This window comes from Taudactylus pleione, unplaced genomic scaffold (assembly GCF_031769625.1).
Source record: "Taudactylus pleione unplaced genomic scaffold, aTauple2 ptg000792l, whole genome shotgun sequence".
NCBI classification, from domain to species: domain Eukaryota; kingdom Metazoa; phylum Chordata; class Amphibia; order Anura; family Myobatrachidae; genus Taudactylus; species Taudactylus pleione.
Window position 1 is genome coordinate 7308389 of NW_028285194.1, and position 576716 is coordinate 7885104.

A 576716-nucleotide genomic window follows, 5' to 3' on the forward strand; every position below is an offset into this window, starting at 1 on the left:
CGCCTGGTTCCAATCATCCATCCCAATAAGTGCACAAACTATAACCAGACATAACAGCAGCCTATTGCACAAAACCTTCCAAAATGTGGCTTTCATATGGCGGTGGAAGAAACTAGAGGACTGGGAATTAGCTGACAGAAATTCTATTATATATATATATATATATATATATATATGTATATAGATATTGACCACTACCTAAACGGAAGTGAAATCCAGCTAGCACACCGTTTGAAAAAAGAATACTTTTTAATATCCCATAGCAGGGTGAAAAGCCATCACATAACACTGAAAGAATAAAGTGGTACTTAGCATCAGGTATCGATATGCATAGGGGGAGCCATACTCTGAACCCCGACAATCAGAAGCCCCAATGGCTGTTTCGGATCCTCCTTCCTCAGGGGACTGCTGTAAAATGCCCTTACCAACTAACAGCAAATATACCCAAAAATCATTAGCAAAATAGACAACACATGAGCACTGAGACTCACCAAATAACCGCGTCACCTGGCACACAAGGAACCCGCTCCCAACAGACACAAAGTCCGGACACAGCAGCCGCTCATCGCCATGCTGGACGCCGGCGGGCGGAACCAATGTGTCCGCGACCAAGTTCAAGGGAAGACAACAAGGTTCCTAGTAACCGGAAGTGACACGGAGCCACTATTCTAAAGAAAATCAATAAAATACAGATCAAACATACATTATTATCAAACAAAACAAATGGTGATTGAAGCTGGGTCTTCTATCCGGCGCTAATACTCGTGTATATATTTAAAGAATATCAAGGCTTACTAGAACATATCGTCATAAATTACTGGTCTGTAGCCATGGCAACCATTTTAAATGGATAAACAAAGTAGTTGCTAAGTAACAACATATACTGGCACCCATGATGCAGACATATGCACCATAATGACCCAGCCACAATCACTCAAAATAAAAAATAAAAAACAGACAAGTGCATATAATAATAACAAACAAACAGATATGTATACCATGGATAACAGTAGAGAACATATGTGAGCTAAAAGGTTAGGACTACAATAAGATAACTGAGGTTATAATGGTCGCAAGAGATGACCATAACCGGATCATAGATTGCACTCAAGTCTTACAAAAATGGAGTGAGTATAAACTCCTCATTCAGTCCACGGGGCACCATGGTTCTAAGCTTGTGAATCCACGTACACTCCAGTTGGAGTAGCAAATTATGTCTGTCCCCTCCTCTCCTAATCGGAGGTACGTGGTCAATGGGCATGAAGACAAAATCATTAATGTTGTGTCCTAGCAATTTGAAGTGTCTGGCAACTGGCAGTGTACTCGCTTCAACACCAAAGTTAGCCTTTTTGATTGATGACCTATGCATAGCAATACGCTCTTTGAGCATTCTAATAGTCTTACCGACATAGAGCTTTTTGCATGGGCTCATAATTATGTATATAACATACCGCATGTCACAACTCATTCTGTGAAACATTATCCCATCAATTGGGTGCGTAAATGTCTTGCCAGTCTGCATAAATTTGCAGTTAACGCAGCCAACACATTTAAATGCCCCACTTTGTAGATGCAGCCAGTTGTAGGCTTGACTGCCCCACGGGCTAATGTCCGAGCGACTGATCCGCTCTTTAAGGTTGGGACTTCTTCTATAACAAAAGAGGGGTGGTTTAGCACAGAATTCCCTCAGGATTGGATCGGTTTGGACTATATGCCAGTGTTTAAGGATGGCTTTTCTTAAAACCCCTGATGTAATGGAATAAGTGCTAGCAACCGTCAATTTAGCGTCTCCATCAATCCTTGGAGTTGACTTAAGCAGGTCATCTCTGTTCAGTCCCAGACACCTCTTAATTGCATCCTTGACTTCTCTTGGTTCGTAACCTCTCTCCAGGAATTTTTGACCCATATGTTCCAATGCCAAAGGTAGCTTAGTCCTGTCAGAGGTAATCCTCACTACTCTGACTAACTGGGAATATGGCAAACCCCTTTTCAGAGGTTGTGGGTGGAAACTTGTTGCAAGCAATAAAATATTCTTGTCGGTAGGATTCCTGATGATTTCAGTACTAAAACCTCCCTGTCCTAACTTGACACACACATCAAGGAACTCGATTTGCTCAGTACTATGAGTACACGTAAACCTGATTGATCCAGGCAATTCATTTAAACTCTCTACAAAAGCTCCAACCGAAGCCACCCCTCCAGTCCAAAGCAAAAAAAGGTTGTCTATGTATCTTGCATAGAAATGTATAAAACGTGAATATTGAGAGTCTGACAGGATGTAAGTACTTTCATAAATGTGCATGTAGAGGTTCGTGTAAGAGTGGGCCATATTCGACCCCATTGCAGTCCCTTTTAACTGCAGGTAAAATGCATTATTAAACATGAAGTAATTTTTATATAAAATAGACTCCATCAAGGATAGTAGAAATTCAACCGGTGGACCTGTATACTTTGGACTGGCTGAGATGGCATTGCGTACAGCTTTTAAACCCTTCTCATGTTCAATATTTGTGTACAAACTGGTCACGTCAAGCGTGACCAGAAGACAATCAGTCGTAGGTAGACCAATGGATGACAATTTAACAAGAAAATCAGTGGTATCACGGATATAATGCGGCATATCCTGTACCACTGATTGCAAGTAATAATCCACAAATTGGGACACACTCTGGCTAAGGGAACCCTTAGACGATATAATCGGCCTGCCAGGCGGCGCAGTCAGTGACTTATGAATTTTAGGCAAGATATACAACAGGGGAACCCTCGGGTAAACCTGCGTCAAAAACTTAGCAGTATGCTCATCAATCCATAAATTAGATAATCCTAACTGGATTAACGCATCAATCTCCCTTTTGAACTGATCAGTGGGGTCATAGGTCAGCCTACAGTAGCAGGTGCAGTCAGACAATTGTCTATTCACCTCACCAATATAGGCATCACGATCCATAATGACGATCGCCCCGCCCTTATCGGCGGGACGTACGACAATTTGGGAATTGTCGCGTAGACTAGTTATGGCGGTGTTCTCTAATCTAGTCAAATTTGAGTGGGTACGATTGGTTCTTCGAATAGCAGGTAATGCATCTAATTTCACTAAACGAATGAAAGTTTCAATAGATGCGTTTTGGGTTGGGGAATCAAACGTACTCTTAACCTTGAAGGGACTGGGATTTAGGTCCATCTTGTCTTTTTTAGCAAAGAAGTCCTTCAGCCTAAGTTGTCTATGCAGGCTATATAATTCGGTTTCACAATTAAACAATTTCACAATTGTCAGGGTTCAGAGCATGGCTCCCCATATTCATATCGATACCTGATGCTAAGTACCACTTTATTTTTTCAGTGTTATGTGATGGCTTTTCACCCTGCTATGGGATATTATTTTCAAACGGTGTGCTGGCTGGATTCCACTTCCGTTTAGGTAGTGGTCAATATCTGTCACGTTTTTTCTGCCTTGCACCCACATGGCATTCTAACTGATGTTTTGTGTGCGGTTCATTTTCATTGATACATATCCTATGAATAATGGGACTTGGAATTGCACCACGGATTTAATTGATTATCATTGGACATGAACACTTAATTTTTTCTGTTTGGATACTAATCTCTTCATATTGCTGGATTTGCTGCTACTGTTTTATTTTACCATGGATAAGGAATGTGGAGACATTACAGGCACTAAACGCTTTTTGGAAAAAGAGGTTTCTAAAATCTTGTTTGCTGACACCACTGAACTTGTGTTTGATACAGATAGTCCAAGTGAAATTAATGCTGATTTACTAAAATTACGCAAGAGATTGATTGAACTTGAGCTGCACGGGCTAACATTATCTCAATACCACAAAGATGGCTTGATCCCAAGGGGGTTCAGCAGGGGCGTAACTAGAACTTTTTGGACCCCATAGCAACATTTTTAAGGGCCCCCCCCTAACTTAGGTCTTACACAATAACCACAGTAGTTCCCCTAAAACATTAAATGCCCACTGTAATGGTGCCCCTTATGCAATGCCCACTGTAATGGTGCCCCTTACACAGTGCCCCCAGTAGTGAGCCCCCTGTAGTTGCCCCCAGTAATGAGCCCCCTGTAATGCCCCCAGTAGTGAGCCCCCTGTAATGCCCCCAGTAGAGAGCCCCTTGTAATTGCCCCCAGTAGTGAGCCCCCTGTAATGCCCCCAATAGTGAGCCCTTGTAGCTGCCCCCAGTAGTGAGCCCTGTGTAGCTGCCCCCAGTAGTGAGCCCCCTGTAGTGATCCCCTGTAGCTGCCCCCAGTAGTGACCTCCTGTAGCTGCCCCCAGTAGTGAGCCCCCAGTAGTGACCCCCTGTAGCTGCCCCAAGTAGTGAGATCCCAGTAACTGCCCCAGTAGTGAGCCCCCTGTAGTGACCCTCTGTAGTGACCCCCAGTAGTTGCCCCCAGTAGTGAGCCCCCTGTAATGCCCCCAGTAGTGAGCCCCTGTAGCTGCCCCCAGTAGTGAGCCCCCAGTAGCGACCCCCTGTAGCTGCCCCCAGTAGTGAGACCCCAGTAGTGACCCCCTGTAGCTTCCCCCAATAGTGAGCCCCCTGTAGTAAGCCCCCTGTAATGCCCCCAGTAGTGAGCCCTCTGTAATGCCCCCAGTAGTGCGATCCCAGTAACTTCCCCCCACGCGCGCGGGCGCGTGCGCACACACAAAACAAACAAAAAAAAACTTACCTTATCCCCGCTCCTGTGAAGCCGCCGACCACCCCGGCGTCCGCTCCTCGGCACTATGTGAGTGACGTCATGACGTCACTCCCATAGTGCATTGCGGGACCCGGAACACGGAGTGATCTCCGTCCTCCGGCTGCCGCCGGGGGTTTGAGTAGGAGCCAGGCGTCCGCTGGTAACACAATCTCAGCGGGCGCCCGGCATATGGAAAGTGCAGGGGGTGCGATCGCTGGGCCGGCAGGCCCCTTAAGCCGCCGGGCCCCTTAGCAACTGCACCCCCTGCACCCTCCATAGTTACGCCACTGGGGTTCAGGATTCGTAACCAACCCACTTTGGGTAGGAATAACAAAGATTTTTGCAGGCAGTGGTGCTTAATACTAAATCAATGTAGCCTAGACTTGATGGTGTTGGTGGTACAGCAAGTTAATATTGATATTGATATTGTTAAGAAAGAAATTGCTTGTTGTGAGGCTGGAGGTTTGGATATTTTAAAAACTGACAACAGCGTTGATTGGTTGACCAAATTGGATGAGGCTGTGCATGAATTTAAAACCAATTTACTCTCTTTCAAAAAAGTAAATATCGTAGGGTTAAGGAGGACTATAAAGAATTGAGAGTGTACCCTTGGATGAACAATCAGTCTGCCAGACGTCCTTGGAGGCCAGTTCTTGGGGCTAGGAGAAGGGGTGAGATCCAGTTCACCGATATTGAATCTCACACCTCACAGAGCGACTCGGATCAGTCATTGAGTGGTAGATCCTCTTTTTTAGGGGAGAAAATCCATACACGCAGCAAGGGGCCAAGAAACCCTGCAGGAGAGGAGGTGTCAAACACAGGAAAGTTAGCCAGGAAAAAGGGCAGAGGGACAAGGAGGTAGCCATTGTGAATTTGTCTATATATATGCCGACTACGGCCGAAATGTCAGTTCTGTCTAGAGGTCTGTCATTTGTACAGACCTTCAAACAGAACAGGTTTAATTGTGAAACCGAATTATATAGCCTGCATAGACAACTTAGGCTGAAGGACTTCTTTGCTAAAAAAGACAAGATGGACCTAAATCCCAGTCCCTTCAAGGTTAAGAGTATGTTTGATCCCCCAACCCAACCTGATGCTAAGTACCACTTTATTTTTTCAGTGTTATGTGATGGCTTTTCACCCTGCTATGGGATATTAAAAAGTATTCTTTTTTCAAACGGTGTGCTGGCTGGATTCCACTTCCGTTTAGGTAGGGGTCAATATCTGTCACGTTTTTTCTGCCTTGCACCCACATGGCATTCTAACTGACGTTTTGTGTGCGGTTCGTTTTCATTGATATATATATATATATATATATATATACAGTATATATATATATATAAAGGAAAGGGGAAACTTGTTAAGACTGGATAGTGTTGTCTGTGACAAAAGCACAGAGACCAAACTGGTCATTTAACACAGTTTATATTATGCAAGTATCATTGTAGGTATATACTGTATGGCAACAAAAGCTCTAGGAATAGAAAGAGGACGACGTGGGGAAATGGAAAAGGAATTTATGGGCCTGATTCAGAGGTCCACACAGTGTTGATGCTACACGCCCTATTGATGCCGCACGTAGTGTTGATGCCGGATGCACTATTGATGCCATTCGTAGTGTTGATGCCGCACATACTATTGATGTCAGATGCACTATTGATGCCACACGCAATGTTGATGCCACACATACTATTGATGCCGGATGCACTATGGATGCCACACGCAATGTTGATGCCGCACATACTATTGATTCCGGATGCAATATTGATGCCACACGCAATGTTGATGCCGCACATACTATTGATGCCACACACACTATTGATGCTACACGCAATGTTGATGCCGCACATACTATTGATGCCGGATGCACTAGTGATGCCACACGCAATGTTGATGCCACACATACTATTGATGCCACACGTACTATTGATGCCACACGCAATGTTGATGCCACACATACTATTGATGCCGGATGCACTATTGATGCCACACGCACTATTGATGCCGCACGTAGTGTTGATGTTTTCAGTCCGTGCATTTTTCCCAATGGTTATCGTCAAAAGACGCAGAACGAATTTAGACACAGAGAAGCAATTTCAGTAGTCGTTGCTGAGTGGTAACAGGGGGTGGCTAGCCAGAAACGGGCGTTTGTCATCTTTTGCCGCGGTTGCACTGACATCGGTGGCTATGTTCAGATGGAGATTTTGCGCCTCCTTAGAGCTGGTACAGTGTCTGATGGTGCAACTGATATGCGACCGAAGGTGCATCTTAATCTGTACAGAGGCAGAAGAGTGCTGCAGCTGGTGGACGTCTCTGTATGAAATCCATCGGCCGCAGTATTAGCATAAAGATGCAGTCGTGCTGCGCCAAAAGGCTGTTGCAATAGTGTTCCACTTCTGAATCAGGCCCTATGGACCTTTCAGTGATGTGCGCTATTCTAGTGTTTACGCAGTTGAGTGATAATCTGCACATATGTCTAAGTCACACAGCGCACGCAGGTACATTATCGTAGACGCTTGCAGCAACTTTTTACTCACAGTGTGATTGACAGTCAGGGAGCATTTGTGGGAGGTAACGGAAAGTGGCAACAAAGAATGCAGGTGTGCGACGACTATTTTCTGGATCTGTCACAGATTGCGTCTGCGAACCCGTATACAGTCAAAGTGGTGGCATCTCAGTTCCAGCGCCTATTCTGCATAGCTGTAGGGTTATTAAGAACTGAGATCCATGCTGCACCTTTGGTCGGCAGATGCTTGGATTTGCAGAGCCGCAGATGGGCGTTTCAATACAAAATTTGCATATTTTCGCACAGTAGCTTTGTACTGGATCGCAGCTGCCATGGCAATAGCATACAACTCTGAATCAGACCCTACAGATGTGTCCTCTTGTGTCTTTGTGCAGCAAACGTGAGCATGTATCGCGCCATGCGACTTGCTGCACACGCGTGTGCCATGGTACACCAGGCATACCTGGTCGCAGGCACGCCACTTGAGCCATATGTGGTGCAATTTGCTGCACAAGTGGCAAAGTTATAAGAGGACACATCTGTATATATGGAGGTAAAAAAAATACAGTAAGTAGTGTTAAAACTTGGAGAGATCACCCTGAATGAGTACTGGGAAGTATGAAGATCTGTATATTGGGAACACACATAGATTTATAAAGATACAAAATTCAAACCTAAACTGTCAAAAGATAAAACTGGTGATATTTTATTTGTCCAATGTAAAATGAGCTGGGGAGATTGGTTGGAAGAGATGAAGAGAACCCTGACCTCTTACATCCATTCTTGTTCTCATAAGAGGGAAATCTGAATAATGTGTTGTGTAGTACCTACCCATGTACACTACTAGCTGCTACTTGCTGTTACCTCAGGACACACATTGTAAAGGCATTACAGGCCTGATTCAGAGGGGGACGCTAATGCAGCCGTGGCTGTTTTTTTTTTTTCCGCAGTGCGACTGTGACTTTATGCTAATACCGCAGCCAATGGGATTTGTACTGAGATGCCCACTTTCTGCTTCGCTAATCCGTTGCTGTGCTCAACGATAGGCACCATCGGTCGCATCATAGGACTTTGCACCAGCCCTAAGGAGGCGCAGAATGTCCATCTGAACATGGCTGCCAAAATCAGTACAGTCCCCTGACAGTAACCAACGGGTCACAGGCGCAGTGACTCAAAAGTATGCGCAGAGTAAAACTATTGGCTGCTTGCGTCTTGACACTCCACCCACCTTTGATTCAGGCCATAAATCTGGTAATAGCTATTTCTGATATTTATGGAATCCTTCATATCAGGGTCTGCACCACATGACTGGTATAAAGTTGTTCTGGTACCAATATATAAGATTGGACCGAACTCTGAGCCAGTAAATTATACACTAGTAAATCTGACATCAGTTACAGGTAAAATATTTAAAGCTATGCTATTCAGAGCACCAGGGTCATGAGTTAAATTTTTGGTCATGGCACATCGGTGTGGAGTTTGTATTTCTCCCTATATCTGCGATAAGGCCCTAGATGTTTTGGATTTTTCAAAAGTATTTGATACCGTTCCGCTTCATAGATATATATGGAGAGAATGCCTGGGAAAAAAGAAGTAAAAAATGGCTAAATATCAGAAAACAGGGTTATTATCAATGAAATATTCAAACTGCTGTATCACTGGGATCAGTATTGGGCTACACTTACAGTAGCCTATCCCAGTCCGGCTCCAGTTTCTCGCAATACCGGTCCCAGCATGTATATTGTGTTTTTCAATACCAGTCCTAGCACGATTCCAGTACTATGCTTAGCTGGTCCCAGCCCGGCTCCAGTGTTCGATCACAGCCTGGTTACAGTGTCTCGCAATACCGGTCCCAGCCCAGTTCCAGTGCTACTCTTAGCCAGTCCCAGCCCGGTTCCAGTGTCACACATTACCAGTCCCAGTCTGGTTCCTGTGATTCATCTAGCCGGTCCCAACCAAACGCTAGAAGACCCTTAGTCGATCCAGTTTGTTCTTCGCAAGTTCTCCAATTTCCCTGCTCTGCTACAGTCAAGCGGTCAGATTCAGCCTAAGAATATTCAGGTATAAGGCCTGATTCATTAGGGATTGCTATTGCTAAACCGTATGCAGATTGACGATTGTTGCGTACTACGCATGCATTGCAGTGTGCGAAGGCACCATGGCAATCACATTGCGATCGTGGAGACCACGCAGGGCCATCACAGAGTGATTGACAGGCAGTGAGTGTTTGGGGGGTGGTGATGGGGGGGTGATCGGAGAAACGCAAGTGTGTCTGACCGTTTGAATGCCGTTGCAATTGCATTGAGTACTCACTGCGTTCAATGAAGTTAGCAATTTCTAAGTAAGGTCAAGGCTGCTGTAATTGTGTGCAAGGGGCCGATGGTACTCGATGTTACTGATGATTATGAGGTTTGCAGGGTATTACGGATGTGAGATAGCGGTAGTGGGAGGCAGTGGGCGTCTCTATGCTGGCAGTGCTACGGTATTGCGATAGCATTCATTAACATATTTTCGCAGCTGACCTGTATACGATTACAGAGCTGCAATCGCAATAGAGATCCTTAATGAATCAAGAAAATAGTCTGCTAATCTCTCGTATTTCAGTCCATGCGCAGAAACTTCATCAAGCCCCCGAGCTTCCTGCACTCAACTCCTAATCCAACTCCAGCCCCTGATCTCAGCCTGGGAACACAAATTAATCCCACTTTGCATTGACCAAATTAATTCGGCAAGTGGTCATGGCCAAGGAGTAGAATCCGTGCAAAGTCAGGAGAATTCACAGAGACAGGTAATACAATTCCTTCAAGAAGTATCTGTGTGTTTGGACAGCATTCAGTCGACACTTGCGGATTCCAGGCCTTCATCCAGCCAGAGCAGACATCAGTGTTGCCAGCGGTCTTACCTGCAGTATCAACCTCTCATTTACAATTGGCAAGTACTAGCAAGTTAGATGGGAATCCCAAATTAAGCCATAGTTTCCTAAACCAGTGTGAAATCCATTTCAAGCTGCAACCCACAAATTCTCCTACAGCCAGACCTTGTGTGGCATATATTATTTCTTTGCTGTCTAGATTTCAACTCTTTGGGAGAGATCAAATCATCTATATCCTCTTACTCAGATTTCATCTTCGCATTCTGAAAGCCTGGAAGAACAACTTCCGCTTCTGTTGACATTCTACTCTTACGTCAAGGATCAAAAACTGTTGGTCAGTATGTGGCTCAGTGCCAAACCTTGGCTTCTGAGTTACAGTGGAACATGGAGGCCTTGGTAGCAGCCTTTTGGAGTGGTCGATCTGAAAGAATCAAGGACGACTTGGCTACTCACGATCCTCCCTCCAAACTTGAATATTTACTTTCCCTCTAGAGAGTATTTACACTAACGGGAAGTCACCTTGGAAAAGAGCATAGGTGATAATTTCAGACCTTGTCCTGAACCTCGACCTCACTTGTGTTCACCCTCTGGCGAAGAACCCATGCAGATAAATCAGTCTTGGTTAACTCCAGAAGAACGCCAGTGATGTCGTCAAGAAAACTTGTGTCCCTACTGCGCAGCTTCCAGTCATCTGTTGAAGTCCTATCATCTTCTTTCGGGAAACACTCACTCCTAACCTTTGGAGAAGGTTAGGAGTAGCAGTCAATTCTCCACGAAAGTCTGACTTTACTCATGTGACTTCGGAACTCACTCAGAGAACCTCAGCTCACTCTGCTCTTCTGGATTCCGGAGCTACCAGGAATTTTATAACCCCTGACCTCTTTCAGAAACTTCAACTTCTTACAGAGCCACTGTCTCGATCCATTGTTCTTACTACAGTGGACTGCAGCCACATCCCTGATTGTGTAATCACTCATCAGACCCTTCCTTTAAAGATGTGAGTGGGAGTTCTACATTCGAAACAACTGTTATTCCTGGTCATTCCTAAGGCTTCACACAAGATAATTCTAAGTCTACCATTGTTAGAGACATTCCCCCCAGTTAGATTGGTCAACCCCACAGATCATTTCATGGGGGTCCTTCTGCTTCAAATCTTGTCTTCAACATGTGATTCCACTTTGAACCACCGTTGATCTTAAGCCGGAGCTTTTTTCTATGGTGTATAAAGAGAATGGGGCTGTCTCATTGATCTGATTGATCTGATTCCATAGAAAGCTCCACCCAAGGGTCAAACTTACATTATGTCTCTTCTGGACACCCAAGCTATGACTAATTACATTAAAGAAAACTTGGAAAGGGGGTTTATCTGACCATCATCCTCTCCTGCAGAAGCAGGATTTTTCTTTGTAAAGATAAAGGACAGAGGTCTCTATCCCTGCATGGATCATAGAGGCCTGAACAGTTAAGAACCAGTATCCTCTTCTGTTGATTACTGAATTGATCAGGTTAACAATCCTCATGAAACTTGTCTAAGAGGAGCTTACAATCTGATACGGATAAGAGCAGGAGATGAATGGAAAACTGCTTTCAGCACTCATTACAGGTATTTAGTAATTTCCTTAAGTTTGTGCAATGCCCCAGCTGTGTTCCAAAATTTTGTGAACAAAATTTTCCAAAATTTACTTTACAAGTACATGATCATATACTTGGAGACGATGATAGGCCAAATCCTTGGAAAAGATTAAGATGTCATCCAAGTTTAGGAAGTTCTCCATTGTGTTTGTTCTAACTAAGTTAGAAAAATGTGTTTTTGAGGTTCCTTCTATTCCCTTCCTGGGTTACATTATATTCAGGTTTGGTCTTCAAATACAGCCTGAAAAACTCCAGGTAGTTTGGTCAGTACCAACATCCTTGAAAGTGGTTCAAAGATCTCTTGGTTTTTGCAAACTACTGCCGCAGGTTTTTTGTTTCTCCACTCCGGTCGCTCCAATCATAACCCTCACTCACAAAGGTTCAGATCCAATGCAATGGTCAGAGGAGGCTCACTCTGCCTTTCAGCTTCTCAAGCAAGCTTTTGTCTTAACCCCTGTATTAAAATAGCCAGATGTTTCTCAACCATTCATTCTTGAAGTGGATACTTCTATGGTGGGTGTTGGAGCGGTCTTGTCTCAGCACTCGGATGATGGGAAGCTACATCCTTGCAGGTTCTTCTCCCATAAATTTCTGACGGCAGAGAGGAAATATTCCATTGGTGATCAGGAACGTCTCGCTATCAAGCTGGTTTTCGAGGGATGGAGGTACTTACTTGAGGGGACAAACTATCCAATTTCAATCTTCACAGATCACAAGAATTTGCTGTATTTGAAAAAGGCCCAATGCCTCAACTCAAGACAATCTCTATATTCAACTTCAAGATTTCATATCGTCCTGGGTCTCAGAATACTAAGGAAGATGCTCTATCTCATTCTATTGCTCCAGACAAGGAACTAGCACCTCAGGAAAGTCACCCTTTCATCAATGCTGTATCTTTTGCAGCAGTGACTGTGAATCCGGTTCCACCTCCTGGGAAAATCTTCTATCCTTCTCCTCTTCTAAATAAGTTACCGTTGTGGGTTCATGCTTCCAAATTTACAGGACACTGGAGCACTGAAAACTAGCATTTTCCAACGATCAACTGGTGGCCCAATTTAAAGGTTAAAGTACAATATTTTGTTTCTTCTTGTATCAAATTAACTCAGAACAAGGTTCCTCGTTAAGCTCCTGCTGGACAATTGCAGCCACTATCTTTGCTTCATTGTCACATATTTCAGTGTAATCAAATTTATTGCTTACTGCTATTAATATTAAATACACCAGCTGGTTTTTATATAAACACACTCCTAACATCTTCTGTAAGTGGTTTTGGGACTTCCTTTTCTTTACTCCAGATTTGGATGCATAAGCTCAGTGAACTTACAGCCGGGATCTGAGGAGTCAACATTGAGATGAGAGACGTGAATAAACAACTCTCACCATCAGAGGAAGGATGTGGTAAACATAATGGGGTAAATGTAATAGGTTACAAATTTGTTAAAAATACGAGTTTAGCGCTAAACTTGTATTTTTTACTCATTCGCAAATGTAATAAACTTGCTATAGTAAAACTCGCATTTTTCAGGCTTTACTATAACTCGCAAAAAAACATCTCACATTCAGCTGTTTTCCCATTCTCTAGAAAACATATTGCTGCCAGATAACTTGCAAAAACAATAGACCAGCTTCAGGATAGCGAGTTTATCCTGAGCAGGACAGAGTAACAGAAATATACACATATTGATGAGATACGTGCATGTTTCTGTGTGTACATATAAAAACACTTTTAAAAATGAAAAAAAAAACATGCACCCCCTCCCCAGAAACATAACCAGCCCCGGGCTCTGTAAATAAAAAAAATACAGGGATCAAAATGCATAGGGGGTCCCTGTATCTTAAGTACCAGCACAGGGCTTTTCTGAGTCAGTCCTGGTTGTGGAAAAATGGGACAAACTGAGTAGACGTCCTCTGTAATTTCCATAACCAGCACCAGACTTTTTCTAGCGGGGAGCTAACGCCACAGCCATGGAAACCCTTTCACCGGGTTCTGTGGCCAAAGCATTACCCCTGACCACTAGTCAGCCCAGGCCAGGATTCCCTGGGGAGGTGGGTACCTCCCCCCCAATAAAGGAGTCCCCCGCTCCAGGGCACCCCAGGCCTCTGCTGATAGCCCGGGGCTATCCCCAGCACCCCTGGCCATTGGGTGCCGGGTTGATAGTGTAGTGTTGTGTAAAAATTAGCCGTTAAATTATTGTCTTTAGCTGTGGTACTGTAGCTGTGCGGTCAGTCTGTCTCCTCCATAGGCTTCAATGGTGTGAAATCTCCGTTGAAGTTTATAGTGGCAATTGCGACATTGTATCCAATTATGCAACCACAAGGCGAACGTTGTGGTTACATCACAACTGACCACACACAGCCAATCAGTGAGCTGCTCCGACGGAGATGCCTGCTGATTGACTGGCGGCTCCTACCGACCGAGAGGGCAGGAACATCGCATAGGAGAGGTGAGTATGGATTTTTTATTATAGGTACCCCTATGGAATTTTACTGGACAAGGGGACATGATGTCATCAGGTATAGTAGGTGAGTATGTGTGATAGTGAGTGTGAGTGCATGTATGTTATAATAAACTTTTACTGACACGGTGTGTGTTGTTTAAAGTATTTCTTTGGCTGTGGGACTACAGGTACCAACAGGCCCATTATGCCCCGCATGCTGGTACTTGTGATTCTCTGAGTACCAGCATGCAGGAGAGGCTTGCTGGGACCTGTAGTTTCACAGCAAAAGTCAATATTAACACTTCTATTTTACACAACACATTTACACTATTAATCCGGTACCCAACTGCCAGGGGTGCTGGGGATAGCACCGGGCTATCAGCCTAGGCCTGAGGTGCCTTGGAGAGGGGGACCCCTATATTGGGGGTCCCCACCACCCCAGGGATCCCCAGCCTGTGCTGACTAGCGGTCAGGGATAATGCTTTGGCCACAGAACCCGGTGAAAGGGTTTCCATGGCTGTGGCATTACCTCCCCGCTAGAAAAAAGTCCGGTGCTGGTTATGGAAATTACAGGGGATGTCTACTCAGTTTGTCCCATTTTTCCACAACCGGGACTGGCTCAGAAAAGCCCTGTGCTGCTACTGAATATACAGAGGCCCCCTACGCATTTTGATCCCTGTATTTTTAGAACCAGCACAGGCTGTACAGAGCCCGAGGCTGGTTATGCTTCTGGGGAGGGGGTGCACGTCTGTTTTTTTAACACACAGAAGCCTTCAGGGATCACACTGATCTGTGATGGCTTCTGTATAACTCGCACCTTGTAATGCTAGTCGCATTAAAAGGTATTAGTTTACGTAGGGAAATACTCGCATAGATTCGCATAGTATTGTAGCCTCAAACTGAAAAGTTCACAGACTATTACATTTGTGACTCCCGGCAGCAACTCACACCTTCAATAAATGCGAGAAGGTGTGAACTGGATTTTTACTTTAAATTGCGACCTATTACATTTACCCCTATATGTTTTTTTCATGACCATGATGATCTAATTATTGAATTTTTTGGAGATAGAATGTATGCACTATCTACTAACTATTTTTAAATAAGAGACTTTTATGGTGTTTTTGTCTTTTTTTAAGAATATTTTGCTGCTACATATAAACAGCAATTGAAGTATTTGTCTTGATAGTATGAGGTGAACACCATCTATGCTGCTGGAACTATATTTCTGTCTCTGATACAAAGTTGCTATCAAAACACAGCCGCAGTGGAGACATTGTTTCTTTATTAGCAAGCATCTACAGAATCTGTTAGATTGTTACAATACAATTGCTGTTGGAACAAAATTTTGGCTCCACTATAAAAAAAAGTAACTATTTAGTCAGAATCGCAGTGGGAGTAGTTTTCTGTGTTGCTTTGAAACTGCTGAAAGCTGTGACAGATTGCGTGCTGTTTAAATTAGCCAAATTGCTGTAAATTAGGGTGCCTTTTTAAAGGTTATAAATTGCATATTATTCTAAGTTTGAAAGTTTTCTAATTGTTGATTATGGAAATACAGGATGTGCTGATAAAATATGACAGATTCAAATTATATTTAATATATTTCTATTAGCTGGTGTATTTTATGTTTTAAGGTAGAATTATTTTCTTTTTCTGTAAACACGGTCTGTCAGCGCTTTCTAGTTCTGATTTCTTCATATTTCAATCGATTTCGTAACTGACTTACCTACATCCAGTGGTTTGAACACTATTTGGGTCATTGTTGACAGCCGCTTTTGGAAAATGACCCATTTTGTACCTTTTGTTGGTCTACCATCAGCATCCAAGCTGGCACATCTTTTCATATTAGACATTTTCAGACTTCATGGTCTTTCGTAGCAAGATTGTGGAGAGTCCTGTGCTCCTATCTCCAATTAAAATTGAAGGTTTCCTCTCCTTCAATGGCCAAACTGAGAAGGTAAATCAGGATCTTGAAACCTTCCTACGCCTGTGCCTGTACATATCTTCCTCACAAGACTGACTTGCTAACATGGGCAGAATTTGCTTATAACAATTCCTACCATACCTCCTCCAACACTACTCCATGTCTAACAGTCTGTGGCTTCCATCCACATGTACCTGAGTTTCAACCTTTACTTCCAGCCAATATTCCTGCAGTAGGATCCACACTTCAGCAATTTATGAAGACCTGGAGAAAAGTTCATGCTTCTCTTAAGAAGGCTTCCATTAGGCACAAGGCTTCTGCTGACTGCAGTTCCCAGTCTCAAACTTGGGGACCATGGCCTTCATTCAGAGGCGGTCGCAAGAAGTGACCGCTCGCTCTGAATGAGGGCGGCCACTTGCTTTTTCTAGTGCGGCCTCATGGTCACTAGCTAAGCTGTGGGAAACCATCCACAGCTTAGCGACCGACCAGGTTGATGGTCGCAATGGTCAAGACCATCGCGACCATCGGGGCTTGCGACGAGACCCTAAGGTTGGGTCTCGGTAACCGCAAGCCCCAGGGAGCTTCCTGCTCTGATTGAGATTACGTTTATTAATTAATTAATTATTATTTATGTTTCCAATTGTAAAGCACAACGGAATATGCTGCGCTATATAAGAAACTGTTAATAAAATAAAAAATGACCTCCTTTCCTGTGGATACCCAACTCCTTTCATATATCCTTGCTCAGACCATTGATCTTGAATCATTTACAGTCAACTCCTCCTAAGACTCCGATAGTTCAGACTCAAAAGGAATGGAGTTTGAGAGGATTCTGGACTCCTGTTGTCGCTATGGTCGTCTCTGGTATCTCATTGACTAGAAAGGCTATGGACCTGAAGAAAGGGACTGGATCAACTCACCAAATGTGCATGCTCCCCGTTTGGGTCAAGCTATCCATTCCAAGTACCCACACAATCACAAAAAGTGTCCTGGGGCCACTCTTAAAAGGGGGGTAATGTCACAGCTACAGTTCAGTCGGCCCAGTGCTTACCTCTCTAGTGTTGGTCAAGCTTCTGGCGGTGGTCTCCTTGTCTCCGCTGCCCACCAACTGGCGATGACCAGTCTGTATCTGCCTTCCTCTGTTGCCTGCACTCGCATGTCATAGGATAATGTGTCCCAAAAAGCGGTCAGAAGTCAGTTAATATAGTAACTTTATAGCAAACAATAGTTCCACCCAGGAATAAGTATCAGTACCTGCTTGTTTCTTTACAAAGTATCCAACACATTATCCTTCAAAGTTACAGAAGATATTATGTTTACAAGCTTTTTGAATTCTAATAGCCTATTTATCGAAGTTGTAGTATATTATTTGCATCAATGTACTATTTTAATGTTCTATGAAATATTGTTGTTTATAATTTAATGCTCATTTAATTCACTTATTAAATAGAGACTATTTGTTGTACTACTATATGTCAGCGCTGTTTTGAATTTTTTTTCTTTGTGTTTCATTGTGGGGTTGCAATTTACCCCTTTTTTCATATACTGCTGCAGGCTAATTGTGATTAGAGGTGCGGTCTTTTTTTTCAGAGCTGAGGTCTTGTGGTCTGCTGCTTCTAAACTTTTTTGCCTCTTTTCCTCCCCTTTTCACTCGGCAGTCACACTCTTGACATCCTGTTTTCCCACCACTGTGGCATCTCAGATTTCACCATATTCAACTTTGCTCTCTCTGATCATCACTTCGGCTCCCTCACCTTCATTCCCCCCCCTCCCTTTCTTTTCCAAAATTAGTCAGTTGGTGCAACCTTGATGCTCTGGATCCTAACACTTTCTTGGACCTTATTCATTCTTTTCTCTATCTACTACCTTTCTTGCCTGACAAGGTTGCTTCCCTCTATATATCCACCTTAACTTCTGGCCTGGACTCCATTGCCTTGGCGGCTATCTGATGGTCACACTCCAATCTTGGAACTGTAGACAGATGCCACAGAAAAGCATTCGTAAAATCCTGCTCACTCTGATTTCCTTCACTTCAAATTCATGTTCTCCTCTTACTGCTGTGATCTTCTGTTTCCATTTTGTCATCCTCTCTTTCCTCCTTACTCATCAACCTCATTCCCTACCATCTCCTCCCTTCCCTTTCTCTATATGCATTCTCTCACCTCACATTCATTTTTAACCTCTCTATCCCAACTGGCACTATCCACTGCACCTTTAAACATGCACTTAATATGAAAAAAACCCCTCACTATATCCTGACACCCTGTCTAACTACAGCCCCATCTCTCTCCTTTCATTAATCTATAAACTCGTCAACCAACACCAGTAGACCTTTCTTTCCTTCCAGTTTCCTGTTTATGCACTTCAGTCTGACTTTATGCTCTCTTCATTCCATTGAAATTGCACTTACCAATGGCTTTCTAACTGCTAAATCTAAGGGTCAGATTTCCAACTCACCTACCTTGACCTGTAGGCAGCATTTGACACTGTTGATCACTCTCTACTTTTTCAAGCCCTCCACTCCCTTGGGACTCCATGGCACTGACCTCTCATGGCTGTCCTACCTTTCTAATTGTTCCTTCCCCATCTCTACCCTCGACTTTACCTGCCCTTATCTTCCTCTTCCCCTAGGCTCTGTCCCTGGTGCCCTTCTCTTCTTTATACACCTCCTCATTGGTTATATTTTCCCCGTTGGTCTACAAAACCAACTTTATGATCATGATACACAAACTTATTTCTCTTCTCCTGAGGTCTCTTCATCCACCCTGTCTCATCTCGAATTTCTCATCCACCCTTCATGTATGTACCAGCTACCCCACCCCACCCCCACATTCATGCTATTTCCAAATTATTAATCTTTGCAATATCACGGGGAACAGTCTGTCCACATCCTGGAGGCTATAAAATTTCTTATTCAAAGCCCTTGTCATCTCCTAAATGGAATATTGCAACCTCCTTCTCTCTGGTCTTTCTCTTACCTCTTTCAAATCTGTCCTCAATACCGCTGCTCAACTTGTCTGTATAGTCACTCTGATTTGAAATCTACTTTCCTAGCTACACGTATTCTACAGAAACCAGTTTAAGCTCCACCCCCTCAGTTTCAAAGCTCTCAATCATTCCTTCCCCTCTTACATATCTGACATCTTAATCCACAATCCCACTAGCGCTCTGTGCTCTTCCTCTAATTGTTGCTTTGCATCAGCGCTGAATATATCCTTACACTCCAGAATTCAACACTTCTTCTGTGTGCTCCCCACCTCTGGTACTCACTCCCTGCCCTATCAGAGTGACTTCCAGCTTACATGGATTAAAAAGGGCACTGAAAATACTCCTTTACATGAAAGTCTACCAGGTCTCCCCCACTTCTAACTCATACCCTTTGTCCTCCCTCTTCATCTCTTCTCAGTTCACTGCCCAATTTCTCCTCCACTCTTGTAGACTAAGCTCTCACTAGCAGGGCCCTCCAACCTCTTGGTTCTCCCCCTGCACTATCACATGATCTACAGTGTGCTTCAGTTCACGTCTGCATCTCTAATCAGCTCTGTGCGCCCTTCCAGACCACCAGGTCACTGAGTGCTACTGTTTACAATGGTCACTCACTTAGTTGTATAATTATCTCACTATTTTATTCCCCCCATGTACAGTCTGTTTAAAGCTTTGTATATTGAATTGTTTGTTTATACCAATGTAAATTTTCAGTGCTAGAGATGCTGGTAGTGATATATAAATAAAAGACAATAATAAAGTGTGGATTTTGCTATGTATATCTTTGTGAGTTCATGCACAAGTGTTGACTGGAGTTGCCACTGGACTTAAATTCAACAACTGAAGTATACTTTGTTTTGCTTAATCCTGGTAAGTGCATTGTATTTGGTAACTTAGTGGGATTGGAATGGTCTCATAGCATCAGAAACCAATCCCATTTATGTAGTTCACATGAACCAGGGCAAATATAGGAAGACTGCAGTATTTTTGCCCCGGTGTCCTAAGTCACCCTTATGTCCCACATGGTCCCAGGTTTTATACTGGTTGTAGTAGTAAAGGCTCTTCCTGTAAATCCTCTTTAAAGGAATACCCAGTCATACATCGGTTGGTTAGGTCAGTTTGGCAGCAAATTAGATTGCAAGAGCTTCATGATGCTTCACTAACAGATTCCTGGGTCTTTAGACTTGTTAGAGAGACTTGGTCTTGCTGAACATGATGACAGTTAACGATGCAAGAGAATATGTGTCAAAAGGTGTAAAAGCGGAGAAGGATGGTTTACTACAATGGTGGTGATAGGAAAATGTGTTACAAGCGAGGGGCATGGCTCACACCCACTACAGCCTCTGGTGAACAGCCTCAAAGTGCACATTTTTGCCCCCCAGCATAATCACATTTTTCTCTCTCTTTTGAATGTTGTCAGTAGCAAAGATTATCAGTTACTTTATATCAATTAGTAACAGAGTATAACTGGCTCCAAATGTGTTAACAGGACAGTATTTGTATAACATACAGAGTGTGACTTTGGGGGTTAATATAAGTTTTAATCTGTGTGGCAAAGGAAGATTTAGTCAAGGCATTGCTAAGGATGATATGGGCAGCAGCACGGCATCAGCCTATTGTGTAAATGGGGGATTTGCCAGCAACATGAGGAAGGACAATGGAAGGAGTCTGCAGCCTGAAATTCAGCAGGGGAGGAGTAAAGGAATAGCAGGGAGATGATTGACAGCTGGTGTGAGACAAAGAAATAGCTGTATACTGGAACATGCGGGACTGCATACAGCTAGATAGGCAATAGAGCCAGTCTGCTTGCCAGATAGGTGAAATGCCAACAGGATTGATTATTACTTATGCCCGGCACTGGTGAGATAGGCAGTCTGTAGCCATAGCTGTGTCTGCTTCTGCATGCTAATTGCGCAGCTGATTTTATTCTTAGTGAGATGCCCACATGAAAAGTGCAAATCTATCTCAGTGCATATTTAGGCACTTTATCGTTGCACCATCGGAAGCATGCACCAGCTATCTGGACATAGCGTTATTGCGTCATTAGACCCAGCTGTTGTCAGCGGTACGCCCACATCTGGCTCACCACCCCATTACCTCCCGTCCAAATTTGTTTTGCGTCTCCCTGCTGTAACCATCATGACGCACACGCATCACGGCTCAGGCGCATTCACAGACTAAAAACATTGGCCAACTGCATGTGGCATTGACACTATGCCCACCCCAGAATCATGGCCACAGACTCATCAGAATTTGATTCCACTACAAAAGATGTCTAAGTCCAATGTGAATAATCTGCAAAACAATGGTCCTGATTCAGAGCCACTCGTAAGCGGCAGCTCGTTCGCTCCGAGCGATGTTTGCCCAACTGCGCATGCGTACGGATCGTTATACGCATGCGCGTACCAGTCAGTGCGGCCGAAATTCATGTGCTCGCAAAATAGCGAATGCCTGCTAATTTGAGTGACAGGATGAGGCGTATGCGGGTGGTAACAGGGGAAGGTGCTTGAAAACGGGGAGTGGAGATCCGATCGCAGGCGTGCTTAAAGGTCAAAATGGGCGTTTTATGGGTGTACATATTTAAAACAGCAGCGTCATTGACCACGTCACTGGGTTTTTTTTTTAGCCAGAACTGCTCGCAAAATTGTGGTAGCAAAAAGCAACCACAAGAATAGCGAGCAGCTCATACCCTGTTCGATGTACTCGATTAATCTAATAAATAGCGGACATGAAGTAGGATGCGAGCGACCAGGGGGCGTAGTTTCCCAAAAAACGACCGCAAGTTTTGTTCGCTCGTTCAGACATAGAGGCGTGAACAGACCGCAAACAGCGAACGGTTCATTTGAATATCCACCACTATTTTCAGGACGAGCGAGCGCTAATTGCGTGCGGCTCTGAATCAGGCCCCATATTCTCCCTCTGTCATTGCCAAATATACCCTACAGTACTTCTGCAACAGGTCTTTACATATTGTTCATGTTGTTACTTTAAAATACTACAGTACTTAAGGGAGGATGTAAAAAAAAAAGTCAACAAGCATTATACATTTATTTTATATTTTTCTGGAAAAGTTTGAATCCATGTTAAAAAGAATCATACATTTACACTAATGTTAGAAAAATATCTAAGCATTTAAAAAACTGCAAAAATAATGAGATCACTGTAACCCTGCATCCTACAGCCTGTGTCTGGGAGAAGTGGTCCATTTGTAGAAACGTTACACATATATCACAAAATTATTTCCCCAGATCTGTTTGTTTAAGCAGGAGTGGATTAGGGGCTTAGCTAAATGTCACTGAAAAGGTCATCAGGATCTGGAGTGTTTTTTGATGTTGGTAAAGGCGTTTTCTCTGATGAAAGACCCTTGCCGGTTGTCTCTGAAGGGGCTGCTTTACTTCTGCAAGAATAAAAAAAAAAGACAATTTGTTACATTTTGTTCTTAATACATTTTGTATCATCAACTAATAGGACAGACCATTGTGAACGATATTTACAGCAAATAAGCATTTAAATAAGTTAAAATATGTGTCAAGTTTTTGTGGTTGCATTATATATAATACACATATGAAGAAGAGATCCAACAGGTGTAGAACCTGGAACCGTTCCTGCTGTCATGTGAGTATTTTCCTGGAGTTCCTTATTGTGGTGACACCAGCAACGGAGAGTGTGAGCTTGCTTCAGACTCAGTAGCCGTAAACTGCTACACTTTATAAAATATTATATATATATATATATATATATATATATATATATATATATATATAGGCATATGTCTCCACTAGGGAAGGCCATTGATAGTTAACATTGGTGGCGGAGATCTGATGGTTCTTCATCATTGATGGGGGCACAGAGCTTTGCCCTGCCCTATTGCCACTGTGCCAATAAGGACTGTACCTGAATGGCCAACCATGCCCCTCAGGAGTGATAGCCATCGATGGTGGAAATCATCAATGGCTCTCTATCAATGATTTCATGCCAATGACATTAAACACTGCTGGCACCATCAATGGTTAACCCAGAAGTTCCCAAACGCGGTCCTCAAATCACCCCAACACTTTAGGTTTTAGAGATATCCATGGTTGACCACAGGTGACCTCAGCCAATTCAATTTAACCACCTGTGCTCAAACATGGAACTGAACTGTTGGGGAGCCTTGAGGACCGCGTGTGAGAACCTCTGGGTTAACCATTTGATGGTCATCGCTAATCTCCGCAAGGGAATGAGGAAATGGGTTAGAATATACATTCTTTGTGGGATAGTAACTTTACTGAGAACAAAATACTTCATAAATTGCATTACACAAAACATACACCAGTGTCTGTAATTAAAGATTAATGACAAACCCCCCACTGTACTTTAGGACCAAATTGCCAACTTGTAAACCTTGACAAATCACTTTGATACAATTTAGAGTCTGATTCTGTGTCGGGCTCAATGCTGATATTTGCACATATATCAATGTTTTTCAACTGAGCCAGTGTCTAAGTAACTAATATGTCACACAGCACATGCGCCCCAGAGTTGCAGTAGTGATTGAGATGCAGTGTCTCGGAAATGTACTGGAGATGCACTGTCTTACTGGCATGTTATGGGAGTGTCGCAGGCATGTCACCTAACTCGGGCGCTTATTCGCTTACATTAGAGGCCACACTCTGACGGACAATCTGCAGCCAGCATGGGACAGGTGCTACAATATTTTCGATGGTGTGTCCGATGGTAGCAACCACGGTCCTCGAGGAACACTAACAGTCCAGGTTTTAAGGATAGCCATACTTGAGCTCAAGTGATTTAATTAGTAGCTCAGTTATTTTGATTTAACTCTCTGTGTTAAGCATGGATAACACTAAAACCAGGACTGTTGGTGAGCCTAGAGGACCAAGGTTGGGAATCACTGATCTAAAGACACACCAAGAGAGACTGTTTCGTCTAAAGATGCACAAAGTGGGCTTCCCAGTCCCTGCACACTCAGATGCACACTTGCAGGGCTGTAATTAGAGGTGCAGGGTTCTGTGGGCAGCACTGTCGCTGCCCCACTGTCCCTTCATCAGGCTAGAGGGTACCTGGAATGGCACCTTGCAGCCAGAATCACTGCTGCGGTGCCACCTTTGGACGCTCCAGACACGGATACGGCAGCCTATACTACCCCCCAGAGCATCCTGAGGATGCTGTTCTCCCAGGCTCTGGTGGCCCAACCACCTGCGGCATGACATCATATGCCCGAGGGGCGTGACTGGCACCGGACACCGTAACTGGGTGTTGCACACTATTGTACACAAGGGGAAGGGCTATTACTAGTATTAGCATAAAGTCTCACACGTAACTACAGCAAAAGACGCTACAGCGGTCGCAGCAGCCTCTTAGAGTGTTACACCACTGGTCAAGAAATTGTCTGATAAAGTTTATGTCAAAGTTGTGCTGAATATTAAAAAAATAAAACCATTAAACAATATATCCATAATTAATAAACTACTGGAAATTGAGGAATGAAACTTAGCATGAAATACTATAACATAAATGCTAAAAAAGTCAGACCTGGACGAGGCAGACTCAGTTAGCTAGCGGCACTCTGGGCAGATACTAATAGATTAAATGAAAATGATAAATCACAGAGCACTTAAAAGCTCAAATAGGTTTTGGCACTTGTATGCTTCTAATCTGCTTTTAATCTACTCCTTGGCCAATTTGGAACTCGTTTCTGGAAGTGAACTGAAATCTATCTCTTGGAGACAAGCAGCTTACCAAAACATGCAGAAAATCTGGCTGCTGTAAGTAGATGTTTAGACATATATCCCTAAATAAAAATACTGGCCGTTTCTTACCAGTCAGCCTCTCCACAGTGCAGAATAATTAGACCAAATTAAAAAAAAAAAAAAAACAGAAACATGTTATTTAGGCTTTGCAGCCTATCATTAAAGGCTTGATGCATTAAACCCACATCAATTTTATTTAATTTGCTGAGGGTTGCAGGATCTTCCCGTAATATGGTCAACAGCTTCTGATGATAGTATTATGTGAGAAGTCAGAAGTTAAAGAGTCACAAGTGCAGCAAGGGTATTCCAACACACTTTCACAAGGCAGGATGATGCAGCTAAGGTGTGTAGTCAGGAAGCCGGTAGTCGAAATGCTGACCACCGGCTTCCTGACTGTGAAATCCCGGCATGGGACTAAAGATAGGCATCTAAATACCGACGCCTATCATCAGCCTCACGCTGAAATCCCGACGCCCGGCATACCGAACTTAGGTAAGCCGGGCGTCGGAACCTGTTAGCCGTGGGGGAGGGGGTTTAGTTTAAGGAACTCCCGGGGGGATTTAGGGTGAGGCACCCCCCCGGGAGGGTTAGGATAAGGCTAGTGAAATGGGAGGTTAGGGTCAGGCACCCCCAGGGGGAGGTTAGGGTTAGGCACCCCCCCGAGAGGGTTAGGTTTAGGGTGCGGAGAGGGGGGGTATGTTTAGGCACCCCTGGGGGAAGGTTATGGTTACGCACTAGGGGGTAGGTTAGGGTTAGGCACCCCTAAGGGAGGGTTAGGGGGGGGGAGGGGGGAGAGGGGAGGGTTAGGATACTTACCAGGCGCTGTCGGGATCTTCATCTGCCGGACTTCCGGCATCGGTATTTCATCCGCCGGGCTTAGGTAGCTCAGTGGGCAGCACATGCAACACCAGTGGCATATCTATGATGGGTATAGGATCTGCGATGCTCACAGGACACTGCACCATACTTGCCTACTCTCCCAGAATATCCAGGAGCATCCCAAATCTCAGGTGGCTCTACCGGATGCCCAGAAGAGAAGTCAAATCTCCCAGAGCACAGCCCATGGCAGTCCAGTGCCTGCCCTTTTCCCAAGTGAACTGGGGGGTCCAGGCAATCAATGCTGCGATTTGAGCTGAATTTTATCATGGCCCCACCCCCTCTTTACAATGATAACTGCAGCACTGTATAGTAAGGGCAAGGCCAGGTAAAATATGGCTTGACTAGTCGTGGGCACAATTTACCAGTTTGTGGGTTTTATGCTCAGAATCCTGACAGGGGCTCGGTAAGTATATTGACCCTTCCCCCCTTCACCTCCTAACCCTTCCTCTCTGCATCCTAACCCTAACCCCCCTCGCTGCCTAACCCTAATCCTCCCTCCTTGGTGCTTAAACCTAACCCTCCCCCTTAGTTCCTAACCCTAACCGCCCCCCCGGGGGTGGTGCCTATATTATTATTATCATCATTTATTTATATGGCGCCACAAGTATTCTGCAGCACCTTACAATGTACATAAACAAAAAATTGACCAGTGACTTACAGTACAATACAATGCAGGACAAGGACATGGGTAATATACATTGCTACATTAGCTACCATAACACCCACATAAGCAGCAGAGCATAAGCAACCAAGTGTTAGGTGCCCTAGTAGGGAGTAAGAATTAGATGAAAGTAATGTAACGAGCAGCACAAAAGGGTAGAGGGCCCTGCTTGTAAGAGTTTACATTCTAAAAGGGAGGGGCAGACAAACAGGTGTGACACAGATGGGGTAGACGAGGAGAAAGGAACATGTAGCAGCAGGTTAGGATGAGAGCTGGAAGGCATTAATTCAGTAGTGTGTCTTGAGAGCCCATTTGAATAATTGTAGAGAGGTGGAGAGTCTGATGGGCAGAGGGAGAGAGTTCCAAAGGTGGGGAGCAGCACGGGCAAAATCTTGGAGGCAGGAGTCGAGGAAGTTATCAGTTGGCATGAAAAGCAGCGTACATTTGTTGAACGAAGAGGGCGGACAGGAGAGTGAAGGGAGATGAGATCAGAAATGTAAATGGGAGATGAAAGGATGAGGTCTTTGTAAGCGAGCGGGAGAACCTTGAATTGGGTTCTGAAAGGGAAGGGGAGCCAGTGGAGGGCTTGTAGGAGAGGGGAGACAGATTTAGAGCATTTGGAGAGGAAGATAAGCCATGCAGCAGCATTGAGGACAGACTGGAGAGGAGAAAGATGGGATTTGAGGAGGCCAGATAGGAGGTTACAGTAATCCAATCTGGAGATGACCAGTGAGTGTATGAGGGTTTTTAGTAGCATCCTGGGTGAGATAGGGTCTGATTTTGGAAATAGTTTTGAGATGGAAACTACAGGACTGCGAGAGGTTCTGGATATGTGTTTTGAAGGAGAGGAATGAGTCAAGGATAACTCTAAGACAGACTAAACCTAACCCCCCCCAGTGCCCGCATCCCAGCCCTCCCGCCCTACAGCCTAACCCTACCACCCCCCCGTACTTACATTGGCATTGGCATCTCAAGTGGTGTTGGGGTTTCGGCACCGTTATTCTGGCTGCAGGTCTGGATTTCCGGCTTCGGGATTTTGCCTGCCGGCATCCCGACTGCCTCCCCAATCTAACAAGGTAGCCTAATTTTTTTAGTGAGATACACAACCCATTATGATGCCCAGAATACTAAGAGGATTACATTCTAATGGGTAAACGTACCGTCCAGATGAGAATGAATAAAGCATCTACTACGGCTGGTGGGGGGGACACTGCCAAAGTATAATCTCCCTATTTACAGGAGGACAACTACTGTACCAATAGGTCAAGTGTGTGTTTAAAAATTATTTAAAAAAAAGTAAAAATTGCACTAATGTAAAAAGGTGAAAACAAATAAACAACTACTATAGGGGCATATTTATTAAGCACATCTTGCAGAAAATCTTTTAAAAATGTCAGTTTAACTGTATTCATTAACATATACCCCTGATGTATTCAGAGAGCACCACAGCTGTGATATCTGCTGCAATCCCTCTGTTGTCACTAGTCAGAGCAGTCATCGGGTTTCGCTAGCCATGAGAGTTCTGCTGGGTCCAAACCCAGAAGAAAGGTAAGCAATCACTTTTTAGACTTCACAGGGATAGACTCCTATTGGAGCCAGTGTCCCTAAAATACTTTCTTAAAACATAGCACGGAAAAATAAATTCATATTACTTATTTGGGGCTTGATAAATATGCCCCCTGGAATGCTACAAGTACAGTGGCAGTTCATAGAGCATGGTTTGACATCATCAAAGTAGATAATTATGTTCTTATTTATCAGCAATTCACCTACTACTAGTTGAATAAAATAATATATGTGGATTTCCCTGTAACATACTAAACACCACAAATACCACAATACACATTTAAATGCTGGCAATGGTAGCCCATCTCGCACCCATCGCCCAGCGAGCCGAATCTCCTTATTTGCACAAAAGTGCGCACTACCCTATAAGGTGGCAAAAACATTTGTGCAAGATCCCGCTGCCATAAAGCGCAGATTCAGCCATGCGAATGGATTCCCTTACTGTAAATAAACATATGCAGGCCTGTCCTGGATTATAGGGACAGATAACAGAAGATGTAAATATGTAGGGGAATTAGGCTGTAGCATTATTCTGCCTTTAGTTTACATCACGGCTGACTCTGAAGACCTGTGTATTTTAAAACATAAATTAAAGCCCTTAATTTAAGTTTGTTGGAAATCTTTAATTACAGTATCACCTGAACAGATATGGCTGGTGATGATATTCATGTAGTAACAATTATTATTTTCAGTTCTCATACTCAGATTTAGGAGATGAAACACTCTCACATTTGTAAGGTCAGGAGACAGCATGAGCATATACAAATATAATTAAAAAGACTTCACAGTTACATAAAGTAATTCAGGTACTATAATTAACAATATTTCTATTTTAATTGCTGGAAGTGTCCAGATGATGACATATGTCTCACTGGTGTCCAATATATTAATTACTGTCTGTGGTGGTAGGTACCAGGAGGTGTAACATATCATATGGATGATGGGCGTTATACTGTACACCTGATCACGACGTAAGTCAGGTGGCAAAGAGACAATAGAGTCTGAAGTTATAGCTACCCAAGTTTCTTTGAAATGCGCTTTAGGTAACGTTGGCTGCCTTAGTAAATCTAGACACAGCAAAGCAGCAGAGCAGACTTTACTACTAATAGATATGTATAACTGAAAGCTGAAAATAAGCCTGAAGGTGTTTAAACCCAATGAGAAGAAGTGACCATTCTGTGTGAAGTAATTGATACATAAGTTTGAGGTTTTGGGTGACTGGTGGCATTAGGGACTATTTCTGCTGGGGGAGGCTTTTGGGGTGGGTATTAGAGTTGTCATCAGGCCTCTTTGTTACTGAATTCTTCCCCCATCCTTAGTTAGTTTAGATTTGGTTTGGTGTATGGGTGCATTTGTCTGCTATTTGGGACGGCAGTTGTTAGTTACTATATTTTTATTAGTTTTGGGTGTGCCCTCCTTTAGTTTGTCTGTGTTGATGATGGCTACATGGTTTAGCAACACCACCCTACCGGGTGGGTTCACCATAAATTGCTCTAAAAAAGGTTTGTTCCACAGTGAATGGATGTGAATAAGTTGTTCTGAAGTTTGTTTAATTAGATGTTCTTTGCTTCAACTTCATACTTATATCTTGGTAAGGTAAATGGTTTATTTTAAACTGAACAAGTAGGTAATAGTGAGTCATTGGCTGTTTATCGCGTTTCTAGCAAATATGTTCTAGCTGTACGATTTGGATCATTTTCCTGCTGGAATGTAAATATTTTCCTAAGTACTAAGTTTCGCGCAGACTGCAGGATCTATTCCTCCAACATTTGCCTATATCTCGCTCTGTCCATTTTTCCCACTAGTTTACTTAGTTCCCATGTACCTGAGGATACATTCAGGTAGGATAAGTATTAAACAAAAGACTTTCGGTGTTTTTTTTTTCGTATTTATATTACAGAATAGTGGTATGGAGGTAAAAATGATTCTAAGATATAAGAAAATATAATGAGAAACATGCCAAAAGCAGGAGGTGGTAACTATTTATAGCCCTGTATTTCACTACAGGAATGAAGGTGAAAAAACCTTAGAATGGAATTTTGTGGTCTTGAGTACAATGTTTGACAAATTTGACTTCAATGGTTGTATTATAGTTTTGACAAGTGAAGCAAGCAAAGGTCAGATAGCCCTAAGGAAACGTACAGCTGGAAAAGGAAGGTCAATCCACCAACAGGGCTTTTTAAGACACTGCTCAGTAATAACTATGTGAATGACCATTTACACCTCATTATTGGAGTGCTGCTGGTCCTTGTTATTATGTATGCAGATAAGCTGTGATTACAGTACCAGTTACATTAGTTTGTGACTAATAATAATATGTAATCATTGCTTTCTAAAAAAAATATAATAATTTAGTGAAGAGATTGGAAAGCACTAGGAAACTAATATACCAACTAAACGCTTTGTTAATAACTATAATAACATAATTTTCTCTTACAGGACTTAATAGAGCTACTGTATTAGTACATTAATGTTGCCCAAACAATTCTGATCAGACTTGCCACAATCTGTGCGTCTGTTCCATGTTACAGGGTAAATCCCAAAAATGGGAAATGTGGAGCATAAAACGTTAGTAAAATGTTCTCAGCTATACAAATCCAGTCCAGTCCAGGTTTTGCAGTGTGCTGGGGTTCCCAACCAAACAATCCGCACCACCTGTGAGCTGGTCTTAAGGCTTTGCTGGAAGCAGAGCACAGTGCTCCTGGTGCCGGATAAGCTGGCCAGGCGATAGGCTGGGACTTGTGGTTAGCATTAGGGTGGCAGGACCTGGAAGCTCCACAGATTTTGTGCATGCTGTCTGTAAGCCAGAATGACAAACCTGGTTCTGTTACTGCTTCATCTTGTATGATGTTTGTGACCTGCGGTAATACCAAACTTGATGCTTGTTGTGCAGTGGCTGCTAGGCTGAAGTGAAAAAACTGCTGGACATGATTCTTCCCGCCTTGTGAAATTTGGTGGCCCGTATGAGGAGCACACTTGCCGGACACAGTCTGCTCGGTGAGGACCTGCCAACGAATACAGCACCAGAGACCCAGAGGAGCTGTGACGGTGATCACCCTGCAAACTAAATTTGCGACCACCTACAAATATTTCCTCATGACATAACATATTTACCCCTTATTCACATTATGCCACACAGTAGAGCCCCTTCTACACATTATGCCACACAATAGTACCCCTTATACAAATTACATTATGCCAAACAGTAGTGCCCCCTATTCACCATATGCCACACAGTAGTGCCCCTTATACAGGGGTGTATCTATAATGGGTACAGGGTGTTCAGTGCTCATGGGCCCCTGGGTCCAGGTGGCTCCACACAGCACAACCCTGCATCCTCACTTTATAATACTTACCTTTCCGATGTCCCACAAGGTGCTACACAAAACGCTTGGAAAATGGCTGTCACGGCCATTTTCCCGGTGCTCTGTGCATGTGCAATAGGTCACAGACTACTGCCTGGAGTCTACTGAGGCTGTAAATGCGCGGTGGCCACCAGAGAGAGGAGGGGGCCCCGGACGGGGAGTGAACATGGGCCTGATCCTCTCTTAATATGCCCCTGCCCAGTATGCAACACAGTAAAGCCCCTTATACACATTATGCCACACAGTAGAGCCCCTTACACACATTATGCCACACAGTAGAGACCCATATCCAGATAATGTCACACAGTAGAGCACCTTATATACATTATGCCACACAGTAGAGACCCTTATACACATTAAGGGGTCTATTTACTAAGCAGTGTTAGGAGACAGAGTGAAAAGTGATAAGGTGCCAGCCAATCAGCTCCCAACTGTCATTTTTCAAACACAGCCTGTGAGATGGGAGTTAGGAGCTGATTGGCTGGCACCTTATCACTTTTCACTCTGTCTCCTAACACGGCTTAGTAAATAGACTCCTATGCCACATAGTAGAGCCCTTAGAGACATTATGCCAAACAGTAGTAACCCTTATACCACAGTAGTATCCCTTAAACAGATTATGCACACAGTATTACCCCTTAATCACATTATGCCACACAGTAGTACACCTTATACACATTATGCCACACAGTAGTACCCATACTCAATGGCCCAAATGTAATAGGGTACGAGTTTAGAAAATGTGAGAGTTTAGCTGCAAACTCTCACACTATTACATTGGTCAAGTTTTATCTTCAAAATGGGAAAACATTTGGGTGAGAGTTTTTTGAGTCTAAAAAACATGCGAGTTTGCATGTTCTCGGACTCTTACATTGAACGAGTTTAAAAAGTGTGAGAAAACTCTCACATTTTTTATACTCTCACCCTATTACATTTGGCCCATTATGTCACAAAGTAGAGCCCCTTATTCACCTTATGCCACTCAGTAATACTCCTTATACATATTATGCCACATAGAGCACCTTATTCACATTACGCTGCCTCCATACTGAAGGCTCCGCTCGGCGGCGTCTTACATCAGATGCCGCAAGCGGATGGAGCTATGATGTTTCTAATTGGCTGCTTCTAATTGGCTGCTGGTTTGTAAGTACCTGCTTGCCCCGACGCTTATTAAAATAGTGATCAAGGCAGCAGCTGGTGTCAGGCCAGGATGGTGCCTCTCCAGCCCGGCGCCAGCCCTGCATGCACACACACACACACATACATAAAGTCAGTTACATACCATGGGCTGAGAGGAGACTGGCTGCGACTGTGTGAGGACTCAGGAAGCTGCTATATCTAAACATGCACAACAACTATCCCTGGACATTTTGTTGATCAGAGCTCTCTGTAGCTGCAGCTCCACAATTGCAGTCTTTGCTGAAACAGAGACACAGCTATCTCCATCTCTAAAAAAAATTTTTCAGTCCATTAGGGGGGTTTCTAGGTGCTGGGAGGGATGGGCCATCAGGGGGGTTCTGAGAGGCATGGCACAGATGGGACAGCTTATGGCATATATATATAAGTCACAAACATATAAAATTACTCTGCCATTATTCTGATTCATACCTCATCTTGGTGGACCTGCCTTCTATCAGGCCATGGGTGACACCCCCTTGCTCTATATCAAAGGTCATTTTTTAAATTATTATAATCGGTGATCGTAATCCTGAGTTGGAAATGACAGAACAGGTATTGTGGAGGTGCAAGTACTGCCCATCATACCTGCAATATAGTTTTCCCCAGGCATATCAATAATTTTTAAATTTTTGACAGCAATTATTAATGCTACCGATTTGCAGTTGCTGTTTTTCTGCATAGGGAACTTTACAATACTGTCCTTATGGCTTCAAATTCTGCTGATGCTTAAAATGCATCTACAAAGTAAATAAAACAATCTACTGCAGCTTGAAAACATGTTATGTTGAATAAAACAAAATGTATGTATCCCTTTGTGACTACAGCTGTATGTACCGAAAATTATAGCTGAAATTAGACCCTTTAGTAAGACTGCCTAAGCATTCATTGTCACACCCAAGCAGTTCCCCTGAAAATATTGTTACGTTCAACATGTTTTTTGCAAGCTTGCCAAGGAGAATGTACTGAAGAGCTGGGAACTGTCCTTAGTGTCACATCAAAAAAGTGTTTTTGCATTAAACAGCTATTTTTGTGGTAATGGTAGCGATTGCTTGTCACTGCATAGTGTTCATGTCACAGTATTAAATACCATTATTCCTAAGTACTTGCCAAGTGAGAGCAAAGCGTGAGCAAAGCAAACCCACAACAAGCAAACCCATAACAAAACAATTCTGTGTTCGAGATGTATATGCATTTCATGCAAATTGGGGAGTTTTCCCATAATTTCAGTTGAGGATAACTTGTCCCTGGCTCAGAGAAGGATGTTTGGCTTCAAGGCAGCCCCCCAAAAAATAATCTAGAACAGAACTATAAAAATAGAAGTTGAAATAAAAAGTAGAAAAATTTAAACTTACCTGCTCTACGCCAATTCGGTGCAGGGCCCCTCTTATTGGCTGATCTACTGTAGATTCCACCAATTAGAGGACCCAGATGAGGCTAGTTTGCGATAGTAAAGTCTACCATGAGCTATTGATGCAGCTTTGCAATCATAGACACCATAGTGTTATTAATTCCTTGGGGTACAGATGTGGTTTGATGTGCACTGCATCCACGTTACATCTTTTAGACAGGATGACGGCAAAGTCAGCAGCAAATCAGACGTCTGCTAATATTGAGCAATATACTAAACAGAAGGTGTTAACATCTCTTTAATTTGATGACATGCATGATATGGATTACATGTCACATTTAGACAAACAGAAATACGTATATTATTAGAGTATAAAAACAAACCACCCTGAAAACATTTATAGCTGCTAAATAAAACCATTGATGAGCTTGTGAGAACTTCTGAAGTCAGAATTAGCTGTGATTGATTGATAAAGTATGTGATCATGGGTACGTGTCAGAGGCGTAAATGGCATATGTGAATTTGACAAATGAGGCAGAAATGTTTAGTCTCAAGAACATTTTCTTGTTTAAAAAAAAAAAAGGAATAAAAAGGAGAAATAGAACAGCTTCATGGATATCTGCCAAGCACTAGCAACAGAGTGAGTGACATAATATATTCCTTATACTCACTCATAGGAACAGGATACGTGACACTCACTCTGCAAAACCACCTGGACGCTGGGTGGCAGCGGATATATAATGCATAGCAACCAATCCTACATACAATTGGTAAATTATAACAACACTATCTTATTCTGGCTCTCCGTGTGCCAATTATGATTTTATGGTCAGTAAAATGAAAATCAAATTTGGCCAATTGTTTGTAAGTAACAACATATTTACTGAATGGAAAGTATGAGTTGTCTCTCAGCGTATTCTCTAACATAGGCTACAGAGGGAACATGTGTCTGTACATGCTTACAGAGAAAGGGCCTAATGTTACATCTGCACTAGAAGCGTTATTAGGCCAGAGCAGATGTCAATCACAATCCAACTACCACTGTACACATTGAAAACAGATGCCACTAATGTAAAATATCCCAGAGTGTTATATAGATGAATATATAATTACACATCAGATTTTTCTATTAGAAAACAGGAGAAATGATTTAAGGTCCATCTGTTTGTTTGTAATTTTTTGGGAGCTGTTTGAGAATTACTTTAAAAATGGTCATTCTCCAAAAAATACAGAGAGGGTTTTTTTAATCTAATGGAAACACAGAATCATAGGAGGAAAGCTCTCCAGTCTGTGTCATGAAGCAACTCACTGATGAATCAGCTACAGAGGAAGATAGCATGAACCTCTATTATCTAGTGTGATGCAAGATTCTGCTTGATGATTACACCCCATAGCATGTCATGACATCAGCTCTTGCGTCTGAGCTGTCTGCAGTAAAGGACAATGTAAACTGAAATACTAATGATGACATAGTTCAGAGATTAATCTTATTTACTAAGTAATACAGAAGCAGTCCCCGTTACAGCAGTATTGTAGTTTGCTGCTAAAGTTTTGGGTGAGATTCATTAAAATACTACACAATACAAAAATATATTTGGCTACAGTGCAGTGTTACCATGGCTTAACCTTACTGGGATTCTCTGCTACAATCCCCTTTCTTACAAAAGTTAGCCAATACCCTCCCCTACAACATTCCCATACACATACATGGAAAATTATAGAAGAGGAGGAGCAATGAAAACAATGCTGTCTGTTTGATCCTTTCGATCGGATTACAGCAGCAACTCGACTGGGCATGGACTCCACAAGCTCTCTGATAGTGTACACCATGGGTCCTGATTTATGGACCACAATTCCCTAATATTCGCCATTGGTGGAACCCTGCCATTGGTGGAACCCTGCCATTGATAGAACATTTAACAGCATCCCACATGTGTTCAATTGGGTTCAAATTTAGCAAACAAGGGGGCCAACTCATGATGCCAAGCTCAGAGGAATGCTCCTTCAGCCATAGTCTGGTGGCTACGGACCTGTGTGGTAAGTGCATTGTTCTGCTGAAAGAGCCCACTCCCATCTGAGTGAACAGTCCTCCACAAGCATATTCATCCATCTGCCCAAAACAGTTGGAATGACTCCTCAGACCAGGCTACACATTTCCGGTCACCTTGCATCCAAAAGGCGGTGTTCACAAGTCCAGGCAATGCACAGAGCCTTGTGCCATGGGTTTAACAATGGGACCCAAATAGGTCATCGGCTCCTATACCTCACAGAAGAAACAGAATGTTGCACTTTCTGAGGGCTGATGTAACGCGTGACCCCAACATTGGTTGTTGATATTATCTGTGGCAATGTCACACGCTGGTGAGATGTTACAATGCATGCCAGACGTCGCTGCCCATAATCGTCCACAGTTTTTCGTTGTCCGAGCGATGTCTCACCCTGGATGTCTTCAGTGTTATATAATCGTGATACACCCTTGAAAAAGTTGTACGTGATTGACCCATTTCTCTTGCACCTACTACCAAGTCTCATTTAAGGTCAATTAAATCGTGATATGCTGCTATATCCAATGCAAATTATATGGCAATGGATTGCAGAGATATCTGCCTATATATAGCACTTGAAATGCGGAAGAAACCATTTGATGCAGGTGTGTGGTGTCATGTACTGAGAATGGAAGTGGCTGTTTCAGTGTTCCTGGCACGAGTGTTATATTTTAACATTGCCCTTTACCTCTAGACTGTAGTTCCCTTTCTACCCTTTATCTTATGTGTGACCTCCAGCTTCAACCTCATATGTATTGCTTTTGTTTTTGTGTGTGTGATTGCTACTTTTGTTTTCTGTAAAGGGCCTACTCATTTTTAGGGGCTTGATATGACCGCCTAACATTCAGCAACTTCTGAAAACTTTGCTCCTGAGAATCAACGCCATCTTCAGATGGCATTGATTCCCGGTTTCCCATACCTTCCAATGGGAAGGTTGATCAGGGATTGTAAAGAGGGATCCAAGTAGATCCCTCCGCCGCCTCTGAACAGCGTATCCTTTTACTGTGCACAGTCGGCTGGCTCCGGAGGGGTAAGTAACATCGCTACTGTACTTCTGTGGCAGTGTTACTGATTGTGTGGATAGCTGCTTTTTCAGAGCGGCTCGCCCCGACCCGGAGCAATAAATATATTGCTCTGGTACTTAAGTATCCGCTGATGCAACTGGCGGTGAGTTGGATACTTAATTATTCGGGCCGTTCCCTTAGGCACAATATTGCTCATAATATATACAGCACAAACCATACCTCAGCTACTCCCCCATGCAGTAACATGACACAGAATCATCTCTAGCTGGATGACAAATGTTATCTCCAACTTTCCTCATTAAAAAAACAAATAAAATACATAATTACAACAAATAACTAAATATGCTAAAACAAAATGTGCTAAACACAACAAATTCAAATTCTCATATGTTTTACATTATTTCTCAAAATACTTCACATCAATTAAAAGGAATAATACAAACTCGTAACCTAAGTTGATCATAGAAATCATTGATACCTTCTAATATCCTTATGTAGAGCCTGATTCAGAGATGTATGCTGTACGCAAAAATATGCAAATATCGCAGACGCCGGGAGATGTATTTAGATGCCAATCTGCGGCTTTGCACATCCAAGCATCTGCGTGCAAAGACGCAGTATAGGTCACAGATTATTCGATTATCGCAGTTCTGAGTAATCCTATGGCTACGCAGAATGTTCACAGGAACGAAGACGCTGGAGACCTTTTTATTGCATAAGGGATCGCAGCCGCAGGCCGTGTCACGCCCCAAAATTGGTCGCCACACACCTGCGTTTTTACCGCCACTCTCCATTACCTCCCACAAACACTCCCTGACTAGCAATCACACTGCGAGTTACTATGGTAATGTACCTGGGCACATGCGCGTACATCCCGTAATCAGGCTTTAGCAGTAAAAGCATTAAACAATATATACTGATTTCAGGAATTGTAAAGCTATCTGTTCATCAAAATACAAAGTGTATTACATGGTCTATAGAATATAAAATAATGTAGTCCACTTTCCCTCCACAGTATTTTATAATATGTAGTTCGCTGTACAAAATCATTAAATATATATGGTCAAATCAGAAGTTTGTTAACAACTGATAAAAACATCTTCAGACATTACGTATCCAGGAACATCTGTGCGAATGGGGAAACGTACTTAAGCCAAATAAAATGGATTTCAATATTCAAGTTGTGGACAACATTTTTCATATGGCCTCTCCTTGATGGCTGTTCTGACTTGGTTAAGTGAAATGTAAGCGGACATCACTTCAGCAGTTAAGTGTTCTTTTCTGTTGTAGACTTGGGAAAAATTAAACCAATGAATCTTTAATTGATTTGTTTTCTTTGTAAGCTTGAATAACAACTGTGTTAATATAATCAGGTCACATGTACTTTTACTTCTCGTGAAACAAATACATTGCAAGAAGCTGTATGGGAAATTAATAGGTAACTAATACTCTGATGACAGAAACACTTTAAAATGAAACTTAAAGTTGCTTTTTTAAAAAAAAATTTGAAGAAAAAAATTCAGCAGAATCGAATTACCATGAGAATACATAATGGTGTAAGGTATCAGTGCAAAATCCCAGCCCACGTGTGCTAGGGAGGGAATGTTGCTGACCCACTTAGTACAACTGGCATCGGCGCAGATCACTGGTCTTAGCAGCCTATGGCAAAGCAGGGTCATGCTTTTGTATGAGTTTATTTAATTGGCTTGGGCTGTAGGCCAAAAACTCTTTGTTTCCGGTCTTACCACGTTCCCTTCCCTTTGAGCAAGTTGGTTTGGTGGCTTAGGGGTAAATTTACTAAAGTGAGAGTTTTTAGTAGTGAGTTTTAGAAGAGATGTTGCCCATAGCAACCAATCTGATTCTACTTAACATTTAACTAGCACCTTCTAGAAGTAATAGCTAGAATCTGATTGAGTGATTGCTATGGGCAACATCTCTTCTAAAACTCACTACTAAAAACTCTCACTTTAGTAAATTTACCCTTTAGTGTTGGCTATTTTGCGACAGGAAAGAACGCCAGGTCACCAGTCCGGGTGCAATTATTTAGCTTAGGTGCGCTCCCTTCTTTGACTGGTAGTTGGCTGTACCATCCTAACGGGGGCGTGTCATCACCCAAAAGGGTGGATAGTCAAGTTGGAAGGTGAGTGGGTACCTTTATTGTTTATAAGGGTTTTATAGTTGTGTGTGCACCTTGGGCGGTATCTGCCAGCAAATAACGATGTTGGTTGTGATTGGGCTTTGTAGATGAGGCTGATTTTAGAAGTCCTTTCTTTGCCACTATATTTCCCTTTAATAAATATATATTTCATTTTTATTAATGGCTAACAGTTTTTTTTGGCAACTGTACATCTCAGTGTCTTTGGAAAAACTGACCAGAGGTGGTGAGTTGAAGACGTGATCTAATAACCAGATCTGCGCATGTGTGGACAACTGTAAGCCGATTTCTGGCCATAGCATAAAACATTACTTCATCTACATATGTACATGGACTGCAACACACTAAAATATAGATAAAAATATGCCATAGCCCACAGGACTGTGGTCTGCCATTGTTCTGGGACCAAAGTGTCAGAGTAACAATGTTTCCAAAAAGATGTGGTATGAGCACCCTGCCTAGGGATCGACTGTAGAGGTTTTTCACCATGTTCCTTTCTGCCTAAATTTCTCTCTGCCTGCCACTGATGCTCATCTAATAAACTAAATACAGAGGGATCATTATGGGGAGCGTGGTGGTAGAATATATCGATTTGGTAAAATAATTCTGGTTACAAATTTTTTTGTGCAGGGATGCAACCCTCATACATAGACAACAGAAACTGATGGTATCGATAAAACCATTCCCAGCAAAGCAATTGTGTAATATTTTGGCACCATATAAAGGGTAATCATAAAAATAATCTAGAATGCTTTATACAAAACATGCTAAAAGTACCCAGTTCCACTTCCTAGGGATATGGATACAAATTGTTTACTTTGCAAAACGCAAAGAGGTACGGTTAGCAAGAGGACAACAAATAATAGTATATAAATTATAGTAAATTATATAAACACTATTAAATCCTGTATTCAAAGTTTGCCAACTGTGAACCCAGAGATCTAAGCTTGCGAAGTAACATTCAATTAATTCTAGGTTTGGGATTTTATTGCTGCTGTCTCTCCATAATAAAATTAATTTCCAGTCATCAGAGCAGAACAAATACAGTACATATGTATTATTATGCCCATACCGCTTAGCCTACCCAGCTGTTAATACTTTTCTCTCTTTTGAACCGTGCTTCACGTCTGAGACTTATAACAGAACACAGCCGTGTTGCCACACTTTATGGTGATACTGAAGTAACATCCCCATAAACACGCAGAATAGCAAATAGGAAGCACATGATCCAGAATCAATCTTCCTATTTATTACCTTGTGCTTCATATTTTTATTTTATTACAGAGTTCTTGTGAATTACTTTTATTGTCATTTATACTGTGGTTGTTATTTCCCCAGTGTGCTATCATGGTCCAGTAGTAGAGACATCAGCAATTGAACATAAAACATTTTTTTATTTTATTTAAAGTGAATAATCAAGTACATAGTGAAATGCCTAGACTCTTGCATGTGCAGTACATTTCCAACTAGTTCATAAACAGAAAAATACTGCATATATCATATAGCTCGCCCCGAAGTTTGAGGTTGTGACATGTCATAACCAAGTAAAAATGCGCATTTTGTTGCATCTTATACTTACGCTTTGAGAGATGGAATAGGGGAGGAAAGTGACAGCCAGCCCATAGAGTGTGAGCAGGGCCCTCTTACCTCTTTATTCCTCTGTTATTATTACCCAGTCTTGTTTTATTACTGTTTTGTTCCCAATTGTAAAACGCAGTATAATATGCTGGCACTATATAAGTAACTCTTAATAGTAATATTTAAAGTGTAGGCTGAGTACAGTAGTCGAATGTTCATGTAACTGTTACTGGACATATTACTATTATTACCAGTTATTTATATAGCGCACACATATTCTGCAGCGCTTTACAGAGAGAATATTCGGCCATTCACATCAGTCCCTGCCCCAGTGGAGCTTACAATCTATATTGCCTACCACATGCTCACACATATACACACTAGGGTTAATTTGTGTTGGGACCCAATTAACCTACCAGTATATTTTTGGAGTGTGGGAGGAAACCGGAGTACCCGGAGGAAACCTATGCAAACACAGGGAGAATATACAAATTCCACACAGTTAGGGCCGGAGTGGGAATCGAACCCATGACCTCAGTGCTGTGAGGAAGTAATGCTAACCATTACACCATCTGTGCTGCCCTACACACATATATACCTGTTAGGAGACGATGCAGTCAATATCACAGTAAAGGGGATGCTGGCACTGAGAATACCGGTGCCGGCATCCCAACACCTGTCAGAAGCCCGGCGCCGGCATCCCGAAGGTAAGTAGAGGGGTTAGGTGGGAGTTAGGGTTAGGCACTAGGGGGAGGGGGGGAGGGTTAAGTTTAGGGTGCAGGGAGGGGGGTTAGGTTTAGGTACTGAGGGTGAGTATAGGATTAGGCACTGGGGAGGGAGGGGTAGGAGTAGGAGAAGGGTTAGGATATCTACCGACAGGTGTCGGTATCCTAACCCTGTCGGGATGCTGGCACTGGGATTTTGACTGCCGGGATCCTGTACCCAACCCTGTTAGGAGACATATTTCTTGTGAGCGCTGGATCGGCAGCAATTTGTCAACTTTTACTTATGTTAACTTTGGCAGTATATAGCCTATATGCTACAATGGTGTTAGATAAAAGGACCAAGCTCCAGAATGCGAGGCACTCTGGAGCTTGGCAAATTCACAATTTTAACACCCCCATAGAAACCTATGGGGGCTGCTTTTGCAATCAAAAATGGTGGATCACAGCAGATACAGTATCTCCGTACATACATTTAGAGGATCCTTACAAATTTCTTGGTATCCGCAGATATTTTTGATAAATATGTCCCTAAGAGTGCAAATACATCCAAATCTATATATTATAATTATGGAGATTGATTTGTTTAATAGAGAATGCAAACTCTAAATTGTAATAAAAAAACATTATTCCATCATTAATTGAAATATGCCACGTGTGGTGTAATCTTTAAACCAATTCTCTTTTCTCGAGTGGAGCAAAGGTCAAGTCAGTGTTGACACTGAAGCTAGACAAACCTGGCACTAGTCCTTTAAAACACACTAGATCTGGCTCCTGACGATTAACTCAGGCTCCTAAAAAGGTCACACCCTCTGACTTGGCAGGAATTTAAAAAATAACTGAGGGTACTCTTTAGAGAGGAAGAGGAGGATTTACGTGTTATAGTACATTTTAATGTAAGTATAAAAAAAAAGGAAATGATTAAAAAAAAGAAAACTATGAAAAGTACTTGTCTATTCAGATGAAGCAGGCTTTAGACAAACCTGTTCCATATCCACTTAGTAACTCCAGCTTGGCACAATATGGTGTATTTCCTTCACGCCATCATATGCCAGGACACCTCATTTGCTGGAAATACCATGTAACATCTGTACTTTAATCTGGGAGATTGGATTTCATTGCTACCGTATGTCCTATCTTCAAATATCATTCTATGTGGATTGGAGGAATTTTGCTAAAACAGCAAATTGATTTCATTAGGACATTGTGTATCCCAGTAGAGAAAGCTAAAATAATATTAATAATAATAATAAGAAGAAGCAACTTTCCCTCTGCTATTGCAGGGATATTCGGTTGTGGCCCTCAAAAGCTATATTTTTCCTGAAAAGCTCCACTGACACTCACTGAATGATCCCGAAAGGAAGCAGAGGCTTATGGGAAAGTGAGTGAAGCTACAGCATGAAGTGTGCAAGGTTGAATGGATTTAGGGTGTTTTGTGTGAGATGGGGAGCACCTAGCACACAGAGGACATTGATTATATTATCATTTGTGTCTTGGTGAATGTTAGTAAGTATGGGCCCAGTTATAATAGAAATATAGACCTCAACATGCTAATGCGATGAGATCACGGTTTAATTTTAACCAAATCCCGCTGGAGCTCGCATGCTCTCCCGGATATTACAGTAGGTAAAACAATGCTTATTTTTAATCGAATTAACCACATGCCTAAAGAAATCGGACCTTTAACTAGGCTTCTCCGTCACCGCCCCGCTGACTAAGCAGAACAGTTACTTGAAGGTTCACATGTCTTAGATGAGTAACATGTTAATTATTACCATCCTGAGGAGACACAGGAATATTGTATCTCTCATATGCCAGAGTTGGCAGACACCTTCCTACAGGGGTGGAACTAGGCATTTAAAGGCCCCATAGCAAAAGTATGTAAGGGCCCCTATGTACCACCCAATGGTGAAAAATGTATACAACACATGTATCTTTGACAAGAAATATGGGCCCCCCTAAGCTCTGGGCCCCACAGCCTCTGCACCCCTTGCACCTATGGTAGTTACGCCCATGCCTGCCAACATTTAGGTTTTATATTCCATTCAGGTAATATTGAATTCTGCAACTCTCCTCCCCGCTAACAAAATGAGAATTATGAATAAAATACATTGTGTGCATTTTATTGCTTTACATTCTTTCTGAAAACCAGATGGTTACTTTATGTCTCTGATGACCTTAGCACAATGCATTCTATCTTCCTACATATTTACTCCATCCCTGCAGGTGGAGAGGAAAAGGTTTCTTTTTTTTTTTTCTTTCTAGTCTATATACTTATATGGTTGTCAGCTTTATGTTTGCAGCGGTGTTGGCACACATTATTATATAATACTCCCTGGTATTAAACATATTGCTTGCTATATTATTTATACGACGTATGCTAGACAAGTTTTATCTATGTACATGAGCAGGCTAGGGAAGCTGTGTCTGTCTGTCTGTACTCTCTCCCAACACAGCCACACTGAGAATCAACTCTGACTCGTCCCCATAGTGAAGCCTTCATTGTGGCCTGATTTATTGTGAGAGGACTTTCATACATGATTGTGCAATTTCTAGAAAAGTAATTCTGCAGTTATGATTTATAGGCGAGTACTCATACATGCTAATGTGTAGGGAGCAAACGTGTAGGGGTGGCTACAAACTATCAACATTTCTTTTTTTAATGCCACTGGTTTTTCAATCTGATTACTTGATTGCGATGATTGACACCTTCCCTTGCTCCTGTTCAGATGGTATTAACTGATTTTTCACCAATGTTATCCGATTACAGTCTCAGCGGTGGTGCTTTATTACACACGCACAAGTTAGATTTATCACCTGGGCATGCGCACCACTGATCTACTAATGGCTCAAACCATCTAATAGTTTGCATACGATGGATAGATACCATGGTTTGCAATGAAATGATGGTTAAAAATTTTCAGCCAGTCAAGGACGCCCGTCAGATGGCCATCACCCTATAGCAGTGTGGAGAAGGAGGATAGTTACAAATGAAAGACAGAGAGCGAGAGCCCCACAAATGCTGTCTCTGGCCTGTCTGCCAGCTCTCACAGAACCAATTGTGGATTTGTTTGGCAAAATAAGAAGTGGGCATGTTATTATGGACTGATTGGCCTATGGGCTCCATCGCTGCTGTAGGGGTAAGCTAAGCATATATTTTTAAGGTTTCTTTTGTTTTATTGGCAACGCAAAGTAACCTGAAAGTAGCACTGCTATCAGTCTGTGTGCAAACAAGGTGACAAAAACATGTATGGAAAAAAACAAATCCAAAAAATATTTGTCAACCACAATATTATGGGGAAAATTAGGCATTTTAATGAGGGGGTGTACCAAATGTGACCATTTTTTTGCTTCCATTAAAAAAAAATAAGTTGTTCTCTGCATAAGTGGCCACAAAAAGGCTGTAACGAGGGGTGTACAACATACTTGCCTAACCTCCTGGAATGGGTGGGAGGCTTCCAAAAATCGTGTGGTGCTCTGGACCACCCAGAAAAGTATGCAAGTCTTTTGGAGGCTGGAGCCACCCAGCCGCGGCCGCCCACTTCCCAGGGGGAGGAGTACTGTGATGATTCCATCGCATTGTAATGCCCCCCGACCTTCCCATCTCTGCTGAACCATGCCCCTTGCAGTTCCAAATGCTGTCCCCCAAAGGTCAGCAAGTATGGTGGGCAACTGATGCTGCCAACCAGGAGCTAAGAGCTGCTCCGATGACACCCTTTTCCAGCTTGTGGGGTGCCTGGAGAGGCTTGGCACTACACAGAAAGGCACAGGGTATGTCCTTAGAACGTGTCCAATCCCCATCTTCCTGCTCCCTCTTGCTTGCTCTTTGATGTAATGTGTTTCTGGGGTAGAGGTGCCGTCCCCAGGCACATATGCTCCCTGCTACAGAACTGGTCCCAATAAATCATTTTTGGTATACATTAATTAATGTGATTAAGCTTAAAAAATTGCTATGACCTTTTGAAGATATATCACAATAAGCCAATCTATTTTAAATCTAAAATAAGTAATTATGTATAAAAACAGATCGACCTGTAGCACCTACAGAACATGAAAGTAAACACATATAATTATCATTAATATTTCATACATTAATAGCATAGTACTATAGCGGGAAATATATTATGTGACAACTATTACAGACAATAAAAACTGAATGAAATGTTCTGGTAAAAAAAAAAAAAAATATTGCTGTTATTTTCATTAGTTGCTGAAATATATCCATCATTAGAAGGATGACATCAAAATGTAAAGATTCATTCTGGCTGTTCATTTGTAATTTATATCATACCTCTAGCTACAGGTTGTTAAATGGCTTAGCATTTTATTGCAAATGAATGCATTTACACTATTATGTCTTGCAAAATAACAGTTACACAAGCAACTTTGAAAGCTAATATACATTTTGAAAATCCCTTAAGATACATTTAACAAGATTTTACACATGGCACACTCCAGGAAATATAATGGGAACCATTACATAATCCTACAGAGCAAACGCATGGTAGCACATATACATTAAAAGTAATGAGCTTCCAAGAACCTTGCACACTGTAAGTGCCTCCTATCATTACATTCAGCTTCACCCATCATTTTTATTACTGAACCCATCTCTGGAGTTGATAAAGCAGCAATGCTTGTTCCAATGCGGACAACCATTTCATTATGGCATGGGCTAACAAAGACAAATATACATTAAGAAACACATTTGTGTTTTAATATGATTACACTGATCAACACTCATTTTATTGCCAATCATATTAGAGCGACTTTGGGATAACTTTGTGGCGCTGATTCAGAATATGACATTGGTTTAGCTAGTATGGCTCGAATTTTGAGATACATTGACACACAAAATACAATAGACAACTGTCAGCTGACTGCTGGCTGGGTAGCCGATCACTCATATATAAGGAGGGGGAATATTCTAGAATGATCGCAGATTGAACACATAGAATATTCTTGTGTCTCACCTTCTAGAATGTTCCGATAGATTCCCATATGCCCGCGCTATGGCTAAGTTCACTATTACTTGAGGCTATCCATTATCTGGAGAACTGGAGCCAATTAAAAAAAAAATACTTTAATTTTTGAATTCAGCAACCCCAAAAATATGAGATATGGTAAGAACTTACCTTTGTTATCTCTATTTCTACGAAGTCCATAGGGTTCCACAGGATAGCTTGGGGTATAGGTGTGACGTCAGTCATCGGGCACCATAGAGTTAAGCTTTCAGCCTCCCAGGATGCACTAGGGTCCCCCTCCTATACCCCGCCCCCGAGCCAAGGCACCTCAGTTAGTTACCAAGCCATAGGCCAGAGGAGGAGAAGGAAGAGAGAGAAAGAAGATCTGGATACACACAGGAATCACACTCTCACCAGAGGGAGACGGGAAAACCGGTGACCAGACCAAAGCCCATCTGCAGCACAGGTGCGACAGGGCGGGAGTCCTGTGGAACCCTATGGACTTCGTACAAATAGAGATAACAAAGGTAAGTTCTTACCATATCTCATATTTTCTACTTCAGGGTCCATAGGGTATCCACAGGATACCTTGGGGATGTCCCAAAACAGTATCCTTTAAGGGTGGGGACGCTCCTGTGCTGAAAGGAGAATCCGCCGCCCGAAGGAAGCATCCTGAGAGGCGAAGGTGTCAAACCTGTAATACCTCACGAAGGTATGGACAGAGGACCACATAGCAGCCTTGCAGATCTGGACTGCAGAGGCACCACGTCGAGCTGCCCACAAAGGACCCACAGACCTAGTGGAATGAGCCTTCAAAGAAGGAGGAACCGGCAGACCTTCATGAAGATAAGCTTCAGAAATAGCCATACGGATCCAGGCTGCCAAAGTTTGCTTTGAAGCAGGCCAACCCTTTTTATGGAAGCCATAGAGGACAAACAAGGCGTCCGACTTCCTAAACGAAGAAGTGTGGTCAACATAAGTCCTTAAGGCCCGCACAACATCCAAAGTGGCCTCACCCACTGAAAGACCAGGTGAGTTAAAGGCCGGAACAACTATTTCCTCGTTAACATGAAACTGGGAAACAACTTTGGGAAGAAATTCAGGCAGAGTGCGGAGCACTGCCCTGTTCCCATGAAAAATCAAGAAAGGGGGTCTAAATCAGCCCCTAAATCAGAAACACGTCTGGCCGAAGCTATGGCCAGAAGGAAAACAGTCTTAGCTGTTAGCCATTTAAGATCCACTGAGCCCAGTGATTCAAACGGCGGTCCCTGGAGAGCCCTCAGGACCACAGCCAAATCCCAAGGCACCACAGGTGGAACAAAGGGCGGCTGAATGCGGAGAACACCTTGCATAAAGGTGCGCACATCCGGGATTGTAGCAATCCTACGGTGAAACCAGACAGACAGGGCCGAAACCTGTACCTTCAAAGAAGCAAGGCAAAGCCCATGGTCTAGTCCCGCTTGTAGGAAGGCGAGTATCCAAGACAGACGAAACTCCTGCGGTGCATAAGCTCTCAGTCGACACCACTGGAAGAACGTATGCCACACGCGATGGTATATCCTCGCGGAAGACGGTTTCCGAGCTCGTAACATGGTACGCACTACAGAGCTGGAAAACCACATGGACCTCAACATGGCTGTCTCAACAGGGACCATTCCCCCGGATGAACGTCCTGGCGACTTAGAAAGTCCGCCTCCCAATTTAGCACTCCCGGGATGAAGACAGCTGATATGGCCGGAAGATTGCGCTCCGCCCATACCAGGATCTGAGACACCTCTACGAGAGCCGCCTGACTTCGGATTCCTCCTTGCCTGTTTATGTAGGCCACGGTGGTAGCGTTGTCCGACTGGACCTGCACCGGGTGACCCTGAAGAACCCGATGTGCCTGCTGGAGAGCATTGAAAACCGCACGGAGTTCCAAGATATTTATTGGAAGCTCCGCTTCTGTCGGCGTCCACCTGCCCTGGAACAAGTGTGGACCCGAAACTGCTCCCCAGCCCCGAAGACTGGCGTCCGTTGTCAACAGGACCCAATTTGGTACCCAGAACGGATGTCCCTTGCTGAGATGGGTCGTCTGCAACCACCAGGCAAGGGACAGGCGAACCTCTGGGGTGAGCACTATCGTCTGGGACTTTAGAGACTGAGGCAGCCTGTTCCACTTGGACAGGATCAGGTGCTGCAGAGGTCTGGAGTGAAACTGGGCATATTCCACCATGTCGAACACCGACACCATGGAACTCAGTAACCTCATCGCCGAGTGTAGAGACACCCGGCGGCTGTGCAGACAACTGCGCACCCTCGACTGTAAAGCAGAGATCTTTTCCCCCGTCACAAAGATTCTTTGCTGTCCCGAGTCCAATAAGGCTCCGAGGTGCAGAATTCGCCGAGACGGGATTAGAGTGGACTTCTGCCAGTTGATTAACCAGCCGTGCCATTGCAGTAGCGCAATGGTCAGGTCCAAGAGGCGTAGAAGGAGCTCTGGAGATCCTGCCACTAATAACAGGTCGTCCAAGTACGTCAACATGCGGACTCCCTGCAGCCGCAGAGACACCGTCATGACCGCCGTCACCTTGGTGAACACACGCGGTGCTGTCGCCAGGCCAAAAGGTAACACCCGAAACTGAAAGTGGTCGCTGCGGATTGCAAACCTGAGGAACTGTTGATGGCGCAAATGAATAGGGACATGCAGGTAAGCGTCCTGTATGTCCAATGACACCATGTAGTCCCCAGGTTCCAGCGCCAGAATGATGGACCGTAGGGTTTCCATCTGAAACTTCGGCACCCGCAAAGACTTGTTGAGAGCTTTGAGGTTGAGAATCGGACGATACGACCCATTGGGTTTCTGCACCAAAAAAAGATTTGAATAGAAACCCTGGCCCCTCTGGGAGAATGGAACAGGCACTATAACTCCAGCCTGGAGCATAGTGTGCAAGACCTTCCGCAGCTCCGTGGCCTTGTTCCGGTCTGATGGAAGACCCATGGTGAAGAATCGAGCCGGGGGTCTGTGCCGGAGAGGGCGTACCCATGGGAGACCACCTCGAGAAGCCAAGTGTTTGTCGTGGTGACCGGCCAACACCGGGCGAACTGCAGCAGGCGGCCTCCCACTTTGGGATCCCCCAACGGGAGGTCCGGACCGTCAGGCCGCAGGCTTGTCATCAGGCTTAGGGGCCGGACATCTGGTACTCCATGCCTGCTTCCGGGGCTTGGCCGATTTCTTGGGACCAGCCTGTCAGGGAAAAGACTGTGGTTTGGGCCTGCCCTGGGCCCTATAAGACCGAAAGGACGATGGTCCTGAACCAGAAGGAACCGCGGCCGACGGGAGACATGCCGATTTGGCTGCCGCCAGCGTGGCCACAATCTTGTCCAGATCTGGACCGAAGAGAACTTCTCCGTTAAAGGGCAACGCCTCCAAACCCTTTTTGGAGTCAGCGTCCGCCTTCCAGGATCGCAACCACAAGGTGCGACGAGCAGCCACTGCAGCTGAAGAAATTCGAGACACCAGTGTACTAATGTCTAAGGCCGCCTCGTTGATATAAGTGGCCGAATCACGGAGATTACCAATCAACTCCGTTTGTTCGGCCGGACAGTCAGAATCAAAGGACGCCTCCAATGAATCCGCCCAGCGCTCCATCGCTCTGGCAACCCAGCAAATGGCCATAGCCGGCCGCGCTGCCCCCCCCCCGCAAGGGAATAAGCGGACTTCAGGCAGATCTCCACCTTGCGGTCCGTAGCATCCTTAAGGGAGGACATGGATGGCATCGGTAATGTGGCACTACGGACAAGACGTGTCACATGAGAATCCACCTGTGGAGGCGATTCCCACTTAGCAAAATAATTATCCGCGAACGGATAAGCCACTGCCAGGCGCCTCTGCGGCTGGTATTGCTTGCCAGGCTGTTTCCACGCCTCCTCTAAATGGTCCATTAACTGACCCGAAAGAGGAAAGACTGTGGCGTCACCCTTCACATCTTTAAAAAAGGCATACTTGGATTTAGCAGCTGGGGGAACTTCGTCCTCAATCACCAAGGCTGTGCGTACTGCCCGAATAAGTCCAGGAATATATACCTTGGACCTAGCGTCAGCGTCCTTAGTATGGAGAGGTTCCTGATCGTAAGGATCCAGAATCTCCCCATCATCAGACGTCCCTTCGTCATCCTCATAAGGAGCTGACAGAGACGCCACCGGCCGTTTATGTGGCCGCATCACAGTCTCCCCCTGCAACACATCCGACAAGTGCTGTACAGAACTCGTCAGGGAGTTAACCAACGCCGGCTCCTGAGAAACCGGGAGAGGGGAAATAGGGAGATTGCGGTGTACCACCAATTGTCTTGGGAAACCCTGCATGGGTGACGACACCACTGACTGCTGGGACAAACCCATCTGTGTAAACGCGGGCAGCGGAGCTAACTGGCCCACTAAGGTTGTAAGCGCCTGAGCGAAACAAGCCCAGGGTGGCTCCTGTACCGGTGCTGTAACCGTAATAGGCCGCGCCATTGACAAACACTGCCGGCAGAGGTCCTCCGCGCTACCCTCCCCCTCCGCTAAAGGTACTTTACACGTAGTACACTGAAGCCGGAGAGGAAAATCACTTTCAGACATGATGGTACTAAGTATGTGACCCCTCTCACCAATTGAATTTTAAAGAGGTGAGAGACCACCCTGCAGCACTGCACCGCAAGGGCTTAGCAGAAAGAACAGGGACAGTAATAAAGCTGACAGTCAGAATAGAAGATACAGGCAGCAGCGCTAGCACAGTCACATACAATGCAAAGAAAATCAATTCCTGCACTAAGCAGCGCTGATCACTCAACTACGCAGACACAGGGTCTGGTAGGACACAGCGCTGCATACACAGACCTGACCACAGCGGAGGAGAGGTATGCGGGGGGACCCAGACCAAGATGCTTCCTTCCAGGCTTCCAGCAGCGTTCACCATGCGTTCAGGAAGATGGCCGCCGAGGAGCAGAGAGGAGGCTGGCCTGGGGGAGGAGCGCTGCCACAGGGCCAGTCGGTAGAGTGCAGAGAGGGCTGTGTGCAGCGGGGGAGGCGCCAGCTGTGAGACAGGGAAGGCGCGCTCCCCTGGCATGCATTTAACCCCTGGGACACCGCAGCGCTACCGCTCTGCTACGGTCCGCTGTCCCAGGGGGGTAGTGGAAGCGCAGGTTCTTACCTGGCTCCACGCTGCAGCCAGTCCCCAGGGAGCCCCCTGCCTGGGGACTCTGGACCATGTAACAGCGGGGACCCACCGCGGGACCCCGCTGCTTACCTTGCTGTCCCCCTTGAATCCGGCCATGGTCCGGAACATCTGGGGTCACCGCTAGCTGTGACCCCAGATGCTCAACAGCATCCCCGGATCAGTACCGGCGTTCTGGTACCGGCGGGGGTGTAGGGAAGACAGCATGGACGTCAGTACTGACTGTCCATGCTGTACATCCAGATGTGCAGCCACAGCTGCATGCAGGAAAGCTTCAGGGGCTCTTCTTAGCCCCCACTCCAACAGGTGCACCCGACTCCGGCCGGGCACCAAACTAAACTGAGGTGCCTTGGCTCGGGGGCGGGGTACAGGAGGGGGACCCTAGTGCATCCTGGGAGGCTGAAAGCTTAACTCTATGGTGCCCGATGACTGACGTCACACCTATACCCCAAGGTATCCTGTGGATACCCTATGGACCCTGAAGTAGAAATACCCTATATTCATTCAAATATCTTACTGGCTGTGTTTTTTTTTATCTTAAAATGTTTTTGTTTTCATAACAATTATACAGATATAATATATGAACAAAGTGCAATGCTCAAGTATGTAGCAGAAGCAATATGAATAAGAAATTAGGCTATATAAACTTAAACATTAAACATGGTTTTACATATTTTTTTTGCTAAACTTTACCTATTGTTATTTTTTCCTAGACAATTTCTTTATATCATAAATAACTTGCATTGTGGGACATATTAGACATGTAGAAAAATGTAATAAAGTTGGTTAAAGTGCAATGCACATATGTTGTGTAGTAGAGGGTAGTGCATTATTGGACATTCTGAGACACTCCAGAACTTTAGAGAGTTCTCCTGGATGAGTAGCCAATCCTAAGGCTCGATATGTGAATTCCCTCACTGTGGCCTTGTCCCATTGCACAATGCCGTAATTGTGGCATTAGAAGTTTGCAGGGCCCCTGGGCTTCCCTTCTGGCATCTGCTGAGGGTCTGGGCTAAAAACTCAGCAAGTATAGTTTCATGATAGCAAAACTCACCCAAAAAAATGCAATCACATTATGTGCACTCTAATAATTTAGGATTTCATGTCAAAAACACCAAATGTCAGGTTCCATCTGGAGATAGTGCGTGTTCACTCAGAGGCCTCATTTATCAATGAGTTTTATCATACGCAACAAGTGTTAAAACTCGTTTCATATGATAAATGGTGCTCAAGCCAATCAGATCCCAACTGTCATTTTTCAAACATATGACGGTAAAGAGCTGATTGGCTGGGGTACCATCATCATAGTTTTATCACACGTTGATAAATAGGCCCCATAATGTTTAAAAATAAGATCCTTTGGCTGAGGGTATACTGGTGAATAATGGTAACATCACCTTAGTAGTACCCACTTGTAGAAATAACATGTTACTGAAATATTACAGAAATTACTCTGTAGAGTAAAGGGATTTCTGAAACCACTGAAGATTTCTTCCTATCTTCCCCTTCTGTGTCACGCCTGTCTGTCTGCCCCTCCCCTTAGAATGTAAGCTCTCACGAGCAGGGACTTCTTCCCTCATGTGCTTCTCTTTGCATTTTCTTCTACTCTCTACTTCCCATTAGGGCACCTAACACGGGACCGCCAACTCCCGGGAGCTTATTGTGAGTGCTTTAATCACTATTTCAGCTATGTATATAAGTTGTGTCCTTGTCCTGCACTGTAATGTACTGTAAGTTACTTGTTTCTTGTTCACCTATTAGTTCTATGTACTATGTAAGGCTGTGCGGAACACTTGTGGCGCCATATAAATAAAGGATAATAATAATAATAATTTACAGTATAACCAAATTATATCAACCAAATTGAGAATAATCCTTTCTTACATAGAAATATTGTCCTTTCAGCTTACACGTCTAAGGATTTTGCTTTCCTTAAGCGGTTTTCTGGCAAACTTGATTAATGTCCTAAAAACTTAAATAGTAATGGTTCTTTGAGGACTCCTTGTAATTTGCTTTAACACATAGAATTCATCTGCCAATTGGCTGGTTCTATGGTGCCACTACGTAGTGACACCTGGGTGCGAATCTTTGTCTGTTTTCAGCTATTGTCTGCTGTCTGCCATGAGATTGTCCTTTGACCCTTCCTCTGCTGAGACATAAATTCTGACCCTTCCTGACCAATTATTCTTTATTCTTCTGACTACTGCTCTGGCTTTCTTTTGTCTCTAATCTGATGATGGCTGTCTTGTTACAACATTGGATTTACTCTGGCTGCTGCATTCTGTGGTTATGCAGCTAAATCCTGGATTGAAAAGTGCTGCTTTAGACAGAATGGTCACCTGGGATAAAATCTACAATAAATACTATTGGGCATATCCAATTGCGGGCGGGATATTTAAAAAACTGAAGAAATCACAGCGTCTTTTTTCTCGCACCTCCAGAGCAAATCATTAATTTTAGGAAAAATCAGTGGAACTTGCTCTGGTACAGTGGCGGCACCCCCCCTGAGGACTAATTAAGCTACTGGAAGTTTCCAATTACCCACCTTCCGAAGCGGTGTCTTCTGCATCCAGCGTCAGAAGCCGGCTCTTCTGCAGCAGGGTGAGAATGTGAGTGTGTGTGAGTGTTTGTAAGTGTGCATGAGTGTGTGTGCATGAGTGTATGTGAGTGACCCCTTGTGTGTGTGATCCCCCCACCCCACCCGCCGTGTATACCCCCATAATGGGACCTGGGAAAACTACATCTCCTAGCAGCCTCCAGCACTTCCCACAGCAACCCCCTATCCAATGACAAGATGGAGGGGAGCCACGGAGACCTTCGAACATTTAAGTATCTTTTTTTTTTATGACCACTTTTTTTTTATGGGATACCGCGGGTATATCGGAAGCTCGTGTATCCGCTGTAATCCAAAATTGGACGTTTTACCTAGCTAAACCTCGCACCCAATGGTTATACCGCTATGTGTAAATATTAAGAAAATGTATCTAAATTAAAAATAAGAGAACTTTATGCTGGTGTTTGGGATGTACTATTCAAGAGGAAAGCAAAAGAAACATAGGTTTCCAGTTTTTAAGTTTTCAAATCTCTTTAACAACTTATAGGCGGGATGTATTAGGCAATCGCATTTTAGATGCGGTACATCCCACCACTTATCGGGTACATACCAGCATTAATAATGACACAGGGAATGCTGGGAGGGATACCTCTCAGTGCAAAATGTCCAAGCTCCGGAAAGTAATGCATTCTGAAGCTTGGTACATATGGGAAATGCCGGCAAAACTCAGAAAACTACTGAATTAATTTTGATCGGGTTTCACCGAAATGTTTCTTGAGATCCTCCAAGTAATATAGGCTATGAATCATCTCGCTATCATGTTATTTGGCTACACACACACAGCTTCCTGTTCGTTTTGGTGGTGGATATCACAATAGTTAGGAGAAAATCTTCACTTGGTCATGACAGTGATGCAGGATCCCCAGCTTCCACCCAAGTGGAGCTGGGTGCAGGAGTTATACTTTATGGCTTGTGACTGACAGGCTCCAGAGGACCTCAGTGCAGGAGAGGACTGAAGGAGAGGGAGGAGTGGCCATCATGGCTCTAAGCAGGCTGACTGACTGATCTCACTGACAACCAGGTGAGAGAGTCCCCATCCACATAATACTTTCATCGTTGATTCAGTATAATTTAATAAAATTAGTAATCACTCGGCATCAATAAATAAAATTATAATAATTAAAATAAAATTAATAACCACACTAATATATATACATATATAACTCCAGTGACATTTTGCTTGTAATAATATGATTTAGTATATTTTATGCATGGTGATTAACATTATGAAAAAATACCCTTATGCAAGGATTCGGTAGGGGAGGTGACATTTACTATGACTATAGTACAGTATGTTGACATCACAATACAGGCACTGGGATCCCAACATGGATGTAATGCTACTTATAGCATTGTAATCGTGCGGGTGTTATATCAGTATACATACCAGCAAGCAGCATGTTTATAACACCCGTATGTTTAGAATGCTGTACGTAGCATCACATCCGGCATTGTCAGGTCAACATATTCACTGTGGACATTGTGTGAACCTCATGACCTCGTTCCCTTATGCAAGAGTCCCAATCATGCTGAATAATAAATGCCATACCTGCATATACAATGTTTGTATGCTACCGTAATCACACACTGAAAAAAACAACAACCCAGTTTTGTGACACGGATAATTTTATACAGAGTGGGTGATCATGGAAAGCCTGGGTTTAATATCAGAATGTTACGGCTGACTGGAAGCATACAATATTTCAGATTACAGGACTTCTTTTTATTTCTAGGTGTTAATTCCCATCTAAAGAGACTAAATTAAACACACCAGTAGTTAGATTTAATCTTTTAAATCATATTGGTAATACAATCATGTCTTCAACTGATGAAAGATGCCATCTGTTACTCTTCAATACGCATTGCGAAAATTAGGTCTTTTGGGATTTGCCACCATTCCTTCTGATTTTTAAGACATCCTCAAGGTCAAACCTCATGTCATCTATAATGTTATTTGTTCTCCTTTAAATACTCGTTTATGACAACCATGTGAGGCAAAATGGTTGTGTCTGAGAAGTGTTAGCAAGAGAAAAAATAAGTTCAATGGTTTCTTTTAAAGTATCGTTTAAGTTCAGATGTTAAATACTTCAAATGATACCTCAAGAGCTGCATAACAATTTATTGCAAGGGAACAAGTTTTTACAAGAATATAAAGGAATTTGCCACTTCTATTTTCCTTAGTTTACTACTTTACATAAAATATATGATGTGATTTTATGAATTTATAATATTTTCAAATTTATTGCAGAAATATTAACAGTGGCTATGTGAATAATATCGGCAAAATAACACAAAATGTCAAAATTACTAGATGTTTATTTTTACTTTTTCTGCTTAATTTGTGTAACTCTAGAGCCTAACTGCCCTACCAACACAATACAAAGCACATTCTAAGAACCTATATACAATACAGAGAGAGCATTCTAATGACCATTATGCAATATAGAGAGCATTCTAGTAACCCATACACAACACAGAAAACTTTATAAGGAACAATATAATATATACAGAGCATAATATTGACATGGTCTGAATATCAATTATATTTTAGCCAAAACCTAACCCAAATTGGAGCATTACTCTAACACAAAATGAAGACTAGCCTTAAATCATACTCTCTCTCGAAATGGACAGCGGGCTCCCAAAAATCGGTCTTTTGGCCAGAGTTACCTGCCCGCAGGAGGCAGCCAGATTGTCGGCATGTATACGATAATTTTGTTTGTCGACATTCTTGATGTTGCCATTCACAATGTCGACATTCTGACAATTTCAAAAGTGTCAGTATCATCATGGTGAATGGTCACATTCTGAACATGTCGACAACCTTGATATCAACATTCAGACCATTTTGACATTATGGTGTCGACATGCTGACTACATTGATAATATTCAACCCAGATAGGATTTTGGTAACTGCAGATCATCTAGGAGTTGACACCGAGACAAACATAAGCCTGTTGGTGCAGAGTATCTTGCATGTTATTGCTCTGCACATGATCTGGAACTGTACACACACAAGTATGGCATTTGATTGCATCTACACATACTGTATATTTGAATAGGTAACACAGGTTTAAGAGGATGTTCTCATGTAGGCAATGTCAATGCACCTGAAGGCTATGCAGATTTGGCAGATTTTAGTCTGGTGTAGAGAAACTGCAAGTGCGCATTGATGATGATGGAGATTAGCTGCAAACAAAGAGAACACATAGGGGACACGTGTGTCGTAACTCTGTATACCCGGAAATATATGTATTATTTTCTTTCCGGGCATGTAGCACGGGAGAATAGATGCTCAATTTCTGTTCAACCCTACACTCTAATATCCCTAAAACTCAGCCCCCAATCTGTGGTGACTTTAAGTCACTTTAGATCTCTGGTGGCAATATCCAATACAGACCCCAGATCTCTGCAGGCTACAGAATACATCTGACAGTGACAAGAAACAAACTCCAGACTGCAATACCCTTTCAGGATAAATGCTTGGAAATGTCATACTTAGTATTCATCCCAAATACTCTGATGGAACGCAGCAGCAATTCACTGGTCAGAGAGTAGATACAGTAGCTCCCTATCCTATAGTGCACTATGGTGAATGGGCAATGCTATACAGCAATCATAGTGCTTGGAGCTACATGACAGCTTCGCAGTGGTGGGTGCAATCAATGAAAACCTCTCTCTTAATTAGACAACATTTGGGAGACTAAAGGAGCAAATTGTGAGAGAGTCAAATGCAGGAGACTCCATATAATTCCATTTCTTGAGTTACATGGTAGGAAGCTGAAGAGGTGAAAGCAGGTGAGGCCATCACGTCCATATTACTCATAGTAGCCAATATGCAGATTCTTCTTATGGGAGTCACCAAATATGTGAGCACTACTGTGCGGCTAATAGGGTACAAGTTTCCTAAGCCTCATATATTATTTTTTTTGTTTATCAAGAAAATCCACACGGTGATAGGCTTCTGGTGGCAAACAAAGAAAAACATATATCAAAATCTCTTCCCAAAAGTCCATCAGTCCAGGCAATATAAGAGCCTGAATTCACAGAAATAAACATTCCACATTATAGATTTTCAGTAGTGAAGACTAAAACTTTTCTTGGAAAACTGGCACATGAGGGACACATAACATTTATTATAAAGGACATTATCATTATGTGAACAGAGAAACTACAACATGTTTTTATTACATTAAAACCTAGAATTCATAAGGGTAGGGCATAACGTATTACTTTTAAAGCAAACTTGTCAAGAGCCTGATATACACTAGTGGCCAAAATAGCGGACACATTTTGATATTTGAATGTTTATCAACTTCGAATGCTTATAAAAACTATTACACTTCATGCAGTGCAATGATTCATGTATCAAATGAAAGGAAATTTAATGCTGAATTCAACACAATAAAAAGAGGTCAAATATTTGCATTACAAGGGAAGTTATGCCGTGAAAACAACACTTAGGGTGAAAATCCCTGTGTACTTATGATGTTACTGTCCTATCAGTATTTTGTTGGGTATCCTTTATTTTTCAAGATTGCAGCACAGCAACGTGATCCAGGATTGTGGCGTTACGTGAAAATGGTTTTTCGTATGCAGCAATTGCGAGAGAAATTGGTGGGAATGTGACAACATCAGGAGTACGAAAGTTTTGTTTACGCTATCAGGTAACACACTCTATACAAAACAAAGAAGGAAAAGGCCAGAAAAAGTGCACAACAGCTGTTGATGATAGGAGAATAAAACGAATTTGCAACTGGTGTGTTTGTCAGTGCAAGAACGGAACGGAGAAGACTAACGGAGGTTGGCCTAAAAGGTAGGATTCCCCGAAAAAAGCCATTGCTGAATAAAAAGCAGCAGCAGAAACGAATACAGTGGGCAAAAGAACACATTGCATGGACAGAATGTCAGTGGAAACAAGTGATATGGAGTGACGAAACTAAGATATCGATATTTGGTAGTGATGGGAGAAAATGTGTGAGACATCGCATTTGGGAAGAGGTACATTCAGATTTTATTCAAGCGACAACAAAGAATCTTACAAGTGTTATGATCTGGGCATGTATGACAGCAGATGCTGTAGGCCGCCTTTATGTCATAGATGGCACACTGAACAGCAGAAAGTACATTGACACCATCCTACAACCAAAACTTCTACCTTCTATAAGGAATCTTTTTCCAGATAATGCCCCATTTTTTTCCAGCAGGATTCAGCTCCCTGGAACACTGCATGGATATGCAAACAGTGGTTCATGGAGAATGACATGCAGGTGCTGGGATGGCCAGGAAACAGCCCAGACCTGAACCCCATAGAACATTTGTGGTTCCGTTTGAAAAAACTGGTACATTTAAGGCGTCCATCCAATAAAAGACAATTAATTGAGGCTGTAATTGTCTCATGGCACCACATAATAAAGAAGGAAGAGCCCCAAACACTGGTTGGCTCAATGCCACGTCGCTGTGCTGCTGTCTTGAAAAAAAAGGATACCCAACGAAATACTGATAGGACAGTAACATCATAAGTACACAGGGATTTTCACCCTAAGTGTTGATTTCACTGCATAACCTCCCTTGCAATTCAAATATTTGACCTCTGTTTATTGTGTTGAATTCAGCATTAAATTTCCTTTTGATATATGAATCATTGCACTGCGTGAAGTGTAACAGTTTTTATAAGCATTCGAAGTTAAAAAACATTCAAATTTCAAAAAGTGTCCACAATTTTGGCCACCACTGTATATTGTATATTTTAAACATTAAGATAAGGCTTAGCAATAATGTTTGCTTTTTTTACAAAGTACTAGGAGACTCCTGCAAAATATTAAGATACAGTATTAAGTAGAGATGGGCAGAGCTCAGGGCTTCCAGTTCCAGCCCCCTTCTCTCATTCTAATTACTCCACAGAACCCGCCTGTCCACTTACATACTTGGCATGCTGTTTTGCAGGCGGTCTGTCTGGCTCAATGGAAAGTGGAAAAAATTAACCTTGGTTGCTCCTCCACACGTCATGCAGCAAGTAAAATGCTACAAACTGTACTCAGTGGCATCACTAGAAGGGTGCAGACCGCGCCTGATGTCACCCTCCGAGGAGGCGCACCAAAATGATGGCTCATCCTCAGTGACCAGGAACAGGGCACTGCACTGTGATGTTCCGGTCACTGAGGTAGGGGCTGGCAGTGCGGGGAGAGTCTCTGGGGGCAGCTCGGGCACCTCCAAGAGTGCTGTTCACACCCCAGAGTGATGAAACAGAGGTGTGCTGGGAGACCACACCCCTTTTCAGTGAGGCCACACTCCCTTTTGGTGTGAACGTGCCTTCGGAGCACTCAGAGGGTCTATTTGGCACACTGGGTGTCACCAACACCAGTGACGCCACTGACTGTACTTAAGATGGTACCTCGTTCCTAGAAGAATATGTAACATTTTGGATGCAAACTCCCTTGTGCTGCAGACAGGAGACAGTTAAAATAGAGAGAGTTGAAGTAGTAACCAATCATCTTCTGTCATTTTACAGGCTGAGTTTGAAAAAATGACAGTTAGGAGCTGATTGGTCAGTCATTTATTTCTCTGGAATTCATCTCTCTCCAAGTGTTGATAAATCTTCCCCAGAATTTGGTATGTACACAACATGGAACATATCTAAAACACTGATCAAATTCACCAGCTAAATTCACTGTCATCTGCTCCCTGTGACTAAATTACTACATAACTTCTCCAACGGTAAACTTTGGGCTATGAACTAACTGAGGGTTCCAGGGGCAAACACAGGATTTTTAGGGAGGGTTTCCATATATCCCGGTCAGCCCCAGCCCCAAACAACCAGCCCCAGACAGCCCCTGTTCCAGCCAGACAGTACCCTGCCCAAGCCAGGCAGTACCCTGCCCCAGTCAGACAGCCCCTGCAGGGGCAAACGCAGGATTTTTAGGGGGGGTTTCCATATATCCCGGTCAGCCCCAGCCCCAAACAACCAGCCCCAGACAGCCCCTGTTCCAGCCAGACAGTACCCTGCCCAAGCCAGACAGTACCCTGCCCCAGTCAGACAGCCCCTGCACCAGATAGCCACCCCAGCCAGCCTGTCCCAGCCAGCTATCCCCAGCCAGGCAGCACCTGCACCGGATACAGTTGCCACCCCAGCCAGTATGCCTCAGCCATCCCCAGATAGCCATCCCCTGCCCAACACAGCCAGCCCAAGCCCGATAGCCAGCCTACCCCCAGACAGCCAGCCCAAACCCCACACTTACCTGATGCTTGTGCTTTGCATAGCGGGCGCGGGGATCGGCAGCGGCAGCGTCGGAGCGAGTGGGCCCTCTCTGTCTGGGCCTCCAGTTAGTCCCTGATGGCCTCCGTCCAGGCCCTGGTGATCACTGCGCGCTGCCCGGCAACTGCAGGTTCAGCTGTCCGCGCTTCCGCATCAGGGAATATGAAAACCACCTGATTCAGAAGCGCTGACAGCTTACCAGGCAGCGGCTGGGCAGCTCCAAGGGTGGCCCACTGATAGTGCAGAGACAGAGACAAGGTTGTCTCTGTCTCTGAAAAAAACAATTGGTTTGGTCAGGGGGGGTTTCTGGGTACTCAGAACCCCCCCCTGCGTGCGCTATTGGGTTCGGGCTTGGAGGCTGGGTCATTCAAAGCCCTCTTCACATCACTCTTCTCTGGCCTCATTCACTCTGCAGTACAGCTCTCCCTAGTTCTGATCTATAATGGCCCTTACAGCTGAATAACCTTTATCAATGACTCTACTATATGCTAAGTTACTGTTTCTCTTTATCTATGGACAAAGATGTACATTGCTCCCTCCTCTATATCAATGCAAAACCTCAAAGTTTAAATGTAATAGTACACAAATGTCTTTTTATGAAGTTTATTAAAAGCAAACATGTACACATGTAATAATCAAACTATAGAAACACTTGCGTCAGCCACTACTTTCTATGCAAATACTAGTTTTCTAATGAGTGTAAGCATGTTTGTGATATAATGTTCTACAAAAATACAAATTTGCCTTCTTATTAACATTCCTTTGGTTGACACCTTAAACACAACATAATTTAAGTTAGGGACAATTCAGGCAACATTGTAATTACTTCCTAAGTACGGGAATTTCACTCTGTTTTCTCGGGGCCAATTGGATAATTCCCAAAACACATGTTACTACATGTCACAAACACACACAAAACAAATCTCACTTTCATCTGGTGTTTGTTAGTAATGAAAACATGTAATTAAGTTCATTTTCTGTAGATGATATCCATTACTTACCTATTCCGTGGGAAAATTCTCATTGTTTATTGAAATATACATCAAACTATTATGTACCTTAGTTCTTTAAATGATTTAATGAAATAAAAAAAAAGTGAAAAAAAAGATGGTCATTACATTTTATGACACAAACTGATCAACTGCAACCGAAAACATTTGCACTATATGAAGTGTTCAGAGCAGAAACAGCAGGTAACAGAATTTGATGATGCATACTGTAAAAGTAAAGTCAAATCTTGTACCTGATTATATGATGCCCATGTATATTTACCTTGGTCACTGTTGAAAATGTGTTAATGGTCAGATAAAATCAAAGCTAGGTACACACTGTAAGATTATCTGACAGGTTGGAACGAAAATCTGGTAATGTATAGGAGCAAATAGCAATTGACCATTAGTTCTCTAACACTGGAAAACCATCAAAAATGGTTGTTTAGATGGGATGTAGACAGTTTTGCCGGCGGATAGGATGCCGGCTGTTGAAATTCTGGCATCAGAATCCCGACCCGGGACTAAATATAGGAGTCTAAATCCCTACGACAGTTCAGACACAGACGAAAGAATCCCAACAGCTGGCATCCCAAATGTAAGTATAACGTGGCTAAGGTATCTCTGCTTATTGTATGCACAATTGTTAATGATCCAGTGTGATGATCATAGCCAGTGGTGTATCTATAGTGGGTGCAGGGTGTGCGGTGCACACTAGCCCCTTGGTTCAGGGGGGCCTACGTCCCACTCCCTAAATCCATTCTATATATTTACCAAGTGTGGAGGCTGCAGCCACCTCAGAAGAAACCTCCATGCATGCACAATAGATAAATCACTGCTAAAAGAGGTGCCGATGCCAATTTTAAAGAGGTGCAATATGCTCATGCACGGTTTACTCTGTCACAGTGTCAAAGTGTACCACGTGCATGATAAGACACACTGATTGTAGAACAGCTAAATCTGTAATAAGCAGGTGCCCATCATATCAACTCCAATCTCCATTTACCTACAGTACCACACTTCATGAGATAGACTGGCTATTCGAGAAACCATCTGGGTAACAGAAGAATTGGGCTTTGGTCAAATATTAAACCAGTAAAATACATGTAGGTTTTGTTGAACAAGTTGGCCCAAACATGTGTGAGGCTACTGTGAGAAGGTTAATCTCTACTAATATCTTTCTGGATTTCAATCATTACTTGTAGTCAGCTGTTGACTGCTATTGTACATTCAATGGATGATTGCATGGGTTGGGTACTGGATGCTGGTGCTCAGAATCCCCACATCGGCATCCCGACAGGGTTAGGATACAGACACTTGTCAGTCAGTGTCCTAAACCCTCCCCCTACCCTAGCCCTCTCTCCCTGGTGCCTGAACCTAACTTACCCCCCTAGTGCCTAACCCTTCATCTAACCGCAGTACTTTCCTTCGGGATGCCTGCGCAAAGATTCTGACAGGTGTCGGGATTCTGACTGTCAGGATATTGACCAGATCCCTGATTGTGTTGATGGAACCCCATGTAATACAGACTGTATGCCTGAGTGTTCACTGCTCATATCTGTCCAAAGGAACTACATACAGTAATTGTGGTTAAACTGGACCCAAGTCTGCATGTTTGATTATTTAGCGAAACAGTTGGACTTCAGTGTGTGTAACCTTTGTGTGTGTCTCTTATGTTATTGCACAATACACATGTTTGCACTGTATCTGTTTTTCCGAAGAGAAAGCTCTGTTGTACTGTGTTAAAAGCAATAAAATAAATATATGGAAAATCATTTAATGGTCATCTAAAGCCGCTTTTAATGCAGATGCAGTAAATTACATTTTAAAAAGCATACGGCAAATTATAGACTTCACATGAGGGCAGTTATATAAGAGTTAGAATTTCTGTAAGAACAGAAAATCACGGAGATACATATACTTGCCGACTTTGTAGTTCTCCCCTCTGAGAGAAGCCTGGATTGGACATTCAACTGAGTACTGATGGGGGTGGAATTGGGCACCTCTTATCATTAAGCCCCTCCCTCTCGCTGTAAAATGCTGCAAGGGAGTTAGGCCAAAATGACTCGATTCACATAGAACCATGCAATATTGACTCCAACTCCTCCTCTTGGACTGGCAATTTGTGGCATAATGCTACGCATTTCACTAGGAAGTGGTCAGGATGAAGGAGGACCACCCACTCTTCTGGGGATCGGGGGACTCCCCTGACAATCAAGAGTTTCCCGGACAACTTGGGAGAGTAGGCAAGTAAGTTAACCATGAGTAGAAAAGGGCAGGTTACAGAAAATGCTTTGTAAACTATAGTGTTAGCAACACTATCACCTCCTGGGCCTAGTGAACAGTGCTCAAGGTGAGGTCTTAGCAGTGATCTATAATGTGCAATATAACTTTCCCCTTTCTGTAACTATTACATTCTTCTATAACCAAGTTCTAGGGCAGAGGATCCCAACCACGGTCCTCAAGGCACAGTAACAGTCCAGGTTTTAGGGATAGCCATACTTGAGCACAGGTGACTTAATTAGTACCTCAATTATTTTGATTTAACCACCTGTGCTAAAGCGTGGATATCACTAAAACCAGGACTATTACTGTGCCTTGACGACTGAAGTTGGGAATCACTGTTCTAGGGGCTTCTCCTGTTGCTTGTTTACAATCATATCATATGAAACTATAATTCAAAGGTTCTTTCCACTGTTGTTGTTGATAATACTCCACCATTCATTCTGTATTCTGAGTTTAGAGTTTTAATACTTTCAAATGTAAATAAAAGGGCATTTTGTATTAATTCCCAATGCATTTTTTTTACTTCTTCGATGTATAAACCCTGTTACAGCCTGTGCTTGCATAACAAAAAGCAAAAACAAAAGCATATATTAGATACTAATATCCTGTGGCTCCAAAAATGTAGAGGCTACAAATGGTGCACTGGTAAATGATCCTACACTAAGCAGACTATTAAATGCACTAAATGGCGAAAACAATGAGGAAATTGTCTCTTGTGTAAGACATTTTAATTGCTAAGCTGAGAGATATAAAGAATTAACGTGCATCTCTTTCTTCTCTCTCTGTTATTAAAAAAAATATTGTTGTTTGCCTTTTTTATTTTGAGTGAAAATGAATGCCCACAATATCTCTATGGTTGATTGAATAAGGTTTGTGCATTCTAAGGGCTCAATCTCAATTGTCTGTGATGATCTCGCGACAACAGCTGAACTTGACGGCAGCCCGAACTTGCACAAAAGTGCTCGCAGCCCCATAGGGCTACGAGATTTGGTGCGGTTGCAAGCGTTTTAACGCCGTGGCAACGGCAACTCACACTCTCAAACAATTGGATTGACACCCATTATGGGAATAGACATTTGTCTCTAATATTCTGCCATGTCCCTTGCGTCCTAGTCCTGTACATACTCCGTTATACTATGACAAAGTGTCCATGCTTGAGAAGGTAAACACTGGAACCAGTAACACTTCCTTAACCATTTCATCCTGTTAGCTCTTACATCAATTGCAGACCTCACCTTTGTACTTGAGGGTTTTCAGACCAAGCCATGACTAAAAAGATTACATGGTCTTCAGAAAGCTCCCTGACTAGTAAGCTGTAAATTACTTTCATGTAATGAGGTCAAGCTAAAGCCGTTTTCATATGTGTTAAAATAACAGCTGATCAACACTGAATGTTAGTCCAATGTTGCACAATCAACCTTAAACCGTATTTCTCCTACTAGACATGAAAGTCAAGCAAACATAGAAAGGAGATATTTATTTACTAAAGGGCAAATCACACAATGCAGTGTGGATATGGTTGTAAGTAGTCTATGTAGTCATTAGAACACCAGTAGTTTTTATACCTTCTTTAACAGAGATCAATAGATTTAGAACAACTGAAATACATGAATGCTTAGTAAATAAGGATTGCTGTCCCGTAGTTCTGGCACTATTCTAACTCATTCCTGTTGTTTGAGTAATATTTCCTATCTGGAAACAGAATGTTTATTCATCCTTTTAGCTGGAAAGCTGAGCTTTATGTCTCCTAATGTCCTTTTCTTCAAGTTATTGTGGAAGTAAAAATTACTTGGATTCAATTTTACGTTCTACGATAATGTTTAATAATTATTGTTTTTACATAATTATTTTAGTTCCGCTACAGATATAGAACAGTAATATATGGGGCAACTTCTCAGCCACTCAATACTGGCTGAATGACTTTTCCTTGCCAACAGGGAGAAGCCATTCATCCTGATTGAGTACCTGCGTTGGCACATTAATAATAACTCAGGACCAGTAACTCTCCAAGACAGGAAAGTAACATCATTTTGCTTACTGAGGTCAAAACTATTAGGTTAGAGGTAGCAACTGAAATGCAAGATTTCCTTTTATAATGGCATGTTTATTTTATTTTTCTTTGGACATACCTCACTTTGTCAAAGAGTAGAAGTCCCCAAATTCTTAATACCCTAACACTGTCCCTCAAAAGATTATTTTCATCTAGAGCCTAATTCAGAGATTTACGTAAATTCGATACTTACGGAAGTCTCTGATGTTTACAGATTTGTGCATGAGTCGCATTGAGCATGTACAGATCTATTTCTGTAATATCATTCATGGTGCCAAAAGCCACAGCATGGCTGACATGCTGCTAGCGTCTGGAGGCGACTTGGTGCATTATAGAAAATAATGGCGTGTCGGCATGGTTTTCTGGGCATGACGAAGACAGTAACTGCATCCTTGGAAGCAGCTTCACTGGCCCCGACAGCGTGATTTTGCCAGATATCCTGAGTAACCTGAGTGTTATTCAAAACATCTGATCATCACGCCTGAAGACGGAGAATTGGATCAGCCAAGCCACCAGTGGGCATCTTGTTACCTAAGAAGCATCCTGCGGCTTTTGCATATTTTAGCACTGCTGCTGCGTGCAAAGTTGCAGCAACAGTTGTTCATCTAATTAAAGTTAAGTTCAATATCATGCAAGTACAGTATGGCTTTGGGTGTCATCAAGGTGGATGACAGGCAGGGCCAAAGACCATGTCCTGGTTTTTTAATTGAGAAATCTGCCAGAAATGTTTATGGCTGTGGTTTTGTATCAATCAGCTAAACTGTTAAATATATTAATACTAAATAGGGTTTCCAATATCAGGATCCCTATCAAATTTTGGTCCTGGGATTATAAACCTCTGGGTATTATGATAATTTGTACAGAGGCGGACTGGGCTGGGGGGGCAGTAGGGCATGTGCTCCCCGAGCATGAACTGCATTTGTCGTTGTAAGCCGGCATAGGGACAGACATTCCTGTGGTATTTCATGTGGTTACAGGCCACCCATGTGCGCTCCATGCCCATCACTCACACTGAGGCACACAGCACTGGCCCAATGAAAGTCCCTCCTACTGCCAAATAGATTCCCATTTGTTTTATAGGATAAATGGAGGAGCTTCGTGAGGGTCTGTTATTGGCTCCACCCCCAGGAATTGCAAATAGCGATTAATACAATCAGCCTCTCGCCGCCAAAGTCCACTTCGTCTGGTGCTTACACCAGGGCTTGCTACCTTGGACCAGCCTGCTCAGCAACCCCCATCTACTGTCTAATTTAGGGGTGGGCAATAAGCGCCCCCCAGCTGTTGTAGAACTACACATCCCAGCATGCCCTGCCAGTTTCGTCCCCAAGCTGTTGTAGGACTATACATCCCAGCATGCCCTGCCACAGTTTTGCTATTTGGCCTTGCTTAAACTGTTGCAAGGCATGCTGAGAAGTGTAGTTCAACAACAGCTGGAGGGCACTTATTGCCCAGCCCTGGTCTAATTGCACCGTCCTGACTGACTGCTGAGTTGCTGTACTATTGCTGCAGTGCAGACTTTAACATTTTGCCTTCGATAACCATCTAGAGATTGGAATTTCTAATACTGAACAACACTGGAAATATATCTATAAATCCTCATAAAACTATCCTGAATCAATGATGGTGAGATAAGTTTGGTATTTGTTGCAGTGGGCCTGTCAGACCATTACATTCCAACAAAGCTACTTAACAATAGGGCCCTTTTCAGGCAAGGTGCACTTATACATACATACGTACTAAATATTCAGCAGGGATATTTGGAAAGCATACTGTAGTCTGTATTTTGTTCACAAAAATAAGTAACCATTAATATGATTTAATTTGCTGTGAATGAATAAACATGTTAAACTATTAAAATATGTATGGTTTCATAGAGCGAGCTTGATTGAAAAGCAAGGTCTTTAAATGGAGAAGGTGATAGTTCGTCCTCTGGGTCTTGATAATGTGGCCAGACTCTATATCAGGTAAATGATCACACATGAAAACATATACTGTAAAACATCCTGCTGCAGACAGTTATCTTTATGTATAATTCATGTTTCAAAGAGCAATCACAAGTGCTTTATTTCAGCAAAATAATAAATATAATTTAAAAAACAATCTTTGCCATTTGATTTCAAATGTGTTGTATTCTCCTTTAATGTTTTCACTTAGCTCCATCTGTCATTTGCTCAGGATAAGTTATGACTCTCTCTCTAGTACAGTTATTTATGAAAATTATGTAATTATTTAAGTTTTGCTACTTAAATAAAGCATTTGATAATAAAAAGAAATCCCCTCAGCTGCACTTACACTGAACCTATTTACAAGAAGTTTATATACTTAATTAAACTCCTACTTATAACTTTGCAGCTTCATATAAAACTACATCAGGAAATAAAGCTGTTCTACAAACTGTATATATCACATAAAAACAATTAGCTTTTTAGCTGACCTAATGCATGTGACTATGTATTATAAATAGTGAGCCTGCATGTACTGTTATATTTATTATCATTTATTTATATGGCGCCACAAATGTTCCGCAGCGCCTTACAAAGTACATAAACAAATTGTAGACAAGTGACTTACAGAACAATACAATACAGGACCAAGACATGGATTATATATATATATTGCTACATTAGTGACCATAACACCCAGATAAGCAACAGAGCATAAGCAACCAAGTGTTAGGTGCCCTAGTGGGGTGGAGGTAAGAAGTAGATACTGTTAAATGATCATTTAATTTCTGTCCAAATCTTTACACGTAAAACGTGAAAGTAAAAATTCAGTTTCACATAATGAACGCACGCGCTCTAATAAATCAATTAAACTCATTGATACATTTTATGTACAAACTTCATTTGATACAGTGTAGTTTATTCAAGAATTGGGGTTCTGGTTGGCAACTACCTTCCATGGCTGTCATTTTTTTTTTTTTTATATAAACCCATATATTACTCCAAGAAAGAAAAAGAATCCAAAGGACAGAGGCACACCTAGGGTAATATCCAATTGCCCAGCCCCCCCCCCTCCACATACTCAATTCACAACATTATTTCTAGTCACTGATTTGCAATATAGGCATTATAGTGAACAGCATAAAAAACAAGGACCAATCTATAATAATAATTATTTTATTTATATAGCACTTTTCTCCCATAGGACTCAGTCGCTTTACAGACATCAGAAAACATGGTACATTGTACAAGGATTTGGTGTTGCAAAAAATAGAAAACCACACTGAGATAACTAAAATCAACCGAAACCTAGATCGCACAATAAGCATATTGCAGGGTTGGTGCAGACATTTTGGGAAATAACTACCATGGGTTATATATTCCACCCACAAAGGTACCAAATGAGGCAGCCATTTTGGGTGCACTACGTAGGATTACCCTGGGTGGAATAGCTTACGTCTAGAAGAAATGACACAAAATGGATGTGGTTGCAGCATCCTGATGCTAGCAGTAGGGTCCCACCATAATAGTCAGGTCCATCTATTTTTCATCCCATCCATTAGTGTACCAGGTGAGGCAGCCATGGTGGGCGCACTACGAAGGTTACACTGTGGGAGATAAGCCATATAAGGACCCAAGGAATATATGGGAAAACTGACACATGTGTGGCAGTATGATATACCCTTTGTGAATTGATCCACATGAAGTACATACTGCCCATGGAGGATGCACTTTAGTGGATGTATAGCACACCAGTATATCATACAGTGGAGGTATAGCACACCAGTATAGCATACAGTGGAGGTATAGCACACCAGTATAGCATACAGTGGAGGTATAGCACACCAGTATAGCATACAGTGGAGGTATAGCACACCAGTATAGCATACAGTGGAGGTATAGCACACCAGTATAGCATACAGTGGAGGTATAGCACACCAGTATATCATACAGTGGAGGTATAGCATACAGTGGAGGTATAGCACACCAGTATAGCATACAGTGGAGGTATAGCACACATGTATAGCATACAGTGGGGTGGAAGTACATTTACAAAACAGGGAATAGTAAATACAGCAAACAGTGCTGCAGTTGGGGCATGAGATTTATGGGTGACTGAAATATGAAATGCACTGAATGAATAGAGCCACGTGTTTGTTCATCCCGCCCAAGAATGAACCATCTGAGGCAGCCATCTGGGGCGCACTGTGTAGATTACATCTGGCAGGGTGTGCAAGTAGCGGAAGTATAACATCCAGGTGGAGAAAAAATAAAAAGAATAAATGGTGACCGCATTTTAAGTTAAAACCTGGTTAAACTTAATCAGAAATGAAAAAATGATAGAGTGATCTGCAAAAAGCCACAGAGTCTCCTTCACTCGAGTGTGTGGTCTTGTCGCATCCAGCAGTTTGTGGAGTTTGATTTGGCTGCAGCATGAGACAGCAGCCGGACCCAGTCTCAGGGGACTGTAAATCTAGTATTCTTCCGACAGCCAGTGAGCAGTGTAATTAATTTCCAATCAACGGCAGGAGCCCTTTCATCATAGCAGGTAGCATGGGAGATGAGCAGATAGCGAGGTACAGGCAGGGGTGAAGCTAGGCTTTCTGTCACGAGAGGAAAGGCTTGGTGCGCCCCTCCCTTCTAGATAGTAGTCACCCCTGGCTAGCTTAGGTACAGCTGTCAACATTGTAAAGACTGAAATATAAGTAGGGTGAGGGAAAACTCAATATTTAGTCCCGTTAGATTAAGATGTCAGGGCCTGCTGCATTTTTCTATGGTTCTGGGGTGTCAATACTTTACAATGGAGCATACAGGCTCCAGTGTCTCCAGACTGAATGGCTTAGTATTGCTTCCTGCACTACACAATCTCACCCATCACAGAGCATTACAGTGACCATAATACTATACAGAGAGCATCACAGTGATGACCATATAATACAGAGACCATCAGTGTCCGTCATATAATGCAGAGAGTGTCGCAGTGACTGCCAGATAATTCAGAGTGTCTCAAAGACCTCCAATGTAATGCAGAGAGCATTGCAGTGACCTCCATGTAATACAGAGAGCATTGCAGTGGCCGCCAGATAATACAGAGAGAGTTGCACAGACTGTCATATAATGCAAAACATCACAGCCACTGTCATATAATGAGGAGACAATAAGAGCCCAACATATAAAGCAGAGACCATCAGTGCATTTCATATAATACAAAGAGCATCGCAGTGATCTCAATATAATGCAGAGAGCATTGCAGTGACCACCATATAATGCAGAGCACATAACAGTGACCACCATATAATGCAGAGCACATAACAGTGACCACCATATAATGCAGAGCACATAACAAGGACCACCAGATAATGCAGAGAGCATCGCAGTGACCGCCATATAATGCAGAGCAGTGCAGTGACCGCCATATAATGCAGAGAGTGTCCAGTGCCGCCATATAATGCAGAGACCATCAGTGACTGCTATATAATGCAATATAAAATATAATATATAATAAAGAATGCATTGCAGTGACCACCATATAGGGCCAGTCCCAGACCAAGTAGAGTCGTGGGCAAAAAGTCCATTTGCTCCTCTCTCCTTAAAATAAATCTATACAGTTTTTTGTGTGTACTGAATAAAAATACACCTTACTTACAGTATATGTGGTTTCTCTGCAACAGGGAACCACTGAAATAATTGATCCTCCCTGGGCAGGAATTATCTTCAGTCAGTATTCACTATTCATGTAGGAAATCCCATGGTCTGGAGGATGCCTGTTTGTGTAGGAATATAACTGATGTCATCCTCATACAACAGAGGTTCAACCAGACTTGTACCACCTGTCACCTCCTGCCCCTGTGTACCCACCAGCCTCCTGTGTCCCCCGGTCTTTCCAGCCTCGTTCCCTCTGTCACCTCCTGCCCTGTGTCTTTCCAGCCGCATGCCCTTGGCATCACTCAAGCCTTGTGACCCATGTCACTGCTGCATCTGGCTCCCTGTGTCTTCTCCAACCCCCTATCCCATGTCACTCCGCCCTTTGTCACCTCATGCTACTGTGTTGTTTCTGCAACATGCCCCATATCACTCCAGCCTCCTTCCCCGTGTTACTTCTCATACTCTCTATATCACTCCAGCCTCATGCCCCGTGTCAACTCCTGCCCCCTGTATCATTCCAGTCACATGTCCCCAGTGTCACTCCAGCCTCAGCTCACAGTGTCCCACCCAGCCTTTTACCATGTGTCACTCCAGCCTTGTGGTCTCTGTCACCTACTGCCTTGTGTCTTTCCAACCACATGCCCCATGTCACCCCAGCCTCCTGCTTCCTGTGTCTCCTTAGGCCTCCTACAGAGTGTCACTCCAGTTCTGCAAAGTCACTCCGTGTACCTCCAGCTCATGTGATCATCCAGTTCAGCCCCTTTGTCACTCCAGTTCCCCAATATCACTCCATCTCCCCACTGTGTCAGAGTCCAGTTCTCCCATCCATGCCAATTATACCCATTATAGTACCTACCAATTCTCACACTGGCTGCATTCTCCCTGTCTGACTCTGTAAGGTCACACTCATGCTGGAAGAAAGGGACAGTCTGCAGACTACTTGCCATTGTATAGTAAAAGTGTATTTAACAGTGTTTCAATACACTCTGAAAGTGGCAAATAGTTTGCAGACTGCCTCTTGATCTCAGCATGAGCTCTGGCAGGCAGTAGAGATTAGATTACATTGCAGAGAGCTGACAGGAAGCTGCCGAGCTGTCATCCACCTCAGCGGCTCATGATACAACACCAGGCAGGCCTGAGGTACGGGACCGGCCCAGGGGACAACTGGCACCCTAACCCCCGGCCCTAGTTTTAGCTCTAGTGTTTCTGTGACCTTAGGAAAAAAAATGTGATTGAAACTTAAGTTATTTGTAATTTTCTGCTGGTGAAAATTATTTGAAGCACTAGGTCATTAACAAACATTTAGTTGGATGTGTGGGCAGAATAGATTTAATTTTATAGAGTTGTATTAATTTATATGATATTATTTTCATTTTGATAAGATGGTCAAATCTGATTTATTTAAACAATGTTTACATTAATATATTACATTATACCTCATTTAAACATTTTTTTACATACGGTATTAAATTTAGACACATTGCAGTTTTCTAATTCAGAAACGGACGGTAATGAAAAGACAAATACTCTCACAGATCGCAGTTGCGCAGATATGCTAATGCTTTCCAAAACACATACGAGTATAGGGACGCCCACTGCTACCTTCTCATATCTGTACAACAATGTGCAACAGATTGCCATTGCGTCCCTCTCTGAGTCAGGCCCAGAGTCTCTAAGGTCTCGGGCTCTCAGCCCAGGCAGTATCCCTGCTCCTCGTCTCTGACAGGAAGAGGAGGAGTAAAGGGAAATATACAGGAAGCTAGGGTGATCGATTCATTCACTTGTAAACAACAAGTGAACGCAAGAGCACATCAGCGGCAGCGCTGGCACTGGCAGACAGCCCGGGCATGGTAGGCAGACACTGCGGCTGCAGTGAGTGAGGAGACCCGCGTGCAATACTGCTGGGTGCACACTGTCTCAGTGACTAACAGAGATGGCTGCGGCTGGTTAGACCAGTGCTGCGGCCCCCGCTAGAACATCATCACAGTCATGAGCCATAGCACAAGCAGGCACATTTATTGGTGTCGTTCGGCACCAGGAGGTTGTTGCCTAATGGTGGCGCCGGCCCTGATCCCAGCCATAAGTATTTTGGCACTTGTAGTTCCATAACTACCAGCACACACAAGCAGTTAATGGCTGGATTTGCAGGGACTAATGGGGGTAAATGTAATGAGCACTAATTTGGCAGATATTTGGGGATCAAGGAATTTAAAGGGGTGATATTACAAAATGCAAAACCAGACTGATTTTTTTTCTTTGAAATAAAAAAAAAAGCCCCTTTAAATCCTGCTGCAAAAATCTGCGATTTTAACATTTCTCCCCATGGTGTCAAATACTAAAATAAAATAAATCCTTGTGATTTGCAGCTACTACAAAACACAGAACAAAACCAGATATTTTTCCTTATTTTTTGTAGAAATTCTTTTTATAGGGTCTACAGTACGTTGATTTAGTAAAACAAAGATATGATTATGATAAAAACATAATATTAATAAAATGTTTGTATGACTGTGTGGTAAAATGGATAAAACAGACGTAAATGTTTAGTAACTTTAAAGAAACGTGCATTATGGAAAGTGTTATCATACATACATCATTGTTAACTCAGGCTGATGAAAACAATTGACATTTTTATCTTTGTGGGGTATCTGAAAACGACCTCTTTGAAAAACAATCCCAGGTATATGGTTTCAGTCTACCTAAAGCTTTGATGGTACATTATCTGAAATTTGGTGTAACAAGAATCATCTGTTAAATTGCTGTAGATCCTGGTCACATGGTCTCTGTCCTATAATGTGCTTATGTTCATGTTACCTTATGTCCTCAGGCATGGATATAATAATATCAGGAGAGGGTTATAATTTAAAGCACTAGGTGCACCGTCTTAACTATATTTCATGGTTATATCTCGTCTTCCATCGTAAATAACTGCATTTCACATTACATTTCCTGCTGTTACAGCTTGCAATGTTTTTTTTATTTTTAATTTTACAGCTTTTCTGAAAACATATAATATATAATCCTTTATTAACAACATTTGTATACTGAGAAGTTCCCAAAAATGTCTTTATCTGTAATTATGTTGGATGCACCAGAATAGGCTTCGATTTCACATACATACATAAATGGTTTTAATTCCAGCTGCAATTTGTACACAGGAAGAATTGACATTCATAGACAATAAATGCAAACCACATGCTGCATATGTGCACCAAAGGTGCTCATAACCACTAGCATGTTTAAGTGCATTTCTGACACTAGAAAACACTGGCCCTCATTCAGAGGCGGTCGCAAGAAGTGAGCGCTCTCTCTGAATGAGGGCGGCCGCTTGAGTTTTCAAGTATGGCCTCCTGGTCGCTAACTAAGCTGTAGGTTACCACCCACAGCTTTAGCGACCGACCAAGTTGATGGTCAAGACCATCGCGATCATCGGGGCTTGCGACGAGACCCTAAGGTTGGGTCTTGGCAACCGCAAGCCCCAAGGAGTTCCTTAAGGAACTCCTCCGTTTGTGAAACCACTCCCCCACCACGCCTACAAAACGGGTTGAGCTGTCGATCAACATTGACAGCCGCCTCTTTTATAGTGAGCTCCGGAGCAAGAGAATTTCTCTCTCACTCTGGGGCTTGCGCACACGCAGTGCGGCCGCTGCGCGTGCGCAGGCCCTAAACATTGACCCAGTTGCGAGCGCTCAGCGCTTGCAACCGGGTCTGAATGAGGTCCACTGTTTATAGCATTGCCATACCCATTGGTGTTGGTTCCAATGGTTTGGTATTTTGTAAACTCATTGGGCAGTATACAGTAAGCACTAACACAAGTAAAGACTGTGATTTGTTGAATCATTTGGCACATGCAAAAGTTTTCACACCTGTAAATCCAGTACAAATTACATAAGATGAGATCTGGACTTGGTTTTGCAAACCACCCTCAAGTGTTTTGGTTTTGGATCTGGATTTTTTAAATAAAAAATAGATAAAGAGTATTAAAAACAGCTAAAACTTCAGATAAATATATATAAATATATTGTCTGCTGTATCACAGCTTTATACAAATGTGTCACAATATTTGGAAGTGCCCAAGAGGGAAACACAACACTTTTGTAACCACTCATATTTTGGATTTCTAACAGAACTCTGCAAACTTCCTAATTATAATAATCATATAATTTACTTTATACATCTATATATCCAGTGATGTAGCAGGGAGCAGAGGCACAAGTAGGAGACATGACCATGTGGAGGAGGATTCTGCAGTCTGATGAGCTCAAAATTGAACCCATCTAGCAATTCTGGCAAATGCCATAAGGGCCGAAGGCCTGATGGGCCGGTTCAGCCATATGAAGCAGTTCCACCTACTTGCACTCTGCTTGGCTATAATGTTTAGATGCCACACCCTTTCCCCATGCACATGGAAAGGATACTGGTGCCAAATTTTTGGCCCAGTTTGCCCCTGGTGGCAGCCTCATGCTATGGGGATGGTTCTCTGTGACAGGGACTGCAAGGCTGATAAAAATAGAAGAGAAAATGGATAGCGAAAAGCACAGACTAATCCTGGAGGAAAACATGCTGCACTCTACAAGAGTGCTTGGACCTGGAAGATGATTTATCTTCCAACATAATAAGGGCCCAAAGTATATAGCAACAGGTTAGTGTCTTGAAGTGGCCTAGACAAAGCCCAGATTTAAAACTAATTAAGCATCTGTGGCCACATTTAAAAATTGCTGTCCACCAACCATCACCTGATTTAGAAGTGTCTTTGTTTTCACTGGAGACTGTAGGTTTGTGTAAATCCAGAACTCTATGAAAGTAACGTCACTGATACTGGTGGAAGAGGTCAGAGTTCAGACCAACAGTTATTTAATACCAATGTGATGACAATTTTTATCAGCAGTCGATTTTATTAATTTATACATTTTATAAATCACGTACTCTGGTATCCCTTATTATAGAGTAAATCAGTCTATACTTTAGCTCTGAATTGGAAATGTGAAGTTACAAATACAGGGAAAAACGGAATTGTGCAGACAGGCGAAGCAAAAGAGAAACTGGAAGACTAAATTATAACAGTATCAGGACTTTGCACCTCTAGCGGATTCCGTTTGTACAAAATATCTATGTATCTTCTCTCATCTCTGCATGATGGAACTATAGCTATAGGTAAAAAGAAGTAATGAATATAGAATTTAAAAAAATGTACTTGATCAAACTTGAGTCAGAATTGAAGGTAGCAGTAATGTGGATGGCTTCATATAGAATGATCATATACCAAAAATGAGCATAATCAAATATAATAGGTGTAATTGTGGCAACAATATTTAAAATAATATATAAAGAATGCACGGCACCCAAGAAAGTAAAATGAGATTCAAGAAATTCATCAGTCAAGAGTTATAGTGGAATATGGGAGAAAAACAGTTCAGAACAGAAAGAACCGGAGACGACAAGAATAAACTCCTTGTCTTGCATCAATATTTATTAGTTTTCCCCCAAAAAAATAATACAAACAAAATCATATTATTTTAAACAGGTTCTGGAAGAAATCCAGGAGCCTTGTGCTGTTCTTCATGTCTGATTTGGTCTATCACTGGGCTGCGAGACGCTGCAGAGATACTGCAAATGATGCTGATAACAATACAGAGTTATGTTTCTGTGAGAGGGTGATTAACCACACATAAATAAGGCAGGCTCACCTGGGTGTTTATGTCTTCCCAATACCTGAAAAGAGTTTCACGTAAGTCAACCTAAGTCTGTCGGCATCTCACTGAGAACAATCACTGTTTGACCAGTGTTATATGCCTTACGGCCACAGCTGTTTAAACAGAGACATACCATTTAGCTGTGATTTAGATACAGTAAGATTTGCGGTCTGGAGAGGAAAACTGCTTCAAAGGTTAGGGATTTTATGAACAATAAAACAAAAATCTCTGTACCTACTGGTGTGCACAGAGTAGCATGTCTATAGTCAGTAAATAGAGATTGCATCCAGAAGCCTGTGTGCTTAAAAATCCAGATTTACAGTAGGAACCTCTTACTAGTTACTGTGGAGAGGCAGTAGCACATATAATATGAGATAACAATGAATAGCCTTAAATATAATTGCAACAAGCTGGATGTACAGTATATCTGTATATTTTCCACCTTCATTTGAAGGATCAGATTAACTGATCATACAATACAAACATTATGAACTATGCACCCTTTAAATACATTATGGGCGTGAATCCGAGTCGCATACAATGCCGATGTTCACGGAGATTAGCGATTTTCTGCAACTGCGTGTGCGCAAAACACCTGAAAACTCTTACGGCGCTTGCGTTACATGATGTGTACATACTGAGGAGCTGTCGCAATTTAGACGCACAGTATCAGAAATGTATCAGAAATGTGCTGGGCGTTCCTGGGGCAGTGACTGTTCAGATGTACAGAGATGGACGGTGTCTTATTGGTGTGTTATGGGAGTGCCGCAGGCATGTCACTGATAGTGTTTGCGTACACAAAGGCTTAAATCGCTCACATTGGAGGCCAAGCTCAGACGGAGAATCTGCACCTACCATAAGTTTCAATTGTGCGACCGATGGTGGCATCTAAAGACCATAAAATGGTATTACCACATCTAAAGACGCTCGTACACCAGGGGAAGGGCTGATACTAGCATTAGCTTATAGTCGCAGACGCGGCTATGGCAAAAGATGCTAAAGTGGTCACAGCAGCGTGCCCCTATGAGTCCATTTTACAATAATGTTTCAGGCATTGATCATTAGTAATGGCTCAGGATATGCATTGGCTAGATATTTGTATTTTAGATCTATACACCCTTTGTCTATGTAGCAGGGCTGAGTGTACCAGTGTGGTCACTCACCCTGCTACTAGGCATCCTCACCCTCCACGCCTGGATGGTGGGGGTGCCTTGGGGCAGCGGGAGCCCCGGGCATCAGAGTGGGGTGGGATCCGGAGAGATCCCAGCCCCGTTTGAGCGTGTGGCGGGGCCCATCCGCAAGCTGGCCGGCGGGTCAGGATCGGTCGTGATCCCACCCCCCATCCGGCGCAGCGGGCGTGGAGGTAGCGGCGGATTGCCGCCGCTACTCCACGGGCATGATGGCAAGTCTGAATCCTGGTGGATTCAGACTCAGCCAATCAGCACGTGCCCCTTTGAATGTGGCGCCGACTGTGAACCAATCAGGGCTCACAGATTGGCAGCCAGCAGGGGATGGCCATGGCGAGCCAATCGTAGCTCGCCGCGTCATCACCCCGCCCCCTGGCGTCGGCTTGAATTAGCTGGCGCGAGGAGAGGACGGGAAGTGCGACGGCCGGGACGGAGCGGTGAAGAGCTCCCGAAGATACTAGAAGGAAGACGACGGAAGTCCCGCCGGGCGGCGGCCATCGAAAAAGAGCTCCCCCAGGCTGCCGCCCGCCGGGCGAAGAGCTGCAGACCGGCGCCCACCAGGAGTGAAGACGGAGAAGGCACCGGAGGCCCCGGGACTGGTAAGTCTCTCACACCTCCCTAGACCACCAGGGTTCAGCGCTAGGCCGTGCCCCATTGTAGTTCGGCGCTAGGCTGTGGGTCATTGTAACTCGGCGCTAGGCCGTGCCCCATTGTAGTTCGGCGCTAGGACGTGGGTCATTGTAATTCGGCGCTAGGCCGTGGGTCATTGTAATTTGGCAGTAGGCCGTGTCTCATGGTAATTTGGCGCTAGGCCGTGTGTCATTGTAGTTCGGCGCTAGGCCGTGGGTCATTGTAATTCGGCGGTAGGCCGTGTCTCATGGTAGTTCGGCGCTAGGCCATGGGTCATTGTAATTCGGCGGTAGGCCGTGTCTCATGGTAATTCGGCGCTAGGCCGTGTGTCATTGTAGTTCAGCGCTAGGCCGTGGGTCATTGTAATTCGGCGGTAGGCCGTGTCTCATGGTAATTCGGTGCTAGGCCGTGGGTCATTGTAATTCGGCGGTAGGCCGTGTCTCATGGTAAGTCGGCGCTAGGCCGTGTCGCATGGTAATTCGGCGCTAGGCCGTGTCGCATGGTAATTCGGCGCTAGGCCGTGGGGTATGTTAATTCGGCACCAGGCCGTGGTCACTGTGAGTCTGTGTTAGGCCATAGGAGTTGTTGCTGTCAGCGTTAGCCCGTGATCTTTGTAGTTCAGCGCTAGGCCTTGGACAAGGGACAGTCAGGCTAGGCCACAGGTACGCAAGGGCAGAAGGCCCTAGAAGCATCGTGAAAATTGGTCAGGCGGTCAGGCCCCCATCAAAGGTAGACCGGGCTGGGACCAGGACGTTCTCCCCCTCAGTCAGGCCCCCATTAAAGGTACGCTGTTGGTAAGTCGCTGTATCTCCCACAGTCAGGCCCCCATTAAAGGTAGGCAGTGGTAAGGTATCTGTTATTATATCGGGTCCTGTGCGGGGCTCTTGCTGTTGTGTTCATCTACAGGTGCTGAGATCAGGACTCGTCCAGCAAAGGGACAAGATTATTGTTGGTGAGCGTAATTGTTTTGTTTGCTGTTTGTGTTGTGTGTCACCCAACTTCCCTTTTCCCTGTCGGGCGTTTTCGTTCCGGGTACACCCTTGTGCTTGGCACGTAGGTGTAGCGAGTCTGAGGCCACAAGTGCCAATGATGACCATCCACTGATCCCAGTGGAGGTCACCCCGCCTCAGCACCTTGTTCTTTTCCAGGGCCAGGAGTGGAAACCCAGTTCGCGACTGTCCGCGTCCGACCTGTGTTCCAGGACCATCGACGGGAGCGGCCTGAAGGTGAGAGTCTGGGAGTCAGGAGGTAAGTGCCCGAGTCCACCGGCACCGCAGCCGAGGCTCCACTCAGCCAGTTCAGGGGGACCCCCCCTCCCACCTCTTACATCTACAAGTCCCATTTCTCTTAACATCTCCATCTGCATACATATACAATGGTGGAAGTGTCTGGCTCAGGGTCATAGCAGGGCTTTAATGCCATAAGACCAGTCTGCATCTGCAGACATAGTGGACATTGGCTGTGCTGCACGGCCGACACGATAGGTCTGTGAACTACGCCGTTCACAAACATATCGCTGGTACACACCAGCCGGCACGCACACGATATGTCGGCCAGTGTGTAGCCAGTATCACAACCCACTGAGAACCTCTGCTATCTGCCTGGACCACTTTGCAAAATAGATCTAATCATAATGCCCTTTTACCTCGCTGTCATTCCCCAGTCTCGTTTTATTACGGTTTTGTTCCCAATTGTAAAGCACAATGGAATATATGTAAATGTTCAAAAAATAAGTATTAAATAAATAAATAGTATAAAAACAAGAGAGTGATATTTGTGTCGCATTTTGGCAGCTTTGTAGAAAGCCTTATAGTATGCAAATATTGTATATAAAACTGAACTTGACTTAAGTAATTCCAAATTCATTAGTACTCTCTTATTTATAAAAAGAAATGCTCGTAAAATAATATTACATTTGGGAAGGTTATTTTATTACTATTAGGAAGCTGGTTACACTGAAAAGTCATATTTAAATATTTAACAGCAATAAGTACAAATACAGTACATATGATTGGTAGCAGCTTTAAGCACAGTCATGAATCAATGTTATAGCCTCTCCCTAAGAAGAGAGATAACTCCTCAAAAATTTACAGCATAAGCTTAAGGGGGTGCAGTGACCAAAATATGTTTCAGATGTGAATAAAAGTTACTAACGAAGTACTGTACAAGTCAGGCAGTGGCATTCATTGGAGTTATAACAAGGGTCACTCCAATATACATATACAAAGTTATTCTGTATTTCATGCAGATTTTAATAAGCAGGCAGATACATTACACAAGTCTGTACATATAGGTATTATTGCAAATAAATTCTCATTAAATCCAAGAAAGTTTATTTGCCATTACGCTCTCGTCCACACTCCTATGGTTTGCTTAACGACTTCTAAAAAATGACTCCCTAGATAAAGGTGAAATATTGCAGCAATTAAAGTAGGATACCAGACAGAGAAAAGGCATAGTAAACTAACTATGGAAAGCACAACAAACAGAAAGCTAAACAAAATAAATAAGAGAAACATCAAAGGGAAATAAAAAAAACAGTCACCGGGGGTAGAAGTAACTTCATAGAAACATCACTGATGAAGACAAATTTAAAAAGTAATTTTATACTTGTATGAAGAGAGGGTGGTCCCACTTTCTGATGGTGACTAAACAAGATGGCCTCTGTCAAGGTAGATTTGGAGGAAGCACTGAAAAGGCCATTTAACATCCTTCTCCTTAAGTAATACACAATTAAATCCTTATTTGGCATTTAAAAGCCTTTACGTTACATTAGTTGATAATGACATGTACAGCCTCAAATTTCTAATTGATGCACTGCAATAACATTCACAGACAGCTGTCATACATCCCAGCTCTGCTAACAGCTGCTGGGTACACACTGACAGACATCGCCAGTTACATTGAACGTGCGATATATCTGTAATGCATCGGCGGGTGTGTACAGTATGATAGGTCTGTGAACGACGTCATTCACAGACATATCATATCTGCTCTGCAGCATCGCCGATGTGGATACACCTTGCAGAAGGATGTAGTTATGAACCAGCGGTTGCGATGCCGCCGTGCTCAATACCGATAGGGGAATCCTGACTAGGGACTTAAGATAGGCGTCGAAATACCGACGCCTATCTTAATTCCGATGGCGGAATGCTGAAGGACGTCAGCCTGATCCAGGTAAGTCCGGGGCACCATTACTGTTAGCCGCGGGTGGAGAAGGTTAGGTTTAGGGAGTGTAGCAGGGTTAGATTTTTTTTTGGGGGGGTTAGAGTTAGCCACCCCTAGGGAGAGGGTTAGGCACCACTGGGGGGGTAAGGGTTAGGCACTAAGGGGAGAGGGTTAGGTTTAGGCATGAAGGGGAGAGACTTAGGTGTAGGCAGTAACGGGGAGGGTTAGGGCTAGGCTACAAGAAGCAAGGGTTAGGGGAAGTATACTTACCTGACCCCTGTTGGGCTACCAACCATTGGGATGCTGCTGTCGGTATTCAGACATGAGGCATCCCGTTAGACGGGATTACATACCAATTCCCTTGCAGATATATCGACACATCTGGCCATGTGTACGGATGACCCACCACTTGCTCCAGGGACCCACCGGTGACTGCATCTCAACTGGGTGGGCAAATTTAAATGCTCACACAGTTAGTATCGGACTTAGGTATAAAGGGCCCACCAGGGAATGCAATCATAGGGGCTCACATAAAGCAAAGTCATTTACCAGAGGGGGTATGCCATCCACCTGAGGGAAGTGGCTAGCCATTATGGGTCTATTCATCATTACATAATTATCACGTGTGATAATTATGTTTTAAATTCGCTGTGAGTTTAATAAACTGTTTGGAGGCATTCATCATGCCTCACTGCCTAAAGTGTCACTTCCGCAAAGCTGCTCTTTTTCTGTGTAAACAGCAGCCTGTGAAGATTATCGGGGGATGAATACCATCTCAGGATGGCGTTCAGTAACACCATAAAGTTCTGGAAAAAATGCTTTTTTGGAACTTGATGAATGGCCCTGACACTTAATTTATACACAATGATGTAAGAGTGTTCATATTCACCTGTTTTTGTATAAATTAAGTGATGATAAATAGGCCCCTTAGAGAGGTTGTGTTCAGCCCACACATGACATGATCAGTGCCATAGCACAATATTAGCAACCCACAAGATATACACATGTCCCGTCCCCCCACCCTCACAATTTACATTTTGTGGAGTGCAATTAAGAAAGACAATAGAACCTATTTATCATGGCGTTTTTTGATAAAATTTTGCAGAAACTACTTTCTGCATAATATTTTGTATCACCGCTATGTACTAATAGCCTAATCCAGGGCCTGCAATCTGATCCTTATGTACCAAACTCCAAAAAGTGACAGGTGCCATCCCTACGCCCAACTTTAGAACATATTTCAACAGTGAAAGGCAAGCAGACAGATCAGGGTGATACTCAGAGAGAGCATACAGTATCGGACAGCATTCTCACATGTTCTGAGACAATCCCTCTCATAGAAGAAGGCAGTGATGAATAGAGAGCACTTCCCCTTTGCTGGTCCTAGCAATTTCTAAACAAACATACAATTGATGAAGTCACTGTGGTAAACTCTCTCTACAATACTAATTGTCTCTATTTATAGATGGTGGTCATTTTGTTGTAGTACGGGATATGCAATAATACATTGTAAGTCTACCTTTAGCAACTACAACCTAACTAAGGTTCTCCTGCTGCTGCCTGCTGATGGTGGCAGCAGAGAGACCCCCTAGTGCCCGGCAATCTAGCACTGAATGGCCCCGACGGTCACTCTGTATAAGATCGGGCAATCTGGACCCTGCCCACCTGCAATAGTGGGTGGAGCTCTTATGCAGTGGGGCCCACCAGGGATTCCCCCAGCTCCCAGATGGCCCAGTCCAAGCCTGTACCCAGTTGTGAAGTCAGCGCAGACACATTGGCTGAACGATTGGTAAGTGTATATGCAGTTACCAATTGATAGATAGTTCGCGGTTCTGCCAAATGGCCACCTGTTGTACAGTTGTGTACCCAGCTTTAGAATGAGCAGGGTGCATCCAGACATGAGAAACTATATCAGCAATTAGTTTGCATGTCACTATAAAAGGCCAACACTGATTATTTTGTCTTATTCTCTGTAGCACACTTCATGCGCCATGTCTCCTCGCTGTTCAATTTAATGGATAATGAAACATTTCTTCTCAGCAACTAGATCTGCAACAATTGTAACTGTGCTTTGGCAGATTTTACAAATTGAAAAATAATATGTATACTTTTGTAGTGAGATGGCTATAATATTAGGAGGAAGCCCTTTTTTCCAACAGTAAATATTATAACTTTTTCTTTATTACTGGTTTATAATATTTTTTGTAAATTGTTTTCATTTGTGGAGTCTGTGCTTTGTGATCCTCTGGGCAGGTGCGAATCGGTTAGCCAGGATGGTGAACGTGTACACGCACCAAGTTTCTGAAATAAATTGTAGAAAATAGTGTGATTGCCCTGTCGACATGGTTTTATTAAATACTGGTCATGCTTAAAAAATGGGATCAGTTTGGAGTGTGGCAGAAGGACGTGTGACTGTAAGGGATCGGTATGAAATCCCGACGGTGGAAGACCAGCAGTGAAGATCCCGACAGGTAAGTATTTAAACTATTACTAACCTAACCCCCCTCCCCTAACCCTCCCTTAGGGGTGCCTAACCCTAACCTCCCCCCAAATGCCTAACTGTAACTCCCCTGTAGGTGCCTAAACCTAACTCCCCCTTCCCCTCAGCCTAAACATAAGTCTCTCGGGGGGGTGCCTAAACCTAACCTCCCTCCGGGGGTGCCTGACCCTAACCTAACCCTCCTGGGGCGGGTGCCTAACCCTAATTCCCCCCTGGGTGCCCCTAACCTAACCGCCCCCCACCTCCCGTCCACGTGGCTGTCCGTGCCCATTTTTCCTTCGATCGGTATGGCGGGCTGTGGGCTTCCGGCGTAGGTAAAATGACAGGCGTCAAGATTTTGACATCTGTCATTAGACCCCTGCCAGGATTAGACAGTCGGGAGGCTGGCGGTCGGCATTTCGGCCGTCGGCTTCCTGACTGCATCCCGGCTGTAAGGTATATAGTAGGAAATAATAAGGGTGATACAGACACCTTTTGCCAGGGGGGCTGAAGACCTATCACTCTTTTTTGTTATCCATTGCCTCAATTGGCAATTTAGATCTGTTTACCACACTTGTACTATTAATTTTGCTTTGTATATAGTAGGAAGTACAGTAAACTATCTGTGGAGCTGTACGCTTGTTGCCTCTGGCTCTCGTCAGCATGTTATACAGTGCTCTAACTCCAGCTGAGTGCCTGCTCCAGGATCGCACAGTGAGAGGAGAAGAGTCCGGGCTTTGTGCTGTAAACAAGTTCGTAATACGGGATGCACACAGGGAATCAGAGAGGATAACCTATCCTCTGAGGAGTTCAGAAGGTCTCTCAATGTTTCTGGTGTCTCCTAGTCATTCTGGGATATGCAACTTTGGTTATAAAACGCTCACAAAACAATAGTGGAGTATGTGCTAGTGGCAAGAGGTAGGTAAGACAACATTAAGGATGCAGACTTTCAAGGGAGTGCAGTCTGGAGAGCAGGTGAAATATGGCAGATACTAAGTTTACAAAATGCTTTTACTGAGATAATATAAATTCTCATACAGATGTGTCCTTGCTCATCTAGACTGAATACACCTTGCAGTTCCCGTACAACTCTACTAGGGTCGGACATATTTTTTGGCAAAAATGCAATGTGATGTGACTAGGATGCACCAGGAGACTGTGCCGATAAATTCGATTTGCGACACTTGTACAGATGTGTCCTCTTACATCCTTGCCAATCGCGCTATAAACGTGCGCACACATGGCGCCATGTGATTACCCGCAGCAGCATACGCTATGGTACGCTATGGCACACATTGCGATCGCACCATGCAATCCTATGGAATCGCGCGTGCGACCGCAGTGGGTATATCCTCCCACAGGTGCACGCCTCGCGCCATGCGTGGCACGATATGCAGCGTACGCAGCAAAGATGCAAGAGGACATATCTGTATATTTGTGTGCGACTGTAAACGGAACTTGGCGTGACAAAAAAGCTGTGGCCGCTGCATCGTAGCACTTTGAATATGGATTCAGAGAGTAATGCTGGGTACACACTGGGCGATACATTGGCAGTTCAATCGCGTGTCGACATGTGTGTTACACTGACATGTCTGTGAACAACGTCGTTCACAGACATATTGCATCGGCTATGCAGCAAAGCAGATGGCCGATATATTGGTACATCTGCTGGTGCGTACGGGCGACCTGCCGATCGCCCATACACATGCTGCAGGGACCCAGCAGTGAGTGACAGCTCAATTGGGTGGGAAATTTAAATGCCCGCCCAGTTGTGACACATCGGGTGGACGATTGGTAAAAGTATATGAACTTCGCAATCGTCAGAATAGGTCAGTGGGTCGACGACCTAGTGTATACCCAGCCGCACACAGATATAAAAGTTTCACATATCAAATAATCAGCACGGTCTCCTGGTGCGTCCTAGTCGCATCACATTTCCACTTAGACAAGGGGGCGGACCAATATGACATGATTTGCATAGAAACATCATGTTGGCCCCACCCCCTCTGCGTTTACCCCCAATTCACAGCATTAACCTCCCCACAGTGCCCACTTCGTTAGGAAGTGGGCAGGATGCGGGAGGAATGCCTACTCTTCCGGTGGTGCCGGAGACTGCCCGCAAATTCAGGTGTCTCCTGCAACTTCTGTGAGAGTAGACAAGTATGGGTAAAGTGCCTTTAAAGCTGAGGTACAAAGATTGATGGGTGATATTAATGTGCTCTATGCCTAACCCCTTAGGATATATTGATTAGCTATTCTTCAGGGTAGTATAGTTTATTGAGCATGTGTTTACTTAACACAGTGCAGTTTATCTGCTTTGATCAGCTGTCCATTAGAGGCCAACTGAAGTTTGCCATAATCAGACATACCGTACTATTTCTTTAGAATTAGAAGGGTCAGCTGTGGCCCTTGGGTCAGCTGCATGTGGAAAGATACAAAGTGTGGCAAGTATTAAGTGTGATATGCATAACAGTTAATCAAACAGTTGAACAAACTTTGAACAACATTTGAGACCAGATTATATCAACTAAATTTGTCATTGTTTTATATGTTTGCTGAACATGGTTTGGACTACGGGATGCCCTAACAAAACTCTTAAGGTGCCTACACAGTTACTGATGATCCGACATTGTGCGCGATTTTCCTTGAAACTCTCCCCCCCCCGACAGCTCTGCACATGATTTGGTGTCCAATCTTCAAACGATCTCTCCTGCATCCAGACTTTCTTCAGTGCATCGTGCCCTAGATTGGCAGATCTGCCCTACAGCACGGCAGATCTGACGATGCGATGTGTGACCAGTGGGGACGCGCATCGCATCGTGATCGTGAGTGGGGAATCACAATTTGGGCATTTTTTACACGATCTGTCGTTCCAATGCATCAGAATCGGCCAGATCATGTAAAAAATCGCCGTGTATAGGCACCTTTAGAGCTATGTATGCAAATGCTAGGAGCTGTGCTGATAACATTTTCAGAATTAACTGAGATAGTAGCAAGGGTTGATCTGGATATTATGGCTATTACGGAGTCATATCCTGGATACTCTCATCAGCTGGAACTTGGTGAGTATATCCTTCCCGTCTACCCCATCTGTGTCACACCTGTTTGTCTGCCATACCCTTGTAGAATGTAAGCTCTTACGAGCAGGGCCCTCTACCCTCTTGTGCTTCTCCCTACTTTACTTTCATCCACTTCTTACTCCCCACTAGGGCACCTAACACTTGGTTGCTTATGCTCTGTTGCTTATGTGGGTGTTATGGTCGCTAATGTGGCAATGTATATTATCCATGTCCTTGTCCTGTATTGTATTGTTCTGTAAGTCTTTGGTCACCTATTTGGTTTACATACATTGTAAGGCGCTGTGGAACACTTGTGGCGCCATATAAATAAATGATGATTATAATAATGAGCATACAGAATTGCCAGCATTTGAAGAGTTTCTAGAGACACTTTTCTCCCCAGCCAGGATATCTAAGCATAATATGTGTCATTCCTCGTCTGTGGTCCTTGGAGCACTATGATTCCCATCATGACATGCTTACTGAATTAGAATATAAACTCACTTTTCCGCATTTAAAAAAAAAATCCTTTTCAACAAATATGAATATGTAACAGTTAAAATATAAGAATAAGTAAGAAGCGCATAGAAGAGGCAGAAAATGCAAAAAATAAAAATAAAAACAGAAAATGTATAGTTTGGCAGTATTAAAAAATATAGACATTTCCAGGTACGATCTCTAATAGTACTTGGGACCGTCCCTGATAACTATGGACAATTAGACAGTATGATAACTTGCCATAAGCAGAGACTCTGTAATCCATGACTCCTGGTATTTTTATTACACCATTGCGGTGGTTTTCTAGCTACTGAGAAGTTAGCTCAGATTTAGCAGACAGCGGTTAGTGTGGGGCAGACGTTGATTGATGTGTGTTAGCACAGAACATGGTACAACATAAACACCTGAACATTTAGCAAGTCATTGATGTGTTCCAGGTAGACAATTACTAACTGCTTCTTTGCAGGTCACGATATAGAAATGAAAAAGCTATAAAATGACTCAAACACGATTGTTGCGTCTAAGTACTGTATAATATCAGTCTGATACAGTGCGAGAGAACCAAAAAAACTCTTTAGTAATACTCATGCTATGCATTTGAACAATGTTCAATCTATGTATAAGGATGGAAACCCATTTGTACCCTGAGAATATATTTCTTAACATGGCTGAAAATAACAATAGTTTTTTTTATGACCTAGTTCACAAAGGACTGGAATTATTTAATGGATTTATTGTAACACTTATTATAAACTTAGTTAATTAATAAGTAACCCCCACATTAAATACAGTGGATTAACATGCCATACATGAGATTAGTCTAAGTGTTTTTTTCATTAAAAAAATGAAGTTAATTTAGTGAAAGTAGTGTTTTAAAATGAGTCAATGACCAAAGGATGGACTGATGAAATGTACTTCTTACATACAAATTATTTATTACGTACAGCTATCCCAGCTACTGTAAGTCTCTATGGGGGTAACTCAATCCTGAGTGATGTGCAGTCGCAGATTGTGGCTGGCTGCACACAGCACTTGGAATTACAATAGCCGAACATAACAGGAATGTGAAGAAGAATCTGTGATGTTGGGGATGGCAAGTTTGCAAGCTGCCAGTAAAACAAGCGGAAAGCCGGCACATCGTGGCCATTGTATAAAACTGAATTGTCACCTATATAGACAATCTGGGTTTGGCAATCAATAATGCATAGTACTTGCCGTAATAGGCAACTCCCTCTATGGAAGAGGGAGGTGAGGGCGTGGTGCATCATTGCATCATCATGTCCCCCTCAATGTCTTTTCTCGGAAAGTGCCAGGATGTGAAATACGTCCACTTTCCAACGGATTTTCCCCCAAATTCTGCAGTTTCCCAGAAATTTCCATGAGACTGCAAATATGCAATACATACATACATACAGCACTGCGGGCATCATTTACAGTTAGAATGCTTTGAACATAGTATACAGTTTGCTTTGATATTTGCTTTCGCTTTAATGATATTGCTTGTGCTCCAGTATGTAAAGAAGGGTATAAAGGTTATTGCACCTTCCAGAGTAAACTGTAGATTAATATACACTATGGCCCTCATTCAGAGCCGCTCGTAAGCGGCAGTACGCTCGTAGCGTTCCGATGTTGTGAAACCACGCATGCGCCGGTGTTACACTGCGCATGTGTGTACGACTGATTGCGAGCTTTTTTTAAGTCGTTCGTCGAATAGCGAACAGGAAGTGACATGTCAAATGTGATTGATAGTACAGGCCGTTTTTGGGCGGTGACGGGGTGGAGATGGGAAAACGCAGGCGTGGCTAGGCATTTTGTGGGCGTCCCTAAATTATCTCATGTGAACGGCAAATGTGATCGGAACAAGTCATACGTCACTGTCTGATCCACTTTCCGTTCAAACTGCTCACACAGCTTGTGGTCTGGTATACTCTACCACAATGTCGATGGTCTCGTCCTCCTTCCCGTGCCTCTTCGATGTTTCTTCGATTTATCATTTCAGGCCAGAAAAGCAATCAACTTAGAATTGAAAACAAGCTTGTAATGTGTCTAACAACTAGTTTTTTTTTAGTAGCACAAAACCGTACGCAGGTGAAGTACTCAGCTGCTAATTTCTGGCTTAGACAATCAATTAGCGTACCAATTTTTCTTTATTTATTTTTATTTTTTTTGGTTTTGTGTAATTGCAACAATATTGTCATCATGTTTGTGTTTTAGCAACATTTTTAATGGTCCCGGAAATTTCTTATCCATTTTGTTTGGGCAAAGTGTTCCTTTAAACTCCTAAATGGTTTTTAACCCTTTGTAATCTGTTTTTTTTTTCTTTTCTTTTTTGGGGCCGGGATTACCTAAAAACCATTTTGAGAATAATGTCACATTACAATGGAACAGATTTTGAATTGTTTTTATTTTTTAAACACATTTTTATATTTTCATGTGCATTTGCCAGTTTGCAGTTCTGGCTTACGTCAATAATTGTGCCAAAAATTGAAAACACAAAATTAGTGGCATTTTGCATAAATAAAATAACACACATTAAAAACAATTCACAAGAAAGGAGAGGGAAGTTTTGGCCCTTAAGGAATATGGGGCAAGCACAGAAGGATTGTGGGAAAATTAGCCAGTGCTGTCATCGCTTTTTGCCCCGTTTGGCTGGGGTAGGGTGGGAGCCTGACCGGGTCCGGGATGTCCTTTGGCTGGCCTCTCCAGAGGCAGATGTTGGGGCCTCTATAGTAGGCAGAGGGCTAGGCACATTTGGAGGGATGGCTGTTGTTGTGCCAGAGGTGAAGGATCCTGATGTTCCGGCAGGAAGGGAGGGCGGCTCCACCATGTGCTGGCGAACGAGCTGCTCCAGGGCATTGGCAATTCGGATGTTGGCCCTGGTATTTTCCGCCAGGGCCTGACCAATGGTCACGTTGGCCGCAGCATTTTGCTCCATGGCCTCCGCCACCCGTAGCAGACTGGCGTCCATCCTCAGCAGAATCTCCGTGTGATGATCCAATTTAAAATTGAGATCCGTGAGGAGGGCCACTGCCTGCGAGGGGGATTGCCCTGGACTGGCTTCTGCAGGGTCCCCAGCCGGATCTACTGCTTCCTCCCCTGCTGAGCCAGCAGAAATTCTGCAGCCAAGGCTCCCCTCTGGAGCAGACTCATCCGCCTGTGTCTCTGTGAGAAAAATGAGAAAAGAGTAACATTAGAATCTACATATTGTCACAAACACATTTCAGAGTTGGTAACATAACAACATTTACCTGGGACAACATGAGGAGCCGCAAAGTCTGGCATGTCCGTATCCATGTTGGACACGCCAAACACCTCCTCATACTGCACACACCCCTGTGCCAGCTCTTCCAAGTCATTCAGCTCCAATGACACAGGGCTGGGACCCCCACCTGTCCCCCTTGCATGCCTAGCCCTCTCTGCCAGTTTTTGTTTCAGCCGATATTTATAAATCGGTCCATCTGTGGGTGAAAAAGTTGGCATTATTCCTGCAGTATTTGGCCCTGTAACCACTTTTTTAAAAAATGTAGTTTTTGCGTACCAGCGTTTGACATCCCGGGGTAGACGTTCAAACTCACCCACCCTATTGACAGCACTGGCTATCTCCTCCCACATTTTCCACTTCTGGCTTGCACCCATATTCCGATCTGCCTGTGGCAGGATGTCAACACACATTTGTACCAAAACCTCCATCTCCTTTCTTGTGAATTGTGGCTGCCTTTTTTTTTTGGCTTCTTTTGTTGGCCTACTCGGCCCAGCAGCCTCTTCCATGGCATCCTCAACACCTTTTTTCAAAAACATTGTTTAAATTTAGATGTTCAATTTTCTCTAAATTCTGGTTCTAAATAATCATTTAAGCCAAAAGAGTCAAATACTTACCGGGCGCCTCTTGGCCATTGTTTTGCTGCTCTGTAGCCATTTTGAGCACCTCAACTTGAACTACAGCAGACCGTTTTTGATTTTCCGTGACGTATTTATACATGCGTTCGTATTATTCGTCCACATCATTGATTGTGCGCTCCTATGATCCGTCCTTAATTTGAGCGGGAAAATAAAGACTATTTATGGCTTTTGGCGACTCGAGTTGAGGTGGCGGGTGATGATTGTTGGAGGTTTCGTGTGTAGTAGTGGATTGTTGGCGGGATTAGTGGATTGAGGCGGGTTTTTGGAGAAGGAGTTGGTTCTTGTTTATTTTTCCTTATTTTCCGTTCGCTTTTTTTTGTTGCGGTTATATTCTTTGTCGGTTATTTTTTGAGTAAGTATTGTTTACAACTCCTTTAAAAAATAAGGGATCTACAAACCAAATGTTCTTATTTTTTTTAACTTTTTTACAGTTATTTTGGCTGGGCCCCATTGAAGTTTTTGGACTGTGACTTATTAGTCGAATTTCTGTAAGTTTATCTTTTTTCCTGATTTTCCAATTTTGATGTGTTGGTTTTCGCATATATTTTGTACATTACTGTTTTATTTCTAAGTTTAACAATCATGTATTAACACTAAATATAGCGTAATGTTTAGCCAAATATATTTCCTTTGTTTATCCCTTAAAAATGCAAACTATTTAGCGCACTAATGTTTCCTTATTCCCCATGTAAAAATGCGAACTATTTAGCGCACTAATGTTTCCTTATTCCCCATGTAAAAATGCGAATTATTTAAAGCACTAATGTTTCCTTATTCCCCATGTAAAAATGCGAACTATTTAGCGCAAGAATGATTTTTATATTATAAATTTGGGCATTCTTGTTTGTCCACTCAATGTAGGGTGCATTTTCCAAATAATGTGTGCTCCACCCTATCTTTGAACGCATTTTGCCAAATTTAAAAAATTCAAATCTGGCCCCAAAAATTCTAAAACGAATTTCTAATTTTGAAATGTAGGTTGTTGCACTCATGACAATACCCCGGTATGTAAGCATCTTTGGATTTTGCGGCAAAGATAAGTATTTTTTTTTAAAGATCATTTTCAACAAACATTAACTACCTGGCTTACCATTTCAGGTTGATGTTGGTCGTCTTATTTTGGCCATGCTTCCGGAACCCGACCAACCTCAACCTCGTCCCAGGCGTAGGCATCGTAGGCGTGCAAGGCCCAAGATATATAGAACACGTGTCACCCTTTTTGGAATGCCCGATGATGAGGTTTTAAGACGATACCGTCTTCCTCCACAAATCATCATAGACACGCTATCATTAATAGAGAGTGATCTGGAGCGGCAAATTGACAGTCCTACAGAAATACCACCACTTACGCAATTAATGGCGGTGTTACATTTCTGTGCCGAAGGATCCTTTCAAACCACGGTGGGAATAGTGGCCGGAATCTCCCAATCCTCCTTTTCAAGGATCCTGAGGGCAGTGATGGAGGCCCTTTTCAAGCACCTCCATCATTTTATTAACATGCCATTGGATATGGGTTCCCTTAGTGTGGCGAAGGCCAATTTTTACCAAATAGCTGGTTTCCCACACATCATAGGGGTTGTGGATGGTACTCACATACCACTTCAGCCTCCAGCACGGCTGGAGGCAATTTTTAGGAACTGCAAGCACTATCACTAACTGAATGTAATGGTGATATGTGATGCCTCCCTCCAGATCCTGTCCCTGAATGCAAAATTACCCGGGAGCGCACATGACTCATTCGTCATCCGGCAATCAGGGATTTGGCATAAATTAGACAACCTCCAAGCTGGTGATGCGTGGCTTCTGGGTAAGTGGAGCCCTTTAGTTGAAACCAATGCAAAGCTTGATACACAGTGATCCTGATTGTTGTATTTGTTTTTTTCACAGGAGACAGTGGCTACCCTTGCACGCCCTACTCACAAAGTGAGTAGAATTCCGCACTTACAGCCACCAGGCAGGAGGTGGAGCGCTGTATCGGCCTTTTAAAAGGCCGATTCAGATGCCTCCACCGCTCTGGTAGCGAACTCATGTATTTGCCGGCTATGGTTTCGAAAATTGTGGTCCTGTGTGGGATATTTCACAACATCGCCATAAGGAGTGGTGTCCCAATGCAGCCAGAGGATGCCTTACCTGAGGATGGCCCCCCCGAGGTTGGTCGGAGGTCAGTATGTGGGGGGGCCATATGCGATGATGTGGTGGCCAGATTTTTCAGGTAATTTTTGACAAACATTTACTTAATTGTCCCAATGTCTACATGTACAATTGTAATGTGCCTTTTTAATCTTGTTTTTCTTTTTTTTTCTTGTCTTCCTTTACAAACCATGTAAAAATGATGCCTACTACCTGATCCACTAAATTGTCTACATGTGGCCACATTGGAACTAACTTGTGGAAAAATTATTTTATCGCCTCATTTGTGGATTCATGTTGGCCTGCTACTTATTTCAACAGTTCTTGAGTGTTGTTGTTTTTTTTTGAGTTTGGTGTAGGTTGTTTTTTGTAGTGTGTTTTCACTGTGTGAATTGCTTGTCACAATTCACTTTCTGTTTGTGTTTGCTGTGTATTAAAGTTTTATTTTCCGTTAAAAAGACTGTTTATTTACACATTACAAGCACGTGTAACCTGGCTCAAAAAATGCCACCTTTCATAATGCCGAATCCTGTAATGTGTGAAATGGTTAAGTCTTTGAACATGCTTTGTGGCTTTGAAAAAACAACAAAGGTATTAGGGTGAATCAGTAATTTGTTAAAAATAGGCCTAAGCAGGTTTCAGTTTCTATTTACATTACCCACCACAAGAAAAACAACAAACTGTTGGTTTTTCTACAAACCTATTGGTATGGTGAGGTGTTTAATGTGGCAGCTTACATACTTTCTAGCGCTTTGTACAATCTAATTTACCTTACTTTAAAGAACATGACCAAATAGTGGACTTATGGAAGGTTAAACAATGTAATATTTTCAGTCAAGAAATGAGACTCGTTAACATACATCGCTATTTTATTCTTTAAATAATACAAAACAGAATTACAAAAAAAAAAAATCAGCTCCGAAGGAGCGCCGCCATGTGGTCCAGGACCACTAGCATGGCAATGACGTGGCCACGCAAGGCGGCCAAGCCCTCCTGCATACCATGCATCCGCCTCTGGTCCTCTGTTGGTATAAAAAAAAAACGGGATCCTTAATGAAATGACACCTTACATTATAAGTTTAATAAACAAACTAAACAAATAAATCTAGTTGCAAACAAGATCCAGTTTTGCGGAAAAAAAACAAGTACTGGCAAATGCTAAGAGGGTATCAATACTAAATTATAAATGAACACACAAAAAGGCGACCCCAAAAAGGACGAAGTACCCTTGTTAGGGTAAACCAAAAAACCCCAAGAATGAGTGTTTTCACATTTGTGATATGTATCAGTGGAAAATATCCAAGACATTGTATATCCAATTCAAAATTTATTTTTTAAACAAAAGAAAGGGAAACATACCGGTCATTGGGCTTGATGGTCTTGGAGGCCCTCCATCCTCCTCCTCCTCAGAGGTGGGCCAGTGCTGGTGGGTTGAGGGAGGGGAGATGGCGGAAACGGTTGACGGGGCGGAAAATCGAGGGGGTGGTGGAGGAGAGGGTAAAGAAAAGAGAGGGGGTGGTGGAGGTAAGGGGGAAGAAAAGAGAGGGGGGGTGGAGGGGAGGGGGAAGAAAAGAGAGGGGGGGTGGAGGGGAGGGGGAATTTTGGGGGTGGTGCAAATTGGGAGAGGGAGGGGACTCAGCTATTGGCCGGGCAGGGGTGGAGGGGGAATTGGGGGAAGGTTGGGGAGATGGGCTTGGACTGGCCGTCGGCGTCAGGGGCCGAGCCCGGCGACGAAGTCTGCGGCGAGGCCGGCTTCTGCGTTCAGCTCCTAAATGATTATTGAAAAATGTTTTTTAATTTTTTTAGAGGGGGGGGGTGGAACACAAATTTACAACACAAAAAAATTACAAACATTCAAAAAAAGGAAAACATGCACACACAGACATGTCAAAATACAACAAACAGGGGTATACTGAAAACATGCACAGACAGACATGTCAAAAAACAACAAACAGGGCTATACTGAAAACATGCACACAGACATGTCAAAAAACAACAAACAGGGCTATACTGAAAACATGCACACACAGACATGTCAAAAAACAACAAACAGGGCTATACTGAAAACATGCACACACAGACATGTCAAAAACAACAAACAGGGCTATACTGAAAACAAACATGCACACGCAGATAGGGCCGCAAAAAACAAACAGGGCTATACTGAAAACAAACATGCACACGCAGATAGGGCCGCAATAAACAAACAGGGCTATACTGGAAACAAGCATACGCAGATAGGGCCGAAAACAAATCATAAAAAAAAAAAACACTTACTTGCAGCGATCCGCAGCCGAAAACATGCCAGCAAGCGGGGGGTGCGGCACCGCAGATCCGACCACCTGCGCTCTAATTGCCCGATATTACGGCGTGAGCCGAAGGAGCGCAGGTGGTGGCGAACCTCCGCATAGGCCGATCGCTTGGCCCGGTTGGTGATGGGGGGAGGCTGGCTGGTGATCCTCCGGTCCATGACCTCGGTGAGGAACAACAGCTCCCGTGTGGTAAATGCGGAGGCTCTCATGATGGCAATGATTTTTTTAACAACAAACAGTTTTAATAAAGGCCAGAGAAAACTTTTGATTGGCTAATGTACTTTGTAAATTAACAGGAACAATTGTATTGGTTATTGTATGAGTCATGTGTCCTACAGGCTCCAAAATATAATGTGAGTTATGATAGGCTTCATGCAGTGACATGCGTAAGCTAATTTAAATAAAGAAATTAAAATTGGAAAATAGGACTATCCTAAACACAGGAAAACAATAGGATATTTGGTTACAACATGTATTTTTGATAAAGTAAACCATTGGTGAAACCGTACGTATTCTGCGGGAAAAATGACACACGCGGACAAGAATAAAGTTTATTGAAAATGAAAAAAAAAACGGATTGCAAACATGTGAAGAGCAATTAAGCTAATTAATATATTGATTGGCATGATACGATTAAAGTATGTATGCAGAATGAACGAGCAGGTAATCGAAATCTGACAGGCTCACTTCCGGTTTGGACTTGTGCGAGCGTTCCCTGCAACCAAATTTGGAGATGGACGGTCGCAATTTTGCTCGTTCGTTAGCTGTAGGAGGGGTTGGGAGACTTTGGGACGGAAGATTAGCTACGAGCGAACTTACGAGCGAGCGCTTGAATTTACATTTTCTCGCTCGTTCGTCGAACGAGCGATCAGCCACTTGCGTACGGCTCTGAATCAGGCCCTACATCCATATGAAAAAAAGAATTTGCATTTTGTCAAATTGTATTTTAACTTTTGTATTTTTTTATGCATTGCATAGATTTGTGCTTGCCCAATATTTAAAGCATGTAGAAAAGCAAGTAATAATGCCTATATACCGTGCTCTGTTTATGTACAGTATACAGTCAGGTGCATAAATATTGGGACATTGACAGAAATTTCATATTTTGGCCTCTATTCACCATCACAATGGCTTTGAAATTAAACAAACAAGATGTCCTTTAACTGCAGACTTTCAGATTTAATTTGAGGGTAATTACATCCAAATCAGGTGAACGGTGTAGGAATTACAACGGTATCTATATGTGCCTCCCACTTTTTAAGGGGCCAAAAGTAATGGAATATCAACTCAAAAGCTATTTCATGGACAGGTGTGGGCTATTCCCTCGTTATTTCATTATCAATTAAGCAGGTAAAAGGTCTGGAGTTGATTCTAGGTGTGACATTTGCATTTGGAATCAGTTGCTGTCGACTCTGAATATGAGATCCAAAGAGCTGTCACTATCAGTGAAGCAAGCCATCATTAGGCTGAAAAATCAAAACAACCCCATCAGAGAGATAGCATAAACATTAGGTGTGACCAAATCAACTGTTTGGAACATTCTTAAAAAGAAAGAACGAACCGGAGAGCTCAGAAACACCAAAACACCCGGAAGACCACGGAAAACAACTGTGTTGGATGACAGAAGAATTATTTCCCTGGTGAAGAAAAACCTCTTCACAACAGTTGGCCAAATCAAGAACACTCTCCAGGAGGTAGGTGTATATGTGTCAAAGTCAACAATCAAGAGAAGACTTCACAAGATTGAATATAGAGGGTTCACCACAAGATGTAAACCATTGGTGAGCCACAAAAACAGGACGACCAGATTAGAGTTTGCCAAACAACATCTAAAAAAGCCATTACAGATCTGAAACAACATCCTATGGACAGATGAGACAAATATCAACTTGTACCAGAGTGATGGGAAGAGAAGAGTATGGAGAAGGAAAGGAACTGCTCAAGATCCAAAGCATACCACCTCATCAGTGAAGCATGGTGGTGGTAGTGTCATGGTGTGGGCATGTATGGCTGCCAATGGAACTGGTTCCCTTGTATTTATTGATGATGTGACTGCTGACAAAAGCTGCAGAATGAATTCTGAAGTGTTTCGGGCAATATTATATGCTCATATTCAGTCAAATGCTTCAGAACTCATTGGACGGCACTTCACAGTGCAGATTGACAATGTCCCGAAGCATACTGCAAAAGCAACCAAAGAGTTTTTTAAGGCTAAAAAGTGGAATGTTATGCATTGGCCAAGTCAATCCCCTGACGTGAATCCGATGGAGCATGCATTTCACTTGATGAAGACAAAACTGAAGGGAAAATGCCCCAAGAACAAGTAGGAACTGAAGACATTTGCAGTAGAGGCCTGGCAGAGCATCACCAGGGATGAAACCCAGCATCTGGTGATGTCTATGCGTTCCAGACTTCAGGCTGTAATTGCCTGCAAAGGATTTGCAACAAAGTATTAAAAAGTGAAAGTTAGATTTAGGATTGTTTAGTTTGTCCCATTACTTTTGGCCCCTTAAAAAGTGGGATGCACATATAGAAACCGTTGTAATTCCTACACCGTTCACCTGATTTGGATGTAATTACCCTCAAATTAAATCTGAAAGTCTGCAGTTAAAGCACATCTTGTATGTTTCATTTCAAAGCCATTGTGGTGGTGAATAGAGGCCAAAATATGAAAATTCTATCAATGTCTCAATATTTATGCACCTGACTGTATGTTTGAGAAGCATTTACGTCATACTTGCCAACTCTCCCTGATTGTCAGGGAGACTCCCTGAAATAGTAGCAATCTCCCTGTCTACCTGAAGAGTCTAGAAATCTCCCTGATTGCACCTTACTCCCATTATGTAGCTGTTAAATAAAAAAACCATTGAGATATACATTTAAATGGGATCATTAGTATCATTCCCTGCATTGGTTATAAGGCACAATGATCCCTATGGCTTTTCTGAGAAGTATCAGTGTGTTTTCATCAACAAGTAGATCTTCCCAGCTGCTTTGGGGCTCGTTTACGTTGGGTTGTATAGTCAATTTTATGACACGTCTCTCAGATGTAGCAGTACAGTCCACTTTACCACCGCGCTCATAAGTGTTGTTTTAACAATCTCCCTGAAATGCTTTGTAAAAAGTAGGCAAGTATGATTTACGTACTGTATGTGTTTAATCCATGTGACATAAGAGGATATTATCTTTTTGAAGCCAAACTGGGGAAATAAATATGTAATGGCTTTTTAAGCACACCAGTGTTTTTCTAATTTTTAACCCCTTCTTTACACTGCAACACACAAAAGCACAGCACCAGCAGAGTATATTAAGAAGGGGCCAATACAACTGAACTCGCACAAGATACAAGACCAGTGTCACATACTTGCCGACAATGTGACTGCCTCCTCCCAGAGGAGGCAGCCTAGATCGGCATAGCAGGGGGGGCGTGACACTAATTTGGGGGCGGATTGGGGGCGTGACTGCGTGATCGCGGTCACACAATGCAGAGATTACTGGCATTTTGCAGCAGGGACGGGGACACGATGACACGATTCAGTGCGAATCACGTCATCAGCTCCCCCCGTACTGCCTACTTACAAGGGAGAATCGGACACCGGCAGGGGGAGAGCGGGCCGGCAGGGATACTTGCTCAATCTTAAGGGGTACCGGGAGCACCAACCGATTTTCGGGAGGCTCCAGACCATCCCAGGCAAGTATGCAGTATCACCATCAGATCAAAATAGACAGGCAAACACGATTCTTAGTAAATCCGTGATTTTGGTCCTAAAAACACACAAATTCCAGTGATGTCCATTGTGTTTATTCTCGGCCCCACACCTTGGTAAATTTACCCCTAGGAGTGTTTGAACTGATAGTAGGATAGGTGATGATGATTTATGAGAAAAGGGCCTTTTGAAGCAAACTAGTGCCTACACAAAACGTACAGTAATTCTAAAATATCAGGGGACATTCTCAGGAATCTGCAGGCTACAGAGAAGGCAGTTGTACAACCCAGGTCTAGATCACTTTTGCTGTTTATGCCTACACTATATAAGTTGTCATCATGCAACGTTAACATGAAAAAGCAGCTTTACCCTCTATCTCCACAGTAGACACATTGTTTTTGGAAACACAGCATTAAAAATAAAAATATATTTGTGAAAAAAAAACCTGTAACTTATATGTATACGTTTATCAATGCTATTTTGTGGGCTATCCGTGTGTTTTCTGGGGCATACCAGCAAAAAGCATCCCCAGTATACAGTATATTAGGCATCGCCAGTATATAAGAAGGGGTGAAAGCAGATGATATCTCTGATATCTGTTGTGGTCTCTCAGTGTTTATTCATAAAAGCAGCCCCTTTAGGTTTTTATAGGGGATGCTTACCTGGTAAATGTACCAAGCTCCGGAATACAAAGCATTCCAGAGCTTGGCCCCAGCAGCTAATGCCTTCTTCATATGCTACAAAAGCACGGTGCTGTCCACTTGCACATGCACCGACAGATGTACCGGGAGGGGGGTCCGAAGCAGGAAATAAAGCCTCGGACCCCCCCATATGAAATCACTTTACTTGTTACTGATCGCCGGGACATGCTCTTATCAAAGCCTCTGTCCTGGTGACTCAGACATAATACATTTAGGAGAATAAAGATTCCTAAGGAATATTTCTTTTAGGGGGCAGAGAGAAATTATTAACATATGCCCCATAGTCACTGAACTAACCTTTCTGGAGCACACAAAGATATAGCACAATAATATGATGAAACTACTTATAGTATTTTAGCAATTCTAGAAACACAGCAACTCTTTGAAAGGAGTTTTCATTTACAATATGTCCTTATGGTGACCAACCACAAGGTCCACAAACAAAACCTGGTTAGGACAACTGTTACAGTAGTGAAGTGTACAGAGTTACACACACAGAATATAATGCTTGTAAAGTGAGAAACACAGGTGCACTGTTGTTTTAAAGGCACATAAAACAAAGTCTTGCAGATTTAAAACTGACCTTCCTGGTAGGTTTAGTAGCCACCCATGTTGTGTAATACTTTCTTTAAGAAAATAATGCTATAGGCATCCTGGTAAAAAAAACGTGGCTGATGGTAATACACAGCTGCAGGTTATATGTAGTGCTATATAAACTCTGGGGGAAATATTTTAGGGTCAGATTAACAAGGTGACTGATGGACCTAAAGCTGCAGTCATCCACCTCACCTGATAAACCTACACTGCCTTAAAATGTAAGTGATTGCTCTAATTTGTAACTTATATAGCGCACACATATCACTCAGCACTTTACAGAAAATATTTAGTCCTTTGCATCAGTCATTGTCCCTGTGGAGCTTACAATCTACTGTATGTTTCCTAAAATAGAATTCATCTTTTTATCAGAAGCCAATTAACCTACCAGTATGGTTTTTGATTGTGGAAGGAAACTGCTGTACCTGGGGTACACCCAAACAATAGAGGAAATACAAACTACACATACAGGGCTATGGTTGGACTCACCTATGACCCGAGTGCTGTGAGACACCAAAGCTAACTATTGCACCACATCTCATAAATGCTCGATTGGGTTCATGTCGGGTGAACGTGGTGACCACACCATCCATCAAAACCCCCCAGAATGCTCCTCAAACCATGTCTGGACAACTTGGGACCGATGGCACGATGAATTATCCTGCTGGAATATTCAATCATACATGAAGTCCATGTAGGGCAGAAAATGGTCATCAAGCAACATACAGTAATGTAGTGTGTACCGGTCAATGACGGGTGCAGGTGGACCCAACCCATGCCACATGAACACACCCCACACCATTTTGGAATCACCACCTGGCTGCACTGTACCTTGTTGACAAGTGGGGTACATGGCCTCATGGGGTCTGTGCCACATGCGAACTTACCTACAGTAATCTCTGAACATTGTATGATTGGAATTTCCATCCCTCCCTGTAGCCTTTTCATCTTTGTGCAACCCCCCCTGTACACCCCACTGTTTCAAAATTATAAAAAAAAATATTGACTCCTCTGCCTATCCTAAGATTTGCACCTCTGATTTACACTCATTAACTGATCCAATTCCTGGTTACAGGACACCCACTCTGTGACATTTCCTCCCTTGTACAATAAGTAATTCCCTTAGCCTCTGAGTGTTCCCTGAATCCCTCGCTAAACTGCCATTGACATACTAATGACCTCCCCTCTACAAATTTGAATCATATTTACATGTGTTTTAATTCTACGCTCACACAGCCCTCTGACCCCCAAACCAACATATATGTGTGACTGGATAAAATAGTGCCACTAGGCATTTTTTTCTGATGCAAACTTGCTGCACTAATAAGCAATGTGGCACTTAAGGTTGGTTCTGAGTGACACGCAATCCACACGCAATAAAGATTTAATGAAACACCACTTCCTTAGCGCACTTGGGAAAGCATCCTAGGTTAAAACACAGGGGTTACCTTAAAACCCCAAAGAAATAATGAGATCCGAAAAGTGTGGTATGTAAAACCTATGGCGCTAATCCATAAAATATAGTAATGGTAAAAAGGCAGATATTCAATGAATAAATCAACAAGAGCAATAAGTAAATAGATAAGTAAGGTAAAACTGATTACATTAATATCTCGAGTGTCAATTGACATCAAACTCCAAATCCATGAAATATAGAAGAGAGAGACAGGAACATAGCGTAATCTTGCATATAAAAAGTGACAATTTATTCGGTCCACATTTGACCATATATAAACATATATCAGCAGATAAAATTATAGAACATATAATTAGCATATAAATGCATAAAATAAGGCAGCAAAAATAAAGGCCTATGAGTCTGCGTACCAGATGGTGGTAGAATTTCATCGTTGATATGCACTGTAGACAATCCGGATTTTGTCCACAGTGTCTCATACTTCTGAGGAAGAGCACTAGATGCTCGAAATACATTAAGGACCGCAGACTGTAGCTGCAAATAAGGAACCTACACCTGCTGCCGACAATGAGTGTGACACACTGTGGACAAAATCCGGATTGCCTACAGTGCACACCAACACAGGACTGATGGTATCGCTCACCTTTACTTCTCCAGACAAGCGTTTTTCCAGATGCCCCAAACAATCTGAAAGGTGATTCATCAGAGAAAATAGATTTACCACAGTCCAATCCCTGTACCTTTTGCAGAATATCAGTCTGTCCCTGATGTTTTTCCTGGAGAGAAGTGGCTTCTTTGCTGCCCTTCTTGACACCAGGCCATCCTCCAAAAGTCTTCGTCCTGTGTCATGCCAACAGTAAAGCATCCTGAGACCATTCACGTGTGGGGTTACCTCTCAGCCAAGGGAGTGGGATCACTCACAATTTTGCCTAAGAACACAGCCATGAATAAAGAATGGTCCCAACCATCCAAGAACAGTTTGGCGATGAACAATGCCTTTTCCAGCATGATGGAGCACCTTGCCATAAGGCAAAAGTGATAACTCAGTGGCTCGGGGAACAAAACATTGAAATTTTTAGTCCATGGCCAGGAAACTCCCCAGACCTTAATCCCATTAAGAACTTGTGGTCAATCATCAAGAGGCGGGTGGACAAACAAAAACCCACAAATTCTAAAAACTCCAAGTATTGATTTGGCAAGAATGGGCGGACATCAGTCAGTATGTTGCCCAGAAGTTGATTGACAGCATTTCAGGGCGAATTGCAGAGGTTTTGAAAAAGAAGGGTCAACACTGCAATTATGAACTCTTTGCATAAACTTAATGTAATTGTCAATAAAAGAATTTGACACTTATGAAATGCTTGTAATTTTACTTCAGTATACCATAGTAACATCTGACAAAAAGGTCTAAAAACACTGAAGCAGAAAACTTTGTGAAAACCAATACTTGTGTCATTCACAAAAGTTTTGGCCATGGCTGTACAGCAACAGGGATAGGTACAGAGTAGTAGAAAAGATTCCATCAAATTCCAATGATACTGACAGTGATGATAGTGAATGGCAGCCAGAGCCAAAGGGAGAAGGAGCAGGGAGCTTTAGTAGCTGCAGTGAAAGTGGCCGTGACACAAACGACGACGATGATGATCATGAAGTAGGTGAGATTGCAAAAGGAAAACAAACACAGTACATTGTGGAAAACCAAGCACAATGATTTTGAAGGAGTGTTGCCCACATTTTTAGGACAGCACAAAGTGCATGCTGATGGTACAGAACCCATACACTTGTTTATGCACCGATTTTCTGATACAATGATTGGTGAAATTGTCCACAACACATATTTGTACCCATTCCAGAAAGGGAAGGAATATCTGTCACTGCCAGGTCATGAAATGAAATGTTTTATTGGGATAAATTTGGTAATGTCCTATATCAGATATCCCAGTTACAGAATGTACTGGTCTTCACATGATGGGCTTCATCTTGACCTGGTTGCAAATGCAAATGCTTGTAAACAGATTTGAAGAGATTCTCTGGTACCTTCAATTTGTAGACAATAATTCTCAACAGCCAGGACACGAAGACAAAGTTGACGGCCTGTGTTAGACAAACTGAAGGCATACTTTGGCGGAGCAGTTGATCTTCAGTCAGTAATGAGCAAATCATTCCCTTCAAGGGCTGTCAGTGAATCAAGCTGTACATTCCCATGGGGTTTGAAGGTGTGGGTGAGAGCAGGAACATCTGGGTACATGTATTGGTTTGAGATTGAACAAGTAGGGACAGGGCTAAAGTTAGTGCCCTGGGCATGTGTGATGGTGCAGTTCTTCGCTTGTGTTACGACATACAAAACAAAAATCACAAGGTATTTTTTGATAACCTGTTTTGTACCATCCCTCTCCTCCAAAAATTACGCATCAAGGGTATCTATGCAACAGGTACATGTAGAGTGAACAGGCTTATGGGAGCACAATCAAAGTTGAAGAGTGAAAAACAGCTGAAGGAAGAGGTGGATCATCATTGCTATCAATGGTGAACACATCACCATTACACGATGGTTAGACAGTTCGGTGATTCATGTTGCATCTTCCTGTGCAGGCATGTAGCCACAAGATTCTGCCGGAGGTGGAGCAAGAAAGAAAAGGAAGTGATCCACATTCCTCCACCATTTGCTGTAACCAGGGCTGGATTAACAGGGGGGGGGGGTGACAGGGGCGATCGTTCCTGGGCCCCCACATGTTAAGGGCCCCACACCCATCGGGGTTAAAGTGGACCGGAGGAGACGGAACCAGTTCTGCCTCCTCCAGCCAACCTAACCCCAACGCTACAGGGAGGCTCCATTTGCCCGGCTCTCTCCCCGCAGCGGCAGCAGAAGGCTTGAGCTTACGTGAGCTCTAGCTTCCGGCTCACGCAGTGCACTATGGCAGAGGAGCAGCTGAGTGGACTGCAGCGGACGCGGGGCTTAGCTTAAGGTAAGTATGAGCTTTTTTTTTTTCTTTAGTGCAAGCGGCCTACTGGGGGCATTACTGGTGGGGGGCATTACTACAGAGGACATTGCTCGGGGGGGAGCATTACACCTGGGGCATTACTTGGGGAGGGAGGAGGCATTACTACTGGGGGCATTACTGGCGGGGGGGATTACTACTGGGGGCATTACTCGGGAGGGAGGCATTATTACTGGGGAGGGGGCATTATTCGGAGGGGGAGGCATAACTACTGGGGGCATTAATCAGGGGGCATTACTATTGGGGGCTCTACTAGAGAGGGAGCATTAGTATTGGGGGCACTAATAGAGGGGCATTACTACTGGGGGCATTTCTACAGAGGTCTCTGCTAAATGGGGAATGACTACTGGCTGCATTACTATTGGGGGCACAACTACATGGGTATTACTACTGGGGGATTTATACAGGGGGCATTACTATTGGGCACACACCCAATTACTACTGGGGTGCATTACTATTTGGGGCACAACTACAAGGGTATTACTACTGGGGGCATTTATACAGAGGGCATTACTACAGGGGGCACTACTAATGGGAGTATTGCATAGGGGGCACTGCATAAGGGGCACTACTACTGGGTGCACTGCATACGGGGCACTACCACTATGGGCACTACCACTATGGGCACTGACACTACCGGGGGCTCTGCATAAGGTCCCCATTGCGCTTACCCCCAGTTTGTCACATTTAACAGGGGCCCCCACATGTTTGTTGCCCAGGGGCCCCCACAGACCTTAATCCGGCCCTGGCTGTAACTGTATAACATGCACATGGGAGGAGTGGGATCTCATGGATCAGTATGTGGCGATGTACCCACACAGAAGCAAAAACATGGACATGGTACATTCGGATGTTCTTTAACTTTCTTGATGTGACTTGTGTATATGAATGGCTACTGTATCGAATGTCTGGATTCAATGACAAGAATCAGTTGGATTTCAAAGCATCAATTGCTCGAACATTGATCAACCCTGCCTCTATTGAGGAAGACGTAGGGAAACACCACATTTCACAGGCCCCCCTAGGGCCCCAGCAGCCCCCCATCCATGGACCCCCGCTGCACCCTCCTCAATCCCCTCAACTTTTTTTTTTCCAGTTTCACATTCTTTGCTCTGGATAGAAACCAGTGATGTAAAAGCTGGGGATGGCTTAGACAGCTCTCTGCTGCCCTTCATTTCTAACATTCATATGTGCCCATAACTATAATATTGACAGATCTCCACAATAATTTTTTTGAGCAGATAAATGTAGATAAAATGATCACCTACCCCAGGTAGTGTAATAGTGGTGCCTTGTTCTAAAGATCATTTTGTATCATTTTTTTTTTTTTCGAGTTTCAGAAAATTTGTTTAGCAGATTGTGCTGATTATTATGCTAGGTTACACAATTTCTTTTTATCAATATCGCAGAACACGGGCAATATCATCAGCCGTGCTGGTTTCCTAAATGTTGCTGACAATGTCTTGTAAACTGTCAGCTGTAGGCCATCTGGAAAGTAAAGATTAGTTCTTCCTACATGTGTTTTGAAAACCAAGGGACACTTTAGGATTCATGTGCTTAAATAAAAGGTAAGTAAAGCAGCAAGCATGGTGTAAACGTTATACTCCCCATGGGTGCAGAAAAGTGATTGTATCATATTAGAAAGGATCAAGTTTCGTCCAAGTCAACTCTTACTGGAAGCAATTATTTCATGCTTCAGACAGTAAAACTTGCACATGTATGCCAAGCTGAATTCCCAGCTCGCTACCTGAATCACCATGCCTAGAACCATAAAACAAGCACCACATACAAGGAATGATAGATAAAGCCATGCTACAAACAGTGTAGCCACAAAATAAAAAAATTGCCTTAATGGCCTTTATTATAAAATTGCCTATATTCATGGTTATACTTTTGCTTTACATAACATAGTGGATTATACATGAGCTGCAATAAAATGAACATGCCCACACATACTGCAATTTTTATATGCAGTTGGGACATTTTAGAGCTAAATGCTCACAAGCTGCAAAAAAACTGCATCCTCATCTACATATAACAAAGGGCTTGACTCAGCATGGATCGCAACTGCTAAAGCGCACGCAGACGGTCTGTTGTTGCGTACTGCACATGTGTATGCATCACAGTGCATGAAGGCATCACTGCGTTCGCAGTGCGATCACACAGACCACGGAGAACCATCGCAGAGTGAGTGACAGGCTGTGAGAGTTTGGGGTTGGTGACGGGAGAGTGGTCTGAGAAACGCTGGTGTGTCTGACCGTTTGATCGCCGTTTCCTGGGCGTGCATAAATTAGCCACTGAGATGGCATACGCAGCTTGAGTACTCACTGTGTTAACAAGATTTGCAGTTGCTGCGTCAGGTCTGAGGGGCCGATGTTACCGATGTATACGCAGGACTGAGAGGTATTATGGATGTGAGATAGCGGTAGTGGGCGTCTCTATGCTGGCTTTGCGATTGCATTCATTAGCATATTTTTGCAGCAAATCAACCACGGACCATGTAAGTCGAGGAGAGGGGAGTGAGTGCGAAGGGGTAGGCCGCAGTCCGAGGCCTGGCACCATAGGTGCAGGGGAGGGCCGGGCCTCGGGTCAGTCAAGGCTCCATTCCATAGCAGCAGCACCATCTGCTCCTACGGTAGTTACGCCACTGTCTATAGGGCTATGCATATCTTCCAACCATATTAACAGGACCCACTGAGACTAGGAGAGATATTATTGCTCATTATAATTGTTACACTCAAAGAGGGGAAAATTAGAGACGAAAAGCCAAATTCGCCTGTTTTTTTGTGAAAAATTTGCCTAAAAAATAATTTGACAAATTCAATTCCAGGACAATTTCGCCAAAGTGGAAACAATTCTCCAAAAATGATTCTCCAATCAATAGCTGGTGAAAAGAAATGCAAAATCTTTATTTTGGGGTGCAAACGTGGGGAAACAACTCAGACCCCTTGGAACAGCCCCCCAAAGGAGAAATCTGCAAAAAAACCAGAAACAAAAACCTAAGAGCACCCCACAAAAGACATGTCATTTTTGGGGTGAAAATTTAAAAAGCGGGGGGATAAACATAAAAGTAGCGAAATAGACTTCTTGGGGGTCCCCAAATATGGGTCAGGTGTTTTTGGGATTGCAGGTGCATGCAGCAGGTGGATTTTTCACGTTTTTTAAAAGTTCACTTTAGAGACATAAAAACATGCTAACACCCATTTTCAAGCACCCCAAATTTGACAGAAATACTTATTTTCACCAAAAAATACAGCTTTATGCCATTCTTCACCACTTTTACAAAGACGCTAATAGCAAGCAATTTACACAACTTAAGTACCCAAAATAGTCTTATTAGGGCTATTAGTACACATCTATATTGATTCCCTAGGTTAATATATCTTTTTCTGGGGTACAGACTGATTTCCCCAATTCTTTCAGTACTTTTCGCCTGTTCCGCATTCGCCTATTTCCGTTTTCGCCTTATTTGCAATTGAACTAGGCGAAAAGCGGGGACGAGCACGGAATAAATTTGCCTCTGAAACAGGCGAATGAAGCGAACAGTCGGACAGGCGAAAACTTCGCCTCTAATTGAATATGGCTAAAAGTCCCTTTTTCTTCTCTACCGATTATTAGTCTACTAAGCCCTACATGACCATGGCCCAGGGTACCTGAAGCAGCTTCTGATTCCTTACCGTCCCTCTCGATTTCTGCGATCCGTTGACGAAGGACTATTAACAGTACCTAGAATCTCACGGAATTCGTCTGAGGGTCGAGCTTTCAGTTTTGTGGCTCCAACCTTTTGGAACTCACTTTCCCGCAAAATTCGAGAGGCCTCCACTCTAGAATCCTTCAAAAATAGACTCAAGACTCACCTATTCACCCAAGCATTTCACTAATGTCCCTTGTTTAAGCTTATTTTGTATTTTGTACTGTAAATGTAAAGCACTTTGAGTCCTTTAGGAGAAAAGCGCTATATAAATTAAATTATTATTATTACTATACAGTATATACAGTATTTTATTTTTGAAAGCTCAACATGCATCTGTCCTGCATGCTGTTGTGAGTTTACTACTTTGTGATATCTGTAACAATGTAATAAACTGTGTTTATATTGCGTTTGTGCACATATATCTGTTCACACTTCTCTCAAGTGTCTCTCTTTGGCCAATTGCAATTTTAAGAGCTACGTATAAATCGTAGGGGAAGGAAGGCAAACTGTGTACCATAACCCAATGTTATACAATGTTATATTAGCTGCTGTTTAGCTTGATGACTGGTAAAGTGCATAGATTACTGATTATTAATTATAAAATATTACAAAATGAAAACCCTCTCACTAAGCTGACATTCTCATTGAGATATGGCAGGCAGTACAATACTTTATGCATGTTCAAAATTATTGCTTCCATAAATAAAACAGATAACAGAATTGATTTTTTTCTTTGGCCTGGCTGAAAATTGAGTCTGTTAATCATGGGAATTCATCTTCTGACAACTAATACAATTTTTTACTTGTTTTAATCAGCAAGTCCTGTTGGTTCATTTATCATTTTAACATGACTAATTCCCTCAAACCTAAAAAAAAAATGTTTCAGCAAAAAGAAAGATAAAGGCATTAAAAACAGATCAAATCATCAACTAAGAGGTTAAAATGAAGACCTGATCATGCTTAAACAAAAGTGTCTATGGGTGACACAGGAGCGAAGTTAGGGGCGAGCTGGCAGGATTTGTGTGTGGGTAGGACACAAACAGAGGCCCCGAGAGGGAGGGACATTACCACCACTGGTGGCACGCCAAAGGCATGATGAAGTTAATTGTTATCGGAATATCTCAATATGATATATATATATATATATATATATATATATATATAAATATATATATCTCTATCACAAGGGCTCTGCACTCACCATAATAACTAACAACAATAATAATAATAAACATAATAAACAGTGGGGTTTTGGTTCATGAATTGATCAATGCATTTAAGCTTGCAGCCCCTGTCACGGGACCCCACTTTACTGCAAGTCACTACTCTATTGCTCAGAAATATAACATGGACATAGCCATCACATTAGTGTTAAACTCAACGTATGCTATCAAGGTGTAAAGCTCACAGCAACTTTGCTTTTAAATGTGAGACAGTTACCAAGCACACCTGTTGCAAAGCACCTAGGAAACTGGTGGCATGATGAAGTTAATTGTTATCTGAATATCTCAATAATATATATATATATATATATTGTGATAGGATCATTGGTAAAGTGGTCGGTGGCAGGTACATTTGTCCCAGATTCCTGTCTTATGTGTTTTAAACCCCCAGGAGAAAGTCTGCAGTGTAGCAGGCTTGAGTTTCGGCTTTTTGAAAAGCCGGTTTGGGACCTGGGGGTTGTGGGTGAGAGGAGAGGGAGGGCTCCACCCACGGCCACTCCAGGTTTTGGTTCTCGCAGCCTGGTAACAGGCTTGTTAGGGTTTCCACCTGAGAGTGGCCAATATAAGCCTAGTGTGTTGAGGGCTGATTGTCTCACCTGGGAGAGCAGACAGGGAGTTTGCTCAGAGACACTTGAAAACCTAACTGTAAGTGTTGTGCTGTGCCCTTGATGCTGGTGAGGGCATTAGGCCCTGCCAGGTTCTGGTAGTGAGGGAACTACCTGTAAAGTTAGTACCCCGACAGGGCTAGGATTTTTGTTTATGTTTTCTTTATGTTGTTTCTGACATTGTACAATAAAGACTGGTGCCGACCAGCTTGTACTTGCATCCAGTCTGGCGTACTGTTTCCCAGCTGCTGTGTGTGAAAGGAAGGAGTCCTCTACCCAGGAGAGGGACCCCCTAAACTAACTGTGTCACAATATGGTGGAGAATGCGGGCAACCACACACACTGAAGTTGCAGCAAGAGGAAAACTTTCCGTTTAAAAATTAAAGGGACAGACACCCAATTTGGGAGTGTGGAAATAACACTGTGTCCTTGGAGTCCCATAGAGGAGGCGTCAGCCAATGCTCAGAGAGGCAAGGTTCAGCTTCCAACCTACACCCCAGGACAAAATGGAGGACATTATTAAGGCCTTGCTCCAAGCTACAGCAGTTCAGCAGGAGACAAACAAACTTCAGCAGGAGACGAACAAACTTCAGCAGGAATCTACCTGGGCTCAGCAGGAATCCACCAGGGTGCAACTGTTGGCCTTGGAGACAGCCCAGAGGCAACAACAGGTCGCCATCGAGGAAACCCGCCAGGCCTTAGCGGAAAACAGCCAGGCCATAAAAGAGGTGGTACAGCACCTGGTCGCCCGGCCCAGAGATGTTGCTACTGGTCCTCCCACCACCACTCACTCCGTACGAGCCAGTCACTTCCTCCAAAAGATGACTTCGGGCGATGATGTGGAGGCCTATCTCGCCGTATTTGAAAGAACGGCCGAAAGGGAGAGTTGGCCCAAGGAGCAGTGGGCAAGTCTGGTGACCCCTTTTTTGTCTGGGGAGCCACAAAAGGCCTATTTCGACTTATGCCTGGCTGATGCCAAGGACTATAAAAAACTAAAACAGGAGATCCTAACTCGCTTGGGAGTCACCACCTTTGTTCGTGCCCAACGGGTCCACCGCTGGGAGTTCCATATGGACAAGCCTCCACGTTTGCAGATGCATGACCTCGTCCATCTGTCCTCAAAATGGCTACAGCCCGAGACGATGACGGGACCACAGATCGTGGAAAGGGTCGTGATGGACAGGTACCTGCGATCGTTACCTGCGACTCTGCGCAAGTGGGTGAGCCATGCAGACCCTAAGTCCGCGGACCAGTTGGTCGAGCTGGTGGAGAGGTACGTGGCGGCTGAGGAGCTGATGAGTATGCCCCACCGAGCCCCGATGGCGCACCGGCGAACCACAGACACTGGTAAGACTGTTCCAGGGGAGAAGGGTGCAGGGAGGTGGAATGTACCTAAGACTGAGGGTGTAGAACCTGGAGACAGGCCTGCCAGGCCAGGAAGGTTCTTGCCCCGTAAACGACTAGACATTAATATGACTCAGTGTTTCCGATGTGGTGGCTTCGGCCATATTGCCGCTAATTGTTCACTTACAACTGAACCTATGCAATGTGATACTGCTCATGTCTACCGCAGGGGGTCTTTCTTTGCACAGACAGCCTGTACGGCTGACCGGCAGGTTGAGACTGATAAGCACACTGTAGATGGCAACCGAGTAGAGGCACTGTAGATGGCAACCGAGTAGAGGCACTGTTAGACTCTGGTAGCTTGGTGACACTTATAAAAGCTGAGCTGGTGAACCCCTTGAGGCATACAGGGAAAACTGTTGGTGTGACCTGCATACGTGGGGATACTCGATATTATGTTACGGCTGAGGTGAACATCGAGACACCATGTGGCTCTGCTATAGTTTCTGTGGGTTTGGTGCATGGTCTGGTGTACGATGCAATATTGGGGAGAAACTTTGCTCACTTCTGGAAGTTGTGGGAAAGCCGTTTTGTTCCAGAGGTGAACAACCCCGATCTATTTGAGAAGGTTGTCGATGTAGTGGAGGAGGGAGTTTCTTCTGAGTCAGAGTTATTCCCTTTTTCTACTATGGTTGGCGAACTAGAGAATGCGGAACGTGACGGTGGCCCGCCAACTGATGTGCCTCCCATTGAGGTGGGAAGTGTTGTTGGGCCAGGTGATCGTCTGCCTGATTTAGAGGTCAGAAGAGAGGTCTTTGCCGTGGAGCAGTTGAATGACCCTACTTTGGTAAAAGCCAGGGAGAATGTAGAAGTAGTTGATGGTAAACCCGTAGACCCTGATAGTCCTTTGTCCTATCCACACATGCAATGTGTCAGGATTTGTTATATCAGGTGACTAAGAAGGGGGAAGATATTGTGGAACAACTAATAGTTCCCAAAGCCTACAGAAGAACAGTGTTGGATCTGGCCCATGGTCATATAACGGCAGGCCATCTAGGGGTAGAGAAAACCACTGAGCGAATAATGCAGAGGTTTTTCTGGCCCGGGCTTCATAAAGAGGTGTCTGACTTTTGCGCATCCTGCCCTGAGTGTCAGTATCATGCTCCCAGGCCACATTTTAAGGGTCCACTAATTCCATTGCCTATTATAGAGGTGCCGTTTGAAAGAATAGTGATGGATTTGGTTGGACCCTTAATGAAGTCTGCCAGGGGACACCAGTATATTCTAGTCATAATGGATTACGCTACCAGGTACCCGGAAGCGATCCCTTTGCGCAATACGTCAACCAAGACCATTGCCAGAGAGCTAGTTCATGTCTTTAGCAGGCTGGGTATACCCAAGGAGATACTAACTGACCAGGGTACACCGTTTATGTCAAAAGTCATGAAAGAGTTATGTCGCCTGTTCAAAATTGAACAGTTAAGAACTTCGGTTTATCACCCCCAAACCGATGGGCTGGTCGAGAGGTTTAACAAGACGTTAAAACACATGCTTAGGAAAGTGGTCGACAAGGATGGTAGGGATTGGGATTACTTATTGCCGTATTTATTGTTGGCCATAAGAGAAGTTCCCCAGTCTTCCACCGGGTTTTCACCCTTCGACTTGTTGTATGGGAGACACCCAAGGGGGTTACTAGACATTGCCAAAGAGACATGGGAGGGGCAGTCTAGTCCTTACAAAACCGTGATTGAGCATGTTTCTCAAATGCAGGAGAGAATTGCTGCGGTAGTGCAGATAGTGAGAGAGCACCTGGAACAGGCTCAACAGGCACAGCAGAGGGTATACAACCGCAATGCTCGGTTAAGCAGCTTTGCTCCTGGGGACAGAGTGTTAGTATTGGTTCCCACTGTGGAAAATAAACTTTTGGGTAAATGGCAAGGGCCCTTTGAAATCTTAGAAAGTGTGGGGCAGGTCAATTACAAAGTTTACCAGCCGGGGAAAAGAAAGCCGGAACAGATATACCATATAAATCTGTTAAAGCCCTGGAAAGATAGAACGGCACTGTCGACCATCCGAGCCCCTCCAGTAAATCCAGGGCCCTTAGTTCCCGAAGTGACAGTGGCAAAAACCCTGTCGGCAATTCAACAACAAGAGGTCAAGGAGTTTCTGATCAGAAATAGGGTGCTGTTCTCTGACGCACCTGGGAAAACCTCGGTCATTAAACATGACATCATCACTGACCCAGGGGTTAAAGTTAATCTAAAGCCCTATAGGTTGCCAGAAGCACAAAGAGAATCGGTGTCCAAAGAAATAAAAAATATGCTGGAGTTAGGGGTTATTGAAGAATCACATAGTGAATGGTCAAGTCCCATTGTGTTGATTCCAAAGCCCGACGGGAGTGTGCGTTTCTGCAATGACTTCCGAAAGTTGAACAGTGTTTCAAAATTCGATGCCTACCCGATGCCAAGAGTGGATGAATTGATTGAGAGACTAGGGACGGCAAGGCATTTAACCACTCTTGATCTAACCAAAGGGTATTGGCAAGTACCGTTAACCGAGAGCGCCAAACAAAAGATAGCTTTTTCAGCGCCAGAGGGCTTGTTTCAGTACAAGATGTTGCCCTTCGGGCTACATGGGGCACAAGCCACCTTCCAAAGAATGATGGACAGGATTCTAAGGCCCTATAGACGGTATGCGGCTGCTTATCTGGATGACGTGGTGATTCATAGTCCTGAATGGCAGTCTCACTTACCCAGGGTACAAGCAGTTTTGGACTCCATCTATAAGGCAGGTTTGACAGCCAACCCAAAAAAGTGTTGTCTAGGCATGGAGCAAGTAAAATATCTGGGATACACCATTGGCAGAGGCCTGATAAAGCCTCAGCTCAATAAAGTTGATGCCATACAAAACTGGCCACGGCCTCTGAATAAGAAGCAGGTGAGAGCCTTCTTGGGAATTACGGGGTACTACAGGAGGTTTATACCCAACTTTGCCACCATGGCAGTCCCACTGACTGACCTGACCAAAGGCAAACAAAAAGTCATGGTAGAATGGAGTCCTGAGGCGGAGAAAGCTTTTCAGGAGTTGAAAGTAGCGTTGTGTTCCCAACCAGTCCTGATGACTCCTAATTTTGACAGGGAATTCATAGTACAAACCGATGCATCAGAAGTAGGTATAGGGGCGGTCCTGTCCCAGAACAAGGAGGGTGAGGAACACCCTATTTTCTATCTAAGCAGAAAGTTGAATGTACATGAGAGAAACTATGCCACAGTGGAGAAGGAGGCGTTGGCCATAAAGTGGGCGTTAGAGGCTCTCAGGTACTACTTGGTTGTAAGAAAGTTCAAATTGATCACTGACCATGCCCCTTTGAAGTGGATGTCCGAAAATAAAGACAGTAATGCGAGAATTACGAGATGGTTCTTGGCATTACAAACTTTTAGATTTTCAGTGGAACACAGGCACAGGAAGCCAGCTGGCCAATTCTGACGCGTTGTCACGCGTTCATTGTTTGGGGGCTTCAATTGTTCCGCCCCACAGGTCGAAACAAAAGGGGGGGATATGTGATAGGATCATTGGTAAAGTGGTCGGTGGCAGGTACATTTGTCCCAGATTCCTGTCTTATGTGTTTTAAACCCCTAGGAGAAAGTCTGCAGTGTAGCAGGCTTGAGTTTCGGCTTTTTAAAAAGCCGGTTTGGGACCTGGGGGTTGTGGGTGAGAGGAGAGGGAGGGCTCCACCCACGGCCACTCCAGGTTTTGGTTCTCGCAGCCTGGTAACAGGCTTGTTAGGGTTTCCACCTGAGAGTGGCCAATATAAGCCTAGCGTGTTGAGGGCTGATTGTCTCACCTGGGAGAGCAGACAGGGAGTTTGCTCAGAGACACTTGAAAACCTAACTGTAAGTGTTGTGCTGTGCCCTTGTTGCTGGTGAGGGCATTAGGCCCTGCCAGGTTCTGGTAGTGAGGGAACTACCTGTGAAGTTAGTGCCCCGACAGGGCTAGGATTTTTGTTTATGTTTTCTTTATGTTGTTTCTGACATTATTGTACAATAAAGACTGGCGCCGACCAGCTTGTACTTGCATCCAGTCTGGCGTACTGTTTCTCAACTGCTGTGTGTGAAAGGAAGGAGTTCTCTACCCAGGAGAGGGACCCCCTAACCTAACTGTGTCACAATATATATATATATATATATATATATATATATGTGTATATAATTTGCTTAGTCTCTTTATTCGGAACGGTCTTTGAATTGACCTGGAGGTAGGCTGGATAAGGGTGACGGCTGCTGTTCTCACGTACTACTGGAGGTCTGTGCTCTCACCGGCATCCTAGCCATATGCAGACACTGTTTACGTTCTGCCCAGTTTCGACCCGATTGGCTGCCTGGCTGTTTGACGTAGCTATTACATAAGGGCACGCGGGAGGCACAACACGTGAGGCTGCTGCCGTAAGGGGTAGTGGGCGTCTCTATGCTGGCTGTGCGATGGCACAACACGTGAGGCTGCTGCCGTAGGGAGCACTCTTCCCTCACCTACTTTCTCCAACACGTCGATTCCAGGCTCACAACTCCCAGCCAATCAGCACCGTGTTTGCGCCTCAAAAGCAACGCCTCTGTTCTCTGCTCTCCACAAAAGCTGCGGGCAGCCGCTGAGTGGCGGTAGGCTGGGAGATGGTGAGACGGAGTAACAGTGCATTATCATTTGCAGCTATAGGGCCTCAACTTACAATACTCCTTGTAAATGGTCCATTTTGCTTCAGAGTCCATGGACAATCATATCATCGCACTAAAAAATCCCCAAAAACCATAAAAGGGAGTGGCTTAGCCGGTTATGTTTCACACACATATTTTATTACCTTATTCCGCCGTATTAATATATGATCTAGCCATTATCTAGCAAAGCATTTTCCATACGTATGTTCTGGGTTCAAATTGGCCACGGGCATACTAGTATATATATAATATTAATAATAAGAAGAACATATCTCAAAGAGAATGTGTAAGGGGAAGTCAAACAGCCTCATTACTCTGCGCTCAGAGGAATTGTGTCCACTTCATTTCCTATATGAGCCGCATAGTACATTAGGGTTGGTTGAATGCACACTTTACTGGTTTACATTGTCTGTATAACTCTATATTTGACGATTGTTAGTTGTCAGTTATTGTGTGCAAGCTGTGTTTACTTTGCCTTGCTGATTTCTACAAATCATATTTTTGCTATTCACCAGTGGTGAATTTCCCATTAGACACGTGAGGCATGTGCCTAGAGGTGCCACTTGGTAGGGGCGGCACTCAGCTGTTTATTTTATTACTGTTAGTCTGAAAGTTTTTGAAAGCAAATTTTGAACGCAAGGAGGAAACCTCTACAATCTGTCTCACTTAATAAATATGTCATACTATAATTAAACAAAACTTAATGTCAAAGCTCATGGCTTGTTTTAATATTATATTATACTGGCAACTGCCAAATTAGGGCTTATAAACAAAATGAAAATAATAAAACTGGGAGATGGGGCGGCCAAGGGGAGGCCTGACCCTCCATATCCACCCCATGCTATTCACTGGTATACAGAACATGATCTGTTCTTCTTAACCACATGTCAGCAAGTGTTCCACATTTGGACCCAAAAAGTGGAAGAGAGCGGATTATTTGCCCTGTGTGAAAGACATACTGGGATGTCTGGGAGACTGCTGAAGTTTGGGTGACTCTGACGGATGCCCAGTAAAGCAGGCAAACCTCCCAGAGTCACCCACTTTCCAAATGGAATGGGTAGACCGGTGGAATGATGACATGATTCACACTGAATAACATCATCATGGCTCCGCCTCCCGCTTTATAATGCTGGTAATAGTGGTATTGTAAAGCAGGGGACGGGGCCATATTTATACTATACCATTCCCCCCCCCCCAGGCTGCCCCCTACCGGAGGGAAAGTCAGTAACTATAGGAAAAGAAAGCCTAACTCTATCCCTGGGGTGAAAATACAATGAGGGGCAACTTAAACTGTCAGAGGACACAAAGTCCTTCATCTACAGTACATTGGAAATATATGAAGCCTATTTTATTCTGAGCCTTTAATTTGCTATTAAATGAACCACAAACTATTAAAGGACTAGTAAAACACTTAGCAGTTATAAATAAACAGTGATAGGACGGTTTGGGTTTTTTATTGCAGCTCACCGCACTAACGTCGCTAATTATATTTAGAAGCTTTCCAAGCGTTGCAGGATGGCAATGCCAAGGCTTCACTCACTTCTGGCTCCATCAGGGCATGCATCATTCAGATACCAGGTCACACATGCGCAGCGGATCTAGAAGCCCTGAGATGAGCTTCAACTTCCACTTGGGAAAGAAAAAGCAAATGCCATAAATGCTGTTTTAAATATAAAAAAATATTTAATTACAGAGATAACAGGATTTTTGTCTCTTTCCTTTGTAAATATCAGCAATAAAGCTGAGAACACAGATTTTTGCAGGGAAAAAGAGGTAAACTTTCATTAGTAATTAGAGCACTAAATGTAACATGCATGGTACAGTATAACAACAATAAATGCTTATACCCACTTATATAATAGTTAATTCAGAGATTGTATGAAAAAGTTATCATCATACAGTATATATATTTTCACATATTTAATATACACACAAAATCCAGAATTAAACAATTTCACAAAGACCTCAACAACTAGAAAATAATCTACAAAATGACACTATATCACAGTGATTAATGTGGACAGAGTTAGACAGTCAGGCAATTGTTTTGCTACTATCATTATCCCAATTTATATTGCTAATGATCCTACTGTTATTCCACAGCCTTGCCACGTCAGAGACTATTGCATTGAAGCATACTGTATAGGGTACCTGACCCAGTAAAGCAACATACCTTAGGTGCACAAACAGGGTCACTTTAGTCTGAAACTAATTAACCTACCAGTATATTTGAGACCTCCTGGCAGACCCTACTTCGGCAGAGGGCAGCGGTATGCAAATGGAGAGCCGCTGAGTCCAAGAGCCCGGCGTCTGTGGGCCTGTAAACAGGCACTGCAGACCGCGCCTCTAACAAGACCGTGGTAGGAAACCTACACAAATACGTGGAGAACATTCAAATAAAGCGGTGTACAAGCAATGCTAACTACTGTACCTCAAAGGAACTGAATTGTATGAATGAGAAATTATTTAAAGAAGGACTCATAACCACACCATTTTGTGTGACAATAAACCCCCTACCACAATAAATAGAGTGCCGGGGATGACCCTTAAGCCTTGGCATTTCTAAAAGTCTATCTCCTGTGGCAGCTGACAGGAAAATTTGGAATACCAGGTGACATTCTTGGGTTGACAGCTGCGACTGTCCAATGAATCAGCTGCTGTCTACAGAAACCTGAGACTGCAGCAGTGTCAGAGTAGCACTAAGGACTATGATGTCAGATGATGAGGGCTACCTTGATGCCTAGTTCACAAGAAGTTAAAACAACTGAGTTTGCCTTCTGTACATTGGACGAAGAAATGCTCTTTATACAGTCTGTGAAAAATGTCAGCGTCAGCAATAAAAAACGAAGACTAATCAGCAATAGCCCAAGTCTGAAAAATCAGAAGAGATTATGTTCTGTGAAAGGAATTACAGGATGAGGTCTGCAGTGCTGAGATCTGGCTACAGAAATATTTATTCACACAGTTATGCGGTTAGGAAATGGGCTAATACTACATTGAAATGTTGAGTGCTGTCTTGTTTAATCTCACATCTTTCCATGTTCCCTCAGCCCAAAATTACAGTGAGAATGACTCTATTCTTCCACACACTATATGCTTATGAATGCATCTAAAAATTAAACATCTGGATGACCCTAACAAACATTAAGATGACAGCTAGGATTAAAAAAGGGTGTTGACAAGTTGGATGATTGACAGTCTATTCAACATCTATAGTTTACCTTAGATGACCTCGGAGGGGTGGGAAGGGGCTAAATAGTTACATTATGTGACGGCATTGTGGTTCGGAGAGGAAGGGGCTGTAAGCTTTGGAGATGATATTTGAAATTCATGAGGCAATTGTAAGAATGTGAAAAAGATTAAACATTTTCTTCGCCTGCTGTATTGCAGACATTCATGTGCTTAATGTTTTCTATATTATCTTCCACTACTGAGAACTCACCAGGACACGGGCTGTAATGCTGAGTGATAATAAAGTATTGTCATTACATTGCTGCCTTTATTTGAATTGTTGAGAACATTTTCTACCAGGAAGAAATTCAACGCTACTTAACAACATCCTGGGATGTCAAGTGCGTCATTCTTCCGGCCACTTGAATTGCTGCTACCCTATGGATATCCCTATGTACAAAGCAAACAAATCATTTCATGTGGTCACACACATGCTCTTACTGGAGTGGTAATATCACACTGCCTCTTATGCCATGATGGCAGACACAGCAGCTTGTGTTTTATGTATATATAGATCAAACCTACTTAGAAATATTTTGTAATGGCACTTATATGGAGCACTAGACTAGAGAGATGGAGGCGGAAACACGGAGGACAAGAAAGGGAAAACAGGTAACCAGGTAGCCATGGCCACTTCATTCTACATCAGCAACAGGGTGCACAGTTGAGCACACACAGTGTCATTGATGCAGGCTGGGACTGGAGCTCAATTGAGGTATTTGGTTCAGGGAAATGTGCAGTGGCATATATATATATATATATATATATATATACACACATAGAATGGGTGAAGGGTGATCGAGTCAAGGGTGACTCACACCAGTCACCCTGCACCCATTGTCTATACTTACCTTGCGGCCGTCACTGCAAAAAAAAACACTGGCAATTTTTCTTCAACAAGTCCTCACCATCACCAGTAACACTGCTCCTTTCTATAGCAGGTGAAACAGAAGCATTTGCAAATCTTTGCAGGTCTGCATATCTCAAAGTTGCGTGAACAAGAACTCACTGATCTTTCCTATGTTAGAACACAAAAAAAGTGGGGTAATAGGTTGCACTTATCACACAGTAACACACTCAAATAAAGGATAAAAATTCTCCTATTTTAATTAAAAAAAAGTACACATAATAATGAGCATAAATATATACATGTATTAAAACATCACATATAAGTTTGGTGACTGTAATGATACTACTGGCAAACACATGGAGAATATTTGAGGGATTGTTCATATGTGTATCCACTCGGAAAATACGGTTATAGAATAAAATGCTATAATGCATTACTGCCTTTTGAGAAAGCCGCCTGGTGCGGAGAAACTAGTTAAGGAGACGGGAGCATTGGTAATACACACTAAGGAGATTAGTGTGCCGTTCTGGAGACAGTGGAGATATTTCTCTGAATAAACGGAGTGTCCACTTATAGCCGGAGGAGAATTTGGGCCTTATTCAGAGCCGGACGCTCTTTCAGAGCGCTCGCTCTGAATCAGTGCCCTCCCTCTGTTTTTTTAGAGCGGTCTCCTGGCCGTTCGCATAGCTGTGGGTGACCAGGTGGTAGGGTCTCGTCTGCCGCAACCCCTGGAGTGCTTTTGGCTCCATCAGAGCCAAAAGCACTCCCACTGACATTATTTGTGATGTCAGTGGGGCCGGCCCCAGACGGTAGGTATTCCCATGGGAATGCCTCCGTCTGGGCAGCAATGCCCCGGCACGCCCACCAAAGGGGGCGTGCTGTGACTCAACATCGACAGCACGCCCCCTTTGTAGTGAGACCCATAGCGACGGCTTGCCCGTCGCTATGCGGGTCTCGTGCATGCGCACGACGGAGCCGGCTCCCTCGTGCACATGCGCACTTGGCCAACATCGACCCGCTTGCGAGCGCTCAGCGCTCGCGAAGCGGGTCTGAATCAGGCCCCTTGTTCCATCTACCCAGAAACTTTTTCCATTCTACTGCCAATTTATTCCATCTTCCATCATACACCGGAGCCGCCAGCCATATCATCGCTGGGGCTCTAGGAGGAATCACAACGGGAGCGACAGTGGTGAGAGCCTGTCACAGGGTGTGCTGACTGGAGGATTGCTTATGTATGACCGGGAGATTTGAGATATTTATTTACTCACCGGAACTTCTATTAATAGTAAGCTGAGTGACACATTTGCCAGCTGCCTAAAGGACTGTGGCCCTCATTCAGAGGCGGTCGCAAGAAGCGATCGCTCTCTCTGAATGAGGGCGGCCGCTTCTTTTTTAGAGTGCGGACTCCTGGTCGCTAGCTAAGCTGTGGGTTACCACCCACAGCTTAGCGATCGACCAGGGTGATGGTTGCGATGGTCAAGACCATCGCGACCATCGGGGCTTGCGACGAGACCCTAAGGTTGGGTCTCGGCAACCGCAAGCCCCAGGAAGCTTCCTGCTCTGATCGAGCAAGAAGCTCCCCACTGACATCACTGCTGATGTCAGTGCGGCCACCCACAAAACGGCAGGCGTTCGCTTGGGAACGCCTCCGTTTGTGTAGCCACCCCTCCGCCCCGCCTACAAAACGGGTCGAGCTGTCGATCACCATCGACAGCCGCCCCTTTTGTAGTGAGCTCTGGGGCGAGAGAAATTCTCTCTTGCTCCGGGGCTTGCGCACGCGCAGTGCGGCCGCAGCGCATGCGCAGGGCCTCAACATCGACCCGGTTGTGAGCGCTCAGCGCTTGCGACCGGGTCTGAATGAGGTCCTGTGAGCATAGTGGAGCAGTTGCATTCCCAGAAGTTCTTTGAACATCTTCTTCTCAAGTTGTTACTCTATTGTACAAGGGTTGTTCAAAAAGTAATGCCTAAATGCTCACAACTCAAATTTTATTATAGATACAGATTTGAAAATTTGCAGTAAAATACTTTGAAGTCTTAGTAACAGAATGACTCTACTCAAAAAATTCACCATCTGCCCTCAAGCATTTTCTTCACCTCTCAACCCAAGCTGTGAATGCACTTTGGAAAAATTCCAATGGTTGGTGTTTGACCCAGGAACGTATGGTGTTTTTAACAACTTCCATGTCTTCAATATGTTGACCCCGTAAACAGTATTTGAGAGGGCCAAACAGATGAAAGTCAGAAGGGGCCACATCAGGAGTGTATGGTGGATGTGACATTATTGCCCACCCCATTTTGGCAAAAAAACAGGGCTCAGAAAGAGGCAAAACTTAATTTTTCATGGACAAACATCATCATTCCTAGACAAAAGTCCCGTTTTTTTGCGGGAAAAATCTGAACTTGGCGTGGAAATCCGAACTAATCCGAACCCGCTTATCTCTAATTTATAGTCATTGTTATGTGTACTTTTTTATTATTAAAATAGGATCATTTTTATCCTTTGAGTGTGGTACTGTGTGATAAGGGCAACCTTATTACCCCCCTTTTTTGTGCATTGTGAGAGGATTGGCAAAACCTCTCTATAGGTGTGCAGCTATAATCATCTGTGACTCAATAACTTAACCTATTATATACTCCTATTGGCGTCAGGTTTTCTTAGAACACCCCAGCCCACCCCTGGTTTGCCTCTTCGATAGCGCTGAAATTGGGTACCACTCTGCCTGCTCTCATTTTCTGAGCTTGTGCAGAGCAAATTCACGCAATATTCCCCTAAACCCATCTCTGTGTCAGCCCCAGAACAAGCTAACCGCATGGAAAGTAGACGATCACCACCAAGAAAGTGTTAAAATCCTGCATTTCATGCAATATATAATCTGTGCAGTGCTTGGTCCAATGAGGGAAACTTTTTGTGCACAGATGAGCGCATAATTGTAATCAGTACATGAACACTAGGGTATGTCCTGATATTGAAAGATCTGTCAACCACCCACAAAAATGTTCTAAAGCAAAAAGCTGCATCTAGCTACAGAAATCAATTCACCAATGCACAGGAGCACAAAACCAAAGCAAGAAAACTGCATCTGTGCAATGCGGAAACACGTTTCTAAATTATCTACAATTGCTATTGAGAATATGCATTAGAGAATGAAGTGTAAGGAGGAAGGTGTATGAGCAGAATCTGCATCCACTGCCAGACAGTGTAAGCTGGGACAATGTTTGGAGGTACCCGGCTCTCACCACATGCACCTACAATCAGCATTGCTGACTGATTGTTATGTCAGTGATACCAATTATACACGAGGGAGCGGGTCCCGCTAAGCATTATCCTAGCACATGTTCTGGCAGCAGATCCCGGCAATATCCAGATGAGGTAGTCCAGTTATGTGTATGAGGCAAAGTGGCATGGCAAATTAAAATATAAGATCTTCTTTTCCAGATAGATTTAAAGTCTGCTCTCAGCACCATCCATCCAAGTACTTTAACAGAGCAACATGATATAAACTAGTGACCAGCAAAAACCATTCCTGTTATGGGTAACATTCATAGCCATCAGAAGTTCACAAGCAATAAAACCTTGATGAATTAAATATTCTCCCAGTGCAGAACAGAGTATGTTAGGAACACATTTTCTAGCAAAAACAGAAGCTAAGTAAAGTTATACCTGAAATGTTACTTCTATGTTATTTTAGCCTTTCATGCAGTAGGTACAGAGCAGAGTTATCAGTGACAGGACATTAGGGAAAAATAAACCAGTGCAAAGATGGATATACAGTAAGAGAGAGTAAATATAGCAAAAGACAGTGATTGAGAATATAGGGTATATGTGAAAATGGATGTAATAGAGACATTAATAGAGAATTGCTCTCTTTTTACATAGACAGAACTTAGAAGAGTATGTGAAACAGAGTTATATACATTCAATGGAGAAGATGCTGAGTTGCAGAAGGAAAAACCCTCTTGAATAGAGCAGATCAAAGCTGTAACTAGACTTTTTGGTGCCAGAAAGAGCATCAGTGCCCCCCCCCCCCCCCCATTTTTCAAATAGAGACATAAGGGGTGTGCCCAAAAAAGGGCTTGGCCTCATGGGGACGGGGGCATGACAAATCTGATGTCATGTAAGATGGTGAAATGGGTCCAATCCCTTTGTACCACTGTTATCCAGGTGTCGGTGCCAAATACAGTGTGAATGCAATGGCTGCGATGATGATACACAATAATTATACAGTATAACTCACAGCTCTAGATGTAGGAGAGCACTGGTGAAGCTGCACTTGTAGCAGGATTTGTCCATCAGGACAGCCGTGCACAAGCCTGGAGCTGGTAGTGTAGATCATCGACTGAAGGTATAGAAAGAGTATTGCTTGTAGTGTATATGTAGCAAATATCAGCAGTGGGTTCGAGTCCCGGGTATGACAGTATTTAAAAAATGTGCATTAAATAAAGGAAGATGTGACTGAAGGTGCTTGGAGAGGTGGCCACATGGAGATCTAAAAGGCAAAGGAGGGGTGTTTTTTTTGTGCAAATATCAGCCAAAATCTCCACCAATACCAACAGACATGGCTCACAGAACTCCTCCACTCCTACTGGCAATGGCTTGTTTATTGTACAGTACATGTGAAATAAAGTACCTTTGCTCTTCTCGATCTTCTGGTTGCGAATGCTTATCTTTTACTTCTGTGTAGTATGAAACGTTTTGCCTCCGATGTCTCCGTTTTCGGCTTGGAGCAATATCTGGAGAATCATCAGGGGTGTTGACCAAAGGTCGGCGTTTGGACGATGGTTGTGAAGCTACAAAGGAAAAAACAATTAAAAAAAAAAGAGAGAACTGATATATTTGAAGAACTACTTTATTTAAAAAACTTATGCTATTTGTGACACTGGAGTCTATTCATCATCACTTCAAATGTTCATTTTCACCTGCTTTTGTAGAAATTAAGTTAACAGGCCATTTATCAAGAAGGTAAAGCATGATATATCAGATATCTCCTCCTTACCTTCCTCTGGCGGAATGGCCCGCTGTCCCCATACACTAGTATCACAGATATCTCCTGCTTACCTTCCTCTCACAGAATGGCCCACTGTCCCCATACACTAGTATCACAGATATCTCCTGCTTACCTATCTCTCTCGGAATGGCCCGCTGTCCCCATACACTAGTATCACAGATATCTCCTGCTTACCTTCCTCTCACGGAATGGCCCACTGTCCCCATACACTAGTATCACAGATATCTCCTGCTTAGCTTCCCGTCATGGAATGGCCCGCTGTCCCCATACACTAGTATCACAGATATCTCCTGCTTAACTTCCTCTCACGGAATGGCCCGCTGTCCCCATACACTAGTATCACAGATATCTCCTGCTTACCTTCCCCTCATGGAATGGCCCGCTGTCCCCATACACTAGTATCACAGATATCTCCTGTTTACCTTTCTCTCACGGAATGGCCCGCTGTCCCCATACACTAGTATCACAGATATCTCCTGCTTACCTTTCTCTCACGGAATGGCCCGCTGTCCCCATACACTAGTATCACAGATATCTCCTGCTTACCTATCTCTCGGAATGGCCCACTGTCCCCATACACTAGTATCACAGATATCTCCTGCTTACCTTCCCCTCATGGAATGGTCCGCTGTCCCCATACACTAGTATCACAGATATCTCCTGTTTACCTTTCTCTCACGGAATGGCCCGCTGTCCCCATACACTAGTATCACAGATATCTCCTCCTTACCTTTCTCTCACGGAATGGCCCGCTGTCCCCATACACTAGTATCACAGATATCTCCTGCTTACCTTTCTCTCTCGGAATGGCCCACTCTCCCCATACACTAGTATCACAGATATCTCCTGCTTACCTTTCTCTCTCGGAATGGCCCGCTGTCCCCATACACTAGTATCACAGATATCTCCTGCTTACCTATCTCTCTCGGAATGGCCCGCTGTCCCCATACACTAATATCACAGATATCTCCTGCTTACCTTTCTCTCTCGGAATGGCCCGCTGTCCCCATACACTAGTATGGGAACAGAATTCATCAAGCTCCAAAAATACAATATTTTCGGAGCTTGACTGCGGAAGCATTCGCCATCTTCAGATAGCGTTTGCTCCCGCAACCTGCTCCTTCCCTATCCTGGGTTATGAAGAGGGATCCTTCTGCCCCTGTCCGGCTCCTCCCACCGGACGCTGGGACTTTTGTGCACATGTGTGACCTGTAGGTCATGCAGGCACACTAGTGTCACTGCTCCCAAAAGAGCAGTGAAGCGTTTCGGGGAGGCAGACGATTTTCGGATCTCTGCGCCAGAGCAATGATGAATTGCTCCGGTGCTCGCGTTGTGTTAGTATGTCCATAATGAATAGAGCCCATAGTGATACTTAAACACTTCATTATGCAATAGGGAACTGTAGGTGGAGTATCGTACATAAAAATTTGATAGATACCCATTTGCTACTTAAACAAACAACTGATAGTTCCCTTTCCATTTTTACATTATTATTCTTTTTCTACAGTATAAATCCTCAAGAACAAGACCAAAATGTTGCAGTAAAACAATAGCATTCAAGTACAATAACAAAGCTAGATAAAATAATAATTTGTGCAATCAAAAGCAATTACTGTATAGCCCTGTATTTCACACAAATGCAGAAATGTGATCATTTGTTGAAAATAAAATAGGAATAATATACTCGGCCTATTTGGGATGATGGAATCACTTGAACAATTTTTATTCTCAATTAATACCCCTAATACCAGTTATATGAAACATACAGATATGGAATATGAGCTCCAGCATGCTCAGCACTTTAGGTCTCATATAAGGGCATTTTGGTAATTTGGAGCACTATGCATTATAGCTACCCCTGTGGCATTCCCATCATTACATTGTTTAGCAGTGCTCCATACAACATTGTAGTTCATTAAAGTACAAACATGTGCATCCTGCATTGCATGTGCCAATGGTACCTGTATTTGTGCATATACTGTACACACAATTTTACGCAATGCGTGTGGATTTTGCATTTGGAAATGGCAGCATATGCAGTGGTACACATGAGCAGTTCGGTTCTACTCGGTTACATTTAGATCTTAAAATCGGTTTATTGTTATCCAGCATATGTTCTGGATAACCAATAAGATAAATCCGAACTTGTACTAATTTGGCAAAAAGATTCCAATAGAACCAGACCGCCCATCTATATTAAAAATATGCAGGATGTATCTATGCATCAAATCACTGTATGTGCTCATATGCAAAAATCAGGTATTGTTTTACTGGCACAAATGAAATGAGATTAAGGGAGTTGTAATTGTAAAGCACAATAGAATATGCTGGCACTATAATAACTGTAAATAAATAAGGAGACGGTGCAGTGAAGGTCACGTTTAGAGGATAAGCTGCTTTCTCTCTTTGCAATTTATTTGTCCTTGGAAATGTTGAAAAACAGACAGTGGACTATACTGTGAATGGGATCGATCACCTGTTGCAGTTTCCAGGCAAACCATATCCAGTACTTCGGGGTTAAACCGGAGTCACTGCCTGGAAACGGAATCGGTATAATTTACCACCAGACCCATGCCCGGCATTTGGAATCCCGACAGCGGGATCCCGGCATTTCTAGGAGCATTGAAACATACAAAAGTAATGAAGACGCGTGAGCCTATATATCTACAATCGTAGATACGTAGGAGTATAATTTTCAAACCAATTTATCAAGAAATGCCCAGACCAACTAATCAATAAATGCATGGCGGTACAGCGCCTCCGATAAGAGCCTGTCCTGGAGAAAAATCTACATCAGTAATTTCCAAAACCAATAGTAAAGGCATGATTTTTGCTGCAAGAGGGTAAGGATTACAGTATGACAGAGTGGGTGGGATGTCCGAAAATGAAAATGCGGGCAAAGATCCGAAAACTGACGTTTGAGACTTGGCCACATTTTCCAAATGTACCAAGCTTCGGAATGTGATACATTCTGGAGCTTCGACCCAGTGGGCAACTCCATCTTTAGATATTGCTGCCCAATAGAAGCCTATGGGCTTCTTTTCGCTTTCTGCACTGAGAGGGATTGAATCGGATCTCTCCCAGGGTGCCCTGCAGCACGCGCATCATATGACCCATGCACGGAGGGACTTCTGGGTCATAAACCCGGAAGTCCCTCTATCGCAAAGGACAGCTCTTGTTGGGAGGGCTGTCCTTAGTGCATTTCTAGGTACATACTGATGCAACTAACGCCGGTATGTACCCAATAAGTGGGGGGATGACCAGTACTGCATCGGCAAATACGATGCTTAGTTCATCCCACCCAGTGTCTTGCAGTGTTTGTTCAGGCTGCCAGTTAGGATAAACAAACTGTCATGGCATTTCCATCTTGTTTGTAAATTAGTAAACATACGGAGACCATAAAAATAATTTAATCTCTATATTTATTATATGAACATAGATTTGTTAATATCTCTTTAACATTAGAAACACCAAATCTATTTTGTAAAAATTTTTTATTAGGTTAACGTAAATATTAACAGTCATGTGTTATTATATACTAGCTGGGATACCCGACGTTGCCAGCATTGAAGACTGGACCCTTAAGGACCTCTGCAGCCCTTATTTGTTTACATTGTCCTCGACTGTAACCCCATTCCTTTGAACCTGACAAGGACTCCACGTTTTGCTAACGTGCATGCAAGCAGTGGCGTAACTACCGTGGGTGCAAGGTGTGCGACTGCTATGGTGCTAGCTGCTCCACCCAGTCATGCACACAAGGTCCAGTCAGGGCCGCCGATGGGGGCCTGGGTGTCAGCAGTGCTTATTTGGTGCCAGCCCACCATCTGATTACAGCTGGCGCACTGGCAGGCAGTCATGGAGAGACAGCGCCACCGGTTGCGAGGCAATCAGAGCTCACGAACCGGCAGCCAGTCAGCAGTGGTGGCTCCAGCTTGACTACGGATCTGCGAGCTCCTATTGCCTCGCGACTGGTTACAAATTCAAATTGCACCAGCTGCCCATGTCTGCCGCTGTGCCATCTGTAATTAGTTGGCAACCCGGCCCCAAATCCACACCTGCTGGCTGCTGATGGCACACAGGGGGAGACGAGAGGCTGCTGGAAAGAAACAGGAAGGTAAGTTGCTGGGGGGGGGGCATAATGTGTAAGGGGCACTACTATTGTGTGGAATAATCTGTAAAGGGCATTACTGTGTGGTATAATGTGTAAGGAGCATTACTATGTAGTATAAGGGGCATTACTGTTTGGCATTATGTATAAGCGGCACTACTACTGTGTGGCATAATGTGTATAAGGGGTACTACTGTGTGGCATAACCTGAATGGGCTCTGAGTGGCATAACCTGAATGGGCTCTGGGTGGCATAACATGAATATACTCTGTGTGGGGGCAAATGTATGTGTTTTTTTAACCTCTTGGGGGGTGATTTTAAGATCTTGCTATGTGGGCCACAAAGTTCTAGTTACGCCCTTGCATGCAAACAGAGAGGCTCTGGATTTAATATGAACTTGCATGAGTCATTAGGTTTGCTCAGACTGAGGTTAAAAAGATACTTTTGTAGCTTTCTCACAAGTTTTTGGCAGAATGACAATTTCCACTGGAGCCAGCCCTGGAACCTGTGTAATTTAACAGTGTCCCCATTCTTAGGGACTTTGTGACAGTGTGTGGCCCTGACGTAGTTCAAACATAAGCATAAACCTAATCCTGGTCAAACTACACCACCATGCCAAATTTGGTTGAGCTAGGTCCAAAACTCTGGCCGTTCATTAAGGACAAACAATTGGACAGACACGCTTTCTTGCTTATTATATACAGTATATGTATTATATGATGATTATATGTTGTAGCACTTGCCCAAGTGTCTAGATAAGTATTACTAACTACTGTATAGGCAAGTTATACACTGTAACCAAGAGACATTGTGTTTGTCATTTCACTCTCTCAGTCAAGACAACAATGATGCATTTAGTACAATACGTAGTTTTAAAAGTGTTCCAGTTGTGTTTAGGGAGTATACCGTACATACTGTACAATTCCATGCTGCTCTTTCCAGGCTCCCTGTATTTTCCCAGGACAAGCCCCCAGAAGACACTTCCAGACAGACGTTTGTATTACGAGAAAGGACTGAGATATGATAATAGTAAATGATGGGCGTCTGTAAGAGCTTAGAACATACAGGGGATGTAGTGTGTGGCTGCTCTACATCTTTTGATTGCAACTACTATCGAATGAGTTAAATTTCTAATCAGAAATAATCTTTCAAGTTCAGAAACAAACTACTCTCCCCCACTCAATAACTGTCAGCTTGTCCTGTGTAATCTTGTTCCTTTAAAGATAACTTCACTCTTAGAGGAGGCACATTGATTTCTGAGGTGCTTTGATAAGTGGACAGATGAAACAGGAACCAGGGGGAGGATTTGCTGGGATCTGCAGACATACTGTACATATCACTTTGGCAAAGGGATACTTCTGCTTTAAAATAAACATGCCTGAATGAGACATGAAATGGGACATTTCTGTGCATTTTTTTGGATCATATGTTTAAAATGCATTAAAATGAACAGAACAAAACTAGTATATAAAGTACAGATCCTGATTGAATTCAGAGCACGTGCTAGGGGGTTGTTGCAATCTATTTGCCCACTTTTCCCTCCCTCTTATCTGGCCTCTCATTTCCTTTAGTGCATCCTATCTTTTTCCTCTATCTCACTATTTCTCTGCAACATGTGTTGAAAGCACTTAAACAGAATAGAGGAAAAGTTTACATGATGTGAACACCAAAAGTGAAAAACAAAAAGCTACGGAATTCTGACAAGTTGTATTAAATGTCATTAAAGGAACAGTCTAACTTTGTGGTCTTTTTCATTTATTTTACAACTAAAGGTAATATAAGTGCCTGATTCTGAGTTGGATGCAATTCCAATATTCAGGCAAATGGTAATTGGTTTTCTACTGCGCATTTGTCAAAGTCAGAAAAAATCGCACGGCGCATGCATCAAATGGTGTGTGCGTCTCAGCTCTTGCATATTTGGTGTAGAGATGTGCGGGTTCGATTTTACTCGGATATGTTTGGATCTCAAAAACGGCATCTTATTGGCTATCGGCCATCATGTGTTTTGGATAGCCAATTAAATAAATGCGTACTTGCGATAATTTTGGCGAAAAGAACCCAGTAAAACCGAACTCGCACATCTCTACTTTGGTGCATGTCTGTACACCAGGGAAGGACAAGTGGCGGCATTAGTATAATGTTGCAGATGCAAGACCAGCGAAAGACACCGAAACAGACCTTGCAGCATCCAACTAAGAATTGGGCCCCAAGTCTATTATGAAAGACAACTGTCTACCCATTGTTAGTTCGCACTAGCTTAGCTAGAAGGGTTTCTAATATTACCTAGATCTATTAAAGTCCCCTCTTTCACACAGCCATCTCATTGGTCAACGGGTTTAAAAAGTACAATAAAAAATCTAATGGGGATTAAAACACTTCTGCACTATTCCTAGGAATCGGTATGATAAGATATCCCGACAGTGGAAGGCCGCCTAGTTCAGAATCCCAACAACGTTAGGTAAGTATCCTAACCTCCACCTTTTCCCCCTAACCCTCCCTTGGGGGTGCCTAACCCTAACCTCCCCAGGGAATGCCTAACCCTAACCTCCTCCGGTGGTGCCTAACCCTAACCCCCACTTCATGCACCCTAAACCTAACTCCCAGGGGCTGCCTAACCCTAACATCCCCCCAGTGGTGCCTAATCCTACCCCCCCTTCCCCTAGCCTAACCCTCCCCGGGGGTGCCTAACCCTAACCTCCCCCTGGGGGTGCCTAATCCTAGGCCCCCCTTCCCTGGGGACAGAGCAGTGACTTACCCATGCAGACGATCGGGATTCCTGCTCTTCAAGATGCCGATGTCGGTATCCTGTTCACCTTCGGGATATTGGCGTTCGGCATATTGCCGGGCAGCGGGATTCGGGCAGCGGTATATCGGTGCCCGACATTCCGTCCGCCGACAATATGACTACATCCCCTATTCAAAAACCAGAATAGTCCTGCAAAATGTCTGTATGCAAATAGAAATGTAGTGCTCCATCGCACCTTTTATGGTTCTTAAATTACCTTTATACAAAAAAATCTGAAAAATATATGCTTGAGATTCATTATCTGGGATAATCCTGCAGATTGAAAGGCTGTTCATTTACACCTAAAATAGAACCACACACGTGTGTATGCGTGTGTGTACTATACACTAGATTGTAAGCTTGCAAGCAGGGCCCTCATAACTCTTTGTATGTTATTAACTAGATTTTTTACTGTTCTAGTACTGTTTTATTCCTAATTATGAAGTGAAAAAGAATACATATGTGTCCTTACTAAGCTCTGCTAAAATCGAGCAAAAGACACTCTGTCTTGCGCCACAGTATTGGATATAGTGGTGTGCCATGTTATAGGCTGTTTTCTTAAAACGTGACTGCAAGAAAATGAAGACTAATCAACATTGCTATCTATACAGAAGACTGTCAATGCGGCTAAACGTGGGAAATCGTGTTGCCATACTGTACAATGTTGATTGTCATATATATCACAGATCACTGTATGATAGGACATGATTTTCCACATTTAGCAACATTGTCAGTCTACTGTCTAGATTGCAATGTTGTTTAGTTTTCACAAATGTTTGTGGAAATTTTGTGCAATTGAAAGCGCTATGTGAAGTATAGAACATTAGTGACAGCAGTGCAAAAATACACTCGCAAAATCTTAGCAGGACATCTATCATTGCTCTAAGAACATTTGTCGCACTGACAGCAAAGCTGAGTAAGGATATATAGGCATGCTTGCCGGTAGTATGGCTGCCCCCTCCGAGATGGAGCAGCCAGGTCGGCATAGCGGGGGGGTGCAGCCGGGGAAATTACCCGGCATTGGGGGCGGACCGGGGGGCGTGGCCATGTGAACACGTCATTTTGGCTCCGTCCTGCTATACATTTCCGAGATTACTGGCATTGTGAAGCAGGGGCGAGGTCATAATGACACAATTCAGTGCAAATCACGTCATCGTCCCAGCCCCCCCAACCCCCACTGCGGGGGTTTGTATTGTAATTGTGGAGAAGTTGGAAGCGCCACCTGATTTTCGGGAGGCTCCCGGCCGAATCAGGAGAGTAGACAAGTTTGTATATAGGTACACACGCATCAGTCTACCAAGTCTATATATGCCACACAGCAGTGTCCCAAATTCATAATATACTATATAGAATATGCCACACAGCAGAGTACCAAAATCATAATGTACCTCATAAAACTGCTGCAAATTCATTATATGCCACACAGCTGTACCACAAATTAATTATATGCCACTCAACTGTTCCACAAAATCATTATATGCCACTCAGCCCTGAATTATGCCATTACTTGTTTTTTGTGGTCTCAGCAGTGCCCCCTAGGCAAATGGTAGCACCGACCTTACACATATACATACATACACATATATATTGTCATGGCTCTGACATGGTGGTTTGCCGGGATCTCCTCCTCTGGGCTCCCCACGCTGCTAACACCTATGAGGGGGGGAGGGGGTTTCCGGCTGTCCTTCCCTTCTGGTGATCAGCATGTCTGCGGCCCCTTGGCATGCTGCTGGTTGCCCTCTAGGGGTGGGTGCCTTCTATTACTAGGTCAGATGACTGTTGGGTGTTTACGTTATTCACGTTCTCATTGAACCTCTGTGTACAGACCCCTGCTTTCTGCCTGTGATAATCAGTGGCTTTAGGTCAGTAGTAGTAATTACTGCTAAGCAAGACTGATTTAGCATTAATTGCTATTGCCCTTTGAAATCCATCAGTCACAGCCGTCGATCATCGGCAGCTTTGAAAAACTTCGGGTTATAAAATGTGCCCCTTGGTCTACTTGGCTGGGTAACCAATTACCCTGCAGTTTCCACGGACATAAATCCTGAAAACATGAGCTGTTGGGTGTGGGCGAGGACCACATTTAGGAAACACCTTGGCATTAGATAAGTCGGTAATAAGTAGCCAAGTTGCTTGTACAGTATGTTTAACAGACATATATAATGCTTCTCTTTTATCTAGAAGAAGATGCATTTTTGTATTGAAATTGTAGATTTTTAATTGTGTTTGTAACAGTGCTTCTGATATTACTTCTGTGTAATGTATTCAAATGTACTTTTTTTAATATACCGTTATCTCGCCCTATTACTGCTAACCACCTTGGAAGTACATACGTATAATTAGGCAATACATAATGGGTGAAGTACAATAGCTGTGATCCCTGCTGTTGAAAATATACTCACTCTTGGCAAGTAGGGCACAAAGCCTGTATCCAATGTATAGTAGTCATATTACAAATTCACGCGTCCTGTCAAGATTCATTTATGTTTGACCTCACTTGCCCATCTGGGGATAAAAACATTGTAATCTCCATAGATGCGGACACCTTAATGCGCAATGCGCTTCTCAAAATAATGGAAGCAACTGTACAAAAAAAGGGCAAATGTACTATAGGGGTGTACTTTGCAAATTTGTAAATAATCCTCATAACATAAATGTCATCATAAATCATGGGACTGGGGGAAACATCAACATTATCCAGTTCACCAGGCGCTAGTGATACTCTACCTACCCCTATGAGACCATCAGTGGTGTATCAGACCACCCCCCTGTTCATACCACAATTATGAAATGCAAGAATAATGTAAAATCAGTAATTCCCAGTCTTGTAATGATATTTTACAGAGTGAATTACATGAACCCTTAGAAAAAAAACTGCCTTATTTTTTTCCACTGTACTATATTTCCACTATCCAAACAAAAAACACTATTCCAGCATGCTAGTAATTTACTGTACCTTGATTGTAGAATGCTACGAGGATGAACCAGTGCTGCATATGTTTTCAACATTAGACAGAAGTAAACAACCCCTGATTAGTACTAGTGCGTACTCTGTTGACTTATGTGATGTTGGTGAGCACTGTAACTTGTTATTTATTTGCAGGCATAGAATGCACTGCTTACAACATAAGCTAAATGTTTATTGTGTAATCATATTGATTTCCTGAAATAACACAGAAACTTGGATTTAAATGTAATCATACTTTTCAGAACTATAAAATGGCTAATTTAATAAAGTGTATTTACTGCAAATCTGGTGCAAGTTGAAATGTCTGTAAAATGTGTTACTTAATAGAAACACAATATTGGACCATTTAAAGCTTATTAATATATCAATATAAAGTATTTACAATGTAATTGAACTTCAAAATATGTCATCAATTTTACCAATATACACTGACAATTTTATTGTTATAGGAAACATTTGTTTCCCTTTTTAGGCAGAAATGAACCCCTTATACTACTGTACTTATCATTTCCTTGCCATTTTCAACATTGCTCTGCGCTAGAACCATATCAACTAATCAGACATTGCTGTCATTGCCAAACTTGTATTAGACGAATAAAATCTATGCTTGCTATGGTTTTAATGCAAAATTAAACCTATCAGCAAATTTATGTTTTTAGTAATTAACTAATTTACCTTTACATAGCATTTTGCATATATATTTTTTATTATAAATATATATACAGTATATATAATTTTATTTTTTAAATCTATATTAAAAACAATTATAATAAATACAAGTCTGTAAAAATAAGGCAATTTCTTGTGTACCTTTTAAGAAGCTAACAATTCAGGTAGAAGATAAAAGCAAGTTTACCTGAAAAGTAATAAATATAAGTATAATGGATAACAAAAAGTCTACAGTAAAGGATAGATCTGGTCACAGAGCCAACCTCATATCTATATACTAATATGTTGGGGATAGGACTAATAAGAAACAACCTCAATGTCTACAGCAGTGTTTCTGCTATTCATCATAAAAAATGATTTATAAGAGTCACTTATTTTTATTGGTGAAGTGAAGGAACTTCTCCACAATTATAACTACTAATAGCAATAGTCACTGATCTGTACAACATATTAGTTACTTATACCAATGGATCATCACCAATGTTAATCATGCACTACAAGAAGAGATGCACCAAACCCATATTTCATAACTTGGTTTAATTCAGAGGTTCCCAAACTCCGCCATTACAGCACAGGATATCCATGCTTGAGCACAGGTGACTTAAATAGGACTTCATTCAATCTGATTTAAACATCTGGATTCAAGCATGGATATCCTTAAAACCTTGACTGTAATGGTGGAGTTTGGGAAACTGGTTTAATTCCAAAGGATTATGTCACTCCTCCCAAAAGTCCCGACTTGTGTGTCTTACAGGAAGCAGGCTGGGTTTCATCAGAAAGTGGGCAAGTGTGGATTTGGGGAGGTTTTGGGTTGTGGGTGCGATTTACATGATTGGAAAATTAAACTTTTTTAAATTCACTTTAGCATCTGGGAATCGATAGATGCACTAAGCTTACACACAGCATTTGTTTGACCGAATCCACAATGTTTCACAAAATATGGATATCACTAAAATACATTAGGATTCCAGAACATCATAAAGCAAATCTTACATTTGATGCATTGCCAATGTTATTTTTAAGCAGTGGCAAACGTAGGACTTGGAAGGGGGTGGGGGTTTATATAAATATATATAATAGATACTCGTCACTCACTTTTCAAACTGTAATTCCTTTAAATACAGGGAATGTTCGTTCCAAGATATTGCAATAATTTGTCCAGTTGGCCAACCACGTCAAGGTCTTCCCATCTGACCAGTCCCTGCACTGACTCTCAAAAATATGAGCTTTTCTTTACCTCATTTGGTTCCAGCTAACACACAGATTTTAAACATGAGTATGGGTCCTGGCTTAAAGAAACAGAACCACACCCTGGCATATCAGTTAATGAGCACCTGGGAATAAACTGCCAAAGTCTGTCTTATATTTGAAAATCAGGGTGACCTAGAAAGTGTGACCACAAAAAAATGTATATAAATAACAAGCTTAATCCACTGCACTCAACCATCTGGGGTGCCCTTGGTATGTGACCACACCATTTACATAACAAAAATCATACAAACTCGCCACTTACTAACTGCAATTCCTTTAAATACAGGGATTGCTAGCTCCAACGTGGTTGGCCAGCTGGACAAATTACTGCAATATTATGGAACTAACATTCCCTGTATTTAAAGGAATTATAGTTTGAAAAGTAAATGAGTGCCAAGTTTGTATGATTTATGTAAATTCATACAATTAACTTGTAAGCTATCAGTAGTACTGTGATTTGTGTGCACCTTGTCAATAAAAACTCTTAGTTAAATTCCACTGCATGTATAAAACAAAATGCTTGACATCATACCATACAGGGGACATGATCACCCAATTGCATACACCAGTGGTTCCCAAACTGTGCGCCACGGCACCCTGGGGTGCCTCGGAAGACTTGTAGGGGTGCCTCAGTTTGGTGACCCAGCACCAAATCAAATTTTTTATGGTCAATGTAATGTAAATATGTGGACAAACAGAAGCACAAACCTGTCCACCACCACATAACTCATCCTGAGGATGGCAGGTAAGCACAATTTACTTCACTTTACTACATACTAAAAAAAATTCTGAATTTCTCAATAACAAACTATTGGCTTAGGGGTGCCATGAAAACAATACTTATAGTCTAGGGCACCATGATTCAAAAAAGTTTGGGAACCACTGGCATACACCAAAGTCAGACACTTAATACATGAGCGACTTACTCTTGTGTTGCAAACCTAGTTATTCTAACCACATTAAGCTAGTTGCAATTTTTAGTTGAAACCATTACAGTTGTAATGATTTAAAATGACAATTGCAACTAGCTTCATATAGTTAGAATTAGTAGCTTTCCGATGCAGGAGCAAATAGCTCCACGTGGTAACTGTCTGACTGTGGTGTATGAGGTTGAGAGTTCAAGTGTCGTGTATTGGTATGCTGAGAATTGTTTATTACAGGGGGGCTTAACTGAAGGTGAACATATCTCTTATACTAATGTGGAAGTCAAATGAGATTGCCCCCAATACATCTGAAAAGCCACAGAAAAAAAACTTGCAATGGTGAGGAAACATTGGATGGCCACCATTGCAGTGCTAGCTATCAGGAAAATAAATGATCAATCACCATCACTGCGGGTTTTGAACATTGAGTGATTTTCATTCATCTACACTAAACGATAATTGTTTAGAACTGTGCATTGGCCAGATCTGAACGATTATTTGCCATAGCTTATATAGATATTAGATAGTGGGAGGGCTCCCCATCAGCACAGTCAAAAAGGCATAGGACGACTGTGGCATCAAATGCACCAGATTCTAAAATAAAGTCAATTTATCCGAGTTGTTTATCACAATCTTACTTTGAGAGAAAATACAAAAGTAAGTTAGATAGAGTAGAGCCGTATGGCTGTATCAACAGGTTCTTATTTTCATATGAGAATAACCTTTACCCAAAATAATTTTATCGGGGTCTATTTATTAAAATTGCAGTCCAGTTTATTAAAGGGTTAACACCGGAGAACTCCGAGAAATATCAGACGTTAGCCTAGTAACCGGTGCTTACTGCTGTCCCCATAGACCACATTCATACTTTAATATTTACATGCAACAAATGCAAACAGAAAAAAAATATATATATATAAAAAGTCCATTGAACACTCAGTTGGTTACAAGAGTATTTTCCTTAATATTACAAACTTCTTCCTGCCAACTCAGGTGTTTTTTTCCTTCACAAGTGAGAATGTGAACCCAGCTATAAGTATTTTATATAGTCACAGCCATAGAGGTGAATTTTATACAGTCACACTAAGTGCTATTTTTCAGCCGGAACAAGCAGGAACTCAGTTCCTGAACCTCTCATTAACACATACGTGCCAACTCTCCCTGATTGTCAGGGAGACTCCCTGAAATAGTAGCAATCTCCCTGAATCCCTGAAGAATCTAGCAATCTCCCTGATTGCACCTTACCCCTATTATGTACCTGTTCTATACTTGGGAAAAAAAAGAATTAAGAGATATCTCCATTCAAATTGTATAATCAGTGAAATTTTCCTGCATTGGCTATAAGGCACACTGATCCCTATGGCTACATGCATTTTCTTATAAAGGTTTCTTGTGGCCACTTATATGGTACCCCTAGTAAAACAAAATACATGCGCAAGCCATGAAAAGTATCAGTGTGTTTTCATCAATAAATAGATCTTACTAACTGCTTTGGGGATCGTTTATATTTGGATGTAAATCAGTATTATGACACGCCTCTCAGATGTAGCAGTACACACCCACTTTACCGCCGCAAACATAGACGTTGCTTTCACAATCTCCCTAAAATGTTTTTTTTTTTTTTCAAAAGTAGACAATTCTGCATTAACTATGACATAATGTTCTGGCCCAAAATTAATTTTCCAGAAGATTACTTTTATTTTAAAATCCGTTTTGCGTGCCTTCTTTTCTAAATTCTATATATATGTTTTGAGAATATATATATTTATACATATGTACCAGGTATCCTTTCATTAGGAGCTATGTAGCCCCAGATTCGAGGAAAAAATCAGACGGCACTCCTCCATCGGTGAAAAAAAAGGGTGAGTTTAATCCATATCTACTAATGAAAATGATATCTGGTACATATACAATTACTTTGGAAGGCTGCCGGAATGCCGGCTAGGGATTTATGACAGGCGTCAAGATACCAATTCCTATCATAATCCCGACTGCGAAATGAAGAACGACGCGGGCGTGGACAAGGTAAGTACGGGCACCCGTCCTCTTAGCCGCGGCGGAGGGGGGAGGGTTAGGTGACCAAGCAAAACGCGCGTCGAGAGACATGCGGCACTTGCTGCTAAAGGAGACACACTGCACATGCTGATAGTGTGTACATTATAATATGATTGCTCAAGACCTCTTCCTAATGTACTAACACCTGTATTGGTTAACTATGACACTATGCCGATAACTATTGTCCATAAATGGAAAGATTTGTCTGCTATGACTGGTATGAATGCATGAACTTAGGCCCTCATTCAGAGCCGGACGCTCTGAGCAGAGCGCTCGCTCTGAATGAGGGCAGTCCTCCATAAAAATGGAGCGTCCTCCTGGATGCTCGTATAGCTGTGGGTCACCATCGCCAGTGCGACCAGCAGCCTGTGGTCGGGTTTTTCGACCACAAGCCCTGGAGTGATTTTGGCTCTATCAGAGCCAAAATCACTCCCACTGACATCACTAGTGATGTCAGTGGGCCGGCTTCTGACGGTAGGCGTTCCCTTGGGAACGCCCCCGTCTGGGAGGCACGCCCCCGGCACGCCCACCAAAGGGGGCGTGCTGTCAATCAACATCGACAGCACGCCCCCTTTGATCAGACACAACGAGCGAAGGAAAGTCCTTCGCTCGACGCGTCTTGCGCATGCGCACGACGGAGCTCCCTGCGTCGTGCGCATGCTCAGTGCACACCATCACCATCTGAATCAGGCCCTTATTCTAGACTGCATATTGTGATCGTTACATTCACAGTGCTGTCTAAATCTGTGTGAAAGACGTATGACTAATGGAATAATCAAAGCTACCACTTAATAGAGTGAGCCTCTGTTTCAGATAAAATGCAACAGTTGCTAAAATATAAACAAAGTATCCAGACTCCCTCTTCTTATATCAAACACTGCCAATTCGGCACAAGAATATTTTATAGAAGGCTGGATACTAAATAGTGGAGCTCACCTCATGTAACATAACAGTGGTATAATCCAGACTGCATATTGTGATCGTTACATTCACAATGCCGTCTAAATCTGTGTGAGAGATGCATGACTACTGGAAGATTCAATGTTAACATCTAATAGAGTGAGCCTCTGTTTCGGATATAATGCAACAGTTGCTATAATATAAACAGAGTATCCAAAGTCCCTCTTCCTATACTAAACATTACCAACTTGATATAAGAATATTTTACATCATCTAAAGGAATAAACCTTGCAACCAATACTTTGGAGACAAAAAAGACTTAAGTAAAAGAGATGTTGCATTAATTATGTCAGCTGCACAGTAATTTATCTACAAAGGTGGACTTTTTATATGACTTTTTTACTCTCTTTCATTTTTTTAATAATGTTTTGTATTAATATAAAGTGTAGTTTTACAGCATAACATTGTGTGTGTGTATATATATATATTACATTTTTAATATAATCAGCTGTGGAATACTTAAGGGAGTAGATCAGAATGAACTCAGTAGGAGCTGCAGCTATATATATTTTTATAAGGAGAAACACATTCCTGGATATTTTTAATATTGTTTAAGCGCCTGATTATTGATAATTGAATAGTATCTATTGATATTTTACATCAGGGCTGGGTATGACATAGTAGAACTCACCTCATGTAACATAACAGTGGTATAATTTCTTTGATTTACGAATCAGATTGATTTAAAAAAATGTTATAAAGTACTAGTACACACAATAAGGATAACAATATCCTAAGTGACACTCTTGGAATATAGTAATCCTTGAATACCAATCGTCATTATTTGGAATAACAAATAGAAATAATATTGCCATTTATAGACTTATAAACAGTGATAATTAATGATTACATTAATAACACTGTACAACAAATTAATACTTTTAATTTGTTTCCTTTGTAGAAATAGTCATACATTACTAATTTGAGGTCAAGAAAAACTAAACTGATTTCAGAATGTTTTTACTAGCTCTGTTTTTTGAGCTACACTACTTGCACTATACTGTATGTACATTAGTAATATAGTCCTAGTGTAAAGCTATTTTAAAATAATCTGATATGTTTTTGATAGAAAATAAATAACAGTTGTTTTAATTCAACCAATCACAAATAAGAACACAAAACGAAACAAACATACAGCATACGAAAGTACTATCTAATATAGTGGCCTATTCATGGGGGTGCTTTCTCTTTGCTTGTCGCTTGTACTCCTCTTCTGGGGCATCTCTTGTCACTGTCCAACAGTAGTGATTCACCTACCCAGATATCTTTGGTCCATTGCTGAAATGTCTTGGTGGAATCGCTCACTATGCTTGTCACTCAGTGCACCACAGTCATCTTGTATGGGTAATCCCATGAATCGCATATATTTGAATAGGGGAGGGGACAAATAACTGTTTCATTTAATTTGGTCATTAGGCCCCGCCCCCTCTGTGCGGAACACAGATTGCTGGTAAGATTCTCTCCATTCTGCCCACTTCACTAGGAATACCCCTACATCGTCATAAATGGGCAATATCTCGGAACTCAGAGCTAACTGAGAGTTTTACATATAGAATAATAATAACAGCACTCCAAAGGAAAAATGAAGATGTATTTCAATGGGAGCAGCTTGGCAAAATGTTCGTGACTTGAACTATGATGAAGGATTGTCAATAGAGATCACGGCGTTCACACTCGTCCCCCCTCTAGCCCGAAGACATCCCGGGCAACGCTCTTACACAGAACTACAAATTATCATCATATATAACCAGAACATCAATCTATTCCCTAGAGATCACGGGACGCCGTGATCTCTATTGACAATTAATCCTTCATCATAGTTCAAGTCACAAACATTTTGCATCAAGTGACAATACAGGACAGACTCCATCAACTATTTATCCACCGTATTCATCCTACTATTCAAATTTCTGTCCACCGCTGCCACCCATTGCTGATCATACAGACACCTTTATAAAGTTTGTGTGGTTTTTACCAATAAATAGAGTATTATCCTACCTGTCATTTGCATATCATTTTATACAGTATTTTATGTCTGAAAGTAGATAGCAATAAAGCACACTCCTCTCCCCCACTGTATGTTCATATCTCTGAATTTAGATTGGGTTGATAGTAACATGCCACACAATCACACATTTTCATTGGTATAGCTCTTGACAAACCCCTTTTTCATTTCTGAGAGTTTTAAATGTCATATTCATTCTTTGCACGCTGAAATCAATTAGAAGTAACTATTTTCACATCAGAAACATTTTCATTGTTGTGCAGCATAATTAAGCTAGGGGTGTGCACCATCCACTTTTCGTGTTTTGTGTTTTGGTTTTGGATCTGGATTGGTTTTGCCAAAACCACCCTTCCGTGTTTTGGGTTCTGGGTTTTGTGTTTTGGATCTGTATTTTTTTTTAAAAAAAGCATAAAAACAGCTAATATCACAGAATTTGTGGGTTTTTCAGCTCCTATGCTATTATTAACCTCAATAACCTTAATTTCCACTCATTTCCAGTCTATTCTGAACACCTCACAATAGTGTTTTTATGTCCAAAAGGTTGCACCGAGGTAGCTGGATGACTATGCTAAGCGACACGAGTGGGCAGCACAAACACGTGGCCCATTTAGGAGTGACACTGCAGTGGCACACAGGATGGCAGTTTGAAGAACTAGGCCCCAAACAGTACATAATGCAAAGAAAAAAACGAGGTGCAAGATGGAATTGTCCTTGGGCCATCCCACCCACCCTTATGTTGTATAAACAGGACATGCACACTTTAACAAACCAATCATTTCAGCACCAGGGTCTGCCACACGACTGTGGCTGAAATGATTGGTTCATTTGGGCCCCCACAAAACAAGCTGGCAATTAATCTGTCCCTGCACAAACTGGCTCTACGGAGGCAAGATGTTGTCCTCATCCTCCTCATCCACCGATTTCTCACCCTCTTCAGTGTTGTGTACATCCTCATCCTCACAGAGTATTAATTCGCCCCCGCTGGAATCCACCACCACAGGTCCCTCTGTACGTTCTGGAGGCTGGTCTCTCTGGAAGAGTTGATAATTCATTTTTATGAACATCATCTTCTCCCCATTTTGTGGAAGCAACCTCCAACGCCTTTCGCTGACAAGGTTACTGGCTGCACTAAACACTCTTTCGGAGTACACACTGGAGGGGGGGCAACTCAGGTAAAATAGAGCCAGTTTGTACAGGGGCCTCCAAATTGCCTCTTTTTCCTGCAAGTACAGGTACGGACTGTCTGACATGCCTACTTGGATGCTGTCACCGATGTAATCCTTTAACACACAGATGCACGCTTGTCGCTGCTGCTTTGAGGATGCAGGCGCGGCTACAGCCCACACAATTCACAAAGACAGAAAAATAATTTTTTTAAATTTTTTTGGAGTGCACTTTGGGGGTTACAGCACCCTTTAACGGACAAGCCATCAGGCCCTTTACTTATGACACAGGCGCACGCTTGGCGCTGCTCCTTCATTGATGCACGTGCAGCCACAGTGCACACAATTCACAAACACAGAAAATAATTCCTCCACCATTCTGTCAGTGGTGACAGTATCATATGCAGTGACAGTAGACATGTCAGAAATTGACATTGTTGGCACGTCCTTCATTTCGGACCAGATGTCCAAACCAGCCCTTGACTTATGACACAGGCGCACGCTTGGCGCTGCTGCTGTGTTGATGCACGTGCAGCTACTGCGCATACATTTCGCACACAAACACAGAAAAAAAAGAATTGTTTATTTTTAGTGGAGTGCACTTTGGGGGTTACACCACACTTTAACAGACTTATGGGACACAGGCGCACGCTTGGCGCTGCTCGTTTGTTGATGCACGTGCAGCCACAGTGCACACAATTCACAAACACAGAAAATTATTTTTTATTTTGTTTGGAGTGCACTTTGGGGGTTACAGCACCCTGTAACGGTCAAGCCAGCCGGCCTTTTACTTATGACACAGGCGCACAGTTGTCGTTACTTTGTTGATGCACGTGCGGCTACTGTGCACACAATTCACAAACAAAGAAAAAAAAAAAAATTTTTGGAGTGCACTTTGGGGGAGCACCCCTGATGCACAGATCACCCCCTGGACAACACTACATCACTCCTCTAGGACTACAGCCTTTATGGGACACTGCACAACACAGTCCAGCCAGCCCCTATGACTGCAACTGACTGCACAACACAGCCCAGCCAGCCCCTATGACAGCAGCACAACACAGCCCAGCCAGCCCCTATGGACAACAGCAGCACAACACAGCCCAGCCAGCCCTAGCTCCCATCCTCCCTCTTCACTGTCCACAGCCGGAGTGAGAAATGGCGCAGACGCGGGGACCTTTTATAGCATCCAAAACCCTCGAGATCCGGAAGGCGGGATGATGACGTTTTGCCTCGATTTCAGATCAGAGTCAGGCGGGAAAAGTCGAGCCTGACTCGGATATGACTCGGATCGGGGGGGTTCGGATTTCAGAAATCCGAACCCGCTCATCCCTAAATTAAGCATTATGGTCACAGAACCCACTGCCGCTTGAGATTTATTGAATCCTGATAAGAGGACCTTCTATAGGAGAATATTGTATATAATAAGCGGTGGAACATATTAAACCAATAAAACAACTAATGCCATGTGAAATTTATATTGGAACAATGAAGAGATAGAACTCATTCTCAATAGTCTTGAAAGCTTCATATTTATTTTAACAATCACTTTCACTAACTGTATTGTTAGGGTAAGGCACCTCCCCCCCCCTGGGGAGGGTTACGCTTAGGGTGCGGGGAGGAGGGGTTAGGTTTAGGCACTAATGGGGGGAGGTTAGGCACCCCTAATGGCGGGTTACGGGGGTAGAGGGGAGGGTTAGCTGTACTTACCTTCGCTGTCGAGATTTCCTCCTGTTGTCCAGCCGCTGTCGGGATTTGAACCAGTGGCTATACAGCCGCCAGCAATACAATCCCATTCTGTCTGACCTTCTAATGCTGTAAGAAACTGTATGCGACTCTGGTCATTGGTCAGTGTCCCTGACCCCAGCTACTTTACCATTTCTGAAGCTATTCTGCCCTGACCTTTGGGTTGTATACGGAGTCCTGAGGATTACCGACCATTCTTGTTTCCTCTACATAACCAGCTGCTGACTAGTATTGCTGGTTCTGCACAGCCAAGCATACTACTATTTTATGTGTTCTGGTTGAAAAACCATGATCTCTATTAGACTGAGCACCAATCACTGACAGGGAACTTTGGGTTCTCATCTTGTTACCTTTAAGGCCACATTTTATGTTTGTTCATAATGAGGTGGCTATATTGACTCTATTGGCCATGGTGGTTTTTTAATAGAAATTACTCCTGTTTGGTTGACAATAATTTAGAAATGTTTTATCCCGTTTGTAATTTCTTGCCAATGGACAAAGACACATTGTGTCTTTACGTAATAATAATTATGTGTATAGGTTATGGGAAGATTGATATTTGTGACTGCCTGATTATTGGTGATTGATGGATACACTAATGCTGTATACCATGTATTCAACTCTTAATGTGTGTGGCTATTGATGTGAAATACCATTGGTGTAACACCAACATAAACAGATGTTGCAGTACTATTATCTTTCCGCCAGAATACAGCAGGGAAGATATTATTGGCTTCTGTAAGTCATGGCCAGTCACTGTACAGAACAGTAGTGCTCATTGGTACTTAATTTATCCCTGTGTTAAGAGAGACAGTTTGATTTCCCAGGACCCTGATTGTTAACTGGTAGCAGCTGTTATTTTTGTAATTTATTGATGCCATTTTCTAGATTAATGGCACACACACACAAAACTGGAATGTGAGAGCAATAAATTTAGATTGTGACATGTTTACTAAGAATTCCCAACTCACCAGGAAAAAAAAATTATATTCAGATAACATCTTATCGTTATATACAATCCAAACCACTTTGAATACAACAAAGTGAATCGAGCACACTTATTTTGATCTGTATGTAAAGACTAAGGTCCTGATTCAGAGGCGCTTGCAATTTGTGAGCGCTCGCTCTGAATCAGGGCGGGACGTTTTCTTTTTTTGTTTCGGCCTCCAGGCCGCTCGCTAAGCTGTGGGTGACCACCCACAGCTTTAGCGGGCGTCCTGGGGATGGTCGCGATTATCGCGACCATCGGGGCTTGCGACGAGACCCTTGTGGTAGGGTCTCGTCCACCGCAAGTCCCAGTGAACTTCCTGCTCTAATAGAGCAGGAAGTTCACTACTGACATCACTGGTGATGTCAGTAGGGCCGCCCACAAATGGCAGGCATTCCTCCATAAGGAGGTAATGCCTCCGTTTGTCCAGCCACCCCCTCTGCATGCCTACAAAACGGGGCGAGCTGTCAATCACAATCGACAGCCGCCCCATCTTGTAGTGAGTGTGCTCGCGAGTGGGTCTGAATCAGGCCCTAACTCTGCCATTTTAACAATATTCTTAAAACATACTCTTATATACCTTTATCCCACTTACCTGAGGGACCAACACAGCTGCGAACAAACTATAAATTCAGCCCTTCTTTATGGAAGTCCTGTTTCACCAAAAAAAAAGGAGAAAAGGAGTCCCGCAATTCAGGTAAGGCAGGCAACAATGTTACTGTGATACAGAAGCCACACATACTTTACCCACTAGATGCAAAAAAAACCCCATTATTTAACTAATTTATGTATCAAGTGTTCTTTACATTTCTTGAATGTCAGGGAGACTCCCAGGTATAGCATTTGCACCAGAATGATGACATCATCACTCACCACTCATCATGGAGGAAACACCTGGAGGAAGAATAAGGTGGACATGTGCTACAAGAAAATGGCCACCGCTCTTCAATACACTGATGGCTACTGGAGTGGTTGTATGCCTTAGGATATGGAATGAATTACAGGTCATTTGTGACCAAGAAAGTGTGCTGAAATACTGGAGATGTGTGCTCCATTACAAGGCATGTGTTTTGCATACATGCTGTGTATGCTTCATTACAGGCGATGTATGCTTCATTACAAGGGATCTGTGCCCAAGGATGTGTAATGAATTGCATAATATTAATAATAATAATAATAATAATATTTATATAGTACTTTCCTCATGACCCGCCTCTCAGAAGGAGCAGTATGCGTCCTCTTCAGTGCAGCAAGCATGAGTGTTTCTTTCACAATCTCCTTCAAAAGTATGCAAGTATGGTCTTATATTGTAACCCAGTTGTATCACTAACCCTTCTATGTACGGCACAGTGTACTTTGTTTGTGCTTTATAAGTGATGGACAATAACAATAAGGTGGATATAGAATTACTGTTTAAAGTTACTGTTAAACCGGATACTCATTTTTTAAATCATGTAATTGGGTTCACATTGTTCACTTACAATATTGGCTAATCAAACAATTAACAAGGCATTAAGGTCAGGCTGCATCGTCTATGGACCAGACATACTGTATTACATTATATGCGCAAGTCCAGCAAACTCAGTTAAAGGCACAAGTCCACATCAAGGCCTTTGGGGAACACCCTAAATAATCAATAGATGCCTAAATTAGTGGGTTGGTGAATTCTCCAGAAAATAAACATGTTGGAAAAGTACAAAAAGAGAGAAAAAAAGGGCACATCAATTCTAACCCATCCATTCATTCAAACTGCCACTTGGCTTAGCCTGATAGCCTAAAATATGCGTGAGAGGACGTTGGTGCCGTCTTTATTACACTGGTAATGGTTACGCATTTGTACATTTTTATTACAGTGGTGAAAGTACACATAGAAATGAACTGTCCCGCAGATGTGTAAATTATACAATCAGATTATATAATCTCCACTTCCGGTGGAGAATGCAAGTTCTTTCCAGAGTGCCTTTCGGCAAAGAGGAGAATGCTGCTGGTAAAAGCACCTTTCTCTACACCTTCATCTAGAGTAATCACACTATGCAACATAAACATGCCCATCTCCCTCTGTCAGAACCATAAGTAGGCGCATAACATAATCTACACTTTTGCAACTCGTAAATTACCAGAATTGTTTTCCAGATCACAGCTTAAATGTATTGCTATAAAGATTTACAAGGATAGTGTGAATTATATATATAAATATATATATATAAACTATTTAATTTACAATTGCAAAACAGAATGGCTGAATAAGAGCTGTCAGACAGCACATTACCAGATTTTCTCTATAGATTACATGGCACTTTATGCGTCGGTATAAAAGGTTCTGTAATGCTGCTCTTGAGTTACCGGCCTCCGTGATAAATGGGGTATTGCATTTACAGTGGTCTGAAAAAAAAAGTCCAACTCCGCTCAACCAACACAGCTGGGGATGGCTTCTTAGTAAGGCTGTGCATCTTGTGTGTAGTGTAACCTGAGATTTCTTTAGAAATGCAACACTTTCGGTCTTAGGGGTAGAGCCATAAAAGTGTCATAATAAAACAAGGCTATCAAAAAGGGAAAAGGAGCAGTGTTTTATGTGTATTTAAACAACAATTTATCCTGTACTTACTTAACTTGATGTATCTTTGTATTAAACTCAGTTCTTTCCTTGCTCACACTGCCATGTAATATATTCCTTTATGCGGCGCCCACGCTGTGATTTTCTAAAATCCTCTTTCTTTGATGAAAAGACTGAGTAGGTTTTAAAAAGGTAAAATCCCAGGGTCTATACATTTCTGATAAATTCAGAGTGCTGAGCAACCCACACACATCAATAGTAAGAAAAGTTAAGGAAATATATACTACACATGGATATTGCAGCATAAATTATATATATTTAATACAAATAAAAATAAATACATCTGTTCAAAGTATGCTAAAAGGAAGGTACTCTCCTACTAAAAGGCAAATAGTGGCATTATGTATGACTTATTAATCCAAAATACCCTCTTACAAAATATCGTCATCACCCGTTTATTAAATAGGTTCATGTAACCAAATCTGCAGAATAGAGCAGTGAGTCCGACTTTAGGTGTGGTAAAAAAATATTTTATTTAATTCCGAGAGGAAACCTACGGTAAATTGTTTGCATCTACTGCTTGATTAATTCAAGTCCAATTTAGTAAATTTACTTAAATGGCAGTGACATGTTTGTTTATAAATGTACTTATCCTCTGTCGTGTAAGGGGTTGGTGTCTAGTTTGCGGTGTTTTATTTGGGTATTCCATGTAACAAAAAAAAAACACACACACACAAAAAAAACCTATAAAATCCAACAACCAAAAAACAGATGAATACTGCAAGAGTCTACCATGGGAGTATTAACAAAAATCATTATATATCTGTTTTCAAAGAAAATAATACTTTTTTCATTAATGTCCATTAACGTTGAGAGGGACTGACTCGCAGGCTATGAGGATTGCAAAACAATGACACAGGTGGCCTTGATACAAACCTTATGGAACAAAAATAAAAAGTTATTTTAAATGCACAAGAGCTCTGTTTATTAATTTATCAAGGCTTGTCTTATAAAAACATTTTATGGCAAATTATTTTTTTGCTTCCTTCACTTCACTTCTATCCAGGTAGACAAGAAAAAGAAGAAGGATTGTCTTGTATTGGCACATGTTTAAAACATAACTTTTAATGGATTCTAATAGTAAAACTTTTTTTTGACAAACCAGCAAAACATTTCTAAAATCATAGAAAAACACAGTTTGTGTAAGAAATATGCAAAAAAAATAAAATAAAATAATATATAAAAAATTAGATTTAAAATAAGTTGTCCCGCTGTGTCTTTATTTATGCCTTCATAAAAATTTGGTAAAAAATGTGTGTATTGTAAATATTGCACCTTAATATATGACCTTTTTCTTTCTCTTTTTTTCTATGAGTGCTTTCATTTGATTGCTACTAACAGCACAGCCATTGGGTATACAAGTAATACAGGGTTACTCATAAGCCGAATGATACTATATACTTTTTAGGCTTTCTTCACTTTTTCTGTTCTATCCAGGTAGATAAGGTATAGGCTGATTTTTATAACAATATAGACCTTAAGATTGATTAATATAAAAAGCTGCATCAGTTTGCCTATAAACAATGTTATGTGTATAAAGACGGCTAGTGAAGGATTCTACCTTAAGAGCTACAGGGCTGTAGCCCCTCTCCCCAGTAAATTCTGCCACCCCAGTGAGCCGCTCAGTTGGAGCTTGGAGGGAGTCCGTGCTGCACTGGCAGTGAGTGTCTTCCCATGGGAGGGATTATCTCTGCTAATCAGAGTTGTTTCCACCACCTGGGACTGTCAGTCCGGGCAGCGATTAAAAGAGGTAGTGCTTCAAGTGGGAAGCCACTCCCTTGTCTTGCCATGTGCCCTACCTGGCTTCTAGGGGCTGCAGCCGCTGTAGTCTCTAGAAACCGTTGCTTGAGCAATGCGCCAGTCTGCCAGTCTTTGAGCGCATGCGTCGGTCCTAGTGCCTGTAAGATCCATTGCTCATGCTGCAGCACAGGCAGCCCCCATCTGGACTGCAGAGCAAGAAGCACTGCTGACCATCTGGACGGCAGCACAGGCAGCCCCCCCTCCCCCATCAGAAAGGTTAGGAGCTGCCACTGTAGATGACAATGGTGAAAAAAATTGTAGAAAGATATTTTATATGACAAGTGTAATTCAAGCAGCCTCTCTACATGGTTTGATAACACTGTACAACAAATTAATACTTTTAATTTGTTTCCTTTCTAGAAATAGTCATACATTACTAATTTGAGATCAAGAAAAACTAAAATGATTTCAGAATGATTTTACTAGCTCTATTTTTTGAGCTACACTACTTGCACTATACTGTATGTATATTAGTAATATAGTCATAGTGAAAATCTATTTTAAAATAATCTGATATTTTCTTGATAGAAAATAAATAACAGTTGTTTTAATTCAATCAATCACAAATAAGAACACAAAACGAAACAAACATACAGCATAAGATAGTACTATCTAATATAGTGGCCTATTCATGGGGGTGCTTTCTCTTTGCTTGTCGCTTGTACTCCTCTTCTGGGGCATCTCTTGTCACTGTCCAACAGTAGTGATTCACCTACCCTGATATCTTTGTCCCATTGCTGAAATGTCTTGGTGGAATCGCTCACTATGCTTGTCACTCAGTGCACCACAGTTATCTTGTGTGGGTAATCCCGTGAATCGCATATATTTGAATAGGGGAGGGGACAAATAACTGATTCATTTAATTTGGTCATTAGGCCCCGACCCCTCTGCGCAGAACGCAGATTGCTGGTAAGATTCTCTCCATTCTGCCCACTTCACTAGGAATACCCCTACATCGTCATAAATGGGCTATATCTCGGAACTCAGAGCTAACTGAAGCTGGCCACACACTAGACCAACTTACATCCAACCATCCAACTAGTTAATTGGTTGGAATGAAAATCTGGTAAGGGATGAAAGCAAATGACAATCAGCAATTTGCTCCCAAATGCTGGAAAATGGACCAAAACTGTTGTTTGAACAAATAGTTTAGATCAAACATTTAACAAACTTGTCTGAACAACCATTTTCATCTGTTTTCTTGCATTTAGGAGCAAATTGCTGATCATCAGTTACTCCCATTCCTTACCAGATTTTCATTCCAACCAATCAACAAGTTGGCTGGTTGGATGTAAGTTGGTCTAGTGTGTGGCCAGCTTGAGAGTTTTAAATGTCATATTCAGTCTTTGCATGCTGAAATCAATTAGAAGTAACTAAATTCACATTGGAAACATTTTCATTGTTGTGTAGTGTAATAAAGGAAACATATATCATCTTTTTCACTGAAGTTGCGGTTTTCTTGAGTAGAATTCTCCCACTGCTTAGAATATAAACATACTGTAAAATCATAACTATACAATTCAACTACACTAATTAGACACGGGAAAACACTTTGAAAATACAATATGGCACAGCAAAACAAAAAACATATAAGAAACAATTAAGGGCAGTATGTGGCTAATCCAGATAGAAGAAAGAATGCAGAGATGCCAACAATACCGTTCAATCTGTCAAGATACTATAAATAATAAACTATGGAAAACCACTTTAGTGGATAATAGGGCTCAGATAACTGAAATACAACGTCTTAGCTTTCACCGGCTGTATAATTGGGACCTCTATCTTTGACCCATGTCAGTGAGTGTTTTACCACGACATAATGATTCCATTGTTGCGCTGTAAGTTAGGTAGTGTCTTCTGACTGGAGCGCAAGCTTACATTCCTCTATGCTCATATCACAGTGACTCCGATAACAGGACCTGCATGTAAATGTAGTGTATGCACAGAATACTAGGACATTTTACTGTAACTGGTCTATTATTGTGTATTCATATTTTCAGGGGCCGATTTTTAACATATCAGTAAAGTCGTACAGTATTTTCCACCTCACCCGGCTGCTATGGACCAGATAAATGATTTTCCTTCAAACAAGCGATCCGACAACATTGCTGCCACCATATCACTGTCCAAACTTTTATTATACAATTTATGCCATCATCAACTTTTATACAGCTGGTGCAAGTTTACAGCTTCAACGGCACAAGGCACATAAGGGGAGATTTATCAAAGCTTGGAGAGAGAAAGTGGAGAAAGAAAAAGCACTAACAACTTCTGTCACTTTACAGACTGTGTTTGAAAACTAACAGTTAGGAGCTAATTGGTTTGTACTTTATCCCTCTCCAAAATTTGATACATCTCGCCCATAATGTCATAGATCAAATGCAGCAATTCGTACAGTGGGCCTGATTCAGAGCTGCTCGTAAGCGGCCGCTCGTTCGCTGTGAGCGATGTTCGCACAACTGCGCATGCGTATGGGTCGTAATGCGCATGCGCAAACCAGTTATTGTGGTCGGAAATCATGCGCTCGCAAAACAGCGAGGGGCTGCTAATTTGATTGACAGAATGTACCGTTTGTGGGTGGTAACAGGGTAAGGTGCTTGAAAACAGGGGAGTGGAGATCCAAACGCAGGCGTGCCAAACGATCAAAAGGGCGTTTAATGGGAGTGCATAATTAGTAAAGGAGCGACATCGACCACGTCACTTGGTTGTCTTTTAGCCTGAACTGCTCAGTGATAGCGGTAAGAAAAACCTACCACAAGCACTGCGAGCAGTTCAGATGCCTTTCGATGTACCCGATTAATCTAATAAATACCGGAGATGACGTGTGATGCGAACGGCAAAGGGGCGTCTTTACAAAATAGCGAGCGCATTTTTCGTTCGCTCGCTCAGACATAGAGGCGTCAACAAACCGCAAAGAGCAAGCGCTCAATTTAAATAGCCGGCCCCTTTTTTGGAACGACTGTCCGCAAATAGCGTCCGGCTCTGAATCAGGCCCAGTGTTCAATGCACCAGCTCAGTAGAGAATATACAGTGTGTCAGTGTACAGTCATCCTGCCATGTGGCTGGCGCTTTATTGTTTTTATGTATTAATTTTCGTCCCATTTGTATATTCCATCTGACTTTATGGACTACCTTGCCCTACAATTAGTGAACAATAAGGTTTATTATGATCATGTAAAGTGTGCAACTTCTTTACAGTATGTCACAGAAGTTGTAAAACAACTAATGAATAGGTAATATATCAAGTTTGATGCATATGCAATAATTTATTTATTTTTATTAGTTTGCTGTCTTTTAAATATACATTTAATCAAAGCCATAACTAGTTTTTACTTAACAGATCTTCTTATGCTACTTATGCATCCTAGCTTTTATCAAGTTCACATTTCTATATCAAATAAAACCACAAAACCCAGAACCATTTGCAGAACCTTATATCCAAATCCTGCAGCCCTTCTACATGATACAATAAGGCCGTTCCTCTGGCTATATAAAAGATCCAAACTGTCTACCTTTTTATTATGATCAAACTTCTCTGATTTTCAAAGTTACTAAAATATAACACGGATATTAATAATAACCCTAATAATAAATACATGTTCTAATAATCGTGTTAACCTGAAGCTTAATGTGTAGCAGATGTCAGTGGTTGTCTACAGATGTAAACTTCATATATGCATTATGGAAAGACTGAATTAAATCTTTATATATCTAAGTAAGTCTGTGAATACAATTATATAAAGTCCTAACATGTGTTTTAAATGTTAGTCTTCACAAGTCTTATCATAAAATCAGCATTACAGACATGTATCAAAACACACGTGTATTAAGTCTCATGTTTGGCTTAAAAGGATGAATCAGATTGGGTGAGGGGATTATCATTGAGGCTTGCGCTTGTAAAATTGATTTTTATTACGCAATTCACACTGTAAATGACGTAGCAGTTTTAAGTAATAAAGCTTGTTTATAGCACGGACAGCACAACTTAATTCCCGGATAACACAAACCACAGATTTACAAGTAACAAACATATAGAACTGATTAACCCTCTTTGAAGCCATTTTATCTAATTACATGATCCTCTCGTTAAATAGTTCAGTTGATGCCTAATGTTCCCGCTAAAAGGAAAAATGTATGTAAGTATGGAGGTAAAAAGTTCATAAATCATATATAATCCATAAAAAAATGCCATAAGTTATGAAATATATAGTACAGGGCTACCAATATACAATATGCATTAACTAAATCTTTCTGTAAAGGCTTTTAATGTGTGTTAACTACAAGTAATTGCTCAGACTTTGGCCCCTATTTACTACAATCCGCATTTAAAATGTGGTTGCAGTGTGATATTTCCAACTTATTCAGTCTCGTATTCAATTTGGAGCGAAAAGCCGTTTTCGCGTGTTTTTGGCTGAAACTTTTCGCCGATGACGTAATTTCCGCCTGTTTTGACTTTCCTCCGTGTTCAATTTTGAAGATTTTTGCCTAGACGTAAAGTCAATGCAATGTAATAGGCGGAAAAGTTTTGCCTATGAATAGCAGGCGGAAATAAGTGCAAAATTGGGGTTTTGGGGTGCAACGTTGCGGGAACCCCCGTGCAGCCTTCAGACAGCCATCCAAAGGGAAACTGTGTCAAAACATTTTTAAAAAATCACTTAAGAATACCCAAAAAAAATCACTTTGAATTTGGGGGTGAAAAAAAAATGTTGGGGGGACAAAGTTACAAACTAGCGAACTTGACTCTGGGGGGTTCCCCAAGTATGCCCCAGGTGTTTTTTCATTGCAGGGGCTTGCGGCAGATGGATTTTTCACAAATTTTTAAACTTAACTTTAGCAACTTTAAAATATACTGGCCCCCATTTTCAAGTACCCCAAATTTGCTGGGATAAGTTATTTTCTGCAAAAAACCTCTTGAATACAATTCTGCACCACTTATACAAAAACGCTATTTAGCAGCTATTGAGCCCATTTAAAAACACCAAATACCTTCAGTAAGCCAAATCGGGGGGTACCATACCTAACCCCCATGTCAGAGCATCCCCAAATCTGACAGTACTTTCCGCTTAAGTTTCACCGGGTCCCGTTTTTGCGTACTTTCAAATTGAATACGGCGATACGCGATGTAGGCGAAAAGTCTGGGAGGCAGAAAAGTATCGCGGGTACACTCAAATTGAATACGGCTCTAAATTCGCATTGCATTGCGAATTTAGGAAATATAAGACGGATGTACTACATACGTGCCAACTCTCCCTGATTGTCAGGGAGACTCCCTGAAATAGCAGCAATGCACATTACTACTGCTGGGTCAGAAATCTGTAAGTTACATCATTACTGGGACAACTGGATATCGAGGAGTTGTCCCAGCAAGATTCAAATGCTGCATTTTGGCAGAATTAAATGTCGGTATGTCCTTGATAGACGGCAATGATAGCATAATAAATGTGATCATTAATACATCTCACCCAAAGAGTCTTACCAATCTATAAGAAAAAGACGTTTAATACAGTAATTTAAATACTGAATGCTGCACATTGGTCCAACCAGATTGCAGTGGGAAAACAGTACTTTGTGAGACGGTCAGTTGTTTCAGTGTTGAAATACAATAAAGCTATGTTTTGTATTATGTGTGTAATAAGGTAGCAAATTTGGTAGAACAGGTTAGGGAGATTAGGGAAGTGATTCAGAAGTTTGATAAGCTTGCCTACAGAGGCTAGTTTTCAGGGAACGCTAATAGGTTTAGTGTCTAGTGGAAAATATGTTGTGCGTGTAAAGGAAGTCCACAAAACTAACTGGGAAAAGGTCGTGGAGTGCGAATAAGAGGCACATATCTTGGAGCGGAGGAGTCAAGTTGGGAGAAATACATATGTTGGGAGAAATACATATATGTTTCTAAAGTTTGAAAAGTTAACTTTTCTGTCCACTAATATTATCTTACGCTCTACACACTTCTATTTTTAATTTAATTTTTCTATTTAAATCTTAAAATTTTGCAGTAAAGTCAATGACACCTTGATTTTTAGAAATTTATTGAGCTTATGCTCATGATTTAAATATAACCAAAATTGGCATCATGATAAAACACATAGTAAACCTCTCTACGTCCACAAAATTATTTAACTTCAGATTTTCAAATGACAGTTCAGTATTGCATCCTCTCAAGGGTATCTGGCCATTCCTTAATACAGCAAAAACCTTGATTAGTTTCCTAGCAATTCTTTTATAAGTGACCACTCTGTTAAATACCTTTACAGATCCAATCAGTGGTCACAGGACACGTTGTTATTGGGAAGATGACAAATCTGAATTTTTTTTTAATTTTTTTTTTTAAAACAGGGTTTTTTTTTCAGTAGCAGAGGTGTTTTCATTGAATGTTATGAAATGTGTTATTATTACCAAACAATTTCTCTGGTTCATACATGAAGGAAAAAAATAGTATACTCAGTATGCATTAGGAATTATTTGCTTTAAACACGATTTTCCTCGCCTGATCCTGGATTGTTCATGCTGGTAAACAAAATTGTATCTTTATATATTGTTATAATTTAGGATTGGATAACAATAAAACAGTATAGTACTGTGATGAAGTAGGCTGTTTGCCTGGGAAACGCATCAGAGTGATTTGTTGGTGGACTTAATTTTCACTTGTTAAATTTAACAATCTGCTAATATTGATAAACAATTTTAATTTTATTTGAATATATTCTTAATTTAAAAATCTATATTATTAGAAAAGCTTTGAACAACATCCCCTTATGTGACTCACCAACATCACACTTATCTCACCAAATTGTGTTTAAAATACACACAATTCTTTCCAATATTTATTTGTTACCAGTTATTTAAATAGCCCAGACATATTCCGCAGGGATTCAGTATGATTTACCGCTGGCCGCATCCTGTCAGCAGTGAAAATCCAGATCGTCGAAAGGTAAGTACTTACTAACCTATTCTACCCCCTAACCCTAACCCTCCCTTAGGGGTGCCTAACCTCCCCCCTAAGTGCCTAACCCTAATCCCCCCTCTAAGTGCCTAAACCTAACACACCGTCCCCGCCGCATAAACCTAAGTCCCCCGAGGGGGGTGCCTAACACTAACCTTCCCCGGGGGTGCCTAAACCTAACCTCCCCTTCCCCTAGCCTAAACCTAACCTTCCGGGGAGGGGTGCCTAACCCTAAGTCCCCCCCGGGAACCCTAAACCTAACCCCCCCAGCGGCTGTCCGCGCCCGTCACACCTTCGATCGGTAAGCCGGGTGTCGGGCTCCCGGCATAAGGAAAATGACAGGCGTCGGGATTTCGACGCCTGTCATTTAGCCCTTGCCGGGATTATACAGTCGGGAAGCCGGCGGTCGGGATTCCGTCCATCGGCTTCCTGACTGTTTCCCATTCCGCAGCGCTATACAGAAAATATTTGGCCATTCATATAAGTCCTTGCACCAATGGAGGTTACAACCTATGTTCTTTACCACATGCACACACACAAAAACTAGGGTTAATTTTTATTGGGAGCCAGTTAACCTACCAGTATATTTTTGGAATATGGGGGAAAACCAGAGCACCCAAGGGAAACCCACGCAAGCACAGGGAGAATATTCAAACTCCACACAGGTAGGACCAATATTTGTACAATCCTTAAATTAGTTTAATAATTAGAATTTTACCACAATGTTATAGAAAGTTGGCACCTCACTTAAGTCAGGTGAGCAAACAGTTTTCCATGTCATGTCATGAGCCAGAGGAATGGATTTGAAATAATACAGTTTATAATTACATGCTACACTAGGTGAGTTTGAGACATAAATATTTTACATTTTTGTAATTAGCAGACGTTACACACTAAATGTTTTTTCTTCTACTGATGAGATCCTGTCTTGCCGAGTTTGCTGGAAAAGTTATGCATTTTTTGGAGGTACGTTGGGAGCTCCTGATTCTTATCCTAGCATCTAAAGTCTGCCACTATTTCCAAAAGCCCACCAATACATTTTTTTACTGTAGTACACTTATAAAAAGGAACATCTTGTGCCCCACTGAGTTCCACTCTAATTTACCGTTATAATCTGACTCTATTCCATTTGCTGATTATTTAATTGCAGTTGTTCTTGGACTTTGAAGTGATTCAATGGGGGCATCAGAGTGCACTGTCTATTTTACCTATTTCCTGAAAAAGAACACAACCTATAAAAAAGTGGTACTAAGATTGACACATATATGCGTATAATAGACTGGTGGCAAAGTCTCACATCACTTGGATTATAGATTTGAATTTAACAAAGTCTTATCTGTGCAGAGCTTTGTATTGCGTGGGTTTCGAGTGCCTTCGTTTCTTACAAAAGTCTGGAGAGAATTTAAGCTGTTGGCTCTTATGGGGGAGAGACTGATGTGAATAATTACATATTCTCTATACAGCGCTCCATAATATGATCAGCACAACATAAATCATAATAATAATAATACTATTCATAAAAATTGCAGAAGCTGTTCTAGAGAAAGGTAGAGTGTGAAGGAAGGTTTTCATCCAAAACAATTTGCTCTTAGATCAGATGGGGGCCCACTGTTTTACATGCTTTGGATCCCTGTAGTCTTAATCCAGCTCTGCTGTTGTGAATTGTATTTACGGTTTTTATTTTTAGTCTACCTCTAGTACAGCTATACCTACCCCTTGTGCTGCCTATCATATAAAAGATAATAATAATGGGAATAGATAGCCTTCCTTTCAGTATTCCCATGGAAGGACATTGCAGACAGTCACATTTATGGGAAAGAAAAACTGATAATAGAGAATAGATCTCACTGATGATGATGATGACGGTACCAAATCAGGTGCACCTAAATGGGGCAGCCACAGACCCTACGAATTGCAGAAGAGCAGAAGTTTGCACCGCCTGTCTGGAGAAATAATTACCTTTAATTTTGTGGGTCAGGATTAAAGTCTTAAATACACAACAGAGTGCATCTGTAATATATATATATAATTTTTTTTATTTTTAAAGTTGTCTGTGGTGTAATTGGACATTTATGAAAGAATCCATGGATAAAAGACTAACTCAGATAAATAGCATAATTTTGGATATTATTCCAAAAAATACTGAAACTCACAGTTAAAGTTCCTTTATTGCAACCCAAAATGTGTAGACAGTTTCATTTTTAATATCCCATTTGAGCCAAACCACTTTCTAGCTTGCAATAACTTGCTAATTTTTTTCTATGTAAGGCCAATGGTATGGTTACAAAAATTGTTATGAAACATTTAGTTTAACCCGTTAAGAGTTCTCTAAATATTTTTAACTTTAAAAAGTTACAATAAAACAAATTTAAACTCTCTCTTTCAAAAATTACATCTACTGCACCGGCTCTTGAAGCTGCCATGCATTGTCCGGTATTAACTTTGCAAACTAAATTAAATTAAAAATATATTTTAACATGTCTGGCTTTCATTTTAATTAACTTACTTAAAAAGTCTATGAGAACAGAGAGTGAGCTGTTTGTTTTAAATCATGCAGCCAAGGTTCGTAAATGATGTAAGAATATACATAGTTATAAGAACACTGATGCAGTTTTTATTTTAAAATAAAAAAGACCAACCTCAAAGTTGTGTTAATTCAACTAAGTTAATATCAATATTGACGTCTAATATAAACAATTATCACCCTAAAGTTATGTCTGAATATGTCTATATAACAGTCTTAATAATGCACTGGTAGGCATGAACTTGAGGCTGTTCAGGACTGGAGCCCTTTTGTTATGAAAGTCTGGTTGCAGAGTAAAATGTCCCTAATAGTATGTCTTTCCCAATAACTGTGACACAGTCTATTCTTATTGAGACACTGGTAGGCAAGAACTTGAGGCTGGATGTTCAGAACTAATTACCGGTCAATGATATATATAGCCCAGGTGAACAATAACTGTCGGCAGAGTGTTCGCGGATGCAGTACTTTGTCGTGTTATAAATAGGTCGGCAAAAACTGTGGGCAGGTTGTTGCATTAAACGAACCGTGGTATGGACAATTGTGAACGCAGCCTCCTTTTCCTCCACTTTTCTCACCACTTGACCTGAAGTCTGCTGGTCCTGTGCCAATCTGTGTCCACAATCAATGCGTGTGGGTGTGAGTGGTGAGGCTAGATTATAAGGATGACTACGTACCAAATATAATGACTGTTTATTCAACAGTATGGCAGAAAAATACCCTTCAAACAGGGATTAAGTATTAAAATCACATAAATGATATATAGAAATGTCCCAACGCGTTTCATCTCATCAAGAGACTTTATCAAGGGCAAATGGTGCTTGCAGTGTGAATCCATTTTATATATACAGACAGCCTCCTCCTTCATTAGTCCACCTGTGTATCGGCGCCGCACTTACGGTAATTCACTTCCGGGTAGCGTGCGCCGCGTGTATGAGGGGAGAGCTGTGTGAGTGTCCTGATCCTCCTCCATCAGTCCCCATGCACACCGGCACTGCACTTCCAGTAGTTCACTTCCGGGTTGCGCGTGCCGCGTGTACAGGGGGAGAGCTGTGTAGGAGCGTGTCCTAGCGTCTGGCCCTCCTGTCCAATCATTGTGAGTCCAGAGACATCATTACAATATCAGTCACGCCCTCTGGTCACATAAGATAGGACCAAGCAAAGCTGGCTCCCTTGTGTGTCCTCAATCATGGCGGCGGCCATCTTTGGTTGAGTTTTTCATATATAGAACACCATGGTTCATATTTTGAGACTTGAAATAATGATGTCGTCTACTATAATTGTCCCCAAAGGTGGCAGTGGCCATTTTGGATATAGTAAAGATACAGTATATATATAGCACATAACACTTGTGTCAGCTATCGAATAATAAATCTAATAATAAATCAATGTAGCACTATGGCAGTTTGTAAACGGCGGGACAGTTATCTATAAGCAACTAAATATGTATGGCATTAATTGGGATGATCGATAAACTACCAAACAGGATGAAATATTGGATGCTGTCTAAGAAACCTAGGGCCTGATTCAGAGCCGCTCGTAAGCGGCCGCTCGTTCGCTCCGAGCGATGTTCGCACATCTGCGCATGCGTATGGGTCATCATGCGCATGCGCCAACCAGTCATTGTGGTTGGAAACCGAGCGCTCGCAAAATAGCGAGTGCCTGCTAATTTGAGTGACAGGATGAGGCGTTTGTGGGTGGTAACAGGGGAAGGTGCTTGAAAACGGGGAGTGGTGATCCGAACGCAGGCGTGCCAAACGGTCAAAACGGGCGTTTTAAGGGTGTGCATAATTAACAAAGCAGCGTCATCGACCACGTCACTTGGTTGTTTCTTATCCTGAACTGTTCGCATGATTGTGGTAGGATAAACCTACCACAAGCACTGCGAGCAGTTCAGATGCCTTTCGATGTACTCGTTTAATCAAATAAATAGCGGAGATGACGTAGGATGCCAGCGGCCAGGGGCCGTCTTTACAAAATAGTGAGCGCATGTTTCGTTCGCTCGCTCAGAAATAGAGGCGTCAACAGACCGCAAACAGCGAGCGCTCAATTTAAATAGCTGGCCCCTTTTTCTGAACGAGCGAGGCGCAAATAGCGTCCGGCTCTGAATCAGGCCCCTAGTCCCTAGACTTCAGTATATTAGAACATTAAATTAAATCAAATAGGAAAGATGAAGGAATTTCAAGATATTATGTAAGGGAATTATGGAATAATTCGGAAATGAGAATTATATTGATCAAAATTAACAAATTTTTGGGGATGGACATATAACCATATTATTTATCCTTGTGATAAATAGTTGTATATACAAAGGAAAATGCAGTATTATACTGTTCCATAGACAATATATTAGACAGGATCCAATATTTCATTCTGTTTGGTAGTTTATCAATCATCCCAATTAATGCCATACATATTAAGTTGCTTATAAATAACTGTCCCGCCCTTTACAAACTGCAATAGTGCCACATTGATTTATTATTCGATAACTGACACAAGTGTTATGTGTTATATATATACTGTATCTTTACTATATCCAAAATGGCCACTGCCACCTTTGGGGACAATTATAGTAGATGACATCATTATTTCAAGTCTCAAAATATGAACCATGGTGTTCTATATATGAAAAACTCAACCAAAGATGGCCGCCGCCATGATTGAGGACACACAAGGGAGCCAGCTTTGCTTGGTCCTATCTTATGTGACCGGAGGGCGTGACTGATATTGTAATGATGTCTCTGGACTCACAATGATTGGACAGGAGGGCCAGACGCTAGGACACGCTCCTACACAGCTCTCCCCTGTACATGCGGTGTGCGCAACCCGGAAGTGAACTACCGGAAGTGTGGCGCCAGTGTGCATGGGGACTGATGGAGGAGGATCAGGACACGCTATCACACAGCTCTCCCCTCATACACGTGGCGCACGCTACCCGGAAGTGAATTACCAGAAGTGCGGCGCCGATACACAGGGGGACTAATGAAGGAGGAGGCTGTCTGTATATATAAGATGGATTCACATTGCAAGCACCATTTGCCCTAAAGTCTCTTGATGAGATGAAACGCGTTGGGACATTTCTATATATCATTTATGTGATTTTAATACTTAATCCCTGTTTGAAGGGTATTCTTCTGCCATACTGTTGAATAAACAGTCATTATATTATTTGGTACGTAGTCATCCTTATAATCTAGCCTCACCACTCACACCCACATGCAGTGTTTGTGGACACAGATTGGCACAGGACCAGCTGACTTCATGGTCAGGTGGTGAGAAAAGTGGAGAAGGAGGCTGCGTTCACAATTGTCCATACCACGGTTCGTTTAATGCAACAACCTGCCCACAGTTTTTGCCGACCTATTTATAACACGACAAAGTACTGCATCCGCGAACACTCTGCCGACAGTTATTGTTCACCTGGGCTATATATATCATTGGCCGGTAATTAGTTCTGAACATCCAGCCTCAAGTTTTTGCCTACCAGTGTGTCAATAAGAATAGACTGTGTCACAGTTATTGGGAAAGACATACTATTAGGGACATTTTACTCTGCAACCAGACTTTCATAACAAAAGGGCTCCAGTTCTGAACACCCAGCCTCAAGTTCTTGCCTACCAGTGCATTATTAAGACTGTTATATAGACATATTCAGACATAACTTTGGGTGATAATTGTTTATATTAGACGTCAATACCACAGAGCGCTTGATCTTTTTTTGTTATATCGGTTTAAGGAAGTGGGGATATTTCCTGAGAGAGCAGCTAGTGGTTATACACCCTTTTCCCTCCCTATGAGCGCTGACTGCTCCTATTTGATTTCTATTAATATCAATATTGCCTAGATATGGTATGTCTGACAACAATTATCAGGATATTGCTATGTTTGAACGCAAGTTTTATGATTTTAAACTAGCGTTTGCCCGCAGCTTCGCTCACGTGGGTGTCAGTTATTGTTCAGTGGAACTGATTTTACAAAGACAGTAGTGGCAACTAATATTGTGATGTATGTTTTATATTGTAGACACTGATCACAAAATGTCTTTGTAAATGATATATGCGGTTTTTCACCAAGGATTAACACAAAAAAGATGTTTGGGGCTACTAACTCGTAAGCAACCACGTAAAGCTGCGCATGGGAGTAGCAGCTGGTCCTGAGATCTACACCTACAGCCCTGAGCGTTTGTCCCTGCAACTTGTTGATCAACATAGTGAAGGAGATGCTTACAGGTAACTGCAATGTGCTTGAATTGAAAAGGATATTTGTTGGGGATAAGGGGCAAAAGTGGTCTAAACACAGTCTCACCTGCGCAAGATCCTGTTAGAAACTGCGCCTTACTTTTTACCCAACTGCAGATTTCACACGAGGATCCCTCTTCTAAAATAATTGAGTCATTAGATGCCACTAAGGCGTTTGACTCTGTGGAGTGGCCTTTCTTATGGGAGACAATGAGTGGCTTTGGGATAGGCTCTAGCTTTATTAAATGGGTTAAATTGTTATACTCGGCACCTGTGGCCAGGGTAACGGTCCATGGTTTTGTCTCATCCTCTTTCCCTCTTTCGAGGGGTACACAGCAGGGCTGCCCCTTGTCACCCATTCTATTTGCCATGGCCATTGAGCCTTTGGCCTGTTTGATTAGGGCTACTCCAGCTGTTCAGGGATTTTCCATGGGTTACTATATGCGTCTGGGGTGTTAAAGACGTTTGAACAGCAGCAATGTGAGTTTAATGTTCCAAAACAATATTTTTACAGATATCTCCAGCTTCGTCATGCTATAGATGCACAATTTGTGGTCCAAGATTCCCTTGTAAAAATGTTATTGCAAGGTGCTGGACCAAGGCACTTAGTGTCTGTTATGTATGCAGCTTTAATGCGAGAGCATCACGATATGGATTTACCATCCATTAGGCAAAAATGGGAAGCTGACCTTTTGCCAGACAATGTGTGGAAATCAGCCATGGGTAGTCCAAGAGTAGCTACTACAACAGTTCGGTTTCAGCAAATTCAACTGTTCCTGCTACACAGAATATATCTAACGCCAGATCACTTATTTAAATTCAGTGGTAGATCTGATTCAAAATGCCCAAAATGTAATTCCCCTAATGGTAATTTTCGGCACCTAATATGGACATGCTCTATTGTAAGTTCTTTTTGGGAAGAGGTTAATTGTATATTGACGTCCACTGGTGTTCCTAGGGATATGCTAACACCTATCGTATGTACACTAGCTGTTATTGACGAGGATACATTAGATAAACATTTTGCACAATATGTTGTTAATTTATGTATGCTCACCAAGGTTTGCATAGCTACAACATGGTTGGCCCCTGAGGGTCCAATGATAGTACAATGGGTAGCACTGGTAAATGAGACCTTGGCACATGAGGAATTTGTGTATGTAGCCAGGAAGGTTGAGAAGAAATTTTATCTTGTTTGGGGTAGATGGCTGGACTCGCCATATGAGAAGAGACTGTAAGAGAATAGATTTATCAGGCGCGGTTAACCAATGGGGATAAAGATGTGCATAGTACTTAGTTTCTTTGTAATAACTGTAATGCAGCCGAAGGGATGTATATGTGTATTGTGATACATACTCGTATGAGGAGGTTGTAGAAATGCTTCAATCCAGGTATGTAATGTATAGACGAGATGTACAGTCAGGTCCATAAATATTGGGACATTGACAGAATTTTCATATTTTGGCCTGTATTCACCACCACAATGGCTTTGAAATGAAACAAACAAGATGTGACTTAACTGCAAACTTTCAGATTTAATTTGAGGGTAATTACATCCAAATCAGGTGAACGGTGTAGGAATTACAACGGTTTCTATATGTGCCTCCCACTTTTTAAGGGGCCAAAAGTAATGGGACAAACTAAACAATCCTAAATCTAACTTTCACGTTTTAATACTTTGTTGCAAATCCTTTGCAGGAAATTACAGCCTGAAGTCTGGAACGCATAGACATCACCAGACGCTGGGTTTCATCCCTGGTGATGCTCTGCCAGGCCTCTACTGCAAATGTCTTCAGTTCCTGCTTGTTCTTGGGGCATTTTCCCTTCAGTTTTGTCTTCAGCAAGTGAAATGCATGCTCAATCGGATTCAGGTAAGGGGATTGACTTGACCATTGCATAACATTCCACTTTTTAGCCTTAAAAAACTCTTTGGTTGCTTTTGCAGTATGCTTCGGATCATTGTCCATGCACTGTGAAGCGCCGTCCAATGAGTTCTGAAGCATTTGACTGAATATGAGCATATAATATTGCCCGAAACACTTCAGAATTCATTCTGCTGCTTTTGTCAGCAGTCACATCATCAATAAATACAAGGGAGCCAGTTCCATTGGCAGCCATACATGCCCACGCCATGACACTACCACCACCATGCTTCACTGATGAGGTGGTATGTTTTGGATCATGAGCAGTTCCTTTCCTTCTCTTCTCTTCCCATCACTCTGGTACAAGTTGATCTTTGTCTCATCTGCCCATAGGATGTTGTTCCAGAACTGTAATGGCTTTTTTAGATGTTGTTTGGCAAACTCTAATCTAGTCTTCCTGTTTTTGTGGCTCACCAATGGTTTGCATCTTGTGGTGAACCCTCTATATTCACTCTTGTGAAATCTTTTCTTGATTGTTGACTTTGACACATATACATCTACCTCCTGGAGAGTGTTCTTGATTTGGCCAACTGTTGTGAAGGGGTTTTTCTTCACCAGGGAAATAATTATTTTGTCATTCACCACAGTTGTTTTCCGTGGTCTTCCGGGTCTTTTGGTGTTGCTGAGCTCTCTAGTTCGTTCTTTCTTATTAAGAATGTTCCAAACAGTTGATTTGGCCACACCTAATGTTTTTGCTAACTCTCTGATGGGTTTGTTTTGATTTTTCAGCCTAATGATGGCTTGCTTCACTGATAGTGACAGCTCTTTGGATCTCATATTGAGAGTTGACAGCAACTGATTCCAAATGCAAATGTCACACCTAGAATCAACTCCAAACCTTTTACCTGCTTAATTGATAGTGAAATAACGAGGGAATAGCCCACACCTGTCCATGAAATAGCTTTTGAGTTGATAGTCCCATTACTTTTGGCCCCTTAAAAAGTGGGAGGCACATATTGAAACTGTTGTAATTCCTACACCGTTCACCCGATTTGGATGTAATTACCCTCAAATTAAATCTGAAAGTCTGCAGTTAAAGCACATCTTGTTTGTGTCATTTCAAAACCATTGTGATGGTGAATAGAGGCCAAAATCTGAAAATTCTGTCAATGTCCCAATATTTATGGACATGACTGTATGCCATAATTGTGAATCCGTGGTGTAATATGCCCTGTATGCTTTATATTATGTTATTGGATATGATTTATATAAGAGACCACACAGAGAGTGTTTAATGTGCTGTACTTTATTATTGTACATGTTTTTGTTTTCTGTTCTTTTGTTTTTTCTTGAAAATAAATAAAAACTATTAAATAAAAAAAAAAGAAACTGCGCCTTAATAAGGTTCCTCTGTAGAGCAGTGAATTTAAATCAGGTTCCGTTTAATAACTTGGGTGGAGGCAAGTTCCACAGAAGCATGATCGAAACACCAACTTTCAGTGCAAAGCTGTGTGCTGGAAGTCCAGTTGCACTATCTTGTAGATCCCAAATTTATTGCTACTTAACCTACAGTAACATTGAAAGGTTGCAAGTAACACGAGCAGCGACTCTATGATATGTAGTACTAGTCTTGGTGTGCCATCTACTGGATTAACATGTATATTGCAACTTCATTAGTCAAGATAAGCTGCCTGATTAGTGCTTAATATATAGTTGGATTTTCTTGTGAAATAGATATATACATTATATATATCTCAGGATCTATGTATTAATATATTATCTATGTATTTATATATGCATACATATATAACTGTTTGCGTCCAGGGTGTGCAACATATGTATATATTGTATGTACAGTATATATATATATATATATATATATATATACACACACATACATACATACATACATACATACATACATACATACATATAGTCATTTTGGAGCCTGTGCAAATTCCGCTAAATACATTTTTTTGTCTCCATAGTTCATAAACAGTCCCTAAAAGTATATTTGTTCCCAAAAAATTATATCTATATACAACTAGTCATTTTTGGCTTGAGGAGTCAGCACATTGCAGTGTGAAGTCTGGTTTTTCCTTTATTGCTGCTCTCCCTGATGTCACATTCAGATAATACTGTACATACCTCAGTTTTTTTCTAGGTGACTAAGCTATATAATATTGAAACCGCAATCCAAATTCATCTTGTAGTTTTGCGTGATGCCAGAAAGAAAATAGAAACAAACATTCTGAATTTTTTTTCTTCATAGTACATACAAAGTCCCAAGTACATTTCTCCAAAATAATGTCTATGTATAGACACAACCATTACAACTTTATTATAAGTATAGATTACCATTCAAAAACCTACACAGCAACACATAAATGGTTTGTATCTTTATTAACATTTTAATACAATTTTCCATTCAAAATATTAAGGCTATTTAGATGGGCTCATTCTTTCATTTGGTCATTTTTGAAGTGTGTAGGGTTTTACATTTTTATTGTACCTCAGTAATCTATACTTATAATAAACTATGGAAACTACAGTACTACGATAAATTTAGTTATTTTGTGGAACAGACTGTTTTACAGAAGTGCAAAGATTCAGAGATTAAGGGGTCTATTCATTATGTTAATTATCAGAGTCCGGGCAGACCCCGATAATTAAAATTCCTACTTGCGACCAGTGCCGGAGTAAGAGTTCATGCAGATGCACGAAAGCCCCAACGTCCGGCAGAAGCATCCAGATACGTCATCACAACCAGAGACTCCTTCCCATAAGGAAGGAGCGGGTTGCGGAAGCAAATGCCATCTGAAGACGGCGAATGCTCCCGCCTGCTTTTGTAGAAATTAAGGGAAAATGAATCGACCCCATAATCTTCAAGTTCCACTTTTGCCTCAGAATTTTGTGTGATGCCATTCCTTTAAATGTTTGCAAATTTGTATTTTGCAGACTTTATGGTCTATGAAGAAAGCTGGGACAATGACAATCAAGTGATTCTGCTGTGTGGTGGTTGGAGTAGCAATAGAAATGGGAACAGCAGACTAAGAAAGCCAAATGTAGAGAGAGACAGCCATTTTGTGGAACCATTTTGCAAATTTGGCCAATTCTGTTGTTAGTAATTCTAATAATATGAAAATGTAACCTTTCTCAGGCACAGTCCAGGGAATGCTGAGTATTTCAGGGTTGCTAAAACTCATAAATCTAGGCAATCACACCAGAGATATGACTGTTACTGTGAATTATGACACTACAACAAATCTGGATTTCTTTTCTTCACATTCACGTAATTAAAACTAAAAAACAAAACATGAGGGATAAAACATACAGTACTGTAGCACTCTTTCTCTATCCAAAGAAAACGACAAGTGTATGATAAAGCAGAAGGTGCAGCTGTGTGATGTGTTGATTTACAGCGGCCAAGCAGAGCACAGTTTCCCATCAATGCTGGACATAGGAATAATATATGACATCATACACGTAGATTGAAAATTCACACATTTTCCAATAGCGTTTATTCTAAAATACACTACATAAGTCTCACAGTTTATTAAGCCATAGACTATTACATATTATAGCATAACCTAAACTAAATATACTATTATAGGATATATTGTTACTAACAAGTAAGCTGAGAACTGCCTATGTAGGGTCTCAGGTGGAAGACCTATAATACAGGGAGGTCATGCTCCTATCTTTTAGATAACTAACAAACTATGAGCCTGATACAGAATTGAAATTAAATCAGGTGTATGGTTCTCTAAAATGGCATATATTCAACCAGGATCGGTATGATTTACCGCCGGCCGCATAACTCAAATCCCGACAGCGGCAGCCCGACAGGGGTGAAAATCCCGATAGTCAGAAAGGTAAGTATTAACTAACCTATTCTACCCCCTAACCCTCCGTCAGGGGTGCCTAACCCTAATCCCCCCTCTAAGTGCCTAAACCTAATCCCTTCATCGCAGCCTAAACCTAAGTCCCCCGGGGGGGTGCCTAACCCTAACCTCCCCCCCGGGGGTGCCTAACCCCCCCTCCTCTAGCCTAACCCTAACCTCCCGGGGGGTGCCTAATCCTAAATCCCCCCCGGGAGCCCCTAACCTAACCCTCCCTCCCACAGCTGTCCGCACCCGGCGGACAGGCTTACCTTCGATCGGTAAGCCGGGTGTCAGGCTCCCGGCGTAGGTCTAATGACAGGCATCAGGATTTCGACACCTGTCATTAGACACTTGCCGGGATTAGAAAGTCGGGAAGCCGGCGGTCGGGATTACGTCCGTCGGCTTCCCGACTGCTTACCATTCAACCACACTTAGAGCCTATTTCTCGGTTGGACACTGCAGCGTCTATGTGTGCGTCTTTTACCTGTCTTGCATCTGTGACATTATGCAAATGCCGCTACACGCCCTTCCCTAGTGTACAGCCATGCGTCTGCATGTGCAAGGACTGAGACGCCCACTTTGGGCAACTTTAGATGCTGAAATATTGCTTTGTGCGTCTGTCCATGGAACCATCAGTCAGATCATCAAAACTTGCACTTTCCTCACGCTAGGTGCAGATTCTCTGCCAAAGTATGGCCTCCAATATGAGCGATGAAGCATCTGAGTTTGCAACCACTATCAGCGACGCTCCCACAGCACGCCCATAAGATGGACCATCGCTGTGCGTTCATATAGCCACCTCCATGTCACCCCCCAAATACAATTTCAAAACATTTCTAAGACCGTGCATCTCAATCGCGACTCTGTGCGCACACGTTCTGGACACATGCACAGTAGAAAAAAAAATGCTCAACTGTGTCTGACATGGACATTGCGCCACAACTCAGAATCAGGCCTTTTGTTTGCTACTATCCATTATTACCATTGCAAACAGGCATATTTACACTTCAGCCTTATATTGCCAATGACATAGGGCCTGATCCAAGAGCTGGAAGCTAATGCAATTTTCAAGCAGATCGAGCGACTGTTTGCCATTGCGCATCTGTATAAGCCAAACTTTGCTTGTGCAGCAATGGCATTGAGATTACAAATGCACAGAGGAATCCATCGTAAAGTGACTGGTAGGTTGTCAGCATTTGGGGATGGTAACAGGGGGTGGTCAGTTACATGGGCTTGCAAAAATTAGCCATTGCGATCTCCTACGCAGCATGAGAGCCCTCTGCGAGTCAGGAGAGCAGCTGAGTCTGCAGCTGGTCAGACCTGCCACAAGGGCAAGATGGCCGCTCAACGTGCATTGATGTTACCAATATTTACACAGGTAAGCGACATCATGCGCAGGTAAGAAGGCAGCAGTGGGCGTCCTTATGATCGGGTGATCTTTTCAACCATTAGCATATTCAGCAGCTGCGTTCCATACAAAATCGCAGCTGCGGTCACATTAGCGTCCATCTCTGAATCAGGCCCATAGTCAGTAAGACTGGCAGCTTATTGCTGCCAAAAATTATCACTGAATTTTTGTTGGGTGCTATGGGGGCATGGTATGCATTTCAGCAGCACGAAATAGTATCTGGAACTCTCCAGTGACAAAGGGCTTGATTCAGAGATGGGCACAAATGCGACCGCAACTGCGTCTCCGTACACAACGCAGTTGCAAAAACATTCTGATGTTAGCAAAGATCACCCGAGCATAAAGATGCCCACTACTGCCTTCTCACCTGCGTACAACTACGCATACCTACTTAAACATCGGCATCATCAAAGTTCATCGGCGGCCGTCTGACCTGAGGCAGGCCAGGTCTTCTGCCACGCAGAGCTGCGTATGCAATTGTAGTGGCTAATTTATACACGCCCACGTACCACGTTCAAACGGCCAGGCACGCCTGCGTTTCGCTAACCACGCCCTGTCAACACCCCCAAACGGTCACTTTCTGTCAATCGATCTGCAATGGTCCGCCGTAGTCTGCATGAATGCACAGTGAGTGCACTGCTGCCTTCACGCACGCACACTGCGATGCATACGCATGTGCAATGGTAAATAATCGCTCAATCTATGTGCCATTTGCAGTTGCGTTCATCTCAGGCCCTAAGTCCCCAAGGTGTTTGCGGGCTGATTGGAACAATCTAAGGTTTATGCAATGCCTTCATAGAACCATTCAAACTCACTAGCAATATTGCTGGTCATTGCTGTATCTTCTAAACTGAAGCTAAGAGGAACTATGGACCTCATTCAGACCCGCTCGCAAGCGGGTCGATGTTTAGGCCCTGCGCATGCGCAGCGGCCGCACTACGCGTGCGCAAGCCCCGGGGCGAGAGAGAAATTCTCTAGCTCCGGAGCTCACTACAAAAGGGACGGTTGTCGATGTTGATTGACAACTCAACCCGTTTTGTAGGCGTGGCGGGGGGGTGGTTTCACAAACGGAGGCATTCCTTAAGGAACGCCTGCCATTTTGTGGGCGGCCGCACTGACATCAGCAGTGATGTCATTGGGGAGCTCCCTGCTCGATCAGAGCAGGAAGCTCCCTGGGGCTTGCGGTTGCCGAGACCCAATCGACGAGGTCTCGTTGCAAGCCCCGATGGTTGCGATGGTCTTGACCATCGCGAACATCAACCTGGTCGGTCGCTAAAGTTGTGGGTGGTAACCCACAGCTTAGCTAGCGGCCAGGTGGCCGCACTTCAAAACCCAAGCGGCCGCCCTCATTCAGAGCGACTGCTCGCATTTTGCGAGCGCCTCCGAATGAGGGCCTATGAGGCAATAAGTTTCCAAATGCACAAAAAGTATTATATTTACAAACAAAATGAACATTACATTTTTTCAAAGTATTTTCCTGAGGAGTCTATGCAAAGTTGCATGTGCTCAAATCACTCGGTGAAACAGCTGATGGATCGGCAAACATCGATGGCCGCCTATCAGCATTTCCGGCCGCATCAGGGAAAAGGCAGGCAGATGTATGGGGCTCTTTATTTCCTAAACTCCTAAGGACTGAACTGATTAAAATAAAACTCTGCACATCTTCACAAAGAGCATTTGCATGTTGGTATTGCTATCAAGAATGTGTTCAAATGTGCTAATTCCAGATGCAATGGGCATTTCAGTTTATCATAATTTATTATATTATCTGCAAATTGTATTATGCTCAGTTTTTGTTATAGTGTGTATTTCATGAAATTATATATAAAATAAATGTAGATTAAGGCATCTCTGAGATTGGGTTAAAAAAAATGTTTATATGTGAGTATATAAGTCCAGGCTTTTTTGAGTTTTTTTTTCTTACACAAGATATCTCTTTTGTTCTCTTTAAGAGAGCAGCTATAATATACTCTATTATATTATAATTTTATATTCAGCTATGTACTGTATAATTGATGGTAAAGAAAAAAACTTGCACCATTTGCAATCAATTTTTCCATTGCTTGATAGACTCCATGTTTGTGACCCGATTTCTCACACATCTGATGTGATTATTCGTGTGTGGCCAGTATTGCAATCTATTCCTGTATAAGAACTTTAGAGATATCAGCAACCCACACTCCATTACTGTAGTGGATTAATAATAAACTACAACTGAAGGAGTATCAACTTCAATTAACCACTGTCCATTTAAAGGTTATTCATTCTAAAGGTTATTCATTCCATACCCATTACATAATGTGCCAGACGGCTAACTCTGGGCCTGATTCAGAGCCGTTCGCTATTAGCGCTCGCTCGTTCAGAAAAAGGGGGTGGCTATTCAAATGAACCGTTCGCTCTTTGCGGTCTGTTGCCGCCTCTATGTCTGAACGAGCGAACAAAACATGCGGTCGTTTTTTGGATAAAAACGCCCCCTGGCCGTTCGCATCCTACGTCATGTCCGCTATTTATTAGATTAATCGAGTACATCGACCAGCGTATGAACTGCTCGCTATTCTTGTGGTTGGTTTTTCCTACCACAAATTTGTGAACAGTTCTGACTATAAAATAACCCAGTGACGTGGTCAGTGACGCTGCTGTATTAATTATGCACACCCATAAACCGCCCGTTTTGACCTTTAAGCACGCCTGCGTTCTGATCTCCACTCCCCGTTTTCAAGCACCTTCCCCTGTTACCACCCACATACGCCTCCTCCTGTCACTCATATTAGCAGGCATTCGCTATTTAGCGAACAAACGATTTTCGGCCGCACTGACTGGTTCGCGCATGCGTATTACGATCCGTATGCATGCGCAGTTGGGCAAACATCGCTCGGAACAAACGAGCGGCCGCTTACGAGTGTCTCTGAATCAGGGCCACTGTGTACAGACGGTGTAATGGTTAGCATTACTGCATCACAGCAATGAGGTCACGGATTCGATTCCCACTACGGCCCTAACTGTGTGGAGTTTTTATATTCTCCCTGTGCTTGGCGTGGGTTTCCTCTGGGTGCTCCGATTTCATCCCACAATCCAAAAAATATACTGGTAGGTTAATTGGCTCCCAACAAAAATGTACCCTAGTGTGTATGTGTGTGAGCATGCGGTAGGAAACATACAGTAGATTGTAAGCTCCACTGAGGCAGGGACTGATGTGAATGGACACATATTCTCTGTAAAGTGCTGCAGAATATGTGTGCACTATATAAATAACTGGTAATTAAAAAATGAATATTCAGATATATATGATCTGCTGCTAATTATTCCTATTATACTTTAGTGGATGGACTAAAAGAAGTGTAACTGTGGCCTCAGAAGTGGAATTTAAGGATTACAGCAGCACATTTTTTACGCTTCAAACCAGACTTGCCTATTGTCTCTGAATGACCAGGAGGCATCCAAATCTCGGGTGGCCCTCCCAGCCGCTAGTAAGTGTATTCAAGTCTCCAGGAGCGCAGGAAGTGGACGATCCAGGCGGTCGATGACACAACTCGCGCTGAATCGCATCACTGTAGCCCCGCCCTTGCTTTACCATACCATTATCTCAGCATTTTATAGCAGGGTCAGGGCCACGATGATGTGATCGTGATATTGTCGCCATAACAACAAACTATTTTTCCTAGGTACAGTATTTACCATAAAACCCTTCCATAGTAGCCTGTACGTAATCAGTATGATATACCGCCGGCCACAAATCCCGACAGCAGAAGCCCGGCAGGGCTGAAGATCCCGACTGCTAATTTAGGTAAGTACCGCTAATCTACTTCCCTACCCTAACCCTCCTTTAGGAGTGCCTAACCCTAACATCATGCACCATGAGACTGGGTACAAAGGGCAGTTTCAAGAATCCCTACAGTATTTTTTACTAAAAAATTATGTGAAAAAAACAGCAAATGGTAGCAAATTAAACTTTATGTTCCCATTTGACATCTTCTTTAAGCCATCTGTACATTAAAATGAGAACAGACATGGAATAAGTATTTATATATTCTTATTATTTAAAATTATTATCTGGTACAAATATTGAACATTTCATACAAATTCCACTACAGATTTTAAATATTGTATCCTGCTATAGAACAGAATATATAAATTAAAGGTGGAGTATTAAAAAAGATCAGTGGCAGAGTTACCGCTAGGCTACCAAAGCGGGCGCTAGGGCCCGCAGCGTCAGAGGTGTTTACACTGGGACCCGCGGTAAATCAGGGGCATGTAGCCAGGCAGTAGTAATAATGAGTCACACTGACTCATTATTACAGTATTCTGTGGCTGACCGCTGGCCGTAAGGAAGGAGGAGCCTGTCCGGGTGGAGAAGAGGAGGGGGCCCCTCCCCTTTTTATCATCGCTCTACCGGTCACTAGAGTAGGCTGCCCAAAACCCCTCCTTGTCTATTCTATAGTCACCCTCCTATACCTGAATGATACCTGAGACCCTGCCCCCTATCTGGAGACTCCGCTCCCTAACCCGAGACCCCGCCCCTTCCTTTCCAGTCTAGGCCTGTGTCTCTCTCTCCTTGAGTTCTTTCCTTTCTGGTGTTTTGGAGACCAGCAGGGGCCACACAGATCCTGAGGTAAGTAAGTTGCCAGTGTCATCTAGGGGGGTGGCATATATATGTAATGGGGAGTGGTGTATTTTTTTTTTTCTGTGGGGGGTTTGGAATGTGTTTTAATACTGTCCGTGGTGGGGGTGGTGTATTAATGTAGTGTGTGTGTGTGGGGGGGTGTATTAATTTTCTGTGTGTGTAAGAGGTGTATTTATATGATCTGTTTTAACTTATATGTGGGTCACCAATGTTATCTGTATTATATAGTGCTTACTGCAACGCTCTCTGCATTATATGGCGCTCACTGTTACTCTCTCTGCATTATATGGCGCTCACTGAGATGCTCTCTGCATTATATGGCACTCACTTCGACGCTGTATGCATTATATGGCGCTCACTGTTACTCTCTCTGCATTATATGGCTCTCACTGCGATGCTCTCTGCATTATATGGCGCTCACTTCGATGCTCTGTCCATTATATGATGCTCACTGCGATGCTCTCTGCATTATATGGCGCTCACTGCAACGCTCTCTGCATTATATTGTGCTTACTGCAACGCTCTCTGCATTATATTGTGCTTACTGCAACGCTCTCTGCATTATATTCCGCTCACTGCAACGCTCTCTGCATTATATGCGCTTACTGCGACGCTCTCTGCATTACTAGGCAGTCTTTGTGATGTTCTCTGCATTTATATGGTGGTCACTGTGATGTTCTCTGCATTATATGAGACTTTCCCACAAGACCACAACCCTTTTTCGGTTGCGTGCCTTTGGCGCGCAGATAGTCCCTTGCTTGCAGTGGGGTGGGGGCCCCAAAGCATATTGCTGCACCTGCTGCACCACCACACATTAGTTCTGCCACTGCGGTGACAGGGCTGTTTATTGGAGAGTACGTGTGCAGTTTTACTTCTGGGCTTCGGCAGACTGTCACCTCTTTGATTCTGCATACACTGACTGAGTGGTGGGGTGGGGGGGGGGGATTTGGTATATGCAGACTGACTGGGAGGGGAATTGTTTGAGGAAGGGGAGCCCCAAATTGGTATCTTGCTTAGGGCCCCATGAGGCCTAAATCAGCCTCTGGTACAGATAAATGACAAACAGGCCAGAAGACCTTTATAAAATACATTCTATCAATACATTTCAATAGTTTCTCATGCATGCTTGTAATAATCCATATACACTGCATGTATAAAATTTGGCAGATTAAGATAGAGTGCTAATAACACCCCTTTCACACAAAGCTTTTGACCCGGGATATTGCAAGGGCAAGCCGGGTCAATCAGGGTCCTGTCTTGGTGTGAAATGGTGTACCCAGGTCCAAAGTCCCAGGTCCTCGACCCTGGTCACTAACAGGGTTATTCCAGGGAGCAACCCAAGCAGCCTGCAGTGTGAAAGGTGCCGACAAGGGTTCTTCGACACGGGTCACACTACCAAATTGCTAATTGGTGGATCTGGCTTGCTCTGAAGCACAGAGAAAATACGTCAGCAGGGAATGCCGGCTCTTGATGGCTCTAAGTCTACACCATTTTGCAGGGCAGACACGGGTTCAGCGTGAAAGGGGCCGATCCGGGAATAACCCTTCACAGTGAGCGGATAACCTGAGATATTATGGAGCGACCAGGGTCCTGTCTCTGCTAACCGGGTCGCTACGAGGGTTAATCCCATGTCCAAACTGGGTAGGCTTCAGTGTGAACAGCTTGATCTGGTTTACAGTAAAAGGATCTCATTGGTGGTTCAGGATTGCTAACACCCACATTTCATGGTTCATGTTTGTGAGCCTGTAACAAAACGTTCACTTCTAATGACTCACACATTTGGCAGAGCAGATACAAATTCAGTGTGAAAGGGGTCGACCCGGGAATAACCTGGGTCCTAGGTGCAGTGAGAAAGGGGTATGTAGAGCTGTAACACGGGTTGAAACTGTATTCAGTGTCTAGGGTAGGACCCGGGATTGGGTTTGAAAGGATTATTACTGATAGGAGAATAATGCTCAACAGTAATTAACAGGAAAAAGGCAGACTACTTCAAGAGTTCAAGGATATTCTAGGTCGGTGTGTACTGAATGCAACACCTACACAATCTAGTCACATCCTGCAAACACCACTACAATGGAGAGTAAACTGTTCTAATCCTAACTCTTTGGTGTTGAATTGTCTCTGCTCCTGCTGTTAGTTGGAGTAGAACATGACAGTGGCCATCATGTTATTGCAGAGTTAATGGCACCCCACAGTGCAAGCTATGGAAAAACAATAAGAAGGTTGATCTGGTTGTACCACATTGAACAATCACTTTTGCATACATTTCAAGTATCAACTACCGCTATTTTGGACTAAACATAATGATTCCTTTGAATCATTTCCAATATTGCAGCAATTTTGCTGAATTACTAAAATGTACAGTATGCCGTGTGACAAGTCTTTTAGGCTTCTCTGAAAACTGGGGTAAAAAAATACTTGTGGATGAGTTAAGCTACATTTGGTAGGTTCTATTCAATATGAATTAGACAGCACCGTCGAACAATTAAATTGAAGAACTTAATTTTAATGCATTTTTTAGTTTGCTCAGTAGGCAACATTATTAATTGTGGCCTAAAAGTTAGGTTTAACGGTCTGTTTAGCACATACTGAATATATATGGAATAAGCTTATTTTGTGACCTTGTACCATCTCCAATACCAACTGTATTTTAGACCACAGATTCTCAAACTCGGTCCTCTGGACCCCAAACAGTGCATGTTATCCAGGTCTCTGCACAGAATTGCATGTGAAATCATTAGCTCCACCTGTGGATCTTTTAAAATGTGTCAGTAAGTAATGAATATACCTGTGCACCTGCTGGGTGACCTGGAAAACAGGAACTGTGTGGGGTCATACATTGTTAGACACAATCTCATTTCAGTGTTACATAGAGGGGAGATCTATGGCACAACATTGCTGGGCTGATGAATTTGGAACAACAAATTCCAGTGCTAGAACTGTATACTTAGAGTGTAAATTTAATTTATAGTGACCAAATTTGGTTAATACCTAATCAGAAAATTCTTTAAAGAGTAACTTGTACTGTACCTGCCTGTTTATGTAGCTAAAAGACTACAATCTGAGCTTTCAAAGAATCTAGGCACCAAACAACAGAATCCTATGATGTTGAATTGCTACATAACACAGTGAAATGAAATCATTCTTTCCATTGGTCTGCACAAAATCACCAGTTCAATATAAGTGCACATTTTCTGGCCTGCGTTGGAAATGTTTAATGTATTTCTAGAAACCATTTGCAAATTCTTTCCAGCATGGATAAGTTATAGTAACAGTTTGTAAAGGAAGCAGGTGTAGAGCTGTATTTATATCTCTCATCAAAGTTCACAGTTTAGAGATGAGCTGTCATTGTGCTTTCCTGCTATGATGCCAGACTGACATTGCACAAGAGAGATTTCACATCGCTTCCCGTTGGTTACATCGACAATTGCAATAATAAGTTCCTTCCAAGTCATTCAAAATATTTGCTCAATTTACCGAAGCATGTTACAAATTACACATTGTACACTGAATCTAATAAAAGTACAGTAAATGCCTAATTCATTACAATTATTATCAACCCAAAAATTGAGTATAGCTTTAAGAGGTGCCATCATGTTATACAATAGCGGGGAGTGGGCACTGGGGCAGGAAAAATAAGATACACCAGGAAAATTGGGACAGGAGATAACCATGGATTTTGCTATCAGGGCACAGGGTGGAGGAAGTAAAATGCATTCAATAAGGAAAAAATAGGCCCTGAATTACCAGATACTGTTTCAGGATACAAGGACTATAGACAAAGACAGACATGTCCTTTACATTCAATCTCAAAATCTTTCATTTCATTTTTGGTAAAACATCTGTAGTCCTTGCAGTAGTCTTTATATGATGCTTAGAGAGCTATGTGCAAACACAATGCTAATTTACAGTAGTGTTTGTCAACTAGTGCATGAGTAAATGAATGAAATTAAGTTATTGGTTTCCATTTTTTCTATAAATATAAAATCATATGTCTAGTTTTTGCCTCGTACTGGTCCAGAAAGGCAACAGGTGTTCAACAGCCAAGAAGTGTTTTTGCACATGTGCCTAAGCCGTCAACCTATTTGTGTGCCGGTAGTGCAGACCTTTCCATCAGACCTTGCAGGTGTCCCAGCAATTGTCATCATAATACCAGCAGGTGGGATAGGGACGCCAATAGAGATGGCCCCACCATACTATATTTACTCCATGCTTAGGTATACAGCATCTATTGGAAGCTCTTTTTGGTGGTGTCTGACGGAGTGCCATATTAGGGCCGTATTCAATTTGAGGAGTCGCGGTAATTTACCGCCGATGACGTAATTATCGCCTGTTTTAGTTTCACCCCGTATTCAATTTGAAAGACTTTCCACCTAGGCATTAAGTCAATGCAATGTAATAGGCTGTAAAGTATCACCTATGAATGGCAGGCATTAAAAAGTGCAGAATTGGGGTTTTGGGGTGAAACGTTTTGGGAATCCCCGTGCAGCCTTCAGACAGTCCCCCAAAGGTAATCTGTGTCAAAAAAAAAAAAATTAAGGATATCCCAAAAATTGACTTTGAAAAAAAAAAAAAAGTTGGGGTACAAACTTAAAAAACAGCGAACTTGACTCTGGGGGGGGGTCCCCAAGTATGCCCCAAGTGTTTTTTTGATTGCAGGTGTTTGCGGCAGGTGGGTTTTTCACGATTTTTTAAAGTCACTTTAGCAACTTTAAAATATGCTGAACCCCATTTTCAAGTACCCCAAATTTGATGGCCATAGTTGTTTTGCCCTAAAAAAAAAACCTTCGAAATGCTCTTCTGCATCACCTTATTCAAAGCCGCATTTATGCACCTGCCGCGGCTATAAGAAACCCCGACTTCCTTCAGGAGTTAAAAATGTGGGTACCCATAGTGATCCCCCATGTCTACACATCTTTAGGTGGGTCCCTAGAATATTTCCCGAAAATTCCCGTTTTGTTTAACCTGTAAAAAAAGTAGTAAGAATGTACAAAAAAAATGACATAAGGTCCCCCCCCAAAAGCCAAACCAGCCCCAGGCTTGCCAGCCAGTAGTGGTTTCTAAAAATATGGGGAAGAAAAAGTGTAGGGTTCCACCGTATTTTAGAAACCAACCGAAGGCTGCAGGGACCAGTTCTGGTTTTAAATATAAGGGTAAAAAAAAACATGGGGATCCCCCTATATTTAAGACCAGCACCAGACCCAACCGACCGGGGTGTAATGCCGCAGCACGGAGACCCAATCACCGGGGCTCCAGGTCCAAAGCATTAGCACCCCAAATCGGTCAGCGCAAGCTGGTGATCTTGGGGGAGTCGGGGACCCCCCAAAGAAGGGTCCCCCCATCCACAGGCTTACGCTGAAGCCGGGGGCTCTTCCCCATACCCCTGACTTGCTGGGTATGGAGGTAATGGGGGGGCCAAATAATGTAAAACTATTGTAACAGTGGAACTACAAGTGCCAGCATGCCTGCCATTTTGCACTTGTGGAACAACAAGTGCCAGCAGACATGCGGCACCTGTAACTTCACTGTAAAATAAATAAAACACACACCGTGACAGTATAACTTTATTACACACACCTACCCATTCACACATACTTACCTATACCAGATGAATCTGTCCTCTTCTCCAGTAGAATATCGAGAAAACATGGCACTGCAAAGAAGAATTCATACTCACCTATATCCTGGCACTGGTCTCCGCAGCATCCCTGGGACTTGGCAAAACAAAAAAATTAGTTTACCCGATCCACGCACTAGCTATCAGTATGTGTGCTGCCACACATACTCATAGCTCCCGATTGCCAGCTGCCGGAACATGCACAGAGCTGGCAGCCCCAAGAGCCAATCAGCGGCCGCGCTGACTGTAGAGCGGCCGCTGATTGGCTCCGGCCACTGACAGTTCCCTGCAGTCTTGGGTTGGTTTAAAAAATATGGTGGAACCCTACACTTTTTGTTCCCCATATTTTTAGAAACCACCACTGGCTGGCAAGCCTGGGGCTGGTTTGGCTTTTGGGGAGGGACCATATGTCATTTTTTTTGTAAATTTTGAATACTTTTTTTTACAGGTACAACACAATGGAAATTTTCAGAAAATATTCTAGGGACACCCCTAAAGATGTGTAGACATGGGGGATCACTATGGGTACGTTGGGGTTTCAAATAGCCATGGCAGGTGCATTTTTGCAGAATTTTTAAAAAATGCATTTTGGGACTTAAAAATATGCTAGTACCCATTTTCATGTATCCCAAATTTGATGGGACCAATTTTAAAAACGAAAAAAACAAGCTAAATGCTCTTCTGCATCACTTCTTCAAAAAGTCGGGGGAAAAAAAACACCTGCCGCAGGTATTTAAAAACCCAACTTTGTTTTGCAGCCATAAACGGGGGTACCCATAGTGATCCCCCATGTCTGGACATCTTTAGGGGGGTCCTAAGATTATTTCCCAAAAATTCACCTTTTTTTTACCGCCAATCCAAGTATTGCCGCGTCCCGTTTTCGCCTACTTTCAAATTGAATACGGGGATACGCGGGCATGCGCGCGATACTTTAACGCCTGGAAAGCAGGCGAAGTCGGCGTTAAGTCCGGGCGCGTTAAGTTAACGCGGCTCGGCTCAAATTGAATAAGGGCCTTAGACGACATTCTCACCAGATACATATTGTCTGTACAGCTTCTCCACATTAGGATATCAATGTAAGGTAAGAGAGCTCAAGTCCAGATATATTTATACATCTATATGTCTTGTGAACTTTGCCTTATGGATATACAATACACACATAAAGTGCCTTATCTATGTCGACCATATAACTTCTACATCTGTGTGATTTGCACAGCTGATTTCTCAATTTGACTGCATTTACACTATACCTGTATGATCCGACATTGCAAGTCCTTTATGGTGAAGTGCTTTTCAGTGAACAGAAAACACTTTATGTATACACAATTGTATTGGTTATATGTGCATAAACCCCAACCAGTTTATATGTATTAATATAACTTTTTTAAAGTTTTACATGTGATATGTATGTAATGGATATGTTAATGTGTTATTTTATTTGGGCAAAGTAAATTTATTGCCACACATTTTGTTTGCTAATTTTTCCTTTTTTTTTGTTTTCCTGAGTCAGCAGCAGAATGTGTCATACTGTAGTATTAGTATTGTGTTGTTTGGTTGTGTCAGTTATCTGTCTAATGTTTGCCTCTTGTTAATTGAGCAACCACTAAAGCCCTTCTCAAAATGAATCAGAAAGTTCACAATAGTATTGCTATATTGCTACAACACATGGTTCAATTTATTTACACATTCTTATGGTTACTGGAAATGTGGTGTCCCTCTTCTTCCCCAATTGTCTGTTTCCTCAATACAGTTGAATATGGAAGTACAGGGTGGATAACATCCAGCAAATGAAGCATCCAGCACCAGCTGATTGCATCTTGTTTTGTATTGCAGTCATAAACTGGCCAACAGAATCATAATCCTATTTGGACACACACATCGCTGGAGCTGGAGACCACAGCACAGACCACCCCACAGAATGTCTGCAGTCTGACTACCCACCAACATGTCCAACAATGATCAGGTCTAAGAGCACACATGCGATGTGTGGGGTCATGGTTACTCTAAGCCGCTGAGATTATTGGATATACAGTATGTATCTGTACTGCTAAAGTTATGAGGCTTTACTAGCCTGTATAAAGCTGTACCACTGAGGGAAGATAACCAGAAACTCTATAAGTATGAAACTAAACAACTGCTGAGATCTTGCAAGATTCTCTGCAGCCCTTATTTATTCCAGCAGTGTTAATCATTACAAAGCTCTACTTAGTAGACTGCATCAACTCGAAGCTTTGAATAGAGACCAAGTGTTGGGAATAAAAATTATGCGAGGAGGCATTAAATATAAAAGGCAAATATAAGACATGCATTTAAAATAAATAGCATATATTAGATTCTAAATAACATTTTTATTGACTATGAAACCGGACCGGTTCCCTTTAACTAAAATATATAGCATACAGTCAGGTCCATAAATATTGAGACATTGACAGAATTTTCAGATTTTGGCCTCTATTCACCACCACAATAGTTTTGAAATGAAACAAACAAGATGTTCTTTAACTGCAGACTTTCAGATTTAATATGAGGGTAATTACATCCAAATCAGGTGAACGGTGTAGGAATTACAACAGTTTCAATATGTGCCTCCCACTTTTTAAGGGGCCAAAAGTAATGGGACTATCAATTCAAAAGCTATTTCATGGACAGGTGTGGGCTATTCCCTCGTTATTTCATTATCAATTAAGCAGGTAAAAGGTCTAGAGTTGATTCTAGGTGTGACATTTGCATTTGGAATCAGTTGCTGTCGACTCTCAATATGAGATCCAAAGAGCTGTCACTATCAGTGAAGCAAGCCATCATTAGGCTGAAAACTCAAAACAAACCCATCAGAGAGATAGCAAAAACATTAGGTGTGGCCAAATCAACTGTTTGGAACATTCTTAAAAAGAAAGAACGCGCCGGAGAGCTCAGCAACACCAAAAGACCCGGAAGACCATGGAAAACAACTGTGTGGATGACAAAAGAATTATTTCCCTGGTGAAGAAAAACCCCTTCACGACAGTTGGCCAAATCAAGAACACTCTCCAGGAGGTAGATGTATATGTGTCAAAGTCAACAATGAAGAGAAGAGTTCACAAGAGTGAATATAGAGGGTTCACCACAAGATGCAAACCATTGGTGAGCCACAAAAACAGGAAGACCAGATTAGAGTTTGCCAAACAACATCTAAAAAAGCCATTACAGTTCTGGAACAACATCCTAAGGACAGATGAGACAAAGATCAACTTGTACCAGAGTGATGGGAAGAGAAGAGAAGGAAAGGAACTGCTCATGATCCAAAACATACCACCTCATCAGTGAAGCATGGTGGTGGTAGTGTCATGGCGTGGGCATGTATGGCTGCCAATGGAACTGGTTCCCTTGTATTTATTGATGATGTGACTGCTGACAAAAGCAGCAGAATGAATTCTGAAGTGTTTCGGGCAATATTATATGCTCATATTCAGTCAAATACTTCAGAACTCATTGGACGGCGCTTCACAGTGCAGATGGACAATGACCCGAAGCATACTGCAAAAGCAACCAAAGAGTTTTTTAAGGCTAAAAAGTGGAATGTTATGAAATGGCTAAGTCAATCCCCTGACCTGAATCTGATTGAGCATGCATTTCACTTGATGAAGACAAAACTGAAGGGAAAATGCCCCAAGAACAAGCAGGAACTGAAGACATTTGCAGTAGAGGCCTGGCAGAGCATCACCAGGGATGAAACCCAGCGTCTGGTGATGTCTATGCGTTCCAGACTTCAGGCTGTAATTGCCTGCAAAGGATTTGCAACAAAGTATTAAAAAGTGAATGTTAGATTTAGGATTGTTTAGTTTGTCCCATTACTTTTGGCCCCTTAAAAAGTGGGAGGCACATATAGAAACCGTGGTAATTCCTACACCGTTCACCTGATTTGGATGTAATTACCCTCAAATTAAATCTGAAAGTCTGCAGTTAAATCACATCTTGTTTGTTTCATTTCAAAGCCATTGTGGTGGTGAATAGAGGCCAAAATATGAAAATTATGTCAATGTCCCAATATTTATGGACCTGACTGTATATTAGATTCTAAATGACATTTTTATTGTCTATGAAACTGGACCGATTTCCTTTAACTAAAATAAAAAAAGTCTTGAAGATCAGTTTAAAAAAAAACAACATTATTTGAAGTCTGTATGTATATATTAAGGGACTACCTTACTTCACCCTCAGGCAGCACAAACCATAGATGCCGACTTTTAATCTGCCCTCCTGGGGAGAGGCAGCAGTCGGGCAGTAATGGGGGCGGGGCCGGACCATTCACATCATTAGACCCCCACCCCCTCACGGCAAAACTCCCATGAATCGCGCTTAGTTTAATAGGGTGCGGGATCAAATGACATGATTATAAGAATTGTGTCATTAAGCCCCGCCCCATAACGACGAACCGCGGATTTCAGGTAAGTTTCTCCCTATTTTGCCCACTTTGCTAGAAAGTGGGCGGGAAAAATGCCTACCCTGCTAGGATTACGGGGGGTTACCCGAAAAAAACAGGAGCCTCCCGCGAGTGTAGGCATGTATGGCACAAACAAGGTTGAACTACACTGCAAGATCAGGATACCTGCATTTGTTGGGGTGGAAGGTGTCAAGATAACTTTGCAGGTAACACTTGCAAATTCCTTCATAGAGTTTATTGTTTTCTGTTGTGTTTATTGTTTATTCAGCTTTGAGGCTGAGATCACCTGTATGATTATGTTAGTTTTTTTTCCTTACTATACTATTAGTAATTTACTTATGCTTATGTTACATGCAGCCTTCAGAGCTTGAGCATCTAGAATAGTGAATTGAACTTTGAATATTTACAGAACATATAGCTGCTGAAATGTGACAACACTAAAGACCTGATAAAGCTGCATGCAATGCCGATATTCGCGGAGGTGGGCGATTTTCTGCTACTGCGCATGCGTGATTAACCCTTAAAACTTTTGGGGCTAAATTTACCAAAGGTCACTTCAGATCGATTTTCAGTCGATCTAAACTGATATTGTGTTTCAGGGGCTAAATCTCACATTTACCAACATATAAAAATCAGTATAAAAAATTGTCTTAATAAATGTGCGATTTAGCTCCTGAAACACAACATCGATTTACATCAATTTAAAATCAATCAAAAGCAACCTTTAGTATATTTACCCCTGAATAGCAATGTGTGTATGCAGAGGTGCTTTTTGAGACGCACAATATAAAAATGTATTGGAAATTGGGCATTCTTGGGCGTAGCTATTCAGAGGCACATTGATGGTCCGTCTTATGGAAGAGTCGCGGGAATGTCTCTGTAGTGGTTGCGTACACCGACGCATAATCACTAACATTAGAGGCCATGCTCAGATGGAAAATGTGCACCTACCATAGGGCTAGTGCAAGTTTTGATGGTGGGTCTAAAGACGCACCAAGCGGTATTACAGCGTCTGAAGACGCTCACAGTCAGACACGCTTGTACACCAGGGGAAAGGCCGATACTAGCACTGTCATATAGTCCCAGGCGCAACTACAGTAAAAGACGCTAAAGCGTTCAAAGTAGCCTGAGACTCCGAATCAGCCCCTAAATGTATAGGGAGACCTACTTAACGTTGCAGGTTCCTCTTTTTGTTTTTTGCAAAATACAATGTTTTTTTTTTTTTATAAACATTGAGGGTTTGTTTCATACCAATCTGCTTTGTGACCTCTGAGATTTTACTGTCGTCGTCAGTTGAGCCATTGTAGTCATCAGTCGTTAGCTCAGCAACAGGAACAGTATCAAATGGAATAGAGCTGCTGCTGCTGTTTTGTAAAAAAAATAATAATAATATTAAAGTTGATAATACTAAAAATTAATTATACTAGAACATAAGCATAGTATAAGGATTTATGACCAAAATACAACATAATAACCAGATCCAGACTGGGTTTCAGTGATGGGACACAGGGCCTGATTCAGAGCCGGACGCCCTGAAATCAGGCCCAGAGCGCTCGCTCTGAATGAGGGCGTTTTTTTTTTCTGCGGCCTCCTGGCCGCTCGCATAGCTGTGGGTGGTCAAGACCATCGCAACCATAGGGCTTGCGACGAAACCCTTGTGGTAGGGTCTCGTGGCCGCAAGCCCAGAGAGCTTCCGGCTCTAATAGAGCCGGAAGCTCTCCCCCTGACGTCACTGGTGATGTCAGGGGGGCCACCCACAAACGGCAGGCGTTCGCTTGGAAACGCCTCCATTTGTGAAGCCACCCCCCTGCCACACCTACAAAATGGGGCGAGCTGTCGATCAACATTGACAGCCGCCCCTTTTGTAGTGAGCCACGGAGCGAGTGCTTTTTGCGCTCGGTCCGGGGCTCAGGCACGCGCAGTGCAATGGGCCACCATCGACCCTCTTGCGAGCGGGTCTGAATCAGGCCCACAGTGTGATATGTTAGTTCTGAGTGACTTGTACACTGCAGTAACTAGGACTGTGCGAGAGGGGCAGTTGCCAAGGTGAAAATCTGAAGGGGGTGGAGGAAATTAATATTATAGGGTAATTTAATTACAATTTGGGGAAGGGGTGGGTGGGTCAAATTTCCTTCTTGCCCCAGGTTTTAAAATTTCTAGTTATGGATCCAGAAGTGTAAGTTGAGGGACATCACAATTACAAACTGGGGACACCGAATATTATTATCTTTTATTTATATGGTGCCACAAGGGTTGACACAGATGGGGTAGACCATGAGGAAGAAGCATGGAGCAGCGGGTTAGGATGAGAGCTGGAATGCTTTGATGAAGTAGTGGGTCTTGAGAGCTTGTTTGAAGATTTGTAGAGAGGTGAAGAGTCTGATAGGGAGAGGGAGAGAGTTCCAGAGGTAGGGAGCAGCACAGGCAAAATCTTGGAGGCGGGAGTGGGAGGAAGAAATCAGTTGACAGGAGAGGCGGCATGCACTTGTTGAGCAAAGTGGACGGCAGGAGTGTAAAGTGAGATGAGATCCGAGATGTAAATGAGAGATGAGCGGGCTATAAGAGAGTGTAAGAACCTCGAAATGGGTTCTGAAGGGAAAGGGTAGCAAGTGTAGGACTTGTAGGAGAGGGGAGGCAGATGTAGAACGTTTGAGGAGGAAGATGAGCTGAGTAGCAGCAGTGATGACATATTAGAGTGGAGAAAGGTGGGAGTCAGGTAGGCCAAACAATGATCTAGAGAACCTACAATAGCACAAACACTAAATGTGGCCCTTATAGCACTAAAGTGCAAAAAGACAGGTCATGAAGTACTAAAGTAGCATACAGTATCATATATATGTGGATAGAAAATTAGCGGGTAAAATCAAATAAAAATTCATATAACACAACTGCAATACTGGATACCTTGTAGTTAAGCAAACAGAGAATGTGAAATAAATGTCATATGCTGAGCTAAAAAAAAGACTGATAAGTGCAAAAGGCCATGTACTAAAACATGAGGAGATGAGCACAGGAGTAATGATAAAGAGCAGTGCTTTACTGTTAAAGTATTAGATAGCTGCAGCAAGCAACCAGCAGAGCCTAAAACTAAACAAGACATGAATTTATTTGAATAACCGAAAGACAATAATTTAGAGCAAGCTAGAATGTTGTAAACCCTAATTTGGCAGAAAAGATGGACCTATAGATCAATGTCCACTCATTTTTCATTTATATTCCCCAATTGACAATTAACATTTGCAAATACTTCATTCATGTGTTTTCTGTTTTACTATTTAAAAAGTAGCATCTGCTCTGCAGCACTGAAGATGATCTGTTTTGCAGACAGCAGCAATACTGTTAGCTGAAGTAAAAATGAGCAGCAGTGCTGGCTGCCTGTCAAATTGGATTGTAGGGAACAGGTAAGGGATGGGGATGTGAGAGCTTAGACTATCATTTCAAACTAGGGTTGTCCATCAACGGTCGCAAACCATCAATGGTGGCCAGCCAATGTAATTTCGTTTTATCATGGTATAACCATAACTGTAAACCATAATAACTGTAAACCAAACTTATACAGTTGTGGTCCCTCCTGGACTCAAGGGGTCTTTCTGCACTGCACACCCTGCATCCATTGCCCATGGTTTATAGCACAGGTTCTCAAACTCGGTCCTCAGGACCCCAAACAGTGCATGTTTTCCAGGTCTCCTCATAGAATCAATAGTGAAATAATATAGCTCCACCTGTGGATCTTTTAAAATGTGTCAGAGAGTAATGAATACACCTGTGCTCCTGCTGCATGACCTGGAAAACATGACCTGGGTGGGGTCCTGAGAACCACTGGTTTATAGGATTAGGTTTGTCGGGTGACAAGTAGAGGAAGAGGGGGTGTGAAGAGGAGGAAGAAAGGGAAGACTAGAAAAAACAAGTTACGCACTGGAGACAGACCAAATTCAAAAAGGGAAGCATTACTGCTGACCTGGCAATACAATAGTACAGGAAACACAGCTCATAATCAACGCTTATGAACTGCTAATTTGAAAATGCAAATAAAAATACAATTTAAAAAAATTGCCTAATTTAATACCATTCTATAAAGCCAAGAATTTTAAAAATATTGGACTGTGTAACTTCATCTAAGGATTCTATATATGGGACCGATTTCTGATAAAACTTTTTTAACTTTGGCCTCAGGGTCTGAGACGCCAGCCTTTCTGTTAAAGCATTCAATAAGTGTCTCAGCTCAGGAGATAGATGGGATGTCCACAATGTAAGTATACATTTCTTCCCTATGGTGACTATCACTGTTAACAGATGGCAAACAGACTGTGCCAAGATATTTAAAGACCAATGTTGGAAACTAGCAATGAGAAGTGCTTCTAGGTCCGTAGTGAATTGTAAACTGAAACTGTGATTAATAAAACCTCCATCTTCCCACCAAATGTTGGTTATTTACTTGCAATGCCTTAGATTATGGATTATATTTGTTTGGTGGACTCTGAATTTTGGGCATACAACCGTTACAGCTTCAATTACATGCTTACTGCACGTTGAACTTGGATAATATACTGTATGCTATATTTAATGTATCTCCTGAAGTGTGTCAGAATGGAATGATACAGAATCGGAACGAAGTAGTGAAGGTATGTCTCTTTGTCAGAGCTTCACCACTCTTAAAACACAACATCAGATCTGCGTACATCTATCTGATTCGGAAAGTATTAGCACTTAGAAATAAAAATAAATGATCAAGAGGATCTGGTTCTTGTGTGGGTAAAATGTAACTTTTATTTTTGTGTAATTTCATGTTTACTTATATGTTTTAGTAGTTGACAAGTGTATATTGACAGAAGTTTTTGACCTTTTTGGTTGTATCGGGAAAGGGGTATGAAGTCCTAGCACTGGTATGAATTAATTTGTAATCCATCTTATAGAGGTACTAAAAGTACATAATGAAGTTGGGTGCTCCCAGAAGTAAAACAATTGTGGACAGAGGAATACACAGGAGTGTGTAAAGTACTTCTAAAGCAGGGCACACTAGACATCAAATATTTAAAATGTCTATTACATACATTTTTATTTGTTTATCTACAAACCTTTAGACCTATATCACACTTATGACATACAAATATAGAGACAAAGAGGACAAAATGTCCTAGTGGTTTATCACTCTGAGTCAATTCAATAATTTAAATATCAACATGGATCTCAGTATAAACCTGGGTGGATTGCCCACAAAAATAAAACCTAGGATTCTCTTAATGTCAAAAGGCATTGTTTTCCACTGAAAGAAGCCCAATGGAGAAGAAAAAGCAGTTTTCTTCCTGGCTTCCTCTGTCAGCTCAATTTGCCAATATGAAGGGAAACAACAGCGCTGTGGAACAGTAAATTGATAATAATTAGTAATAATTAGTGTTCCACAGCACTGTTGTATCCTTTCTTTTTGTCTTTCTCTTTTGGCTAGCAACCATAACAGCTGCGTAGAACATCATCTGTAACAATTGAATTAGTATATATATTGATTATTCCTTTTTGCAGTGCCGGTGGCTTTACATTTATATTCAATTTGCCAATATCCCTTCGTAAGATCAAGGGTAGAAATATATCTGGCCGAACCTAACTTATCAAACAGGTCATCGACTCTTGGCATTGGGTAGGCATCAAATGTGGACACTGCATTATCTCTGCGGAAGTCTAGGCAGAATCTTGTGGAACCATCTGGTTTCAGGACCAAGACGATGGGGCTACACCAGTCGCTAGATGACTCCTCAATTACCCCTAACTTCAACATTTCTTATATTTCCTTGATTACCTGTGCTTGTTTTTGCCTCGGAAGCCTATAGGGTATTTGTCGAACTGCTACTCCAGGTAGGATTACAATGTCATGTAAGATCAAATTGGTCCTCCCTGGTTTATCAGAAAAAAACATCTGAGAATTCATTAACAAGGTTCCTCAAGAGAGGTTTCAGCTTGTCTGGTTCAAGGGGTGGAGAGACCTCACATCACTGAGAAATCTGTGGACCAAGGTCACTATGGCCATTACCAGGGTTTATAAAAAAACACCTCTTGATCCTTCCATGCTTTCAACAGGATAACATGGTAAATCTTCCTACCTCTACAGGGGTCAGGTTGAGAGACTTCATAATTTACTTTGCCAACCTTTCTAATTACTTCAAATGGTCCTTGCCACTTTGCTAGTAGTTTACTTCCCTGAGTAGGTAACAACAAAAGGACTTTATCCCCAGGTGAAAAACTCGAGGTCTGGCATTATGGTTATAGAGTATTATTATCATTTATTTATATGGCGCCACAAGTGTTCCGCAGCACCTTACAAATTATATAAACAAATAGATGACCAAAGACTTACAGTACAATACAATACAATGCAATACAATGCAGGACGAGGACATGGATAAAATACATTGCTACATTAGCGACCATAACACCCACATAAGCAGCAGAGCTAAGCAACAAAGTGTTAGGTGCCCTAGTGGGGAGTAAGAAGTAGATGAAAGTAAAGTAGGGAGAAGCACAAGAGGGTAGAGAGTCCTGTTCGTAAGAGCTTACATTCTAAAAGGGAAGGGCAGACAAACAGGTGAGACACAGATGGGGTAGATGGGGAGGAAGGAGCATATAGCAGCAAGTTAGGACGAGAGCTGGAAGGCTTTAATGAAGTAGTGGGTCTTGAGAGCCCATTTGAATGATTGTAAGAGGTGGAGAGTCTGTTGGGGAGAGGGAGATCATTCCAAAGGTGCGGAGCAGCATGGGCAAAATCTTGGGAGGTGAGAGTGAGAGGAAGTAATCAGTTGGCACGTAAGGCAGAGTGCATTAGTTGAACGAAGAGGGCAAACAGGAGAGTGCAGGGAGATTAGATCAGAGATATAAATGGGAGAAGATTGGGAGAGGGCTTTGTAAGCGAGGGTGAGAACCTTGAATTGGGTTCTGAAAGGGAAGGGGAGCCAGTGGAGGGCTTGTAGGAGAGGGGAGGCAGATGTAGAGCATTTGGAGAGGAAGATGAGCCGAGCAGCAGCATCGAGGACAGACTGGAGAGGAGATAAATGGGATTTGGGGAGACCAGATAGGAGGAGGTTATAGTAGTCCAATCTTGAGATGACCAGTGCGTGTATGAAGGTTTTAGTAGCATCCTGGGTGAGATAGGGTCTGATCTTGGAAATATTTTTGAGATGAAAACGACAGGACTGCAAGAGGTTCTGGATATGTGGTTTGAAGGAGAGGGATGAGTCTAGGATAACTCCAAGACAGCGCACTTTGTGGCTAGATGAGATAGTTGTGCCATCAAAAGATAAAGAAATAGTGGGAAGTGAGATTATGGTGGAGGGTGGGTAGACGATCAGCTCTGTCTTAGACATATTAAGTTTAAGAAATCGCTGGGACATCCAGGCAGAGATAGCAGAGAGACAGTTGGAGATACGAGTCAGTAGACAGGGGGAGAGATCAGGGGAGGAAAGGTAGATCTGAATTTCATCAGCATAGAGATGATAATGGAGGTAAAAAGAGCTGATGAGTTCACCTAGAGAGGACATATACAGGGAGAATAGGAGGGGTGCAAGAACAGAACCGTGGGGAACACCTACTGAAAAAGGCTGTTGGGGGAAGAGGAGTCATGAGAGGAAACAGAGAAGGATCGGTCAGAGAGGCAGGAGGATAGCCAGGAGAGGGCAGTGTCACATAGACCAAGGAGTGAAGGATTTGCAGCAGGAGAGGGTGGTCCACAGTGTCGAAAGCAGCAGAAAGGTCAAGGAGAATGAGAAGAGAGTATGACCCTTGGATTTGGCAGCAAGGAGGTCGTTGCTGACTTTTGTGAGGGCAGTTTCAGTGGACTGGAGAGAACGGAAGCCAGATTGAAAATGGTAAAGGAGAGAGTGTGAGGAAAGAAAGGTGGTAAGGCGGTTGTAAACAATATGCTTAAGGAGTTTGGAGGCAAAAGGGTGGAGAAAGAAGGGTTGGTATGGTAGTTAAGAGAAAATATATTAGGATCAAGGATAGGATTTTTAAGAATGGGGGAGACATTGGCATGCTTAAATGCAGAAGGGACAGTGCCTGGTGAGAGAGAGAGATTAAGGAGGTGGAAGGGGGGGAGGGCCGGATGAGGGTCATGACTTCCTTCCAGATACAGGGGAGAAGGATGTCAGAGTCAATAAAATGGATGGGGAGGGGTGATCGGGAAAGGAGGAGGTGGAGAGCTGGGGGACTGGTTGGATATGATGTCATGATGTATGGAATCAATTTTAGATGTGAAGTAGGTAGCAAAGTCAAGGGCAGAGAGCTAGGAGGGGAGGGGAGGATGAGGTGGGCAGAGGAGGGAGTTGAAGGTGGTGAAGAGATGCTGGGGATTTGAGAACTGGGAGATGAAGTTCTTAAAATATGACTGTTTAGAGAGAGAAAAGGACAGCACTGTAGGATGACAGCATAAATTTGAAATGCAGAAAATCTGCCTTAGAGCGTGACCTTCTCCACTGTCGCTCGGCGGTTCGGGAACACTTTTGGAGGTATCTGGTGCATTTGGAATGCCAGGGTTGGGGTGTGGATCTGCGAGTATTAGTAGTGATCGCCAGACCAACAGAGTCAAGAGCAGAAGTAAGGGAGGTGTTGCATAGGGAAGCAGCTTGTTCAGGGCAGGAAAGAGAAAGGATAGGGGAGAGAAGCGAGTCAAGCAAGGAAGAAAAGGAGACTGTGTTGATAGCCTCAATGTTACGCTTAGTGATGGTGGCTTTAGGAGGTAGAGGAGGGAAAGGAGAGAGGGATACGTTAAAAGAGAGAAGGTGATGGTCAGAGAGGGAGAATGGGAAATTGGAGTAATCAGAAATATCATAACAGTGAGTGAAGACCAGATCAAGCGAATGCCCACTTACATAGGAGGATGAGGCGGTCCATTGGGAGAGGTCAAATGAAGATGTGAGGGTGAGGGGTTTGGAAGCAGAGGATTCTGTGGGGATTTCAATTGGAATATTGAAGTCACCAAGGATAATGGAGGGAAGGTCAGAGGAGAGAAAGTGAGGGAGCCAGGAAGCAAAGTTGTCAAGGAACTTGGAGGGAGGGCCAGGGGGACATTAAATGGCAGCTACTCGGAGATGTATGGATTGGAAGAGGCGTATAGCATGAACTTCAAATGTAGAGAATGTAAGGGATGGTTCAGAAGGTATGAGTTGGTATGAGTAACCAGGGGATAGAAGGAGCCCAATACCACTACCATAGTGACTCCAAGGCCGGGTGTGTATGAGAAGGTGAGGCCCTTAGAGGAGAGAGCTGCAGGAGAAGTGGTGTCAAAGGGTGAAATCCAAATTTCAGTAATGGCTAGGAAATTCAGGGAGTTGGAGATGAAAAGGTCAGTGGTGGGGACCAGTTTATTACAGACTGATCTGGCATTCCAGAGGGCACAGGATAGAGGGACAGAGTTTGTAAGAGATGTGAATGAGATTATCAGGGTTGCAGTAGCGTGGAGGTGAGATTCATTTGGGGGACCAAGATGAATAGAGTGTAGTGTAGAGGTAAGTTTTTGAGCTACCTGTGCATTTACCAAATTTTCCCGGGTCAATTGACCTAGTAGGTCTTTGCGATTACGCATCTGGACCACATATTGAAGGATGCTTTTGCCCTCTATTGGTTGTTCTTCCCATGCTTCCCGCAGAAGGTCAACACCACCACGTGGCTTACTCCCATAAAGAAGCTCCAAAGGGAAAAAGCCAGTAGAAGCCTGGCACTTCTCTGATTACAAATAACAACTATGGTAGCTCATCCCACCTTTTTTCTGTTTCTATAAACTTCTTTAACAGACTGTAGTGTACGGTTGAATCTTTTCGACTAAGCCATCAGTTTGGGTATGATAGTATAAGGTTCTGACAGATTTAATTTTTAACAACTTTAACACCCCCTGCATTAACTTTTTTATTTTCCAACCTTGGAAAACAGCTCTAATAACTTAGTTGCTACCTGTTTAGCTGTAGTGACCCTTAAGGGAAATGCCTCCAGATAACGAGTGGCATAGTCAACCACAACTAAAATGAACTTATAGCCTTTAGACGGTGGTTCAATCGGACCCACTAAATCAATCCCTATTTTTTCAAAGGGGATCTCTACAATTGGGAGAGGGATCGGCAGGGCGGTTGGTTTACTGTTGTCTTTTGACACTCTGAACAAGCGGAATAGAACCGTGAGACCTCAGCATAAACACCTGGCCAGTAGAGCCAAGAGGTTATTCTCTCCACCGTCTTATCCAGTCCCAAATGACCACCCCAAGGAACTGCATGGGCTAAAACCAGAACCTGTTTTTGGAAAGGGCCCGGGACCACCAGCTGTCGCATCACCTGCCCCGTTTGTTTGTGCTTGTCTAGTCGATATAAAACCTCTCTAAGCAACACAAAATTGGGATATTTTACTTGTTACATGTGACAAAAGGACACCATCCACTGAAAGAATCTGTTCAAATGCCCTTTTTAAAGGAGAGTCTTCCAGTTAGGCCTTTCTTAAATCAGGCTGAGGCGCAAGGGGAAGTGTTAAAACCTCTTCATTAATACTACTTAATTGACCCTCAGCATTTTTTCCCAGTGCTACGAGGATTAGGTGGACTGCTAGACACATCAGTGTTCCTAGACCTCTCAGCATTACCATGTACATCAGGATGCATTGGCCGACAGTCGAAATCCTGACGCCTATCATTATCCACACACCAAAATCACGCCGCCCGGCATACAGAACGAGGGTAAGCCGGGCATCGCGAGTGGACAGCCGCAGGGGGAGGGTTAGGTTTAGGGGCTCTGAGGGGGACTTAGGGGTAGACAACCCCCTGGGAGGGTTAGGGTCAGGCTAGGGGAAGGGGGGGTAGGGTAGGTTAGGTTTAGGCATCCCCCCGGGAGGGTTATGTTTAGGGTGCGGGGAGGGGGGGTTAAGTTAGGTTTAGGCACTAGGGGGGGAGGTTAGGGTTAGGCGCCTGTAGGGGTGGGAGAGGGGAGGGCTAGATAGCTTAGCTCTGTCGGTATCCGCGATTTTCGGCATGCTGGAGTCGGGATTACAACCGCTGGGCTCACATCCGGCAGTAAATGATATCACACCCTAACGACAGGTTCATCAGAATTATCAGAAACATTGACATGAATTGGAATATCAGCATTTAAACTGCCTATACACTTCCTGACTTGCTGACAATCCAACATCGTGCACGATTTCCCTTGAAACACTCCCCGGCAGCTCTGTACACGATCTGCGCACAATTTGGTGTCCAATCTTCAAACGATCTCTCCTGCATCCAGATTTTTCCAGTGCATCATGGCAACGATGCGATGTGCGACCAGCGGGGATGCGCATCGCATCGTGATCGTGAGTGGATACTCACGATTTGGGCATTTTTTACACGATCTGCCGTTCCAATGCATCGGAATCAGCCAGATCATGTAAAAAAAATCGCCAAGTGTTCAGGCACCTTTACAGGCAAATTGCGACCAGTAGCAATTATGGGACGTGAGCTTTTTTCCCAACAAAACATCACAAACAAGCCAGTCTCTTTGATCCCTTCTCTTTTGTCTCTTAGATTTAGGAGCCTTTACCTGAGACAGAAACAAATCAGGGGAGTAGGGAAATGTCTCTCCAAGGGTTGCTGCTGACACCTGTTCCTCCGGCAGAACAAGAGCCCAGAAGTGAGGCTGGTAACCAATGACACACACCCACACGTAGTTTGGCAGTCTTTCCCCTGATTATCAAAGGGACCATGGCAACAGGAACGGTCTGAACATCTCCATGCACACAATAGATGCAGTCTAGTTTGTGGGGCAAAAACAACTAGGGGTACAACAGATCTCTTTGTATCAGGGCAGTAGCAGAACCAGAGTCTACCAAGCCCTCGACAAGTCTATTACCGACTTGCACACGTACCTGAATTCTAGGTGGAAGAGGACAGGTCTCTGTAGCTGTAGACACTGGAAAAAGAGCAATCCATCTGTGGACATGCCCATTCTTGATGCCCACCTTGGCCACATGAGGAACACACTTGAGCTGGAGTTATTGGGGAATCCTCAACTCTGGACCTCCATCTTCTGGAAAACGGGCGGCTATCACCTTCCCCATAGAACGACTTCTGGGCCGAAAACCCTCTTTACGTGAAGAGAAGGGTAAAAGCTGTGGGCTTCAAATTCCCCGGAGCCATCGTCTGCGAGGGATACTGGTGCCTATCCGAATCCATACGTGGGAGCACCTTATCCTGAGACAACGTCCGCAGTGGGAGACAGGGAGACTCCAGTGTAATTAAAGAAGAAAGGTTCTCCCATACCATCCTGCACCAGCAAGGAATTTTCCAATAGCCGGACAGCGGAATCCAAATTCTCAACTCTATGCAGCTGGACACAGCGAGCAACTTTGGCAGGGATAAGTGCAACAAACTGTTCGACAGTGACCAACTCTACCAGCCGGGTGGAATGATGTAGGTCCGGCTGCAGCCATTTAACTGCGAGGTCAGCCAGTTTCTTGGCCAGGATGCATGGTCTTCCATCAGGATCATAGGACACAGGCCTGAATTGCCGCAGGTACGCTTCTGGATAGAGGACAAATCGATCCGCTATGGCTGCCTTCTCTCGGTCATATATTTTTGCATCTTCCAGGGAGAGGATGGTGTATGCAGCTTGGGCCTCCCCTGTTAGCAGAGGGGCAATCCGTATGGCCTAGGAATCTGTGGGCCACGCTTGCAAGGTCTCTTTCAAAAGTGCATCCTCTGAGGCCTGCATTTTGGGAAGTACTGGAGAAGTTACCACTGCTTGCTGCTGTTTAATATTTGTTGCAAAATGACTTCCATGGTGTTCTCTTTAGGATCCTTAGCACAGGATCCACTTTATCCCACTTCTGACACACAATGTAGCTGGTAAGTTCAGACGACCAATGGGAGAATGAGACAGCAGTTCAAACAAGCAGAGTATTCACATCACAGTCATGATTCAGATTGTCCAGCATAAAGAGAGATGCTAAAGGTGCAACCTCTCCCTCACATTACCACTGACTAAACTGATCAGGTTTTTATACCTTAGCTGGTCTTATTTGAGGTAAGGTTGTGGTTCCTCCCTGGCTACAGGGAGGTTAACCCTTTCCTCAGAATGTGGGAGAGACCCACTCTGTCACAGACACCCAAAAAAACCATGTGCAATTTGAAGTACAAGTATAAAACTATGTATCAATTTAAGTACAAACCAGATATGCACTGCTGAAAATACTATTGGGTGTACTCAAATGAATTGCTTAATGAGCATGCATAAAGGTTATTCAGTCAAAATATAAAACACTATCTATTTAAACACAAACAGGATAAGCACTGTTGTAAGCACTATTAAATATAATCTGGTTGATTCTTAATAAGCATGCATGAAAAGATTATTCAGCAGTATATGGTCATCAGTACATCACAGGTAAACTACAGAGTTCATAAAGTTACAGATAAGACATGCATTCAGTATATCCCAGATATTAGCATATCACAATATCTTTTCTAATCAGGGTCTCTTCTAAATGACTTGCTTAATAGATATACATTATTCCATACATGTTTAAATCCTTATTGTATTTGACAGTATTATGATACTATAGGTATAAGCATTCAGTGGTATAGCCTAATAGTAAGGTCAAAGTATAGTAAAAGTGTGGAGCACTTATAAGTCACAGGCTCTGCTGTCTCCCGTTATACACAGTAGTGAATGGGAAATGAGAGGGCAGACACAATGGCTCTCAGAAATAAGAAAAGAGCAGCATCTGCTGTCAAGGCACCTCCACGTCTGTTGTACATGTTGCAGAGACCACTGATGGGAGTGCTGCTGAGGGAATACCTGTGTGGTCAGGACCCAGAGAGGTACTGCGAGTGGCTGTGGGAGAATCCCTGTGCGCACAGAGGGAGCTCCCAGAACCAAGGGCACAACTACCATAGGTGCAAGGGGTGCTACTGCTATGGCAGTGGCAAACGCAGGATTTTTAATAGGGGGTGTTATTTATATATATTTATACACACACTGTATATATGTGAGACAAGTACATACAGTTTTCAGTACATACACACATAGCATTCACACAGCATACGTACATGCTGTAGCATACACAATCAGCAGACTTACAAACACACACACACACACAAAGAGCATACATACACATAGCAATACTTACACACGTGTGGGGTCTGCTGCTAGCTGCAAACCTCCTCCTAAATGCTGGGCTGCTCGGCGGCCATGATCTTCCTTTTCCCATGCTCCCTCTGGGAGGACTGATTGCAGCGCGCTGCCTGGATCCTGCCAGTTCAGGTGTCAGCGATTCTGCGTCAGGTGGCATGATAGCAACTAGATGTGGAAGCCCTGACAGCTAAATGGGCAGGGGCCAGGCAGTTCTGATTGTGGTGGGTGACCTGCGGCTGATGCAGAGACAAAGACAAGACTGTCCCCATCTCTAAAAAAAAGTTTGGTTTGGCCCATCAGGGGGGCTTTCTGGGTACTGAGAAACCCACACTGCGTGCGCTACTGTATGGGGCCCACAGCAAAGGGGGGCCTGTCTTCATTGTCTCATTTACAGTATATATGAGTTTTATTTGCCATTAGGCGGAAAATGGGGCCCTTGTACATGTTGCCGCTTTGCCAATAGCTTGATCATGTGACAGGTGTGCTGTCCTGCATTGCAGCTGCATTTAAAACAGACCAAAAAGAGTTATGAAATGCTAAAATCTGGGATATACTAAATACATGCCTTATCTGTAAAAATATGAACTCTGTGATCTAGAATGATGTACTGATGACCCTATACTGCTGAATAACCTTTTCATGCATGCTTATTAAGCAATTAATTTAATTATACCTAATAGTGTTTTCGAGGACAGACTAGGTTTGTGCTTAAATCATACTTGCCGACAATCAGCTCCAGCCTTCCGGGAGGGAGCTGATTGTGGGCTAATAGCGGGGGGCTGGGCCGGCCATTTTGGGTCACACTGGGGGCGGAGCCGCACAATCGCGTCATCGTGGCTCCGCCCCCTCTTCACAATGCCGTGATTTTCGGCATTGTGAAGCAGGGGGCGGGGCCACGATGATGCGATTCTGTGCGAATCGCGTCACCGGGCCCCCCGCTGCGGGGATTTCTGTTTTTTTCAGGGGGGAGGTGGGGAGGGTGTGAGACTTCCGGGAGGCTTGCCTGCCTTTCCGGAGGGCCAGGAGCGGCACCCGAAAATCAGGAGGCTCCCGGCCAAATCGGGAGGGTAGGCAAGCCTGGCTTAAATTGATACCAAAATTCAATTGACCACGATAATTTTTTGTGCAGTAAAAACGGGACTTTACTAAAAAATTCCAGATGGTGCCGGCTTCCTGTTAGCAGCCCAGCACATGATGCTGTGTGTTGGGCTGCAGTGGAGCGAGTGTGACAGCTGCCGCTGAGCAGCAGTCACCTCTCATATGTGAGGGGTATGGAGTGCGATCAAACTGATCGCAGCTACCCTGCATCTGCCCCTGGCTGAGGGGCTCACAGAGCCACCCTCCTTTGCGCAGCCATTTTTTCCCCGTAAGGGGCGTATGGCCATGCCTCCCTGATTAGGCCACGCCCCCGAAACAAATCAGAGTCTTCGAGGCTAATTTATTTAGCCCGGGGAATCAATTAGCCGGCGGTAAAGTATGGCGGCTAATTGAATTCCCCAAGTATTATACTTTGATTTGCACATATTTTGACCCAGAGAGGTAGAATCATTATTCATTTGTGAAACAGATTAGTTATTTCATCATAGTGAGTTGGAATCCTTTATTTTAAACTGAGCGTCATTTTGACTTTTCTATTTCCTTATTTTAATGAATCTCTTATATTGTCAGAATAACACTTTGACATTAAAAGAATCCTATTGATTTCATCTTTTTAATGGCAATCCACCCAGGGTTACACAGAGATCCATGTTAATATTTAAATGATTAAAAATTGATAACCCACCAGGACATTTTGTCCTCTTTGTCTCTATTACTATTTTGCACTGCCTAAAATACTCGGGTAATTGCCGTTTCTACCCGGAACTCGGCTCAGTGAAAATGGCTCAAAGGAAAAAAATCCCGGGTCTACTAAAAAAGGATTTCTTTCCCGGGTATCGAGCAGGGTTTTTAGCGGGTAAAACCAGGTAACACTGCAGTGGAAACCGCTCTTACCTGGGTTTTTTGACCTAGGTAATTGCAAAAGCTGCTGATTGGCCCTTTCAGGGGACTGGCTGCTGATGTAATCAACCAGTGACTAGAGGAGACGCCTGAATAAAGGATGCCATTAAAAAATATCATTAAATTAATAACAATTAAATAAATAAATAAAATAACAACAACAATATTTAAATGAAATACAAAAATATATAATAATAATAATAATAATAATAATAATAATTAAGGATGTCATTAAAAATGTCATTAAATGTGGATGTCATTTAAAATGGTCTGAATAAAGGCCATTTGTAATGACATGCATAGGTTTTGCCGGGCTTACCCGGGTTCAGTGTAAACGGAGGCAACCCGAGAAAAACCCAAGACGTGGGTGCAGGGGAAACGGGGTGTAAGCTGGGTACGACCCGGCAAAATGCCGGGTAAAAAATCCTTGGAAAGCTCCGGGATTTTGGTGGAAAGCGGGTACATGTTTGTATGTTATAAGTGTGATGTAGATCTAAACACTTATAGATAAATAAACTTTAAGGTAATAGACAGTTTAGATGTTTAAAGTCTAGTGTGCACCGCTTTAGAAGTATTTTGCACAATCATGTGTGCTCCTTCCAACAAGAAAGGAAATAAATTATAAATTAATTTAAAATCATTTCATACAGCAAATACCTTTTTTCCTGCACCATCTGCGGAGCCTGTGATAGTTTCTCATTCAGACTCCTAATCTTTGCTTTTTTCTCATTGAGCACACATGTAAATTTGGTATACAGATCACGCTCTAGTTCTTCCTTACTATTTACATATTTTTCAAGCCTGGAAAGAGAAATAAATAGCCTTTTGTTATTTTCACATCATTAATTATACCAGTAAGTTACATTGAGAACCCATTTCATGAAAAGTGAAAATAAAATATTACTTGTTTTGGAATACTATAAAAATTAATGTTATTGCAGAGGGACAACTCGGTATCTCTGATGTTAAAACAAAAACAGCTGACTAAGGTGCACCATGTAAATGGTCGACATGTAAATAATCAACAAGATTTTTTTTGTTTTTTTAGGGTTAGGCACTTACCCCAACGGTTAGGGTTAGCCGCTTACCCCAACGGTCAGGGTTAGGCACCAGGAGGGAGGGTTAGGCACTTACCGGAGGGTTAGGTACTAGAAGGACGGTTAAGGTCAGACACATACCCTAACGGTTAGGGTTAGGCACCAAGGGGAGGGTTAGGGTTAAGATTAGGGTTAGAAAAAAAAACACACGTGTCAACCATATGCATGTCGACCTTTTGTCCCTGTCGACCTATTGCCTGTCTAACATCTGGTGTCTATCTAGACATTGTCTACCTTTTTACTGTAGATCTTTCAATCCACATCCCTTAATAATGTGGTCTTCCAATTCCCATGGAAATTGTAACATCACTAATATTCTTGAGATTGCGGCCATTAAATTCACGGAAGGTTTCAAAGGAAATAGTGACTACAATGATGTAGTTTCCATCCCCACTTCTTCTAGAGATAACACTGCTTTTCTTGTATGTTTGTGCAACTTGCACTACTCCCTTTAATAACAACACTAGATCTTATTTAACCAATATAAAGAGCCCACATAATGTTGGTCCACACTACAAAATGGCTGCCTCTGAACTGTGAATGTGAGAGAAACACAAATTTGTTATCATATAGCACAGGCAGCCGGTTGATTATAGGAAGCTATAAATACTTATACTGTGTATGACTTAACAAGGCTGATATTCTTGTTATTGCTTAAGATACATTATGTATAAACCCAACATGATTCTGTATATACAGTGGTGGAGGTGGGCCGGTACACCATATCACCACTTGGGTTGGGTACGGGATACCGGCGGTCAGAATACCGACAGTGGCATCCCAACAGTCAGAATGCCGACCGAATTTGGCAAGTGTCATAACCCTAACCTCCCTCACCCACCTTTCACACAGCCTAACCCTTCCCACCCCCGCAGGCTAACCCTAACCCTAACCATCCCTAACCCTAACCCCTAATGCTTGCCTTCGGGATGCTGGCAGCCACGAATCTGGCACCGGATTCCGACTGCTGTCGGGATTCCGACTGCTGTCGGGATTCTTAGCACCCCGTCATCTCCACTGCCGGGATGGTAACTACATCCCCACCACTTCCCCTACTGCTTTGATGGTAAAACTAGAAAATTCCATTAACTTGCATCTCGTATACCCTTACTTCTACATTTGCTCTTGGACCACAGTAAAGTTATACTGTATGTGTAAATAACTCCTTACTTGTCATGAATGTAAATCCAGTCACATCGGAGTCTTTCATTTTCCTTCTGCAGATGTTCATTTCTACTATGTAATTCCATTGTACAGTTCAGGCAATAATTAATTAACTCTTTGATGATTGCAGCTGGATTTGAGGCATTCTTCAGTCTGAGTGAGCCAAGCTTAAACTGTAAGGGCAATAAAATGTTATTCTAGAGGGGGGTTCCTAAACTATTTACATATAGTTTTTTTTGTTTACCGTTACATAAAAATGAATATGATAAAACAAATAATTACAATTGCTTTCAATGACAAAACAAGATGAGAAAATCAAAATAAAGCAACAGTCAACTCATATAGCAAATTATTTTAATCACTGGTTAATTTAAGGACAACTGACATTTGTATGTATATACCACAAATAGCGCACACCCTCAATGGCTGTAATGGTCCATACGCTACTCTTACTGCTTGCCTGATTCAAACTGTCAGAACTGTTTTAGGTTCCACTTCTCCATGAGCGTCCACTTCATACAAAACTGAGGGTTTCAAAATTCTGCCCGAAATCGGCAGTTGAAGACTCAGAACTAGTTGTTGCTTTATTTGGCAGGCATGATGTAAATGTCTGTGTCTTCAAGTGCTGAATTCAGGAAAAAACTTCATTTCAAGTAAACAGTAAATTGTATTATCCACCATAATGATTTCAATTAGGGAAATACATTTTTATTTTTTGGAATGGAGTTACCCTTTATTTGCATTCAAAATTAGAGTTTTAGCTTTGGGTGAAATTAGCCTACAATCTTGAATGGTAAAAACAGAATGTATTTGCCTGTAAATACCATGTATATATTTTCTACAGCCACTGAATGTTCTTTTTATGTTAGATTTGCATATTGCATTCCCAATCTATCTATACTACATCAGTAAAGAATTTTTATCTTGCCTCACTAATCCTTAATCTGAGTGATCCTTAGTCTCGTATGTAACATGACTTAGAAAAATATAGTATGTCAATAATATGATCAGGAAATATAATAACGTTATAGTCCTCTATAATTCACTGGTCATTTTCATTAATGTTAGATCGACTCTCTCATGTAATTTCATTACTAGGGACTCACAACGTATGTGATTAAGCAATATCATGCCTGTGGTGTCCTTGATGTTTGAATTACAGTAGAATCAGGCAACTCAATATTATTAGTTGTGCAGAATTTAACAGATTAATTTCTAGCTTCAGAGCGCACTAACATGGGTCATTTAATAAACTGTGGATTGATGGTTTATTTACTATATATATATATATATATATATATATATATATATATATAATATATACACACAGACACACACACATACATACATACATACATACAGTGGTTCCAAGAACACTCCAAACTGCAATCTATATGAAATCGGGGAATGTTAGTTACTAAATATATATGTATAAAGATGTACAACATCTTATAAGCATATATTTTTTGGGCTCTTTTCCTAGACCATCTAGTATACTCAAGCAATTACATTTTCATATATAAAATATAAAGGTGAGTATTACAATAACTGCAGTTTTGCTAAAAAGAAAATGGATGGAGTAAACCCTTTCACCCATCATAAACAACAAAAGGAACATCTCACAGTTCTTAGGGTCTGATTTAGAGATGGATGCAAATGCACTTTTTACGCAGATCAAGCTATTATTTGACATTGTGAATGTTTATAAGCCGCATTGCACACGTGCTGCGATTGCCTTGCGATTCTGCACGCACAGAGGATCGATTCGCAAAGTGAGTGACAGGTTGTCAGTGTTTGGGGGGAGGTAACAGATATGAGAAGGCAGCACTGGGCATCCTTATGCTCGGGTAAGGTTTGGAACTATTAGCATATGCTCGCAGCTGTGTTCAATGCGAACTCGCAGCTGCGATCGCATTAGCGTCCATCTCTGAATCAGGCCCTTAGACGGTGACTGAAAAGCTGATGGTACAGTACAAAAATCTTGTACACTAAAATATAAGCGTGAGTTACTGGCCATACCCTTATACTGCGTGAATCCAACAGTCTCTACACAAAAAGTCATGCTAATAGACTATTGAGTAGTGAAAGCAGTGCAAATTATGAGCTTAATAAGTTGAGTAGTAGAGCAATGTTTACTAATAAGAACTTTTCAGAGCTGATGAGTCTTCGGAGATTTTGGCTGAATTCAAAGGGGTAATAATATTAAATACACAACACACCTGGTTTTGTATTTTCAAGTATTGGCGCTTAAACCCAGCAGGCAAAAACACCAAAGACACAGCAGTTTGGAAAGTGCGGCTTAGTAAATACAGCCCTACTACTCAACTACTTAAGCTCACAATTTTGCACTGCTCCAGATTGACGCGACATCAGAATGATAATGCAAAAACAGCTTTATAATGGTGGCAGCTGTAAGCAAAGACGAAGGGCAGATAGGAGTACTTGACCAATTTAATTATGTGTAAACATTTTTGTAATCATTTTCTGTCGCAAAGTAATTGGCACAAAGTAGAACATGGATTCAATTGGCCACAGTTAATTATCATGGGTAATTGATCTGCTGGGCTTATTCAGTTATAGCCCATGGCAGCCCGCAATCCATCCTGCAGGCTACAGTTAACAGCCTGAGGAGGCTAGGCCAGAAATTCACGTTAAATGCATTGGTCGTGGGTGTCGTGAATGTAGCGCCGGGAACTTATCCCAGTTTCAATGGGTTAACGCGTGTTAGCGGGTAATTTACTGCATGAGAAAAAGGGCTGTAATGTTAAAGCCCGAGGCTGCCACCCTTTTCCTGACGTGGTAAATAACCCATCTAATTGAATCTGGCCCGTAGAACCAAATTTTAAGAAAGAAAAATTGTATGGTGTGGCAAAAAGTCCATGGCACTCCAAAACGGGCTATTTGGCGCAATTTAGGGATAGTTGTATTTGGACACATCTGTGTGTTATATGATATATAACATTGGCTTTATACAACGCTCTATATTTTAAGAAACTAATAAATGGTAAATACAGTAAACAGTGAAATAAAGAAATGATCTCTCCAACATAACATTATTTTTATTTATTAGCAGACAAAACAAATGATTTGATTTCAATATTAGAAACTTTCATATACAACGTCTGTTGAAATGTAAATGTGTGTAGTAAATACATTATTAAAGTCATAATAAAGAGACATTCAAAAAAAAAATTTTTATTTGTTATGCAAAATATCCAGTTAAATAGATTTCAACAAGTAAAAATGTGTCGGTCAGTCTCGGGTGTAAGTTACGATAGTGACATTGTGCAGCCTTATCATTTATCCGATGGCTTTACCAAAGATGACCATTTGTGGAGAGGAAACCGTTTTTCAACACCTGCACGACACACTCATTCAAGAGGGATAAAAAAATCCATGCCACACGCCGGTGTAAGACAAATTAGCTGTGTAAAAACATGAGGACAGATAAGTGGTCATTTCTAATCTCACAAATTAAGTGAAGGATTAAATGTCTAATAACTCCAGGCATGTCAGATCAGTGTATGAGTGATAGTGGGAAATGACATGTTCCGAGGTGATTATAGGAACTAATGGTGACATATCATTTGGGGTATGCAGACTGGCAGAGCACCATGATGAAATCTTCAGTAATCCCATTAGCAGGTCAGATTCAATGGCCAGTTGTAGTGTTACAGACATTTTTGTCATAGTATATCAAGAATAATGGAAGATTATCTATTTGAAAACACCTAGGAATATATAAGTTCAAGATGTATTTATTGTTGGCATGGGTTTATTTTACAATTTAAGATTTTGTTACAAAAATCTAGTTTGGTCAAAACAAAAAAAAGTTTTTTTGAAACCCAACATTTTCTAATTCTGTACTCCATACAGTATACAGATCTTTATACCTTTCGTCATTTATCCAATACAATGGATAATAGACACATGGCCAAATGTAATAAATTTGTCCTGAGTTGGAAAAAAATAAGATTTTTAGGTAATCCGGCTGCAGTTTTTAAAGTGGAGATTTTTTTTTTAAAAGCAAAACCAGGCTGTATTCATTTTTTTAAAATATTGCATTCAATCAAAGAAAAAAGTTCTTTGAAATATTAAGGGTAGTATTTATTAAGTTATTTATATATCGCAAACATATTCTGCAGAGCTTTACAGAGAATATTTGGCTATTCACATCTGTCCCTGCCCCTGTGGAGATTACAATCTATATCCCCTACCACATGAACACTAGCGTTAATTTTGTGTTGAGAACCAATTAACCTACCAATATCTTAATGGATTGTAGGGGAAAACTGGAGTACCAGGAGGAAAGCCAAGCAAGCACTGGGAGAATATACAAACTACATGCAGTTAGGGCAGTGGTGGGAACTGAACCCAAGACTGTGTTGTGAGGCAGTCATAAGGTGCAATTTTGCACTCTAGCAGAACCATATTGCATACCTTCCAAACTGGGGGAATGCAAATGGAACTAAGTAGGTGTGACCATGGCAAGCTGGGGGCATGACCATGTCAAAGAAGGCGAGGCCTAAGGTGGGTATTTTTCCAAGAAAAATATATTTTTTGCTACATGCAGTGGAATACTTCCCTACATTTCTATTCCCCTTCTCACCCACAACTCTAGATTGACCTCCCATATGGGATGGTGGGACAGTCCTCCAAATAATTAACGGCAATGCGATGTGACTAGGTTGCACCAGGAGACTGCACTGATTAATTTCATATGCAACACTTGCATATCTGTGTGCGATGAGTGAGGTAGGTGATTTGGGGGAGCACTCTCTCAATGCTGCTCTACTACATAGTGCAGGGGAGAGCCTGGGATCAGCATCTCCGTAAGTGCTGGGAACGCTCTTCAAGTCATGGAAATGGGGGCATGATGCAAGGACATGCCACCTTGCCGAGGGCCATGCCCCTTTTTTGGTGGATCACACTGTTCTATATTTATAAAGCACCATCATACAGTACTGAACATTGAGAGGGTCATAATACAAATTACATACAATGACACAGAACAGGAGGTAAAGTTGGCTCTGTTCAAATAAGTTTACAGGTGGTGTAGGCAACAATTGCAAAAAATGCTAGCTGCTGATAGGAACAGTTTGTGAAGCATTATACGCCATTAGCAACAGACATTTTTGTTCAGATACTGGTAATGTGGAGGAGAGACGGTGGACAATAAAAATGAGAATGAAGGATAATAATGATAATGATGAAAGATTAACTAGTCATTGTAGAAAGCTTATAATAGTCAGCTGCGGGCAACTATGAGCACCAGTCACTATTAGCATTACGCAAACCTGTTATGGTTCTAGAGAAAGCTTTTGCTTTGTGCTGCCAGCTCGGAGTAGTATGCCAAGAACATATGGCATAATGCTCACTGGTAGACACATAGTAAGTGCACTCGTTCTCCACATTCGCAGAAGTTCTGGTGGTAGCGTCTGCCACCAAGGAGGATGCAGAGCACCAGAAGAGGAACAGAGTCAACAACAGCAATGACAGTTGAACTTACTGGGTCCAGCAGATAATGAGAATGTAGTAGTAGATCACCAAAGTACCAGCATTTGTGGTGTGGTGACTCTCCTCAGCACTACTCTATATTCCTACTGCCTTCACAAATTCACAAAACTATTGTATTTATGGGAAGATGACTTTGTGGGAGGGAGAACACAGATCTTATCTAAAGTGCAATCATTTCTACCTGCCAACCACATGCTATTTATATAAATGATTTATTTTCATAATATAGGCCACTGTATAAGGTTGGTGATGCTGGTAGCTTCTTCCTGAATTATGACATATTAACATGGAATATGTCAATACAAACACACACATTTATACAGAGAACCTGCATGTCACAGTAAGAGATATCAGGCATACTGTAGGTATTTACTTTTTAGAACATGCTCACATCATTTACATTGTAAGGTTGGAAAAATCCATCTAGTTCAACATTTCAAAAATTCCAATCATTTTGGTCCAAAGGAAGGGAAAATAAAACCCCATTGAGACATTTGGCCATTAAGCCTCACAGTGGGAAAAGAACATTACTTCCCGATACCAAATACTGCAATCTACCCAATTGTTCCCATTATTATAGCTATAGATACTATTCATTCCATTTAAAAAAATTTGATTATAAATGTATCATCACAACTGGAAAGGAATTTGACAACTAAACCACTCTTAAGCCGCGTATACAGTAGGCGAGTTTAATGAGCGATTGATTGATTACGACATCTTAATCGTTCAATCACTCATTAATTGTGCACAAATCGTGCACTATAATTTCGGAAACGACCAGTGCTGCGCGCTCCCGCCGGTCGTTTCCGACATCAATCATCGCCTGAACATGCCGGTCAATCTGCCGATAACGACAGATTGACCATGTTCAGGGATGAGGGAGGGTGTTTACACTGAACAACATATCGTTCAGTATAGGCACTACAGGGAATCAGGAACGACTGTACGATTATAATGTCGTAATCGTACTGTCTTTCTATTGTCGGGGAGTGTATGCACACTTTTACAGTAAAGAACCCACACTTAATCCTCCTTCCATTTGCCGCTTATCCTTTATTATTTTATGTGCAGATATGAAACATTTGTTAGACAAATCTTTAAATTCCTCTAAAACATATTTATAAGTATTAAAAAATAATTTGTTTTCCTAACCTGTTTATATTGATACCTTCCATTTCTTTATATGAATGAGGTTGCACGCCTCCAGTCTCAACCCTCTCTATTTATTATTGTCCTGTTATAATGTGGTGCCCAAAACTGCTGCTTTTATTTAAAGTGTGGTCTTGTAACTTATACAATTTTTATACATTTGCATCTTTTTAAATGATCCATCTTTTATGTGTCCCTTGGAATTTAGATGTCTTTGTAGCCCTTGTCTGTGTTAAACAGGTAACATTAATAGAACTGAATGTATAACTTACTCGCCTACCCTCCCGATTAGGTCGGGAGCCTCCTGAAAATCGGGTGCCGCCCCCGACCTCCCAGGAAGGCAGGCAATTCTCCCGGCTGTCAACCACCCCTCCAATCCCCCCCCGCAATAACCCCTGCTGCGGTGGGGGGGGGGGGGCGGTGACGAGATTCGAAATTTTGGCCCTGCCCCCTGCTTCACAATGCTTATTTTATCAGTACTGTGTAGCGGGGCGGGGCCAAACTGACGCGATTGCATGACCCTGCCCCTGCAACGCCTACAAGTGATTTAATCTGCCCAGCCACTCCCATTTGTCCCAGCCACGCCCCCCTACAAGTGATTTCACCCGCCCGGCCACTCACCCCCCCCCCACCTCCTGCCGATCTGGCTGCTCCCTCCCGGAAGGAGCAGCCAGAAAGTTGGCAGGTATGATGTATAGGTTATCGCTACAGAACCTACTTCCTGGCCTTCTGTCCATTCAGCTGCCTAGGACTACAAGTTTTAATTTGCTTGAAATGTATGTACTGGAAACATTTTGGGATTGTAATCTTTCTGCAATTTGATTTTCACTCTTCAGTCTGTGCTAAACAGATTTATTTTCTTTTTACATATTTTGCTGCATTTATTGTACCCAGTTGCGTCACTCACCCTGGTGACACCTGGTGTGGGCCCCAAAGAGGATAGTAGTGTACGCGGTGAAGCCACGCACCGGTAAATAGGGGGTGTGGCCTTGCGACGTGAATCCGTTATAGTCACTCCGGGGGTCCGGAGAGACGTACTGTCCCCCGGGGACCAGCATGTGTGCAGTGATGGCTCCCTCACTGTGTTAGGAGCCGAGTTCTGCATGTAATGCTACAGTGCAGCATCTGGCTCCTGTCACCGAGGAAGAATCAACATTTTGGTGTCACTCCTCGGCGGGTGACACCCAGGTGCGGCCCGCACTCCCCATGTGATGCCACTGACTTTACCTTCCTTGTAGTTTTAACTATAGATGAGGGGCTTTGGTTTTGGCTCAGATCTTATTGCCAAATTTGGATCTCAGTACCAGGCAAAATGTCATCTTTCATGGACATCTGTGGGGAGATGTCCATGAAAGATGATGTTTTGCCTCATTCTGAGATCTGAATTTGGCGGGAAGATCTGAGCCAAAACCGCTCATCTCTAGTTTTAACCATTTAAAAGCTCTTCCCTTCCCTTGTAACCTCAAAAACATTCTTACTTAATCACATTGACTGACTTTGACTTCTAAAAATGTTGTTGCTAGTCAGCGTGGCTGTACAACCTATTGTGGTCTGAGGGCCATATTGGAAAATACCACTCATTTGAAGGGCCAACAACAAAACCTAACTTGTTTATACATAATCAAAAGAGGCCTCTGCACTTTCCTTTTGAATGCAGAGTGGGGTGCCTGGCAGACTGAGCAGCTTACTTTACATCTGAATAGTTAAAATCAGCCATGAGAAGTACTATATTTTTCTGTGCTGTCCTTTTAGAGAATAATTTCTGTACAACCAGTACAGTACAAATATTGCTAAAAGACTTGTAAAAACCAAAAATCAGTAAGATAATAGCTTCAAGCCATGCTCCCAAATGATGAAGCTCTGATAATGAAACGCGTTGGGTCCATGGTTTGGCATTTTGTTTTATATGATCCCAGTAAGTGAAATGAATGAAATCAAAAGTTATTAAGAACACTTCCCAACAATTCAACTTTGTGTATAGTCTATGCCCAGTACCAAAATCTGGGCATGGCTACATCACACTATGTACGGACTTGTCCCCCAGGAAGTGCCTAGCATTACTGTAGGGCTCAGTCCCAAACAACATTTCTAAAATCAACTCTGTATCGCAGTTTCACTTTACTATACCACCCACCCTAACAGTCAGTCAAGACAAAAAGCCTGGGGGACAGTCCCTTTGTGCTGAATTATGTATTCGTCAGAACAAATGTACAGCTCTGAATTTTCACTTGGAAACCCCACACAGCAGCAGCTGTAAAAAAATTTTAAAGGTGACTACAAATGTCATTCCCTGTCCAACCCAAACATTAGTCACCTCACTTAGTTATAATCTGCAACAAAAAGGAAAAGTCCTTTAACATTTGAAAATATACTTAAATTTCCAAACTAACGTCCCATGCACCTAACAACATATGTCAGAATAAAAAAAACAAAAAACCACACAGCCTAAAAACCGTCCTTGTTTCTGCTTTTAAGGTGTGGTCTATGGGAAAAAGATTATAACAGTTAAAAAAAGGTCCAAATAAATATCACTCTTAATGAGAGTAGAAGTATAGTTGTACGTTACGTTCTACTTTAAAATATAAATATTTGGAAGTATAAAAAGGATAATATGTCACGTTGAGATGTGTTGGCATGTACATAAGGAAACACATAAAGAAAATCCAAACAACATATAAGTAAACATCTGACTGCAGTGGTACATGGGCACTCACTGTGTTCTGATAAAGAACATTTAGTGCAAAACAAAAACATTTCACTGGTAGAAAATGAGTAGAACTAACATAAATGGCAGGAATATATCCGTAATATATCCGAGGCTCCATTTTTACAGTCTAGACAGTGGCATATTCATTGTGAACTCTAAGTATGTCGTGCTGGAGGCTGACCTTATACACTGGTACATTTTCTCATAGCTATTAGAGGAGTTTGTTGAACTTTTTTCTTAAAATTCTTTTTACATAATTTTTTATTTTGAATGGTCTGCCAAGAATACAGAAAAGAAAACATTAAGGTTGTGACACAGACAGATTAAAGCATATCAAACAATTGGAAAATACCATCGTGTGTCCAGGTCAAATATAGAAGTATTTAGTTCTAGTAAATAACTAAGAAACAACAAAATGAACACAACCAGTAAAAAGGAAGGTGAATGTGGTAGATGAGTGTAGGGAGAGGGGGGACCACGCATCAGGACTGTGTGGGTAACCTAAGACCAAGCAGCATGGAAATCTCTAGAGGTGGTGAAGGTGGGGCGAATTGGGGGAGACGTTGTATGTCGTACATGGGTATCCGTAGGAGGCTAGCTAGGTAGAGAGGAACTGAAGTTTATGCTCAAATAGCCAGGGGGCCCAAGCTTGAGTGAAAATGTGGCCCGTTATAAATAGAATAGGTCATCTCCTCCACAGCTACTACATGCCAAATCTGGCGTTTAAGTGCAGATAGAGACGGAAGAGAAATATTTTCCCAATTCAGGGTTACCAAGGATTTAGCCACCACCAAAATGTGCCGGACAATTTCCTTGATAGTTTATCAAGATTTTTTGGGAAGTGTCTTTTATTTTAATGGAGACAGAACTTTTGGCTATCCCCAGTCTCATTTCTTCCCACGTCTCCTCATCTGGGGGTGGGGGGAGTTTGGAATATAGAAATAGCAGGTTGTTGTGTGGAGGATAAGCCCCACAGGGGGTTCAGGTCTGGGAAATTAACATAGGCGGATTCTAGATCGAGCTAGGAGGTTTAGCCCAAGGGGTTGAACTTTTATTTTACATTTTTGCTTACAGAAAGATTTTGGTCAAATATAATAATAATAATAATAATAATAGCTAAACAATACAGTATAGTTATAGTGACATTAAAACATTAAATAAATGAAAGCATATAGTGACAATCTGTACATAGTAGGAAAATACACTTCTACATATCTTATGGGTTATGAGTATATATTGTATATCTATACGGTTCATTGATTCACTTTGAATTTTCTATCATCCGAAACTGAGACCACTTCACAAAGTATCACAACAAAAACAAATGTGCTGTCTGTGGTTTTTTTTATTTCTAGCTCTTAATTACATTACAGTACTATACTGCGCATACATCTAGTATTTTGTTTTTATATGGAGGTGCAAACAGCTTCCAACTGAAAATTAAGGTTTACACTTTGAATGCACAGCTGTAAAAACCCAGACTGCATGCAGTGGCGCAGGTAACCTATGGGGCCCCATAGCAAAATTCCCACGCCCCCACCACCATGCACCACTCCGAGCAGGGCGGTTGCTCACCTCCTGAACACCGGGGGGCTACTTTTCATTTCTTAGCAGTGTGCTGGTCCAGTCACATCTGCTGTCCCAGCCGGCTGTCTCTCCTCACTGACTTTTTACCTTCAAATGTGTCTTATTCACAACGCAAATAGGGCGCACAAGCAGCTTCTGATTAAAGTTATATGTGACATGTCTATATTCTGTGTGTAACTGTGGGTGAATCTGCATGCACAGCCGAAGGTGGAGGTGCATGGCTGCCTGACTTTGGGGGGCATCAGGCATGTTTACGGGGAATGTCACAAAATAGAGGGGGGGTGAGAGCCGCACAGGATTTCAAGTAGCTTTAAACGTGAATAAGACCAACATGACTAATTCGCTTAGACCACAAATGGTGATTTATAAATGTTAATGGTGCTCCCCAGAGAGGTACAATCAAATAGAGCAAAAGAGAAAAAGAAGACTCTTGTTTGGGGGCACTACGTATCATGTAATATGAATAGAAGTAAAACTTAACATTTATTTTTGCTGTTTATGGGGCAGCCTGCCAGAGACGTTATATTACTGTGACATCAATACAGCTATTCAGTGTTATGTAGCATAATATACTGGTGGTGAATGGTTCTCCTTTATGAAGAAATTCTGTAAGGCGAGTGAATGCTAAAACCATGAGCAGAACAAACGTGTCGGTCACTGGAGTCCTGTGAGTTTGGATCAATGCATATGGCTGCAAAATGCTGGTTTCTTTCGTGCAAAGGTACAATCTGAGTATGAATGTAATGGTTAATGCATTGTTATGCAGATATTTTAGCATGCTTTGATGATCATGAAAACAATAATGGGTGTTGTGTCTTCTACAGAAGGTACTTCACCTGACTCCGCCGTGTACTTGCCGACATTCTGGCTGCTCCCGCCGGGTGGGGGCAGCCAGGTCAGCACAGCAGGGAGCATGGCGTGGCATAAGTGGGGCATGGTAAGAACATGATGCGCAATTGGGAGCGGAGGGGGGGGGTGACTACACAATTGCATTATCATCGCCCCAGCTTGCTACACAATGCTGAGATTGCTGGCATTGTGAACAAGGGGGTGGGGTGATGATGACGCGATTCAGTGCAAATCATGTCATCCCACCCCTGCTTCCGGGGTATACAGGCGGGTGTTGGCCGACCGGGAGACTTGCCCACTTTTCCAGGTGGCTGGGAGTGCCACCCGATATTCTAGAGCCTCCCAGCCAATCTGGGAGAATAGGCAAGTATGCACCTCCTGAGTATTGCTAACAACCTCAGACCCCCATCACTCTCCTTTTCCAATGCCAAAATATATACGGTCATGTCTACTCTTTTTTGACTTCACTGTTTCGTTGTTTTGTATCAGTCTCATCTCTCAGTTCCTGCATTGTATCCTTATGTGCAGGATTAAGGATTCATACAGCAAATATGTCATAATGATTTGCATAACAATAACTGGTAGGTCTATAACCATGGCTGCTACAGGGCCAAGAGCACACTGCCCTGTGGTTCTTAGGCCCTAAAATGTCATTGATAACTGTTGTGTGTGGATCTTACAGGTTTTTACATATAGGGTCATGAGGGGTCTGATGCCATATAAAGGGGCACAAATGGGGTTTAATGCCATATAAAGTGGCATGAGAGTGCTCTGTCTAGCATAAAGATGCATAAGGGTACTCCGTTTGCATATAAAGGATGAAAGTGGCGTCGGATGACACAATGTGCACAAGTGAACTGGTAGTTTTGGCCATGCCTTCTTCACACACCACACTTGCCTACTTTTGAAAAGGCATTTCAGGGAGATTGTGAAAAAACACCTATGAGTGCGGTAGTAAAGTGGACTGTACTGCTACATCTGAGAGGGGTGTCATAAAGTTGACCAATGGAAACGAGCCCCAAAGCAGCATTTGTTACTCAGTAAAATCTACTTGTTAATGAAAACACACTGATATATCATTGCACCTTATAACCAATGCAGGGGAATGGCACTGATTATACCATTTGAATGTATACCATACAGTATTTGCCAACTTTTGAAAATTAGTTTCAGGGAGATTATATTTCTTAGTGCGCAATTGAGGGGACGTGTCATGCTCCACCCCAAAAGGCGTATCTAGCTCCACCTATGGGCATATCCATTTCCACTCAGGGGTGTGTCCTGTAGTGACAGGTGAAAACTGTAGTACTAAGAGCAGCAATGGGCCGGGTAGAAGGGTATGCAGGGGCAGTAGAATGCTGGTAGCTGAGCTACGTAGTATTGTAGTGTATTATTGTAACATGGGCACCAGCAGGGTGATAATTATAGGTGACCCCTGGCACTGGTGGGGATATAGTATACGGGGTGCAGGAGGAATCTGGCAGTTGACCTCAGTCCATTAGGATGTAATAAGCGTAACATGGGCACAAGCAGGATAATAATAACAGCTGCCAGCACTGCCTCCTGCTGGGTGAGGTGGCCCTGGCATGCGGGATGGGGGGAGGGCATGTAGGATGCTGGCTTTCAGTGTTATTGGGGTGTAACAGTGTGACATGGGCACCAACAGAGTGAGGTGACCCCTAGCATTGGGGGGAAGAGAGGCAGTCACACACATATACATACAGTCACACACTTCCACATACACACACATACTGTCACACACACTTGTACACAGTATCCCCCCTCCCTGTTACTACCTTTCGCCCTCCCTCATGCTGCTTGTATCCTGCTGCAGTGCACAGTGCCATGTAGCCCCGCCCCCTACCCCTGCACAGACTTCTCCCTCCCTCTTCCATTCACTGTTTAGTTTCTAAACTGTATAATCAAAGGCTGGAAGGCCCAATAGAGAGGGACCTGGAACACTTATCTCCTCTGCTCTGCCCCCTCCCCTCTCAATCCAGCTCTTATTGCTGCAATGATGCTCTCCTGTCCTCCTCCCCTTCCCTCCCCCGCCCGGTTATCTCTGCCTGCAGCGCAACTCCCATCACAGGTCATACCCTCCCTGAGCACTACTACGACTATTCATTTCTTACTTGTTTAGGCAGGGGGGCAGAAGGAGATGGAAGCTGCTGCTATAGCTGCTGTCTCCACTGAAGCAGGAGAGAACTGACCTCTCTTCCTGCACTGACAAGTCACACAGGACGCTCTGCTTGCTGGGGGCTATGTGGCCAACGTTACCCACAACCCTTCCATGCATGGCCAGACATACTGCTGCCAGGACCCGCCCCTGTCACATCCGGACCTGTGCATGCGCAGTCCGGATTTCAGACGGAGCTGTGAGGAATGCAGGGGATTCAATAGTTTTGCAGGGCAGCGGGAGGCTTATAAAAAACGGGAGCCTCCCGCATCTGACAAGCATGTAACAATACCTTGTTTGGTAATCGTACAACCTACCCTCACCTACGGTCCCCACAGCCACCACACCATCTGCAACAGCAGCTGTTCCACCGCCACAGCCAACCCTACCAGTCACTCTTTTAAAAACCACACTTGAGGGGCCACCATCTTCACTGACTGCTATGTTAAATATAAATTATATGCCTATTTAGTTACAGAAACAGACCTACTTCATCTTCATAATGGTCAGCTGTGTTTACAGTTCACAGTAAAGATGATAACAAAAATGAACCATTACAAAAAAACAACAATTCTGTGATAGAAAAAAAATACAAAATGATGTAGGCCTATTTGATTATAACATTAACATTTGACCATAACTAACACTACTGCTAAATGCTACATAGAAAACAAATATCTAATACATTTATTCCACAGGTATAAATAAAACATCTAAATGAAAATAAATAAATAACACTAGTGGTAATGCTCAAATAGCCACTGAATCCACTGGTAAAGACAAAAGATAAGGAAATATGCGTTGTTCAAATGGAATGTTACTATTTTAACAGCTGCTCCAAAATTGTAAGTGTATATTGCAAAATAAATGTAACAGTATCAACTCATATACCAATATATCTGTAAAAAAAGGCGGGCTGCACTTTTCCTCTGAAGAAACAACCAGTCTGTATAGGTTGAGAATCGCGTCAAGAAACATAGACCAACCGCTGTGTTCAGAATAAATGTTTCCATATGCAGATGTGTCCACATACATCTATCCTCCGTGCGCTACAAGTCGCACCACACATAACGCGGGAGCTCTGTGTGACTTGGTAGTGGCGAGCGTCTTTTGTGCGACTTTTTACCTTCAAATGAGTCTTATTCGCACAGCGATGCAAATAGATGACACATGCAGCTTCTGCTGATTAAAATGCCTATGTTCTGTGTGCGACTGCGGATGTATCCGCTTGCTAAACACTACATTACAGTGTTACAACCGCTGACACTGTACCGTAGCATTTTGCATGCAGATACACCCGCATTCGCTCAAAGAACATAGGCATGCTGCATATAATTTTAATCAGCAGAAGCTGCTTGTGCTATTGATTCACATCACAGTGGGAATAAGATGCATTTAAAAATAAGAAGTCGCACAAAAGACGCTCGGCACTAACGAGTCATGCCATGGCATGGCGCGACTAGAAGGACTGTTTAACGCGCAAGGAGGCTAGATGTATGAGGACCCATCTGTATCATATAAGCAGGTCCGCTAATTTGGATTTCCTCTCTCCTGGACTTGAGAACTGCGTCCTAAGAGATGTGAGACATCGATACGCAGCCACCGAAGGTGCGAGCTCCAACACTGGAGCTGGATTAGATCTGGTTGGGACTGTTCAGTAAAAGTGTTCCCCCTTTGAATCTTGCACCGTTTCTCAAGGGCTGCGAGACACTGACATAGAGGTGAGAGTTTCAACATACTAGTTGGATGAGAACTGACGAGTGACCCGGCAAGTGCTTCCATCGGGCATACAGACCCCATTCCAGGTGTATAATCAGACCCAGCTAGCGACTTCCACGGCTGCACGGGCCTCTCTGGATGAGCTGATTCGAACTCGGCAAGTAACGCCATGCACGGAGCTCTTTTTCAATTTTTATTTTTAATTTTTGGATTATTTATTTTGAAAAACTTGATATTTTATATAAGTAAAATACCAATGGACGGTTCCTCTATGGCAGTGATTCCCAACCTCGGTCCTCAAGGCACACTAACAGTTCTGGTTTTTAGTGTTATCCATGATTGTGCACAGATGGTTAAATCAAAATAGCTGAGGTACTAATTAAGTCATCTGTGCTCAAGTATGGCTATCCCTAAAACCTGGACTGTTAGTGTGCCTTGAGGACCGTGGTTGGGAACCCCTGCTCTATGGTGATATAAACACTGTGCTTGCAAATCATTAGCAGTGCATGTACCACAGATTTCCTTACTATTGGTTTAAGTCATATCAGCTGATTGCAAATCCAGTTTACATATTGGGATCCTGTGCGGTTACACTTGTTTGATACAGAGTGCAGCCCGCTGTCTTTTACAGATATATTGGTATATGAGTTGATACTGTTACATTTATTTTGCAATATAGATTCACAATTTTGGAGCAGCTGTTACAATTGTAACTTTCCATTTGCACAACGCATATTTGCTTATCTTTACCAGTGGATTCAGTGGCTTTTTGAGCACTACCAGTAGTGTTATTTATCTATTTTCATTTAAATGTTTTATTTATACCTGTGGAATAAACATATTTATAATTTTTCAATCTACTAGCGCTTTCTCCTTTTATTTGTTTTTCCTCAATTAAATCATAGGGTTGGCTTCCCTTGCTCAGAGATAGCAGCAATTAGATTGTCCAGGCTTTAGGGATCGTAGGCGCCTGCACCCATCCTTTCTAAATATCTAATAAAAAGCAGAAGAATATCACACTGATAACCAATAATATATAATTAAAAAAGGGAGAATTACTGCATACACATGTCCCATATGGTAATTGTTTTGCAAGGTATAAGCACTAGCTATTTTATATATATGATGAATGAAAGTCACTATATGTGATGACTAATTGTCACTAGATGAAATGTTTAAGGCAATGAATATACAGTAGTAATTAAGAAATGACGTGATTGAAAGTCACTATAAATCCAGCTTCAATCTCCAAAGATGAAAAAACAGTGAAACTTTTTGTCAATTTGTCTAGGTAGAGATAATATGTACAGGACAATGCTGAAGGCTGATCATGATCACGTCATTAGGGCAGACACCTGCAGATATCTTACTACAAACACTTAACGTTACAGCCGAAGTGCCCCAGCAGCCTGGTTGTAAGCAGCCTTCGTGCTATTAAGCTGCATATAAACAACAATTTTTTGAGCGATTATCGTTAAACGATATCGTTTAAAAAAATCGTTCACTTTCTGAGTCAAACGATGAACGATTATCGTTCATGCGCATTCACGATTGTAGTTTGTAGTTTAGTCAGACTTGTCAACTCAACGATTTTCAATAAGGGAATATGCAAAAATTGTTTGTAGTTCCAAAAAATCATTCATTACACTTTAAAAAATCTGACAGATAATCTAACAGAAAATCGTTCATAAAATCGTTGGTAACAAAATCGTTGTGTGTGTATGCAGCTTAAAGGTGCATACACACACAACGATTTTTTGAACGATTATCGTTAAACGATATCGTTTAACGATAATCGTTTGTCAAAATCGTTCACTTTCTGAGTCAAACGATGAACGATTATTGTTCATGCGCGTTCACGTTTGTAGTTTGTAGTTCAGTCAGACTTGTCAACTCAACGATTTTCATTAAGATAATATGCAAAAATCGTTTGTAGTTCATAAAAATCGTTCATTACATTTAAATGAACATAGTAAATGAACAACTTTAGTAAACGATTTTAGTTCATTTTTTCAAGGTAGAAAATCGTTTACTAAAATCGTTTATTAACTAAATCGTTGTGTGTGTATGCAGCTTATAACGATTGAGTTAATAAACGATTTTAGTAAACGATTTTCTACCTTGAAAAAATGAACTAAAATCGTTTACTAAAGTTGTTCATTTACTATGTTCATTTAAATGTAATGAACGATTTTTATGAACTACAAACGATTTTTCCATATTAACGTAATGAAAATCGTTGAGTTGACAAGTCTGACTAAACTACAAACGTGAACGCACATGAACAATAATCGTTCATCGTTTGACTCAGAAAGTGAACGATTTTTTCAAACGATTATCGTTAAACGATATCGTTTAACGATAATCATTCAAAAAATCGTTGTGTGTGTATGCACCTTAACAGTTCATTTCTGGAGTTCAAAATAAAGTTGGTATTGAAGAAATAAAATTAATCAAATGAGTAAGATCAGCTGAAAGTTTTCACTTCAATATACAGTACTCCTGCATCGGATACTCATAAATGTCCAGTCTCTGCTATCTCCCTCTGCATTGTCATTTATGGTTCCAGATTTACTGGCTCCTAGATTAGAAGGGAATTTGTCCTGGCCCAGGATAAAGCAATGTAGCTTTGTGTATAGACCCAAAACAAGCATATTGTGCAGTATAGATTGCTCAGATTGTTCATGGCTGTAAGTTGATCACAAACAGACAGCATTTACTTTTGTATTACTATCGCACTAACCGCCTATAATGTGGTCTGAAAGTGATCCAGCTCCTTGACCTGGACTATAAAACGGCCAGTACTCATCCAGTTTCATCATCTACATATATGGTCACATCAGATAGTGATCCAGACAATCAGTGCTGGCTGGATCAGCCTGTATACTATAATTCTAGGGTTGCAGATTTATTGAAAATTTGTCCTGGCCCAGGTTAATATTATTATTATCTTTTATCTGTAAGGCATCACAAATGGTCAGCAGTTTCATACATAGTAGTGAACACAGAAGAAACTACTGATCAGAAACAGACAGCTAGTGGCTTAAGTATCCAATCATCTTCCCACTGCAATAACTGGCTTTCAAGTGGTTCGGAAGTGATCCACATCCTTGACCTAGGCTCCAAAAGGGCCACATGAGAGAGTAATCCTGTCAATCAGTGCTGGCTGGCTCAGCCTGTGTGTTGCCAAGTTGGGAAAGATTAATGTTTTGAACATCTACTGGAAAAATGAAACAGATATTATCTGATACTACAGTATGCAAAAGTAATTGAAACACATGGAGTAGATGGCAATCCTATTGAACGTAATGCTTTATCCTTGCATATTCGCTAGCATAAGAGGAATACAGTATGGACTTTTATTTATGTATACAGTTGAGAAGAAATAGCCTATCATGAAATCAGAATTACATGCCCAACATCAGCTCAGCTTGTATCTCCAGGCTTCCTAAAAAAAGTAAATATAGAATTGCCTGTTTTACACAGTTTTGTAATAAAGAATATAGAAACTATATATTTTTCATCTATACGTCTTTTTATATATCAGTTTAGCCTCCAAGTAACAACATTTAAATGTCAATTTTATTTACCATAAAACATTTATAAAAAACATACATCTGTCCTCCGTGGGCTACAAGTCGCGTCACACATAACGCGTTAGGCCGTGTGATAGTAGCGTAGAGCGTCCTTTTATACAACTTTTTCCCTTCAAATGCATCTAATGGTGCATACACACGATCAGATTTTTCCTTCAGATATGAACGATAACGATTTAAAAATCGTTCAGTCGTTCATATCTGAAGGAAAATCGTTCATATCTGACATGCCTGAACGATGGACGATCAACGATGCGCGTTCCCGTTTGTCAGATAACGATATCTGACATCTGATGGGTTTGCAGTCAGACTTGGACGATTCCATTCATTTTAATGTAGTCAAAAATCGTTCAAATCGTTCAAAACTTTGGTAAAATCGTTCAAATCGTTCAGATCGTTTAATCGTTCAATCGCTCATCTGACAAATCTGACAAGTCTGACAAATCTGACCGTGTGTACGCTCCATTATCCGCACAGTGTGAATAGGTTGCACAAGCAGCTTGTTTTTTGCATCCCTGATCCTGATCCTCGGGCCCCTCTTACCTTTGGGGCCCGTTACGGGTGGGTAGCCTTATTGGACGTAATGTGCATACACACTAGATGATATTTTACACGATTCGCCAGATTTGTACGCATCGGAACAACAAATCGTGTAAAATATGTCAAAATCGTGAGTGTCCACTCATGATCACTATGCACGTAGGGTCGTACATCGCATCTTCAGATCTTGCCTACAGCAGGCAAGGTCTGGCAATCTCGTACACGATTTTGTGCAGATCGTTCGTGTGTTGACAATGATGATCTATCGTACGACCTATCGTCCATTCCGCGCAACTTGACTGACATATCCATGTACACACCCTGTCTCCATTTTGTGCAGCATTGTGCCTTGGAAGGAGACGGACGCGATTCCTCGAGCAGCTGGCACACCTGATCGCGATCTATTATATTTTAGTAAGTATAATGTAGTGCTCTTGAGCACCAATGTATCCACTGACCACCAATGTGTTTTAAGTGCCAACCCTGTCCACCAATGTCTATTATTAAATGCATGACCCACCAACTGCCCAACAATGTGTATAAATGCATGACCCACCAACTGCCCAACAATGTGTATAAATGCATGACCCACCCACTGACCACCAATGTGTATAAATGCATGACCCACCTACTGACCACCATTCTGTGCCCCCTCCCCTGTCCACCAATGTCTATTATTAAATGCATGACCCACCCACTGACCACCAATGTGTATAAATGCATGACCCACCCACTGACCACCATTCTGTGCATTCATATTATGAACATAATAAAATAATTATAAATAAAACGTGATTGAAAAATGCAAAAATATAAACTTCAACATTAAAACACAGTAACATTAAAACAGCATAACTTAAAACAACATTAAAAATAACACATGGCAAAATTAAGAATCCTAAAAAAAAAAACTGTATAAAAACAAAAATTGGTTTGAGAAATGTCCATTTAAGTTTTTTTGTTTTTTCCCATAGAAATGTCTTTGGATAAGGATCACAATTTTATTACTGGCTTCCTGAAGCTTTGGCAAACCAAGGAATGTCTCTGGAGAGTCACCTGTCGTGACTATGCCAACAAGTCTAAAAAACTATTGGCATTGGAGGAGTTGGTCCAATATAGCAGGCGATACTACAGCGACACAATAGTTAAAAGGGTGAGGAATAAAATCCAGAATCTCAGGACAGTTTTTGTTAAAGAGAGGAAGAAGGTGTAAAGTCGCGTACACACTTGCCAATATTTGGAACGATTGAACGACAACTAAATCGTTATCGTTCACACTATCGGCCAGTGTGTTTACGTGTGAAACGACCGGTGATGCGCGCTCTCACTGGTCGTTTACAATATCCCCAGTCAGCTGTACAAATAACCCAATCTGGCAATCTGGGGATATCGTGAGCGATGCCGCACTGCTGAATGCTGCATGGCCCCCTCCTCCCCCTCCCCGTCCGTCGCAGATCAGCATCGGCAAGTGTGTATACACTTGCCGATGCCGGCACCTCCGTCGGGCCCACCAATGACGATATCACTGGAGTCTCCCCTGATGATGTGTACAGGGCTGCCAAGAGAAATCCTGGGCCCCGGTACTGCTATTTTCCGGGGCCCCCTCTGTAGGGGGTGTGGCCACAGCAGGTTGGTAGATTTTCATGACGGCTTCAATCAAATAGACAGACCCGCTGGGTTATGTCATTTCAGAACATAACCCAGCGGGTCTATTTATTTGATTGAAGCCGTCACAAGTGCTACCTGCTAATCTCACTAAATCTAGCCCTCACGAAGTGAGAGGTAATCAGGAAGAGACCGGATGCAAGTATCTGATTGACAGCAAGGGAGTGCCGGCCATGTCCACGTTACATATACTGTGTGTGTGTATATATATATATATATATATATATAAATATATATATATATATATATTTATCCACACACACACACGCACATATATATATATATATATATATATATATATATATATGTAGGATGGTGGCACTTTAGATTAGAACTACTCATTGCAGCATTACAAGATATCAACATTCCAGCGCTCTATTGCACCTTTGTCAGGAACTGCATTACAAATTTAATCCAGAGTGCCGCCATCCTACTGTATTCATCTATTTCAGCAGCATGCTGCAAAAGTTTTTTTGAAAGCAGGTAGTGCTGGACCTTGCATATATATATATATATATATATATATATATAGATATATAGATATATATATATATATACATTTAATGATAAATATATATATCAGATTATATATATTTATAAATATGATATATATCCTATAATGTATACATATATATATATATATATAATAGATTATATATATTTATAAATAGATATATATATATATATATATATAGCTATAAGTCATGTCACTCACACAGGCAGGCTCGGCTCTTCCCTCGCTGTGTCACACTCCCTCATTCCACTACTGTACTGTTGTACAGTCCCTCCCAGTCCCCACCTGCCACCCGGAGGCTGGAGCCTGTTACAGTGGTGCCGTGTAAAGCGAACCTCGCGTGATGATTACGTCATCATCTCGCGAGACCATCATTAGCTCCGCAGCGGCTCAGCTCCTGCAAGTGAGTTTCACTGTCTGAAACAGTGAGTGTGTGGTCGGGACCCCAACCCCCGCCCCACCGCGCCGCCCACCCCCTTTACCTTCATCTCCCATCCGCAGCTTGTGGAGGATTATTGTAGAGTCTGAATAAAGAAAAAAAAGTTTGAATTTTAAAACTGGATCCTGTCATGCCCGGGCCCGGGTAATCAGTACCTGCTCCCTCCCCTCTCGGCGCCCCTGGATGTGTACCACACCACCTTGTGGTATTACAATTTGATCTACTTTCTTCTGGAGCAAGAACCTCAGCGAGGGTCGGTTGTTCTGATGGCTGAGCGAGAGGTACAAGAGTAGACAACCGAAGTTGCGATTGCGGCGTCCGAGGAAGGTTTGGTAAGTAGAGACACAGAGCCTGATTCAGATCAGCTCGCAAGCAGGTCGATGGCTCATAATTTTGGCCAAATTTATGTCAAAAACCTCGCATATTATGTATAATTATTAATGGTTGTATTGTGCATCTGGTCTCTCTTTTTTCCCTAAATGTCTCGTAGCAGGTGGAGAGTTTCTCTTGGTGTGTTGTTGTGTCCCTGTGATGTATATAATCCTAGTAAATGGGCAGCAGCATCATAAAGCACAAAAACTCAGCTATATATTTCTCCACTACAGTAACACTTTTTCTTGTTGCAAGAACATGACTAGTAACTGTATCGCAGCTTAGAAAGAGACCACACAAATGTTTACATTCTTAAATAAAAAAAACCTATACAGGAGGGCCCAACACATATGGCGGCTTAGGTTCCAGACACCCTAAAAAAACGCAGAATAAAAAACACTGACATTTTTTAAATCGGAAATGCATATAACATGCTTACACTTAGGGGTAAATTTACTAAAGTGAGAGTTTTTAGAAGTGGAGATGTTGCCCATAGTAACCAATCAGATTCTAGCTATTATCTTCTAGGTGCTAGTTAAGTGTTAAGTAGAATCTGAATGGTGCTATGGGCTTCTAAAAACTCTCACTTTAGTAAATGTACCACCTAGGGCCTTAATTTGAGTTGGAAGCAAAGCAAAAACAAGCATGTAACTTTGTAACTTGGCAAAACCAAGTGGGACTGCAGCTTTTAAAATGTGCAGAGAGATTTAGATTTGAGAGAACGTTTCTTAACTCAGATCTAAATTGCAGAGTAATAATAAGGCTGTCCAGCATTTGTGGGCTACATGCAAAAGCAGCCAGTATTTACCCTGCATGCAAACAAAATAATTGTTCCAAATACAGTACAAAGTTACTTGATTTTTTTTCCTGTGCTCGCAACTCAGAATCAGCCCCTTAAGTGTCAAATCTATTAGCCGAGAGTTGGCTTTCAGCGCGAGTAAGTGTGGCTATATACTGTGCCTCCGGACCGATTTTTGTCCGCAGTCCCATAGGACTGCATATATAAATCCACGGTTTTGGGGCAAGATTGGACTGTGAGGGGGGCGAGCTGCGGTTCCGTTGCTGGCGTTTCCTCGCAGTTACAACAGTAACTTGGCTCCCTCAAGCCTAATAGGATTTACCCCATAGTGTTTAAGGTAAGCAGCTTACGTCTCTCTTTTTCTCACCATAACGATAAGATGCCATTGAAATTTTGTACAGTAGTCTACTGTAATGACTTCTCTGAAGTCCTCTAACATCCTTCTACTGGGGCTAAAGCAGCCAGATGATCGGAACTGCACAGAAAATAATGAACCTAGTAGTGGATGCAGAAAAGCAGGGCCCTCCTGTATAATTAAATAGATTAAATGGAGAATGCTAAAAGAACGGTTGAAATAACTTCTGTTCAATCCATGTCAGTAAGTATCAGGCAGTACTGTTTAGAACATTAACAGAAAAGTCAGGACACTCTATTATAGAAACAGAGGTCAGAAAGCCTTTGGGGGGAAAGAAAAACACATATAAAGCTTTCCAAGAAATTATGTTGGTGACCAAATTCTTGGAAAAGGAAATAAGAGTTAAACTAGGAAACCCAAAGTTGTTTTAAAATGATATATTCAATGTCTACACATCTTCTATAGTGATAATATAAAGCAGCAGTATGAACGTGAGAATTGTCCAAGAGTTTATCTTATATCCAAGTTACTAATCTGTCCTCAGAAGATACACAAAGTCCAGTGATCCCAGTCAGCTTTTATGGTCAGATTTATATATAGACCACAGGTTCTCAAACTCGATCCTCGGGACCCCAAACAGTGCATGTTTTCCAGGTCTCCCCACAGAATCACAAGTGAAATAATTAGCTCCACCTGTGAATCTTTTATAATGTGTCAGAGAGTAATAAAAACACCTGTGCACCTGCTGGGTGACCTGGAAAACATGAACTGTGTGGGGTCTTGAGGACCGAGTTTTAGAAACACTGATATAGACTCAGCAGTATCTCCATAAAGAACCCCCCCCCCCCAAAAAAAAAAAAATAATAATAAAAAAAATAAAATATATATATATATTTATTATTACTATATTAATTTAACCAAATTGTGTATCACATACTTACCGACATTTGGGCATCTTGCGGGTGCAGTGCCGGGAGAGTAGGCAGGTATCATACTTATTCGACAAAGATGGTAGAGCAGTATATATATTTCTAAACTCCACACTTAACTGGCCAGTTTAGCCTTAAACATACCTCCAAACGGTCCCGATTTCAGTGGGGCAGTCCCACTTTTCACACACTGTCCTACAATGTCCCATGGGAAGTAGGGAGGTTAGGGCGACATTCTGTCATTGCTGCTCTAGTTGCAGAGAAGTGGTGAATGGATGTCGCGCGCATGCACGCTGCATCCATTTAGTATCGGGACGGGCTGGGGGCAGTCCAGCAACTGCCAGAGTGCTGAGCTCACCCCCAGCCTGACGAGGAATGGGGGTGCGGCACACGGTTATGACTCTAAAACATCTCCCATCAGGGGGTGCGGCCTAGTGGACAAGAGGCCACACCACTTTATGGCATTCAGCACGCCCAGAGTCCTGAATTCAAACTTATGAATGTTGGGAGGTATTCCTTAAATAAGATCTGAGCATTTGTTATGTTATACCTGCAGTTAGTGGTCATATGATAAACTTACTAGGGCACATAGATAGCTTTAACTGTAAGAAAAGCGAAAGATAAAAAAAGTAAATAGAATAAACTATGGAGTCAAATGTAATAAATGACTGGAAATCTGCAATTTAAGTGATTATAAAATGAAAGCCGTTGTTATGTCAACGACAATCATAATACTTAGGGATGCGCTTTGCTCATTATAAAACAACTCAGGAACATAAAATAAGAAAATGAAAAACATGCAGGGAGATTTATCAAACCTTCTAATGAGGATACGTGAAGATATTACCCATGACAACCAATCAGAATATTATAGAATGTACTAGATAAATGATAATAAATAAGCTAGAAGCTGATTGGTAGCTATGGGAAACACCCTCACTTGTCTTCTTTAAACGTTTTGATAAATCTCCAATGTAAATACAGACATTGTTCTATTATTTCTTGCTTAGATAGGTCATTTCTAACAACAAGCAATCTTACTTTGACGTAAAGCGTTTTCTCTTGGCAGACAACAAATTCATTTTCCATGTTGCTTTACTAGCAATGGTAAAATGTAATCCAGCTATTGGCAGCTCCCAGGGAGTCCACCCTTTGGCTACAGGATTGTACACTGGCTTCTATAAGATGAAATGCTGCATAATGCATTAGAGCTGTGACTGTGTGGCTGTGTTATATATCTGCAGGGTCTGTCACTATATAATAGCCACGTGTAGAAGGTACAATCTCTACCGCGGGTTTCATGCTTGCTAAAAAGGTGTTTTAGTGCATTGCCATCTGTATTCCCAGAGTGCACTGTGAAATATGTCTGCTGCTGACTTGAAACGTAACAGAAGCTCATTGCTAGAAAAACTTATCTAATCCCTTTGGAGACATTCTGACAAACAGCAAAATTGGATTTGAAAAAGGATGAGAATTAGATGACAACTTCTGATTTTTCCAGAGCAAATTTATCTATATATCTAGCTTGTCTCACTTATTCATTATACAAAACTGCTATATCAAAGTGCAAGGGGAGCAGGGGGAAACATGTAGCACTGGATTCATACTGAGAATATTATATTTCAATGTATAAACTTCTGAAGTCAAAACTGCAGCGCTACACATCAAGACTGTAAGTGAAACTTCTCATTAAATTTAACTTGTTTGATTTTGCAGTCAACATTCCCAAAAGCAAGAAATATATACTTTGAGTTCCAATTCCATGCGCACAGTTAAGGCTGTATGTGCCACCTTGGGACAGGCATTAAAATCGTCTCATATAAACCTCTTTAAGATAAGGTCTCCACATGGGGATGTAGTCAAAATGTAGACAGTCAAAATGTTGGCATCAAATGTTGACAATCAAAAGGTCGACATGGTCATAAGGTTGACATTTAAATGTAGAGTGAAAATGTTGACATTTAAAAAAAATAGATGTTGACAGGGTCAAAGTGTTGACACTCAAAATGTCGACAGTCAAAATGTAGACACGAGTAAAATGTTGACAGTCATAATAAAAAAAGATTGATTCCATTGTAACTGTCAACATATTAGTGTCAATCTTAATGATGATTTGTCTATATTTTAAACCTCTCTATATATTAATTGTCTAAAATATGTCCATGTTTAAATTACGGATGTGCGCCGGACTATTTGTCGTACGGATTTGGATTTTTTTTTACAAAAATTGCCAAAAAAAGCTAAAATCAAATAATTTGGGCTTTTTTTGTTTTGTTACCAGAGTATTATTAACCTCAATAACATTAATTCTAGTCATTTACAGTAAATTTAGACCACCTCACAGCTTACAATATAGTTTTCACCATTATTGGCCAAAGGCTGCAGTGAGCTGGCTGGTTACTAAGCGACAGAACAGCGGCACAGACACCGCAGTTTAAAGCACATCTATGAAACATTGCTACACAGCAGTGGCAGAATGAAAGGTAGTGCAAGATGGAATTGTCCATGGGCCCTCCAACCCACCCAGTGGAGTACGGCCAGTAGAGTCACAGTATTTGTATACACAGTGGGCTGCGACCCAAGGAGTCAAAGTGCTTGTATACACAGAGGGCTAAGGCCCAAGGAGTCACAGTGCTTGTATACACAGAGGGCTAAGGCCCAAGGAGTCACAGTGCACTGCATAGGGGGGACCATTGCATGGGGCACTGCATTTGGGGGATCACTACTTGAGGCCTGTATAAAGTGGACCACTACTGGAGGCACTGTATAAGGGGCACTACTGGGGGCCTCCATAAGGGGACCACTACTGGGGACACTGTATAAGGGGCACTACTGGGGGCCTGTATAAGGGGGATCACTTTTGGGGGCACTGTATAAGGGGAACTGATGGGGAGCTGTATAAGGGGGACCACTACTGGGGGTTACCGTATAAGGGGCACTACTTACTTAGTTACTTACTGCATAAGAGGGACCCCTACTGAGGACATTGCATACTGAGGGCACTGAATTAAGGTGCATATGGATTGGAAAGGAATGTTCAGAGTGACGAGAAAGGGGTGGGTGTCATGTTGACATGCCCCATTTTAAGTGGCCACGCCCATTTTTTGCCACACGAGCGCTCACATGGGGGGGGCTCCATGCAATGTCGTGTGATTGGCTGTGCTGCACGTCCAATCACACAATATCGCATGCGAGGCTGTACATATTAATGAAGGACGGAACAGTGATCATTCCATTGCTCCAGGGGTGTATCTATAATAGGTGCAGGGTGTGCGGGACACACGTGTCCCCCGGTCCAGAGGTGCCCCGCACCGCACACCCTGCACCTATATTATTTAAAACTCACCTGTCCGTGGTCCCGCTTCGGGCATCAGCACTGCACAGAACACCGGAAAAATGTTCCGTCTATTGTTCCGGTGTTCTGCGCAGTAGACTCTGGGCACACTCTAGTGCCCAGAGTCTACTGCTACTGCGGTGGCCGGCCAGCACTTCAGTCGGCTGTCGGCCGTCGGGGAATGCACACGGGCCCCCTCCTCTCTTAAGACGCCCCTGCGTTGCTCATTATATCTTTAAGTGTGTGCCAGCAATTTCTTTTGGAGCGGGGAGAAGGGAAATCGTCCCCTCCATCGGCACGACTGCCGATCATACAAGTGTGTAGCCGGCCTAAGTTTGCCTAGGATATAAATTACCTAGCATAAATAAAATAATAATAATAAATAATAATAATGCTATTAAGTATGTGGGGACTGCAGTAGAGAAACTATGATGTAAAATAACATATATAAATATATGCTACAAGGCTGCAATGTCAATGAATCCTGAAAAATGGATTCTTCATACACAGGGGGTAATTCAATTAGCCGTGGTAGGCTGATTTTTCACGAAAAATGTCTTATCATGCGAATTTGCACTTACTGCGCTATCATATTAGCCGTGACTTTAAAACAGCGACCAGATAGTGGATTACGAACAACCAAAATCAGATCGCAACAAATGGCTTGCGCACACGCACTACGAATTATAGGCATGCGCAGATGGGTGAAAATCGCTCAGAGCGAGCGATCGCGCCTTAGCGAGTGGGTCTGAATCAGGTTATTTTAGAGATATGCATAAAACAGCTATTTGACACAATTTAAGAACCTCAAATACCGCATTATCACAGCTAATGATGATAGACAGACAGCCAGAAACTTGCAGTTAGGAAACCACTCATTCTTCGTTAAAGATGGAAAAAAATATATTACAAGCAAAGAAAAAAAACAGTGATAATTGTTAAAAAAAAAATATACAAAGTTAAGTTGACACTGGCCATCATGAGACTACTTGTGGTTTAACTAAATAAACAATTAATGTGCCATTGAGCACCACTGAAATTCTGCTAGTCACACAGTGAAACCATTATTCTAACAGATTTTAGTCTGGAAAACATTAAGATTTCTTAGTTCTTTAATCAGTCAACGAAAGCTCTTCTTTTTTTTTTTTTTATGCTAAGCCACCATTATCTCAAGGGAAATTGTGCAAGAGTAACCATGACGTCCATAGGTGTGGGGTGTAACCAGTGCTACATTGTCATGGAAATGCAGAAGCACTACTAGTTTATATTATTTACTGGCAAATGTGGAAAGTAAGACTGTATTTGCTGCCAAAATCTGCGGAACTGTATACTGGCAGAAGGGAATGTACACTGTAATTGCAGACAAGCTACCGCATTAACGGAGAACTATTTTTGTGTGAAATTAAATATAATTGAACAATATGTATTGGAAACAAATTTCAGCGTGTAGATTATATTTGCTGATTTGCTAGTGACCTTTAGTATGGTAAAGGTCACTATTGCTATAGCTGGTTGCCTGCTGTCACTAGGGAGAAAGACAAGGGAGTGTGTTGCTGTATATTGTGCCAGGACAATTTGTGCCTCCTCTTCAGTTACTCTCCAAAAGCCAAGCTTCCAGAGTGACAGGACCAACACGCAGTGCTGCAAACATAATAGTGTCCTAACTTTTCCACCCTTTATCACACCAGTCTGGATGTGACCTGTCTGAGACAGACTCCAGACAGTAACCACTCCTTTCAATGAAAAATACATCATCCACTATACTATGCGAGATATTCTTATATGTGCAGTTTGTTTTGTAGATATCCTTTATAGAAAACCAGGCAGCCTATAAGCATGTATGTAAGTGCACCACCATGACAATTGTGAATGGTAGTTGTAGATCATACATGATAAACTGCAGCCAGTTACTGTGTGTGTAAAGCTGTGACAAACAATTACAGAAACACAACATGTGACACAACCACAGTGATTTACAGTTCTTCTATGTTCTCATTTATTATCCCTAATTATCTATGACAGTCTTACATTGCTTATTATTACAATTAGGGATCCCAGTTTTAAAAAGAAAAAACTATGTGACATGATATTTACCATGTATAGGTCATAAAAGCCTCCCTGATGGGCAAACGATCAGCAGACGACTATTACTTACAGATATTGTGTTGCGCCAGTCCTGTTACAAGAGGAGAGTCCCCACCAAATTACTAGCTGAGGGAAGGAGAGTGATTAACACTAACAATTTAAAGAGGAAATTGACTTCAAATCTGTTGATGACATCCAATGGTTTTCTTTTTTAACCTTAATATTACCATTAAAAAATGTCCATAAATCAAGATCATCTGTCAACAGGACACCATATTTATTTACCACAGTAGATGTACTAGAATGTACTTCATTCCCCTCCACACCAATTACCTGAGAAGTGCAAGTACAACCACCTCTCTCTATCTTAGTGTACCCAGAGTTAGCACTCACATGCTAATGATTAGTTTACTTAGAAATATCCACACAATTAAGAAAGAGAACAGCGACCTGCAGTATTGTATAAGATAAGTAGAAGGGACTCTACACCATGGGAGTATCTATAATGGGTGTACACGGGCCCTTGGGTTTGCCCATGTGCAGTAGAGAAATCACTGGGAACATGGAGTGTCATACTTGCCTACATTTAAAGAAGCATTTCAGGGAGATTGTGAAAGCACCTCCTATGAGCCCGGCGGTACAGTGGGCGTGTACTGCTACATCTGAGAGGCGTGTCATAAAGGTGATTCACATCCAAATGTAAACGAGCCCCAAAGCAATTAGTAAAATCTACTTGTTGATGAAAACACACTGATACTTTTCAGAAAATGCATGTAGCCATAGGGATCATTGTGCCCTATAGCCAATGCTCTTCTAAATTGCTACTATTTCAGGGAGTCTCCCTGACAATCAGGGAGAGTTGGCAAGGGTGTGGAGTGGGCACCATGTTCCTGAAAACCTGTGCATGCATGAAGAGTCTACTCAGCAATTGCGCCAGCGATAATGGGAGGGGCCAACACGGAAACTGCACATTGGCCCTCTCCTTCCTTAAACCTCTTCTGCTCTACACTCATCAAGAGCATTTACACTGAGGTGCAGTCTTCGGGATGCTGAATGCTCCCATTCACTTGCTTTCACCCCAAGTGAAATAAGGGTGGTCCATGGAGTGTCCTCCATTGTGACACTCACTGATAGCAAGTGAAATGCTGGTGATCACAGCATGTCAAACCAGCCTTAGGGAGTTCAGGACTGACTTATTGTAGGGACTCTATGTTAATCCAATGTGAAAATACATCTTGCGAGATACATAAAAAAATATATTGTCTCCTGTTACAAACCATTTTAGGATTGGCTAAGCTGGCTACAATGTCCCTCAATGACCTTAGCGCTGTGCATAGGATAACATGCAAATCTAAACCATTAGATAAGATAATGCTGACACTGTTTTGATTCCCGGGACAGTGCAATGAGAAGATAAGAGGGCAGGTTTTCCAAGGCGTAGATTAAAAGACATATCACTTACAGCACCATATATATAACAAATGTAATGATTCTGGACACATTGCTTGTAAATGCCTGTACTGCCCTTATTGGATCAGTAAAACATTGGAAGTGTATTCAGCTCAAAACTGATTAAATTCATAAATCTACCATCTCCTAAACTAGGGAAACCAAGGTAATCCCAATTTTTAGGATACTTGAAGTCAATCGACCAATTATTTATTTAACCAGACAAACAACACTGAACAAGATCCTTTACAAGGTGGGCCTGCATTACATAAATCAACTAACAAATAAACATACTACTATATATGCAGACAAAAAGTAAAGACAAAAGTGCAAAAAACAACATGTGCAAAGCTTCCAACATAGCAAACTTATGAATCAGGGACAGGGTCGTTCGTGCCTACAGAATGCTGGGGGTCATAGCCACATCCACACCAGGTGTGCTCAACACATTTGAAGCACTAGGCCATCTTAACCATATATAAAAATATATAATTTTATTGGTGCACACAATGGTGGTACCCGCAAATACTTCACAGCTTCAAGCAAAAGGTTTACGAGTGTGCCAATCACAGGATGATAGGACAGTTCCCTTACTGTATATCGGGACAGGTGGGAGATATATATGTAGACTTGATACAATGCAACCCTCTCTCTAATAACAGTAACTTCCTCAGCTCGATATCACTAAGTGCGAATTTGTCATTGCACCTAAATGTATGGCTAGCAGGGCAGGGGTGGGTTTCTCTGGAACCGTGAGCAAACCAAACAACACAACATCACAATTCTGGCAGATTCGTAAGGAGGGGGCCTGATCTATAAAATAAAAAGACTAACCCAACTGGGTATAGTCCCTACTCTGTATCCTCTAATATGCAGTAGAGAGTAGGCACGGTTGGTTTAGTTGACTTGGCAGTTCCACTGTCACACTAATGAACCCTACTCTGATAGAGAACTTTCCGACAGATGCAAATGCAACGTATTCCAGTAAGCAAGAACAATGCGTAATGTTTAAATCCGCCAGGCAATTCGTAACAGTGTTTCTGTTTTAAAAGTATTATCCTAGAAACAATGAACACATTAAGGCTTCTATTCTAATATTGTGATTCATCATTACCAATTACTGGCCACCGTGTAAGGAAGATTATTATTATTTTTTTTTTAAGCTAAAAAACAGAATTTTTTTAACAATTTTACATTTAAGCCCACCCAGAAAGGAAGAAAGGTCTAGGAAAGCCACAGAGGTGTAACCCCTAGAGAGGACCCTCTGTACACTACCTCCACAAGCACACTAATAAGTACTTCATTATGCTACAAAGCTCAGTAGGGGAGCTGCACAGCAAGCCACCGCACAGTTACAGACCTAAGACCTAACATAGTAAGGTTTGTAAATATGAGAAACAACCAAATCAACAGTATAAAGTTACTACTTATAATAATAATATAATCAACTACATTACTATATTCCATTATGGATGATTAAAGTCACTTAAATGTTATTTATATTATGTAGGACAGATTTTGAGACTACAAAGCAGAGGTTGCCCTTCAAGATTATGCTGAATCTTGTAGTCCCACAGCAGCTGATGACATACAGATTGCTTAACTGTAAACTAAAATAAGGTTGGTTAATTGGGAAAGTGTAATCATTGCAGAAATGTAAAAAAACTTAGAGCACTATAAAACTAAGTATTACATTCATGCATATTGAAAACATTTAGGGCCAACCCAATGGATCCAGAATGTCGGTGTATGTAAATGTGGTCACTAAAGAGGAAAAAATCCACAATTCTGTACATATGCAAAGTTACAAATATCATAAGATGCGTGCACAAGTAGCATATGTGCCAGGTTATCATTAGGTATACGGAAAAATACACCATGGACAAATAAGAATTTATTTTTTTCTAAAATATGGCAACAAAATGATAACATGCCATAGGCAATTAAAAAAAAACAGTTATGGTATAAGCGTCAGCAGTAAATCTGCAACCAGCCAATTGTAAACAGTTACCTAGTGTTGGAGAAAGTCATCATCGGGGTGGATTGTGACTGTAATCCACGCCTTTAGGCACCCTTAAATGAGGCTATCTGGATGGAAGATCTACAGTGTTTAGATAGACAGTTCAAAGGGTCAACATGTAAATGGCCGACGTGGTCAAATGGTCGACACACAAAACAACCTTTTGTGTGTCGACCATTTGACCACGTCGGCCATTTACATGTTTTCAAGTTTTCTCATGATGGTTAGAATTAGGATTAGGCACCTACAGCAGGGTTAGGGTGTGGAAGGGGATGTAGCAAACTGTTTGCAGCCCTATAATAAAAACAGAATATACACAAAACTCCATAAAATACTTAAAAAGTAATAGTTATTCCAGAATCCATTATCAGGTTATGCCATATTTCCCTACTCCCCCAGAAGGTGCTGGATCCCCAGAAGAATAGATGGCTCTGCCGCATTTTGCCCACTTCCTAGCGAAGTGGGCACTACAGGCAGGATAATGACGCAAACTACGGGTATACGGGGAGGGGGTGGGGCTAATATGACATGTTAAAAAATGTCATATTGGCCCCGTCCCTCTTGATCGACCCACAATTCACGTTATTCCCTGCGAGGGGACAAAGCCTATTGACAAGTAGCGCCGTGCCTCGCCCCACCTCCAGTCTACTGCATCTCTCCGCTGGGCTTCTCCCGCAGGAGAGAGAGCAAAAGCATGTAAGTATGGGTTATATTAGTTACTTAACTTGGGAACCATTGGCTTTGCTGTGTCTAAGTAATAAAATAACATTAAAAAGCCTCATAATACTGTACATTTTATGCATTTACTCACATTCCCTTAAACCCTTGATCTCAGCAATTTGTTTTACTTGCAAAATATGTATTTGCTATTAGGCTCCAGTAAAACAGATAACATGAATGCAGCTTGTTTTGGCAACTACTGTACACTCTTAGTCATTGTGCTTTATATTGCAAAATAAAATAGCAAACACTATTATATCCAAAATTGGGACAAAATCTAATTTGTACCGCTATGCATTAACATCATTAAATAAGCTTAGGGTTAATGGGAATTGTTCGCTGCAATTTTATTTCTTTCATCGCTTGGAAACTAAGCTGTATGCCCATGTGAATAAGCATGAGATAATGCCTAGACGGAGGAAAAATAAAAGTTTTACCAAAGAGTGCACTACAAACAATTTTCCAGAATGAGTAATACCGTGGATTTAATGTGAACAAACCAAGGGCTGTTTGCTTGTATTCCTTCTACTGTTCTTGCAATGGCTTAAAGACTCCACCTTGTGAAGCCGGTAATTATATAAGCATCTTAGGGAGAAAACACAAATTGCCCCACTCTCAATATCTTATGAGCGTTTTAATTATACGTTGACATTTTTTATTTGCCTTGTAAAACATTTGGGTTTACATGTTTTGACAGTAAGCATCAAGCCATAGGAGTATTTTCACGTTCAGTAACATTTGGGTCTATGACGCAGTTTGTGTGAGTTGGGGAAGGGAGAATAATTAATTGAGTTCAACAGATTAGTCAGAGATTTGCAGCAAATTTATATGTACATAAAATCCAGAGGAGGGAGGTCTGGTCTGAGGGCTAGTATTAGAAGTTGAGGATGATAAAAACAATAACATTCAAACAGGTATAAGTCTTGCGGAATTCATATGTTTTGAGCCAGCTTTTGAATAGCACCTTATTAACAGAACATGACCATACTTAGCTACTTTTGAAAAAGCATTTCAGGGAGATTGTGAAAGCAGCACCTATGAGCGCACGTTAAAGTGTATGTGTATTGCTACATCTGAGAGGCAAGTATGACTATGACAAGGAGGAAAAGCAGAGCTAACAACTTGCAATAATCCTGCATGCATGTCATAATTATACTTCTGCCTATTTACTATCGTGCAGAGTTATGGGAAAGTATTTTGTGAGCGAAACCCAGTAAATAGCCAAGGAGATGTATAGGTATCATACATGCAGTGACATACTTGCCAACTCTCCCTCATTGTCAGGGAGACTCCCTGAAATAGTAGCAATCTCCCTGTCTCCCTGAAGAGTCTAGCAATCTCCCTCATTTCATCCTTACCCCCATTATGAAGCTGTTACATTAAAAAACAGAGATATATACATTCAAATGGGATCATTAGTGTCATTTCCTTGCATTGGTTATTATAAGGCACAATGATCCCTATGAATTTCTGAAAAGTATTAGTGTGTTTTCATCAACAAACAGATCTTACTAACTGCTTTTGGGCTGGTTACATTTGGATGTAAGTCAGGTTTAGGACACGCCTCTCAGATTTATCAGTACACGCCCACTGTAACACGCGCTCATAGGTGCTGCTTTCACAATCTCCCTGAAATGCTTTTTCAACAGTAGGCAAGTATGTGCAGTGATGGTGCATTCTATACCTGCAGCCTCCATTCAGTGCCAGCCTCTCTGTACTAGTCTGTACATTACCAAACCATGAAAGCCAAGTTTCTAATTTGATGGCAAAATAACCTTACACACATCTCTCAACAGAGGTGTACAGATTTGTCCTCATATACTTAGCCTCAATACGACATGCAGTGCAAGATGCCTGACATGAGTGAGCCGCATAGTTGCCGACATTCTGGCTGCCCCCTCCTGGTCGGCATAGTGGGGGGCTTGACCGGGCGATTGCGTCATCATGGCCCAGCTACACAATGAGGGGATTACCGACACTGTGAAGCCGGGGGCGGGGCCATGATGACGCGACTCGGCCAGTATACTGGGTATGCATTGTGCTTTCTTTGAAAATGGAAATCTGGACAAAAATGACTTTCCTTGCCGAGACTCAGGAAATACAACTGCCAATAATATACACACACACAAACTAACAACAACAAATAGTGATTTCTATGGAAGTGATCACTTATGTCTGCTGGTACTTTATATTCTAAACTGTATTTACTGTAAAATTAACCTCAGACACAAAGAGATGGGAATCTTTGCAAAGATGAATATGTACTTTATTCAGAGTTATGCAGAGACAGTAATTCATAACCATGTTTGAATATCCAATGGGGGAAATTAAACTGATATAACCAGCTTTCTTATTACAAGTGTTAGTGCCAACACTTACTCCAAACAAATGAGCGTTATTTTCTGCATCCTCATGTTCTCCTTCCTAAAATAACGCATATGGTTTAAAAACAAGGTGGAAATATATAATGCTGCCATTTAATCAAATGATACCACTGAGGGACAGAGTAAATTATTTAAACTGCATCATTCATCTTGAAAGCACGGAAATGTGATAGTCATTCTGCATGACATGTAAATGTGACTGTGTGTCTTTCCATGCTGAAATACTGTAGAGCCCATTAAATGTGTCTCCTGAAGCAGAATTGGGAAGTGATTTACATGAGACCAGTGCTGTGAACTGCCTTGAACAGAGAATGGACACTCATGCTTCATGTAAAGTCCAATATTTCACTGTGTATTTATATAGGATAAAAATATTACTTTTAAGAACCTACATATATCAATATTACATTTCCATAACTTTCCATGGGAAAAGCAAAGATTAACTGTGATCTCTGATTTCCCTTCTATAGTGTACCATATATATGTAGGGGAGCGAGCATTACAAATGTGTACTGAAGAAAACAGCAGCATCGGTAAGTTGCAATGGATTTGTATCATAGAATTGCATTACACTGTTGTGTATAAACAACACACAAGTCTTTGTTATGTAAATGAAATGTTTCCCTTCAAAACTTAACTAATATACATTAATGGTGAGTAGCAGGTACAAAGGTAGCTAAAGTCTGTATAAGCCTAATGCTATATAAGGGGCTAGTCTTGGAGCTGATGAGTGATTTCATAGCTATTTAAGTTAAAATAGTTCATTAATTGACAGTTTTAATGGGGCCAGTTAGCCTGTCATAGCACGGCAGGGGAGGGTCTTAGGAATTTATAGCTGGAAGGGTCAGAGTCGCTTCCTCTTTTTTGCTTCAGGATTCCCCGTTCATCCTTCCCTGTTTTGTGTATCTTTGTCTGTCATATTGTGATTGGCGTTTTATTCATTTTACTCTGGGGCACCTTCCCTTTCGCAGGTAGATCTGTGTCTACCCAAAGGAGGAACCTGCGCTTCTTCATTAAGGTTGGCGCCAGTAATGCTAGGTTAATGAAGCCTTCGCAGTTCAGTTTGCGTTAGAGGCATACAATAAGGTCAGTGAAGTATATCTTGGCAAGCAGAGCCGTAACTAGACTTTTTGTTGCCCTGTGCCAGAAAGAGCATTGGCGCCCACCTCATTTTTCAAAGGGACATAATGCACCCAGAAAAGGGCCATGGCTTCATGGGGAAGGGCCAGGGAAGAGATAGGGGAGGCCAGGAGATGCTGGGGATGAAATAAGAGGAAGCTACAAGCAAGAGTGATAATAAACAGAAATTTGACAGGTCCAAACAGCACCCCCTGACCTGTGGTTCCCTGTGCGATGACACCGGGCGCACTACCCTAGTTACGGCCCTGTTGGCAAGAGCTGATGTTTTCTTAAGCCGCCTTTTATTAATTACATGTCAAATTCAATAATAGTTATGATCTTGTTTAATTCCAACAACTGTATCTGGTGTCATTATTTGTAGTTATTGGTTTTTTTTAGTTATTATATCAGATTAACTAAGCCTGAGGTTCTCAGAGTATAGACAACTTAAGTTGTCTCTGTGCACATGCCACTTCATATACAGTATGTTACTGAACATCCCAAAAAATCCAAAAACAGAGTCTCAGACAGAGAAACGGCCTCTACGCAAGCACCACTCAGACACATACTCTGTGCGGCGGCCAGAGCCTTGGAAAGGAGGGTGACTAGGCGAAGCCAAGCCCCTCTCCTCTAGGCCGCCGTAACAACTGTACCTACACTTACAATTGTTTTGTCAGTGGTCTCAGGGATTTTGTAGTGTTGTGATAGGATCAGGCAGTAGCCTGAATAAAATGTCTGTGTGGAGTACTTAAATTAGCACCATAGTTTGCATAGTTTATAATTTGTAGCTTAGAATTGTAACTCCTATAGAAGATAACCATGTGCCCTGGGTAAGACGTGTAAGCTCTCACATCACGTTTGCTTTTGAAACTGATGATACAACAAACCACAATCTCTACTAATTGTGCTCTATTTTTTGCAAGTATGCATAGGAGATAATACCCCAACATCATATATGATTGAAAAATTCCACTCATAAACCCGTTTAGAGGCATTAGCAACACAAACATTAGGGGTGCTCAAGCCTCTTATGCAATCATGGAAATTGCAAAGCAAAACAAAAAGCGTTTTTGGGGGGAAATAAATAAAAATGACCTCTTTCTCCTAGTTGCAGTCTGGACTGGCAGTACCAGGGAGAAAACGGAATCGGTATGATTTACCGCCGGACCCATGCCCGGCGGTCGGAATCCCAACAGCGGCATCCCGGCAGAGGAGGAAATCCTGATCGTCCCCAGGTAAGTATTCTCTAACCTATTTCTACCCCCTAGCCCTAACTCTCCCTTAGGGGTGCCTAACCTTCCCCCCAGTGCCTAACCCTAATCCCCCCTTTCCTGCCGCCTAAACCCAAGTCCCCTGGGGGGTGCCTAACGCTAACCCCCCTTCCACTAGCCTAAACTTAACCTCCCGCCTGGGGTGCCTAACCTATGTCCCCCCCGGGAACCCTAAACCTAACCCCCCCCCCCCCGCGCGGCTATCCGCGCTCGGCGTCCCTTTGATCGGGATGCCAGGCGTCGGGCTCCCGGCGTATGTCTAATGACAGGTGTCGGCATATCGACGCCTGTCTTTAGAACCTTGCCGGGATATGACAGTCGGGAAGCCGGCTGTCGGGATTAGGTCTGTCGGCTTCCCGACTGCATACCGGAGAAAACACCTCCCCCTGGGACTGCCGGTCCAGCTGTGATTAGCAGGGAGTGTTTCCAATGGGAAGCCAGCACTAGGCAGTCACTGCAGGTGGCAGATTTTATTATAAATAAATAAAAGTACAAACCCATCTATTCAGCCAATACTGCTGTATTCTGTAACTTATTTTACACATATGATTATAAAAGAAACAATGCAACCCATTAGTAAAAATAAGAATATAAGAAATCGCCTCAAGGTTATAGAAGGTCAGATGCTTTTCTGCAGGTGAGCAAACGTATTCACAAAATTAGTCACATCTAATATCCTGAGAGTTAAAGTTTCCATCCCAGAATGATTTTACAATAATTCATGTGAAATCGATACTCTCCTAATATAAGTGATTATATAATTAGACACCAAATATAGATTTTAAGGATATTTTACATATATTCATGTTATTTATTATACATATTTTTAACCAACAAGTTAGTAAACTATATAAACCCCTCAAAAACTGGTACAATTATCAATTCAGATAACATTATTAGTTGTGTTCAACTCACAAACACCCTAAGCTAGAGTAATACCCCTGCACATCGCAAAAGTAACCCGGGATATTGCTGAGTCGACCTGGGTCAAGGTGCAGTGTGAACGGGCAAACAGAAAAATTGCCGGGTCCAGCAACTTGGCATTTCAACCCTGCAATCGACCAGAGTTGAACTCGGGAACAAGCCAGGTTGATGTGCAGTGTGAACAGGCCCTGCCCTGGTTATCCAACCCGGGACTCAGCAAACAACGTTGATTGGATATTCTTGGGTCTCACTTGATGATGTCAGCAGCCAGACACACAGGCAGCACACAGGCAGACAACAGCAGAGATAGCATTCCGGCAGTCTGAAGGCGGTTAATACCACTACGGTTACTACAGTGATGGCTAATAGGAGTGATCTGTACACTATGCTGCCCGAAGCTGCATTATGCTCTCACTGGTTGAATAAAATAGCAGTAGAGCACAAACTCAAGGCTACACAGTGGTAATCCATCAGCCATGATTCCTGCAATGCTGTGCGCAGTCCCCATCCATCCCTTGTGTTCCCTCATCTTTGTGAGCCTGAAAAAGTACATTTTTAATGACATCCATTGGGTTTAATATGGCTGACCCGGGTTCAGTGTGAACAAGGCCAACCCTGGAATAACCCTAGTCGAAGGTGCAGTGTGAAAGGGGTCTGACCTGGGTCGCAGCCAGGTTGGACCTGTGTTCAAAATACCAGGTCAGAGCCAGGTATGCGATGTGAAAGGGGTATAACTGGAGTTGGCACATCACACATACACAATTTACATTAACTTTATTTGGTCCAATTCACTGCCCCATTTTAACATGGCCTAGTATTTTTTTCCTCTTGTAAATGCTTGCAAACCGTTCCTGACTTTTGGGGGAGAGAAAATACAATACTGAAAATACATACAAAACATAGCTGGGACACCAGAAAGAGAACAACTCCATTTAAAAATGTACCATAATATGGGTTACAAAGTAAAACATCTCATTAAGTGATACAGTTACTGTATGTTAAGAGAAAAGCAATGTATTATTTTTAAATAACTGATATTTAGTAGATCGTCATCCACAGTTTAAGTAATGTTGATGTACAGATATAACAGATTATTGCTAATAATGCCACTCTTTGTTCAAATAGCTTTAAGTAGCAGTTATTTAACTCCAAGTAAAACAAATGGTGCAGTACTTCTACCACACGGAGGCGATTTAATTGCTAACAGTCCACAGATGGGATCCATTTTATTGCTTGCATGCAGCCATTGATTAGGAAAAAGTAAATGACCCAATGAGCAATGCAATTGCTTGGATGTACAGCAACCTACAATTGAATAAAATAATTGTAATTCTAGTATCATTGACGAGTATAATTAAAAGTTTTGGGGGTTTACCAGAATGTAAGAGTGTGCTTGCAGTTTTACACAGCAAAAGTTATGAAATATTACAATTTAAAAAAAAGCAATAATCAAATAGGATGGAACCCTATCTGATCAGTGTACGAGGCAAAGCTTCATCTGGTGACAAGTACAAAAAGCAGCATGTATGCCGATAATAGCTATACAAAATAGCACTGGTTTTAATAACTAAAGGGTCTATTCAGCAAAAATATGTGCTAACTAAGGATCAATATGGGGATGTAGTCATAATGTCGATATCACAATGACAACAGTTATGAGTAATGCCAATTATGTGGAACAATATACAAACATTCAATCTGTATCCTAATTCTGTTACATACATCTAAGAAACATCTCACACACAAGACACTGCAAATTTAAATTCATGCACTTATTACAGTATCTCCATACTAATTATTACAAATGGTCTTCCCTTAAACATACTTTCACCCCTACAATCTAGTCTTCATCCTAGAACACACAATATAGAGCATATATACTATGCAATCTTATGAACGATGGCACAATATATCATTTTGGAGCATTGTATCCAATTAATCTTTTCTCCTATACAAACTAAGCAATCATAGTGGCAGTTCAAGTGATGTCTTCAGAGGAAAGATTGGACCAATATATTTTGTGGTCTTCCGGTTGAGTGTACACTACACAATGTGCACCACATAGGTCACAAAATCTTTTCATTGACCGTGCAGCACTGGCAACCAGAAGATGCACGGGAGCATACAACTGAGCGTACACTCTGGGCCTGATTCAGAGCTGGACGCTCTGACCTGAGCGCTCGCTCTGAATCAGGGCCCTCCTACATGAAAATGGAGCGGCCTCCTGGACGCTCGCATAGCTGTGGGTGACCACCCACAGCTTATGCGAGCGTCCACGATGATGGTCGCGATGGTCAAGACCATCGCGACCATCGGGCTTGCGATGGAGACCCTGCGGTAGGGTCTCGCTGCCGCAAGCCCTGGAGTGATTTTGGCTCTATCAGAGCCCCCTTTGGTGCGAGACCCGGAGCGACGGAAACCCCGTCGCTAGCTGGGTCTCGCGCATGCGCACGACGGAGCTCCCTCCGTTGTGCGCATGCACAGTGCGGTAACATCGACCCGCTTGCGAGTGGGCCTGAATGACCCCCTCTGTGCGATCTGCCCGATATGTCCTTCCAATTTGCCTCAAAATGTCATATCATGCCAATATCGCTCTAGTGTGTAAACGGCCTTAAGATGCCCATCCACTAGCAGACATGATGACTGCACCATTACGACATTGTAATTGTGCAGTCGTTTGTCAGTCTGTGATGACCTGCAATGAAAGAGCAGTCGTTCAGTGTAGGCACATCAATCATCTGCAAACATGCTGAACCTGACGTTATCGTCAGGTTGTCCAACATATTTGCCCGATGATGGATGTCTAAATGACCAGCGGGAGCGCGCATCGCTGGTCGTTTTAGAAATTTTTGCTAACAATTTATGAACGATTTAGTTATCGTTCAATCGCTCAATTAAATCGTCTAGTGGATGGACAACTTTACTCTACTGCTTCTTCACTCTGAAAGTCTCGACATTTGTTACAATGTATCTAAGCACCACACTTAGGGTGTGTGTGTCTGTCAGTGTGTGCTCAAGAATGACCGAATGAAGTTTACAATGAACCTTGTTTAAGGGAAGATACCTTGTTGAATAGTAAAATGTTGAAAGCAGCCGCAATACGATAGTAGGCAATGTATATTACATAAAGTAAATATTTATTGTGCAATATAAAAAATGCAATTAATGATTATACAGTCCATTTTAAAAATCACTCATACAATGAAAACTTTGTATATCATATTAATATTAAGAAAAGCAGAATTAATATTCATAGTATTTATACATATTAATGGTAACTATCTCTATATATACTTGCCTACTTTCAGGGAGATTGTGAAAGCAACACCTATGAGCACGGCGGTAAAGTGGACGACTACCGCTGCATTTGAGAGGAGTGCCATAAAATTTACTTCATCCAAATGTAAACAAGCCCCAAAGCAGTTAGTAAAGGTGCCTACACACAGTTCGATATTTTAAACGATTTTGCCGGTTTCAACCGATTGGAACAACGAATAGTTTAAAAACTGCCATCTGTAAGCACGATAATGATGCGCGCTCCCGCTGGTAGTTGGTCGGGGATCTTTTGAACATGCAGAAAGATCATGACCTGTCTTTAATGATTTGCCACACATTGTTCAGTGTGTACGCACGGCAAACGATTTCATGGACAAACGATTTGTCGTCAGTTTTCCTGGACACTCCCTTCCACCATTTTGTGCCAGCCGATGGAGAGACCGAGAGAATGCAGCAGAGATGCATTGTGAGGTTTACAGCTGCCAAACGACATATATCATTAACGATTTGCAGTTGTTAACGAACCATCTATATCGTTTGATCATTAATATTATTAGGTACCTTGCGCACTGTATAGTGGTAAGGGTTGTGGGGTGTGCCGCAGATAAAAAGAGGTTGCCTTTCCTCTTATAAATGCAAATAGAAAGAAGAGAACTACTGCGCTCACCCCTAATAAGCAATTTATATTGGTGCGTATGTAAACAACCTACCTTTTTTATATATCTACAAATAGGTTACTTTGTATTGGTATATGACATTAAACTTCTATGCAATGATGACATATATCAGAGATAAATCAGAGAAACTGTTATATCTTAAGGCAGTGGTCTCCAACATTAATAGAGGTGTGAGCTACTTTAGAAAAATGAAACCTCCTGAAGAGCTACTAAAATTGTAGAAAAAAAAAATCTGCCTACTAACCGAACAATTGAAGGTAATTTAATAAAGAAAAAATGTTTCATAAAAAAGAAAACTGCATTTAATTATTACAGTGATTTTGTTGTAGTTTGTAAATAAACTTTAAGCACAGGCTCATTTCACTGTTAATTACCGTCTGCAAGGAGGTACGTGCTGTAGAGGAGCAAAAGATATTAGCAAGGCTGCTGTGTGATTTTCCGTCAGGGCTGGGAGGGAGTCTCTCGCTCGGCCGTAGCGTAGATGCCGTGGGTGGAACTACGGGGAAGCACGTTAGGAGATTGGTGTAGAGGCTATGGCAATCACCTGATGTGCTTCCCTGTGCCTCCACCCATGGCGTCGATGCCACGGGGGAGCACACATCAGAGGTCACTTCCTCCTAGTTGACTCAACAGTACTGCAGCTAGTTGAGCTACCAAAATTAAGATCACGAGCTACAGGTTGGAGACCACTGTCTTAAGGTCTTTACTATGTTGTCACAAATAAAACACAATTGCAATGAAAAGTCACAATAGCTAGCAGTGTGCTAAACTTATATCACCGATATCATAATTGCATGATGTCAGCACCATAAGAATTCCAAAGATATCAACGGAGTAACAGTGCTGGATGGGCAGGAGGTTTAACTGATGGGTTTTCCCACTCGCTGCTGTGATGTGGTTGCCAGTGGCATATTGGTGTGCTGTGTGGGACACTGCTTTTAGGAATTTTCTAAACTTGTTTGAATAGGTGATTTTTCCCTGAATAAAACAAGTTTAGCAATTTCCTGATCCACCCTTTTGTGGATCGGGAATAGCTAACCTCCATAAGCTATTCTATCTAATTACCGCCCATTTACAGAGTTCTAACAAAATATATATCTGTTCTCTTTCTATATTCACACAACCTTCCGTCCCCAGACCAACACTGCTGTGTGACTGGAGCCCACCAAGAACCTTTTACCCTAACAATAAGGCTGGAGCAACACACATTATGTATGACATTGTGGTAGTACCCCATCTAAACATAGCTACTCATCACTCATACCGAGCATGCTACCAATTGCACAGATAACACTTTGACCAATGCAGTAATTAATCTCATGTCTTCAACTGCACAGACAAACAGTGCTTAATAAAACAGGCAAGAAAAGTAAAAGCACTGGTCACTTTCCTTTACATTGCTGAGATTTTAATTTATTTGCATGAACTAATTAAAGTATGCACCAGGAAACCTATATATATACATTACTAATTACAGATTAGAGAGAAATGTGGAAAATTAAAATAAAATAAATGTAACATTCACAAGTGGGATAAGTGTTTATTTTGTTGTAATTAAATCAAAGAGAAATCAAAACCCTTAATCTGGAAAAATATGCCTCAATTTATGAATGAAGATTGTAAATAAACAATCAGTAGTAAAATCTCAGATGATTTCTATGTTTTCATTAATATTTTATTTGTTTGATTATTGTGCAATCTAAAACAAATTTAGCATCATGTTCAATTCTTAAAAATACTCAAATCAACATTTATTTATGTCATGTTACAGGTCATATATTTTTAAATAAAAGGAAATAATTATGTGCATTAGGATGTTATTGCCCAATCAATGTTAGGTGCTGTGGACACTGACCTAATGGGAAACAATGTACCTCTGTCACTTCATTGAATTGTTTATTTTATTTAACTTTTTGTCCCTTGTACAAATTCTCCCAGTGTGTTCCCTAGTTCACATACTGCTTCAACATAATCACTGGTGCTCCTTTATACTGTTTGTTTATGGCCCCAGCATTATGCCATACTTCCTTTAAAATCCCCCAAGCTGCCAATTTAGCAGGCTGACCGACCTTTCACTGGGGTGGTCCTGACTGACGTTAAGTGGCCACATCTGCAAGAATTAAACAATAAGATGTAGTACTTGTTACCTTTACAAAATGAAGTTACACTACGCAACTTAATGCAAATCTTTTGTAAGTGCTAAACAATACTGCTCTTGAATATGATCAAAGACTAAATAACCTGACCTCAGGCATTAACAGCCAGGTTTGGTGTGCATACCTGAAGTTCATCAAATGTATGGAAAAGTGCTATAATGAGAAGACTGACAATGTAAGATACAAACCAAAGTGCAGGATCATGGTTTAAGCTACTGGTGGGCAATAAGTGGCCCCCCAGATGTTTTAAAACTACACGTCCCAGCATGCCCTGCCACAGTTTTGCTATTTGGCCATGCTAAAAATGTTGCAATGCATGCTGGGATTTGTAGTGCAACAGCAGCTGGAGGGCTGCTTATTGCCCACCCCTGGTTTAAGCTAACATAACGGCAGCACAGACGGTGTAATGGTTAGCATTACTGCCTCACAGCACTGAGGTTGTGGGTTCGTATCCCACTATGGCCCTATCTGTGTAGAGTTTGTATATTCTCCCTGTGCTTGGCGTGGGTTTCCCCTGAGTACTCTGGTTTCCTCCCACACTCCAAAAATATACTGGTAGGTTAATTGGCTCCCAACAAGAAAAGTAACCCTAGTGTGTATGTAAGCATGTGGAAAGGACTATAGACTGTAAGCTCCACTGGGACACGGACTGATGTAAATGACCATATATCCTCTGTAAAGCGCTGCGGAATTTGTGTGCGCTATATAAATAACTGGTGATAATAATAAGAAGAATGTAATATTCTAAGCAGAGCAGGACATTTAAATTATGTGTAATACACTCTGCAATATTGCTATGGGATAAATAGATTAGGTTACTTGGGCACCATTTATATCAAGTTGTGGTTAAGCATCTACTTGCACATGGTGACCTCATTCCTGAGCCCAGAAACTAACAGAGAACTTATTTTTGTCAGTGGCACATGCCTACATACTACAGGTTAATGCTAGTAGGACAATTGGTAAATAGGAAAAAACTAATCCTGGCACCACATAAATACATATACAACAACCCAAATGATATAACATAGCTCCCAACCCTCCAAATTTCAGCAGGACAGTGCTGCTTTTCAGGCACTGTCCCACTGTCCCAAATGTGGGGCGCAGTGTCCCGTGAGCAGGGGGGATGTTGGGGGGGGGGCACTCTATGACCACTGCTCTGCAAAGTAGAGCAGCTGTAAATGGATGACTTGCGCACCTGCACCTCTGCTGGGAGAGACTGGGGGCTCCTTGAGTATTGGCTAAGCCCTCCTCCGGCATGATGGGCAGTCACACCCACAAAATGTACGCAACAGGAGGTGTGGCCTCACGTGTCATGAAGCCACGCCCCTTTTTCAGCATGCACGCCAAAGTCCCAAACCCATGCTCCCCAATGTTGGGAGGTAAGAATATAGGAATACTTATCCAGATAACTAGAACTGGAGGTTGGTTTAAACTTGCAATTTTTCCCCTTCTTGTAGGAAGTACAGTAGGTTCCGTGATACTGTACATGAACCAAAATTGAAATAAAAACATGGTACAGAATGTATATATGCATTTATGTGGCACCAAGATCAGTTTTTCCCCATTGTTCTAATACTCTGAGATGTGATGACAGCTCTTGGGTCCATTGGTCAATGCAGCCTATTGGCGCACATCAGAGTATGATGACATGATGTGCCTGGGGGTGGGCATGATATGGCTAGAAGGCATAATCTCTGTATTGAGTGGTGTCACAATTATGCTCTCTGCATTGTGTGGCTGAGCAAGAAACAAGAAAAGATCTGAAGAAAATACAGTACGTCACATAATAGCATAGAGTTCTATGAAGGAAAAAAATTTCCATATTATGCAAGGTCACTGTATTATTTAGCCATGATATGATCTTTTTTTATAACTAAATAATACATCGATTGACCTTGCACAATATGTCAAGCTTTTTGTATTTATTCCACATACCACCTTGGGCAGAGTCCATAGCTCTCCATCCCATGTACACACCTATGTTCTTCATTGCTGCTCTGGAAAATTAACAGGTGCTATTGACATTTTTTCCCACACACAATTTGAAATAGCTTTTCATGCACTCGGCACATGCAGCACTTTTTGTTTTTCATATCTCTCCCACGTTTTTCTTTTTTTTACATTCATGGCCTTATAAACACATGAAAACCTGTCATGATCACTTTTAGGGATTTCATATAGTACACCCCATCTTACAGGACTGCACACAGGGGTTAGCATGTGAAAAACAGAATGCGCTGCTTTAAAAAAATAACACAGGGGCGATGCACAGTTAAATGCATGTATCTTATATGTTTTTTTATTGTGCATGCTCTGTAGCCACGCGTACACATCAGACTCCTACACACCTTAGACCCACCTCCACCGGCTGCAGGTTCACATCTGTGCATGGACATGTGGGATACCATTAGTAAGGGCCTGCTGTCGGATTTTCAGGAGCTGCAGATCTGTATGTACAGGTAGATGTCCCTGTTTTCAGAGGGATCTCTTGCACCAAAAATAGGGCTTGCTCAATTGTGCACAGATAATGGGGATGTAGTCAGGATACAATGGAAACAAACATCTTGCCATAGAACAATGTATGCACATAAAATGTCTAAATAGGATAAACATACTACTTGTCTGGGTATACGCAGTAAAAAGTATATATCTACTTTTTCAGATGACTATTCAAAAGATACAGCCACATATCTAATGAGGAACAAAGATGCAGTATTGAAGAAATTACAGGAATATGTACAAGTAGTTTCAGCGAAATCCACTAAAGGTTGTGAAGTGGTTATATAGGTGCATTTATAGGACATAAGATAAAGAACTAATAAGGAAAAGAAAGCAGCGCTTCAATGAAAAATGTTAATAAATTTAATAGTTAGATATTTAATAATAAAACCAAAAACTTGTAAAAACATCAATAATTCCGAAAAATAATTCCTAGGAAACAAAAAATGAAAAAAGATGAAACCACAAAAATTCAATAACAGACATACATGTCAAAAAAATATATATAATAAATATTATATAGGCTCTTGAGAATAGAAAAACAGCCTTGAATGGCACAATAAGAGAGTGCACTAAGCAGAGTTCAGTGGTTGGTAAAAATGGCAATAAATTAGTGGAATATTACCAACTCGCAGTGTTCTTCAGTGTAGATATAAAGTCTGTGGGTCTAATGACTGGCAATGACGCATACACCGGAGTGAATTCAGTACTTGTATCCTGCATGGATTTCTGAGTCTCTTGAGCCAATTGTGAATGGCGTAGTTCCCAACAGATGAGGGTGGCTATTGTGGGGCCAGGTCTTGCAATAAGGTTCTCTGGCAAATTGATGCTCTTTTAGATCCCAGGCAGATGAAGGAAACTTCCAAACAAAACCCAATAGTAGTTTCCACAAAGAGTGGTGCCACTTGCAACAATGAATGCTCCGCAGTGCAGAAAAATAAATGAATGCAGGTGCCAATTCAGGGTGTCACACCAACGCGTTTCCCTGCCGGATTGGCAGCTTTGTCAAGGATAAGATAAAGAACATCATTTCCGTCCCTCCCTGCGGTGTCACATGGTGTGGGGAGGGACGTGCGCGGCAAAGCCCAAAAGTGGGTGTGGCCTTGCACCCCGAACCCCCGTGCTTCTTACCCTGGGGGGGGGTGCAGGAAGTGACTGCATTGTGTGCATTACTGGCTCCCTCACAGTGCTGCTTTAATACTTTGGTACAGCACTCGGCTCCGGTCACTGAGGGGGAGTCTGCACCTTGGTTGGAAGAGGATGTCCATGCACAACAACCAAACCTGAACTACGAGCAGGGAGACAGCTTCCTGTGGACAGATATCACAAGCTACTGAAGAAAATGGATTTAGTAGACTAAGGGGTCCATCGTATTCCAGGCGATGTTCTCACGAATACAAGTCATCATGACAGCAGCCGCGCTTGACGGCAGCCTGAATTTGCTTAACAGTGCTTGCAGCCCCATAGGGCTCAGAGCAAAATTAAGTGAATTTGGGCCCGGAGTGGGCTGCGAAGGGTGACGGTCCACTACCAGTGTTTTAACACTGTTGCAATGGCAACTCGCACCCTTCACATGGAATAGGAGTGACCCCTTAGCCTCAACTGTTGAGAAGGGGTGTTGGTGTATGGCAACAGCTATAGGCTGTTACTTGGGGGACTACACTGGAGGGACAATAGTTGCAGCCCTCACCCCTCTTGTGACGCCACTGAGAACATCTAAAGACAAAATGGCAAAAAAACATCAAAAGCCTGATCCATATACACCAGAGGACAATGAAAGGAAGAACAGAACCCTGACTTAAATCGGTCCCATGTTAAGAGGTTTGGGTTAGCTAAAAAATAGTGGGGTGAAGCAGCAATGACAGTTACTTGCATATCAGAACTTTCTCCCATATAGTGGATATAGGGCCTGATTCAGACCCACTCGTGAGCGGCTGTCCACTCGCAAGTGGGTCGATGGTGTGCACTGCGCATGCGCTCGATGGAGGGAGCTCCGTCGTGCGCATGCGCGAGACGCGACGAGCGAAGGACTTTCCTTCGCTCATTGTGTCTGATCAAAGGGGGCGTGCTGTCGATGTTGATTGACAGCACGCCCCCTTTGGTGGGCGTGCCTGCGAGACGGAGGCGTTCCCAAGGAAACGCCTACCGTCAGAAGCCGGCCCCACTGACATCGCTAGTGATGTCAGTGGGAGTGATTTTGGCTCTGATAGAGCCAAAATCACTCCTGGCCTTGCGGTTGAGTTTCTCAACCACAGGCTTCGGCTCGCACTGGCGATGGTCGCGATGGTCAAGACCATCGCGACCATCATCCTGCACGCTCGTATAGGCTGTGGGTGGTGACCCACAGCTATACGAGCGTCCAGGAGGACGCTCCATAGTTAAGGAGGTGGGCCCTGATTCAGAGCGAGCGCTCTGGTCAGAGCGTCCGGCTCTGAATCAGGGCCATAATGCCAATTGGCATGGGGACAAACCTAGCTTAAAACACATCAGATTTTTTTTGGTGCAAATAAACTGTTTATATTCCTAAAGAAACATGTTACAAGCTACAAAACTGAACAGTGGAATAAGAGTTTCAAAGTATATAGATTCCTAGACCCCAGGACAGATAAGGGGACTTCTCATACAAAGCAAATGCAATTGGTATACATGAACTTACATCCTGGGAATATGTATCTCATCTTTCAAAAAGGGAAGCGACAGATGGACAAGTGTTGGAAGAGGATGTCAATGCACAACAACCAAACCTAAACTTCGAGCAGGGAGACAGCTACCTGTGGACAGATGTCACAAGCTACTGAAGAAAATGGATTTAATAGACTAAGTGGTCCATCCTATTCCATGCGATGTTCTCGCGAATACAAGTAATCACGACAGCAGCCATGCTTGATGGCAGCCTGGATTGGCTTAAAAGTGCTCGCAGCCCAATATGTCTCTGAGCAAAATTAAGCAAATTTGGGCTCGGAGCAGGATGAGAAGGGTGCTGGTCCGTTGCCGGCATTTTAACCCACGCTGCAATGGCAATTCGCACCCTTCACATGGAATAAGAGTGACCCCTTAGCCTCAGCTGTGGAGAAGGGGTGTTGGTGTATGGCAACAGCTATAGGCTGTTACTTGGGGGACTACACTTGAGGGACAATAGATTTTTGTTTGGTTATAATAGTGTATACTAGAATCTTGTTTGTTCATCTTAGATGTTATGTTATGTCAATTTTAACTGCACCAGTTATAGTAAAGTTTTATCTCGCAGTCTTCCTTTGCGTGTTGATGGATGAACAAAGAAGCATATCCTGCAACAAATCTTCCCACACATGTAGTAATACACAGGAGGCAATTCAATTCAGAGCTATGCTGAATAGCCCCGGGATGGAGCTCCCAGAGCTATTCAATTCACCGCACTGTTCAATTCTCCATGCCTGCCGGGAATTGGCTGTCATCGCCGCACTAAGCCAGAAATCAGCCACGCGGCCAGCAATTTAGTCGGATTTCTCCTCACACCCTTAGGGGGGTGCGAGAAGAAATCCTTATAGTCACGCTGAATTAAAATCGCCCTCATAGTATGTAATTAAAAGATTAATACTTGGACAATCACAAATAACTCCTATTTAGAGATAATTGGAAGATACAGTATTACTGAAAACTATGGCATTGCAAATAAAAATTGCTTCAATTTTGGACACCATAAACCAGGGGTAGCCAACCTCGGTCCTCAAGAGCTACTAACAGTTCACATTTTCCAGATCACCTAGCTGGTGCACAGGTGTATTCATTACTCACTAACACATTTGAAAAGATCCACAGGTGGAGCTAATTATTTCAATTGTGATTCTGTGAGGAGACATGGAAAATATGCACTGTTGGTAGCTCACGAGGACCAGGGTTGGCTACCCCTGCCCTAAGCCAAGAATATAATCAATCTATGTTATCCGCTTTTAAAATCATGCATCCTTTTACAATGATTTATAAATTGTACTCAGTGCTCTAAAGAAACAAAAACGGACACATTTTCTTCAAGATAATTGTTAAAATTTGAGTTTTGTGTATCGTCTCTCAAAAGACTGGTGTTCTTTATTATGCTGAAAAGTGAAATAAAGCCTACTCCATCTGTACACAGTACACTTTGTGCTTCTCATTGCTGTGTAATGTCTGACTGCAGTGAAACAGGCCATTCGGCAAAGTTATGTTGTTCCAGTGACAATCTTAAAATGTCCATACGCTGACCGATAATCGTTCACATCAGCAGATGAAATTACCCTTTTGAACAATTATCTTTCAATGTTTAGACATGAATGATGATCATTCACGGCATGAAAAGCTGAAACGGCCAGGATAGTTTGAACTGATTATAAAACATGTGCGTGGTCATCCTGAGCATTGTGCAGCGGATTTCATGTAATGAAGTTCAGATCATGCCCATACACCATGCAGTGTATGAAGACATGGTGATTATAGGACCATGACTCCGCGCCTTGTCAGATCATTTGCACAATTGTGCAGCCTATTGCTCACTTTAGAGTTTCAGCAAAATAGCAATTCATACTGTATTTATTAAGTCACAGTTTGCAGCACTTCTAGTTTATAATTAGAGCTGGGACACCAACGTTTCTTTTATTTTGCTGTGGTGGTTTGTATGGGGTAGGACTGGAAACACTGCATAATTTCACGACCAAATGCAAAATGCGGCAACTATTTCACAGAACGGTTTTGAAAAATTTGTTCATCTCTAGTCTGAAACTGCTAAGCACTGGTGTATTAAAGAGCAACTGAAATATTTTTCTGTTTTGTTCATTATGCGTAGTAATACAGCTTGGACTGCAAACACCTATAGATAACGTCACGCGCTAAGGAATGTATGACTTTCACTGCACGTAATTTTACAGCACAATGCAATCTACTGTTTCCCCAGCAATATGCATGTTTAAACTAAACACATTGATGTGCAATTCTCAATACATCTCAGGGACTTTGTGTTCAGTTTTACATATTTTTCCCAGTTACATTAGTATAAGAGCCAGGACTGGTATGACTTCAATTAAATATACATCAGTCTCCTATTCTCAAATGCGAAATACGTCCAATTTTTGGTCTTAAGGAAAAGAGAGGCAATTCTATGCATGTGTATGCACTGTAATGTTCTATTATCACACATCTACTTTAATTAATAACCACAGAAGACTAACAAATGGGTTTTTTCCTTAGCAGCTGTGCCAGTTACCATAACAATATCCTGGATAAACCTATGTGAGATTTTAAAGAGCAAAGATACAAAAAATGTGCACATCCAAGAGGAACACTCTACGGGGTCAATCCTATGAGGTACGAATAGCGAGTAGCGAGTTTGTTTCTTGAAACTCGCACACTTCGCAGCGAATCGCGCTCACGAGAATTCTCCAATCCAATTAAAAATCCCTATTCGCAGTACTCGCAGCGGAGGGGTGCGAATTGACTGCCAAATGAGATTTGCGAGAAATGCATGAAAATGTGGGGAGACCATCCTGGACCCTCCCCCAAAATGGATAATTTTGTTAGCAGGACCGAATAGAAGGCTGTTTGCGGGCTTTAGGAGGGTAATGTAGGTTTTTAAATGGTGTCAAATGGCTGATTTGTGTTTTTTTTTGTAAATTCAAGAAAATGATAAAAAACAAACTTTTTTCATTTAATTCGAATTAAATGAAAAATGCAAAAAAAAAATAGGAAAAAGGGTGATTTTGGGGTACTTTGAAATTTTTTTTAAAAACAATTATTTTTCAACTAAAATATTATTGTAATTAAATTTGGGGTGCCTAAATTAATGAAAAAGTTGATTTTGGGGTAATTTGAGGACATTTTTTTTTTACCCCCAAAAAATGACATGTAATTATTGGACTAATTAAGCTAATTGAAAACTTCTAAATGCCTAATTAGTCATTGGGGGGTGTCCAAGGGGTTCAGCGCAGTATCCCGACATGTTAACCTTAAAATAATGATTTTCCTTTCCATCTCTCACCCTCAGGGAAGTGCGAGTGGAAACTTGCAAATTCAGTCTGACTGAGTCGGTGTGAGTTGCTAAATGGAATGCAAAATGAATTTGTTATGCGAGTTCAAAGTGAAAATAGCAACTTGCACCTACTAGGATTGACCCCTATGTTTGAGACTACAGCATAGCCACAAAGTATATTTTTCTGGAGAGAATTCTCACTTGTGAGTGCTCATTGCAACAATTCTATTCAAGCTTCAGTTAGATTCCTTGCTGCACTCCAAAGACATAACAATAGTGTATAGTGTGTCCATGTGGTAGGGAATATAGAAAGTAAGCACCAATGGGGTAGGAACTGATGTAAGTAAATAAATATTCTCGTGCTGCATAATATGTTAGCGCTTTGTAAATAGCTGTTAATTACAAATAATAATAAATGTCCTGATTGTAGGGAACTGTGCTGCCAACACAGGACTTTCCCCCCGACTACAGGGATTAATGTAAGGAATGTTCCACTTTTGGCATACACATCTGACTCTGGCACCTCCAGCAATGTAGCTGGAATACAAGTTTGGGGTGGCATTCACCTAGTGGATCTATTATTCCCTATTGTGGGGTGGTCACTCCTCCTTCTGAGATGCATTTATGCTTCAGATTAACAAAGTTAAACCGTTGGGAGCTATATGGCTATGTTCTTAAAGCAGAAATACTACACTGCACTAGTTAGTTTGGCACCAGTGAGGCCTCTTATTGTGTTCAGAAGGAGACTTCACACATAAATTAATACTGGTCATTATGTTTACCAACATGCTGATAATGAACCTATTGATTTATATATCTTCATGATCTAACACTGGATTGTTTTGGAATCGCACAAATTACTATATATTAGGCTTCAACATTGCAGCAGGGGATCGGTATGAAATACCGCCGGACGACGGAAGACCGGCAGCAGTGAAGATTCTGACAGATAAAAAGGTAAATATAACTAACCTTATTCTCTCCCCTAACCCTAAACCCTCCTTTAGGGGTGCCTAACCCTAACCTCCCTCCCTAGTGCCTGCCCCCCCCTTAAGTGCCTAAACCTAACCCCCCTGTCCCCGCAGCCTAAACCTAAGTCTCCCAGGGGTGCCTAACCCTAACCTCCCCCCAGGGGTGCCTAACACTAACCCCCCTTCCCCTAGCCTAATCCTCCTGGGGGGGGGTGCCTAACCCTAAATCCCCCCCAGGAGCCCCTAACCTAATCAACCCCACCTGCGGCTGTCCGCGCCCGGCTTACATTCGTTCGGTATGCCGGGCTTCGGGCTTCAGGCGTAGGGATGATAGGCATCGGGATTTCGATGCCTATCATTAGACCCCAGTCGGGAAGTCGGCAGTTCAACCATCGGCTTCCTGACTGCATCCCTTGCAGGGTATGTGGCCCATACGAGTAACTGTCAAGAAACTATAAAATAAATATCAAAGACGGAGCAGTTAACAGTGATGTTAAGGGGAAGAGTTAATTAGACATGAGGTTCCACATGCAGGTTTTCAGGGTAGGACAGTTTTGCTTGTTTTCACTTGCAATCCATAGAGATGTGAGCAAAAACCAAGCAAGATTTTCCTATTGTAGAGATCGGCTTTATGCGTAGCCAAACATCATGCAAGGCTTTGGCTAATCTGCCCCATGACATCTAAATTATTCAGACAAAACAAAGTCAGTCTGTGAGGAATCACCCTGAGGACGGGAAGGCTTGGTAAGTGTGACAGTGGTGGGAAACTCACATTTCTATGGGAAAGAAATCAAAACATATATACCATTATAATAATGTATTGGAATTCTGTTTACTCATCTGATTTGATTGAGTTTAATTTATTTACAAAGACTACTGCATGGTTTTGGGTTAAGGCAAAAATAACCGAGTAAAGTGAATGTTATTTTGAACTTTAAAAACACTGCACTATAATATGTATATTATATGTAAGTGATCGGATATGGCATGGACAGTCAACAAAAAAGGAGATTACACACACATATATATATATATATATATATATATATATATATACACAGTATATATATATATATATATTTTTATATATATATATATATATATATATATATACAGTATATTAGAAGCGTGTGTAAAAGAATTGGGCTCAACCTCTAGTCCCTATGAGTGAATATGATTGGTGAAGGATTATAGAACATACACATGAATAATTACAATTTGTGACAATATTTGACAAGTAAAATCACAAATAACACTTCCTTAGAAGGAAAGGAGGCAGCAGTCTTTCGAATAATCTGATTGGCGACCAGATGAAGAATTTGTGTGGGGAGTTGAAAAATATGCTTCTTATAGTGTAGTACTGTAAGTATTGGTGAATTAATTAATTAATTGGTACAAGGTAACTTAGTGCAAGTACCAAACATAAAACATTAAAGCTTATATTATATCCGCTTAGAAGATTCCATAGGCCAAATTCTGGATCCTGTGACAGCTGGCAACCTTAAATGGGCTCATACGAACTCACACAGGAGAGAGACAGCAATAATGTGTTGTACTTTGAAAATTGTGAATCCCATAAAAGAACAATTATGGGCTGAATACCAGATAGTGAAATGGTGATAGCATATCAATATAATATTCCTGGTGGTCCCTCTAGTTTTCAACAGTGTGGATAAAAATGGTCATATGACAACATACCCCATAACTTGGTAAAAGAGGCTTGCCACAATGAGAGTATCCAATCCTCTATACACTTGCCCTTCGATAGAGATTTTGATGCTTCTCATTGATGTAATATCAATTATATTATATTTCTTATTTGAGAATTGCTTTTATCTTTAAAAAGAGGGAATAGCGATGGGCTCGAATATAGCGCCTTTTTTGCACAAGTTTATGGCGGAATATGAAAAGACCCATATTCTGAACAACTTGAGATACTTATCAGAGAATAGCTGATACATGTAGGTGCGTTATTTTAGATGTCTTCTTTATTTTGTGGCACAGCAGAGAAGAAAAACTATTGGAATTTATTTATCATCTAAATCTTCTACCCAGTACCATTCTTTTATCTTTAGTAAAGTTACACTCAACTTTCTTGAAGTCACCATGATTCTGACAGGTATGGAGATGTCTACTGAAAAATCTACTAAACCTACACAGACAAGAACATGTTGTTATTAGCATCCAGTTTTCATCCACCACCTCTCGACATAGGCCTACCATACAACCGGCTTCTTGTGACAAATCCTGATGAATTGTGTATTCCCCTATACAACACAAACCAAAGATGTATTGATATGGGTTACAATATAGGAGATATGAAGGATGCCTTCGTGAGAGTGAGCCAACTCAAACGTGATACACTTTTGCAAAATAACCTTGAGAATAGAGATCCTAAAAAAATTTAAATGAGGTCCAAACTTGAAAGATCTCCTTGTTGACACAGACTGCTCTAGACATTATATCCCAACAAACCAGTATATATCTGTTCCAGTTGCATGCATTGTCTGGTTCTATTAATTCTTCCACAAACCAACAAACATTATTATTCAAAATATAAATTCAGCTGTGACAGCAGATTTGTTGTGCATCTTCTTAGCTGTCAGTGTGGACTATTATATGTCGACAATACATCAAGATAGCACAACTCCAATCTATTTAGAAAGCACTGTGTACCAACACGGCTGAATTTAAAAATGTGTGACTGAAGATTTCCAAGATTTGAGACTCAATATACAACAACTTAAACGTTTTATAATGGATCATGCACCCCCAGGAGAGGGCATGACAGGGATAGAATTTTACAGCAACAGGTGCTTAGATGTATTTATAAACACAATACCTTGACCCATAAAGGACTTAATGAAAACTACACAATTAACTTTAATTTCTTTACTTATGTCCAATGTGTACTATATAATTAAGATTATTTTGATTACTGAGACTCTGAGAGCGTCTTCAGTCATCTATATTGTTTTACCTATTATTTTGTATGTATATATATACAGAGTCTGTCACGGTCTTGCGGGCTGACCCTCAAAATAAGCCAATTTGAGAATCGCCGCCTGTGACATTTACAGGTTACCTCAGCACGTGTGGTTAACGAAATCTGGTAACGGCCACTAGCAGAAAAAAAATGTAATGTTAAAACATAAGGTGAGCTTCTCCTCTCACCTGCATACACAATTATCAATACTTAGAAAAAATAGGTAACATGAGCCATATGAGGCCTTGGGTCATAAAAACACAGATCAAGAACTAGAATTAAAGTTTAATTCAGGAATATCTTCAAAGCTTATGTACAAAATGTTACAAAGAATATAATGATGTTAAAAAGAATCACACCGTTACTTACAATTTCCAGAAAATAAAATAAAATAACAAATTGGAGAAACCTCTCAAACCACGTTGGATTAAATGGCTCTGGGATGAGGCCTTCCCAGTGACCAATTAGGGATCATCTGTATCCTTCTATAGCCTCACACAGCATGAACAACCAAGTGCTAAGTGCCCTGGTAGAGAGTAAGAAGTAGATGAAGGTAGAGTAAGGAGAAGCACAAGAGGGTAGATGGCCCTGCTCATAGGAGCTTACATTCTATTTACATATACAGGGGTGTATCTAGGGATCCAAGCGCCCCTGGCAATGTAATGGACTGGCGCCCCCCCTATGCAGTGCCCCCAGTAGTAATCCCCCCCTATGCTGCATTGCCCCTAGTAGTAGTTCCCCCTATACAGTGCCCCCCAGTAGTAATCCCCCCTATGTTGCACTGCCCCCAGTAGTAGTCCCCCACAGAACAAAAAAAAAATACAACTTACCTGATCCCCGCTCCTGACGTGACCGCCGCTGTCCACGTCGAGTTCTGGCTCTTCTTGCACTATGGGAGAAACGTCATGACGTCTCTCCCATCATCCACTGCGGGGGGAGCCGGAAGACGGAGCTCATTAGTGAGCTCCAGCCGGCTCCCTCTGTCTGACTCTCATTGGCTGGCTGCTATATCAAACACACAGCCGCTGCTGGCAGCTGTGTTTATAAACTGTGTAGGGAAGACCGCTCTCACTGCCCTATACTTGTAGGGCATGGGGAAAAAGCAAAATTCTGCACTCTCGTCCCAATGTTTATACAAATGCCGGGGTGCTCCTCATTGGATAAATCCAAGCATATATAGACCAGGTAGATACATCAAATGATGATATCAAAAAGGGCACTCACCAGACTTGACACAGCAAAGCTTTGTTATATGTTCCATCAAGTCATATGTTGTCGCAGATAAATATATATTCAATGTTTCTGTCCTTTTAATAGGCCTTTTTCAAGAAATTGCGATCCATATTCAAACAGATGATCACAGCATCAATGGAACAGAAGCAGCCCACACACCATGCTGGGCTCCAGTGTAAATAACTACCCATAACATATCACCCGCTGCTAAATTGAAATCAACTACAAAACACGGTAGACAATCCACCTACATACACAGTGACTGTTGAGAAAAATCCATCCCTGTATAAACAGAGCACTATTTTACCGAAGGTATAATCCACAATTGCCGCTCCCATGTGTACCTGAGACGCGGCATCACCGGCGCTACTCAATGACGTCACGCGTCCCGGGGTATAGAACTTCTCCAACAGCTGATATGTTCCACAGTGGCACGCAGATGTGGAAGTACTAGAAATAGGACAACCAATGATTGCCAAGCAACCAAATACAACAGGGACACGAGCGCACTTCCTATATAGAAAAAAGTGACAGATTAAGTATTAATACACTACAAACATGTCCATATAGACAAATAGAATGATAGATGTTAGAATCAATAGTAGTAGGCAAACAAACACTGAGACCCGGTATGAATACACACAACACCCATGTGTTAAGAGGACCAAAGTCACAAATAGCAACTAAAGATACTCACAACTATATATATGGGTACTTACAATCCCCAAAATAATCTAATGTGTGAGATCCATAACATGACATGAATATCACTGGCATCAAAATTAATGCAAAATATCATATTTCTGGAATGGACAGTAAGAATAAACACATGTAAATAAATGTTACACCTAGTTCATAATAACTACTGTATGTAAATGTAAACCGCACTCGGATTCATTCACTTGTAATAATTATTCCCTTGCATAAAGCGCAAATACTGAATCCTAAATAGTTACGCATGAAAACCACAAATAAATTCCAGACTAGGCAGCATAACGAACAATCATGGCAACAATCTTGCAATATTAAATGCTGATACAATATACCAACTACAAGACGCAATAGCGTATGTTGCCACTATGGTTAGATTATCTATTATACTCACGAACATGCAATGATGGTATAAATATATTGGACCAAACCTGGCGTTATACCTCAGTGCCGACAAACTCTGTATCTACATGTGTATACAGTATATATACTAGGGATGTGCAGGCTCGGAAAGGTTCGAGTTTGCACGTTGAGTTCGGATTTTTGCCTCCAAAAAACGGAACTCAGAAAGAGGTAAAACGCCATCTTGCATGGACGAACATCATCATTCCTGGACTTTTATCCAGGAATGATGATGTTCGTCCATGCAAGATGACGTTTTGCCTCTTTCTGAGTTCCGTTTTTTTGGAGGGAAAAATCCGAACTTAACGTGCAAACTCGAACCTATCTGAGCCTGCACATCCCTAATATATACTTTTATTACATGAAGTTGTAGTAGGTGTAACGCTAATGTTTTTGTCCACATATCAATGTCATTGTTTATTAGAGGTTAGATGTAGTAAAACTCATTTGCTAGCAACAGAATAGTGTTCCTGCTAGGCTGTTTTGGCAGAGAACTGACCCTGCCCGGTTTTTAAATGTTAACATGTGCCCTGCCTGTTTGCGAGTGCTAACTTGTGTCCTATGCCTGCAGGAGGGAGGCCATATATCATTCGAAGAACAAGAGTGAGGTCTTTGGTAATCCCACTCAATGTCGATGGCGTTCTGCAATTCCTCACAAGCCGGCAGCCTGTACACGGGGAGAGACAGACTGGCGTGCAGACTACGGGGGTGGAGACCCTGAGGTATGGCTTGGGAGGGCAGACCGTAATATACTAAAGGAGGCAGGCATTTGATGTAGTCAGAGAAATGCAGTGATTAAATGCTGCAGATGTACAAAATTGTGGACTGTGAAAAATGTTTGATATGGGGAGGGGGTCCTAATATATTTTCTATGTAGGAGGATGTATATTATACACTAGGGGCACATATTTGTATAAAAACTGTTAACATATGTGCTGTGCATTGCACACTGACTACCCATTATATAAAAAAAATGTGCCCTTCAAACTGAAGTGCCATTCTCGCTGATCAGCAACCTGCCCTAAAATATCCTAGAGTGAACCCTACAGAATATGCGGTTGGGAAGCACATGTCATATGGCACAAATGCAACCTAGCACATAATAAAGTATATGCACTCTTCCCAGATCAGAGCATGCCTCATTGCAAAACCTCTGTATCACTATTTGAAGGAGCATAAACTCAGTTGGGGACGTATAAGTTCTCAAATGTAACTTTTCCCAATTTCTGCCTGCTATAATTTAAAAAGTATAGGCCACAACCTGATGTCCATTACCTAAGAGGAAAAACACAAAGTAATATTGTAGGGGCCAAAAGTCTCCCTGACCACCCGGGTGAGTGCACTCAGCCAACTTAACATGCCAGACCATGAGTTTTATGTAAACTGTACCAAGAGAAAACAACTGCATTTACACTGAATTACGCATCAAAGCAACGCAAGGCCGCAAGCCAATTTAGATCTCACTACTCCACATAGCAGATTCACACTCTGACGTACAGTAGCAGCATGTTACTTTTCTCTTAAGTGGATGCATCTCGCAACAAGCAGAAACATCTGAATTTAGACCAGGATCACCGATGTACATTTACTTTTCAGTAAGGATGATCACAACGTCAACAAGCACCGCATAAAGCCAAAGATATTTCAATACAGCAAAGGGACATCATAGTAGTATACATCATTTTGTTCTGCTCCACAGTGGTCATTATTAAGTTACAAAACATATGGTAAGAATCTAGCCAAGAACAGTAAAATGAGATTTAAATTACAATGCGAATAAACAGCAGACAGTAGAATACAGGTCTGATGCGAAATGGAAAACCGGCACATGGGAATTTCTGCTCGTGTCCCCCGGAGTGATCTGGAGGAAACATGATGAGCTATGCATTCTCTTTAAACTTATGTCTCATGTTTCCTATTACTTTCGATTGTAAGCTCATATGGCAGGGGTGTCTATAGGGTGTTTTGGTATATGCGTAATGATTACGATTGCCTGCATTAGGTTTTCCCTTATTGCATACATTTTCCCTTGTGTGATCCTTTATTGAATAGGAACGTAACCACTGATTCTTTAGTTTAGTAGCCCATCACTGGTCCCCATAATACTGACGATTATAAGCATGAGAAATGACGATTATATAAGAAACGCTATGGCTTTGGATATACCTTTATACCATGTCATTTTAGTTGCCGCCCCCTTCACAGAATGGCGCAGCGTTCTATATAGATGCTTTCCATAGATATACAATTCTATTTTCCTCAAGGGCTCAAGCTGTGTCCGATGTATGCAATATACTTTTGTAAAGCTAATAAATTATTCATGTAATGTCTACACACAAGTTTACCTAGTTCTGCTAAACTCTTAAGGACTTATTAAAAGGTACATTGTAGCCTACGCACTAAGTTTCTACCTACAAAATAAAAATAAACAAACTGCTGGTCACATGTCACTTCAATAACCTTAACCGAGTCCAGCTGCATCACACTTATATAAACTTTCATGTGCTAGGACAGAGCAAATGCAAAGCTCTAAGGAGGCAAATCCCTCCACCCCTGTCCGGCTCCTTCCGCTGGCGAGATAGCTGATTTACAATTCAGCTGTATCCGCTCCGGAGCAATGATGAAATGCTCCGGCGCTCGCGTCGAGATGGAATGTTAATTATCAGGGTCAGTTTGGACCCCGATAATTAATATAATGAATAGAGCCGTAAAACTGAAACAGGCTTTAGTAAAATCCCAAAAATCTGGCTTCAGCATATGACTAGTTATTTGTCACACACTAGACTAGTAGTCTAGTAGTGACAGAGAGACTAGTCTACTAGTCTCTCTGTCATACATATGCCCATGCAATGTTACAAAGGCTATATCCTCTTTCCATCCATTAATTTCTTAAAGCAAAGTTCATTCACATATTTAATGTCTGTTCTACAATATTATATCTTCTTAGTAAAATCTTGAGTCTCACACTTGCATTGAAGGTTTACATTCTTCCGGCCAGAAGTTTATTAATGCTGGATGAGTTGACATTTACATACCATGAGACCTATGTTCCTTGTTGAATGTTTTGGTGAGGTTGTTGGTTTCTTCAGTATCAAGAAGTGGACAGTAGAGGGATTAATAAGATTAAGGGCCTGATTCAGACCTGGTCGGTAGATGTGTACGCTCGCACTGAGCGAATGCAAATTTTCCAAATTGATGTCATGGGATGTGATCGCTCGCCAAGGCATAAGCACACCCACTTTGGCTGTGCGAGCAATCACTCTGTGTATGCAGACACCCCTTAGCGTATGTAGAGACGCCCACTGGCACACGTCATCTCCAGGAAGTGTATGAAAACATTAGTGCATCGAGGACCATTGGATGCAAACGCAGTGCTTGTGGTACAAGAAAAAAAAAATATAAAGAAATATATATAAAAACTCTGCGCTAATAAAAATAAACCACAGTATGTGAGATGGCAGAAGAATCACAGCAACCATCTGTAGTACTTTAGGCATTCTTAATTAAAATTTAGGCCATTTCAAGATAGAACCCACTGTATGTATTCATGTGATATTTTAGTAGTTATCAATCTATTTATGTGTATGATTAAAAATATGTATTATGCTATATTGATCGAGTCCTGTACAATTTCTATATAGGTATTGGTTGCTGTGATTCTTCTGCCATCTCACATACTGTGGTTTATTTTTATTAGCGCAGAGTTTTTTTTATATATTTCTTTATATACAGTATATTTTTTTCTTGTGTTTCAAATTAGGGTGAGTTTTTTCACAGACTCATTCAGATTCTCTGCAGCTGAGATATATACCAATCTAACTGGATATTTTTATATTATTTTTCAAAATATTAAACGCCGGAGCATTCTTTCTGTCTGCAGTGCTTGTGGTAGCCTTACCCTACCGCAAGCCCTGCGAGCATTTCAGTGTAAAAAAAAGCCAAGTGACGTGTACTATGATGCTGCCTCTTAATTATGCAAGCCTCTGAAACGGCGTTGAAACACTCAGGCACGCCGAATGAGACAAAACGTCAACTTTCTCGGACATCTCAGAACAGATATCCGTGAAAGATGTGCACAGAGTTACCTGTTTCAGGCGTTAAAGCAGGATCAGCAGCAGATGATTGTGGCAGGAACTATGGAGATAATATATAGCTTTCTCTCATAGAGATTTGGTGAGGACTGCCTTTAGTGATAAATAACAGCAATGGATAGCTGTGATGCAGCCAGGAGAAACCCAGCTGATCTCACTGTAGTAACTTGCAGAACTGGACTGGAACCGTTAGGAACAGCTGGGTAATGTAACTTCTGCAAGCGATGGTAGCGGCAGTGATCAGACTGAACTGGACCGGTAGGAGAAATTGCAGAGCCGGACTAGGACCAGCAGGTGAGCTTGGAGAGCCGGACTGGGACCGGTAGGAGAACTTGTAGAGCCGGATTGGAACCAGCAGGAATAGCTTGCAGAGGCGGACTGGGACCGGTAGGAGAACTTGCAGAGCCGGATTGGAACCAGCAGAAATATTGGCAGAACCGGACTGGGACCGGCATGAGCCTAGAATAGCAACTAGTACCCTGGGAGAATGCAACAGCATAACCTGTTTTACCGCAGGTAGTAACTCATTGTTCAGGCACTGAATGTTTTCAGTGCAGGATAATTATACCCTGGGTCAGGCAGGGACTGGCTGATGCAGTCAGGTGGTCTGACAACAGTGCTCTGAGTGGTGGAGGAAAGTCAGGTGACTGGATCCAACAAGGCTGCACCCATACACAGTCTAGGAAGGAATTCTGGTGGGCAGCATGCTGTGGACGAATAGAGGGAACAGCATTCATAGAGAGCAATTGTATATGCAATCCCTGTAGTTCAAAGCCAGCACCACTGTTTGGCCTACACCTGCTATTCCAATCAGGACTTTGCAGAGTTCACAGACAGGAGGAGGCTCAGGTGGATAATCAACATCAAAGTAATAGCACAGTCTAAATGCAAACCCATGTTTCAACAGATCTCTCAGGCAATCAGAACATCCAGATCCACAGGTCAGATGGCAGGGGTAAGTCACAAGACAAACAAATGAAAAAACTAGTCAGGATCCTGACAAGATGATGTTTTATCTGTGAAAGATGGCATTTTTATTTGTTCTGAGATCCGAACCTGACGGGAAGATCTAAGCCAACATGCTCATCTCTAATAATTATACCATTCTCCATCTATTCTTTTTCTATTTATCTCATGAAGGGATATAAAAAAAATAACACAAGTTCGGGTCAAATGTGCTGAAAAACCTAGTAGTTTAAATGAATGTCTACCTTTGGAAGTCCCCATTGTAGGTGATGGTGATCCCATGGGTTCCCTTTAATTCCAGCTGCAGAGTGTTTCTAATAATATCTAATCCTTCATCCAGAAGCATAAAGAAGACAAGATAATTGGTTTCAATACTAATTATATATAAAAACTACTCATGGTGAACACCACCTAGCACAGGGAATGTGCAAAAGTGGAATCCCTTTTAATAAGTTGCAGATAAGAATACTGTAAAATAATAACAAAATTTAATTTAAGAATGAAAACAAGACAAAACAAATTCCTGCTTCCGAATACAATATTACAAAAACTTTATATGTCTTACTGCCCCCATACACCTACACGATTTCTGGATGATTAAACGATTTTCAAGCAATCATAAGATGGATATTGTGAAAATCGTGTCTTTTTTTTAGTAACTTACGATCCGATGAGCGCTCCCGCTGTTCATACAGTCGTGTCTTCTGATCATATGTGCAGCACATCTTGCCCGTCGTATCCATATGAGGATCGTGCCATTTATTTTGTTCATGCGATCCATCGTGTGGCATTTCAAGTCATTTCAATTACTGTTTCCCTGATGAGCCTGTGAGACAAAGGATCGATCTTACGACTGATCCTGTGCTAGAAAAACAACAAACATCGACAGCACGCCCCCTTTGGTGCGAGACCCGAAGCGATGGAGAGCGACGGAGCTCCCTCCGTCTTGCGCATGCGCAGTGGGGGAACATCGACCCGCTTGCGAGTGTACTGCCGCTCACAAGCGGGTCTGAATGACCCCCAGTGTTGGGCCCTAATTCCAGATGTTCATAGAACAAGAGTTTTTTCAATTGGTTTTCTTAATTGGAGATAAAAGAAGTTTGAGGTGTAAAACAATATAGGACGCATATTACCTTTTTGAGAGTTTGGTTGAATTTAAAATACTACACACTGTGTTAAGTTGCAGTATGTTTGATTTCTAGATCCACCACTCGTGGGGCTGCATTATCATTATTGTTTAATTTATTTATTTAAAATATATTTCAAACACATTGATGTTTTCTTTGTTCATATATATTTAATTATTTATGGCTAACACAGTTGGTATAGTGGTAAGCATTACTGCCTCACAGCATAGAGGTCTTGGGTTCAATTGCCACAGGGGCCTTTACTCTAAGAGTTTGTACAGTCAGGTACATAAATATTGGGACATTGACAGAATTTTCATATTTTGGCCTCTATTCACCACCAAAGAAAGAACGCACCGAAGAGCTCAGCAACACCAAAATACCCGGTAGACCACGGAAAACAACTGTGTTGGATGACAGAAGAATTATTTCCCTGGTGAAGAAAAACCCCTTCACAACAGTTGGCCAAATCAAGAACACTCTCCAGGAAGTAGGTGTATATGTGTCAAAGTCAACAATCAAGAGAAGACTTCACAAGAGTGAATATAGAGGGTGAATATAGAGGGTTCACCACAAGATGTAAACCATTAGTGAGCCTCAAAAACAGGAAGACCAGATTAGAGTTTGCCAAACAACATCTAAAAAAGCCATTACAGTTCTGGAACAACATCTTATGGACAGATGAGACAAAGATCAACTTGTACCAGAGTGATGGGAATAGAAGAGTATGGAGAAGGAAAGGAACTGCTCATGATCCAAAACATACCACCTCATCAGTGAAGCATGGTGGTGGTAGTGTCATGGCATGGGCATGTATGGCTGCCAATGGAACTGGTTCCCTTGTATTTATTGATGATGTGACTGCTGACAAGAGCACCAGAATGAATTCTGAAGTGTTTCTGGCAATATTATATTCTCATATTCAGTCAAATGCTTCAGAACTCATTGGACGGTGCTTCACAGTGCAGATGGACAATGACCCGAAGCATACTGCAAAAGCAACCAAAGAGTTTTTTTAAGGCTAAAAAGTGGAATGTTATGCAATGGCCAAGTCAATCCCCTGACCTGAATACGATTGAGCATGTATTTCACTTGATGAAGACAAAACTGAAGGAAAAATGCCCCAAGAACAAGCAGGAACTGAAGACATTTGCAGTAGAGGCCTGGCAGAGCATCACCAGGGATGAAACCCAGCGTCTGGTGATGTCTATGCGTTCCAGACTTCAGGCTGTAATTGCCTGCAAAGGATTTGCAACAAAGTATTAAAAAGTGAAAGTTAGATTTAGGATTGTTTAGTTTGTCCCATTACTTTTGGCACCTTAAAAAGTGGGAGGCACATATAGAAACCATTGTAATTCCTACACCGTTCACCTGATTTGATGTAATTACCCTCAAATTAAATCTGAAAGTCTGCAGTTAAAGCACATCTTGTTTGTTTCATTTCAAAGCCATTGTGGTGGTGAATAGAGGCCAAAATATGGAAATTGTGTCAATGTCCCAATATTTATGCACCTGACTGTATGTTCTCCCTGTGTATGGCGTGGGTTTCCTCCGGATTCTTCCCACAATCCAAAAGCATAATGGTAGGTTACTTGGTCTCTGACAAAAAAATGAACCCTAGTGAATATATGTTATATGTGTGCGTGTGTATACAGTTGGTTAGATATATGGACTGTAAGCTCCACTGGGGCAGAGACTCATGTGAATGACTGAAAGTTTCAAGTGTTATCTGTAAAGTGCTGCTGATAATGTGTGAACTGTAAAAATAACACACACATATATATATATATATATATATATATATATATTATACACATACATACACACAAGCATATACACTCTGTACAAGTACTTTTACACTGAGCATAACTGAACTAGCCTCTTGATTGCACTAAAGCACTGACCGCTGTCTTCTGATAACCTATTGCCACTTTCCAGAATGACAAAGCATATATCTCCTAACCCACTTTACTTGCAATTGTACAACTTATCAATACCAAATTCCAAATGACTGATGGATCACCTTTACAAATCTTTAATGTGGATCTCTTATTCTCATAGAGATGTACAGTGTATACCAATGAGTAGGTAAATGGAAGCCTTCACCCTTCCATTTTGTTAGCTGCATGTCACCTACTATAGTATTAGGGGCCTATGTATCAAAGCTTGGTGAGAGAGAAAATTGTGAGATATAAATAACCAACCAATCAGCTTCTAACTTACATTTTATAGGCTGTGTTTGAAAAATGACAGTTATGACCTGATTGGTTAATACTTTTTCTCTCACAATTTTATCTTTCATCAAGCTTTGATACATAGGCCCTTAGCCCTTCACTGACCACAATTACAACTATTTATATATTCTAGAATCTACTTATGAAATTACAAAGGGGCATATTTATTAAAATAATTTTTACTAAAATAATGTGAAAACTGGTATATTCACACCCTTTTCACATTATTTTAGCATCACAGAAATTAATTAAAAGGCAATTGGAGTAGTTTTCGTTAAAAATTCACATATTTTTCCCATGGGAAATGTGATCTGCTCAGCTTTACTAAAAATATATTGTGAAAAAATACCAGGGGAAGCCCTGTGATATATCGCCACCTGGAGATGACGTTATTGAGGCTTTCCCCCAGTTCCCACTACCTCTGCCCTGCTCTGATAGGCAGAGCAGAGCCGGGAGGCGGCCCCTGTGATCAGCTTTGTCACTGCAAAAAAAAACCCACACAACATTTACCTGATTCCAGGGAGCGGTGATCCGAAGCAGCGTCTACGGACGCTGCAGTCGGATCACTTTTGCTGTCAGGAGGCGCCTGCTTCCTATAGACGCCTCCTGCAGTATTTTAATATTTCCTGGACGGAATTACACAGCTGTTTCCTTGAGGCTGTGCATCACCGTCCACATCTGAATTAGGCCCTTAGTACTGACTCTGCACTTAAAAGAAACAGTTGTTTTATACTGGTTTTAAATAGTTATGATATAGTCTAGTTTTCCAGATTTGATGCTGGTTCCCATATCTTAGCATTGTGGTCGATGAAAAAATAAGTCTATGAATCAAAAAAATAATAGCATATACAAATGCAAGCCAATTGCAGGACTAAATGCAGGTCTATTCCTAAAAGCATAATTCAAGTGTGGCTCTAGTATTAGATTAGAAATAACCAGAAGGGAAAATAAATGAACTACCACTAAATTCTAGCTGCAAACACCAGGGACAAGTGAATATCGACATCAGCTCTAAACACATACTGTATGATGCCATGTTTGTCCAGTTCATTCAAAGTGGATAATTCAGTGCTGCACATGGGCACATTGTATGCATGGAGATATGGATATTCGATGCGGCCGCACGTCATCCATCCATCATCCAGCGGACACCAGACAGAGCTCGGCATATGCACATCACTGCAGAGCCCTGCAATTCCACCTACCCATCCACAACAAGTCCTCAGAACACTTAGGGGTTTATGTATCATGCAGTAAGTGGACCAGTGGAGAAATTGCCCATATCAACCAATCAGCTTTGAAATAGCATTTATCAAGTATAGTCTATAAAATAATAGGTAGGAGCTAATGGGTTGATAAGGGCAACTTCCCCACTGGTCCACTTCTCCATGGTTTTCACTGTTTGATACATAAGCCCCTTAGCCTACGTGTGAAAGTCACATTGCCACCCAGTTATAACCATTCATCCTTAAGAATGACTCACTCTGAATCGCCCATAGTTGCTCAATGATGCAAACATTTTGCCACGGAGCATGTACAGTGCTAAAAATCAAAAGATCCAACCGCAAACCAGAGGTGTGTGCAACTCTGAATCAACAGAAATGAGGCCCATCCATCAGCGATGGATTGCCGCGATCCCACGATGCTGCAACCTGGCATCGCGGGATTGCAGAAATCCAACATGTTGCATTTTCCCGATTTGACGATCGCGATCAAAAAATGATCGCAATCATCAAATCGCTGACATTTAACAAGACAAATGTCTGCAATCCGGCGACGGATCGCAGAACATCGATGGCGGGCGATCGGAAGTTTCCGATGGCCGATCGGAAATTTCCGATCGCATCCCTGCATCGCGACGATCCGTCGCAGATGTATGGGCACCTTAAGTTGCTGTTCACCAATGGTCCACGTTGAAATTGATGGAACTTGAGCCCTGTGGCAAAGAACAATTGGCACTAATGTGTAATGTTGGTAGAAGCTTCCTCAAATAGACCCACAGCTGGTAATTGCAGCAAAAGGCGCTTCTAAAGTTTAAAATAAAGACAAATACTTTAATCACTTATTGTCTTGTATTTTATATAAAATATGGTTCTTCTTAATTTGACATTACAGAGTATGTTATGTTAATCAATGGCAAGGGTTCCAAAATAAATCCATATATTAAGGAAAAAGAAAAGGGATGGTAACAATAGTGTAGTTGATATTGTAATATATACTAATGCTGTACAGACATTTTGATACGTACCAAGGGAACATATCATTTGTTTATCTTTTTTTGAAAGACAAAAGATTTGTCCCTTGAAAATTCCTGGGGCTGCGGTGACAGATATCTGTCATTTACATGACAGATTTTTGCAAACGACGAATGACATCATTCAGGGAGTGGATTTTTTTTTCATCTTTCTATTAATTTTCATTAAAAATATTGTTCGTCGTTCACCGCTTGTAAACTGACAGATATTTCTAATATCTGTCAGCGATAAGCGATAATTGACCAACATGTTGGACAGACGAAAGACACAATTTGTCGGCCGCGGGGGTGCGCATCTGTCATCGTTCAGGGCCTATCCATGACAGATAAATTGAACGACTGAACGATATAGCGTTCATTGTTCAAATTTCTCTGCTAATGGATAGGCCCCTTAACTCACACCTTTTTAAGCAGCGGCGTAGCTGGCCCTCGGAGCACTCTGTGCCGGCCCCGTTCCCTAAGCTCAAGACGTTGCATAACGGGGGCGGTGAAGCTGGGAACAGGAAGTGCAGCACTGCATTGTAGCTAGTGTGATTTAAATAATTATGTTACAGATGTTACCAGCACCCCTTTAAGCTCTTTTAGTATCCTTGGATGTATCATGCCATCGGGCCCCATTGCTTTATCCACTTTCAGTTCTGTTAGGACCTTCTCCTCTGTAAATGCACTTATACCTACCTCAATTTTATGTATATACTTGCAACTTAACTGTGGCCCCTTCCCCTCTCTGTAGTGAATACTAAGCAAAAATAATTAAGATGATCTGCTATTACCTAGTCTCCTTCAAGACTCTCATTCTCTCTCTACTTAGTGTTATTATTCCTCCTCATATTTTTATCCTTTCACTTTTATACCGAAAAGACATTTTGCCCCCTTTACCTACTGACTGTCAGAGTGTTATGTGGGTCCTGTTTTTACCACTGTTAATGGTGCCATACAAATCAATGACATCGTTAATACCGTATTTGCAATTTTCATATCATGCTACTACACTGCTCTAGCAGGTACCTGTTTTTATACTTTTTCTAGAAGATCAGGTGACAGTATCCACCTTTTATTTAAGGCAGTGGTCTCCAACCGGTAGCTCGCAGACTTAATCTTGGTAGCTCAGCTAGCTGCAGTACTGCCGAGTCAACTAGGAGGAAGTGACCTCTGACATGTGCTCCCCCATGGGTGGAGCCACAGGGAAGCACATCAGGTGATTGCCGCAGCCTTTACAGCAATCATCTGACGTGCTTCCCCGTGGTTCCACCCATAGCGTCTACACTACGGCAGAACGAGTGACCCCCATCCAGCCCTGCCGGAAAATCACACAGCTGCCCTGCCTATGTCTTTTGCTTCTCTACTGCACGTACCTCCTTGGAGACGGTAATTAACAGTGAAATGTGCCTGTGCTTAAATTTACAAACTACAACAATATCACTAATAATTAAATGCATTTTTATTTTCTATGAAACATATATTTTTTTTCCCCATTTTAATTAAATGACCTTCAATTGTTCGGTCATTAGCCAGATTTTTTTTTTCTACAACTTTAGTAGCTCTTCAGGAGGTTTCATTTTTCTAAAGTAGCTCACACCTCAATTAACGTTGGAGACCACTGATTTAAGGGATTGTTTTATTGATGTACTAGATTTCAAGAAGTTACATTACTAAAGCTCAGAGTCACTTTCCATGCTCTTGTTGAAATAATGATATACTAGCATAACGGACTTGGATTAAGCCGAGTCACCTCAGTCTCCGCCCCAGTTCAGCCACGCCGGACCTCTCTACCCCCACCCCCCTCCCGCCGCACACTGGTGGATGATTCTCCTCTCCTAAGTCTGGCCAGTCTCCTTTACACTGGCGTTGGGACAAGCTTCCAGGCTTGCAGTGTGAGCGCATTGAGGAGATTGGATATACCTTATGAAATTATTATGTAGATGTGTATATATATTAGGGGTGAGCGGGTTCGGATTTCTGAAATCCGAACCCCCCCGAGCCCCCCCGATCCGAGTCCGATCCGAGTCAGGCTCGACTTTTCCCGCCTGACTCGGATCTGACATCGAGGCAAAACGTCATCATCCCGCCTTCCGAGTCTCGCGGGTTTTGGATCCTATATAAGGTACCCGCGTCGGCGCCATTTTCTCACTCGGCTGTGGACAGTGAAGAGGGAGGGTGGGAGTTAGTGCTGTGTAGTGTAGTGTAGTGCTGCTGTTGTCCACTACTTCAAAGTCCATAGGGGCTGGCTGTGTTGTGCTGTGCTGCTGTTGTTAATAGGGGCTGTGTCCACTACTTCAAAGTCCATAGGGGCTGGCTGGACTGTGTTGTGCAGTCAGTTCCAAAGTCCTGTGCAGTGTCCCAGTCCTAAAGGGGTGCTGTAGTGTTGTCCAGGGGGTGCTCTGTCCATCAGGGGTGCTCCCCCCAAGTGCTAAAAAAATAATATATTTTCTGTGTTTGTGAATTGTGTGCGCAGTAGCCGCACGTGCATCAACAAAGTAGTGCCAAGCGTGCGCCTGTGTCATAAGTAAAGGGCCGGCTGGCTTGACCGTTAAGGGTGCTGTAACCCCCGAAAGTACACTCCAGTCCAAACCAAAAAAAAAATTATTTTCTGTGTTTGTGAATTGTGTGCGCAGTAGCCGCACGTGCATCAACAAAGTAGTGCCAAGCGTGCGCCTGTGTCATAAGTAAAGGGCCGGCTGGCTTGACCGTTAAGGGTGCTGTAACCCCCGAAAGTACACTCCAGTCCAAACCTAAAAAAAAATTATTTTCTGTGTTTGTGAATTGTGTGCGCAGTAGCCGCACGTGCATCAACAAAGTAGTGCCAAGCGTGCGCCTGTGTCATAAGTAAAGGGCCGGCTGGCTTGACCATTAAAGGGTGCTGTAACCCCCGAAAGTACACTCCAGTCCAAACCAAAAAAAAATTATTTTCTGTGTTTGTGAATTGTGTGCGCAGTAGCCGCACGTGCATCAACAAAGTAGTGCCAAGCGTGCGCCTGTGTCATAAGTAAAGGGCCGGCTGGCTTGACCGTTAAAGGGTGCTGTAACCCCTGAAAGTACACTCCAGTCCAAACCAAAAAAAAATTATTTTCTGTGTTTGTGAATTGTGTGCGCAGTAGCCGCACGTGCATCAACAAAGTAGTGCCAAGCGTGCGCCTGTGTCATAAGTAAAGGGCCGGCTGGCTTGACCGTTAAAGGGTTCTGTAACCCCCAAAGTACACTCCAAACCAAAAAAATATATATTTTCTGTGTTTGTGACTTGTGTGCACTGTGGCTGCACGTGCATCAACAAAGGAGCAGCGCCAAGCGTGCGCCTGTGTCCCATAAGTAAAGAGCCGGCTGGCTCATTTCTTAAAGGGTGGTGTAACCCACAAAGTGCACTACTCTCCAGCAAAAATAAAAAAATATTTTCTGTGTTTGTGTGCGCTTTATCCGCACGTATATATATCAATATAACATAAATGGAGGACCAAACTTTCTCTGATAAAAATAAAATAGGGAAAGATCAAGAACCACTTCCTACTAGTGCTGTTGCTGCTGCTGGGAGTTGTTCATCATCCCAGAGAGGAAGTAGGAACATCACTACTTTTACTAAACAATTGACCCTCCAACAGTCCCTAGCGATGAGGATGAAGTACGACAGCAGTCATCCTGAAGCAAAACGTATAACTGAGGCCTTGACTGCTATGTTGGTGTTAGACGTGCGTCCGGTATCCGACATTAGTGCAGTGGGATTTAGACAATTGATGGAGGTAGTGTGTCCTCGGTTCCAAATCCCGTCTAGATTCCACCTGCATCCTCAAAGCAGCAGCAACAAGCGTGCGTCTGTCTGTTAAAGGGTGGTGACACCCTCAAAGTGTGCTACACAAACAATTAAAATATTGTTCTTTTTTTTTCTGTCTTTGTGAAATGTGTGGGCTGTAGCCGCACCTGCATCCTTAAAGCAGCAGCGACAAGCGTGCGTCTGTCTGTTAAAGGGTGGTGACACCCTCAAAGTGTGCTACACAAACAATTAAAATATTGTTCTTTTTTTTCGGTCTTTGTGAAATGTGTGGGCTGTAGCCGCACCTGCATCCTTAAAGCAGCAGCGACAAGCGTGCGTCTGTCTGTTAAAGGGTGGTGACACCCTCAAAGTGTGCTACACAAACAATAAAAATATTCTTCTTCTTTTATCTGTCTATGTGAATTGTGTGGGCTGTAGCCGCACCTGCATCCTTAAAGCAGCAGCGACAAGCGTGCGTCTGTCTGTTAAAGGGTGGTGACACCCTCAAATTGTTCTACACAAACAATTAAAATATTGTTCTTTTTTTTCGGTCTTTGTGAAATGTGTGGGCTGTAGCCGCACCTGCATCCTTAAAGCAGCAGCGACAAGCGTGCGTCTGTCTGTTAAAGGGTGGTGTAACTCTCAAAGTGCTCCAAAAAATAAAAAACTATTTTTTTTATGTGTTTGTGACTTGTGTGCGATGTAGCCGCACTTGCATCCTCAAAGCAGCAGCGACAAGCGTGCGTCTGTCTGTTAAAGGGTGGTGACACCCTCAAAGTGTGCTACACAAACAATAAAAATATTCTTCTTTTTTCTGTCTTTGTGAATTGTGTGGGCTGTAGCCGCACCTGCATCCTTAAAGCAGCAGCGACAAGCGTGCGTCTGTCTGTTAAAGGGTGGTGGCACCCTCAAAGTGTGCTACACAAACAATTAAAATATTCTTTTTTTTTCTGTCTTTGTGAAATGTGTGGGCTGTAGCCGCACCTGCATCCTTAAAGCAGCAGCGACAAGCGTGCGTCTGTCTGTTAAAGGGTGGTGTAACCCTCAAAGTGTGCTCCACAAACAATAAAAATATTCTTTTTTTTTTTCTGTCTTTGTGAATTGTGTGGGCTGTAGCCGCACTTGAATCCTCAAAGCAGCAGCGACAAGCGTGCGTCTGTCTGTTAAAGGATTACATCGGTGACAGCATCCAAGTAGGCATGTCAGACAGTCCGTACCTGTACTGGCAGGAAAAAGAAGCAATTTGGAGGTCCCTGTACAAACTGGCTCTATTTTACCTGAGTTGCCCCCCCTCCAGTGTGTACTCCGAAAGAGTGTTTAGTGCAGCCGGGAACCTTGTTAGCGAAAGGCGTAGGAGGTTGCTTCCACAAAATGTGGAGAAGATGATGTTCATAAAATGAATGATCAACTCTTCCAGGGAGACCAGCCTCCAGAACGTACAGAGGGACCTGTGGTTCCAGCAGGGACGAATTAATACTCTGTGAGGATGAGGATGTACATAACACTGAAGAGGGTGAGGAATCTGTGGATGAGGAGGATGAGGACGACTTCTTGCCTCCGTAGAGCCAGTTTGTGCAGGGACAGATTAATTGCCAGCTTGTTTTGTGGGGGCCCAAACGAACCAATCATTTCAGCCACAGTTGTGTGGCAGACCCTGGCGCTGAAATGATTGGTTTGTTAAAGTGTGCATGTCCTGTTTATACAACATATACCAAGGACAATTCCATCTTGCACCTCTTTTTTTTCTTTGCATTATGTACAGTTTGGGGCCTAGTTTTTCAATGCCATCCTGTCTGCCACTGCAGTTTCACGCCTAGATGGGTCACGTGTTTGTGCCGCCCACTCGTGTCGCTTAGCATAGTCATCCAGCTACCTCGGTGCAACCTTTTGGACATAAAAACACTATTGTGAGGTGTGAGGTATTCAGAATAGACTGGAAATGAGTGGAAATTAAGGTTATTGAGGTTAATAATAGCATAGGAGCAGAAAAACATACAAATTCTGTGATTTTAGCTGTTTTTATGCTTTTTTTCAAAAAAATACAGATCCAAAACACAAAACCCAGAACCCAAAACACGGAAGGGTGGTTTTGGCAAAACCAATCCAGATCCAAAACACGAAGAAAGATCCAGATCCAAAACCAAAACACAAAACACGAAAAGTGGCCGGTGCACACCCCTAATATATATATATATATATATATATATATATATATATATATGTACGTATAACACACACTACAAATTAGACTCAGCCTACATTTTTCCATCCAAAACAGGCCTGTGACTCTTTAGCTGTGTCCACACTGACAGTCTTCTTGGGTGTACTGGCCCCATTCCTTTATTTAAAAAGGTCTATCTAAAGTTATAAAGGCATGTCATAGCAAAAACATGCGCAGTAATTAACCCTAACATGTTTAGGATCACTTATAAATATACAGGATAGGTCCAGTATTATGTTCTAGGGAACATGATGTAAGAATACATGAAGGAATAATATTTAATTCTGCACTAGTTACAGGATCAGAAAACTTTCTAACTGTATACTGTAGCCTGTTTTCCAGATGCTGTTTCCACAGCAAACTCCCCTATCAGGAAGCTTCCTGCTGAGACCTGTCCTGGGGATAATAAACATCTCTTATACTGAGCTCTGACATGACTGCTGGATGTACAGTTTTTTTGTCTTTTTGTTTTTTACATGTTATACTGTATATATGGATCAGCCTCTGCCATCATCTGTATTCATAAACTATATTCTGATATCAGTATAAAGACAATGAGCATTTAAAACATTACAGTCTCTCAATTTATCATAGCAAACAAATCAAGCTCCTAAACTCAATACGCCATGCAACGCGAGACGTCTGGCCTGGGTAAACATCGGGTACTGTGCGACCCTGCTTGCGCTAAGCATCTTCTTCACATGACTAAGGTGCACCAGGAGACTGCACGCATTCATTTGATATGAGACACTTGTATATCTGTGTTCCACTGAGTCTGTAAAGGAAGCACAATGGAACCTGGCTTGGAAAAAAGCTGTGGCCCCTGCATTGTAGCACTTCGTATACAGACAGAAATACAAGTGTCGCATATCAAATAAATCAGTACAGTTTCCTGATGCGTCTTATTCATAACACATTACGACTAAAACAGATTTTCTGGGCGGAAAAGATGATCGGCTCAAGCAGAGTCGCACAGGAGGGACGGTTTGGTGGGACTGCAGCAATAGTGTCTAGGGATTAGGGACACATCTGTAATAAAATGTAAATGAATATTCACAGAGAAAAGATATCAAATATATTCTGAAAAAGTTTAAGATCATCATAGATTTTAAAAGAACCACTATAACGCCACTGTTATCAAACAGCAAGTGACTGAATACATATGTATGTGCCTGTTTATTTGCCTTATTAGTCAGTACAGGTTACGGCATAAGCTCTGCTTGCACTACTTTGCTAAATATACCCCATTATAAATGTAAATATTTATATACAGTAGTGCCACACATTTTTGCTGTACACATGCCCAGAAATGTAGCTGCATCTTAGCGCTCACATATTTTGGATTCTGCCACTTACGTCTGCTTGCGCCTAGATAGGCATGATGGGGCGCTGTAACGCAGGTAGAGCATAGTAATAGCACGTTTGCATAATTGTCTTAACATGTGCGCATGTGAAAGTTGTATCATTTGTCAGTGGAAGGTGCAAATAGTGGATGATGATGACGATGGTCTAGAAAACTGCTTGTGATCGGCTGTGTGTAAATGTACCACTGACTGGTGAGTTCTCCATTGCTCAGGTATAGATTATGGTGTGTGTGTGTGTGTGTGTGTGTGTGTGTGTGTGTGTGTGTGTGTGTGTGTGTGTGTGTGTGTGTGTGTGTGTGTGTGTGTGTGTGTGTGTGTGTGTGTGTGTGTGTGTGTGTGTGTGTGTAAGACATTGAATGGTCTCTGCTATATTAGAGGTTTTAAAAGTATTACAGGTGCCCAATTTCAAATCTGTTTCTTGCAAACGAAAGAAATGCGTAAAGTTATGGCCGTAAGTGTATGCAACGTTTGCCTGGTGTAAACCGACTGGTACACATCTTAAGATACTGTAGTTGCCAATTTGCATTTTAATTGCAACACCAAGTTCAGACACTTTAATATAGCACAAATGAGACATAATGCTGAAGAGCTTACATTCTAATGCTGGCCACACACATAGCGATATTTTACCCGATCTGGCCGATTCAGACACATTGAAACAACAGATCGTGTAAAATATGGCCCAATCCTGAGTAAATCGTGAATCCCCATTCACAATCACGATGCGTTGCGCGTCCCCGCTGGTCGCACATCGCATCGTCAGATCTGCCGTGCTATAGGGCAGATCTGACAGTCTAGGAGGCGATGCACTGTGAAAGTCTGACTGCAGGAGAGATCGTATGAAGATTGGACACCAAATTGTGTGCAGATTGTGTGGAGATCGTGTGCAGAGCTGCCGGGGAGAGTTTCAAGGGAAATCGTATACATCGGCTGATCGTGAGCACATCGCTATTTCTTTGGCCACCTTAAGATTTACTTACCGAACAATAATGTCATGACAGTGCTTTTGAAAACACAATTTTATAAACCTAAAGCAATTGCAATTGTTGTAACTGCAACATTAGCATCTATAAGGGTTAAAACAATCCAATCCATGAATGGGAAAGGTTTTTCCTACAGTGGGAGAGAAGTTCTAGAAGAGAGGATGTAGAGATATACATTCCATCTCTACCAGCTGTGAAATGGAGAAAATGTTGGTTGTTTTGTAGTTTACCGCACATTAGGCAAACATCTTGTAGAGCACATGAAAAGTAACCCACTGAGCAGTGTTGTACAAAGTGTATTTGCTACATTCTCCCATGAAACGCACACTCCAGCATGAGGACTTCCCTCCCGTACCTCCCAGCTTTCTCATAGGCAAACACGGAACCTGATCTTAAACACAAGTGGTTTAATATGCGTTATCCGATGGAAAGAGAGCCGGGAAGTGCTGGATGGAAAGCACAATGCTGCACACCAATTCCTCACACTAGTACATTTATAACAAACGTTGTCATACATTCCGTTGTATATTTCAAAACAGACTACAAACAGTCATTGTATTGCAGTATACTGTAGCTCTTCAGTCTGGCATTGTTTCCATATATAGATCCCTGACTAAAGACATCAGTTTCCACACTTGAGATGATGAAAGGACTGTCACATAAAATAAACACTATTGATAGCAAGATGCTTAATGAACATCTATAAAATGTAAATACTTTACAATACATATTATTACACCCCCAGGTAGCCAGTAAACATACTCCAGACCCTGTGTAATCATCTACAGTAACTATCAATGTGTGACTTGTCTTCTCTTTTGTATTGGTAGTCTCTGAAGAGCCTGGGAAACAAGACGACCTTTCTGTGACCTTCACTGCTTAGGAAGCATCCCCTACTTAAAACTTTAATTAAAACATACTTTCTTTTTTTTTTATTATTATTTATTAGCAGCTAGTCGTATAGAGCACACAGTGTTTACAGAGAATATTTGGTCATTGACATCAGTTCCAGCCCCAGGAGCTTGCAATCTATGGGCCTGATTCAGAGCCGGACGCTATTTGCGCTCGCTCGTTCAGAAAAAGGAGCCGGATATTTAAATAGAGCGCTCGCTCTTTGCGGTCTGTTGACGCCTCTATGTCTGAGCGAGCGAGCGAACTAAATATGCGCTCGCTATTTTGTAAAGATGCCCCCTGGCCGTTCGCATCACACGTCATCTCCGCTATTTATTAGATTAATCGAGTACATCGAAAGGCATCTGAACTGCTCGCAGTGCTTGTGGTTGGATTTTCCTACCGCAATTATGCGAACAGTTCAGGCTAAGAGACAACCAAGTGACGTGGCCGATGACACTGCTTTGTTAAATATGCACACCCTTAAAACGCCCGTTTTGACCGTTTGGCACGCCTGCGTTCGGATCTCCACTCCCCGTTTTCAAGCACCTTCCCCTGTTACCACCCACAAACGCCTCTTCCTGTCACTCAAATTAGCAGGCACTCGCTATTTTGCGAACACACTATTTCCGACCGCACTGACTGGTTGGCGCATGCGCAATATGACCCATACGCATATGTGCGAACATCGCTCGGAGCGAACGAGCGGCCGATTACGAGCGGCTCTGAATCAGGCCCTATAGTCTATAAACTTCATCCCATAGAGGTGTGAGGGAGAACAATGTCGGCACAGCCATAGTTAGCCAATATAGCCACAGCTGGGGAAATTCCCCCCATATTTAAATGAATCAATCAACTGTTTGACAGTATTTATCAAAGCCTGTTTATTAACAAGCTGAATATAATACATGAGACAACATGAGATTTATTAGGTCACTAAATAGGTCTACCATTCTCTCATCTACTCTTATTTATTTATTACCAGTTATTTATATAGCGCACACATATTCCGCAGCGCTTTATAGAGAATATTTGTCCATTCACATCTGTCCCTGCCCCAGTGGAGCTTACACTCTATATTCCCTATCACATAGGTTACTATGGTAACACTAGGGTTAATTTTTGTTGGGACCCATTTAACCTACCAGTATATTTTTGGAGTGTGGGAGGAAACCGGAGCATCTGGAGGAAACCCACACAAGCACAGGGAGAATATACAAACTCCACACAGTTAGGGCCATAGTGGGAATCAAACCCACAACCTCAGTGCTGTGTGGCAGTAATGCTAACCATTACACCATCTGTGCTACAGCAGACTGCCATGCTAGAGGGGAGGGGCTTCTCTAACCGAGCAGGGACACAATGACTGACCTCAGCCAATGGGCTTCCTACTGGGGACACCTTACCTGCTGCTGTGCATATTAAGACACACCATCAGTCAGACCATCAGAGATTGCAATAGCCTCCCTGTTACTACCAGAAATGCATATATATATATATATATATATATATATATATATATATATATATTTTCATGGCCCATATCTGAGCATTTTCGTTTAAGCGTATAGCATACTTGTCTACTCTCCCGAAAATACAGGGAGGCTCCCGGCCCCCCAGAAAGGGTGGGCAAGTGTATGCTATATGCTTAGTTAGTTTTAACAAGCTGCACATGTTGAAGGAAGCATCTCACATACATGGCATAAAGTAACATAAAATATAAAAGTAGTAATTTACCAAATACATTCCCAGGCGTGTAATTCTGTAGCAACTGTCATATATGTATTTAATTGGTCCTGGTCACATATGTGTTGGCCTCGTGCACAAGAGAAAAAGGAGTATTTTCCAGCAAAACTACTAGCATTATCCAGTCTGTCATTAATGAATAAGACCATTCTATAATTGTCACGGTGATCATTTCATCTGCTTTAATTCATTTATATTATGAACAGTACACATATAAGAGCAGTAAGTACATTCGTATTCGTGAAATGTCACTTTATCTTTTTCTTAAGCTGCCAGCATATTGCACTGCAATGTGCACGTATAGGGACTGATTTTGAGTTGAATGCATCTCTTCTCATGGACGCAAAGAGCGCATTTCAGCATGTAGCGCATGTGCAGATGCCAGTTTACAGATTTGTGGGCACCTCCATTCGAGTCAGACGGTTCTTTGGCAGATCTCGTTTGTGTGAAATGGGCGTTACTGGGCAGTATCCATGGGAACACATGCAAGGTGATCGTGGGAGTTTAATGGGAGTGTTGTGTGCGTGTAGCTAGAGGTCTGTGCTATTCTGATTCGTGCTTCCAGGGAAGGCTGTTTCTGACAGATCTCTTGCACCTAGCATGGGGCTGGTGAAAGTGCCAATACTAATGATAACGGTTGCGACTGTGGATGGCCATAGCGGCTTCTCGATTGATCCGCACGTATCTTCGCATTAGTCCAACAGAACTGGCATTAGCATAAGGCAGTAAATCTGGGTCATCACAATGTGTCCGACTCATCCCCCTATTCTGCAGTCTCAGTAAAAGACATCGCAAAAGACATGTCTCAATGCAGGAATATCTCAAGACAGAGCACAGAGCAAGAGTCTGACCAACTGGCACTTTAGAACAACCACTTTGATTAAATAAAAGGTTTCCTAAAATACTGCGCTGCTTAGCCTCATTTCAATTTCACTGCGCAATATTAAACACAAAACTAGCGTACGACGTGTGCTTTAGCAACAATCTAAGACCCTCTGCTGTTTTGAATTTGAGGCCCACTATTTATGGCTGAACGTATCATAATGTATTCAAATCCAACAAGAGCATACTCATTACTTTGTAGGAAACAGTCTAAAAAGTCAATTTTAAGGTCTAGATCTGTGGAAAGGTCTAATAAAGAGTGGCAGATTTTACAGGTCAGCAGGATGCCGTCTCACTATCTTACCACATTATTAATTATGCCATGCAACGCAACATACACAGTAATAATATGTAATCACTGATAAACACGAGGATGTATTTAATACACATGGGATATGATGAAAGGTGGGGTCATGGGCATCTGCAGAGATGGGCAGAAAAGGAGTAAAACAGGCTTAGGGCGGCAATAGTTTGGGCCTTCTGTTTTAATGATATGGATATTATCAATAAAAATGATAATTGCATTACAAATCTCTCTCTCTGAGTTTAACCTATTTAATTAAACTATTTAGATGCCCTGCTGACATTTATTTTTTTAGTGGGCACTACTTAAAGCTGGGATCCTGTGTCAATTATGTTTTTGCCTCACATGTTGAAAAATAATCCTGAAACCCTGTAGTAAATGGATTTGTGTACTTGGACAAATACATCTCCTCATGTACTAAGATCAAGAAATAAACAGTTGCCTTCAGGACATTGTTTGCTTAGGTGGCAGTAGTTTAGCTGGCAAAGGCTCAATGACCCCTTACAGAGTAGTGTGTGTGGGGCCTAGTTCCCAGCTGGCTTGACACACTAGAACTTCTGTGTACCCAAGGTGCCTAAGCCATTGTTGTTTCAATGTGACACTTTACAACTTGTGCTCTCCTAATTACCCTAATAGCAGCACTTCTTGCCTACAGCAAAACAATTTATAATAAAGAAAATAGGTTATCACAAAGTCAGCGTCTATGGGAATAGTGCTACTGTGGTTCACTGCAAATAAATATTTGTGTTACATTTTGACCTCTATGTTAATTGAAACAATTTTTTGGTGACTGAATAATTACTAAAATAGCTTCATCCTGCCTCTAGAAGTGTATTACCAGAGGATATCAATATGAGCACTGAGGGTTCCCACAGAAGAGACAATTCAGGTTAATCATCAGTAGTGTTCTTAGGGCCTTATTCAGAGCCAGACGCTATTTGCACTCGTTCAGAAAAAGGGGCCGGCTATTTAAATTGAGCGCTCGCTCTTTGCGGTCTGTTGACGCCTCTATGTCTGAGCAAGCGAACGAAACATGCACTCGCTATTTTGTAAAGACGCCCCCTGGCCGCTCGCATCCTACGTCATCTCCGCTATTTATTTGATTAATCGAGTACATCGAAAGGCGTCTGAACTGCTCGCAGTGCTTGTGGTAGGTTTATCCTACCGCAATCATGCGAACAGTTCAGTCTAAGAGACAACCAAGTGACGTGGCCGATGACGCTGCTTTGTTAATTATGCACACCCTTAAAACGCCCGTTTTGACCGTTTGGCACGCCTGCGTTCGGATCTCCACTCCCCGTTTTCAAGCACCTTCCCCTGTTACCACCCACAAACGCCTCATTCTGTCACTCAAATTAGCAGGCACTCGCTATTTGGCGAGCGCTCGATTTCCGATCGCACTGACTGGTTGGCGCATGCGCATTACGACCCATACGCATGCGCAGATGTGCGAACATCGCTCAGAGCGAACGAGCGGCCGCTTACGAGCGGCTCTGAATCAGGCCCTTAAAGCAGAACAACTTTGATGTGGAGCCTGCTCAAGCTCTACATGTGGGCTTAGTAGCTGAATCTTAAAAACAGAATTCATCACTTGCAAGTATACACAAGCAAGTGTGCTGTTAGCGTTTATTAAAGGACCAGGAAACATTTATTAAAAAGGAAACAACTAAAATAGTCAGTAGTACAAGTAAAAAGAATTAAAATAAAATAAAAAAACCTTTACAGATGTGTATACATACACCAGTCCTCAAATTGCACCAAATAGCCCCATTTAGCACGCCAGCCCTGCCCTATTAAGCAAACCAAGGTGAAGTTTTAAGTTTGTATATATACTTTATACAAGGGAATAATATCCAAATATCTGTAAGACAAGCACAATCCAACTACATATGAATTAATAGCAGATGATTAACAATTAATAATCTATAATGTTCTGAGGAGGAAAATAAGCAAACAAATGAATATTGAGATCACAATTTAGGACAAACTTAAAACTTCACCTTGGCTGCAGCTGCATCAGAACCAATTATGGGTGGTTTCCCTTACATTTTGTATTGTGGTATTGGTACCTTGGATTATTAAATCTATTTACATAAATCTTGACCACTCCCTGATGTACTGTTTGATATGATACAAGTGTTCGCTTTTTCAATATAACATTTTGCAATTATTGTATGTATATTATTGTATGTATATTATTGTATGTTTATAATTTAAGTTTTTTGTTTCCTATGATTCTTTTATGACAAAACATTAAAAGTTAAGTTTTACTATCCAAGGTAGATTCTTGTGCCCCAAAAAAGAGAGTACTTTCTTTCCCTTTTCTATATGCTGTTCTTACGCTAATGGGTGCAGCTCCATAAGGATAATATATCCCTGATACTACTATCTGCTTTTGCAGTTTTATTAATTTGGAGTAATTCTACCTTCATCCTAATTTATTTGGCACCAGTGCTCAGAGTCTCCCCTTTTCTCTTCCCTAATATTACAAACACTATATGTGTACTAAGACATAAAATGGAGGGAAAAGCATTACAATTAAACAACAAGCATGCAGCACGGGAATCACTCATGGGTCACACCAGGCGAGACGCCATGCAGCGCAAAAAAGACATGTATGAGAACACATCTGAACCGTCAGAAAAAGAAAAGTCCTTATCTGAGCAAATATCTAGTGCCGGCTCTTTACAGTGCGCCCCAACATCGCACACGGACAAAAATGGGGACGTGACCTAATTACCATATGTGACGTTATTTGGGGGCGTGCATGCATGGCACGCCTCTAAATAACGTCACTAGCTGGGCTTCCCTCAGCCCTCTCCTGTCACCGAATGGATGTCACGCGCATGCGCGCAGCATCCACTCAGACTCCGGGGTACGGCAACCTCCTGATTTGACCACCCGCGGGCCACTTCGGCCTATGTGTGGAAAAGAGGGACAGTACTGTTCTGCTGAAATCGGGATGTTGGGGAGGGGTGCGCCGTCTATGGGTGGCGCCCCTGTTCGACGGCACTGGTCGAACACCCCTAGAGCCGGCCCTGTTTATTACAGTATTTTGGACTTTTAATATTACGAATACAGGAATTACTAAACAAACTGTTACAGGAATACTTGCAGTCATGCAAAACAAATAAAACTAATCTACAGTACAGCAACATGACGGCGCAAAACAATTGTGATAAGGAAAGAGGTGGAAAGAGAGGGAAAGATGGCGTAAAATGAAGGCGTGTAGAAATGCATTAGGGAATGAGAGGGTCGTGAATAAAGGTTGTAGTCTGGGAAAGTGGAAAATCAAATCATGTAAAATGAGTGTCTGGCAGCATGCGTTCACCAAACTTGTTATTCCCTTTAATAATCCATCATTTATGAAGAGTGGGAATCTACAAATATATAAAGATGGAATTCATAATCGGTATGAAACTATTCATTTTGCTTTTTAATACTCAACAAACGGTGACTGTATCTGGGAGTAGACTCACAATTATGTAAGAAACACGTTCTTGCGCGCAAAATAAGAGTCTGCGGTCTGTAGAACACGAGCTTGCTGACACCGAACCACCAATTGGGTTATTCATCAATTCCCTCAGCTCCAAGTGTCATGTCTGCTTACATGGGTAGGTTATGCTCAACATTAGTAATGCCACCGACTGATGTAAAGGACAACTCCCAGTGACTAAACAGTCCTTCTAAATTCCTAAGAACAAAACAATATGCTATGTTTTCAGAATGATTATGTAGTTTGTTATGAATAAAAGCAGAATTAAAGTATATTTTTCGAATGATCTTTATTTAGAAGACGAGGTAAAAATTTGTTTCTCACCTTGTTCTAACTTTACACTGCAAAGCTCCAAATACACTGGAATACATGGACATGGATGCTATCAAGCAGGGGCGTAACTAGGGGTGTGTGACCTGTGCCATCGCTCAGGGGCGGCACCATTGCTGCCCCACGGCACCTGCATGCCATGCCAGATTAACTACTTAACTGACGATTTTTCCAGCAAAACCGGTCAGAAATTGCCGGGTACGCAGGAGAGTCCGGGGAGTCAGAGGAGATCTATTCTGAACATGTGTGGAACAAATTTCGTCTTGAAAATAGAGCGGGGAGGTGTGGTCGCGTCTCGTCAACTGAAGCACAGCTGGCTGCATTCGCATCCCATACGACCACGTCAATTAAGTGGTTAAGGTCTACGTGGGCCTGGAGCTGAAATTTATGAAAGGCCTATTGTGTGTCGGCGCAGGGGGTGTGTCCTTTATTGCAGGGTTGTGACTAGTGATGTGGGCGTTTGGCCTGTGCCATGGCGTTTGTCTAGCGCCATGGAGGACATATCTACCGCCTACCCACAATCACTTCAATATCCTTACCAGCGTCATTCACATGAAGTCTGCAATATATGTTATCTTATATAAACCAAAAAAGAGCAGGAGAGGGTACCCACAAAATATTAAGTATCCTTCTATTGTATCTACAGGGGTCTACAGCAGGTATCAGAGATATCTGTTGCAGTCTCCTTGGAGCAGCGTGTCTAGCCCCAGAAATTGAAAGTAAAGAGATTGTTTAAGCGACCACTTTACTTTTACACATCTTAGGGATGGGCTCCTCTCAGAACCCCCACATGTGATCTTGATACATACTGGTGGTACATTGGGCCTGATTCAGAGCCGCTCGTAAGCGGCCGCTCGTTCGCTCCGAGCGATGTTCGCACATCTGCGCATGCATATGGGTCATAATGCGCATGCGCCAACCAGTCATTGCGGTCGGAAATCGAGCGCTCGCCAAATAGCGAGTGCCTGCTAATTTGAGTGACAGGATGAGGCGTTTGTGGGTGGTAACAGGGGAAGGTGCTTGAAAACGGGGAGTGGTGATCCGAACACAGGCGTGCCAAACGGTCAAAACGGGCGTTTTAAGGGTGTGCATAATTAACAAAGCAGCGTCATCGACCACGTCACTTGGTTGTTTCTTAGCCTGAACTGTTCGCATGATTGCGGTAGGATAAACCTACCACAAGCACTGCGAGCAGTTCAGATGCCTTTCGATGTACTCGATTAATCAAATAGCGGAGATGACGTAGGATGCGAGCGGCCAGGAGGCGTCTTTACAAAATAGCGAGCGCATGTTTCATTCGCTCGCTCAGACATAGAGGCGTCAACAGACCGCAAAGAGCGAGCGCTCAATTTAAATAGCCGCCCCTTTTTCTGAACGACCGTTCGCAAATAGCGTCCGGCTCTGAATCAGGCCCATAATTTCTCATTGCCGTGGCAAGCGGCGATAAGAAATTATAATTAGCAGGTCTAAAAGTGGCAGGCACTCCGAGTATCTAGTCCTGGAAATTCGGCCACGCGTGGAAGCCATGTTGCCATGGCAACTATACATAAACAAAACGAGTGTACACTTATACTATACAGTATGTAAAAAACAGTGAAACATGGTAACGGCAGTGAAAACTTATACTAGACTGCATGTGCATTTTTTTCACTGCTGTTACCATGTTTCAGAGACTCGTAGCACCTCACACTTCCGCTTTGAGAGGTGTGGGAGCTTCCGGTGGATGGACCCCAGAAGTGAGGCATGGCGCGGCGAGCAGTCCAATGCAGACGCCCACTACACATTCCTCACCTAGATGTATCTATGGCAAGACATGTTTTGTATTTGGCTGTATGCTGTTATACATCCTGATGGGATTCGATGATGCCTAGAGGGGAAGGGAGGGGGGGAAGGGGCTGGGAGAGAGAGAGAGTGAGTATATCTCATATATATATATATATATATGTGTATGTATGTGTGTATATATATATATATATATATATATATATTAGCAACCCGTCCCAGCTTCGCATGGGGGCAATTCTGAATTTACGGTGATAGTAATTTTTTGCCAAAGTCTTATAAGATTGCCTTATAGATGACATTAGTAGTTTTACTTTACTCCTGCGTCAACAGGAAAAGATTTTGTTTTGACGTGACGCTCAAAAAGGCCACGTAAAGTTGTCCATGAGAAAAATAGTCCTCACTTAGTTGAACTACAAGCACGTTAAGTGTCTGTCCCTGTGCTCTATGTATTGTCATGCATCAAAATCCGTCCAGTGGTTCAAGAGATTGACCCGAACAAACAGACGCCTACCAAGGACTTTATTTTATACTATGTATATAGTTGACAGTACTGATTCCGCACACAGTTGGCCGATGTTGTTCAGTCTGTGTATGCATCCAATTTGCAGTATGTGTGAATCCCGATGGTTACTGCAGGGAGACGCAGAACGAATTTGGAAGCAAGAATTGTGCCTTTCGGTGGGCGTTCCTGTGAGGTTACAGGGGAGTGGGTAGCCAGACATGGGCGTGTCGCTGGCAGCAGCTGTATCTAAAGATGCAGTAGCACTTATACAGGATGCCATGTTCAGACAGAGAAACTGCGCCCTCCATAGGTCTGGTGCACCGATGGTGCTTCTAAAGATGCATCAAGACAGATAAGCGCCGCAAATGGGCATGTCAGTATGATCAGTATCAGCTGCAGCATTAGCATAAAGACGCAGACGCAGCAAAAGTCGCAGCCGTTGCCACGTCTGTGTCAGCCCCTGAATCAGGCCCTGTATTACTGATCTGATTAAGTACATGAAGAGACTCATTTATACCTTAGAGGATCGGTGCTTCTCTATATGAATTAGCTAGATATGACTGACAAGCTTGCACACTTGCAAGACCTCTAAAATTGATTGAGTCAAAAGATAAAGGACAAGGACAAGTAACCACGTGAAATGTCACATTGTCCTGAATCAGAACTACAAGACCAGGGGTGTGGGTGCAGGGTGTGCGGGCACTCGGGCCCCTGGCTGCAGGGGGGCCCGCACCGCACACCCTGCACCCATATTATACTTACTGCTCCGGAGTCCCACATCGGTGCCGGTGTCTGCGCTGTAAGAAACGGCTGGAAAATGGGCGCAGCTGCCATTTTCCCCGTGACCAGCGCATGCGCTATAGACTCTGGGCACACTCTAGTTCCAGAGTCTATAAGTGCAGCGCTGGCCGCGCACCGCTCAGTGTGCTCCCGGCCGCCGGACGGAGAGAAGGAGGCCCGTGACTGAGACTGCACACGGGCCCCCTCCTCTCTAGAAACGCCCCTGTACAAGACGCTGTACTAAAGATGTGGTGTATGATTATATCGGTGTTACTTTTACATAGTAAAAGGTCAGCAAAACACAGGGGTTCTAGGCAGTACTGCACAATGCTCTATGGGCCTGATTCAGAGCCGGACGCAATTAGCGCTCGCTCGTCCAGAAAATAGGGGTGGCTGTTCAAATGAACCGTTCGCTCTTTGCGGTCTGTTCACGCCTCTAGGTCTGAACGAGCGAACAAAACTTGAGGTTGTTTTTTGGAAAAATACGCCCCCTGGCCGCTCGCATCCTACGTCCTACGCTATTTATTAGATTAATCGAGGGTATGAACTGCTCGCTATTTTTGTGGTTGGTTTTTGCTACCACAAGTTTGCGAGCAGTTCTGGCTATAAAATAACCCAGTGACGTGGTCAATGACGCTGCTGTATTAATTATGCACACCCATAAAACGCCCGTTTTGACCTTTAAGCACGCCTGCGTTCGGATCTCCACTCCCCGTTTTCAAGCACCTTCCCCTGTTACCACCCACATACGCCTCCTCCTGTCACTCAAAATAGCAGGTATTCGCTATTTAGCGAACAAACGATTTTCGGCCGCACTGACTGGTTCGCGCATGCGTATTACGATCCGTACGCATGCGCAGTTGGGCAAACATCGCTCGGAACGAACGAGCGGCCGCTTACGAGGGGCTCTGAAACAGGCCCTATATGCCTTCCATGTGAACATTTACATTTTAAAGTTTAGTAATCATTTAAATATCTAGGCTATTTATTTATATATATTATTACCATACAAATTCCAAACTAGGTGAAGCACTTACACAAAAGATGTGCTCATAGCTGTCTTCACTTTCCTAGAATTTATTGCTTATTCCCCTAAGTCTATTAAGTGTGGAGATAATAAATATGTCAAGCGTTATGCCACCGGTCAATAATTACAAGTACATCTGTGGTGCTTTTACAACCTCGACATGCCCCTTGCACACCAACTGAACACATCCAATAAAGCAGTTTGTGGTACAGGCCCCTGAACGGGTTGCATTAAATCATTTTTTCAGAAGAGTCTTACATGGTTAAAGAATGGTATTTACTCCCAGCATGAGAGCAATCACATATATGAAGCAGTCTCACACTAGAGTGAGGGGTTTACATTATACTTGCCAACCCTCCCCGATTGTCAGGGAGACTCCCTGAAATAGTAGCAATCTCCCTGACTCCCTGAAGAGTCCAGCAATCTCCTTTTACGAAGCTGTTAAATAAAATAAAAAAAGAGATATATAAACATTCAAATGGGATCATCAGTATAATTTCCCTGCATTGGCTATAGGGCACAATGATCCCTATGGCTGCATGCATTTTCTGAAAAGTATCAGTGTGTTTTAATCAACACGTAGATCTTACTTCTTTATTTTGATACTTTATATCTCTCTATTTGATTTAGTTTCAAACTTGTTTTTACTATTCTACACGTGTAGATCTTTTTATATACCCATGTAATATCATTTATTTTTATTTATGTGTTTTATTGTGAATTCTATACTTTGATATTCCCTTGTGGAACTTATTATTAAACAGTGTTCTATTATACATCAGCAGCGCAAGTCTTATTTGTATTTGTTTGTTTCTATTTTTCTGGAACCTTCACAGTAGGTTTCTTTGGACCTGCAGCGCTGAGGGCATATATATCACTGGTGTACCATTACTACATATTTGGACCTTCTTAAAGCGCCCTGTATTTTGTTGTTTGAAGTATGACACTGAGCAAACCATTGGTAACCTGTAGAAAGATCAATAACACCTTTAGATACCATGTACTTTAAAAAGCAAAAACCTGTTTCGCAGTCTCAAAATGTTTCTGGTGAGTGTATAACATTTTTCAGTGTCCATTAAACATATTTTGTAGGTCAGTACAACAGGAAGGCCACATACAACCAAACTGCATTATCATACAGTGCGATAGAAAGTGAGGTAAAGAGTAAAGGTGCCTACACACTTGGCGATTTTTTACACGATTTGCCCGATTCCGATGAATCCTGACGACAAATCGTGTAAAATATGCCCAAATCGTGAGTTACCACTCACGATCCTGATGCGCATACCCGCTGGTTGTACATGGCAACTTCAGATCCGCCGTGCTGTAGGGCAGATTTGCCGATCTCAGTCATGATGCACTGGAATAGTTAGGAGGCACGAGAGATCGTTTGTCACATTGGACAGTTTTTAACACCAAATCGTGCCCACGACTGCCAGGGAGCTGCTGGGGAGAGTTCAAGGGGAAATCGGACACATTGTCGGATCATGAGCACATCGCCAAGTATGTAGGCACCTTAAGAGGAGCCTCTTGAGTGAACAATATGGAGGTACCATCATACTGTATATATACAGTGGGTTTGGAAAGTCCCTCTGCAGTGGCTGTGTGCTAAGTGTGTGAGAGACAGCAGTGGCTCCAGGGGTGGGGCTGCAGCACAGTCCAAAAGTCAAATAGAGAAGCCACACCAAGCACTGGCAGTTAGTGAAGCTCCCCTATTTAAATATTGGACTGTCACACATTTACTGTAGCACATAGTCACTGCGGAGGGACTTTCAAAACTCTGTGTGTGAGTTTGTGCGCATGTGTGTGTGTACCGTGAATGCAGACACCTTCTGAAGCTGCAGGGCAAGGGCCGGCACTACCACTAGGCAAACTTAGGTATTTGCCTAAGAGCTCCGGCCACTGCAGGGCGGCAGTGTGGACGGCACATAATTGCTGTCTGCACTACACTACTAGGAACAAACACACAGCCGCCAACAGCTGTGGGTTTGTTTTAGCAGTCGATGAGAGTCAAACAGACTCTCATCGGCTGTTGCGCCCACTGCTGGAGCCGGGCTGGAGCTCACTCATGAGCTTCCTCTTCCGGCTCCCTCCCGGGCCGGCCCTCATGCAAAGCAGGCCGGCCCGGGAGGATGCCGTACGGAGGAGCAGATGCCGGAGTGTGGATTAAGAGGGGGGTTTTTTTGTGTGTGTGTGTGTGTCTAGCGGGGGGGGGGACGGATTACTACTAGGGGCACTACTAGGGGCACTGCTGGGGGAGGGCTGCTACTGGGGGCACTGCTGGGGGGGATACTACTACTGGGAGCACTGCATTGGGGGGACCAATACTGGGGGCACTGCATAGGGAGGGTTACTACTGGGGTCACTATATAAAGGGCACTGCATAGGTGGGGGACTACTACTAGGGGCACTGTATAAGGGGCACTATATTGGGGGCACTGCATGGGGAGACCACTACTGGGGGCACTGCATAGGGGGGATCACTACTGCCGACACTAATGGGGGCACTGCATAGGGGAACCACTACTGGGGGAACTGTATAAGGGCTTGTGTAGCTATCATGGTGGGGGGGGGGGGGGGCGTAAGGCTGAAGAAATGCCTAGGGTGCCAAGAAACCTTGCTCCGGTCCTGTGCAGGGCCAGTGTGTATGCAGACTCAGTGTAAATGCCCCCTAAAGATAATAGTACTTAGAACCAGCCATTTATTTATTCACTTGGGCACACACTTGTAGGTGCCCACCGTCTGTTAGCAAAAAAAAATCCCTTGACAAAGATATTTAGGTTTAGAGCACAGGAAAGTGAATAACGTCTAGTGCAGGTGTGTAGAGGCGAGTTACAGTTGGTGGACAGAATGGAGAGGACAAAACAAAGCACGGCCACAATGAGCCTAAGGTACAGTATCTTCAATGTGCAAAACACAGTTTAAGCAAAAGAAGGCTTAAACATACTCTTGGGTACACTAGCTTTAGGAAAAATAAAGTATTTGAATGTAAATATCCACTGTAGAAATTGTAGGGTGAGACATGAAAATCACTTGCAATTGTATACAACTATGCATAAAGAAACAGTCATCAGCACAGATGCACCTAGAGATGCAGAGCAAAAATGGCAACTCCCACAGATCGATTTTATTAGATCTCATCAGTGCAAGATATGGAAAAATCGTTATTCTGGAAAAAAGACTGAGGAAATACCTGAGACATAGTACCGGTACTTGTCAGGGAGGGGTACATTTGAGGGAACCAGCAGGTGTGAAATTCAGCAATACTGTCTTTCATTTTCGTTTTTGACTTGCCGTTTCACAAAATATCATTTCAGGCCATGTTCATATGTTCACAGAATTTGTAGCCAATGCACAGATCTGGGACAATGACAGCCTGTCTGTTCAGTCTGTGCATTATGTGATGTGTTTGGTGGAAGACTGCGAACACTTTGAGGCAAATTCCACTGATGAAATGTACAAAATGTTGCAGTCAAATGTGGAATGAGGCAAATGTTTTCTGTAATCAGTTCCTTGGTTCGGGTGTGGTATACATCGACTTGTCACAATGTTGACACTGTCATATGCATGTCGGCAGTTAGAATGTTGACAGTACTATTTTACTGTAACCCTATCTGCCAAATCATATATATCAATATGTCTGGCTAGTGTGCCGCAGAGCCGCCAGTCACATTAAAGTGCGGAACAGGCAGCGCTGCTGTGGAGCTCCTCTGGGAGGCTCAGGTGTGCCCGGACTGTGACCTTGCCAAAATGCGGTGGCGTGACATCGCAGGTCACGCACGCCGTGTTGCCTGGCCTGCCCGCCCGCCCACCCCAACATAGACTCAACCCAGCCCTTGCCTCCCGCCCGTGGCCTGCCAGTCACCCAGCCAGCCCTTCTGTCCCACCAGCCGGCGGCCAGCCAGCCCTTCTCTCCCACCAGCCAGTGGCCAGCCAGTGCTTCCCTCCCGCTGGCAGCCAGTTACCCAGCCAGCCCTTCTCTCCCACCTGCTGCGGCCAGCCACCCCTTCCCTCCCCGTCTGTGGCCAGTCACCAAGCCAACCCACGGCCAGTCAGCCACTGCAGACAGCTCTGCACTGTGGGAACCCACAGCCGATGACTGACAGGTAGGCAGTATGATTTAATTTTGGGGGAAGCAATATGTTTTATATTTTTTTCTGTGTATGCAGCAATGTGGGGTTTTTTTTGTCTCTGTGGGGGCCAATGTAGTCTGTTTTATTCCTGTGGAGAACAATGAATGTGTTGTTTTATGTGAGACCCAATATGTATGTGTTTTCATAGTTCGCGCACGTGAATCGCCGGATAGTGTGCCTTGGCAATTTAAAAATTTTACGTAGTGTGCCTCGAGTTGAAAAAGGTTGAAAATCACTGGGCTAGAAGAACCAGTTGTGATGGCATTTTCACTGGTTCCTATGGCCAACATATGGAGTGAGCGGCTGTTTGGTCCCCTGTACGTACAATAAGATGTGAACGATATAGCTGTATGATATATAGTATCTGGCGTGCAGCACAGCTGATGCGATATACACTATCTGTGAAATAAGTTGTTCACGGAATTATTGTATACCCAAGTGCAGATGGTCGGTACAATATATTGTTCGTCGGCTGTACAAACGATATATCATCCAGTGTGTACCCTGCATTGCAGATAGTACAGAGGGCCAGAGAAAATGGGAAAGATATTACACAGGAGGAAGAGGGATACACAGACATGACACAGCATGACACAGGAGAAATGAGAGGGCATATAAAACACAAAGCAGAAATGTTATAACCCTTGGTTCTTTAGTATAATGCACTTTTTTTCAAAAATATCTAGTGTGTGAATACCTACAGTAAATGAAAGAGAGAGAGCTATAACTGGCAGCATTTAGAAATGAGGCATAGCACCCTGTATATAATATACAATATATATATATATAGCAATAAAGAATTGGATGGGCACTCACCATTCAGTAAAAATATGATGTATTTACCCACAAATACATAGTTGTATAGTTGACGTTTCGGACCGTCCCTGGGTTCTCCTGGTGGCAGCTTTGTGGTGGTTGTGCTGTCTTGATAAAGGACCCATGCGGTCCGAAACCCGACTATACAACTATGTATTTGTGAGTAAATACATCATCTTTTTACTGAATGGTGAGTGCCCATCCAATTCTTTATAGCTATGCATTGGACCTGACCGTCTCTAATGGAGCTCCCCACCTGCTGTGGATTGAACAATGAGTGCAGCCCCCTTGTATACATACATATATACACACACACACACAATATATATACATATATTATAATACATGGATTTATGTGATGATCGCTTAATTAGGATAAAACTTATGGAACAAAAAAATCCAATAATAAGGAAAAAATAATAGCAATGATCAAGCATACAAAAATTTGTAATGAAGATATTGGGTTAATTTTTTTTTTCTTTTAAACAACGTATCAGACAAAACAAAGCTGGGAGGAAGCATTTTTGAAGCAACAGCACAGCTGCTGTTTTTTGTATAAATTAACTCTCACGCAAGATGTGAGGAAGAAAGAGGAAGCAAGATGGAAAACCTGCAAGTAGCATATATATAGTACTGTGGGGTCTATGTACTAAGCCTTTCAGAGAGATAAAGTAGATGGAGATAAAGTACCAAACAATCAGCTCCTAACTGTCACTTGACAGGCTGTATTTGAAAAATGACAGTTAGGGGCTGATCGGTTGGCACTTTATGTCTCTCCAAGGTTTAGTGCATAGACCCCTGTATCTGTTAGGGGATTTGTGACTGAAAAAGCTAAAGTTGTTGAAATTATATAAATCGAAAACAATATGAAAAAAACACACAATGAATAGAGGAGATATATACATCAAACATGCTTTAACATTGGGGCATATAATGTATTATTCTTAAAATTCACCTGTCTGCAGTATGCATTGCCTGCCCTCTGTGGCAGTAGTAACATCAGTGGTAACATTGTATAATGTACAAGTAACGTTATTTCATATATCAACTCTTGAAAGGAATACAGGTTGAGTCTCTGATATCCAAAATGCTTGGGACCAGGGGTATTTTGGATTACGGAATATTCCGTATTTTGGAATATTTGCATAATATCATGAAATATCTTGGGAATGGGACCCCAATATACACACATAATGCTTTTAGGTGTTATATACACCTTATACACACAGCCTGCAGGTAATTTTATACAATATTTTCAATAATTTTGTGGCTCAAACAAAGTTTGTGTACATACATAAAATTCAGTTATGTTTCATATACACCCTATACACACAGCCTGAAGTTAATTGTATACAACATTATTAATAATGTGTGCCTTAGACAAAGTTGTGTACATTGAACCACCAAAAATCAAAAGTTTAATTATTTCAGTCAAGCCAAAAAAATTCCGTATTTCGGAATATTTGGATATGGGAGACTCAACCTATCAGTATAAACGTTAAGCTCTAAGGTATTAGAAGCTACCACAGATTTCTGAAAGCTATATGAAAGCAGCACAGATTTGCAACCCACAGCACGTGGACCGTATGCAGCTCGCAAGGTCATGGTTTGTGGTCTGCAGGAAGCTTACCGGTTTTTCTTACTGTTGCCCCTTATTTTTCACTGCCCTAGGCTGCAGCTTCCTTAGTGAGATGCTCTTTTAGGATCAGGAATAAATTAGGCAAATACAGAGGTGCCTGTAGAGACACAAATCCCTGGTACTGTCATGAAGATTAGCCTCTTCTGCACCCACAGACACTGCCGGGTGAACCAACTGCAAGGTACACGAGAGGATGATGGAAGCTCGCAACATTTCTATTGCGAGGGGCAGGATTTGCTGAGTTGTTAAGGTGAGGGGGTTATGTGAGGTACACATTAGAACGGCGGATCGTCCGTCCAACTGACCAATGTACAGATTTTGGTAAAGATGCACAAAATGACATTGTGCATACACACTTACCATTCGGTCACACAATATGTCTGGCTAGAAGAACCAGTTCTGATGGCATTTTCCCTGATTCCTGTTGCCAACAAGTGGAACAAGCGGCTGTTTGGTCCTCTGTACGTACAGTAAGATGTGAACGATATAGCTGTATGGGAATCGGGATGAAATACCGCCAGCCGTATGGCCGGCGGTTCGATTCCCGGCAGCGCATGGCCAACCAAAGAAGAGTTCCTGGCAGCAGAAGCCCGACAGCGCTGGAAATCCCGATCGTCGATAGGTAAGTACTGACTAACCTAACCCCCTAACCCTAACCCTCCTTAGGGGTGCCTAACCCTAATCCCCCCATTCCCCGCTGCCTAAACCTAAGTCCCCGGGGGGGTGCCTAACCCTAAGTCCCCCCCGGGGGTGCTAACCCTAACCCTGCCTCCACCTAGCCTAGCCCTAACCCTCCAGGGGGGGGTGCCTAACCCTAAGTTCCCCCCGGGTGCCCTAAACCTAACCCTCCCCCCCTCCTCGGCTGTCCGCTCGCAGCACCCAGCATCCCTTCGATCGGGATGCCGGGCGCCGGTCTCCCGGCGTCGGGGAAATGTCATGTGCCTACATCTAGACGCCCAGCATTTCACCATTGCTGGGATATGACAGTCGGAAGCCGGCTGCCAGTATTAAGGCAGGTGGCTTCCCGATTGTATACCGCTGTATGATATATCGCATCTGCCGTGCAGCACAGCCAATGCGATTTACAGTACCTTTGAAATAAGTCGTTCGCAGAAATATTGTGTACACAAGTGCAGATGGCCGGTACGATATATTGTTCGTCGGCTGCACAAACGATATATCGTCCAGCGTGTACCCAGTATTACAGTTGGGACACGGGACCGGAGAAATGGGGAAAGATATTACATAGGAGGAAGAGGGATACACAGACATGACACAGGAGAAATTAGAGGGCATATAAAACAAAGCAGAAATGTATTTATTCTCAAGTTATATTAGCTAGATAATGTGGTACCAAGTATTTGAGAACTGCGTATGGTTTGCAAAACGTCACAGTAAGTAGGCTGCACAGATGGCCAATAACTCATCTCTTTAGCCCATGAACGTGTAATGCACAGGTTCTCAAACTCGGCCCTCAGGACCCCAAACAGTGCATGTCTTCCAGGACTCCTCACAGAATCACAAGTGAAATAACTATCTCCACCTGTGGATCTTTTAAAATGTGTCAGTGAGTAATGAACACACCTATGCAGCTCCTGGGTGACCTGAAAAACGTGACCTGTGTGGGGTCCTAAGGACCAAGTTTGAGGACCACTGGTGTAATGTATTACTACATTAATAGTGACTATGCATTAATAAAATGATGTACTCTACTATTTTCTAAGCATCTTAAATGACCCCTCTACCTCTCTTCCTTCCACCAGCGTCCTGCAATTCATCACATGTGCCCTGTGATTCACCATATATCCTTGGGCACACAGCCCAAGGATTTAGGGGGCTGGGCCAACAAAGGGCGCACTGGCGCCCTGTTACAGCACTGATGAGCGGAGAGTGATGATATCATCACTGAATTGCGCACACCTAGCCCGGCCTCAGAGAGGCTCTTCGTGGAGATGACCACCATTTCAGGGAGTCTCTATGACATTCAGGGAGAGCTGGCATGTATGGGTACGGACCTTACAGATTCCTATTGTTGGAATAATATTTGCATAAAAAGGTCAGCCTGCAATGCTTCCCTGTGTGTACATTGGGTTCCCAATAAGCAAGGACTCAACTATTCTCTTTCTCTCAGTTATTGCAACTGATTAACTGCACAGCATCATCAACAGTGTTTGGTTGAGAAAAAAAACCTTGTCCAATATGCGTATAACACTTGCTGGTCATGTGGATACATGGCATTGTCTATGAGCGTGAGCCGCAAACATGCACGTGCAGCATGCATCACACATGTGAAAAAGCATGCTGGATCTGCCCGGCAGAGACTATAATATGCCACATTTTTTTGCGCACATCTGCCAGCTCTCACTGCACATATCATCAACAGACATCATTCAAAAGTATTCATTTTTTTACTATAGTTTCTGTTTCACACATTAGAAACAGCAGAGAAGTCTAAATTACATAAACCAACAGTGGCAGCAGAGTGGTGGGGCGATGAATTCAGGCCCTGATTCAGAGCCGGACGCACTGACAGAGCACTCGCTCTGAATCATGGCCGGGCTATTTTTTTTTTTAGAACGGCCTCCTGGCTGCTCGCATAGCTGTGGGTGACCACCCACAGCTATAGCGAGTGGCCAGGAAGATGGTCGCGATGGTCAAGACCATCGCGACCATCGGGCTTGCGACGAGACCCTTGTGGTAGGGTCTCGTTGCCGCAAGCCCCAGAGAGATTTTGGCTCTAACAGAGCCGAAATCTCTCCCACTGACATCACTCGTGATGTCAGTGGGGCCGCCCCCAAACGGAGGCGTTCACATGGGAACGCCTCCGTTTGGGCAGCCACTCCCCCGGCCCGCCCACCAAAGGGGGCGTGCTGTCACTCAACATCGACAGCACGCCCCCTTTGGTACGAGACCCGGAGCGACGGATTGCCCGTCGCTATCCGGGTCTCGCGCATGCGCACGACGGAGCAGGCTCCGTCGTGCGCATGCGCTTTGGGCCACCATCGACCCGGTTGCGAGCGCTCAGCGTTTGCGACCGGGTCTGAATCAGGCCCTCAGTTTCAACCAGGGCCCTATCACTGTGCAGCTTGCATGCAGGGCTGTAACGTTGGAGCTGCCCCACAGATCCTGTGGGCAGCACCGTCACTTACCCATGGCCCCTGCATATGGTTAATAGGGTTCCTGGAACGACACCCTGTAGCCAAAATCACTGCTGCAGTGCCACCCCAGAGGGCCCCGAGGACGCTCCAGACATGCACACTGCAGCTCTTACAGCCCCCATGACGCTGCCGACCCCTCCTCATGACATCAAGCGCTATTGGGGCGTGGCCAGCTGTTATGGCGCTGCTTGTACGTACAGTACTCCTCATACTGCCTAGCTCTCCTCCAGGTGTCTGGTTTCCTTAGACACTCCGAGACATACTGATAGTATAACTAGTGTGTATATGTACATAGCATGTAAGCTCCACTGGGGCAGGGACTGATGTGTATGATTAAATATTCTGTGTAAATTGCTGTATAATATGTAAGTGCTACATAAAAAGCTGTTAATAAATAAAAGGTGTCTGTATGAAACATGCACATATTTAAAACAAAATGATCCTAATTCTATGCTGAGCCTTTTCTTCATTATAGGATAAGAGCAGAAAAACATATGGTCATAATTTAGAATATGCTCTGAACATGTATTTTTTTTGCATATTTGCAAATATACATTGCTTTGGTGTGTAAATAGGGAAAAAAATGTTTTTGAAGAATCTTTAAAAGAAAATTAACCCTCTACATGAACAGTTATAGCAAAAGCACTATCCACAGACACTAGGGGGTAAATTTACTAAAGTGAGAGTTTTTCAAATTGGAGATGTTGCCCATAGCAATCAATCAGATTGTAGCTATTATCTTCTAGAAGGTGCTAGTTAAATGTTAAGAATAATCTGGTTGGTTGCTGTGGGCAACATCTCCACTTCTAAAAACTCTCACTTTAGTAAATATATCCCAAGAAATTAAAATAAAGACTCTAGTCTGAGCTCTAATTTCTAATATCCAATTATGCAGAATAATGATAGTGGAGCTAAAGCAATAGCTCTCTACAGCAAATTTGTCACATACTCCCAATACTGCCTAGTATGAGGTTAGGTTCCTGCACGTCCTCATATCGGCTACAGAGAGCATATATTACTAATCAATCATTTCTTTAAGCCGCGTATCCACTTGCCGATTAAACAGAGCAATTGAACGATTACGACATCGCAATCGTTCATTAATCATGCATAAATTGAGCAGTATAATGTCGGAAACAACCAGTGATGCGCGCTCCCGCTGGTCATCTCCCACATCAATCATCGCCTGAACATGACGGTCAATCTGCCGATAACGACAGATTCGCCATATCGTTCAGTGTAGGCACTACAGGGGATCAGGAACGACTGTAAGATTACAATGTTGTAATCGTACTGTCGTTACCCCATCGGAAAGTGGATACGCAACTTTACACTACATATCTAAAGACTATGAAAGCAGGAAGGCACTCAGTGGGTCAGATGTGAAAGGAAAACATTTAGCATTTCAGTAGGGAGAGTATAATGTAAACACTGCCATGTTGCAGTAATGTGACATAGTGCATTTCGTCATTGATCAGGAGCTGGAGTGGTATTGCCAATTCAATGCCGCTATCTGCACTCTATACACATAGATGGGCTAATGTAGAGTTAAAATGGGGCTACATTACTGAAAGGAGATGTGCAGGGAATAACCGCATATTTTTGCACATGAGCAGAGCTGTAAGCATCTGTAGAAGGGAAACATATGTGCCTGGCTTACTACAAGGCACCATCATCAGGGTGTACTTGCCCCTACTTACGTGCTGGTCTACATGTGCCACATTTGTGTGAACAAGCCTCTACTGAACTTTGGGTCCGATCTACTACCAAACGCAACTGCGATTACACACGCAATCGACCGATTGTTGTGTTCTGCGCATACATCGCAGTGCACATGCGCGAACTAGCTATTGCGATTGGGACTGCGATCTCAGTGACTATGCAGACCCATCGCAGTGTGATTGACAGGAAGTGCCATTTGGGGGTGGTGAGGTGGGGGTGGTCGGGCGAATGCAGGCGTGCCAGTGCATTTCAACGCTGTTGCAGGGGCGTGCATAAATTACCCACTGCGATGGCCTATGCAGCCTGTGGCCTGATAGCATACGTGGTTGTAAGCAATTTCTGAGTAAGGTCAGGGTTTGTGCAAGTGTGTACCGATGGTTTTCGCACTCTTGCTAAACATTACAGATGTGTGGTTAGTAAAGTGTGCATCCTTATTTGCCTCCCCTCTCCTTCAAGCCATACACTGGCTCCCCTTCCCCTTCAGATGCCAATTCAAGGTGCTTACACTCTCCTACAAAGCCCTCACCAAATCCTCTCCCACTTACATCTCTGACATCATCTCCCTTCACACTCCCGCCCGTCCACTTCGGTCAACAAATACATGCCATCTCTCCTGCCAAATGATTGCTTCCTCCCACTCCCGCCTCCAAGATTTTGCCTGTGCTGCTCCCTACCTTTGGAACTCTCTCCCTCTCAAATTCTCCACCTCTCTACAAATCTTCAAACGGGCTCTCAAGACCCACTACTTTATCAAGTCCTATCAGCTCTCATCCTAACCCACTTCATGCTCTTTCCTCCCTATCTACCCTTTCTGTGTCACGCCTGTCTGTCTACCCCTCCTCTTTAGAATGTAAGTGCTCACGAGCAGGGACCTCTTCCCTCATGTGCTTCTCTTTACACTTTCTTCTACTCCTTACTCCCCACAAGGGCACCTTACACATGACTTCTGACCCCCTGCTGCTTATTTTGAGTGTTTTAATCGCTGTTGCAGCAATGTATATAACCCATGTCCTTGCCCTGCACTGTAATGTACTGTAAGTTACTCGTTTCTTGTTCACTTATTAGTTTATGTACTCTGTAAGGCGCTGCGGAACATTTATAGCGCCATATAAATAAAGGATAATAATAATAATAATAATAATAATAATAATATGTAGTGCTGTGAGGGAATAGCGATCACAATGAATTATCATACTATCACAGTTGAACTGCATGCATAATCCCTATTGCATACGTTAGTGAATAAGGCCCTTTGTGGGAATGCCCCATTCTGCCTCTGTGGATGTAAGTGGAGATACGTTCGGAATGTGTTTCGATATTACGGAACAGGCGGGTTTCCAGCAAGTTTGCTGCTAAATTTAAACCAGTAATCAGTTATAAGGCAAAACCAGCCTTTTAACACGCTGAAATCCCACCGGTTCCATAATGTTGGAACCTATTATATAACCCAGTGGTTCCCAAACTGGGTCCCGTAAGTTGATGGTGTAGGACCAAATAACATTATATATACTCCATGTCATAAAATATGCATGCAAACAGAATCGCAACCCTGTTCACCACTACATACCTGAAGTTAAGGCCACATAACAGAACCTAAGAATGACCTCTAAGCACAATTTACTTCATTTAATAATTTTTGCAGAATTTCTCAATAAGAAACTTTTGGCCTAGGAGTGCTGAGAAAACAATACTGATGCTCTAAGGCGGTGTGATTCAAGAATGTTTGGGAACCACTGACATAACCTCTTAGAGATACCACGTAATTTGGTGTACATTCAACTCTGCATCAGCCAGAGTCTACAACACAGATCCACCCTTTAACAGCCTCATCTATCCCTACGCACAGGTTGTTCTCTGTAGAGAAGACATTTTATTTAACTGATTAGTGATTTTACTGTAAAGTATTTTCTAACATTTCATATTTATTTTCTACAGTATATTATCTTCATTTATTCTACATTATAGAAGACTTTGGCTATTACATAGTATTACCCATATTCCTTACATTAGAATATGGGAAACTTATATCGCCTTTCTCCCAATGGAAATCAAAGATCATCACAATTTTGTATTGGGTGAGGCAGCTATTGCTCTCAGTTGGTGCTCTAAGCGATCATCCAATTATGTGCAGCTCCTACTTAACTGAAGAAGCGCCCCCATATATAACATACAGATGTGTCCCCCGGAGGCGTCAGCGGGTATGGTGACACCCGGCGTGGCCTAACATAAAGGGGGTGTGTCCTCGTGGGAAATCCCGATTACATTATTCCGGGGGCGTTCCCAGCATCCCCCTGAGACTAGTGTCTGTACGGTCAGCTCCTCCTCTGTGACAGGAGCAGAGTGCTACAATGCAGAACCCAGCTCCTGTCACAGAGGAGGAGCCGGCATTTTGGTGTCACCCACTCTGGGGGTGACATCCGGTTGCAGCCCAGACCCCCCCGCAGCCCTATAGTGAAGCCACTTGTGTCATAATATATCTAGTATTTTTAGGCTAGGTATATGGGGCAATTGAGAAGATCCGTCAAGTACCCTGCTGTTTCACTAGATATTGCATATTTGTTACATCGCAGCCACATACAAAACCACTCACAGTGTACTATAGACACTAGATTGTAACTTTGTCACAAAGGAATTGGCGCAACCTATGTACATAGTTGCAGATTCAGCATAATGGAATATGGTGCAAGGAATAGCTGCGCCCCCCCCGCCCCCCTCCCCCGGGAAGCTTTTGCACAAAGATATACAAGTACAGGTTGAGTCTCCCATATCCAAAATGCTTAGGAACAGGGGTATTTTGGATAACGGAATATTCCGTAGTTTGGAATAATTACATATCATAATGAAATATCTTGGGAATGGGACCCCAATATACACACAGAATGTATTTATGTGTTATATACACCTTATACACACAGCCTGCAGGTAATTTTATACAATATTTTCAATAATTTTGTGGCTCAAGCAAAGTTTGTGTACATACATGAAATTCAGTTATGTTTCATATACACCCTATACAAACAGCCTGAAGGTAATTTTATACAATATTTTTAATAATTTTGTGCCTTAAAGAAAGTTTGTGTACATTGAACCATCAAAAATCAAAGGTTTCATTATCACAGTCATGCCAAAATAATTCTGTATTGCGGAATATTTGGATATGGGAGACTCAACCTGTACCGCAAGCCCCAGTGGTCAGTTTACGCTAGCAATGTAGTTTTGTCACTTCTTGCAGTTTTTAGTTTGAAAAAAGGACTCTTGCCACAGCTAAATTGCCAGGTCCATAGCGCGGCCAATAGGGGCTATTTGGAGCACCCAGAGGACACATCTGTAGGGGCCACATCCCAGGAGCCACTTGATTACCTGAAGCCAGGTGCTGGTTAGTGCTAATTTTCTGTACTACATTTTCTCAATACAATGGCTCTACAACACAACTTGATCATATGGTATTTGATCAGGCTGAATAGAAAAGCTGGTTGACCAATGTCACACATGCAAGCATGCTCGGGGACACTAGCCGACTGCTGAAGAGATGTCCGCCCTTTATAAATGTATTATTTGGCCAGCTTTGTGTGTAATCAATCATACTATATAAATGCATAATATGATATCAGTAAGGAAATACTGAAGCCATTTATTTTGTAGCCTATGAGAGAATGAAGCCATGTCATGAGGCCACTGGTCTATGTGTTGGATCCATCAATAGAAATCATGTATTTGATGAGCACTATTACACAGGCAATAGGCCGCCCCTGCAAAAGATTCAGTACAGCAGAGGATTAGTCTTTAGATCCACTCTGCCTCAAAACTATGTACAGAAAAAGGGAGATGTGCTATTATACTTTAAACATGCTAATTAGATAAAGACCTGGTCACATTTGTGTTATCTAAAGTGAATATATCAACAGTACAGTAGGTTGGTTACTGGCTTAAGGAGGGGGTAGCCAGGTCAGCTCTGCAGGGGGCATGGTGGCAGCAATGGTGAGCAGTATGGGGGCGTGGCGGCGCTATCGCTTTATCGAGGTCCCACCCCCTGCTAGACAATGGCAAAAGTTACAGCATTGTTAAGCTACGTTGACGCAATTCAGCGTGAATCGCGTCAGCGCCTACAATTCCCCCGACTGCCCACTTTCACTCGTCAAGTGGCCAGCTGCCGGGGGGGCATTTTTCAACAGTGGCGGCCAGACCGGAAGACTTGCCCTCTTTTTTGGGCAGCTGAGAGCACCACCTTCCGGTCATTGTGGGAGAGACTGCAAGTATGATATAGTGTATTAGATGTATAGTATACAATTCATGTTTCGGGTCTTTTTTTGGGTAAACTAAGTCAACAGTGGTGTCTCCTCTTTAATTATCTTTTTGTTATAAGCACAGTATATTGTGGTGGTAATGCCTGGCAAGAGTGGATACACTGCCCTTCGGGAGTACTAGATACAGCTACAATCAGCCTTGAACAGGAGATATGAAGCTGCAGTACAGGATGTTTTTTCCACTGTAGAGTAGCTACATATACTAGTATCATAAAATAACATGGTAGAAGACAGTGGATGTGTACACTTAAGATGTCTGAAAAGGGTTAATCTAACTTCCTACCAAACTACAAAGCAAACAAAATCAAATGGTTTCTATGTGTTCTACATTTCAGTGTTACTCAAGTGGTGGAAAAAAAGACATTTGTTAATCCTAAGAGCTCTATAATGTCAGAATTAATATTACACACACAGATTTTCCTTTTGAAACTTACAGATGATATATATGTATGTTACTTAACCATCATAGAACCCCTCTATGCAACTGAAGTGTGAGAGCCTGAATAAGCACATCTTCATGGAAAACATATGTTACACCATAAGCAGAACACCATGCTGGATCTCTTTGTTTTCTGATTTCGGAAGTAAACAAATATAGACAATAAGAAAATACAGTACATCCATTTCCTGTGGATTATTTATATTGTAATTCATGTGAACAAAGAACTGTTCTTGGGAAAATAACCAGAAAGGGATGCGTTTCAGGAACGTTTAGTTATATGTTCATTTGTGACATGCAAACAAGATGTACAACAGTGTCAGTCATTTATGGGAAATATAATGTTCTCAAATATGAAATCCTTGTTCTCCTTATATGACCTCTCAGTGAGAAGAAATATATTGCATAAATTGGGACCAAACCATTGTGCATCCAGACCATGATGCCCAATACGGTACTAAAGGTGTTAGAAGTTTAAACTGGTTAATTGGCTCCCGTTGGCTGGCCTATTTTGCATGTCACTGTTAATTAATGCCCAGGTATGCAGTACAGGAATCCACCACTGTTTCCTTTCCTTGGAATTCAAAACAACAAACACCTTATATAATGTGTGTTTAACATCAGAAATGTAAATGTTCTCTCTGAAAGCACACTATAAGCCTGGGATTTTATTTGCCGTTTGCGATTTTGTTAGCATGGAAAGCTCTTGCTGTGATAAAAGTTGATTGTCCTTGATTCACTCACGGGTTTCCATAATTAAATACCAAAACACGAATTACAAATGTCACCAAACCCGCAAACTTCAACAAGATTCAAGCCACATGACCCCCTACATCCTTATGGTCCCTCTGACAGTGCACAGGACTCATAAGCTGGCCACACACTAGACCAACTTACATCCAACCAGCCAAGTAGTTGATTGGTTGGAATGAAAATCTGGTAGGTATGAAAGCAAATGACAATCAGCAATTTGCTCCCAAACACTGGAAAATGGACAAAAACTGTTGTTTGTTAATTGTTTTATCTAAACAATTTGTTCAAACTTGTCTGACGACCATTTTCATCAGTTTTCTGGCATTTTGGAGCAAATTGCTGATCATCATTTACTCCTATACATTACCAGATTTTCATTCCAACCAATCAACTAGTTGGATGGTTGGATGAAAATTGGTCTAGTGTGTGGCCAGCTATACAGTTTATATCACACCTGCATGTATCCATATCTGTCAATATACAGTCATGTGCCAGGAAACCTGAGACATGTACTTCCATTCACAGTACCACACCCCCTCATGACGTGAAATCTTCCGCCATTGAAGTACTATATACAGGCAGATATGTCTGCAATCTGTTGTCATACAATTTGCAGTGAAGATCTTAGCAGATCATGATTTAAGTGACTTTGAAAATAAAATTTGGATTTTCACATGAAACAAGTAAACGGCTGTACCGCAACTATACAGCATCAGGGTAGACATACAGCGTGCAACTCTGCTGTGGCCGAAAGAAACGCTTGGCAATAGTGGATGGCATTGTCTGGCACACTTTGCAACATCCGTCCGACATGTGATATTGAAACAGATATCAGCAAAATTTAATGCTGGAGCCAGAAGTATCATCAGCGTCTGAACAGTGCAATGTTCCCTTTTTTTCTATGGGGTATAGAAGCTGACCGCCCACTCAGGTCCCATTGCTGACCCCATGGCACAAGGCTCTGCGCATTGGCTGGGCTCGTGAATACTGCCACTGGACACAAGACTACTGGAAACGTTCAGTCTGGCCCGATGGGTCAAGGTTCCAACTGGTTTGGGCAAATGGATGAATACGCATGTGGGGAAAACCCACAAGCCAAAGGACACCACATCCCATCAATGGACAGTACAGGATGGCGGTGGCTCTGTTATGGAGTGGGGTGTTTTTAGCTGTCACGCATTAGGACCCCTGATACATCTGCAGAGATCACTGACTGGCATACGCTACGTAACCATCCTTACAAAACATTTGCACCATTCATGTCATGCAATCACTCGCACGGGAGCGGACTCTTTCAGCACGACAATGCATCACCGCATAGGTTCTTAGCCACCAGATTACAGCTGGAGGAGAATTCTTCTGAGTTTGGCACCATTAGTTGGCCCCCTTGTTCGCCAGATTTGAACCCGATAGAACCATGTGGGATGCAGTTCACCATGCCATCAATAGCAGGATTCCACCACTGGCAAATATTAGTAAATAGTCAGGAGGCATGGTGTACACTATCTACACAGTACTACAGAGATCTTGTGGAGTCCATGCCCCGTTGTGATGCTGCTGTAATCCGATCGAAAGGACCTACGCATTACTACATATGTGTCGCAGTTTTTCTAGAACTTCATTGTATATGACAGATTAATAATCATAATTGGTGAATATAATTTTCTGCCAATATATGACAGAATTACTATCTTTTTACATAAAATGTACTGGATAAATTAGCTAGAATACTATGTCACAGTCCCCACTTTTCCAAAAGTAGGGGATGACTGTATAGTGGTACATTAAATTGGTGTAATGAATGCATACTGTACAGATGAAATGCAGGTTATTACCCAGAAGTGCACAATGGCTAGTGATAAGCAGAGAATCTAGGCTGCTTCGTGGCTGACAGAGATCCAGATTACATTTACTAACCTGTTATTAGTTCTCATAATAACATTAAATGTGCAAAGTTCCTTAGGGTTGTGGAATATTAAATTAATTGATGGATTATGTATTGTATTGCATACTTCCAGTGATAGGATATTTTTGTTTTGACTGAGTCCGTCTGTAACATTATGTAATAAATGGTGGTTTTCTAATGTGAATCCGCTTCACTGATGATTTTATTTATTTGTATGGAACCTAGCGACTTTCTTTCCATTTTCTGATACAGTATTTGTTATTTGAGGATTAGTAATTTTCCTCACTTAAGAAGTAGCAGAGAAACATATTATTGAAGTGTTTTTTTCTTTAACAGGATATTTGTACAACGCAGCGCCAGTCTCTCTGCTTTCTATCTGTATTTATATTCACTTTATTGGCAAAAACCCCCACATTTCCTGCCATGGTGCGCCATTCTCTGCAATAAACGACTTCATATGTAACTACAACACAAAGAAACCAGTGCTACAAGAAATAATGCTACTTCAGATTGGCTATTCTACTTCTTAGAATTCGTTGTGGTTACATGAAGCAAGAGCATAAAAGGGACAATATCCAAAGCAGCACTAATTGAAACTAATCTTGCAATCTGCGCTACATCATTTTCCTTCCAGCAATCGATATAGTTGGAAATTCTGAACCAGGGAGTGAATTTCTGTTCCTTGTTCCATTGACTAATTAAAGGAATAATTTTTTTGTAACCGTTTGCCTCGAAGATATGATAGAAATAGGCAACTTTTAGCAAATGAATAGAGTAGCAGAGCATAAGTACAATACACAATAGCTAACCATAGAATACATATAAAACATTACTAGAACACCACAGACTGTGTAGGTCAAGTAACAGTGGCAAGGATATTGCAACTCGCTGTAGATTGAATAAGAATGCACTGGTGTGTCAATTTAGTACTCAATGACCCTGTACCCAACAGGGGTGAGCAAACAGTGTGGGAGTTACTGAAGGGCAGTAGAAGACAAGGGAGCGGAGCACTGGTGACATGGATAATGATAGGAGGAGAACAAGGGAAGAGGGCCCTGCTTATAAGAGCTTGCATACTAAGCCTTGGGAAGGGGAGAAGAGTTGAAAGTTCAAGAGAAAACTGGGAAGGACACATGGTGGATGTGCAGAGGACAAGAGTGGTGAGTTATAGGGAGGACTGGAATGATTTAATAAAAGTTCCTTTATTAGGGCACGGCTAAAGCTGGGGAGATTGGTAGAACTCCTGACTATGCGAGGGAGTGAGTTCCAGAGGAGCAAGGCATGAGAAGAATTGGTCAGGGAGAAGGCGAGGCGGCTGTCAGAGGACGACCGATACAGATGAGGTTGTAGAAGTAGTATGAGCCCCAAGCTGCCTGCTCATGCTCCAGCCTGGGAGGTCCCATAACCGGCGTCCTATAAACCTTTTGGGATGGTCTGTTTGTGTATTCCCATGCACACCATGTTTGTACCATAATACTAGTACTACTAACAGTGATGCTACAAGTTTTACTTACCGAAACATCTCTTAATTTTTTCTCATATGTAAAGCAATATAAATCAGGGACATCTCCATCTTTTACAAGATCGAAGCTATACTTGTTAGCTGGCTGTGCCACGGTAATCAGCGCCTTCTTTAACTCTTCAACATATTTTGGCCGCTCCATCTCCATATCCGCTGCTTCCCTGGACACATCTTCCTCGGATGCTTTTTGAAAAGACAAAAAGAACATTCAGGAGGTAAGAGTTCCAGATGTGAGCAAATTGGCATGTCATCTGTGAGCTTGGAACATTGTGAATAGCCCTAATTTTTTTCTATTCTTTTTCCATTTGTCTCTTCATATTGTATCAATTTCATCTTCATTTGTATAATGTTGGCTCACAGAACATGGCTCTTTTTTTGTAGGTGCTCTGAAATAATTTGAACATTGATTACAGCAATAAGAATCACAGACAGGAATGAAAACAAGAGAAGTGATTCTTCTACCATGTACGTTCACTTGCGTCATACATTTGTTGCTCAGATGGCTTGCATCTCCGTAACATAAATAATGGCAAATTGCAGCATAAAGCACAGAGAATGACAGCTTTTTATTATGTTATTACAAATGATTACTCTCCCATATCCTTCTATTATTCCATACAGTTACTTCCCTGCATTTATACTAAAACAAGCATTATACTCCATGTGAAAAGAGAGACTTACTTACAATGGTGGTTTAAATTGAGACATTAATGCTAAAATACATGTTGAAAAGTCTACCAATATACATTTTACTAAGGTAATGTTACCAAGAACCACAGTAGTATTTAAATGGTGTTTCCACTTCAGGCAACTTACATTTACAGTTTTGTACAGTACATGCTGATTTGCATATATTATTCACCGAATGATGTTATTGGGCTAGCTTTCTTCAGTGCTGATCACCATGGCCTTCATATCAATCAAGCAAAGTTATAAATATTTGTTGCCCTTCAAAGCAACAACACTATTTTACAGATACAGTTGTTTCTAACACACAGGTTGTTTCTTTGTTGATATATGGTTGTTTGTTTTTTGTTGTGTCTTTGTTAATATTGTGTTGTATCCAAGGACAATTTAATAATTGTCAGTAAAAAGGATTCCTTACTGTATATTTTAATTACTTAAAATAAATAATGACAAATAATTATTTAGTAAGAAAGCCATCTTAGGGGCCAGAAAGTTGTGGCAATTAAGAAATGTTGGATAAAATGATATCACCTTCTCTAAAATGTTTTAATTAAGTGTGGGACCTCTACACCCCCAGTCAAACATTACACTTTTCATTTAGACACTGGTAATACTAATTTGAATAGTAAATATGACATAACTAATGCTTCTATTATGACAATTGATATCATTTTGGTTCCTTCAGTGTTAAAAAAATATGTTTTTCTTCCAGCAAAGCATTTACCGTTATATTTTTTTCCAAAAATGTCCACCAAATTGTTTTTTTCTTATCAAATGATGTAAATAATAGCTATTTAAACCTGATTCAGTAAAATTTTATTAACAAATATGCAGATTTGTTAATACAATGATACTGACATAGGGCTAAACAAATATAAATCTTATTTAGATAATCTGATCATTTAAAGAAATAACAATTTTGGGGATATTACATACATACTTGTGCCATAAACTTTTTTTTTTTTTTTTTTTTAAACTCTTGGAAAAAAGAGCAGCCAGCAGCCAGGCAGCCCAGGATGGTGAGCGATCCTCCCAGAAACCTATCACAGCCGCCCCCATCAGTGTCTGTAGATGGGGGAGTGAAGGGAAGCCAGAGTTTCCCTGAGCTATCTCAGTCTAGATTGCAAGAACACTGTATTCCTGTAAACGCAGGCAGGTAATCCTTTTAGGTTCTCCTCCTTTTGTAGCCCAGCCGGCAGAACGTGCCTGTGGGGATGGTGCAGCGGCAACCGAGGTGCCGTCCGGGTGAGCTGAGCCCGGCAGCTGCTGGAAGACGAGCTTCCAGCAGTTGCTGGGAGGATTCAGATGCCGGCTGCATCAGATACGACCATATCTATAAAAGCCCACCTTGGCATGGTCGAATCTCACGCAACCACGCCAGGAACGTGGTTAATGGGGTATGTCACTGACACCTTCAACCCATTATTAGACAAGATTCACCAGTAGATGTATGGCGGCAATCCTTTAGCCTCTAAAATATTGGAGATTCTCTTAAACTAGCATTTAGCTTTAGGCTTTTATATATCTTTCTTGTGTATTAAATATGTAGGATATTACCTGGGAGGAATATGTGACCACTTATCATTACATCAATTGAGTACAGATACCAATCTATTCCTAAAATCCCTCCTGAGTAAACAGACCACACTCTAGTGCCCAAAGTCTACTGATAATGCAGTGGCCAGCCAGCCGCATCAGTCGGCTGCCGGGGAGAGAGGAGGGGGCCCTTGACGGGCAATGCACGCGGGCCCCCTCCACTCTTATGACAACCCTTAGACCATCATTATGTGATCAGTAAGCACCTAAACAAAAAAACATCCCAGTCTGAGAATGAGGGTCCTAATGTGGTGAGGGACACATCTAAGGAGGTAATACTAGGGGAGAAGGTGACAATAGTATTATGAATACATGTAGGAGATACAGAAGAAAGCTACAGAATTGGTCACTGAAGATGGATAACTATCAGATATTCTCTTCCATGTTGTGGGCAGGTATCAAGATTTAGGGATTTAGGAGGAAGATTTAAACATGGGTTATGTTATAATATCAGAAACCGAGGCAAAGTATTCGCACTAATTGGTATCAAAATAGTTTCCACTGATCAGAGGTACTAGGTAAGTTTTTCTGTTATACACATTATTACTGTTTGTGCCTTTAAAGTACTAGCTCATTGAGCTCATCATTCAATAATGGAAAATGCAATGACTTAGGGAAAGATTAGTTATATAGGGGTGACACATCCGTGTATCCGGCAGGAACATTAGAGGCTCTGCTCAAGGTTCTGTAACAGTTCAATACTTTATTGTAGGGCTTAGCAGTAAGGAGAAGAAATATGTTACATTTTCCTGGACACTCCATCACCCAAACAAACAGACAAATAAAGGTAAAACATAGAGGTAGACTGGGACCCAAAACAATAATTGGAAAAGAGAGAATAGCAGCCATAACTCCAATAAACCACAGCAAGCTAGAAAAGAAAAAGAAACAACGTGAAATCTGCATCTTGTGGGTTCGGATAGAGCAGGTGAAAGTTAAATCGGGGGTGTCCTGAGCAGTACCAGAGCATACCCCTGAAACATTTCCAAAGTTGTATTCAAAGGGAAGAGGGCAGGGAGTCAATGCAGCTCTCCTATGTCTTACATCAGTAAACCTCTCTTTTTGCATGGAAGTAACCAACCAATCCATCCTAAAGACACAGAAAAGATTATCTAAAGAGCGAGAATGAAGGAAGAGTGGGCTGTATCCACGTCTGGAGGATAAATGTTTTTGGCTGCTTCGGATACATCTAATAACAATTTATTTTCCCCCTTAGCCATCTGCATACCCTTAGATAAGATTCCAAAAATGGCCCATTCGGGAGAAAGAGGTAAATAGTTAACTAAGTGGCGTTTAGCATAATGCCACGCCTAAGCCCAAAATTGGCTTATCATAGGACACGCTCAGAGACAGGGCACTACCAGTAGACTTATATTTGTGACAGGAGTGATTCTCTGCAACCAGATCAAGCACCTGCGATGAGGGGAGAGATATGCTCTATGGAATATGTTAAAAAGCTCAGTGATGCCATTGGGAGTAACAGAATCACCAAGTGTCCACAATATTAAGGGTATGATCAAGGAAGGGAAATGATTCCTACACTGTGCCAGGACCGTTTTTAACATGAAACATGAAATTGCTTTATGTGTAGGGTTCTTAATTTATTATTACTGTTATTATTATTATTATTATTCCTTTATCTCCAAAGTAAACTGTTCTCTAACCCCTCCTTATGATTTAATCCTTCCATTTTCTTTATTTTTTTTAATAAACGTATTTTAGAGAGATTCCAATAAAATAGGGCAAGAGAGACCCAGAAATAAACCGATCTCATCTCAGACTGTGACAGGCAAAGAAATGGGCAGAACATCCAGTAAACTCCGGGTTTCCATTCTCTTTATTAATAATATTACCAATAATAATTCTCTTATGTCCTTCTCACTGTCAGATATTCAAAACTGTGTACCCTATATTTTATGTTTGTCTCATGTGCATGTATTACCTGGAACTATGTAATGTGCTGCTGTATGTATGTAACAAAAGCCTTTTCCATCAGAGGCAACTGTATTCCACTCAATGGGGTCCATTCAATTATGCACAAGGCTCTGTAATCACAATGTCTGTGCGACTATGTTTCTGCATGTAAATGCTGGAAGTAGGTTAATGAAGCATCGCTCATTTTTACTGGCAACTCTAAAAATTGCAAACAAAAATGAATTGAATGCAGATTGAACATGTAAAAATAAAGCTGCATAACGGCGGAAAAACCTCTTAAACCCTTGTAACAAACAAAAAGTGTGTGCGTGCGTGCGTGCGTGCGTGCGTGTTTAAGCAAAGGGGAAGTTTAAAGCCACATTAGTACAGAGTATTAATTACCTGCACTCAAATAGTAAAACCACAAGTGTAAATAAGAAAGCTGGCTGTATTAGTATGACATGAAATGTCAAAAGTAAGGCAAAATACTACAAAATTCTTAAAGAGCTAAATCTTAATTTTCAAATAATATGTAGCTAAAAAGATTTTATTGAAAAATCTGATATAGGAAATTAAAAATTAGGTAAACATAAAACACAAAAGGATGATTGATATTGAAGCTACTGTATGTTACCACTTATGCTTTATATGTTTTATTTTAAATCATGTTTAATTTTCCACACGTGATATCGAAGTACAAACTTTTTAATTACATTTTTAAAATGCATGTTATATTTATGTCACATTGAAACGCTGTAATGAGCATTTATAATAAACTATATTAGTTTGTATTCTGCATCTGTGTGCAGTATGTATATCTATATATATATATATATATATATATATATATATATATATATATATATATATATATATAGAGAGAGAAATAATACAGTGGAAGAACAAACGGTTTCATATTTGTTGGAATATATATAAATAAGGTTTCATTGGACGCCTAGCATTAATGGCACTGTATACATAGGAATATATGGCTGTTATAGTTTGTATCCTGCTGTGCACCCTACATAGTACCTCCCAGTTTTGATTGTTTGAATGGTTTATCGATTGCTGTGATTAGGGAGTAATGATGATACAGTACATTGCAGAAAAAATAAGAGTTATGGCATAACATACCTTTGTTAACTCTTTTTCTTCGAGGTCCATGGGGTCCACAGCCATTACGTTGGGTATGAATCCCGGTCACCAAACAGTTAATACAAACGAGCTCTCTGCTCCCAGGATGCACCGGGTTTCCTCCTCATATACCCCACCTCCTGCCTCAGGTAGCCAGTTCGTTACCAAGCTCAAGCAGGCAGAGACAAACAAAGGGTAAGAAAGAAAAGACCCATACTTACGAGTCCAGACTCTCAAGAGAAGAAACTACGGAAAACCTCCCCCAGAACTACAGGTGCGTCTGGGTGGGTGTCCTGTGGACTCCATGGACCTCGAAGAAAAAGAGTTAACAAAGATATGTTATACCATAACTCTTATTTTCTTCTTCGGGGTCCATGGGGTCCACAGCCATTACGTTGGGGATATCCCAAAGCACTAACCCTGCCGGCGGGGACGCTCCTGACTCTCAGAAGAGAGGAGAATCCTACGCCCGATGGAGGCATCCTGAGAGGCAAAAGTGTCAAAGGCGTAAAATTTGACAAAGGTATGGGTGGAAGACCATGTGGCTGCTTTACATAATTACTCAGCAGAAGCACCCCGGTGGGCCGCCCATGATGGACCTACCGCCCTAGTAGAATGTGCCGTCACTGACTCCGGCACACGCATACCAGCCTGTGTATAAGCCAATGAAATTGCCATGCGAATCCACCTGGCCAGTGTCTGTTTATTGGCTGGCCAGCCACGCTTATGACAACCATAAAGCACAAAAAGTAAATCGGACTTCCTCCATTTGCTCATGCGTTTAACATAAATTCTCAACGCACGGACCACATCCAGGGAAGCCTCACCTTGTGAGAGACTTGTGCCCTGAAATGCTGGAACTACTATTTCTTCATTAATATGAAATTTAGACACCACTTTCGGAAGGTAACCCTCCCTAGTACGTAGTACTGCTCTATCTTGATGAAATATCAAGAACGGCTCCCGGAAGGAAAGCGCAGCTAAATCCGACACTCTACGTGCAGATGCCATAGCAAGGAGGAATACAGTCTTTGCTGTTAGCCACTTGATGTCTATTGAATTTAAAGGCTCGAACGGAGGAGCCTGTAAAACCTTCAGAACTAGAGTCAAGTCCCACGGATCAACCGGGGAAATGAAGGGAGGCTGAATCCTCAACACCCCCTGAAAAAAGGTCTTTATATCTGGTCTCAGAGCAATTTTACGTTGGAACCAGACTGAAAGAGCTGACACCTGTACCCTTAAAGAGGCCAGGCGTAGCCCTTTTTCCAGACCGCTCTGAAGAAAATCCAGCACTCTGGATATCAGGAATTTATGTGGATCATACCCTTTCAGTTCACACCACTGAAAGAAAGTATGCCAAACCCTATAATATATACGGGCTGAGGATGGTTTCCGTGCCTTCAGCATCGTCCGTATAACAGACTCGGAAAACCCCTTTTCCCTCAAGACGGAGGCCTCAAGAGCCATGCCGTCAAAGATAGCCGATGAAGATCCGGGTACCAGCAGGGACCCTGTAGCAACAGACCCGGTCACAATGGCAGAGGCCATGGAGTGTCTATGGAGAGAGAGACCGTAGATCTGTGAACCAGTGCCGTCTCGGCCACGCCGGAGCTATTAATATGAAGGTGCTGCCCTCTTGTTTGATCTTTCTGACCACTCTGGGCAGAAGAGCAAACGGGGGAACCAGATATACCAGCTTGTAACGCCACTTTACAGTCATTGCGTCTACAAACTCGGCTCTCGGATCTCTTGTCGAGGATCCGTACCTGTGAACCTTGTTGTTCCTTCTTGATGCCATCAGATCTATTTCTGGTAGACCCCACCTGTCCACAAGGTTCCGAAAACCTGTGGATGTAGGGCCCATTCCCCTGCATTTATCTCTTGCCGACTGAGAAAATCGGCCTCCCAATTCAGGATTCCTGGAATGAACACGGCAGATATCGTGGGCAGATGAGTCTCTGCCCATACCAGGATTCTTGATACCTCTGCTAAGGCGGCCCGACTCCTCGTGCCCCCTTGATGATTTAGGTAGGTGACCGCGGTGCGATTGTCCGACTCTATCTGCACCGACCTGCCCTTTAAGATTTCCTGAGCCTGCACTAAAGCTTTGAATATAGCTCTTAGTTCCAGGATATTTATCGGTAACCGGCTTTCCGTCACTGACCACTTTCCTTGGAAAGTGTGTGACCCAGTCATCGCCCCCCAACCTTTTAGACTGGCGTCGGTTTTGACTAATGTCCAATCCGACACCCAAAAGGGGCGACCCTGCCTGAGATGCTTTGTCTGCAACCATAAGGTCAGGGACAACCGTACCTCTGGAGAGAGATGCAGCAGCTGGGACCTGATTGTGCGATGATCCTTGTTCCAGCGAGACAGAATGAATTGCTGCAGTGGTCTGGAGTGGAATTGAGCGTATTCCACCATCCTGAAGGTGGCCACCATCGACCCCAGGACCTGCATAGCTACTAGAAAGGATATTTGCCTGTTGCGAAGCAACCTGCGCAATTCGTGATTGTAGAGCAAGGATCTTCTCCTCCGGCAGATATATTCTCTGCACCACGGAGTCCAATCTCGCTCCCAAATGACACATCTGTTGTACCGGACAGGGTGACGACTTTTGCCAGTTTATGATCCAGCCGTGACTGTACAGACATTATACTGTCAGCCTCAAATGATCCTGTAACTGCTGTGGGGACTGCCCAAGCAACAGGAGGTCATCCAAGTAAGGCAAAATCCTGACGCCTTGGCGCCTGAGGCATGCCATTATCACTGCCATCACCTTGGTGAATACCCGAGGGGCTGTGGACAGGCCAAACGGCAGGGCCTGGAACTGAAAATGTTCCTCCCCTACCGCAAAACTAAGAAATTTTTGATGAGCCTGTGTGATTGGGATGTGAAGCTAGGCATCTTGTATGTCTAGGGACACCATATAGTCCCCCTGTTCCATTGCCAACACAATCGATCTCAATGTTTCCATCCTGAACCTGGGGGCTCGAACAAATTTGTTGAGCTCTCTCAGATTTAGAATAGGCCGGTATGACCCATTCGGTTTCAGAACCCCTCTCGGAACTGGTTCTCTGGCACCGGAATCACTACTTCTGATGCTAGTAAGGCAAGAATAGCCTTCTGAAGGGCCAAAGCTCTTTCTGAACCCACCTGCAGGTTTACACAAAAGAACCTTTGAGGAGGTGTCCTCCAAAACGTCAGGGCGTACCCTCGGGAAACAACTCCCCGAACCCAGGCATCCTCCTTCGTGAGGTGCCAGGGCTCTGAGAACCGAATCAGTCGGCCCCCACCCTGGGATCCCCCAGGGGGAGGCCCTTCCCATCAGGCCACTGGTTTATCCTGGACGTTTGTTCTGCCAGGGCTTCCTGGGTCCTGCCTTTCTTGGTGGAAATCTCGCTGAGGGCTGACCTTTGGTTGCTGATGGTAAACCTGCCGTCTTTGAGACTGCCATGGAGGATACAATTTTGTCCAGTTCTGGACCAAAGAGCACACCTCCTGTGAATGAAAGGAATTCTAGGGCCTTTTTGGACCCGACATCTGCCCTCAAATCCTTCAACCAGAGGATCCCACGTGCCACCACGAACTCAGCTGAAACTTTAGAGGAAAGGATCCCTGCATCCAAGGCGGCATCACCCAAATAAGAGGCCCCTTCTCTAATAAAGGAGATCATATCCAATTGCTCCTTAGAGGCATCTGGTAAAGACTCCGTCAGAGTTTTGGCCCACTCCTCAATAGCTCTTGCTACCCAGGCAGTGGCCATAGCTGGGCGGGTGGCCGTTCCTGCCAGCGAAAAAATTGATTTGAGACAAGACTCCAGTCTCCTATCCGTGGTTTCCTTCAGCGAAACTGCTGGGATTAGCAAAGTGGTACGTTTAACCAACTGTGCCACATGCGCATCAACTGATGGTGGATTCTCCCACTTGGCACAGTCCTCTGCTGGAAAAGGATATAGAAGCGCCATTCTTTTAGAAGAATGGCTTATTTTATCCGGACGGACCCAGGCTTCCTCCATAAGTTCTGATAAATGTTCAGACTTTGGGAATTCTGCCTTAACCACTTTTTGGCGCTTGAACAGGGGGGCTTTCCTAAGCGGAAGATCCCCTTCCTCGATATTTAACACTGATTTTACAGCCCTTATCAGAAAAGGGACATCGGCTACTGGGAAATGATCATCACCCTCCTCGGAGCTAGACTCCTGCGAAAAGTCCTGTGCCTGTTCCTCGGAGGAGGAGGAGGCACTCGAGTACTCACCCATGTAAGGCGGTACATGGCGCCTAGAATTAGGCTGCTTTGGCTTGACAGCCTGAGGCTGAAAAACCCCCGAGGATGATGCCATAACCTTACCAGCACCAAGGTCCATCCAACGCGGCCACATCATGGGCATAGGATGCATCTGCTGAGGCAAACCCCAAACCGGTGGTACCGGGGCAGCCAGCCATTCCGCCACCTGAGCCATAACCTGAGAAAATGATGCCCAAGGAGGCTCAGGGCCTGAAACAGGCAAACTTAATTGGTGTGGTGGCTGTCTGAAACAGTTCCCACAAAGCCCATTTTGTAGAAAGTCCTGTGGGGACAAACCTGCCTTGCAGGCTACACAGGATATCAGCAACGGGGCTCCCACCACCTGACCCTCAGACTCCTTAGACATAACACTATGCCACTGGTTCTGAGTGTATATGTGCTGCTTTCTACTCTCAACCCACACATCTGTAGCAAGGGAAGGGGAGAGACAGTGACAGTATACAGGAATTACAGTTCTTTTACAGAAGAAACAGTATCCATACACAACAATCACATGTCATGCATAAATACTCTGCGAGCCATATGCACATAAGCTCTCACTACCATAATCAGCCTCAGCTTAGGTAGGATAGAGCCCAGTAAAAACCTAGACCAGCAGTAGGCAAGGTATACAGGGAGACTGCCCAGCGTCCCTTTTGTAGAAGCAGCGTTCAGAGAGCAACTGACATACACTCTGGCTGCCCTATATGGAGGCTGGGAGGAACAATCCACAATCAACTGTGCCAGAGGACTGAACTAGCGTGTGGATTGGGGGAGGGGCCGCCGGGGAAGAGTACCTCCCCTATGCTGCTTGGACCTGCCCGGTAAACTGACCTGGCCGCCGCCACAAGCCCCGGCTGGTCAGGAATATCAAATCCCGGCAGTCTAGGCTAGGAGAACAAGCCGTATGCCTCCTGACTGCAGCGCGCCTCCGGCCAGTCTCACCGCCGGAGGCCGAACCGCCACGTGGTCCCGGCGTCAGCGGCCGCCGCGACCACCTGCTTACCTGCCATCCCCTTGATGCGGTTGCGGTCCAGGGCCAGACAGCCCCTGCCGAATCCCCTGCCAAGGACCTGCCGAGGCTAGCGGTGCGGCGCCGGAGGAGGTAGTTGCAGCGCGTGGCCGGTGCGCCTCCAATCAGGAGCGAGGCTGCTTCCAGGACAGCTCAGACCACCCGCTGAGATAGAGAGTAAAACTCCCTTTTTTTTTTTTATGTACTCGTCTGCAGGACTGCTCCAGCAGTCCCGCTGTCTATGTGGTGAACACACAAAACAGGAAGAACTGGCTACCTGAGGCAGGAGGTGGGGTATATGAGGAGGAAACCCGATGCATCCTGGGAGCAGAGAGCTCGTTTGTATTAACTGTTTGGTGACCGGGATTCCTACCCCAACGTAATGGCTGTGGACCCCATGGACCCCGAAGAAGAAATGCACTGAAATAAATGTAGCACCGTGCGAGTGCCAAGCAGTATTGCACCACCAGCTCACTATACAACACATATATAACATACCTATGTCCTTTAATGAAGGATGATAGCATATTTATTTTGAGCACCATCTATAAAGTGCATGCAATATTGTGCTGTTTCCTCAGTCTGTCTCCTACTTTTTTTTTTTTACTATGTCCTTGATTTGGTAATCGGAAACACATACAGTATACTGTAAGTCTATCTCTATTATAAGAGAAAGTGGACGGCAGGCAAGCCCTTGGCTATAAGGGGAAAATTCCATTTCAGCAAGGTCTGCAAAGTGGAATCGGTATGTAGTCCCGACTGAGGGGAGTAACTACCCTAACCATCCCCTCTTCCCCTCCTTAACCCTAACACTCCCTTAGGGTGCCTATCCCTAAACTCCCCCCCTTGTGCCTAACCTCCCCCCAGGGGTGCCTAAACCTAACACCTCCTCCCGCACCCTAAACCTAACCCTCTCGGGGGGGGGGGGGGGCGGGTGCCTAACTCTAACCGCCCCCCGGGGATGTCTGACCCTAAACGCGGCATCCACTCCCGACGCCCGGCTTACCTACGATCGGGATGCCGGGCGTTGGGATTTCGGCGTGGGGCTAATGATAGGCGTCAGTATTTAGTCGCCTATCATTAGTCCCATGCCGGGATTTCACTGTTGGGAAGCTGGTGGTCGGCATTTAGACCGCCGGCTTCCTGAATACATACCCCTGCAAAGTGGCGTGGGAACGTCGGCACCTGGTGACCACTAACATAGCTAATTACACCATAGAGGCGCATTGGAAAATGAGTGATGATGATGTATAATTCTCAGGAATGTATGCACCCGAACATCGCGGCAACACATTGAAGCTAATTTCATTGCCCCTTAGGGGACTGATTCACTCCTAATTGGATAGGGCCATAAAACTTAGTTAAAAGTTGGGACGATCTGCAAACTGAAAGATTAGCCTGGGAAGTGATAGCAGGCCTGCAAAGTCACATGATGCCAATTGGATCAGACCAGACATCATTGGCCCCGTGAACTGGTGACCTCTTTCACAACTCCAGCAAACCTGCATTCACTAAGAAATACAAATGTCAGCACTGTGAAAACCTTCATTGCTGAAGCAAATTGGACTTAAACATAATGTGTTACCTGTATGTGGACAGCAATGGTGGCTGCCTATAGACTGTGAGGCAAGTACCCTTAGCAGTCTATTGAGGCACATGCAATAATGTGGAAGCATACAGGGATATATTGACCCTTATAGGGAGACTTAGTGGTATCATACAAGGTTATCTATTGGCTATATGATTGCATATGAAGGTATACTGGTGGGGTATATAATGGGCATGTACATAAGACAGTTGGGTCATAAGTGCATGCATATTCCACGTGCATTAAATACATAGGGGAAGATGTATCAAACTTTTGAGATTAAGTTGAGATATTGCCTATAGCAACCAAACAGCATCTACCTATCATTTATCTACCAAATGACAGTTAGAAGCTGACTGGTTGCTACGGGTAACTTCTCCACTTTATCTCAGGAAGGTTTGATACATCTCCCCCATAAGCTTTATGAACAATTGTAGCTTTATATCTTTTTATTAATTACTTTTATAATCCTACCATCAGGTATTTTCTCTGCACAAACATGCATTAGAGTCTATTCCTGAGGTTCCCAAACAGTTCAGGTTTTAAAGATATCCATGGATGAGCACAGGTGGTTAAATCAAAATGACTGAGGAACTAATTAAGTCACCAGTTGATATCTCTAAAACCTGTACTGTTGGGGAGCATTGAGGACCGTGTGGATGGAGATTAAAGTACCAACCAATCAGCTCCTGTCATTTTTCAAACACAGCCTGTAAAGTGACAGGCGGATTGGTTGGTCCTTTGTCTTCATCCACCTTATCTCTATCCAAGGCTTAGTACAAAGGACCTAATTCAGACTAGGGATGTGCAGGCTCGAATAGGTTCGAGTTTGCACGTTGAGTTCGGATTTTTCCCTCCAAAAAAACGGAACTCAGAAAGAGGCAAAACGTCATCTTGCATGGACGAACATCATCATTCCTGTACTTTTGTCCAGGAATGATGATGTTCGTCCATGCAAGATGACGTTTTGCCTCTTTCTGAGTTCCGTTTTTTTGGAGGGAAAAATCCGAACTCAACGTGCAAACTCGAACCTATCCGAGCCTGCACATCCCTAATTCAGACCCACTCGCTAAGAAGCATTCGCTCGTAGATGCTGCTGGTTCACATTGTGCGCTTGCATCGCAGCCGCGTGTGCGAACCAGCACGAGAGATTGGGAAGCATTCGCTCGCTGCGCATAGACTGCCTAGCAGAGTGAGTGACAAGACATGCCATTTGTGGGTGATGACAGGTGCTGGCCGCTAGAAATGGGGAAGTGGAGATGTGAACGCAGGCATGCCTGAGCGTCTCAACGCAGTTTAGTGCTAATGCCTTGGCGTGCGATCGCCAGCCTTGCTGAATTTGCATATGCATCGAGTGAGCGGGTCTGAATCAGGTCCATAGACCCCTAATTGTTGTCTGTATGCAACGCCAATACTGAAATGAATCTGCCCACAATAGCATACATTTGAAGAATTTCATGGAAAACAAAATTTGAAATACATTTTAGAATGTACTGGATCACTAATGCCATGATAAATATATGTATCTTCTAAATTTACCTTCACCAACCCATGCAGCGTGGCCGTCACACAGCGTCACAGCAAATCCTTTGCCCAAATCTTCTCCCCAACCAATCTGCAGGAAATATGTAGCCTCTGGGTCAGAAACAACAGTGATTTTCCTCACTTTCTTCTCCATGATCATTTGAAAGTATCTGTATGAAACAAAAAATAAATCACAGAACTTGCTGGTTAGACTTTCAGATAAATAAAAGCCACAAAAATACACTGTCATTGTAGGATTCTAGCTGCTACCCTGGTGTCAGGAGCTACCCCTCCCATTTACCTTTTCTACCTGTACCCCCTCGGAAATCATTTCACTAGGCTGTTTTACAAAATCAGGGTTCAAACTATAGAGTTCAATCCATAACACAGAGGTAGGCAATGTCCAGCACTCCTACTGCTGTGGGACTACACAATCAATCAGCATGCACTGCCCCAGTTGTAGCATGCCCCAACAGCAGAGCATGCTGGGATGTGTAGTTCCACCATAGCTGGAGTGCCACACAATTCCTGCCCCTGTTATATATATATATATATATATATATACACACATACATACACGCACATATAGTAGTTGTTGTAAACAGATGACCTAAAAAAAAATAAAAAAATATTTATATTGTCAAATATTGTAATTATATCACCTGACATGAATTAGACAGTTTTTATCAACACTTGACAACCCCATTTAGGTGGGGGTCTCACGCCACTGCCACAGAAACATCCCAGAGAAGATTCTCTGCAAACCTCTTGAGGCAGTAAATGTTAAACCAGCATCATAGATAGTGAAAGAGTGTGCAAATTAAAAGTCAGAGGGAAAGAGCACTTACGGCCTTAGCGTAATATGTAATACCAGTTAAACCTTTAACCACTTGCCTGGCCAGGTTGCGTTGTTTGCAACCTGCAGTAACGCACAGTGGGCTGCTGACGGAAGTTAATCATTCAGCAGCCGCCGACAAAAAAAACAGACCTCCCGACCCCTCTGCATTCCTGCAATCACCCCCAATGACTGCTGTGCTGCCAATTGGTCAGCAGGGCCGTAGCTAGGGTAGTGCGGCCGGTGCCATCGCACAGGGCACCACAGGTCAGGGGGCACTGTTTGGGCCTGTCATATTTCTGTTTATTATCATTCTCACTTGTAGTTTCCTCTTATTTCATCCCCAGCATCTCTTGGCCTCTCCTATCTCTTCCCTGGCCCTTCCTCATGAGACCATTCCCGTTTTCTGGGTGCATTATGTCCCTTTGAAAAATGAGGGGGGCGTCAATGCTCTTTCTGGCACAAGGCACCAAAAAGTCTAGTTACGGCTCTGTTGGTCAGCATGGCAGGACGCCTCACTCGGCGGGTGCAGAAAGCAGCAGCCGCTAGGGATAGTAAATTGAACCCCCCAGTCTTCTACTGTGTACCATGCAGCTCATCAGAGGAGCAGCTGCTGGGGAAATTAAAGTTGTTATAGTAACGATGCTCCAAACATTGATGGTCCAATATATTGGTGACTAATATTAAAAAAATTATGTTAGGTGTTTCAAATATATATATATATATATATTTTCTTAATAAAAACGTGTGGGATAAGTTATAAATAGATGTTCTTGATCTAATTCAATCATAAAAAAAAACTATTTCTAAAGGTTTTTTGGAAAACAAATTGTCAGTTAAGTACATAAGTGCCAAATTTCTGCTTACTTAATGTGAGAAGGAATTATTTGATACCACTTTGCAGTCTTCAAAACCAAGGTATCTTATTATGCAGGTTATTGCGAACACAATCTGTAATAATTATAAAACACTCTCTGGTACAATAGCACAAAACAATATAGATTTATTCAATAAAAAATCCCATTAAAGGGCCTATCCATTAGCAGATCTTTCTGAAAGACAAAAGATTTATCTTTTGAAAATTCCTGGGGCTGCGGTAACAGATATCTGTCATGTACATGACAGATTTTTGCAAACGATGAACGATATTGCATGACATCATTCTGGGAGTGAATTGTTTTTGTTTCTATTCATTTTCATTAAAAAAATCGTTCGTCGTTTACCGCGACAGATATCTCTAATAGTACGCATTTTTATCGTTCAGTGCCTATCCATTAGCAGATAAATTGAACGCCTGAACGATAAATCGTTCATCATTCAAATGTATCTGCTAATGGATAGGCCCCTTTAGGATGACTGGGTGCACAATATCCCATTAGGATGACTGAGTGCACAATGTCCTATTAGGAGGACCAACTCCATAAAAAGGAGCAAAAATATGAAGTGATGAAAATACCTGTACTTGTTGCATGGAAAAAAATGAATGTTTCTAATAATCTTAATAAATACACTGAGAGCAAAAAAAGACTAATGAGGCAGGTTCCAATGGACAAATCTTTTTTTTAACTTAATGCTAATTAACAAGTCATGGATATACCTCAGATCACAATGTATGAAATGTATGTACATTGAAAAATTCTCAAAAGGAGTAACACCCTTTCACTATAGACCAGACTATCAGCAGATATCCAAACTAACGAGTATAAGAGTGCAGAGTAACCTAACAGAAACCTTTGTTCCACTGAATTATAGGACCAGAGGATAGAGCGTGGGAAGATCGTGAACAGAGGCTCATATAGGAATTAATGTCCACATAAGGCTATTGATGTCCATGGAGAAAAAAAAACACAATTACAGTATATGAGCTTTCTAACACAATGGATGATGATAAAGCACAGGAGAAAGAAACATTTCACCAAATTTTAGAGCTCATGTTTTGCACTTAACTGCACAACTGTATTAGAACTATAACTGCCTTATTGTCAAGGCCAAAGTGGGATGTGGACCCGAGCAGGTTCCTGAAATTGAAATGAGGCTGGACGAAGAGGATATCTGTTCATTAATGTCCTTCGTAGAAGTAGTGGAGGACGGTGATCCAGACAAGGAAAGTGAAGAGTTAAACCCCACTGGAGAGTTTCGGAGCACCACATCTGGAGCAGCTGAAATGCAGGAACCTAGTACAGGTGCTGGCTAAGGTTGCTGGTGGGGGAGACTCTGTAACGTGTCACAGTCGGCAGAATGGGTCACCAGAACTGAGACGAAACAGACCAACTGCCGGAGATACTAAGAAGTGAAGCGGGAAGCAAAGGAACACTTCAACTTAATACTGCAAACTTGACCGCTGGAACCAAATGAGACTAAAGGAGCACAGAGAGCTAGCACACAGACTAGCTGAGTAAGACGTTGCACTGGAAACTCTAGAGCTCCCAGGAAGCCCTTAAATACCCAGTGTCTGAGCTGGATTGGCTGTCAGAGCCTCCTCTGCATCATGCAGACTGGATTGGCTCATTCCTGTCATGTGGTCAGAGCCAAGATGGTGGCGCCCAGCACCCGGCAGCGTCCATACAGCCTCCCAGGCACCACATCCCTGCCAAGTCAGAGACCCAGTGCTGCCTCTCAGGGACCTGCTTGCGCACCCAACCAGCTGCCAGCAGCCTGCACCCAGACAGGTAATTCCCGAATCCCCCACGGTGCTCCAGTGCGGCCCGTGACACTTATAATATCACACTGACCTCAGATTGGTGGGTTTTGATGAAGACACACTGTCATGTGTTCAAAAGAGCGAAGATTAGGACCGGGTACACATCTAAATGATGGGCAATCTCGACGATGCTCGGGACCAATTCCCTTCGCCCCAGACCATCCAAGATTGCCCGTACATACTATGCGAATTAATGAGCGAGATTCCATCATTAAAAAGGTGCTAAAAAGTTTTTATTTATGCATGTTGTATATATAGGATAACTGATCATGCAATTACATTTATAGTAAACACTGTTAATCCTCACTGTAAATATCCCCATACCCAATTAGCATAAAGTACACAAAGTTTGTTACTTAAGGTGGCAGCCTCATACGCTGTGACAGAGCCACACAATCTAAATGCAGGACAACAGGGATCATGGTCACAACACTATAATTATATACTGCAGTCACTTTGGGGTCACATGCTCTGCAACAGTGGCATTATTTGTGATATTTGCAGTATGTATGGGTATCTTAGGAGAATTCAAATTATCGATTCGAATGTCAAGCTAGGATTTGTTCACTACAGTCATGTGATTTGATATATTTTAGAAGGTTTGACAGGCTGTAATCATGCACAGTGATTTGTGTGAAAATACTTTTGGTCAATATATAATCTTGGCCCACTGTGTATCTTGCAATTTGATCCCCAAGCGTCTTCAAATGACTTTGAGAACAGTTCTACCAAGGTATTGAATATCACACAAATAAACAAGGGACAGACGACAAGACTCCAACACTTCTGGTGTAAAGACTTTCTTTTACTATATTTTACTTTTGAACAATTGTTTCATCACTCAGAGACCAGTAGGAAGAGTTGAATCCCATCACTGGATATCACAATACTAAACTTAAAAACTACAGAAAAAAAAACCCATCATATGCACAAAAGACTTATTTTAAGCAAATCTGCAAAAAAATGTCATTCATTTTGAATATGTTGAAATTTCAAACAAGTTGAAAAAAAAATTAAGGGAAAATATGGGTAAAAACACCATAGACTAACAATGTGTTCCTGGCATAATGCATTTTTTTTTTTTTTTTGGGGGGGGGGGTGTCTTTTTTGCTTTACAATAATAAGAAAAAATATATAGAAAAAACATAAAACTTCTTAAAAAAATGTGGTATATGATGACGACATTCATCATAGCCACATTCATCATGATGACATTAGAATGTTGACATGGCTGTAATTCGTCACATGCTATGAGTACTCAGGCTGCATAGGGCATCGCAGTGGATAATTTATGCACGCCCATGCAACGGTATTCAAACGCACTGGCACCCCTGTTTTGCCGACTACTCCCCCGTCAACCCCCCCCAAATGGCACTTCCTGTCAATCACTCTGCAATGGGTCTGCGTAGTCACTGCGATCGCAGTGACTGGTTCTCGTGCGCTCACTGCGATACATATGCATGCGCAGAACGCAACAATCAGCCGATTGCGGGCGTAATCGCAGTTGTGATCCTTGCTGAAGCAGGCCCTAAGTCGCAAGAATGAGGGGAAAAGTAGCAGAGAAAAGTACCAAAATTAAGAAAAAGAGAACACAGCACAGGAATCGCACCATATGGCACAAAAAGAAGAGATAGGTGTATGAGGGCACATCTGAATATGTGCACCATGCTCCTCTAAGTACTGCACACACCACCATGCTTCCCTAAGCAGACTAGCTCTGAAGAAGTGCAGTGTGGGTAGGTGGATTAATTTTATTATTTTTAGAATTTATTATTTTGGCGCCACAAAGTGTCTGTGGCACTGTAGATTGAATATACATAGAACAGTGTAACAAGAGACTAGATAGAACGATGATAAGGGTGAGAGTGGGGCAATTCACTGTTAGAGGAGTGAGTTACAGGGAGGGGAAGGCAGATCATCACACAATGAGTCTGTACCCAACATAAGGGTGAGCATATAGTATCAGAGTCGCTGAAGGGCACTTGGAGACAAGAAACAAGGAACCTCAGGTAGCATGGAAAGTGCGGAGGGTAGAACATGACGAAGGAGGTCCATGGCCTTGACAGCTTACATACTCATGGCATCAGACAAACATTTTGGCAGAATGGTAGTAGGCTTTCAGGTTTATACTAAATAATGCATTTTGCCTTAATAGTTTGTATTGAAAAACTTCCATTTTGGGCGTTAATGGAATGTTCTAATACAAAAGAGTATTGTGAGGTCTTATTCAAAGTCATAACCTGGGGACCAATGGATAGGCTTAAGGGGTTCCAGGAATTGGGTGCAAAAATGTTATGAAGGCACCTTAAGGTATGCATTCCTTCCTAACAAGCATGGGGATGTGGAATTTATCATCAAGTGACATCTAATCGTAATTGTCACCATGTTACATCTAGGACATGTACCCTGCTGTTATAATTATGGACATATGTCTATATAATAGCTCATGGTAAGGTTCTAAAGGAAAACTATTGCAAAATGTAAAAACTAATTCTGACTGTGCAGATACGAGCCTACACTCTAAAGTTGTTGCAAACTCTAATTACGTTCTTTTTCTTTAGGAGTTAATAAAAGATAACCAAATTAAGAAAAAAATAAGGATATTGTAAAAAAATATATATTTGCTACTAGTTTCACGATAGTTTTCCTACTGTATATGCACCATTTTCATGTGTTCACAGTAATTTTTTAGTTTAAAACCATGTTTATTCATTATTTCTATCTGGCAATACTGGCTCTAGATGCCATAAGTGACATGTTAAAGACCAGGGACCACTTCACAATGGAGACTTCGTGTCATACAAATACTGCTCCACAGACTACGAACAGATGCCTGCAGTTCCCAGCCATTCCACCGCAACCAGTGTCTGACAGTCAGGTTCTCATGTCAGATATGGTCAGAGCAGAGGGTTGACCGCTTGTTGTTTTTTGTATTGAATAAACCACATAAGATATAATAGCCCTGGGGGTAGGTTTGTGAGGTAAACATATATTTATATTGACATATGGTAGTGGTAGGGTGGTTGGGTTTGGGAGACATCCCCTAGGCCAGTGGTTCCCAAACTTTTTTGAATCACAGCACCCTAGAGTATCAGTATTGATTTCACAGCATCCCTAAGCCAATAGTTTGTTATTGAGAAATTCAGAATTTTTTTTAGTATGTAGTAGAGTGAAGTAGATTGTGCTACCAGTCATCATTAGGGTCAGTTATGTGGTGGTGGACAGGTTTGCACTTCTGTTTGTCCACATATTTACATTACATTGACCATAAAAAATTTGATTTGGTGCTAGACCACCAACCTGAGGGACCCCTGCAAGTGTCCCGAGGCACCCCAGCACACATTTTGGGAACCACTGCCCTAGGCATTTATTTTTTTTAAATAAAATAACTAGATCCATTTTGGAAAATATATTCTAAAGTTAATTAAATGAAAAGAAAACTAGATTTTTTTAGCTTTTTGGGGGGAAATAAATAGTTGAGTGGCTAAAATAGTGTACAGCAATGATCACCGAGTACAAAGTACATTTAACTGTATTACAATCCCTCCCTCTCTGCACCACCATCATTATTGTGGTTGGAAAATCAACATACTCTTCTCATCACCCACAATTGCTCAATATACTGCAACTACCAACCCGTTTTCCAAGCTTGTGGTTTAAAGAGGGATAAACTAAACACAGGGTTGGTTATTAGGTAGCATTTGTTCCACATATAAATCCATATAAATGATAGGAATAGAGAATGTCTTGCTTCACATTACTCTGTGAAGCACAGGCGTCTGAAGAAGAACGTACAATTGGAGATCAAAGTTTTTGTTAAATGATAGAATTGTCATTGAATAGGAAGAACAATATAAATCTCATACAGTGGCACATAGCTAAGAGGTCAAATGAGCAAATCTAAGCACAGTTTACAGCATAGAACCAAAATGAGAGTTATACATACAAACATAAAGAAAATAGTGTTTCCTAGGAACATAGGACGCGCATGACCCCAAAAGGATGACCTGTCACATTTAACAGGATTTACACATTTAACAAAACTCATGGTGGCTGCAAGACGGACTAAGTAACAATGTCCTGAATGAACTGAAAATACATTCATTTATTTCCTTAGCTTCACAGAAAGCAACAGTGTTTATATTATAATCTCAGTGATGCTCAACATAAACAGATTTCCTTAAATCCTGCTGTAACATGCAACTGGTTCAGCTGTTGTGGGAACAGTATTCACCCTCATCCAAGCTGAAAGCTGGATAAGTAGAATGATTTCATGATGCCGCACAAAGAGACCTTCTGGGATCACAATACAGTTTCAATTTATAATAGTTCAGTTAGTTTTGCATGGCTTCTTTTTCTTTTAAGAGATTGCATTTCATAGAAAGTAATAGGTTCCATTCATTTATGGTATTTGTATTAATGTAATGCACACAATTTCTACACAATACTGTAATCAGAATTATGTTTGCCTGCTTATCCATGCTTACAGAATAAATATATAGCATGTGCCTGCGACACAGGGCAAGAAGCACAAGGAGTTAGACCAGTGGTCGGGAAACAGGGGTAAATAACCCCATTTGGGGAAAAACTGAAATTCCTAGGGGTAATGGACGGACAGCCGGCCACGCATATGAATCATTGCATGCCCGGCTGTCCGTCCATTACCCCCAGGAATGGAGGTCACTGGCGCCGTGTGCAGCGGCGCACCCGCTGCACCCGGCATCAGTGACCTCCAGGGAGGCTCTATGCCATACGCCCGCTGAGATGTTATTACCAGCGGGCGCCCGGCTCCTTCCCTGAAGCGCCGCATTAGCGGGAGGCTGGAGTTCTCTTCTGAACTCCAGCTTCCGCCTCTCTCCATGCACACTATGGGAGAGACGTCATGACATCTCTCCCATAGTTCCGAGGAGCAGCCGGGCGCACAGGATGGCGGCGGATGCAGGAGCGGAGTTTAAGGTAAATTTTTTGGGTTTTTTTTGTACAAGCAGCACTAAAGGGGCATAACTATGGGGGCACTGCTACAGGGGCATTATATGGGGCACCACTCAGGGGCATAACTATGGGGGCACTGCTACAGGGACATTATATGGGGGCACCACTACAGGGGCACTGCTACTGGGGCATAACTATGGGGGCACTGCTACAGGGGCATTATATGGGGGCACCACTACAGGGGCATAACTATGGGGGCACTGCTACAGGGGCATTATATGGGGGCACCACTACAGGGGCACTGCTACTGGGGCATAACTATGGGGGCACTACTACAGGGGCATTATATGGGGGCACTACTATAGGATTTCCTTCCTTTCAATTCAAGGGGGCAACATCGGCGTATCTAAATATATTTTGGGGTAAAAGGTAAAAAAGTTGCCTGACCCGAGTTAGACAATAGGATTCAAACCAGTCTCCAGCAAGTTTCATAGCCTCTTATTACACCCATATTAAAGAGAGATTATATATATATACATACACAGACAGGTCCATAAATATTGGGACATTGACCGAATTTTCATATTTTGGCCTCTATTCACCACCACAATGACTTTGAAATGAAACAAACAAGATGTGCTTTAACTGCAGACTTTCAGATTTAATTTGAGGGTAATTACATCCAAATCAGGTGAACGGTGTAGGAATTACAACGGTTTCTATATGTGCCTCCCACTTTTTAAGGGGCCAAAAGTAATGGGACTATCAACTCAAAAGCTATTTCATGGACAGGTGTGGGCTATTCCCTCGTTATTTCATTATCAATTAAGCAGGTAAAAGGTCTGGAGTTGATTCTAGGTGTGACATTTGCATTTGGAATCAGTTGCTGTCGACTCTCAATATGAGACTGGCTACTGTTGTACCCATTTTACACCAACTGAAAAACCCGGGTTATTGCCGGGTCAATCCAGGTCAGGCCTTAGTGTGAACGGCTCCCAAAAAAATAACCCGGAATGGTTTACCCGGCAATCTTACTCAGTTTGAGAGCAGGGTTGAAAACAGTTTGGTCCCGGGTCATGCGGCAGTGTAAACGGGTGCTAGTCGGATTATTTGACCTGGCTAGCTCTGAAAGGCGCTGATTAAAGCTTCTGAGGCACTGGCAAATTATGTCATTTGCTAGTGCCCTGCAGAGAGAGATAGCACATGCAGCCATAGCTTGCCTGCCTAACCTCCTGCACCACAGCAGCCTGACCAACAGCCACAACAGCAGGCAGACACACAGCATGCTACATCCAGAGCTGCAGCCTGCACCACAGCCTGACCATCATTGCTGCAATGCTGTGAGCAGTCTCCACCCCTCCCTTTAGTTGCCTTTTGTGACCTCATCTGTCAGCCCTTAAAAAGGTAAATTTTGAATGACATCTATAGAGAAAAGCAGGGATTAACAGGGTTCAGTGTAAACGGGGCCAACCCGGGAACAACCCATGTCGAGTTGCAGAGTAAAGGGGGCCTGACCCGGTATTGACCAGTGTTCAAATTCCCGGGTCGGACCCAGGATTTTTTTTGTAAGAGGGGTGTATTTGATTAGTTATTTCAAGTATTAGACAAGGTGATCAGCCAACCCCATTTTGTAGTCATGTTCAAAACAGATTACCAAACTGTATACACCCTGTGTTTAAGCCCTGAACACATTAGCACAATAAAGTGTACAGTTTCTTGTTTACATAAGTGAAAAGGCTTCATGAGCCAATTTAGAGCATAAATAAATCATGTCATGCCTGTTTTTTGATGGACTTATTAATCTAAATCAGTGGTTCCCAAACCTATTATTCCACGGGGCCATTGCAAGGGTGCCAATGGCTGGTGGTCTAGAACCAAATTAAATAATTTATGTTCATTGTGATAGGCAAAATCAGTGCTGGTTGCAGCTAATCACAGAATATGTGAAGTGCAACTCTGTTAACCATCACGTAACTGTACCTAAGGATGAGAGCTAATTACAATTGAATTAATGTAACAATTTTTGATGAATTTCAATGAGAATCTTTTGGCCTATGGGTGTCTTTAAACAATGCTGATAACCAAGGATGCCAGGATTCAAGAAAGTTTGGGAACAACTTGTGTTAATGAGTCACATATGTCTGCATATCTGGGTTTACCGGTCTAGGTTTTACAAACATATACGTTTGGCAGCTGCCTAGCTAACTGTGCCTCCGCTACTTGAGAGAGTCCAAGGTTCATAAAAAGTATTTTTTTTTTTTACGGGAAACAAATCAGAAGGTGATGGTGTGGGCATCAGAAGACTAATACCTCCAAAGGTCATGAAATAAGTTATATTTTCTATTAAAGATAGAAATATTTCCTCACCTCAACTAGAAACATTGATGTCTACAAGACTCATGCTGCTAAGAATTTTTACTATTTCATCTGCAGGAGACTTCTTAGAACATGAGCACTAATTTTCCCATGAACCAGTTATATTTTCCCATCTAATGATCTTTGTCTCCCATCTTCCCAGTTCACCTGCCAGTTACACCGTCCACTCCCAATACCATGAGTAGGCTGCTACACACTCTTGGTTCTCACTCGCTGAGTGCTACTATTTGTAAGTCATTCACTTAAGCTGTTTTAATATCTCATTCTTTAATTTTTATATCATTATTTTATTTATTATATAGTGCCAGCTAATCCTGTTATATTTTTTCTCGGTTTAAAACTTTCTCTATTGTATGTTTTGCTTTATTGTAGATATTATTGTATTGTGCAATACATAATAAACACAATAATAATTATAATAATAATTAGCAAATGTTACAGAAATTGTACTCTGAAAAATGGAAATCTCAACAGATAAAAGAAATACTTTTGGATTTACCCATACTTAAGGTATATGCTAAAAAAAAGAACATAAAATAATTAGATGGTTTTAAATAAAGAATCTATATACAGACTTACCAGTGCACTATAAGATTCAAAATCCAACAGTTGCCATATTTATTAGAGATGCAGTTAAATATTCACTGTAATGAGTTTTTATTCCTTTCGATGTACATTACAGTCTAGAACTGCTTTTCATGTGACTGAGTTACTATTGGCACTAACTTTACTGCCTCTTGCAAGAGGCGTCTGCACTGCAACCACTGTCTGCTCTGAGACAGATTCATTATGCCTTATAAAACTACAAAGCATTTCCTGGTCTGTCATCACCCATTCTGAAGTGTAATCTCTCTCCATTGCCAAATCTATGTAACACACAATGGGCCTGTACATCCATACATTTCATTATACAGTAGCACTAATCATTTGGTTCAATAGCATTTATAGATGGTGGTTAACCAGCACCTGCACATCGAAATAGAGCTTTTGCCAAAAAACTTCTCCAGGAAAGTAAAAAGGATTTTTTTTTTCTATTTTTGTTCTTTATATTTTAGTATTTTAATTATACAAATGGAGCTCTGGGATTATGAAACAAAAATATAACATTTTTATATCTTACTTTAGAGAAGTGTTTCCCAATCTTGGTCCTCAAAGCTCTCTAACAGTCCTGCTTTTAAGGATATCCATGCCTGAGCACAGGTGACAGTTACTGCCTTAGACATTTTGATTTATGTGCTCAAGCATGGAAATCCTTAAAACCTGGCCTGTAAGGGGCCTTTGTGGTCAGAGTTTGGGAAACACTGTTTTAGTGCATAACACATGTTCTAAGGGGATGTAGTCGGCATCCCAGCGTGCGGGATGCTGACGATCTTAATACCGACACCGAAATCACGACAGGTCGGGATCCCGGCACCAGTATCCTGACCATCGGCATCTCGAAGGTAAGTATCAAGGTGCAGGGGGAGGGTAGCGCTAGCTAGCGTGGTTAGGCACTAGGGGAAGGGTTAGGCACCAGGGAGAGAGGTTACGATTAGGGTGCGGGGAAGGGGAGGTTAGGTTTAGCCACTAGGGGGAGGGGGAGGTTAGGTTTAGGCACCGGGGAGGGGGTGTTAGGTTTAGGGGGCAGGGAAGGTTAGGTTTAGGCACTAGGGGGGAGGGTTAAAGTTAGGAACCGGGAAGGGTGGGTTAGGGTAGGGGTTAGAGTTGGGGTTAAAAAACTACTCACTATTGAGTCCTATGGGTATCGGGATTCTGGCTGTCGGGATGCCGCTGTCGGTATTCTGACTAGCGGCATCCCAACAGCCGTGATATCATACCCAACCCGTACTAAGCATTGGGACACGGGTCTCATTATGGTCAGTGTTATAATAACGGACAAAGTATTTACCTAACCTTACAGCCTGGGATTAATACAGAGGATTATCCTCTGTCATTTTTGAATGTGGGTATCGCTACTTGTTTACTGCTTATGTACAAGGATTGTTTAATAAATAAGGTAACAAGACCTCTCATTGGGTAAATGTATTCAATATATACGTATAATCAACAGTATGGCCTTGGTACAGATTATTTTTCCACATAGTCCCCATAATTGTCTAAGCATTTGTTCCAATGGTACACCAAGGCATCTATCCCGGCATAGAAGAAATCAGTGTCAAGCGCCTGAACTTGCTCAACTTCAACATCGGCTGCGAATCACCTTCCACCCAGGTGTTTCTTCAATGGTCCAAAGAGATGGAAGTTACTCGGTGCCAGGTCAGAGCTGTAGGGAGGGCCTCGGGGGCAAGTGCCCCGGTAGCCAGATTTTTGGGGGTGTCAAGACGGTCGGAGACAAATAGCGGGAAACCAGTGATTAGTCAGAAGGATGCCATAGTGGGGGTAGGCTAGGGCCTGATTAAGGGGTCGGTACAGGGAGAGAGTACCCCCGTGCTCCCCTCTCTAGGGGGGCCCCGGTCAAAGCTCCCCCAACCCATCTTTAGCTGTGACTGTGACCAGGCTTCGTGCCAGCGCCACTGGACTAATCAGAAGGGCACAGGCATAAAGGGATCAGGATCACCCAGCACAATAACATAGACGAGGAGGCAATATGTAAGTCTTCCTCATAGGCTACTCTCAGATGTTGACGAGACCTACTCTGAGGCGCAGAGTTTAATCCACTTGATGGTAATCACCAGTGACTCCTCCAAGCAGGATATGGATTTCGCTGCACCAAGTGAACAGGTCGCGGTCCCCAGAGTAGGTATCTGAGAGAAGCAAGAAGACAAGGGACAGAACTAGGAATGTACTTGAAGGAGTTACTGCTACGATGAATCAGACACTGATTAGCAATGGGAACAAATCCGGAGATCCAGATACTGTTTGTCACGAATAGCTGCACTGGGAATCTAGATGCTGAATAGCGATGGGTAACAGCTACGGTGATCCTGATGCTGTATACCAAAAAATAGGTAACTGGATATCCAGATGCTGAATAGGGATGGGGAGCAGCTCTGGTGATCCTGAAGCTGTATAGCAGAGGATAGGTAACTGGGTATCCAGACGCTGAAAAGCAATGGGTAACACAAGGAAAGATTTATTGATAGAGAACACTAAAGAATAGTGTGGAGACTAGGACACAGTCTCAGCAAATAGTCACTACAGAACCAAAGTTGCACAGGCAATTTCCTGTTCAAGAAGCCAGACTTAAATACCCTAGCTGGTCATTGGATGCAGAGATCAGCTGAGTGACCGCAAGACTACCATTGGAGGGGCCAGATCAGATGACACAGACCAATATGGCTGCGCCCATGAACGCGATCGCGACACGGAGGCGCAAAATGGAGTCCTAGCACACCCTGGAAAGAATACTCAGTCCACTACTCACCCATGCACCTGTTGTCTGACCATCTCAGAGATCGAAGACGACGGTACATAAGTGAGAGGCGGCCGAACCCAGGTCGCAACCTGACAGTACCCTCCCCTTTTAGGATGGACTCCGGACACCTAGATGGCTTTTTAGGATATTTTTTAATGGAAAGCATGAATGAGCTGTGGAGCTTTAAGCAAAGAACGCTCCTCAGGACCATAGCCTTTCCAGTCATATCAAGTACTGAAGGTGCCCAAGGTGAAGACGAGAATCCAAAATTTGTTTCACTTCGAATTCGATTCCACGATGAGTGTGAACTTGAGTAGCCTTAGGACGAGAGCATTGGAATTGATTCAAGACCAAGGGACGGAGTAGAGAAGCGTGAAAAGAATTTGGAATTTTCAAATGAGTAGGAAGTTTCAATTTATAGACAACAGGATTGATGACTTGCAAAACAGGATAAGGACAAATGAACCGAGGAGCTAGTTTAATACTGGGTACCTTCATCCTAAGATTTTTGGAAGAGAGCCAAACTCTGTCATCTGACTTAAAAATAGGAGAGGCCGAGCGTTTCCGTTACGCAAACTTTTAATAATCGTTGGAAGCTTTTTTCAAGGAGGAATGCACCTTTTTCCAAATTCAGGAATAGCTCTACAAGACTTGAAACTGCGGGAACTTCGAGAGGTGGTAGCTCTTGAAACTGTGGAACTTTAGGATGTCTACCGTATACAGTAAAAAAATGGTGTGGTATTCGTAGATGTATGACAACAAAGGTTATGGGCAAATTCCGCCCAAGGCAAAAGATCCAACCAATCATCCTGAGATAGGTCATAATCGGATACATTTTTCTAGTTCCTGATTGATGCGCTCCGTTTGTCCTTTAGTCTGAGGAAGGTAGGCAGACGAAAACTTTAGTTTAACCCCACAAGAAGAAAACAGAGTACGCAAAATCTGGCCACGAATTGTACTCTTCGATCCGACACAATTTCAGTAGGAAGCTGTGGAGTCGAAAGACTTCTCATACAAAAACCTTGTCTAAATGCGGTGCAGAGGAAACGCCAACTATAGGGAAAAAATGAGCCATTTTGGAGAAACGGTCCATGACAACCCAAATTGTATTGTACCCCTTGGAGACTGGAAGATCAGAAATAAAATCCATGGAGAGATGGAACCAAGGCCTATTTGGAATAGGTAATGGCTGAAGAAGGCCTACAACCTTGTTATGGGAGGACTTGTGCTGGGCGCACTTAACACAGGAGGTAATGAAGTTGCTGACATCTTTTTTTCATGAAGGGCCACCAATAGGAACGTTGGAGTACTTTTATGGTCTTGTTAACCCCAGAATGGCCAGGAAACAAAGAAGTGTGGGCCCAAGTGAGGAGTTGTTTACAGAGGCTGGGAACTACAAAGATTCTGCCCGGGGGTGGAGTGTCTACTCAAGAGCAAAGACGGTGGGATAGAGAGTGGTCTTAATCTTGTGTTGGTTTTCATCTCTCTCCAGTGGCAGGAAGGACCGGGAAAGCAAATACGCTTCTTTTATTTTGACTGCCAGGACGAAACAAAACTTTGAAATTAAAACGAGAAAAGAAGAGAGCCCATCGGGCCTGTCTAGGGGTGAATCATTGAGCAGTCTTTAAATATAAGCGATTCTTGTGATGAGAAATCACAGTAATAGGATATTGAACCCCTTCTAACAGAAGCCTCTACTCCTCCATTGCCAGCTTCATGGCAAGCAGTTCCTGATATTCTATGGTATAATTGCTTTCTGCTGGAGAAAATTAACTAGAAAAGAAACCACACGGATGGTTTCGCCTGTCTTCTGCCAATTGGGACAGCATGGCACCCACACCCACCGATGAGGGGTCGACCTCCACCATAAATCTTTCCAAATCTGGTTGTTTTAAGATGGGAGCAGAGGAGAAAACTAGTTTGAGGGTCTGAAAGGCATCCAGAGCTTGAGTTTGGAAAAGTAAAGGATCAGCTCCCTTCTTATTGAGAGCTGTAATGGGAGCAACGACAGTTGAGAACCCGTAAATAAATCTTCGATAATAATTAGAAAATCCCAGGAATCGTTGGATCCCTTTCAAGGTGTCAAACTAAGTGCCATCCAGGATTGGCCACAGTCAATCAGGGTCCATTTGTAAGGAGAGAATGTGACCCAAGAAAGGTACCGCAGGTTCTTCAAAAATACATTTGGAAATTTTCCTAAACAAATGATGAGTCTGGAGACGAAAGAGGACCTCCCTAACATGTTGCCGATGGAGTTGAAGATTTTTAGAAAAAATTTAAATATTTTTTTATTATTACCAGTTATTTATATAGCGCACACATATTCCGCAGCGCTATACAAGAGAATATCTTACCATTCACATCTGTCCCTGTCCCAGTGGTGCTTACAATCTATATTCCCTATCACATGCTCACACATATACACACTAGGGTTAATTTGTGTTGGGAGCCAATTAACCTACCAGTATATTTTTGGAGTGTGGGAGGAAACCGGAGCACCTGGAGGAAACCCACGCAAGCACAGGGAGAATATACAAACTCCACACAGTTAGGGCCGTAGTGGGAATCGAACCTATGACCTCAGTGCTGTGAGGCAGTAATGCTAACCATTACTCCGTCTGTGCTGCCTCCAGATAAACCACAACGAATTGATAGAGAGAAGGTCATGAAAAATCTCATTGACGAATCCTTGAAAAACTGCTGATGCATTACATAACCCAAAGGCATCACAAGATACTCGAAGCAGTTCCCGGGTATTAAAAACAGTTTTCCACTCATCCCCCTCTGCGGATGAGGTTTTATGCCCCACGTAGATCAAGTTTTGTGAAATAGAAACTCTGCACATCTTGTCAAACAACTCAGAGATGAGGGGGAGAGGATACCTGTTCTTAATTGTAATGTTGTTGAGGCCTCAATAGTCGTTGCACAGGCAATTTCCTGTTCACAAAGCCAGACTTAAATACCCTTAGGTAGCTGGTCATTGGATGCATAGATCAGCTGAGTGACCACAAGACTACTATTGGAGGGGCCAGATCAGATGACACAGAGCAACATGGCTGTGCCCATGAACGTGATCGCAAAACACAGAGACGCAACATGGAAGATCTAACAGACTCTGGGAAGAATACTCAGAACTACTCACCAGCACGCCTGGCCTCAGAGATCGAAGACGCCAGTAACACAGGTGAGAGGCAGCCTATCCCAGGACGTAACCTGACAACAGGCTTCTGCTGCAGAGTAAAAGGGGGAGAGACACAGGCTGCTGCCGTGATATGGGAAGGGGGGGGCACAGACTGCTGTAGAGACACCGGGAGGCTGTGAAAGGACAGGGTCTATAGTTATGGGGGGGCACCAAATTATTGCCTTGTCCCGGGTAACAAAAGTCCTAGTTTTGGCCCTGCTGTAGGATGGTCCAGTACCTTCCAAATGTAGCACCGTACCAACTCAAATGGCTGAAAGTGGCCTGGTGCTATCATGTTTTTGACTAATTGCCCTCTGCAAGTGGCACAATGTGTCACCATAAAGGATAGCATTCCCAGTATCTCCCTTGGTGAGGAAATCAACAAGAAACATTCCCTTGTGGTCCCAAAATGACTTGTTTATGGAGTTGTTTTGAATTTCTTTGAAGGTGGGGACAATGCATGTTTCTATATTATGGATGCTTGCTTTATCTCTGGTGACACATAATGCACCCACATTTCATCGCCTGTAACAATGTGTTGCAGGAATTGCACTCCCGCCTCATGGTACCACGTCAAATGCACAAGAAACAATCCCATCCTATTGGCTTTGTGATCTTCTGTGAGCTGCTTCGGTACCCAGCGTGAACACTTTTTCCTTTACCCCTGTTACTCATGAACAATGTTTTGCACAGTACCCACTGAGATGTTCAGTTCATCAGCAATTTTACTAACTCGAATGTGTCTGTCCTCCTGAATCAGACCTTCAACGCGGCACAAATTGTCATCTGTAGCGTAAGTGCTTGGATCGGCCAGATCGCTGCTCATCTTGAACATCTGTCCTGCCATTATCAGAGGCAGTGCACCAAGCCCAAACCTGTTTCCCTGACATGCTGTTATCACCATACACCTCGACAAGTTAGCGATACATTTCAACTGCTGATGTGCCCTGTAGACGAAGTAATCTAATCACACGACACACCTCAATGTTTGACAATGTTCCCACTAGCCCCGCCATCTTACAACTGATGTTGGGACAGTATGACTGATATGAGGCGCAGGATAACAGCCTTGAGGGTAAGCAGTGGTCTACCTGCTCTGATGGGAAATTAGAATAAAAAAGAGAACATTGCACACATGAGAGGTCTTGATACCTTACTTACTGAAACAACCTCGTATATGATTTGGGTCATAGTCGCTATTTCGGTTGATGGTGAACAGCAAGATATTATCACGATAATATTAATCCTCAAACTTTGAAGACTAATTAGGTTGGAAATTTCACAATATGGGGAGCTCTGTGCAATTATGATAAGTTGTTTGCACAACATATTCTATAATAATAATAATACATTGCAAAAATAATAACTAGCACTTTGCACCCATTACCTGTTCAATTTGCAGTTGTAAGTTGCACTTTGAACACATTATGAAAAAGTTATAAAATGCTATGCTTACTTAGTGAGCTAATAATGTTGGGTTGCTCTTATTAATGACGAGCATCAATTATCTTCATTTAATATAGACATCTTTTTCTGCATATTAAGTGATTGCATTGTTTAAAATCAGCTTTTCTTATGCTGGGCATACACTATACAATAATCTGTCAGATATCTGTCCAATGTGGCTGGTTGAAATGAAAACCTGGTAATATATGGGAGCAAGTGACAATCGATCATTTGCTGGCAAACACTGGAAAACAGACAAAAATGGTCATTTAGACAAATTGGTTAAAACACACGAATTTAACCAATTTGAACAATTGTTTTTTTGTCCATTTCCAGTGTTTAAAACCATATGATCGACTGTCATTTGCTCCCATACATTACCAGGTTTTCATTCCAACCAGCCACATTGGACAGATATCTGTCAGATAATTGTATAGTGTATGCCCGCATTAGCACTCCCTTTACTGGCTACTTCCATTATTATCTAATGTGTATTATATTACTATTATTTTCTCCAAAACTAGTTTAGAGCTTTCCTCAAAACTTAAAGAGGATACTTCTTCTGCCTAATTATTATACTTTTCAGGTTACAATAATTGTTAGTTACATTATGGGGAAATACTATTCTAAATGTTACAGATGTTAACATTTTTAATGATCATGACACTGCATCATACAGAGATAATCATTCTTCTTGACACTTTATCCATATATACTATTGGCACCATTCTTAAAATAAAATATTGATTTTCTTTTTCCCTACAGCATTCACAATGAAGAAACCGCAGGCTGATTGCTTCATTACAAGAACAGAGTTAGCCTTTCTCAGCGGCAGACGTGAACGTGTTTGACAGTGAAGGTTTTCAGACACCTGCAGCCAATGCAATTCGTAAGGGATAATAATGAAGAAAACTCATTTTTGCAATCAATGACACTTTGTTATAAGTAGCTGCAGTAGATCTTACAGCGCTGGCTTCCGCACTCTACCCTGGAGCTATTCAATGGGAGATAGAATATTCTTTGTAAGTTAACTTAAAACAAGTCTTGTTTATTCAGAAGACACTGTATGAGGCAATTGTTCTCAGTTGAAACCTCTGTCAATTGCAAATCAGCTAACAGCTGATTTTTTTTTCTCTTTGCCTGCAACATTACTTAATTTAGCTTGCGGAGGCCAAGAGAAAAAAAAAAAAAAAAAGAAGAGATACGAAATTCTGAAGATAAACCCAATCTTCATATGTGAAAGATTGAATAAGCTGGTGATTTACACTTACTGGATAGGACTTGCGTGCTCCCACCTGCAGGCCCTATCTTAAGAGAGTCTCCTTCTTATACGAAGTGCTGATATGTAATGTGACCTCTGCTCCTCTCTGAACAAAGTGCTTTATACTCATCCCAATCTGCCCATTCTATTGCAGACATCTGCTGTGGTTATATCACTGCACAAATACATTTATTTAGCAGGAATGCACACTAAATACAAAAAACTACATATTTACTTATTGTATATGATGAAAGTTTATCCATCATATACAAACTAAATCGTTAAGCCTCAACCCTTCATTAAAAACCCTTTGACTCCATTTTAATATCCCGGAAAACAGCTAATTATTTAGGAGTAGCTTATAATCCACTAAAATCACTATGTAAAGGAGTTGAACAAAAGAACTCATTAACATGCTCTCCATCACTTTTTGTACTACTCACTAGATAATCGTTTATTTTGTTTAACACCACCGATATGTAAATGATGGATGTATCGCGGATTTCCTGTAACACGGCCATGGTAATGTAACAGGTCATTGTCAGACATAACTGTGCCACTTACAAGTTGGGCCTCAGACACTGGAGTGGTTGCAGTATCTCATGGTAAAGGGCAGGAAGTGGGCTCCGGAATTTACCATTGAAAATGGCTATTTATCAGAGGACAAAGTCTACAGCCAAATGCACAATTCAGCCAGTGTCTGGATGAATGTAGATTGAAAGGCCAACTGTATTTGGACAAATCTGGATTGTCTCATGCCAGTGATCATCGTTATATGCAGAGTTTACATAAGGAATAAAAAGAGTTACATATATCACAGAAGAGCATTCCTTTCCCATGACTCTATGGAAGGATATGGCAGGGCTCCACATCTTGTTGCACCATAAGTCTCAGCATACCCTGCAGAGCCTGCTCTATGGCAAGACATATGCCCATTGCATACTGCATTTAGGATCAGTTTGCAAAGAGGTCCCGTACTGGTAAAAAAAAAAAAAAATACATAATTAGGTAACATTTAAGAAAAAGAACCAAGAAAAGAAAAATAGTACTATCCATAAAAACTAAACTAATGCCAATTTCACCTTTGTATTTAGCACCAGTTATTATAAACATCTCCCATTGTACATATACAAGTGAGCTACACATCCATCAGCATAACCTTCTATCAGCACTAAGACAGCATTATAATAAGCTGCATCATAAGAACTCATGTGGCACAATTTACCACATCATTACACATGTTCTGCAACTGCTGTGGTACTAGCCGACTTTATACCAATATATCATGAAGATAGGATGTTGGGTCTCTGAGAGATCTTTTTGTTGTCATGAGGGAATATCCTCCTACATACAATACAATACAGGATACAAATTATTTTGTAAGGTCGGTTTTGACAGATCATGAAAACAAAAATCCCTGGGCAGACGCCGAGGCCAGGGATAACATGATGCTAAGCCCTTTTTAGCATGTGCAAAGTGACTGATAAATACACAGTCAAAAAGAAAAACTCCAATTTTAAGATGATATTCAAGGGGGGGGGGGACAGAAGCACTTAAACATAGAGGTACAAAAGGCTTTGCTGCAGGATGTTCTCTGGTAAGCTTTTATCTTAATGGCAGATGTATGAAAGCAGGCATATGTGGGTATGTTTTAGTCACAGTTGTTTTGGACACACAGGGAAGGCCTCACACACGCCTGTATTACACAGGCACCAATAAAGTCTAGTAGGAGCTCTTGGACACAAGGGCTCAAAAAACACAATGTAAACCAATGTTTTGTGTCACCAACTTTGTGTCAAATGTGCCTGCTTCATTCACAGTTGCTACAGCTTGACAAATTATAATGGAGTTCTAAGGGAATGCCTGCCAATGCATTAAGCATACAATGCTACAGCGCTGCGCACTGTCCTGCAGCGCTGTTCGGTGACGAGTCGACAAATGGACCTCTAAGATCTTCTGAAGCAAAGTCAAAATCAGCTAAGATTCAACGAGCCCCTGTGAGAATCCTAAATCATGGCCCCTGTCACCTACGCAGAGTGGTGGAAGCCATTTTATAAGTTGCACTGTTATCTAAGGAGAACACACCTTATTTATTTCCTAGGAACTTATAACATCGCTAAAGCTGGGCATACACGTCCAGATAAAATGTCTTTCAGACCGACAGACATTTTATCTGGCAGCCTGCCAGCCGCAGATGTCCGCGGCATACACTGTGAGATTTCTCACAGTGTATCAGCCACACATCTGCGCTCCGCCCCCGGGGGAGGAGACATTTCCCTGGGAAGGAACACAGAAAATGTCTGTCTGCCTGTCGGCCGCGGTTGGGCATGCGGCCGACAGTTTACCTGTTAAATATCGCATCGGACGGGCATGTTGGTCAATCCAGCATGCCCGACCGAGCAATATTTAGCTCTCGGTCGCCCGCACACACGCTACAATTATCGGGGCGATCCGCCCGATATCGGCGGATCGCCCCGATAATTGTAGCGTGTATGGCCAGCTTAAGGAATAGGTCACAAATTGGCTATCTCCACCATGTGTTGATTAACATACACATTAATGTGTGCATGGAATGAATAGCTACAATTTCAGTCCAAAACAAGTTACCCCTTTCACAATTGCAATCAGCGACTTAACTCTGAATGTTTATACATGTCCCTTGAAGAGACAACGGACAAGGCTTGCTGATACTAATAAGCACAGTGCCGGTATCACAAATATGTGCAAAATGTTAAGCTCACAACAGGCCCATAAATCAAAACTTTAGTGATTCTTGCTCTTTAAATTCAGCAGGGCCATCTAAACAATAGGTGCTCAGAACAGATATTGAGGTCCTAATTTTCATAAACAGAGCAAAATATTTAACTTGTAGTGACAGGATATCCAGGAACATCTGCTATACCATAATGGGGCACTGTGCTGAAGTAAAATATTTTACTGTCCTTGGCTTTAGTAATTTACGTGAATATCCCAGTTTTATAGCTTTAGGAAACAGCTTTCGAAGACCAAGTTTAAATGCATGCAAACTATCTATATGAAGATAACAGACCGGAGTAGCCACAACATGCTGTCATGCTGAAATCTACCAAAACTTTTTGATAGCCAGTTTTCTGATAGCCAGTAAGTTATTATTACATATCACAAATATCACTTTTACCTACAGTACGTCCAGAAAGTATTCACAGCGCTTCACTTTTTTCCACATTTTGTTATGTTACAGCCTTATTCCAAAATGGAATAAATTCATTTTTGTCCTCAAAATTCTACACACAATACCCCATAATGACAACATGTAAAAAGTTTTTTTTTGAGATTTTTGCAAATTTAATTAAAAAAAAAAAAAGAAGAAATCACATGTACATAAGTATTCACAGCCTTTGCTCAATACTTTGTTGATGCACCTTTGGCGGCAATTACAGCCTCAAGTCTTTTTGAATATGATGCCACAAGTTTGGCACACCTATCTTTGGGCAGTTTCGCCCTTTCCTCTTTGCAGCGCCTCTCAAGCTCCAGATGTTCAATCGGATTCAAGTCTGGGCTCAGGCTGGGCCACTCAAGGACATTCACAGAGGTGCCCTGCTGAAAGATGAACAGTCACCCCAGTCTGTGGTCAAGAGCGCTCTTGGAGCAGGTTTTCATCCAAGATGTCTCTGTACATTGCTGCATTCATCTTTCCCTCTATCCTGACTAATCTACCAGTTCCTGCCACTGAAAAACATCCCCACAGCATGATGCTGCCACCACCATGCTTCACTGTAGGGATGGTATTGGCCTGGTCATGAGCGGTGCCTGGTTTCCGCCAAACAGAACGCCTGGCATTCACGCCAAAGAGTTCAATCTTTGTCTCATCAGACCAGAGAATTTAGTTTCTCATGGTCGGAGAGTCCTTCAGGTGCATTTTGGCAAACTCCAGGCAGGCTGCCATGTGCTTTTTAGTAAGGAGTGGCTTCCATCTGGCCACTCTACCATACAGGCCTGATTGGTGGATTGCTGCAGAGATGGTTGTCCACAGAGGTATGATGTAGCTCTGACAGACTGACCATTGGGTTCTTTGTCACCTCCCTGACTAGGGCCCTTCTCCCCCAATCGCTCAGTTTAGACGGCCGGCCAACTCTAGGAAGAGTCCTGTCCTGGTGGTTCCGAACTTCTTCCATTTACGGATGATGGAGGACACTGTGCTCATTGGGACCTTCAAAGCAGCATAATCATGTTATAAACATAATGGAGAATAATGGGGCACTAGGCTTCAACACGCAAGTATATTTATATACACAGGTTACCAAATAGATCACAGGTTCTCAACTCAGTCCTCAGGACCCCAAACAGTGCATGTTTTCCAGATGTCCTCACATAATCACAAGTGAAATAACTAAAACTATTCACAAAACTTTTTTTTATCTCAATGAAATTCACCCAATACCAAATGCAACATTTTGGGTGGATTTGTACTTTAAGCATATTCAAGAGTGTCAAAATGCTACTATTTAGTTGGGTACACACTATATGATGTAACAAACGATGCGATGGCTGTCCCAATTTCAAGGAATCCCAGAACACCAGATATAGAGCGTACACACTATGCAATCTTCCAAACGACAGCGCAGAAAATTACACACCATGGAATCACCGCGTAAATCGCTGGCAGTTAAAGTGATGTCTTCAGAGGAATAATTGGACAAATATATTGTGTAGTTGTGTAATTGTGTGTACACACTACGCGAGCGTGCACCACATCATTCATTGCATTGTCCCATCTGACGTGCAGCACATCAGAGGGGATGATTTGATGAACGACTAAGAATGACGGATTGGTAATACACACTATACAATGTATAATATATATAATTCCGAACCACATCGGAACAATATTTTGGATAATAGAATGTATAGCGTGTACCAAGCTTTACAGTCTAAATCAATCAGGGATTGAGCAGGTTCAGACTGAGTATCAGTTTTGAATTAAAAAAATAAGTGCTTGAATTAAATACATGTTCTCTTTAATACAAAGTGAATCTCTTAGTTTTCTCTCTAGGACCTGTCATGAAGCAGATTTTGAAGACGTGCCAGGCACCTCTATAAACAGTGAGGTGCCCTTCCAGGCATCCCCAGAAGCTGCGATTGGTGCCACTGGGGTGGTGATGGTGCCACCCCCTCAGCCTTGCGACTTAAGCAGCGGCACTGGCCACACAAGTCTAGTTACAGCCCCAAATTAATTGCATTCTGCATCAGAGTTCGTAGCTATAATGGGTGCGGGATGTGCGGTGCACACGGGCCACTGGGTCCAGGGGGGGCCCACACTGCACAACCTGCACCCATATTTTTATACTTACTTCTCTGAAGTCCCGCATCAGCGCTGCACCAATCGCCTGGAAAATTGCAGCTGTGGCCATTTCCCCAGCGTTTTGTGCATGCGCAGTGGGGAAGTTGCCAGGAAAATGGCGGCCGCGCTATTTTCCCAGTGACCTGCAGGCGCAGTAGACTCTGGGCACAGACTAGTGGCCAGAGTCTACTGCTGCAGTCAGTGTGCTGCCAGCCTCTGGGGAGAGAGGAGGGGGCCCCGGACGAGAAATTCTCTCTTCTCTTAACAAGCTCCTGTTCTTTCTGCATGTTACCAGTAATGGTAGTGGTGTTGCAGAAGCTGAGGGGATGTTTTGTTGGAGATAGGGATATATATATATATATATATATATATATATATCCCTATGTAAGAGCTACCGCTCTACTTTATTTAAAACAGTACTGACAACCAAACATTATATACTGATCTGTAACACTGACAACCAAACATTATATACTGATCTGTAACACTGACAACCAAACATTATATACTGATCTGTAACACTGACAACCAAACATTATACACTGCAAGGTAACCTATTAAAACGTTTTATTTGATTTCAGAACTGCACTTTCATTTTCTCAATGTTAGAGCACAGACTAACAAACCCTTCACTAAATTCTTGGTGTCCTAGCGATTCACTTAAATATTTGTACCATGGGTCATTTATAGAGGATAGTAAAACCTTAAGCTTCTAGCTGAAATGTTGCCAATAGATACATTATCAATTTAAACAATGCTTCTCTATTAAACGGTATTTTACAGGGAAGCAGAAAATCTGTTAACAGACCGGAAATATTATGAGGTGCCATAAGGTCATGAACTACGTCTATAACAATCTTCAAAGTTCATGAAATATGGTCCAGGGTTAGCGTGACATAGCATTACTAGAGGTCAAGGAGCAAGGGGAATCTTCAATTCTAAAGTGTCTGAGATAGCAGCAATGAAACCTTCCATAAACTAACTAAGAAGTTCTGAAATGTTATCAGAAAACATACTGAGCTTTGATGTTGTTCTATTTTTAAATGTTTTTTTAACTTATATATTAAAGTAGTTGGGAGATAGTATAGTTCTTATATGCTCTCACGACCGAGAAATACTTAATTGAAACGGTTAAAAAGCTGCATTCAAGTCTTTGTTTGACCAAATGTAAAAATGCAGGAAAATATGCTTATTTGTTTCAAATAACAAATTACTATATGATTACTGAAAGACAAAATAAAAAAAAGGGAAACATTGCTTATGAATTGGGCACATTTTTCTTATTTAACCATAAACTGTGAATTATTAGTTTTTTAATTTAAAAATGAAGGCCCACAGTACAAACTACATATTGTGAATTGTGTACGAATGCGCCCATTAATATTTATAAGCGCATGGAATAACGGATCAAGGGCTTGATTCAGAGATTTACGCAATACCGATATTTACACAGATTAAGCGATTTTTAGCCATTGTGCATGTGTGAAAGCCGTACTGCGCACGCAACGCAATTGGTTTGCAGTTATGCTCACACAGAGGATTCACATGCAAAGTAACTGACATGTATTCTGCATAAGCGGGAGGTAACAGGGGTGGCTATGGAAACACAGGTGTGTCTGACCATTTAAGTACAGTTTCATGGGCGTGCACAAATTAGCAAATGCGATCTCCTTCGCAGCATGACAGATGATGCATTTGAGACAGGTCATACTTGACTCAAACTGCGTGGATGTTCGACCTGTGGCGATGTTCCCGATGTTTACGCTGTTGCACATCTTCGGGTGGATAGTGTTCATTCTAGCACCCCGCACCTGTCACAACCCGTGCAGTTCCTCTTTCCTGCCTGGGGTGTCGCTCTCTGCTCTTGTACTTCTAGCACATTCTGGCCTGTTTCTCAGCAGTTTATTTGTTCAGCTGATGCAACAATCTGCAGAGATACAGACCAGAGTGTGCTGGAAGCACTAAAGCAGAGAGCGACACCCCAGGCAGGAAAGAGGAACTGCACGGTTGTGACAGGTGCAGGGTGCTAGAATGAACACTAGCTGGATATGAGAAGGCAGCAGTGGGTGTACCTATGCTAGTGTAGCTTTGGATGACATTAGCATATTTTCACAATTGAGATCCGTGAGAGAACGCAGTTGTGATTACATTGTGTAAATCTCTAAAGCAGGCACTAAGACTGCAGCAGTTGTGTGGGCGAAAAATTTAGCCCCTGCAGTTGGGAGGAGTTTAATGGATGAGTGTTTATGGCTAAACATGGGCAGAAGCACTTAGGCATCTTATACTTTGCCAACATGCAGAAATAAAGGACATGATATAAAAATGTACTTCATGAGGTAAGGATAATACATTTACATGGGGATTTATAAGGAATCGGTATGTATTACTGCCGGCCACATGGTAAGTAACCCTAATCTTCCCCCCCCCCTAACCCTCCCTTAGGGATGCCTAACCCTAACCCCCCCTAGTGCTTACCCTAATACCGCCTCTAAGTGCCTAAACCTAACCCCCCTTCCCCGCTGCCTAAACCCAAGCCTCCCGGGGGGTGCCTAACCCTAAACTCCCCCCGGGGGTGCCTAACCCCCCTTTCCCTAGTCTAAACCTAACCCTCCAGGGGGGTGCCTAACCCTAAGTCCCCCTGGGACCCCTAAACCTAACCCCCCTCCTGCAGCTGTCCACACCCGGCTTACCTTAGATCAGGATGCCGGGTGCCGGGCTCCTGGCGTAGGTCTAATGACAGGGTTTTGACGCCTGTCATTAGACCCTTGCCAGGATTAGGCAGTCGGGAAGCCGGCGGTCGGGATTGCGTCCGTCGGCTTCCCGATTTATAAGTACACAGGGACCCACAGGACCTTTTACATCATTAAATGGCTCTATTATTACACATTCTCACAGTTGAATTGATCAATACATTCATTTAAATTCTCTTTAAACCAACATATTTTGCAGTTTTGCAAATGACTCTGGCTAGATAGAAATATTAAAAAAAAAAAAAAAATGGCAGCTGCTCAATCAATCTGCTAGTACTTTTCAGGTGCATGAAAGGGAGGGGTCATACCAAGTAGAAACACACTGAAATATACTTGCAACAATATATGAACGCTATATGGTAATAGAACTTCAGAAATATTGGTTGCATGCATAATAATTCCATTGAAATTGACACGTGTGGCAGGATTTATAAACACACATTCTAGCAGTGATCAAAGCAAAAGTATTAAACAAGATACGTAATCATATTCTTCCCTTAGCATTACATACAGGATCAACAGTCGACCAATAGGCAATCTCTATATTTAAAAAATTTTTAGTGCCTTATTCCAAAACCTCTGTTAATTCCATAAGCGTTGATCTGCCAATTTGGACACTACCAAGAGTACTCCACTGGGAAAATGTTTTATATTTAAAGTATAAAGTTGCTCAATGGATCATTGTCAGATAAGACTCTGCCCACACCTCACCAAGAATACACTTTCTGAATATTAACTATCCTTCCAATATTTTGTCTTTCATCTCAGCCACCATTTCTCACACTGAATAGTCACACATTCTGATGTTTTGCCACAGATTTTAGTGGAAATAAGTTCAGGATTCTGGCTGGGCCACCCAAGGATATCTATGTACCAGTACTACTCTTGCAGTGTGCGCTAGTCATTGTCTGGAAGACATTTCCTCCTCAGTTTGAGCTTTTTTGGCAGGTGGGAGCAGCATTTTGCTAACTCTTTGTGGGCAAAGCTATGGTTTTTATTTTTTCTTTCACTCGGGTATTCGTTCTTGAAGCCTTCCCATAAAGTGCTTTCAGGTGAAAATCTTTGGAGACTTTTGAAATATCTACACTGTCCTCCATGTCCGTCATGTATTCCTGTAGTTTGCTACATGTTACTATAGGCCTCGTAGTAGATTTTCTGATGAGTGCCATTCTTATCCAGCAATGAAGTTTAGATGGGGGAGCCTTATCTAAGCAGTGTCTTCTAATGGACTGCACTGAACTCTGAGGAATGTTCAGTGTCTTTGTCCTGTAACCTACCACAGATTTCTGCTCCTTTAAAGTCAAATATCTGTCTTGTTATACAGGTTGAGTCTCCCATATGCAAATATTCCGAAATACGGAATATTTTTAGTATGACTGAGAAAATGAAACCTTTGCTTTCTAATTGTTCAATGTACACAAACTTTTTTTAAAGCACAAAATCATTATAAATACAGTATACAATAACCTTCAGGCTGTGTGTATAAGGTGTATATGAAACATAAATGAATTTCATTTATGTACACAAATACGGAACATTCCGAATTACGGAATATTTTTAGTATGACTGAGAAAATGAAACCTTTGCTTTCTAATGGTTCAATTTACACAAACTTTTTTTGATGCTCAAAATTATTGAAAATATTGTATAAAGTGACCTGCAGGCTGTGTGTATAAGGTGTATGTAGAACATAAATGCATTCTGTACTTAGATTTGGGTCCCATACCCAAGATATTTCATTACAGTATGCGAATATTCCAAAATACGGAATATTCCGATATCCGAAATACCCCTGGTCCAAGCATTTTGGATATGGGAGACTCAACCTGTATCAACAAAATAATTGCTCCAGTAATGTTTTACAAAGGAGGAGCAAATAAATAAAGTGTGTGACTTTTAAAGTAATGTTTTACACATGCAAAAACTTGAAATTTCTAGTAAATTAATACATCTAAATATTTTCTAATTTCTGTTTTACATTTTTTTTTTTTTTAAGTTGCAGAATGGTTTTAGAACATGTAGTTTGATTTGACGTGGAACGCAATAGTTTGTATAAGTGCCAAAAATGACAACTCAAACCATTTCAAATATCAACTGGTAACCTGGACACAATGGGATTTATTGAGTACAGTAATTATTTTCTACCTGTTTTCAAATATTGCCTACTGTTGTCCTAGCTGCTATCCATGCAGCCCATTAAAGGCCAATTGTGTGTAGTGTAAAAACTCCCTCTGTTGCAGTTCAGCTTCCATACATGAGAGGTGAGTGCATTTGATTGTACCTGCATTTCAGTGTTTGAAACAGAGACGTTATGTGTAGGACTTGTGTCAGTAAAAGCAGTCTTATGGTGCGTACACACGGGACGTATTTTTTGTCGTTAATGACATCGTTAACGACAAATTGTTCAAAAAATCATCCAGTGTTTGCCCCAAAACGATGAACGAAAACTACAAATGTGCGCTTCCGTTTGTAGTTTTCGTTCATCGTCCAAACTTCCTGTCCAACCTGATGATAAGTTCGGGGTTTAGAGAGGGAACCCGGCACTGAATGAAATTGTTTTTTTATTTCGTTCAGTGTGTGTGCTCAGTGTCATTAACGACACTGAGCACACCCCTCCCGTGGACACACGGGCCGATGTTCGTTCAGGGCGCACATCGTCCCGTGTGTACGCACCTTTAGATATCACTAGCCAACCACCAACACTCAGGAGGTTACTAATTAATGGACTTAATTATAGTCCTTAACAGGACCCAGCTGGGTTCAGCCTCAGGCTAGAGATAATATAACACCTCTCTCAGGTGTTACCACTAACCTCCAGCACCTATGCCTCATATGGGGAATCACCTATAAACCAGTCACTACTCAGTGCATTTCTTCAGTGCCTGAGTATCAATTGTGTTGTACATAGGTGCTCCTGCTTTAGAACTATACTCTCAAGTATAGCTCTCTTCCAGTGTTGTTTAAACTCCGGTGTTTGGTTTCCTCGACAGCAGCAAATCCATACCAGCATTTCCATCTGCAGTGTTTCCAGGCAGCGTCCGCATACCAGCTCTGTACTCTGTTGCTTTCATGGTGGGAACCCAACTACACTTGGCTACGACCTGGGCCCTCACTGAGTAAAGTCCTGTATCCTCTTGTGGGTATTCCTGGTGTATGCTGGGATATCTAAAGCAGACTGCAGATCATACTGGAACTGGGTGCTGGAAGCACACCTAAGGCAGGCTGCAATAATATACTGGAATTGGGGGCTGGAGCACAACAGGAGCAGGCTGCAGTAATATAATGGAACTGTGGGCTGGAAGCACAACTGGAGCAGGCTGCAGGAATTTACAGATCTGGCTGCTGGAACTAAAATTGGAGCAGGTTGTAGAAATATACTGGAGTTGGGTGCTGTGAGCACATCTAAATCAGGTTGCCAGAGTGTACTGTAACAGAACTCTGTGAAGCAATACTGGGAGCAGGTTGCAAGAATATATTGGAACATAATGCTGTTATACAATACTGGAGCAAGTTGCTGGAATATACTGGAACAGAATGCTGGAAGCAATACAGAACCAGGAGTCAGTCTCTATGAGAGAAGTTGTGCGAGCCAGGTACGGCCAAAACATCCTTTAAATATGGTGCCCTAGGCGCTGATAGTCTGAGTGGAACATGTGACTGGACTTGCTGAGAACTGGTCGGCAGAGCGGATCATGTGACACTGTCCAAGATGGCGGGAACCCATAATCCAGAATAGCGTGAACCGCCGGAGGAGGACGCCAGCCACATTTCAGAAAAATGACTGAAAAATTGGGGGATGCCACAGTTGTACAGCGAGGGCATAAATGGACACTAAGTGACACCGCCGAACCTACTAATGGGGTCCTGGGCTCCGGAGTGTTACATATTTTTGGCAAAGTGTGGTGATCCTATGAATATTATATATACTTCCTTTCATCTGGGTGAGGCAATCTCCATGCTTAGAGAAAAAGTTTGAAGACTGCAACAATTTATGTGACTTTTATCTTATAGGTTAAAAAGCTTTGCCTGTCTTCCTTGCATGTCATTTCGTGTTCATGTCGCTCCTTACTAATTCATATACCGTAGGTACACTGTATCGAATGTCTGAATTTTATAAAAAGTAAACAATATGATCATCTCTGGGTCAAAACACAGAATACCACAAAGGCTCTTGTTGGGGAATTTTAAGTGCATTTTTGCTTTTCTCACCTATGTTATCGGTCATCCAGATTTTTCCCCGTTGCCAGATAACCAAAACACATACCTATGATTACTGCATCCTGATCATGTCTTCCTGTACTATATGAATTCCCTGCAACAATGCTACTTCTGCCTTAAAATTCTTCATCTGTCTTAATATTTTAGCTCTATCATTTAGGGATAGTAAGTCTTTCACACACATATCATGAGTCCCCTTTGTAATATGTCTTCACAAGTACATTTTACAACAAACAATTTACCCCAAAAATTAAATAATCCCAAAATACTCCAGATTTTGTATGGACCACCATACATTACCCTCCAAACTTTCAGGTTCCGAGTCGAACAGAATCCCGGTTCAGATCACTTTGGGGTTCTGAGTACAGTAGAACAGAGGGGTCGATTCAGACTCGAACGCTAAGCTGCGCTCTCTCGCTGCCAAAAGGGGCCGGGTATGCAAATTCCACGATCACACTGTCTGGCTTAAGGACGCCCTCTATGTTTTAGAGAGTGACGGCAGAGTGAGCTCACGCCAGTATAAAGACTCCCACTTTTCTTTCTTAACACACGTCATCTCCAGGCAGTGTATGATTAATCAGAACCATCGAGAGCCATCGGAGCTGCAAGCAGCGCTTGAAGTAGACCCCACCCCACAGCAAGTACTGCGATCACTGCAGGCTGAAATACAACCAAGTGACGTGTACAATGACGCTTCCATGCTAATTATGCACACCCATAAAACTCCGTCTTGATGCCCAGACACACCTGCGTTCACAGCACCACTCCCCCGTTCACATGCACCTTCTTGTTACCACCCACAAACGGCACTGTCACTCAAAATAGCGCTCAGTCTTTGCGCAACGAGCGCACAATTCCCGATCGCAGTGACTGGTTCGCGCACGCGCAGACGGGTGACAATCGCCCATAGCATGCGTCTGCGGCTTAGTGTCTGGGTCTGAATCGGACCCAGAGTTCCAACTCAGGTCTTCTTTCCAAGTTTGGAACTCGGATCTAAAAAAACGGATCTCGCATATTTTCGATTGCATTTAAGTCCCTCCCTCAGTAGCTGTGAGGTGGTCAAAATGGACTAGAAATGAATGATATTGATGTTAATAATACTATATGAACAAAGACAGGTTCAAGTTACATGATTTTAGCTGCCAAAACCAAAACATGATGATGATTTAGTACCAAAACACAGGGGTCTGCGCACATCTCTAGCTTCCATTTTGAAACAACATTATAGCGATCATTTCTGAAATTACCGTTAAAAAATGCATACATCATTCCAAACGCTTCAGCAACCAAAAGACAATCAGTGTACAGCGCGTACTAATTTTTACTGCAAACAACTCTTCTTGTAGCTGGACATGACACCTCCTTTATTCCTACTGCAAGGGCTACCCTTTTGTCTTGTGTGTGTGCCTGGTACAGGACAGGCTCACAAGCCCTTGTATAAAATGTCAAAAAGGCAATATTTAGCCATATTAAATATAATTGGCCATCAGAGCTGCCATATTGCTTGTCCCATCAGAATTATAAAAATGATACTTTAAAGCTGGAGCGATATCGGGCCATATGCCATTTCGTAATGACATACAGATGGGTCCACATATATCTAGCCTCCTTGCGCACTAAAAAGCTCTTCTAGTCGTGCCATGCCGTGGCGTCACTCGGTAGCGCAGAGTGTCTTTTTGTGCGACTTTTCACCTTCAAATGAGTCTTATTCGCATAATATATATATATATATATATATATATATATATATATATATATATATATATATATATATATATATATAAAAAGCACTAATCCACGGCACTCACCACTCCTAGTTTTGGGGTGCAACATGGTATGTGACCACATTGTTTGAATAGAAATCACAGGGGCTCTGCACTCACAATAATAAACAAAATAAACATTGGGGTTTTGGTTCATGAATTGATCAATGCATTTAAAAGCAAAGTGAGCTTTAAACCTTGATAGCATACCCTGAGTTTAACACTAATGTGATGGCTATGTCCATGTTATAATTCTGAGCAATAGAGTAGGGACTAGCAGTAAAGTGGGGTCCCGTTATTATGGTGAGTGCAGAGCCCCTGTGATATATATATATATATATATATATATATATTTGCGAATATTTAGAACAAGCAGCTTCTGCTGATTAAAATATTATGGAACATGGCTATATTCTGTGAGCAACTGCGGGTGTAACTACATGTGAATCGCTACATTACAGTGTCAGCGTCTGTAAACACTGTAACATAGCATTTAGCATGCAGTTACACCTGTAGTTGCACACAGAACTTAGGCATGCTGCATATCATTTTAATCAGCAGAAGCTAGTTGTGCTATTTGAATCACTACGCATTTGAAGGTAAAAGGTTGCACAAAAAGATGCTCAGCGCTACCAAGTCACGCGGAGCTCCCGTGTTATGTGTGGCACAACTTGTAGCGCACAGAGGTTAGATGTATGTGGACACATCTGTATTGCCTACATCGCTCAGTGTGTACCCATGATTGCGTGCTCCCGCTGGTCATTAGTGACTGTCACTGGTCGTCCGTGCTGCACATCAAACCTAGCAATATCGCTAGCAATTTTGTGCCTATCATGCAGTGTGTACGGAAAACCGGATGACAAACTATATGTCGGACCAATTTGAAGTCACCCTCATGCCTTCATCCTATTGACGGTTATTCTAGTGTGTACAGGAGCAACGATAAATCGCTATCGACCAACAAGATTGCAGTGTGTGTATGCTCAATATCGCTTGTTCGGGGCTAAAGGGACATTGGGCCTGATTCAGACCCACTCGCGAGCGGCTGTCCGCTCGCAAGTGGGTCGATGTTATGGACTGAGCATGCGCAGGACGGAGGGAGCTCCGTCGTGCGCATGCGCCAGACGCGACGAGCGAAGGAAAGTCCTTCGCTCGTTGTGTCCGATCAAAGGGGGCGTGCTGTCAATGTTGATTGACAGCACGCCCCCTTTGGTGGGCGTGCCGGGGGCGTGCCTCCCTGACGGGGGCGTTCCCACGGGAACGCCTCCCATCAGAAGCCGGCCCACTGACATCACTAGTGATGTCAGTGGGAGTGATTTTGGCTCTGATAGAGCCAAAATCACTCCGGAGCTTGCGGTTGAAAACCTCAACCGCAGGCTCCGGCTCGCAAATTCGATGGTCGCGATGGTCTCGACCATCGCGACCATCACAATGCACGCTCGTATAGCCTGTGGGTGGTGACCCACAGCTATACGAGCGTCCAGGAGGACGCTCCATGAAAATGGAGCCCGGCCCTCATTCAGAGCGTGCGCTCTGCTCAGAGCGTACGGCTCTGAATGAGGGCCATTGTCGGTAAAGTCGAAACAATTGCTGATCTCTCCAGTGTGTACACAGCCTTAGCCTACTGAATATATAAACATTGATCGCTTTCTATTTCCTAAGTAAGCCAGCGTGGCCAATGAACATTCTAATTGTAATTAAATGCATTGCACAAGTGTTAGGAATAAAAGCATAACCAGATTCAACTGTCCCCCACATATCATAAGTAATTTTATATCAAATAATGAACAACTGTGAACTTAGTACCTGCATCAAAAATAAACAAAACTGCAATGACAAGACTGTTTATTTGAATTTCTAGCATGTGCAAATAAAAAAAAACTAACTTGTCCATGTTATGATATTGTACAAATAGATGTGTCCTGTAAAAGCAGACCATTTATCTGCTGAAAATGTGGGAAACAGATGTCAGACAGACTCATTAATGACGTAAAAAAAGCTGAAAATATTAAACCCAGCACCATACCTTGTATAAATTGCATAGTAGTGAAATGTGCACATGCTTAGTTGGAAAATGCAAAAATCTACTAAACAGCCGAGGATGAAATGGGTACCAAGGGACTAATGGTTACCTGGGCAAATTAGCTGTTTTGGGGCAACAACACGAACCGCAAATTGGGGCAACAACATGCAAAAATAAACTGGCTTTGAGATGTCAGTAATCTTTTTGATATTTGCTACTGTGGTTATGCTACTAAGGAGTATGAAAGGTTATAAGATACCGATTCCTATTTGAGACTTTTTAGCCAATTCAGAAAACATTGTAGAGTTAATGCAACCCGGCCGCACATGCATCCGCTTTGCTTGCACGGAAAAAAAAAATTACTTGTATTCACCTGTACGCAAAGTTGTATATACTTATGCTTCCATTCAACACCCCATCACAGCACCTAAGTCTACTACGGCTTAAATGAGCGCGACTCTACATTGCCCGAAGTTGTGTACGTGTAGTAACTTTGTATATAGATTGTGAAAACACGCAAGAGGAGCTCTGCAAGCGGTGTAAGAATTATCCATCTGCCTGTCTGTCACCCCCTAGGTTAGTGTGAGCTTTCTTCTCGTCGTTCTGACATTACTCACTATGAATACAAACATACTGTCGCTGTCCAACACCCAGTTTGGTCTGTTGCTCATTTACTGCGCACTATGCACACACTCTCTAATACAACCACAGCTACTTAAATTGGTTAGCAATATTTTATGAACTATAGCCAGACATCATTTATAAGGTGAACAGAGCACGTTTACATAATAGCAGAAGGCGGAAATAATGAAGTGCCACCAGAAGTATACTGGAAATTCAATATCTCTGTATGTTAAAAAGAGCCAGGAGCTATCTGACATCCAGTTTAGATACCTAAAGGGATAGTAACATGACTTCTTAGTTGTCCCTTGGGCTATAAGACTCATTAACACGGGAATTGAATAGACAGAAAGTCTGGCAAAAGCTTCCCAGCTCACTTCTCTCTATTCGATGACAGGATCCTTATTTGTTTGGCCACACAGAAGCAGCAAGAGACCTGTGAAGTTGAAGGGAAATAGTTATCGGGTCCATGAGAGTAGAAGTGTTCTGGGTCGTTGCCTGTATTTTGTGAACTGTATTCCCTCTGCAAATCTTCCTAATAAACTTCTGGTAATCAGATACTTCTATAGGAATCTTGTGTTCAATGGCTTTTTCAGAGCCATCCCTAAGAGCCTTCCTGCAATGCTGAACACATAAGAATCGTGAAATCTGTAAAATCTTAATTATGCAAGCCCCTGTAACGGCGTTCAAATGCACAGGCACACCTGCGTGCTTTCAACCACCCCCAAACGGCACTTCCTGCCAATCATTTCTCAGTGGCTCTGCTTATCCGTTGTGTTCGCTTTCGCGATCACAGCAGCCAGATCGCGCACGTGAACTGCGGTGCATACATATAATGCAAACATTGACCGGTTGTGTGCGAACGCAGGCTTGCGTTCCAATCTGAGGCCCAATGTGCCATGGCACACAAAGGGGCAAATTCAACTAGCAGAGGGTCTGTTCTCCCAGGCAAAGTGCACTGAGGCTGCACTTAACGCTTATTTCTGCTCGCACGTCCGGAGATTGGGGAAGGAAATAAAAAAAAAAAAAAATTAAATAAAAACATATAACATTACTTTAAAAAAAATATATATATATTTTTACAGTATACGGAAAAGGATGTAATAGATCTCCCCTGCACATTATTTTCAGTGCTATTTGTCTTTAATAGCAGATTATATGTAGATGTTATTGGACCAGGTAACGCTGCATCAAATAGTTTTATTGACTGTGACCTGCTCTAGACTCTGCTACACTGCTTTTGGAGGTCCCTCAAACACACAGGGGCATCACCTAGTGTCCAGGTTACTCAGAATTTCACTTTGAAGTATTGGTTCAGGGGACTCCTCAGCTGACTACTTCATAAATGGGAAAAAAGACAGAGCTTTTACTAAAGGTGCATACACACGGTCAGATCAGACAACGATAACGATATCCTTGTGTGACCGTCCTGCATGTGTTGGATGATCGATATCGATCATCCAGCACACCACCAACCCCCGAACTACTATAAAGACACACGATCGACGATTGCAGGTCCCTATAGTAACCTGGTCGATATCGACCCAGTTGGACTGCATGCACAGGCGATGGTCGTTATCGTTATTGACCATCCGTGCCCGCGCATCTTCCGTCGTTTGCGGGTTGGAAGGGGCCAAAAAATGGACGATAGAAATGATATAATGATAAACTATATCTGTATAGTTTATATCGCCCTACAAAATCTGACCGCGTGTGTGCACCATTACTCAGATGTTGGACAGAGCTACGGCTTTGTCTCCTCAGTATTAGAAACTCTCACGGGGTGAATTGTCATTCTAAAGACAAGTGTAGCAACCAATCACATTCTTTCTTTTGTTTATATTGTATATTCTATAAAATGATAGCTAGTAGCTGATTGGTTGCTATGGGTAACACCTCCACTTCCCTTCTGTAAGTTTGCTATATCTCCTCCTCAACTAAACATGTAAAGAAGAAACTTTTGAAGCCTGGCAGTGTGAGTTTTCTGAAATACAGTGGTCTTTGGCACGAGATCGCCAAAGATCAGCTATTTGGACAAAGAGAATGTAAACTAAAAAAATACACCATTAAGTGGAATTAACTTTGCTGTGATTTTATTATTTTAGATTTTTTCTCATTTCTGCATGGCTGGCTCTTTCTTATACCCCTTTTACACCAAAATCCCGTGTCCGACCCTGGAATTTGAACACTGCTCAATCCCGGGTCGAACTCTGCTTCAGACCCCGTTTACACTGCAACTCAACCGGGTTATTCCCGGGTTTGCCCCATTTACACTGAACCCGGTACTCCCTGCTTTTCTCTATAGAAGTCTTTAAAAATGGTCTGTTTTAAGGTCTGACAAAGATGGTCACAAAAGGCAACAAAAGAGAGGGGTGGGGACGACTTACAGAATTGCTACAGGTTGCTGTTCTGGCTGTGGCAGGCTGTGTATCAGTCTGCGTTTGTGGCTGCTGGTCAGGCTGCAGTTCTGGCTGTGGCAGGCACTGTCTTCCTGCTTTTGTGGCTGCTGGTCAGGCTGCTCTGGTGCAGGAGGTTAGGCAGGCCAGCAATGGCTTCATGTGCGTCTCTCTCTGCAGTGCACTAACAAATTACATCATCTGCCGGTGCTCCAGAAGCTCCAATCAGCATCTTTCAGAGCTAGCCGAGTCAAATAAGCAGGGTAGCACCCGTTTACACTGCCTCATGACCTGGGAATAACCCGTTTTCCCAGGGCCTTTTTGATATATATAACATTATTTACGGGCCCTGTGCAAGCCATGCCCCCGTCACATGGAGGGGGCATGGCTTGCACAGGGCCCGTAAATAATGTTATATATATCAAAAGGGCCCTCGGCAGAAAAAAGCTTCCCCACCCGTGGTCTATGGGATCAGGAGTTTGGAATCTAAAATATTATACCGCGCAAAAGATGTGACATTCCGATCAGACAGTTGCAGGAGCGTTTAAAGACATTTATCAGCTAATGCATACCTATAAAATTGTTGGGCTGATCATCTCCAAGTGCAGGCTCTCCTAGGCTGTGAACGGGTCCCATCGACCTGGGTACCCATTCACACTGCACCATGAGCCAGGTTGAACCCATGTTCAACCCTGCTTATTACCCGGATTGAAATGATTATTTCAACCTGGCCCTTTCTCACTGTCCAATAACTGTGGTTGCTCCGCGTTGACGTGCAATAACCCGGAATATTGCTGGCAGTGTAAAAGGGGTATAATAGACAATTAACACTAGAGAAATGTTTCTGTACTTTTACAGCAAAGTGTTAACTTACATATCGCATGGGTAACAGATTGCTAATACAATATACTAATCACGGTTGCTAATATATGTTTGTAACTCACAGTTACAAATGATAATCACAAACTCAAACAGAACACTTTCACTTCACTCAACAACTTGGAATACATAACAGTGATGCTGTAAGCTCGGACCCTTTCTCCAAGATCAGACCCTTTCTCACCCGGGATTCTCCCACTATACTTCCTGTCTAGGTGAACTCATCAGCTCTTTTGACCTCCAATATCATTTCTATGCTGATGATAATCAAATCTACCTTTCCTCCCTTTACCTCTCTCTTAACTCGTATCTCCAACTGTCTCTCTGCTATCTTTTCCTGGATGGCCCAGCTCTTTCTTAAACTTAACATGTCTAAGACTAAACTGATCATCTTCCCACTAGCATAACCTTACTGCCCACAGTTTAATTATCTATTAAAGGCACAATTATCTCTTCTAGCCCCAAAGTGCGCTGTCTTGAAGTTATCCTGGACTCCTCCCTCTCCTACTGTTACGACCGGGCACTTGGGATACCTCTATTGAGGTAGAGAACTAGGGGGTTAGGAGAAGGATGAATAAATTATAGGAGGGACAATAACTAGGTCTCCTAGTTGCGGCCAAACCCAGGTTTGGCTAGACCTGTCCAGAGGTGCGGAGTCTAACTCACTTGGTGATTTTCTCCAGTGACCCCACCAAGTGAGCAGGTCACGGCTGTCACGCCTGAAACTGGAGAAGAGGACGTGGTGGGCCTCAGTTGGGGAAAGAAACGGAGACGAGGGGCCTGGATGTACGTTCTCCTCATCCACAGGTCTTGAGTGTTGGCGAGACCTGGGCAAAGGTGCGGAGTCTAACCCACAGGATGGTTTTCGCCAGTGACCCCCCCAATTGGGATATGGGCTTAGCTGCACCCCGTGAGCAGGTCGCGGTCCTTTGACCAGGTACCCAAGCCCTGCAGGGATAGAGACACTACACCCGTGGCCCAGCGAAGATATGCCTGTTAGGCACAACACAGTCCCTGAAAAATACTGTATAGACAACAACTTGACACGAGGATCAAATACGTCAGTAAGGCTTTCAAAGTGGGAAGCGACTCACGGTTACTTGAGACGTCACCAGAGATAGAAGGCACACGGGTAGAGGTGGTAAATGTTGTAGCACGGATGTCCACGGGAGACGTGAGGCACACAGGTGGGGATGATCACGCTGCTGCACGGGTATTCACCAGAGATGTTAAGGCACACAGGTAAAGGTGGTATCACTGCTGCACGGGTATTCACCAGAGACGTAAAGGCACACAGGAAAAGGTGGTATCACTGCTGCACGGGTATTCACCGGAGATGTTAAGGCACACAGGTAAGGTAGTAACACTGCTGCTGTACGATGAATAGGAACCTGGACCGGGAACTCACTAAGGCACGCTAGGAGACAACCGTTGTTCAGGCAATTTCCCATAGCCTGTGGGACAGTTTTATACCCAGGGGAACCCTTAGACAGGTGCACAGCATCAGCTGGAAATGAACCAATCAGGAGGGAGGATCCAGTCACATGGGCCGACTGTCATGGCGGCGCCCATGTCCGGGTTAGAGATGCCGGACACCAGCCCTCCAGGAAGCCACAGCAAGCGGGGAGAATCCTCAGCTTCTCCCCCGCCGTCGTGCAGGCCGACCGACCACCCAGGAAGAAAGGGGAAGCCGGCGGTGCGGTAAGCGGGCGCCGATCCTCGGCTGAGCCCTGACAGTACCCCCTCCTTTAAGGGTGGGCACTGAACACCCACCAGGCTTATCTGGGAATCGCCTATGAAAACTCTGGATTAGTCGCGGAGCGTGTACATCAGAGGCTCTGATCCAGGCCCTTTCCTCAGGGCCGTAGCCCTTCCAATCAATGAGATATTGAAGGGTGTGGAATCTGTGCCGGGAATCCAAGATCTTTTCCACCTCAAATTCAGTGCCTTGAAATGTCTTGACTTGAGGCAATTTAGGGGTACACTTCGGAAAACGATTGAGCACCAGGGGCCATAAAAGAGAGACGTGAAAAGTATTTGAAATCTTCATTTGAGAGGGAAGTTCCAATTTATAAGTTACTGGACTGATTATCTTAATGATACGATATGGACCGATAAAACGCGGAGCAAGTTTCATGGACGGGACTCTTAAGCGGATATTTTTGGAAGATAACCAGACCCTGTCCCCGACTCTCAACAGGGGAACCGCCAAATGTTTCCTGTCCGCAAATTTTTTGTAATTCCTAGAAGATTGCTTTAGAGATAAGTGAATTTTATTCCAAGGAACTGAGAAGGATTGAATCTCTTGATTCACAGCTGGAACATCTATAGACGGAAGCTTCTGGAAATCTGGAACTCGTGGATGTCTACCAAAAACCGTAAAAAAAGGAGTGGATTTAGAGGAAGAATGAAATTTAAAGTTATGCGAAAACTCTGCCCATGGCAGGAGGTCCACCCAATCATCCTGGGAAGAAGACACAAAGAGCCTAATGAAGGTCTCCAGCTCTTGATTGACCCTTTCCGTTTGGCCATTTGACTGTGGGTGGTAGGCTGAGGAAAAGTTCAGTTTGATTCCACAGGAACTACACAGGGCTCTCCAGAATTTGGCTGTAAATTGAACACCTCGATCAGAAACTATTTCCCTGGGGAGACCGTGTAATCTAAAGATGTCTCGAATAAAAATTTTTGCCAATTGAGGAGCAGAAGGAAGGCCAACGAGCCGGATAAAGTGTGCCATTTTAGAAAAGCGATCCACGACCACCCATACCGTGTTATGTCCCTTGCACCGAGGTAATTCGGAAATAAAATCCATTGAGATGTGGGTCCAAGGAGCAGTTGGGATAGACAAGGGACCAACCATCTGTCTACGTGGAGTTTTATGTTGGGCGCATTTGATACAGGAGCGGACAAACTCCGTGACATCCTTCTTCATGGTCGGCCACCAGTACGATCGAAGTAAAAACTGGTAGGTCTTGGTGATTCCAGTGTGACCTGCGAATAAGGATGCATGAGCCCAAACCAGCAATTTTTACGTAAATTAGGAGGTACAAAAATTTTCCCAGGTGGCAAGGACACTACTTGAGTAGGAGCAAATACAATTGGGTCAAAAATGGAACGAACTTGAGAACACTCCTCCTCCTCCAAATTAGTCATGAAGGAGCGAGATAATGCATCAGCCTTCTTGTTTAACACACCAGGACGAAACTGGAGTTTTAAATCAAACCTAGAAAAAAAAAGTGACCATCGCGCCTGTCTGGCATTCAACCGATGTGCAGTTTGTAGATAGATCAGATTCTTATGGTCTGTAATAATTGTGACGGGAAATTTGGCCCCCTCCAGAAGATACCGCCATTCCTCTAAGGCTAGGCGCATGGCTAGAAGTTCTTGGTCGCCAATAATATAATTTCTCTCGGCGGGGGAAAATTTACGGGAGAAAAATCCACAAGGATGCATCTTCCCATCTTCAGCAGACTGAGATAATACCGCGCCTACTCCAACGGAGGATGCATCCACCTCCACAATGAATGGTTTGTCTATTTGAGGCTGACAGAGAATAGGAGCTCGAGAAAAGGCATCTTTTAGGTTTTGAAAGGCTTGTACTGCTGGAACAGACCATTTAGAAGGATTGGCTCCTGTCCTTGTGAGGGAGGTAATGGGTGCTACCAGTGTAGAAAAGTGTGGAATAAACCTCCTGTAATAGTTTGAGAATCCTAGAAAACGCTGAGTACCTTTTAATGACGTAGGCAGGGGCCATTCAGAGATTGCCTTTAGTTTATCAGGGTCCATCTGGAGAGTCCCCCCGGAGATAATATGGCCTAAAAAAGGTACTGAAGTTTGGTGAAACATACATTTGGAAAGTTTCCCGAAGAGGTGATGAGTGCGAAGGCGGAACAATACCTCCCGTACATGAAGACGATGACTCTGTAAATCTCTGGAAAATATTAAAATATCATCGAGATAAATCATGACAAATTTATGAAGAATATCCCGGAAGACCTCGTTGACGTAACCTTGAAAAATAGCTGGTGCATTACAAAGACCGAAGGGCATTACGAGGTACTCAAAGTGTCCGTCTCTGGTATTGAATGCGGTCTTCCACTCGTCCCTGGTCTTAATTCGAATCAGATTATAGGCACCACGTAGATCCAACTTCGTGAAAACCTGAGCCCCTTGAACCTTGTCAAACAGTTCTGAAATTAAAGGCAGCGGGTACCGATTTTTTATGGTGATTTGATTCAACCCTCGATAATCTATACAGGGCCGGAGTCCACCATCCTTCTTCCCTACAAAAAAGAAACCTGCCCCTGCAGGAGAAGAAGGCCGAATGAATCCTTTAGCAAGGTTTTCCTTAATGTATTCCTCCATGGCCTTGTTCTCAGGTACGGACAAAGGGTAAACACGGCCACGTGGAGGACTTTTCCCCGGAAGCAAATCAATGGCACAATCCCAAGGTCGATGTGGAGGCAGTTTATCTGCGGCTTGTTCACAAAATACGTCAGCGAAGTCTTGATAAGCCTCGGGCAAGCTTGGCTGGGGGGAATGTTTAGAAGACTCTGGTCGAAGGGACTTCTTAGCCGAGTTGGCAAACAACGCTTGGTTACATAACGACCTTGGTCAAACAATCTTGGAAACACTGTGAACCCCAGGATAGAATTTGCATAGCATCCCAGTTGAACACAGGATTGTGTTTTCTCAACCAGGGCAGCCCTAATACCAGCTCATAGGAGGATTCGGGTAACACAAAAAATTCCAGCATTTCATGATGTAGGCACCCAATTTGGACAGACACCGGATGAGAGAGTGAAGAAATGGGTAACCCCACCAGAGTTTTACCATCTAGACCAGACAGTAACAATTTATTAGGTAGGGAAACGACTGGGATACCCAAGGTGTGAATCAGTCTCTCTGCAATAAAATTACCAGCAGCACCAGAATCAATTAAAGCGTGAACCTTTCTTGTCCTGGACTTATGGGAAAGCGACACTACTAAAAGACTTTCGGATAATTGGGATGGCTTGAGAATAACCCCCAACTGAATGCTCCCTACTTCAGTCAGGGTTTCGCATTTCCCGCAAATAAAGGACAATTCCTCAGAATGTGGTTAGGTGCAGCACAGTAGATACACAATTTATTTTGGAAGCGTCTATTGCGCTCTGCCTGGGTGAGTTTGGCTCTGTTGACCTGCATTGGTTCGTCTTCACTAGCTAGGGTGGGTATAGGCGGACTAACAGCTGAAGAGCGGACTGGTAGACGTTCACCTCTCCCCCTACTAGCCAATCTTTCCCGATGGCGAAGGTCAATTTTGATACAGAGAGAGATAACGTCAGCGAAGGATTCCGGCAAATCTCTGGAGGCAAGCTCATCCTTCATCCTCTCAGAGAGTCCATGAAGGAAGGACGCTTTAAGAGCTTCCTCGTTCCATTTTAATTCAGATGCCAGGGTCTGAAATTGGACTACGTACTGCCCCACGGACCGTGTGCCCTGTCGCACTCGGAGGAGGTCAGAGGATGCAGAAGCAGACCGGCCTGGCTCGTCAAAAATTCTCTTAAATGCGGAAACAAATTCCTCGCTCGTAGGTAGATACGATGGGGTCGGCCCGTTCCCATAAAGGGGAGACCCAGTCTAATGCTGCTCCTGTTAATAATGAAATCACATATGCTACTTTGGCCCGAGACGTGGGAAAGTTCTGGGGAAGGCATTCGAATTGGATTTCACATTGGTTGACGAACCCGCGGCACCACCTGGGGTCGCCATCAAACCTTTCTGGAGTGGCAAGCTGTAGTCGGGGTTTGGGAGTAGGAACCACCGGTGGAGGACCTGATGGAGAAGGTACAGGAACCGCAGGCGGGGGAACCGGGAGAATAGAAGCCAACGTGGTTTGGATCGAAACCAGTTGCCTCGAGAGCTCCTGTAAGTACTGAGCCACTTGTTGTTGTTGCGCCTCCTGGTTGTCCATCCGAGAGGTCAACTCTTGCAGAGACCCAGTACCTTGGGATCCTGCAGCTTCCATTGGGCCTGAACAAACTGTCATGCCTGAAACTGGAGAAGAGGACGTGGTGGGCCTCAGTTGGGGAAAGAAACGGAGACGAGGGGCCTGGATGTACGTTCTCCTCATCCACAGGTCTTGAGTGTTGGCGAGACCTGGGCAAAGGTGCGGAGTCTAACCCACAGGATGGTTTTCGCCAGTGACCCCCCCAATTGGGATATGGGCTTAGCTGCACCCCGTGAGCAGGTCGCGGTCCTTTGACCAGGTACCCAAGCCCTGCAGGGATAGAGACACTACACCCATGGCCCAGCGAAGATATGCCTGTTAGGCACAACACAGTCCCTGAAAAATACTGTATAGACAACAACTTGCTACGAGGATCAAATACGTCAGTAAGGCTTTCAAAGTGGGAAGCGACTCACGGTTACTTGAGACGTCACCAGAGATAGAAGGCACATGGGTGGTAAATGTTGTAGCACGGATGTCCACGGGAGACGTGAGGCACACAGGTGGGGATGATCATGCTACTGCACGGGTATTCACCAGAGATGTTAAGGCACACAGGTAAAAGGTGGTATCACTGCTGCACGGGTATTCACCAGAGACGTAAAGGCACACAGGAAAAGGTGGTATCACTGCTGCACGGGTATTCACCGGAGATGTTAAGGCACACAGGTAAGGTAGTAACACTGCTGCTGTACGATGAATAGGAACCTGGACCGGGAACTCACTAAGGCACGCTAGGAGACAACCGTTGTTCAGGCAATTTCCCATAGCCTGTGGGACAGTTTTATACCCAGGGGAACCCTTAGACAGGTGCACAGCATCAGCTGGAAATGAACCAATCAGGAGGGAGGATCCAGTCACATGGGCCGACTGTCATGGCGGCGCCCATGTCCGGGTTAGAGATGCCGGACACCAGCCCTCCAGGAAGCCACAGCAAGCGGGGAGAATCCTCAGCTTCTCCCCCGCCGTCACGCAGGCCGACCGACCACCCAGGAAGAAAGGGGAAGCCGGCGGTGCGGTAAGCGGGCGCCGATCCCCAGCTGAGCCCTGACAGCGGCCCTCTGGACAGGTACCTGGGAATGGCAGAAGACCAAAACAAATACTAAAACTACAAAGACTGGAAACACTAGGGATAATGGAAATGAAGAACACTAAAAGATTACTGAAAAGGAATGGCACTTGAAACACTAGGAGGAGAAAATCCAGAGACAGACTTGTACTGAGATTCGGGTAGAAAGTGCAGAGAGGTTAGCTTGAGACGCACTGAAGGTGCGGGCACAGATTACTATGGAGATCCAGGTAGCAAGTACACAGAGGTTGGTTTGAGATGCACTGAAGGTGCGGGCACGGTCTTGTACAGAGATCCGGGTAGCGAGTACAGGGTTAACTTGAGACGCGCTGGAGGTGCGGACACGGACTTGCACTGGGATACTAGTAATGAATACGCAAGGGTTAACTTGAGACGCACTGTAGGTGCGGACACGGACTTGCACTGAGACACTGGTAATGAATACACAGCTGAAAGAGTTGTTACAGTTTAGCTTGAGACTGAACAGCACATTAGAATTTCAGCATGAAGGGAGAAACTTGGAAATCTTGCAATAAGCTACACAGGTGAGAACAATTAACACAGAAAGTTCAGCTAGGGATCTGAACAGCACACAGGAGACAGTATAGCTGGAAGTCACTGGAACACTGGAGACAAGAAGTACTGAAGGTCTTGAAAGAACAGCAGTGTTATGTCATACAGCGAAGTTGAACAGCAGTTTCCTGTTCACCTGGAGTCCTGTTTATACCCCCAAGTAGCTGTCCATTGGATGAGTAAGTCAGCTGAGAACGGACACAGCTACCACTGGATAAGGATCTATCAGGTGATTCAGCCAAGATGGCTGCACCCATGACCATCGCCGCAGGAACTCAGATATGGAGGATTGCGTGGATGTCATTTGGACCCCGGGGAGAATACTCAGCAAGTCACCTACCGCTGCACCTGACGTCTCACTTCTCTCGCTAATGAGGGGAAGCCGGTACTGCGGTAAGTAACAGCCGATCCCAGGCAGAATCTGGACACCTACAAACCACACATTCAGTATTTCTCACAGTCCTGCCGCTTCCATCTCAAAAATATTTCCAGGATCAGGACCTCTCTCACCCTGGAGGCAACTAAGACCCTCATCCATCTCCAGATTGGACTATTGCAACCTCCTCTTATCTGGCCTCCCGGACTCTCACCTCTCTCCACTCCAATCTGTCCTCAATGCTGCTGCTCGGCTCATCTTCCTCTACAAACATTCTACATCTGCCTCCCCTCTCCTACACGCTCTCCACTGGCTCCCCTTCCCCTTCATAACCCAATTAAAGATTCTTACACTCAATTACAAAGCCCTCACCCATTCCTCTCCTACTTACATATATGACCTCATCTTCCTTCACACTCCCACCAGCCCTCTTCGCTCAACAAATGCACGCCGTCTGTCCTGCTGATTACTTCCTCCCACTCCCGCCTCCAATATTTTGCTCGTGCTGTTCCCTAACCTCTGAACGTTCTCCCTGTCTCCATCAGACTGCACCTCTCTAAAAATCTTCAAACGGGCTCTCAAGACCCACTACTTCATCAAAGCCTTCCAGATCTTTCTAACTCGCTGCTACATGCTCTTTCCGCTCTGTCTATCCCATCAGTTTCACGGTTGATTGTCTTCCCCTCCCCATTAGAATGTAAGCTCTCATGAGCAGGGACCTCTTCTCTCTTGTGCTTCTCCCTACTTATACTTTCATCTACTCCTTACCCACTAGGGCACCTAACTCTTGTGCTCTGTTGCGCATTTGAGTGTTATGATCGATAATGCAGCAATGTATATAACCCTTGTCCTTGTACTGCATTGTAATGTACTGTAAGTCACAGGTTTCTTGTTCACTTATTTGTTTATGCACTATGTAAGGTGCTTCAGAACACTTGTGGCACCATGTAAATAAAGGATAATAATAATAATAATAATAATAATAATAATAATAATAATAATAATAATAATAGTGAATGGACAGACGGCCACTGATGGATGAAGAAGACCAGTACATTTTCATCAATATCTTCCTCCTATTGCTCATATTAGTATAGAGCAATAAAACACAGAATGTTAGAATACAAATGACCTGCCCTTTCTTATTTATTTTCTCATTCAGATTACATCAAGCATCAGAGCTTGATTTTACATGTTGCTGCTCTCCCCGGCGATTTAAATGTGCTGCTGTGTGTATGTACAGCGATTCTGCCACATGTGACTATTAGCAAAACTCAATATTACATAACTCTATCCAGAAGTCTTGCTGGAACAGGATACCCACTATATGATATTATGCTTACCGTATATATTCGAGTATAAGTCGACCCGAATATAAGCCGAGGTACCTAATTTTACCACAAAGAACTGGGAAAACTTATTGACTTGAGCATAAGCCTAGGGTGGGAAATGCAGCAGCTGGTAGTGCCCCCAGTAGTATTCCCTCCTGGTAGTGCCCTCAGAAGTAATTCTCCCTGGTAGTGCCCCCAGTAGTAATCCCCCCTGGTAGTGCCCCCAGTAGTAATCCCCCCCTGGTAGTGCCCCCAGAAGTAATCCCCCCATGGTAGTGCCCCCAGAAGTAATCCCCTCCTGGTAGTGCCCCCAGAACTAATCCCCCCCTGGTAGTGCCCCCACAAGTAATCCCCCCCGGTAGTGCCCCCAGAAGTAATACCCCCCTGGTAGTGCCCCCAGAAGTAATCCCCCTTGGTAGTGCCCCCAGTAGTCCTAATAAAAAAATTTTTAAAAAACCACCCTTACCTGAAACCCCGCTCCTGGTCCCACCACTGCTATCAGCTCCTCCGGCCGCTTTGCATTATGGGAGAGACGTCGTCATGACGTCTCTCCCATTACCCACTGCGGGAGCCAGAAGATGGCTCCCGCAGTGGGAGCAGCAGCAGCTGATGATAGAGTCTGACAGACTCTCATCAGCTGCTGATTACAACAAACACACAGCTGCCGGCTCCGTGTGTTTGGCAGTGTGTAGTGCTGACTGAACTCCGTCCGGTCAGCGCTACACACGCGGTGCAGCTGTGTCACAGAGACAGTCTGCACTGCGGCCTGCATGGTAAACTATTCAGCTGCATACCATGCAGGCATGACTCGAGTATAAGCCGAAGGGGTGCTTTTTCAGCACCAAAAATTTACTGAAAAACTCGGCTTATACGGTATATGTTTATGCTCACAATTATAGCAACTATGTTGAGCAAATACTCAGTCTAAACATTTTATGAATTTATCAATATACAGATCTGACAAAAAGAAAGAACATCTTGTCCAGAGGTCAAATCTATTGTTCCTAATCCTCATCTAGAATAATCCATTTGGAGAAATAAAAAAGAAAAATCTTGTTTAAAGCCTTTGTTTCTCAATCTCTCTCTAGCCAGGGGGTAGGGGGTGGGGGGAATCTACATTTCCATCACTACCGATGGGAAAAATTAAGAATTTCAACCTATGCTTTCTGCTTATTGAAACTTTCAACAAATGTCCTGTTTCCACCACATTATAAGGGGCAGATGGAAGCCACTTGTACGCAGTGACCCCAAGTGCCACAGCGGGGTTACTAAGACCTCTAGCATTAGACTGGAAGTCAGTGGCGTAACTAGGGCAGGGCGAGCGGGGTTCGTGCCCTGGGCGCCGTTGGACCGGCGGCGCGGGGGGGGCCACGGTACAGGCCCGCCCTAGATAGCCAGTGTAGCGCCGACCGCAATGAGTGCGGACAGTGCTACACATTCGCACAGGACCGGCGCTAGGCTTCCAGCGCCGGTCCTGTGCTGCACGCCTGAGCCCGTTCCCTCCCCCTGTGCGCTTGCCCAATAGCGCCAGGAGGCGGGCTCAGGCTGTGCATAACACACGCATCGCCGCCAGCACTGGCGGCGATGCGTGTGTTAAACAGCAGCCAATGAGAGTCAGATAGACTCTCATTGACTGCTGCAGCACCCACTGCAAGAGCTGGACTTCCGTCCGGCTCCTGCAGTGGGTAATGGGACTGACGTCATGACGTCAGTCCCATAATGCTGAGCACGCCAGCCCGGGTGGACCGGAGGGCGGGAGCGGCATCGGCATCGCGGACAGGAGCAGCGTGGAATCAGGTAAGTATATTTTTATATATATTTATTTATTTTTAAACCTATCTGCACAACGGGGGAGGGGTTGGCTACTACTGGGGGGGACATCTACTGGGGGTGCCATTGGGAGGACCTCTACTGGGGGGGGCTACTCTACTGGGGACTACTACTTGGGGGGGGGGGGGACTACCACTGGGGGCATTCTAAAAGGGGCCTAGTATTACTAAAGGCACTGCACTCGGGGGACCACTAATGGGGGCAATAATAGGAAGGGCCACTACAGGGACCACTGGATAGGGGGGGGGTCACTACTGGGAGCCTGCATCAGGGGGACCACTACTGGGGGCACTGCATGGCAGGGGGGGGGGACTACTGCTGGGGGCACTGCGGGGACCACTACAGGGAGCACTGCATGGGAGGGGGGGACACTACTGCTGGGGGCACTATATAAGGGGCTTACTGCTAGGGGCACTGCGGGGACCACTACAGGGGGCACTAGATAGGGGGGATCACTACAGGGTGCCTGCATAAGGGGACCACTACTGGGAAAACTGCATGGGGGGACTACTGTTGGGGGCACTATATAAAAGGGCACTGCATAAGGGGATACCGCTACTGGGCGCACTGCATTGTGGGGACTGCTACTGGGGGCACTGCATAAGGGGGAACACTATGTGGGGCACTGCATTTGGGGGGGCCACTACTGGGGGTACTGAGTAAGGGGAACTAATTGGGGGCTGTATAAGAGGGACCACTACTGGGGATACTGTATAAGGGGCACTACTATGGGCCTGCATGAGAGGGACCACAACTGCATACTGGGGTTAAGGTGCATATGGATAGGAATGTTCAGTTTGAAAATAAAGGGGTGTGTCATGTTGACACATGCCCATTTTTTGCCGCGCGGGGGGGGGGGGGCTCCATTTTCAAATTTGCCCTGGGCTCCAAATACCCTACTTATGCCACTGCTGGAAGTTATTACATTACAGGGGTAGGCTAACTAGTGAGTACTCCCTGAGTTACAATCTATTGATTTATGAATTTTAATTTTTATACATACAATATTCAGATTTTAGAATACAATGATATAAACTATACTTCTAAAATAATGTTAAATTAATGAATAATAATCAAATTAAGAATAGACAGATGTGAATACTAATTTATCTAGTCTACTAATGGACAATTTACACTTGTGGCAAAAAAATGACCTTTGTTTTATTAATTACATATCCATTTTACTGCAACCTAAACAGCTGCTCCAGATTACCTTATTGTAGGTAAACCCCTGAATATATTTAATTAGTGTTTGCCTGCAGCTTCGCTCACCTGGATGTCTGTTATTGCTCAGCGGAACTAATTTTACAAAGACAGTAGTGCCTTCAAATATTGTGATGTATATTTTATATTGTAGACCAGTGGTTCCCAAACTTTTTTGAATCACGGCGGCCTAGAGAGTGTCAGCATTGTTTTCATAGCACCCCTAAGCCGAAAGTTTTTTATTGAGAAATTCAGAAAAAAATTTAGCAAAGTAGTAAAGTGAAGTAAATTGTGCTGACCTGTCATCCTCAGTTATGTTCAGTTAGATACACATATTTACATTACATTGACTATAAATAATTTTATTTGGTGCTGGACCACCAACCTGAGGCACCCCTGCAAGTGTCCCGAGGCAACCCAGGGTGCCACGGCGCACAGTTTGGAAACACCACTGTTGTAGACAATGATCACAAAGGGAAATTCAATTGTTTTTTGGGCATCTTAACTAGGGATGTGCAGGCTCGGATAGGGTCTAATTTTCCCGCCAATTTCAGATTTTTCCCGCTAAAAATCGGGTCTCAGAAAGAGGCAAAATTTAATCTTTCATGGACAAACATCATCTTCCATGGACTTTTGTCCAGGAATGATGATGTTTGAGGCCAGGAGATGCTGGGGATAAAAGAGGAGGAAGCTACAAGAGAGAATAATAATAAACAGGAAGATTGACAGGCCCAAACAGCACCCCCTGCCCTACGATGCCCTGTGCCATGGCACTGGTCACACCACTCTAATTACGGCCATGGTACCATGACACCAACACACACGTGAATAAATTCAAACCTTGATGATACATTTAAAAAAAAAAAAAAATAGTAATTGGAAAATACATTTTCATTCTGACATTCTACAAACTAAAGGACAAGTATGTGCATTGTGTTACAACAGTATGCAATTGAAATACACACCAGGAAATATTCTGCAAAGATCATTATACACCAAATATAATAGACTCAAAGAGGAGATGTACAATATTAATGAAAAGCGAAGCATTGTCATGCTGCAGTACTTGCACCAGAGACAAGATTATCTTTCATTTCCTTGATGATTATTATTATTGACATTTATTTATATGGCGCCACAAGTGTTCCGCAGTGCCTTACAAAGTACATAAACAAATAAGTAACCAGCGACTTACAATACACGGACAGGGATAATAAACATAGCTATAGTGCAACCTTTACACCAGCCAAGTGTTAGATGCCCTAGTGGGGAGTAAGAGATAAATGAAAATACAGAAGGGAGAAGCACTAGAAGGCTAGAGGGCCCTGCTCAAAAGCACTTACATTCTAAAATTAAAACAGTGTCCTCTACGGAACAAGATTATTACACAATAATATAGTATTAGTATGTACTAGAAATGTCAAGCATTGTACTTTAAATGTTTACATAATCTATAAAAATAGATCTACATTGTTCTACCGTAAATGGAGGACATTCTTAACAGCAGTCCATCATACACCGATCTACTAGACCTAATGTCTGATGGTCACATTTTTGGTCCAGAAACAGCTAGCCCCACCTCAAATTGAGTTTAATTTTTGCTATAAGGAAAATATTCCCATAATAATTTATTACTCAATATTAGCCTTGAACTTTTATCCTTTGGCTTAGAGTATGACCTGTACTGTCTGTCAGCATATTGCAAACAGAATACCATTTGTGAGCTTTATAAGGTCCCTTAATGCATGTAAATCTGTTTTCTTGTTCCCTGTGATTAAATATATATTTATTTTCACTTTGAATACCCACAATATGCCATACATCTAAATGACACAACTTAAATAAATGGGAGGTGAGGGCACATTCCAAATCAATAACTGGATAAGGATGCAGGCATACTTTCAGGCGCCAAAAAGAAAGGTGATGTAAAAACATTACCAGTCATTACCACCAATGCACTTTAGGATTATTCTCTTGATGAATATTGACAGTGAGTAATTGTGAGTGAAGGAAGGGTTAAAATTGAATTTATGCAAATAGTACATGACTCTATATGAGGTGGCCCAGTGTTTTATTTGGAAAAGATAGATATGTGTTTTAGGTTATACTGTCCTATCCATATATCTAACAGTTACTACATTTTCTTACATAACATATTACCGGCAAAAGACCAACGCATGAAACAACCACTAACCTTATATACTCTTACCCAGTAAATGACCACCATCATCATCTGAGATCCTGAGTGCCTCAAATACAGTGTAATATGCAGTTTAATAAGTTAATACAATGCTAATTCTATATGAAATGCTCCCGGGCTCCCTGCCGCAAGACCGTTACCTGCATCTCCACTCTGGTCCTTTGCGATTCAGCAGACTCTCAGCTCACCCATGTGCCTCCATTCCAGCTGTGGCCTCTGCCCTGCCTTCCCGCAGCAGTCTCCATGCTCCTGGCGTTCACATGCGGTGATTCTCACCACAGCCGGCCTATGGGAGCCGCCATGATAGTCCATGTCAGGTGACTTCCTCATCACCAACGGGAGACCAGTATTCCACCACCTGATGCCTTCAGCCAATCCAAGGACCAGGAGTATAAAAGGACTTCCGTTTGAGATAACCAATGCCTGTCAATGTTGTTCACAGTCCTGCTGTGACCTGCTTCCTGAGCTCCTGCACAATACTCTTTACATTTGTCCAAGAGACTTCCAGTGAAGTTACCATTGTTAGGATCTGAGGGCCTGATTCAGAGCCGCTCGTAAGCGGCCGCTCGTTACCTCCGAGCGATGTTCGCACATCTGCACATGCGTATGGGTCGTAATGCGCACGCGCCAACCAGTCAGTGCGGTCGGAAAACGTGTGTTCGCAAAATTGCGAGTGCCTGCTAATTTGAGTGACAGGATGAGGCGTTTGTGGGTGGTAACAGGGGAAGGTGCTTGAAAACGGGGAGTGGAGATCCGAACGCAGGCGTGCCAAACGGTCAAAACGGGCGTTTTAAGGGTGTGCATAATTAACAAAGCAGCGTCATCGACTACGTCACTTCGTTGTTTCTTAGCCTGAACTGTTCGCATGATTGCGGTAGGAAAATCCAACCACAAGCACTGCGAGCAATTCAGACGCCTTTCGATGTACTCGATTAATCTAATAAATAGCGGAGATGACGTAGTATGCGAGCGGCCAGGGGGCGTCTTTACAAAATAGTGAGCTCATGTTTCGTTTGCTTGCTCAGACATAGAGGCGACAACAGACCGCAAAGAGCGAGCGCTCAATTTAAATAGCCGGCCCCTTTTTCTGAACGAGCGAGCACAAATAACGTCCGGCTCTGAATCAGGCCCTGAGTTTGTTGTGGACCCAGGGTGGTAATAGGAACAGACACCTGAACAGATTTAAATTGAAAAGTGGATTTTTTTAATGGGTGAACTTGCAGACATGTACACGGATAAAATAGAGTCCAGAATATTAAGAAGATGGTGATGATTATAAACTGTAGTGAATTAATAATAATAAACAATGTCCAGTTAGTGGCAGAACTAATAAAAAGTCTTTGTAATCCAAAAGGGTTACTGCAAGGCTGCAGACAGGAAAACAGTTACTGATTGATACTGGTGAGATGAGATCCAGAGAGGTAGAGAGTAATTGGATTAGTAGCAGCTGATGAATTGAACTGAGATGGCTCAGTGGAGAATCAGAGAGCTAGGTAATGGAGGCAGTGTAGGTTCAGGGTTAATTGTACGCACAGGTCCTTTGGCAGGGAAAGGGTAAGTAGAAGGTGCAGGATGGTTCCAACAGGAGACTGGGAGCAGGCAGAGTGGTGCAGGCTACTTGGAAGCTGGGATCCAGCAGGAGCACAGGTGAGCACTCAAACAGACAGGTTACTGGAGCACAGGAACTCTCTCGCAGCATACGCTGTGAAACACGTTGCACTGGCAACTATGGGAAGCTCTTAACTCCCTTAAGTACCCAGTGCAGAATCGTGATAGGTCAGAGAGAGCATGTGACACACCAGGACTGGAGCAGCTAAGTCACATGACCAGAGGCAAGATGGCGGCACCCATACCAGAGTGCAATAGAAACACCACCAGGCCTACCCCAGCCAGAATGACACAGTGCCCGCGGAACACTTCGCACAGCCAATGCCCACCACCAGACATCAGCCCCTCCGCCGGAAGGACCACGCCACAGCGCCCTCACAGGTAATACCAGTCATCCCCTATGCCGGGAAACCCTGGTCGTGACAACCATCCTGCTGCACTGCCGGCCCCAGTCCGGTCTCAGTTATTCAGGTCCCATTCCAGTTCTCAAGCATTCCGGCCCCATTCAGGTACTCAAAGCATTCCGGTCCAAGTCCGTTCCAGAGCTTCAGCGGGTCCCTCCTGATCCAGTCCCTATCTGGTTCTAAACTGATTGAAGATTCCGAAGCTCTTCTTCATCTACAGTATGTCTAACCTGCATCTGTGTGCGCCAGTGTGACTACTCTAGTTCTAACCAAGACTCCGGCTGTTCCACCTAGCAGTGGGAGTAGAATGGTCTACAAAGGAATCAGTCCTCCATATAATCTTGTTAAAATAACAGCACTCAGTTCACTGTACATACCAGAAGATGTTCAAGGGGTCTCTGTCCTCCTGCGTCTAGACAACAGGACAGAGGTATCGGACATATACATGATTAAGGAATCTTGTTCTATATCTCTTTGCCAAAATACCCTAGAGATATAGGATTGAGAATGTCAGAAATATATTGTGCTAAAAAAAATTAACAAACTTGTAGACTCCTTACTCCGGCAAGACATGACCTTTGATGGAGTGCCTTTAAGTTGTCACTTTCTTCGCACATAGGCCCTGATTCAGACCCACTCGCAAGCGGCTGTCCGCTCGCAAGTGGGTCGATGGTCTGCACTGAGCATGCGCACGACGGAGGGAGCTCCGTCGTGCGCATGCGCCAGACGCGACGAGCGAAGGAAAGTCCTTCGCTCGTTGTGTCTGATCAAAGGGGGCGTGCTGTCGATGTTGATTGACAGCACGCCCCCTTTGGTGGGCGTGCCGGGGGTGTGCCTCCCTGACGGGGGCGTTCCCAAGGGAACGCCTCCCGTCAGAAGCCGGCCCACTGACATCACTAGTGATGTCAGTGGGAGTGATTTTGGCTCTGATAGAGCCAAAATCACTCCGGGCCTTGCGGTTGAAAACCTCAACCGCAGGCTCCGGCTCGCAGTTTCGATGGTCGCGATGGTCACGACCATCGCGGCCATCAAACTGCACGCTCGTATAGGCTGTGGGTGGTGACCAACAGCTATACGAGCGTCCAGGAGGACGCTCCATTTTTATGGAGGTCGGCCCTCATTCAGAGCGTGCGCTCTGCTCAGAGCGTACGGCTCTGAATGAGGGCCATAGTTTGCTCATTCAGAACCCCAGGAGATCTTTTTTTCTCCAATCTCAAAATACCTTGTTTCGTTTGTTATCCTTAATGATAAATCAGACATTACCCTACAACTTATATCAGCCTAAGTTTGCTGTTTACTACAAGGGGGCAACAGTTTCACTATTTCAGATCTTTAATTATCCCAAATACCACAATGGTATCAAATTATCTTAAATGATCAAACAAACAACATCTGCCATTATCCAGTCTATTATGCTATTTGACATGGTTAGAAATTATGAAGATCCTACTCTTTGTATGGCTTATTTTGTTTTTCTAATTATCTTTCTGAATACATCTCAATCAGGATACACATTCAAGAACGGTTTATAACCTGTAGGAAACCTTTCCAGCCTGTCACGGCTTCTACCGTTTGAGGATAGATAGTGAGGAAAGAAGCCGGACTTGGCACTTGCCATTGAAAGGGGTAACCCTCACAAGTGTCCACAGCAAGCACAGTTTAACATTATGAACTATTATACATGTAGGCCTAGCTTGTAGTGTTTATTATGAAAAGCACTCACTCCAATACACTTTAAGCTTAAAGTTCTTAATCATACCCTTAATGCCAACTTTGAATATTTAATCCATTATCATATAGGTCTACTTTGTACTTCATTATTCACTGTGTAAGAGTTCAGGTTATATATTAATTGCTTTGTTCAGTAATACAGTTTAGATTTAATGAACTGTAGTCTCAGTCTCTTTCTTGCTATTATCATACTGTATATATGTAATTTTAACTTTCACATTAGTTATTTGTAATGGGATTGTCATTAGTAAGCTTGCGGAAAAGGTGTCTCATAGAAGCAGGGGTACGCACAGCTGACCGCTGGCGTGCATGTGGCCTGCTGCTGTGTGCATGTGCAGCTTCCCTGTAGTTATGGCAGGGAACTTAATATTTATTTTACTCTACCTGCCTTCTATGGTAATCAGAAGACTTACGAGCTATACACATCATCTGTTGCTAGGTGGCAAACATATTCCATAGAACAAATAGAGTTTGCATGCCATAGATTCCCGCACACTACTGTATCTCACTCTATCATTTGTTTTTCTAATTTACCCAGATACAGAAAAAGACTAAAGGACCAGCCGGTATTTCATATTTTCAGACATCAATTAATATTTTACATAACAGAAAATTTATCTAGATACAGTGATATATATCACATATAAAAAATATGCAAGGTATCAACTTTCATAAATAAGGTTTATGTTGCAAGATCAGGTTAGAGATGCTGTCTCCTGGTGTAAATAGTAGCACTTCTCATACAGCAGACAATCAATAGCACCGCAGTCCAGTGCCTCGGTGCAAGTACAGTAGCTAGTTTTATCTAGCAGAATAAAATAAACAAAACATAAAAATAAATCCTAGCCTGTCTGACGTTAACTAAAATAAAATTCCCTCCATACGGGTGGAAGTACCTAGTGTCCAACTCACAAACAAAACAACAATTTTGCACAGCATTTACATCAAGCAGATACATGCTCTCTCAGTAGACCTCCGACCTGCTCCCCTGGCAGCGAGAGACTGACTAGAGAACTGACATACCTTTTATCAGCCAATCACAGGTGGTCTGGCAATCAAGATTGCTAATCAGCACCAGACAGCACCTAAAAACCTGGGGCATACATATCTCCCCACTACTTCTACATAAAGAAACATTTTCCACTTACTTAAAGATATCAAATAGGAGTTACTATCTGATTGACAGGAGTGAAGATATCAAATAGGAGTTACTATCCGATTGACAGGAGTGATGTCAAATCACTATATAAGGATGTGAGAGTATAAGTTGTTTCCTAATGAAGGATATGACCTCTGTAAATACTTAAAGAACATTTACAATAGATGGTATAACATTACTTTAAAACAAAATTACTTTTGGTTTGAAAGCAAATTGTACCAGCAACAAACAGGTACAACTATAGGAACCAGATTCGCAAATTATGCAAATCTTTTTGAGAGAAAATTTAAAGAGCAAATTATGTGGGAAAGCAGTCAATTTGGAATATATCTATTTCTTTGTTGTCTTTATATAGCTGAAGCCCACTTTATCAGGTGTGAAAGCAAAAGATACATACTTGGAATTTGTCTCAGTAATAACCGGTAGAGTTTGAATTTCATAACGTACTTTAGCAACACCACAGTTGAATTGTCAGGAAAAAAAAAGAGAGACCAAAGGCATTTAAAAACTGGTGTTGTGAACAGTTACAGTCAAATCAGACAGCAATCAGATATCGTTGTCTGATCGTCCTACCTGTGCTGGATGATAGTTATCGAACATCCAGCACATGCACCATTCCCCCAACTACTATAACGACCCTCGTACAACGATCGAGGGTCCCTATAGTAACCAGGCTATCCTGGACAATATCGACCAGGTTGGCCTGCATGCACGGGCGATGGTCGATATCGATCATCCGTGCCCACGCATCGTTTGAGGGGGAAAACAAAGGACGATTAAACGAACAAACGATAAACCATATCAGTATAGATTAAATCGTCCTTTAAATCTGACCGTGTGTATGCTCCATTACATTCGTATACGAATAATGATCACTCAAACCAACATGCTAATGTACCAATAGGCAAATTTTAAAAAGCCAGAAGAATTTAATCCAAACATTGTTTATTATGTATAATTTGCGCCACAATAATTAAACTTTAAGCCACAGGGTAAGATCTATATTTAGAAATCACTTACACACAATATTGATGGAGGAAGCAATAGGTTTAATAGTGTTTACTCTAGCTCTGGCGGCAGGCAGGGGGCCGGAACTAGAGAGGGCACTTCCGCGCGTGCCGTGGCCATTGAAAAGGGGGCATGTCTATTTTGTCACTCTTGGGGGCGTGCCCGGCACTTAAGGACACGCCGGGCAGCCCCCAAGCACTGCTGACAGGTAGAATAGATGCCGGGCGCATGCGCCCAGTGTCTATTCACCGGCGGTGAGCGGGTCACCGCACATTTCCCCACCAGTGGGACACTGCGACCAGCGGGTGAAGACAGCAACCGCAGGCTGTCTTAGCGGTGCGCTGCGCAGTGAGGGCAGGGTGAAGGAGGGCAGGGTGCAGCGCCCCGCTAATACAGCCTAGCGGGAACGCTAGTTTAATACTTCTGAAACATCCAGACGTAGTATTAAAAAATGGGCAAGATTTGAAACAAGTTTTTAACTACCTTGAAAGTAAACCTAAAAAGGGAACAATAGTGGGCTGCCTCCAAGAGGGGCAGGGTTCTATGTAGTCTAGTTAGTGGAGTGTCCCTATGAAGTACAAGAAGTGGGGAGGACAACAAAACAAAAGAAAATCAGGATAATGAAACAGATGAGAAACATTACAAAAGGCGGCTTGACAGAATTAGCCTGTTCATAGCAGTGACCCTATAGCACTGAGATTCATGGGGGTATATTTACTAAACTGCTGAGTTATAGAAGTGGAGTTGTTGCCTATAGCAACCAATCAGATTATATTTATCATTTATCTAGCACCTTCTAGAACACATGTTCTCAAACTCGGTCCTCAGGACCCCAAACAGTGCATGTTTTCCAGGTCTCCTCACATAATCACAAGTGACATAATTAGTTCCACTTGTGGATCTTTTAAAATCTGACAGTGAGTAATGAATGCAATTGTGCATCTGCTAGGTGAGCTGGAAAATGTGACCTGTGCCCAGTCCTGAGGACCGAGTTCTAGAACAGTGGTTCTCAAAGATAATAGCTAGAATCTGGTTGGTTGCTATGGGAAACATCTCCACTTCTATAAACCCAAACATTAGTAAATATACCCCTAAAGCTGCATACACACACAACGATTTAGTTAATGAACTATTTTAGTAAACAATTTTTTTCCCTTGAAAAAATTAACTAAAATCGTTTACTAAAGTTGTTCATTTACTAAATGTAATGAACGATATTTTAGAACTACAAATGATTTTTGCATATTAACTTACTGAAAATCGTTCAGTTGACAAGTCTGACTGAACTACAAATTACAAACTACAAACTACAAACGTGAACGCTCATGAACGGTAATCGTTCATCGTTTGACTCAGAAAGTGAACAATTTTTTTAAACGATATCGTTTAACGATAATCGTTCAAAAAATCGTTGTGTGTGTATGCACCTATAGTGATAAAAAGGGTTAGAAAAATTAATTTATGGCGTGATTTGAAAAATAACAAAAATGGATTTGAAACACAATAGATTTGTATACTCTATAAACTCTTAAGGTGCATACACACACAACGATTTTGTAAATGAACGATTTTAGTAAACGATTTTTTCCCTTGAAAAAATGAACAAAAATAGGTTACTAAAATTGTTCATTTACTAAATGTAATGAACTACAAAAGATTTTTGCATATTAACTTACTGAAAATCGTTCAGTTGACAAGTCTGACTGAACTACAAACTACAAACTACAATCATGAACACGCAAGAACGATAATCGTTCATCGTTTGACCCAGAAAGTGAACGATTTTTAGAAACGATTATCGTTAAACGATATCGTTTAACGATAATCGATCAAAAAATCGTTGTGTGTGTATGCACCTTTATACCCAGAGCAGTAAACATGAATTTTGCGATTTTGATACTTTCTGTAGAGGAGTTAGTAAGTCAAATTTCTGGTTTTACATAATAAATATATTTTTAATTATGTATTCATCATGGATACATACTCAAAAAAGTTATTTTTTTGTTTTGTCTTTTTTTTTATCACACTATTAGGTTTATATTTCATGGCTCATTAGGGTTATTTATCTATGCATTTTAGTGATTTACATTTACTGACTAATAGATTCATTGATTTATGTATTATTTTTGTTTTAGTTATGCTGTATTGGATTGTTTTTCCTTTTTGTCAACCCAATGTGAATAATATTAATATTTTTATAATATTGAACCTTTATATGTAGTATTTGAGATTAGTCAAATAATAATTTTGATATTTCATTGTTTGGCCTGGCAATTTACACCCATCACATACAAACACTAGCAACACATTGGCAGAATGTGAGAACCCCTGTGGAAGTCAATTGAACTGACTAAACGTTATGGGAATATCAGCAATCGAGTTTGACACTATTAGGTTTACTTTCTAAAAAGCATCTGCATGTTTCAGTGCGAACTGCAACAAAGAAGAACAGCCACTGAATACATGCTTCAACATTATTATTACTGTTTAATAAATATTTGTTCACATTTAACGAAGATATTTTTTTGCCTGTTCTTACCAAGGAATAGTGGAAGTGAGAGCCTCACAGATAGTATACTTCCAGACAAGGAAACAAATCTATCCACTGTACATTTCATGAGAGGCTAATAGAAAGATTCAAACAGTGAGATTTTGATTAATAAATTATTAAGCCACAAATTTATAAGCTAAGTTAATATTGGATTACTTGAGGATTTGAACTTTCTTAAGGTGACAATTTGAGTGTACTGGGTAGATTTGGGCTAATTTGTTGTTAATGCGATTTGAGCACATCATTGTTCTTTCAATTTTACTTGATTTCATACAGATATTAAACGTGCATTTTAAATTTCCACATCACATTTAAGAGATTGATTTAATTAGACTGGTAATGGCTGCATACACTTAATTTAGGCTGCTCTCTCAGGGCCTGATTCAGAGCCGCTCGTAAGCGGCCGCTTGTTCGCTCATCTGCGCAGGCGTATGGGTCGTAATGCGCATGCGCCAACCAGTCAGTGCGGTCGGAAATCGAGCGCTCGCAAAATAGCGAGTGCCTGCTAATTTGAGTGACAGGATGAGGCGTTTGTGGGTGGTAACAGGGGAAGGTGCTTAAAAACGGGGAGTGGAGATCCGAACGCAGGCGTGCCAAATGGTCAAAACGGGCGTTTTAAGGGTGTGCATAATTAACAAAGCAGCGTCATCGACCACGTCACTTGGTTGTTTCTTAGCCTGAACTGTTCGCATGATTGCGGTAGGAAAATCCTACCACAAGCACTGCGAGCAGTTCAGACGCCTTTCGATGTACTCGATTAATCAAATAAATAGCAGAGATGACGTAGGATGCGAGCGGCCAGGGGGCGTCTTTACAAAATAGCGAGCGCATGTTTCGTTCGCTCGCTCAGACATAGAGGCGTCAATAGACCGGCCCCTTTTTCTGAACGAGTGAGCGCAAATAGAGTCCGGCTCTGAATCAGGCCCTCAGTACTCTCATTTAGGATTCTGAGCGCTGATTTTCTAGTTAACTGTTTTCCACCATCATCATAGCCAGCAAGTCACTACTATTATTACTCGTAGCATACAGCCACAACGTACCCAAGACATCTTGCCCTCTCTAAATAATATATAATTGTATTCCTAGGTTATTATTGTGAACAGATCATCATTGCACAGAGAAACCCTCTATACCTGTTATATAATACATGGTTAACACTCCATTACCAGTACTACATACAAATACTCTTATTGCCAGCTAAGTATAACTTGCACGGATATCCGTCAATCACGAGACTTATGTTGCGCAAACACTTTCCATTTAACTTTGCCCCTCTCTCAATTGAGAAGTTAACAGGTGAGGGGCACTCGCTGTCTTTTTGAAGGAAGGTCCATCTCATCAGATCCAAGGGGAGGATAACTCCGGTATTATTATTTCTCTTATTAAATCCACCTACAAATTAATTTATAGTTTCTGACAGAGATATAATTTAAGGAGAAGGATATTCTCAAGTAGTAAATAAATATGCTTTTAAAAGAGCGACTACTAGAATATCAATTCAGTTCTACGAAATAAAACTAAACACATGGAATACAATATTTGTGTGAAAGCCAGAGGGAATTCAGGCAATCATGGAGGGTGAATATGCTAATCTGGCCATTGACAGGCACTGCAAACAGAGTTTAACGCGGTTATTGAAGTTCCCCCAAGGTTGAGCAAGCAGAGATGAAGAATTTCTGTATAACAGATGGTGTGCCGCATATTTCCTCCATCTAATAACCTATGGCCTGAAAATGAGCTCCAGTCTGTTATCACAATGTTGTTAACCTGCAAAGAGGTTTTATAGTTTGTTTGTGTGGCAGAACATTTAAGACACACTTACAGTGGTGTTCTCAAGGGCATGCTAAACATCCTTAAACAGCTGTTAACCATCTTACAACTAGAAGATATTTTACAGCTGCACAGTCATTGCACGCATAACTTTGGGAAACGTGATTACCCAAAACGTCTTTGAATGCTGCTTCCTCTTCAAAGCTACTCATGGTTCATGGTTGAAACCTTATCTAGAACTTAAATCAGAAATCATTGTGTATCCTGCAATATGCAAAAAAATCTGCATACAGGAGTGTGTCACAGTATAAGACACTGCCTGATAACCTAAACCAACCCGCCACTTTAGTAAACTAGCTGATGCAAAATAAAATTATTTAGAAACCTCAAAATAATTTTATTCTTTTAGTGGATTAGGAAGTTTTTTTTATTTTTTTAAATGACTCAAGTCACAAGTCTGCCTTAAAAAGTATGGGTGGAGTTCATAGAAGTTTGTGTAATACAACAAAACAAAAATTGTTCAATTATGTACTTTTTAAATTAATAACTATGTAAAGCAGGGTACACACTGACAGATATATTGCCCGATCAATTGATCGACCAATATATCTGGTGCCTATCAGCCAGTGTGTACCAGCGATATGTCTGTGAACGACATCGTTCACAGACATATCACGTTGGCTGTGCTGCATAGCCGATGGACAGATATATCTGACCATCGGCAAGTGTGTAAGGGCGGTCTGCCGTACACATGCAGCCACGGGGAGGAGAGCGGCTCCGCCCCCCAGCCAGCGGGACCCACGGCTCCCTGGAAGATGATGGTCATTCAGACCATCATCTACAGCAGGGATGGGGAACCTCAGGCCCTCGGAATCATTTGGTCTGGCCCTCGAGCTTTTTTTGCTAGCCTCATTTGGCTAGCGGGTGCCTAGAATGGCACCCTGCAGCCAGAATCTATGCAGCAGTGCTGCCTGGAGCATCCTTAGGACGCTTCACACAGTCACACCACTGACCTTACAGCTCCCCGGAGCATCCTCAGGATGCTCCGGGTATTGCTGTAATCTCTGGCCCCGCTCCCGTGTGACATCATGTGGAGGGGGTGTGGCCTGCGAATAATGTTATATATTTCAAAATGGCCCTCGTCAGATAAAAGGTTCCCCACTCCTGATCTACAAATATATCTGCAGATCACTCAATCTGCAGATATTTCTGATAGGTATGTACCCACCTTTAGTCTCCATTTATGCAGCCAACATGCACTACTGATGAAAATGTTTGTTTTTTTAATAAATCTTTTAAAGTAGGTGAACAAACCAAAGGAACTCATTCATTCAAAGTTGTCATCTGGACATCCTAATCAGCATGACATAGAAGTACAGACATCGACATATTGCTCACTCACTTGTGAAAGACATGCAATGCATAATTCCAAGAGTATTTTATCAACAATAAACTTAGGGCCTCATTCAGACCCACTCGCAAGCGGCTGTCCGCTCGCAAGTGGGTCGATGGTGTGCACTGCGCATGACGGAGGGAGCTCCGTCGTGCGCATGCGCCAGACGCGACGAGCGAAGGACTTTCCTTCGCTCGTTGTGTCTGATCAAAGGGGGCGTGCTGTCGATGTTGATTGACAGCACGCCCCCTTTGGTGGGCGTGCCGGGGGCGTGCCTCCCAGATGGAGGCGTTCCCAAGGGAACGCCTACCGTCAGAAGCCGGCCCCACTGACATCACTAGTGATGTCAGTGGGAGTGATTTTGGCTCTGATAGAGCCAAAATCACTCCAGGGCTTGTGGTCGAAAAACCCGACCACAGGCTTCTGGTCGCACTGGCGATGGTCGCGATGGTCAAGACCATCGCGACCATCATCCTGCACGCTCGTATGTGCTGTGGGTGGTGACCCACAGCTATACGAGCGTCCAGGAGGACGCTCCATTTTTATGGAGGACAACCCTCATTCAGAGCGAGCGCTCTGCTCAGAGCGTCCGGCTCTGAATGAGGGCCTTAATCTGACCCCACTATCATCATACACATTGATTCATCTGGTTCTTTCAGAACATTAGATATGAGAACAGAATGCATGAATCAGTATACCCTTACATCCTGGGATCTTTCTTCACATTTTGTACAGTAGGTGGCAAAGTTGAAAATACGTTCTTAAAAGGACATTAAGCATTAAATACAACTTAATCAAATATGAAAAGGCATCATAAACCATTAAAAATCATACTTGTATCCATGCAATGGCAGCAAATAACGTGTTTCTCAGCGCACACACACAGTAAGCAGCCCACTTCGGTCAAACAGAGGGCCTGATTCTGACCCGCTCGTGAGCGCTGAGCGCTCGCAAATGGGTCGATGGTGCCCAAGTGCACATGCGCGCTACGGAGGCGGCTCCGTTGTGCGCATGCGCGAGACCCGAATAACGACGGCCAAGCCGTCGTTATGGGTCTCGTACCAAAGGGGGCGTGCTGTCGATAAAGGGTTGACAGCACGCCCCCTTTGGTGGGCGTGCCAGGGGCGTGGCTGCCCAGACGGAGGCGTTCCCATGGGAACGCCTACCGTCTGGGTCCGGCCCCACTGACATCACTAGTGATGTCAGTGGGAGTGCTTTTGGCTCTGATAGAATCAAAAGCACTCCTGGGCTTGTGGCAGCGAGACCCTACCGGAGGGTCTCGTCACAAGCCCGATGGTCTTCACCATCGCGACCATCATTTTGGCTGCTCGCTATAGCTGTGGGTGGTCACCCACAGCTATGCAAGCGGCCAGGAGGCCGCTCCAAAAAGGAGCAGGGACGGCCCTGATTCAGAGCGAGCGCTCTGTCAGAGCGGCCAGCTCTGAATCAGGGCCAGAGAGCGTAGCATGTTAGTTACAGCATTAAAAAGGCATGGGAATGAAGCTCATAGGTTCTCATAAAAGTTCCCAAACTTTTTTGAACCGTGGCACCCTAGTGCATCGGAATTGTTTTCACGGCACACCTAAGCCAAAGGTTTGTTATTGAGAAATTCAGAAAAAATGTAGTGAAGTAGTAAAGTGAAGTAAATTGTGCTTACCGGTCATCCTTCAGTTATGTGGTGGAGGACAGGTTTGTGCTTCAGTTTGTCCACATATTTACATTACATTGACCATAAATAATTTGATTTAGTGCTAGACCACCAACCTGAGGCACCCTTGCAAGTGTCCCGAGGCACCCCAGGGTATCGCGGCACACAGTTTGGGAACCACTGTCATAACCTCATACCCACTAGCATTTGACACTAATGAAACTATTTTTTATGCTCACAATAGGGAACACATTCACAACTGCCTGTCAACCAACACATGTCAAACATTTATCGGGTTTGACATCAAGGAGAGATTTATGAATCTTGGAGAGAAATAGTGGAGAAGTTGCCCATAGCAACCAATTAGCTTCTAACTTCCATTTATCTAGCACAGCCTGTAAGAATGCAGTTAGCTGATAGGTTGGTACTTTATCTATTTCCACTTTATCTCACTCCAACACTTAATACATTTCCAAGTATATTTTTTCGCATCCTACTGATGTGGCAAGCCTAAATCAGCAAAAAGCCATGTTTTGGGGCACATAAACTGAAGTTTGGTTGCGCTAACAAGGACTTTGCACAGATTTTAAGCTGCTTTATGCGTCTAAACTGGGTGCTTTCGCGCATGACATGCCTGGTAAGAAGTGACTGCCAAAAACAATTATCGCCCCCTTGATCTCCTGTCACTTTAGGCAGGAGATCGGGTGTGAAAAAAACAATTGAATTCCCCCATTTATGCACAAATGCGCACATGAACATTGCCGTGACAGAACAAGGCAAATTTAAACTTTTGTCACTGTGATCAGCAGCGGAAGTACAGGCTTTAGCATTCACCGGGACAGCTGATTATCTGAGCACTAGACCCAGCATGAATAATCTGATAAACAGCTCAGAAAAATAAATACTCATTACTGTTAAATGCGAGGATACGAAATTATACTTTTGGGAGGCCAACTGCCACCAATGACAAATATTAATTTAAAACCCTTGGCGCTGGACATTATACATTGCATTATGGCTCTCTAATGAGACCAAGATGTCCTCTAGTATTTAAAATCAAGACTGCTATTTAATACCAGAGCCACTGCATTATTAGCTTGAAGGCATTATAGAGATTACCACTATTGGGGAATTGATTATCCCTTTAGTATTTGCACAAATAATCTTTTTCATCTTGTTGCAATATTGAAAGACATTTATATTAGTGATAATACAATACAAATCAGTTCCCTTTTTATAAAGAATTAGGAGCAATACAATTCCATGTGGATAGATAAGATTGTTCATTCTAGCACCCTGAACCTGTCGCAACCCATGCAGTTCCTCTTTTCTGTCTGGGGTGTCGTCTCTGCTCTGGCGCTTCTAGCACACTCTGGTCTATATATCAGCAGTTTGTTGCATCAGCTGAGTTTGCTAGAAGCACCAGAGAGCGACACCCCAGGCAGGAAAGAGGAAGTGCATGAATTGTGACAAGTGCAGGGTGCTAGAATAAACGCTAATATATATATATATATATATACATATACACATATATACTGTATATATATATACACATATTATAGTTTCATCCATATAAAACTGCTAGCTGAAGTACCCAGCATTCCCAAAGTTCTGCCCAGCGTACACCAATGGGGGTCTGACTGGGACCTAATCTTCAAGTTATTAAATTAAGCATCCTAGACTAACTGACACCCCTCTATGAAGTTTTCAACCAAATCCATCCAGTGAAAGGCCCGGAACAGGTTCCCCGGGTCAAGGTTCTGCCCAGCATACACCAATGGGAGGTGTGACCTCACGTTGGTTTCATCCCAATCAGTGCAGGAGCGTCTAAATGCATAACCAGACAGACAAACAGGCCAGTGAATTCTATATATAAGATGCTCTATGTCACAGCCCGCAACAGAGACCCCAGGATCAGACCCCGTCACTTACCTTTGCGGGTGCTGTCTCCCGGCTCCCACGAAGTGCAGCAGTGTCTTCTCCCTCTGGTGCAGGTACCGCTGCTGTCCTCTCTGACGGGTCCTGCTGTCCTCTCACTTCCACGCCGGCTCCTGCTGACTGCTCACATGCTGGAAATGCTGCCCTCCGGTCCATGGGCGCGGCCATCTTGGTTTTGCCCATGTGACTCCACTACTACCAATGAGGACGTTTCTCTTTCTTTCTCAGCCAATCAGAGTCCTGTGGATCCTATAAAAGTATTCCCTGTTGCACTCACAAATTGCCAGTGCAACAAATCCCTTAGTATAACTAAGTGAGCCTCTTCACTGAGCTCCATGAGTGTTTGCTACCATCCAGTAAATACTTCTCCAAACGGCTTCCCAGCCGCTCCAAGCAGTCCGTACTGCCACCATTCTCCAAATGGCTTTACAGCCTCTCCAAGCAGTGCATTCTGCCACCATTCATCTTACGGCTTCCCAGCCACACCAAGTTGCTCCCGTGCTACCACCATTCATCTTACGGCTTCCCAGCCACACCAAGTTGCTCCCATGCTACCACCATTCACCTTATGGCTTCCCAGCCGCACCAAGTAGCTCCTGTGCTACCGCCATTCACCTTACGGCTTCCCAGCCGCATCAAATAGCCCCCATGCTACCACCATTCACCTTACGGCTTCCCAGCCGCACCAAGTAGCTCCCGTGATACCACCATTCACCTTACTGCATCCCAGCCGCACCAAGTAGCTCCCGTGCTACCACCATTCACCTTACGGCTTCCTAGCAGCACCGAGCAGCTTTCGTGCTGTCACCAGCTTTCAGCCATCCTTCTACACGCACTAATAAATAAGTATCTACAGTTTTATACTCTTTCCTGCGTAGAAACTTCATCAAACCAAGTCCCCTCCAGAGAGCATCTTAGTTTAATAGTACAGGTCCAAGAACCAGCCTGGGAACACAATAATATTTATGTATCTAGCATATGCTAGATGATTCAAGTGTTTAATACGTTCTAAAGCATATTGTTTATATGTGTTTTATTGTTTTTAACAAAGTGTTATTGTTTTTCACAATCTCAAACACGTAATATTTTTATATATATTTTGAACATTAGCTCAATGTAATTTTGTATTATTATTTATTAGCATTTACTTATTTAGCATCAGCATATTCTGTTGCGCATTAAAATTCTTGTTGTTCACCAAAGATAAATAGGATACTAGGATTTAAACATGTTCTACTCTAGTTTGGGTTCAGGACTTGAGTACCTGCAGGTAGGAATGCTTTATTTTTTGTGAATAACAATAGTATTCAAAAGGGCACCATCCATATTAAGAACCATATGGATTAATACATTAGGACAGGAATTAAAAGTGAATAAGGTTTGATCCAAAATTGTTTTTATCCTTTTTCTATAAAATGGTTGGAAAATCTTGAAAGTAGGAAATGAATACCATTGCTGGCATATTTTGAGTTATCATGGGTCTAAGGCACATCAGCTTACTGTCCACTATACTTTACTAAAACCTTAAGTGTACTTTTAATGGAATTATTGGTGTGAGTGGTCTTGAGTGCAGACAACTTTGGTTATATTGGCCTCGGTGCATCACAAGCACTCCTAATGTCCTAAACAAAGTGGATTTTGTGGTCGGCTGTGGTGTCATTGTGCTGACAAGTTGTTGATTGGACCTTTGCATATTCTGCAAATAACAGGATATTAATGACAGCACTCTCTCCAGTACATTAGCCAATAATAATTAGTCCAGCTTATACAGAGTAATAATATGTGCCATTACTACAGCCAGAGCTGCACTGTCACCTTCTCTGTCATTATCCAATGTCCCTATACAAGAAAGGAATGCAGATTTGTCTCTGGCCAAGTTTAGGGGGGAAAAAAAAAATAAGAAAACACACACAAAAAATATCCTGGGGTACAGACAAGATTTGAAGTATTAGAGGTAGAGGGAAGGTTGGTCCCAGCACAAGATTTAGACAGGAGGATTTATGATCTTAATACTTTTCTTCAACTCCTATAGCCTGGAGAGAAGAGTCTGGGCACCAAACAGTTACTCACTTTCTTCCCAGCAGCCCCCAGGCTCCCTCTCCACTATACCCCACCCCCAGCCCAGCCAGTTTAAGTTAGCAAGTTAATGGCAGGAGCAGGGAGAAGAAGAGGGAGACGGAAGACTTGCACACACCCAGAACAAAGGCAGAGAAAGGTGCGCCAAGTACCGGCATCAGAGGAAATAAACCCTGCATAGAAACAAATAAAGTGTGGGCAGAGAACCATGTGGCAGCTGTACCGCAGAAAAGTCACGCTGAGCCACCCAAGAAGGTCCACTGACCTTGTGTGAAGAGCAGTCACCACAACAGGGACAGGAGTTCTGCCACAGAGTGGGGCCAGCAGGATCATTTGTTCAGAAACTGACCAGCCCCATTTGTAAAAATCCTACCGGACCATAGAGAAACCGATCTCCGCCTCTGTCCACTGAAAAAAAAAAATACTGGAGAGCTCCTATCCCTAGAGGGGTCCTCCGCCGAAGAATCTGGAACGCGGAAAGCCAGAACCACAATACCAGGAAGGAGAGGAACCGAGACACAACCCTGGGCAGGAACCCAAGCGAGATCGCAGAACCGTCTGATCCACGTGTAAGATCAGAGAGGGGGAGTGACAAGCCAAGGTGCTCCAAACAGACACCCACCACACCAAACGATGGCAAGTAGGAAAAAGCTATCCAGGAAAACCAATGACTGAGCAATGTGCACCGCAATCAAGGACTCCTAAGGAAGCCACCTCAGGGAGACCAAAGAACTCAGGAAAGGTTCTATGGAGCCACCTGGTAAGAACAAATGGTGGCTGCACCTAGAGGATGCCCTTAAATAAACACCCAAGTCACTGGTAGGAGCAGAAGCAGTTCGCTGGAGTAGAACTGACAGGTCTGAGACCTGTATCTCCAGGAAGAGGGCCGTAGGACCAAACTGCAACAATTTGCAGAAAAGAGGACTCATGATAGCTGGAAGAAGCCTCTAACTAGGTAACAAATTCTGACAGAAGTGGGCTACTAGGCATGCAGCAGGGTACAACTGACAGAACAGAGTTGTCTATATCTTTAGCGCACTAAATCAAATTTAAAACATAACCTTTATTCCGGAGTAAAAAAAAATTATAATATTATATATATATATATATATATATATATATATATATATATATACACATACACACACACACACACAGACACACTACCGTTCTAAAGTTTGGGGTCACTTAGAAATGTCCTTATTTTTTAAAGAAAGGCACTGTTTATTTCAATGAAGATAACATTAATCAGAAATATACTCTATACATTGTTAATGTGGTAAATGATTATACTAGCTGCAAACGTCTGTTATTTAAAGGAATATCTACATAGGTCTATAGAGGCCCATTTCCAGCAACCATCACTCCAGTGTTCTAGTGGTACATTGTGTTTGCTAAGCGCGTTAGAAGACCAATGGATGATTATAAAACCCTTGAAAGCCCTTCTGCTATTATGTTAGCTGAAAATGGGTTTGCGCGTTAGAGAAGCTATGAAACTGGCCTTGCTTTGAGCTAGTTGAGTATCTGGAGCATCACATTTGTGGGTTCGTTTATACTCTCCAAATGGCCAGAAAAAGAGAACTTTCATGTGAAACTCGACAGTCTATTCTTGTTCTTAGAAATGAAAGCTATTCCATTCGAGAACTTGCCAAGAAACTGAACATTTCCTACAACGGTGTGTACTACTCCCTTCAGATAACAGCACAAACAGGCTCTAACCAGAGTAGAAAGAGAAGTGGGAGGCCCTGATGCACAACTGTGCAAGAAGACAAGTACATTAGAGTCTCTAGTTTGAGAAATAGACGCCTCACAAGTCCTCAACTGGCAGCTTCATTAAATGGTACCCGCAAAACGCCAATGTCAACGTCTACAGTGAAGAGGCGACTCAGGGATGCTGGTCTTCTAGGCAGAGTTTATATTTCATTCTTTGGAATAGGGAATCTGATAATTACTACTATCCACTGATTATAACTGAAAGGTACAGATCCCTTTCCCTTGCATAGTGAATTCCACTTATTCAGTATTTTGTGTTTTAGTCTAGTTTCATCATTCCCCAGTCAAGATGATCCACAATTTATTCCCTTTATTCTCGAATATAATTTATATTCTGTATTATTTATAATATATACAGGATATCTAATTCTCTCTGACCCTCATGGTGCATACACACGGGATGACCGTCAGCGATAACGGTATTGCTGAACGATCTCCCGAGTGTGCTGGATGATCAATATCGATCATCCAGCACACCACCAACGACGGCGCGGGTCCCTATAGTAACCTGGTCGATGTTGACCAGGTTGGCCTGCATGCACGGTCGATAGACGATATCTTTTGTCCATAAGTGCCCGCGTATCGCAGATTGGTGGTGGGTTGGAGGCACCAAAAAATGCACGATATGAACATTCATATCGTGCATTTTAATCGTACAGTGTGTACGTACCATTACACATTCTTGTGGAGTGTTAGATTCCTAGACCAGTCGGAAAAGTGAAACATTGAACTCTTCACAATGTTACAATAATATTTATATTTGCAACATTTGTATCCAAACTGAATGCAATGAGCAGGATGTCTGTCTGCTCAGACATATGAGTTCAGCATATATTTCTTTCATGTCTATTTATTGCCTTATGCCCTTTATAAGAAAAGGGGTTATTGATATATCACGGCACTCTATCCTGTATCACACAACAGTTATATGTTTATTCACTAACAGATTATAATATCAGAGTGCAAACTCATTCCATATTACAGAGCACTGCACTTGTATTATCATCATGCAACCTTATGTATACATTAGGTGAGTACACTCTCCGTGATGCAATATAAATTTCTGTCTTCTCTCACAGGACAGCTATATATTCATGTACAGCGAGGGGTAAATTTAGAAGTGATGTTGCCCATAGCAACCAATAATATTCTACTTAACATTTAACTAGCACCTTCTAGAAAATAATAGTTAGAATCTGATTGGCTGCTATGGGCAACATCACTTCTAAAAACTCTCACTTACGCCTAGTATCAGACACGAGAGTAAAGGTCTTTTTCTACCTGTGGTATAATAATTTTGCACTGATATATATTGTATATAATATACATGTATTGTAGTTCTTTTATGTATGTCATTACTGGGTGTCCTTATTCACAGGATATATATACATTTGCCCATTATTAGTTGATCTCATTAGGAACACCTAGCGGTTAGTTAACATGCAGTAAAGTGGGCTATACGCTCTCACACTGCAGCTATGCGCTTGTTTTTCACATTAGAATATGAGAGAGTTTATCAGCAAAATATTGCAGCACTGGTGTTCATTAAATACATATATTACTTTCCTTCGTTATATATTAATATAAGATGATTCATGATATATTAATCTAAGCTGATTCAACTCATTGAAGCCTGTTTTCAAGCAGCATTGCTCCCATCTCCACATACATTGTACTGAATTCACTGAGCAGACACATGCACACACATCATGCTTATAAGGACCCTCGTATGTATAGAACAATTAACTTATGTTTGGTCCATTATACATTACAAGTATCTATTAATATACAATCATTAGACTTTCCATAGTAAAGTTAACACACACAGCGTGGGGACTGCCGCCGAAGCACATTTAGCTGGTATTAGCTTCTAGGACAGGTGTCAAGAACTACTCTGGCAAAACGAGGCGGGTCAGAATCGGACGGAAGTACGGGCCCAGAGACCAAAGGACCGACCACTGAGGAAGATGCATTGGAGTGCCGACTGAGAGGCAGAAAGAGCTGCATACTACGGCCGCTGTGGTAAAGCTAAGCCACGAGGAACACCATGCTCCCTTCCAACTGCAACTCGTGGGAGCATGGAAAGTGTAGGAAAGACAAATAAGAACGGAAGCTTATACTGTACCGCCGGAGCGACCAATAGGAGAGCTCCTGAAACTCAAGAGCCGGAACAGTATCTCGGTAACCTGTGGTTATGACAGACATCATAATCTCGATATTCATCAGGCCCCAGCAATCACAAGGCTGATACTAGGAGCCAAGGACGCCATCGCCAGACCCATCTAGGCACGGGTGGTGCTGGATGTCTCCAGGCTAGGCCGGATGTGTCTGGTTGCAGAAATGTCTCTGGATGAGGGCAGCGTGGGATCTCTTCAGGTGCGGGCAGCGCAGGATGTCACTCACATCTATTTTGCACTGATTGATAATATACAATGAGTAATCATTGTGGACATTCATGTTGCTAAAAAGAGGAGGTCTTTGCTGCCAACTATATTGGTGGTTATTCTTGATTATAATGATCGTTTATAAGGCACGCTCAGGGACCTCTGGGATAGCAGCAATAGATATATGCACCAGGACAGGACAGCCAAGTATTCTGTATTTTATTTGCATACCTTTTCATCTAGCAACGTGGCGAGAAGCCACGTACCCGTACCCCCTCTAATTTTTGCAGTTCATTGCTAAATTCACAGTCGGCACATAGCCACAGCCCCTCATAAATATGGCCTATACCCCCCTCCCACCTCCTGGAAGCCATAACCGAGATGGGGATGTGTGCTGTCTGGCCCTACAAACCACCCACAAAAGAGATCCAGGTTTATTGACAATTGATTGTTGTTATACTCTCAATGACTAATCATGATTTTCTAAATTAAAACAATACATTAAAGCAGTATTTTCTTCAACTGTATGCCACTCTCACCAATTAATGTTTTGCCTTTACTGACCCTTGGGGTCTGTTTTGCTCATTTACCCCTGAAAACAAGCTTTAGTTTAATTCATTTTTAAAACTGTGAAGAAATGATGACTACAGGTTCCATGAAATATTGTCCATTCATTTTAAATCACCACAGTATTACTGTTAAAGTATTGATGTTATTATTCCATAACCCCAGTGTGATCATGAACACCTCAGATATTCCCCATTTGTTTCCTAATAGAACAAACGTGTTGAATTAATTGAGAGCTAGAGCATATTTGGCAACTCTTCCGAAATATCAGGAAGACTCCCTAAAATACTGCAAATTTACCTGAATCCTTGAAAAGTCTAACAAGCCCCGAGTCTGGGCTAGGGATGAAATTGATGGTAGATAGTTACGGACCATCAATGTTTTCCTTGCGATGTTAACGTTTTTACTATTCACAGGCGGCGTTTCAATGTTTCGTTGTTGTCCTGACTCTTCATCACTCATGACGTGAGGTCCTGCTATATCTCCTCCCTGCCCACTTAGTAACAGAGAGACTGTCCGACTCCGCCCACGCTGCTCTGCTTTTGATGCGATGGTTAGTTACCATCACATCGGAACATTCGATGGCAGAAGCCTGTCCCACCATTTGATGACGGGATTCCGATGTCCATTCCTAGGCAGGGCTGGCTTGGTACAACACAGAGACGGTGTCATCACTCTCTGTCTAACATGAAGGAAATATGGGGAGGATTGTTCTACAAGAAAATGGCTACCACTCTCCAGCCCACTGATGGTTACATGAGGAAGAGTGATTAATTGCATGAGCCTGGCGGAAGGGATAGAGTTTAAGAGGGTAATTTTAGATACTAGAGAATAGAAGTATAGTGCAGTATATTTTTAATGCACAGACATAGCTACAGTATGGTAAAACATCTCAATTTATCATATTCACGGGTCAAAGAGCAGACTCTCTCGGAGCGTTTCAATTCAGTGCGCTGTGTGGTCAGAGAATTCCCAGTTATCGCGCCTTAACAATGGTGTTAAGGCGCGTTAACCAGCACTCTCTGACCAAAGTGCCGGGCGGGATCCCCAGGAGGGTGCGAGAAGAAATCCTTAGCGCGCCCAAACAGAGCGGTGTATTGAATGGCTGCGGGAGCTCCCTCCCTCAGCTATTCAACATCGCGTTGAATTGAATTCCCCCCATTATCTGGCTGTTATATCACTTGGAATATGAAAAGAGACATCAGATAATAAGATTTATATGTGCCAAACTATGTAACAGCCTCGGGTCTAATTTAGTTCCATATAAATCCATTTTCTGAGGCTCCTCTCATGCGGAGCAGTACATGCACTATACTCTTAGGTGCTGCTTTCACAATCTCCCTGAAATGCTTTTTCAAAAGTAAAGGATGAACAGGACTATTATTTCAACAACAAGTATCAGCCAGGGAACTGCAGTAACAAATAATTATACAATGTGTAAGTCAAAGTGTGCAGTAGTGGCAGATCAGGGTCTGCTTGTTTAGCTGTGCCTATGACTCTCTGATGTGAAACTACAGGTGCCAGCACCTATGACACCAGCAGAGCCTCAGATTGTCCTTGCCGTGCAGCCACCACTGCACAATGACAGCTGTGATGCCGGCTCCTGTATTACACTGTATTTATGATAACACATCCCCCTACCTCACTGACCGGCGCAACGTGCCACTTCCGGGTACCGAGGAGGGCAACTGAGTGGTGAAACCGTCCCACCGTCTTCTGACAAATCGGAAATCCCATTTAATATGTGACATCACAGCGCATAGCAACTGAGAGCAGATTAGGGAAATTGAGTGAAATTGTAGAGTTTAAGAAAGCGGTATCAAACTCGGGCCCTCCAGCTGCTGTGGGACTACATATCCCAGCATGCTCTGCCACAGTTTTAGCATGCCCTAATAGCAAAACTCTGGCAGTGCATGCTGGGATGTGTAGTTCAACTGCAGCTGAATGGTCCGAGTTTGACAGCTCTGGTTTAAGGCGTCAGCTACAGTGTCCATTTTCTATGGGCCAATTGCAGATGCGTCCCTTACAAACGGGACTACGGGAAAATGGCCGATGAGGTGGTGATCTTTTCATTCTCCAGTGAGAAGAAGCGGAGGTGACGTCACGGCAGCGACATTCTTGGAAGTGTGATGTGGCTGGAAGGGGATCACCATGGTAAGTTGGTAGTTGTTGTGCCTTCGTTTTGGCAGTTCTGTATATGAATATCGCCTGACGACTGTAGTTTATATCAGGTTATTCTGTGCAATAATCAGCAATGGAGCGCATTCAGTTCTCTTAAATACAGCAGAGGTATTTATCTAGTACATCTGTTCTGCTTAAGGTGGCTCTATCATTATTTTATAGGCTACACTTACATCAAATATTTGTGTTGGCATTAAGATGTGTTATTTTGTGCCTCAGCAGAAGGGCTAGGTGCACATTTCATTGTTGCTGCAGCATTTACATATAATGTAGAAATAATTTTACTGTGCTTTCTCATATTTCAGTATTTGCTTTGGAAAAGTTTCTTATCACATTAATGATCAGGCAGCACATTGTGTTGAACTGAATTTCCCTCAAAGGGGGACCTCCAATTGTTTATTGGGCACTTGTAAGTAATGGGCACACGACAGGCGATATTCAAATGTTTCTGCTGTTGGGAACCACTACTTATCGCTCATGGTGCTGACAAAAGCACCTATACAAAGTACTGGTTGAGACGAGCTTGAGCACCCAAGAGCCAGACTATTGGTGTATTTCTGCTCGCTACAACAACAGGATGCACGCAGAAATAATTGGTACCCGCGGCACTCACGCCCAGTGGCACAGCAATTGAATAGCTCCTGTCACTTTAGATGGGAGTCGCAGGCGCGAGGGAGCATTAATTGAATTACCCCATTAGAGTCTATGGCATTTATATACATAGTTCAGTGTTACACTCTTATGATTGAGATTAGGGTTTATATTAACCTTTTTGCAATTTAATTAAAATATATATATTATTAAATATATATTTTATTGTGCCAAGTCACTTTTGCACCTAATCATTGTCAGGTTGCTTGTAATAGTCTCCTAATGGTAGCTGGCATGCTTATTGCGGGGAGAACCTAAATTGAGACATGCATGTATAGCAGTCAACCCCATGATGTCAGCATGTTTGGAGGGGGAAGAGCTGCCTCCCTGCCAACCGTAATGATTATGAGGTTCTTAATTAAATAGGGCAAAGGTCTGCTGTTGGGAAGCTGCTAAAAGGTAACATCACCGAAATGTATATATATATTTTTTGAGTAGAGTTCAGTGAGAATAAAGTAAAGAACACATGATTACAAGGCAGCTTTGTTGTGCTGATGAGCATCCTGTTGTTCTAATGGTCACACCCTACTAACTTGGCATGTTAGTAGCGTTCCCGCTAGGCTGTTTCAGCAGGGCGCCGCACCCTGCCCTATTTCTAAAGGGCAGAAAGCACCCTGCCCTCCGGCACGGCGCCCCGCTGAAACATCCTGTGAGTTCTCTCCCCTCCCGCGGGCCGCAGAGTCCCGTGGGTGGGGAAAACGGCGGTGCACGAGTCACCACCAGGGAATGGATGCCGGACGCAGCATCCATTCACAGTGATCGCACCGGTAGGGGGCTGCATGGCATGTCCATAAGTTCTGGGCACGCCCCCAAGAGTGACGAAAAGAGGACACGTCATAAAGACACGCCCCCTTTTCACTGGCCAGCCCCCCTTTTCGGGCGCGCGCAGAAGTGCCCTTTCTCTAGGTCCGGCGCCAGACCTAGAGTGAACACTATGCTAGTGTATAGGGGTTGGGTATGGATTGCCGGCGGTCGCGATGCCGCTGGTCAGAATACCGACAGCTGCATCCTGACACCCATAGGTAAGTATGCTAGCACTAACAATAACCCCTATCCTAACCTCCCGCACCCTAAATCTAACCCTCCCCCAACTTACCTTTGGGATGCTGGCGGTTGGGATACTGATGCCGGCGGTTGGGATATTGGTGCCGGGATACTGATGCTGTCGGGATTTCGGCACCAGTATGTAGACTGTCGGCATCCCGCACGCCGGGATACCAACTTCATCCCATGTATAGATCCACTTCGCTAGATGTACCTGGAAGTGTCATGGAATGAGGGCAGACGTGCGGTTCCATGCCCATAAAGGCCATCAAAAAAAGGAGTTTGGCCCCTCGCAGGCTCGCTTCACTCACCATGCTTCAGGTTTATATTCCTCCTCTATGTCCACGTAGATAGTAAGTAATGACTTAGGGCAATAACTGATTATGTCAAGGTACATCTACGGAAAGGGATCTATCCACTACCAAAGGAGGGGAGGGAGGAAGGCCCTGCTCATGGAGCTTACAGTCTAAAGGGAAGGGGGAGACAAACAGAAGACTTAAGGAGTGAGCCAGTGCAAGAGAGCTAAAGGCAGAAAGCAGGAAGAGAGAATTGGAGGGTGCAAGAGGGTGAGGTAGACTACATGGCTAAGTGGTGGACGGATATGCTTTTATGAAGAGGTGGCTTTTCAGCGCTCGCTTGAAGCAGTGCAGGCTTGGGGGGTAGTCTGACAGAACAAGGGAGTGTTCGTTCCAATGGTGGGGGGGCAGTTCGAGGGAAATCTTGAATTCTGGAGTGAGATGTGGTAACCAGAGGGGAGGAAAGGTGACGGTCATTGGCCGACCAGAGAGGGCAGGAGGGAGTGTGTAAGGAGATAAGGTTGGAGATTTAGGAAGTAGACTCATAAACCTATCAGGCATCGTAGTGTATACAGCAGTGATTTTCAAACTTTTTCGACTCTCAGCACACCGAACAAGATTTTAAAATTTCTAAGGCACACCATCAGTCCCTCGTGAGAAAAAAATACACACATTTGCCCCCAAGGGAAAAAACACTCACAAATTGGTCCCCCACAGGAAAAAGAACAGATATTGGCCCCCCACAGATAAAAAATAAAACACAACAATGACCCCACAGAAAAAAAATATAAAACAAAATGGTCCCCACAGAAAACAAACACACACATTGGCCCCCACAGAAAAAAACAATCTCATTGGCTGGTCCCCACAGAAAAAAAACAAAAAAAAAAAATCACATTGGCCCCCACAGAAAAAAATAAAATAACCAGCTGAGAAGGCTCACTGATGTCCCTGTCCTGTCCCTCATTGGCTGGGGTTGCTCAGTCGCACTTAGTGATGGGAACAGTGTGCAGACAGGCCACAGGTCACTGCCTTGGGCGTGCCTGAGCCTCCCAGAAGAGCCCAGCACTGCCCGGGCCAGCAGTACAAGTAAAGTCAGGTCTCACGGCACTGACCTCGCTGCACACTTGACAACCGCTCGCAGCATACTAGTGTGCCACGGCACAGTGGTTGAAAAATGCCGGTATACAGCAATCGTAACACAGACTAAGTAATGTGTCGTTTTAGGTTGAGAAGGGAACTATGTAAATTTGTATTTATTTTTATGCTTAAGTTTTCCTTAAGGTGGCCATACACGGCACGATATAGGTGCTATATCGTGCCGTGTATGGGCACGATATCGTACCTGATATCGTGCTGCTCGCTCCTGTGGGATCGTAAATCGCATCTCCAGATCTTCCCGCAGGTTCATTTGATCTGGGATGCGATGTACGATCCCATTCAGATGGTGGAAGTTGGAGCCGGCATATCGTGCGGTCAGCGGGGACCATGCGATTGTCAGTGGGGACAGCACGATCTGTAGTGTGTACTTAGTATTGTCAATTGTTTTCGCAGCAGTATTGTGCACCCGGCGGCAGCTATTAAATTGTTCCTCTCTTTACACGGCTAAACCTGGTCTATTTGGGCGCAACATACGCGAAAAGTCATGGGCGCAAAACAATTTAATATCGCTTTCCGATCTCCCTTCACTTTAGACGGAAGATCAGGCACGTACAAGCTATTGAATTCCTCCCTAGGAGTCACGATTAAAATAACATTTCAATCACATTCAAAATAAACCCATTCACTTGCAACAAAGAGATACTTATAAAGGGGCTGATTTTGAAAATATATTTAGTTTTTAACATGACTTTAACATTTTGCAACTGTGTTGTTATACAAATGTTCAACGGTTACAGCATAGTTATAGCACAGCGGTAATGTTAGTAGCGTAAAACGGCGGTCATTGTTAGTTTTTGGGATATCCCTCTAATTATGCACTTTTCAATATAAGCATAAACCATGGTAAGCCACCGCTTACTTTGATCCTTCTATCGCTGGAGTGGGTTACCTTGTCGGTGGTATGTGGCATCGATGCTCCTTTCTTTGTGAGCTAACCACGCTACTAAAATATGCTTGTATCCACTCCGGAACATTTCCCCGGCTGACCAGAAGGACTGCAGTGTCTCTCGCCTTCCACTTCCGTGACCGCGATTCCGGCTGCCAAATGTGCACTGATGTTAGCGTCTCCAGTAACGCTAAAGATCACCCCATGCTGTGCTGCTTTTTGCTCTCTCACATGTTTCTGCTGAACAATTGTATAACAACACAGTTGGATCGATAAAGACTCATGGCTCGATTCAGACCCGTTCACTAGATGCGTTCGCTCGGTCCCAGCATATGCAAATTCGTCCAAGTGACGGCATGGCAGGCGAACACAAGGCAAGGCATAAGCACACCCACTATGTCTTGGTGTGCGATCGCTTTGTGTGTGCAGACACCCACCAGCCTGTCTTAAGATGCCCAATTGCACATGTCATCCCCAGCAAGTGTATGCAACCATCGGTACATCGTGTACCATCGGATGCATTCGCTTGAGGTTGACTCATTCAGCTGGGTGAGCGTACGCTTCCTGGGCCGCTCAGACTAGTTCATGCAATGCATGCGCACATTGCAAAACATCTGCAGCTACGAGCGAACGCTTCTTAGCGTCCGGGTCTGAATCGCACCCTTTAGACTTTTGTGGCCTGCTTATAACATACTAACCAGGATTTGCTTGTGATGTGTGCATACTCACCCACAATACTGCTTTGCTGCTACTATGCATGTTGTTGGATTGATAAGTAACCAGACTACTGGGCTTGATTAGAAAAGTTTTATTCACACCAACCAGGATCCCATCTGTTTGTAATGCTAAAGTACATATTCACCCAGCATTCTGTTTTGCTGCTAACAATTGCTGCTATCTTGCATGACCTACTCTCTGGATTTGTTTAACAAAAGACTTTTTATTATTTTTATTCTATTTTTTTACTAATTGCTACATCCTTTGCTTAAAGTTTTTTGATGAATAAATAGCATGCTAAAGAATTTGATATCATGTGGCCACAGGTTTAAAACCTAAACAACATATTGCCTTTGGATGCATGTGTGTTAGCCAGCTTTTATATATATTTTCAGGTTTTTTTCTTAAAATTTGTTTATGTAATTTATTGATTTATTGTTGTGCATCGCATAATAAATTCATTGTTTAGATATACACAGCTTCCTGATCAGTGCACTTATTTTCATCCCCAAAATGTAGTTCATATAAATGTCACATGGGGAAATTCTAATATCCACGAGACTTACCGCACGGCTATAGATCCAGCTTTAACGCCCAGAGCTATTTCTATTAGCAGCCCGTTTTCTCACGTGGTAAGGCCTGCGGCTAATGTACGATAGATTCCGGGTGGAGTGCCCGAAGCTATAGGTTAACGGCTTGCGGACAGCTGTGGTAAGCTCTGAAAGCTGTGGAATGAGGTCTATATTATAGCAAGTTTAGGCAACTTGTTGCAAACTCTAGGGAAGCCTAAAGCTGGGTACACACTTACTGATGTGTACCCAGCTGATGTCTCGTGCGGCGGCTCCCAGTGGGGAGCACACTTGATGCCAGGAGCAACAGCAGGGGCCATGCTGCATTCGGCTGACTATGCATTCAGGACCGATGGGCAATGCATAGTCAGGACCGATGGGCAATGTCACTGACGATGCACGGGAGCGTCCATCGTCAGCGACATAGCAGGTGTACACTAGCTGATGTGCCCGATATGCGAATCGGACGACATATCGTTTAGTGTATACCCGGCATAGCACTTCAACAACACAAATATTTTCTGGCCTCTTCTATAGAGTACCAGCAATCCCCTTTGTTGATTGCTGCAGGTGACACTTATCTGAAGATTGTATATTTCGATTGATGCATCCAGGCACCATGATTTCTCTGTTTTCTGACAAAATTATTCTTTCTCAAGTATGAAAAAGATTTATTTTTTAAAAATTTTGTTTGTAATTTGTCAGTTGGTTTAATTTTTCAGACATTAAGGGGGGTATCCGATTAGCTGTGATAACGATAATTTTTTTCTGGAGAAAACTTTTCAGACTATTTACCCGTATTTGACGCTTATCGCATATTTACACGTTCCCGTTTATAGTGCCATCCTATTGCAAAACCGGAGATAACCAATTTGAGCAATAATTCTTGCATGGATCACAGGTGATGAGTACAAGTGAAAATGGGGAAATCAGCTTGTACCCAAAAGGTAGTTTACCTGTTTTTGGGTACAAGCTGGTAATGGTATAGAAGTATGTTAGTGGTAATGGTATAGAACTATGTTAGTGGCCATAATCCAAGGGTTTGGGGTTCTTAAATTGTGTCAAATGGCTAATGGTAATATGCAGTTTTCTCTAACAGTGAAATAAATTATAGCAATATAATTTGACCAAAATAAATGCTGTAGTTAAATTAGGGGTACATTAAAATAGGTGTAAGTATGTTTTTTGTGTCATTATAGGACGTTTTTGTTTTTTTAAATACACCTGTCACTTGCAGCTGCAATGTTTAAACACTTGTCCCATCCATACTCATATACCTGTCCCACTACTTTAATCCCATTTTCCAATACTTTTTACCCCAAATTAGGATTGGGTGTGATGTGAAAAATTCTGTAAGGGCATTTCTCCTTCTGAGACATTGTGCTGTGGTCACTTAGACACCGGCTGTGGATGCTAGACTGACATGCGAGCTGCAATCAGCCGGCACATAGTCTACGTGCTCCTATCAGAAGGATGCACGTAATGGGAGGGGGAAGGGATTGATCCGCGCAGTGCAGAATGCTGCTCCATGCATGTAAGAAGGAGGAGTACATTGATCTGGAAGGATTAGCCTTTTCCGTGAATGCGTATCACCCCATGATAGGAAGGTGTATTCTTTCCAATATAAGCCACTTTACTAACTGTGTATCTGCGGGCATAGCAAGTAAATATAAGGGTACTGTTGGCGAATTCCCAAACAGATTTCAGAATTTGATGGCTTTATTACAAGACATGTGGCCAGATTCAATTACCCTCAGTATAGTGGTCTATCAATAATCAAACTTATTTATTTAGGAAACATATAGGTGTATGCCAACTCGGACAGTTCCTGTATTGGTCTTAAGCTGGCCACACATCTAAAGATTATTACTCCAAACCAGCCAACTAGTTGGATGTAGTTGGGTGCAGCACAGTTTAGCAGCAGCAACTTTATCCAGATTAGATTCTGTTGTTTTGGGAAACAATTTGGTTTTGCGAGAGGATGTTAGTGATTACAGAACAGTGGCGGGCTGGGCCGGGGGACAGGGTGCCATGTGCCCCCCGGGCCGCAGCGTCATGCGGGCTGCAGGCAGTCTGTGTCACTGTGACACAGACTGCACCGCGTATGTAGCGCTGACTGGACAGAGTTCGGTCAGCGCTACACAAGTGACAAACACACAGCCGCCGGCTCCGACAGCTGTGTGTTTGTTGTGATCAGCAGCCAATGAGAGTCTGACAGACTCTCATCGGCTGCTGCTCCCACTGCCAGAGCCGGACATCTTCCGGCTCCCGCAGTGGGTAATGGGAGTGATGCATCACTCCCATGACGCGTCACTCCCATAATGCAAAGCGGCGGACGGAGGAGCTGATCTCGGCGGCGGGACCAGGAGCGGGTGTCCGGTAAGTGTTTTTTTTTTTTATATATTATGTGTGTCTACTGCGGGGGGTCTGGCACTATAAGGAGGAGACCACTACTGGGGGCACTACAAAGGGGGGGACTACTACTACTGGGGGCGCTACAAGGGGGGGGGGACTACTACTACTGGTGGCACTACAAGGAGGGGGAATAATACTACTGGGGGCACTACAAGGGGGGGGAATACTACTACTGGGGGCACTACAAGGGGGGGACTAATAATACTGGGGGCACTACAAAGGGGGGGGACTACTACTACTGGGGGCACTACAAGGGGGGGACTACAACTAGGGGCATTGCATAGGGGGGAGTGGACTACTACTAGGGGCACTACATAGGGGGAGGGGATTACCACTGGGGGCACTGCATCGAGGGACCACTGCTGGGGGCTCTATATAAAGGGCAATAGTGGGAGTACTGCATAGGGGCAAGACTACAACTGGGGCCACTATTTAAGGGGCACTGCATAAGGGTTACCACTACTGGGGGCACTATATAAGGGGCTTACTACTGGGGGCACAAGGGGCACTGCATAGGGGGGATAACTACTGGGGGCACTACTTGAGGCCTGCATAAGGGTGTCCTCTCCTGAGGGGGGGGGGCGCCGTAGCACGCACGTTCTTTCGGGCACCCTGGCTACACGCTACTCCTCTGCCAGGGCCACCTGCATGCATTTGCCCCCCAGGCTAAAAGTTGCCAGCCAGCCCCTGTTACAGAATGAAGAGGAGGAGATGAGGATTTATTTTATGGATGTCCATAGGAGGGCAGGTTTAGGCGGATGTGTTGTTTAGATAAACCAGATATATTAATGGTAAGTAGGTTATGCTCAATCAGTGAGATGGCTCTGTTTGTCAGTCATGCTCCCAAGTCTTGAAAATGACTTGTATCTGAGTGTGGGTATTGGTGCTTTGTGACAGTCCATGTTTGGTGCTAAAGGTGCAAAGCATTAAAGATGGTTCCATCAAGGAAAGATGTGTTATAGATGGTTCCATCAAGGGTAGCATTAAAATAAATACGGATGAGGATAAATATGTCGGAGGAGAGGATACAGTATGTTAAAGAAAAAATACAGTGTGATAAAATAATTGGTAGGTAGAACAAGGGATCTCCTAATGATTGCAGCTATGAATGGGAGAGTCTGAAATAGTCGAGTGCGTGGGCTTCAAAGGAGGGAAAGGCATGGAGGAGTATGGAAATGGTAAATGAGCGGGGCAAGAATTTGTCACCAAGTCTAGGACATTGCATGAGTTGCAGACCTCAACAGCAAAGTGCTGCAGCAGAGGTTGTGTATGAAGCTGATAGTAAGGTTACATGAATTAGAAAGATCGGGACATAAACAAGTCATAAATGAAGTTTAACTTGCCTAAGATAGATCAGATGTTCCAGAGGGAACGAGTGAGTATAGGGCTACATTTGTAATAGATAGGGGTGGAAATGGGGTTAGTAGTATTCTGATTGTAGATAAGTAAATGGTAGCGCTAGTAATATGGATAGGACCAATGTTTGGGGGTTGTGTAGCTGGAGGAGAAATAGACACCGGGTGGAATAGGGGTTTGTGCTTCATTAACCTATATGGCACTCGAGATTAAAATATTGATAGAAAATAAATATCCAAGTTTGAGAAGTGGGTTACAGGGAAGATTGTGATTCATTTTGACATAAGTTGCTGAAGTGATTGATAGCAGTAAAGTGTGAAGTATCTGATATTACAGTATTGGCTCCTGAGAGACTATTAAGTCCTTCATTTTATGTTCCAACATTAACAAAGCTACAATGAACAAGGTTGAAGTCAGAACATACCTGTGAGGAGATTGTGGGGTAGCAGGTTAGAGGCTGGTTAAGATGTAGTATGTTAACAAACAGTACAGGGTAACCTAGATGGATTAGTCATGTATAACTCCTCATAGTAATGCCTGCTTATCTTCCTTGTGATCAGAAGCAAAGTGAAGAACCCCCAACCTGTAAGGTATAAATCTTACTGACATCAATGTGGATTTATTACTACTGGAGAAGCTAAGTCTGTTTATCTCCTTTGGATAAGGGTAATTTCAGAGGAGGCCTGCTAAGGCATAACTTGTATGATGGCAACGTGCTTTTCAGCAAATGGACAATAACTTAACATTAAGTTTTATTACTTGCATGCATGTTTACGTTTTATTGGTATTTGAGATCTCACGAAAGCAGGAAGCAACGGAAGGATGAGGGGGCAGAAATTGCAAAAAGTGAAATATTTGCCAGATGTCAATATAAGGGCTGTGAGCTCACCCTAGGTCAGTTATTTTGTGCTCACTTTGTGTTAAGGCTGGCGTTGATTGATGAATTTTCTTTTTCTTTTGTGCACTCTGCCCAGAAATGTTCAATTTTAAATATGGGCAGTTTGAAATCTTTTGATAAACAACTTAATTTTTCTTAAGTGTCAGCAAAATTGGTTGTTTTTCATTGGAAAATAAATAATACCACCTGGATTTATAGTATTGGTCCTTTGTTTCAGAATGCTCCGGTATGGCTTTTTCCGTCAGTAGTGCCGCAGTGCGTAGACTGGATAATGTGGTGCCACTTAATTTAATCAGGCATGTTTGCCACCAGGAATTGCTAGTGCTAGCTGTTGGCTGATATGACACAGGAGAGCATTGGCGGCATTTCTGATGCAGGAGAGCATAGCTATCCAGCTATTGGCATCTCCAAAGTAAGAGAACAAAGCTGTCCTGGTGTCCCATCCAAGTAACTACAGCAGTCTAGTTAATGGAAAGTCAATGGGCCTTATTCAGAGTCAGACGCAATTTTTTGCATTGGTCGCATTTACATGTTTCTGGCTCATGTACCTGGGTCATAAGCGGCTGGGATACGACTGGAGGCATGGTTTCAATGTGAGTACTGCTAATGATCCCAGTACCCAAATGAAATCACATTACAGTTAATAGCTGGATAATGCCATTATAAGCACACAAGTGGCTTGTAGCATGTGAAGCAGACACAAATTAGAAATTCCAATGTTTTCTGACAATACTATACAATGTATGTGCTGCGTTATCTTTCCCCAGCTATGCGGCATTCTTTATTTGTGTAAACAAGTGTTAAACATCGAACTTCCGATGAAACATTAAATGATTCCCATTCATTTCTGAGGAGGTTAATGTCATCTTGCTGGCTGGACTGGATACTGTTATATTACACATAAATGGTGATCTTCAAGTGTTTTTGGGCGCCCATGCCTTTTCTACATGTTGCGCCCAATAAACCCGGATGTAGCTGGGTAAAACAGGTAAACCCGTTTAAAGTCCTTGTTACCGTGCCCAAACAGAAGTTTGGGCACCTAAAACCAGGACTTTTTGCACATTTCTGCTCGCCACCTCAGGAGGGTGTGAGCAGAAATGTGTCCACCCATGGCATTTGCGCCCGAACGAAGCAACAATTGAATTAATGGTTATTGCCCTCTTGCTGACTGGACGCTCTTATATTAATTGTATAGTAGCACACATGAGGTGTAATTTTGTTCTCCCTGCTTCACCTTAGTGTCGTGCCAAATATTAGCTTCATCCTTAGATAATTTCAATAGTGAGTTGTCAAATATATAGTGGAACAGGGCACACAAAATCTGTGAGCGGACAGAGTAGTAACGTTTCACCGCTGATCTAAGCTGAGTACGCTATTGAAGTGCTTAACAATATGAGTTTTGGGGGGGCGATTCAATTCAACGCGAATTGACTAGTGCCGGGAGCGAGCTCCCGGAGCTATTCAATTCAGTGCGCTGTGTGGTCGGAGAATGCCGTTTATCGCGCCTTAACAAGGGTGTTAAGGCGCGTTAACCGGCATTCTCTGACCAAAGTGCCGGGCACACGGCTGTTAGCGGCTCGCTAAGCAGAAAAACTGCTGCGCGCCTGGATTTCTCCTCTCATCCTCAGGGGGGTGCGAGAAGAAATCCTTATCGCGCCCAAACAGCGCAGTGTATTGAATAGCTGCGGGAGCTCCGTCCCGCAGCTATTCAACATCGCGTTGAATTGAATTCCCCCCATGGAGAGCACATCTGCACTCTCTTGACTGTCTGCACAGAGGTGTTCCAGCCGCTCTAATGCTACGTCACACTGAAGGGGAGACATTTAATCAGAAGTGGGATGGACATTGAGTAGGAGGGATCTACTGAGGAGTGGGACAGTGAGTATGAGAGATCTAATGAGGAGTGGGACGGACAGTGAGTGAGTGGACAGTGAAACAGACTGACAGCTGCGTGGTTTGGGAAAATGTTGGGCACCGTGCTCGTGAATAAGGCCCTGGGGTGGACACGGAGGGTGCACATCTAGCCTTTGGTGGCTCTAATCCAGGAGTATAAATGTGTCTAGCCAGTGGTGGCTGCAGTAGAGGAGAGTGAATGGGATCAATTTGGTCATGCCCACGAGTAAGTGCGGCTATATGCAGCACTTACGGTAGCATTGGATTCGTGAATTTGTTTTCCCATAGGACTGCATACAATAACCCACGAGTCCAGGGCAAAATTAAACTGCCAGGGGTGTGAGCACAGTTGCTGGCATTTCTACGCTGTTACGACGGCAACTCCGCCCCACCCTGCTTTCTTAATTGAATTACCTCCAATGTGTCTAGCTAGGCCGGGTACACATTAAACAATATATTGGAAGATTTATCGTTCCGACGCAGATAATGTGTGCGCACAGTCGCTCGTGCACATATGTCTACAGCGACGTTGTCTCGATGGCTTTGCTACACGTCAGATCGGACGACGTCACTAACGACGGCATGCAGGTAAGTGGAGAATAGATAGCTATATTGTACGGTTGTACACCGTATTGTGCAGTGTGTACAGCCGACCGATAGATCGTTCCATATTACCTCGGGTCCGCTGGGATACACATCGTTCTGATATGTACCCAGCCTCCTTAGTGGTGGTTGTAGTATAGAGGAGTGTGAATGTGGCTAGTGGATGGTTGCTCCAGAACTGGAGGGTGAAGCTCTATAGCAAATAACTTCACGTTATGCAACATTCACCGTTCTACTTCTTAGCTGATGGCAATGTTTTCTATTAATACAGGGATTTGATATCTGTAAATTTAGCATATGTGGAACATGAATCTGTTTGAAGAGTGTGTTGTAATAGACTAAATTACAAGTCTGGGTAAGATCTCTTTAGCACTTTTTTAATGTCACTGACAGCACTGTTTGCGATTTGGCCTTTAGTCTGGGAAAGTGGTGACTAAACCCATCTTTTCAATGAATGCCGGTGATATTGTGTAATCTACTAAGACTGTTTGTAAACCTTATGCACTGTATTAAATCACAGACTGTTTTAATTAAATTGATATCAGTATTATTCAACCAGACTGACCTTTTTTGTCTGTACTAAACATGTCATATTTTCGGCAGAATACTTTTAAGTAACAAATAGGCAGAACCCTTACAGAAGCAAAGTATAAATACACTGACGTCCTAAAGGACGGTGTATTTTATCTATACAAATCCATAGTAGTATATTAAGATGTTAAGGGGGACTGTTTAGTTTTCATGCGAATGCCAGAAGATTTCTGTCTGTGGAACTAAGGCCTGACTGAACATTATTATTTATTTTAATTAAATAGGCAGTATAACACATTAGGGGTGATTCAATTCAGCTGAATATCCCCAGGAAGGAGTTCCCGGAGCTATTCGATTGACCACGCTGTGAAGTTTGACTAGAACCACATTAAGTCTGGGAATGCCGGTTACTGAGCCTTAAGCTGGGTGTTTGGTTGTGGTAACGGCATCCTCTGACTAAAGTGCTGGATGCGAGACTGTTAGCAATGCGCTAAGCCGGAAAACAGCATTGGGGCCTGCACTCAAGGTCGATTGAATAGCTCCGAGAACACCTATGCTATTAAGCATCGCACTGAATTGCTTAGCCTCCATTATCATTTAGTCATTTTCTTCCCCGTGTTATCTTCTGATTTGCATATATTAACATTTGTGGGAGCTGCCAGTATGCGTTATAGAGCCTCTGGCGGAAATGGTATCCCTACTCACAAATTAAGAAAAAAATTAGAATACGTGCATAACAATACCAATAAATATGTTGTGAACAAATCATATGATCCTACATTTTTCTAGTGAATTAAAATCTCTTTAAAAATAGACCCTAAAGTAGTGGAACTGCTGGGCGAACCTAGATTCATCACCATCCCCCTACACTCCCACCAGTGCCAGAGTTCTCTGTTTTGGTTTGCTTAATTAGGACCTCTGTCATTTGTGCTCAAGCGTGGATATCCTTAAAACATGGACTGTAAGATAGCTTTCAAGACCGAGTTTAGGAAACAATGCTCTAGGCCAGTGGTTCTCAAAATCGGTCCTCAGGACCCCACACAGGTCACATTTTCCAGGTCACCCAGCAGATGCACATGTGTATTCATTACTCTCTGACACAGTTTACAAGATCCACAGGTGGAGCTAATTATTTAATATGTGATTCTGTGAGGAGACCTGGAAAACATGCACTGTTTGGGGTCCTGAGGACTGAGTTTGAGAACCTGTGCTCTTGGCCAGTGATTCCCAACCCTCAAGTTTTCCCAACAGGTCATGTTTTCATGTTTTGAAGATTTCTGTCTGTGGAAGCAGGTGGGATAATTATTGAGCAAAATAGATGAACTCACCTGTGCATGATTAAAGAAATCCACAAAACATGACCTTTTGGTGGTTCTTGAGGACTGGAGTTGAGAACGCCAGCCTTAAGCTTGGGTGCACACTACGCGTTCCATTGCACTATATAGCATTCTGATGCGGATCGGGACAACATGCATGGTGTGTATGCAGCATGGATGGAACAACACAACGCGCCATCGTCCACTGCATCGTGCAGTGTGTACAGACAGCACAATGTATTGTGCCGTCCCTGGGTACACACATCGTGTAGTATGTACCCAGCTCTAGGTACTGGTCATAGCTGATTTGATATATTTCAGCAGCTGTCTAGTCAGCTGCATTGGGTATGGTATACAATGTCAATATTTCTATAAGTTGCCAGCATAATGTCGACATTAACAGTGAATGCCAACGGTGGGATGGATTTTAAATGTAAACTTAAGTCTAACCCTTATTACAGCTTAATCCTAAATACATGCATCGTCATTCTGACAATGTTGGCATTATGTCAGGGCCGACATGCCAAATGTTTACATGGTGACTATATACCGCTGCATTAACAGTGTACAGACCATCTTCCTGGGCGTAGCATTCCCTAAGTAGCTCCTGACAAAGCAGGTCCTGCGCATCAGACCTCTGAGGTTGCACTAGTGGTAGAGTAGAGAAAGGTTTATTGATGACATGATTTATTTGCTTGTTTTTCTTCAAATAGGAATTAGATTGTTCCTGTCATTCTTGTGACTTTTTCTGACAATATTATTTTTAAAAATATGTCTTGTTGCTACCAGTGACAAATCTTCTGTAATGTATCTGTGCATAGCTGACCCAGAGAGCTCTGAAACGATGTCACTGTGGCCAGGTTTCCAATGAGGCTACTTCCTCTTTAATGTGGCTAGATGCTATGAATAGAACATATTTAATACCATCTTTCACCAGCTTTAGTGGGTGTGATGACAAGATACACAATGCATGCTTGTACATCTGTTCACTGTCTCATGGGATAGTGGAGAACAAAATGCTTATTTTGCTTTTATTTCTCAAATTCCATTGTTCACTTTGATGAATTGTGTCAGAATGACCAATTTGTCTTCCATTTTATTACGTCTTCACAAAACAACATCAATAATGTAGTCTATCAGCTATTTAGAATCTGCTAAATAGTGTAAAATTACTGAAATAGTATTTTGCTCTTCAATGCATGTTCTTCTAGGAAGGGCCTCAGCTTGTCTCATATCTGGTACTGACCAGGCCGGTCAGTAGGCATTGTTCTTGATTTAATTATTCTTTAAAACTGTGGTTGTAGTAAAGTCGTGGAGTTTAAAGGGTTTTGTTTTCAGTTTGTTAATAAGCTCCACAATGTATTGAAAATAATTGTAAAACTCTAAATTGTCGTTCAGGCTATTTCTTATTGAGTAACTACTTTTTATCATAATATAGTTACTTAGGACTTTCCTCTTCTAAACATACAGCAGTCCATACGGCAAGTTTCATTAACACTGTCATCTTGTTTATATTATACAGTGTGAAAAGTTATTCCCGCTGTACAATTTAAACCCTAGTGACAATAGGCAGATGTGGGCACATCAAGTATATCTGTGTACAGCTCCCTGCCCCTGAAGAGAGTGCTTAGGCAGGTATTTACCCTATCAGTCTATTACATCTGTGCCACAAGAATGCAATATTCCCAAGGGCGAACATGTCACTTGTGAAGTATTTTTAAATAATTATTATTATCATGCTGTCTCCTGAAGTGGAGTTATTTCATAAAGAACTCTACACACAACGTAGTTACCCCCACTAGACATACCTGTTATTGGGGAATCTCCCTTGGGATCTTTTACTCATCAAAGATTATGTCTGCAGACACTCCCACTTCCTGAGCCCCTCCGGTGATGGAGGAATGTGGGCACCTAACACATTTAAAACTGCTGTGAGCAGGGGATGAGATGGAAGACACTAGCACAGAACTTCTATCTATGGTGGTGGTGGGGTTGTGCTCTCTTAAGACAGGTGCCCCATTGTAAAGGGAGTCCTTCATTTAACATTACTTAATAACTGAAGGAGCACCAGAAATTTTAGCCATCATATTCGGTCATATATACAAAGCTTTGTGTGTACTACATTTCCTGGCACAAAAATATATGTAGACGTCTCGTCTGGTCACACCTATGACTGTTGTTTCCCACTGACCTTGTCATGATAAGAGCTGCATCACTTCCTGGACACACACGTTTAAATCTGAAGTGGAAGAAGGTTTGTGAGATGAGCAAAGAAGTTAGGAGAGTGATAGGAAACTGAGAGACTCTTAAAAGCTTTCTGAAGAGCGATATGTGAGGCCTCCGCTGAATATGGGAAACGTTAGAGTACTGCAGAAGATTAGATTATTGTGTTATTCACTGTACAAATAAATAAATGATTGACGAACATAAAAAATTTCCTAGAGCCACACTGCCTCCATCACCTCCTACTATCTTCCTAATCCCTGGCATTGTGTACCAAAGCATTCCAAGGGGAGGTACTTTCTATGATGGACACCCCAAGTTTTAATTTTTTATATTTTATAAAGAAGCTTTGAAACCCACACCAGGGACTTTGCAATTTAGACTCGTCATGTGACTTTTTCTTAAAAGATGCCTCTTAATCTGCTTCTTTATACCAATTATCTGAGTAAAATCACTAATCTTAAGTACTTTTTACACTTTTAGCGAATTAAGACTCAAAATTCTGGAAAAAGAAAGCAATCTGGTTAAAAGGGCAAAAGACAGTCCTATACGAGCTACTCGCGCCAATACCTTTGAGACAAAAATACTAATCATAAGTACTTTGTACACTAGTAGCGTTTTAAGACACAAAATTCACAAGGAAGGACTCAAGCATGGGAATCGCTACCTATGGCAGCGCATCCTTGTCTCGAGCCATATAGCTCAAAAAAGAGATGAGGACGCATCTGTACATACATAGACATGCACAGTGAGTACCCAATCACATGTCAGGAACTGATTGATTAACTTACGAGCCAGATCGCAGTAACAGCGTTCATTGTAAAAGTAAAACAAATTTCGGTCCTCTCATTCCCCAATGCATTCCACTGCACTCTGGGCCTGATTCGGACCCGCTCACGAGCGCTGGGCGCTTGCAACCGGGTCGATGTTGGCCCAGTGCGCATGCGCACGACGGAGCTGGCTCCGTTGTGCGCATGCGCAAGACCCGGAGAGCGACGGGCAAACCGTCGCTCCAGGTCTCGTACCAAAGGGGGCGTGCTGTCGATGTTGAGTGACAGCACGCCCCCTTTGGTGGGCGTGCCAGGGGCGTAGCTGCCCAGACGGAGGTGTTCCCATGGGAATGCCTACCGTCTGGGGCCGGCCCCTCTGACATCACAAGTGATGTCAGTGGGAGTGCTCTCGGCTCTGTTTGAGCCGAAAGCACTCCAGGGCTTGCGGCAACGAGACCCTACCACAAGGATCTCGACGCAAGCCCGATGGTCTTGACCATCGCGACCATCTTCCTGGCCGCTCGCTATAGCTGTGGGTGGTCACAGCTATACGAGTGGCCAGGAGGCCGCTCTAAAAATCCAGAAGGATGGCCCTGATTCAGAGCGAGCACTCTGTCAGAGCGTCCGGCTCTGAATCAGGGCCTCTGTTCCTTGTTTCATTTTACACTTTGTCCCATTTACATACCAGAAAATTTACCCATATAGATTTGTACTATATAATGGATTTTTTTTTGTCCTGACAACTTAGTACAGTAACCAAAGTTTTAGTATAACAAGATAAAATACATAGTCTATAGGACTAGAAATATGTGAACAAATAATTTTTTTGCATTACCATTTTACTTAACTGTTCAGAAGTACATTTTTATTTTCTTTCTAAGAAGTACATCACGTGGAAACATTTTACATGCTGGACCAATCTGTTTAACAACATACTCAAATGTGGTCAATTATAAAATGCTTTGTTCCTCGATATTTCTTGCCTGGAAGGATTTTAGATTTTTCCAGCATTTCACACTTTTATGTATCTATACCTGTTTTCCTGGTCCCTTAAAAAACAAAAATGGGGTTTGACTATGTTTTTTACTTGCCTTCTGCCATCTATAATACAGTACAGCCAATATAATGGAATGTTCCCTCTATCTAAACCCCATTAACCCTATTAGCCGTTATTACGACGGGGTTATCCAATTAGCCCCTCAAACCGCCACTTATTGGGGATCGTGTTTCACCTGCCTCAGGCAGGCGAAACAAATTCCTCTAAATCATCCCCATTTTCGTGTCCGAGATCGTGAAAACACACAGGTTTCATGGACCATGTATGTTTACTCACGAGAATAACGGGATTTAAGTGGATAGCCCAATAATGATCATCAGACAAAAATCACATAAAAAGACACTTTTTTTTGTGAGGAAAATGTTTGTGGCTAATAGGATACAAACCAATGAGATGTTTCACTGCAATATATATATTTTTAAATAGAAAATATTTATGTATATATTGAGGGACATAGTGACACAGCTCTGAGGTCATGGGTTTGGTTCCAACTAGGGCCCTGTCTGTGCTGTATAGTCTCCCTGTGCTTGCGTGGATTCCTCAGGTGCTCCAGTTTCCTCCTACAATCAAAAAATATACTGGTAGGAAAACAACCAAACCTAGCGTGTAAGTGTGTACATGTGATAGGGAATATGGTTTGTAAGCATCACTGTGGTAGGCACTGTTGTGAATGTCTGAAAGATTCTCGGTACAGCACTGCGGATTATGTGTGTGCTAAATAAACTGATAATAAATAATCTTTTCTTTTTTTCCCTTTTAAATAATATTTATGTAATATTTGGTGTGTAAAAGACATTAGTTCATCTTGGCGTACATGTTCTTATGCCTCCATCCAACTTATCTCTTGTTTTCTTTACTTAACAAAAATGTACATTTGGGCACCATTTTATTTTACTACAGACTTCCTATAGTTTACAAGCTGCAAAGTAATGTTTATCACACCTCGGGGGTCTCAGAGTCCCTCTCCCGCTGCTTCACATCTGTCACACTAGTTACTTTAATAGAACCGCGTCCTTTTTATTATTTTTTTTGCACAAGCAGAGGTTCTCTCTTTCTTTTGTTAATGTGAATTAAATATGCAGAGGGGATATTTATTGATAACATCCACAGTATGCGCATTCCTATGCTTGTTCCCGTTGAAAGATACATTCGGGCATGAAGATGGAAGCCAGAAGTATATTTCTCCTTGATCAGATAAAAGGTTGGGCCCCAGAGAGAGATGGTCATGATAGCTAGGTTCTAGTATCCATTGCATTGACAGCTCTCCAACCTGTGCCTGGGGCAATGCTAATGTTTTGTCTTCGGAGCATATCAAATGGTTAAACTTAATTTCCAGCCTCCAGTGCAGTATAAGTGAGGTCAAACAAAGTCATAGTGAAAGTGATCTGCTTCCCCTTGGGTCTAAATATCTGACCAGGAGTTGCAAGGTATTATTACAGGAGTGCACTGACATACAGTCAGGCTGTGGATGATTGTGAATTATCTTTTTTCTAGATCTGTGACCTCTAGTTTGTTGCACAAAAAGATCGGTCCTTTGTCTGTAATATTGCTTGTGGGCACCTTTTTATACTCCTTATACTTTTCTTTTACAGCTTCATATTCATATGACATGGTTTTATGCAGCTACAGAATGTACATATGAAGGGGTATTTAGTGAACATTTCATGTTACTGTAGAAATGGATTCAAGCTGCAATGATCAGGAACTCTTGCTAATTACCAAGATTTCTTTAAAGTAAATCAAACATTTGTTTTTGAGTCCACGCAAACATCATACTGTGATAGAGCAACCCTCCCGAAGGGGTGCCTAATCCTAAAACTTCCAGGGTTGGTGCCTAATCCAAACCCTCCTCCCCAGCACCCTAAACCTAACCCTCCTGGGGTGGGGTGCCTAACCCTAACCTCCCCCCAGTGGCGCCTAACCCCCCCTTCCCCTAGGCTAATCCTTTTCCCCGCAGCTAAGTGCTAAGGAAGGCCGGACTTACCTCGATCAATCCGGCATCCTTCTGCATTCCGGCATCGGGATTAAGATGGGCGTCGTTATTTTGACGCCTATCTTAAGTCCCTTGTCGGGCTTCTTCTGTCGGCATATAGACCGGCGGCATTTAGTCCTCCGGTCTATAAACTACATCCCGTTTAATCATTTGAGTGTCCACTGCAGTTGTAGGGCTAGTCATATTGTCTGCATGTAATATGGAGTTTTAAATTATATTTTCATGAAAAAGTAAATGCAGTGTTCTCCCCATCGCCCGGCAGATACAGCCTACCGCCTGGTACTTTCCCCCGCCGACCCCCGCTGTTAGCAGCCTCTGCAAAAGCTCTCTGGGACTTTGCTAGGCCGCCACCACCGCCGGCTGATCTGTTCCCCTTTTCTGGAGACCACAGAAATATAGCCGTTTTGGGTCTGCAGTGAGGACACTAGTAACAGGTACGTATGTCGGTGCTGCCGGGATAGGCCATCCATGCACGGCAGTGCGGCCCACGTTGGACGCTGCTGCGGAAGTAAATGGGCCCGGCAGCCCCGATATACATTATACTGGCAGTCACTAGAAGAACATAAGTACTTGTTACTAGTGTCCTCACTGCAGACCCGCGGCGGCCATTTTTCTGTGGTCTCCAAAAATGGGGAACAGATCAGCGGGCGGTGTTGGCAGCGGCCTTGCAAAGTCCCAGAGAGTCTGTTAACTGGGTGAGAAGCTGCAGTGAGCGTAATCTCTGGTAGGGTGCAGTGACTGAGGGTGTGCCCAGGGTGGGGTGCAGTGACTGAGGGTGTACCCGGGGTGGGGTGCAGTGAGCGTGGGTGGGGTGTAGTGACTGAGGGTGTGCCCGGGGTGGGGTGCAGTGAGTGTGTGCACGGGGTGGTGTGCATGGGTTGGGATGCAGTGAGGATGAGCACTGGTGGTATGCAGTGAGGGTGTGTGCAGGTAGGTGGGGTGCAGTATGGGTGTGCCCGGGGTGGAGTGCAGTGAGGGTGTGCACGGGGTGGGGTGCAGTGAGACTGAGCACAGGTTGGGTGCAGTGAGGGTGAGCACGGGTTGGATACAGTGAGACTGAGCACTGGTCGGGTGCTGTAGGTGTGAGGAGTGAATGGAAAGGAGGAGATGTGATAACAGGAGCAGTGTTGGGAAGATCTCTTTTAGTTTTTGCAGCAGTTCCAATCAGCCGGTTGATTAATACCCTAAAGAGCTCAGTGTTCTCCCCAGGCTGCTTTCTGCGGGCGCATCGCCCGGCAGAAACAGCCTACCGCCCGGAACTTTCCCCCGCCGATGCCCGCTGTGGAACGCTGGCCTCTGAAGTGACCGGAGGCTAAAGAAGCCTCCGATCGCTTCAGAGGCAAGCGTTCCCAGTGATGCAGTGCGCGGGTGACATCATGACGTCGCCCGCGACGTGAGGAGCCTGCCCCGCGCGCCTGCTGGATCTACTTAGATCCAGTCAGAGCAAGGCAGTGGGAGCGCGAGCGGCGAGCAAGTAAAGGTAAGTTCTGCCCCGTGGTGCTGCACTCCCCTGTGATACTGCTGCCTGTCTTCTGTGCTGAGCTTGCCTGACTGTGTGTCTTCTCCAGAGTGCTCCCAGCTGCTCTGATAACATTCAGCCGGGCTGGAAGTCTCCCGCTCACCGCCATTTTCTGTTCCCGTCCTCTGGTTCCGCTGCTGTCATTTGCTGGGCTTATTCCTGACAGGCTAGGCTTAGTGGTGCCCCTGGGGACTTGGTTTACTGGCCCCTGCTGCTGTCTCCTATGCATCTCACTGCCTCTGGGACCTTTAGACACTACATAAGGGACACAAAGCCTGGGGGCATTGCATAAGGGACACTATTTAAGCCTGGGGGCACTACATAAGGGACCAGTATGGGGGCACTACATAGGGGCACTATGTATGCCTGGGGGCACTGCATAAGGGTAAAGCAAAACTACAGGGGGCAATGCATAAAGGGGAAAACTACAGGGGGCAATGTATAAAGGGGAAAACTACAGGAGGCACTGCATAATGGGCACTTTTGACTGAGAGCCAGTGGGGGAGCAGCCTGAGACCTGTCAGGCTGGAATGGTAAGGGAGATACCCCTTATCCCTGCACATGCATAATTGCGAAGGCCCCCACCCAGCTACTTTTTGACGCCACCCGGCTGGAAAAAATTTCTGGGGAGAATACTGAAATGTATTATCCAGCTCCCTTCCCCCCTCAACTATCATACCTGTGTGGGTTCCATACCAGTGAAAGGCAAATTGCCCATAGTTTCTATTTAGTTTCTTTATCTGATGTCTGCAAATAATTCTGCAACACTTCAACAATTTTGGAGGAAACATTCTTGCAAAAAAGTTATCATGAATATATATGTAATATTATTGACTATAGTCCTATACCTGTCAGTGGAATTGTATAACCAAGGTCATTTATTTTACTAATGTATAATTTTTTTCTCCATTTTGGCAGTCGGCCATTTTCAACTTCCAGAGCTTGCTGACCGTGATTCTGCTGCTAATCTGCACGTGCGCCTATCTCCGAGCCATGGTTCCCAACCTTCTAGACAAAAATAAAACTGGGTAAGTGAGCAATATATTACCTTACTGTATAGCCTGAATTCTCCTTTTCAGGTCGCCCTTCTATACTCCGGCCCTGAGGGGAGGTTACCAACAGAGGGGCCAGCCGGGTGGGCTGAGCCTGGCGGCTGCCAGAAGATGACCTTGCTAGAGAAAGCCCAACTTGGCGTGGTGGCATTTGATGCGACTACACCAGGCACCTTATTAATGGGTAAAAAGCAATAGTCATATTTGGTGATCTCCCAGAAATCAGAATGACTGACTGTTTTCGTTTTAATATTGGATTATAATGAAACCCCCCAATCATGCATTGGGGCATATTTAATGTTTACCATTTGACTGGCAGCTCTGATGGTATTTCTCCTTACTAAATGATGATTCTGCAAACCAACCTTTGAAGATGCAGTAGAGATCGGGATTTACATCCCTACATATGTAAAACCGCTTAAAACGTGGGCTACTTAATGAACCCCTGTTTTTTTTTACTTAGGACTTTGGGTTTACTTCACCTTTTTTGGTGCTTTTGTTTTAGCTACTTTTGTTTTTTTTGTTTTTTAGCTAAACCAATGGTCACATTTCTGCAATGCATTGCTTACATTTCGAATAAATGTTTTTTAAAAATTTTTTATTCTTTAACAGTTTTAGAAAGGAGGAAAAGCACAGGCATGAATAATGAATGTAAAAGCATAAAAATATTTCAAGGGACGAAAACTTTAATATGGTAATATCAAGAGGGAAAGAAACATTATTTTCTGTTACATTTCATACTCCAGTTGACCTTGCTGGTGGATGTAGAGGGACTGATCATGTCACCTTTTAAAGATCAAACTGAGAAGTGTTGAGTAAATAAAAGGTGCCACAGGAGCGTAGATGAATTTCCGTATCGGAACAAAACTCTTCTATAAGGAGAGAAAATAGGGTAAATAATATTCAGTGTATTGTCTGTCCTAAAAGAAGGGAGGATGAAACTTATGATGTAGACAATATTGTTTCAGAAAGTACATCCCATGCTTGCATAATAGGGGCTACCTAGAGTCCCAGCTTCTTTTATAGTAACCATTTCAATTGTAGCCCATTTGTAAAGTAGGAAACTGGCTGGAAAAGTATTCAAAATCCAGTGCAAGTAGCATGATTTTCACAGTAGTGTCATGGGAGACCAGGTATTTGTATTGTACACTAAAACTTTGCACAGTGGGGAATTGCTTACAAAGGTGACATTGATCTGATGAAGTGTCAGCTGTTAAGACTTGAGCTCCTGTGGTTACAAAAAATATTATATATAAATAAAATAAGGAAAACTTATATTGAGGAACTAAACTTTATGAAATGACAATATAAACATGAAAAAGTTTCCAGCGTTAGAAGTTTACGACACAGTAAATCTAGAGCGCTTTAGTGAAGAGTGAACCAGAAGGGGTCTGATGAAGCTAGTTGGATAAACAGGTGAGCAAGTGACCCTCGAAGCAGCCTTTCTAAAGGAAAGAATGTTAGGTATGGAAGGTGAAGCAGGGTAGGGTCTCCGAGCCATTGACAATTACTGGAATTCCCAAATGTCACATCCCAGAGTCACAGCTATCAGTTCTGTGTAGGACCAACAGATTGCAGGAAAAAAACTAAATAAATATTGTCATTACTCTGATTCTTCCTTTTCTTCAAAGTTATTAGGCTAGGTAATTAGAAACGTGTTAAGGCCGGATGCGGTTTAATAAAACTAGGGCTTCCCTTGGGGCATTTAGGATCACTTAACTAACACAGTAAAGGATGGACTCACTAGGAGTGTGCTCACCTAGTTCAATCCTCAGGGCACTATAAAGCTGGGGTACACACCATACGATATAACATGTGATTTTGGTCTTTCTGCATGATCATCATATAGTCTGCACCCCCAATCCATCGGTCTCACCCATTATTCATTGCATTGTCGCATTGGATGTTCTGGATGTCAGATAGGACTATTCTCCGGACAACATGGTGTTACATGAAACATGTAACCATATATTGCGTAATTGTGCAATGGATTGTGTAGTGTGTACGGTGATGCAATATATTGTCACATCGCATCGCTAGGTCGCACCTTCGTTCAGATGTGTACTCAGCTTTACAGTGCATGTTTTTTAGGTCACAAAGAATCCTAAATGAAATCATTTGAACCTGTCGATCTTTTAGCATGTGTCAGCCTCTAATGAATATACCTGTGTGTGTGCTCCATGAAGGAGATGTGGAAAACATGCACTGTTAAGGGTGCCCTGATGACTTGTTTGGAAAGCATTGCCCAAGGAGGAGCATCAGGTTTTGGATTGGAGCAGAGGGCTGCATGAGCTCTCAAATAGACAATCACATAGGGTTGGTGCTGAGGTGAATGTTTGCCTATTTGCAGATGTGCTGAGTAGGGAGAACATTTTTATTGGAAAACTTTTATAATCCAACATTTTACGAAAAGTACAGTTCCTCGATTACCCTTATTTATGTATGCTTTGTTTTATGTTCCATGTTGTTCTTAGCATCTACCTATCTATCACCAACTGTATAATGATCTCAAAATCTTTGAGGAATCGGAATGGTTTGAGTACAGTCTTTCATACTCTCTTCTTTCCCTCATACAACGCTGCTTCAACTTCTCATTTCTCTTTGTTGCAGTGTGCTTGGCATATTTTGGAAGTGTGCACGGATTGGTAAGTCTCTCATTTTTCCTGTTTTCCGTTGCAGGTACTTACAGGCTCAAATCTTGCAAAATCTTGTTTCTTAATTTCCTTAACGTTTTCTCTATGAGACCAGAGCTGTACTCCTTTAGAAATACACTCTAATAAAACTTTAATTCTTATGAAAATTCTGCATATTTATCCAGCTCTTACCCTTTAATACCTGCCATAGGTTTTCATTATGTTGTGCTGTGTGCTAGCACAACACAACATTGATCCAAGGCGTGTTTACTTGATTGCTGTCTGTGAGCTGTTAGAGTCATTTGATAGGGTTGAAATCATTCAACCTTGCGTTCGGTATGTATGTTATGTTTTACAATGTAAAGAATGGAACTTCGGACCTGCGGTCATTCAATGGCTTTCGGACATGAGATGAATAGAGCAGAGGGAGACCATCTGCATCTTTTATTGATGTGTATCGGTGATCCATTCCTAGCTGGCACACAAGCTTTCAATAATGAGCTATTGATATTACAATTCTGCGATGCGTAGAAAACTGAGATTGTGTCTATCCACACCCAGATTAAAAGTGAAATAGATGATGTCAAAATAAATTAAATGGTACAAGTTCCAAAAATTACAAATGAAAAGTTGTCTAGCTCCATCCCAGTCACCTTAATAATGTGTTGCCCACTCTTGCGTGATACTAAAAACATTTTGTATGAGTGTCGCTCACTCGCACAATAATATACGAAGGTTGTGCAGATGCATTCTGTGTAAGATAAGAGTCAAGGTGTCAACCCACCATATTTGTCCTCATGCTATTAGCCCCATCTCTCCTCACTCACACTATAATCACTTAGGGGTCTATGAACTAAGCCATGGAGAGAGCGATAAAGACCCAAACCAATCAGCTCCTAACTGTCATTTTTCACAGAGAGATGGTAAAGTGACAGGAGCTGATTGGTTGGTACTTTATCTCTGTCCACTTCACCTCTCTCCAAGGTTTAGTACATAGACCCCTTAGTGATTGATTCAATAAGCCACAAACTGGGTGAATTGCCGTTGTAACGGCACCACATCTCGCCCCCATCTCACCTGAACTCACAGATTTTTGTATGCAATACTGTGGGGTTGCGAACAAAAATCATTGACTCCGGAGCTACTGTAAGTGCTACATATGGCCTCACTCGTGACGCACGCAGACTCGCGGCTAATTGCATTGACCTCTTTGTTTGCACCAACACCTAGCATACACTAAAGAACAATCCAGACATTTTATCTATGCACCTTTCAGTCTTAGCTCTTCAACTCTTGTGAAAATGCACATATTTGTTATGCCCACAAGAACTAGAAGTTCATTTATGTATTTTCTGAAAGTGTTGCTCTCAGGAAATGTGTAAAAAAGCTAAACAGCACGCAAGCGCCTTTATGGATCACAACTCACAGGTGTCCTAGTATGAAGGGATCCCTGATGCAAGAATTATTTTGTAACATGGAAATTTGGAGTATGCAGTCTGGAAGGAAAAGCTCATCCAAGCTTCCTGTACATACGGACATGAGTTTAAAAATGCATGACAGGCAAATCTAAAGTGATAGGTAACAAAGACTCTACCTAACAAACTAAAACATTAAGCCAAGTAAGGAAACGGCACTTTTTGTTACATGTAATCTGTTATTACTACACTATAAGCAGAAAATAAGTCGACTGAACATTATAGCATGTGATAGGAAAATATCCTTCTTAACCAAGGGGATAATAATTACTGAGATATGTACAGGGTGGTCATAATTCAGTATCCCTTATTCAGAGCAGAGATATGCACAGACCCCCGTGTATTGGTTCTAATTCATTTTACCAAAACCACCTCACATGTTTTAGATCTGTTTTCTAAAAACAGAAAATCACATAATTTGGGCCTGACTGTGCAGTCTGCAAATACTAGGTCCCTATTTAAAAACATCAGAGGCTGGTGGGAGTCGTGCTAGTCCAGAGTGAAGGAGTCTCGACCTTCAGGTGTATATACATAACCGTAATATGGAATATATTAGGGGGAAAGATCATAACTTTGGCCACATTTATGACAAAAACCTCATATATGATGTATAATTATTAAATTGTTGTATGGTGCAACCTGCTCTCCCCTTTTTTCTATGTTGTAGCCGTATTCAATTTGAGCCGAGCCACGTTAAGTTAACGCGGCCCGGACTTAACGCCGACTTTGCCTGTTTTGGAGGCGGAAAAGTATGGCGCGCTTGCATGCTTTACCCCGTATTCAATTTGAAAGTAGGCGTAAACGGGACCCGGCGATACTTTAACAAGCGTAAAGTATTGTCAGTTTTGGGGAAATCAGTCTGACACCCCCCAAATGATGCTCTGACTTGGGGGTTCACTATGGTAGCGCCCGATTTGGATTGCTGAAGGTATTTGGTGTTTTTAAATGGGCTCAATAGCTGCTAAATAGCATTTTTCTATACCTGATGCAGAATAGTATTAAGTAGTATTTTTTACAGAAAATAAGTTATCCCAGCAAAATTGGGGTACTTGAAAATGGGGGTCAGAATATTTAAAGATGAAAATATTGTGAAAAATCCACCTGCCGCAAACACCTGCAATAAAAAAAACACTTGGGGCATACTTGGGGGCCCCCCCCAGAGTCAAGTTCACTAGTTTTTAAGTTTGTACCCCAACATTTGTTTTTTCGCCCCCTTTTTCAAAGGCAATTTTTGGGGTGTCCTTAAGTTTTTTTTTTCATTTGTTTTTTTTTACACAGATTACCTTTTGGGGGACTGTCTGAAGGCTGCAGGGAGGTTCCTGCAACATTGCACCCCAAAACCCCATTCTGCACTTTTTTCCGCCTGCCATTCATAGGCGATACTTTACCGCCTATTTCATTGCATTGGCGGAAAGTCTTTCAAATTGAATACGGGGTAAAACCAAAACAGGCGATAATGACGTCATCAGCGGTAACTTAACGCGGATCCGGACTCAACTCTTCAAATTGAATACGAGCCTAAGTCTCAGCTCGGTAGCACATCCCATTAGAAGAAGCTAGGGTGTGCAGTCCAGGCCCTCTCCCCCTAACAGATGTATACATGTATAAGATTCACTTAGTGACTCTTTTTTTCATTCTCACTATTAATAAGATTAGGTCCTCTTCATATAGAGAGATGTCACATTCATGACATCACTAAGTGACCCACATGCTCTTTAGTAGGGAGGTTTCAAATTCATGTCATCACGAAGTGCTATTTTTCTTTTTTTTTGTCACGTTAACCAGGGGTATCTCCTTTTGTTTGTAGACTTCACACTACACTGTTGATATAAATATAGTGGGGAGGGCAATTAAGGTGATTGAAGGAAGGCGCTAGCCACGTCCCATGATGCAGACCACACCCCCACAGCACTAGTCACACCCCCATACGGCGGCCCACAATAGGCCCTTTGTAAATTTCAGCTCCAAGCCTGTGTGGACCTTAATTTGGCACTGAGCATAATAGATATTTTTTGGTGGCAAGTTATAAATGCTGATTGCACCAAGTGGGCCTCATTGTTTAGGTCGGTGTGTCCTGATTTATAGCAGATTGTGCACATTTGCTGGAAGAACTGAATTATTTTAAGGGTTAGCAAATTTATGTTTTTGTTTCCTCTTTCTTGACTTTTATATTGGGAATGACGGCCTTTGCATATTACATTAGAACATGTTGACATTTTCAACCACAGATTTTAAATCAATCCATCTGAAAACATCAGCGTTGGTAAACCAACTGGTAAATAATATAAGATCCCTAGAATAGATATTAATCCTTTTTACTTGGTGAAAGTCGTATTCACTTAAAAGTAGTGAAGGCTGCCAAGGGCTGCAAGCTAGAAAAGAGATGGCCGCATGCAGCCCCCAAAGCACTGATTTGACATGCATGATCTATGAACCAGAATTGCGGCACATTCATTATAACCGTGTACTGCTGCCAACTCAAACAAAATCCTGAATAAATATCCTCAAACAAAGTCTGGCTTCACACGATACCAATGCCTGTCTAAATTCATCACAGATTGTTTAGTTCAATAGACATTATAGCCATGTATCATAATGTTTATCGTCCTGATTGACATGCTGTCTTGCACACAAGGGAAATACGTACACATGATATATTTCAAGGTGACTTCATATGCCAAAAACATTTTAATCTTGGATAGGTTTCACCATTTGTGCAGACCTGGGCACTTTTTTATCAGACTGAGTTTGCTTCTTAGGTCTCAAGCTTACATTATCTTCTGAGGTTTAATATCGTTTTCTGTAATGTAAATGTGCGGTAGTATGATGTCATGTTATCTCTCTCTCCCTCTCTCACAGGTGAACGGAAAAGTCCATACGTTGCCGTATGCTGCGTGGTGATGGCTTTCAGTATACTTTTCATGCAGTAGTCTCCCAAGGACCTCAGCTTTAAACCTTTATTTTCTCATGGATTATGTATCATCATGATCATTAATATGTTTATAAAGAATTTATCTTGTTTGATGCACTGAGTGTCTGAAAGTATAAACTGCACGTTTTGGGACCAAGATGGTCTTACAGAGGATTTGGAGAACATTTGCATTCAGTGTATAATTTAATGTTTTATGTTTTTTGAGGGGGGTTTTGTTTTTTTGTTTTGTTTTTTTCAAATAACACTCAGATCCTTTGAAGTCAAATTGTTCTTGTGAAAGAAACAACCTTTTTAGAAATTCTCAGTAAATTATTCAAAACTTGGAAAACATTTTTTATTTCATTTAACCGCAGACTGATAAACTTAATAAAATGAAATTGCTAACCTGTTTTTAGAAACTAGTTTCTTGTGTTTTTGCCCTGTGTTGTTTAGATTGAAAAAAGTAAAAGCATTGTGCTGTTTATTAAAGAAACAAAGTACTAAACTATAGTAACTGCTTTATTTTCAAACCCTCCAATAAATTAGGAATATAGGTGATGGACAGGAAGAGGTCAGAGAAAATAAACACTCTGGGGTGTATTTACTAAAGTGTAGGTTTTCAGAAGTGGAGATGTTGCCCATAGCAACCAATGAGATTCAGCTTATCATTTCTTTAGCACCTTCTAGCATCTGATTGGTTGCTATGGGCAATACCTCCACTTCTAAAAACCTGCACTTTAGTAAATATATCCCTCTGTTTCTCTTTACAGAAGGCAAAGCGTAATGCATCCAACTTTCCCCATAGAGCTAATTTCACTATAGTTGGATTCCATCAAGTTTTATGCCTAAAAGCCCAGATATTCCCTGTAGGACCAGGCAAGACTATATTTGAAGTCAAGATCAGATGATTTGGGCCATTAATACCTAATCAAAGTCAAGACCAACCAGATCAGAAAAAGACGCCGTCACAGGCACGACACACCCGTTTTCTTAACGCTTCCTGTCACCACTCCAAACGCCAGCAGCATGTCAATCATACTTCAGCGTTTGGGGCACTGTAAGTGACATTGCAGCTCCAGATCTGCACAGTGCTCAGTGCGGCTTCTGCACAAGCGCAGATCTAAATACATTGGAGATGTGCAGAAACCTTGGGTTTACGTACATCTCTGAATTAGGCCCTTAGTGCAGAGATCCAGAACATCATCCTCTGGGATAGCTTCCCCCATCTCTTCCCTTTTTCCCAATACAGACATTATCAATCACATTGATGACTGGATTAGAATTATGGTGGCGTTAAAAGAAATTTAATGGTATTAAACACTAGTATAGTTTCTATATACATTTTGTATTGTGATTTTCATTACTTTTGGTTTATCCAATATATTTCAATCCACACTTACATTCTGAAAGATAAATAGCTGAAGTTCCTCTTTGTGTTTTTTTTCTGTTTGTTTTTTTTTTTTTTGTTCTTTATAATAAATATTCCCCTTTAATCCTGCATGACAATCATTACCGTCTAAAGGCCAAATTCAATTAGCCGCGAAAAGTGCAGTTTAGAGAGAAGTTTTTGCCGATTTGCACTTTTTGCCTGTTTTCAAAGTATCTCCATATTCCATTCCCCGGAGTTTTCGCCTACGTGAAAACTCCATAGGCAAAAAAGTTTTTCCAGCAAAAGGCAGGAGAAAAGAAGTGCAAAGTCCATATTTTGGGGTAGAAATGTGGGGACTTGGTTCAGAACCCTTTGGACACCCCCCTAATGACTAACTAGGGAAAAAATTAAAAATAACTGACTTCACCCTAAAAAAGACGTCATTTTTGGGCCGAAAATGAAAAAAATGTTGGAAAATGGGAAAAAAATGGAGGGCCTGGTACTTTGGGGGGCTATATGGTTGGTGCAGGTGTTTTGGGGATTGCAGGAGGCTGCAGCTGGTGTCTTTTTTTTAGATTTTTTAAATCTTCATTTTAGAGACATCAAAATATACTAGTACCCATTTTCAGGTACCCCAAATTTAACCTCTGTACTTATTTTTCCAAAAAAAACATTGCTTTCTATCATTTTTCCACAAATGTGCATATAACAGCCCTTTGCAACAAAATAAGTTCAATAAATACTTTTATTAGGGCTACTACTACTATTCTATATTGATTCCCAGGGTCACTGAATCTTTTTATGGGGTACAGACTGATTTCCCCCCAAAAAATATCCTTTACGCTAGTTTCGCTTTGTAAAACATTTGCTTATCCGTGTTTTCGCGTATTCTCCAATTGAATAGGGCAAAAAGCGGGGACTCGCATGGAGAAAACATCGCGTCAAAACAGGCGACTGAGGCGAATTCAATCCACTTTTCGTGGCTAATTAAATTCGGCCCTGAGTTGAGTAGAGAAATGTAAATAAAAAATGCCAAGAGTTAGAACATAATTTCTCTTCTTCCTCTATGTTCTTGCTTTCCTACATGATGGACTCGGTAAATCCATACTGAAAGAAGATTTGATTATTTTTTTCCAAGCAGTGAAAATGATTCTCCCCTTTATTAGGTCCTCTGTGGCAATGTAGGACCTGCATATCTTTCCTGATGCTTTGATGGATGCACCTTTGCAGTCGCTCTGAGATGGGTGACATAGAAGGTAGTGTTCTTGGTGGCTATAGGCAATGGAGTAAGGAAACCTTTTAAAATATCTACAAGGACAAAGTGGATCTAAGAACCAATGCAGCCTTCTTACCAAAAGTATTTACATTTCATATCAAACAGTGGGTTGTATTACCGTTGTGTTACCCAGAGCTGGGAGGTGAAAAGTAGAAACTGAGTTCACCGAAAGGTAGGGAGGGCCCTGCTCATGAAAGAGCTTACATTCCAATTGAAGTAGGGCATAGTTTAAGTAGAAGGAATGAGTAAAGTTCACAGTGAAGAGTCTCAGTTGTAATGATACCTTAGTGTGGCTAGTATAGGTGAGCTATAGTTAATATATAGGTTTTCAGAGAGTTCTTTTAAAAAGGAGCAACCAACATGGTTTTGCCTATTAAATGATTGGCACTTTAAAAATAAGGACAGACTTGCCAGAATCTCAGGTTAGTACATAAGCCCCATTAGCGGAAGTGCTTTGCTTTATATAGATAGGGAAGATACCTGCATGTTTTGTATTCCCACTTTTTCCTTGATAAAGAATGTTTTGTATTGCACAAGGTGTTTTATTAATTTAATACCCTTAAAAACTAATTTCAGCAATTTTTTATTGTTGTGTTATGTAAAGATAATTATTTCAAGGATTTAACAATCCTCAATTCCCAGATAGTAAGAATTGAACAAAAACTTTGTCATTTCTGCTATAGTAGACTGTCAGGCTAACTTAACATGTACAGTATTGCAGAGTGCCAACTAGTGACATGTATAGATAATTTATAATGCATGTGATTCGTAAATATCCATTGTTCACCCATCCCGAAAATTCTCTCCAATCTCTTTTAAAGGACCCATCTCTAAGGGCATGTCCTGCTCCTTTGTAGTCTCATCCAAATGGGGTCTCGTCTCACTCTATGGGAGCGTAGTCAACATCCACTCTCCCCTGTAACTCTTCTGTATGTTATATAATAAGTGCCAAGCGCAAACAAATGAAGTCACTGTATAGATGTGGATATGTGGTGACATGGGAATGATTTAAATAAAAAGTGTGATTTGCAGTTAAAACTGTTCTTATTAAAATAAGACCCTGGAATAGAAATTCCCTCTCATTCCAAATGCAACATTATCTTTGTTTCATTAGTCTTATGGGATCTTGGCAGTGGTTGTTGGTTAGGCTTGAAATGTGGAGGATTTTAAAGCGAACTTCTTTATATGGGAACATGTGTCCTCTGGGATATCGAGGCGCGATCCCAAACTGTCCATGTAACCCAATTCGCTAGCTCAGAGGAAAATTTCAAAATAAATGTTGCTTGGTTTCAATTAGTCTTTTATAAAATAGTGTAAAATGTGGAATGTTTACTATGGCATGTACAATGTTGCTATAGCATACAATATTTTATATAAAAAGTATGTAGAGTGGCACTACCCAAACTTTATTATTTATTACCAGTTTTTTTTATATAGTGCACATATATTCTGCAGTGCTTTACAGAGAATATTTTCCCATTCACTTCAGTCCTTGCCCCAGTGCAGCTTACAGTCTATATTCCCTACCACATGCTCACACAACTAGAAACACATGCAACGCAAGGCATGATAACTAGCAACACAGCGAAAGACTAGTCATAAGTACCAAAGAACTAGCGTCTGCCTATCTATCTCTCTCTCTATATTATATATATATTACATTATACTACAGATGTGTTCACATACACCTAGCCTCCCTGCGCGTTAAGCAGCCCTTCTAGTAGTGTTATACCGTGACACGACAGAACTGAGCGTCTTTTCGTGCAACTTTTCCCCAAAAAATGTGTCCCATCCGCAAAGTGATGCAAAATAGGATGGGCAAGCAGCCCACGCTGATTAAAATGACATGTGGTTTGCCCACGTTCCGTGAGCGACTGCGGATATACAGTATCTGCATGCAAAATGCCACACCACAGCATCAGTGGCTGTGACACTGCAAAGTTGCACCTTGCATGCAGATATAGCCGCAGCCACACACACAGAATACAGGCATGCCGAATATAACCCTAATCAGCATAAGCTGCTTTTGCGACCCATTCGCATCGCTCTGCAAATTAAGACACCTCCAAGGGCAAAAGTCGCACGGAAAGACGCTCTGTGATACCGAGTCACATGGCGCTCATGCGTTATTTGTAACATATCTTATAGCGCTTGAAGGATAGATGTATGTGGACACATCTGTAGCTAACTAGTGTCTATCAATGATCGAGCTACCTATCTATCTATGATCTATCTTTAAATATTAGACATTGGAGGCAAACCTTCTAATCAAAAGATTCACATTTTCCCAACATTAAGCCCAGGTGTTTGAAAAACCACCCCCAAGATTCTTGGTTGGGAAAGGTGAGTGTAGTGCTGTTTGGGATTTTGACTAAAAATCATCATTTATGGAGTAAAACAGGGAGAGTGAACAGCTGAGATAAACAGAATTACTGTATATCTGACACTACCAAATCACAGTGTCGCATAAGTAGAAGAGTCCATAGCAAACAGACATTTTTTAAGTATCAATGTAGAGCAGGAACATATCATCATGCCTTTGCAGGTCTAGAACCAGTCTAGCCTGAGAATTACCGGTAATTAATAATCATTAAATAAATAATCATAAAATTCCCCCAATCTCAATATCCAATCTGGGGCTTGCCCATATACGCTGCAGTTTTGGTGATCAATATGCCATTTAGATCTATGTGGCTGCATATGATCGAGATTTATCAGATTTTGCTTGTGGCAGGTGACAAATGCAGATGGACTAGCCATGTATGTAGTTGTTATTGAGCTTGGCTTTATGTGCCCGAGCACCAAGCAGCCAGATCTTTCAGATTGGGCCACATTTGTATGTACAATGTACATGTTGTGTCATGTGCCAGATCTATCAATGTATAGCTAACTTAACTGTAATACGCCTTTTTTGCACGTGAACGCGCATCAACAAGATTTTTATCAGTGGAAACTGCTCAACCCGGGTCCAGTGACACTGGGATCCAACACGGGTAGCTTGCAAGGTTGAGCGCGGGTTGTTCCCGTGTCACCCTCCAGTGTAAACGGCATGACTCGGGTCATGCCGCATGCTATTACATCATCTCCAAGCGTCCGCTGCAACGCCGGAAAACACGGGTCATTGCAGACTCGGGCATAACCCGGGTTGGCATCACAGTGTGAAAGGGGTCTGTCCTGGGTCTGATTCAGGTTGGAAACGTGTTCCAAATCCCGGGTCAGACTTGGGACTTTGGTGTAAAAGGGGTAGTTTAGAAAGGGAGATCTAATAGATTGCCAGGTTACAAAAAAAATGTGAATGCAAAAAGATGTACTCTAGGTTTGCGCATGGTTTGTATTATGTATCGCATATTCATTCTCCAGTACTAAACATAATTAGGAAAGGAACATTTTTGAGGTCAGAGTGCCTCGGCAAGCAATGCAGGCCACAGGGAAGCTAAGGAACTTGTAGTGTCACTTTATACTGCACCAGATTCACCCCCTTAGTAACTTTGCATAATTAACAAGTTTAGACTACTATTGGTAAATCACCAGCAAATGCTTGTTTAGCATTTATTTCTACTGCCATTTTAAAACTATCGATCAACGACACAGATGATCAGTGGCTTTGAAAACATGCTGGTTAATATATATATATATATATATATATATATATATATATCTCCATGTCATTTTTATATACTTTTAACTTATCTAGTTCAGTTTGTGACCTACAGTTAAATGGAAATACATACATTTTGGTATTCCAGTTCCGTTCTGACATGCAAAAATAAAAATGAAGCAGCAACTAATAAATTAATTATTTGGGATTCTTTATATACATTGTATACTCTGCTACACAGCAGGATATTGATGGGGGAGAATTTATTATTCTGGTGCCTCTCACACAGCCTTAAATTCAACCTCCGCTCTCCTAACCAAGACATTTTGCAGTAACTTTCAACATGTACATACAACATGTAATTCTAAACAATAGGGAACACAGATTAAATTTAAAGCCATTATAATCTTGAGTATATGCTGGTCCCCTGCCTTACAGTATGTTCAGTCACATCTATAATTTAAAGGCTAAGTGAGTTTATGTATAACACAATGAAGCCTATTTAGTTATTGAAGCGGAGTCCACATTACACTTTTCCAGTAACCAGGACTGTTGAGGATTAAATCCCTTATTGGAGCTCCACACACATTTTATATTGTTCATGGTATAATGTGCTTTACACAGCAGCAACAAAGGATGTGAGACTTGGCTAAAAAACTATGCTTAATGTTCTAGCCTTCTCCTTTTCATGTGGCTAATTTAATGTCAGCTAGGATTTCTTCAAAGACATTGGTATTTTCAAGTCAAATACCGTAAAATGAGATGTCTGAATTATTTACAAATGATTTTAGATTTAACTTTTCCCTTGCATAGATAAGGAATCATATACACACACTGCTTGCAACAGGCATTTTGGAAAATGGATTTTCCTATACAGTAGTTAGGAGAACATAACTCAAATATACTCAACGGTTAGAAATGACCTCGCTTTTTCAGTTACTATGCACCAAAAGTCTCTTCATTATCGCAGGTCTGCTGCAGAGTTGCACAGAAGTCAGCTGTGATTGCTCCTGTTCTCCGTGCATGGTTCCTGAGGGCCTGATTCAGAGTTGGGAACAGAGTTAGAAAAAAACAAGTAACTGCATCTTGGTAAAACCATGCTCCACTGCAGGTGGGGCCGATGTAAAATGTGCAGAGAGATTTAGATTTGGGAGGAATGTGTCCAAATTGACATCTAAATTGCAGTGAAAAAATAAAGCTGTCTAACATTTTTGGGCTACATGCAAAAGCAGCCAGTATTTATCCTGCATGCAAAATGAATTATGTATTTGCACCCCTTGCATTGCAACATGGTTTGTCCAGGTGCTTGTTCTATCTTCAGACCCCCATACACTGTGCGATATAGCAGCCGATCCGACGGATTGGTATGATATCGCTGCTATATTGTATCGTGTGTGGGCATGATATTGGCCAGTGTACACTCACGTGGGATTGTACATCGCACCTCCAGATCTTACATGCTACATAAGATCTGGTGATGCGCTGTACAATCCTATGCAGAGGAGTGCCGGCATACCGGGTGGTCAGGCAGCGGATCGCTCTCTGATGTGGGGACAGCCCCAATTCGTCCGTTGCGTCGCTAGGTGGCATATCGCACCATGTATGGTGGCTTTTACTCTATTCCCAAATCTGAATCAAGCCCTGAATGTGTATATTCACCTATATACAGAGGTTTACACATCTCTGTAGCCGGGCTGCCTCCCATCCATATTCTGTGTTTCATAGCAGTTGTCGTTATCAGTGCACACTTGCACCAGCCATATCCTTGGCCCAATAGGTCCATATGAAAACAGAAGTAATTCCGTATATGCAAAACTCTGTATATCCTGTAAACTTCCGCACCATTAAACCCAGTTTAGATCCGTCACCCGCAAGTTGAGAAGTGACTGGATAAAGTTTTGCGTAGACAGCACTTGCGTATCCTCTGCTCCTGGCATGTGTAGTGAGAAACGAGCAAGATTTGTTCATAAAACTGATTTGCATTCAACTCAGCCCCACAGCAAGGGGTCAGCATACCTCCCAACTGTCCTGACTTCAGCAGGACAGTCCCGCTTTTCAGGCACTGCCCAAGCAGCGAACCACAGCGTACGGACACTCTGTCACCGCTGCGCTGCATAGCAGACGTGAATGGATGGCGTGTGGTGTCCATTTAGTGCCAGGAGGAGGCTGGGGTAGGCCAGCAGCTGGAGTGCTGGGCTTGCCCCATGCATTGCAATAAATGGGGACATGACACATGGTCACCAGGGGCATATCTATAATGGGGGGCCCACACCGCACACCCTGTGCCCATAAACTCTTTATCCTTACCTGTCCGTTGTCTTCAGTAGATCTAATCTGCAGTGGCAGACTGGTGCTGCAGGGCAGCAAAAGTCAATGGGGCAATGGCGGCGGCCATTTTCCCGGTGACTCGCACATACGCAGTACTGCTGACAGCATTAAGCCAGAATCTACTGAAGCATCACCCGCCGTGTCACGGCTAGATAGAGAAGGGGGTCCACACTGAGTCTGCACACGGGACCCCTCCTCTCCAAAAACGCCCCTGACGGTCATGTTGAAAAGGCATATCAGGGTAACTGACTTTGAAGGACACAAGGCAATGCCCCTTTATCACAAGCACGCAACTGCGGTGTGCACATAAGTCTTTACTACGCTGATCGGACAGTTGGTAGGTATGGGTCAGTACTAGCCATGTCTTTATATCCCCTCCTTATCACTTTGTGCAGCAGCCCTTCTAACAGTGACTGTAGAAATAGCCAAGGTTGGATTAAGGGCCACATGGGGAATGGGGCTGAAAATTATCAAGAGCTTGTTGTGAGAAGCAGAGGAGCTGTGACCAGTGCCATCAGGGTGTGTACACTCCTACGCTATCAGTCCCAATGTCTCCTCAAACATGTAAGGAACATTTAAATATAATTTCAATACTTATGGATAACGCCGTGGCTAACTGGCCAGTTGGTCATCCTCGTGCTGTCATGATGATGGGCCTATATTTATGAGGAGGCCTGGAGCTGTAGCCCAATCCTCCCCATTGTTAATCTCTTTCTGCAAATCGCAATAGCTAGACATATCTGGGATTCAGAAATTTTGGATGCCATAGCGGTATGCTTGCCTGTATTTCCTGTCTGCATGCTCAGTAGTTTAATCTCTCTCAGTATGCTGAAAGCCCATTCCCTACCACTGGGCATGTTTAATCCCTTCACAAAAAATAATGTTTAGAAACTTTATATCTGGTGCTGTTATACCACAGATGGACATGTCTCCAGAGAGATTACACAGGTCTGCGACATTTAAGGCATTGAAAGCTTTTTTAATAATACTTTTATATTCTTAATTATACTCCAGTGTACATCAGGAAATAGTATATTTAAAAAAAATACCACATCATATTTACCTATAAGAAAAAACAAGAAGTTTAATTGTTTTTGACATATTTACTGTGAAATACCAAGAAGTGTAGATGATATCACTGTGTTTTTGCCTTAATTACATAATAAAATAACAATAAAATGAAACCATAATAGAAACAAAACCATAATTATTGAATAAATCGGTAATATCTTGTTTTTTTGTCTTCAAACTTCATTTTTTCGCTTATAAGCCTTTTCTGTTTCATCTCTGTGTATCATCCAGCAGTAGTCAGCCATCATGCTGACGTCCCAACGACCCTGGTGTCTTCTTTCTACATCTTTAACGTTAGGTGGAACCGTTCACCCTGTTCTTCACTGTAGTCTCCGAGATTATTCGGGAAATGCTCAATATGGGAATTCAAAAAATGTACCTTTAAACTCATATTGCAGCCAAGGTTTCTGTAACTATTAAGCATTTCCCTGACAATTTCTTTGTAGTTTGGATCCTTGACAATGCCTAAAAATTTTGAAATCACTTGTTTGTTGTTATTATTGTAGTTGCAGTGTGTGTGCAATGGGCCTGATTCAGAGCCGGACGCTATTTGCGCTCGCTCGTTCAGAAAATAGGGGTGGCTATTCAAATGAACCGTTCGCTCTTTGCGGTCTGTTCACGCCTCTATGTCTGAACGAGCGCACAAAACTTGCGGTCGTTTTTTTAAAAAATACGCCCCCTGGCCGCTCGCATCCTACGTCATGTCCGCTATTTATTAGATTAATCGAGTACATCGACCAGCGTATGAACTGCTCGCTATTCTTGGGGTTGGTTTTTGCTACCACAATCTTGCGAGCAGTTCTGGCTATAAAATAACCCAGTGACGCTGCTGTATTAATTATGCACACCCTTAAAACGACCGTTTTGACCTTTAAGTACGCCTGCGTTCGGATCTCCACTCCCCGTTTTCAAGCACCTTCCCCTGTTACCACCCGCATACGCCTCATCCTGTCACTCAAAATAGCAGGCATTCGCTATTTAGCGAACAAACGATTTTGGGCCGCACTAACTGGTTCGCGCATGCGTATTACGATCCGTACGCATGCGCAGTTGGGCGAACATCGCTCGGAGCGAACGAGCGGCCGCTTACGAGCGGCTCTGAATCAGGCCCAATGTTCCTTTAGACAGTATGGGGTTTAGGCCCTTTGTAAATATCAGCTCCAGGCCCATGTGGACCTTAATCTGGCACTGGGCGGGGGGAAGTTTTATGACGAGAACTGAATTGCAACGTTCTATACTACCGACTGAATTAATTTAAGACAAGGGGCCTGATTCAGAGCCGGACGCTATTTGCGCTCGCTCGTTCAGAAAAAGGGGCCGGCTATTTAAATTGAGCGCTCGCTCTTTGCGGTCTGTTGACGCCTCTATGTCTGAGTGAGCGAACGAAACATGTGCTCGCTATTTTGTAAAGACGCCCCATGGCCGCTCGCATCATACGTCATCTCCGCTATTTATTAGATTAATCGAGTACATCGAAAGGCGTCTGAACTGCTCGCAGTGCTTGTGGTTGGATTTTCCTACCGCAATCATGCGAACAGTTCAGGCTAAAAGACAGCCAAGTGACCTGGTCGATGACGCTGCTTTGTTAATTATGCACACCCTTAAAACGCCCGTTTTGACCGTTTGGCACGCCTGCGTTCGGATCACCACTCCCCGTTTTCAAGCACCTTCCCCTGTTACCACCCACAAACGCCTCATTCTGTCACTCAAATTAGCAGGCACTCGCTGTTTTGCGAGCGCTTGATTTCAGACCGCAATGACTGGTTGGCGCATGCACATTACGACCCATATGCATGCGCAGTTGTGCGAACATCGCTCGGAGCGAACGAGCGGCCGCTTACGAGTGACTCTGAATCAGGCCCAATGTTCTATAATAAATATAGGCAGAATACATTTATTACTTTAAAGAATATGAAACAAAGACTTATTCATAAATACACGTTTTGCAGAAAAACGTGATGTGATATGCAAAATCGGGAGTCAGCTTCGTGTTCAGAAACCAAAAATCTATAAGTATCACATAAATTTGTTAAAAATTGCAGACCTGTGTTATTATCCTTTATTTATAAAGAGCCCACATACTGTATTGCACAGTATGTACATTAAGGGGATCATGACTCAAATGAATAGCATGCAGTGACACGAAACAGAACGTAAAGAAGTCTGCCCACATGATCTTAAAATTCAAGATGTGTGGGAAACAATTTAAACCTACAGTATAATCGTATTAACTGGTGTTGGGAAAAGTATGTGTGTGGCTATTATAAGTCAGAAACATCACCTGTCACACATAATAGAGCAGACATTACTGGCATTTCTATGCAGCTACCAGTTACATTTGCAATGAGGAGAGACCATATACAGTGGAGACTTGAAAGATGAACTAGTCTGTGTGTTAATGACTGTTACCTTCACTCTGCACCAATAATATACTGTAACTAGCAACACTACATTTACAAATGGCAGTCAAAACTGATTGCTGTTTATGCAATATGAAAGTACCCAAGTAGTGATGACCATTGGTGGTTAGAAACAATCCATGGTTTGCCACCAGCGGTGCCATTAATGACAGAGACCTGATGCTTCTCCTCCATCAATGGTAGTGAGTGTAGTGATGGAGTTCTATTCCCTGATGCAAGGGGCACATGCATAGTTCTCCCACCCCCCCACCGATGTGGCCAACATGCACCCCATTCCCTAATTGGCTCTCCCCCCTCTGTGTCCCACCTCCCACTCAGTCAGAGCTGCTGCACTGATGGCCTTAAATGTTGTAAGCCATTGATGATTTCATGTCGATTGTCTCCTGTCATTGAAGGCACCATCTATGGTAGCCACATTGATGGTCAGCCCTATACCCAAGTACATCCATATTGGGCCTGATTCAGAGATATTTTGCAGTTGCCCTTTGTTTTAATTACTGCGCATGCGCCCTGATGGATTACCGTTGTCCCTTGCAGAAAGAAATTAGATACAGAGTGATTGACAGGGTGGGAACTTTTGTGGAATGTAAGGGGGGGTGGTTAGAGAATTGTGGGCATGTCGCAACCATTTTGTAGGCGTGTCGCAGATTCGCTGACACCGGCGTCTTTTTTCCGATGGACATTCTGAGTAACCATAGGGTTACTCAGAAGTTCAATAATCGTCTGATCTGCATCCAGTGCTGCATCTTTTTACACAATGGCATGGATTTTCGAAGATGCCGGTGGGCATCTCAATAGAAAGCTAAGCGGCTGTGACCTTTGCATATTTTCGCACATTTGTTGCTCACAAAGAAGCAGTCACAACAGGATTTGCGTCCATCTCTGAATCAGGTCCAAGAACCATGTGATGTCACTTTGGATTTTTTCCTGGTAACTCTGGGCCTGATTGTGTGGATGGTATTGCACAGCCGCAGGGAAGCATGTACAATGCAATACCGTACAACTACAATTCCAATGTAGCAGGAAGCGTCTGTAGGAAATAGAAGCCTCCTGCATGCATCTGCAATCCGAGTGCTGCATCTGAAGACGTAGCATCGGATCACCATCGGTCGCGAAGGTCGTAGCCCCTGGCCAGTCTGCATAAGCTGAAATTTACTTAGACTGGCCAACGAAACTGAACAGTGGGGTCTAGGAAAATGGGGGCGCCGTGTCCCCATTTTGTAGAATGGTCCTGGTCTCTGCCCCCCAAACACTGCAGCATGTCATCGGGGAACTGCGAGGGATCACGCAGGACACGTTCTGCACGTGCGCAGATTCCAGAACACTGGGTTTGTACATAAACCATCGGGTTTGAGTACAAAGCCGAATCAGGCCTTAAAGCAACTGTCTGTCAGGGGATAGAAGGGTCTAATGCTAACAGTACTTTGCATTGTATTTATTAGTAATTAAGGTGTACTGACATAAGACCCTGATTAAAAAGTATAAAAATTTGGTAATTATTACCTATATGGTCTAATGTAAGCGAAAGATGTGAGTATACGCCGATGATGATGATGATGATAGTCACCAGCTTTAACAGGCCAAATCTGATTAGTTGGTTGCAGATTGACTTCTGAAGCTGACAGGTGCTTTCTTCTTTGATTGTACATGCCTTATAGGATTTTGTGTGTGTATTTTAAAATCCAATATCTACTGTATTATATAAAGCTTTGCCAACTCACAGGAGTTTTTACAAGAAGCTTAAAGGGGCACCCTCAGCAACAAAACCCCCCAGTTGTTTTCCTATGAACGAAACCAAGTTTTGGAGGCATGCATGATGGAATACATACGATCTACGGCCGGCCGCATGGCCGGCGGTTCAAATCCCTACAGCGTGAGCCAGGCAGGGGTGAAAATCCCGATCGTCCTAGGTAAGTATTTCCTAACCTAATTTTACCCCCTAAACCTCCTTTAGGGGTGCCCAACCCTAACCTCCCCCCAAGTGCCTAACCCTAATCCCCCCTCTAAGTGCCTAACCCTAACCTCCCCCTGGGGGTGCCTAACCCTAACCCCCCCTTCCCCTAGCCTAAACCTAACCTCCCAGGGGGGTTATTAACCCTAAGTCCCCCCCGGGAACCCTAAACCTAACCCTCCCCTCCCCCGCAGCTGTCCTCGCCCGGCGCCTGGCTTACCTTCAATCGGTAAGCCGGGTGTCGGGCTCCCGTCGTAGGTCATTAGACACCTGTCGGGATTAAACAGTCGGGATGCCGACATGACATGTTATACTTTTTAACTTAAGGCCCTGTATATACTGTACAATATATTCTTTTGTAGTGAAAACAGTAAATTTGTTTTGCTGTCCAAGGTATAGAAAGTAGTATTTTTACTTTAGACGTTCAGCAAAATGATTATTTTGAAACACAGCATAAAGAGCTTTAGAGTTTAGCTTTTGGTTTAAGTGTGAATTTAATATGTGCAGCCAACAGCAATTCACAACATCTTGTCTACAAACTGTGTCAATTAAAAACGTTACTTATGGCCAAAGGCTGAGCAACATGGAATTCTTGTGCTGATATTGTCCAAGAAGAGAATATCAAGTCTCAGAACACCCAGGCCTCAATGTATGCAACAAGATCACTTCACAGTTACTATACACAGAGCAGGAATATGAACTGCAAAGACAAACAAATGAATATTTGCCTACTGTCCCGAGATGTTTTGGCGACTCTTAGGAGGAAATCTCCTGGACTTTTCCTGAGAGCGCTGTAAGGTGGGCGGAGAGCAGATATGAAACACTATCATCATTCCCATGGCCCTCAATTTCCTGAGCTGGAGATGGGTTTGTTTGATGATTCAATGTTCCCATCCACATAATCAAGTCCTGCCCATCTCCTGTTTTACGATATAGCCTTCCCATCTCCCAGAAATGAAGTAGGAAAATTAGGCAAGTATGAATAAATGTAATAAGGTCAAATCTCCATGATATATTATTGTGTCATATCCTTGAAGTCCTATATTTAACTCTTTTGGATTTATGACATCAGATATTTATATGTTTGCAGGGTGTGAGAATCAGGTAAGTTAACTTCATTGGGATGTAGTAAATAGGTCGACCAAAGAAATTTTGCTAATTTTTGCTGTTAAATGTTGCGTGTTAAAATGTCAACTGGCAACATGTCGACATTCTCAGAATGCTGACATACTCAACCAAGACCATACCTAAAAATAAACAATCATCAGGGATAGATTGGCCATAGGCCTCATTGGGAGTATCCCAATATCAGCATTTTATGTTTATTTTTATTTTTTTGTAACCAGTTTTCTGCCTGTCTTTTTTTTTAACTAGGAAGCATGGAGAAATCTAAGACCCATACCATGATCAAGGTGGTCTATTGGCAGTGTGCTTTGTAGTAGCTGACCCCCTCCTGCCACCTTTATCATCCCTGATATTTTCCCCCCTTCCTGTTCCTGCTAATCCCTTCCTCCATTCTTGCTGCCCTTGACAGTAACACTGCACAACAATGAAAATGTTTCCGATGTGAAAATAGTTACTTCTAATTGATTTCAGCATGCAAAGAATGAATATGACATTTAAAATCTCAGTTAGCTCAGTTATACTATTGAATGATCCCGTGCTATTGGATTACAATATTCACCATAGACATAGAGCAAAGTATACTATCCCTACTCGCACTACATTCTATATACAGAATTCTGGCTAAATCATGAGAGATTTATTTTTCGGTTAATAACCACATAAGAACCTACATCATACCAGAAATAATTTATTACACTGGTTGTGACCGGATTTCTTAGATACATTGTGTGATATATGATCTAGGAATATTATGTAATTATATATTTTTTGTGGGATCTATTTTCCAGTTTCCCCTGTTTCCCAACCATTATACTGTTATCATACCTCCCAACATCCTGAAAGTATTGATAGCATACCTCCCAACATTCTGAAAATATTGATAGCATACCTCCCAACATTCTGAAAGTATTGATAGCATACCTCCAACATTCTGAAAGTATTGTTAGCATACCTCCCAACATTCTGAAAGTATTGTTAGCATACCTCCCAACATCCTGAAAGTATTGTTAGCATACCTCCCAACATCCTGAAAGTATTGTTAGCATACCTCCCAACATCCTGAAAGTATTGTTATCATACCTCCCAACATCCTGAAAGTATTGTTAGTATACCTCCCAACATTCTGAAAGTATTGATAGCATACCTCCAACATCCTGAAAGTATTGTTAGCATACCTCCCAACATTCTGAAAGTATTGTTAGCATACCTCCCAACATCCTGAAAGTATTGTTAGCATACCTCCCAACATCCTGAAAGTATTGTTAGCATACCTCCCAACATCCTGAAAGTATTGTTAGCATACCTCCCAACATCCTGAAAGTTTTATTAGCATACCTCCCAACATCCTGAAAGTATTGTTAGCATACCTCCCAACATCCTGAAAGTATTGTTAGCATACCTCCCAACATTCTGAAAGTATTGTTAGCATACCTCCCAACATCCTGAAAGTATTGTTAGCATACCTCCCAACATCCTGAAAGTATTGTTAGCATACCTCCCAACATCCTGAAAGTTTTGTTAGCATACCTCCCAACATCCTGAAAGTAATGTTAGCATACCTCCCAACATTCTGAAAGTTTTGTTAGCATACCTCCCAACATTCTGAAAGTAATGTTAGCATACCTCCCAACATTCTGAACGTATTGTTAGCATACCTCCCAACATTCTGAAAGTATTGTTATCATACCTCCCAACATTCTGAAAGTATTGTTAGCATACCTCCCAACATCCTGAAAGTATTGTTAGCATACCTCCCAACATCCTGAAAGTATTGTTAGCTTACCTCCCAACATCCTGAAAGTATTGTTAGCATACTTCCCAACATTCTGAAAGTATTGTTAGCATACCTCCCAACATTCTGAAAGTTTTGTTAGCATACCTCCCAACATCCTGAAAGTATTGTTAGCATACCTCCCAACATTCTGAAAGTATTGTTAGCATACCTCCCAACATTCTGAAAGTATTGTTAGCATACCTCCCAACATCCTGAAAGTATTGTTAGCATACCTCCCAACATTCTGAACGTATTGTTAGCATACCTCCCAACATCCTGAAAGTATTGTTATCATACCTCCCAACATTCTGAAAGTATTGTTAGCATACCTCCCAACATCCTGAAAGTATTGTTAGCATACCTCCCAACATTCTGAAAGTATTGTTAGCATACCTCCCAACATTCTGAAAGTTTTGTTAGCATACCTCCCAACATTCTGAAAGTTTTGTTAGCATACCTCCCAACATCCTGAAAGTATTGTTAGCATACCTCCCAACATCCTGAAAGTATTGTTAGCATACCTCCCAACATTCTGAAAGTATTGTTAGCATACCTCCCAACATCCTGAAAGTATTGTTAGCATACCTCCCAACATCCTGAAAGTATTGTTAGCATACCTCCCAACATCCTGAAAGTATTTTTAGCATACCTCCCAACATTCTGAAAGTATTGTTAGCATACCTCCCAACATTCTGAAATTATATTGGGAAATAGGCATTGTATCCGCTAGGTCACACAACCTGGAGCATAACTTGCTGGGGCCGTTAATGCACGTCCAGCTGCTGCGGAGCTACCCCCAGCTTCCTCCTGGCACTGAATGGCAGCCACGCTCATGTGCGCTCGGCATCCATCCACTGCTGTCATGGAGGACAGCGGAACAGTACCCAGGGCCGGCACTACCACTATGCAAACTTAGGGCAATTTCACACATGCCAATTTTGACCGGGTGGCAAAAAGCTGCCCGGTTTTTAACCGGCTGTGAAATATAGTACTGCAGGGAAAGGACAGGCTCCTTTCACATGGCACGGTCACGGCACGGTCGCCGTGATATAGCCTGAAAGAACTACTATGCAGGACGGCTGCCGTGCCGTACTTGCACGCCAGTGGTGTAAAGTAAATGATGTTTCCTTTCACACACACTGGCTTCTGCCGGCCGGGCATGTGCGGCAGCGGCTGCTGCTGCGCATGCCCAATTGGTTTTAAAAAAAAGAAAACATATAAAGCAGCTCAAAGCCGCTCCTTGTGAAAGGCACAAAGTGCCTGGAAAAGCCGGGCACCTACCGTCAGGTTCTCCCCGGGCCGCCCAAAACCGGCATGTGTGAAATTGGCCTTAGGCATTTGCCTAAGAGCGCCGGCCACTGCAGGGCGGTAGTGTGGACGGCACATAAGTGCTGTCCGCACTACACTACTAGGAACAAACACACAGCCGCCATACTACTAGGAGCACTGTTGGGGGCACTGATGGGGGTACTAATAGGGGCACTACGGGGTACTACTAGGGGCACTGATGGGGGTACTATTAGGGACACTGATGGGGTACTGCTAGGGGCACTGCTGGGGGACTACTAGGAGCACTGCTGGGGGGACTACTGGGGCACTGCATAGAGGGTGATTACTACTAGGGGTACTGCTGGGTGGACTACTACTGGGGGCACTACATAGGGGGGATTACTGCTGGGGGCACTGCTGGGGGGCTACTACTAGGGGCACTGCTACTGGAGGCACTGCACTGGTGGGACCACTACTGGGGGCACTGCATAGGGAGGGATTACTGCTGGGGGAGGGTTGCTACTGAGGGGATTACTACTGGGGGCACTGTTGGGGGGGAGACTACTACTGGGAGCACTGCATTGGGGGGACCACTAAAGGGGGCACTGCATAGGGAGGGTTACTACTGGGGTCACTATATAAGGGGCACTGCATAGGTGGGGGACTACTACTGGGGGCACTGTATAAGGGGAACTATATTGGGGGCACTGCATGGGGGGGACCATTACTGGGGTATTGCATAGGAGGGACCACTACTGGGGGCACTGCATAGGGGGGGCCACTACTGGGGGCACTGCATAGGGGCTTGTGTAGCTATCAAGAGTGGGGGAGGGGGTCATAAGTCTGAAGAAGTGCCTAGGGTGGCAAGAAACCTTGCACCGGCCCTGACAGTACCCAAAAAGCAGGACTGTCTTGCTGAAATTGGGACGGTTGGGAAATAGGGGTTAGGCAACCTGATATACTTCAATGTAACATGGGCAGTCTCTCTAACCTTCAAACATTACACTTACATACATTTAATCAAAGAAAAACACTCCTATTTGTAATAACATAACATGAGGCATTTTAATAAGTGTTATAACAAACTTGACAAGAACGCAGTAAGGAGCTATGGCTGCAGGTGACTAGACAGACCACCTGTTACTCATCACTGACCTACAGTATGCACTTTGTATATGATACATCATACTTTCCAAAATAACTAAAAAACACAGCAGCCCCAGCAATATCATTCGACTTAATTGTGTATTGAACTAGACATTTTAGCGCCCTTAGTGAGAGAGAGCATCGTCCCCCATTGCTATATTTTGATATTACTGATGGGGCCATGGCCAATGCTAGTGGCAGTGTGGACCTGGGCATCTGGGCTGTTAATATCTCTCAGTTTCACTCATCTTATACTTTTCCTGGTTTTCTTCTTAACACAGGGCCTGCACCAGCTTGCGAGTCTTTGCAGATTCCATCAAGAGTTGACTTTGTAAACTCACAAACTGACTCCAAAGGAAAAAAAAAAACATTCACAAGTAAACGGGATGAGTCGAAGCACCTTACAGAGTACATATGCAGATATAATTAAAACAACTAACAATCCCATGCACGAGAATCATCCACAACCAGTAAGTAGGAACAGGGCCGTAGCTACGTAGCTAGGGTAGTGCGGCTGGTGCCATCATACAGGGCACCACAGGTCAGGTCAGGGGGCGCTGTTTGGACCTGTCAAATTTCTGTTTATTATCATTCTTGCTTGTAGCTTCCTCTTATTTCATCCCCCACCATCTCCTGGACTCTCCTATCTTCCCTGGCCCTTCCCCATGAAGCCATGGCCCTTGTTTGGGTGCATTATGTCCCTTTGAAAAATGAGGGGGGTGCCAATGCTCTTTCTGGCACAGGGCACCAAAGTCTAGTTACGGCTCTGAGTAGGAAGTAACCATGCACCATGTTCCAGCCTTAATGCATATGGTTCATCATATACAAATAGTCATCACAATAACTAACAAGGCTACAGTAACTGACCAAACAAAAGGTCAAATTAACCATGATAACAAGTAACTAAGGGCCTGATTCACTGCCGTACGCAACTGTGAATGCAGTAGCGATTATGCACGCAGTTCAACTGCGATCGTATGCTAATCCATTGCGATCGCAATGCTGCCGCAGGACAACACAAGGAAGCCCACTTTACTTAGCACACATCAGTAATGTTTAGTAAGACTGCGAAACCATCAGTACAATTGAGTACCATCGCAGCCTCACGCACACTTGCACAAGCCCTGACCTTACTTAGAAATTGCTAACTTCCACGCACTCTATCAGGCCTCAGGCTGCATAGGCTATCGCAGTGACTAATTTATGCACACCCTTGCAATGGTGTTGAAATGCACTGGGGCACCTGTGTTCGCCCAACCCCCCCCCCAACTCCCCACCCCACCGTCACCACCCACTAATGGCACTTCCTGTCAAGAAAAAACGTATTTTACCCGCGATCCAAATTTGATGAGATGCAGCTTAAATAAATCTTTGTGACCTACACAAGTCACACCACACTACTTAGAAAAATGTGAAAAACCAAGCGCTCCTCCTCTGAGGTATACAGAATAGTCACTTTTTAAAGCAGCCGTCAGTTCTTTAATAAATGTCAAAACTTCCTCCGGTGAAAATAGATTCTTAAGGTCTCCTCCAATAAATTTTCTTTGTTTCAACACACTCCAAAAACACCCCTTCAGTGTCAGACCGCACCTCAAATAAGCACAATATGGAATCTCATTGTGAAATACTGTCACATTTATTTCTTAAAAAATAATTTCCACATCATATGTAATGGTCATAAATAAAAACAAGATGGCAGCGTACCAGACACAACCTTTTCAGAAAGGCACAGTGTTAAAGCATTAGGGGTTGTAATGCTACCCCAAAGCAGTTCACCTTCCCTGCAGGATAACAGCTTCCCTTCAAGTGGCAGATGCTGGCAGCTTCCACAGATCACCAACGCATTTTGGCCCACAGCCTTTGTCAAGGTATATCTGTGTATACTAGTGCTCTGTATATATAGGGGTGTTTTAAGTGGTACCGCCCCTCCCTTATGTTTAGGATGTGGTTCGGGTTACATTGTTATTTTCACTAAACTGTATAATCCGATCTCAGGGGGATAAAAACCGGCTCCTATAATGCATTGTTCATTTATTCTTAATGTACGAACTTTCCACATACCTGAATGGTTTTTAAACGTCGCGGCTGTGCGTTCCATGCATTGGAACGCAAGACGCTTCCGCCGGAAGTCCGGCTTCTTCCTCTCTCTTTCATGCTTATGCGTTCCACTTGTTGGAGCTCATATCGCTAGATCCACAATAGGTAGTAGTTTTAAGTCCAGTGCACATGCCCACTTTTAAAGATGGCAGGTTACTATGGTAATCCTTTTGGTTTATATATTCATTAGTTAGGGAGATGAGGAATAATTAGGGAAATGAGGAATAATATTGGTACTTTTATGGTCCTACATGGAACTCCGTTGTCCTTTTCAAGGATCTTTATATGTTTCTCAAGGTGCTATATTAGCAATAGTGTGGTTCTATATGATATGGTTATATCTATTACACTAGTCATTCAAATATGAAGAGATACATGTTCATATAAATGACCTAGACAAGTCTAAAGATACATATTGCACAGATATCCATTTGAAGTGCTAATCAGTATAAATACAAATAAATCTAAAAATAATAATAGATTCTGAATTATTAAGAACATACATATAAGAAAGGCAGAATAAAAACTTCATATAGATTTATGAGAAGAAGTAACAAAAGGTGGATAATAATTGTGCACTTCCTGTCAATTACTCTGCAATGGGTCTGCGTGGTCACTGCGATCGCAGTCCCGATCGCAATGGCTAGTTCGCACATGCACAGTACGCAACAATTGGCCGATTGCGAGCGTATTAGCAACTGTGTTCCTTGCTGAATTAGACCCTTATACCACACATGAAGAACATTGACATACAGTATATACAAAGGGTTAAGCTCTATAAGAGACCATAGGAAGTCACAAGATATATCCCAACTCCAATCTCTACCTAAACACCCACTTTATACATTAATATTTACCACAAGACAGCATAATAATGAAAAATTAGAACAAAGTTGAAAAAAACATATCAATTTGAAAAACAATACTAGAAAAAATACATTTATCAATATCCATAATGCTGTGTGAAGTCTTTTTCTTCTAGAATAGAATCATTTATTGTTGTCACTATAACATTAAAAAAATGCATAAGTGAAATTACAATGCAATACAATACACTTATGAGTCTCGTAATAAAATTAAAAATATACAGTATTAAAGATACAGACTAGCAATTACAGAAGGACCTGCTGGTTCAGCATCCAAGACACCTAGAACGTTTCTTGGAGGGCAACAGTGTAAAAAGCAAGTGGCATGGATGACTAGGATCAGAAATGATTTTTTCAGCCTTGGCTATACTCCTTCTAGAAAAAATATCCTCTAATTTAGACAAATATTGGCCAATAATTCTCTCAGCATCTTTAACAACCCTATACAAAGAACTACGATCAGAACACTTGCAATTCCCATACCACACTATGATAGCATAAGTTAAAAGGCTTTCAATCACGCAGCGGTAGAAATTAACAAGCATTGGCTTCGATAAACCCACTGCTCCAAGTCTTCGTAAAACTAAAAAGGTGTTGATGGGCCCTACCCACCACAGCTGCAATGTGGGAGGACCATGATAAATCCTCAGTAAAATTCAAACCAAAAAACGTAATCCGACTAACTATCTTTACCTACTCGTCATTTAGGAACAACAGCTATGGAGTGGTTTTCCTACATCTTCTAAAATCTATAACCACCTCCATAGATTTCTTACTATTTAACAAGTTGTTATTCTGACCCAACTTAAGCAGCCGCTTTACCTCCTAACTATAGCTGTCCTCATCTCCCTTGCTAATAAGACCCACAAGTGTGGTATCATCTGCAAACTTTACAATTAAATTGGACTTCAGTTAGTACAACAATTGGAGGTATACAATGAATATAAAAAGGGGCCTAAAACACATCCCTGAGGGACTCCTGCATTCAGTACAAGCTCAGACAAGAGACAGTAGTACCCATCCTAACTGACTAGCAGACGATTGGTCAAAAAAATCTAATAACCAGTTACATATGGGCACTTCAAAGCCAATCTCCTGAAGCTTGGCAATTAACACTGCTGGTACAATGGTGTTAAAGGCGGAACTATAGTCCACAAATAACAATCTTACATAAGAGTCTTTATTTTCCAAATGACAAAGAACCTCATGAAGAACAGTGAGAGCAGCATCATCGGTGGATCTGTTTGACCTATACGCAAACTGATGTAAATCAAAACCCACCGGTATCACACTCATGAGGTGGCCCAAAACAACCCTCTCAAAGCACTTCATCAATAACAATGTGAGGGCAATTGGGCGGTAGTCGTTCAATCCAATTGTTGTTGATTTGGGGACATGAATAATTGTTGACACCATAAAACATTGCAGAACAATACACTGCACTAGTGATAGATTAAAAATCTTTTTAAAAATGCCTGCTCACTGATCAGCACACACCCACAAGACTCTACCCGGAATACAGCTATAGCCAAAAGTTTTGAGAATTACACAGGTATTGTTTTTCACAAATTTTGCTGCTTCAGTGTTTTTAGACCTTTTTGTCAGATGTGACTATGGTATACTGACGTAAAATTACAAGCATTTCATAAGTGTCAAAGGCTTTTATTGACAATTACATTACGTTTATGCAAAGAGTCTATATTTGCAGTGTTGACCCTTCTTTTTCAAGACCTCTGCAATTCTCTCTGGCATGCTGTCAATCAACTTCTTGGCCACATACTGACTGATGGCTGCCCATTCTTGCCTAATCAATACTTGGAGTTTGTCAGAATTTGTGGGTGTTTGTTTGTCAACCCGCCTCTTGAGGATTGACCACAAGTTCTCAATGGGATTAAGGTCTGGGGAGTTTCCTGGCCATGGACCCAAAATTTTGATGTTTTGTTCCCCAAGCCACTTAGTTATCACTTTTTCCTTATGGCAATGTGTTCCATCATGCTGGAAAAGGCATTGTTCCTCACCAAACTGTTCTTGGATGGTTGGGAGAAGTTGCTCTTGGAGGATGGTTTGGTACCATTCTTTATTCATGGCTGTGTTCTTAGGCAAAATTGTTAGTGAGCCCACTCCCTTGGTTGAGAAGCAACCCCACACATGCATGGTCTCAGGATGCTTTACTGTTGGCATGACACAGGACGAAGACTTTTGGAGGATGGCCTGGTGTCAGAAATGGCAGCAAAGAAGCCAAGAAAAACATCAGGTACAGACTAATATTCTGCAAAAGGTACAGGGATGGAACTGCTGAGGACTGGGGTAAAGTTATTTTCTCCGATGAATCCCCTTTCAGATTGTTTGGGGCATCTGGAGAAATGCTTGTTCGGAGAAGGAAAGGTGAGCACTACCATCAGTTCTGTGTCATGCCAACAGTAAAACATCCTGAGACCATTAATGTGTGGGCTCACTAACAGTTTTGCCTAAGAGCACAGCCATGAATAAAGAATGGTACCGAAACATCCTCCAAGAGCAACTTCTCCCAACCATCCAGATTGGTGATGAGCAATGCCTTTTCTAGCATAATGGAGCACCTTGCCATAAGGCAAAAGTGATAACTAAGTGCCTCGGGGAACAAAACATTGAAATTTTGGGTCCATGGCCAGGAAACTCACCAGACCTTAATCCCATTGAGAACTTGTGGTCAATCCTCAAGAGGCGGGTTGACAAACAAAAACCCAGAAATTCTGACAAAATCCAAGAAATGATTAGACAAGAATGGGCAGCCATCAGTCAGTATGTGGCCCAGAAGTTGATTGACAGCATGCCAGGGCGAATTACAGAGGTCTTGAAAAAGAATGGTCAACACTGCAAATATTGACTCTTTGCATAAACTAAATGTAATTGTCAATAAAAGCCTTTGACACTTATGAAATGCTTGTAAATTTACTTCAGTATACCATAGTAACATCTGACAAAAATGTCTAAAAAGACCAAAGCAGCAAACTTTGTGAAAACCAATACTTGTGTCATTCTCAAAACCTTTCTCCATGGCTGTACAATCTGGACCTGGACCCTTACTAGCATTAGTTCTGTTTCTGCAAAGCCTGACCACAAACTCAGATAATTCCAAAGGACTATCTGATGAGAGGTCACATGTTTTTACCACAGGAGTGGAATTAGCCTCCTCAAACCTGGCATAAAATTTTTTAAATTAATCTGCTGAGGGGCCATCTTTCCTAAAGGTACGAGAATTTGAGCCTTTATAATCAGTTAGATGCTTAATAACTTGCCACATTGACCTAGCATCACCAAGTTCTTTAAAATGACTTTCAATTTTATTTGAGTATGCCTCTTTGGCCAAATGAATACCCTTTTTCAAATTTGAACGGGCAATCTTATAAGCAATACTATCTTTTGCTCTGCATGCCCTATCCCTGGATCTTAGTAGAGACCAGACCTCACTATTCATCCATGGCTTCTCGTTTGGAAACAATCGAATTACCATTTTCCTTGTAACACTCTCTATACAACAATTGAGATACATCAAGACCATAGAGGCCAATATATCTATATTGATACTAGAGTCCACTTTTGCCTCCTCAATAAACAAGTCCCAGTTAGAACATTCGAGGCAGCCTTGCAGTCTTAACAAAGCCCCCTCGGGCCAAATAGTGACATTCCTAGTAACCAGCCTAGACCTTTTAATCACCAAAATATATTTTGGGACCAAGAATATGGAGGAATGATCCAATTGCCCAATATGGGGACACAAAATAGACTTAAAAGCGTTTGTATAAACATTGTCGAGTGTGTTATCACCACGCGTAGGTACTCCCACATTCTGTACAAACTTCGGAAGTACAGACTTTATTTAGCCCCTATTAAAATTCCCGCCACAATGAAAGCACGGTCCAGATGAGCAGTCTGCTGTTTGGGGCAAAATTTACTAAGCGGCGGGTTCTAAACCCCGGGGGTTTTGCTATCCGCAGATTTACTAAGGCCCAAACCGCCGTCAAATCACATTTTAGAATAGAACAGGGCTGTCATTTAGACACCACCGCAAAACCGCCACCAAAGCCCCGGGGGTTTAGAAGCTGCCATCAAACCGCCACCATAATTCCGGGGTTTAGAACCCGCTGCTTAGTAAATTTTGCCCAAGGTGTCCAATGCTGTAGTGACATTCACTTGGGGCGGAATGTAAACTGTGGCCACAAGAACTACAGAGAACTCCAGAAGCAGATAAAATGGCCTGCACCATAACAGCATAAATTCCAAGTCAGCTTGGAACATTAGTTCTCAATTAAGCTCACATTCAAGCACCAGTTGTTATATGTATAAATACAAAGGCCTCCACCTTTTTTCTTGCTGGATTCTAGTGTCCTATCGGCTCTAAACAAAGCCTTCCCAGCAGGGCCGGATTTACTGCTATGCAAACTAGGCGGCCGCCTAGGGCTCGGCGGGTCCCAAGGGTCCCGTAGCTGGGTGCCCTGGTAATCTGGCCCTGGTGAGAGCGTGCAGTGCTGCACTGAGTTTTGAGCGCACCAGCCCCCTGCCGCAGATCAGATCCTATCCCGCGATCCTCAACCATCCCAGAAGCAGCCGCTGTCTTCCGTCCTTCACAGTCCCCGCCGGTGCCGCAGAGAAGTGCTGAGTTGCCGGGCCGGCGGGGGGCCAATCATATAATAAGTTGCAGCCTGCGGCTTCCAGTAACTGGTTGGCACGCAGGCTGCAGTGAAGAAGAGGACGTGACTTGGTATGGAGGGGCGAGCGCCAGGCACACAGCCGCATATAGAAGAGAAGAGACGGTGGAAGTTGTTTCATGCCACGATGCAGCTGTGGGCGGCTGTGGCTAAGCCAGTGTGTCATACAGTATAACAGTCTGTCAGCATCATAATAGTAAGAGACTGTATTGAACAGCTTTCTTTCTTTGTCACCAAATAAAATGTCATTAATCAAAGGCATTGGGTCCTATAGCTTTGAATGTGTATATATATTAGGGGTGAGCGGGTTCGGATTTCTGAAATCCGAACCCCCCCGAGCCCCCCCGATCCGAGGCCGATCCGAGTCAGGCTTGACTTTTCCCGCCTGACTCGGATCTGAAATCGAGGCAAAACATCATCATCCCGCCTTCCGAGTCTCGCGGGTTTTGGATCCTATATAAGGTACCCGCGTCGGCGCCATTTTCTCACTCGGCTGTGGACAGTGAAGAGGGAGGGTGGGAGTTAGGGCTGGCTGGGATGTGTAGTGTAGTGTAGTGTAGTGCAGAGTAGTGTTGTGCTGTGCTGCGCTGCGCTGTGCTGCTGTTGTCCACTACTTCAAAGTCCATAGGGGCTGGCTGTGTTGTGCTGTGCTGCTGTTGTTAATAGGGGCTGTGTCCACTACTTCAAAGTCCATAGGGGCTGGCTGGACTGTGTTGTGCAGTCAGTTCTCCATAGGGGCTGTGTCCACTCCAAAGTCCTGTGCAGTGTCCCAGTCCTAAAGGGGTGCTGTAGTGTTGTCCAGGGGGTGCTCTGTCCATCAGGGGTGCTCCCCCCAAGTGCTAAAAAAATAATATATTTTCTGTGTTTGTGAATTGTGTACGCAGTAGCCGCACGTGCATCAACAAAGTAGTGCCAAGCATGCGCCTGTGTCATAAGTAAAGGGCCGGCTGGCTTGACCGTTAAAGGGTGCTGTAACCCCCAAAGTACACTCCAGTCCAAACCAAAAAAAATTAATTTTCTGTGTTTGTGAATTGTGAGCGCAGTAGCCGCACGTGCATCAACAAAGTAGTGCCAAGCGTGCGCCTGTGTCATAAGTAAAGGGCCGGCTGGCTTGTCCGTTAAAGGGTGCTGTAACCCCCAAAGTACACTCCAGTCCAAACCAAAAAAAAAAATATTTTCTGTGTTTGTGAATTGTTTGTGCAGTAGCCGCACGTGCATCAACAAAGTAGTGCCAAGCGTGCGCCTGTGTCATAAGTAAAGGGCCGGCTGGCTTGACCGTTAAAGGGTGCTGTAACCCCCAAAGTACACTCCAGTCCAAACCAAAAAAAAAAATATTTTCTGTGTTTGTGAATTGTTTGTGCAGTAGCCGCACGTGCATCAACAAAGTAGTGCCAATCGTGCGCCTGTGTCATAAGTAAAGGGCCGGCTGGCTTGACCGTTAAAGGGTGCTGTAACCCCCAAAGTACACTCCAAACCAAAAAAATATATATTTTCTGTGTTTGTGACTTGTGTGCACTGTGGCTGCACGTGCATCAACAAAAGAGCAGCGCCAAGCGTGCGCCTGTGTCCCATAAGTAAAGAGCCGGCTGGCTCATTTCTTAAAGGGTGGTGTAACCCACAAAGTGCACTACTCTCCAGCAAAAATAAAAAAATATTTTCTGTGTTTGTGTGCGCTTTAGCCGCACTTATATATCAATATAACATAAATGGAGGACCAAACTTTCTCCGATAAAAATAAAATAGGGAAAGATCAAGAACCACTTCCTCCTAGTGCTATTGCTGCTGCTGGGAGTTGTTCATCATCCCAGAGAGGAAGTAGGAACATCACTACTTTTACTAAACAATTGACCCTCCAACAGTCCCTAGCGATGAGGATGAAGTACGACAGCAGTCATCCTGAAGCAAAACGTATAACTGAGGCCTTGACTGCTATGTTGGTGTTAGACGTGCGTCCGGTATCCGCCATTAGTGCAGTGGGATTTAGACAATTGATGGAGGTAGTGTGTCCCCGGTTCCAAATCCCGTCTAGATTCCACCTGCATCCTCAAAGCAGCAGCGACAAGCGTGCGTCTGTCTGTTAAAGGGTGGTGACACCCTCAAAGTGTGCTCCACAAACAATAAAAATATTGTTCTTTTTTTTTCTGTCTTTGTGAATTGTGTGGGCTGTAGCCGCACTTGCATCCTCAAAGCAGCAGCGACAAGCGTGCGTCTGTCTGTTAAAGGGTGGTGACACCCTCAAAGTGTGCTACACAAACAATAAAAATATTGTTCTTTTTTTTTCTGTCTTTGTGAATTGTGTGGGCTGTAGCCGCACTTGCATCCTCAAAGCAGCAGCGACAAGCGTGCGTCTGTCTGTTAAAGGGTGGTGTAACCCTCAAAGTGCTCCAAAAAATAAAAAACTATTTTTTTTATGTGTTTGTGACTTGTGTGCGATGTAGCCGCACGTGCATCAACATAGTAGCAGCGCCAAGCGTGCGCCTGTGTCATAAGTCAAGGGCTGGTTTGGACATCTGGTCCGGACTGAAGGACATGCCAACAATTTCTGACAAGTCTACTGTCACTGCATATGATACTGTCCTCAAAGCAGCAGCGACAAGCGTGCGTCTGTCTGTTAAAGGGTGGTGACACCCTCAAAGTGTGCTACACAAACAATTAAAATATTGTTCTTTTTTTTTCTGTCTTTGTGAATTGTGTGGGCTGTAGCCACACTTGCATCCTCAAAGCAGCAGCGACAAGCGTGCGTCTGTCTGTTAAAGGGTGGTGTAACTCTCAAAGTGCTCCAAAAAATAAAAAAACTATTTTTTAATGTGTTTGTGACTTGTGTGCGATGTAGCCGCACTTGCATCCTCAAAGCAGCAGCGACAAGCATGCGTCTGTCTGTTAAAGGGTGGTGACACCCTCAAAGTGTGCTACACAAACAATAAAAATATTCTTCTTCTTTTTTCTGTCTTTGTGAATTGTGTGGGCTGTAGCCGCACCTGCATCCTTAAAGCAGCAGCGACAAGCGTGTGTCTGTCTGTTAAAGGGTGGTGACACCCTCAAAGTGTGCTACACAAACAATTAAAATATTGTTCTTTTTTTTTCGGTCTTTGTGAAATGTGTGGGCTGTAGCCGCACCTGCATCCTTAAAGCAGCAGCGACAAGCGTGCGTCTGTCTGTTAAAGGGTGGTGACACCCTCAAAGTGTGCTACACAAACAATTAAAATATTGTTCTTTTTTTTTCGGTCTTTGTCAAATGTGTGGGCTGTAGCCGCACTTGCATCCTCAAAGCAGCAGCGACAAGCGTGCGTCTGTCTGTTAAAGGGTGGTGTAACCCTCAAAGTGCGCTCCACAAACAATAAAAATATTCTTTTTTTTTTTTCTGTCTTTGTGAATTGTGTGGGCTGTAGCCGCACTTGCATCCTCAAAGCAGCAGCGACAAGCGTGCGTCTGTCTGTTAAAGGATTACATCGGTGCCAGCATCCAAGTAGGCATGTCAGACAGTCCGTACCTGTACTGGCAGGAAAAAGAAGCAATTTGGAGGTCCCTGTACAAACTGGCTCTATTTTACCTGAGTTGCCCCCCCTCCAGTGTGTATTCCGAAAGAGTGTTTAGTGCAGCCGGGAACCTTGTCAGCGAAAGGCGTAGGAGGTTGCTTCCACAAAATGTGGAGAAGATGATGTTCATAAAATGAATTATCAACTCTTCCAGGGAGACCAGCCTCCAGAATGTACAGAGGGACCTGTGGTTCCAGCGGGGACGAATTAATACTCTGTGAGGATGAGGATGTACACACTGAAGAGGGTGAGGAATCGGTGGATGAGGAGGATGAGGATGACATCTTGCCTCCATAGAGCCAGTTTGTGCAGGGACAGATTAATTGCCAGCTTGTTTTGTGGGGGCCCAAACGAACCAATCATTTCAGCCACAGTTGTGTGGCAAACCCTGGCGCTGAAATGATTGGTTTGTTAAAGTGTGCATGTCCTGTTTATACAACATAAGGGTGGATGGGAGGGCCCAAGGACAATTCCATCTTGCACCTCTTTTTTTTCTTTGCATTATGTACAGTTTGGGGCCTAGTTTTTCAAACTGCCATCCTGTCTGCCACTGCAGTTTCACGCCTAGATGGGTCACGTGTTTGTGCCGCCCACTCGTGTCGCTTAGCATAGTCATCCAGCTACCTCGGTGCAACCTTTTGGACATAAAAACACTATTGTGAGGTGTTCAGAATAGACTGGAAATGAGTGGAAATTAAGGTTATTGAGGTTAATAATAGCATAGGAGCAGAAAAACCTACAAATTCTGTGATTTTAGCTGTTTTTATGCTTTTTTTCAAAAAAATACAGATCCAAAACACAAAACCCAGAACCCAAAACACGGAAGGGTGGTTTTGGCAAAACCAATCCAGATCCAAAACACAAAGAAAGATCCAGATCCAAAACCAAAACACAAAACACGAAAAGTGGCCGGTGCACACCCCTAATATATATATATATATATGTATACATGTACATGTGTGTGTGTGTGTATATACAATTTTATATATATATATATATATATATATATATATATGTGTGTGTGTATAATATATATTATATTTATCTATATATAAGCAGGTGAAAGTAACGGTGACACTCTGAGGGCCTGATTCTGCAAGGATCGTAATTGTAAAGCTGCATGCAGGCAGATTTGCAATTGCGATCCTTGTATATATGGTAATGCACAGGAGGCATGATGCCCCCTGTACATTACTTATCCCATCTGCGTTGTCCAACGTAGCATCGGATAAGCTGCGTAACATCGGCCGGCTCTGGTGACCCATTGGGTCCCGCAGTCAGCAGCTGCCGTTTAGAAGAAGAGGCCAGGATATCTAAATCAGCCAACGGAGATCCTGGCTTCTTCCCTCCTTCGCAACGGCGGAAAAACGCTTCCATTTTGTGAAACGGAGGGAATCGCCGCCCCCTCCCCGCCCACAAATGGCAGCAGACTGTTAAACACTGACAGTCTGCTGCCAGTCTGCGAGCGAGATAGCAGGACCCATTCCGCACACTCGCTGAATGGGTCCTGCGTCTGCGCAGATTCCCAAACATCGGGAATCTGCATTCAGCAGTTTACTATTGTGCACTGCTAAATCAGCCAACGTTTCAGGACACTCAGGTCCTTTTGTCAAGGCAACATATATATATATATATATATATATATATACATACACACACATATGCATATACTATGTGAGAGGAGGCTACCAGAGCAACGTCAGCCACTCCACAGTGTTAGTGACGAACAACATATGTGTTCTCTCTATCTATGGGCGGGATGTACTAAGCAACACATCTGCAATGTGGTAAATCCCGCCTCTCTTTGGGTACATACCGCAGTTGATTATCACGGTATGTACCTAGAAATTTGACTTATATCGTAAAGGGCTGCTCAACTGCGGTGGACATTTTCTTCAGGGTGCTGTACAGCGTCATGAATTAGGAATGAAAGTATAGTGCTATGGATTTTTTGAGGGAGGTGGGCCCCAAAACCGGTATCTTGCCTAGGGCCCCATGAGGTCTAAATCCGACTCTGCTTCCCAGGCAATTTAAAGGGGCAAACAGGATCATTCATTCCCAACCAAGTCTCGGTAAATATCAATAAAGAGCAGTTATTTAATGGCTGATGGCAATCAATTCTTAGGGCTCTATTTACTACAATCCGCATATTGAATGCAGATTGTAGTGTGATATAACAGGGATTTACTACAAATCCCTTGCAGGGACAAAGCTTGCGATAAAGCTCTGTCCCTGTGAATCCCATCCGCACTCTAGTCACTGTATTTTCGGAAAAAATACAGTGACAAAGTGCCCATGCATGCGCCGACCGGCATCTGCTACCCCCGGCGCTAAACCCCGCCCCCCAGCGCTAGGCCCCGCCCCCACGACCGCGGACCCCCCGCGACCCCCCCCTCCCTTATTCACACTTACCTGCATGATCCGGGCCTCCGGTGATGTCCTCCATGCCTCCGGTCAGGTGATATCCCATGCTGCACTGCAACCTGGAGGTGGCGTTATTATCACAGGGCCTCCCTAGGTATTTATTTCACAATTTATTTTTAGTAACTACCAGACAGATCACATTTCCCATTACAATTATGGGAAATGCGATCTGATTACTAAAAATAAGTGATTCTTAGGGGTTGGAGTAGAATTTTACGAATTCTACTCCAATTGCCCTGTAATAACTATAGGTGATACTAAAATAATGAGAAAAGGACGTGAAAACACCCTTTTTCACTTTATTTTAGTCAAAATAATGTTAATAAATAGAGCCCAAAGTCTGATTTAATTTATCTTTTCAAAGAGATCTTACATTGGATAAAAACGCACTAGGCAGAGAAGGTTTAAATGGCTGACACCTCAATCTTGCTACGTTGCCAGCCCTCTTCCCCCTTTTTTGCCTCCTCAGCCGCCACGGATACAGTCAGCGCTGTTGGTGAGCCTGCTGCCAGGTCTTCCTCTGCTCCCAGTTCTCGGTCAAGCCGTGATGCTCCTTCCTGTCATTGCTCCTGCCGCGATGATTATAGCTCCATCCGGCTTCCTGGGAGGCGGTTCTGGGGACCGCAGATTATGCATCCTCTGACGCAATCACCCCAGCAACCCCGACATCATCACTCCAGGACACGTTACCTGGGGGAACGGCTGCCAAGCAGACAATGCACGGACAGTGCACGGCGCCGGTCACAGCTCTCCATGCTCCTGCTCCAGCAGCTCCCAAGCTCTCCAACGCCAGAATATCATGATGGGTATACTGAATACGCCCCAAGCAGCCTGGAGCTGTGACAGCCAGGCACAGCATCAGGAGACCGGGCACAATGAGCCCTCGCCGATACCCCCGGAACACAGTCCTAAGTACAAGCATTGCAGCCGCTGCAACTATGCGCACCGCCTACTGAATTATTAACATTTTTAAACAGTATTATTGTGAATCTGACTTGCCATCTGTCTTAGATCTGGTGGTGTTTTTATTTCTTCTATGACGGCAATCTTCAAAATAGGAGTGCATAGTAGAAAACTCTTTAATTAAAATATTCTTATTATCTATGCTAATACTCAGACTGTCACCCACACTAAGACAATATTATTTAGGGGAGTCTTCTTATGAATGGACATGAGGAGGGATCTGATGGTCCATACAGTAAGGGGCATGTGGAAAGGTCTGATGGTCCATAAGAGTCACCTGGAAGGGACTTAAGGCACATAAACTACATGTGGAGGGGTCTGTTGGCATAAAAGTGGCACATAGAAGGTCGAGGCCATGGGGAAAGTTACATTCTGATGGGAGTCAGAAAAAACTAACAAGAAGATAGATATACATTCTTTTTCCTGTATATTTTTTTAAATTAAATTATATATTTTTTCCCAGGGAGGTGCACCATAAAATATGTATGGTAAGGAGAAACCAAAAAAGAATACATTTTATGAGCACTCTGACTCAAATAATCTCTATATCTATATAAGTGAGAAAGCGTGTCTGTCTGTCCGACTATTTGTCCTTTATGCGGGGCCAGAATTTTGGTCTTAGCTCCACCAAATGTGGCATGGTTGTGTAGGTTGACCAGGATTAGATTTTTGAATAGGGTTTGAACTTTGTCAGGGCCACATACTGTGACACAATCAGTAAATATTGGGATACTCTTAAATTCCACAGGTTCTGGGACTGGCTCCAGTGGAAATTGGCAAGCTGCCAAAAACCTGTGTGAAAAAAAACAAAATCCTTTTAACCCCAGTCTGAGCGAACTTGATGACTCACTCAAGTTCATATTAAATTCAGTGCCTCTGTGTTTGTATGCAAGGGCGTAACTAGAATTTTGTGGGCCACATGGCAAGATCTTAAAAGGGTCCCCACCAGAGGTAAAAAAACACATAGCTTTGCCCCCACACAGAGCCCATTCAGGTTATGCCACACAGTAGTACCCCTTATACATTATGCCAAATAGGATGTTTCAATACCGACATCTGAATCCCGGCAAGGGATTTAAGATAGGCATCAAAATACCAAAGCCTATCTTAATCCCAACACCAGAACGCCAAAGGATACAAGACCGAATGAGGTAAGTCCGGGGTGCCCTTAGCGTTAGCCATGGGGGGAGGGTTAGGGACCACCCCAGGAAGGTTAGGTTTAGGGTGCGGTAAGAGGGGGTTAGGGTTAGACACCCCTTGGGGGAAGTTTGGGTTAGGCACTAGGGGTGAGGTTAGGATTAGGCACCTCTGAGGGAGGGTTGGGGGGAGAGGGGTAGAAATAGGGTACTTACCTGTCCTGTGGGATCTTCTCCCTTTGGGCTGCTGGTGTCGGGACTTCATACCCATTCCTGCCACACAGTAATGACCCTTACACATTATACCACACAGTAATGCCCTTCACAGATTATTCTAAATAGTGGTAGTGCCGCATATAACACATTATTCCACACAATAGTAGTGCCCCTTATACATTACCCCCTCCCAGCAACTCACCTCCCTGTGTCCTCCAGCAGCCTCTTGCCTCCCCCTGTGTGCCATCAGCAGTCAGCAGGTGTGGATTTGGGGCTGGGCCACCAGATAATTACAGCTGGCGCACAGGCAGGCAGCAACAGATATGGACAGACAGCACCAGCGCAATTTGAATCTGGCGGTGGTCGTGAGCCCAATCACAGCTCGTTGACCAGCAGCCAATCAGGTGTCACCACTGCTGATTGGCTGCGTGTCCATGAGCTCTGAATGCCTCGCACCCAGTTGCACTGTCTCTCCATGACTGCCTGACAGTGCGCCAGCTGTATCAGCTAGTGGTCTGGCACTAAATCAACATTGCTGACACTCGGGCCCCACCTCGATGAACCTGACTAGACCAACGGGCAACAGAGGCAGCTCGGGCACCATAATAGCCACACCCCTTGCACCCACAGTAGTTATGCCATTGTTTGCATGCATGTTAGCAACAGTGGGATCCTTTTCAGGATCAATGGAATGGATTATAGGCGAGGAGAATATAAACAAATAAAGGCTGCAGGTGTACTTCACGGTCCAGTTTTCAACTCGGGCAACACCAGGTATCCTAGCTGATTTTCAATATGCAAAAAGAAACTAACAAAAACATTCTCATTGTGGTTTATGTATTACAGGTGGGTTTTAATCATAATTTATTTAATTTATTTATTTAAATGACATATATGAGTTTATTGCTTTTTATTATAATTTTATTGTGCCAATTTTTGGTCACCATGAACATTGTCTTACACACCATTATCAGTTTTACAATATCACACATAACATATTACACCATATCATTCTGTGTAATTTCACACACACATAACATTATAGACACTTGTGCTTTATCAATCTTTTTTCCAATATAAAAACTTTTTATGCCCATCACCCCCTCATAATATGTCAAGCCATATGTAACAATTGCAAAGCAAGAGTGAGTAGAGGGAGGGACCTAAACCACCTAGGAACCTCCTCCTTGTTACGTCACTTGGTCACTTGGAGCGCATTCATAAAATATGAAAGTGTATGTCGCCAAGTTCCAAAACTCAAAACGTAACAAGTCCAGTGTCACATACCTGCTCCCTCTCTGTGGGATCCAAGCACCTTCGATCTCCAACACCAACACCTGCATCATCATCAACATCCTCATTCGTGATCAGAAGTAATTTAAAAAAACAATTGACTATTAAACAGTTCTTTGATAGAGGAAATAAGTATAACAGCTGTCACCCAGTTTCACACCGGATCACTGACGCCATGACGGCTGTGCTAGTATTAGATGGTGAAATAATAAAAAATGAGGATGATAGTGTGGAGGAAGTGCAAAAGGAGGACGAGGTGGAAATTTCGGTCTTATCTGACGCTAACGTGGATGTTGATGATAAGGATGTGGTTTGCGTAAATCAGCCACCAGTGGCAGCAGTTCTTGCTAATGATAAAAAGAAAGCCAGAAAAGCAACGTCTTGGGTGTGGAATTATTTTAATCTAAATTCTGTCAACAGTTGTGAAGGCGTCTGTTCCATTTGTAAAGCCAAAGTTAGCAGAGGACGGGACGTTAACCATCTAGGCACCTCCTCCCTGTTACGTCATTTGCAGCGAGTTCATGCAATTTGTTTAACAAAATTATAATTTGTAAATGAATAACAAGCAGCCCAGTATCAGCTACCAGCAGTTTGGACCAGCACATGCAATCTCCACCACCAACACCCTCATCATCAACCTCCTCCTTAATAATTAAAGGTAGTCCTTCCAAAAAATCTTTTGTGGGGGCCCAAACAAACCAAGGAGTTCAGCCACGAAAGTGTCAGTCCTAGTGGCTAAAGTGCTTGGTTTGTTAAACTGTGCATGTCCTTTTTAATATCCCACATAAGAGTGGGTGGGAGGGACAATACCATCTTGCACCTCTTTCCTTTACATTTGGCACAATTTGGGGCATTGCCGACTGACATTATTATAGTTTATTAAACTGCCATCCTGTCTGCCACTGCTGTGTGTCAATGTTTCATAGATGTCTGATATTTTTTTAAACTGCCGTGCGTTTGTGCTGCTGCTCTGTTGCTTCTTTAGCCAGCCAGCTCACTGCAGCCTTTGGCCTGTATTGGTTAAAAATAGTGAAATCAATATTGTGAGCTGTGAGGTGGTTAAAAATGCCTAGAAATGCCTGAAAATGATTGTTATTAAGGTTAATAATACTGTAGGAACAAAAATAGACCCAAATTATGTGGTTTTAGCTGTTTTTATCATTTTTTGGAAGAAATACAGATCCAAAACCAAAAACAAAACCTAAAAACAAACCACCAAGGAAAAAAATCCAAAACCAGATCCAAAACCAGGAGAAATCGAGATCCAAAACCAAAACCAAAACACGGGGCTCGGCGCACATCTCTCTATATAATATATTTTATGCCCATAACATCCCCCCCACTGTATATATTGTATGCCAATCACCGCCATATTTTTATGCCCATCAACCCCATGCCAGTAATCTTCCTAATATATTTTTATGCCACTAACACACCTCCGTGCCTATCATCCCACTTATATTTTGCTGCCTATCACCCTCTCAACTTACTACTTACTTCACTAGCTGAGGCTGCTGCTGTGGGCAGCTAGTCATTCCCCACAGGGTGCTGGCTGTGTGTGATGCAGTCAGTGTCACAGTAGGGTGATGGAGACAGTTCTGCATGGTCCCATGGCTCCTTGCACATCACTGTGGGAGATATCATGATGTCTCTTCCCACACAGTGTGGAAGGAGCCGGGGGAATCAGACAGAAGGAGCCAGGCGCACCACTAACATAACATGCATCGCAGTGGACGTCCGGCAATATGGACTGCAGTGGTGTGTGGCGGGTGAGCATGGTGGGTTAGGGCACTGCTGATTGGCTGCCTGTCCGCAAGTTCTGATTGTCACGTGACCGGCGGTTCTGTCTGTGATATCTATGCTTGGCTCCAGAGCAAATGTGGTGCTTAACCCTGCAAAATACAGTTGGCACACGGACAATCACTTTGTGTCCAATGATCTGTCTGGCAAACAGTTGTGATGTTATTGCACATTTGCCACCTGGCAGATCGGCTCATTAACAGCGCATCTGTCTCAATAGGGAATCCAAGAGATGCAATCATCTGGGGAGGCATGTCAGAGCTGTGGGGTAATTCTAAAACTCAAGACTTAGGGCCTATAAAGAATCGCTATTGCGATTGCAGCTCCATAATTGCACACAGGTCTGCTGCGAAAATATGCTAATGAATGCTATAGCAATGCCGTCGCCAGCATAGAGACGCCCACTGCCTCCCACTACCGCTATCTCACATCCGTAATACCTTGCAAACTTCCATAAACATTGGTAACATCTAGTACCATCGGCCCCTCACGCAGAATTATAGCAGCCCTTACCTTACTTAGAAAATGCTAACCTTGTTGCACGCTGTAAGTACTCAGGCATATGCAATTGCACTGGCTAAATTATGCACGCCCATGCAATGGCGTTGAAACGGACAGACACGCCTGTGTTTCGCCGACCACCCCCCGTCACCACCCCCAAATGCTCACTGCCTGTCAATCACTCTGCGATGGCTCTCCATGGTGTTCATGATTGCAGTGGTGCCTTTGTGCACACGCGCACTGCGATGCCTATGCATGCGCAGTACGCAAAAGTCGCCCATCTGTGTACGCTTTAGCAATAATGATCCTTAATGGATCAGGCCCTTAGACTTAAACGTTCTCAAAGATTAAAACATAAAACACAGTTGTTGAAAAGCACCAAAAATATCTGCACAGATTGGGAGTGATGAATGCATTGGTAAGTTATTTATCACAAAATAATTTTGTTTTTAAAATTGGAACATATATTTCTCTTTACTAAAATTATCCTTTCAATGCCAATGTTGGCTGATACCTTTGTGGTTCACAAACTACATTCTTTAAGAGAATGTTTTCAGGCCATGATTTCTGTAGCGGTAATGTGGTGAACCCTACAAAACAAAACAGCATTCCAAAATTGACAAGTAATGTTAAGAATTGAAATATCTAAATTCTATGTAACATCTTCAGCAATGTGAGTATTCATCCAGCACACTTCCTCAAATTCCTAAATGAGCATGTAATCACCTAAAGCAGAAATCTCATAAAAGATCATTCAACCATAAAGAGTTACGCAAGTAATTCAGAATTCACAATATTCTTGCTTAACAGAACTTTGAACTGCTGTAGGAGAACGTATGAGTGAATATATAATTCATTTAATTAAACATAACATATTGTCCTAAAACTATGTCCTAAACTTGTTTTTTACTCTGAATGCATATTTAGTTGATAATACTGTACACATCATATTGAAGTTAGTTACACTAAACACATCTACATTAGTCCATTACTGTTTGAATGTTTGGCTAGTTCCTTGAGCATGTGAATTAGATCCCAAGAAGAGACATTGAAAGAGGACCTAGGTTTATTTGAAAGAGGTGGTGATGGAGGAATATAAACATATCGCACCAGTAGTAATTATTTTGTGCACTTCTCCTTCAAGGAATGTAGAACACGAGTGAGGTCATGCTGTGATGTCATAATGATAACTGTTGGCTGTTGCTACCTCTCACACACCCAGGACACTGACATTAGCATTATTATTGCTGTCAATAGCATACTCCATATACATCTTCTGCACCCTGATATTTTCCTCATATACACACAGCCCACGGAGGGAAAGATGCCCAAGTAAGGTAAGTATCTTGTCAAAGCCAAAGACGCCTCACTTAGATGTGCCTACAGACTCGGAGCATGACCACCCTAAAATAAAATATGACCTTGAGCTTCTTTACTTCTACAATCTGAGGTTCTAGCTGGGCAACTACCGCTATATCTCAGCCATTTGGGTAAATTTGGTGCTTCTCAAAAGGGGATAGCCATCCCCTTCAGCAAATTGCACAGCTTTTCGAGGAATGTGAATTGGGTAATGTCAGGAGATGTGGACAGGAGCTATATTAATAACATCAGCCTATGTTAGTTATTAGTATGGTATGGTGTATATTTCAATCTCACATGTTGACATTTGATTAAGTTTGATAATGTTACTCTGCATAGCCTCCTAGTGCCCAGAGGGACGGGCAGTCCTTCAAGCCAAGGGTCCCCAGAGGTTTCCTCCATAGGGGTTTTTTCCCTCTCCTGAGTGCTGAAGAATGATTCTTTCTGAGTCATGAGGTTTTCACCATCTTGGTCTTCTTATAGGATAAGCTTGTAAGAGCGGCCAGCCAAATTTCATCAATAAATTCCTAATTTTGTAATGCAGAGTAAAAAAAATTGTAGTTTTAATTGTGACAAAAACTCTTAATAAATGTCATTTGAAATAGATTTTGCTTGATGTGTATTTTGTTTTATGAATGGAGGCCCTCAGAAGGTGTAGAGGCTGTACGGCCAAGCAAAGTCATTGAGATCAGAGTGGGTAATGGAAAATAGTACAGTACTGTAGCTGGGAGGCTGAAAAGATGAAAGTTGTACCATATACAGTACAGAGCATGGGTACAGGCATACCATTTGATGATGCTAAAAATTAGGATATATTAGGAGAAGTTAGGAAAATGAATGGATGCTTCTAATATGTGGTCAAGAATTGGTAGGGAAACACTTAATTTGTATGTCAATTAAGAGATCCGTGAAAGGCAATAATAGTTATATCACATATAGGTTATAAACTTTTAATTATATCTGCTGCTACACAATCAAGAACATGGTCTTACTCTGTATTTGCTGTTATCCACTTTTATACTGCTTTACGCCAAAATTAAAATGAGACAAATAGAAAATATCAGAAGAGTATCCAGTGTCATTTTGCAACTGTTTACAAGAAACAAAATCTGACCAAAAAATAATAAGAAAATAAAATATGAAACAAAAATGTTATGTTAATTCTGTGACACTCACAAAGCACTAAAGGCATTGTATTCAGAAACACCTAAAATATTAGGAGTGGTGTCATACTTTGGGGCTGTGGTAAGCATCCCAATGACAAACACTTTGTGTGCTACTAGGGTGAAGCTTTTAAAGGGACTTCTACTGTGTTTTTTATTTTTATATAAATATTAAGGAATTAATGTATTCAAATAATCCTAATATAGAACTTTATGCAATTTCTAGGCTGCTTGCCGAGCTCATCATTTACTAAACTTCCATTTCTCTGCTTTCTTTTACCCAGAATGAATTAAGGAAGATGTGATAGAAGCTGATTGATTGAACAATTGGATGCAGTAATAGTGAATTATACTGAATATGGAGACGGTAAAGGGACAGATCAAGAGTGTAGAATTCTACACTTAAAAAAGGATGCTTTGTGGCATCCAAAACGCGTTGTGTTAACAGCTATGCTGCTTTGAATGGACTTCTACCTTGGACTCTTCCCCAAAAGATTGAGGCAAAGCCTGGTGGTGTGTAGTTCAAACTGCCTAAATCTACAAGGCCTCTTGATCATCTAAGAGTTTATGCACACCACCAGCCCAAAAGGGTATGAGAGTATGAGAGCAAGGAACTATATACATTATGTAATTTGCATTTTTATTGCACTAAGTAATCACTTTGTACTTGGTGTATATAGAATTTTATTGCACTTTATGGGATATTCCTGATTTTTAATTTGTATATGTTTTAATTTTTATATTTACTAAAAGATATTCTCCTTTGATTTGAGAGGTTATATATTTTTTAGATACATTATGTAAAGCTATTTTTTGTAATACATAATTTATAAGGAAGCGCTTAGAGGTACTCATCGATATATTTTGTTTCTATGAATCATGGGCCGGTCATACATGTAAAGCGGCGGCTGATTGGCTTGTGCCCCGTGAGAAATTAAATAAAGTTTTACTAGGCATGGCGTGTGTTTTGTCTTTATTTAACTATTTATTTTACAGTGGGGGCACGGGTGCCGGCCGCCTGCTGGCGCTTGTAGTTCCACAAGTGCCAAAGGGTAGGCACCTGTTTCACTGTAAAATCCAATAGTTCTCTTTGATTTTACACTTTATTACGCCTGTACCCACAGCCCAGGGGTGCAGGGAATAGCCCCGTGCTTCAGACCAAGCCTGGGGTTTCGGGGCGGATCCCTTCTTGGGTGGTCCCCACCTCCCTTGAAATCCCCGGCTTGGCCTGAGTGACTTGGGGTGAGAATGCTTTGGCCCTGGAGACACGGTAATAAGGTCTCTGGCCTGTGGCATTACAGGCTGGCCATTTTGGGTCCGGTGCTGGTTTTAATTATAGGGGGACCCCTAAGTAATTTTTTCCCCTCTATAATTAACACCAGGACTGGCCCTGCAGCCAGGTGCTGGTTCCTAAATTATGGTGGAACCCTACTCATTTTGTTTTCCCGTAATTTTAGGAACCAGGACTGGCTGGCAAGTTCGGAGCTGGTTAGGCTTTTGGGGGGGGACCCTACGTAATTTTTTTAATAGAACACTTTATATTAGGTATTCAGGCAGCAACATACACAAATCACATTGATCTATTTATGTTTTTGCCAAACTCGCAGCTCAGGAGGTGGTCTATTTGAAACATCAATTTATCAGTGAGTTTGCTACAAACTCACCCCAGATTGTAAACTCGATTCTTAGTAAATTTGCGAGTTGCAACTTTTGCATGTAAAGTACTTCCTAGTTGGCCAATGGTGAGTTTAGTCGAGTTTGCAAACTCACATGAGTTTTAACAGTGAGAAGAGAAAACTCACTTCCAAACTCACACCTGTTTGGTCTTAGTAAATTTGCGAGTTTGAAAAAAGGCCCAAACTCACCCAAAATCAATTCTTAGTAAATTTACCTCTTAGTATTTCCACCACAACTGAGGTGCTGATCATTGGTTCCCATCTTATAGCTTTATGTATTTGAACTTATGAAGAAAAAGAGTATTTCTTGATAACATTTCACCAATGTAATAAAAACTTTTGAAACCAGTATAGTGACAAGTAATAAAAAGTGACAAGTAATAAAAAAAATCCAGTCTCACCACTTGTATGAATAACAATACATAAATTGATACATATTCTAACAATTTTTAGGTAAATATGAATAAATCCATGTAAACTCATGGTCCCAAAGGTGTTACCAAAGTTGGACCTTTAAGTGATGTTTCACTGTGTTTCTTGTATGTGTATGGATAACTGCAGAGTACCACTCCTTTTGTTTAGTATGTGGAATGTGTTTCTTTGTTCTGTTTTTATTGTCTAAGTATGGTCAACTTCATAGAAGTACATATTTTGTTCTGTATATTGATTACACTTCAGAGTATTTTTTATGGTATTAATCTACATCACTGTTTGTTAAACTCAGTCCTCAAAACACACTAAGGGTATATTTATGAAAGGTCGGTTATTGTTTATTTTGGTCGATTTTCCATCGGTTTTGCAAACCAAGCAATTACTAAAGGCAAAACCAACGGAAGACTCACAAAATGCCAGATTTCAGAACGCTTTAGAACATCGGACCAACAATCAATAATTTAACACTAGCGACCCGCCCCGGCTTCACATAGGAGCAATTTCATCTCGCTACAGACCCCTGCATCTCATAACAACCTACACCGTGTCACCACAGCCCCCTGCATCCCACCACAGCCCCCTGCATCTCACAACAGCCTCCTGCTTCTTACTCCTAACCCCTGCATCTCACAAAAACCTTCTGAGTCTCACTCATGCCCCAGCATTTCACCACAGCATCCTATATTTAACCACAGCCCCTTGCATCTCACCACAGGCCTCTACTTCTCACTCCTTCTACTGGTTCTTAACACAGCCCTCTGCCTCTTACCACAGGCCTCGCACCTCACCACAACCCCCTGCTTCTCACTCCTACCCCCTGCATCTCACCAGTGTCAGTGTCACCACAACCCCCAATGCTGCTGCCCTGCAGGTGGCTGGGGTCCGGCCACTGGGATGTGTAGGGAAGGGCAGGAGGATCATGGATGAGAAATTTGTATTGCAGCTACTATAATCATTATCAGCAGCATGTCCCTGTGGCTGGTGCACCTGTGTATATTTCTGCAGTCTCTATGCACACCCTTTTTTTTTAAACAGAGCAAAGCTTCATGATAAAACGATGGCAAACCCACCCAAACAATAAACCCGCCTGAGGCAAGTGAGTCAGGGAGAAGCATTGCACAGATCACTATGATCTGTGGAGGCTTCATTAGGTTAAAATGTAAAAAGAAAGGTTAAATATAAAGTAAAATTTATAGGCCCTCCCTTCCAAATCAATATCCAGCCCTGAATCTCTCAGCATTAGCGAATATTGGGGGAAATACCAGCATGGAGTTCCCCCTATTTTCCACTAAAAAGCACCCGGCTGAACTAGCCAGAAGACACACAGGGGTTTATGTACTAAGCAGTGATAAGAGACAGAGTGAAAAGTGATAAGTAAGTGATAAGGTGCCAGCCAATCAGCTCCCAACTGCCATCTCACAGGCTGTGCTTGAAAAATGACAGTTGGGAGCTGATTGGCTGGCAACTTATCACAGACATCACTTTTCTCTCTGTCTCTTATCACTGCTTACTACATAGACCCCACAGTGAGGGGTTCCCCTGCCACAACATTAACCAGAACCAAACTGGTCAGCCCAGGGCTGGAATTCTTCAGAATGTGGGGACCCCAGAAATAATATCTGGTTCTCTGTTCCGGAGAACAACCACTGTTTACAGTGAAAACCAGAAATGACAGATCACTCGGGGACAATGTCATAGAACTTAATGGGGAAGCACTCATTAGCTGAGAGAGAACACTGCAATAATAGCCAATCACCGCTTTCTGACTTTCAGCAATTCCGCATTCATTTCTATGACAGTGTCCCCGAGTGACCCGAAGAAGAGCAAGTGTGTGCAAAATTATTTTAATATTTTCTTTACAGGCGCACTACAGCTGCCAGCGAGCCCTTAATGTCTGAGCATGCTGGCACTTCTTGTTCCACAAGTGCCAGCATGCCAGGGCAGCCTGTCACTTGTAGCCCATCTGTAATGGACAATTTGATTATCTATGTTATTACTATTAACCCCGCTTCCACCGCCACCAGAGTTGGTTGCTCCTCTGGAGGGGGGACCCCATTTTATTTTGGGATCTCCATTTTTCAAGGAATTCCAGGCCTGGGCTGACCAGTTTGGGGATGGTAAATGTTATGGCAGGGGGACCCCACTCTTTGTGTCTCTCTGCTATGGCATTATCCCCTAGCTGGTTAAGTCTGGTGCTGGTTATTGTAAAATAGGAGGGACCTCACACCGTTTTCCCCCCTCTTTTCCAATGCCAGCCCATCCTGAGAGGTCTGGGGCTGGTTATTGATGATAGTGATCTGTGCAGTGCTTCACCTCCGCATCAGATTGACGGCGTATTTGCTATCAAATCTGCTGTGTTATAGGGGTTTGAAATTCGATATAGTCAGACTTGGACTCAAAACCAATGGTTAGTAAATTTACCCCAGGCTTTAAGTATATCCATGCTTGAGTACAGATAATTAAATTAAAATTACTGAGGAGCTCAACTGTGCTCAAGTATGAATATACGGTGCTTAAAAAGCAGGACTTTTAGTGTACCTAGAGGACCTATGGGCATATCTACAGTACTAAAGATTGGTTATTCAATGCTGCCAATTCCCAGTGTTTTTTTAGGAGTGGATTTAAAAGGGCAATAGTAATGCACACAAAATCAGGCATATATCACTATTTCCCTTTTAAATCCTACCATCAAAGGCACAGAGAATCAGTGACTTTAAAAAATATGATCTTTAGTAAAAATGCCCCCAAGTTAAAAAAGTGCTGATATACCCAGTACCACTTCCCTTATTCTGTAAATTTGATGCACACTATGAATAAATTATATAAAATCTCTTCTTCTCTGTATGTTTTTATTATCTGTGGGATATTTTGTTCTATAGATTATATGCTATTTTAATGCCTCATATCTCTAAGTACTTTTTAAATAATATTTTCATCCACAAACTCAGTAGATTTGTGAGGCCTGCAGACATTTACGCATCATCCAAGCTTAAACTCTATTTAACTGTCCAAAGACATCTCTTTTATTTATTTATTTTAAATCTCTTGTACTCTTTTTCAAATGAAATCAGTTGTGTTATTGTTAGTGTCTTCCTAGGCTTTCCCTTTCTGCAAGTACCGCGCCCACCAATTCATAAACTAACTGCTCTTGTGATTTTTTACATTTTCTCCTTGTTTATTGTTAGCTGTATATTACCACTTGATTTAGCTTTAGTAGTCAGTTACTGTAATCTTTTCATTCTGCATCTGACAGAAAGGTGGGTATGTGACATGCCTATTAGTGATCCACCCAAACACTTCAACTCAGCCCTGAATAAGTTGTTCTCAGTCTCAGCACTGGGCTCTTTTCCTGTTATAATAATGTACTCAGCTTTTAATTTTTCATTCCCCCCTGTACAATGTTTAGTCTGCTAGAGGACTTTAATGATGTTCTGAAAATGTATACAGTATTTACAAAAGCTAGTATTTTGGATCCATCATTGAATAAATCACTAATAATCATGTTTAATCCCTATCTACCATCTCTGTCATCCTTACCACACATCTCTTATTTATATCCCCCTTAGCCCCCTTCTCCCTGTCTCTAATCTGTTCCTTCACCCATGTCTTACCACCTCTCATATGTCCCCCTCACCCACCCTTCTCCCTCACTGTCTCTCTGTCCCCTTGCCCCACTATCCCCTATTCTCATCTCTGTTTGCTCACTCCCCTTCCCGTGTCACATCTCTGACCCCCTCACCTTCTCCCTTCTTCATGTCTCTTATGTCAGTCCTCTCCCCCATCCCTCATTTCTATTCCCCTCACCCCTATTTCCCTGTATCTCATCTCTGCCCCCCTCAATCCCCTCTTCCATCTTTCATCTCTTTTCTTTTACCCCTATCCCTCTTCATATATGTCCCTCTGCCCTCATGTCTCTCATCTCTGTTCACCCCCCCATCTCATTCTTTCTCCTCTATATTCCTAATGTCAGTCTCTCTCATCTCTGTCCACCCCCAATCTTTCCCTGGCAGTCTCTCTCATCTCTGTTCACTCCACCCCCCATCTCCTCCTATCTCACCTATATTCCTAATGTCAGTCTCTCTCATCTCTGTCCACCCCCAATCTTTCCCTGGCAGTCTCTCTCATCTCTGTTCACTCCCCCCATCTCCTCCTATCTCACCTATATTCCTAATGACAGTCTCTCTCATCTCTGTCTCCACCCCCCACCCCCTTCCCCTGGCAGTCTCTCTCATCTCTGCCTCCAGTCTGATTGGACAGGACTGTTTACTCTTGTTAGCAAGCTTCAACCACCTACCCCCCTCCAGGGAAAAATATGAAATGGTGCAACAGCAAGTGATAAACTGACAGAGTTTTCTTATTTAAAGTTTAGGTTAGAGAAAAACTTGTAAAATAATGTTAATTTCAGAATATGAAAACTGGGTTTTTCAGAGAACAAGATTTGTTCATTGGAAGTAAGTTAAGCCTTGAAAATTGATGCAAACAATTCCTACTGGTGTCCCAACTCCTGTTAAGTACTTGATTATAAACCTCATGTCTATAAAAACAGCACTGGAACAGACTTCTATTACACACCCTGAATCATTTTTTGGACAGTTGCACAGGAAGTTGTATATTGCTATAATAATGGCAAGAAAAGGGTAATTAACAAAGGATGATATACAGACCATTATAACCCTAAAAATGTAGATATTTCTTTTAGAGAAATTGCAAAGAAAGCCACGGTGCTTGTGAGTACAGTTTCCTATACCATCAAAAGGCACTTAGAAACTAGAGAAAACTTAGACAGAACGAAAGCCACAACAGACACGTTTCTGAGAGTCAACAGATTGCTTTGTGGCTTAGTGGAGTACAGCTTCAGGTGCAACTTAATATTGGTCGAAGTAAGCAAGTTTCAAATGAGAAGACGTTGAGTTGCAGGTTTGACAACTTCGAGTGGCAGTACGAAAACCATTGCTAAGATGGCAAAATAATAAAAAGAGGCTTCTATGGGCCATGAAGCACCACCAGTAGACTACTAAAGAATGGAAGAAGGTCTTGAATCATAATGTAAAATATTTGGTTCATCATGCAGGGTTTTTGTAGGTCGTTGAGTAGATGAAAAAATGTTTGTGACACCAACTGCCAAATGTGGAGGAGGAAGCATGATGGACTGGGTCTATTTTGCTGGACTTGCACCCTGAACCAAAATGGCTACCACTAAATTTTGTAGCTCCATGCACTACCCACTGGTCTATGACTAGTTAGTGAAGGGAACTTCTGAAACAGTGTTGGGAAGAACTTCATGAATAATATTTCATTTCCAGTGCAGAAAAAATGCCACAAGTTTGTTTGACAGTTATATGTTATAAATAGTCAAAAATTTTGGTAAAATTTGTTTAAACAAAACTATTCTATGAGGTTTTTTTTATTTCAAATTGTTTATTTGTTCTGTGCTTTAATTTTAGAGTACATTAATACATTAAACTTCATAAATTTCAAGAAACACTGAAAAAAATAGCGGTGCTTTAAAACTTTTGACCGATAGTGTACATCTAATTGTTATATGTTGATTTTATTTTATTTTCTAAATGTATTTATTTAAGGCAATAAAATATTGTAATGAAAAATTGGGACACTGATATGACATGAGGATTGCTCGAGCTATAAAATCCACTGCATATTTTCCTCTTAGTTCCATATAAAGTAAAACATTTGTAGGAATCTATCCCCACCTATTATGGGTCCATAAGAAACTTCAATTTTGATAGAATAGCGCAGAAGTTACCAAACTCAGTCGTTAAGATACCCTAACAGTTCAGGTTTTGAGGATATCCAAGCTTTACCTCAGGTGACTTAATTAGTACCTCAGTCAATTTGATTTAACCACCTGTGCTCAACCATGGATATCTCTAAAACCTGAACTGTTGGGGTGCCTTGAGGACCGCATTTGGGAACCTCTAGAATAGACCATTAAATGTTACATATTGTAGGTGGAAAAAAGTACTGTCCTGGGAAATTTGGGACACACTAGAGCTATAACCAAAATTCAGTGTGAATTAAAATTTAGAGGATCAAGTTGCATAACCCAAATACCCTCTACTTACTTATTCTCCCAGAGTGTCTGCCGAATTACAGAGACTTCTCCCACAGTCCAGGGAGAGTAAACCAGCTTCCCATATCCCCCTCAATTTCTCAGTGAAGTGGGTGGTTCATAGCTTTGACAACACAATTTGCAGTGAATCATATATCATTGTGCTTCCGTCACCAGCTGCACAGTGCCACAATTATCACCTCCCACCTGGACCTCAACCTCCAGGATCTCCTGGAAGGGACCATTGAAAAGTCATCAACTATGATCTACTCAAACCTGGGAAACTGGTAGCAAATTGTTCTATACAGCACATTTTGGGACATTTAAAAATTTCAACATTTGCTTACAGCATTTCATATTTAATTAGCATGTGTTTTAGGCAAATGTGCCTGATTTTAACCTATGTGTACTATTTTTGCAGAAATGTAACATTTTTGGGTCAATTCAATTAGGTGTGAGTTGGGTTCTGCGAGCCGTTCTCAAGGCGAACTCGCCCCACAAATTTCAGTTGCAATTCAATTGCAAAATCGTTTTGCTTTTTCCAATGAAATTTTCATTTTTTTATGTGCGCTCCACTGAGCATGTGAAATGGTAGGAAATTCTTTGATTTAAGGTACAAATATCGGGACATAGGGCCTGATTCAGAGCCGCTCGTAAGCGGCCGCTCGTTCGCTCCAAGCGATGTTTGCCCAACTGCGCATGCGTACGGATCGTAATACGCATTTGCGAACCAGTCAGTGCGGCCGAAAATCGTTTGTTCCCTAAATAGCGAATGCCTGCTATTTTGAAAGACAGAATGAGGCGTATGTGGGTGGTTACAGGGGAAGGTGCTTGAAAACGGGGAGTGGAGATCCGAACGCAGGCGTGCTTAAAGGTCAAAACGGGCGTTTTAAGGGTGTGCATAATTAATACAGCAGCGTCATTGACCACGTCACTGGGTTATTTTATAGCCAGAACTGCTCGCAAGATTGTGGTAGCAAAAACCAACCACAAGAATAGTGAGCAGTTCATACGCTGGTCGATGTAGGATGCGAGCGGCCAGGGGGCGTATTTTTTTAAAAAACGACAGCAAGTTTTGTTCGCTCGTTCAGACATAGAGGCGTGAACAGACCGCAAAGAGCAAACGGTTCATTTGAATAGCCACCCCTATTTTCTGGACGAACGACCGCAAATAGCGTCCGGCTCTGAATCAGGCCCATAGTGCAGAACCTCTGGTACGCCCCTCCTAATGAATAATCATCCAATTGGTGGATTTTAATTAGAATAATTTGCCCCATAAAGACATGTCAGTTTTCAGGTAAAATTCTCAAAATGCTTAATAATGAGTTTAACTAGGTGGGACAGGTATGTGAAGGTGTAAATGATGTGCAACAGGTATGTGGAGGTGTAAATGATGAGGGACAGATATGTGGAGGTATTAATAATGTAGGACAGGTACGTGGAGGTGTATATGATGTGGGACAGGTATGTGGAGGTGTAAATGATGTACGACAGGTATGTGGAGGTGTAAATGATGTTGAACAGGTATGTCTAGGTGTAAATGATGTTGAACAGGTATGTGGAGGTGTAAATGATGTGAGACAGGTATGTGGAGGTGTAAATTATGTTGAACAGGTATGTGGAGGTGTAAATGATGTGTGACAGGTATGTGGAGGTGTAAATGATGTAGGACAGGTACGTGGAGGTGTATATGATGTAGGACAGGTATGTGGAGGTGTAAATGATGTGGGACAGGTATGTGGAGGTGTAAATGATGTGTGACAGGTATGTGGAGGTGTAAATTATGTGGGACAGGTATGTGGAGGTGTAAATGATGTAGGACAGGTACGTGGAGGTGTATTTGATGTAGGACAGGTATGTGGAGGTGTAAAAGATGTGGGACAGCTATGTAGAGGGGTAAATGATTTGGGACAGGTACACTACTGTGTAAAAGTCGGGATCACTTACAAATTTCCTTTTTTTTTAAAGAAAAGCATTTTTTTTTAATGAAGATAATATTACATTAATCAGAAATATACTCTATACATTGTTAATGCGGTAAATGACTATACTAGCTGCAAACGTGTTTTTTAAAGGAATATCTACATAGGTGTATAGAGGCCCATTTCCAGCAACCATCACTCCAGTGTTCTAATGGTACATTGTGTTTGCTAAGCGCATTAGAAGACTAATGGATGATTAGAAAACCCTTGAAAGCCCTTCTGCAATTATGTTAGCACAGCTGAAAATGGGTTTGCTTGTTAGAGAAGCTATAAATCTGGCCTTCCTTTGAGCTAGTTGAGTATCTGGAGCATTGCATTTATGGGTTCGATTATACTCTCCAAATGGCCAGAAAAGAGAACTTTCATGTGAAACTCGACAGTCTATTCTTGTTCTTAGGAATGAAGGCTATTCCATGTGACAAATTGCCAAGAAACTGAACATTTCCTACAACGGTGTGTACTACTCCCTTAAGAGAACAGCACAAACAGGCTCAAACCTGAGTAGAAAGAGAAGTGGGAGGCCCTGGTGCACAACCGTGCAAGAAGACAAGTACATGAGAGTCTCTAGTTTGAGAAATAGATGCCTTACAAGTCCTCAACTGACAGCTTCATTAAATGGTACCCGCAAAATGCCAGTGTCAACATCTACAGTGAAGAGGCGACTCCGGGATGCTGGCCTTCTAGGCAGAGTGGCAAGGGAAAAGCCATATCTGGCCAATAAAAGGAAAAGATTAATATGTGCAAAAGAACACAGACATTGGACAGAGGAAGATTGGAAAAAAGTGTTATGGACAGACAAAGTTTGAGGTGTTTGGATCACACAGAAGAACATTTGTGAGATGCAGAACAAGTGAAAAGATGCTGGAAGAGTGCCTGACGCCATCTGTCAAGCATGGTGGAGGTAATGTGATGGTCTGGGGCTGCTTTGGTGCTGGTAAAGTGGGAGATTTGTACAAGGTAACAGGGATTTTGAATAAGGAAGGCTATCACTCCATTTTGCAAAGCCATGCCATACCCTATGGACAGCGCTTGATTGGAGCCAATTTCCTCCTCCAACAAGACAATGACCCAAAGCACGCCTCCAAATTATGCAAGAGCTATTTAGAGAAGAAGCAGGCAGCTGGTATTCTGTCTGTAATGGAGTGGCCAGCGCAGTCACCAGATCTCAACCCCATTGAGCTGTTTTGGGAGCAGCTTGACCGTATGGTACGCAAGAAGTGCCCATCAAGCAAATCCAACTTGTGGGAGGTGCTTCAGGAAGTGTGGGGTGAAATTTCTTCAGATTACCTCAACAAATTAACAGCTAGAATGCCAAAGGTCTGCAATGCTGTAATTGCTGCAAAAGGAGCATTCTTTGACGAAAGCAGAGTTTGAAGGACAAAATTTAGCTCTGATAGAGCCAAAATCACTCCAGGGCTTGCGGTTGAGAAACCCGACCACAGTGTTTCACTCGCAAGTCCGATGGTCGCGATGGTCAAGACCATCACGACCATCTTGTTGGACGCTCGTATATGCTGTGGGTGGTGACCCACAGCTATACGAGCGTCCAGGAGGACGCTCCATTTTAATGGAGGTGGGCCCTGATTCAGAGCGAGCGCTCTGGTCAGAGCGTCCGGCTCTGAATCAGGGCCAATATGTTCTATTCATTTTGCAACTCATTTGATAAATAAGAGTCAGTTTTCATTTAAAACACGAAATTGTCTGGGTGACCCCAAACTTTTGAACGGTAGTGTATGTGGAGGTGTAAATGATGTGGGACAGGTATGTGAAGGTGTAAATGATGTGGGACAGGTATATGGAGGTGTAAATAATGTGTGATAAGTATGTGGAGGTGATGTGGGGCAGGTACTTGGAGGTGTAAATAATGCGTGATAGGTATGTGGAGGTATAAATGATGTGGAACAATTATGTGGAGGGGTAAATGATGTGGGACAGGTATGTGGAGGGGTAAATTATGTGGGGCAGGTATGTGGAGGTGTAAATAATGTGTGATAGGTATGTGGAGGTGTAAATGATGTGGGACAGGTATGTGGAGGTGATGTGGGGCAGGTATGTGGAGGTAATGTGGGGCAGGTATGTGGAGGTGTAAATGATGTGGGACAGGTACAGTATGTGGAGGTGTAAATGATGTGGGACAGGTATGTGGAGGGGTAAATTATGTGGGACAGGTACAGTATGTGGAGGTGTAAATGATGTGGGACAGGTATGTGGAGGGGTAAATGATGTGGGACAGGTACAGTATGTGGAGGTGTAAATGATGTGGGACAGGTATGTGGAGGGGTAAATTATGTGGGACAGGTACAGTATGTGGAGGTGTAAATGATGTGGGACAGGTATGTGGGGGTGTAAATGATGAGGACAGGTATGTGGAGGTGTAAATGATATGGGACAGGTATGTGGAGGTGTAAATGATGTGGGACAGGTATGTGGGGTGTAAATGATGGGGCAGGTATGTGGAGGTGTAAATTATGTGGGACAGGTATGTGGAGGTGTAAATGATGTGGGACAGGTATGTGGGGGTGTAAATAATGTGTGATAGGTATGTGGAGGTGTAAATGATCTGGGACAGGTATGTGGAGGTGATGTGGGGCAGGTATGTGGATCTTCATTGATTGTGCATATATTATATTGTTTTTTGAGTGTATTTTAATGTACATTTTAGAACCTTTAAGTGTAAACAATCTTTTTCTCCTGATTATCGGTGTAAGGACTTAAACCTGGTTCTAGTATTATTGGCGCAGAGCACTTCCTTCAAGTCAGCATCCAAGTGTAGATACACTATTCTTACATGCAGCTTTTTAGAGATTATTTTTTGGTGACACGTGCGTCCACCTAAGCCCCAGCCCCCAAGTGTACTAAAACTATCTGCCCCCCCAAAGCATCTTATATAGTATATGATTTGCTTTTCTGTATTATGTAAACATTTGGCTTTAAACATCATTATGTGTAGATGATGTAAACTTATACCACATGTGTTATAAGTTATTTAACTGTTAATCTCAATGTTTTAAAAGGGGCGAACACAAACAAGTGATAATTTGCTACAACATGTAAAATACAGACAGAGCGGTTTATGTATCAAGCTGTGATAAGTGAACCAGTGGGGAAGCATTTATCAAATACAGTCTATAAAATAATAGGTAGGAGCTGATTGGTTGCTATTGGCAACTTCTCCACTGGTCCTCTTCTCCACACTTTTCACTGTTTGATACATAAACACCAATATTTTTTGACTAAAGCTGGGCATCCACTATACAATTTTCTGTCAGATATCTGGGCCTGATTCAGACCCGCTCGATGGTGGCCCAGTGCGCATGCGCAATCCGTCGCTCCGGGTCTCGTACCAATGGGGGCGGGCTGTCGATGGTGAGTGACAGCACGCCCCCTTAGGTGGGCATGCCGAGGGTGTGGCTGCCCAGATGGAGGCGTTCCCATGGGAACTCCTACCGTCTAGGGCCGGCCCCACTGACATCACAAGTGATGTCAGTGGGAGTGCTTTCGGCTCTGTTTGAGCCGAAAGCACTCTAGGGCCTGCGGCAACGAGACCCTACCACAAGGGATTCGTCGCAAGCCCGATGGTCGCGATGGTCTTGACCATTGCGGCCATCTTCCTGCCTGCTCGCTATAGCTGTGGGTGGTCACCCACAGCTATGCGAGCGGCCAGGAGGCTGTTCAAAAAAAAAAAATAGCCCGGCCCTGATTCAGAGCGAGCGCTCTGTCAGAGCGTCCGGCTCTGAATCAGGGCCTCTGTCCAATCTGGCTGGTTGGAATGAAAACCTGGTAATGAATGGGAGCAAATGACTATCGTCCATTTGCTCACAAACACTGGAAAATAGACAAAAATGGTTGTTCAGACAAATTGGTTAAAAGTTAAAACACACATATTTAACCAATTTGAGCAATTTTTTTTGTCCTTTTTTCAGTGTTTAAAACTATATGATTGACTGTCATTTGCTCCCATACATTACCAGGTTTTCATTCCAACCAGCCAGATTGGACAGAGGGCCTGATTCAGAGCCGCTCGTAAGCGGCCGCTCGTTCGTAGTCAGTCGATGTTGTACAACCACGCATGCGTCGGTGTAACAGTGCGCATGTGCGTACGTCTGATTGCGGTCATTTTTCAGTCGATCGTAGACACAGCGAACAGGAAGTGACATGTCAAATGTGATTGACAGAATTGTCCGTTTTGGGGTGGTGACGGGGGTGGAGATTGAAAAAAATGCAGGCATGTCGAGGCATTTTGTGGGTGTACATAAATTATCTTATGCGAGTGCCAAATGTGAACGGAACAAGTGATACGTCACTGTCTCATCCAATATCCATTAAGACTGCTTGCTCAGCTTGTGGTCTGGTATAGTCTACCACAATGACGATGGACTCTTCGTACTTCCCTGGGATCATCGATGGTGTAGCGATTTATCAATTGAGGCCACAAAAACAATCATCTTTTAATTGCAAATGTGCTTGTAAGGTGTTTAGGAAATAGAGTTTTTTTAGTAGCTAAAATCCGAACGCAGGTGAACTCAGCTGCTAATTTCTGGGTCATACAATCAATTAGCTAACAATTTTTTTTTTTATTGGGGCTTTCAAAATATTTGTAAGTGTTTCTTTTTTATGGAAACAATATTGTACGCATGTTTTTTTATTTGCTTCTTTTTTTGGAGGACAAGAAACCAATCGTCCTTTTGTTTTTTGCTAAGTGTTAATTCAAACTCATAAATTGTTTTTAACCCTTGTTTTGTTTTCCTAAATTAAATGTTTCTATTTCCGTTGTATTGTTTCTAAGTTTGTTTGAGGGATTACCTTTTATCCCGTTTTGGAATAAATCATCAACAGAAATTTGCAGATTTTTAGCATAATTTTATTAAATGATTGTGTCCATTTTTTTTTTTTTTGCCATAAACATATTTTTAATAAGGAAAAAAAACTTAAAAATGATTTGGCCCACACACACAAAATAAGTGGCATTTGAACTTTAAAAAAAAAAAAAAAAAAATTCACAAGAAAGGAGAGGGAGGTTGTTGTCATGAAGGAATATGGTGCAAACACAGAGATGGATTGTGGAGTAATTAGCCAGTGCTGTCATCGCCTTTTAGGCCTTTTGGCCGGGGATTGGAGGGAGCCGGAACGGGCCCAGGAGCTCCTTCGGCTGGCCTGGCCAGAGGCAGATGTTTTTGCCTCTGGACTAGGCATAGGGCTAGGCACATTTGGAGGGATGGGTGTTGTTGGAGGGTCCTGATGTTCCGGCAGGAAGGGCGAACGAGCTGCTCCAGGGCATTTGCAATTCTTATGTTTACCCCAGTATTTTCCGCCAGGGCATTTGCAATTCTCACGTTGGCTGCAGTATTTTGCTCCAGGGCGTCCGCCACCCGTAGCAGATTGGTGTCCATCCTCAGCAGAATTTCGGTGTGCTGATCCGTTCTAACATTGAGATCAGTGAGGAGGGCCACTGCCTGCGAGGGTAAATGCCCTGGACTGTCTGCCACAGGGTCCCCAGCCGGTTCTACTGCTTCCTCCCCTGCAGAGCCAGAAGAAATTCTGTGGCCAAAGCTCTCCTCTGGATCAGACTCATCCGCCTGTGTCTCTGTGTGAAAAAAGAGAAAAGATTCAAATTCAAAACGAGATATTTTACAAAACACATTTCTGAGTTGTTAACATTACAACATTTACCTTGGGCAACATGAGGAGCCGCAAAGTCTGGCATGTCGGTATCCATGTTCGACACGCCAAACACCTCCTCATCCTGCACACACCCCTGGGCCAGCTCCTCCAAATCCGTGAGCTCAAGTGACACAGGGGTGGGACCCCCACCTGTTCCCCCTGCATGCCTAGCCCTATCAGCCATTTTTTGTTTAAGCCGATATTTGAAGTCGCTCCATATGTTGGTTAAAAAGTTGGCATTATTACTGCAGTATTTGGACCTGTAACCATTTTTTATTCAAATGTAGTTTTTACTTACCGGCGTTTGACCTCCCGGGTTGAACAGTCAATCTCACCCACCGCATTGACAGCACTGGCTATGTCGTCCCACAGTTTCCATCTCTGGGTTGCACCCATATTCCTTGGTGCCTGTGCCAGGTTGTCTTTGCACATTTGCACCAAAACCTCCATCTCCTTCCTTGTGAATTGTGGCTGTCTTTTTTTTTTGGCCCTAGTTTGCCTACTAGGCCCAGCAGCCTCTTCCATGGCATCCTCCACAACTTTTTTTTAAATGGTTGAAAAATTTTAAAAGTTAAGTGTTTAAAAATGTAATGTTAAACATAAGCATTTTCACATAATTTATAAAATAATTACATGGCGCCTCTTGGCTAGTACTTTGCTGCTCTGTACTCATTGTCTTTTATCAATGTAGCAGACCGATTTTGGCCTTCAGTGACGTTTTTATACATGCGTCAGCATTATTCTGCCACATCATTCCTTGTGCGCTCCTATTGTCTGTCCTTAATTTGAGCGGGAAAATAAAGCCTATTTATGGCTTGGTGTGACTCCATTCGAGGTGGCATTTTTGGATTGTTGGAGGTTTTTCAGTGTAGTGGTTTGTTCGTGGTTTGTGGTTTCTTGAAGGAGTAGTTTGTATTTTTGATAAGTTTTTTTTTTTAATTACTTTGTTTGTTTACGTTAGCATTTTTGTGGGTTTTTTTGCTATTTTTATTTAGATTTTTGAGTAACTATTTCAAAAATTCCCATAAAATTATTAGTAAATAGTTTAAATAAAATTTTTTTTTTTTTACAGTTATTTTGGCAGTGACCAAGTGACCTTTTCTAACTTTGGGATATTTTTCTGTTTTTGGTAAGTGTTTTTGGTTTTATGAATTAACAAATTCGATGTGTTGGTCTTAGCATATGTTTCGCTAAGTAATGTGTGTTTTTTCAGTGTAAAATCATGTCTTAATTCTAAATCTAGCGTACTATTTTGCAAACTAATGTGTGTTTTTTTCAGTGTAAAATCATGTCTTAACTCTAAATGTAGCGTACTATTTTGCGAACTAATGTGTGTTTTTTTCAGTGTAAAATCATGTCTTAACTCTAAATGTAGTATACTAATTTGCGAACTAATGTGTGCTCCCTTCTCTAAATTTTCGACAACTATATTTGGCTTAATTCCTAGTTTATTAAATTAATCATAAAAATATTTTTTACTTTTGAAATGTAGGTTGCTTTTCACATGACACGACCCAGGCCTGTAAGAATCTTTGGTTTGCTTTGAAATGATAAGTATATTTTTCTTAACACATTTGTCTAAAACAATAACTACCTGGCTTAACATTTCAGGTTGATGTTGGTCGTATTATATTGGCCATGGTTCCAGAACCCGACCAACCTCTACTTTGTCCCAGGCGTAGGCCTCATAGGCATGCAAGGCCCCAGATATACAGAACACGTGTCACCCTTTTTGGAATGCCAGATGATGAGGTGTTAAGGTGATACCGTTTTCCGCCACAAATCATCATAGACACTCTCTCATTAATAGAAAGTGATCTTGAACGGCAAATTGACAGTCCTACAGCAATACCACCACTTACGCAATTAATGTCGGTGTTACATTTTTGTGCCTCAGGATCCTTTCAAACCACCGTGGGAATAGTGGCAGGAATATCCCAATCCTCCTTTTCAAGGATCCTGAGGGCAGTGATGGAGGCACTTTTTAAACACCTCCATCATTTTATTAAAATACCATTGCATATGGGTTCCCTTAATGTGGTGAAGGCTAATTTTTACCAAATTGCTGGCTTCCCACACATCATAGGGGTTGTGGATGGCACTCACATACCACTTCAGCCTCCAGCAAGGCTGGTGGCTATATTTAGGAACCGAAAGCACTTTCACTCGATGAATGTAATGGTGGTATGTGATGCCTCCCTCCAGATCCTGTCCCTGAATGCCAAATTCCCAGGCAGTGCACATGATTCCTTCGTCATCCGGCAATCAGGGATTTGGCACAAATTAAACAACCTACAAGCTGATGATGCATGGCTTCTGGGTAAGTTGACACCTCCTGTTGAAACCAATGCAAAGCTTGGTACACAATGGTCCTGATGTTGCTTTTTATATTTTCACAGGAGACAGTGGTTACCCTTGCACGCCCTGGGTGCTCACTCCTTATTTGGTTCCCACACCAGGGCCACAAAGTCAGTATAATTCTGCACTTACAGCCACGAGGCAGGTGGTGGAGAGCTGTATCGGCCTTGTAAAAGGCCGATTCAGATGCCTCCACCGCTCTGGTGGCAACCTCATGTATTTGCCGGCTATGGTTTCGAAAATTGTGGTCCTGTGTGGGATATTTCACAACATCGCCATAAGGAGTGGTGTCCCAATGCAGCCAGAAGATGCCTTGCCTGAGGACGGCCCCCCCGAGGTTGGTCGGAGGTCAGTATGTGTGGGGGGCCATACACGATGAAGTTGTTGCAAGATTTTTTAGGTAATTATTTCCACAAATTTATTTAATTGACACAATGAAGACATGTAATATTTTAATGTACACTTTTAACTTTTTTTTTTTTTATTCCCTAAAATGACCATAAAATCCATGCATACTACCTGATCAACACAAATGACTTTATGTGGACACATTGGATATAAATTCAGGAACAATGATTTCTTCTCCTCATTTGTGGATTCATGTAGGCATGCTACTTCTTCAAACAGTTCCTGATTTTGTTTTTTGGGGGGTTTTGGTGTTGTTTGGACTTTTGTGTGTGTTTTCAATGTTTGAAGTTATTGTGTCAATTCACTTGGTGTTTATTATTTGTGTGCATTAATTTTTTTTTTAACATTACCCAACCATTTCCATCGTAAATTACAACCAAGTGTAACCTGTTTCAAAAAATGCAAAGTTGCTTAATGCCTAATACTGTAATTTCTTAATTTGTAAACTTTAGTACCCTGCTTTGTTGCTCAAAACAAACCCCAAAGGTATTATGGTGAATCAGTATGTTTTACATTCTAGGCCTAAGCAGGTAGCTTTAATTTTTACATTACCCCCCCAAAAAAATATTCTGTTTTTGAGGTTAATTCTACAAACCTATTGGTATTGTTATCTGTTTAATGTGCAAGCTTACATACTTACTTGAGCTTTCTACAAACAAATGTACATTACTTCAAAACACAGGGACAAATAGTAGACTTATGTAAGGTTCAACAATCTAAGATTTACAGACAAGGAATGAGACTTAAATAAATCAAAACAAACTTTATTTTTAGGGTAATTTTTTGGGGGCTTGTAAAAAAATTAGTGGCGCAGGATCGCCAAAAGATGGTCCAATGCCACCAGCATGGCAATTACATGGCCCCGTATATCCAGTAATCCGGCAGCAATTGCCTCGTTACGCCTCTGGTCCTCTGTGGGTTAAAAAAATGTGAGGATTACTAAAATGACACCTTCATTTAGATTTTAACAACCAAGCAAAAATTCAGACTTTACCAAAAAAATACATCAGTTACCAAAACATGTCCAAAACAAAAGGAATGCAAAAAGATAAGATTTTAAACAAATAAGGGCCCAAAAAGAAGAAAAAAAAAACCTAAAAAAACCTAAAAAAATAAATAAGCCAAACTACGACATTTGTTGGTAGCGTAAACAAGAAAGACACAAGTGTGAGTGATTGGACATGTGTCATATGTGTAAGGGGAAAACATCCTTGACATTGTTTAAGAAAGATATTTTTAAAAAACATTGGAACTACTTTACTATTTTGAAATGCACAGGCAAAAATACAACATCAACCAAAATAAAACAAACATAACAAAAAACCATAGTTTCAAATGTAAACATACCGGGAAAATTGCTGACTGGGCCTGGAGCCCCGAATTCCTCATCATCAGAGGTGGGCCAGTGGCTCAGGGAAGGAGGAGGGGTAATGTGGGATGAAGTGGAGGGTGAGGAAAAGAGAGGGGGGGTTTGAATGGAGGGGGAAGTTGGAGGGATGTTAATGTTAGGAGACAGGAGGGGACTGATGGGCGGCAAGGTCTGGGCTGGAGGGGGAATTTGGGGAAGAGTGGGCAGAGGATGTTTGGGTGGGAGTGGAGGATAGGGCACGAGACACACATCTGCGACGTGTGAGTCTCCGCTCTGCCCCTAAATGATGGAGAAAAACATTTGTAATTACAAATTGCCTTTTAGTATTTGGAATTTATCCAAAAAATGTTAAACAAAATCAGGGCTATACTGTAAACATGCACATGCAGGTATGTCCAAAATAAACAAACAGGGCTATATTATAAACATGCACACGCAGGTATGTCCAAAATAAACAAACAGGGCTATACTGTAAACATGCACACGCAGGTATGTCCAAAAAAACCAAACAGGGCTATACTGTAAACATACACACGCAGGTATGTCCAAAAAAAACAAACAGGCCTATACTGTAAACATGCACACGCAAGTATGTCCAAAAAAAACACACAGGGCTATACTGTAAACATGCACACGCAGGTATGAGAATAAAAAAACCAAAAAAAAAGAAAAAAACATACACAGAAACACTTACTTTGCACTATCTGGAGACGCAAACGGGCCAGCAGGCGTGGGGATCTGCGCCTCAGATCCGACCACCTGCGTTCCAGCTGGCCGATATTTCGACGATAGCTGAGGGAACGCAGGTGGCGGCGCACCTCCGCGTAGGCCAGCCGCTTTTGGAGGTTGGTGATGGGGTGCGGATAGTCAGTAATTCTCCGGTCCATCACCTCAGTGAGGACCAGGAGCTCACGGCGACAAAAAGCTGCGGCTCTCATGATGGCAATGATTTTTTTTACACAAAACAGTTTTAATAAAGGTCCTAGAAAAAATTTGATTGGCTAATGTACTTTGTAAATTAACAGGAACAATTTTATTGGTTATTGTATGAGTCATGTGACCTACACCCTCACAAATATAATGTGAGTTATGATAGGCTTGATGCAGTGACATGCGTAAGCTAATTTAAATATCCAAATTAAAGTATTAAAATCTGCCTATAAAAATAAAACGCAAAACAATAGCAGCATTCTAACAAACTATTAATTTCGAAAAACCATCCCCTTGGTCAAACCGTACGTATTCTGCGGAAGAAATGACACACAATAACAAGAATAAAGTTTATTGACATTGAAAAAAAAAACAGGATTGCAAACATGTGAATAACAATTAAGGTAAGTAATATAGTGATTGCCATTAATCGATTCAAGTATGTTTGCAGAATGAAATAGCAGGCAATCGAAAAATGACAGGGCCACTTCCGGAATTGACTTGTCCGAGCGCTCAATGCAACCAAAGAGGAGACGGACGCTCGCTATTTTGAATGCTCGCTGGCTAGAGGAGGGGTTGGGAGAATATGGGGCGGAAGGTTAGCTACGAGCGAACATACGAGCGAGCGCTTAAATTGCGTCCGGGTCTGAATCAGGCCCAGATATCGGACAGAAAATTGTATAGTGTATGCCCAGCTTTACGTGTGTATGCAGCTTTACAGTAAGTGGAAATGTTGTCCCATTAATGTGTATAAGTTTCAGACCCTCCAACATGACCCATTCTATTAGGTACCAAATGCTCTGTTGCTGGACTTCCTTCTTATTTTATGATTGCAGCCACCTGTGTTGAAACACCTTTCTCATCAATATACAAGTTCAGCAGAGGTGGCTGCAATCATAATTTAGGTGGGAAGTCCAGGAGCAGAGTATTGTGTACCTGGTGGAACGGGTCTTGTTGGATGGTAGGTAGTTTCATCCTCTGGAATTATATTTCCAATCACCGTGCTAATTAGAACTATGGGCTTGATTCATAGAAACATAGTAACATAGAATTTGACGGCAGATAAGAAGCACTTTACCCATCTAGTCTGCCCCTTTTCATTTATCCTTTTGGTAACTTCAACCCTATTCTGAGTTGTAAGCTAAGGCAATATTTAAGCAGTTGAGCGAATATTGGTAAGCTGCGCATACATCAAGGTACATAACCATAGTTGCTCACAGAGACTATGTACTCACAGTGTGATTGACTGTCAGGGAGCATTTTGGAGGAGGTAACAGAGAAAACATTGCAGATGAGTCGCGACCGTTTTGGGGCGTGTCACATCCTGCGCCTGCCATCTCATATGCAAAATAAATGTCTCCAGCATCTCAGTTCCCGCAGCCATAGTGTTACTCAGAAGACTGATGCTGCATCCTTGTGCACTGATGCCTGGATTTGCAAAGCCGCAGATGTGCATCTTAATACATTTCTGAGCGTCTGCGACATTTGCATATTTTAATTTGCATATTTTCGCACATCCGCTGCTTATGCCTGCACATTATCCAGCGTACAACTGAATCAGTCCCTGTGTACTTCTCTCATGGTATTTGGAGCAATGGGTTGACACTGGGCCCCTTTAATTGTTGCATACTGTGTACATTGTAACATTGCAGCTTTGTATGCATTTACCAGAAATTGTTCTGCCAACATATTCCAGAACCAGAAAAAGTAAGTTAGAAGACTTGAATATGTTTCTCACATGAATTCTAGACTTGATATCCCCATAGGAAATTGTATTGCATATACATCCTTAGCCAACACAAAATAGGAAACACATTTCGTCTCACCGCAGTACTGGACACACAAGATGTTGCTTTTAAAGGTAGGTTTTCTCCGTTTCATAATAATACATGTCCGCTTGTGTTTTGATATGTAAATCCTGGGGCGCATTCTGTCACATGAAATGCAAATAGGCTTTTATGACTTCTGCAGACAAAAAAAAATTCACATACATCTACTAAATGTTTCTCCAAGTCATAATATAATTTCATTTTGTCAATATCACTGGATTCACATAATGTAACCTCAATAGGTTTAAATAGACCATCCTGGCATCAGATCAATTCTGAATTTGGTTGATTGTATTATTTTCTGTTTTGAACTTTTTGCCAAATAAAATAATAAAAAAAAGTAAAAAGTGGAAGCACGCAATAGAAAAAAAAGTTATGGCACAGTCCACATTTCTGTATTTAATGAGAAGTGGCATCATAGTCCTGTATCTCAGTGCCAAGAATATTGCATGCCAGTTCTGATTGCTTTGTTTGATATTCATATATAATCCAGTATTTATAACATGATTTACTAAATTAATTCACTGTGTTTTTATTTACTATGTAAGTATGTATTAACTTTATAGAACACATTTAAAATAAAGTACAGATATAAGGAGCTGATAATGTTGTGGAAAATATTAGGGTGAATGGGTTAGGGATGTGCACAACCCTAAGGGTTTGTGGCTGATTACAATTTATTTTGGTGGCAATTTGTATTTCAGTGACTGGAAATGAACCAAGAGTACTATTATATTTGCCCAAAGAACAATCAACAATTCATGTGTGACCCTTAATAGTACCCTGGGCCTATGGCAGTGTTGGCTAACCTTGACACTCCAGCTGTTGTGGAACTATATATCCCAGCATGCCCTGCCACAGTTTTAGCATGCCCTAATAGCAAAACTGTAGCAGTTCATGCTGGGTTATGTAGTTCCATAACAGCTGGAGTGTCAAGGTTAGCCAACACTGGCCTAGGGAGTAGCAGGTTGTGCAGCAGGTGTGTGAGTGGCGGTTAGTCCACAGAGGAGGCAACTTAACCAGGTAGGTGTATTAACCAAGTAAATTAACCGGTGACATAATTCATAAGGTGGATTTTGTACTGTTCTGTGAGGCCAGAGATAACATTGGATTAGGGTGCATGAAATCTAACTGGCTTTATTTGTGGATTATCTATTGCTAGATGTCACTAATCCATTAGGGCGGAATGTACTAAAAGGAAAATGCGGCCAAAACTCAGAAAGATGCAGTTTTCTGAGTTTTGGCCGCATTCCCCATATGTATCATAGCTCGGTAATGCGATACTTTTAGGAGCTTGGACCAGTTAAGCTAAGCTATCTATAGATGGTTTTGCCCTATTGAAGCCTATGGGGTTATCTTCACAATGTTCCCTGAGAGGGACTCCCCACTGCTTCCCCCACGGCACACGCATAATAAACCCTCAATATAGCTTACTTGCACCCAGGGACTGGGATTGCTGTTTGGTCCCTGGGTGCAGAGTCCGAAAACGGACCTAAGCCTTTACTAACGCCATCTGAAGATAGGGCTAATTTAGAAGTGCTTGCTCTGAAAAAAAAGATCACAATTTGACCTTTTTAAATTTGGGCTGATCGCGTTTCCCATTACAAGTATGGGAAGTGCGTTCAGGATTCGAATCAGATGTAAATTTTAGGGCATGGAAGAGATTTTTGCGAATTCTCATCCAAAAGCCCTGTGATAAATTTAAGTGATACTAAAATAATGTGGGGAAAGTGTGTGAAAACATCAGTTTTGACATTATGGGTAGAATGTACTAAGGGCAATAATGCGGGCAAAACTCAGCAAATGCTGTTTTGGCAGCATTTCCATATGTACCAAGCTCCGGAATGCGATATATTCCAGAGCTTTGACCCAGTGGGTAATGCCATTAGTAGATTGTGTTACCCAATAGAAGCCTATGGGCTTCTTTCCGCATTTTCCTCTGAGAGCACCCTTGGTGGTGATCGGGTCATACTGCGCATATGCAGAGGGAATTCTGGGTCATACAAACCAGAAAGTCCCTCTATCGCATAGGACAGCTCTTACCGGGAGTGCTGTCCTTTGCGATTAGAATTTCATTGCTAGGTACATACTGGTACATAGTTACATACTAGGTACATACTGCCGTTGTTAATGCTGGTATGTACCCGATAAGTGGTAAAATGTACCACATTGTCCCTATTTAAAAAATGGGGGATGGGGGCGCCAATGCTCATAATGCATAATCAGGCTCAGACCTACATTACTTATATGCTGCATCGCCAAGCTTTAATTGTTTGTGTGCATGCTGGGCCTGATTCAGGTTGGTACGCAATGCTGCGTTTGCACGCACTTGGCTGCTGCAAAAATATGCTAATGAATGCATTCGCACTGCCGTTGCAACACAAGATGCAGACGTCCAGCACTACATAAAGCCGCCCCCTTACCTTCTTCTCACATCCGTACTAATGTGCAAGTATGTAAAATCATCGGTAACATTGGAGCTGCATGCACACTTGTGGTTGACATGACCCTGTCTCAGAAGTTGCTAAACTTCCTGCACGCAGTGAGTACTCAGGCTGCGTATTGGTTCTGTGTGGATAATTTATGCACGCCCCTGCAACAGCGTTCAAACACAGCGTTCGCACAACCACGCCCCCCATCACCACCCACTAACGGCACTTCCTGTCAATCAATGAGTGATGGATTTGCGTACTGGCGGCAATCGCATTCCCGATCGGACAGCCTGGTTCGCACACATGCACTGAGGTGCAAACATCAGCCGCCTGCGTGCGAACGCAGCCTTGCGAACCAACCTGAATCAGCCCCATTGTACAGTGTCTCTCATGGGGAAATCTGTTCTTCTATTTATTACACTGGCTTGTCAGTGTGTTGGCCACATATAAATGTATTTAATAACATATAAACATAAGACTTTCTATGTTGAACATTTGTGATTTACGCTAGTATCTGCATCATTTTAAACCAATACACAATTCATGCATGAGTGAAACACTGCCCCTAGTGGTTAACCTAACATTGTACAATAGTTGACATTATTCACCAGTATTGAAAATTTAAATATACAAGCAAACATATCCACAGATTCTGTGCTTTTTACTTAGAAAGTTTTGTTAAAAAAAGTGACATTTATGTGAGAAAAACAATAACCAGATTAGTATCACTTTGGATGTTTCACAAGGAACAAATAGTATTGTGTCTGTCAAATATGCTACATGTATTTACATTAATCTGTGTTTTTTTATTTAAAATGTAATTAGCGAATGTATTCACTATATGGGAATGATGTTTGACTATTAAAGCCCACACAACTGAAACTAATCAGAAAGTCATTTCTAGCCTTTGCCTTTGCTTAGAAATCAGGAAGTGATTATTTAGAAAATAGGATAATTAATCAGCAGTTGCAGGAAATGTTAATTATAATGCTATATGAAGATATATGAGCTTAAGAAAATATTTCCCTCTCCTTCACTTAAACAATAACAACTTCTACAAAGGCTGAACTCACACATGCGGTCATTCATACTACTAAGGAGATCAGTAGTTAGCAGAACACTCTGCTGATTTACTAAATATCGGTGGCAGATTTGTGTCATTTATTTATGAATACTTGGAGCATACATGGTACATATAAAAGGGATTAATCAAGTCTCAGATACTACTTAGGTGAGCTATTAAAATCAGATTAAAGTGTAACTAACACTAGGGAGCTCATTTGCATATTGACAAAATGTCAGGAAATATAGCGTGGGTATGGTAATGTCTTACTTTCTGACTCTTCCTAAATGTCATGGAGACTCCCTGAAATGGTGGTGGTCTCTGTGACTCTCTGGAGTCTAGCAAGTTCCCTGTGATGATGAAATTACTCTCCGCCCACTGTGTGAGAAGAGTTAAGCTGGGTACACACGTAAAGATTTTCTGTCCAACCATCCAACTAGTTGATTGGTTGGAATGAAAATCTGGTAAGGTATAAAAGTAAATGACAATCAGCAATTTGCTCCCAAATGCCGGAAAATGGATAAAAACTGTTGTTTGAACAAATTGTTTAAATCAAACATTTAACAAACTTGTCTAAGGACCATTTTCATCTGTTTTCTGGCATTTAGGAGCAAATTGCTGATCATCATTTTCTCCCATACGTTACCAGATTTTCACTCCAACCAATCAACTAGTTGGCTGGTTGGACAGATAATCTTTAGATGTGTGTATACAGCTTAAGTAGAATGTGTGCTACAAGAAAATGGCCACCGCTCTCCTGCACACTGATGGCTACATGAGTGGTTGTGTGCCAAACAATGCCTGATCACATTTCAGTGGATGCTTGATGAATTGCATGAACCTGGTGGAAGGGCGAGAGTAAGAGAAGCCTAGGTGGCTTCCAATATATGAAGCGGCAACACCTGGCAGGTAACCACACCAAGGTTGACAGTATAATCTATAGAAAGACAACGAAGGCTCCTCTTAGTATAGTAATCTCACAGCAAGCAAAGTTTGCTCAATAAAATCCTTCTTACGAATAATCCCACAACTACTAGCTCTCAGAGAGAAAACAGTAGGAGTTCATGGTGTAGTATATAAGCACAAAGGTATTTAATTAGTTAAAATTACATGTACATTAAAAACAATACAATAATAAAAGTCCCACAGTAACTGTATCATACAAGGTTGTCAGCCTGTAAACAGAAAAAACTCTGTCAATGCGCTTTGCCCTGACCCCACCAAGGTGTCACAAGTGACTGTGAAGAAGTCATTGTGACACCTTGATGTATTATTGTAAAGGGATGTAGCCAGCATCCCAGTGCATAGAATGCCAGGAGTCAGAATCCAGACAGACGTCAGAATCCCGGCTCCAGAATCTCGGTGGCTGCGATCCCGATGGCTAGCATTAGGTTAGGGTAAGGAGGAGTGGGTTAAGATGCCTACACACTAGACGATATTATGCACGATTTGGCCGATTCCGATGCATCAGACAGATCGCGCATAATATGTGCAAATCGTGAGTGTCCACTTACAATTACTCGGGTTGTCCATCGTATATTCAGATCTTAAGGTGTCTACACACTAGATGACCTGTAAATTATGCAATTTCATCAGTTATTTCCACCGCCGGGATTGCGCTGCAAGGTTTTGACTTTAGTAAATTTGGCCAATTGAAAATGACCAAAACACAATGGTTTCAACAAAGCCACTTTATTAAATTTCCACCAGAATCCTTACAGTTATGTACAGTGCAGAAAATGTCAGGGCTGGATTCCGAGTGGCCAGCAATTCTATATGTGTACGGAACTTGCAATTATTAGCAGACCACACATGTGTCAGGGCCTGGATCTGCAACTTAGGGCAAATACAACGATTCAGATTTGTGTGGATCTCAGTTGCATCTGCACTTGCAACTGAATGGGTGTTACTGTATGGAAAAGGGTTATTCAAATATTTCAAAGTGTGTTGTGGGGGCGCTGGCAGTATTGTGGGTTACTCAGAGGTGAGTGTATGCAGAGATTCGGATGCTTTCAATTGGGTCTCCGCAGGAGAGAATATAGGCTTTCTGTCACTCAGGGCACTTAGAGTTCAGTACTCCTAACATCACCTTATTTAGATGTCTTCAGTTACAGCATGCTTTACATGCCCAGTTCAGGGACTCCCCATAATGTATCTCTGTCTCTCCAGTTAGGAAGCTACTTCTCTCTCTGCGGGATGCATCAAGGGAAGAAATTAGGTCAAACTCCGAAAATGCGGGTTTGACTGCATTTCTCACATGCACCAAGGCTTGGTTGCGGTGGGTAATACCATAATCCTGATGGTGTTACCCATAGAAGTCTATGGGCTTCTCTCCGTAGAGTGCTGTGAGAGGGATCCCTCCCAGAAACCCCCACGCCGTCTGCGTCCTTTTGCGCATGCGTAGAAGGACGCCGGAGGGGCTTCTGGGTCATAGACCTGGGTGCATACGTTACCAACAGATATACTTTATTGTGCTCCACAGAATATATTATACACCACTTATTTTATTTCACATGGGACTTAGAGTGAACTCTGTGTGTAGACAGTGTGGGTTGCTCAATGCCTCTTTCTGGCATCTTCTATGGGAGTATAGGGAGGTTCTGCAATTGTGGACTCAGGTCTGGGATTGTGTTTGTACTAGAGTTGTGCGGGTTTGGTTTTACTCGGATTTACTCGGATATGTACGGATCTCAAAAATGGCATTTTATTGGCTATCGGCTATCACGTGTTTTGTATAGTCAATAAAATAAATCTGAACTAATCCGAACTTGCGATAATTTTGGCAAAAATAACTGAGTAAATCCGAGTAAAACCGAACCCGCACATCTCTAGTTTGTACCCCTGTACCTGCCCTTCCCCCTTCTGACCCTATAATTTGTTTTTTCATAAGAAGAATCCTTTAATGTTATAATTAGGGGTGAGCGGGTTCGGATTTCTGAAATCCGAACCCCCCCGAGCCCCCCCGATCCGAGTCCGATCCGAGTCAGGCTCGACTTTTCCCGCCTGACTCGGATCTGAAATCGAGGCAAAACGTCATCATCCCGCCTTCCGAGTCTCGCGGGTTTTGGATCCTATATAAGGTACCCGCGTCGGCGCCATTTTCTCACTCGGCTGTGGACAGTGAAGAGGGAGGGTGGGAGTTAGGGCTGTGTAGTGTAGTGTAGTGTAGTGTAGTGTAGTGCTGCTGCTGTCCACTACTTCAAAGTCCATAGGGGCTGGCTGTGTTGTGCTGTGCTGCTGTTGTTAATAGGGGCTGTGTCCACTACTTCAAAGTCCATAGGGGCTGGCTGGACTGTGTTGTGCAGTCAGTTCTCCATAGGGGCTGTGTCCACTCCAAAGTCCTGTGCAGTGTCCCAGTCCTAAAGGAGTGCTGTAGTGTTGTCCAGGGGGTGCTCTGTCCATCAGGGGTGCTCCCCCCAAGTGCTAAAAAAATAATATATTTTCTGTGTTTGTGAATTGTGTGCGCAGTAGCCGCACGTGCATCAACAAAGTAGTGCCAAGCGTGCGCCTGTGTCATAAGTAAAGGGCCGGCGGGCTTGACCGTTAAAGGGTGCTGTAACCCCCGAAAGTACACTCCAGTCCAAACCAAAAAAAAATTATTTTCTGTGTTTGTGAATTGTGTGCGCAGTAGCCGCACGTGCATCAACAAAGTAGTGCCAAGCGTGCGCCTGTGTCATAAGTAAAGGGCCGGCTGGCTTGACCGTTAAGGGTGCTGTAACCCCCGAAAGTACACTCCAGTCCAAACCAAAAAAATAATTATTTTCTGTGTTTGTGAATTGTGTGCGCAGTAGCCGCACGTGCATCAACAAAGTAGTGCCAAGCGTGCGCCTGTGTCATAAGTAAAGGGCCGACTGGCTTGACCGTTAAGGGTGCTGTAACCCCCGAAAGTACACTCCAGTCCAAACCAAAAAAAAAATTATTTTCTGTGTTTGTGAATTGTGTGCGCAGTAGCCGCACGTGCATCAACAAAGTAGTGCCAAGCGTGCACCTGTGTCATAAGTAAAGGGCCGGCTGGCTTGACCGTTAAGGGTGCTGTAACCCCCGAAAGTACACTCCAGTCCAAACCAAAAAAAAAATTGTTTTCTGTGTTTGTGAATTGTGTGCGCAGTAGCCGCACGTGCATCAACAAAGTAGTGCCAAGCGTGCGCCTGTGTCATAAGTAAAGGGCCGGCTGGCTTGACCGTTAAGGGTGCTGTAACCCCCGAAAGTACACTCCAGTCCAAACCAAAAAAAAATTATTTTCTGTGTTTGTGAATTGTGTGCGCAGTAGCCGCACGTGCATCAACAAAGTAGTGCCAAGCGTGCGCCTGTGTCATAAGTAAAGGGCCGGCTGGCTTGACCGTTAAGGGTGCTGTAACCCCCGAAAGTACACTCCAGTCCAAACCAAAAAAAAAATTTTTTTCTGTGTTTGTGAATTGTGTGCGCAGTAGCCGCACGTGCATCAACAAAGTAGTGCCAAGCGTGCACCTGTGTCATAAGTAAAGGGCCGGCTGGCTTGACCGTTAAGGGTGCTGTAACCCCCGAAAGTACACTCCAGTCCAAACCAAAAAAAAAATTATTTTCTGTGTTTGTGAATTGTGTGCGCAGTAGCCGCACGTGCATCAACAAAGTAGTGCCAAGCGTGCGCCTGTGTCATAAGTAAAGGGCCGGCTGGCTTGACCGTTAAAGGGTGCTGTAACCCCCAAAGTACACTCCAGTCCAAACCAAAAAAAAAATTATTTTCTGTGTTTGTGAATTGTGTGCGCAGTAGCCGCACGTGCATCAACAAAGTAGTGCCAAGCGTGCGCCTGTGTCATAAGTAAAGGGCCGGCTGGCTTGACCGTTAAAGGGTGCTGTAACCCCCGAAAGTACACTCCAGTCCAAACCAAAAAAAAATTATTTTCTGTGTTTGTGAATTGTGTGCGCAGTAGCCGCACGTGCATCAACAAAGTAGTGCCAAGCGTGCGCCTGTGTCATAAGTAAAGGGCCGGCTGGCTTGACCGTTAAAGGGTGCTGTAACCCCCGAAAGTACACTCCAGTCCAAACCAAAAAAAAATTATTTTCTGTGTTTGTGAATTGTGTGCGCAGTAGCCGCACGTGCATCAACAAAGTAGTGCCAAGCGTGCGCCTGTGTCATAAGTAAAGGGCCGGCTGGCTTGACCGTTAAAGGGTGCTGTAACCCCCGAAAGTACACTCCAGTCCAAACCAAAAAAAAAATTATTTTCTGTGTTTGTGAATTGTGTGCGCAGTAGCCGCACGTGCATCAACAAAGTAGTGCCAAGCGTGCGCCTGTGTCATAAGTAAAGGGCCGGCTGGCTTGACCGTTAAAGGGTGCTGTAACCCCCGAAAGTACACTCCAGTCCAAACCAAAAAAAAATTATTTTCTGTGTTTGTGAATTGTGTGCGCAGTAGCCGCACGTGCATCAACAAAGTAGTGCCAAGCGTGCGCCTGTGTCATAAGTAAAGGGCCGGCTGGCTTGACCGTTAAAGGGTGCTGTAACCCCCGAAAGTACACTCCAGTCCAAACCAAAAAAAAATTATTTTCTGTGTTTGTGAATTGTGTGCGCAGTAGCCGCACGTGCATCAACAAAGTAGTGCCAAGCGTGCGCCTGTGTCATAAGTAAAGGGCCGGCTGGCTTGACCGTTAAGGGTGCTGTAACCCCCGAAAGTACACTCCAGTCCAAACCAAAAAAAAATTATTTTCTGTGTTTGTGAATTGTGTGCGCAGTAGCCGCACGTGCATCAACAAAGTAGTGCCAAGCGTGCGCCTGTGTCATAAGTAAAGGGCCGGCTGGCTTGACCGTTAAAGGGTGCTGTAACCCCCGAAAGTACACTCCAGTCCAAACCAAAAAAAAAATATTTTCTGTGTTTGTGAATTGTGTGCGCAGTAGCCGCACGTGCATCAACAAAGTAGTGCCAAGCGTGCGCCTGTGTCATAAGTAAAGGGCCGGCTGGCTTGACCGTTAAAGGGTGCTGTAACCCACAAAGTACACTCCAGTCCAAACCAAAATAAAATTATTTTCTGTGTTTAGCCGCACGTATATATCAAATCGATATAACATAAATGGAGGACCAAACTTTCTCCGATAAAAATAAAATAGAGAAAGATCAAGAACCACTTCCTCCTAGTGCTGAAGCTGCTGCCACTAGTCATGACATAGACGATAACATGCCATCAACGTCGTCTGCCAAGGCCGATGCCCAATGTCATAGTAGAGGGCACATACAATCCCAAATGGCAAAGTTCAGGAAAATGACCTTGAAAAAGACATTTAAATCAGCTGAAGAGAAACGTAAACTTGCCAATATGCCATTTGCGACACGGAGTGGCAAGGAACGGCTAAGGTCGATCCCTAGTATGTTCATGACTAGTGGTTCAGCTTCACATGACGATGGAAGCCCTCCTCCCACTAAAAAAATCAAAAGAGTTAAGCTGGCAAAAGCACAGCGAAGAACTGTGCTTTCTAAGAAGATATCACAAATCCCCAAGGAGAGTCCAAGTGTGGTGGTGGTTGCGATGCCTGACCTTCCCAGCACTGGACGGGAAGAGGTGGCTCTTTCCACCATTTGCACGCCCCCTGCAAGTGCTGAAAGGAGCACCCACAGTCCACTTGCTGATATGCAAATTGAAGATGTCACTGTTGAAGTACAACAGGATGAGGATACTGGTGTAGCTGGCGCTGAGGAGGAAGTTGGCGAGGAGGATTCTGATGGTGATGTGGTTTGTTTAAATCAGGCTCCGGGGGAGACAGTTGTTGTCCGTGGGATGAAAAAGCCCATCACGGTCATGCCTGGGCAGAAGACCAAACATTCCACCTCTTTGGTCTGGCAATATTTCTATCCAAATCCGGACAACAACTGTCTTGCCATATGTACCATATGTAAAGGTGAAATAAGTAGGGGTAGGGACGTCAACCACCTAGGAACATCCTCCCTTATACGGCACCTGCAGCGCGTTCATAAAAAGTTACTGTCAAGTTCAGAAACTTTGGCTAAGACCGTAAGCAGTCCAGGGACACCTAAATCCCGTTGTCCTGTTGTATCCAAGCGCCTGCAAACCACACCGTCAACTCCCTCCTCGTCAATTTCCTCCTTAGTCAGGATCAGAAGTAGTCCTGCAGGCCATGTCACTGGCATGACTGACTCTCCTATCCGGGATTCCTCTGGAGGATCCTGCATTGCTACGCCTACTGCTGCCGCTGCTGCTGTTGCTGCTGCTGGGAGTCGTTCATCATCCCAGAGAGGAAGTAGGAACACCACTACTTTTACTAAACAATTGACCCTCCAACAGTCCTTAGCGAGGAGGATGAAGTACGACAGCAGTCATCCTGAAGCAAAACGTATAACTGAGGCCTTGACTGCTATGTTGGTGTTAGACGTGCGTCCGGTATCCGCCATTAGTGCAGTGGGATTTAGACAATTGATGGAGGTAGTGTGTCCCCGGTTCCAAATCCCGTCTAGATTCCACTTCACTAGGCAGGCGATACCGAGACTGTACAGAAAGGTCAGAAAAAGTGTCCTCAGTGTCCTGAAAAATGCCGTTGTACACAATGTCCACTTAACCACGGACATGTGGACAAGTGGAACAGGGCAGACTAAGGACTATATGACTGTGACAGCCCACTGGGTAGATGTATCACCTTACGCAGCAACAGCAGCAGCGTCACCAGTAGCAGCATCTCAGAAATGCCAGCTCGTTACAAGGCAGGCTACGCTGTGTATCACCGGTTTCAGTAAGAGGCACACCGCCGACAACCTCTTAGAGAAACTGAGGGAAATCATCGCCCAGTGGCTTACCCCACTTAGACTCTCCTGGGGATTTGTGATATCTGACAACGCCACCAATATTGTGCGGGCATTACATCTGGGCAAATTCCAGCACGTCCCATGTTTTGCTCACACAATAAACTTGGTGGTGCAGAATTTTCTGAAAAGCGACAGGGGCGTGCAGGAGACGCTTTGGGTGGCCCGAAAAATTTCTGGCCACTTTCGCCATTCAGCGACTGCGTGCCGAAGACTGGAGCGCCAGCAAACACTCTTGAACCTGCCCCGCCATCACCTGAAGCAAGAGGTTGTGACGCGGTGGAACTCAACCCTCTATATGCTTCAGAGGATGGAGGAGCAGCAAAAGGCCATACAAGCCTATACATCCACCTATGACATAGGCAAAGGAGGGGGTATGCACCTGACTCAAGCGCAGTGGAGAATGATTTCCGTGTTGTGCAAGGTTCTCCAGCCCTTCGAACTTGCCACACGTGAAGTCAGTTCAGACACTGCCAGCTTGAGTCAGGTCATTCCCCTCATCAGGCTTTTGCAGAAGCAGCTGGAGAAAGTGAAGGAGGAGCTAAGACGGAGCGATTCCGCTCGGCATGTGGGACTTGTGGATGAAGCCCTTCATTCGCTTTGCCAGGATTCCAGGGTGGTCAATCTGTTGAAATCAGACCACTACGTTTTGGCCACCGTGCTCGATCCTAGGTTTAAAGCCTATGTGGTGTCTCTCTTTCCGGCCGACACAAGCCTGCAGAGGTGCAAAGACCTGCTGGTGAACACACTGTCAGCTGAAGCGGAACGTGACACGTCAACGGCTCCTTCTTCATTTTCTCCTGCAACTGGGGCTGCCAGGAAAAAACTTAGGTATCCTAAGCAACCCGCTGGCGGTGATGCAGGGCAGGCAGGACCAAGTTTGGACATCTGGTCCGGACTGAAGGACCTGGCAACAATTTCTGACATGTCTACTGTCACTGCATATGATACTGTCACCATTGACAGAATGGTGGAGGATTACATCGGTGACAGCATCCAAGTAGGCATGGCAGACAGTCCATACCTGTACTGGCAGGAAAAAGAGGCAATTTGGAGGCCCCTGTACAAACTGGCTCTATTTTACCTGAGTTGCCCCCCCTCCAGTGTGTACTCCGAAAGAGTGTTTAGTGCAGCCGGGAACCTTGTCAGCGAAAGGCGTAGGAGGTTGCTTCCACAGAATGTGGAGAAGATGATGTTCATCAAAATGAATTATCAGCTCTTCCAGGGAGACCAGCCTCCAGAAGGTACAGAGGGACCTGTGGTGGTGGATTCAAGTGGGGACGAGTTAATACTTTGTGAGGATGAGGATGTACACACTGAAGAGGGTGAGGAATCGGTGGATGAGGAGGATGAGGATGACATCTTGCCTCCATAGAGCCAGTTTGTGCAGGGACACATTAATTGCCAGCTTGTTTTGTGGGGGCCCAAACGAACCAATCATTTCAGCCACAGTTGTGTGGCAGACCCTGGCGCTGAAATGATTGGTTTGTTAAAGTGTGCATGTCCTGTTTATACAACATAAGGGTGGGTGGGAGGGCCCAAGGACAATTCCATCTTGCACCTCTTTTTTTTCTTTGCATTATGTACAGTTTGGGGCCTAGTTTTTCAAACTGCCATCCTGTCTGCCACTGCAGTTTCACGCCTAGATGGGTCACGTGTTTGTGCCGCCCACTCGTGTCGCTTAGCATAGTCATCCAGCTACCTCGGTGCAACGTTTTGGACATAAAAACACTATTGTGAGGTGTGAGGTGTTCAGAATAGACTGGAAATGAGTGGAAATTAAGGTTATTGAGGTTAATAATAGCATAGGAGCAGAAAAACCTACAAATTCTGTGATTTTAGCTGTTTTTATGCTTTTTAAAAAAAAAATACAGATCCAAAACACAAAACCCAGAACCCAAAACACGGAAGGGTGGTTTTGGCAAAACCAATCCAGATCCAAAACACGAAGAAAGATCCAGATCCAAAACCAAAACACAAAACACGAAAAGTGGCCGGTGCACACCCCTAGTTATAATATATAAACATGATTTCAGCTGCTGTGCAAAAATAAGCTGAAGGAGGAGTCTGATAGAAGAGACGCTTACTGTCGGCATCCCAGATCCAATGCCTGCGTCTGAAGATGCATGATCGGATCAACATCACAGCTTAAGCTTACTCAGAATGGCAGCCTCATGCCCGCTTGCAAAGGCAGTAAATCTGTGTCGTAAGACACAGACACTGGCCTCAGCTCTCCCAGAAAATGGGGCCAATACTCCCCCATTTTATGGAAACGCAGGTAGTGCTACCCCATCCCCACCCCCAAACAGCTGCAACATGTCAATAATGCTGCAGCTTGGGGGCACTACTTGCAACGAGCAGAACCCATTCTACACATGTGCACAACGGATCATACGCATGCACAGTCCTCCCGCCATCAGAGATGTACGCAAGCCATAATGTATATAAACCTAAAGATATTATTTACTATATAAATATGACATTTATCCCAATGTAATCCAAATATGATTAATATTAGAATTTTTACGTTCGGATGAAAGATTTTGTGCAATACTTTTCTATACCTATCTGCTATAGAAATAATATGGACCGTGTTTTACGCAGACACAACTGTGCCTGTTGGTGCAATTTTTCATTTAATGCATATAATGCATTGCACTAGTGCAGTGGTTCTCAAACTCGGTCCTCAGGACCCCACACATGTCACGTTTTCCAGGTCACCCAGCAGCTTCCTCCCACTCCCGCCTCCAAGATTTTGCCCGCACTGCTCCCCACCTCTGGAACTCTCTCCCACTCCCCATCAGACTCTCCACCTGTTTGCAATCCTTCAAACGGGCTCTTAAGACCCACTACTTCATCAAAGCCTTCCAGCTATCATTCTAACTCCTTGCTACATGCTCCTTCGTCCCCATCTGTGTCAACCCAGTTTGTCTTCCCCCACCTTTTTAGAATGTAAGCTCTCATGAGCAGGGCCATCTACCCTCTTGTGCTTCTCCTTACTATAGTGTCATTTACTTCTTACTCACCACTAGGGCACCTAACACTTGGTTGCTTATGTTCTGTTGCTTATCTGGGTGATATGGTCGCTAATGTAGCAATATATATTATCCATGTCCTGTATTGTATTGTTCTGTAAGTCACTTGTATACAATTTGTTTTTGTACTTTGTAAGGCGCTGCGGAACACTTGTGGCGCCATATAAATAAATGCTAATAATAATAATAATAGGTGCACAAGTGTATTTATTACTCACTGACACATTTTAAAAGATCCAATTATTTCACTTTTGATTCTGTGAGGAAACCTGGAAAACATGCACTGTTTGGGGTCATGAGGACCGAGTTTGAGAACCTGTGCACTAGTGGGTGACATTCCCTTATACCCCTTTCAGACATACAGCAAAAACTCAGGTTTTTGGACACGAACATGCATCAACCCGGGTTTTTGCTATGTGTGAACAGAAACGACCCTGGTCGAAGTCCTGAGCCCATGACCCTGCTCCGTACCAGGGTTTTTCCCAGGTGTAACCCGGATAGCCTCTAGTGTGGATGCATCCAACCCTGGTTTTTAGACCCGGGTTTTAAGAAAACTTTCTCATTGGCTGTTCTGTGCACCTGCAGATAACATCAAATGCAGGCGTCCGGACCACATGACTGGCGAGCAAACTAATTTAAGTTTGCATTATTTATGTTTAACATTTTTATATGAAAGGCTTTGTATAGACCGAAACTTTCTAGAGGCTATATTCATAATTTTCTTGTTTTGTAATGTAAAAATGTATTGGTTTTCTATAAAAAAAAAACATTGGAAGCAAACAAACTTTGTGGCTTTTAGTATTTACACTAAAATTCTAATTTATATTATGTCATTACTGTGAACAAAAAAAAAAAGTATCGCCTTTAAATTCCAGGGCAGACCCGGTTTTAGTGTTAACGTATCCGTACTGCAATTTCCCAGGTTTTGGTGTAGTGTGAATGGGTGTGATACGGCATGACGGCTGTTGGGATGGCGGTGCTCAAAAGACCGACAACGCCATCCCGATCATCAGCATGCAGACGGGGGCTTCATAAGTAAATTAACCCTACCCCCTTCACCCTCTATCCATAACCATCCCTTCCTGCACCCTAAACCCCCCTGCACCTTAACCCTAACCCTCCCCGTTAGAGCCTAAACCTAACCCTCCCCCCTTAGTGCCTAATCCTAACCCCATCCTGGTGGTGCCTAACCCTAAACCCCTCCATGGTACCTAAACCTAATCTCCTCCCCAGAGCCAAATGCTAACCCCCTCCCCGTGGTACCTAAACCATACCACCCCCCGTGGCATAAAACTTACCCTCTGTACCATCATTCGGGATACCGGGCGTCAGGATTTAGACGTAGGCATCTCATAACCCGTCTGAATACCAGCGCTGGTCTGTAGTAGTACTTCAGGACTTTAGGGGCTTTTGATGGCCGGCATTCCAAACACCGGCAAATTAAATACATCACCACTAGGGCACCTAACACTTGGTTGCTTATGCTCTGTTGCTTATCTGGGTATTATGGTCGCTAATGTAGCAATATATATTATCCATGTCCTGGTCCTGTATTGTATTGTTCTGTAAGTCGCTTGTCTACAATTTGTTTATGTACTTTGTAAGGCGCTGTGAACATTTGTGACCCCATATAAATAAATGATAATAATAATACATCCCATGTGAATGGGGGTCTCAGACTACAAGACCTGGGAATTTCCAGGGTTGATAGACCCGGGAAGTACCTATGTATTTCCTGGGTCTTATGTCTGAGAGGGGTATTATTAGAGAGCTCCTAGGGGTATATTTACTAAAGTTTGGATTTGTAGAGGTTGAGATGTTGCCCATAGCCACGTATCAGATTCTACTTATTTATCTAGCACCTTTTATAAGATAATAGCTAGAATCTGATTGGTTGCTATGGACAACATTTCCACTTCTTAAATCCGCACTTTAATAAATATACTGCTACTGTATTGTGGGACTCCTGAACAAATTTGGCATCCACAAAAGAGAGCTGCTGAGCCCCCCCAGCTGTTTCATGCAAGTGTCTCATCTTGGTAATATTGTGATACCTTTAATTTCCAGTGTCAATAATTAGTGTGTTAGGACTTTTTATGTGCATTATACTGATGAAATCAAGATACAACATGATGTTGTGATCCCGGCAATGCTTCTCACTTGGCCACATCAGGTTTTCCTTTGTGAAAGCTTGATTTCTTTCACCCAGGCTCAGAGAAAAGTTCTATAATATAAGTCATGTCATACATTTCTAATGGTACTTGATGCATAACTTTGAAGGGTAACAACATTACCTGTGTAACCTGACCATAAAGGAGCATACCTCCCTTGGCCACAAATCAAACACAGTAATGTTTGATTTTAGCAATGCAAATATGTTTATTTCTTCTCATGCTGAGATACTAGACTGTTCAAAGACATACAAACAGTGTCAGTAACGTGACTTTCTCTGAGCAGCTTCTGGAAATGATGGATTTCTGGGATTAAGTAACACACAACTTGTGATTGTCATGATTTTTAAATGACAACTATATAAAAATTCAATGCATATGGAGCAGAGGCATTTTAAAAGAGGAGAGGGCCCGTGTGCAGACTCAGGGGCTGACTCAGCTTTGATCGCAATTTTGCAATTGCACGCACCACTTAGTGTTGATTGTTTGTTGTGCGTACGCAAGTAATGCTAATTGTAACTTTGAACTTGACAATTTACCAAAAGTCTATTGCTCTACATGACAGATGTCTTTTTTTCACTTATTTCCATACTGTATTAATCTGTTGTTTGTTAAAAAAATAATAATAATATATATATATATATGTGCGTGTGTTTCCAAGGGTCCCTGCATACTGTGGGCTGGCTGCAGCACTCTGTGATGCACAAAAAACATGCCATAAGCGTGGACTGCAGCACTGTGTTGTTGTTTGTTCCTAAACAAAGCCTACTGAGGCGCTTTAAAAAAGTACCGCATGAGTCCACATTGATGTTGCAAGTCGGGGGGACTTGGTGTGGTGTGTTAGAGAAGAAGGTCTTGAAGATACCGTGATGTGCATATGAAAATACCTATTTCTGTGAGTAAGGGTACGTCATCTTATTACTCACATAATAGGGTGCCATATAAGTTATATTGTGGATGTGTATGATTCTGATTTAAAGAAACCTTGATGTGCTTAGTTCCCCTTCACCACATTGTGAGTGGGGCACGCCATTTATTGGATCAGTTCATTATTTGTTTTGTGTTCACATGCTGTAACACAAGCTCCGTCCTTTTTTTCGTCTTGTTTATACATGTCCATTTCATTCGAATTGTGGAGGAGCTGTTGGTCCAACAAAACGCAGTCTGAAGGATCACTTCTGGATTGATTGTTTCTGAATTAATTTGAAGGACTGAGTATCATTTACTATTTTTTCATATTATTGCATTTGAACATTTGATGTAGATACACTTTTCTCTTGCGCCATCTCATATCCAGAGTATTTTTATTTTGATCAGATATTAGCTATTATCTTCTAGAAGGTGCTGAATAAATGAAAGTGCTAAATAAAGGATAAATAGGATTTGACTGGTTGCTATGGGCAACAACTCCACTTCTAAAAACCTGCACTTTTGTAAATATACCCCTAAGTCTACATGTGTCACCTTTAAACCAAGCAAATTAGTTCACCAAAAAGAAAAACTAAGGCTGAAGAACAAACTATGTGTTTATAAACTTCACATATCCCTGAGGAGAGTCTAAGTGTGTCCATGAGTGCTATGTGTGAGTCTGACATTTCTGATACTGTACTCTTAGAGAAGCCTCCATCCACCATTTCTGCACCCTCTGAAAATGTGGGTATTTGAAGTAGTAACTATTGAAGTGAGGTCAGACATTGTCAGCTTGGGTCAGATGATTCCTTTAATAAAACTACTGGAAAAGCAGCTAGAGAAACTGAAGAAGGAGATGACACAAAGTGATTCTGCTAAGTATTGTGGATTTGTAGAGCAACTTCTTTATTCACTTTGCCAGGACCAAAGGGTTGTCATGATCATGCAATTGAATCACTACATTTTGGCAACCATGCTTGATCTGATATTTAAGTCATACATAATGTCTTTCTTTCCAACTAACACAGATCTTAAGAGATGCAAAGACTTCCCTTCCAGCAAGTTATCAGCTCTAATGGTACATAACATGATGATGTCTACTGCATCAGTTTCTCCTGCAAATGCTGCTGCCAGGAAAATCTGACCTTTTCCAAGAGACCTACTGGGGATGTGGCTGATGAGTGCACCAAAGTGAAACACCATTTAGAAATCTGGTCAGGCTTAAAAGAATTGCTCACAATTATTGACACCTCTACCATGATTCAATCTGACTAAGTATCAATAGGATGGTGAAGATTTATTTTAATGATAATGTAAAATTAACATGTCACACAGTCCTTTTGATTACTGGGAGGAAAAAGGGCAATTTTGAGCCATTTAAACTAGCTTTCGTGTATTTAAGCTGCACACCCTCAAGTGTGTACTCGGAAAGAGTGTTTAGCACAGCCGGGAACCTTGCGAGTGATCGGCGTAGGAGGTTACTTCCTCAAAATGTGGAAAAACTCATGTTGATAAAAATGAACTACAAATTCTATGAAGAAAATCTGTGCCACCAATTGCAACAAAGTACAGAGACTTCTATAATGGTGGATTCCAGTGCAGATGAGCTAATATTGTGTGATGATGATGTTAACACTGATGAGGGGAGAAGGAGAATGAGGATGATAATGACATACAGTGTAGAGATGATTAACCATACTGACACCTGCCTTAAGCTGATTGGTAGCTTGTTTTGTGAGGTCCAAACAAACCAAGCTCTTCAGCCATAAAAGTGGCAGTCCCTGTTGCTGAAGTGCTTGATTGGTTTAACTGTGCATGTCCTTTTTAATATATAATATAAGGGTGAGTGGGAGGGCCCAAGGATAATTCCATCGTGGACCGCTTTTCTTTTCATTATGGGCTGTTTGGGGGCACTCTTTTTTGCATAAACAAACATTTTTATTGGTTATTGCTCTAACACATAACTAATTTGTAACACATTTTTAACCGAAATAATGTGGTGCTTCACAAAATATAAAAAAATACCAAAATGATGGCACATATTTAGGATAGTTTAGTAATATGAACAAGGCCATGTCTCAAGTTTAATTTTTTGAATTAATCAATCATTCTTTTTTAAACTGTCTTCCACTACATACTCCACCTCCATTTTCCTGTACTGCCTCAGGCCTCTGAGCTAGTTCCTCTCATACTCAGACTCCCTGTTAAATGTACTCACAGACTCACCTAATAAATGTAGTACTAAAGGGGTTGTTACCAAATTAGGAAGAAGGGATCATATGGCCAGCTTTTTTGGCAACCCTTGACAGGAATCCTTGGCTATATTAACAACATTGTATTGTTTTATGTCATTTTCTCTCCTCAGATGCTAAAAAACAGTTCTCGGAAGGCCATGTCTCAGTTTAAATTTTCTCAATCAATGAATGAATCAATAAATCAATCAATCCTTTATCTGGCTTCCACTACATACTCCACTTCCATCTCCCTGTACTGCTCTTGGGCCTCTGAGCTAGTTCCCCTCATACTCAGACTCTCTGGTGCACCTCATAAATTTACTACAGGGGTTGTTACCCAATTAGGTTGCAGGGAGGAGGGAGGGTAGTATGGCCAGCTTCGTTTGCAACCCTTGTCAGGAATCCTTGGCTATATTAGCAACATTGTATTGTATTATGGCTTTTTCTCTTCTCAGTTGCTGAAAAACAGATCTTGTAAGGCCATAGAGCAAATTAAATTTTCTTAATTAATCAATCAATCAAATAACCAACCAACCAATGGATTATCTGCCTTCCACTACATACTCCACTCCCATTCCCCTGTACTGCCCTCTGCCTCTGATCTAGTTCTTGATGAAAACATTCTGTCTTTGGGGTATAGTTTATTAAACTGCCATCCTGTCTACCACTGCTGTGCCGCAATGTTTCATAAATGTGCTATATTTTTTTAAATTGCCATGTGTTTGTGCTGCTGCTCTGTTGCTTAGTTTAGCCAGTTAGCATTTGCCCAATAATGGTGAACAATATTGTGCCCTGTCAGGTGGTCAAAATTGATTTCAAATGACTGGCAGTTACTGTTATTGAGGTTAATAATAAACCTTTTTTTTCTGGGCCTGTTCAGAGATGATTTCTAATGCAGCCACGTTCGCAGCCGCATTCTCAATAGCATTTGCAGCAATATGCAAATGTTATCTCAGTCTTTCTTTGGGGCTCCACAATGTGATGGAGTGTAGTAGTGGTGAGATGCCCACTTTCAGACTGTGTGGTCTGTTGGAGATTGTAAACACTCCAACATCGATGCACCGTCAACATTTCCGATAGCCTAAGGTCTACTCTAGCTACTCTGCTCAAAACCAACTAAATATGGCCTCTGAAGCTTTGGATTTATGATTGGGAAAGCAGCAGCATTCCCAGACATGCCAGTGACACTCCCATAACACACCCATGAAACACCCTTTTTGCAATCACTTTAGGTAAACTCCCAGTCTCCACCCTGATATGCCCAGGTATTGCAAACCCCTTCTCAAGTGTTAGTGATGCCGCACACAACTGCGAACAGCATAGGATACTTCCCTTTGCACGTGTGCAATAAGGGAATTCTGGCCTTTTCATGCATGCTCACTAGCAAAACATTGCTCAACTGCATAAATATGGGCAATATATTCATCTCTGAATCAGTTTGGGTCTCTCACCAGTCTTGTATCTGTGTGTTCCTTTTGGTCTGGCACTGTTAGTGTTTTAGAATCATATATTCTTTGTTAGTATACCATCTGTTGACAGTCACCAGGTTCTAGTGTTTATTATGTATTGTCCGCTTGTAGATGAGGTACTGTAGGTTTTCTGCACCTGTGTAATTGTTACGTAACTACTGTGTGCCACATGTTTTTCTGGCTGAGCAAATGTATTTTTTATTAACACTCCAACAGTTAAACTTTTAACACAGACTTTGTACACTTTGTCCCGGATTAATATATACTGAGACACCCAGGGATTTTATAGACAGGAAAAAAAATACAGGAAAAAATGCTGTATTAGTGAAGACATGAAGGCAGACCTTGTCCATGGCTGTTTTTATGGATATAAGCAATATTTTTGGTGGTTTACGTATGATCACAAGCATACAAAGTGGATCTTTGGTACAGTGTATTGCATTTGCACATTTAGCAAACAATTCCGTTAAGGAAATAGAAGGAATTGCCGTGAGTCAGCAGGAAAAAATGTAAAAAGGTAATAAACACCAACAGTTTTTTTTTAATCAGGTTTGGAGTCATGCCTCAGGGATATGGGGACAGCTAGTAAACGGATAAACTCCTGGCATGCTGGTTTTTCATCACCACCCTTGCAAACAAAAAAAAATTATATAAAACCACCCGAACATTATATAATGTCAATATTTATTTTAAATGTTTATTCTATTTTTTAAATGGCAAGAAGTAAAAAAGTATGAAAGTCAACAACTGAAAAAACATGGAAACAAATCAAAATTGTTCATATTAAATACACGTATTAAACAGATTTTTTCTGCACCTGTGTAACTGCCATAAGTCATGAACTCATGTTTGTAAGGGAAACCATCACTGTCTAGAAGAGTATGAGTGCATTAGGAAAACAGTTTTTTTTTTTTTTTTTTAAATAATACTGAAGATTCAATACTGAGGGCAGTAAAAAAAATTGCAAAGAAGATGGGTTCTCACTGTTCCATCATATCACATTATTGTCTGTTATGTCATACTTACCTACTCTCCCGGATATTGTGGGAGGCTCCCGAATATTCAGGGAGCCTCCCACATCCCCGGCAGAGTATCCGGATTTCCCTCATCCCGCCCACTTCCTAGTAAAGTGGGCAGGATGGGGAGATAATTGCTGGGAATCACAGCATGAATGCAGTTTATTGCGGCTCCGTATGGAGGGGGTGGGGCTAAACTATGCAATAACTAGGAATTTAGCCCTGCCTCCTCCTCCCGCACCAGCTATTCGCTGCAGTTTCCCGTGACGTGGGGCAGAGCCTAATAACATAGGGACCCAGCCCTGCCCTCCTATTTGGCCAGCTGTGTCTGTTCTCCGGGCATCTCTCGGCGAGCCGATAATAAAAGTAGGTAAGTTTGTGTTACGTGTACATGTATATAAAAATGAAACCCATTTTAGCTTCTTATATGTTTAATTATACATATTGTGTACGAAGAAATATCATACCATACCTTACAACTTTCCTGTTAAGCAGAACAGTCCCAATTTTATTGGATTATACTGCAGTTCCACTAACATACTTCCTAACTGTTGCCATTTCAGAAATTCTGAACTGTTAGGGTGTCTTGAGGACCGAGGGGTCGATTCAGACCCGGATGCTAAGCTGTGCTCTCTCGCTGCCAAAAAGGGCCGGGTATGCAAATTCAGCGATGGCACTGTCTGGTGTGAGGATGCCCTCTATGTATTAGAGAGTGACGGCAGTGTTAGCGCACACCGGTATAAAGACAACCACTTTTCTTTCTTAATACACCTCATCTCCAGGAAGTGTATGATTAATCAGAACCATCGAGAGCCATCGGAGCTGCACGCAGCGCTTGAGGTAGACCCTACTCCACCTCAAGTGTGGCACCCCATCAAGACCCTAAATAAATGTTAAGTAATAATCTGCTTCCTGCCACTGTCTAATACAGACCATTATATAACTGTTTTCATTGAGGTTCAGGCACTCTTTGCACTGGCTCTCTCAGCAGCGGTGGACATTAGGGGACAGTGAGTACTGTGGCAGGCTCAAGGATTGAGCTAGAGAAAACGACAGATGGTGGCTGCACTGGGGTGAGGTAACTGCCAGTGGGAGCAAAGCTGCACAGTGTGTGTGTTTTACCCAATTCTCAGCGGTTCTTCACGGCGACTGATAGCCGTGAGTGGCTAGACAGATAGACAAACAGCGTCATTACAACTACCCTATGGAAGTCTGGAGCAGCTGACAGGAGCGAAGTCTGTGAAACACCTGCAAACATAACCTCACCCGCTATCCCCACTGCTCAGCCATCAGCTCAGCCATCAGGACATTGTGACAAATAAAAGTATAGTGGTCACTCACATCAGCTTAATGATATTCCACAGGTGCTTGTAAAGGGCGGGGTTTACTCTGAACCACAGAAAAAAAAGGATATTCCCTCCAGCACACTGCAACAATATCAGCAAGACTACTTAAATCCTACATGATAATAGAAATTCAGAGGTATTAGTTAGATACATTTGCAAATATATGATTAAGCACCAGGCCAGCGTCAAAGCTCCTCTATACCGGCGTCCCTAACATTCAGGGGTTCACATCTGAGGCGCAGGGCACCCCAAAAGAATCCAGCCAAGGACCATTCCCAGGGCATCACACGAAAAGGGAAAAAAGGTGATAGTGAAGTGTAAAGTATAGGTGTGTAAAGATCATCAATGAGATGATTGCAGTGTGCTGGAGGGAATATCCTTTTTTTCTGTAGGACATTGTGACAGTCTGAATTAATGCTCCCCGGCCAGGCTGCGTATCTCCATTCTTTCCTCTTCCAATGCAGCTGCAGAACTGCATATAATACTTACAGTCAGGGACTGGTAATTGAGAGACTCGACAAGCTGAGTAGGTTCCTTCATACCCCTGCTATCTTCACAGGGAAGTCCCAGTATGAAATTGCCTTTGTATGTACCAGACACATTAAAACTATTCAACCTTCTCTACAACCTTGCAGGCAGGACACAAATATACTAAAATTGTGCATCAGATTGCATGAATTACAATTGCCATAAAGGAATAGTTATCTGTCAATTAAACTAACCCGGGCATCGGAAAGTGCACTGACTCTACAGAGAGCACTGGACTTTATTACTAACAGTCATTTACGTTCCTGCATTAACTTTACTTAGGTAAATAAGAAATTTAAGTTCTGAATATACTTTAAGGGTAAAATGTTGTTTTAGTCTTGTTCGTATTGGGATATAATGGGTAACACCATATTTGATGTAAATAGTTGCATATCAATCTACTACAATATGAATGTTTGTTGCAATAACCTATTAGTATCTGCAGTCTCTCCAGTTTGCTGTTTCATCTAGATGCAAAGAGTACTCAGTCATTCGAGTATCCAGTACAATAAAATATCAATTTTGTTGGACGGGTAATTTATTTGTTAATGCATAACTGCTAGCATTATAGATTGTTGTGAATGAAATCTGCACTCTTTCTTCTGTAATAAACTGAAACACAAATTTTGAAGCAAAATTAGTGACTTCTATGCCTGTACATCCCTCCTTACCTCTCTGAGCAACCAAGAGAAACCAAGAAATCTATCCTAGCCTGGTAAGATTGAAACATCACACCACACTTGTACAATACCTATAGAGGTATCACACAAGCACTGCGACCACTACAGGCTGAAATACAACCAAGTGACGTGTACAATGATACCTCCATGCTAATTATGCACACCCATAAAACTCAGTTAGGACGCCCAGACACACCTGCTTTCACAGCACCACTCTCCCATTAACAAGTACCTTCCCCTATTACCACCCACAAATGGCAATCTGTCACTCAAAGTATTGCTCAGTCTTTGTGTTAAGAGCGCACGATTCCGATCGCAATGACTGGTTTGCAAACGCTCACTGCGATGCATACGCATGCGCAGATGGGCCATAATCGCCCATAAACAAAACTATAAATGACATACCAGAAATGAGAATAATAAAACTATATGAATCAGATGTCCTTCTAAAGGGTGCTCCAGACACTGTAATGGGGACTGCCAGAAGCAGGTGAGGCACCACTGCGTCAAGCCTCACAACAGTTAAGTGTCTCAGGTGCTGGTATAGAGAAGCAATGTGCAGAAGTATGAGACAGCGGCAAACACTAAGGGACTAGTGTACATCCCACATATGGCACAGCTGGCAGACAGCTGTCTGAAATATTTCCTTTGCCTCCACATATCTACTATTACTCCATTTAACTTATCCAAATGGCTAAAGTGTTCCTTGTTGTGATGAAAAGGAATACTGGCCTCCAAACTTAGATACATGTGAAAAATTCCGGGGGGCATTTATTATATCTTGGAGAGAGGTAAAGTGGAGAGAGATAAAAGTACCAAGCACAGTCTGCACAATGACAGATAGCTGATTGGTTGGTACTTTATCTCTCTTCACATTGTCTCTCCCAAGGTTTTATACATCTCCCCTTCAATGAGAACATCTCTCTAGTCAGTATTATGTTCCATAGCCTTTAATTGTCCCTTTTGACTGATGGGAATGTGTTCTGCCTGGATGTTGTGTAGAGTGTCCAAATCTCTCTCCCATAAACACCTTTTCATAACAAAGACAGAAAACAGTCAGGGACATAAACCTATCATCTTAATATAAAGAGGTTCAAGCATACTCTGGTGGCTACTTTCTGCTGCCATACACTTGTGTCCTGATTACTGGGAGTTGGTTGGGTTCGTGCAGATGGACCAGAAGCAGCTGGTAGATCCATTTGCAGCAGGCTGCGAGCACCAGTGTTTGACCCTAATCATTTAATCAGTAGTACACTCCTTCCAATTAGGTGTTCCATTATTACTGCTGCCATCATCAGTGCAATTAGCATCAGGCTTTTGCCAACCATACCCAGATCCATTATGTGAAGTCTTCATAGGGCTGGCTGAGGTTCTCACTGTGTCCAGCGCCACTACAAAATTATACTGCACAGAATACAGGTAACTGCTATCAAGCTCTTCATTGATAGCTTCATGAAAGCTATTTTTGGCAATCATGGGCAGGTCTATGGGATGCCCACATCTGTAGCCAATGGAATTGGAACCTAAACATCCATGCTCACTTGGTGAGCAAAGAGGCCAAAGCATAGTTGGGCACACGTTGGCGGTAATTGTTCACTCATTGTGTACACTGAACTTAATATATATTGTTTTGCAGCCAGACCAGCAGTCTGTGCACTTGGTTTGATAATTCAAACCAAGATTTGATCGTCATCATCACCAGCCCTATCCTTGGTGCAAAAGATACAGCTGAAATCAAGCATATGTACACTTCAGCACATCTCTGCATACTCACAGTTACATCAACACACCTTATCAGAACTTTGCCTATGTATAAATGCACTGTTACACTTCTTCAAACGCAAGTAGAGATGTACCTAGATTGTATAAGACTTCTATAATCCATGTTTGCATTTGCTTGGTTCCATTCCAGAGTGTGACCACAGTCAAAACATACTAAATGTGCCAAAAACAGACTAAAGTGCCATACAGACTTTACGAATTTGATGAACGATATGATCGATAATAATATTGTTCAATGATATATCGTTCAAATTGTCCAGTGTGTATGAAGTGAAGGACAAATGTTGCGTACTATCGCGGGTCTTGAAGATGTCTTTTGTCGCCTGTACATACAGCTCAAGTTTTACTATATTGTTGACGATATAGTGCATATTGTTCAGTATGTACAAGACGAACAATCAACGATGAACGATATGGAAGTCTTTTGCCACTCCTTGGACACTCCCCATCTATCTTTAAAAAACAGTAATTACAGTTCTGGCAGCAATGTCACTGGCCACCACTGTATATAGGCCACCTGTCACTACTGGCCATCAATGCCACAACTGCCCCCACTGTATATAGGCCGCCTGTCATTACTGGCCACCAATGCCACCACTGGCCCCCACTGTATATAGATTAATCACAAAACAAATGGATCCAGGCGCTGCAGAGTAGAAATCACTAATCAATCTCTTAATGGTTGTATGAGGGAGTCAGCCTCTTTAGTAGAACAATATGTAAATGATAAAAAAGGCAACCAAAGAGAGAGAAAGTGTTTAAAGTAATCAGTGAGGTGTATATATAAAAATGATCAATTTATTCTAAAAATCAACATTGCCACATGAGAACACATGTAATACACAATTCAATAATGAATAAGCAAAAGAAGCCCAAAAAGTCACTGTAACCAGGAGAATTGTTACTTGTGTCCAATTGAGAAATTACACAGTCAGTGTTCTCTTGCAATAATAAACGAAAGTTCTCTTATAAAATCTGTGTCAAATCACAGCCTTTTAAATGATGCAGGCACTCCTTGGGCCAGAATTATAACTTCAACCCGACCAGCGGGGAGTATTAGAAAATGAGACTGCCAGAGGGAGCTCGTATGCGGTACGGTGACTTTTTTAGGGACAGTCCTGTGCTCACCTCGGCTTGTGATTTCCAAAGTCGTGGTGGTGTGGTGAGAGCCCCACTGTATATAGGCCGTCTGTCACAACTGCCCACCAATGCCCCCACTGGCCATCACTGTATATAGGCTGCCTGTCACTACTGGCCACCAAAGCCACCACTGATCCCCACTATATATAGACCGCCTGTCAACTCTGGCCACCAATGTCACTACGGCCCACCAATGTTTCCATATTGTCTTGGAAATAAATATTATTTTAATTTAAATTAATTTTAAAATGGTATTTAATAAATCAAGTTATAATACTTTACAAATGTATTTAATAGTGCAAAACTCAGGTAATGGTCAGATACCCGGTAATGGAGTTAGGCAGATAACCTGTAAAAGACTGTCATTTTGTGGGTGACTACCAATGTGTACAGACCACATGTATCTACCCACAACACTGCCCAATAAATAAGACCACTATTCACTTTTATTATTAAACAATTTTTGGGTAAAGTTTATATGATGATATGTTTACAGGATTATATGGTTATATATATTACATTTTTATTTAAATACATTTCCTTACAGAAATGGCTGGACCAAGGAACAGAGAATTCTGGACAGGATTCATTGACATGTGCCAGGCCAACGAGTGCCTCTGGAGAGTCAAGAGCAAAGACTACTCAAACAGAGAGAAGAAAAATTAGGCACTAGAGAAACTGGTCTTGTTCAGTAGAGGCCAGAAGAGGGATACTGACATACTCTGGGTCAAGGCTAAGATCCAGAATTTCCAAACTGCCTTCATGAAGGAGCACAAGAAATATATTGATGCACAATGTTCAGGAGCTGAGGCCGATGAAGTCCATAAGCCAACGTTATGGTATTATGACCTACTCCTGTTTACCCTGGAGAAAGAGCCCAAAAGACAGTCAAGGTCCCCACTGGATCCAGACATGCCTGATGTCTTGGAAGAGGAGGAAACGGAGAGTCAGGATCTGGTAAGTACATCCACAGTGTAAACACACCCTGTTTTTTTTGTTTTCTATTTATTTTCTAAAAAGTTCACACTAGTAATTTTGGACAGCAGTGACAGGAATGGAGAAGTGTGCTAGTTGATAATTTGTCCATTTTAACCATTTAGCTGCTACATTTAATTTTCTATAATTCATTTGATAAATGTTACCTCTAAGCTGATTGGTTAACATTAACAACTTCTCCACAGGCTCACTTCTCCACTCTTGGCACTGGTTTTTCCTTTCCTCAACACTTAAAAGGAAACTCAAAATATCTTTTATTCATTAATTATATGGTGCAGACAAAATTTTTTTCCAGTTCGTAACTTCGGACATCGATCTGGACCCTCCCACCAATGAACCCAGAGAACTTGGAGAGACCGATTTGGAGATTCCGCCACCTCAGGCACCTGCCAAAAAGCGGAGGATGGCTTCCAAGGCTCCCAGTTTTGGACTGTCTAGGTCTGAGGAACTTTTTAAACACGTGGAGGAGGTTCTTCAGAAGCCCCCAGACAAAATCTCGCCAATGAAATGCAGGACATGCAGCCAAACCAACAACTGCATTTCAAGTGTCTGGTATATGATGCTATGATGCGTGGGCTTCATGGCCAATTGGATGTAAACACTGTCCTAGCGTCAAATACCAGACAGCAGACCACTCCACCGGCCTCTAGAATTTGCCCCATCTCATCTATCATGCACCACGAAGCCCTACACCACCACCCAACTTTCCCAGCACTTCTTCAAGTGGCCTGAGTGCACAGTCCACTCTCCATGGAGAGCAACATTTTTATAATTTGTGATTTTTGTAATTCGGTTTTTATTGTGTTTCAAAAATTCATCAGGTCTTTTTTACTTGGACTCTTGCTCCAGGATGACCAGGAGTTGATCAGAGTACCATAACAATGGTTATTGGACTTCATTTGTCCCTGTTACTGAACGTTGTGGCTCATTATGTTTCTTGTGCTCTTTCATGAAGACTGTTTGCAAATGTTTGATCTTATTCTTGACCCTAGTTATGTCAGCATCACTATTTTTCTCTCTACTGTACATGGCCAATTGTTTAAGTGCCTGATTTAATTTAATTTGTTGGAGTAATCTTTGCTCTAGAGGCACTCAGTGGTCTGGTATAAATCAATGTATCCAGTCCAGAATTCTTTGTTCTTTGCCACTTTTCTTTTGCTAAAATTGGTTTAAAAAAACCCTGTGTTGTGTTATTATTTGCACTGTGGGCAGCAACATATTACGGGACACCTATAGGTGAGATAGGGTGTATAGGAGGGATAGGTATAGAGGCCACGTAAAGGTAATGTAATTTTCAATCATATAATGTAAACACATGTAAAGTGAACACATGCCACCCAGTATATGGCACATAACACTCCCAGGCACCAATTATGCGTGCCTCCCACTTGCTTCATAGACATTATAATATATGACACTAAATATATTTATAATTACTGTAATAAATTTAAATTTTTTTTGATAAAATAAAAAAACATTTTGCACACAAAACATTGGTATACAGCGTTTGAAATTTTAAGGTTTATTCTTTTTCCAATATGCAGTTTAAAAAACCCCATTTAGTTTATTCATTCTTCCTGCCATGACACTGCCCCCTCTCCACTGAAAAAGGCCAGGTATTCCTCCCTGACCTGTTTAGCACATCCAATGGCCACTTCTGGAAACTGTGCTCTAGCCACAGAAGTCCACATATCAATTTCCTCTGGGCCTGATTCAGAGCCGGACGCTATTTGCGCTCGCTCGGTCAGAAAAAGCGGCCGGCTATTTAAATTGAGCGCTTGCTCTTTGCGGTCTGTTGACGCCTCTATGTCTGAACGAGCGACCGAAACATGCACTCGCTATTTTTTTGTAAAACGCCCCCTGGCCACTCGCATCCTACATCATCTCCGCTATTTATTTGATTAATCGAGTACATCGAAAGGCGTCTGAACTGCTCGCAGTGCTTGTGGTTGGATTTTCCTACCGCAATCATGCGAACAGTTCAGGCTAAAAGACAACCAAGTGACGTGGTCGATGACGCTGCTTTGTTAATTATGCACACCCTTAAAACGCCCATTTTGACCGTTTGGCATGCCTGCGTTCGGATCTCCACTCCCCGTTTTCAAGCACCTTCCCCTGTTACCACCCACAAACGCCTCATTCTGTCACTCAAATTAGCAGGCACTCGCTATTTTGCGAGCACACAATTTCTGACTGCAATGACTGGTTCGCGCATGCATATTACAACCCATACGCATGCGCAGTTGTGCGAACATCGCTCGGAGCGAACGAGCGGCCGCTTACGAGCGGCTCTGAATCAGGCCCTCTATGCAGTGTGTACTGTAGTTTCTGGCAGTGATGTACTTGGTGGCCTTTGTTGCGTTTTCTTATGCTTCAAATTATGCAGGACACAGTAGGCCAATACAACACACTCTGGGGGTCATTCAGACCCGGTCACAAGCACTGAGCGATCGCAACCGGGTTGATGTTCCCCCACTGGGCATGTGCACGTCGGAGCCGGCTCCGACGTGCGCATGCACGAGACCCGGCTAGTGGCGGGTGCTCCGTCGCTAGGGGTCTCGCACCAAAGGGGGTGAGCTGCCGATGGTGAGTGTCAGCTCGCCCCATTTGAGAGGCGGGCAGGGGGCGTGGCCGGCCAAACGGAGGCATTCCCGAAGGAACGCTTGCCGTTTGGGGGCGGCCCCACTGACATTAGCAGTGATGTCAGTGGGAAGCTTCCTGCTCGATCAGAGCAGGAAGCTCCCTTGGGCTTGCGAGTGCCGAGACCCAACCTTACGGTCTTGTCGCAAGCCCCGATAGTCTTGACCATCGCGACCATCACCCTGGTCGGTCGCTAGAGCTGTGGGTGGTAACCCACAGCTTAGCAATTGACCAAGAGGCGGCACTACAAGATGCAAGCGGCCACTCTCATTCAGAGCGACCGCTTGCATCTAGCGACCACCTCTGAATGAGATCCTCTATTTTATCCACAAGTAAGTTGATGGCTGTGTGGAAAATCCTAAGGTGACTGCTAAGGATGCCAAAGGCATTTTCCACTGTACGCTGAGCCCTAGAAAGTCGATAGTTATAAATCCTCCTCTTCTTGGTTAATCCCTTTTGTGGAAACGGCTTCATAACGTGCTCATGCAGTGTAAGCGCCTCATCAGCAACAAACACGAAATTGAGGCCATGCATTGCGAATCAGGAGGTACATTGAGGCTTTTAGTCATGAGCCTTTCAAAAAAACAGTCTGCCTGAAGGACCCACCATCCGAATCGCGGCCATTCTTCCCAACATCCACAAACAGAAATTAATTGTTAGCGTTCACGATGGTCATCATGACGATACTAAAGAATCCCTTATAATTAAAGTACATGTATCCACTGTTGCCAGGTGTAGTTATCCTCACATGCTTTCCATCAATGGCTCCACCACAGTTTGGAATATTCCACCGTGACTCAAAATCATGAGCAATAATTTGCCATTCCTCTATGGATGAAGGGAACTAGAATGAAAAAAATTATAAATACATGGTTTTTACATTAAATACAGTTCTGTCCAGCAGCGTATACGATAAGGTGAGCAGCAAATAACATTTGTAGGGCATACAGTGGTGGCCAGCAGCAAATATACCATAAGGGGAGCAGCAAATAACACTTGGGGACATATAGTGGTGGCCAGCAGCAAATATACCATAAGGGGAGCAGCAAATAACACTTGGGGACATATAGTGGTGGCCAGCAGCAAATATACCATAAGGGGAGCAGCAAGTAACACTTGGGGGCATACAGTGGTGGCCAGCAGCAAATATACCATAAGGGGAGCAGCAAATAATACTTGGGGACATACAGTGGTGGCCAGCCGCAAATATACCATAAGGGGAGCAACAAATAACACTTGGTGGACATACAGTGGTGGCCAGAATCAAATATACCATAAGGGGAGCAGCAAATAACACTTGGGGGCATAGAGTGGTGGCCAGCAGCAAATATACCATAAGGGGAGCAGCAAATAACACTTGGTGGACATACAGTGGTGGCCAGCAGAAAATATACTATAAGGGGAGCAGCAAATAATACTTGGGGACATACAGTGGTGGCCAGCAGCAAATATACCATAAGGGGAGCAGCAAATAACACTTGGTGGACATACAGTGGTGGCCATAATCAAATATACCATAAGGGGAGCAGCAAATAACACTTGGGGGTATACAGTGGTGGCCAGCAGCAAATATACCACAAGGGGAGCAGCAAATAACACTTGGGGGGCATACAGTGGTGGCCAGCAGCAAATATACTATAAGGGGAGCAGCAAATAATACTTGGAGACATACAGTGGTGGCCAGCAGAAAATTTACCATAAGGGGAGCAGCAAATAACACTTGGGGGGCATATAGTGGTGGCCAACAGCATATAGCATATGGGGAGCAGCAAATAATACTTGGGGGTCATACAGTGGTGGCCAGCAGCATATAGCATAAGGGGAGCAGCAAATAATACTTGGGGGTCATACAGTGGTGGCCAGCAGCATATAGCATTTTGGGACATCAAAACATTTCTTACCTTAAAGTACTGCTGCTTGAGTAAAGATAGCTTTGCTGGTCTCCGGGATGATGAGGCCCAAAGCGTGAGGTGATATGAGGGTACCAAACTTGAGGTCTTGCAGGGATCTGCCAGTCGACAGGAAGCGCAGGGTAGCGATCAGCCTCTCCTCAGCAGGTATGGCCCTACGCAGCCTGGTACCTTCCCTCCAGATGTAGGGTGGCACCAGACTCAGCAACTCCTGGAAGTTGACATTATCCATTCGCAGAAAGTTCTGGTAATTGTCCGGATTATTCTTGCAAATCTCCATAAGCAGTGGCATGTGTGAGAGAGAATCTCTCCGCAGCAGCCACTCCTTCGTTCAACATGAGTGAATCTATCTCCGATTCTGGGTCCTCTACCTATAAGCTAGCAGCACAACTCCAGCATATGCTGTCATCACTTGATATGGAAAGGGATCAATAACAAGAGAAAGAAGCAACATTTTGTTAAGGCAAGCCAAAAACAAAGCAAAGCAATCTAGCAATATAACAGCGTTCAGCGGGTATAAACCTAACCAAACAAGCCACATAGCATAAATGCAAAGAGGTAAAATGGCCGCCAGCAATTTATCCCCTCAGGAAAGTCCTGCCCACCTCTCCTGAAACATCTGCCAAGTATTTAACACCTGCTCAGTGTTTTTAGCTAGAAAACCACCAATTTGGAAATCTTTTACAATGAACGATATATCGTTCATCGTTGGTTAAATTGCTCAGTGTGTACGCCCAATATCATTTGTCCTGCACTCCGGGAAGTTCAAGGGAAATCGTTAGCATATCATCCAGTGTGTATGACCTGGTTGAATATTTGTTTAAACAGCTTTGGGAAACCCTTATTTTTAATATTGTTTGACATCATGGGGTATATTTACTAAAGTGAGAGTTTTTAGAAGTGGAGAAGTTGCCCATAGCAACCAATCAGATTCTAGCTATTATCTTCTGGAATGGGCTAGTTAAATGTTAAGTAGAATCTGATTGCTATAGGCAACATCTCCACTTCTAAAAGCTCTCACGTTAGTAAATTTACCCCGATGAGTGAAAATAATAATATATTTATGATGAAAACATACCTGATCTACACCAGTGACATAGATAAGACACCTCACCATTTTGGCAAAGTTGGGAAACAGAAATAATTCTTATAATTGGATTCTTATTATATATTCATTTCATGTTTAGGGCCTCATTTACTAACGAGTATTATCACCAAAACGAGTGATAAATTTCACTGTGTATGATAATGGTGCTCCAGCCAATCAGCTCTCAACTGTCAACTGTTAGAAAAATGCCAGTTGGGAGCTGATTGGCTGGAGCACCATTTATCATACACAGTGAAATTTAGCACTCGTTTTGGTGATAAAACTCGTTAGTAAATGGAGGCCTTAATGTGGGTGCAAATATTTGCACTGCTGATTTGAGTTCCTTACTGAGGATGAATCAGAAATATCAGTGTGTCAGCTTCAGTTCCAAAATACTAGAAGATTGTAACTTCTGCAGTAAAGCACATTTCACTTCGACAAAAGTAAAATAAATGGAGTCATGAACATATATGTGTACTTATCAAAGATGGGTGTAGTCTTCATTTGAAATAACTTGAAGTTTCTTATAAATACAGAAGAAGTGATTTTTGGCTCAGCCGTAAATCACCATGGTGGCAATCTTGGGAAACAGAAATCAAATGGATCTTTGTCCATTATCAAACATTAATTTCAGATGCTTAGAGCAGATGATGCTTTTAAGCAAAATATTATGATAAAAAGCATAAAAACAAAAAATGGCTGATTCAGATTAACTATTAAATCAATCATAACATGGAGAATGCAAGTTACAGAATAAGATGATAATTGGAAAAGCTTTTAAATGGTATGGGTTACAAATCCTGGCAGTCGGGATGCCTGCTGTCAATATACCGACAGCGGCATCCCAATGCTCAGGATCCCAGAAAGGCTCGGGTAAGTATAGTAACCCACCCCCTTCTACCCCTAGCCCTCTGTTTCTACATTCTAACACTAACCCTCCCCCCACCCCATCCTAACCCTCCCCGTTAGTCCCTAAACCTAACTCTCCCCCCTTGGTGCCTAAAACTAACCCTCCCCCCTTGGTGCCTAAACCGAACCCCCCCCAGTGGTGCCTAACCCTACCCCCCCTGTGTGACGGCTAAACCTAACCCTCTTCCCTCACGTCTAAGTCTTAACCGGCCCCGTTATACTTACGTTTGGCATCTCGCCTGTCCGGATTCTGGCGTTGGGATGTTATCTACTGTCGGTATTCCGGCGCCAGGATTTCGTCAGCTGGTATGCCGGGTGTAGGTATATTAACTACATCCCCCTTTAAATATAGTGTTGCTTCTTTAGTATTTTTGGAAAATGAACGGGTTTTGCGCTAATTTGATGTATATAAAAATTAGATAAAAAATGCTATTCAATACTATTACCAAATATGGCAGAACCAAATAAGTTCAAGACGCCAGAATAGTTTTAAATATATTTATATTAAATAATCTAATTCAGAAAAACCATAAAAAGCTTACATATTAAGGTGTACTATACACTATAACATGCTAAAAATCTGCACAATTATATGTAAAGGTGGGTGCGCCAATAGTCGGTTCTTTTCCTCAATATAATGTTAATGGAGCAAAGTATCTCACTTCTAGATCTCACCACATTAGACTGCAGAAAAAGCACTCTCCTGGCTTGCAGAATAGGCAGCTTTGCTTTCTGTCCTTGCTAATATGCAGGTTGCGATGGTGGACGGCACCGGGCCGCCAGCTAGCTGAATAAGCTGAGGCTTACTCAGGCTGGCTGGCTTGCGAGGCCAGGAAACTACTGTATGTCTGTAGACACAGTTCCTGGCCTTGGCACATTCGGAAAACAGGGCCGACATGCCCCTGCCCCCGCACCATCCCTTAAATTCCTCTGCCTGTCAATGAAGCAGTGGCATAGAAGCAGGGGTGGATTGGCCGTTATATTCAGCGGGATAAATCCCGGTGGGCCGATTGGTCAGTGGGGCCGCTTGTGATCTGTGGCCCCGCCCCCCCGAATCACGTCACAGGCTGTCCCTGTGTTTGCGTGATAGGCAGCCCGTCGGCTGCCTGTCACTGCTAGTAAAGCGGCCAGCCAGCCTCTCTCATGTGAGGCTTTCCTTTTAGTCCCCACCCACCCAGGGAAGGTGCTGCTGCTTCATCACAGACATCAAGCACCACAGAGGAGGAGGTGGTCCGTGGCCGGCGGTGGTAAGTGAATCACAGAGGAGGAGGGGAGGGCCACCATGCCTGCCTGCCCCGATTGTCTCCTCTCCACTCTGTCCCCTCCACAGGTTGTGAAGTTAAACTGTAACTTCACAGCCTGGGGAGGGGACAGAGTGAAGAGGAAACAATCGGGGCTGGCTGCCTGGGAGCCTCAGGGACCTGGTTAGTACAACTAGAGGGGAAACCACTAGCCAGGAGAGGAGACAATCGGGGCTGGGGGGGAGGGGAGGCCTTTTACATAGTTCCAGCCCCAGCAGACTGTCTCAGCACATTGTTGTACAGCTGCCAGGATCTGCTCTGTCTCACAGCCAGCCCTCCTCTCCTCTGCTCTGTGCTGTGTGTGACCAGGGAGAGGAGCCCAGAAAGGTGAGTGCCAATGGTAAGGAAAGGGGGGGGGGAGGTATTGTGTATGTCATGAAGGCTGTGTGCTTTATGAATGCATATTAAATAAGTCTGTGTGTCGTGTGTCTGGTGTCTCCTACCCTCCAACATGACCCCTCCCATCAGGTACAAAATGCTCTGCTCCTGGATTTCCCACCTAATTTATTATTGCAGTCACCTGTGTTGAACTAGTTAACTGATTAGAAAGGTGTTTCAGCACAGGTGTCTGCAATAATAAATTAGGTGGGAAATCCAGGAGCAGAGCATTTTGTACCTGATGGGAGGGGTCATGTTGGAGGGTCTGGTGTCTGTGTCAGTAAGTGTTGTGAGTACTGTCTGTGTCAGTAAGTGGTGTCTGTGTCAGTAAGTGGTGTCTGTGTAAGTAAGTGTTGTGAGTACTGTCTGTGTCAGTAAGTGGTGTCTGTGTCAGTAAGTGGTGTAAGTACTGTCTGTGTCAGTAAGTGGTGTCTGTAAGTGGTGTCTGTGTCAGTAAGTGCTGTCTGTGTCAGTAAGCGGTGTAAGTACTGTCGGTCAGTAAGTGGTATCTGTGTCAATAAGGGGTAGATGTCAGTAATTGTGCCTGTGTCAGTAAGTGTCTTTATCTGTGTCAGCAAGTGGTATCTGTCAGTAAGGGCACTGTGTGTGTGTGCGGCTATATGTGTCGTGTGTGTGTGTGTGTGCGGCTATATGTGTCGTGTGTGTGTGCGGCTATGGGTGTCGTGTGTGTGTGTGTGTGCGGCTATGGGTGTTCTGTGTGTGCGGCTATGGGTGTCCTGTGTGTGTGTGGCTATGGGTGTCATCTGTGTGTGTGCGGCTATGGGTGTCATCTGTGTGTGTGCGGCTATGGGTGTCATCTGTGTTTCTGTGCGGCTATGGGTGTCATCTGTGTTTGTGTGCGGCTATGGGTGTCATGTCATCTGTGTTTGTGTGCGGCTATGGGTGTCGTGTATGTGTGTGTGCGGCTATGGGTGTCGTGTGTGTGTGCGGCTATAATGGCAGTGTGTGTGGGCGGCTATAATGGCAGTGTGTGTGGGTGGCTATAATGACAGTGTCTGTGTATAAAATTGTATGCAGTTGAGGGAGTGGGGTCCCAAAGTGATATCTTGCTTAGGGCCTGATGAGGTCTAAATCTGCCTCTGCATGGGGGGCAGGGGGCTATTCTGTACTAGTCTGGGGGGGTGGGAGAATGATCATCTGTCTGTCTGTCTGTGAGTGGGGGGGGTTATTCTGTACTAAGGGGACATGTTCTGTCTGAGGGGGAGGGGCAATTTTGGGGATGTAGTTAATGTTCCGACGATCAGGATGCTGGCTGCCGAAATTCTGGCACAGGAATCCCAAAGACCGGCGCCGGAATCCCGACATGACTGGGGATGCAGACGTTGGAATCCCGGCAGCTGGCATCCAAATTGTAAGGACACCGGGACAAAGTAAGTATCATCCGCGGTGGGGGGGAGGGTTAGGGTTGGGCTGCGGGAGGGGGGAGGTTAGGGTTAGGCTCCAAGCTGGGGGGGCTAGGTTCAGTCACCAACAGGGGGAGGTTAGGGTTAGGCACTAAGGGGGAGGGTTAGGCACTAAGGGGGAGGGTTAGGTTTAGGCACTTACCGGGAGGGTTAGGGTGCGGGGTAGGGAGAGTTTGTATTAGGGTACAAAAAACAAGTGTTAGGGGGTAAATAGGACAGGGGAGCAGTACTCACCGTTCCCCTGTCGGGATTTGAAACAACGGGATGCTGCTGTCAGTGTACTGACAGCCGGCACCCCACCCATTGGTATTTCATACCGATTCCCTATTTTGTGCTAAGGGAGATGATCTGGGGGAGGGGGGATCTGCTGTACTAGGGGGAGATGAGCTGTCTGTGGGGATCATCTACTGCACTAGGGGGAGATGATCTGTCTGTGGGGGAGGGTGATATTGTTTTCTAATGGACGATCTGTCTGGGGAGTGGGGTTATTCTGTGCTAAGGGAACATGACGTGAGAGAAAGGGGGCCTATGGTACCCAAATGTGCATGCGCACGACGGAGGGAGCTCCGTCATGCGCATGCACGAGACCCGGATAGCGACAGCCAAGCTGTCGCTCCGGGTCTCGCACCAAAGGGGGCGTGCTGTCGAGTGACAGCGCGCCCCCTTTGGTGGGCGTGCCTGCCAGACGGAGGCGTTCCCATGGGCCGCTCCAAATTTAAATAGGACGGCCCTGATTCAGAGCGAGCGCTCTGGTCAGAGTGTCCTGCTCTGAATCAGGGCCTGTGTGCGATCACGCAGGACCCATTCTGCTCATTCGCAGAAAGAGTGCTGCGCATGTGCAGATTCCTGATAATTGAGAATCTACGTTCAGCATTGCACATTCGTGCAATGCGGATTCAGGTCCTCTTTCTCAAAGCTGAATCAGGCCCTGAAACCATTAATTAACTTTTTGTATCCAGAGTCAAACATATGTATGTTTCTGTAAATTGTGGTATTGGGCAGCTGCTGCAACAATGCATACATGTTTGACAGGTTCTTAGCAATATTGGCACCTTTTGGTGCTTATACAGTATGATATGCCCATTTCTGCTTGGGCATTTTTATTATATTTAGTTACGACCAACCCTGCATTATCTTCCTATATATAGGAGAAACTGTATAATTGAATCGATTTTCTGATATTTTCACCCCAGTAGAATTGTGGACTATGCACTACGTAACAATTTTGCTGTCCTTGGGTAGTAAGTGCTGTTTCTTAATTGCTTATATCAAAAAAAGTACGGAAAATGGTATTTATTCCCTCCCAACTTTGCTTTTGTGACCAGAACATTTTATACTTTGAATTTACCTATTTCAGATGAGAAAAGGGCGAATTTGTATTTTCTTTTCCACAATGTGAGAATAAAATCAACATATGTATGAAAATTAACATATAAAGTTGTACAAACATGACCACAAAAAAATTAGAAGTGAGTAGCTTTTCGAGATTTACGATTCTACAGTACATCACTTTCACAAATCAGTCCCCAGATGCAATCTCCCATCATGTTCTCGTTATACTGACCTTGATAGCGGCGTTCAAACTCCAGTATATCCTGGTGGAAGTGCTTGCCTTGCTCCTTCGAGTACGCTCCCATGTTCTGCTTGAATTTCTCAAGACGAGCATCAAGAATATGGACTTTGAGGGATACCCTACACTCCATTGTGATGAAGTTTTTCACCAAAATTTCAACCAACTCCACATAGTTTTCGGGCTTGGGATTGCCTAGAAAACCCCGATAAAGCAAGTTCCTCCTTCTGTGCGAGCATCTTTGGGAATTCCTTGCACCGTAGGAGCTTCTTAATCTATGGCCCCAGAAAAACACCGGCTTTGACCTTTGCCTCAGACAGCTTAGGGAAGAAGTCTTGAAGGCTGCTGAATCCTTATCTAGAGCTATAACAAATTGTTTCATAAGGCCCAACTTGATGTGTAATTTGTGGCATTTACACCTTCCTCGAGTTCACCAGTAGCTCCTACTCGTCGAAAACTCATCCCCACACAGAACTCTGGGCCTAATTCAGAGGTGCACGCTATTTGCGTGCACTTGCTCTGAATCAGGGCGTCCCTATTTGTTTTTATTTTGGCCTCCAGGCTGCTCGCACAGCTGTGGGTGAACACCCACAGCTTGTGAGAGTGGCCTGGTGATTGTCGCGATTATCGCGACCATCGGCATTGCGAGGAGACCCTTGTGGTAGGGTCTTAGCACACACAATGCCAAGTGGACTTCCAGCTTTAATAGAGCTGGAAGTCCACTACTGACATCACGAGTGATGTCAGTAGGGCCGCCCACGAACGGCAGGCATTGGGGGAGATGTATGTTGTTCAAATGCGGTATCAGCGCACGTTATGTGTGCTGATACCGTTTCTCCCCGATGTATGATCGGGGTTTGGGCGGTAAATTACAGGGGCGCTGTGCGCCCCTGACATTTTTTGGAGCTGCTATCTTGTTAGCCTGGGCCATGTATGAATGTTCAAATTGCCTGACCGTTCGGCCCACTGTAGCTGTCGCTATCGACAGCTACAGCCTGACGCTGCCCTATCCCCACAGCAGGGACAGCGCTGTCCCTGCTGCGGTGGCTGCTGGGTCCAGGCTGCGTGCGGGGATCTCGCGATACTTGCAAGATCCCGCGCATACTCAGTGGAGCCGGCCGGGAATGACACACAGTGCATCAGCACTTGGCTGATGCACTGTGGTCACTAGCGGGTAGCACTGGAGGGGGGAGTTAATGCTCCCCCTCTCCAGCCGATGAGATGTTCATACATCACATCGGTAGTGCTTCCTGCTTCGCCTTGGTAAAGAGGCGAGGCGGGAAGCATTATAGCGGCACATTAAAGTGCCGCTATAATACTTCTACCCCAAGGTGAGAAGACTGACTTACTACAGTGCTGTCGGCTGTCAGGCCAAGCTTGGGGAGAGTGTTGGCTATTGTTCTGCTGGATTTATATGCCTGATTCAAAGGTTGACACTGCTGTGTCCGCTGAGGTGCAAATGCTATTTTCCACCTTTCTCTGGTGCAGCAGCCAGCATGAGCAAACACTGAGACACTCACTTTCATTGTTTTTGCATGCTTTAACTCCACTGATGATTCTTGACACATCACCATTGACGCATTATCACGCAAACCAGCCACAAATGTGGCAACCACCATTGCTCAAGTGCTTGGTTTGTGAAAATGTGCATATTCTGTTTAATATACAACATAAGGGTGGGTGGGAGAGCCCAAGGACAATTCCATTTTGCACTATTTTACACTATGGGTTTTGGCTCTTGCTGGTGTATCTTAATTTTTAAATTGAGCACTCTGCTGCTGCTATCCCTCTGTCTCCCACACATACCAGACATGTTGCTTTTATGAACTGAGAAGTCTGCAATGCTATGTCTCTGTTACTGTGAAATAATTTTGTATTTTTTAGTGCTGTTGCTACCACTTTTTAAAATGTCACATATGCAGTGTAAAGCTTAGATACTGTACTTCATTTTTTGTTTCTCATTATTTGAAGGGAACTTTTTAATCATTTTATATACTGATGCCACACATGCTGGATAATGTTTACATTTAGAATGACACGCATCATTTTCACACCATTTTACTTCTTGACTGACTTGTTTGCGATTTTATCAATGGACCTTCTTCTTTCTTTTGTCTTATTGCTGCTGCTATTCCTTTGCATCCTATTTCATTACTCAAATAATTTAATCAGTACTTAATAGGCCTTATCAAACCACGTCACTTCTTGGTGCAGCCCATCTTGGTGTATCTACTTTTATTGAAACTATTTGACTTTAGTAATGCCCACCTTGGTGTATCTTTTATTAAACTGTCCTACTATCTGCAATTGCTTTCCCTTTATATTTCATACTGTAGGTGTCATATATTGTATTAAACAGTCAGGTGTTTGTGTCATTAATTTTAGCCAGCCAACTAGCTGCAGTCTTTTCAAAAAATATTGACAGTTGTGCGATGGTCATTAGAAAAATTTACTATAAATTACTGAAATGATAGAAATATAACTGTAGGGACAAAAAAGGCTCAAAATTACATGATTTTTAATTAAACCAAAGCTGGAGAGACACAGGTGGGAGATTCAGGAGAGATGCAGTGAGTACGGCTCTGGAGAGATGCAGTGGGTCTGGCACTGGAGAGATGCATGGGGGATGGCGCTGGAAAGATACAAAAAGTCTGGCATTGGAGTGATGCAAGGAATGGTGCTGGAGAGATGCATGGGGGATAGAGCTACACACCTCCCAATGATAAGGGGTGTGGCCTCATGGGAAACCCACAAGCCACTGTGGTTCGCAAGTGGGACAGTGCCTGTAAAACAGGACTGTCCCGCTGAAATCAGGAAAGTTGGGAGGTATGGTGCTAGAGTGATTCAGGGGTCTGTTGGCTCCACCTAACAAAGGGGGGGTTGGAGACAACATAAGGCCTTTTTTAAGTGAACATTCGATTTTTTACCAGTTATTTATATAGCGCACACATATTCCGCAGCGCTTAATAATGTAAAGGATGAAGCTGACAGGTCCATAAATGAGATGTTGTTACGAAGAGAAGAATGGGAGGCTATTGGCGGAGAATACCTGCACATTTTTGCTCATGCTCCTTTTATAATAACTCTATCATTTTGCTGTGACCTGTATGCAGTGTGAAGGGCTACCAAGCATCAACATTTTTGATCAAATATGTATCTTATGTACCTTGCTTAAACAATAAAGCATCAAACAATAGGAAAAAGAATGAGAGCATAATAAATATTTGTGTGTTTATAAGCTTAGGCTCCTGCAATACGTTATAATGCGTTGCATATATAATGACTATAAAATGCTGCAGCTGTTTTTCTACAACATGATTTATTTATAGCTTCAAGATAACCACGACATATACATTAAATGGGAGGTCATGTACACATCTATAATAGTATTATTCACATTACAAGCATCCAGAAAAACGTAATGAATTCTGAAAACTATATGAAAAAATATAAAATTCTATATAAAAAGTGCATATACCTGAAATAATAGCTTATGCATAGTTTTAATCATTCCATTAGGTGAATCTTGAGCTCAATGTATACAATCAGGGTTTTTTCTTCTCTAAATGGACAGTGAACATTGAGGTGAAAGAACATGCTGAACATTACCTTTACATATGGTATCTGAAAGCTTGTACATAGCCGTGTAGATAGCAAACATAGCAAACATGTCAAAACATAAAAGGTTAATTTTATGTTCATGTTAAAGATCATACTTTAATAACTATTTCATACAGTATTACTATATATTAGGGATGTGCAGGCTCGGTTCTACTCGGTTCCGTTCGGTTCTTTTTACCGGATCTTATTGGGTTTCAGCTGTCACGAGTTTTCGATAGCCAATAAGATTCGGTAAAAAGAACCGAACGGAACCGAGTAGAACCGAGCCTGCACATCCCTAATATATATATATATATATATATATATATATATATATATATATATAGTGACAAGAAATCACATAGACCAGATAAAGTCCAACACTCTTTATTACCAGCACAGGCAGGTTACAGCTTCGTACAGCAGACTTGCAATTCAGGTTATTGAGGCAGTTCTCCAAACAGCATATGTTAAAGCAGTACAAGTTCATATAATCTCATAGTTGCACAGGAATAGTCAGCATATCAGCAGTAATTCATATTACAGTGACCCTGACATCACGCACCCCCTCTGCACACATTCTTAAAGGCTGATTATAGGTTCAGCTTAATTAGAAGATAACTGATTGAGGCAACACCTGAACCGGATCCCTTAAGCTGGCCACACACTAGACCAACTTACATCCAACCAGCCAACTTGTTGATTGGTTGGAATGAAAATCTGGTAACGGATGGGAGTAACTGATGATCAGCAATTTGCTCCTAAATGCAAGAAAACAGATGAAAATGGTCGTTCAGACAAGTTTGTTAAATGTTTGATCTAAACTATTTGTTCAAACAACATGTTTCGTCCATTTTATGGCGTTTGAGAGCAAATTGCTGATTGTCATTTGCTTTCATTCCTTACCAGATTTTCATTCCAACCAATCAACTAGTTGGCTGGTTGGACAGATAATCTTTAGATGTGTGGCCAGCTTTAGTCCTGCTGCTTTTACTCTGCCAAATCTGGGATATCTGGACATTCCACATTCACTCCATGTGGAATCATGCTGACCCTGCCACACTATATACATTTATATACATTTCAGTCATTCTGGAGTTCCATTGCTTGATTGCTCACCTCCCTGTGTCCTGAGCAGCAGCAGAGCTATGAAAAGACTGGCAGGTGCCGGAGAGGGAGCTTGTGGGCTTGGCAGCAGGATCCGGCTCTCATTGGTGACGAGTTGGAGGAGTTTCCTGCGGCCGCCTGGATACTTTGACTAGAGATTGCAGCAGAAGGAGGTGCCGGCAGTAAGCGGGCAGGAGGCGTCCCACTGACCCTGGTAAGCAAGGTGGCTCCATTGTAGCTGTCACCAAGGTGCTTGTGAGCAGAGGCAAAAGGAAAAGCCAGTGAACTATAGCGAGGACCTGTGAAGCGCCTGGAAATGTGTCTCATTCAGACCAGCAATTATTCGCATGTACCCCAGTTGTCAGATAGATCTTTTGCATCTGCTATAGGGCAGGTGCAAATTAACGCTGATGATAAGGTCATCTTTTGCAAATTATGGGCATATGCTGTACATACAGATCCGAATGCATCTGGAGATGTGTATGGCTCTGCATAAGTGTATTTCCTGGAGTCATTTGTTTATTTATTACTATTTACTTTTATACAGTGGAGCCAGCATATGCTGTAGCACTTTACAATTGGGAACATAACAGTATTAAAACAAGACCGGGTAATGACAGACAGGCCGAGAGGTAAGAGGCCCCTGCTTGCAAATTTACACTTTGCAGGGAAATAGGAATTTGAGTGTTACATATTGCAGGTTGATTTGATAAGCCTGTCTGAAGAAGTGAGTTTTTGGGGAATGCTTATAGATTTGGTGACAATAAGAAAGTCTTGTTGTGTGTGGGAGGACATTCCACAGAATGGGTACACCCTGAAAAAAGTCCTGTAACTGTGAATGTGAGCAAGTAATGTGAGTGGGTGAAAGAGGCAGATCTTATGCAAGGTGGATAGGGTCAAGCTGGGAGATGTTTAGAGATAAGAGAAGAGATGTATGTTGGTCTAATTAGCTTTATAGCCTTATGCATAAGTAAAAGTATGTAATAAGACAAAAGGTGATTCCAGAGATGCGAAAACAGACGGAGTGATTTGATAAGTACTGTAGGATGAGAACTAGAAAAGGAAAGTGTCTTTGTAGCATTGTCATGAGAAGAGAGTGATCAACAGTGTGAAATACAGGAGAGAGATCCAGAAGAATAAGAAGTGAGTAATGGCCTTTAGAGTTAGCAGTGATCAGATCATTCTCTACTTTAGGGGTCTGTTTACTAAGGCTTGGATGGAGATAAAGTAAATGGAAATAAAGTACCAGCCAATCAGCTCCTAACTGCCATGTCACAGGTTGTGTTTGAAAAATGACAGTTAGGAGCTGGTTGACTGGTACTTTATCTCCATCCAAGGCTTAGTAAATCGACTCTTTAGTCAGTGCAATCTCTGTGGAGTGTTGGGAATGGAAACCAGGAGGAAGTGGGTCCAATAAGTTGTGCAAGTGAAGAAAGTGCGTGAGACGGGTGTGGGTCTCTCAAGCAGCTTGGAGGGGCAAGGGACCTTGGGGATGGGATGGTAATTAGAGAGAGAGTATGGGTCAGAATTTAGTTTTTTCAGAAAAGTAAGAGTAATCACTGCATCCGTAATGATAGAAAAATACCAGTACAGACAGAGAGTAAATACTTTAGTCAGTGTTGGAATGATCACAGTAGACAGGGTTCAACTGGTAGGAGAGGTAGTAGAGTAGGAAGATGAGAAGGGAGTAGATACTTAATCTTCATTTGTGCGATCAAATGAAGTGAAGGTGCCGGAGGGTTCAGGGAAGGAATGGAGCAGGTTGTGGGCTTAGGAAGAGCATACCATTTCATGTTGGATCTTATTAATAATATCATTGAAGTAGGAATCAATATCTTGCTATGAACTCTCCATCAGCCCTTTAGTGATCCAGGGGGAGATGTACTAAGCTTTGGAGAGAGATAAAATGGAGAAAGATAAAGTACCAACCAATCAGCATTGAACTGTCATGTTACAGGCTGTGTTTGAAAAATGACAGTTAGGAGCTGATTGGTTGGTAATATATATCTCCAAGGTTTGATACATCTACCCCTCTAAGTATTTTCAGTGAATAGTTGTCTAGAACTACAACTTTTAGGCATAATAAAAATAATTAATAAAACAATGAAAAGTCTACATTTGGGTTAAGCTTTTTCCATGTGTAATAGATAATACATTTATCAATTTACACATTAAATATAAATGATATATAATTTTCATTATGAGGTTCTTTTACCATATGTTTGCAGTAACTATTTTCATCATATAACTGTAGACAAAGTGTCTGATTTCATTTTGTAAACCGCATTTAGAAGTTGGTGCTATGTAAATAAAACTGTACATTGTAATAAATTAAATCAGATGAAAAAAGGCTGATTAGGAAAGGAGCTGACAGGTATATATTGCTCTGTAATGGATATCAGAATGGGATAACATTCTCGAAACTGGTGAGAATGGATACGCTTGTTAGTCTAGAACCCTCTTATCTGATCAATGGAAGTAGTTTTCAGAAAACATTATACAATGATTTCCCCAGAAAGAACTGCTGTTAGTCCTGACTTGCAGATATATAATGAGTATACCTGTAACAGCCACTTGGAAAAGAGATAATTAGTATAAACTAAGTTTTGGTTAAAGAGATGGTTTTGAGGTTCAGGACCAGAGAAAAATAACTATATACCTTTATGTAATTTGGTTTAATTGGGGCCATTTCTACATAAATAGCTGTTCTGCATTGTGTAGATATGCTCACAGTCATTGAGTATGCTGGAATGATAGGGTTAAAAATGTGTTAGTAAAAATTCACTTTGCTGTAATTTCTCTGTTCGTCTAAAGGTGCCCATCCACTAGCAGACATGAAAACAACTGCACGATTACGACATTGTAATCGTGCAGTCATTTTCATGTCTGTGATGAGCCTGCACTGAACGAGCAGTTGTTCAGTGCAGGCTCATCAATCATCTGCAAACATGCTGAACCTGACGTTATCGTTAGGTTGTCTAGCATGTTTGCAAGATGATAGATGTCTAAACGACCAGCGGTCATGCGCGTCACTGGTCATTTTAGAAATTTTTGCAAACGATTTGCAAATGATTTATGAACATTTGAACGATTGTTATCGTTCAATCGCTCAACTTAATCGTCTAGTGGATGGGCACCTTTATTGGATTTCCCTTAAAGAAAAGCTTTTATCTCTCATTTCCAGAGCAGTTAGCTTAGTGGCAGTACTACTTATAATTGCTATACCTGGGAACAAAGCTGAGACAATTTTGAGGTTTCTATCTGTGGAAGTTCTGTTTGTGTGAAAGTAAAATAGAAAGTTGTGACATTGTAATCATACATTTCCTTTACATTCAGATGACAACACTTTTATATTTATTCCTATATATAGTACATGCTTTGTCCAGAAATAAATTGGTATAATTAAAGGTAGAAATAGATATGCACTACCGAAGTGTCACAAGTCTCAAGAATGATTATTATAGTGTAAAATATCACCAGCCATAAAATGATCAAAACTGATTTTTTATCGTGCGCTCTTCTAAATATAACTGGAGTGGGTTTGGGTGCAACTATGGCTAATAGGGTCACCACTCTTCTCAATATACAAACAAGTTTTATTTGGGGTAGCTAGCACTCACCTTAGAGAAAAATGCATATAATTGTAAATAGAATTAACTGTAAGGGGACTCTTATCTATTAAATTGAGAAGTTTTATTGTAATCATAATAAACCCATATTAGGACAAACAAATACACATTTGTTTGTCCTAATGTGGGTTTATGATTACAATAAAACTTCTCAATTCAATAGATAAGAGTCCCCTTACAGTTAATTCTATTTATAATTATATTCATTTTTCTCTAAGGTGAGCGCTAGCTACCCCAAATAAAACTCATTAAATGATCAAACAGCATTCATCAGAACGGATATCATCAATAGATAGGATACATTTTTATGTAACTGAATGGCAGCTTGGTGGCTTGGGAATTACAGTAGTACTGTTTGTATCTGACCAGGGATCTATTTGTGTGGAGCTTGCATGTTCTCCCCATGTTTGCATGTTTTTAATTCAGGTGCTACTGTTTATTTTCAGAATCCAAAGACACCAGTGACATAATGACTGGATTTGTTATAAGCAGGCTACCATAAATTATTGCCCCTAAATTTAATTTTAATAGAAAGTGAAATTGCAGCAAAGAAAAATGTGGCCTTCTTTAATATTGGTTTTACCTATTCACCCACCACCCCACATCCTCTGTTACCCTCCAGCCTCTCACCATTGTACCCTTTCAACCAGCGAAAACTGTCTTCCTTTCTGTCCAGTCACTGGAGATGAAATAACATAGGCCTTCAAAAATTGGGGTCAGTTAAAATTGCTGCAATTTGGTGACTGATTCTTATGGCTTTTGGCATGCAGATCTCAAATATGACCACCAAATTTCAAGGTTTTTTCACAAAGTGAATGCGAAAATATGGGGAAATAGCATAATAATATGTATTCTGGTTAAAACATATTTATTTTTAAATAAAATTTAAAATAGTTTTATGCACAATATTATTAAAATAAATCCATGCTGCCATTGTACAAAACATCAAAAATAGCTGTATGCATGTTAACAATTCCTTATACTGCTTTTTCCTTTTTCCCACAAAGCTCCTTTTGGTACTTTTTCTTGTGTAGACAGCTTGCGGCTCTTTGTGCAGCACCCAACAGTGGTCCACGATCATGATGACATTCCACCTACCCTGGTATCTGTGTTCCATATCTTTGATATTTTGGTAAAATCTTTCTTCCTGCCCTTTACTTACAGCACCAAGATTTTCGGGAAAATTATGAGAATTCAGAAAGTGCACCTTTAAACTCATCAGGCAACTGAAGTCTTTGTATTTCATCAGCATGTCTTCCACGATATACTTAAAGTTAGGGTCCTTATTGTTTCCTAGAAATTTATTTACAGCTTCTTTGAAAGCTGCCCAGACCAGTTTTTCAACTGTTTCCATTTTTGCTTCAAACACTTTATCTTTCATAAGTTTTCGAATATCTGAAACTACGAAAACACTTTCTTTCACTTTTGCTTTTTGACAGTCCCAATAACTTGTTGCGTAGGTATTGAAAACACTCTCCTTCTTTTGACAGAGCCTTTACAAATTGTTTCATCAATCCAAGCTTGATATGAAGTGGAGGAAGGAGGATTTTCTCTGGATCGACCAAACTATGCTGTACTATGTTTTTGCTCCCAGGCTGTAATGTTACCCCATGTGGCCACTCCTGTTTGATCCAGTGTTGGCCCATATCCCAGCTGTTCCATTCACATAGGAAGCAGGGGTACTTGTGTATCCTCCCTGTTGTCCAAGAAGCATGGAAAGTACTTTTAGATCACTGCATATCATCCATCCATAATCCTAATAGTTCAGTTTGGTGAGCAGCAATACGGTACCAGTTTATTGGTTACACAGAGACTGTGTTAATCACGATTAAGTGGTTTCAGCAATATATCCCCAGACGTGAATTATATCAATGTTCACTCCCACTACAAATTGATTTTAATTTCATGGAAAAAGCCCATCATTCGGTGGCTGTGCAAACTGATTTTATTTTTTATTATTTAAGTCAAAGCCAACAGACTTTTTAATTCATTTCCATACAATCCTGGATAAAGAGACAAAAAGATAAAAAGAAAAAACTCACATACTGTATCTATACTAACATTTATTCATTGGGAAAAATCCCCCTTTTTTATGCATGCCAATTTTTTTGTCTGTTTTTCTGTGGCCACAGTGGTTCCTTTCATATTTTTTGATTAAATTTATTATTATTTATTTTTTATTTTCTTTTGTCATCTATAGATTTGATTTAAGGTCTATTTAATATGTGAATTTTATTATATGTATTTTTGTGATTTCATGACTATATGTGCATACATTAAATTTAGACACTATTAGCATCATTCAGCGCTCCCAGTTGTTTTTGTTTTTCCATAAGGTTTTCAAAGGGGTTAGCCACTCCTCCCTGGTGAGCTGCTTCTAGATTTATCCATTGCCATTTTTGATACGCCTACCCCATCTTTCCTTCCTTTTCTTGGTGAGAATTAAGGCTAAATTCTCATAGCACTCTTTCAGAATAGCAGTATGCTGCCATTGTGTAGAAGCACTGCTTTGAAACTTCTTATGGACAAGACAATGAAGATCCTCCACTTATTCATGTCATACTGTATGTTAAACCTCTCTATCAGTCCAAGGACATCGCTATAGAAAACCAGGTCACCATGTTGGGGAAAGTATGGAATTAAATATGTTTCTCTATTTCTAAGAAACAAGAAAGAGGTGCCAGGGGCCAGTAAGTTATTTTCCTTTAAACTAAAACCTAACAGTTCTGCTAAATATTTAGTAAGACCCAAGTCTTTGATTAAGTCATTTAATTGAAGCTGTGAAAAAAGTTTGAGCTCTCTGCTGCCTGAATCATTGTGGTCCTCATCATAGTCTTTGGCTTCTTCTTCAGAATCTTTCACCTTGTCTTCTAATTTCTCCAGTGGTGAAGGTACCTGGGCCATGAGGCACAGGGCGTATTGCTGATGGAGATTTGGATAGGAAATCTCTTTCTTATTTGCTTAGATTGAACCCCTGTATGTTACATGAACTAAAGTAAGAGCAGCCATAACTGTGATTCTGGGGTTCTCTCCAGATCATAGGTACACCAAAACGGAAAGAATGTTTCTTTCCTTTAGACCACTGTCACAGTTCTTCCACACAAACAGAGCACATAACTTATCCTGGTCACACCAAAATATGCATAATACACTTTCTTAACAAACACTGTATTGTTTAGTTGCTGTTTCTATACTACAAAGTCCCCACAAATGTAGCAAAGGTTGTGAGGTGATTTAAGACAACCTCTTGCGGCCATTGAGTAGTACACCTCTAAATAGAAGAAGAGCACAATTAAAACAACTAAGGAAATAATATAAATTTCTGTAGAAATGATACATCTAGAACACTACAGTGGTTATTACAGATCCATTCCACACAAAGATCTAATTGAAACCAGGAAGTGTGCAGACTGGGAAACAGAGAGGAGTGAGCCATCCCCTTATCTCACTGTCTGGGAAACCGGTTAAACCTAGATTTTTCTGGAATTCTCTTCATGATGACTCATATCACCTATTATAATCACTGAATAGCCCTCCCCTCCCCCTATTACCCCTCTTTATTCTTAGAATACTCCTTTAAAACTTGATCAATGATAGCATAAAAACTTTTCTCAAAGCGCTTTCATTAAATTTTAATTTTAAAGCTGAATACACTAATTCTGGAAATACTGAAACTAAAATTTGATTTTATGGAAAAATGATACCTAATGGAACCTTTTGTTAGTATGTTTTTTGAAAATAGCACCCAAAAACCTATAAAAATCAGCTATTTGTTTTCAGACAATTGTTCCATTGCAGGCCTTTGTAATTTTCTTATCCAGTTCCTTCCCTCCATCTGCCCTTTTGATCCTGTTCCCTCCACTCACTCTCTTCCACTGCCTGTTCCTCTCTTGCTCTCTCTTCAACCTATAACTTTCATCAGACACAGGGCCTGATTCAGACCCAGTCGCGAGCGCTGAGTGCTCACAACTGGGTCGATGTTTGCCCACTGGGCATGTGCAAGACGGAGCCGGCTCCGTCGTGCGCATGCACGAGACCCGGCTAGCAACGGGTGATCCGTCGCTCCGGGTCTTGCACCAAAGGGGACGAGCTGTCGATGGTGATTGACAGCTTGCCCCGTTTGGTAGGCATGGCCGGGGGGTGGCTTCACAAACAGAGGCGTTCCCAAGTGAACTCCTGCCGTTTGTGGGCGGCCCCACTGACATCACCAGTGATGTCAGTGGGAGAGCTCTATTAGAGCCAGAAGCTCTCTGGGGCTTGTGGCCACGAGACCCTACCACAAGGGTCTCATCGCAAGCCCGATGGTCACGATGGTCTTGACCATCGCGACCATCAACCTGGCCGCTCGCTATAGCTGTGGGTGGTCACCCAGAGCTATGCGAGCGGCCAGGAGCCACTCCCAAAAAAACCAAAACGCCCTGATTCAGAACGAGCACTCTTTCAGAGCGTCCGTCTCTGAATCAGGCCCACTGTTCCCTCTGTGTTCAAGGATGTCCTTGTTTTCCCCATTCTTAAAAGAAAAACAATCCATGTCATTGACTCTCTCTTTAACTACTGCCCAATCTCTCTCCTCTTCTTTGCCTAAAAACTCCTTGAGCATCACCTCTTTTCTCTTACTCCCCCCTTGACCCATTTCCCTTTAGATTTTGTATTTACTCTATAGAAATTGTCCTCACCAATGACCTTGTTTGGACCGCTCCGCTGATGTGACACTGTGAATCACTATCCTCCTACTGCAAATTTTACTCTCCTTTGGTCTACATCATACTATCCCCTCCTGGCTATACTCCTACCTCTCTGACCAACCTATCTATGTCTCTTCTCAACACTACACTTCTCTTTGCAACTTGTTGGCATCCCTCAAGGCTCTATTTTTGCCCCTCTAATTTACTTCCAATTCACTTCCTCCCTTTCTGAGATCACCAGTTTTTTTGACCTACAATACTGTCTCCATGCTGATAATACTCAGATTCTGCCTCTCCTGTTTCTTATGCCCCTCTCTCCTTTCTTGTGTCTCCAGCTGAATGTCTCCTCTGTCTTTGTAGTTTTCCCAGTGATTTTCTATATGAAACATGTCCAAAAATGAAATTAAACAAACACAAAGTTGTCGGCGCCGGTGGTTGTGTGTTTGTTCCTGGCACTGTAGTGTGGACTGCACTTATGTGCGGTCCACACTACCGCCGTACACCTGGTCCGATGGAAGCAGCTGGGTGGCTAAAATGGAGGTGGAGGTGGAGCCGTGTCAGTCACGACTCTGCTCCGCAAAGGCCCATGGGAGGAGTGAACACAGCTGGGCATGTGCAGCATGCCCTCCCGCAGCCATCTTGTTTCCTCCTGTAGCCAGAATGAGTTTCTGGACAGAAGCTCATTCTGACCTAGGCGGCTCAACTGGCCACTGCGCTGCCCGATCGGAGCTGAGCTCCGATTGCGGCAGCAGCAGGGTAGGGTGGCAGAGCCCTGGGCTGCCCCTAGGCATTCCAGTCGCCCCTAGGCATTTGCTTATTATGCCTATGCCTAGGGCCGGCTCTGCACATCTCTGCGAACTTATGAGGGATTCAGAGTCGTATGTGTCTCAGCTGTTTCTCTTTAGGTGCTGAATGGGTGTATTTGTATACAGCAGCCAGAGCTGTAACTAGACTTTTTGGTGCCCTGTGCCAGAGAGAGCATTGGTGCACCCCTCTCCCCATTTTTTAAATAGGGACATAAGACAGTGCACCTGAAAAAGGGCCATGGCCTCATGGGGAAGGGCCAGGGAAGAGATAGGGGAGGCCAGGAGATGCTGGGGATAAAAGAAGAGGAAGTGAGTATGATAATAAACAGGAAAATTGACAGGCCCAAACAGTGCCTCCCGCCCTGCGGTGCCCTGTGCCATGGTACTGGTCGCACTACCCTAGTTACGGCCCTGACAGCAGCTGTGTAAACCTATGCAAATATCACACTTGTCTGGATTTGTATTGAGGCACCCACCAGTGGCTTCACAGATCCAAGTGACTGCATACAAAGACGCAACATCGGCCTTAGATCATTCGATAATCACCCATCTGAGTAATCCTATGGTCACACTGAATGGCTGTGGGAACTGAGAGGCTGGAGCTATTTCTAATGTATACAGGATCGTAGTCAATGGCTGAGAAACGCCCGAAAGTGGACTAGACATTCCTGCATTTGAGTCACCACCCCCCGGATGCCGCACACAAATGGTCCCTGCCTGTCAATCACTTCGGGGATAAATCCTCACTGTGAACGACATCAGTAATGACACTTACAGCATATGCAGTGCAACTCAGACACATGGGCAGATTCCGAAAATCGATCAACAGCCTAAATATGGGCATTGCATCCTTCTCTCAATCAGGCACCCTATTCAGAATATGGGCGGATACTGTAGTTGCATTAGCATTCCAGTCACAATCCTCTCGCAGCGGGAGTGTGGGACAACGTTCGCCTTACATGTTACTCAGACCCAAAGTGTCTCATAACAAATGGCAACCAAAGCAGTTACATAGGATTGTTTTGGGTTGAAAATCCATTAAGGAAAAACAATGATTGAAGCAAAATATAAGTTCAGCAATTGATGGATTACTATTTGATTTATTTATAAACTCCTTGATAAGATAGGGCTACAAGATTAAAGGAAAGCAGAAGTTGTACCCATCTTCAAAACGGGAAGAAAATCCTAAGCAGGAAATTATGGAGTGATGGGTCTGACTTCCGTAGTGATTACATTATTTACATGACTTCTGGGGGAGGCAATTCTGAAATATATTAAAGGAGCTAATGTGCTAGAGCAGTGTCAGCCTAGTTTTATGAAGGATTGGTCATGCTTAGTTTTCCTGAGGATGAAAGATTTAAACTGTTTATGTTAATGTGATTGATGTTATATATTTAGATTTTGCAAAAACTTTCTGTGCTGTTCTAGATAACTGATAAATAAGCATAGAAGTTAAAATGCGCTGCAGTATGGAACTTTAATATGTCAAATTGAACGGAGCTGCTGATCCAGCATTCAGTGTGTATCGGGCGCCTCACTGATTTTTGCTCACAGTCTCTGTTTTATCTAAAACCTGCCCTGCCATGTTTATTTGTCTCAATTTTAACTGATGTTGAATTAGAATTTATGTCTAAAAAAGCCCGTTAACACACACAGTTAACGCAAGAGAGAAACGCAGGATAATGTGAAAAAAGGCTGTTTTTAACAAAGATAGGAATTATACTGCACAGTTGCCTACTGTCATAGAATGTCCAGCCACCTGGATGCTTAGGAAGTTGGTGGTTTGGGAACTGCAAGTCATGATGGCGAAATGCGTCATTGTAGCCTGAACCTTACTGCTTAATGGTATTGCCACAGTGATGTCATTAGCTGACCCACTCCCAGTGCACCTCCCAACTGGATTTGATTATATGGGCAATTATGATATACTGGTAGATGGTTAAAAAAGATGGGGATTAAAAAATGCTTTTGTTTATGATATTTGTAATTTGTCAAGTGGTTATATCAATTTTTGCTTGTAATTAACAAAGTTATATACATTATACTGTATATAAGACATACTTTTATCTGCATGAATTTAAAATGACAGAAACATTTTAATAGAAAGTTTCCCAACATGATTTAAAAACGCTTTATTAAAATGTTAAAATATGGATATGGGGTATGGCCAAACCAAAAGTGTAACAATGATTTTTAAATATTATTTTCCTTAGTTTTTTTTTAATAGCTAAATGGTAAGTTTATCAGCTTTGGCACTTGCCAGTGACTTTATAAAAAAGCAATGGTTTTTCTAAATCTATAGACTATAGACAATAGTTATATGCGGACTGCATAAGTTACTGTATTGTTCTGGTAGTGTACAGTACTTCAAAAAAATCATTAATCTTTTTAAATATTTAAGAATCACTGACTTTCTGATTTTTGATCACAGCTCATCTTTATGATTCTGTGGGGTGGCCTGTAAATTTGGTGGACAACTGATTCTCTTGATAACAGTATTTGCTACAAACCCATAATATAAGTCTTTCTTACATATAACTGTATTGCCAGCTATGATTATTAGAATAGATTAATTTAATCCTTCAAGAACAGACTCAAGAACTACCGGTTTAAGCAAGCATTTCCTTAATGTCCTTTTAGTTCCTAAAAAAAAAACATACAACCCCTATGCTTAGTTTTCTTTTCTGTTACAGATATGTCCTGCTACATCATTGCTCATAGCGCGCCATATAGGCCTCTAAGTCCTGGCATGAGAATAGCATGCCACGGTGCGGTAAGGCGCAGTGAGATTTGACAACATCCACGGCATGCAATACACAGATTCACAGATGGGTGGCCAGTGCTCCACTACATTATGGCACTACAGAATACCGTACAAAGGAACTGTAAGCTCTGACAGGTGGCCAATCACATACTGTAGAGAAGAGTATTGCAGAGAATCTACTGTAATAGTGAGGTCTGGGTAGTGAAACTGACTGTGCATTTTATGCTGCACACTTGCAGCACTGTCGGTGCTGTCCCAGCTGCAGGCACTCATACACTGTACTGTAGTGATTTCATGACTTAGATACTGTAGTGATTTCATGTCTTAGAAACTAGTAGTGGGGTCTGAGTGAAAGAGGGGTCTCTGGATTACAAACTGACTATGCATTTTAAGATGCACACTTATGGCACTGTCAGCACGTCGGCGCTGTGGTGGCTACCGGCTCCAGGGGCTCCACATGAAATCTCCGGTGCATGCCCAGTGGAGCCAGTCGGGAGTGAGACACAGTGCATTTATTTATTAACAGTTATTTATATAACACATACATATTCTGCAGCGCTTTACAGAGAATATTTGGCCATTCACATCAGTCCCTGCTCCAGTGAAGCTTACACTCTATATTCCCTACCACATGCACACACACATTCACACACTAGGGTTAATTTATGTTTGGAGCCAATTAACCTACCAGTATATTTTTGGAGTGTGGGAGGAGTACCCAGAGGAAACCCACGCAAGCACAGGGAGAATATACAAACTCCACCAGGTAGGGCCATGGTGGGAATCGAAACCCACGACTTCAGTGTTGTGAGGCAGTAACACTAACCATTACACCGTCTGTGCTACAGCAGTGCATCCATTATCATCCATAGCGCAATGAGCCCCCTCAGCCTGGCACATAACCAGTGGGGGGCGAGATCAGCTTGATCGCTCCTCCGACAGGCATACTGTAGGAGACTGTTGTGGCTGCTTTTAGCAGCCGCAAGCAGTCTCCAGGGCAGCCCAGCACATAGCAGCGTGTGCTGGGCTGCTGTGTGATGTAAGAGGGGGGAGCGGTGCTGGACCCGGGCCCCCGCTGGGCCCCTCCCGGGCTCAGGTAATTTGTACCTTCTCCCACCCCCTCTCGGCGCCCCTGGATGCAGCTCCATACACCATGGCATGGCGCAACTAGCATGGCATGCTACATGGCTTATGGAGCAAAATGTAGCAGGACACATCTGTATATTTTTTTGTATCTTGTTTTTTTTAAATACAAATGTAAAGCACTTTGAGTCCTTTTGGGAGAAAACTGCAATATAAATAACATTATTATTATTATTATTATTATTATTACAGTGCCTGAATCAGGGAATTATGCCAATCTCCATTTAAGGGGTGACAAATACATTTTGTTTTCCCACAAGGATAAATTGGCAGCTAGCTTACAGGGATTTTGTTTGACTTTCCTCTGAATGAACACAGCTAGTCTATACAGTATAATTATATGTTGATGGATTATTGTATTTTTAACCTTTCTATCTATGTAACTTGCAGGGATCCATGATTTTGTTGGGGCCTGGGAAATATAGAGACGTGGAGAGATGACAGTGGAGGAGGACTTTGCTCTCCTGACTGGAGCCAAGGGCAACATGATGGACTGTGTAGGGTAATTATTACTGATGGAACACACGGCAATATTAACAAGGTGAGTTGTGATAGCCCATATATATATGGTTAAAATAATATCTTTCTGTATATTTGTATATCTTTCCATATTTGTTTTCTTTACCCAGATTGTGGTAGGAATCCAATTAGTCATGGGGTTTGCCATGCAGGGAAAAGCTTTGTGTTACATACCCAGAGCTATTCACTAAAACTGCGTTTTCACTCTGCGGTAATTCCTGTGTTTACACGCGCTAACCCATCAATTCAGTGTAAAATGCAGAATCAATGGATTTCCCCGTACATTAAACCCTATCAGGATGCCTAGTATATTGGTCTTTTCATTGCAGGTTTCGGAAGCTGCAAGGAAAAGTACCACTCTGGGTCTTAACGTGTGGTGTAAACCTCATGGATAATTGAATATCCCCATGTAAGTGTTCAGAATCTATTATATCTATTTGCCTCAACTAGCAGTGCCATTTTTGGTAGATGGCACCTGGAGAAAGAGGCAGCCATATGATGAAGATAATCTGCATTTTGCTGAGCAGGATTCAGTGGCCTAAAACAAAGCTGCTGAATCCTCCGCTATTTATGGAGCCGTATTCTGATATCTAGTTTTGTATCCAGTTTTCTTGCTCAGCAAACCTCACACTCGTCGAACGAAGTCCAATGACCACAAACTTTCTTTGTATTAGGGTATAGTGTACTTCGGGTGCATGGGTGCACAAAAAGTTTTCTGTACGACAATTTTTCACTTCTCTTGTGGAATTCAGTTGGCTCCATAGTATAGTGAGTGTTTTGCTTATATTTCTGGAAAAATGTTTTACTCCTTATTCATAAAAGTTTTAGATGGCTACTCTAAATATATACCAATGGACAGCTGCATGTTTTCAGAGAGGCTATTGCGACATCTTGCATTATTTTTTTTAATAGCATTAGGGTGTGTCCTTCACCACAATACTGTAGTGTGTTTATCTACATGAAAAATGATTTGTCAGATTTAAAATACTGTGTACTAATTAAATATTATTTTATTTTCTAGAAGAATAAAATTCTAATTATTATTATTATTATTATTATTATTTGCTCCAGTTATTTACTATTTTGTTTATACAGTAGAAGATTTTCAGCCTTATCCTAATTCCTCTGTAGTGTAAAGGCATTTGTCTAGGCCCTTCCCATTAATAGTTCATTCCAGCTGCTGACATTATTATGATGGTCAGACGTGATATATCATTTCTCTTCAGTTTAGTCTGGTCATGGGAGTATTTAAGAATCTGCCTTGAAGAGTTTTTGGCAAAAATATAGTAGAAAAACATAATCTCTCTCTCCCCCTATAAGCATCCCCTGACCTCACCGTCTACAAGTATAATGAGAACCTTACATTAATCCGTTTAATCTTTGTTGAAGGAATCAATTCTCCCTAGTTGCTGACTGGCCTACAGTAGTTCTAATAATTATTTATCGATCACTACATTTCTAAATAAATTGCCTTTTCATCTTTGGGTTGGGTCCTGGAGGAAAGTGTTAAACAGTTACAGCTTTCTTCCATAGAAATCTAAGGTTTGGTCTGTCTTTCATAAGTCAATAGCAGATGTCTACCATAATAAATCTCAAAAAGTAAAACAAAACTGCATTGTTTAAACATATACTGTCACTAAATAAGCAAATAAGCATGATTTATCTTGTGTTTCCAAACCATCTGGGTTCTTTATGAAGAAAAAGTGCATCTTATGTTCAGATGAGGTTTAATGACATAAATATGAGTACATGTAGATTGGACTGTTTACAAAACCCGCTTTTTATTCTTGCGCTCTCCATTCCGTAAATGTTTATTTTAAACTTTAGTTGGCGTTCCCCTTTTGATGGTCTGAAAACCCGTGTGTTTACAATATATGCCACTTTACCAGCATTATTTATGTACCTGTGCAGTGCCAAGGAGGCAAACTTATATTGTTGGATAACGAACCATCTACTCTCCAGGCATGAAAGAAATTGGTGAAAGATTGTCGGCAACATTTAATAGGATCTCACAATTGATCTGAACAAGCCTTTGCATGCTAATAGCAACCCATTTAGGACTGGGTTTAAGTTTGGCAAGAGTAGCCGATGACACTATGCACCTGATTCCTAGCCACAGGCAAAACATGTGCAATGCCGATGATCACGTAGTTGAACATTTTATTTGCAAAATGCACATGCGCGACATTTCCAAAAACATGTGCGGCGCATGCGTTACATAGAGCACATTCGGCCACATGGATCTACACTAGGGGAGGACTTTGTTGCGGTATTTGCATAAAGTCGCAAACAGACGACCACCAATAGACGCTGCTGTTTGCACTTCTACTTCCATCTCTGAAACAGGCTCTATATGTGTTTAGATAAAGGACTTTTCTATTTATTTTTAAAAAATGATCTTCTGCAACTGATAATACAATCATCTGCCAACAGATGTGGTTTCATGGGCCCAAAGCAAAAACATATTTGTGCCCTTTGACCCTTGTGAAACATGTTTTAACTTTCAGTATGCAGCACGCCAGCTATAACGGCGAACAAGCATTACCCAGCAAAACAAAACAAATGTCTTTGGTTGAATAAATTTGCACATCAATGTTACATGCTCCATATATAGTCAACACTTAATTATACGGCACAGTAATACAAAGCATTCATCAATGTTATATCAAGTTGTCTATACAAAAGACTAAAAGTTTAACAAAACAAGACAGAACATTTTGGGCCCTACAAAATTTGGGACCCTAGGCGGTTGCCTTGGCTGCCTAGACCTAAAGACATGCATTCATTATTTTTAATGTAGATAACATTTGACTCTGTTATACATAATAGTGTCATAATAAATATGAAGGGAACTGATCCATGAAATGTACATTCGCTGGCAAGTTTCTCTAATAGATAGAGTCAGAGGTTGCTCAAAAGTGTGTACAGTGCACAGATCCTCTCTACATACTAAATATCGGTCATGCACATTGCTGGCAGCAGAAGTAATATCCTAAGTACAGAGCGTAAGATTGACTAGTATCTAATAACATCGCTCCATACAATGAATGGACCACTGTGATGTATCTTTATAGCACTCAGGCTTTCAACATTACAATTTCCTAAAATTATATTGTATTTCTAAAGCATTATGTATAAACAATCATAGTCATTGACACAGTGGACCACTTACTGTAAGCTATACATATACAAAGTATATTATAATATAACACATGGTGATAAAGCAATTGCAGAAATAGGTGTATTTGTAGTAATCTTTGCCTTGTAGAATGGTTCCCGGTTCCTGTTTATGTATTTGCTGGTGAGGCGTGTTCAAAAATTCTATAAGCAGTAATTGTATCTTGTATGGTACGTTATGCTTCAAATATTGTGCTTTCTGACAATATGTGGTTTTAAAAATATAGAATATTAAATGTTTAATCCTTAATTCTCTAAGGTGTAAGATGATGTATACATCTAGTTATGGTGATGGAGGGCTGAACACAATACTGCAGTATAAATGTAAGAAATAATAATATATATGTAAAAATTGTCTCAAGAATTGAGATAGCTTGCTAGCTGTACTATATATATCATTGTGCTCTTGGACTATTTGTCTCTAATGTGTAACTAGATAACCCCCCCCCCCGCAATACCATGCTTCCTTTTATACCCTTCCTCATTTTCAACTGCTCCATCAAAGTCAGTTCTTTTGTACAGTACGTAGGATCTCCTTCTCTTGTCCTCTGCGACTCCTGCCTTATTAAGGGCTGCACATAAAGCCTTTGTAATATAATGAAGGATTCTCTCTACTCTTGGGAAATGCCTCTGCAACCGAAGAGCATGTCTAGGTGTTTGGAGACAAATCTCCAGAGAAGCATCGTGCAAATCAAAGTGCAGTCTCCAGCCAGTTTACTACTACTCCTTTCAATAATATATGGTACTCAATGCAATTTGCTACAGCTAAAAGAGAGATATTACAGGCTCTAAAATTGTTTGGGAAAAACACTTTAAAATAATCCACTTCCAAATGTTAAGGGTCATTGAGAAAGCTCTAAAGCCGATGTCCGGCATACAATACACTCTCTTATTAGGTGTCCTGCACATAATGGCCCTGATTCTTAGTCACAAACAGCTCCTCATGCTGCCACTATAGCGAACTTAACAAACTGCACATGCGCTGTAGCAAACATACACATCTTTGCTTATCTCCAGACAATGGTGACCTGGCACTGGGTAGAACTGTCCCGTGGGAGTGTCATGGACATGTATCCAGAGCTGTGTCCTATTCGTTGCAGAGGAGATGCCATTTTCAGATGAATCTCTTGCACCTGGTGTGGGCTAATGTAAGTGCCAAAACTAGTATTGACGGCTACAACGACGGATGGGAATAAGTGGACCAGTATGAAACGTATGCATGAAGACATGCTAGTTGCCTTCAGTTAGCATACAGAGCTGTGTGTAGCTCAGAAACAGGTCTTATCTGTGCATGTATCCATTTATTGCACAGGGTCCTGTGAGCAGCTGGACAAATCAGCCTGTTCTTTGAACTGAATGGGATTGAAATACAGACAGCTCAACAGCCACCGATTCAAATCCTGACAGTTGAAAGCCAACAGTAGGAGATCCCGACGCCCGGTGGTAAGTATCCCAACCCTCCCCTCCCCTATCCCCCCCTTAGAGGTGACTAACCCTAACCTCACCCCCTAGTGCCTAACCTCCCCCCAGGGGTGCCTAAACCTAACCCCCACTCCCCACACCCTAAACCTAACCCTCCCTGGTGGTGCCTAACCATAACCCTCCCTTTCCCTACCCTAACCTTCCCCGGGGGTGCCTAGCCCTAAGCCCCCCCGGGGGTCCCTAAACATAACCCTCCCATCCCCGGGCTAAGTGTTATACTTACCCAGCACACGATGATCAGGATGTCGGCGTCGGGATTAAGATAGGCGTTGGTATTTTGACACCTATCTTAAGTCCCGTGTCAGCAGGTAGTGCTGGGATTTAAACCTATTAATTACATCCCCTTGAAACAATGCATCCTTTGAAGTGGTGAATTTTCCATTCGGCATGTGCCACTTCCTCGGGATGGCACTTCGATGTTTGTTTTATTACTGTCGGTCTGAAATTTCGCAGTAATATTTCCTCTGTACTGCTAAGGTACACCATCTTGAGTGTGGACAGATAGGACAGTACAGTGGAACTACTTTGCAGTTACTGGGAAATAAACTGACCAATCAGTGTTAGCCAGAACCTGGAGGCTCACTAATCTGCAGGCAGAACAAATTGTCCCTTGTGCTGATTTTAACTGAAATGCGTATATAATATTATAACCTGCTAACCTGAAATACCTTTTACTCATTCATAAAAAATTAGCCTTCGCAGGAAGAATATTCATTACATTTTAGTTAGATAAAAAATGCTTTTATTTATTACACAGATATAACAGTAGAGTGTCCTGGAGTGAAAACTCCTTTTTATAGACCATGATACATGTTAATAATCATAATCATATCAATAATGTGCAGTGTTATGTCTTGGAGTCAGACTCCTTTTAGCAGACATACATAGGGCCTGATTCAGCTTGGATCGCAGTTGCTAACTTGTGTGCAATTCTGTAGGCTGGTCTTAGGCAAATATATGCAAATGCTGCATTCGCAATGCTGGTACACGGCTAACATACACACGCCCTCTGCCTACGCTCACATTCATAACACAGGCCAAACATCGGACATATCGTAGTACATCGAACCCACACCCAGCATTGCGGCAGGTCAGACCTTACACACAAATTTCTAACTTTCCAGGTCACGTGGAAAGCTCAGGCTAATTTATGCTCGCCCATGCACGCCTGTGTTTCCCAAACCACCTCCCCGTCACCACCCTCAAATGCATTCTGCCTGTCAATCAATCCGCTAATGCCCTGTGTGGAGTCCGTGGTGTTCATGCGTTTGCAATGGCGAGTTCGCGCACTGCGATGCATACGCATGCACAGTACGCAACAATTGACCGATAGCGTATACATTAGCAACTGCATTCCTTGCTGAATCAGGCCCATAGGGGTCTATTTACTAAGCCTTGGATGGAGATAAAGTGAACAGAGATAAAGTTTCAGCAAATCAGCTTCTAACTGCCATGTCACAGGCTGTGTTTGGAAAATGACAGTTAGGAGCTGGTTGGCTGGTACTTTACCTCCACCCACTTTATCTCCATCCAAGGCTTAGTAAATAGACCCCATATACTGTAAGTCTCAATGGAGGTGATTCAGTTTAGGACGGAATTGCAAAGCTCCACTCGATTTTGATTGATTTAAAGAATTTCTGGGGCTAAATCACACATTTACTAATACTTAAAAAATACTGTGATTTAGCCCCAGAAACACAACATCGATGTTGATCGATATTTATCGATATTAATTAGTAAATATACCCCCAAATCTCTATCTATTAAAATGACTCGGATAGCATAAATTTTCCAGTAGTTGTTGCACTACAAGTCACAGCATGCCCTGTAAACTGCAAGCATGACATGCAGAGACTTTTAGCTCTACGTCAGCAGAAAAGATGCAGTCTATCTCTGATTTATGGTCTGTGGAGAACACTGGGCCTGATTCAGAGCTGGACGCTCTGACCAGAGCGCTCGCTCTGAATCAGGGCCCTCCTACCTAAAAATGGAGCGGCCTCCTGGCCACTCGCATAGCTGTGGGTGACCACCCACAGCTTATGCGAGCGGCCAAAAAGATGGTCGCGACCATCGGGCTTGTGACGAGACCCTGCGGTAGGGTCTCGCTGCCGCAAGCCCAGGAGTGCTTTTGGCTCTATCAGAGCCAAAAGCACTCCCACTGACATCACTAGTGATGTCAGTGGGGCCGGCTCCAGACGGAAGGTGTTCCCATGGGAATGCCTCCGTCTGGGCAGCAACGCCCCCGGCACACCCACCAAAGGAGGCGTGCTGTCAGTCACCATCGACAGCACGCCCCCTTTGGTGTGAGACCCATAACGACAGCTTGGCTGTCGCTATGCGGGTCTCGCGCATGCGCAGGATGGAGCTCCCTCCGTCATGCGCATGCGCATTAGGGCACCATCGACCCGCTTGCGAGCGCTCGCGAGCGGGTCTGAATTAGGCCCACTGTTCTTAGCATTTTTTAAGTTGAAATATAAAGAACACTCTGTAAAGCAAATTGTAGCACTGTAGACTTTTCCTTTCAGAAAATAAGACCCGGCGAGTAGTATTAGAACTTGAAGATATGCAGCAGTTCTATTGATTCCATATTTGTAGGGTAAGCCACCCAAGGGCTTTGAATAATTCTGAGGTAATGATTACATTTACATTTTCTCAGCTCCCTGCAAGCTCCCGCTGAATGTGTCATTGATCATCTGGCTAAGAAAACATCCTGGTTACTTCTTGTGGCCAAACATATTGTCCCTGAGGGATAGATGTAAAAAGCTGGTCTCTGCAATCCTCTCCAGATGAGAATGTGAAGTGGGGTCTATAACAGAATGCACACAATCAATAACACAGGACAAATGTGAGGCACACTGTGTTATACTGCTGTTGCCTCGTATTCCCATCAGGGACAGAGAACTTTACAGCAACAGTGCTATTAAAAATGATGGATACCAGCACAAAGCAGCAGACTGCTGACACTATTATATATTCATGAAGTAAAAGTGAACTGATATCAAACAGTGGCACAGCATTCAGTAAAACAAAACAGATACCTAATTATACTAAACACAATGGTTTACATAACTTGGAGATAGTCATAAATTCATACTTTAAGGCTATTCCCAGAAAAAACAATGTTCTCCTGTTGCAAATATACCATTGTCTTTTTTTTAAACCTCATACTTAGAAAATCAGGCAGTCCTCATAAGTATTAAATTCTAGAGTTTCCTAGAATTGTATGCAAGAAACTGGAGAGGCATTTCAGGAGCATATTACTGTATGTTCTGAAGTGTCAAATTGGTTTAAATGTACTCTAAATGGAAAGTCCATCATGACCTGGCTAAAATGTTTTTTATGGTGTTCGGAAAGCAGAAGGAATTTTATATGCCTGTAGAAATTTAAAGTACTAGGCTGTGTTAAATTTAAAGGGTTAAAATGTTATGGGTTTTATAGTCTTATTTGTGTCATTTTATTATAGTTTGGGTTTGAGTTACTGGTTTACAATAGTGATTTCCTGGTTGGGAAGTCTATTGTCTCTTTGGAGGTTTCCCTCCACCTACTTATTTTGATTGCTGGCTTTATTGGTTTGGAGGAAAGAACGGTAATCAGTGACTGTCTTCCTGTAGGTTTTGAGGTGGTCTCCATGTGAATGCACGGGTTTAAGGCTGGTTTGGTCCCGATGGGCCTTTTTATGTGGTGTTGGAAGGGGAGTTTGGATACTTTTAGTCGACTGGCAGCTGGTCCCCATTTAAACCTTGAGTTGTTGGCAGTGGGTTGACAACTGGTCCCTATCTAAGCCTTGAGTTGATGAGATGGCAGGTGGCCTCCATCTACACCTTTTGTATTATTTGGGCAAGATGTTGATACTGTGTGTAGGGCCATTCTCTCTTTGCCACCATACTTTTTCCCTCCTCTCAATAAATAATAAATGAAGCTGACCATTTTCCCCATCAATAGTGTAGGTCTCCATGCCTTAATTGTAGATGTTTTTCTATGGTGTAGGCTGACATCAGCCAATAGGAAGTTTAATTATAACTTACTAGCATCATAGAAGTGAAATTTGTGTATTGTATCTAAAAAAAAAAAACATTATCCTCTTTAATACTATCCAATAGAAATAATCAGACAGTGTTTAATAAGTGAATAGCCTTGGGAAAATGTACTAAATGCCTGTTTAAAAAAAAAAGAAAAATTATCCAGTGGTTTGAAGGTTAAATTACTGGAAAAATCACAGTTTACAAAGTGCCACTTTAAAAATCACCTTCCTGAGTTTATACTTAATAAAAATATAAACCAAAACAATTATCAATGTGCGATTTGCAAAACAAATGGAAAAACTGCCAGTTAAAAACAAAAAAACAAATATAGGGCCTGTTTCAGACCCACTCGCAAGCGCTTGAGCGCTGTGGTCACCCACAGCTATGTGAGCGGCCAGGAGGCCGCACAAAATAGAAAAACGCCCTGATTCAGAGTAAGCGCTCTTTCAGAGCGTCCATCTCTGAATCAGGCCCACAGTTCAAATCAAGACAGCTTGATCAATCCTGACCTGATATGCCCTGTGAAAAATATTAAAAATGCATTAAATAATCACCCTTCACATTGCCCCTAGATTGACACATGAGAAACTGCTTCTGATTGGCTCGCCATCTAATGCATAACTCATTTTGGGTCAGGGAGCTTTGTTGAGAGATCTATCTTGTATCATTGGTGTTTTTTTGTTTACCTCTCCCAATGGATCACATGGGATAAAGATAAAAATAAATGTGTGGGTAAGTAATTGAGGAAATCACTACACTACAAAAAATGTCTGCAGTGAGGATAACAATATAAAAAATATATGACGGACATTATAAATGTTATAAAAAAGGGGACCATTATAATTTATTTTTAATTGTATTATAAATTATATTAATTATAATTCTTTAAAAAATATAGGAACCCCATTATAATTATTAAATAATATATGGGTACCATTATAACTAAGAAAAAATACATTGGATCACTTTAATTATTTGCACATTGAAAGTTGACAATATAATTATTACTAATATATAGGAGGTCACTATAATTATGGAATCGGTATGAAATACCGACGGCTTAACACTGCATCCCTATAATTATTACTAAAATATATTATGACATATAAACAATATCAGGGGCACATTTATTTATTTTATCTCAGTATGGGGGCAGAGTGAAGGGTTCATTTTTTTGCATTAGTTACCCTAAACAGCATGTGGGTTGGGCTAAACGTAATGTAATGTAGGGGATTCAAAATCACTGAAAATCGCCTTTAGTTTTGAGATTAATACCCCTTTCACACACAGCCTAAGTCTCCAGGAGAACCCAAGTTATGACCCCTGGCACAAAGTTTAGAGCAATTAGCTTACTGTACCCCTACCACCCTCATTGCATGTGGGCAGATGTAATTAATTGGTTCCCGCTCAACACCAGGAGATTTTATTTAAAGCCCACAACAAAAGACAAGGTGGGGGTTGAGGGGGATAATTAAACTTTCTATAGAGGAAAAGTGGAGGTGTTGTCCACAAATACCAATCAGATTCTGACTCTCATTTTATAGAATGCACTAGATAAATTGTAGATTGAAGTGTGTGTTAAACATGACAGACCAGAGTGCTGCTAAAATGTATCTCTACTCCAGGGATGGGGAACCTCCTGCCCAGGGGCCGTATAAGGCCCTCGGAATCCTTTGGTCTGGCCCTCAGAGCTTTTTTCTGCTAGCCTCATCTGGCTAGCAAGGTGCCTAGAATGGCACTCTGCAGCCAGAATCTATGCAGCAGTGCTGCCTAGAGCATCCTTAGGATGCTTCAGATGTCACACTGCTGCCCTTACAGCTCCCCAGAGCATCCCGTGTGATGTCACATGGAGGGAGCGTGGCCTGCACCAGGTGCGCCAATCATGTTCTTTCTATATATCAAAATGGCCCTCAGCAGAAAAAAGGTTCCCCACCCCTGCTCTACTCCATCAATATAAATAACTGGTAATAAATAAATGAATAAACAAATAAACATACAGACTAAGATGGCTGCCGGAACACTTCCAAAACAGGGGAGTACTTGGCATTATGTAACTTTCACCAACAAATGTAACATACATTTACTGTACATTCCTACTTTTCAGACATGTATTATACACAACAAATGTATAGGTACAAAGCAGTGTAACTGTTAAGGGCTCAGAGTAACTAGTGGGGAAAAGTCCTGCACAGCCTTGAGGGCTGGAATATCTTGGCAAGATGCGGACATATAATTGTGATGTGGCCTCTGGGGCCTGTTGCAGCCTCTGGGCTGGTTGAGGCCTGTGAACCTATGAGTTGAGATGCGGCCTTTGGGCTGGTAGCAGCCTCTGGGCAGGTTGAGGCCTGAGGGCCTGAAAGTAGTGATGCGGCCTTTGGGCCGGTAGCAGCCTCTGGGCTGGTTGAGGCCTGAGGGCCTATGAGTTGAGATGCGGCCTTTGGACCGGTATCAGCCTCTGGGCTGGTTGGGGCCTGAGGGCCTGAAAGTAGTGATGCGGCCTTTGGGCCAGTAGCAGCCTCTGGGCTGGATGAGGCCTGTGGGCCTGTGAGTTGTGATGCGGCTTTTGGGCCGGTAGCAGCCTCTGGGCTGGTTGTTGCATTGAGGCAGAACGACTTGGCAGGATGATGCTGAGCAGCTACCAGTGCCGCCAAGATGACACTGGCGACGGTGCGCTGGATTGCGCACTGAGGATGCTGAGTCGCTACCAGCATAGTCGGGATGACACTGGCAACGGTGCGCTGGAGTGTGCACTTGGACTGCTGAGTTGCTACCAGTGTCGCCGGGATGACACTGGTGACAGTGCACTGGAGTGTGCACTTATACCGCTGAGTAGCGGCCAATGTCGCCGGGTTGACACTGGCACTGGACACAGACTGGTGCTTCAGGTGGAGAAAGCGCACCGTGCCGTCTAGATGACACAAGCAGCACGAGCAGGTGGAATGCAGACTGCGCCACCTGGATGGGACAAACGGCAGTAGATAAACACAGTAGACTGGCTCTGGAACTCGACTGGAAAACAGGAGACTGGAACAACCGGAAGTACGAGAAACTCTATCACCTGCAAGGAGTAGAAGGACTGGCTGGAATATAACAGGAACAGGGCCCAACAAGTGCAAGTTTCCCTAATGACAAATTATTGAGCACCTGGGCTGTATTCAGACAGGAGAATCAATCAGTGTACACCTGATAGTGCACACAGACAGGCAGTAATTAGAGCAGAGGCTCACCAGCAACCAAGACTGGAACTGCAACAATATGCTGCTAACCACTGATCCTAACAGGAGGAAGGAGGATACTTCAGCGAACGCTTGTCCGGCATTCACCCCGCACAGCACTGGCAGTGCGGCGGCTTGGGACAGTAACAGGTGATGGATGGGGTAAATAAATACTTACAATCCAGAAGGTAAGAACTATGTAGCATAGCCTGGAACTTTGGATTAGACTTGGAAACATGATAACACCTAGTGATAAATAAGGGGACAAGCGGGGTTTGATCATCATGAGATGAGACACAGTTGGGCATTGAAATGGGACAGTACTGAGCTGTTGCAGGAAGGGGGCTCTGTCCATGACATCTTGTGCTCTTGTACAACCAGCAGAAGATAGAATCAGTTGTTCAATGAGTTTAGTCACTCCTAACAGTGACTCCTGTTTTGATGGTAGAAGGAGACGCCAGCTTCTAGTAGTTATAGTCTGGGTGCCCTTGATGAATGTATTGCACATAGAAACCTTGGGATGACTAATGGCCAACCACAGAGGAGGATGCCATCACAAAGTGTGAGTTCATTACTCATTGCAAAGAA

General features: G+C 42.6%; 2 protein-coding genes and 1 pseudogene across 4 annotated transcripts; 2 read left to right on the plus strand and 1 right to left on the minus strand.

Annotated features, from left to right (window-relative positions):
• Positions 1-22089: 22089 nt before the first annotated feature.
• XRCC4 (X-ray repair cross complementing 4) lies at positions 22090-411695 on the minus strand. Of its 2 annotated transcripts, none has more exons than XM_088457922.1 (8): positions 411594-411695; positions 333318-333472; positions 319553-319743; positions 207340-207506; positions 205730-205873; positions 190194-190306; positions 127019-127178; positions 22090-22447 (listed from the first exon to the last, which is right to left on the minus strand). In XM_088457922.1, the coding sequence occupies exons 1-8, from the start codon at positions 411692-411694 to the stop codon at positions 22336-22338; spliced, it is 1143 nt and encodes a 380-aa protein (XP_088314048.1). In that variant the 5' UTR covers position 411695; the 3' UTR covers positions 22090-22335. The 2 variants fall into 2 exon arrangements, with proteins under 2 accessions (XP_088314048.1, XP_088314047.1); XM_088457921.1 differs by having other exon boundaries at positions 411585-411692.
• Positions 411696-411989: 294 nt separating this feature from the next.
• On the plus strand, positions 411990-442203 carry TMEM167A (transmembrane protein 167A). The gene is made up of 4 exons (XM_088457913.1): positions 411990-412097; positions 434941-435050; positions 437685-437719; positions 442042-442203. The coding sequence occupies exons 1-4, from the start codon at positions 412095-412097 to the stop codon at positions 442110-442112; spliced, it is 219 nt and encodes a 72-aa protein (XP_088314039.1). The 5' UTR covers positions 411990-412094; the 3' UTR covers positions 442113-442203.
• A 63978-nt stretch (positions 442204-506181) lies between these two features.
• On the plus strand, positions 506182-535778 carry LOC148474973 (uncharacterized; annotated as a pseudogene). Its single transcript, XR_015872800.1, has 4 exons — positions 506182-506209; positions 524598-524647; positions 534312-534721; positions 535056-535778. The product of XR_015872800.1 is annotated as an uncharacterized LOC148474973 (transcript).
• The last annotated feature ends 40938 nt before the right edge of the window (positions 535779-576716 follow it).

Coding starts and splice junctions, on each gene's coding strand:
- XRCC4 (XM_088457922.1), bottom strand. CDS start 411,694: ATGTCACATATTAAATGGGATTTCCGATTTGTCAGAAGACGGTGGGAC. Junction 319,744..333,317: donor CGCTGCATGGGTTGGTGAAG/GTAAATTTAGAA, acceptor CTTTTCAAAAAG/CATCCGAGGAAGATGTGTCC. Junction 205,874..207,339: donor TGGATTTACATTCATGACAA/GTAAGGAGTTAT, acceptor TTCTCTTTCCAG/GCTTGAAAAATATGTAAATA.
- TMEM167A (XM_088457913.1), top strand. Junction 435,051..437,684: donor CTAGACAAAAATAAAACTGG/GTAAGTGAGCAA, acceptor TCTTTGTTGCAG/TGTGCTTGGCATATTTTGGA. Junction 437,720..442,041: donor TTGGAAGTGTGCACGGATTG/GTAAGTCTCTCA, acceptor CCTCTCTCACAG/GTGAACGGAAAAGTCCATAC.